We start from the raw sequence: 576,716 nt of genomic DNA, 5'->3' as shown, positions 1-576,716 counted from the left end.
ACGACTTCCTGGCACTTAAACCTATACTCGATGTTAACAAATTTCTCTTCTTCAGAAATGCTTTCCTTGCCATTGGCAGTCTACATTTTATATCCTCTCTACTTCGACCATCATCAGTTATTTTGCTCCCCAAATAGCAGAACTCCTTTACTACTTTAAGTGTTCATTTCCTAATTTAATTCCATCAGCATCACCCGACTTATTTCGACTACATTCCATGATCCTCGTTTTGCTTTTGTTGATGTTCATCTTATACCCTCCTTTCAAGACACTATACATTCCGTTCAACTGCTCTTCCGAACTCCTTTGCTGTCTCCGACAGAATTACAATGTCATCGACGAACCTTAAAGTTTATATTTCCTCTCCATGGATTTTAATACCTATTCCGAATTTTTCTTTTGTTTCCTTTACTGCTTCCTCAATATACAGATTGAATAACATCGGGGAGAGGCTATAACCCTGTCTCATTCCCTTCCCAACCACTGCCTCCCTTTCATGTCCCTCGACTCTTATAACTGCCATCTGCTTTCTGTACAAATTGTAAATAGCTTTTCGCTCCCTGTATTTTATCCCTAACACCTTCAGAATTTGAAAGAGAGTATTCCAGTCAACATCGTCAAAAGCTTTCTCTAAGTCTACAAATGCTAGGAACGTAGGTTTGCTTTTCCTTAATCTAGCTTCTAAGATAAGTCGTAGAGTCAGTAATACCCTACGTGTTCCAATATTTCTACGGAATCCAAAGTGATCTTCCCCGAGGTCGCCTTCTACTAGTTTTTTCATTCGTCTGTAAAGAAATCGTGTTAGTATTTTGCAGCCGTGACTTATTAAGCTGATAGTTCGGAAATTTTTACGTCTGTCAACACCTGCTTTCTTTGGGATTGGAATTATTATATTCTTCTTGAAGTCTGAGGGTATTTCGTCTGTCTCATACATGTAGCTCACCAGATGGTAGAGTTTTGTCAAGACTGGCATTCCCAAGGCTGTCAGTAGATCTAATGGAATGTTGTTACTCCCGGAACTTTGTTGCGACTCAGGTCTTAATTCAAAGGATTGAAAGTTAACTCAGTTCCTAAAGAGATTAAGTTAAAGAAATTCTTTGCAGGTTTTTCCACTGTAGGCAAGTATCTGTACCACTGTTTCTTTTTGTGTAACATCAGATTAATTTGCTGGAAAAAGGAATCATTTCATACTCTGTATTATCGCTGGGTTAGTTGCAGGTTACGTTGCATTGTCATTCATTCATTGAAAGAGACCGTAACATTCCCATTAATAATAAATAACTTTTTGCCTGCGTAATGAGATTAAGCCGCGCTACGTATATTTAAGATGCATTTACTCGCGCTCAAAATATACGTGGCGTTCCAAAAACAATATTCAGAATTTAAACTCCTACGTTACATTATCATCGCTGTAGGTTGCAACTAACACCTGTGCGCGTGTTTCAAACGCAATCTCAGTGACTTATACGAAATAACTAAATTAATTCTACACCGCAACAGCTACGCAGAAAGGAGGTAATGGTACAAAGTAGTTCCCCTAGCCACATGCTAAGAAAGTGAGATATATCCCCTAAATCTACAGTATAAGCTGCTGATATTATGGGTAAACGCCAAATAGGTACAGGATGGTCCTTAATCCTTTTAAAGAAGGAGGGAAGCGATGCGCCCTTAATAATTTGTTGCAGATTTTTACGTTTTTGAATTGATCTTGCACATATTTTCGGAATTTCATTTCCATTTTTCTCAGTTACCAAAGATACTTTTTCTTGAATTCCATATTTCCATTTGTACAATATGTAGGGAACTAACATTAGTAAATCAATTGTAATTTGTGTTTCTTTGCTCATACGTTATTGGGGGTTTTGCAATGGTACTTTACGAACTACATTTTAATTTGTATGGGGAACACACAAAGTAACGACATGTTTATCAAACATACACAATGGACGATTGCCATTTGTGTAGACGCTCTCTAGAGTTAAAATCTTATGGGTTATTATGCCAAGTCATGTTTCTTCTAAAATGTTCGACGTTTCGAGCTCTCTGCTGGGATCTTCCTCAGGATCTTTTGGTGTCCACTACTGCTAGAACACTGTCAGAGACGAGTGTCGTGTCCATATATAAAGGGGGAATTTTCTGGCGTTCGTACTGGAAAAGTGATAGTATTGGTTAAAATACATGTGGCTACTATTGGTGTCCCATAGTCATAAGCTAATACAGAGGAAGGGGCGTTGGTAGCTCATCTCCTGTGGATACCATTGGCGGTCATCGTCACTGGATAGAAAGGCACTGTTCCACACTTATGCTGGAGAAGGGTTATTGGTTGAAATGCCTGCTACCGCTATTGGTTGGGCGTCACCAGTGGCTAGATTCGAGACGGACGAGCAAGAGGTGTGGGGGGGGGGGGGGGATGTTTACCCAAAATATTATTGTCCGCCAAGGTTACATGCAGTGCGTTGTTTATGCCGCTGACACACCGTGGCCGCGTATTTACTTCCTTGATGGCGGGGAGTCACGATACTGGAAGCCTAAAGCCGTCCCCACTATTGAAATTAGTTGAATTCTTAGAAATTTCTACCGCTTCTCGGACCTTTCTTCTTTAAATGTTTGTGTCCTTAGTCAGTACACGTACGTTATTAAAACTGATGTCAGAGCCACAGTTCTCGTCATGTTCCGCTACTGCCGATTTCGCATGTGCCGTTCGTGTACCTTAATGCTTCTTTAACAGTTCTTCCCGTTTCGCGTCCGCAGCTCGAGATCTCGCGGTCGCGTTCTCGCTTCCCGAGCACGGGGTCCCGGGTTCAATTCCTGGCGGGGTCAGGGATTTTCACCTGTCTCGAGATGACTGGGTGTTTGTGTTGTCCTCATCATTTCGTCATCATTCATGGACGTGGCAAGGTTGGACTGAGAAAAGGTTGAGAATTTGTACGGGCGCTGATAACCGCGCAGTTGAGCGCCCCACAATCCAAACATCATCACACATCATCATTCCCGTTTCGCCTATTTACACTTTGCCGCAGCCACATAACACTTGATAGACGCCTGCATTGTGGAAGTAATCAGGTGCATCCATTTCCTGTCGGAAAAAGTCTTTTATTTTGTTTTGACTAAAGAAAGATGTCTGAACACCATTTTTCTTTAAAATTCTGCTTATGCGGTCAGTGACACCAGAAACGAACGGTAACCTGACGGAGTGATAAGGCGGTTCCTCGTCATTCATATTAGCTGTATAAATATTCCGCCTAAAAGCCCTGTCGATTGAATAACTATCATACCCATTAGCCTTCAATGTCCTCTTTAAAAAATTCAACTCCGGTTCTAAGTTGTCGTCATCGCTGATACGGAAGGCACGTGAAGACAGAGTGTTGAGTACGTCTTGCTTTTGGGCTGGGTGGTGGTGCGACGTGGCATCTAAATATCTGTTTGTGTTAGTCGGCTTTCTGTACACTCTGTGACCTAGACTGTTATCAGATCTTTGTATACCAACACATCTAGGAACGGGAGACCGACCTCACTCTGAACCTCCAAGGTATTCTTCACCGTTTGGCCATATAACAAATGTATCGTCCACGTAGCGAAGCCAACAAGACGGCTTCAAAGGAGCACTACTTAATGCCTGTTGCTCAAAATGTTCCATAAAAACATCAGCTGCAACTGGCGAAATGGGTGAACCCATAGCAAGGCCGTCAGCCTGTTCGTAGAATTTACCATTGTATTTAAAATAGCTCGAGTGAACACATAATTCAGTTAAGTCACAAACATATGGAGCAACATTCTCTCTTATGATCTCCATTGTATCTGTTACTTTGACGTTAGTAAATACCGATGTCACATCGAAGCTAACAAGAATGACACCCGCAGATATCCTTAGTGTGCGTATAATTTCTAAAAAAATTTTCTAATCTTTTATAAAATTATTTGTTTTACCAACGAGATGTCTCAGTTTGCCAGATAAATGACGTGCTAAAAAATAAGTCAGCGAGTTAATCCCACTGACTATAGGCCTCAAAGGAACCGATTCTTTGTGTATTTTCGGTAGTCCGTACATTCTGTGTGAGACAGGTATCCGAGGTGTTAGATTCTTTGTAATAGAGCTTTCCAGTTTGGAGTCTGATATTAGGTTTTTCACTTTCCGAACGATTCTGTTCGACGGATCGCCTTTTAATTTGCGATACACAGGATCAGCTAGTAGTTGTTCCATCTTCCTGTGATAATCCAAACCGTCCAAAACAACACTAGCACTCCCCTTATCCGATTTTGTTACAACGATGCTTTCGTTTCTCATCATTTCAATAAGAGATTTCCTTTCCTGCGCCGATATGTTGCTTTTCGGAGATTTTGATTTCCGTAAAACTCTCGACACATCTTGTCTTACTTCTTCGGCCTGCACCTTCGGATGCTGCGACGGCACTTGTGATTTCTTCAACAGGTATTCTCTTCGGTGTAGCTGCGAAATTCAGACCTTTGCCCAGAACTGAAACAGCTGCTTCATCGAGTACTTCTGACGGGAAATTCACCACTACTCGCTTCGGATCCACTGTAGCGACTTCCTTCTTAACTCTAACCGTTAGCTTCTCGAACTTCTCTTTTTGTTTCATAATAATAATGACGAGGAACCGCCTTATCACTCCGTCAGGTTACCGTTCGTTTCTGGGGTCACTGACCGTATAAGCAGAATTTTAAAGATAAATGGTATTCTGACATCTTTCTTTAGTCAAAACAAAATGAAAGACTTTTTCCGACGGAAAATGGATGCACCTGATTACCTCCACAATGTAGGCGTCTATCAAGTGTCATGTGGCTGCGGCAAAGTGTATATAGGCGAAACGGAAAGAACAGTTAAAGAACGCATTAAGGAACACGAACGGCACATGCGGCTAAATCAGAGTGCAAAATTGGCAGTAGCGGAACATCACGAGAACTGTGGCTCTGACATCGATTTCAATAACGTACGTGTACTGACTAAAGAAACAAACACTTATAGAAGAAAGTTACGAGAAGTGGTAGAAATTTCTAAGAATTCAACTAATTTCAATAGAGGGGACGGCTATAGGCTTCCGGCATCGTGGCTCCCCGCCATCAAAGAAGTAAATACGCGGCCACGGTGTGTGAGCGGCATAAACAACGCACTGCAAGTCACCTCGGCGGACAATAATATTTTGGGTAAACATCCCGCCTCTCTTCTTCTGTCCTTTTCGAATCTAGCCACTGATGACACCCAACCAATAGCGGTAGCAGGCATTTCAACCAATAACCCTTCTCCAGCATAAGTGTGGAACAGTGCCTTTCTATCCAGTGACGATGACCGCTAATAGTATCCACAGGAGATGAGCTACCAACGCCCCTTCATCTGTATTAGCCTATGACTATGGCCCACCAATGGCAGCCACATTTATTTTAACCAATACTATCACTTCTCCAGCACGAACGCCAGAAAATTCCCCCTTTACAAGTGGACACAACACTCGTCTCTGACAGTGTTCCAACAGTAGTGGACACTAAAAGATCCTGAGGAAGATCCCAGCAGAGGGGTCGAAACGTCGATCATTTTAGAAGAAATATGACTTGGCCTAATAACCCAGATTTTAACTTCAGTGACAACGGCCACGAAAGCCTGCAGACTTACATACGCTCTCTAGAGGTCTGTATCCAAATTATGTCACTACAGCTCCCTACCATGTTTTCCCATGCTCAGTTTACTAATGTCGACGTTGTTTCAAGCACTCTAAGTGAAGTCACAATTTTTTCTAGCCACAAGGAGGCAGCAACATGTGCCTGAAATAATGTGATAAAATGATATTATTTCTGTGAAGGAATCAGGCATCGCTTATGTTAAATTTATTGTGAAACTTCCATGCTATTGATCATTGCCTGTTTCGATTTTATTAAAGTATCTAAAGATCTGTTAACTCAGATTAAACTCACCTATACTTGCAAATCAATCTCTATTATATTTCTTATTCGAATACCGGATGTTAAGATGATTAACGAAACGAAAAATCGTTCATAGTTGCCTCTGCACGTTGACACCAATGCAGTCGAGTCGTCTGCTCTCTACTTCCATCACATGATTACTGTACTTGGTGTATGAGCTGTGAATAGTGTTCGCTGCAGTGGCGGATGTATTGTTACGTGGCAGCGTATTCCCAAAATGTCAGGCACCAAATTTTATCATGTTATATGTACATCCCATTGACCAGTGTAGTCTATCTTTCCACAATGCATCAAACTGCACATAACATTCAATTCTACCAGAGACTGCCGTGTTAATTTCCATTTATTACAGTGAGGGACTTGTGATTTTCTACAGCCCTGGAGACCTCTTTCTAACTGCTTCACACAACATGGAATCTTATTAAATGAACAACAGACTCATAAAAATGCAGGGAGCTGAAAGCCATTCTCCACAGCAGACTTCGCATCCTAAAACCTCACCTCAGCTAGTGGTTCATAGGTCAGGTTTTTTTGAGTCATCATTCTTTCGACCGACGTAATACGCCCACCACAAACTCTCCTACATCTACATCATCTACATACGTAGATACTCCGCAAACCACCATGAGGTGCTTGGTGGAGGGTAGCCCGTACAACCTCTTGTCATTTCCCCTCCAGTTCCACTGCCAAATAGACTGAGGAGAAAACGACTCTCTGTACGACCCTGCACGAGCCTAATTTCTCGTTTCTTATCTTCGTGGTTCTTACGCGCCTGTATGTTCGAAACATGTGGCAATCAGCTTCAAATAACAATTCTCTAAATTTTCTCAACTGTGTTCCTCGAAAAGAACGTCGCCTTCCCTCCAAGGAATCCCACGTGAGTTCCCTAAGCATCTCCATAACATTTAAGCTTTGTTCAAACCTACCGGTAACAAATCTAGCAGTCCCCCTATGAATTGATTCGATATCTTCCTTCAGTCCGACAAGGTACGGATCCCAAACACTCGAGCAGTACTCAAGAATATGTTTTCTGGAAATCTAGAAATGTGGAATCAGCTTGTTGCCCTTCATCCATAGTTCTCAGTACATCATGTGAGAAAAGTGCAAGTGGAGTTTCGCAAAAGCGGTGCTTTCTAAAACCATGCTAATTCGTGGACATAAGCTGCTTAGCTTCCTACCTTAACCTGTTCATCTGAGAATAGCACTAACATCTTAAGCCGTCAGCTATTTTTTGGGTGTATTCATATCTCTGACTTCCCCAACAGTTTTTACAATCTACAGCTCCTTGTAATATCAATGACGCCTCTCCCTGATGTAACACATCTACTATGAACATATCTCTTCATGCCAGTGTTTTACGTACGTTGCTTTCTTCGCCAGTTTTGCCGAGAAGCTATATCTTCTTTATCTTACCAATCCGTCAGATTTTGAATGTTCTTCTGCTCCACCATATCTCAAACGTTCGATTCCCTTTGCTTCCTCTGTTTCACTACCGTATAGTACTGTGCTTCAAACATACATTCTAACAAATTTCTTCATCATATGAAGGCCTAAGATACGAGTAGACTTCCCTTGTCCAGGAATGCCCCCCTCACCACTGTTTGTCTACTTTTTATGTCCTCCTTACTTTGTCCGTTTGGTGTTATTTTGCTTCCAAAGTAGCAGAATTCCTTAAATTCATCTTCTTCCTGATCACCAATTTTGAAGTTAAGTTTCTCACTACATTCATTTCAGCTGATGCTCGTTGCCTTTGCTTTTCCCCATTTCCTGTCAGTCCATGTTCTGTTCTCTTTAGATACTTCATGGCATCCAATAGATGTTCTAATTCTTCTTCACATTCAGTGAGGTAAGAAATGTCATAAGCGAATCTAACTATCGACGTCATTTCACGGGGAATTTTATTCCCACTCTTGAAACTTCCTTTGCGTAACGCCTTTGCTTCTTCGTTGTATATGTTGAAATGTGGGGTGAAAGACAGCATCCTTGTCTCAGACACTTCTTAATCTGCCGACTTTGTTCTTCCTCTTGAAATCTGACTTTATCATTTTGATTCTTGTACATGTATTGTATGTGACCCGTTTTTACCTATAGCTCACTAGAGAATCTTGCACTATTATACACTGCCAAACGTTTTTCTAGGTTGGCGAGTTCTATGAGGGCGTTTTGATTATTTTTAGCCTTACTTCCATTATTTAGGGCAATGTCAGGTATGCCTCTCTGGCACCTTACCTTTCCTAAGGCGACACTGATCATCATCTAACTGACCTTCAATTATCTCTTCCTCTCTTCTGTATATCATTCATGTTTATATGCTTGAGCTGTTCAGCTCAATACGTGATAGTTTTCGCAGTAGTCTGTCATACTGTATTCAGAACTCTGTGGATTTATTTTTCGGAAGTATGATGGTACGTGTCCATTCTCATAGATTATAGACACCAACATGAATAGTCGTCTGTTTACCACATTTCCAAATGAATTTAGAAATTCCCTTCTACTTTATTCGATGTCAAGTCGTCCTAATTCCTTTTAATTTGTGACTCCAATACTGGATCCCGTATGCCATCCACATCAACCCCTGTTCTTCTTGATGCACGTCATCACGCAAGTCATGCCCCTTACCGAGGACTTCAATGTACCCATTCCACATATACACCTTCCCTTCTGCGTTTAAGTGTGGATTTCCAATTGCGTGCTTAATGTTACTACTCCTGCTATTAATTTCGTCGAAGATTGTTATGACTCTTCTGTATGCTGAGTCAGTTCTCCCGACATTATGTCTTTTTCCATTTCTTCTAATCATTTCTGCACCTATTTCGTCTTATTTTTTACGAAGTATGTATTCGCAACTGCTAATATGATAAGCCTCCAGCTGCAGGATGTAGAATAGACTGAAGACGCATCGGAAACGCAATGTAGAAGAAGTTGATACTCAACAACCGAGATGTTTTAAAATTCGCCAAGGAAGTAGATACTGCGGTAAAGAACAAAGGAGTAGGCGGTTAAAAAGAATAGGCTGTCATAAAAGAACATTTTCCCTAAAATTCTTAAAACTGTCACTCTGACTGGCTTGCAATAATTATTTCCGTAGACCGCACACTTTCCCGTGTGCCTACGAGTAAACTGTTCGATAGGACAGCGTTAGAAACCTGTTACGGACTGGAGAGGTTTTCCCGACGTCTTCCCCACGCCAGACCATCAATGGGTAACTATGACAAAATCCGCAAGAGCAGGAGTTTTTTAACCTATTTACAAAATTATTATTGATTTGAACTCGCAAGGTCTTTCAAATAACTTCTGGAACTCAGCCAGGTAACACTTTCTGCGACCGCCAATATTTCGGCGGGAGAACACCCCGCCATGTTCAAGGCAAACTGCAACGGACAGGAGGCGAACATGCAAATTTAAAACCTCAGTTCTCGGACTGTTGCAGGAAAGATAACACACACACTGAACACTAGTGCCAGCAAAGATGACATTTTCATCGCGCGGAATCTGATATTATATCTCGACGTTCTGTGATAAATCTCACAGAGAAATCTTTTGACGACGCAACCTTATCCATGCTTGGGAAGGGTTTAAATTTTGCACCCACTCCGAAGAGTTTACCGGTAGTTGATTTTATTAGTTCAATTGGACAGGCAGTTTGCAAACTATCTCCTGACGCTGCAGAGGAGGTTAGGAGGGAGGCATGCCGTGTGTTGAGTTGGGTTGGGTTGTTTGGGGAAGGAGACCAGACAGCGAGGTCATCGGTCTCATTGGAGTAGGGAAGGATGGGGAAGAAAGTCGGCCGTGCCCTTTCAAAGGAACCATCCCGGCATTTGCCTGGAGCGATTTAGGGAAATCACGGAAAACCTAAATCAGGATGGCCGGACGCGGGATTGAACCGTCGTCCTGCCGAATGCGAGTCCAGTGTCTAACCACTGCGCCACCTCGCTCGGTGCCGTTTGTTGACCAGGGCTCGTCCACCCAAGAGTATTGTAACAGCAGCAGAGAGGGCTGCTTTACAATCTCTCAGAGTTGATCCTGATGTTGTTATTTTACCTGCGGAGAAGGGCAATGCCACCGTTGTTTTAAATAAACAGTATTATGTACAAAAGATGCAACGTTTACTATCTGATTCAGCGTATCGCGGAATCGATGCTGACCCCACAAAAAGTGTTGAGAGAAAGACCAACAGCCTCCTGAAGAATGTCGCAGGACACTATCAAGAGTCTCCTAGGTTATATGGCCTTCCGAAGGCACACAAGCAGGGGGTTCCTTTCCGTCCTATTGTGAGTAACATCGGTGCTCCGAAATATCGTGTAGCCAAGTATCTTGCTTCTCTGTCGAGTCCACAAGTAGGTCGGTGTGAACATCATATCAGGAACTCAGCTGACATTTTACGTCGTTTGGAGGGACTGCGGTTGAATGACTCTGATATTTTAGTGAGTTTCGATGTTGTCTCTCTCTTCACTCGTGTTCCTCTGTCTGATTCGTTGCTTTTAATTAAGGCTAGGTTTAGTGCTGAATCAACTAATATCTTCCGGCATGTGTTGACATCCACTTTTTTTTTATTCGATGACCAGTATTATGAGCAGACAGATGGAGTTGCGATGGGTAGTGCGTTGTCTCCTGTGATAGCAAATTTGTTTAAGGAAGACTTCGAGGAACGTGCATTGGAGTCTGTGCCTTTGAAACCCGCCTGTTTCTTTAGATATGTTGACGATACCTTCGTTGTTTGGCCCCATGGTAGGGAGAATCTGAATGCCTTTCTAGAACATCTGAACTCTATCCACCCGAACATTCGTTTAGCGATGGAGTTGGAAGAGGATGGTTGCCTTCCCTTTCTTGACGTGTTGGTTCGGAGGAAGGATGATGGTTCATTGGGACATGCAGTCTACAGGAAACGTACTCGCACCAACTTACAAGCTGATAGCTGTCACCATCCGGCTCACCGTGAAGGGGTACTTCGTACCTTGGTACACAGGGCACATGTCGTTTCCGGCGCTGAGACATTTCCAGCTGAGCTGTCCCATCTTGAAGTTGCGTTTCGTTTAAATGGTTATAGTGATAGACAGACTGAACGTGCGTTGAGCTATCGACCAACTGTCGTCGGGTGATTGATAATTCTGAGTCGACGCCTTAGTCTACAGCCTTTTTTGCCTTATGTAGGAAACACTTCCAACAAGATTGGTCGTATTTTACGGAAATATTATATGAAATGTGTGTTCCGACCTTCATCTAAAATTAGAGTGCTTTTGAGTTCTGTTAAGGATGATCTTGGTCTGCGTAAGGCGTGTGTATCACATTCCTTGTAGCAGCGGCATGGCACATATTGGTCAAACTATCAGGACCGTGGAGGACCGATATAGTGAGCACAAATGCCACACGCGATTACAGCAGCCAAGTAGATCTGCTATTGCTGAACATTGCTTGGATACTGATCACCGCATGTTATATAATAACACCGAGATACTGGCATGCACGTCAAGCTACTGGGGCAGTGTTATTAAGGAGACAGTTGAGATTAAATTAGCGATCAACCTCGTCAACAGGGATGAAGGCTTTTGTTTGAACTCTGTTTGGAATGTGGCTCTCCCTTGTCAAAATACAGAGGGACAGAGGCAATGCTACCCAACCTGCGACGATAGCTCTGACTTTGGTCATCTTTGATGGCACTAGTGTTCAGTGTGTGGGTTATATTTCCTGCATCAGTCCGAGAACCGAGGGCTTAAATTTGAATGTACGTCGCCTGTCCGTTGCAGTTTGCCTTGGAAATGGAAGGGTGTTCTCCCGCCGAAATATCGGCGGTCGCTGAACGTGTTACATGGCTGAATTCCCGGAAGTTATTTGAAAATTGTATACGCCAGGAGAAGCTCATGTGTCACATCCCAAGGTCTGTTGTAATTAGATGGCGAGATTCCTATACTGACGGAAAAAGTTAGCTTTCAGAAGTTAAGCACATTTGATGCTGGCAGATCGATGAGTGAAGGCTTATTGCTGAGACTTCATACAGAGCGATGTCTCCATACTGGAATAGAGTACAGACGTCGAGCTAGGCTCAAAATTTCCTGCCATTACTGCTGCTGTCTTCAGCATTCACATCGTGTGGGACTGTAAGCATAACAGAGCGATTCGACCACTAAATCAAAGGCGAAGTGACCTTATTTTCCTTTGACTAGCGGTTAATTGCACAGTTTCAACGTTAGCAACATACTAGTTGCTTTCATAATGTACTTTCACGAATCTGCTGGTGTTCGAACTTATCTTTCCATTATCTTTCTCTAAACCACGAAACATGCTTGCAGTAATTAGAAGTACCACAATTTATTCTAATGATTATATTTTATTGTGCGTCTCCACCTGTGCCAAGTTTAGATTTCGTAATTAGAATTACTTGCCCATTTACTAAATGCTCACATACATATTGCAGTAGGTATTTCAAATGTCAACGTTTCATAGTAGTAAACCATATTTTTAAAGTGACTGATTGATTTTGTTGCTGAAAGATGGGCGCCTTTATTAATATATCCATCAACGGTGTGGTACCAGTGTTTTCGTCACTGGAACGTACCTATTCGTTTTTATTCAGTAAGACAAATCTTAAAAATATTTTTTTTTTCTGAAATTATGGGGAGCTTCCCTTCTCTGTACGTTACCAGGGATCAGACTTACAGCTTCCTAGAGGTATTCTAAACAGCTCAACTGGCAACTCTCAGTATGTGTGCAGGTTTTACTCTGATTAGCAGTACTCATTAGTTCCCTTAGGTAGACTGCAGTTATTACCAGACTTTGTGGTTGCCAGCCATTTACCCAACATTGCTGAGACTGAGCTTAGAAACTCCCACGAATTCTCTCTATCGAGACAGTTTATATGTTTACAACATTATTCCTATTTTCACCTCACTCCGTTCGTCAGGAAACAAATTGTATGTCGAGGCATCTGTGTACACCCCTACAGTATACTCCAGTTTGAAAGCTAGGCGTCATACAGATTGCACTCAATAATATTTATGGTGACCTTCAGCCACAATGTATAGTCTCTAGTGCATACAAAGATCAAATACAAGGGGAGTCAATAGCAGAACGCTCCTACATGAATGTTAAAAAGTGTTATTCTCTTTGATTACTATTTACTATTGCATTTGTCCAACTTAAGAAGTATTGCAATGCTAATTCTTATACACTTTGTCTTTTCATTCAACCTAGGTGATTGACCAAGTGATGGCATCATCCTTATCAGTGCTTTCATCAGTGGTATCGCCACTGTTGGCACTGACATCATCTTCCTTCTTAGTGTGAAGCCTCGACTCCCACCCATTCCTTGTTCGTTCTTATCTTCACCCAGTCATAATGAGGTATTTTAAAATATTGGCATGGCAGATGTTAGATTAGGGGAAAATTAAAAGACATGACCCTCTCCCACAACTCCATACAGAGCAGCACTATATATCCCCAGCCAATCATAGCGCTGAAGAATCCAAGATGGCGGAAATAGCACAACTGTGTAACAGAGAATTTTAATCCCTCCTCTTCTTATATGGAAACAGAAGCAGACTGACTGCCTTATACTTCCTCCTTCCTCTTCACTTCAAAATGTAGAATTGGAAAATAGCCTGGGCGATTAAAAAACACAGACACATGTATGAAACGAGATTTAATAAGGAAAATATAATGACAAGACTGTACAAAGGATAGTTTCGTCTGAAATTTGTTTAAATTTCTGGGAGAGTTGACAAGAGTTGATTATAGATCGTTGTTAGCTTAAGGAGTATTTAGTATATTTAATGCATCAAATACAGAGATAAGTGTGTATGTGTGTTTGTGTGTGAGTGTGTGTGTGTGTGTGTGTGTGTGTGCGTGCGTGTGTCGATGTGTGTGTGTGTGTGTGTGTGAAATTTTGATGTACTCTTTTAAGGTGGAGATAGATAATATTACTTTGATCGAGAGAGGTATTTAAGAAGTATAATATTTGATGTAAGAAAAGGAGATCTCATATTAGTAATGAGCACAGAATTTGATACACAGAGACGACATTTTACGTATATATAGGACGAAATAATAGACTTTCAAGTTGGATATCGCTATCTTTCACTGAAATAATGATTTTATTTGGTTTTCAAACGGAGGGTACATAACTTTTACTACAGATCTGGCTCGATTTTTGCATATCATTCAAATTCTATGGTCTGGTTGGTTGGAGAAAGAGGAGGAGGAGCGAAAAATTGGTCTGTTTCCATTATCTCTTACTGTTTATTTTAATAATACACAATAATTTGTTCGATATAAGGACGAGGGTAGGGGTGTAGGAGTTGAAATTTATGTCAAAAATAATTTGTTACCATGTTAATACTACACTCTGATGGGTTGGAGACAGCGGAATATGGGGTATAAAGCCTACAGCTGGTCTGTTTCAAACACCTTACTGTGCTGTGGATGCGTGGAGATAAGGAAGAGAAGAGGGTGAGTGGGAGGGCGGGAGAGAAGCGGAGAGGGTTCTTTAATTTCTCAGGCTGTTTTATAATACTAGACTCTGAGGAGGAAAGGGGCGGGGGGGAGGTATAAAATACACAACTGGTCTCTGTTTCCATATAAGGAGGGAAGGTTTTTACATTTTTTATTAACATGAATAGCCTTTTTCTTCCATCTTTGATTTTTTAGCAGTATTTTTGTCTGAGCATCAGCAGTACTGCACTATGCAATTCGTAGGAGATTGTGGAGTGAGGACACGGCTTTTAATTTTTCACTAACGTGATTGGGCTATTTCCACCGTCTAGGAATTTATTAGTAGAGCGTTATCATTGGCTGGAGAAAAGGAGCGGTGAGGGGAGGGGGCAGGAGTGGCAGCTTCACATTCATAAAGATGGCGACAAGACAGAAATCACTAATGATGTCACAGATAAACTGATAACGTCACTACATCAATGACCTAGGTCACATGCCAGTACAAATGTAACCAAAGTGCATCAGAATAGGCATGGTCTTACTGCTAACTTACATCATGATTATTGTGAGAAGGGTATTAAATTGTCATTGCTCTTCTAAAAGCTCAAATCATCGGCAACAGATTTATAGATATACAAAAATTTGTAGAACTACAACAAAATTAATGAATGTTTGCAGGCAAGAAGAAATACTAAAAGATATCTTCATGATGCTGGAGAACTTACTTTGGTCTGGAAATGCTGGTCTACAAATTCCGAAAACGACTGAGTCATAAGAATGTGAGATGAAATCTAAAAATTGTCATTGTAGTTTAATCTTTCTGGAATCCCGAGATGGTAAGAACTATCGGTATATGTGGTTCGAATATCTTGTAAATTTGTCCCTCGGCTTGTTTGAAAGTCTGTTACATTGATATATACGAGATAAATTGACCTAAGCAGCATGGTAGAGCGTACTTTCATTTATATACTGCAGGCCCCATATGGGACGCACATACCCATCGCCATTATGACACAGGTTGAGACGTATCAGGCGGTAGGCTTTCTTTCACTGTTTTTCCATTCTGCATTCTTAATCCATCGGTATGATAGGTCGAATTAATCAATAAATTCTGATGTATCAGCAAAAGAGAGGTTTTATCCGTGGAAGTGGGTGACTATTGCTGAGGATTTCACTTACATTCTCTTAATTATGAAGTGAATGTTGAATTCATTCAGGTAGTTATCGGGGAGTGAAGACATAGCTCTTTGTCTCCACTGGCTTTGGTCAGCATTCAGCGGACCAGGAGAGAGAGAGATCGTGTGGTACGGCCACCTGAGTCGAGTCAGCTGCACTTGCGTGCTGCGTTCAGTGAACTCCCCCTGTTCTCGCCAGCTGGCTATTATTCATACAGATGTTTCTCTGAAGGACAGGCCTACGACGGAAATGGTGTGTTCCGTTGTGCAGTAGCGATGTAGTGCGTCCACGGATAGATCTATTGTCTAGTGCCGACGGGCCGCTGAGACCCTGAGAAGGAAAATGTACGAAATGTTTTAGGCCGGACGCCGTTTGATAGATCGGAGCTCCTCTTGTGACGAATCTGAAACCGCGTATTTTATTTCTCCAATTTTAAAAATCGTAAAAATTTTGTTCTGGAAGGTTCGGCTCCGCTGTTTGGGAAGATTCCGAATGCCTGGGTATACCAGCTCCTCTTTCGAGAAACTTGCCGCCCTATGTCACTTCACCGGTCGCAACGATTCTGAGCTCCGATCTATCAAATGGCGTCCGGCCAAAAACATTTCGTACATTTTCCTTCTCAGGGTGTCAGCGGCCCGTCGGCACTGTAATTAGTTATGAACAACAACATAGCCCGCGAGATATTCACTTCTAAACGCATACTACGTGTTCACTGTAGAAGCCACGGACATCACACAAGAGCACGAAATACTTCTATCTCGCGCGACCACGCGCAAACTGTTCCAAGTCTTTCCTGTGACTCTCCGTCAGTCGCGCCATCGCGTCCAGCACTTACCGTGTCCTGTGGGATTGTCCCTCGTTCCGCACTATTCCGAATTTTTTTCCGAAGTCGCTTCCATCCAGTCTCCCCATTCACGAGCGCTGTGATTGGCTAGAGCGCTCGCGCCATGTCTTCAATCCAACGCACCCATACAAACATAATGAAACACGTACGAAATACTGGAGTTACATTTAAATAACTAGAAATTAAATAAATATTCCTACGGCTGGGCCATGAACACGCTCTAACACACATTATTATGTACAGAACCAAATTAAATAAACATATATCAAAGGAATAGAACAAAAGGTACGCCAGTAGCCTAACGTTTCTGTGCTTTCTAAAACACAGTAAATATTTGTGTGTGTGAAATCTTATGCGACTGAACACACAGTAAATATTTAACCAATTTCTTCGTGAATAGTATATATCGGATATAAACAAAGACATAGATGAATAAATATAAGCATGCTGCTAACGTTTTTCCGTGTAACTGTGGAGTACTTACGGCCTGACACGGTCGATAGTAATCGATCATCATGGAATATTCCCGCTGCAGGACCTAAAGTTTGATGTAGTTGCGACAGGTTGTGGCGGTATACGTAACCTTCAAAATTTCGTCTGTAACAGAGATGTGTTCCATGCATAGAGCTGTCATCGAGTCTCTCTTGGCGGAAAACCAGAGGATCACAGATATTCAAAGACGCTTGCATAATGGCTAGGGAGACCTGGCAGTGTACAAAAGCATGGTGAGTCATTATACGAGGTGCCTGTCATCACCGCAGTAAGGTCGTGGAAACCTCTCCGATCTCTCGAATGGCGGCCCGCAGCACACAGCAGTTCCTCTTGCAATTCTGGAATGTGTGGACACTCTCATTTGAGATTATCGGCAGATCAAAGTTAGAATCCTTGCTGCTCAACTGGAAGTCTCTGTTGGTAGAGCTGACACACTCTTCCAGGAGTTGGGGTACTCAAAGGCACGTGCCCGCTGGTTTCCTCAGCGCCTAACAGAAGACCATGAAGAGCACCTACTTTGGCCCAGTGGTGGATGCATCTCACGGGAAGCAGCAAGTAGGTGATGCGGAGGTTACTGATGCTGCAATTCGTTGCCTCTGACGTCGACCAGCAGAGGTTCTGCCTTGCAAATAGGTGGTGTAAGGCCGTTGGATTTAACGAATATTATGTTTAAAAATAAGGCTTTTTAGCCAGAAGGGTGGGAAATAATAAAGTGTATTGGAATAAAACCAAACTGCTTTCGGAAAAGTGTATGTTGCGGTACTTATTGAACACCCCTCGTATATGTCGCAACAACGACCTATGAAGTTCGTACAGGATGGCATGTGTCTCAATTCAAATTGATCAGTCACTCACTTCAGTATCGTCATTAGCAGACAGTTAACACGATTTCTTTTTCATTAGGCGTATTTTATTAGAAGTTTTCCAGGCCTTTCCCGCTGAAGATACACAATAATCAAACGTTTAAATGAGTGTATTCATTCATCCTCCAGTGATGAGTATACGAACTTTCTTTCTTCTAAGCACTCACTGAATCCACAACAAATAAATATAAGTGAAATTTTAAGAATAGAAATAATCAGTCATCAGCTGCACACATGTTCATCAAAACAGTTTTTTGACTAGATTCGGCGAATTAATTTCTCATCCTCAGAAGTTCTTACAATTAAGCTCACATCGGAAACCAATCGTCAAGCAAAAACTGAACGATAGAATGTACATTTTTCTAGAATTCTATCGTCGACAGTTTGCCTGACGATTGCTTTCCGATGTAAGCTTAATTGTACGATCTACTGACGAAGGAAATTTAATTTCCTGAAACTAATTGTAGTTAATTTAATAAAAATCTCTGCAGTTGACGATTGATTATTTCTATTCTTAAAACGTGCTTCACACCTGATGACAGACACCAGGAATAAAATTTTATATATTGTAGGTAGGCTGTTTAAGTTTTTATGTTGGTAACGCCACGTAGCGCTCTGTATGAAAATCACTGACTGTGCTGCGTGCAGTCTGTGGCTTGTTTGCATTGTTGGAATATTTTCTATTGTAGTGTTGGGCAGTTGGTTGTGAACAGCTCGTAAAGTTGCACAGTTGGAGGTGAGCCGCCAGCAGTGTTGGATGTGGGGAGAGAGATTCCAGAGTTTTGAGATATTAATATGAGCGGACGAAAAGGAAATGTGGCAAACTGGATGTCATGAATTGACCTTTGAACGCTATTAAGGTAAATACATAGTTTGTTCTCTAACAAAATCTTTGATTGGCAAAATATGCCTATAAGCAGTTAGTGCCTTCAGTAGTTAGAATCTTTTATTTAGCTGGCAGTATTTGAGCTTGCTGTATTGCAGTATTGCGAGTTACGAAGATTTTTATGAGGTAAGTGATTCATGAAAGGTATAAGTTATTGTTAGTCAGGGCCATTCTTTTGTAGGGATTATTGAAAGTCAGATTGCGTTGGGCAAAAGTATTGTGTGCCAGTTTAGTGATGATCAGAGTAAGTAAAGGGGAAACTGTCTGAGTTAGTTGAGTTTTACTCAGCTGTTTGAAAAGCAAATAGAGTTTTTCCTGTACTGTAATTCTTTACATTCAAATGGGAATTTTCAACTCCGTACCGGTTTGTTTTGGGGAATGTGGATATTTGCAGGTATAACAAGATAGATATTAAATCCACTGACGATTTGTGCAAACGTGCGTGAATTCCTAAGGGACCAAACCGCTAAGGTCATCAGTCTCTAGACTTACACTCTACTTAAATTAACTTATGTTAACACACACACACACACACACACACACACACACACACACACACACCCGTGCCCGAGGGAGGACTCGAACCTCCGGCGGGAGAATATAGATTGGAACCAAGAGTCAATATTGTGTTCATGAATATTACTCACGACATTTTGTCAGAATTTGCAAACGCTAAACTGTTAGGGAGGTTACGAAACAATTTTGCTGATATCAAACTAAGCGTCAAGGTTCACAAAGCGTGAGTACTAATTTTCAATGTAGCCACTTATCTGTAGCTAATCTGCAGTTATTTGAAAGGTAGCCCCATAAGAAGTGATAGAACAGTAGAACCAAGTGCAAAACGAATTGTAAATACCCAAAAAATTTCTTACTTTTGTGTGTTTCTGCATTTAATTGCCTAAGTTGAATGCAAATCGTCCTGATACGTTTTGAAATGAGAAGGCAGCCGCGTCTTAAAGGGATTACGTGTCCTGCTATGGAACGAAGCCTAACGAGAACACCTCCACGAGAAGCCTTTTCCTTTACCCGGATAACGGGGAACCGAATTAAGAAATGGAATGGACGCAGTTCTCAGGGGCTACTAAAAGAGAAAGCTTCCCCTGGAAGCAGATTAGGAGGTGCGATAAAAGGACACGTTTTCCAACATCCGCTTATCTGTGCAGTCAAAGACAGTGAAAGAGAAACAGAGAAAGAGAGCGTCCTAGTACGAAGGCTTGTTTTCTCTCCTTGCCACTCCAACACTCTTTCTACTCGACCGGTGGGGAGTCTAGATCTGGAGGTTTCCGCATACACTTCAGTTTATTTTGTGCGGGAAGCGAGTGCGGAAGGAAATAGCAGGTAACTGCGGAGCAGCCCTGAAAAGTCTATTTGCATGCGGGAGGTTCCGCGGCGACATAAATTGATTAATTAGCGCATTTACGGTGGCAGAATTCGGTCTGTTGACTGAGCGAGGGAGATGGAAGCAGCCGTGCTGGCAAAACTCGATATTGCCGGGCGGAGACCGCTCTTGCGTAATGCAGGAAGATGGAGAGCATTCAGTCAGATCAGACCCACATTTTCGAGAAATACGTAGCGCCCTGCAGATGGAGCTTAGCGGCATGCAGGCACTGTTAGAATGACCTAATTAGTCGTTTCCTCCTTTTGACGAAGAGTGATGCTTCGGAAGTAAACACCACTGTTACCGTAGACGGAATGTAGAACTCAAAAACGAAGCTCCTGTTGATGTTGCTACTTATGGAATGTGCCTTTTTAGAAATATTTTCACAGAATATTGAACGAACGGCTGTTTTAGCAGCAGTCTTAATTGCAGTAAGAAACATGACGTGAATTCTCTACATATATTCCCTAATGAAGAAAATCTGCTTCCCTTCATCTTATAATGAGCTGCAGAGTACCGTAAGATGTCCTGAAAAAGCGGTTGCCCCTGTCTATGGAAGCAAAAAGTGAACATTAATAATAAGTGGAGCTAAATGCTTGCACGTTACTCTTCACGAACAACTTCGGCGCTTACTGTGTGTGTCACATCGTCTCGAGTTTCGATCTAGGTTTACATACTCCTCGATTTATGCGAAGTACCTGCGAAAAGCTGTGGCAAGTTAACAAAAATCTCCTAGCTCTTATAAAGCACTGGAATTTTTTTCTTGATTCATTGTGCTGCCCTTACGAATTGGCTAGACACGTGTTGCTTTGTATCGGAAACAACTCCAAATGCAGTGGCCTACGCTTTAGTTGTAACGGAAACTGTAGGTCTCATAAGGTGTTGAACACACGTCGTAACACGGTGAGAACTTCCTGCAGTTTGCATTCACTTTCGGTTTTCTGTACATAGCTCCATGTGCAGCAGGCCTGCATCAGGCGTTCGTCTGCTGTGTGTGTCATCGAGTTTGGCACTACCACTTATAAGTGCACGAGAGAATAAATTTAACATAAATTTTTCACTCAAGATCCTAATACATTTTTTGTTGACGTGAGTGGTGACTATCATTAAGATCGCTGATAAAACATATCAGCGTTACTTATCAGTTGCAACAGACAGCGTCCACGGAGCTAACACGATTTATAGAACAAATTTATGATTAAAAATTTTCGTCACCTTAGTTCTGTACTTAAAGACGATGACTAATTCACCAATCGTTTAATTTTTAATCAAGATGAGATCGTATAAACAGAGGTGGACGTGAAGGTGTTACGCATAAGGAAAGGTCACGCTATTCGGATCATGAATTTACATCAAACTTTGTGCACATTTAGCAATACATGAGGACAACATAACGTGCAAATAGTAAGGTGTACTACTTTGCTAATTTCGAGAAAATCACAACAGAAGAGTTACTCGTTGAATATGTACTGGTGCGCTGGAACTCTGAACAGTATAAGGCAGTGGGTAGATGGTGAGCATTCAAGCTCTGCAATCAGCGGAGTGCTAGATCTAGCTGCGCTAATTTCTTTTGCTTCTCTTTAAATGTATATTTTTTCATATACATATAACCATTGTTGTAAAACTGAAGGTAATGTAATACACGTACATTTGAATAAACCTGTGTGATTCGGATTTTCAGAACATTCGTACGTACACCATTCGTTCTTGCTACAATAGTAAGGTCTCACAGCTACGCAAATTAACTGCCGAATGGGGCTTGTCTCTGCATCTGTAACTCGAGCCGTCCGGGTGCAAAGCAGTTCTGGGTACCCTACCCAACTGCTGGTATAAGGCATTCCGCAAATTACGACAAGAACACATGCTCAGGAAAACTTTATGCCTTTCGTCGTTTACCTGTCGATACTTAAAAAGATAATACTCTTTGGAATAATTAAAATTAGTAATCAGCCAAATAACACCGAAATTCAGTAACAGTGCATGCAACTACACGTCTATGTTTATAATATTAACTTTCAAATGTCTGATCATCAGTCCTAAGTCATGAGTCCTAAGATTGGTTTGATGCGGCTTTCCTTGTTACATATCGTGTGTATGCCTCTGTGCCTACGAACAACTATTGCGACCTAAATCCTTCTGAATCTGCTTACTGCATTCATCTCTCGGTCTCCCTCTAAGACCATTACCCCAAACTCGTACCTCCAATACTAAACTGGTGATCCCCTAATGTCTCAGAATATGTCATGTCAACCGATTCCTTCTTCAAGTCAGATTACGCCACAAACATATTTTCTCCCCAATTATGTTCAGTACCTACTCCTCAATTATGTGATCTACCCTTCTAATCTTCAACATTATTCCGTAGCACCACATTTCAAAAGCTTCTGTTCCCTTCTTGTCTAAACTGTTTATCATCCATCTATGACTTCCATACATGGCTACACTCCAGGCAAATATTTTCAGAAAGGACTTTCTGACACTGGAATCTTTACTCGATGTTAAAATATTTCTCTTCTTCAGAAATGCTTTTCTTGCCATTGCCAGTCTACATTTTATATCGCCTCAACTTCACCCGTTATCAGTTATTTTGCTGCCCAAATAGGATAACTCATCTACTACTTTGAGAGTGTCATTTCCTAATCTTGTTCCCTCAACATCACCTAATTCGATTACGTTCCATTATATGTGTTTTGCTTTTGTTGGCGTTCAACTTATACCCACCCTTCAAAACATTGTCCATTCCGTTAAACAGCTCTTTCAAGTCGTTTAATGTCACTGACCGGATTACAATGTCATCAGTGAACCTCAAAGTTCTTATTTGTCCTCCCTGAACTTTAATTCCTACTCCACGTGTTTCTTTGGTTTCCTTTACTTCTTGCTCAACATCGGTGATAAGTTACAAAACTGTCTTATCATTCTTCTCAATCACTGCTTTCTCTTCATGCCATTCGACTCTTATAACTGCCGTCATGTTTCGGTACTAGTTGTATTTAGCCTTTGCCTCCCTTTATTTTACCGTTGATACCTTCAGAATTTCAGAGAGAATGTTCCAGCCATCATTGTCAAAACCTTTCTCCCAATCTGCAAACGCTGTAAAATTAGGTTAGTCTATCAGTAACATATCTTTGAAGATGAGTGAAACCACTCAGAGAGCGCACACAATAAGGATACGATTGTGGATGGGACCGTGAACAGTTACTGTGAGTTGCACAATCAAACACACAAGTTTATTTTTCTATGAACCACTTATTTACACATCACTTTAATAGATCACAATTAGACAATACGGCTGAAGGCCTAATTAAAGAAAACTTCAGATGCTTTCTGGGCTGAAGACCCAAAACCACACCTAAAATAAGAATGGCTGAAGGTTAGGCATAGAAATCAAAAGCAATTAAAAATAGAAGGTAAATTTAAAAAAAATAAAACATGCAACTGAAAACAATTAGCGGCTGAAGGCCGACACTACACGTCTGGAGGACAACTATAATTGAAACAACCAAGAAATTGCTTTTTAAACTTACAACAGAATGGCCAAAAGCCTAATTAAAGAAATATTAACTTATTTCACGGCTGAAGGCCACAAACAAATTTGAAACAATGACTGAAGGCCTGAACAACGAGTCAGAAAATTTAAAATAAACCCCTTCCTTCTTATGAAAACTTTTCTTTTAAATAATACACAAGGTTGAAGACCTTATTAAAAGGGGTTCACATAAATCCTCGGCTGAAGGCCACACATAACTAATGGCTTAGGGAGTGGAATACAAACAATTTCAGATAGAACAAATTTTAAGGATTTTTTTTTTCTTTTTCTTAAAATAAAATAAAATCAATCTTCAAAATCTTAATTTAACGTGGCTGAAGGCCTTTATGTAAAATTTAAGGGAATTGAATTAATACACGGCCAAAGGCCTCGCACAATACTTCAAACTAAAATGAAAATCACAATCTAAAATGAACAGAACAAGTGGTGCTCAGAAGTGTTCCAAAGGTCAGCCTGAGAAGGTAGCTCAAACGTAAGGTGAGGTGAGACAGGCAGCCAAGAGTTGAAGTAAATAATCGGATGGAAACCCAATGAAGGGACGGCCCAAGGCCCAACCAACAGTTTAACCAATTCCCTTCCGTTCCGACCAACGGCACAACGATGAAAAATAGTGGCCGAGGACGCGCGTACGAACAGCACTACGTCTTCAGAAACTGGCTTCTAAAAACAGCCAAGGGAACAATAACCACTCTAAGCAAAATATTAACCAAACAACTTAAAATGCTGTCCAACTACACGCTGTGCCAGAGAGCATCAGCACGACAAGGAAAGGCACACTATCAGAAAACTACGCTAACGGCCAGGGCAGGTAACTGGGGCGTTAATGGCTATAGGGCAGAAAATATCGCTGGTGCACTTCACTGGCAAGTAAAAGTCAATTTAATAATTTATCACAATATAGGAAGACGGCTGCAACAATTTGCCGACTCCAACACATCATACGTTGCTGCTAGCCCGAATGGCCCACGGAGCAACAACCCGCAAATGGACGAAGAGATGTCTCAATAGTTGAGGTTTCATAACAGGTTAACTGATCATTCAGCTTTAGCGTCCAGGTACGTTGGGCAACGAGTTTTGTCGCTTTCGCAGCTGGCGCCTCACAATCCGACAGCGCGTATACGCCACCAGTGGTCCCGGCCTGGTGTGGCGCTGCGGAGACTTTCTCGCTGCTCCGTCCCAACCGCCACCACACACACCACCATCACCGGGAAATACTAGCGGATACACCAAAGATAGTAGGATAGTACGAGTATCGATAAACGCTGCTGCTGCCACTCAAGGAGGCAAGCCAGCAACTTCATTACGCCAGTAAGTAAGGAAGAAACAAGAAAAAATGCCAAAGAACAAATGTTATGAATGCGAGCCGCACACGGCTCAGTCACTCGTAGGCCAATACTGCCTCTCGTGTGCCCAAAGCTCTCCGGAATCCAAGCTCATCTTCTCGAGGCTGGCTTCTACTAGTTTTCCCCTCTACTGTAAAGAGTTCATGTTAAAGTTTTGCGACTGTGACTTATTAAACTCATACTTCGGTGATATTCACACCTTCCAGCACCTACTACACTGGAAGTACTGCCCTGTTCTTGACGTCTGAGGGTATTTCGCGTGGCACATATGTCTTGCACACCAGCTGGAAGAGTTCTGGCCTATCTGGCTTTTTCATGGATATCATTAGGTCTGACGGCATGTCGCCTGCCCTGGGGCCTTGTCTCGGATTGGATCTTTCAGTATCCTGTCGTATTTTTGCCGCAGTAGCATTTCCTCTAAGTCCTATCCGTCAACGTCGTCTTCCATTGTATATCCTTACATTTGTCCTCTAGCCGTTCCCGTTTAACCGTTTTTCACTTCCTATCATTCTCATTTTGTAGACGTTTCTACTCCCTTTCGACTGCTTCATTTGCTGCATTTTTCTGTTTCCTGCTTTCGTCAGTTAAATTCAGTATCTTGTGTTATCCGAGAATTTCTACTAGGCCTTGTTTTTTTAACTACTTGATCCTTTGCTGCCTTACTTATTTTCTCTAAAGCTACACACTCATCTACTACTGTGTTCCATTCTCCTGTTCTAGTCAGTCATTGCCCAATGCTCCCTCTGAGACTCTCAACAATCTCTGTTTCTTTTGACTTTTACATGTCCACACCTCCTTAATTTACCCATCTTGCAATTTCTGTAGTTTTAATCTACAGTTCATTACCAGAATATTGTGGTCAGAATCTACGTCTGACCTAGGAAATGTCTTTAAAATTTGGTTCCGATATCTCTGTCTTACCATTATATAACCAACTGAAACCTTTCGGTATGTCCAAGTCTCTTCCACGCATAGGGCCTTCTTTCATGATTCTTAAATCGCGTGTAACCGATGATTAAATTATGCACCGTGAAAACTTCTATCAGGCAGCTTCCTCTTTCATTCCTTTCCTCCAGTCCATATTCACCTATCATTTTTCCTTTGTTTCGTTCTCCTGCTATCGGATTCTATTCACAACTCAATTTTCGTTTCCCTTAAGTATCTGAATAATTTTCTTTATCTTATCATACATACAAACTTATACCGCTGTGGTGGATGTGGGTGATGGATGTGTGCTTCGTGTCTATCTTGGCTACGATAATGCGTTCACTATGTTGCTCATAGTAGCTTACCCGCATTCCTACTTCCATATTAATTATTAAACCTAGTTTTGCATTACACTTCTTTAACTTTATAACGGTGAATTCACCTGCTCCTGCTTCAGCCTATCCATTTCCGTTTTTAAATGTTCTGACCTACCTGCCCGATTAAGGTATCTAACATTCCACGCTCTGATACGTAGAATGCCACTTTTGTTTTTCTTGAAGACGACACCCTTCTGGGTAGCCCCCGTCAGGAGATCCAAATGGAGACTATCTTTCCTCCTGAATATTTTACCCAAGAGAATGCCGTCATCATTCCACCATACAGTAGAACTGCACATCCTCGGGAAAAGTTACGGTTGTAGCTTCCCCTTGATTTCAGCCGTTCGCAGTACCTGCACAGCTAGGCCGTTTTGGTCGATGTGACTAGGCCAGATCAGTCAATCACCCCGACTGTCGGCCCTTCAGCTACTGAAAACGCTGCTGTCCCTTTTCAACCCTTCGTTTGTCGGGCTTCTCAACCCAAATACCCGTCCGACGTAATTGCACCTACAGTACGGCTTCCTGTATCGCTGAGGCACGCAAGCCACCTTATAAGGGGGTGGGGGGTGGTGAGTGTTCAAATGTCATGTATATGAAATAATAATCAAACAAATGGTCGAACAGAAGTCTATCTAGAGTTACACCTATCACAGATCTGGAAAGCTACCACTCGGCCAACGCCAATTAGTGCCCGCAGCGCACCCACACATATTCGACTCTAAAAATTTTCGAAATTGGCTGAGTGGTACATCTTAGTATCTCAATACCTGCGCATTACGTTGTGTTGACATTACGTTGTGCTGAAGAACTACTAAAAGCATACAAATGTGATGACGTATGGTTCTTCACAAAGTAATAATCATTTGATATTCATTTGTTTGAGCTACGAAAATTTTCGGTTAGTTCTGAGTAAAACATAGTTTCCCACTTTAAAATTTGATTATATCTGAGGCGCTTGTCGTACCGTAATTTGCTAAGGTATGATTTCGAAGGAATGCTACTAAAAGTTTCCTTTCCTTACCTTCTCTTCGTAGGATTTTGTATTTCCTGAAATTTTTGCTTTCGCTAATTTTCAGCATCAAGGAGTGTATAGTGCGTTATAAATAGGAATGTGATTCACTTCCTTATCACTTAAGAGATCCAATTCAGCAAGTGTGTTGATTATGTGTATACATCCTATCAAATGACTACCATTTACGGAACACCCAGTCCCACGGATTTTCGTGCGGCCAAATCCGGGATGTTAAATTGATTTGTATGTTATATTCTCGTAAAGACATTGTTCATTTGTGTCCAGTAATGTGAGACGAATTAACGGTTAACAGCTTCTCGGGCTTTCCTACTATCAGAATGTAGTTACCTGACATTCTTCTGATAATTACGATAGCTGCAACTGACTTAGCAGCAAATATTTTTAAAAATTTATAGAAAAATATTATACGGTGCAGTGATATATATTTCTCCTCCGCGGTTGGTAAGATATAGTACTAAAACTTCGAGACAACAATTCCCAACGGTTTACTGTGCAAGATCGGATGCAATTCAGTCTTACGGGTTTTGTTAATTGGTTTTGCTTTTTGACAGATGACACAAGTCCGTAACAAGTCCATCGCATGTTGTAAAAGTACCAAAACAGGTTAAGTTTTCTTTCACATTCTGTGCTACGCTGGTGCCCACAGGCATTATGTCTGTTCCACGTTGGTTTATCTTCGCTTTTACATGGTATGCAAATACACCTAGAGAAGATGCCTTGTATGGAACAATACCTTATTGAGTAGGGTGTAATATCACACCAGACTGCTTGCATTATCCTGTCTCAGCGGTATTCTCACTTTGTACCATCGTGCACCTGCTTCTGTAGTATTTTCATGTGTCTGCACATGCCGGGATAGTATTGTCCGTAGTTCTTACCTTTCATGAGTAAAATGCGATGGTCCGTTGCTTGTTTTAGACCCTGATGCAGTCTAGGCAATGTGTTTGCTACATTGTTTCAGTTTTCTGGCAGACGAATTAGTTCAAATTAATATCCCTGTAAATACAATGCCCATCGCACTAGGTATTCTAGCGTTAAAAGGTTTTGGCTTTTCTCATTTAACCAAATATAACATTGATGATGATAATTTATGGCAACGTTTGCCGACAAGATAAATAATCCAACCTTTTAACACTAGATTGCGTACTCACGGCAGTTCTCCTTGGCCGTTTTTTGGTACGACTTGGAAAGAGAGAAAAATTAATGAATGATCGCCGATGCGTCGGTTCTCGATTGTGTTCAGGAGACGTACAGATTGATTGCGTGAAAATATTTTGTAAAATGACCCGGATTGCTTTCACGCAATCAGACTCTTCAATGAAATTACTTAAGGGACCAATTTGAATAATAAAAAAATTGGAAATGAATGCAAAACAGTGAAATTTTGTAAAAAAAGTTGTCAGATCGGAAATTGAACACATTAATGGTCTCCCAAATACAATCGAGACACCGCGATAAAGAGTGAACCTGTAACAAAGTTCATTTAATCATAAACATTATTTGTGGTTAATTTAAAGAAAAGAATAAGCATAGATTTTCTGTACAGTGAAGCATCAATTACATATTCTCAAAGAACAAAGGCATTAAACTATAAACATTAACAAATTTACAATGAACAAAAAACTTACTTTTATGTTTTTCTCATACATGGAACAGTCCAACAATCGCTGCTTTTGTATGTGTGATATTTTGTAAAAATTAAATGTCCTGGCGTGTGCGTAAGTATTTTTTATCGTCACAAGGTTTACAAAAGCGTTTTGTGTTTCTTGGTGATAACGTGGTTTTTCACACTAAATGTAATACACCTTGTAGCGGTGCTACACAACACGTCTTAACAAGTCGGCGACTAAACATCAAAGGTAACGAAATACATGTTAACATATCGGCGACCAGAAGTACAACTAACTATAAAGACTCTAGAATTTTCCTAACAAATGACAAATTGTTCTTTCTTCTGTTTCGCAGCTTCTTGCTATCAAGCGCTGCGGCAATGATTTTAAATATCTGCGCCCAGCGAGTCATAGTGTTTAAAAGTACCTTTTAAACGCTGGCCGCGCGTCTTGGTATAGGTGCACGTTATAAACAGATTTCGTTTCTTTACTCTCGCGTTGTCATGCTTAGCATCATTACAAACTACAGCTCGATGGCTGTCCTTTTCTCATATGCAAAAATGTCAGAAATCCAATAATGTCACATTGCTTCCTGCGTGAGGAGCGATGACTCCGTCAGGATCATCGATACTCACGCGTAGTCGTGATATTATTGCTTTCGTGAAACAAGTTAGTATTACTTGCAAAAATTCTTTACAGTAGGTTTTACACAATACATCAGGCAAAGTGGTTAACTTACAGAGTATCAGGTAAGTATATTCGTACGACTGAAATTGATAGTAATTTGTCCTTATGGTAACTACATGACAACTGAACTGTGCTCTTTCTAATGTATTGTACAAGGATAACAAATGTACATTTCTCGGAAAATGATAATGAAATTAAGATAAAGATACACATACATACATACATTATACATAGCATAATAAATATTAAAAAATAACAAAGAAATAAATTACTTGACTACGTAGGAAGTCTGGGTGCTGTGTACACTCATGGAAAAAAATATGTTACAAAAAATTGACATTCTTGTTTTACAATGACATATTACAGGAATATTTTTGTCGTTGTTTCGTCGAAGATTTCTTGCAGTAAATACGTAGCACTTTACTTATTTGTGGCTGTCATGACTTGCAAAAAAAAAAAAAAAAAAAAAAAAAAAGTTTCACTACACTTGGGTAGGTATGAGTTGCACTGGGAGTGGTAGAACTTCGGGTATAAATGATAGCACTGCACTTGAGTGGGGAAATAGATTACACTTTCACAGTGGAGGAAAAGTAGGGCATCACTTTCACTTTGGAAGTTGGAGTAGATGTCGGGGTGTGATGTTGCGTTGGAAATACGTCGTGGGTCAGGAACTGGAAGATTGGTTCTGCAACATGTTGAGCCGTATGGTGGCGGTCTCTATTTCAGTTGACACATGTCCGTGCTTCCATTTATGTTTTCGTACATGAAAAATACAGAAAAAAATCTGTATTAGAATGTGCTTACTTACTAATAACTTAGTCTAAAAGAAAATTGGATTAGGTAAGGATAACAATTGTTTATGTACATGAGGTCTCATTCTCTTAGGAATACTTAGTTCTCATATTTATCTATTTTTCTGGTTTTATTTGATACGACACGTTTTCGTCATTACTCGGCGTGGTCAGTAAATTCGGTAGCAATTGTCAAATTTGAGCTTAAGGCTCTTCCGATTAGTGTCTTTATAATTTCACAAGGTACATTAGTGCTTAATTCATTGCTATATCATATTTTATTTTGAATGGATTTCAAACACATTTGGCATCCGCGCTCGTTGTGCAAAGAAAAATTGATTGTTGAGTGCTCAGCGTACACAGTGTTACGTCCGTTGGTCACAATCACATGACAATAACTTGACAGTTCCACAACGCTAGCAGCAGTATTCTGCGAGAAGCAGAGCGTTTGGTGTCTACTAACCGTGGTGTCAGTTTTTACACAGTTTTTCATCGACTCTGGATTACGGAAGCAGCCAGATGCGGCGACTCCCGCAGCTGTTTCGAAGAATGTGTCCGTGGAAAGGTGTACAGTACCGTTTGTGGTAAGTACAACACTTATTCACTTTCACTCTTCGGCTTTCTACATCGTGGTTTCGTGGTACAAGTACTTACAACATTACTTCACACGCGGTATTTCACACGTGTCCTTGGAGTTATCACCTTTTCAGTTCACACGTTATTATTAATTCGTGTTCACATTTATTTGGTCGTCACGTTAAGGTTCACACGCACCACATTTATACGTGTCCATTAATTACTTGTCTATAGTCGGTTCACACGCAGCAGCATATACGTGTCCATTTATTACTGACTGCATTATTACTACAAAGTACAGTTAACATTTAGTATACATATCATGTTCACAAATTATTTACACAGATATATTTAGTCTCTGTGACTACAAGGCCTGACGAAAAGCGTGTCTCTTGTTCGTAGTTTGTGCTTCCAAGGCACTTTAGGTTTACACTTTGTTCGAAATCTTGTTATTCTTTTCTCTTTACAGTAGTTACTCTTTTCACAAGTTCAGCTCTTTTATTTTCTCTCTGTTACGTCGTTAGTTTGAAGACATAGTCGATGTGGCTTCGTTTACGTGATGAACAGTTCGTGTTCAAACTACCATTAGGGAAATTGGGAAGCTTGGTGTTCCCTGTCGTGCAATTGCACATAACAAATCTTAATCGAACTCGCAATTTGCGGAGAATAAGCATAGCCCGTCGACAACCAATGTGTCACGACTATCCTTTCGTATAGCCTGTATGTATCAATCATGCAACCAGCTCGTAAAATTCACTTTTCTACTGGATAAGGTAGGATGGTAAGGATACTGGTTAGAGGAAAACACAAAAGACTTGTATGGAGTGAAGAGATTTGAAGACACAGTGTTAATGACGTATGATATGATGAGCTTAACATAAATTATTATCACCTTAGTTTTTCATGACAAATAGTACAATTAAATCGGTACAGTAGTTTCAGTGTCGTCTGATCCAGCTCTCTAAACAATTTTCTATGCATATCTAAAATTACTTAAACCATGCATTAGCAGTGAACTGTGTCTGTTAACTATCTTCTGTTCCTTGTATCGTAAAATTGGTTTTCTAAAAAAAGAAATCGTCGTATCTCGAGGACCTGAAATAGATATTTCTAGTACTAAGTTATTTATAAATGATCTTTGTAAGTATTTCAGCTACACTGTGCCGTAAAATTATTATGAGCGTATACGGTTTTCTCTGTATTATAATAAAATAATTGAGTTGCGCACTTCTTTCCTGCTACCTGGATCGTTATTGACTTACTTGATTCTTATAAGCTAAGTCGCTGCTTTTTGCCTGCTGCGTTTCATATGTGGTCTCTCAAAATTTGTTGCCACACACTCCTTATGCACAACATAACATTTACCTCATTAGAGTAAGCGACCTTAATCAATTTTTTTTACCTACGAGCAATAATTCTGGTCTGAATGATCATTTTAATTTATTTCATTCAAGAGGAGAGAGCTTTGCTATACTTAAAACTAGTGGTAGAAGGTGGCACTTAGCACGTCCCTACTATAATATTTATTTGTCAGCTCTTTCGGCTGTGGCCGTTCATGGCTCAATTAACTTAAAACTAACTTACATCTAAGGCAAATCTTGCTCTCCTACAACAAATGTGTTTTATTTAAGGTGCTCATATAAATTACTTACCTTGTTGCGGCAGGTCGACAGGGTGTTAGTCCTGTGCATTACTTTTACATACGTTGGTACTTCACACATAGTATGACAACGTATAGTGTGTGTATATTTTATTTTAGCAGCTTAACTTAACAGATATTTTCAATGGTTGACTCGGTATTTCTTCAAGTCTGCGTGATGAAACAATCCTTTTATTCGTCCTGATACAGGGTCAGCTAATAGCAACCAATGTACGGCTTTCTTAATATAATATATGGTCCTTCATACAAGTGCTGCCACTTGCGATTCTTATGATGAATCAAAGATGGTTTGAAGTGGGTCTTTAATAGCACTCGTTCATTTATACGATACGATAAGACTTTGCTATTGTGTTTGTCATGCGCCTTTTTTCTTATGTTGGCATGAGTGGTTAAAGATATGAGAGCTTGTCATAACTTGTCGTCTAATGTTACTTCAGGCTGTTGTAATTTCAGTCCGCAGCTTCCCCGTGGAGGCATAAAGAAGCAACTAATGGTTTTCCGACTGGGGTGGAGCTGAAATGTCAGTTATTTTCACTTGACTAGTATTTTGCGACATACCAGGTCGAAAATTTGCGTTCGTATCCCATACGACTTGTGCATCTCTTGATTGCGTGTTATTTGACAACGCGTTTGGTGCTTGGTTCGCCTGTGTGTAGAAAATGATCGGATTCCCTTGGCTATTATGACCGGCTGTGTCAGGAAAAGCATGCGACGAATTATCCTGACTATTGTTCCTGAACTGTTGGTTGGGTTGGTGAGAAAATGTCGCATTTTTCAGCTGTGAAAAAATCATTTGGTGAGAGGGAGTGAAGTGACTCGGCTGACTGTACTGTTGTGGTCTGTTATAATTGTTCCATTTCTTTCCCTTGTGACGATTTCCATTATTCGTCTTGTTGTTCTGGTACTGGTAGTTACCGTTGTGATTTATCGGTGAATTACCGTATTGTTGCTGTGTATTTTGATAAATCGGATTGTATCTATTCTGGTGTGGATATTTGTTATATTGTTTTCCATTACGGCGGTTGAAACTGTTATGATTGCCGTAAGGCTGAGTGTTTGGTTGTCCCGTGTTATGTTGGTACGACATTCCATTGACGCAATTTGTTATGTGCTGCTGCGGAGCGGGCGGTCCATTATTATAATTATTCCGCGCGCTCGCACGCACATTCTCATAGGTCATATCCAAATTATCAAGAACAGAAAGAAAATCTTCTAGGTCCTCTTCACTCACATTAACTAGTTTTTCTCTTATTGACGCAGGAAGTTTTGACTTTAAGATCATGATTACATCTTTGTTTGAAATGAGCGTGTCCCAATACTGAATTTTACGTAGATATTTTTCAAAATAACGTCTCAAACCTCCTCCTTTGGTGTTGAAAGGTTCGGCGTTGTAAACCTCCTTTCGGAGTCTTTGTTGTATACCTGAACTCCAGAATTTATTCAAAAAATGCTTTTCAAAATCTGCATAGGTGCACATAGCCTAAGATGAACTGTATCTGCTGCCTGTCGTTCCATGATTCTGGAAAAGCACCTGTGAATGATTTTAGAAATACCATGGGATGTATATTTCGTTTTTCAGGTATAAAAGGCAGCAAAACTCTGTGTTTTAGCACACACTCGTCTCGCATTAGTTCAACGAGTGTTAGTTGATCGGCATGACTACGTGACGTAGAAGTTTCGTCACGCGTATTATTTACTGTTGGTGAGAATTGTACCTGACATTCGGGATATTGACGATTATCGTGTTCTGGCGGTAGCGAATACTCACATTGATTGTCACCTTGCAGTTCCGTAACTTGTCGTTTCAGTTGATCTATATCATTGCTTAGCTGACGTTTCCATTCCGGAAGATCGTGGCTAAATGCTCGTCTGATTTCACCTAATTCACTGGTTAAAGTGTCACCAGAAGTACCGGGAGCGATTAAGATTTCTGCTGTAGCAGATTTAACAGCACCCTTTAGTTCAGCGTGTACCTTGCTGACAATGTACTGTTCTTTGGATTGCATCCACTCTTCAAATTCCCTATTAAGTGTATTGCTTATACCGGTGTTGACATCTGCGATCTTTTTGTCAATATTGACATCGGATATTTGCTGAGCATGGTCCTCAACTCGCTTGCCAACGTGGTTGACTCCTTGTGTCAGTTGGCTTACTATCTTTGAAACATCACTGTAATGTTTCAAAGAGTCACTCGCAGTTGATTTACACACATCTATGTGGGCCTGCATATCTGTGAACTTGCTACCGATATTGGTCTCGGCGGATTCCACCATCGAAAGAACACTATCAATTTTTGCGTGTACGCTTGCGTTTAGCTCGCTTGCGTAAGCAGTGATAATGGCTTTAATTTTTTCCTCCATGGTGTCATTCGAATTTTTGATTTGTGCTTGGATGTCGGTAATAACAGAATTTATATTGTTCATTCGCACTTGAGTGTCCTCTATCCTTGATTCTAAACTGTTGAACCTGCTGTCACTTTGATTTGCTAACTGACTGATATGCGTTCCAAGAATACCCATGTTTGCTTCAAAACTGGTTTTCATATCAGCAAACAATTTTTGTATATCTGACAGCGAGCATTCACGTGACTGCGTCGCGGTCTGTGGCGCCGACAGCTCACGTGTTGCTTCGTCGTCTGTTGTTCCCTCACTACGAGATTCAGGTTTGTTTACACCTGCGCGCGGTCTAAGTTGCCTTGGTTGCTCATCAGCGATCGTAAATTTAAAGTAGTTACAATGCACGAGCTAGAAAATATATTTTTTTATTTTTTATTATGATTTTCACTTGTCACGTGCGCCAAGGATTTCGCGTCCTGATTCCTCAGATACTGCTTGCGCGTTATAAACAATTGAAACTCTGACACACGAAAATGCCAATGTGGCAACGGGAGTGATAAAATAAATGAAAAACACTTATAGAGCACTGAAACTGGCACAGATAGCGGCAATTGTTATTCACTAAAATGCACAACAATGGATATTCTTGCTAACTATTCCTAACTATTGTAAGCGAAATGATTGATGGAGGCGGATCTCATAACAAAAGGAAACAGAAATTTGGAAATTAAATTGCTTGACGAAAAGAAAAAGCGTAGAGAGTGAATGTCACGAGTCGACTGAATGCTCGGTACGCAAAGCTTCAAACGTAATGAAATATCGTACTCACATTAGTTGTCTTGCGAGCTGCTATTTATAGCTGTTGTGGATTCATACTGCGATTTTCTGCATATGCGTCCTTTTTTATCACTGGTTTTGGCTTCCAATTTTCTCCAGATGGTAGCATGCAAATAAAAAGAACAAATTAGTTTATTAGTCAAGTCCCTGTTCGGGCGCCACATCTAGCGTTAAAAGGTTTTTGGCTTTTCTCATTTAACCAAATATAACATTGATGATGATAATTTATGGCAATGTTTGCCGACAAGATAAAGAATGCAACTTTTTAACACTAGATTGCGTACTCACGGCAGTTCTCCTTGGCCGTTTTTTGGTACGACTTGGAAAGAGAGAAAAATTAATGAATTATCGCCGATGCGTCGGTTCTCGATTGTGTTCAGGAGACGTACAGATTGATTGCGTGACAATATTTTCTAAAATGACCTCTTAACCCGGATTGCTTTCACGCAATCAGACTCTTCAATGAAATTACCTAAGGGACCTATTTGAATATTAAAAAATTGGAACTGAATGCAAAACAGTGAAATTTTGTAAAAAAAGTCGTCAGATCGGAAATTGAACACATTAATGGTCTCCCAAATACAATCGAGACACCGCGATAAAGAGTGAACCTGTAACAAAGTTCATTTAAACATAAACATTATTTGTGGTTAATTTAAAGAAAAGAATAAGCTTAGATTTTCGGTACAGTGAAGCATCAATTACATATTCTCAAAGAACAAAGGCATTAAACTATAAACATTAACAAATTTACAATGAAAAAAAACTTACTTTTATGTTTTTCTCATACATGGAACAGTCCAACAATCGCTGCTTTTGTATGTGTGATATTTTGTAAAAATTAAATGTCCTGGCGTGTGCGTAAGTATTTTTTATCGTCACAAGGTTTACAAAAGCGTTTTGTGTTTCTTGGTGATAACGTGGTTTTTCACACTAAATGTAATACACCTTGTAGCGGTGCTACACAACACGTCTTAACAAGTCGGCGACTAAACATCAAAGGTAACGAAATACATGTTAACATATCGGCGACCAGAAGTACAACTAACTATAAAGACTCTAGAATTTTCCTAACTAATGACAAATTGTTCTTTCTTTTGTTTCGCAGCTTCTTGCTATCAAGCGCTGCGGCAATGATTTTAAATATCTGCGCCCAGCGAGTCATAGTGTTTAAAAGTACCTTTTAAACGCTGGCCGCGCGTCTTGGTATAGGGGCACGTTATAAACAGATTTCGTTTCTTTACTCTCGCGTTGTCATGCTTAGTATCATTACAAACTACAGCTCGATGGCTGTCCTTTACTCATATGCAAAAATGTCTGAAATCCAATAATATCACAGTATGGATGTAATAACCTGCACTAGCCGAAAAACTCAAAGCTTGGTGATCGGTATATACCTTTATGTTTCCACCATAAATGTAGTAACTAAAGCTAACGTGATTGACGCTTACCTGCCAATAGTTGAAAGATAAAAGGCGATGCAAAACAGCAGTGTATCTCCTTGCTGGTCGCAGAAAAAGTACGAATACAGCGCCTTCAGTTATTACCACAGAAAACCTTACAAGTATTTATGAACATTTGTGGACTTCTTGGTATACACACTTCTTATTTCATAAATATAAAGAAAGAAAAATTTGTTGTGGTCTCACAACAAGCATCACTTAACATACAGGTTGCTCTTTCCACCAGATATCTGTTCCCTCAATGTGCGAGCTCATTGTGTTGAGGAGAGTACGACGTTGTTATTTGATGATTAATACCGCATTTTCGCCAGTAGTTTTGTGAAATCTTTATTACAGAATTCTTTAGAATTGTCTGAGAAAATGCTTTTTATTATCTGCTCCAATTAACTTTATGTTGATTTTTGTAAATCTAGTAAACTCTTTTGGAAAATACACATTCACATTACTGGATTAATCAATTACGAAAGGAATGAAATGTTATATTCCACCTCGTGAAGTGGTTTCTTTTGGACTACATACGTCGTTGTGAATCATCTGTAGTGGCTGTGAAGGTTGTGAACCAGCGTTATTAAATGGCAGTCTGGTTCACTTTCCTTCGAGAAACGTTTAGCATATATCAGGTCAGCAGGAAATTGGCTTAAACATTTTGTAGAATGTGCTAGTTTATTTACATCAATAAAATTCAAATGTTGCTAGCGCCCGGGACACAGGATGAGGGAACTGAAATTATGAGAGCTCATTAAATTAGCATCCACTATTATGTGTGTGTTTAGAAAATACGAAGCATTTACCAGTATCGCCAAACACACAACGTCCCCTCTCAGTTTCAAACATCCCAGCCATCAAACTAAAATTTATTTAGCATCTGTTTCAGATTCCATTTACTGATAAAAGATTAAAAACGTGTTCTAATGCATGTAGTACTTGGATTCTTCTGTTTTCGGACCATTCAGAAAAAAATTGACATTACGCATACTTTATGCATGAAGCGGTGTCTTGCTGGCAACAGTTAGAACGGGTATCGCACGGGCTTCATACATCATACATCCAGCCACATCGATCAGTCATGTTCATTGAGGCACCTCACGCAACATACCATATGCTCAGATTCACTGAATGGCAAGACTGTAAAACCAGCGACGAAAGTTTCATCTCCTGATTTGCCACCTGTCCATTTTTGCGTCAGACGGCACTGTTTAGCAATGTGGTCGTATTTGTCGGGATTGAAGCACCGTGGCTCCTTATTATCTTTCGCCAAGTTTTGCTTGTGCTGCTGTTTTCCTTGAATATGCGTTTTCCCGGAGCGGAAATCTGATCTCTCCGCAAATGTTACTTCTTGTAAGAGCTTTTTCTTTGCATGGTCTGAACTGATTTCTATTCCTTCTTTCAATTCTCATTAGCAGCAATTTGTAAGTTTCAGGCAAATCGGTCAGCATCAGTGTTCCAACCCTCTCATCATTGAAAATAAATTTAATATTTCTTAATTTAAGAGCATCTGATACGATTTTTTTCGATTCCAAAATAGTCACAATGAAGTCCATCGTTAATTCGATTTCTATGTTTAAATCACAGTCATCTAAAGCTTGTTCCAGTTTCTCCCAGAGCTTCTTAGCTGTAGGTGCATCCTGTATGTGCACGTGATTGATTAGCTCCAATAAAAAAAATGACCTTCTATCTTGATTTCATTCTTTGGATTAATATTGCCACGGCACACACAGTCCTAAAAGTCGTCATGTCCAATACACGCTTGTAATTCATTGTGAGTTTCTTAATGTGTACGCGAGTATCTCTCTTGGGCTCGTGATCACATCGTTTGGACCCTAGACGACCGGAAAACCGTGGCCTTCTCAGATGAGTCCAGATTTCAGTTGGTAAGAACTGATGGTAGAGATCGAGTGTGGCGCAGACATCACTAAGCCATGGAACCAAGCTGTAATGAATGCAGTCTGCAGGTTGTTGGTTGTTCCCTAATGCTGTGGGCATCGTTTACATGGAACTGAAATGATGATTGACTGGAAATAGTTATCTTCGGCTACTTTGAGATCATTTGCACCCATTCTGGGACTTCATGTACCCAAACAACGGTGGAATTTTTATGAATAATAATGCACTATGTCAGCGCTCCACTATTGTTCACGATTGGTTTGAAGAACATTTTGGACAGTTCGAGCAAGTGATTTCTCCACCCAGATCGCTCGACGTAAATCCCATAGAATATTTACGTGACATAACAGAGAGGTCCGTCTGTGTACAAAATCCTGCAGCTGCAACACATTCAAAATTAAAGAGGCCTATAGAGGTAGCATGGGTCAGTATTTCTGCTGGGGGCTCCTATGGGCTTTCAAACTTCTTAATTAAGACTCTTTACTTGAACTGCTAAGTGAAATTGAATGCAAGTGTCACTTTGCCAGACTTTATCATTTCAACACTGATCTACAAAATTTGCTCTGACAAACAGAACTCAAACTGCTCCTATTCATTAATTACTCACAATATTCAGCGGTAACGCTTTCTGACTGCTTTAGAATTAACTCAAAAGGATAGCGCTGCATTAAAAGATATCCTAACAATAATCCGTACATACCATAAGTCACTTACCTCACAGGAACTCTTCATGAGACGAACTACAGCGATACAAGCGCCAATACTGCCAGCTAAATAAGAGATTCTAACTACGGAAAGCTCTAACTACTAATAGGCATAAAGTCAGCAAAAGGAAAGATTTTCTTGCAGAGCAGTCCACAGCTCGTGGTCGTGCGGTAGCGTTCTCGGTTCCCGCGCCCGGGTTCCCGGGTTCGATTCCCGGCGGGGTCAGGGATTTTCTCTGCCTCGTGATGACTGGGTGTTGTGTGATGTCCGTAGGTTAGTTAGGTTTAAGTAGTTCTAAGTACTAGGGGACTGATGACCATAGACGTTAAGTCCCATAGTGCTCAGAGCCATTTGAACCATCTTGCAGAGCAGACAATATACACTCCTGGAAATGGAAAAAAGAACACATTGACACCGGTGTGTCAGACCCACCATACTTGCTCCGGACACTGCGAGAGGACTGTACAAGCAATGATCACACGCACGGCACAGCGGACACACCAGGAACCGCGGTGTTGGCCGTCGAATGGCGCTAGCTGCGCAGCATTTGTGCACCGCTGCCGTCAGTGTCAGCCAGTTTGCCGTGGCATACGGAGCTCCATCGCAGTCTTTAACACTGGTAGCATGCCGCGGCAGCGTGGACGTGAACCGTATGTGCAGTTGACGGACTTTGAGTGAGGGCGTATAGTGGGCATGCGGGAGACCGGGTGGACGTACCGCCGAATTGCTCAACACGTAGGGCGTGAGGTCTCCACAGTACATCGATGTTGTCGCCAGTGGTCGGCGGAAGGTGGACGTGCCCGTCGACCTGGGACCGGACCGCAGCGACGCACGGATGCACGCCAAGACCGTAGGATCCTACGCAGTGCCGTAGGGGACCGCACCGCCACTTCCCAGCAAATTAGGGACACTGTTGCTCCTGGGGTATCGGCGAGGACCATTCGCAACCGTCTCCATGAAGCTGGGCTACGGTCCCGCACACCGTTAGGCCGTCTTCCGCTCACGCCCCAACATCGTGCAGCCCGCCTCCAGTGGTGGCGCGACAGGCGTGAATGGAGGGACGAATGGAGACGTGTCGTCTTCAGCGATGGGAGTCGCTTCTGCCTTGGTGCCAATGATGGTCGTATGCGTGTTTGGCGTCGTGCAGGTGAGCGCCACAATCAGGACTGCATACGACCGAGGCACACAGGGCCAACACCCGGCATCATGGTGTGGGGAGCGATCTCCTACACTGGCCGTACACCACTGGTGATCGTCGAGGGGACACTGAATAGTGCACGGTACATCCAAACCGTCATCGAACCCATCGTTCCACCATTCCTAGACCGGCAAGGGAACTTGCTGTTCCAACAGGACAATGCACGTCCGCATGTATCCCGCGCCACCCAACGTGCTCTAGAAGGTGTAAGTCAACTACCCTGGCCAGCAAGATCTCCGGATCTGTCCCCCATTGAGCATGTTTGGGACTGGATGAAGCGTCGTCTCACGCGGTCTGCACGTCCAGCACGAACGCTGGTCCAACTGAGGCGCCAGGTGGAAATGGCATGGCAAGCCGTTCCACAGGACTACATCCAGCATCTCTACGATCGTCTCCATGGGAGAATAGCAGCCTGCATTGCTGCGAAAGGTGGATATACACTGTAGTAGTGCCGACATTGTGCATGCTCTGTTGCCTGTGTCTATGTGCCTGTGGTACTGTCAGTGTGATCATGTGATGTATCTGACCCCAGGAATGTGTCAATAAAGTTTCCCCTTCCTGGGACAATGAATTCACGGTGTTCTTATTTCAATTTCCAGGAGTGTAGTTACCAGATTTTACCTTAATCAAGTGACAAACAATTCAAAAAAATTATATAATCATAAGTAATAAATCTCCATGACGGATACACTTTCAGACCGTCCGCTCACGCGAATACTGCAAACCTCCAACACTGCTAATTATTAACGTCTAACCTAACGCCAGGATCCGTTTACAGCTGTAGAAATCCAAAAACACGCGAACAGTTTCAACAAGAAAGAGGAAAGCCTTAAGGTAAACGGATCCTGGCTTCCCGTACTGCAGCGAACGACCGTCGCAGGTAGCATGAGGAGAACCGCACCGGAAATGACCGCGGAGAAGCCCTCGGACGTTGGCGCGCCAGGTACATACAGTCTGCGGCCGCGAGTTCGCCTCCAGTTCACCACCGGCAATGGAGGGTGAGGCTTTGACAATGCCAGCCACTCGTACTGGCGAAACGTCAGAAAAATCATTAGATGAACGTCGGCCGAAGAACCCGAGACAGAAGCCAATAGGCAGTTTGTCATCAAGATAGTTTGTTGTGTACTCCAGTGTAACTCTCTGACGATACAAAAGTACAACGATTAAGAATTATTTTGAAATTGTATAATGTGACAAATCTTTAAAATGTTTTTGTAAACGAATTAATGTAATCCCAATAAGGGGATGGACCACAAGGGCCCACTTAAATAGCGGCGGGTCAAAAAATGGTTCAAATCGCTCTGAGTACTATGGGACTTAACATCTGAGGTCATGTCCCCCAGAACTTAGAAATACTTAAACCTGACCGACCTAAGGACATCACACACATCCATGCTTGAGGCAGGATTCGAACCTGCGACCGTAGCGGTCGCGCGGTTCCAGACTGAAGCGCCTAGAACCGCTCGGCCACAGCAGCCCGCAGTGGAGCGTCGGCCCACATGGCAAACCGGCCCTGCTATCTCTTCCTAAGTGAATACTCTCATTAACTTTCAAACGTTCAAATGTGTGTGAAATCTTATGGGACTTAACTGCTAAGGTCATCAGTGCCTAAGCTTAAACACTACTTAACCTAAATTATCCTAAGGACGAACACACACACCCATGCCGGAGGGAAGACTCGAACCTCCGCAGGGATCAGCCGCACAGTCTATAACTGTAGCGCCTGAGACCGCTCGGCTATTCCCGCGCGGCCTCATTAACTTTAATAGGTCCAATGAAGTCAAAGTGTACATCATATTCAGTGCAATTTTTATGTGAGAAAATTGTCCTGAGTTGATTCCAAACTGGTAATTATTCGATATTAGATTTTTTTTCTTTTTTCCTTTCCACAAACAATAGCAGAACGACGATGAGTAAAAACACGACTACATTCGAAGGTGCACGTGGACTTGATACCTCAAAACATATGTCCTGTCATAATTTCAAATTTATTTTACAATCGGTCTAGTTGAATACATGAACAACTACACCGTTTGTAATATAAATTTGAAATTATTACATGACATATCCTTTGAGGTATCAAGTCCACGTGTATCTTCGAATGTACTCACGTTTTTACTCATCGTCGTTCCGCTGTTTTGTTTTTAGGATGATTCGAAATTATAAAATAAATTAGCAGTGACAGACGTAAAACGGAATGAAAGACCTATTTGGGAGGTGAGCACAATGTCTAACATACCTAGAAAAACTTAAGAGAGGTACTGTAACAAATTCAAAGATTTAGAAATTTGTGGAACGCTTTCAAAATTCTGGAATAGATTTGGCTTCGTAAAAATGCAACAGACAATATATTTTTTGGTTTTGCAGTAATGCACTTAGTATTTTAGCTACTATAATAGCACATAAAATACAACGGAAGAAGAGTATAAAACTAAGTTCGCTAATACTTTTCTGAAAGCTTTATTTGTTAAAAGATTATTTAAATAGGGTCTACATAACGGAGACAAATCCATGTTTTCAAGAACTTGAACACGAAAAAGAACCTTGCCTGAAGAGTACCTCACAAAAGCTAGTGACATACACTTTGCCCTTTCACCAAAAGAGATTCGCCGGCTTACCTACAATTATGCACTTACCTGTCAACACAAAGTACGCCAATATTTGACTGACTTTGGAATGGCGAGGTCTGCTTGGTTTTCAGGATTTCTGAAACGACTTTCAACATTTTCCATTCGAACTGTTTAGGCAGCTAGTTTGGTACAATGTAGAAGGTTTAGCAAGTACAATATAGCCTTGTTTTTTGACAACGTGAAGAACGTTTTGACAAAACTAAAAATAACGCTTCGTGGCGTATAGTATGTAGATGAAGCTGGATTCACTACAGTCCAAAGACCTGAGGGAACAGTAGCTCGAAGGAGATTACGTGAAATAGGGTGGGTTACGTCTGCTGAAAGAGGCTCACTTATCACTTTGCTTTAACCGTTAGTGCAACTGGGAATAGCGTGCCTCCATTTTTCATATTCCCTAATGTTAACTTCAAACCCTATTTCTTAGAAGAAATGGTAATGTCCATCCCACAGGATGGATGGTAGACACTAGCTACTTGAAATACATCAAACATTTCGTATCAGATTTTCGATTTTGAAAAGACCATTCGTGCTTGGTACTGACTGATGACCATAAGTCTCACTATCAGCTCATATCTTCGATGTTTTCAAGCAAAATGGTGTCACTCTTATGTCATTCCCAGTTCGCTGTAGTAACAAACTACAGCCCTTAGACCGTAAAGTTCACGAGCTCTTTAAAAAGGTTGGAAACTCGGTATGCGGTGCACGGGTCACAGCAAACAAACGACCAGCGACAATATCCGATCTCCCAGGCATTGTGGAAACTGCGCTACCAAATGCAAGTATCTCCAGGTGCATATTGACTGATTCAAAGTGAGAAGCATCATCCCTTTTCACATGGACATTTTCACAAATTGTAGCTTTGTGCCTTCTCATACAATAAATAGACCTGATACTGAAGCTCTTGGTTATGGTTTTATTGCTGAAGATGGCCCTTCAACTTCTCAAGAACAGAATGGTAGTCCTATTTTGTCAGTAACAACGCATGTCAAGCCAAAGGTAATATCGCGTGAACAACCGTGCATACCAACGAATGAAGAAGTCCGGCCATATGGGAAGTCTCAACCAAGACAGTAAGGATCGACGAATATCTTCAGTAATACTGACAGACACTCCAGTGAAAGACGTATTATAATCCGAACAATTAGCCTCCAAAGAGAGAAAATAAAGTGCCTTAAAAAGAAATGCTGATGTTCTGTTTAAAGGTGGCTGTGGTCAATTATTGTTTTTTCTACATTTGTTTTTTAAATTCATACACCAGAGGTATAAGTAGTAGACGAATGAGAACAACGTTATTTCAATATTCATTGGAAACCATTCGTATAATACTCTTCTGTAGACATTGGTCCGTTAATGAGAAACAAAAATGAAAGTAACAACTGTGGCGCAACACTGTGAAGCCGCTACGCTAGCCGCTGTGCCACCACCTCGGGTGATCCATTTACCCGCTAAAAGTCGCATGAAGTACTTTGAAAACCTTCACTGTCGTTTCCTCAGGGACGCTCGAGTATCTATGCAACTGTTATACGTCTACAGCTATGTGATTACTCTGCTATTCACAGTAAAGTGCCTGGCAGAGGGTTCAATGAACCATCTTCATGCAGTCTCTCTACCGTTCCACTCTCAAACGGCACGCGGGAAAAACGGGTACTTTAACATTTCCGTGCGAGCCCTGATTTCTCCTATTTTATCGTGATGATCATTTCTGCCTATGTAGGTGGGTGCCAACAGAATGTTTTTGCAATCGGAGGAGAAAACTGGTGAAGGAAATTTCATGAGAAGATCCTGTCGCAAAAAAAACGCCTTTGTTTTAATTATTGCCACTCCAATTCAGGTATCATGTCTGTGACACTATCTCCCCTATTTCCTGATAATACAAACCGAGCTGCCCTTCTTTTGTACTTTTTCAATGTCATCCGTCAGTCCCACCTGATGCGGATCCCACACCGCATAGCAGTACTCTAGAATAGGGCGGACAAGCGTAGTGTAAGCAGTCTCTTTGGTAGACCTGTTGCACCTTCTTAGTGTTCTGCCAATGGATCGAAGTCTTTGGTTTGCACTACCCACAATATTATCTATGGGATCATTCCAGTTCAGGTTATTTGTAATTATAATCGCTAAGTATTTAGTTGAATTTACAGACCTCAGTTTTGTCTGACTTATCGCTAATCGAAATTTAGCTGATTTCTTTTAGTATTCATGTGAAAAACTTCGCCCTCTTCTTTATTCAGGGTCAATTGCCACTTTTTGCACCATACTGGTATCTAAATCATTTTGCAAGTCGTTTTGATCATCTGATGAATTTACAGGGCGGTAATTGACAGCATCATCTGCAAACAATCTAAGACGGCTACTCAGATTGTCTCTTATGTCATTAATATGGATCAGGAACAATAGAGGGCCTATAACACTTCCTTGGGGAATGCCGGATATTGCTTCTGTTTTACTCGATGACTTTCCATCTGTTACCGTCTCTTCTTTTGTCTCCTCTTCCACTGTGCGACTTTTCTGGGAAATCGGGTAATGGCGCTTGCCATGTTGTTCTCGGCAGTTACCAGAGCTTTCAGTGAGTGGCTATGAAGCGACTTCGCGTAACGAAGACAGTGACTTCATGATCAGTGGTACACTTGGGCAGTAGCTAGGTTTAAATCGGTTGTCTATGCTGTTCCGATTTGCCGGTTGTTGTTGTTTGACCAGTGGAGATCGGCCTATGGGAAACTTATTCGGACGTGGTGGTTGGACATTTACTTGTGCTCATCATTTGAGTACCTGAAAGAATGTATAAAATGCATTCTTCACCATCAGCTGCTTATTAAAAAAATCCCAAATATCGAACGGTTTCGGTCACAGATCATGTTCACGGATTTGGGTTAGAACAGTTTAGGTCACAACATCACATCTGTCATTATTTAAGTAATGGCCACGTCTCATATGTAGAGCTTGCGCTGAATTCCAATACAACACATAGGACTTTCAAAGGCAAACATATTAATAACATATATAAACAGAGCAGCACTGAAGAGGAGATCATAGGTATAAATGGTTTGACCAATTCCACCATATTTTTTACAATTGTAGGACTTAAACCTCTGGTCTTCTCTTCAGTACTGCTCGGCTTACGTAGTAGTCCGCTTACCTTTAAAATTCCTGTGTTTTGTATTGAAATTCATGGCGTACTCTACACATTAGACATGGCCACTGTTTGAGCAATGATGGATGTGATATTGTGGTTTAAATTGTTTTAACCATAATCCGTGAAGATGCTCTGTGACTGAAAGCAGTCGATATTTAGGTTTTAATTAAAAAGCAGCTGATGGTCAAACACGCTTTTTATACAGTACATCACTTGACGACTTTTAGTAGGCGCCTTCCAAAAATGTTCAGTACCAGGAAGACACCTGTGTCAGCCATCGTGGCTGGTTTATGACCAGTCAGTTAGTTCCGATCATTGAGCGCAAGGGCTTACTGTGGATTACATCCTGTTTGTTCCGGAACGCTGCTGTGAAATTACGGAAGAGGACCTTGTAATTTTGTCTGTTCATTTTGTATATTCATGGAGCACGGAACCGAAGACTACGTTTTATAGGTAATGCCTCTACTGAAACCCGTCCTTCACTTGTACCGGAAATGCTTTACGCTCTCCGTCAGCTGTACTAATGACGCTGTATTAAGAAACTAGTTCGGCTGGCCAAATGTTTAGTCTATTGCTGCTAACCCTAATATTTATTGGGTTCTGCTTCCGTCACCATCTAACGCTCCAATTTTACAGACAGAATTTTGTGCTCTTTGAGTGTTTATCCGACAATATGTTTTCTGACTGAAACTGTATATCATTTGGCTTAAATTTCGTTATGAAATAGGATTTTGCCCAGTATTTCGGTGGACTAGCCACCCTGAATTGAATTTAATAGCTCTGAGCACTATGGGACTTAACTTCTGAGATCATCAGTCCCCAAGAACTTAGAACTACTTAAACCTAACTAAGGACATCACACACATCCATGTCCGAGGCAGGATTCGAACCTGCGACCGTAGCGGTCGCCCGGTTCCAGACTGTAGCGCCTAGAACTGCACGGCCACACCGTGAATTGAATTTAACATTCATTTAAATTGTTAATGCTATACCAAATCTTAATTTCGTCAATAGTTTTGTATGGTCTTTTTTCAGTTGATGCTTACTTTTCTACTCATTTGATAATTCTATCACATTATGCCACCAGTTGCTTCTCTTGAGCTTTCTGTAGTAACTTCTGTTGTCAGTGGTTGTACAAATTTATCGTACCAACAGGTGGATTGGGTTGTTTGGGGGAAGAGACCAAACAGCGAGGTCATCGGTCTCATCGGACTAGGGAAGGAAGTAGGGCGTGCTCTTTCAAGGAACCATACCGGCATTGCCTGGAGCGATTTAGAGCAATCACGGAAAACTTAAATCAGGACGGCCGGACGCGGGATTGAACCGTCGTCCTCCCGAAGGCGAGCCCAGTGTGGTAACCACTGCGCCATCTCGCTCGGTGTACCAACAGTTGCTTTTCGTAAATTTTGATAGTAAATTTTGTTCCCAGTAACACTTAACGGCTATCTCATTAAACTGCCGTGTTTTGCTTTCATAAAATCACAAAAGTAAATTCTTGCAGTGTTTTGATTTTTAGTGTGTTCTGGCGTCAGTTGTGTTTTTGGTAAAGTCTCACTAATGATTCCTGGTTGTAGGTTCTGTTCTTATCTGGATTGTTTTAAGCTTACCCCAGAGTTTGTGTTGTGTGAAAAAAATTGATTTGCTTGTTTAAATAAAGTGATGTGTTACTATGGTCCAGTACATTACCACTACACACCATCTCCCTACCGCTATCTATCTCACGGAGGACATTTTGACAGGGCTGCCTTGTATTTGTGTGCTAATTTCGGATTATACGAACTCATTACCTTAATGTACTGAGTTTCATTTGTCTGTAGCTTCCGTGCTGTCTCAGTTATGTGTTTAATTAAGTTATTACTAGGTGATGTAATACCTGTAATAGAAGAGGAAGTCCAACGCCTGTTTGGTCTGGACGTAGATCAGCAGGTGAGTGGTTTGTTAGGGAACAACGACCGTTACTACAATAGTGGAAATCAGTAAGCATACACGTATCGAATTTATTACGAAAGTAATAATAGACATAACTCAGTTATGACGCTGTTAAATAGTTTCTCTCATAACATGAGTAACAAAATAAAGAGTTTACGTTTCCTGGATGGATATTGGTATAAAGGAACGCACGTTCCTCTGTATTATTGAATTTTAGTACTTTTTTCAGCTGTCGTTCTTCCCAGTTACCTCAGAAATCCTTTTCAGCACTGATTTTCTTCTCATTTCTCTCTTTTCAGCAGAGATTTAAATTGCCATTCATTGCAATAAACGCGTCTTGCACGTTTTCGGGAAAGGATTTCCCTGGGATTCAAATGTGGCCTGCGTGCAGGCCAGAGCTAGACATCCATACCTTTATCTTCAAACTATTTTTTGTATGTAGCGGGAACATCCAAAGACGCATTGCATTGTTGAAAAAGTAGACATTCGTCCGCTAAATCATCATATGTCCCAATCAATTCTGTCTCTAGCATCTCAGTTCATTCTGGTGTTCAGCCAACCAATGCGTGACTTGCCTCTAGCGCAGAGTGCTGACTAAATCATTACACTTCCACCACCAAAATCTCTTCTCGCTCTTTCCAGCTGTTTTGTTCTCAGAACATGCAAATAATACTGAAATCCATCCGACACATCTGAATTAAACTTCTTATCATCGGTGAGGAATACCTTATCCCATTCTGAAGTCTATTGCATCTGATTTTTCGCAAACTGCAATCTATCCTGTGTATGTTTGGGTGTTAGAACAGGTTTCTGCTGTCGTTTCGTGAATGCAAGATGTTGGTCACTTGACAAAATTTACCGTACATGTCTGTCAGTGACTGACAACTCTAAATCAGCAGTAAGTTGAGAATAATAACCGCTTGTGGCCCTTACTTTGCGCAAAAGCAACCATTTCGATGCCTCATATAATTTTCTACTATCCCCATATTTTCAGTTCTGCCCATATCGTGAGCCAATCTACCAAAATTTTATACCGTTGTACTTACACTCTGCTTCTTGGCAGTTTCACGATTAGATTGTCCCACTTCCTTGTATGCATCGGTTTTTACTTTTCCATCCCATGATAACTGATTACTGGCTGTCACTGTTACAACCGTCATTTATGTAAGCAACACGCACTGTCACTAATGTTGTTTGCTATCTGCAGCTAAGGCAGATACGCACACACTAATACTGCGCTGAGTTCAACCCCCTACCACCTGAATTCACACATACTGTACTACTGACATCAAATGCCATAGCGCTGTCTGTGTACTGGACATCATAGTATTGCAAGTACACTCTGCACAGTTATTCCAACTGACAATGTTAATTTTCCCATAAGTATCCATTCCTTTGTACTGATTTCCAATACTACCCATCACCGAAAGCCATTTATTCCATCTTTCCGTAGTCTTCGAAACAATAGACGGCTAAAAGCCATTATCCTGTAGTTATACAAACTACCATTAATTTCCGAATTTTGTTCTACGATAATTATCGTGGACTCAGAGTGACGGAATCTGACTGCTCTTGCTGCTCAGCGGCGAGGTAGCATTAGATTGTTCTTTAAAGGGGTCAATGTCCGTTTTCTTCCAACTCGTATTCGCAGATATGATACTGTGATGATCTTTAGGGGAACACAACTGCCTCAGTTTTGATTTTTCCATGTTTAACTAGTGCTCAGTATTCAGCTTTCCCGTTGGCGAAAACTGTCGATAAGCAGTATTCATCTTGAATGGTAGATGTCACTGAACAAGTCCTGTTGTGGACATATAGTGAACGGCAGAACTATTGTGCTGACAAAATCGCGGTGAACGGTACTCTGGTAGCTGAATGAAACTAGAAGTGGAGGCTGATGTATAATACGCCCTATTGTGTGACAGGATCATATCCAGGGCCGTTCTCCGTCTCCTAACGAAGAGTTGTGTGTACACAAGAGCTGCCCCGTTTAATGAATAATGCATTGACAGGGAGCTCGCACATAAATCTTCCACAAAGCGGGATTTGTTAATTACGTGCACGGTTGCTGCGCTGTGCTCTAACTTTAGCTGCGGGTCCTCTTTGCTGCTGTCACTGCCTCTGCTGTGGTCGTTCTTGCCTTCTCGACAAAGTTTGCCCCTATTCACAGATTCTCTATGTCTTTTTCCACCTCTCTTACGGTTATAATGCCAAGGTGTCGTCTATACGTACACCACAGGACGCCACTGATTAAATTTGCGTAACCAAACAGCAATTTTTAGTTTCTGGATTGTTCAGAAGTTTACTTCTTATTCATTATTCTCATGTACAAAAAATATGTTTTTATCTAACTACACTCACGGACACTGCGTCCAGTAACTGAAATTTATGTATTATATTTACTACCTGTAATTCATTTATGACAATGAATTTTTAAGGTACGCACAACATTTGAATAAAATATTAAATAGCCGCACATGGAACGTCCTGCGAAAACATATCAGATACTAACCGCTGTGGTATATTCTTTCATTCAGAGTAGGGTAGCTGCGAGACGACTGCGGGTTTTTGTTGTTTCGACACTGTTGTGTGGTACTGTTCCAACACGAGATGTAAGCAGAGCCAGATCCCGTTCTAGAACATTTTTCCACACATTCGATTTAGTTTTTGGCACCCCCAAACCCCACTCTTTTTCCCCCTTACACTTTTTCCCGTGCCAGTTTTCGATACTAATTTTGATACGCACTGTGTGCAGTTATTGCACTTGGACGTCCCTTTCAGCAGGGTACGCCCGCTGTAACTGTCATCTGTCCTCTATAAGAATGACTGATGTCTCTGATCTTTTCAATGTACTGAACATTTTTTTATGTGGCCTTAAAAGGAAAAGTCCAGTGGGCTTACGCCTGGGCTTGGCCAGCCCTGGCTAACCACTCTTCTGGAAAGCGAGTGTCAAGAGCCACACACACATGGTTACTGTAATGAGGTGGGGCACCATCTTGTTGGAAAAAGACAAGCCCCTTTTCTGCCTCAATATCGTCCATCTGGGGAAAGTCATACTCTGTCAACAAGTTACAGCATACTTCCGTGTTTATTGTTTTTTTTATAAAAATAAAAGGACCCATCACACTATCTTCCATCAAAACGCACCAGACATTAACATTTTGGAGAGTCACGTTGATGCTGAATAACTTCATGTGAATGTTCTCCCTCTAAATTCTGCTATTATGACGATGAAATGCAGCCTCATCAGAAAAGAGAACCTTCTTTATAAAATTGACATCATAATGAATTTTTTGTAGGAAGTCAACAGCAAACTCATACCTTTCGATTTTGTCAGTAGGTTTTATTTCATGTAACAGTTGCAATTTGTAGGAGCGCAACTTAAGTCTTTTAAACACAACATCATACCCAGCACCTTTAGACACTCCTAACTGTAGACTACGTTTGACCAACGGCTTTTTTGCGCTCCGTAAACACTAAATACGGATCTGTTCAGCAACATCAGAAGTTCTCGGTCTACCTGTTGATTTTGCTTTTAAAACGCTACTGGTCTCCTTGAAAGACTTTAGCCAACGATAGATAGCTTTTGATATGGGTGGTTCACCACCATACTGACGTCTAGAATTACGTTGGACTGTTAAAACTGACTCAGTTTTCACAAGCCAAATAACAGACTGCGTTTTCTGTTGTGGAGTACACATTGTTGCTGAGTTGCTCTGCGCTGCACGGCAAGCACGTCTGGATTGAACTGAGGGAACAGAGGAAAAAAAAACTGGTGCTGCCTCAAGGTCAAGCAGACCTGCCAACCGCCGGGGGGCCAAACCTGGAGAGTTGATGAATCAAACACCACAAACTAGAAAGAGTATGTCGCTTTGTACAGATTCTACGACACATTAGAACTAGGGAGTTCTTTTTCAAACACACTGTATTTCGGTGTTAGAATGATGCTTATCCTGTACTCTCGGTGTTCAGAGAGGTGTAAAATCTTGCTTCCCATTCCTTGAAACATGACTTCAAATTCAGTCTACTGTGCCATAACTTGACGCAGAAATTTTGTTGTAAATTGCACAAAGCTAATTTCTTACTGCCGTAAAACAGGTTTACATTTCCGTTCATTATTGTGTCGAACCTAAGGTATAGTAGTTCCTTTTCTTAGATAGTGCTGTGTGCTGTAGGGCACCTCTGGCCCAAGAAACTTTTGCCAAAGAAAAAAAGCGCACATTTCGTGCAAAGCATAATTTAAACCTGTCGGTTCGATATCGGCAATGGAACTATATTTTGTTATTACGTAGAATTTTTGATAATGATTTATTGCGATTTTTACCTTGTATTTTTGTGAGAGTTAACCTGTACATACCATACGTTTCCCATGGACTGTTTGAAGCAATGAGTAAAACGTTGGTGAGGGAGTAAAATAGCCCAGTTTCTCCTTTTTCAAAAGCTGCGAAACGAGCGGCTGAAGTCAAACATATTTCTCTAGCAGATTATCCGATAGACGGACGTCGCAGACGTGCAACACTATATACGAACTTCGAGAGAGTACTAGGCGTTGATCCAGATGATAGCAATTTAAAGACTGGGAAATTGGAAGAAATATTATATTACATAGGCATGAAAATCTCACAATGAATATTTTTTATATAAAGTAAGGACTACTCTTTTCAAGCTTTCGAAAGAGCAAGAAATTCGCTAGAAATAAATTGGTTTAATAAAATAGAAATATTCGTAGAGAATCGTTTGGAACATAATGAATAAAATATGAGAGCAACAGATACATATTTTGCAAAACTTCCTTAATACTACTCCATGGACGGACTCTAATTAGTGGCAACAAATGGAGAAAATTTCCCACCAGTTCTACAACGCTAAAAACTGACTCTTTTACCTACTAGTCAGATTCACTCCCAAGCCGTGAAATTTTCACTTTGTGCTATAGGGACAAATGTGATATTTTAATAACTGTTAGCTATGCTCTGTGTGTTCTCATTACCACTCAAAATAGCGTATCTATAAGGATCAATCAAATGAAAACAACACAGATGGAAGAAAGTAAGTATGTATTCTTCCAAAAGTAATTGCCATGACTGCTAATACATTTATCCCTGTGAGACAAGACGATCAGAGGCTTTGTCGTTAAGTGTTTGCAGTTACCTCCGAAATCATGATTGTACCCAGGCGTACACTTCTTTGAACGCAGCAAATCGACGGTCACGAATTTCTTTCTTCAGGGTTCCAAAAATATGGAAATCGAACGTGGAGAGATCGGGAGTGAATGGAGGATGAGTGATAAAGTCCCAATGAAACTTATACAGTGTAAACTAAACATTCTCAACGTATAGGCTGGCTCACATGTTGCCTAGGTTTTTTCAACTACGTTGCAGAAGTTTCGCTGGGAAGCCCTTACCCATCGTTGATACAGTCCCAACCTCTACAGCGCAATTTTCATATTCTTATGGAACTGAAGAAGACATTCGTGGTCGTTGATTTCTTTCGGATGGGGAGGAATACGCCTGGGTACAATCATTAAATTAGGAAGATAATAAACTCTCTCAAGAATAAAAGCTTACATGGAATTGATGGAATTTCCAGAAGGATAATAAAAGCTTGTTCCCATGAGATGCGGGATTCTTAGCCACATATGTAATGGCTCTCTGAAGCACCTTTGTAAAAATAAAGTTTAAACTAAATATCAGTTTGGTTTCCAGAAAGGTTTTTCAACGGAAAATGCTATATATACTTTCACTAAATAAATATTAAGTGCTCTTAGTAACCGGAAATCACCCGTTGGAATTTTTTATGACGTCTCAAAGGCTTTTGGTTGTGTAAATCACGGAATACTTCCAGATAATCTCAAATACTGTGGTATGAATGAGGCAGCGCTCAAATGGTTTAAATCGTACCTAAATGGAAGAGTGTAGAAAGTTGAAATAAGCAGTTCACTGGTGATTTCTCAAACTGGGGAACAATCAAGAATGGGGTGCCGCAAGGTTCGGTCTTGGTTCCTCTGCTGTTCTTAAAATATATCAATGACTTGCAATTCTATATTCACGAAGACGCAAAGCTGGTACTTTTTGCTGATGATAGAAGTGCAGCTATCACGCCCAACAGACAAGAATTAACTGGTGAAATTGTAAACTATATTTTTCAGAAAATCATACATACAGTTCCACACAGCAAATGGAATGACACCATTAATAAGTGTAGACTTTGACCAGAAATCGGTAGCTAGGGTAGAATATTCAAAATTTCTAGGTGTATACGTTGATGAGCGGTTGAACTGGAAAAAACACACGGAAGATCTGCTGAAACGTTTGAGTTCAGCTACTTACGCTATTAGGGTCATTGCAAATTTTGGCGATATTTGTCTCAGTAAATTAACTTACCACGCCTATTTTCATTCTCTGCTTTCGTATGGCATCATATTCTGGGGTAACTCATCATTGAGTAAAAGGGTGTTCATTGCACAAAAGCGTGTAATCAGAATAATTGCTGGAGCTCACCCAATTTCATCCTGCAGACACTTATTTAAAGAGCTAGAGAATTTCACTGTAGCCTCACAATATATACGTTCACTTGTGAAATTTGTTATTCCCAATCCGAACGAATTCAAAAGTAATAGCAGTGTACATGGTTACAACACTAGGAGAAAGGATGATCTTCACTACTTCACTACTTAAATCTAACTTTGGCTCAGACGGGGGTTTATTATCCTGCCACAAGTCTTTTGGTCACTTACCTAATAGCATCAAAAGTCTGACAGATAGCCATATAGCATTTAAAAGGAAATTAAAAGAATTTCTTAATGGCAACACTTTCTACTCATTAGATAAATTTTTGGATATAGTAAGTGGGTAATGTCCACAACCCACTCAAAAAATATATTAAGTGTCATGTAATATTTTGTGTAATGTAATATCTTGTATAGACACCTTTTATTAACCTGACACGTTCCACATCATTACGAAGTGTCGTATACATTATCTATGGAACAAGTACTAATCTAATCTAATCATAGTGTAGGCAACGGCAAACACTTTACCGTGAAGCCATTGGTCGTCTTGTCTCACAGTGAGATAAATGTATTAACAGGCATACCAGTACTTTTGGAAGGACACGCAGTTGACGTACTTCTTTTCATCTGTCATGTTTTCATTTGAGAGAGGCGAGAAACAGCCTGAAAACCTTGTAACGGTGTTCAACGGTAGATTGTGCTGAGAAATAATTGTTAAGAAAAAAATCGATACGTCACGACTTTTCCGACTTAATTGTTATTGAAGTTAGGAAATGAGGCCGTTGCGGTCGCAAATTCAAGCAACGCACCACTTAGAATTACTGTCAGTTCTTCTCATAGTGTAGACGATAGAGGACGACACTGTTCAGCCGTTGGCTCGGTTTCGATTCTTGATAACGTCCTATGTCCATCTTGTGCATCGATCTCTTGTTCCGTTTAAGGAAACCAAAAGAAGAACACGTTCTGCAACACCGTCTCTGGCAGGTCGCCTCAATTTACACGCGGAATAGCTGCAATGGCTAACTTCAATGCTAACTGACTTGGAAAAGGCACGGCCTAACCTGCAAAAATTTTACATGCTTTTCAGACTGTTTGAGATCATGCTGTGCATGGTCACAACACGTGCGTCTAATTAAACTGTACTTAACGCAGTAATCGTTGGGGTTTACATTGTCATCAACAACAAAATAGATAAATTTTCCAAACACCTCTACTTGTAGGGCAAGTGCATGACATTTAAAGAATTTTGGTGGTGCGCAGTCGATACATTTTGTTTCTAGTTTGAGACCTTTGGGAGTGCTTCAGGGTTCCTCGGTAGCATTTTGAATCAATTAGTAGGACATGGCGGTTTGGGGTACCAAAACATTGTTCGTCTTGATTCATTCATCATATAACTAGCAGGGTAGCCGTCTTTAACCAGTTTCATTGTTTAATCGTTGTCGTCTTTGAGATCTTATTTTTATTTCTTTGTACACTTGTAAGGAAAAAGGAAAATAGATTTTACTCGAAACATTCAAGCAACACACGCGACCGATACACAACAAACATGTCACTCTTAATACTGAGAGGATGAAGGTCAATTTACTGTAAGACCTTAGTCAATGTACTCTAAGATACAAAGTGTTATTTCAGTATTAACCTGTCAATTATGTCAAGGTATTCGAAGATACAAAGTGTTATTTCAGTATTTGCCTGCCAATTATGTAAGTAATTCTTATGTCTCATGTCAATTCCCTGCTTTTAGTTGATGAACGGAGTATACATCACTTCCTTTCACACGATATCCACAAATAGGACTCCAGTTACTGTCCAAATATTAATCCTGATAATCTACTGTACGTATGCTTTTACGTTGATTTCTGCATTCGGCAACTCACAGCACGGTGTTTGCTACCAGTATTGTATCCCCTGCTCAATTCCATTAAGACCTGCTATTCGGAAAAAAACAGGCTACACATTTCGCAGCATCTCTGCGTCTCTCTCCGCTTTCCCTTCATGTAGTATATGCATCAGAGTTGTCATAATCCTCGATGAAGGCAGATTACATTAATTTTCAGAGCACTCCCTTGCGAGATTCTGAGCGTGGTGGAATACTGCTAACGCACTGGATCAGTATTCTAGAAGAAGGCTGTTCAGTTCCTCTTCCCGTCTTACAGTGCTATATTTTCCGTGATTTCCGTAAATCTTTTAGACGAATGTAGAGATGGTTACTAATAGAGCACAACAGATTTCACTCCCCAAGAATTTGAATGTAACATACATTAAATCAGTGAGTTTTATATTATGACTTTACGACAGATCTGAGTCTCCCACATGACATTTTCTCTATTTCAGATGAGAGTTAGACGAGCGTGATTTGCGTTTTAAGATTTTGTGTGTTGTCAGAATTCCCAAAATACCGGTGTAAGATTTTAATATGTTGCTGAGTGGCTTGGTCACTTATCATTTGCTAGTAGAGTCAAAGCCACAGTAATCTGATCCCTGCCTATTGTACTGGCATTTTATAGTTGATTTGGTGTAGAGTTATTCTTATGTATTGGTTGGTTATATTTAAAGTGCAACTGCTCACGGAGGTCCAGAATGACCTTCAGCTATCGTATGCCACAGAAACTTGGTAGATGTACTAATGTGTTAGTGTGGAACCGATCTACTCTAGAAAAAAAATTAGTTCCGATTTTGACCACCAGGTGCAAATCTGGTGCTCTGCAGTATCTCGTCGAAGTCTCCGGTGCTTATATTCAACTAACTGTGTGAGCGGCGGTTAATAATAAAATCAACGTTATGTCTCTTTCAGTTGTTTGAACTTTTCTGCCAACGTTCTGTTCCCAATCCATTATATATGTAAACATACTATACGTTCTTTTTGCATTCACAGCAGCAAATTTGCATCTGGTGGACAAAATTTGAACTCTTGTTTCCAGGTAAATCCGTTCCACATTAGCGCATTGGAATATCTACGAACTTTCGCTGCTATACCCATAAATGCAGCCCACGCTGGACCTCTGTCAGCAGCTGCCGATTAATTATAGTTACCCACTATTTTATCTACTTTTTATGCGTGGTATTTCATGACTCCCCGCGAAGACTGAGTTGTATTTTAAATTGTTAATTGCTGACACAGCTTGCTTTACTGTTGTGTTAATAGACCGTAACCACCTATGTCTCTCGTGTAATTTATGGAAGGGTGCCAATGACATCGCCATTAAACGCCGTAAAACAGTAAACACTAACAGTATCTAATTTTGTCGTGCATCCTAATCGCAGTGACCTCGTCGATGGCGGTATGCTAACTCTGACACTCCTCCCTTCCTTTGCTGCGTTACGAAGCTCTTTAAGCGTAGCTCATCAAACTTGATTGTGCCATTGAAACCTTCCCGTCGTCTCCTCTATATCTCTTTTGTTACTGATAACATTCCCTTTTACAACAAACTATGTAACCTTTTCTTAGGATTTCTATCTCTTGCTTAATAACAACAAATGAAATCTTCCCTTCGAAATTTATTCTCTTTCTCTATCTTCTGGTACAAATTTAATTAGTGCTTAATAAAAGTGATTTTCTGATTATTTCGACGATACATAGAATGTGTCATCGTCGTGGCCCTCAGTCGTTATCTCCAATAACCCAAAACTGTTCCTTACCATTTTTTTTTTTTTACTGTTACTGGATCGCCATTCTGACTGCTACATCAAACTGCGACATGAATATACTTACTCTGTTTTACTGTACTCTATTAACTGCTGGTGGGATGTCATAATAAGTGGCTGTATTTATTACCAAAGCTGATGTTATTCTTTAATAGCAAAGCTGACGTTATTCTATAATTGATTTGACTGAAATTACGTAATTCATAGTTAAACTTTTTCTTGACAACAATAAAAGGAAAGGGATAGCATGGTCGAAGCACTGGCAACTATCTGTGAATGCACTCAAAAGTCCGTTTCTTTCCCTCACATAGCACAACACCAGGTTTCACCATGTGATTCCGTCGTCTCTTTGATCCATAGTTTTAGTGTAACCAAACACTAAGTTAACCGTCGAATTGCCTGAGTTGCCGCAGCTACATCAGGTACAAGTTCCAACTCCAATTGTCCATTAGTAGTGATGGTGTGCGTCTTGGTATGCAAGCACCTATTGACGTATATCATGACTGTGGTGTGCATCTTGGTATACCGACACCTCATAGAAAACATCATAGATTGAAGTCACTATTCACTTTGTTAGTGCTCCATAACCATGGCGATGCACAGGAATTAAGGTACGGGTGTAAACCTTTTGTCAAAAAGTTCACGGATATGGTTGATACCGTTATTACCAAATTTTATGTCACCTCTTTCCTCTGGGCTCATAAAAATTATCTTTACCGTATTCTTATTTTTCGTTTAAAAGGACAAAATATGTCACCTTGTGTGACTGTAGAAAAAGTTTATAGTTTTAAACAATTACATAAAAAACACATTTTCCATCTGTAGTGAATTCAGCCTACAATACATATTACATTACGTGACTGTCAATAACATAAACAAATATTTCTGTAAGTGGAATTTAGTAGTGCATTTAGGGATCAACATTTTAAATAAAATAGACAAGTACCTTTATACAAACTATGTCACTTTCTGTGACTCTAAATAAATCATAATCTTGTGTTCGTCTGTGACGAGTCATATTGTCAGTCAACTATATATTATGTTTGAGTTGTGTAGCACACATTGTCATTGTTATGTAAGAGAAAACATTTGTATTTTACGTAGAGTGCGAATCGGTATGCTGACATTTTGTGTGATCTGTTTTTTCCAATGGATGTATCTGATGTAAAAGATGTCATGTTCAATGCAGAAAATTTTTTCGAATAGCAAAGTACATATAGCAAGCAATTTAATGTGGTTTCTCCATCCGTAGTGCTGCTCTGCGTTGTGTCACCTGTTATCAAAATAAACCATTACTAAATTATGTTCCTTACATACTAACATCTTCATTCTCCTCTCTGCTTTGTACCTCGTGTCATCTCTCTGCATAGCCAATAACAAAATATTCATTGTTAATAATCATCAGCGCACGTCATGACATCAATATCTCTCCGTATTACCGATAACAAAATATTCATGGTTAATAATCGTCAGCGCACGGCATGACTTCAACATCTCTCTACATCTGAAAAAATGCGTCAGCTCTCGGCATGACCTGTAAAGCATTTATCCACATTTCTCCATAATCATTACTTATATTATAATTAAAACTACGTTTAATTTGGTGAACTATGACAACAATGCTACATGCACAGGTTAAAGAATACATCTACTTGCTACTACTGTATGAAAATTATATGTACGTGTTATACATTTACTTTCAAAGTAGCCCTATTAATTGATTCACTTACCTTACATAAAGTGAAATAAATGTCCTGCGAGAACGCTTCTAACACTGCTATTAATGTTCAGTGTATTTATCTGCGGTCGAATCGAGGTGACCTGTTGTGCACGTAAATAACCCATTAGTAGCTCACTGTATTCGGGCGTGCTGGAATGTGTCAAAAAGCTCATTGTTATACTCTGCCTGTATGTATCCCCGTAAGAAGGTTTTTTTCTATTTTAAGAATTTCTTTATGTTTGACATAGGATGGTTTCCTCTCGATTTTTTAGTTCTGAGTGTCTCAATGTGTACTACATTAGCGTGCGGAATATTTCGAATTCTGTACGGTCCTGCGTATAAAAGTTCAAATTTTATGCATCATTTCTTCCCTTTGTGTGACAGATAATGTGTACGAACTAGTACCTTATCGCCAATCTCGTACTTGCGTAATCTAGTTACCTGTTTCTTCTGTCTCTTCCGACGATCTGCAGCTCGTTTAATGTTCGCTAGTGCCATGTCTATTATCGCACAATGACGAAGTCTACGCTTCTTTGAAAAAGTAATCATTTCAGTAAGTTTATTCGGTGGGACTTTATTCGTCAGTATTACAGTTGGTGAGAGCATCGTTGACTCATTAGGTATTGCATTTATTACTTCCTGAAACTGTGAAATGTATTCGTCCCATGTTATATGCTTTCTGTGGCAATAAATCTACAAAGTTTCCCGATCTCTTTCATTATTCTTTCTGCCGGGTTAGAAGAACTGTGATATCTTCATATGTAAATTGATGTTATGTTCTAACTCTCTAACATTTGTTTCCATATGTCTGACCTAAACTGCGGTCCGTTATCAGAAATAACCTTCTGTACATGTCCTACTATTGATAGAAAATCTCTTACAAATGCTCTTGATACTGATCTAGCTGATGCTTTCCTTAGTGGAGAAAATGTTACAAATTTGGATGTCAGTTCTACGGCTACTAGAATATAACTATAACCTCTACTTGTTCTGGGGATTTGACCGAAAAGATTTACTGCTGCCATGTGTCTCAACTTACCCGGTATGATGGGATACAGTGGTGGAATATGTGATACTGTAGATGATTTAGCTTTCTGACATATCTTGCAGGATGCTATAACTTTGCGAATGTGTTTTTCCATATCGTTGAAGTGACAATTATGTCGAAGAATTAGAAAGCATTTCCTAGCTCCGCAATGTGCATAGCTTAGCTGCGTATACCATATCAATTTGTTTCTGATCCCTTCTGGAATGCATAATATCCAATTGTTGCCGTCTGGGTACGAGCGAATGAACAGAATATTTTGATGTATAGTGAAATTATGACTGATTTTTGCGTTGCTTTTGTCTCGCCAAAGCGTTAAAATCTCTTTTAGTGTTTCACCTTTCTGCTGTTCTCTCTCTATGTCCTGTAATGCTGATGATATAAAATTTTCGAAAGCTACTTGTTTGATATACATGATACTATGGCTGTTGTATCAGAAGATATTTTCTTTCTCTAGTCGTTTATGCTGAATAGATCTCGATAGTGCATCGGCAACAATATTCAGCGTGCCTGTAAAGTGTACAATAGTAAAGTCGAACTCTTGTAAATATAATTTCCAGCGGCTTCATCTACCATGCGTAAGTTTTGCTGATAATAAAAACTGGACTGCTCGGTGATGGTACATACTGTAGTGTGTCTTCCATATAGATAATGTCGGAATCTCTTAAATGCCCATACTACATATAGCGTCTCTAATTCTGTTACAGAGTAATTGCGCTCTACTGGAGAAAGTATCCTGCTTGCAAACGCAATATGTTTAACGATTGTCTTACCGTCCTCCTCTACTTCCTGGAAAATATGTACTCCTAGAGTTGTAGTTGAACTATCTGTTGCAATGGAAAAGTTTTGTGTTGGGTCAGGATGAGATATCAAAGGTGCCGTTAGTAAAGCTTCTTTCAAATTCTCGAATTCATCTTCAGCGTCTTCATTCCATGACCAAATTGTGTTTTTACTTGTGAGCTGGTATAGCAAGGGTGTGTCTAGTGCTTTATAATGAATGAATTTTCTAAAATAAATAATAAGGCCTAAAAAGCTCCAAAGTTCCTTCTTATTTGTTGGCACGTCGATAACTTTCAATGCTTGCAATTTGTCGGAGTCTGGTGCAATATCTGTTTGTGAAATGATATGACCTAGAAATTTTATTGAGGCTTTTCCAAATCCAGATTTACGGAGGTTTACAGTTATACCATTTTGCTCGAATGTATTCAGTAATTGTTGAAGGGTGTGGTTGTGCTGTTCCCAGTTTTCTGCTGCGATTAGAATGTCATCTACATAAGTAGTAAGTTTGTTTTTAAGCTCCTGTGGGAGAATTGTATTCATACCTCGTATAAAGGTTGCAGCTGAAATCGTTAGTCCAAATGGAAGTTTACAAAATTGGTAACATTCACCGAAGCAAAGGAATGCCGTATACTTTCGGCAATTTGGATGCAGCTGGATTTGCCAAAATCCTGACTTAAGATCGAGGGTGGTATATATAGAGGTGCCATGAAACTTTTGCAGTAACTCTTCTAACGTTTGTGGTCGGTCAGTTTCTGTAATGATTATTTTATTAACCTCACGTGAATCTAAAACTAAACGGAGTGATCCATCCTTCTTTTCAACGATGTGTAATGTATTTATATATATGCTTGCTGCTGGTTCAGTTATACCCTGATCAATCATTGCTCGTAACTCTTTCTTAACTGCTTCTGTGTATATATGCGGGATTGGATAGTATTTTGCTTTGAAAGTCTCTTGTGGTTTCACCTGAAATTCGTACATAAATCCTGTCATCGTTCCTGGAACATTGTTAAAAACTGTTTCATGTTGCACAAGAATATTTTCTAATTCTCTGCGCTCTGTGTCTCTAATTATTTCGATGAAACATAGAATGTGTCGTCGTCGTGGCCCTCAGTCGTTATCTCCAATAACCCAAAACTATTCCTTACCTTTTTTTTATTTTTACTGTTACTGGATCGCCATCTGACTGCTACATCAAACTGCGACATGAATATACTTACTCTGTTTTACTGTACTCTATTAACTGCTGGTGGGATGTCATAATAAGTGGCTGTATTTATTACCAAAGCTGATGTTATTCTTTAACCCTTTGTTGCCTGACGGTACTTAAAAGTACCAGTAAGTTTTGACTACCATTATTTTCTCGTGGTGCAGTTTCGTGATCTAAGAGCCTATCGGTACGTAACAGTAACTCTGCTGTACTGTTTCATAGATGTTATTGTGCAATACATAGACCTCTCTGGCGGTCAGAGCTTGAAATTGTTTTTCGCGCGCTGCTGTGAAAACAGAAGATTGTATGTGCTTGTTTCCATGGTGTTGCCTGAATTTGTGTGCAATTTATTGAAACTTCCGTTGAGTTTTCCATTGTACGTACTTACCTTCTTTGTTTTTTTATAATAGTTCGAAGCATTACGTTACAAGTGAATGAGATAAAGTGGAAAATATAAAGCGGACTTATTAGTACCGTCAGGTTGTGCGAACACTTTGTTGTAGCAGCAATGCGTTACCTCTCACTAGTTGTTCTGTCCACTTTTTCTCACACAGAAATCCGTAAATACATTTGCCTGTGGAACAATTAGAACAAACAGGAAAGGTTTGCCAGGGAATTTACCTAAAGAAAAATGTCTAAACCGTGGGGAATCAAATCACAGAGAGTCATCTTTAGACCTAACAGTATTTCAAAGGAGGGAAAATAGTGTATTTTGCGTCAAACTTCCATGGCACTGAACAGAGCGTAGTGACAAGAAAACAGAAAGATGGAACTAGTGTGGCTATACCATGACCAGTTATTGCATGTGATTACAATAAACATATGGGTGGTGTGGATCATGCAGACAGATTACGTTCAACTTTCTTGACAGGCGATCAAAGAAATGGTGGCACCGTCACTTCTGGGGAGCAATAGAAATTGTTTTGGCAATGCTTACGTCATTTTCAGTGATCTACATGGGGCACAATCACTGCTGGAATTCAGGAGCGCTGTGGCACTAGGGCTAATGAATAAACAGCAAGTGTCAAACCTCAAAAAGAGAAACTCTGGTAAAGATGAAATAACTCCCCCAAAGACAAAAAAGGACAACTTTTCTGTTCCGAAGAATGTACGTCTTGGCAACCGAGAAAACGATTTTGTGGTGTTCGCTTGTAAAAGAGGAGGATGAGAAATGTGTGCGGAAACTAAAATTCAGTCGAGACCACATTCACAATGTAATACATGAAAAGTGTACTTGTGCTAGAATGAGAAAAAGAACTGTTTCCTACAATTTCATGAGGTATCACTAACACTAAATATGTGATATGTATATACTGTCAAAATTGTATAGCTAAGTTACTAAGTATTGTGAAGCTGCTCTAGAATAAATTTATGCGAACTTTAATAAATAATTCAGAAATATCATATTTCTGTTAATTAATTTTCTAATGTAAAAATATTTAATATTCATGTGGAATGAAGTACAAGTTATAAAAATTGGAGCATTTTTCTGCGCATATTGTGATTCTGTCCATGGAGTCTGACGGTACTTCTGAGTACCAGGAGAGAAAAAAGTTGTGAAAAATAAAATAAAATTTTACAAAAAATCCTACCCTCATTTGAGGCCACAATAGCATTAATTCTGCAAATAAAATGTTAAAAAGTAAATTTTTTCTTATGTCAGGAAACAAAGGTTTAATAGCAGAGCTGACGTTATTCTATAATTAATTTGACTGAAATTACGTAATTCATAGTTAAACTTTTTCTTGACAACAATAAAATTTTGCGAAGTTTTACGTTGATGGTTTTTGGGATGGATTATTATTTGAAATGCAATATCGCTGGCAAATGTTAATTATATTCTGAATGAAATGATTTTACAAACGCTCAAATGGGACTTACTTTTTACAATAATCTTACAACAAGCAATGCGCAAACATATCTTCAGTAGTCTTCAGTTTCTCAAAAAATTAATTCAATAATATTAGTTCCTCTTATTATAATAGTTAGCTGATGTCTCTGTACATCCGTTTATAATCTCTTGTAAATCGTAGCTAGTGGCTGGCAGGCACACCGCTCCTCTCAACCCCTCGCTTCAGACCTGCTACCGACTCGCTTCACTTCTCGCTTACTACTGACTTCGAACGCTAAAGTGCCGTTTCTCCTGCCAACAATGCTTTCTGGTGCAGACAATCCCCGCTACCATTGCAAAATATATCAATGCGCGGTCTTCCCCGCTCTTTTTAAAATTATTTCAATTTGCGGTTTCTCTTGTCAACAATACTTTGGTACAGACATTCCCTGCTACCACAATTATTTCCTACATGACAAATATTAATTATTCCTACTTAATCCTATTAATAAAATGTAAACATCTTTCATAAATTGTGATTTGACAATAAACAATAGAAATATACACGTCTTACGCCATCTTAACAACAAATGAAGTATGACAAGTATTCACAGAGAACTCTTGGTTAAACCTTTTTAAAAGAATCATTTATCAGAAAATACATAAATTTAAAGTAAAGTAAACACACTCACGGACTCAGATTAGGTCTATTGCGGTTGGAAAGCTGCTGTCCGGAAGGCAGTACGAGGATTGATCTATGACCAAGTGGCTTTTCATCAGCATTTCGCCAATCCCTTCAGCCGTTATTGCGAGAAGATGAATCCTGATGAAGACGATGCTTCTTTATTCAAGCAGAGTCTCATTTGGTTTCACAAAGTATTCACAGACAACACTGAGTGGACCACATACCAAACCTGCTTACCAAAGAGAAGATCTGAGGAGGTACATGGAATCAAATCCAGATCCTTTGTACTGAAGGCAGAGACTTTACACATTATTTTTATCAAAAATTTACATTACACAAATACATTAGAGTACCATAAAAACAAAATCGTTTTATGAATTGTGCATATGGTAACATATTCACATTTGGGTCTTAAGTATGGAGAGTTGTGCGAATACACGCTCTTAGCGATTTTTCCTTCCCAGGGGACGACAGTCCTGCAGAACTTTTAAGAAACTTCCACCGTTTGACTGTTGATTGTTCATTATTTCACACAAACATGATTTTGGATTTGTAGCCATCCTCAAGTGCATGTTGATATGTTAAAATATGTCTTATCCGTCTGTGACATGTCATCGCCAAAGAACCATATTTCGACGATGACATGTCACAGACAGGTGGACCTTATTTTAACATTTCTACATGCATTTGACGATGCCTATAAGTCGGAAGTCATTATTATGTAAAATAAATGAACAATTAACAGTTAAATGGCGGAAATTTGTCTAAAAAAGTTCTGTTTCTCTCATCGAGATCTGCACTTGTAAACCGCCGTCAAATTTATATGAGCATACACTGGCGATAAGATGTCAAAATATAAAATGAAAATAAGTAAGTCTTCTTTGCTGTAGTGGATATTTCTTGAAATTTTCCTGATTAGACTTTATTCAGTTTTCCTTGTTCTGCCAATTTTCAGTTAGTCATTTGGTTTTACGTTTTCGTGCTGCGTTTTAAGAAGTTTGAGAAATTTTTATTATATTTTTCGGTTTTCTTTAAGTTGAGATGCTGTGCAGTGATATACAACCACAAATCATCCTTGTTTTTATTCGGCTGATGCGTAAGTTGGTAGCAGTCTACCATAAATTTAATAAACACAGCAAACAGACGTAACAGAGATTTTAGTTATCAATAATATTTTCTCCTTCTTTGTTTACAACAGTCTGCTAACACTGGGGTAACTTTTCGATACCGCGACTGTAGAAATAAAACGGTTTTGACGTGAAGGACTCATCGAGTCAGGTTAGGAGTGCATTTTCATCTGGAAGGCGAGTTTCTTGAAGATTGCCCGATAGAGAGTGGGAAAGGTTGAAATCTGAGTGCGCAAGGTCAAGTGAATAAGGTGGGCACGGAATGACTCCCCATACAATGTTTTTGTCAGTCTAGCGGGATGTGGGCGGCTGTTGTCGTAGAGTAGCATCACTTCAAGCAGTCTTGATTACATCTCCAAGACGTCTCAGTTGTCGGCAATAGATGTCAGCATTGATGGTAACACTTCGTGGAAGCAATTCGTAGTGCACCACACCGTCGCTTTTCCACCAGATGCATAACATTAACCCTTGTGGATGCACACAGGTGTTTGTACGAGGAGTCGCTGCCTTGTTTGGGCTTAACTATGCCTTTCCTTTCTTTATGTGAGCGTAAGGACTCCATTTCCCGAGGAGCAAGCAGAGATGCACGTATTGACACCGGCTGATATTTGTGATTTTAGCTTACACCCATACATGCACACAATTTCTAAATCTTCCCCATTTCTTTCAAATGTCGGACGATAGTGGAATGCTCACAATTCATCACATCTGTCATTTCTCGAGTACACTGTATTGAACGACTCCGGAATAATGCGTTCAAACGATCTTCAACCGACCCCGAAGGTTTTCCTGAACATGGAGAGTCACTAACGTCAAAACCATCATTCTTAAAACAATAGAACCATTATTGATGTGCCCTTTCCAGTGGTATTATCCCCACACACGGTGTCATTGTTTCGAACTGCCTCCGTTGCTATGATTCCTCTACTGATCTAAGACAGAAGAATATGTCGGAAATGTTCCGATTTCTCCGCTTGGAACTCCATTTTCTACCACCTGCACTCCACTCACAACCACGAAACGACGATATGACAATAAGTAAACTCAAATACCAACAGTGAACTACAAATAAAACATGACAATTGCTAAATAGACCCACAGTAACCGGAATACAAATATTCGAAGCAGGAACGTACTATCTTATGAACTAACCTAACATTTTCTTCTGTGAGTATTTTAATTCAGTTGACAGCGTTATGCTTTGTGACTGGGAGCAGAACATCATCTGTGTTTAGAAAATCTACTGATAAAATATTTTTAGGAGCTGGTCCTTTTACACTCGCTAGCTTATGCCTCAGAAGTTTCCAGATTTCTGTTACCTTTTTACACATAGATCTGTTATATTCGCTGTCTATTAGGTTACAAAATGGACATAATTATGAGTCAGATAGGTGGAAATTATGAAGTCTTGCGTTGGTCGGAATTCTTCTGTTAATATTAGCTTCACTTTTGATGGCAGGTTCCGACAACTGACGTTTATTGAGATGCTTTCCAATCGTAAGCTGGGAATTTTAGTTCGATCGCATTTGTACTTTTGATTTTCTTTATTTTAATATATTTATTTTCTTTGTCTTCGTAAAATTCTTCGTCCGATTGTTTGTCTGTGGTTCAATTAGAAACTGCTTGAGATCGCCAAATCGGGCTGGGGCATGCTGCCCGTTTACAGGCGGATTCACACTCGCAAGAGTAATTCCACTCAGCAAGTGAAAAGTTAAGCTACTGAATGACCTCTTCTGTAGCACATTCATTCTACATACATATAAAGCCTTAGACTTAACACTGACATCCACAAGGTATATTCATCCGTTTGTTCAAGAGTCAAAAGATAAAGATGAGTAAATTATACTGCTAAAGAGACTGACCTGTGAAAAGTCACACATTAGGGCAGACGAAGGCCAAGGCAATGCAGCAACAGGGATGTAACCGATTTTGTGACATTTTACGAGTTTCTGATCGGGATCGAATTATATAGTTTCATCTGTGTGCTTTGGTACTTTAATTTTTCAATCTTTGCATGTTAATTAAATTTATTACAGACAGTTCTTGTGTTTACGTCAGTGATACAATAGAGTTGCGTAGCCCATGTCGATAGACGTTTGTTTGTCTGTGTAATGTTTGTCTTCGACTGTGATTGCTGTGTGCAGATGCATGCTGAATTGGTAACACTTCGCTCTCAGCTCCAGGCTGTGTTATCTTCGATTACACAGTTTGAGGCCACATTGGATGGGTATCACGGTATTGGACCGACCGTAGTGATGCAACGACTTCCAGCAGGACCCAAGAGTCCGACAATAGGTCCACACAGGTAGCGAGCCCAGTTACTGCTTGGATTGAGGTAGATCCCTCACTCGTGGCCGAGTGACAGGTCGCCTCAGGAAGTGTCAGGCTGGGAATGACATCCTAGGGGACCGAACGTAAGCTATTCCCATTTAGTCTGACAAACAGATTGCAGGTGCTTCCTGTTGCTGACACTGTCAGTCAGCCAGATGCAGTCGCCTGTCCTATTTCAAAGGAAACCTCTCAGTCTACAAATCTGGTCAGTCACAGAGGTCGAGCTCATTAGTAATTGAGAACTCTTATGTTAGGCTCATTATGGGTCCCCTTAGGGACATGGCTATCAAGGAGTGGAAGAATGTTACTTTGCACTCCTGGTGCATACCGCGTGGAGTCTTTCCAGACATGGAACGGGTTCTCCCGGATGCCATGAAGATCACAGGGAGGTGGTGTCTCAGGTCGGTACCATGTACCAACCGTGTGTGTGACTTTGGGTCGGTTTGGTTTCCAGTGGCTACCGGGAGTGGTAAAGGCTCCTTGCTTGCGAGACGAAGGCATAGTTCGTTATATGGAGCATACGCGGCAGGACCGATTGCGGACCTGTGGTACAGAGTCGAGTGGGGTGTGTGAATCAGAGGCTCAGATGATTGTGCACTGCAGATTCCTCGATTTTCGCCATAGGGTAATGGAGTTTCGGGTTCCGCTAAATACGTCACGTGTTCATTATTCCGAAGCGACGGCTACACGGCTAGCGGGGACGGTGGCGTGGACTGGGTGGTTTCTCAGGTTAGAGGGCTTGGGAAAAACACAGAAAGAGCTTCAGTCTCAAAGGTGGCACGTCGGACATATGATCATAGATACAAGAACCATTGGTATAACAGTTTTAAATTGATGTAGCTGTGTTGAGAAAATACCAAAGTTCCAAGCGCTAATAGAAAGCTCAAATCGTTACACGGACTTAAAGGTGGCTAAGTCGGAGACAAGTTTAGCCGAAATTTTTGCGAAGGAGTACTGGTGTTCAGAAAGAATAACGCTAAATACAATTGGCGGTGCCGTGTTTGTTGCTGTTAGAAGTAATTTTCTTGAAGCGAAACTGAAGTAGGTAGTTCCTGTGATTTAGTATGGGCAGAGGTCATTATTGGCAACCAGAATAAAATAATAATGTAATTCTTTTACCGAGCTCCAAGCTCAGAAGATACGATTGCTCAAAGATTCAAAGGAAACATGATTCTCATTTCAAACACATAACCGAGTCATAAAATTATAGTTGGTGGTAACTTCAACTTACCCTCTGTATGTTGGCGAAAATACGTGTTGAAGTAAACGCATTCTCTGAAAGTCATTTCGAGCAATTAGTTCATGAGCCCACGCGAATAGTAAATGCCTGTGAAAACACACTTGACTTCCTAGCAACGAATAATACTCTAGTAACAACGAACATCAAAAGGGATACAGAGATTAGTAAACACAGGCGTTTTGTAGAGAGAGTGGTTACCGTAACTCCCAATCCACCAATAATATACCTGTTTAAAATTGCAGAAGAGGTTCGGTTTACACCTTCCTGAAAGCCAATCTCCACTGCTTTCAAATTAACATTGTAAATGTACATCAGTTGTGGCATCGACAGTAATTGAGAGATTTATACCAAATGAATAAACAAACGCCGGAGTTGACCCCTCATGATACACAAAACAGGTCAAAACGCTATTGTAGAAACAAAGAAAAGAAGCATGCCAAATTTAAACGAACGCAAAACTATCAAGAATTGCGAAGTTTTGCGCAAGCTAGAAATTTAGCGTGGACTTCAGTGCCAAATGCTTATAACAGTTTCCACACGAAACTTTGTCTCGAAACCTGGCAGAGAATCCAAAGAGATTCTGGTCCTATGTTAAGTATGCTATTGGCATGACAGAATGACTTCCCTGCGCAAAAGCAGTGGAAATACTATCAATGACAGTGCTACTAAAACAGATTTACTAAACACACGCTTCCAAAATTCCTTCACCAAAGAAGACGAAGTAAATATTCCAGAACTCGAATCGAGGACAGCTGCCAACATGAGTAACTTAGAAGTAGGTGTCCTCGGAGTAGTGAAGCAACTTTAGTCGATAAAAGTAGGATACTGTACTAATTAGATTCCTCGCAGGGTATGCGGATGCAATAGCTCCATAGTTAACAATCATATACAACTCGCTTCACATTAGAGCCGTACCCAAAGTCTCGAAAGTTGCACAGGTTACACCAGTATTCAATAAAGGCAATACGACTAATCCACTAAATTACAGGCCCACATCAATAACGTCGATATGGAGCAGGTTCCTGGAACATAGATTGTGTTCAAACATTTTGAATTACCACGAAGATCACAGTCCATTAACAGGCAGTCAACGCCGATTTAGAAAACGTCTTTCTTGTTGAACACAACTATCTCTATAGTCACACGAAGTGTTGAGTTCTTTAGACAAAGGAATTCAATTTGAATCTGTATTTCCATTTTCAGAAGGCTTGTGACAGTGTACCTCACAAGGGGCTTGTAATAAAAATGCGTGCTTATGAAATATCGTCTCAGTTATAAGAATGGATTCATGATTTCGAGTCACAGAGGTCACACTTCTTAGTAATTGACGGAAAGTCATTGAGTAAAACAGAAATGCTGAATCTCTTTGCAGAAGATGCTTTCTTCTATCAGCTTGTAAGATCATCAGAAGATCAAAACCAATTGGAAAACCATTTACATAAGATATCTGTATGATGCGTAATTTCGCAATTGACCTAAATAATTAAATGTGGGTCGTCATCCACATGAGTGCTGCAAGGAATCTGTTAAACTTCGGTAACACATTAAATGAATCGAATCTAAAGCCCACAAATTTAGCAAAATACCTAGGAATTACAAATATGAACAATTAAGTTGGAAAGAACACATAGAAAATGTTGTGGGTAAGGCGAAGCAAAAACTGCGTCTTTTTGGCAGAACACTTAGAAGATACTACAGATCGACCAAAGAGACTGCCTACAGTACGCTTGTCCGTCCTCTTTTGGAGTATTTCAGCACGGTGTGGGAGCCTTACCATACAGGCTTGACGGAGTGCATCGAGAAAGTTCAAAGAAAGGCAGCACTTTTCGTTTTATCTAGAAATAGAGGTGAGAGTGCCACGGACATGATACAGAATTTGAGGTGGACTTCATTGAAACAAACGTGTTTCCCTTTGCGGCGGGATCTTCTCACTAAATTTCAGTCAGCAAATTTTTCCTCCTGATGTGACGCCGACCTACATAGGGAGAAACTGTCATCATTATAAAATAAGGGAAAGCTGAGCTCGCACCTAAAGATTTCGGTGTTCGTTTCTTCCGCACGCTGTACGTGAGAGGAGGAACAGGAATTATTGTGAAGGTGGTTCGATGAACCCTCTTCGAGAGTGATTTGCAGAGTAGCCATGAAGATGTAAATGTAGAAGGTGGCCGAGTCAGTCTTCGTTAGGCCATCCACATAAGGTTGCGAGTGTTCTCCGTAATCCGCTAAAGAGATATGTTGAAATGAAACAAAGCAAGTTCTCACAGCCACTTTTTGCATTTTTGATGATGTTTGATTTACGTGCATTAGGCGGTAGTTCTAGGCCTTTTTCTGTGCCTAACATCGTGAGTTATTGCACATTTTGACGTTGTCCCCAGTGGTGGAAGATGAAACGTTAGGAAGACAAATTTGCTTTGGACCTCAGCCTAAGACACATAAAACAAATATCACCAAAAAACACAAACTTATGGATGGTATCCTTCAATAGAACATGGCAGATATCTTTTTGTATGCATAACGTGTTCTAGATAGTGCTCCAACGACATCATAGGTAACCGAAGATAAAACTTTAGATGAGAAATTTGCTTAGGACCTCAGCCTAAGACACAAAAAAATCACTAAAAACACAAATGTTTGGATGGTTTACTTGAATAGAACAAGGCAGAAATCTTTTTATATCTTTGACGTGTTCTAGGTAGTGCTCCAACGACACGTTTGCAATCCGAAGTGATAATATGTCATTCCACACAAGTCATCAGTTCACTGAGATTAGTTCTTTCATCGCCGGCTGAGCGGTTCTAGGCGCTTCAGTCTGGAACCGTGCGACCGCTACGTTCGCAGGTTCGAATCCTGCCTCGGGCATGGATGTTTGTGATGTCCTTCGGTTAGTTAGGTTTAAGTAGTTCTACGTTCTAGGGGACTGATGGCCTCAGATGTTAAGTCTCATAGTGCTCAGAGCCATTTGAACCATTTTGAACCAATTCTTTCATCGAGACCAGTTTCAGCTTTTACTTAAGTCTACTACTGATCGTTGATTAATGTGAATTATTATGCGTAACTTCAGTTCTACTTGCCTGAGATTGCTGTTGTCACAGGGATCACTGAAACTATTCCAGAAAGCTCGTATATGTTGGGAAACATCTCTTTTTCACATCCGTTTAGCATTTCAGTGAATGATGATTTAGTATTTGGAAATTCCATCATTTGTCTTTTCCATAACAAATAATCACCATGTGCTTGCTTAATGCTGATGGAGCCACCATTTGCCAAAAGACCAAAAGACCAGCCTCATAAAATTTTGTGAAATTGCCTGAGGCAGGCAACAGACAGACAACAGAAAAGAGAATATCCTTATGAGGCAAAATCCTACTCTTTTTATCTGAAATATTGGCATCCAAAAATGGAAGGACACAAATGCGATAATGTGATTCGTGGTCAGTAATATTTATGAGGAACACATCGACTTGACATTAACTTTTACGTTGGAATAATCACTAGCACCTCATATTTTTCACAGTAAAAAGTTTTTCCCCACTTCTTGTTTTAGGAATCTGGAATAATGTAAGTCCCCTAATGTAATTACTCAAGCAATATATATATATATATATATATATATATATATATATATATATATATATATATATATATTGACTCAAATGAAAATTGTAATGTCTGAGGACACTAACAAGGACACTGCCAACATTGTCTGCCTTAAATATCAGAAAGATTTTTTAAAGATCTGTCGTGGTTCTAAATGTGAAGTGGAGGAATTGAATTTTCATTAATAATGGTGTCACAAGGAGGTGAAACAGATTCGTTGTTACGTGACAATGTTTTTCAAAATGACAAAGGAACCCTTACTGCCTACGCACAAGAATTTAAAAAGATAGAAGAAATAATAGTTATCTAAAAACAAATGAACCTCCGTCGGCAGCCTCCATAAATAAAGGAACGAAATACTAACAATTATTGAAACTGATAATAATCGTACGGTAATAGTGAAAACATACGGTGTTGTGCGAAATACAGGACTATATTTCTGCTAACCATACAAAAAATTTTGGTGTAAACAATAACTCCCCATGATGGACAGTGCAGTCTACAAAATCACAGGTGCAATTTAACGTCACGAACAGTGATTACACACTATTTTTTGATAATGTACACAAAAGGAAATAACGGTATAGAATATTTATTGCATGCCAAAATTATATTCGCTGAGTAAAATAAGAGGAAACGTCTCTTGTCCAAATCCGTTTGTGATGTATTTGCAGTTTACATCGGTGACAGAAATCTATTAATAGGAAATATAATATTGAAGCAGCAACTGCAGAAGAAATAATGGACCACGAACTAAATATATAAAAAAATTAACTTTTCCCACGTTGCTCACCTGACAATAAGAATCGCGCAGTACACTACAATTCGTTCAGTGTTTCGATAAAAGCACAATCTGTCACAATAGAGCTGTTACATTAGATGGATAGCATAGAAAGAAGATAATGGCCGTCGCCCTGTGACCAGAGGGGAGAGGGACGAATAATTTTCACATTCACATGGATTGCTACCAACTCAGGCGCCATGTACCGATTAGCTGCTGTGGTATAATATATTCAAGAAACGAAGAAGTTATCTTGACAGGGCATTATGGAGATGTTCATGTTCAGTTTTCTACTACACTCCTGGAAATGGAAAAAAGAACACATTGACACCGGTGTGTCAGACCCACCATACTTGCTCCGCACACTGCGAGAGGGCTGTACAAGCAATGATCACACGCACGGCACAGCGGACACACCAGGAACCGTGGTGTTGGCCGTCGAATGGCGCTAGCTGCGCAGCATTTGTGCACCGCCGCCGTCAGTGTCAGCCAGTTTGCCGTGGCATACGGAGCTCCATCGCAGTCTTTAACACTGGTAGCATGCCGCGACAGCGTGGACGTGAACCGTATGTGCAGTTGACGGACTTTGAGCGAGGGCGTATAGTGGGCATGCGGGAGGCCGGGTGGACGTACCGCCGAATTGCCCAACACGTGGGGCGTGAGGTCTCCACAGTACATCGATGTTGTCGCCAGTGGTCGGCGGAAGGTGCACGTGCCCGTCGACCTGGGACCGGACCGCAGCGACGTACGGATGCACGCCAAGACCGTAGGATCCTACGCAGTGCCGTAGGGGACCGCACCGCCACTTCCCAGCCAATTAGGGACACTGTTGCTCCTGGGGTATCGGCGAGGACCATTCGCAACCGTCTCCATGAAGCTGGGCTACGGTCCCACACACCGTTAGGCCGTCTTCCGCTCACGCCCCAACATCATGCAGCCTGCCTCCAGTGGTGTCGCGACAGGCGTGAATGGAGGGACGAATGGAGACGTGTCGTCTTCAGCGATGAGAGTCGCTTCTGCCTTGGTGCCAATGATGGTCGTATGCGTGTTTGGCGCCGTGCAGGTGAGCGCCACAATCAGGACTGCATACGACCGAGGCACACAGGGCCAACACCCGGCATCATGGTGTGGGGAGCGATCTCCTACACTGGCCGTACACCACTGGTGATCGTCGAGGGGACACTGAATAGTGCACGGTACATCCAAACCGTCATCGAACCCATCGTTCTACCATTCCTAGACCGGCAAGGGAACTTGCTGTTCCAACAGGACAATGCACGTCCGCATGTATCCCGTGCCACCTAACGTGCTCTAGAAGGTGTAAGTCAACTACCCTGGCCAGCAAGATCTCCGGATCTGTCCCCCATTGAGCATGTTTGGGACTGGATGAAGCGTCGTCTCACGCGGTCTGCACGTCCTGCACGAACGCTGGTCCAACTGAGGCGCCAGGTGGAAATGGTATGGCAAGCCGTTCCACAGGACTACATCCAGCATCTCTACGATCGTCTCCATGGGAGAATAGCAGCCTGCATTGCTGCGAAAGGTGGATATACACTGTACTAGTGCCGACATTGTTCATGCTCTGTTGCCTGTGTCTATGTGCCTGTGGTTCTGTCAGTGTGATCATGTGATGTATCTGACCCCAGGAATGTGTCAATAAAGTTTTCCCTTCCTGGGACAATGAATTCACGGTGTTCTTATTTCAATTTCCAGGAGTGTATATAAGATAGTATGTTAAGCCTGTTATAGTACTTACAGAAACTGTTAAAAAACTATGGGATGGAGCATCAGCTCGATGAGGACAGACTTTATGCTCTGTTCATCCATAGTTTTAATCATCGTACAAATGCAAACTCGGAGACTGGTCAGTCATCATAGCACACGTCTGCCAGGTATTGTTGCATTACTGAAAATAGGTCCTTCCCACCTGTTAAATATTTTGTTGTTATGTTACTGTGAATGAAGTTTTGAGACACCCGAATGCATTGAAACTCTTAAATTGTTTTTTATCGTCACAGTTTTTAACGTTTAAGCCATGTACATAGCGTTTCAAATATCATTGAACATTTGCGTTCAATCCAAAAATAATGTGCTTCAAGCAAAGAGCACTGACCGAGCATTTTCAATCGGTGAATGTTGGTAGAAGGCGCCGGATTCGGGCAGATAATATCAGCGATCAAAATAAATAATTGTGTCACAATAAAGTTCGCTTAATTTCATTACACAATAAACACATGTTGAATATTAAAGAGAAAGCATACAAGATGTAATGTATATATTTTTAACAAATTTTCATTGAATAGGTACAGCCAAAATGATGCCTCCATCCAGTACAACGATGTATGTACTACTGAACCGACTACAGCAGTGAGAACATATTCGAGACTGTTAAGTATTAAAGCCCCCCGCGTCCTCACCCCCCTTGAAACATGGACCATGCCGTTGGTGGGGAGACTTACGTGCCTCAGCGATACAGATAGCCGTACCGTAGGTGCAACCACAACGGAGGAGTATCTGTTGAGAGGCCAGATAAACATTTGGTTCCTGAAGAGGGGCAGCAGACTTCTCAGTAGTTGCAGAGGCAACAGTCTGGATGATTGACTGATCTGGCCTTGTAATATTAACCAACACGGCCTTGCTGTGCTGGTACTCAGAACGACTGAAAGCAAGGGCAAACTACAACTTTACTGTATGCTTAAATTATGATGGCGTCCTCTTGGGTAAAATATTCCGGAGGTAAAATAGTCCCCTATTCGGATTCCGGGCGGAGACTACTCAGGAGTACGTTGTTAACAGCAGAAATAAAACTGGAGATCTATGGATCGGAGAGTGGAATGTTCAAAAATGGTTCAAATGGCTCTGAGCACTTTGGGCCTTAACATCTGAGGTCATCAGTCCCTAGAACTTAGAACTACTTAAACCTAACTAACCTATGGATATCACACACATCCATGACCGAGGCAGTATTCGAACCTGCGAACGTAGCGGTCGCGCGGTTCCATACTGAAGCGCCTAGAACCGTTCGGCCACACCGGCCAGCAGTGGAATGTCAAATCCATTAATCGGGCAGGTAGTTTAAAAATGTTAAAAGGGAAATGGATTGTTTAAAGTTAGTTATAGCGGGTACTGGTGAAGTTCGGTGGTAGGAGGGACAATACTTCTGGCCAGGTGAATACAGGGCTGTAAATGCGAAATGAAATAACGGAAATGCAGAAGTAGGTTTAACAATGAATACAAAAATACGAATGCGGATGAGCAGTTACGAACAGCATAGTGAACGCATTATTGTAGCCAAGATAGACACGAATCCCAGGCTACTACAGTAGTACAAGTATATATCCCAACTAGCTCCGTAGATGATGAACAGATACAAGAAATGTATGATACGATAAAGGAAATTAATCAGATAGTTAAGGAAGACGAATACTTAATATTCATGGTGGACTGGAATTCGACTGTAGGAAGAGGAAGAGAAGGAAAAGTAGTAGGTGAACGTGGAATGGGGATAAGGAATGAAAGTGAATGCTGCTTGGTAGAATTCTGTACAGAGCATAACTTAACCACATCTAATACTCAGTTTAAGAATTATGAAATTAGGATGTACACATGGACGGAGGCCTGGAGACACGGGATGGTTACAGATAGACTATATAATGATAATACAGAGCTTTAAGAACCAGGTTTTAAATTGTAAGACATTTCCAGGGGCAGATGTGGTCTCTGACCACCATTTATTGATTATGAACTGTAAATTGAAACTGAAGAAACTGAAGAATGGTAGGAATTTAAGATGGGTCCTGCATAAACTGAAAGAAACAGATGTTTTAGAGATTTTCAGAAGAAGCATTAGGGACCAGTTGACAATAACAGGGGAAAGGAATACAGGAGAAGAAGAATGGGTAGCTTTGAGAGATGAAATAGTGAAAGCAGCAGAGGATCAAGTAGATAAAAAGACGAGGGCAGGTAGAAATCCATGGGTAACTCAGGAGGTTTTGAATTTGACTGATGAAAGGAGAAAATACAAAAATGCAGTAAATGAAGCAGGCCAAAAGGAATACGAAAGTCACAAAAATGAGATCGACAGGAATAGAAAAATGGCTAATCAGGGATGACTAAAGGACAAATGTAAGGATGTAGAAAGATATATTACCAGGGGTGAGATAGATACTGCCTACAGGAAAATTAAACGGACCATTGGAGAAAACAGAACCACCGGTATGAATATGAAGAGCTCAGATGGAAAGCAAGAAGGGAAAGCAAAAAGTTGGAAGGAGTATACACAGAGTCTATATAAGGGTGATGTACTCGAGGGCAATATTACGGAGAGGGAAGAGGACGTAGATGAAGGTGAAATAAGAAATGTGATACTGCGAGGAGAATTTGACAGAGCACTGAAAGACCTAAGTCGAAGAAAGGACCCGGGAGTAGACAACATTCCATTAGAATTATTGATAGCCTTGGGAGAACCCACCACGACAAAACTCTTCCATCTGGTGAGCAAGATGTATGAAACAGGCAGAATACCTTCTGACCTCACGAATACAATACTTCCGATCTAAAAGAAAATAGGTGTTGACTGATAACAAATTATTGAAGTATCAGTTCAATAAGTCATCGTTGCGGAATACTAACACAAATTCTTTAAAAATGAATGGAAAAACTGGTAGAAGCCGACCTTAGGAAAATCAGTTTGGATTCGGTAGAAATGTTGGAACACGCGAGATAATACTGACTTTACGACTTACCTTCAAAGGTATTTTAATTTAAGGCAAACCTGAGTTTCTAGCAATTGTAGACTTAGGAAAATTGTTTGATTATGTTGACTAGAATACTTTCTTTCAAGTTCTAAAGGTGGCAAGAGAAAATAAAGGGAGCGAATGGCTATCTACTATTTGTACAGAAACTAGATGGCAGTTTTAAGAGTTGAGGAGCATGAAAGGGAATCAATGATTGAGAAGGGAGTGATACAGGGTTGTAGTCTATTCCTGATAGTTTTGCATCAGTATATTGAGCAAGCAGTTAGTGAAACGAAAGAAAACTGTTGAGTAGGAATTGAAATCGATGGAGAATAAATAAAAACTTTGAGTTTTGCTGACGATATTGTAATTCTGTCAGAGACGGAAAAGGACCTGGAAGAGCTACAGAATGGAATGGACATCGTCTTGACTGGAGGATATAAGATGAACATCAATATAAACGAAACGAGAATAATGAAATGTAGTCGAATTAAAACAGTTGATGCTGGGGACTTAGATTAGGAAATGAGATGCGTAAATTAGTAAATGAGTTTTGATATTTGGGGACAAAATGACAGATGGTGGCCGAAGTAGAGAGGATCTAAAATGTAGACTTGCTATGGCAAGGCACGTGTTTCTAAAGATGAGAAATTGGTTAATGTAGAGTATAGATTTAAGTGTCAGGAAATCCTTCCTGAAAGTATTTGTATGGAGTGTAGCCATGTAAGGAAGTGAAACATGGCCAATAAACAGCTTAGACAAGAAGAGAATAGAAGCTTTCGAAATGTGGTTCTACAGAAGAATGCTGATGATGTGGGTGGATCACGTAACTAATGAGGAGGTACTGAACGGAATTGGGGAGAAGAGGAATCTGTGGCACAACTTGACTAGAAGAAGGGGTCTGTTGGTAGGACAAGTTCTCGGGCATTAAGTGATCACGTATTTGGTATTGGAGGGGAGCGTGGAGGGTAAAAATCGTAGAGATGAGTACACTAAGCAGATCCAGAAGGATGTGGGTTACAGTAGCTATTGGGAGATGAAGAGGCCTGCAAAGAGTAGAGTAGCATGGTAAGCGGCATCAAACCAGTCTCTGTACTGAAGACCTCAACATCAACAAGTCCTACGGCTATGTTACATGTAAATGTTTCTTTGATTTCGAGCTTAAGAAGAAACAAGAGTATTTCTGGGCCAGGTCGGGGGCAGCAACCCCATTGCCCGTCTCTCCTCCCCCCTGCTCGCCCCTTTGGATTCGCTATTGGTGCTGTCGGTTCGGGTAGGGCATGCTAACCAAAGGGTACGAGTACAAAAGATGTAGTACTCTTATCTTGGTCACCAATTTAATTGTTAGTTCTCAATACATTTATTTCTATCAGTCCTCATTGCTTTCATTTTTCTTCAATTTAATGTCAGTCAGTTCTCATTAGGCTGTCCACTTAATCCAAAAAGTCTTGTAATACTTTGTCTGATTACCTGAGGATAGTAATGTCATCAGGGAATGTTAACGTTGATATCCTTTCACCACGAATTTTTTCACATTGGACCCTAGCTTAAATTTCCGTGATTGCTTCTTCTTTGTACATACTTAATAGCAGAAAAGAAGGGCAGCGTTCCTGTCATACTATCTTTTTAATCCAAGCACATCTAGGTCTCCCATTTTTATGGTTCCCTGTAGGTTCTTGTACGTAATATACACTCCTGGAAATGGAAAAAAGAACACATTGACACCGGTGTGTCAGACCCACCATACTTGCTCCGGACACTGCGAGAGGGCTGTACAAGCAATGATCACACGCACGGCACAGCGGACACACCAGGAACCGCGGTGTTGGCCGTCGAATGGCGCTAGCTGCGCAGCATTTGTGCACCGCCGCCGTCAGTGTCAGCCAGTTTGCCGTGGCATACGGAGCTCCATCGCAGTCTTTAACACTGGTAGCATGCCGCGACAGCGTGGACGTGAACCGTATGTGCAGTTGACGGACTTTGAGCGAGGGCGTATAGTGGGCATGCTGGAGGCCGGGTGGACGTACCGCCGAATTGCTGAGCACGTGGGGCGTGAGGTCTCCAAAATACATCGATGTTGTCGCCAGTGGTCGGCGGAAGGTGCACGTGCCCGTCGACCTGGGACCGGACCGCAGCGACGCACGGATGCACGCCAAGACCGTAGGATCCTACGCAGTGCCGTAGGGGACCGCACCGCCACTTCCCAGCAAATTAGGGACACTGTTGCTCCTGGGGTATCGGCGAGGACCATTCGCAACCGTCTCCATGAAGCTGGGCTACGGTCCCGCACACCGTTAGGCCGTCTTCCGCTCACGCCCCAACATCGTGCAGCCCGCCTCCAGTGGTGTCGCGACAGGCGTGAATGGAGGGACGAATGGAGACGTGTCGTCTTCAGCGATGAGAGTCGCTTCTGCCTTGGTGCCAATGATGGTCGTATGCGTGTTTGGCGCCGTGCAGGTGAGCGCCACAATCAGGACTGCATACGACCGAGGCACACAGGGCCAACACCCGGCATCATGGTGTGGGGAGCGATCTCCTACACTGGCCGTACACCACTGGTGATCGTCGAGGGGACACTGAATAGTGCACGGTACATCCAAACCGTCATCGAACCCATTGTTCTACCATTCCTAGACCGGCAAGGGAACTTGCTGTTCCAACAGGACAATGCACGTCCGCATGTATCCCGTGCCACCCAACGTGCTCTAGAAGGTGTAAGTCAACTACCCTGGCCAGCAAGATCTCCGGATCTGTCCCCCATTGAGCATGTTTGGGACTGCATGAAGCGTCGTCTCACGCGGTCTGCACGTCCAGCACGAATGCTGGTCCAACTGAGGCGCCAGGTGGAAATGGCATGGCAAGCCGTTCCACAGGACTACATCCAGCATCTCTACGATCGTCTCCATGGGAGAATAGCAGCCTACATTGCTGCGAAAGGTGGATATACACTGTACTAGTGCCGACATTGTGCATGCTCTGTTGCCTGTGTCTATGTGCCTGTGGTTCTGTCAGTGTGATCATGTGATGTATCTGACCCCAGGAATGTGTCAATAAAGTTTCCCCTTCCTGGGACAATGAATTCACGGTGTTCTTATTTCAATTTCCAGGAGTGTATATTACTCTTCTTTCTCTGAAACTTACAGATATTTTTCTGAGAATTTTAAACGTTGTGACTCATTTTACATCTTCGAAAGCTTTTTCTACGTCGCATTTCATCTTTCTTTGGTCTATCGTCAACCCATACTCAATATTCATTAGTTTGGCTGCCGCTCTTCACACCACATAGAATAGTCGTTTGCTTGCCTTTTCCCCCAGTGATTTTCGAAATTGCAGGAAGCATGTTTTATGCCTCATTTCATTAAAACTCTTTCAAAGTCCTTTCGAGTTGTGACTGTTGTATTGGATCCACTATATCTCCCAATAGTTTTTCATTCCTTTTTCTATATCGTCTCCGCCTAATGCTGGCCTTTAGTTTAATCGCTTCTCCTCTAAGTTCAACTTTTCTCTTAATTTAACTTTTTTTTTTACTTTGTATATCCTCATTCTGTACGTATGATGACAATTTCTTTTTCTATTTTTTTTGTTTTTTTGCATTATTCCTTTAGTCATTAGGTTTCGTTTCCGTGGAATTTCTCACTTATTCCACTCCTGTGTGACTTATATTGTTATATTCCTGGCTTTTCCTGGGCATTTTTGTAGTCAAATGAAGTATTCCTATTGGTACCCAGAGTTTCTTCCCAGTAACCTTCATTCTACCTGTATCTGTTGTTGCAAATCCAGCGACTGTTCATTTTAGAGGTATCCATTCTTCTTCAAGAGAACTACCTCGTTTGCGTTATCGCGGTATGTACAGCCATAGAGAACGTAAAACGTGCATTATGACGTGCGTACTGTGGTATTTCTTACCACAGTACCCACATTCTTGAGAACTTAAGACATGTCTCTTCATTACTAAGTTGTCCAGTATCCCTCTTCCTTCCACGTTGTTATTCCTGACGATTCTCTTAAACTTTAGTCTACATTCCGTAGTTATTAAATTTCGGACACTGTAAATCCGTTCCTTGGCACGATTTACTGTCCCACATCCGATTTCTAAACCTCTTTCACATGATTATGTAATTCACTTCGAATCGTTTCGTGTCTCCAGGTCTTTTTCAGAAGCACCTAATCTTCTTGTGTCAAAAATTACATTAGTAACTGTCAGCTGAAGTTTACTGCCGAACCGTGTAATCCTTTATAGCGTTGATAACATCGTCGTTGAGCGTCTATAAATCACAGTCGCACACACGGAGACAACGCATACACGCACACACACACACACACACACACACACACACACACACACACACATTGCTACTGCCGTCACCCTATACTTTTTCCTTTTCTTTTCGTTACACTACGTTAAGTTCCTTTGTCTACGACACCGTTTAAACCCCCATGGGGAATCATCTCTTATTATCCTTTTAAATTCTAAATTAATGCCATCAAGTACTCTGTCTCACATAAACTGCTGTTGTGGGTGTTCGTTGGCTATCGAGTCTGAGGATACGAATGTCACCACAGAATTGCTAGAAGTAAATCAATCTCTGACTTTATTTAGTATTCATAACGAATAATACTTCCGTTAACCATTTCCTGCGACTGTTGCTATTTCCCTGTATTTGTCAGATCAAAAATATTCTTACTAGATGAAGCCGTTGAGTTTCTGTTTTCAGATTTTCTACCTTTCCTACGATATTCAGTGTTCTGACATTCGATGATCCACACGTAGTATGTTATTCTTTCGCAGGTTCTTCAGTATTTTTCTCGTGATCTCTTCCCCCTCGAGTATTCCCTCCCAGAGGCCCGAATATCACGATCATATGTTTCCCCATCGGGTCCTTATCCTTTTGATACACAGTGCCTTTAATGCAGTTGTTTCCATTGCTTCCTACATCCTCATGCCGATGATCAATGCTGATTCTGCCGTCTTTTAGGGTCAGCTACCCACTGAGTCGAGGCAGTTCATTTCTCCTTCCCACTATCGATAACTTTTAGCGGGAATCTCACAAGGCAACACGCAATACGAGGTGACTTAGACTCGACTAATGACTGAAGTTGTGCTGGAGGGAATTGTCACCAGGAATTCTGTAGTGTTGTCCATAAATCCCAAAGAATACGACGGGGTAGAGCTCTATTCTGAACAGCACGTTAAAAGGCACCTCAAATTTGCTGATTAAAGTTAATGTCTGGAGAGTTCGGTGGCCAGCCCAACTGTTCAAACAAAGAAGAGTGTTCCTTGAGCCATTTAGTAGCAATTGTCGATGCGTAGGGTGTCGCATTGTCCTGCTGGAATTGGTCAAGTCCGTCGGAATTCACGATGGACTTGAATTGATACAGGTGATCAGACAGGATGCTTACGTACGTGTCAACCGTCAGAGTTGTTTCGAGACGTATCAGGAGTCCCATATCACGCCGACTCCAATCTCCCCACACCATTACAGAGCCTTCACCAGAATGAACAGTCCCCTTCTGACATACAGGGTCCATGGATTAATGAGGTTGTCTACATACCCATACACGTCCATTCGCTCAATACAATTTCAATCGATACTCGTCCGACTAGGCAACTTATTTCGAGTCATCAACAGTCGTCGAATGTCAGTGTTGACGGGCGCAGGCGAGGCGTAAAGTTTTGTGTCGTGCTGTCATAAAGGGTACACGAGTGGGCCTACGGCTCCGGAAGCCCATATGGATGATGTTTCGTTGACTGGTTCACACGCTGACAATTGATGATGGCCCAGCACTGAAATCTGCAGAAATTTGCAGAAGGATTGCACTTCTGTCACGTTGAACAATTTTCTTCAATCGTCGTTCGTCCCGTTCTTCCAGGATCTTTTTCCGGCCGCAGCAATGTCAGAGATTTGATGTTTTACCGGTTCCTGATATTAACGGTTCACTCGTGAAATGGTCGCATGGGAAAATCCCCAATTCATCGCTTCCTCGGAGATGTTCGCACGCCGACTACAACACCATGTACAAACTCACTCAAATCTTGATAATCTGCCGTTGCAGCAGCATTAACCGACATAACTGCACCAGACACTTCTTACCTTATGTAGGGCGTTGCCGACCACAACGCTGTATTCATCCTGTTTAAATATCTCTGTATTTGAATACGCGTGCCTGTAACAATTTCTTTGAAGTTTTAGTTGTGTGTCCCGGGATAAATGATTTTATTTAAAGGGACTCACTCCGTCGATGTCATTTCACTGATCCTGGTAATTCTCGATTTCACCCGCTACATGGAACATTGATGTTCTCAGCCTGCTTCCGCTCATCCACCCTCTTTGTGCAGGGCGTTATCAGAACAACGGTGACTCCTTATGCCAACAGTCTTCAACTGCATCTATCAGAGTGAAATTCCTTGATACTGTTACGTATGTTACGTCTTCATCTTTTACTACAGTCATCCATATATCATAAAAGTGCTTTATATACTCCTCACTGTTTCGTGGACAAAAGAAGTCGATATTGCAGCATGATGAAGCACTACGATCCAATAGGATTTTCACTTCAAGAGGAAAGAAGAGTCGAAAACTAGTATAAACAAAAAAAAGTGTATCTAAACGTAAACAGCCGTCAGGGGTTAACCCGTCATTTTGAAACCGGTAATGGTTGTAATTGTGTAAGGTAATGGCAGTATGTGAAGTGGCTGGTTGCTGTTTTCTTCTTGGTGACAATGAAGCCGAATTACGAATAATTATGTTTAAAATGACCACTAATGTTTCCTAGAGGCCATAGTCTGCCTATCTGGTATCATATAACAAGGATACATTGTAGAAATACAAGTTACGTGCTTTCTTGCAGTTAGTTTTAAAATTGCTATTTTTGCCTGGTATCAGCTGCTTCACGGCAGTAACTTCATCTGATCCGTTAACTATTTTATTTTGCATCTGATTTCGTCTCGTTTGATTCTGTAGTTTATCTCCTCACTAATATCAGCTAATAAACTGTAATTTAATTTTACTGTCGAGACGTTATTTCAAACTCCCCTGAATACCACTGTTAACCCACATAAATGGAGTCATTGCCAGGGATCGAATACCAGGACACAGTTATCAACACACAACAGTACCCACAATACGGAAAAGGTACATTTTTATCATATTTACTAGTTAGAACAGCAAAGCATGTAGATGTTGTCGGTAGGAGAATGGAGCGAGCAAACGAAATTTAAGAGCTAATTGGAACAAGACGGTTTATTTAGGGATGGGAACACATTCAGTATACAATGACAGCATGGCAGAAAAAGCTTAACGGAAGGAAACTGTTTGGGACCACGTTTAACCTGTGACAGTCGTACATCCATATCCATATACCATACAAATTATAAAGATGGATGTACGTACGTATATGTTTGTGTTCCACATCTACCATAGACCACTGGATCAATTTCAACCAAACTTGGTTCATATGTCACTTACTGTCCGCAAAGAATCAAGCGGGTTAAGTACCAACCACCTATCAAAGGGGTAAGGGGTGATAATAGTGTGTAGTCCACGCTGTGTGAATATCCATACTTTAGTTACCCATTACTTGAGAATGTGAGCACTTCCAACTAACTTTGCATGAAATTTGAAACGCTTACGAAAGTTTTTCTCTCTGATGACCCCCCACAAAATGATGAAAGGTAAAATGTTAATCGTTTACGCTTTCGCTGTCCATGCAGTAAAATGGCCATATGTGGCATGACGTTTTAATTTATTACTTCCTTACTACAAACTGTATTTGTGGCAAATTTAAATACAGTAATCAGCACAGAATGTGCCAGGAAACTACGTCACTGCACGAACACTTAGTTCTGGAGATACGTCATAGGCAATGAATGCGCGAAGACTTACCACATCATGCAATAGAGACAGACTTAGTACTTGCTACTAACACTCTTCGCAATACTTTTCGCAGACAGTATCCACAACTGCCGCTGAATGCACCTACTAGAACATACAATTGTACTTCAAGTAATTCAGGAGACCTTACTTCAAATACTCACTTGCGTCAAAAACTGCCACAACATGCATGACGTTTTAATTTATTACTTATTTGCTACTAATTCTATCCGCAACACATTTCGTAAGTAGCATCTACATTTGCCACTGACTATATCTAGAAAATTATATTATTTTACGACATACGTCAAGAGGTATTTCATAAACGCTGAGATGCATGAGAAGTGAAATACGTAAAAATTCTCAGCAGAGGGACCTAGGCATTTGGATTATGTTGCAGAATTTGTCATGAGTTTTCCAATGCATGAAGGCCCCATTTCGATTTTTAAATTGTGAAAAATGGCCCTGAGCACTATGGGACTTAACTTATGAGGTCATCAGTCCCCTAGAACTTAGAACAACTTAAACCTAACTAACGTAAGGACATCCCACACAAAAATACACGAGGCAGGATTCGAACCCGCGACCGCAGCGGTCGCGCGGTTCCAGACTGTAGCGCCTAGAACTGCTAGGCTTTTAAATTGTACTCTACATGTTTTGAACCAATTCATTGAACAAAACACTTTCTTATCCAACCATCTTTTCACATAATACAATTTGAAATATTCACTTAAATTGCTTTTATTGTTGAACATGACCCATCACGTAAGAAAACACGTTGACATTGTTGACGGTAGATTGATGTATACAGGTCTGCACTCAGTGTACATTCCTTGTGCAAACAGTCTCCACATGAGTCGGCCTCCCAGTTTCAGCTGACATATCGATATTTAGTTCCAAATCATAAAACTCTGAACCATTAAACTCATCCAGTTGTCTTAAAATTTTGTTTTTAACTGGTAATCGACAGTGGAAGTGATCATTCGTAAAAAGCATCATCTGTTATTACTTACTGAGCTTGCTCTTCACGCTTTCTTTTAGTTTTCGCTGTTCAGTCACTCTCTGGAGGTAAATATCCCTCCATGGTGATCGGAAATCCGCACTCACTCAATCAAACCCACACAGTGAGCTGCCAAATAAAAACAAGTGGAACAACCAACAAAACAGCGCACTAATAAAGCGAACTGGGAAACACGTCTCGACCGTAACACGGTTTAAATTGTCGGTTGCGGATTATATATTACGATTTGATCTGATTCATGTTTTACAGCTCTACATTACTGTTGAAAAGAATAGGAAATGACCATCTAACAGTTGACAATTGGGCTGAAAACGCATCGAGCTGTAGTTTGGTCTCGGCTGTTTTTAATACGTTTTGCCACGAGTCTCGTCATGTATTAAACATGTGCGTATGCGAGCAAAGCCACTGATATAATCTCGGCACAAATCCATGGCGTCATTTTAACCTCATTTCATGCACGAATTAGATGCAGTCTTTAAAGAAAAGGAAGTGGGGTAAGAACCACCAGCCTCTTATTGAAGCGAATGTGATAAGGAGGAGGAAGGAGGAGATGGACAGAGATGCGGGAGGGGGAAATGTACAGAGAGAGGGAAGAGGAGGAGATGGTCAGAGAAAGGAGAGAGAAAGTCGGATTGAGCGGAAATAAGAGACAGACAGAGAGTTGAGAGTGGAGGAGATGAACAGACAGAAGAGAAGGAGGGAATGGACAGAGAAATGGAAGAGAGCGAGATGGGCACAGAGAGGTTAGAGGAGATGGGCACAGAAAGAAAAGGAAAGGAGAAGAGCCACGCGGAGTGGCTGTGCGGTTTGAGGCGCCATGTGACGGATTGCGAGGCCTCTCCCGCCGGAGGTTGAAGTCCTCCTCCTTCGGGCATGGGCGTGTGTGTTGTTCTTAGCTTAAGTTAGTTTAAGTAGTGTGTAAATCTAGGGACCGATGGTCTCAGCCGTTTGGTCCCTTAAGAATTCACACATATTAGAACATTTGGAGAAGAGCGAAACGGGGGTAGGAGATGGACAGAGGGACACGAGGAGACAGATGAAGAGAGGGGAAGGAGAGAGGGAAAGAAGGTGTTAGACAAGGTAGGAGGAGATGGTGAATGAGCAGATGGATAGAGCAAAGTGGTTGAGAGAGAAAAGGGGAGGGGGAGGAGAAGATAGACACAGAGAGGTGCAGTAGGAGGTGGACGGAGAGACAGTGATGGAGGTGGACAAAACGGGACAAGGGTGAAGGTGACGGATGGTGACAGGGAGGGGGGGGGTGATGGAGAGAGAGAGGGAGAGAGAGAGAGAGAGAGAGAGAGAGAGAGAGAGAGAGAAAGGAGAACGAAGATGTGGATTGAAAGAGATTGGAGGGTTAGTGAGAAGGTGGTGGACAGAGTGAGGGGGGAAGGAGAAGTTGGACTGAGAGAGAGGGTAAGAGGTATGGACGAAGTGACGGAGAAAGTAGGAGATGAATAGAGGGAGGAAGAAAGCGGAAATGGACTGACAGAAGAATGGAATAGATAAAAGAGAAACGCCAGGTTCCTCTGATAGTAGCCCAATAGCGGTAACTGACAAAATATATTATACACACATTCGAAGATATCTGTAAGTGTTTGTGTACTTCAAGAGACTTGGATAATTAATGTGAAGTTAGATAATGAATAAACACATTTCGGAAGTCTTTCATCATGTACCCTATACAAACTGTTGGGGCGCAAAAGATGATGTCTGCAAACAAATGTGCAAGCTTTTATGTACAGTAGTATGACAGATTTCCACAATGAATTTTCACTCAGCAGAAAAATTTGCCCTGATTCGGAACTACGTTTCGGATTACAATCTGTGTGCCGGATGAAGAGTCGAGCCTGGGACCTTTGCATTTTTCACACAAGTGCGATTTGAAGCACTGACGGAAGTAAAGCTGAATAAGCAGACGCCGAACAAGAAAGGTTATAGTGACCAAACAACCCGTTTACCGTAATGTCAGAAGTATTTAATAATTTACCACAAAATGCATAAAACCAAGTGAATGAAAATGCTTACGTTCGGCACCAGTATATTACAATCGAGTATTTTAAAATCGCTTATAAATCTAATGTGCATTACTATAAGTAGAAATTACCACTTATTTCGGGCTACAAATTTTGAGAAAACTTGTCGTTCAGCTTGAGATTCACAGTCCTTGAGAAACAAGGACCTAATGAAACCAATGTTAGTAGACTCACGAATATATACATATATGAAACAACTACCATTTAAATTCATCAGAAAATTAAGAGTTCGGAACTGGAATTGAGGAAATGAGATTCCTTCCATTCTCAGCAGTCCTCATTCATAAGGGGGGCAAACGAAGAATGGATCTGTGCTCTTGGAACATGTCTGCATTGTCTGCATCAGAAGGTACTGTTTTCTTTCTTTTCTAACGTACACAAATTTCAAAAATGAACGGAAGATCTCAACAGAGCAAGTTATAAAGAGTATCTCAAAACAAAATATAAAGTGTGGCGTAATCAGTAATTCAAAAAGAAAACTGTCAAAATTAAGAATGAAGTAGTAAAGTGGATGACGATTTTTTGTACATAGATGAGCTGACGAAATGGCTTAATAAACGTGAAAAGAAATGACCAGATGAATAAAAACGTCCTTGAGTGCTGTTTCTAAACAGCCTAAAACAGACTAAACACTGGTGTTGATGTATCTGCAACGAAATGTTTATAGTACGGGTTATCTATTTTGATATCAGGGAGAGAGGCATGAACTTCTGAAGCAAAAACAGCACTTCGAGTTACTCAGCGGAAATTGGAAAAATTATTTGAAATTACTAGGAAATGCAAGAAAATAGACAATTGAACTTGAGTAAAGACGTAAATACGGCTGTAATTACGATAGTGAATGGACGGTAGATGGATCAAGGGAGCCGTTTGCTGGATTCATATACATTTTCAGGACGACAACAGAGAGCAATATATAGGCCTGTCTCTAGATAACATAGGTGAGAAACTTGAAAATCATAACTGATGTAAACCGTGACCCACCAACCGGGGTGGCCGAGCTGTTCTAGGCACTACAGTCTGGAACCGCGCGACCGCTACAGTCGCAGGTTCGAATCCTGCCTCGGGCATGGATGTGTGTGATGTCCTTAGGCTAGTTAGGTTTAAGTAGTTCCAAGTTCTAGGGGACTGATGACCTCAGAAGTTAAGTCCCATAGTGCTCAGAGTCATTTGAACCAGCTTACAGGTAAAACCGTGCTCACCGTAGCAAGACTCACGTTGACAGCTCTTTCAGCGCACACAGATGTTTTGTGCTTCAGCACTACATCGTCTTCCGTCTGCACTGGCTCAGGTGGTGAAACGTTAATGATAACCGGCCTGTCTTGAAGGACTATAGTCTGTGTCATGCATTGCAGCTGTCAACCTATTTTTATAATCAATCGGTGCCGAGATCATCCTCAGCCGTTGCGCTACACTGCGCTCTACAGCTTCAGTATTGATTTTGTACAAAATGATGGACCAGAACACATCAGTTATAAAAAAGCAATAAAAATGACACAGTTGTTTCTTCAGTGTAATAACTTAAATGCATATAGCTGAAGGCCTTAAAGCATGGAATGATAGACGATACATTCATCCTTGCAGTGGGTTAGAAGGGCAACCAGATTCGGGTGTTATTCCAAACCACATGGAAGCCGTGTGCGCTCTTCATGTGGATCAGCATGTAACTTACTGTGAGACAGAGGAAACTTACGCAAATGTGTGGCCACAGAGCGTTCAATTATGTATGCACACATAGCGGTCAAAATGATCCATTCTCCATGGATTCTGGACACTTTCAATAAAACTCAGAATCAGGCTCGTTGGTGGAAGGAAATGTTCAAAAATTTCAACACATCAAATCGGAAGTCCATATACGATTACAATATTTGATGCATTCTAATGAGCAAAAAACAATCAGCAATTTTTTCGTTATTCCAAGGTGAATCGAAACCATCTGAATTGGTTCATCATTCGCTAATCACATCCAACAAAATTATCGCTTGATTCCTTGGTTCTACATCTACATCTACATCTACATTTATACTCCGCAAGCCACCCAACGGTGTGTGGCGGAGGGCACTTTACGTGCCACGGTCATACCTCCCTTTTCTGTTCCAGTCGCGTATGGTTCGCGGGAAGAACGACTGTCTGAAAGCCTCCGTACGCGCTCGAATCTCTCTAATTTTACATTCGTGATCTCCTCGGGAGGTATAAGTAGGGGGAAGCAATATATTCGATACCTCATCCAGAAACGCACCCTCTCGAAACCTGGCGAGCAAGGTACACCGCGATGCAGAGCGCCTGTCTTGCAGAGTCTGCCACTTGAGTTTGCTAAACATCTCCGTAACGCTATCCCGGTTACCAAATAACCCTGTGACGAAACGCACCGCTCTTCTTTGGATCTTCTCTATCTCTTCCGTCAACCCGATCTGGTACGGATCCCACACTGATGAGCAATACTCAAGTATAGGTCGAACGAGTGTTTTGTAAGCCACCTCCTTTGTTGATGGACTACATTTTCTGAGGACTCTCCCAATGAAAGTCAACCTGGCACCCGCCTTACTAACAATTAATTTTATATGATCATTCCACTTGAAATCGTTCCGCACGCATACTCCCAGATATTTTACAGAAGTAACTGCTACCAGTTTTTCTTCCGCTATCATATAATCATACAATAAATGATCCTTCTTTCTATGTATTCGCAATACATTCCATTTGTCTATGTTAAGGGTCAGTTGCCACTCCCTGCACCAAGTGCCTATCCGCTGCAGATCTTCCTGCATTTCGCTACAATTTTCTAATGCTGCAACTTTTCTGTATACTACAGCATCATCCGCGAAAAGCCGCATGGATTTTGTGGCTACCAATAACTCAATTTCATGTACCTTTTATTCAAGTGCAAATAAGTATTGTTTACAATAAATCCTCACAGAGTAGAGTCCGTTTTTTATTTCATTTTGTTATTAATTTTTCTTCTTTGCTTGTTCTCTGAAATCTCCTCATTTCTTACCTTGACACACAATTTCCAACATCCGCGTCTCCTCCCTCGAACATGGGTGTCTGCCGTCCATAGCGTAAGCATTTTCTTCGTACATCCATATTTAAATTGTCGTTTAATGAACAACGTAAGAGCATATGGACTATCAGACCAGTTGTGTGATTGGATTGAGGAGTTCCTAGATAACAGAAAGCAGCATGTCATTCTCAATGGAGAGAAGTCTTCCGAAGTAAGAGTGATTTCAGGTGTGCCGCAGGGGAGTGTCGTAGGACCGTTGCTATTCACAAAATACATAAATGACCTTGTGGATGACATCGGAAGTTCACTGAGGCTTTTTGCAGCTGACGCTGTGGTGTATCGAGAGGTTGTAACAAAGGAAAATTGTACTGAAATGCAGGAAGATCTGCAGCGAATTGACGCATGGTGCAGGGAATGGCAATTGAATCTCAATGTAGACAAGTGTAATGTGCTGCGAATACATAGAAAGATAGATCCCTTATCATTTAGCTACAAAATAGCAGGTCAGCAACTGGAAGCAGTTAATTCCATAAATTATCTGGGAGTACCCATTAGGAGTGATTTAAAATGGAATGATCACATAAAGTTGATCGTCGGTAAAGCAGATGCCAGACTGAGATTCATTGGAAGAATCCTAAGGAAATGCAATCCGAAAACAAAGGAAATAGGTTACAGTACGCTTGTTCGCCCACTGCTTGAATACTGCTCAGCAGCGTGGGATCCGTACCAGATAGGGTTGGTAGAAGAGATAGAGAAGATCCAACGGAGAGCAGCGCGCTTCGTTACAGGATCATTTAGTAATCGCGAAAGCGTTACGGAGATGATAGATAGACTCCAGTGGAAGACTCTGCAGGAGAGACGCTCAGTAGCTCGGTACGGGCTTTTGTTAAAGTTTCCAGAACATACCTTCACCGAAGAGTCAGGCAGTATATTGCTCCCTCCTACATATATCTCGCGAAGAGGCCATGAGGATCAACTCGGAGAGATTAGAGCCCACACAGAAGCATACCAACAATCCTTCTTTCCACGAACAATACGAGACTGGAATAGAAGGGAGAACCGGTAGAGGTACTCCACCACACACTCCACCACACACCGTCAGTGGCTTGCGGAGTATGGATGTAGATGTAGGGTGGGACATCAGCTGGTATAATTTTAATTAGAAATGGAACTCGTCCATCTATACTTCAGATTTCATATTTATTTGGCAAATTTTAAGTACAGCTGGAGGAGTTTCATTTTTAATAAAAATAGCGTAAGTTAGTTAGAGTTGGATTAAGTAGTGTGTAAGCTTAGAGACCGATGACCTAAGTAGTTTTCTCCCATATGATCTTACCACAAATTTACAAATTTTTCCAACATCCATGAAAAGCACAACATCTCAAATATTTCGATTCCATTCTATTACGGTGCTCCCACAATACATGATTGACTACCGTACAATAATGTGCTCCTAACGTACATTCGTAGAATTTTCTTTCTCAGATTAAGGTTGATGTTCCATCCTAGCAGACTTTCTCAGCCAAGAATGCTCTCCTTTCCTGTTTCGTCTGCTTTCGATCTTCATCTTGCTTCTCCTGCCATGTGTCGGTAAGTCTTTAAACTTGTCTGTTTCCGTGTCCCCACTTTTGATGTTAAGTATCTCGGTGTTCTCATTTCTGATACTATCCATCACTTTTGACTTTCTTCAGCTTATTCGCAATCCATATTTTATGTTCATTGCACTGTTTATTGCATTTAACGCGAACTTTACCCTACATTTTAATCCCTCTCATGAAGCATTATTTTATTTCCGTTGTTGCTGCTTCTGACTATTGATTGAATAGTATGGTCCAGAGGCCGCATCTCTGTGTCATGCTTTTTTAATATGAGGACTTCGTTCTGGGTCTTCCACTCACATTATTACTTCTTGGATCTTGTGCATATTGCATATTAACCGTTTTTCATTATAGATTACTCCAATTGTTCTCTTTATTTCGAACAGCCCGGACAAGTTTACATTGTCGAACTCTTTTTCCAACTCGAAAAATCCTATGAACTTCTCTTAATTTTTCTTCAGCCTAGTTTCCATTATCAATCGCACCTTCAAAATAGCTTTTCTCTCTCCCTATCCACCCGAAAGCCAAACACGTTGTCATTTAACAACTCCTCTGTTTTCTTTTCCATTTTGGTGTATATTATATTGTCAAAAAATTAAATGTTTAAAGGTTAAGCTGACTATGTGATAGTTCTCCCACTTTTCTGCGCCTACTATCTTCAGGATTGTTTGGATGGTATTTTACCGAAAGTCTGATGGTATGTCGCCAGTCCAAAAACATCCTACACATCAGTGTAAAGAGTCGTTTCATTTCCACTTACCGCAATGATTTTACGAACTGTGGTGGAGTGGTATCTACTCCTTCCACCTTATTTGACTTCAAGTCTCCCGTAACTCTTTTAGACTGTGACTCTCACACTGGATCCCTCATCCATGTCGATTCCACGTTCTTCTTGTGTCATGTCATGACACAATTTCTCCCCATGAAAGGAACCTTTAATGCAGTCTTTCCACCTACAGCCCCCCTTTCAGCTCTTCACCCAATAGTGGAATACCCTTTGGGCTTGTTCTCAATCACAGCGAAGGTTGTTTTGAACTTTCTATGTTCTGAATGAGTCCTTCCAACGACCAGTTATTTTTCGATTTCTTCCTGATTTTCCTATAGCCTTTTTCGCACTGTCTTCGCTGCACTTCGTACTGATTTCATTCTGAAGTCACTTATGTCTCTGTATTCCGGAACTGCCCTGTATATTTTATAAGTTTCTTTTTTTGTCGATCAGTTTACGTATCTTTACTGTTATCCAAGAGTTCCTCGCAGTTACGTTCCTTGAACTTATGTTTGTCTGTCCTACATTTGTTGTTGTCCTTTTCAGAGATATGGATTCCTCTTCAACTGATATGCCCACTGCGACATTCATTAATGTTCCGAACGAAGCTCTTAAATTTCAGGCTGTTAGCAGATTAACACATTTTAATTGCAATAGCGTTGCCAGGCGTGGGTCGAGATCACGTGGATAGTAGTCAGTGAATGACATACAGACAAGCTCAATATAACAACTAGTTTGGCGTCATTAGGAGTCGCGCCTTCATGGGCTCCAGCTTTCGTTTATTGACGGATCCTCGCAGGCACGGGCTGCTAGAGACGCACCGTCTTCCACATTCTGGTTTCTGCAAACGCCACACCGCCTGCCAAAAGAAACTTAAACATACAGAAGACTTTCTCGGGTATCAATGTAACTAAGTAGGGTTAGTGTTGTTTGTATTTTGTGTAGTTACCATGCCTGGTACGGTATATAAGGAGAATGAACTTCTTAATTGATTACTGTGAAGGACCTGGAGATGCCGTGTACACGAGAGACAGCCTTATCATTTCATGACAAAGTCTGAAACTCGCCTCATTGTGGTCTTACAGTTGGCCTGCTGGTCAAACCCGATATTACGCTGATGTATAGATTTGTAGCGTTTTTCCATAAGTTTATTAAACGCAACAGGTATACATAACAGAGTATTTAGTCATTATGACATATTGTTCTTCACTACTTACAACCGCCAACGCTGTGTAACTTCACGATTTTGCGACTGTAGAAATCACATGGTTTTGAGGCGAAGAACTCGTCGCGCCATCTTCGGAGCGCATTTTGATCCTCAAAAGACGTTCCGCGATGGTTGTTCGATGGAGGGAGGAAAAGGTGAAAATCTGAGAACGCAAAATCAGCTGAATAAGGTTGGTATGGAGTGATTACCTAACTCATCTCCTGTATAGTGTTTTCGTCAGGCTAGCAAAATGCGGGCCAGCATTATCGTGGAACAGCGTCGCCTCACGCTGCCTTCCTGGTCTTTGTTCTTGGATTGCCTCTAAAATTTGTCTTGGTTCCTGATTACAAATGTCACCAGTGTCGACTATACCTCGGGGAAGCAGTTCGTAGTGCACCACACCGTCGCTGTTCCACCAGGTGAATAACGTTGCCTTTTGTGGATGAAAGCAGATATTTGTACGGTGAGTTTCCGCTTTGTTTGGGCTCAGACTTTTCATTGGTTTATTTATGTTAACGTACAGACATCATTTGTCAAAACCAGTAAAGAAACAGAATAGGAATGGTTGGTGTTAGTCATGAGTCAGTTGATGACAAGCAAGCAGAAATATACATGTGGCCACCAGATATTATTTGTGAATTTTGCTTAAAGCATGCGACAGCCATACACCGGATTTTTTAACCTTCCCCATTCCTTGCAAATGTCATCCGAAAGTGCCATGATCACCGTTCATAACATTTGCCTGTTTTCTATTATACTGACGTGGACCATAGTTTATTAATATAATGGTCGAACAAAAAGTCAGTATTAATTTGAAAACTTAATAAACCACGGAATAATGTAGATAGAGAGGTAAACATTTACACACATGCTTGGAATGACATGGGGTTTATTAGAATACAAAACGTCAATGACTGCGCATGACAATCGTGTATAAAAGGAGCTATAATGAGAGAGAGAATCAGATGCGCCAGCTGTTGGAGCATGTTGACGTTACCTGAAAAGGCCCTTTTAGTCAAGCTGTATTATCAGAATGGGGAATGTGCTAGTTCAGCCTTACGATCCTATCGCCATAGGAAGGGGATTAGAACTGGTAAAGGTCCGTTGACAAATGCAGCTGTGGTGAGAGTGATTTCGAAGTTCGAAGCCACGGGTTGTTTAGACGATAGACCCTGTAGTGGCCGACCGAGCACAAGGCGTAATCCTGCTGAGACAGTTCAGGAAGAAATGGAGACTGTAGCGGGTTCGTCTATGCACGGGGAAGTCAGCGCTCGTGCAGTCGCACGTCGCACCGGCATTCCATACACTAGTGATTGGTTGGCACTGAGGCGTACCTCCCGATGCTATCGGTACAAAATCCATCGGCATCATGAACTGTTACCTGGTGATTTAGTGAATCGGACGGCATTTGCGGTGTGGGGGTTTCAAAAGATGGTGGAAGATGACGATTGGTTGAGTAACGTGTTGTGGACCGACGAAGCTCATTTCACGCTCCAAGGGTAACGCCCACAACTGCAGAATTTGGGCTACCGAAAATCCTAGAACTGCCGAGGAAATTCCATTGCACGACAAGAAAGTCACGGTATGGGTTGGATTTACCACATCTACCTTTATCGAGCCTTTTTTCTTCGAGGACATGTGTGATTCTGGTTTTGTAACTGCTACCGTGACGGGTGAGAGGTACGCCGACATGTTACAGAATTGAATCATCCCCAGCCTGGATGAGAAACACCTGTTAGAACGAACGATGTCTCTGCAGGATGGCGCTCCACCCCTTATTGGTAGACGCTTGAAAGATCTCTTGCGCGTGTCGTTTGGTGATGATCGTGTGCTCAGCCGCCACATTCGTCATGCTTGGCCTCTCAGGTCCCCAGACCTCAGTCCCTGCGATTGTTGGCTTTGGGGTTACCTGAAATCGCAAATGTATCCTGATCGACCGACATCTCTAGGATGCTGAAAGACAACATCCGACCCCAAATGCCTCACCATAACTCCGGACATGATTTACAGTGCTGTTCACAACATTATTCCTCGACTACAGCTATTGTTGAGGAATGATGGTGGACATATTGAGCATATCCTGTAAAGAACATCATATTTGCTTTGTCTTACTTTGTTATGGTAATTATTGCTATTCTGATCAGATGAAGCGCCATCTGCTGGACATTATTTGAACTTTTGAATTTTTTTATGCTAATAAAACCCCATGCCACTCCAAACATGTGTGTCTATTTGAACCCCTCTATCTGCATTACTCCGTGATTTATTCAGTTTTCAAATTTATACTGACTTTTGATCACCCGGTATTTTAACGATCTTCATCAAACCCTTAAGATCATCCTGAATGTGGAGAGTCACTAGCGCCAAAACGAATCTCCTTGCAAAAAGAAACAATCTTCTTGTCCTCCACTGTCCAATGTCATTATCATCATTTCATGGCCGCCTCCACTGCTGTCACCCCGCTGTTGAACTCTAGTAGAAGATTATGTCCAATATGTTCTCATTTTTCTCCACTTTCAGTTTTCTAGAGTACACAGCACCAATCATTATCTACAAGTGAGAATATGAAAATATGTTAACTCAAACAGCGAAATCGAACTACAAATAAAAACTGATAATAGATAAATAAACTCATAGCAACCGGAATATCAACATGCAAAACAAAGACTACCAACTTATACACCAACCTAATATACCCTGATTTGCGGGGCTTTCCTATGAAACAGTGGTCCGATGTTGGACTGCATCGGAATGTTACGTCTGCGATATTAGTTGTGAAGATTGTAGCCGACCACGTCTGGCCAGTACAAAGGGATTATTTCCGTATTGTGCACCAAACACATCGTAACACCTTCACATATGCGCCTTCCATCAGCGAACAATTAATGATCTCCCTTCAACTTTCGTTGTCATCCGGTACCATTCACCGGAGACAAGCAGCATCTGGAGCAGGGAATTTGCGTCACAAATTTGGGCTGCCATCATCACCACGACTCAAACAACTGAGATTGCAGTGGTGCAATAACAGGGAAGCATGGACTCAAAATAATGGCGTCGCATTGCGTGCGGTGAATGTAACCGTTTTGCGGGACCCCGTGCAACCATCGTCAGTGGGATCGACAGCGAGAAGTGGAAAGGTTCCATTCTTGCAATGTTTAGGAGAGGCACAACTTTGTTACTCCCGGCGTCATGGAGTGTGGAGCCATCGTGTAATACTTCAGGTCACGGCTGGTAGTGGTTGACGGAACTCTGATGTGGCAATGGTTGGTCACGGACGTCCAATGGGGTCAGAGTTAGCTCCGCGGCAACAGCATCTTGGTGCCATTTTTCAGCACAAAACGCTTATCCAGAAATGGTATGTGTAGTTATGTACCATCTGCGTGATTTTTAAGGCACTCTTGTGGCCAGCAAGATCTCTAGAACTGCAACCCTGACAGAACACCTGAGGTATTAATGCATGTGTCATCTCTGTTGCAGTACATGTTGAAAGGTGGCTACACTGAGCCACAGCGCCAGAGATTGCACCAAAGAGTATTATTCAGCCGCCTCCACTGGCAATTCTTGTCAAGAAGTCGTGGTGGAGAGTGCTTATTGAGAAGTAGCAGTAGGCAGTGCTTATTGAGAAGTAGCAGGAGGCAGTGTTGGTTGAGATGTGGTAGTGGAAAGTTCTTGTCGAGAAGTCGTGGTGGAGAGTGCTTATTGAGAAGTAGCAGTAGGCAGTACTTATTGAGAAGTAGCAGGAGGCAGTGTTTGTTGAGATGTGGTAGTGGAGAGTGCTTATTGAGAAGTAGCAGTAGGCAGTGCTTGTTGAGATGTAGCAGTGGTGAGTCGTTGTTGAGAAGTTCTCATGGAGAGTGCTTGCTCAGATGTTGTCATATTGTTTTGATGGGCTAGACACCAGATATTGTTGGATTGGGGATGCTGTAATGGTCAGAGTGACCGTTTCGTCAATATATATGAAGGTAAAAAATTCCTTTTCTTTTTATTATTTCAATGCCTTAAACAATAATGCCTCTTGGTCACAGGTTCAGTCAACAAAGCATCTGGCTTGTGTTCATGTATTAGAGTGTAATTCTGGTTTCTATGTGCAAGTATAGTATTTCAGTTTTATTTAATTAATTCAGTGTAAATGGTATTTAAAATATCTTGTCTTTTTGAGGAAGAACCGTGCCAGATGTGTACGTTGAATCACACTTCCAAACACAGAACAGCTACACTTGTGTTTTGTTGTTTCGTAGGTTTTATAGTTGCTGGGGACTTAATTAATTAATTGTGTTAACGGAAGTTTTTTTTTCATTCTTTGTTGTTATTCTATGCAGTCAGATTGCGTACTAATACTGGTCAGGGCCAACCAGTTACGAGACTTCGTAATCGTACATACAGCTACTAAAAATTTAAAAAATATTTGCATTATATATTTAATTAAGCCCCCATGCAATGTACGCAGGATATCAAGGACCAGTTTCTAACATTAGTTGGCCACTTTCCCTCAGGAGATGATACGACTTTACGACACGCTTCCCAGGTGAATCTGTCCAGGCATCCAAGTCGGAGATGGTGCATCGTCATACTGGTAAATGAACCCGTACAGCCAAGTTCATTCGATATTGTAATCACTCAAACTAAATCACATTCCTGCTCAATCTGTAAACTTGCGTTTTCATTCCAGCTAAATTTCTGCGTACAATCACTTATTTGTCGGACAGAGAAGACAGCGGAGCTGTATACACATTGCCTGATCCGTTGAATACAGCTGGTTTTCCTGAACTTTTCGTTACGATTGAATTAGATCATCGGGGAGTAGTTAATAGTGAGCGACATATTTCGCTTTGTTTGCTGCAGCTCATCGACGAATTATGGAACGTCTACCACAAACGTCCTACCATTCCGTATCATGAAAATGCCAGCTATTATACAGAACATAAAACAACTGATTACTAGCTGATTCCAGACGCTGCTTTCGGGTGGTAGGTCCGCAACTGTGTAGTATTGAGGGAATTTGATAATTTCTATTTTGTCCGCCTCAATTACATGAGTATACGATTTAAGCTGCAGTGGTTATCGGTTTCGGGCTGAAGCGCCCATTCTCAAACTACACGCCTAAAAAATTACAAAGTAGATGTCGTTCAATAATGTTAACATACAGCATGCGTGTCCATATTACAAGTAGTTATATGCTTTTTGACATTCCTTGGTATTAACTATAACTAATCATATAATATTGTTCCTAAAGGCAAGAACAGCTCCTGTACAGAAAGTCAAACTGTGGACAACAAGTAATTTCGTTGATAAGTTTGCCAATGTGCCTACTGCTGCTCCTGGATAACATAACCAGAGAGACAAATATAACTTTCAGTGAATCTTTCTCTCAGATTAAAACTGTGTGCCTGACCGTTTCTCGGAATCAGTACCTCTACGTTTTGCTGGACAGTACAGGCTGAGCTACGCAAGCGCGAATGACGACCCCTCCTCACAGCTTTACTTCCGCCAATACCTCCTCTCCTGCCTTGCAAACTTCACAAAAGCTCTTCTGCAAATTTTCCAGGGCGAACCCTTTGAGTAAAGGCAATACGGAGACGTTGCGTAGCAATAACCTGGTGCTTCGAGAATGAAATTTTCACACTGCAGTGGAGTGTGCGCTGATATGACATCTCCCGAGAGAACTCGGGGCCTTTGCTTTCACGGGCAGGTGTTGTACACGTTCCGCACTTTCCCACGAAAGGAAATGGTCCCAAATTCGAGTCTTGGTCCGTCACATGACTTTGTTCTGCCTGGAAGTTTCATATCAATGCACACTCCGCTTGGCAGTGAAAATATCATACTCATAACCTTCAATAGCCAACAGAACAACTTGGTGGGTGTCACGCTGATGCACATACGCATGCGCATATGGCTTCCTATTAGATCAAATGGTTAAAACGGCTCTGAGCACTATGGGACCTAACTTCTGAGGTCTTCAGACCCTAGCACTTAGAACTACTTAAACCTACCTAACCTAAGGCCATCACACACAGCCATGTCCGAGGCAGTATTCGAACCTGCGACCGTAGCGGTGGGTGTCACGCTGATGCACATACGCATGCGCATATGGCTTCCTATTAGATCAAATGGTTAAAACGGCTCTGAGCACTATGGGACCTAACTTCTGAGGTCTTCAGACCCTAGCACTTAGAACTACTTAAACCTACCTAACCTAAGGCCATCACACACATCCATGTCCGAGGCAGTATTCGAACCTGCGACCGTAGCGGTCCCGCGGTTCCAGACAGTAGCGCCTAGAACCACTCGGCCACTCCGGCCGGCCTGCCTATTAGTGAAAGGCTTATGTTGGTGTATCACAAACGTGCGTGGGCTACGTGCAGACGTAATCGTTTGACACCCTTATTCAAATGCGTGGGACCAATTATCAGCACGCGTTGTGGCGACGTACATTTCTAATAACAGGCTCTTCTGTGATTCAGCTCCACTTAACGATATATTACCGGCCTTTTTATACATGTGATACGATTTTACACAAGTATGTTCGATGTAAAATAAGATTTTGACTTTGAAAACAGCCATCGTGCCGTGGGTGACTATTACGCCTCATGATGCTTAGTATGGTGCCGTGTAACGTTTATTTGTTGGGTAACTGCGGGTTTGTTACCAAAGCTTACAAAAATAACGTAATTTGACAAAGATATAATCTTGTTTTATTACTATAGACAGTGCATGAATAAGATACAATAAAATTACATGTTTTAGATTTCAGCATTTACTCCCTGTATGTAAGGCTGTAATACGCGGTACTGTACCTTGCAATAAAAATACGTGGTTGTATACGGGAGGGTGCGCTATGTCGTCGTCTCCTGGTTTGTGTGCTACATTTGGATGTTACGTTATTTTGTAAAACATTATTGTTAACATTTCCTGTAATATAAAATTGTATTTTTCTGCTTTTTAAAAATATTATCAATAAACGACATTATGTATGGCAGCACTAGAGAAAACTAGTAAGCAGCCAGACGTGCATGAGCGTGTTTTTGAAGGTGACACCTACAAAAGTGTCCTGTTGACTACTGAAAGTTACATTTGTGTCATTCAGGTGCTGTTGTTGTTGTTGTGGTCTTCAGTCCTGAGACTGGTTTGATGCAGCTCTCCATGCTACTCTATCCTGTGCAAGCTTTTTCATCTCCCAGTACCTACTGCAACCTACATCCTTCTGAATCTGCTTAGTGTATTCATCTCTTGGTCTCCCTCTACGATTTTTACCCTCCACGCTGCCCTCCAATACTAAATTGGTGATCCCTTGATGCCTCAGAACATGTCCTACCAACCGATCCCTTCTTCTGGTCAAGTTGTGCTACAGTAGACAAATAGCCTAACTTATCAGTGAGAGTACTTAATGTCCACATTTGACTTTCTCTTCAGAAGCAGTTTGTGGCTTTTGGCACCTTGTTTTGTGATTAGTTACAGTTAGTAACAACGAATATCTATAAGCATTGTAAGTACTTACAATATGGGCACTCATACTGTATGTGAATGTCGTTGTAGGACATGTACTTTGTACCTTTTAGGAATATGGCTAAACAGTGTATCAGCCCGAAACTAGTAAGCACTGCAGCCAAAAATTGTATATTGATGAAGCTGAGACGGACGAAGTAAATAATTTTCAGATTTCCTCAACTGATTCCTTCTAGAAGGAGAAGTTGATTATGATGAGAGGGTGTTTCACCACAAGCAAAGAGCAAAAATTACGCAGGGAGGTTACAAGCAGTACTAACTCGAGCGTTGTGCGATTTCGCATTGAGAGGCAGTTACACAGCGAGAGAGGAACGTTAAACGGAACGCCCCCGCCGGCTGCTAAGTCGCCCTCACTTCTGCTGCCTCCGCCGGCAGGCGCCTTGAGGCCGACACCCGCATCGCCGCACCGCTGTGCGGGCCGATGCCCGACTCGTGTCGGGGTAATGGCGGAGCCCGGAGCGCCAGCAGGCAATGTGGCGAGGCGAGGGGGCGCCCCGCAATCCCACGCGAGGAGGGTCGCGCCCCCTGCCACCCGCATCGCGGCCCACTTACCGCGTCTGGCACGCGGGGAAATTCATCACCCCGGCCACTCCCAGGAGGCCTCATGTAGGCGAAAAGACGAGAAACATATCGTCAGTTAACGATCGTAAAGAAAACTGAGAGAATTTCTCCAATTTTCCACTGGGTGTTATGAATGATAGCAATCTTTAAATGAGGATAAATGTACGATAATGCATAGCAAAGAGGAGGAACTGAACGATAGGTGAGTGCAACATTAGTGGTGAACATCCTAAACACGACCCATAGTAACAGAAACTCGGCTGTTATGTCTCAAACAGCATCATGTGTGGTAATTGATAAAGAACCAGACTAAACGAACAAAAGATACAAAACAGAATTTTTAAAATGGAATAAAATAGTACGAGAAACTGCCCATGTAGATTACAGAGAGAACTAGAACGCAAAAATTTAAAAAGTTGTGGCGAAACAAGCGCTGTATCATTAGAGATGCAGCGTAGAGCGAGTGTGCCTGGACTTATTCCTGTTCACTGCTAGTAGCGCTACATCACCATAACGCGTCTGTGCCTAGCACTCTAGTAGGAAATTTGTGGTAAGTTCTATGGAACCAAACTTCTGATGTCAACGGTCCTTTGGCTTACACACTACTTAATCAAACTTTAACTAACTGACGCTAAGGACAACACACACACACCCATGCCCGAAGGAGGACTCGGACCTACGACGCGGGGAGCCGCGCGGACCGTGACATTGCGCCTCAGACCGCGCGGCTACCACGCGCGGCTTGCACACAAGTATTGCGCTTTAATTTAAGAATGGAACTAAAAGTTAAAATTGCTTTGTCAGGACGTGCTTTAATATATTAATGTTTAAACTGTTATATCACAGGATGATCAGATGGATATTTTTCCCTAAGTACATCGTTTTAAGAAAAAATACGTGGCGCTAAATGATAAATATAGGAGGCCAAAAATTGGTCATAATATGCAGATGTGTGTCAAAATTAACTGGTGCCAGTATCCAAGTCATTCAAGCAATATTTCGGTCAGAATCCACGTTTTTATGAAAAAAACTGGAGGCGCTAAATATTCGACTTAGAAATATAAAAATTTGTGTGAAGCTTCAGTTCAACATAAAAATAATAATTATGTCTCCCCACTTAGCTACATCTAATAGTTTTCGAGTAAATCGCTGAAAACTGAATTTGGAACAAAAACGACCTTATTTGTAGTAGATGAAGTATCTGTTATATTAATGCTAGAGACTTCTAGTTATAGCGTGTGATGAAACCTATTAAATAATGGAGCTAGAAGAAGTTTCAGAGCCTGGATGTAAATAACAACAAGGTCCGTTTAGAGGCTGCTACCATGGCCATAGAGCGGACAACAGGAGATGTTCCCTTGGTCATCCGCTGCGCCCCTATATAAATACACCCCGAGAGGCTAGACTAGCCTTCACTACGCACCCAGCCACAATACGATTCTTGATAGTCAAAAGCCGGATTTCGGGATGCCGTGGTTAACGTCACAGCCGGACCGCAACTAAACTCATAGTTTCGGTACAATAGAAAAGGAAATTGCGAGGACGGTACACCATCCTGGATCGCTTTGATTGATTAAAACAAACGGTTAGTGTGCCGCACGTAAGGTTAACAAATCCGTGTCGCAAGTGGTGACGGTTAATTTCCACTTTAGTGGCGAGCTGTTATTTTGATTAGGGCGAAAGACAATTTGGTAGGAACTTACCGTAGAAGTTGCCTCTGAACCGCTCATAGTGCTGTTTAAGATAGAGATATTTATTATTAGTATTAACGTAGTGAAAATTATAATGTCGTGTGTGTGAAACTTTGTCAAATATATCTATCAATTAGAACTCAAAATCATATCTTGATCCCACTGAGCAAATATAAAACAGAAACATTTCTTTCACTGGGCTGGACAAGAATATGTACTTAAGACTAAGAACTATGGTCAGCATGTTCCCCATCGCTTTCTGACCGACAACATTAATAGTTTCCAGGCGCTCATAAAAGACGGTGAACAATATTTCAAGTACTGTAATATTTCCTCGTATTACTTATGACTGGTTATTCTTTAATATTAAAAGCCCGCCTCCTCACACATGGTGCAACAGCCGTGGCATTGAACAGCGAAAGTGATCGGATGGAAACAATGAACTCTGTAGACACTAACAGGATACCGAAATGAAATAGGCAGAAGCCAAAGCGAGAAGAGTGCTAATATTTACTCGTGAGTGTGGTAAATAAACTGAGATTGTTAGCCACAGTAACCTTGATCGTGACGGAGGTTGGGAAGAAGACGACACTACATTGTAGCTGCTACCGGCGCTGAGGTTAGAAGTAGACAGTTCATCATCACAGAGCTGCGTGGATCAGCGAGACACCCGCAAGCTGCTGCGTGCGCTCAAGGGTTCCAAGACCCCCCCCCTCTCCCCTCACCGCCCATCCACACCACCATAGCTGCTGCTGCTGCTGCATTACGTCGCGATTGCATCGTATCACGTTTGCTGGTGCACCACACCGGCACCATTCATCGAGGTCGAGCAATTAAGTTGTCAAGAAAATTTAAAGTATTTGTTAGTAGCTGCTAACAAGCTACTAAAAATGGATTACCATGTGTAAGTTATGGTGGAACCAGTCTCTGACAAAGAATCCTCAGAATCACAAACTTAGTTTAATGAAGATGGTTCCGTCGAACCAATAAATCAAAAAGCGGAGGGAGTGATTTGTCAAAAGTAGAATCTGATTTGAATTTCAATGATACTGCAGAGTTAGAAGATTTTTTATGGTGACGAAATAATTGCAGTTGACGTCAAAAAGGCGACGAAAGAATTAAGTAAGTTTTGATGTCATGAAACCGAGCTCAATATGTCTGAAACTCAGCCAAGTTAGGAAATGCTAGAAACTCCTTTAAAATCAGTACAAAGGCCAAGTGGCAATATAGACGCTTCAAACTGGATGCACTTGCTGTTTGTTAAACTTGAATCGCATGATAAAGAACTGAGGGGTATTGTTTAGAACTAACGGATATTAATAAAGAACTTAACTATAATATGGAATCCAATAGTAAATTGTTCAGTTGTATGATAGAGTCTAATAATAAAGAACTGAAAAGGAAGATTGAGTCTAGTAATAAGGAACTGAGGGATGGTAATAAAGCTTTAAAAGATGAAATGGCCTCAAAGCTGAGTAGTTTAAGTTACAAATTGTTGCTTATCACCATGATTTGCAAGACAAAATGGGGCAACAGTTAAATAAACTGCATAGTACTTTCAAAAGCGAAATTGACAAAGTTCACAAATATTTCAAAGACGCAGATGAATTTCTGGAAATGAGGTTGTCAGAAAGAACAAGCAACGAATCCAAACTTTGCTCTAATCGATTTACTCTAGTAGAGTAAATGCGTGTCACAAAGATATTAAAAAAGTTACACCATATTGTGTGAAATTGTGTGAGGATGTGAACAAAAGATGTTCTGACAGAGTAAAAGCAGTAGAACTACAAGTAGAAGAACTAAGTACTAGTATTACCAACATGGAAAATAGAGTAACCTCTGCTAGTTCCTTTAATGCTACTGTACAGCATGTGGCTTCAGTTGACGCCGCTTTCATCGGATATCATCAGTTTTTACGTTTTGATCCTGACAAAAAAATTTACCCATTAGAGTTCTGGAATGATTTTGAGGATGTTTTGCCGAATGCATGGTCAGAACGAAAGGAAATTTCCTTCATAAGGAGTCATTAATCAGGAGATGCTTTGCGATGCTCAGCTGACGTAATTATAAGGTGAGAAGTTGTTTCTGAATTTAAATCTGCATTTCTTAATGAGTACTGGCCACATAACAAACAGAACGATTATGTAAGACAGTTTTGGAGTGGTAAAACATTTACTCCAAGATGTGAATGGGTGAAAGTTCTCTGGGAACTGGGTTCCATGGCTGTCACGTCTGACAGAAAATATGAAACCAGAAATGATTATCATGGTATTAGAAGGTAAGCTACCTTGGTACTGTCAGAAGAGAATCATTTCCCCACCTAGGGATAATGTGGATAGGTTCTACGTCTACATCTACACCTACATCCATACTCCGCAAGACACCTGACGGTGTGTGGCGGAGGGTTCTTTGAGTACATCTATCTGTTCACCCTTCTATTCCAGTCTCGTATTGTACGTGGAACGAAAGAGTGTCGGTATGATTTTGTGTGGGCTCTAATCTCTCTGATTTTATCCTCATGGTCTCTTCGCGAGATATACGTAGGACGGAGCAATATACTGCTTGACTCCTCGGTGAAGGTATGTTCTCCAAACTTCAACAAAAGCCCGTACCGAGCTACTGAGCGTCTCTCCTGCAGAGTCTTCCACTGGAGTTTATGTATCATCTTCGTAACGCTTTCGCGATTACTAAATGATCCTGTAACGAAGAGCGCTGTTCTCCGTTGAATCTTCTCTCTCTCTGCTATCAACCCTATCTGGTACGGATCCCACACTGGTGAGCAATATTCAAGCACTGGGCGAACGAGTGTACTGCAACCCACTTCCTTTGTATTCGGATTACATTTCCTTAGGATTCTTCCAATGAATCTCAGTCTGGCATCTGCTTTACCGACGATCAACTTTATATGATCATTCCATTTTAAATCACACCTAATGCCTACTCCCAGATAATTTATGGAATTAACTGCTTCCAGATCAGTGAATATTTAGAGCGAGTAGAAAGAGTGGCTGCTGCCAAAGAGCAGAGGCAAAGTAATAAGAGATCTCCTAACAATCACGTAAACAACCGATATAATGACAGTGGAGACGTGAATGTTGGATATGCAGATGGTATCTGTTCTTTCGGACATGTCCGAAAGAACAGATGCCATCTTCATATAGTTAAGGCTAACTGGGCCTTTGACCTTTCTCTTCTTCTTGCCCGAACTCTTACGGGACAGTGTGTGGACATTAAGTTGGGAATTTGGGTCTCACGGGGAGTGTGCAAGGTGCTGTCGCACTGTTCTCTGTGCCCTCGGTGGCTCTCAGATGGATAGACCGCCTGCCATGTAAGTAGGAGAGCCCGGGTTCGGGTCCCGGTCGGGGTACACATTTTCATCTGCCGCCGTTGATGTATATCAACGCCTGTCGTGAGTATTAGAAGTGTGAAGATTCGGAATTCAGGGCCTAATTATCGTAATCAAAGCCGTGGTAAAGGAAGAGGGGGTAGACAATTACCACGCTTTCGCAACAGTTATTATGACGAAAGCAAAGATGTAAATAATGTGCCGTTGAAACAAGCGCACAGCAAGATGCTACCCTATCTGATGCTGTATCAAATGAACATAACAGGCTGTGTGTGGGTAACAAAATCCCGTCTTAGAGGAAACTGGTGCTCACAAGGCGGAAACAGTAACACAGCCAGTAACAAAAACACAAACCACAGTCAGCCAACATACACAAACAGAAAACAGGAATGACTAAATAAGAACAGACAGCTCCAGTGAAATGTTATACCATTCTCATAATATAGTTGACAGCATTTTGGACACTTTAGAAAAATGGGCCAAGGACGAGACAGAAAGCGCTATAGTTAATAGGGAAGGAGAAATGTACGGGTGTGAATCTAATAGGGAAAAAGATGAGGTATAGACTTAAATCTTCGACAACGATGACAATCTGAAGACTAAAGTTGCCGTATAGGAGGTAGAGTCAGTCAGTATTGCAAGGTTTTAAAGAGAAGGACGTCATGGAACGTGACTTTCCGCAAACTGTAAAAGCCGATGACAGCAATGTAGGTAGCAATGTTGTGCAGGGACACACTTGCTTACAGGTAGAGAATAGTTTAAGTGCTGAGCAGTAAACAGAAGTACAGGGAGTCGTCAAGTGCTTAGATTTAAAAGTGATGGACGGGTTAGAAAAGGCTGCTAAAATATACAGATTGATGACCCCCAGAATGGAACTGTAAATGTTATTGTAACTGACCAAAACTACTTTAGCAGGGAACAAACTGAGAAGGATTTATTAGTTGTTTACGATAAACCTGTTCAGAGTAAAATAACTCAATCTATTATAAAAGCTAACATCTCAGGAGTATTAGTGCGTTGTCTTGTTGACAGTGTTTGTGAAGCAAGTGGTTCGTCCCAAGAATTTTTTGATTCTGTTCCAAAATATGAATGAATTAAGCGTCATGACGTCATGTAAGTAATTGGTTTGAAAGTAATAGGTGCTGCTGGAAAAGTTTGTAGACCAGTTCAGCACGAAGCTTTGATATCAATTGGTACAGGTGACGTGATAATAGGTTATCGTTGTTTAATATTTCTCAGTTTAAGTGTCGAGATATTAATAGGCACGCATTTACTAACAAAATATTAGGGGAAAATTGATTTTGACCAGAATAACTTAGTTTTAGCTTTACCTGACATCAGGAAATAACAGAGCCTTTTATAGGAAAGTATATAGGCAGCAGTAACGAAACTGGGAATTGCCTATTAGGGAGGTGAGGAATAAAGGATACTTGCAGGAAGATGCTGAATTCAGTCATAATGTGCAAGCAAGGGTATAAAGGAGGTATGCCCTAAAAGAAATATATGCTAAGGTGCGCCCAACAAATCAAATTTGAGAAATAATTGTTTTGAACAGAAAAAGAAGACTTCACGCAAAAACTTTCCCCACTAGGTTTAGCATTGGTGAACTATTGTTGGTCAAAACTAAAGAAAAATCTAAGAACATTTATGCGGAAACAAAGTTGTTCATGCCTGTTTATCAAGGCCCATCCTGTGTTATAAGTAAGCTTCCTGCAAACGCATACCGCATGGAATACCCAAAAAATAAGAAAGAAATAGGTCTACGAAATATTGTAGATTTGAAGAAATGTAAACAGGGCAGCAACTAGTTACTGCAGGGAGTCTGCCACTCTTTGGCGGATACAGTTTGGGATACTGTGCGGTTCCACCTGGGTGAAACTTTATTTCCCTTTCAGGTTTCATTCCCTTCATCTGTCCTATTAAAGTATTAAGTAATATGCGTCTTCTGGTTGTATACGTGCTACTATTTTATAACGTCTTGCTAGTGGATAAGGGTGATTCCCAAACATGACTATACGCAAATGGCGACTCACAAAAGAATGTGACAAGTAGTATGGTGGGGTAAATTCTAAAGTTTAAAATAACAACAGGTAACTTTTAAGCGCCAATAAATGAAAAAGTATGGCTGAGGTAAGTAAGCAATAGATAACATCAGTAAAAACGTTTTGTGCTTAAGAAACATGGAACGTTTTGCATCAAGAGAAATAATTAAAGCTGGAATTTCCTAAAAGCCTGAACCAATAGACTTTGCACAAATTAATAATTTTAAACTGGGAGTAATGTTCTCTGAAGATAAAAGAGTTATAATATGGTGCCTTTAGAGGCACGCCAAAGCGTTTTAGTGTTAATTAAAAGAGATGTGTGGAGGTGGTGATCATACCAAATGTATAAGTAAATAATAAGGTCAGTGGGCCGACGGAGGTAAAATAGAGAGAGAGCGTCGAAATATATGTATATATGAAAATGGAGAGAAACTGGAGAAATGAAGCCGGTAAGCTAACATGTATGTTAAAAGGTGGAAATTTGATGAGAAACTCCCACATGTCTCGTAAAAAGGTTTGAGAAACGCGCAATCTTGCTTAAGGCGGGTGGCCAATGAACAGATAAATACAGACAACAAAATACAGGTAGACAAAAGTGTTAAGAAATGCAGATCACAAAGTATTGATATAGTATAGTAAAAACAGCTTTACAATAATATGTGTAAGAAAGAAAAAACTGCTGGCAGACAAATGATTTCACTAGCGCACTTATCTGTATCATAATTCAACCAAAGGAAAAAACTCACAAATTTTACTCAATCTTAGGGGAAGCAACATCTAAGGTAATAAAATTTATCGCAAACTAGCCCAAAAGTCACTATCTAAGAACATAAATTGACCTTTAGTGCATAAATGAAAACAAAAGGGTACTGTTAAGTTTGTGATTCAGGATTAATAGTTAAATGAAAAGCTACGATTTTATGATATGACTTGTAACCAATAATTATTTTTCAAAAGTTACAAACATGAATTTTTTGTGATAACTTCTTAAGTTTTGGAACTGTAAAAGGTAAATTGAAAATAAAATGTATTTTGTCCTCCCTTAGATATAAGTTCAGAACAGAAGCTTAGGCTATGTTATCTGTTTCTCAGGGACCTTGAGGCTTCATGAAAGACAGCCTACAGGCTATAGTGGAGAAGGAAGTAAGGACAACATGATCTACAATGAATCCTTCACTTTCCTTTTTGTAATAAAATATAATGGAAAAGTGAATTCCCAAACTCTACTTCTAATGATTTACTGAAAGTGTCGTATGGCTGCTCACATTGGTGCCTACGATTGTGATGAGATATCTGAGTACTGAAAAATGAAAAATTTTGAGTTTCTCTTTCAGGTAAAGACTGAAAAATTTATGTAAAAATAATTTTGTAATTATCGAAAATTTTATTTAAGTTTCTATGTAATTTATGTACATGATTTGTAAAAGTATATTATCAAATTTTTTCTGTGTATGTGTGTACGATTGTTTTGTAAGTATATTGTTAAGGAATTTCGCTAAAAATCGAGAGAATAGCTATAATAACATTCCTTGTTTCGAATATTTAATTTTCTTTAAAAAGTAACTTTTTCACAATACTAGATAGGGGGTGATGTGGCGAAACAAGCGCTGTGTAATTTGAGAATTACAGAGTCAAGCGAATGTGCCGTACTTGCCCCAGTTCACTGCCAGTAGCGCCACGTCATCATAATGGGTCTGTGCCTAGCACACAAGTATTACACCTAAATTTAAGAACGGAATTAAAAGTTAAAGTTGCATTTCCAAACTCTGTCACCATGTGCTTTAGTATATTAACTGTTAAATCTCCGATTCATCAGATGAAATTTTTCCCTAAATACATCGTTTTAGGAGAAAATACTTGACGCTAAATAATAAAGCTAGGAAGCCAAACTTTGGTCATAATGTGCAGATGTATGTGAAAATTAACTGATACAAGTCTCAACGTGATGGAATATTTTGGTCAGAGTCCACGTTTTTAAGAAAAACTGAAGGCGATAAATACTCGACTTAGAAATATGAAAATTTGTATGAAGATTCAGTTCAACGTAATATTAATAATTGTGTACCCCTATTGAGCTACCTCTAATAGTTTTCGAGGAATTTTCTGAAAACTAAATTTGGAACGAAAACGTCCTTATTTGTAGTAGATTAAGTATCTGTTATATTAATGCTAGAGAGTTCTGGTTACAGCACGTGATGAAACATATTAAATAATACAGCTATAAGATGTTTCAGGGCCAGAATGTAAATTATAACCAATACAAGGTCTTACGTTGTAGTTCAGAGTTCTTGTTCAACGGTCAGTTCCGTTCTAAAAATTGTAGACGACGAAGTTTGTACGTATCCCAGCTAAAACATTTTCTGTGATTTTAACCAAATTAACTACATTCATAGAAAAATTACTAAAATTCAAAATGAATTCATGACATTGTTATAAAATATTACGTGTCCCAGAAAGGGGCCGTTTAGAGGCTGCTACCATGGGCATATAGCGGATAACAGCAGACATTCCCTGGGCCATCCGCTGCGCCCTTATATAAATACACCCTGAGAGGTAAGACTAGTTGGTTGGTTTGTGGGATTAAAGGGACCAGACTGCAACGGTCATCGGTCCCATAAGACTAGTCTTCACTTCGCACTCAGCCACCGTATGATCTGCGTCTGTCAAATGCCGGAGTACGCGACGCCTCGGATGACATCACAGCCAGACCGCAAGAGAATTCATATTTTCGGTACAAATAGAAAGTGTAATCCCGAGGACTGTACACCATCCTGGATCGCTTAGATTTATCATAAGTAATTGTTAGCGGGCCGCCCGTAAGGTTAACAAATCCGCGTCGCAAGCGATGACAGTTAATTTCCACTTTTGTGGCGAGCAATTATTTTGATTACCATAAGTCAAGGTGAAAGACAGTTTAATAAGAACTTACAGTAGAGGTCGCCTCTGAACCGCTCGTAGTGCTGTTTAGGATAGAGACATTTATCATTAGTATTAACATATTGAAAATTACAATATCGTGCGTGAGAAACTTTACCAAATATATCTATCAATTAGAACTAAAAATCTTTATAAATATCAATCTGATCCCGCTGAGCAAATAGAGAACAATAACATTTTTTTCAGTGAGCAGGACAAGAATGTGTACTCGCAGACTGGGAACTAGTGTCAGTATGTTCTCTACCGCTTTCCGGCTGACAACATAAATAGTTTCCAGGCTCTCATAAAGGACGACGAACAATATTTCAAGTATTTTAATATTTCGTCCTATTACTTTTGTCTGATTATTCTTTAATATTACTAACCCATTGCCCCACAAAGACAGTTAAAGACTAACGCCCTGCGATGTGGCCGCGCGGTTGGAAGCGCCATGGTACGGATTGCTCAGTCCTTTCCGCCTGAGGTTCGAATCCTCCTTCGGACATGGGTGTACGTGTGTTGTTCGTAGCATAAATTAGTTTACGTTAGTGTTAGTAGTGTGTAAGTCTAGGGATGATGAACTCAGCAGTTTGGTCCCTCAGGAATTCGCATACATTTGATCATTTTTGCAAGCGTAACACTTGAGTAATTCGTACTATAAAGTCAAGAAATTCTTCGATAACATGGAGAAAGATCCTTTAAAAATTACACTATTTAATAATTATTAGCTCTTATTCTATGGTAAACTGTCATAGTTCGATGAATCTTACAGTAAAATCCTATGCTCGATATTTGTAAGTTTTCTTACGAATAAATACACTCCTGGAAATGGAAAAAAGAACGCATTGACACCGGTGTGTCAGACCCACCATACTTGCTCCGGACACTGCGAGAGGGCTGTACAAGCAATGATCACACGCACGGCACAGCGGACACACCAGGAACCGCGGTATTGGCCGTCGAATGGCGCTAGCTGCGCAGCATTTGTGCACCGCCGCCGTCAGTGTCAGCCAGTTTGCCGTGGCATACGGAGCCAGCGTGGACGTGAACCGTATGTGCAGTTGACGGACTTTGAGCGAGGGCGTATAGTGGGCATGCGGGAGGCCGGGTGGACGTACCGCCGAATTGCTCAACACGTGGGGCGTGAGGTCTCCACAGTACATCGATGTTGTCGCCAGTGGTCGGCGGAAGGTGCACGTGCCCGTCGACCTGGGACCGGACCGCAGCGACGCACGGATGCACGCCAAGACCGTAGGATCCTACGCAGTGCCGTAGGGGACCGCACCGCCACTTCCCAGCAAATTAGGGACACTGTTGCTCCTGGGGTATCGGCGAGGACCATTCGCAACCGTCTCCATGAAGCTGGGCTACGGTCCCGCACACCGTTAGGCCGTCTTCCGCTCACGCCCCAACATCGTGCAGCCCGCCTCCAGTGGTGTCGCGACAGGCGTGAATGGAGGGACGAATGGAGACGTATCGTCTTCAGCGATGAGAGTCGCTTCTGCCTTGGTGCCAATGACGGTCGTATGCGTGTTTGGCGCCGTGCAGGTGAGCGTCACAATCAGGACTGCATACGACCGAGGCACAAAGGGCTAACACCCGGCTTCATGGTGTGGGGAGCGATCTCCTACACTGGCCGTACACCATTGGTGATCATCGAGGGGACACTGAATAGTGCACGGTACATCCAAACAGTCATCGAACCCATCGTTCTTCCATTCCTAGACCGGCAAGGGAACTTGCTGTTCCAACAGGACAATGCACGTCCGCATGTATCCCGTGCCACCAACGTGCTCTAGAAGGTGTAAGTCAACTACCCTGGCCAGCAAGATCTCCGGATCTGTCCCCCATTGAGCATGTTTGGGACTGGATGAAGCGTCGTCTCACGTGGTCTGCACGTCTAGCACGAACGCTGGTCCAACTGAGGCGCCAGGTGGAAATGGCATGGCAAGCCGTTCCACAGGACTACATCCAGCATCTCTACGATCGTCTCCATGGGAGAATAGCAGCCTGCAATGCTGCGAAAGGTGGATATACACTGTACTAGTGCCGACATTGTGCATGCTCTGTTGCCTGTGTCTATGTGCCTGTGGTTCTGTCAGTGTGATCATGTGATGTTTCTGACCCCAGGAATGTGTCAATAAAGTTTCCCCTTCCTGGGACAATGAATTCACGGTGTTCTTATTTCATTTTCCAGGAGTGTATATGAAAACGTGATCGAGACTGTTTTTATTTGATTTATAGAATTATATCATTTTTCCATTTTCTTGAGCTCATCAGTTCAGTCATTGTGATGAGGTAGTGACTCAGATTTTAGAGACAGGTTATAGCAATAACACGAAGAATTCAATAGATTGTTAGGAGCAAAACAAAGGTACTGATGCAAACTGACAGTGTAATTTGTTTGTGTGTGTGTACAATATGGGTAGCGACCCTTCATGTAGCAACAAGTTATTATTGGCTAAAAAACTGCTCAATCCAAATTCGTGCCCAGAACAATACCAAACTGTTATTGTCTGTCACCCGCGTAGCCAGGTGTAACCTCCCTTCTTCTAATCGGCCAATCCTGCTTGCGATATAAAATATGACTGAATCGCGTGTATGCCATATGGATTCTTTCTATTTGTATAAGGCTATCTTTCCCGAAGAAGTGACACCGGTATGTAAGAGGAAAGTGTACAACCACCTCTCTGATGGAAAGTTTACTGAAAATAAAAGTAATTAAACCGAACAGGGCTATAATTTGAAAATGAAAGTTATTTTGTGCATTCAATCACGAACAACACTGGACAGAAAAGGGGTAACACTGATTATGAATCCAAAAGTTACACTAATGAACGGAAAGGAAGTAATTAAGTCGCCAGCCCACTAGGGCAATTTACATACAAAAATTCTGTACAAGATGATGGGAAAGAGATAGATATATTATTAAACACTGACGTGGCAAATAAAGGTTGCTACGTTTTCTTTTCTTTTTCTTACGCTAATTACAAGTGAGTATGTAATGATAAAGAGAACTGAGAGGTCACTCTTACGTTATCTTTAGCATTAAATTTTGAAAAAGGCAATCGAGTAATGATTTGAAAATATGCAATTAAACTGTATCTTAGTACTGGACTTCGTTACATGAACAATGACTTTCAGTGGCCTCAGCATAACGTCATCACAGAAATTTAGAAGAAAAGCAAGCACTTTTACTTTGCCGTTACTTATTTCCAAATTGGATTTCATATTATTGTCTGAATAAGTGAGCCTTTTTTACTGGGTTGAACAGAATTAAATACTAGATTACGTACCAAACGAAACAGCCATGTGCTCCAAGCTATATATAAAATAAATAAAACTTCCACACTCTTAATTTGTCCATTTCTTTAGATTTCGTTTTTTTCCAGAGATTGATTCTCGAATTTGAAAATTGAAATTGCTTTAATTTAGTCATACACTGAAACCTGTGTTGTACAACCGTTAGTTGAAAGTATACTGAGGCTAAAATTCTTAAAAGAGAAATTATTCATTAATAAACTGGCTGAAACTATTCAGTTTGTTTCTTATGACACTCAGCATACTAGGAAAAAAAGGAACAAGGATCGTGCTTGGTAACAATGTCCGGGGCAATGAGGACACAATCGCCGTGGATTTAACTGACTATTATTTAAATAAATCTTATCAAGCAAATCATATTCAGTTGTGCTGCTGGGTTAGCTGTTAATACTTTCTACAAATGAACAGTCTTACTTCAGTGCTGTGCATATGACGAAACTCGGAGCCGACGACGAAACTACGTTGCTGGAACTGCTGCTGTTGTTGAAGACGGTAGCATATTGTGGAGCCACGGCTAGTTATAGGAACGGGCAATCATAATTAATACAGCCTCTTCCACCCATCCACTGTCCATACCCCTGCTCTAGACATCTGGCCTGCGCACTTACTTGATGCCGCCGAAAATGGTGCTCTCTGCTGCGAGAGCGTTAACACCACACTTCTGCACACTACAGGCGCTGGAACCCGTCTCACCCCCTCTCCGCGCGCTCTGCGCAACAACGCCCTACCCAAAGATTTTACAACGCACAAGCACTGCTATTAGCGTCGCTAGTCGATGCAAATAACATTTCCTTTGGCTTTTTCCCAGAGCTTATAAGTTTCGCAGTAAAACACAGATAAATACAATGAAACTTCAACAGACTTCTACCTAAATGTACACATACAGTGAAACAATGTCCTTACTTATTAAAAGAAAGCACTTAAATTACAAATATTTACATACAATTAAAAAAAAGTTATATATCGGTAGCAGGTTCCATGCATCCTGCATTTTCGGTGTTGCAACCTATAGATGTGACTATTCGTGCCACGAAACCGGTAGTGTTAAAACAATAAAAGTACTAAATACAGCGAAGCTCTTTATTAATACCTAAACTGAATTCTGATGTGGTTCGAACCCTGGTTCTCGACCTCAGTTTGATACATTTAACCTACACTGCTAGCGTCCCTGGAAAGGCTGGTCGTGTAAATGTGTTACTCACTAGAAATATGATAGTGTATAGTTAATGTTACATCTCCCAGCAAGCTACATACTTTTTCGGTGCCTAATACACAAATGTATATTCTAGTTTTCACCTACCTTAAGGCGTGAAATGTAAACAACCTACTGGAAATTCTTGAATGTGGCACTATTGGCGTCCGAGTCGCTTCAATTACGCGCTGATGTCGGTAATTTCTTATCGTTGGTCGCACCTAATCGGATGATGATATATGGTAGGCAATGTTACTCGCTGAAACTATTAATATCTTTCTATAGAAAGTAAGAATTGATTATTTTTGTTCCTGATCAGGAGAGCACGAGACTAGCTTTGTCTGTTGATATTCATGTTTATTTTTTAAAAATATGTAACGATTTGCATGTTTGTGGATACGCTGGGTTCTAATAATAAGGTTAAAATTGCTGTGACAGACAAATGGCAAATACTGTAACAGTACGCATGATTAACAAAAAATAAAATACATCAATATTCAAAGCAACTCGTTCACACACCTCACAAATTAACAAATTAAAAATAATGTAGTGTGAACCTATGTACAGTTAAAATGGACGTACGTTAGGCAAATTAAATCATGCTGAAAGTTGACTCGTCAACAGATATCACAAGAACACAATAATAAAATATTACACTGTACGAAGGCTGTTACAATCTAGGAGATCGACATGTAACACCTGGAGATACATATCAGGCGTTCTGAGAGGTCACAGGATGGCAACTCAGATGTGCCAGGATGTGGAACTTAAATAGTGTACAGGTAAGTTAGAAGCAGGGCCTGTAGGTGGCAGGTAGGTGAATAGACAGAGGCAAGTGACGAAATGAAAGTTGATGAAATGCTTCAATACTTAAATAAAACACAAAAAATATAATCGGAGTGATTGACGTGGATGTATAATAATAACAGGTGTCGAAAGTACCATTACTAATAGAGAAAGCACAGCAGACGCCACTCATAGTTTCAACGATTTTTTCCGAAGAGCCACTGGTTTAAATTCATAACAACAAGCTAAGATTGTTTACAGCACCCTGCAGCATTTGGTGCGAGGTAATAAGACATATGTCGTCTGCCAACGAAATGGTGCTAAGTGACTGAGTTTGAACATTTTGCATGTCGTATGCACGCATTTTATATATATGACTGCGCTGAGGTCACACTCTTGCGGAATGCATTTCTCCACTATATGCAGTCCCCGAATACCCTTACCAGTTTTGATATATAAAGCGCGTTCACTGATACTTTCTTAACGTCCTTTAGAAATTGATGCGGTCCTCCTAATTACTGTAACTTAAATGTAATGTTTTTGTGTACATTATCGAAGGGTTCTGAAATATCTAAGACTAGTGCAGCTGTACATTTGTGTCCACAAAATTCAGTTAACGCTGTGGAGATTAATATAAAGACATTGTTCAGATAATGTCTATAATGTCTACTTTCACGAAATCCGAAATGAGAGCAAGCTAGTAGGAGCAGGGATTGTAGCCACCATTCTGAATTCCTTTGTATTAGCTGTTCCGCTGTTATTGCGATTCATGGCGATAATGCGATTGGCCTTTAGGCTGTAGCTAAAGACTGATCATTCCCGTTCTTGTAAATAGTGGTTGTAATCTTCGTCTTCCAGTCTTGGACTCATTCTTGTTTCATCAATAGTCCATTATACAGGATGTCTTAGGTATACGTTGGGATAGTCATTATTGGTATCTTAATATACCAACTTCAGTGTGTAAGTAGTTTTTTTTTCTCAGAGTTTAACAGTCCTAAGGCAAAAACATTCCTCAATTTACTACCTGACGTCGTAACTGCACCGCGAAGTATGCTACGCATATAACTATACCTTTCTGCCTCCACAATTCAGTACCCAACCTGCTACCGAGGGGAAAGTAGAGATTAATGTCCACGCATATTAACCAACACAAAACATACTACTCTTAATAGTTATAGTCTTTAGTTTGCAAATGAAGTAAATAATGATGTAATGTTGTTCACTACACTGTACTCGCCTTCACTAGAATTATCTTCACTTACACCCATAGCAACATGTATACTTCGAGCGACAGTTCTAAAGCGTTCCCAAGCATCTACACTATGTGATCAAAAGTATCCGGACAGCCCCAAAAACATACGCATTTCATATTAGGTGCACTGAGCTGCCACCTACTGCCAGGTACTCCATATCAGCGACCTCAAAAGTCATCAGACTTCGTGAGGGAACAGAATAGATCGCTTCGCGGAACTGACGAGCATCGAACGCCGTCAGGTGATAGGGTGTCACTTGTGTCATACGTCTGTACGCGAGATTTCCACACTCCTAAACATCCCTAGGTCCACTGTTTCCGAAGTGATAGTGAAGTGGAAACGTCAAGGGACACGTACAGCACAAAATCGTACAGACCGACCTCGACTGTTCACTGACAGAGATCGCAGACAGTTGAAGAGGGTCGTAATGTGTAATAGGCAGACAATTATCCAGACGGTCACACAGGAATTCCAAACTGCATCAGGAGCCTCTGCAAGTATTATGACAGTTAGGGGGGAGGTGACAAAATGTGGATTTCATGGCCGAGCGGCAGCTCATAAGCCACACACCACGCCGGTAAATGCCAAACGACGCCTCGTTTGGTGTAAGGAACTGTAAACGTTGGACGTTTTAACAGTGGAAATACGTTGTGGGGAGTGACTAATCACGGTATATTGGCAATCCTATGTCAGGGTGTGGGTATGGCGAATTCCCAGTGAACGTCATCCGCCAGCGTGCGTAGTGCCAACAGCAAAATTCGGAGGCGGTGGTGTTATGGTGTGGTCGTGTTTTCTATGGAGGGAGCTTGCACCCCTTGTTGTCTTGCTTGGCGCTATCACAGCACAGGCTTACATTGTTGTTTTAAGCACTTTGTTGCTTCCCTCTGTTGAAGACCAATTCGGAGATGGCGATTGCACCTTTCAACACGATCGAGCACCTGTTTATAATGTACGACTTGAGGCGGAGTAGCTACACGACAATATGCCTTAAACTGCTTTAGTGCAATCTTCATTCCACCATGGATCACCCAATCTTTTTTTTGCTTTTACCGTTAAAAGTCTTGTTGGGAGGAAATTACTTGCCGCACTATATATGCTCTTCAGAAGCTGTGAATAAACTTTGTGCAGGGGCTGGCTTTTTCCAGTAACTGTACATCTCATTCAAAGGTTTGTCCATATTTATGCCAATTAGTTTTATTCATATTCCAAATCAATTTATTAGAAAAATATATTTCTTTGTTAGTAACAAAATGGCTTACCATAGCAATAGGAAAGTGATCTGACCCAAAGTTGTTCATGGTGAATAGATCTTGCGGTAATTTTTTCATACAGGGAGAGGCTGATGTTATTATCCACTGCAGTTAGCGTCATCAAAGGATCTTGTTTTACTGGTGCAGTTCGATCATAGTATATAATGATAGCCGACCGGTTCTAGGCGCTTCAGTCTGGAACAGCGCTATCGCTACGGTCGCAGGTTCGAATCCTGCCTCGGGCATGGATGTGTGTGATGTCCTTAGATTTAAGAGCCGGCCGGTTCTAGGCGCTTCAGTCTGTAACAGCGCTATCGCTACGGTCGCAGGTTCGAATCCTGCCTCGGGCATGGATGTGTGTGATGTCCTTAGGTTTAAGTAGTTGTAAGTTCTAGGGGACTGATGACCTCAGATGGTAAGCCCCATAGTGCTCACAGCCATATAATGATACTGTAAGCACCTACAAGTTACAACCTCTCCTACCTTATCTCTCATATGATACTCCGATGCTGTGTGACTTGCTATTTCTAGTAGCACTTTACGTACAAAATTCTCAAAATACCAACAAATTGAGGGATACGATACAGACACATTGGAACAGTTGGTGGTTCTTACCGATTATTTCTGCAGCTGTTGCTTGGATGTTGAAAATAGGAAGAGGAAATGAAATCTGACTACATCTACATCTACATTTATACTCCGCAAGCCACCCAACGGTGTGTGGCGGAGGGCACTTTACGTGCCACTGTCATTACCTCCCTTTTCTGTGCCAGTCGCGTATGGTTCGCGGGAAGAACGACTGTCTGAAAGCCTCCGTGCGCGCTCGAATCTCTCTAATTTTACATTCGTGATCTCCTCGGGAGGTATAAGTAGGGGGAAGCAATATATTCGACACCTCATCCAGAAACGCACCCTCTCGAAACCTGGCGAGCAAGCTACACCGAGATGCAGAGCGCCTCTCTTGCAGAGTCTGCCACTAATAAATAAGTGTCGTGCTACTCAGATGAGCTACTCCACTTCTACCATCTTCCAGATCTAGTTGTATCACTAGATATACGCGAAGTCTGATGGCGGTGTTTTGTTTTTCCAGGTCTCACAACGGAAACAGAAAAATCATTGGAGTAGAGTTCATTCATGAACGACTCTCTATTGGCATACAGTGAGCGTTCACTCCATAGTAGAATTTTTAGGTCCATTATTCTGTTCGTATAGGTAGTCGGTAACGATAGGCTATTTTTGTTATGGTCCATTGTCGTTTTTTTATAATGTCGTGACAACCATATTTTATATATGTGAATGCTCCATACTGTCTTTCTTCGAAGAGGTTAACTGTGTCAACTGATTTAGTATATCAGATACCAGCTGTTCAGTCAGTATTGTGTTCTTGTGTTCCCCTATACAATTAATTCACTCCTGGAGTGCAGAGAAATACTCTGCACTCCATGGATACCTATTGGTTTTACTCTGATAATGGATTATACTAACATCAGAATTGTGGATCATGGAGTACACGAAGTTAAGGAATTCTGCTATGTAGGCAGCGAAACAAACCATGATGGGCAGAGCAAGGAGGACATAAAAAGCAGACTAACACAGGCAAAAAAGACATTCCTGGCTAGGAGACGCCTACTGGTATCAAAGATAGGTCTTAATTTGAAGAAGAAGTCTTTGAGAATGTAAGTTTGGAGCACAATGTCATATGGCAGTGAAACATTAAGTACGGGAAAACAGGAACAGAAGCGAATCGAAGCATTTGAGATGTTGTGCTACAGGAGAATGTTGAAAATTATGTGAACTGGTGAGTTAAGGAATGAGGAGATACTGCAAAGAACTGGCGAGGAAAGGAATATATGGAAAACATTGACAAAAAGAAGGGTCAGGATATTGGGACATATATGAAGACAGCAAGGAATTACTTGCAAGGTACTAGAGGGAGCTCTAGAGGGTAAAAACTGTAGAGCAAAATAGAGATTAGAATATATCCAACACATAATTGATGACGTAGGTTGCAAGTGCTACTCTGAGATGAAAACGTTGGACAGTAGAGGAATTGTTAGCGGGCCGCATCAGACCAGTCAGAAGACTGATGACACGAAAAAGCGATTACAGTTACATTTGTGGAAGTAGTCATTTTCTTCTGTACGTTTGGAGTTTCTTGCAGACGTTGTCTGCTGAGTTGATACCCGACGACGGAACCAATGTTTCTCTGTAGGAAACAGTATTTGAACATAAAAAGAAGTGTCCAGCATACCTGTGGTGAGTGCTGTCTGTTTCATTTGCTTATTTTACTGTTGTGGCTGATGTTGTTGAGCAGTGATCGTTAGTCGTTCGTCCTTCTTCTTTTCCTTCATATGTACGTTTTGCCACAAATCTAGTCCAGTGATGAATTTCAACGCTCATGCTCGGAAAAGCTTCATCGCCACTGCAAATCGTAAGTGTGTAGCTAAGTGTCGGAGGAGGTCCCTCCTCCGTCCGCGACTGGTCCATTGTCCATATTTATTGTACCTGTAAAGTTATGTTCTTGGCATAAAAATTCCTCTCACACAATTTCTAGTTGTCTAAGACAAGTTTCTTTTTCTCTGAAATTAACTTCGCGAACTTAAAAAAAAAAAAAAAATGGTTCAAATGGCTCTGAGCACTATGGGACTTAACTTTTGAGGTCATCAGTCCCCTAGAACTTAGAACTACTTAAACCTAACTAACCTAAGGACATCACACACATCCATGCCCGGGGCAGGATTCGAACCTGCGACCGTAGCGGTCGCGCGGTTCCAGACTGAAGCGCCTAGAACCGCTCGGCCACACCGTTCGGTGCGAACTTCCTTATCCGTTTTTTTAACATATAGTGAGATCCAATGATGAAAAAGAAGTATACATGTAAACCATCGATCATAAACAATGCAGCAAATGATGTCCCTATTAGCAAATATGATGTTTATACGACATGTAGCCTTGAGATCCGAACATGGTTTGCTGTTTCCAATAAATGGGCATGCTGTACCAAGTGACAGCATTTAACAACACAAAAATTAATTACATTAGAAAACATAAAATACATTGTGGAAGCCACCCACGAAAACAAACATTTTTCACGTCTTTTTGTTCGTTAAGAATATCGGTCTTATTGTTATGCATACGGCTGCTTATATCAGTTTATAATTGCTTGCAGTAGTAAATTTCTTGTTTTTAATTTTAGTATTGTGTACATGTTGCTGACCTATTGTGATAATGGTTAGAAGGCATCTCTAAATTTAAATCTGCGAAACAATGCACTGATTTTATAAGAAACGTTCTCATAAAAAAGAAGTGAGTAGAATTTTGTCCATACTACAGCATCGTTTTGAAGAAATTCAGGTTTAGAATTATATATCTTATGAACTACAACTTACTCTATCAATTTTTAAGGAAATTTCTGTCATATGTCCGGTTCTTTCACAGTTTCTGTAATATTAAGGAGGAATTTAAGTCATCTGCTATCATAACTGCTTGAAACAAGCTTTTTTTTAGCTGCTCTAGGTGGCAAAATGTCTGAGGAATAACGAGAACAGTTGTTGTAGGCAAGCGATAAATGCCAAATGACTCACTTCGCTTAGCAATAAACAAATCTGGAAAGTTGACTTACGATGGACTTTTTTTCTATGTACCAGTCGGGCTCGAAATGGAAGTGAAATTGAGGTTATTTACTTGCATTTTTTAGCTACACCTTCCGGCTACTACACTACATGGTAGCCCCTCAGACTTAGACATCCGTCGTAATGTTGTGTCAACTTCCCAGTAACCATACCATACAAGGCAGCCGCTGGTGCTTTCCGCCAGTTCTCTACGATTATCTGCAGCTCCGTGTCAGTACCAAAATGATGTTGTCACAGCCAGCGGTTCATGTGAGCAAAACGGTAAAAAATCAGGGATCTGGTTGGTGGGCGATTTGTGTGATGGGTCATCGAAGAAGATGCAGTAGTGCTCTTGTGGCAGCTGTAGTGTGTTCCTACAAACACTGCCGCACATTTCCGTCACACATAACAGTTACGTTATGTAGGCTGCATGAAATTAGACGGAAACCTTCAACTAATGGCAGCATGCACTTCACGCTTGGCGGCAGACTCAATTGTTGTAAGCATATTTATTCGATCACTGTGCACTTAGTACTGAAAAGTGAGACGTGACGTAATCGGTAGGTATGCTACAGACATTGCACAGCACATCTGAATATACCATCACAGGATTCTAACTGTGGTTTTAATTTTGCGACAGATCTCACCTAGAAAAGGAAACTAGCCGTCTTAGCTTCGTGATGTTCTGAGTAAACTGAACATAAGGTTGAGGTTCGTTCATCTTATGACTTAAAAGTTCCATGTCATCCTTAGCCCTTAGATGCAATGGAATATCATGTACACGTCTTTTGCACTCATAATAAAACATTTTGTGCAATTATTGCAAGAACTTGCCGAGGAACTAGTTTTCAAGATGACTGATTAATATATTGCCGATAGTGCCAGCCAGTGGAGAACCCATGGCAACATATTACTGCAGGCCTATTTATTGTAAACAGCAGTCGACATTCAGTTTGTCGTGGCTTCATGTGGTATTGTCGTCATATTTCCACACAGGTTCATCATGGTTCATCATGGTCTGCTTTGCTTTCTCTTTTCGTAATAATACTGTTTATAAGACCTTTTAATATTCATTCATGCCAGGAAATTAAATTCCAATTTATTTTGTATTTTTTATTATTTTTAAAGCGGTTTATCAGCTTTTATATCGTCAATTGCCTGTGCTCCTTACCTGCGTGCCCCCTGTAGGCCGTGCTTGTACGTTCCCCCTCCGCTATTTATGTGCCATATGCTGGAAGGTCTCAGCAGTTGTCCTGTGTTGACTCAGTACGCCTGACAGGTACGTTCAAGTGACATATGTCCATTCTCTAGAGTGCAATTTAATATTTCATTATGAAATTTGTTTGATGTTCATTGACAAGTTGTTTTTCAGTAGATTCAGTTTTGGATATATATCCATTTTAATAGTAGACGGCTTCACACGACAGTATCTTAAATTTGCAGCTTTTATAAAGTGTGTGTACTGGTTACAGTGAACATTTGGGTACCAGAATTGTTACTTATAATTGTTATTGCTATATTCTTCGCTGTTTGTCTAATTGTGTGTCACTTAGTTGTTTGCTACTACGCAAAAACCATTAGGTAACCTTGTAGTTTGAAACGGGTCGTGGTTTAAAACTAAAACAATATTGCAACTGTTGTTAACAACCATTACTACAGCTGGGTAATCTACACTAAGATGCTCCATTTGCTGGACAGGTAATAAAGATATTTATGATTTTTATCGTCACAAATATTCGGCTGTTTTTCTGGAAATTGTCCCAAATTTCTAGGTGATGGGGTTCTATCTGAGATGACGGTGTAAACTGGTGAAACGCGCAGCAAAGATGTTTACGGTTATTGGTATCACAAACTTTTCGATGTTTGTTGACAGTATTTCGTGATATCCAAGATGATGTTATGGATGGAGTTTAGCAGCTCACCGTTGATAGCTGCCAATGACAGAAAATACGACCCAGGAAATTTAATATTACAAACGTCACATATGGTTGGTTACCCACATCAGATCATGTTTTGTTTTGTTCTCTTCTCAATATTCAACAGACAAGCCGTAACGAACAGCAGCAAGCTACGGAAAAGCTATAGGCTCTGTAAAAGCACTTTTCACCGCTGGACTGGTTTTGCCGAAATGGTTACGACAGATATCCTTCACCATCGTCGTCCTATACAATCTTGTCCTTCATCTCGTTATCAACAGAAACTTGAGCCTAAGCTGCTTCCTCTGCATTGCAATACGTAGAACAGCTGGAACAGGAAGACTGAAATATGGGATTCCATCGAAAGATGCCCTGCAGGTGTTCAGCTGTAATATCGTTCACTCTCTGTTCATTTCTCGCAGTTGCGACCTCGTCAGTCTTGCACTATCTTTCCACGATAACTTGACGATTCGCGAGGTGGATGCTGGGAACGGGCTTGCTCCCACATTACAGCTGTCGTGGGATTAGGAATGCTAAGGGGAAGGCCAAGTCTGCTGCTTGCAAACAGTGCACCATTAACCATCACCACGTGTACAGCACCGTGTACGGCATCACTTCGCGTCTACCGGCAGCTTAATCTTGGCAGGGCTCGGATACAAATGAATGTCTTTTAACTAGTGCCAATTCTCTCTGGTTGTGCCAGCAAAAGAGCAATCGTAAAGTGATCGAGGACAAATAATAGCCAAACACGATCAATTTCCGAGCCACTTAGTTCCATCATTCAGCAGGTACCAAGAAACCATCGACGTCACAGGAGCCCAAAAATACGGTCTGATCTTCTCACCTACTACCTGAGTAATCAATTTCACCTCTATTGCGGCATTTTCAGCATATCTAGTATAATGGAGAATGCGCATATTTGTGCTTTTGGGCAAGTACTTGCAGATCAACTCCGTAGCGTCCGCTAAGGAGAAGTGATGGTGGAGTTTATCGACCAAGATATTATTCACACTTGAGGATTACAGCTTTTAATGAGACATTTTTTTTTAAACGAAGTGTAAAGAAATTAGACATATTCCTACAAAATCCCCTGGAAATGGCAATGTAATAACTTCTGTTATAATTATGTTGTTATTAGGCCTAAGAAGTAACGATGAAATAAAGTAATCGAATGCACACTAAATAACTTGATTTTACTTTGTTTTCTTTGTTTCGTACTGCGTTTCATCAGACGCATCTTTCTCTGTGTGCCTAAGCTACCTAAGAGTCACTTCCCACCGCGATCAGTTTTCCTTGATGTGGGTAATGGAACAGGTGTATTCAGCGTTGTGGGAACATGGGACGTAGTAACTGACGGAGAAGTAGATGCAGCCGTTCAGGAACACTACATTGAAATCGAAACGAACGGTGTGTTAAACACATGGCTGTTCGATAGTTATGACACCGTACTATCTTTTCGACCAGAGACTAAAATATTTTACACACTTATCTATGTCATATCATGTTGCACTACACTTCGGAGTACAGATCACACTGTCCGTAGTCTATAAATTCTTACGCGAGCGTTCAGTTGAAGGAAAACTATATGTACGTGTCTAATAAAGTAGTACCGTGATTGAACAAATTTTCGAATAACCAAATGCGCCTCGTTACAAATGGTTCAAAAGGCTCTGAGCACTATGGGACTTAACAGCTGTCATCAGTCCCCTAGAACTTACAACTACTTAAACCTAACTAACCTAAGGACATCACACATATCCAAGCCCGAGGTAGGATTCGAACCTGCGATCGTAGCGGTCGCGCGGTTGCAGACTGAAGCGCCTAGAACAGCTCGGCCACAATGGCCGGCGCACCTCGTTACCACACTAAGTTTCATGAAACTGACCTTACATTAACTCTTCACAAAAATACATTTAATGAGGCGGAGATTTCTTAAGTGCTCCCCGATATTCAGACAGTCTTCTTTTCACGTTAGTTCAGTGATATATTACAAGACTATGGTTTATTCTGCAGTGCAGTTAAATCTCAAGTCAGTTTTTGTCTTGTTGAATGCTTCATGCCTCCCATACATTGTTTTGTTTTTACTTTTGCTATGCTTCCCATACTTTGTTTTGTGTTTACTTTTGGAATACTTCAGTTACTCTGAGTATGTAATATTTATTTTAGCTTTTCTAATTCCGACGTTTCTTCTGGTGCACAGAGCTGTGTTCATTCCTGTGTTCCATAAACGGATCTCCGTTAGACAGTAAGGTCACTAAGGAGTATTTTTTATCGGTCGAAGTTGTAAGCGAGGAATATGGTAATCGAAGTGTGGAGAAATTGGAGGGTGCTACATAAGTAGCCGTTATCTGTATAATGAGCTGCCCCAGTAATCATCTGGAGTCACGTTTTAATGTTTCAGGCAACTTAAACCAAGTTTGACAGAGAACACTTTTTCACCCTGCTTCTTTTTAATGATGTCCTATCTCTGCACCACCTCGATGAGACTTGGGGATAGGCAATGGAATTTACAGCCTGATACCTAATTTATACGAAAACACAAAGAAATTCATGTTTCCTCCAAAACTATTACGACAAACAGTAAATGCAGATATTGAGGAAACTTAACACATCCAAGAAGAAACGGATTAGCGAGGACGTACTTAAGCTTTAGCCAAGAGAAATAAGCAAGTTTTTTTAAGAATGTGGAAGTCTGAAGTATAGGTTAATTAGAATTTAAATTATCAGGAACTGAAAATGGGCCAAAGAAATACGTGAAAAATTGACAGACTTCTGAGTGAAGGAAAACTGACACAGCATTTAGGTAGATCCAAAATAACTTACAAGAAGTAAATTGAATAGCTTTTCTGATAAAACATATGTTAAGTGATCAAAAGAAGGGGGGCAGATGGCAGGAGCAATTCGAAGAACTGTAAGATGGTTAAATATTGTCCCGAAGTTTGATAGAAGAATCGGACTGAATTATTGCAAAAGAAGTACATCCTAGGACAGTGCGAACGCCGACTGAGCAATGAATGATGTGAAATCAAATACGTTAGTTAGTCAAATTCATTAGACATGTAATGGCTAGATGGTTATTTAAGATTACGTGAAAAATCTACGAGACTGATGTGTTACGCTCAGACTTCTAGAAAGGCGTTACCTGTACATTACCAAAGAATGCACCGATCGGTACATGGCAAAACCATTGTTTGTTCTAACAAAACGCGTTTCAAACTGCTCACTAGAATATATTTTATTTTAGTAACCGAATAGATACCTGAGAAGCAATAGTGCTTTTTAATAATAGGCAGATTGAAGAGAATCGGGATATCTTCCCGGCTTCTTGTACATCTATAGAAGGATTTTACATTTTCAGTAGCCCCAGGATTATCGAGATTGGACTGTGCAAAAGCATAAACGTGACATCTGTTCGTATGAGTTGCTTTTCGTGTTACAGAAGGTCGATGTTCGTATACGGATTCGCCGGTATCTAAGCGAACGGCTGCTCGCAACATGCCTCACGCCACGGATGAAGGCCGGCGGGGAAGTTCACCCGGGCTTCCGTGTGACCTGTGTTACTGATTTAATGTACCATGTAAGCTGTGTACTACTTTCATGCTTGATGTCTTCCATGATGGCGATATCGTCTTCCATGTCAGAATGCAATAACCGTGCTACAGTGGTTTCAGGTACATGATAGTGAACTCACTTTTATGTCTTTGCCACATTTGGGAAGTTATCAGGTACTAGTACCGCAGCCACAAACCAAAAATTGTCCATAAATTATGGGAATCGGGGTCCTGTGCGTATACATCCGAAGCCACGTATCTTCAAAGTTGTATAATTAATGTCAAGCAGACTGCTACTCTACAGCGTTCCAATCGTGTATCAACACGCTATTAAACAGTTTATGATGTCGTTCTTACTTCTCAGTGTATGAATGTGAGATATGGACTATCGGAACTCGGAGAAGAAGTAACTGGAAACATTTAAATTCTGGCGCTCTGAAAATGTTAAAAGTCTGCGAATATGGAATCTAACGAAAAAGATCTGGTTAGAAAGCTCGATTGAAGAATTCTTTATCAGAAGAAGGGACCGGCTAGAGGAATGTGCCGCGGCACTGAGAAACACAAGTTAGCAATCGAAAGATTACTAGAGGGGAAAATATAGAATTACCAAACCAAAGAATACATAAAACCATAACGCAGGATGGTAGAACAGTTATATGAAAATATAAATATAAATTGGCTCACGGAGGGCACCATCAACCAAATTGAAATATTGAAACAATGTACCTTCCTGACGGAGCTCCACCAACTCATTTTGATAGTGTCCTTTTCTAGAAAAAAAATTGAAATTCATCTGAGTTCTCTCTGTTCACTTACAGTTCAAGAACCCCTGAGCGTAGATTGTTATTCACGTTCAACCATCTATACTTTGACCTTGATTATAAACTAGGGTACACGAGTTCGGCACCGAGAGAGGGACGTACTTAAATGCTAATGTCGACTGTCATAGCGCAGGAAAAAAAGCTCTCTTAACAAATTTATCGCGTCGTCTAGGTATATCCCATATCTGGTACCAACTTATTTCACTGAATTTATGACCGGAAATTCAATACAATATGCACCAGAGAGTTGTATACGTTACTTTTAGTTAAACTTTCTTCATTCATTGTAAGTAATGACTGAAAGCAGGAGAAACTGTTATCAGTTTCATTTTTAACGGGCATTGGCGGCCGTAGACTTCCCGTATAAGAACTAATCCTCATTCTGCCCACAGCTGTGTCAAAAAGGGCCAAGGAGCGGACAGAGGTTCAGGGTATTCTCTTGTCCTTGGGGTGGGAAACTGCCCCTAAAGGCGAAAGAATCAGCAATGATCAACGCCAAGAGGATACAGAAGGCAATGGAAACCACTGCATTAAAGACGCATATGACCTGTCAGTGAAAAAGCGTCATGGTGATCTTTCCATTGGCAAAAGAGTGCGGAACAGTCCCCCAATCGGATCTCTGGGAGGGGACGGGAAAGCGAGAGGTGATCAGCAGAAAAAGATTGAATAATAAAAGAAAGGATAACGGTCTACGAGTCGGGGAGTGGAATGTCAGGTTCTTGAATGTGGTAAGGAAGCTAGAAAATGTGAAAAGGTAAAGGCTCAATCTAGGTGTAGTAGGGGTCAGTGAAGTGAAATGGAAGTAAGATGGAGATTTCTGGTCAGACGAGTACAGGGTCATATGAACAGCAACAGATAATATAACGGGAGTAGGATTCCTTATGAACAAAAAAGTTCGGCATAGAGTTGTTACAATGAACAGTTCACAGTTCAGTGATAAGACTGTTCTTGTCAGTATCGACAGCAAACCAACACCGATAACGATAGTACACCTATGTATGCCGACGTTGCAAGCTGAATACGAAAAGATAGAGAAAGTACTTGAGGATACTGAATGCGTAATAAATACATAAAGGAAGATGAAAACCTAATCTTCATGGGTGACTGCAATGCAGTTTTAGAGGAAGAAGCAGAAGAAAATGTTACACGAGAATATGCAATTGGGACGAGAAATGGGAGAGGAGAAAGACTAATAGAGTTCTGTAATAAATTTCAGCTAGCAATAACAAATACTCTGTTCAAGAATCACATGAGGAGGAGGTATACTTGGAAAATACCAGGTGTTACAGGAATATTACAGTTTGATTCTATCATGGTCAGACAGAGATTCAGAAATGAGATTTTAAGGCATACACTGGAGTAGTGTTTAAGAGTAGCCTGAAGTTCAAGAGACTAGTTAGGAAGAATCAATAAGTAGAGAAGTAGGATACAGAAGTCCTAAGAAATGACGAGACTCGCTTGAAGTTCTTTAAGGATATAGACGCATCAATTAGGAATAGCTCCGTAGGAAATACAGTTGAACAGGAGTGGACATATATGAAAAGGGTAATCTCAGAAGTTGAAAAGTAAAACACAGGTACAAAGAAGGTAACTGCTAAGAAACCATGGGTAACAGAAGAAATACTTCAGTTGATCGATGAAAGAACTTAATACAAAAATATTTAGGGATACTCGGGAGTAAAGAAATTCATGTCGCTGAGGAATGAAATAAACAGGAAGTGCAGGGTAGATAAAACGAAATGGGTGGTTACACGAACAATGTGAAGAAATCGAAAAAAATAAAACTCAGCATATGGGAAAGTCACAACAACCCTCAAATTCAAATGGTTCAAATGGCGCTGAGCACTATGGGACTTAACTTCAGTCCCCTAGAACTTACAACTACTTAAACGTAACTAACCTAAGGACATCACACACATCCATGCCCGAGGCAGGATTCGAACCTGCGACCGTAGCGGTCACGCGGTTCCAAACTGACGCGCTTAGAACCGCACGGCCACACCGGCCGGCCAACAACCTTCGGTGAGATTAAAAGCAGAAGTGGTAACATTAAGACTGCAGTGGGAATTCCACTGTTAAATGCAGAGGAGAGAGCGGATAGGTGGAAAGAGTACATTGAAGGCGTCTATGAGGTGGACGATTTGTCTGATGTGATAGAAGAAGAAACAGGAAACAGGAGTCGATATAGAAGAGATAGGGAACCCAGTATTAGAATTAAAATTTAAGAGATCTTTTGAGGTCTTAAGATCAAATAAGGTAGAATGGATAGAAAACATTCCATTAGAATTTCTGAAGTCATGGAGGAAGTGGCAACAAATAGATTATTCACGTTGATGTGTAGAATGTATGAGTCTGGCGACGTACCATCTGACTTTCGGAAAATATTATCCAGACAGTTCCAAGGTTGCAAGAGCTGACAAGTGTGATAAGTAACGCACAATCAGCTTAACAGCTTATGCATCCAAGTTGCTGAATAGAGTAATATACAGAAGAATGGAACAGAGAATTGAAGATTCGTTGGATGGCGATCCATCTGGCTTCAGCAAAGGTAAATGCATCAGAGAAACCATTCTGACGTTGCAGTAGATAATGGAAACCAGACTAGAGAAAAATCAAGGCACGTTCATAGGATTTGTTGACTTGGAAAAAGCGTTCGACAGGGTAAAATGGTGCAAGATATTCAAAATTCTGAGAAAAATAGCGGTAGACTATATGGAGAGACGGGTATTATGTAATATTTATATGTGCCAAGAGGGAATAAAAAGAACGGACAACCAAGAACGAGCCGCCCGGAGTGGTCGAGCGGTTCTAGGCGCTACAGTCTGGAACCGCGCGACCGCTACTGTCGCAGGTTCGAATCCTGCCTTGGGAATGGATGTGTATGATGTCCTTAGGTTAGTTAGGTTTAAGTAGTTCTAAGTTCTAGGGGACTTAGGACCTCAGCAGTTGAGTCCCATAGTGCTCAGAGCCATTTTGAACCAAGAACGAAGCGCTAGGATTGAAAAGTGTGTAAGACAGGGATGTAGTCTTTTCCCTCCTACTGTTCAACCTGTACATCGAAAAAGCAGTGATGGAAATATAAGAAAGGTTAAACAGTGGAATTATAAATCAAGCTAAATGGATATCAATGATACGATTCCGTGATGAAATTGCTATCCTCTGTAAAACTGAAGAAGAGTTACATGATATGCTGAATGGTAAGAACAACCTAATGAGTACAGAATATGGACTAGGAGTAAAGAAAAACGAAAGTAATGAGAAATAGCAAAATGAGAACAGCAAGAATCTTAACATCAGGATTGAAGGTCATGAAATAGACGAAGTTGAGGAATTCTGCTACCTACGCAGCAAATAACCAGTGACGGACGGATCAAGCAGATTAGCACTGGCGGAAAAGGCGTTCCTGGCCAAGAGAAGTCTACTAGTATCAAACATAGGCCTTAATTTGAGAAAGAAATTTCTGAGAATGTAGGTCGGAGCACAGCAGTGTTTGGTAGTGAAATATATACTATGGGAGAACACAACAGAATCGAGGATTTGAGATGTAGTGCTACAGGTAAATGTTGAAAATTAGGTGGACTGGTAAGGTAAGGAATGAGAGAGTACTGCGCAGAATCAGAGAGGAAAGGAATATGTGGAAAGCTCTGATAAGGAGAAGAGACAGATGTTAGGACATCTACTACGACATCAGGGAATGCCTTCCGTGGTACTAGAGGGCAAAAACTGTAGTGAAAGAAAGAGACTGACATAAATCCAGCAAATAATTCAGGACGTAGGTTGCAAGTACTACCCTGAGGTGATGAGGTTAGCGCAGGACAGAAGTTCGTAGCGGGACGCATCGAATCTGTCAGAAGACTGATGACCCAAAGAAAAGAGTAATATAATCTTAGTTACTTACGGGACGTTGCAAAGTTATGAATACGAGATTCTTACGTTTCAGTGAGCCTTTTCTGCGTGCCGTCTGGAATGCACACGTCATTCTCGTAATGGATTCGTTTCTCATATGATATAGCGTGGCATCAAAAGAAGCTGCAAGACATTTTTTCCTGAAAAATGGGTAACACGACGTATTCATCTAGCAATGATTCGTAATTGTTTAATTATCTCCAATGAAAGGACAAAAGATCAGATGCACATCGTTTCTTACAATAGCCAAATTCCTTTAAATTTCTTCGAGATTTCGGAGTAAGCTGGAAAAGCACTCACAATAGATTTTGACTACTGTATTGGTCTGCCGTAAGGTAACTGTATCACTTCAGATCTCAAAACACAGTAACTTTATTTTCTGGGAGATAAGAAAAGATTACTTTTTACAGGCCAGATTTGCCCGGCTTTGACTATCGAGACGACCTAGAAGAGCGTGCAGTCAGTGGGAACTCCGGAAACTCCATTTTGTGGTAAATTGCTGTGAAAGATGCATCTTGAACATATAACTGCAATTTCATGTCAACACCTTGGTTACTTGTAGTGGGGAAGTGCAGTTACGAAATACTTTGGTTATTTTATCGACTGATTTTTAGTATAATTTCGAGGCAGTCATTATTTCTCCCCATATCCGGTACTTCCATGTTGCAATATTCGACTATGGAGTAATTTGCCCTCTATCGTGTATGAAATAATTTATATTTTGAAAAACAGAGGATTGGCTTGACTTTTTAAACAATATTGGCGTTCCTTTTACATCATATTGTGTCCATATGGGTTCTCATTCTCAAAATTTGTACACGTTTCATCCCCGAGCGTATCATAATTCTTCTTCGCTGTGTAAGTTTGGATTATATTTTAGTTCATTCAGCATAAATATACTAATTATTTTAATATCAATCACTTACATGCGTAAATATTTTGTTGACAACACCCTACGTAGGTAGAAATGATCATCATAGTAAAATAAGAGAGATCAGATCTCGAACGGAAAGATTTAGATGTTCTTTTTTCCCATACGCCATTCGAGAATGGAATGGTAGAGTAGTATGGTTCGATGAACCGTCTGCCAGGCACTTAAGTGTGAAACGCAGAGTAACCATGTAGATATAGATGTAGATGTAGGTGAAGTACTTTCGGACATATCCGAAAGAACAGACATCAAGCATTCATATATCACAGCCATATAATACGACATATCGATTTTAATTTTTCTGTTTAAAGATGTACGTCTACATTGTAAGACTTTTTGTTAGAGAGAATTCTGGAGTTCCTAGTCTCGTAACAATAAGCTAGCCAGTACACCAGTATTAATTAATGTAGATTAAGAAATCATGACTCGATGCTGAACGATGAGATTAAATATTAAAATGGTCTGAAGATTTAAATATTACACACAATGGAAATATATAAACTTTATGTTCTTTTCTGCAAACTGCTACTGCCCTTCCCTACTACTGAAATCGACAGGGAAATTATAACTCAGTACGTCACAAGTGTATAATACAATCCGTAGCTTTTATGTATCTTTAGTGAGAATTTCAAATAATTATTTGTGGTCTAATTCTTCGATAACCTTTCAAACATTTTGCAAAATTAATATCTTGTAAATACTTAAGAAAATAGCATCTAATTAAGTCGCATGTGTATCTGAAACACTGGAAAAAAGTTTTATCAATTGCGACGAATGGAAAAAGGAACATTTCTAATTCCACCATACGTTTCTATCTGTATTAAAAAAAAAAACAATATTACAAAGATAATATGTTACCAGTTTGATACCTGGGAAGCATTACACAAAATTTCTGTGGGGAAACTGTACACACTTAACATCTCCTCTACAGTAGCGATGTAAAACACAAAGAACAATACGTCACCGTATTTTGAAAGTTCCCAGCATTAGAGTTTAGGATTATGGTAGTTAAGCATGCTCCGTGGCCTTGCTGTTTGGAGAGAACTATTAATAACGGAAACTCAATGGCTGCACTAACTTTGCGGGAAACTTTGCTCGTTTAGTACTGAACTGCCGTTAAAACAGGTATTCAGCTTAAACAATGGAGCTGGAGGGCAGACTCGCTGTGGTGTAGTAAGTAATAGAGTTCACGCTATCAGAAAACTCCTTCATATTACCTGTTTCATTGTCGGTTCAACTTTCACATTTGTGGCAGGATTTAATTATTTTAATATATTGTTACTCGTCGCATCTTTCCGTAACGTGTGCTGGTGTTAAGGAGAAATAATATGAGTAAAAGATAAACTGCAAAAGTACTGTAACAAACTTGTAGACTTTATTCCTTCGATTTTAGTTCTCTTATTTACAGAAAATCGATAACCATTAAAACACAGTACTTTGGCTGTTGAGAGAAACGAGAAATCACTACTTTACTTCGAATGACACCTCACAAAACGTTTTTCACATGAAGTTCATTGAGCATTCTCCATTCCCAAATAGTACCTACATAGTGCTCACTAATGATACCTTCTCATTAGATACGTAAAACTGTAAGTGTTCCTACTCAACGCTCTACAATACTTCTAAACTACATCACAGGCGGTAGAAAAGTGATATGCTGGTAAGATGTTGCATAGTAGTGCCGCGCTGGAATGATGTTACTGCGCTGCTGTGATATGACGGCAGATGAAACCAATCAGAGCCACTCGTATTTCCGAGCAGCAGCAATACAGCATCCCGCTGGCGGCCCATAGGAATGGAAAAATTATCATCCTGCAGTATTCTCGGCGGAACACCTCCGTAGATGGGGTAGGCCTACATCCTTTGGCAACAGTGTAAGTTTTGGACCGAGGCCTCCGTGCTCAATTGGTCCCAGGAGTGTGCGTTACACGGCAGGGTGTGTCGATGCGCCGTGGAGCAGAGAGTTCTCCATGTTGAGGGTGGCGCCATCACCTCCCTCTCCTTCTTCTTCTTAATGGGTTATTGTGGAGCCTGCCTGCTGCGTGAAATCCTGCAACCCAGAAAAAAAAATTACCTCCCAGTTCCATCAGTTACCAATAGTTTAGACTTTTGACAGCGTTGGCTGCAATTTAATCTTTAAAATTGTGAAGATGGCTAAGATAAATTACATACAGCGAAAGGTTATTTATGACTTGTACAGGAAGCAGCCAGTAGTCAAAAGATACGAAGACCATTAAAGGGTGGCAGCCGTTGAGCAGAGGAGATGTGTCTGCAGCGTATCTCCATTGGTATTCAGCCTCTATTTCAACCAAGTAGTGAGGGAAATCAAGAATAATCTAGGAAACGGAGAATTTAGGTTTTACGAGAGTGTGTTTTTACAGGTGAAAATTCACTTCCTTATGTTATTGATTACCCTATTACCCACATCACTTATATTACAATCCACAATAACTCTTGTGTCTGCTGTAATCAAAACAGTTTTTGTGTCATATGTCATGTTTAGTGGCAGATCATCGACATATATCAAGAAAAAGCACTGAACACAGATCAAAACCCTATGAGAGACCCCACATTACATGGTACACTCAGCTTGAAACTTCATCTCTGTACGGTAACTTTCTGCTTCTTAATTTTCAGATACTAAGTAAACCACTGTTGAGCTTATTCCGCAATCCCATAACGTTGCAACTTAACGCAAAATATACGTGTGTTCGACACGATCAAATGTTTTTGCTAAATCAAAGAAAACTCTGGCTGTCCTTAACATATTGTCTGGCGCTGATAATGCCTGAAACACAAATGAATGAATAAAATTTTCTGTGGATACATCCGTCCCAAAGCTAAACTGACAGTCTGAGAGCAAGTTATCTGAACTGAGATGTGCTACTGAGATGTGCTACTTTTCTACTAGTCATTGCATTGTCAGAAACCTTTGAAATCACAGGTAGAAACAATAGTAGATGGTAATTCTCTGCGTTATCTCTTTCACTGTTTTTATAAAGTGGTTCCTCAAACGAGCAATTCGTCCTGTTCGGAAACTTACCACACCGGAAAGACTTATTGCACAGGTGACTAAGTACAGAACTAAAGGAAGGTGCACTGGTCTTCATAATCCCACTCGATATTTCGTCGTACCTGGGGCGCCTTTACCCTTTAGTGATGCTATAATTGATTCAATCTTTGTCTTTTCTTGTTTCCTGTAGCTGCATGGAATCTACATGTCAGGCAACACCAGTTCACAAAAATTCAACGTATATACCGGCACCAATAAAATTTTAATTTTACTTGCCAACTACTCACAACAACTGATTATTACATATTTTGTGCAGCTTTGGTGGAATATTAACAATTTAACTATCACAGAAGAGAGGTGCATTATGTCGAGCATCTACATTCTGGCGTGATAACTCTTTCACAATTGACCACATAATTTAAATTTTGTTCTGAGAGCTTTCTGTTCTTTTGATGTGAATATGTTTTAAACTTTCTGATGTCATGCCTTAGCATTACATATATTCTTGTGTGTAGCAAAATTCTTTTACTAGGCTCTGACTGTCTTTCATGTTACGATACAGCTACCACTTCCTCCTACATGATATTCTAATACCTTCAGTTTTCCTAATTGGTTGCTTATTAGTCCTGAATATGCGCCTGCACTGCGGAAGAGCTGTTAGAAGAAGTGCTTACTATCTCTATCATGTGTCATCTTATTTAGCCAAGAAGTTTGCTTGAAAAGGCAGGTGACTTGGTACTTCTCACCTAGATTCTCCTTCAAATGTAAACAAACACTGCCTCGGTGGCTGCTATCTAGAAGCAGACTATTCATAATACGTAACTTCGGCTTCCTGACCATGATTGTAGTCTTCTGCATATTAACTTTTTCTGCATGACTGTGACAACGCACAAACCGATTATCACAATAAAAATTAAACTGTCGGAGCTCATTCTCAACCTATTGGTCTTACTGCCAACTGCCAGGTCCCACTTCTCCACCCTCGCCCTCCGTAACTTTTCGAGTACCTGTCTACGTCTACAGCTGCATCTATATACCAACTCCTTAACCTACCTTATGGTGTATAAAGAAGGATACGATGAACATCGGCTAGTCATTTTCTTCCATATTACATTCCAAATAGGAACGCGGAAATGAAGATTGCCTGTATCCTTCCGTACGAGACTTAATTATCCTTATCTTATCTTCATGGCCCTTTCATGAAATGTGCGTTGGCAACAGTAGAATCGTTGTGCAGTCTGCTACAACTGCCAGTTCTCTAGCTTTTTCAATAGCATTTCGTGAAAAGAACATGGTCTTCCCTCCATGGGTTCCCATTCAAGTTCACGAAGCAGTTCTGTAATTCTCTAACTTTGTTAGAAGCTATGTGTAACAATCCACTGAAAAGCTTCGTTTTCTTTCTGTAGTCCGATCTGATTGGAATCTCAAACACTCGATCAGCTCTCAAGAATGGATAGCACAAGCGTTTTATACGGCGTCTCCATTATGGATATGTGCTACACATCCCTGAAATTCTCCAAGTAAACGAAGTAACCTTTCTCCTTCCCTAGAATCGTCCTTATATGCTGGTACCATTTCGTATCGTTTTCAACGTTACGCCTATATATTTGATAGACATGACGATGTAATGCTGTCTAAATCGTCCTGAAGTATCATACAGTCACTCAACGACGATACTTTCCCGTATACTACAGCATCGTCAACATACAGTAGCAGATTGACACTCACAATCTCCACGAGATCATTTATGTATACAGGGTGGTCCATTGATAGTGACCGGGCCAAATATCTCACGAAATAAGCATCAAACGGAAAAAGTACAAAGAACGAAACTCGTATAGCTTGAAGGGGAAACCAGAGGCGCTACGGTTGGCCCGCTAGATGGCGCTGCCATAGGTCAAACTGATATCAAGTGGTTTTTTTAAAAAAATAGGAACCCCCATTTTTATTACATTTTCGTGTAGTACGTAAAGAAATATGAATGTTTTAGTTGTACCACTTTTTTCGCTTTGTGATAAATGGTGCTGTAACAGTCACAAACGTACGTGGTATCACATAACATTCCGCCAGTGCGGACGGTGTTTGCTTTGTGATACATTACCCGTGTTAAAATGGACCGTTTATCAATTGCGGAAAAGGTCGATATCGTGTTGACGTATGGCTATTGTGATCAAAATGCCCAACGGGCGTGTGCTATGTATGCTGCTCGGTATCCTGGACGACATCATCCAAGTGTCCGGTCCGTTCGCAAGATAGTTACGTTATTTAACGAAACGGGATGTGTTCAGCCACATGTTAAACGTCAACCATGACCTGCAACAAATGATGATGCCCAAGTAGGTGTTCTAGCTGCTCTCGTGGCTAATCCGCACATCAGTAGCAGAAAAATTGCGCGAGAATCGGGAATCTCAAAAACGTCAGTGTTGAGAATGCTACATCAACATCGCTTGCACCCGTACCATATTTCTATGCACCAGAAATTGTTTGGCGATGACTTTGAATCTTGTGTACAGTTCTGTCACTGGGCACAAGAGAAATTACGGGACGATGACAGATTTTTTGCACGCGTTCTATTTAGCGACGAAGCGTCAGTCACCAACAGCGGTAACGTAAAACGACACAATAGGCACTATTGTGCAACGGAAAATCCACGATGGCTGCAACAAGTGGAACCTCAGCGACCTTGACGGGTTAATGTACTATGCGGCCTCTTGGGAGGAAGGATAATTGGGCCCCATTTTATCGATGGCAATCTAAAAGGCGCAATGAATGCTGATTTTCTACGTAATGTTCTACCGATGTTACTACAAGATGTTTCACTTGATGACAGAATGGCGATGTACTCCCAACATGATGGATGTCCGACACACAGCTCGCGTGCGGTTGAAGCGGTATTGAATAGCATATTTCATGACAGGTGGATTGGTCGTCGAAGCACCATAGCATGGCCCGCACGTTCACCGGATCTGACGTCCTCGGGTTTCTTTCTGTGGGGAAAGTTGAAGGATATTTGCTGTCGTGATTCACCGACAACGCCTGACAACATGCGTCAGCGCATTGTCAATGCATGGTCGAAAAATACGGAAGGCGAACTACTCGCTGTTGAGAGGAATGTCGTTACACGTATTGCCAAATGCATTGCGGTTGACGGACATCATTTTGAGCATTTATTGCATTAATGTGGTATTTACAGGTTCACGCTGTAACAGCATGCGTTCTCAGAAATGATAAGTCACAAAGGTACATGTATCATATTGGAACAACCGAAACATAATGTTCAACCGTACCTTCGTTCTGTATTTTAATTTAAAAAACCTACCTGTTACCAACTGTTCGTCTAAAATTGTGACCTATATGTTTGTGACTATTACAGCGCCATCTATCTCAAAGCGAAAAAGTGGTCCAACTACAACATTCATATTTCTTTACGTACTACACTAATATGTAATAAAAAATGGGAGTTCCGATTTAAAAAAACGCAGTTGATATCCGTTTGACATATGGCAGCGCCATCTAGCGGGCCAACCATAGCGCCATCTGGTTTCCCCCTTCAAGCTAGACAAGTTTCCGTCTTTGTAGTTTTTTTCGTTTGACGCTTATTTCGTGAGATATTTGACCCAGTCATGATGAATGGACCACCCTATACAGTCAGTAAGAGCGCCCCCACTACACTCCTCTGGGTGACTGTTGACGATACCATTGTCTCTAATGAACATTCGCCGTCGAGGGCAAAGTATTCGGGCCACTCGTATACCTATGCTCGGCCCTTTGTTAATAACCTGCATTGGGAAACCATGTCAAACGATTTCCGAAAAACTAGGAAGTTGGAATCTGCTTGTTGCCCTTCTTCCTTGGTAATCAGGATATTGTGTGAGAAAAGGCAAGTTGAGTTTTGCACGAGCAACGCTTAATAAAACCTTGTTGAAGCTTTTGTGTCTCTCATTTATACTGGAAGGCACATAGTTTCAATTTCTGCCGGACTATTAATCTATTCCTACAACATGTCCTGCAGCTCGAAGGCAGTGTCTCGCTAGATTCCCCACTATGTTCTCCATTAATTCATTCACCCCAGAGAAGCTATTTTCTACACATTTCGTAACGTATCCCACGGCTTGCTAACTGCACTTCACGCACTTTTCACTCATTGTCAAATTTTCGAATATTTCTATACATGTACAATGAAATAAAACACACACACACACACACACACACACACACACACACACACACACACACACATGAACAACAACAAGAACAACAATTTCGCTATTAACGTCCAGTAAACTATATTCCTTATTTTATTAAATGCGGGAAAGATTTACGAGCCTATGTAGCTTACCCCTCCTGAGTTACAGAAGAAAAATGTGACCTACTTGAGCACTACCTATATCAGCAATTAACAAACTAAACACTAGCTCACAACACATATACGAAAATGAACAGAGGCACTACGAACGTAGTGGAGTGCTGATATTGTAATTGAATGAAAACGATATTGTCTTGAAGAAAGGTTGCGGAATGACCATTAAAAAAGGTAAAATAAGCGTACCGGAATGATGTCGAAATAATTCAGGTTATCCTGAAGGAATTGGGTTAGGAAAAGTGTTCAATAAAGTTTGCTTCCTTTGTAGTAAAACAATTTACGGTTAATGAAATACAGTCCATATAAAACGCAGATTGGCAATAGTAACAAATGCAATTATGAAAAGAAATATAGACAACATCTTTTCTGTCTGTCGATCGCCATATTGTTATCTCGAGATATCTGGTTTCAGGCTTTGTCGCCTAGTTGCAAATCTTACTGGTAATTACAAAATATCCTCTGTTGAAGTAGGTCTGCGGGTTCACTGTCATACAAGCATACATATCAGTCAAACTGATAGTGTTTTCGTAGGATGCGTTACTCTGAACTTAAACGATCAGTGATGAAAGTGCCTTTAACAGTAATCTAAGACAGTAGCTTGCGTACTGAAAAAGGTATGTTTTATAGAATGCGCCCATAATATAAATTTAAGTAAGAGTTTGTAAGTATGAGTAGTCTAATTTATCAGTCAAGTGACCAGTTTCGAAAGTGGTACGATCTATATCAGACCATTAGAACTCCATTATGACTGCTGGAGAGAGTGCCGGTGCGAGCCGGCTACATACCGCCTACAACCGCTGTTCGCTGTTTCTCAGGAACAGTGTTGCAAAGGAGCTTAAATTTAGGTGTAAGGAAGTCATTTCTGAAAGTGTTTGCTAAGAGCGTGGCCTTGTATGCAAGTGATGCTTAGACAATCAGGACAGGCAAAAAGAGAATAGGAGTGTTATTACGTAACTGTGCTCCTATAGAGAAATGATGCAGATTAGGTGCGCATATCACCTGAGTAATGAAGAAGCTCTGAATGAAGTTGGGGAGAAATGAAATATGTAGCATAACTTGAGGAAAGGAGGGAATTGACTGGATACATCGTGAGCCTTTATGGTCAGATTGGTAGTACGAGGATGTGCGGGAGAGGAGGTGAGGGAACTGCAGAGCAAACAAAGACGCAAGACGTGACTGTAGAAAGCAGGTTCACATGGGTGTGTAGTCGAAACGACATGAGAATTTCGCTGACAGCTCGCAGCAGTGTGCCCATCTTTCAACTGCGAAGCATTAACGACTGCAGGTGATAACAGTAGCCGTGTAAAGAGCTGTGACAACGCTGAGGCATTGCTATGGAAACGTTTACAAAATCGCGTCACAGTACTCGTTGAGGCAGGGTCGCGAAACTGCCGCGCCCAGCCCCCTGCAAGCCTCATGGATCAACTTACGCAGACTCAACCTTAGGTTGCAGTCGTGAGGCAGACACGAAGGACGTACAACCACAGTAGCAAAAGTAATAACAACTGAAAGATAGTGATTAAAGCTCTTCTAATTGATTTTAATATATGGCCTATGAGGTACGTGAAGCATAGACCCGTACGGTGACGGCTCACCGATTTGGTCCAAATCGGTGGTGTATGCAGGGATTGGACACAGATTAAGAGCGACAGTTCTGAGAGCTCCAGATGGCCAAGCGTTTAGCGTTTTTGGTGCCAGTCGGGTGAGGCATGAACCATTAATGTTAGCGTAACTACCAGGCAATGGTTGGCGCCGCGCAGAGAGTTCAGAATGGTAATCCGGGGGTCACCGGGAGGAGTCCTTATGGCGAAAGTCTTTATTTTCAGTTTATGCGTTATTTATACAGCCAATAAAACTAGACAATTCTCAATATATTGTATTTTCATAAAAGCATGAAAAGGAAAAGCAACAAAAATCAGCGATTACAAATTACTTTCAAAGATGGTATCGTATTTAGAGTGTACATGATTTTGTATTCCATTAGTTTCATTTTGACCCTAGAGCAGCCATTGGCATCTGAATACGAACGGTAGCATTCCGGTGTATGTAAAGTCGGCCCATCAGCCATTGTGGGTGAACCAAAGATTGAAAACGGCGATGGATTGTAGCTTAAAACTTTTGTTCGAAAGCGATCTTATCACTACGAAAGTTCCGCGATACTAACCGAAGAACACTTTTGAAATTGGAAGTTAAATGCACGAGAAAGTAACGAAAGTCTTATGCGAATATACGTTTCAGTGCACCGTTGAGGTAATTTGCTCCGAAGAATTCGACGAACGACAGTATTACGAAGACGAAGTGCGTGGCTTTTCGTCAAGCGATGACTACAAACTAGATGAATTAAAATGGCAATCCAGATTTCGTTCCTCTAGATTACAGGCTAATAGTGTTTAATCTGGCAAAAACATACTCAAAACTAAATTTTAAGAGCCTGAAAACAAGTGGGGTATCTCGCTTCAAGCATATGTCATGATATAAAGCTTTCGGAATAACCGATAGAACCAAATGTGTTAGCTTAAGGAACCCTTGTCCGAAGACTGAACCGTTACGAAGCTAAGTGTGCAGTAGGAAGCCGCCCGTGGAAAACGAGAATCTACCAATCCCTGTTAGTACGATGTAATAAATCGGTGTATGCGGTACGTAGGTGCGAAAGTCGTAGACAAACCGACGAACCCGTAGACGGCCGTTAAGTAAAGAGGAACAGGGGAGAGGAATTCACCAAATGCACTGCAGAACATGTATTGTGTACACTGATATGACCAGTCTTGATATAAGACTGTTTATCACGGAATTCTTTGTCTACAAGATGTATTTTATTGTCGATAGTCCGAAATGTAATTGTGTTATATCCAAATACATGATTAGGAGACCTGATTCCATGTACGGAAACGCGAATGGATATTGTAGGAGAGTTGAAACGTTTTGTGAAATGAATCACACACTCAGGAGACGTCTGACTCATACGTTTCCAACAATTTTCTAACGTTTACAGGCAACACGGCAAGTGGCACTCCAAAATCGGGTTTGGAGAAAGCGCAGCTTAGTGGCGTGGATAAGCAGCTTTCTATTGGCACTGGATAATATACTCGTGAAACATATATCGGACATACTACTGCGATGAAAGTAATATGGAAGCAGCAGCTAAACTCACACCATTCAAACTTTTAACATCAGCTGATTTCGGACACCGGGACGTGCTGTGCCAACAGAATCGGCAGCGTATAACTTGTATAAAGTGTTTCAGCGCAGACTGAATTCGCTGTACTCACAATTAATGCCCATAGACCGTTGCGAATTCTTGTGATATAGCTATGAAGAGCCAGATATGTAGATTTTCCGTTCCCTTGTTCGCGAACGTAGTAAGTGCTTGGTTAATTAGACCACATTTCGTTCATCTCATACTTGAAGGAACTCCGTGTCCTGCATCGGCTGTAATTCATTTCCGTCTTCTCTTTATTATCCAAACTACTAAGTTTTGATTGTATACCATTCGGAAGCAAAATTTCTAACCCGTTAGATGTATATGTTTCGTGTTACAGTTATTATCATGGACATCCCGTTGCTGGTCGGGTTCTAAACACGTAGCCATGATATTTGGATCCCTACAAATAGTAGGAAACACAACTGCCACAGAACACTAGGAGAGTCGCAAGGGAGCATTAGAAGCCCTTAGATGTTCTCAGTATACACAAAGGATTTATCAGTGAGCATCAGCAGTTCTACAATATATTTTAAATGACGATTTTGTAAGGTTTACGAAAGTACCGTAATTGCCGAGTTGGACAATGGCAGATCTTTACGAATGTGAAAAAATGTAAGATGATGCATCTAACAAGGAGAAAGAATCCGGTAGTATCAGATTACAGGATTAGTGGTGAACATTTAGACAACATATCCGATAGTATCAGATTACAGGATTAGTGGTGAACATTTAGACAACATATATATAGGGGCAATCCTGAGTATCAATATGAGACAATTACAGGAAATCAATGTAAGTGAAATGGAACGGAAGATTTACATTTTTGTAAGGGTTCTGAGAAAATGAGAATCTATGAATCCCAGTTTGTACGATATTATAAATTGAGTCCTGAAGTACTTAGATGCGAACGTCATAGACAAAACTGACGAACATGTAGACAAGACATTAGCACGATGAATAACGTTCTTTCTGTATCCTTGCCAAGTAGGCTGGTTTTATACATCGAATACATTCAGAGAAGCGCTAGTGTCACATCAACAGGTTGGTTTAGCACTACATGAGAGTCTAACAGAAATTCTTGGAGAAGTTTAATGGAGAACATTGGATGGAGACTTTTTTTATCCTCGCAAATCATGCACTACAGCTCTAACGTATTTGAAGCTACCACTTGAAGCTGGTTTTAGTGATTAGTATTGTAACAGATGAATACTCTGGGAATCTCCAAACAGACGAGCTCTTCCACTATGAAGCCGGGAAATTTTTGCATTGCCCTCACAGTGACCTGGTGATTGACGGCGAAGAAGGTTCTTGTCCGTTCGTCTCGTCGATGTGGTTGTAGACTGTCACAGTTGCCACCCCCATTATCCTACCTCTTGGCTCATGACTCCTACTCAAATCAGACTCCAGGTGACTCACAGCTACAGGACTGTATACGAATGGCCGTCATTAGATAGAAAGAAGAGAGCGATCTACGCCGAAACGTCTGGCTGGAATCAAAGTGGCTGAAAGTTTATTCCAAGGGAAATAATGATCATTCCTCTTTAAAACCTTGAAGTTCCTTGACATCCCTAAGCGCAATAGTTTACCAACCACTACAGCAAATATCATGGTTTCCGGTACTTTTCAGTCTGCCTTCATAGATCGTTCCCATTGGAGAAAAGAGACAGAAGAGAAATAGCCGTGATCATCATGATCTCCTCCAGAAACTCAAGCTAATATAAATAAGAAATCACCACAACTGTATAGATACACTTTTATTAAATGTCTATCGGTTTCATTCAGAAGAACATCATCGGACTACACCGCCAACAGTCTTCATAAAAAAATATCTGCAGAATTATGTCCATATGGTGACTTAATAAGTCTAGATATCTTATTTGATGATAGAGGCAACTGCTGGAACACGACGGTCGTATAAAAACGCGGTCGACCGTCTGGTAAAAGCTCGGCAAGCAGTTAGTGCAAGCTACCTGGCATGCTGTATACACTAGACTGTCCAAGCAGACGTCTTAAACCATCATACTTGAACTACTCTGGGGGTATATTATTATGAAGACTGTGGTTGTATAGCCCGGTGACGTTCTTTAACGCTGACTGTAGAGCAATTCTGCTGCCGCCAACATACATTTCGCGTAAGGACCATGCAGATAAGATGAAAGAGGTAAGGGATTTTACAGGACCGTACAGATAGTCGTTTTTCCCTCGCTGTATTTGCCAGTGGAACGGAAAAGGGAATGACTAATAGTGAGACAGATGCCTCCCACCACGGCTTGCAGAGTTTGTATGTAAATGTAGATGTAAAAACCAATCGTTGCACTATTATTAACATTATGAGACAGCAAAGAAATTGCGTTCCAAATTTGGGAGTGCTTATTTTACTTTGAAATAAATATAAGATTTACAAATAAGGCGGAATCATCTTTCAAAACTTCAGTTACAATGAGCTAAATTGGAAAATAATTTTTGTTTTTATTCGTAGAAATGTAAGTGACGAGGTTTATTTTGAAATCATTTGGTAGCAGGAAATTCTAAGGAAAGGTATGAATATTTAACCATGTTTTTAGGTTTTCTTTTGTTTTTTATCTTTGCTTGTTTGGTTGGTACATATACGCACAATGATTAAAATCATGTTATCATGATAAGCTATACGTTTCTGGTATTTCATTCACTTTTTATATTTTTGGTACTATTTTCAACAACGTAAATTTCTCCGAAATTGGAGAAAGCCTGTCAGGAATCTGCCCTTCAGTCTCTAACAATTTATCACCGGTTGGCTAAATTAGAGCTTACCATGAAGAACCCACCTTTAAAGATGAATGCAAGAAGTTTACATTTCTATGTCAAACCTGCGTTGTTTTAGTACTGTAAGAAGTAAATGATGCTGTAGGTTTATCAGATGAAAGTGAATGGTGTGTTTTACATGAGGAATTACTTATGAGAAGTTTCGTGGATGATAAATGCTGTCTGAATGCAATTCTCAGTCGCTTTCAACGGTTTTAAAAAGACATTAACCGAATTTATGTGTTGATTAATTACCCCACATCCTTTACTCCTCATAAGCATAAAAGATTCGAGGAAGTAGGTCGGCGGTCTGGTGCTCGACAAGAAAATAGACGAATTTTTCTGTCGGAAGTTTTTGGATCCATTGTCATGGAGGGGCAGAAACAATTTTCATATTGCTTACCCTCAATGAGTAAAGAAATGTTGCCGGTCGTCACGCTATGTGTGACCGATGGTGTTTTAGTGAAGACCCCGAGGCGGGAGCCAACTGGAAATACATCAAAAAGCTGTCACGAAAGCTTAAAAAATTTTATAGTAAAGCAATAATTGGAAAATGCTACCTGCCTAAGTCTTGCGAATCAACTAGCGGAAAAATTACTTCAGAGGAGGCCGCGATTGGAAAAGCAAAATGTATCATACAATTTAGAGACATTACACCCATCCACAAACTGTGGTAACTTTAGATCTTTGATGGACGGATTATTGTAATATACATATTTATTTGGTATCTTCATATTTTCAACACTTTCCATAAAGGGACGTGTGACAGTAGGTGCTTTGTGTTCAACAAAAATATTATGTTAGCTGTATGTTTCAAGTACGTAGACATTACAGAACGGGATCTCGGATAGTAAAAGTGCTCATTGCAAAATCGTGTGCGCAAAGTGGAAATATCCCATACAAATGATCGTACCTGTTCCTGGAAATTAGAGGAGAACCGATTTACACACTGCTGCCATACCGTAAAGGTATTTTATAACACTTCTGGTTATTGTGGTGGGTTCAGTAGCCTTTACTGAGCCTGAAAGTCTGTACACAGCAATTATACATGTAAATAAATTGGATAATACGTTCAGAGCATTTTTAATATGACAACTGCTCTACTCTGCTAAAAAATATAACTAAGAATGATTTTATTGGCAGGCATCGTCTGTAATTGTTAGAATTCGAAAGGTCATGTAAGCTTAAATGGGGAAAGAAGAACTAAACAGTCTTTCGTAGTGCCGAAACAAGATAATTTATTGACAATGAGATGAAATGAACTCTTCATTAGATTTTACAATTTTAACTTATACTTCCATGCGGTAATCTGTTAGGATTACAGAGGTTATTAACGGCAGCAAGAAAGACGTACTACTTCCTATGATACTAATTTGGAAATATTTCAATCTATGTTACATAAAATTTTATGGATTGTAGTTTTCAAGAAGGAGCAATTCTAATGTACGAAATAACTTTGTTTGGTCATTTACGGTAACGATATTTGGCGAAGCACGTAAGTGTTTGATCTTCATTCTTAAGAATCATCTTAGAATTACCGTCAATCGCAAGATGTGTAAAATTCAACTGACGAAATAGATGCAGATCTTTGACTAAACACTAGCGCTTTTACTACAGCTAACATAAATATTGAAATTTGTTTGACTGCCACTATAATAGCGAACCATCAGCTGACTTCAAGGAACTGAACGATATAAATTAAAGCGATAAGTCTTCACAGAGATCTGTTAAGCACATCTTTTCTTCAGCTCGCTACATTTTTGCATTTATTGCTCTCCTTTGTGTCGTTGCGACAACCTTCTAACTCCTAAAGTAAGAATAAAAATTATATGACGAGCTATGAGTGTTATGATAATATGATGGCGGAAACAGAGACTGAACATGGGGAGCTGGATGGACTTAATGCGTCGGTTTTAAAATGAATAATGCTGAAAAAACGAGGGAAAGACATACCTAGAATAAGACCATCAAGGATAACGGGTATGACTTACTGATGACTGTGTGGAGAAGGAAATACTTAAGGATTTTCCCGCTGGTACTCTCCAGTCGGGGAAAACAACTACAATAAAATGAAACAATAATTGCAACTAATAGCTAATCACCGTGTTCCAGCAGTAGTGAACACCAGAAGATCCTGAGGAAGATCCCAGCAGAGGAGTCGAAATGTCGACCATTTTAGTAAATATATGAAGCGGCCTAATAACCAAGAACATTTTAACTTCGGTGACAACGGCCACGAAGCCTGCAGAATTACATAATTCAAAATGTTTTCCTCAATCTAATGAACTTGTGACACACAGAGCGAGTTCTATCATGATGAAATACTTCTATGTTTATGTTCAGTACATCACCTATTGGGCTTAAATGTGTGTGATCCACGACAGACGACACTGTCCATTGGTAGTCCTTTGAAAGTTTTCATGTCGGCGTTTTTGTGCCTCAACCTGACAAAAATGTTAAATAATGCACCCTGTTTGGTGATGTTTAATTTCACAGACGATTGCATCTATTTGAAGACTATTGCTCCTTGTGCACATTTCCATTGTAATTAATCTCTTTCTGTTGCACGACATAAGGCATACTTTCTATTTAAGAGAAAACCAATATAGGAAAACGATGAAGTCACGATATTAAAGACAACGCCTCGCTGCGATCTGTAAGAAAGCATCTCAAGCAAAATACATTAAAAAGTCCTTCAGTTCAGAATCATGTACCGACAACAAACAAAAGTGCACAAGTGATCTTCGGTGGTGGAGAGGATCATAAGAAATGTCAGCATATTACAATAAGAATGTATCCAGAATAGAACAACCTCGCTATCGGTTAGTGAATTTTTTACGACACTGACTGCGCAAATACTGGTGTGGGCTGACAACCGATCTATCCTGGAACTCAGGACTACTGATGGACCGCTTAATTTGTGTGATTATTCAATTGTTACATCAACTTTGGCACTGCGTAAACACACACCAAAGTCAGCAATTATAGGTCACAGCATGGCTTGACGACTTAACTGCATCTTCAGCTGACAACTAGGACCTACATTTGCCCTATGGCTCCTAAGAACAGATCACAGTATTCGAAACCACGTATCTATAGTTTATAGACTAAAACTGGAGACGTTTTTAATGTTCCGGTGACATACAGGCAATTTACAGCTGGAACGGTAGTTCTGTCGACGATTAAATCACACCATGGAATGGGAAAGAAGCGGTTCTCGATGGCACCATCAAAATATTTCCCCGCAATAATTTACTAAATATTCGAGCAATGAACGACAGTGAAAATTGTTTGTAGATAGCAACATAGTATGCAGATTCTTAACTAGATTAAAGCGATGCATATAGTACCGTTAATAAGGACACAACGCATCTTCGTCCGTCGAATGAGTTGGAGAGATTAAAGAATTATTTCATATGTTCAGTATTGATATGATTTCCATACATACCTCATTTCGTATGCAACTTATTATCTATAAGTCAACCTAAATCTGGAATAACAAAAGTAATGACACTTCTTCATTTAACTATAACACTCTTGATGCTTATGTATGTTTTACACCGTATCATTTAAACTGACTGCTAGCAGTTATGTTTCTCAAAGTGATATCGACATATGGCACGCCTTTGATTTCTTATTTCAACAAACTATCCTTACTCTTGCCGACTGAGGGTAACATATCCAGTCGTAACAGTTAGCTCCGACGCACCAAATGCTAAACTCTTGAGCACGACCATCGCTAAACAACTTATACGAACGCAAAGCAGTAAGGAATTTGTACGGGTCGTCTGTTTCACGATTATAGATTGCCATAAATTATAATCATAAATAACCCATTTCCTCACAAATATGGAAACTAGATAGTGAACATCTCAAAAGAACCAGTAAATAAAAGTTCGCTGCTACCTCATGTCGAGTCAAAACTTGTACATGGCTATGGAGTGTAGCGCGGGTAAAGAAAGCTTCATAAAAGGTTCCAGTTGTAGACAAATGCGATTCTTGAAATATTAGGATGCCAGCGAGTGGATGATTTTTTTTCTGATTATTTTCTACAAGCGTTTTAGCGAAGGATACTGAAGTAACAATTATTTTCATAAATGGAATCAAACAGACTGCTGTGCCTATTCTTATAATTACAAATGTCGGAAGTCCTCTAAAAGTCAAACGTAGTGTCGGCTGTTCATGATATATTAAGAGTACCATTGTATTTCAGACTGACTTTGGTGACATAGTGGATAATATTAGTTGGAGCCTCAAATTTCTCATAGCTGGTACGTTTATATATGAAGAAAACTTGCTTTATAAAATTTGTTGTAAGGTCTAGGAAAATACTGGTAATTTCTTATTAATGTACAGAAATACGAATGTATACACGTTTCAGAGCTAAAAGAAAGTATTATCCTCAACTGAACGGTTAATCATTCACAACTATAGGCAGTCTAGCACATAAATCAGGGGACTAAAAATGTGTGAATTTAAGATGTGCAAAATTAACATGACTTCAGTATCAGTTAATGCAAACTTAAGACTACGATTTATTGATGGGAAACTGGGTAACTGCAGTTTGTTCACGATGGACGCACAGAGCAGATCGCGTGTGAAGAAGCCACTCTGTATTAGGTCGAACAGGAAGGCTTGCCGGGCGCCGGAAACACTGTTTCTCACTGAATCGCACGTAGAAAATACCACGAATTGGCCGTCAGTAATGATAATACTTTTCAATCACGTCATGTACCAACTCATTACAGCTACTGAAAGTAGAACTGTAATAATTATAGTTGTCACAATGGCGTTAAAGTAGTTATTATTTTCGTGGTTCGTCTTTAATGTTATGGGAGTAATCTTTAGTTTCTTTTGCAAATAAAGAAGACTTATACTCACAGTTTTATTGGCTCGTATAGGTGTAGTGTGAGAAACAAGAGGATTCAGTGGCCCTGTCATGTGTCAGGAGCGTCTGAAAAAGCAAACGTCATATGTAGAATGAAGCGAAGTCCATAGAAATGTCACCTCTGCAATAATGTGCTAAGCACATGAAATGGATTATGGTTACACGTCACCATCTGACAATAGAATCAGTAAACCCTTATCAACGTTGCAACGATGGAAGAGTAGTCTGTTTATTCTTAAAACAGCGATCATCGTTCTAACTGCACAAATATGTTTGATTGTGCAATATTTGGTAATCTAATTTTCCTTCTGGTGGGATATTATATTTCCTATCTTATAAATGGTTTATGTCGTTTGCTGTTTCCGGGGGAATACTTTCTTCTCGATTGATTTTCTCTATTCATTATTTAATTGCACTGTCGTATTAGCGTTTTTAACAATTTATTTTTCGTTATTTATTGTAATACCTTATTTTCAAGCATTACATTTCCATTGTATATTTTCATCCAGAGCCGTCCCTTTTGTAAGAAATGTTGGTTCTCTATGACTAAATATTTGAATCCAACAAATCGATGTATTGATGTTTTACAAGCCCTTGGCATGTAGGCGGCTCGAAAGGCGTGGTATTCCAGCAGTATGAGTCTCCTTGATCGTCTTCTTTTGCAGGGTCTACATTTGTGGATGGGCATGCCTGGGTGAAGGTTGAGATACGTAGAGCAGGAGGAGGAGAGAGAGGTGGCAGGAGGGGATTGGTAAGGAGGGAGGGGGTTGGAGGTGATTGTTAGCAAGAGAGTGGGTAAGAGGAGTTGTAATCACAGAGATGAGGAGATGAACAGACTGCTGGTGGACGGCGAGATGGAGGGAAAAAGGTTGGGGGAAGAGAAGGGCTGGACAGAGAGAGAGGAGGGAGGAATATGCACAGACAGCGAGGCGAGGAAGTGATGGGCAGAGAGTCAGAGGAGAAAAGGAGACGGACTAAGAGATCTGTGCATTTTAAGTGCCATACATGTACGCAGTCGAAGCGATGGGGAAGAAGCTGGTACGGTACCTAACAAAAGCGGATGTGTGGATGTATGTATTTCCACATCTCCTCCTAAACCGAAGGATAGATTTCACACAAACTTGCTACACACATCACCTAGGATGTGTCGAAAGAAGCGCTGTGTATGTAAGCACCACTTAGCTCTCTAAGGGTGGGACAGGGAATGATATTATAGCGTGGTTCACAACATACAATAGCCAGAGAATATTCAGCCTTCTTATGAGAATGAGAGCACTTAGTGTCTTGCAACTAACTTCATATGTCGTTTAAAATATTTACGAGACGTTTTTCCCGCTGAAATTCCCTACCAAATGATGAAAAGAAAAGTGTTTGTCGCTTACTACAATTTCGTTTTTCGTGGAGTAGAACCAACACCTCAATCATGACCTTTTAATTTATTATTTCCTACTACTAACTCTGTTCGCAACACACTTCACTTATAATATTCACACTTACCACTCGATATACTAGCAAAACTATATGACTGTACGATACATAGTTCAGGAGATACGACATCGTAAACTGTGAGCTGCGTGGAAACGGAACTGCAGGGCGAAATTCGTAAAATTAAAGGTTAAATATTCGTACAAGTGTCTATAAAATACGTTACATACATGTGAAATGTATGTGATTTCCGCGTACGTGAGCAGAGCCACCAGTAAAAAGCTTCTCCTAAATCTCTGTATCTATTTCAACCTAACCTGGCACACATATTATGTAGTATCTGGAATGGAGTAGTCTGAGTCATAAATAACGACGTCCTAATGGAGTAGAGATGACAACGTGGAGAGAGAAGGAGGGAGAGGGTATGAAAATACAGAGAGAGAGGAAGGAAGAGATGGACACCGATAGGGGGATGTGCATGTGAACAGAGAGAGGGAGACTGGAAATGGACGGAAAGGGAATGGGAGTAGATCGGCAGAGAGAGGGGAGAGGACGAGGTGGAGTAATAGAAGACTGGGAAAAATACATAGGTGTGCAATGTCGGGGCCTTGGCTAGTTTATTAGGCCCATACAGGGTGAAAAGTATTTAAACCGACTAACTCTGGGAGGTTGTAGGGGACATCAAAACAAATATTTTTCCCGAATGTCATTTCTTCCTATGAGGAGTATTTAAACAGGTAGAGGAAGATTTCTCTGGTGGTAATTAAACTAACAAACACTTTTCCATTTATTTATAACCAAGAGACAACACATTAAGACAACCCAATTTCAATTGCAGTATATTTTCAAAAATGCCTCCATTCACACGTAAACAAATGTTACACCGTCGTATCATGTTCTGTCTGACAAGGGCAAAAACCCCAGGAGTATCCTGAATTGTTCCTGCTGCTGCTACTATTCGGGCAACCAGATCCTCTTCTGATGTAACAGGAGTAGCCTAAACAAGATTGGGCATCTCTCCCCACCCAAAAAAGTCCAGAGGGGACATATCTGGGGATCGAGCAGGCCATGGCACAGGACCACCTTTGCCAATCCACGTTTCTGGGAACCGTCAGTCCAGGAATCGACGCACATGACGACTGAAATGTGCCGGCGCCCCGTCACGTTGGAACAACATGCGTTGTCTTGTAGGGAGCGGGACGTCTTCCAGCAATTCCACATGCTGCAAGACAGCTTCCTCAAATTGCAGCGTTCTTACCGTGCGACGGCGTCCCTGTCCTGGTAATCTGCTAAATGACCCGGTCTCACGAAGACGTTGGTACACAGCAGCAAAGGTCGTGTGATGCGGGATACGGCGACTAGGATATTGTTGTTGATAAACCCGCTGTGCAGCTCGTTCGTTGTGATGCGCTATGTCGTACGCATTAACCACCTCGGTGTACTCACTCCAGGTGTATCGCTCTATTAGTAAACAGAGACAATGCACCACTACACTGGTGGACAGAAAATGCCTACAACTGAAGATCGTAATACAGCCTCTAAAACTGACGAGCGTAATATATACTCCACCGGTTTAAATAATTCTCATAGGAAAAATTGACTTTAGGAAAAAATATCTGTTTTAATGTCCCCTACAACCTCCCAGAGTTTGTCGGTTTCAATACTTTTCACCCTGTATATTTGCCTTTTAGAGTGGGTTATTATCAATACAAGCCTTTACATTAGGGCAGACATTAATTGCAAGTTGTCAAGGTATATAGCCTGTTTAAATAAATGGTCATATTCACTGCTGATATGTGTCTAACTTAAAGATTATTTTTAAACTCGGCACCAAATATGAATTTGATGTAAGAGGATTATTGCCCTATCAGCTTGAGTATATTTTGCATCGACAATAAGAAGTTTTCTGTAAGTTGTATCCCAGTTGAAGAGCGATTATAGAATAAATGTAGTCGATGTGTATTTGGGAGTAGCTCAAGAGGGTTGGTGCAAAGCGGGAATCACTACACGTGGCTCTACACGTGGCTTTTACATAGCTCGACAATGGTTGTAGCTGAGCCAGCGTTCGCAAGCGGTTGAAGCGTTCTATAGACAGCGTACTCACATGAGAAGGAAGACGGCGACGGCAGGTCAGGAGGCGAGGTACATGCAGGTGGTGTGGCCCTCCAGGTCCGCCGCGGGGATCAGGTCCTCAGCGGGCGTCACAGCCGCCAGCTGCCACTTGTCGCGGACCTGCAGTGCCCACAAAACCATCTCACTCACTACTGTTCCAAATATAAATTAAGTACAAGACATGAAAATTCAACATTCTGAATTTTTATTCATAAAATCTTTCTATAAAATCCTCTATTTGCGAAAATCCTTTATAGTAAGCATGTATTTATGTATCTACGTATCTATTTATGTATGTTCCACCACTAGATCGATTTCGATCAAATTTGGTACACATATGTATGGAAAGTAATAGTGTGGGCTTGGGGACCTCCTGCCTCCCTTAGTGGTTGGAGTAGCGGTGAGGAGGGAGTGACACAGAAATATAACTCAGATCTCGTGCAATATCAAAGAAATTATTACATGCACGTTATTTGTATTATTTGTGCTGTGGCCTTCTCCACCAGACATCACCACGCCTAGAGTATGGGAAACCAAACTGACAGCCTGCATCCTCGGGTTTCCCGCTTGGCAGGCACACCGAAGCACTACACAACCGACAGGCGATATTGATGAAAGGCCACAACAACAACAACAACACAGCAAAGACACCAGCAGCCACCAGGTGCCACTACCGGCCCACATAAACATAAGGAAGAGTTCGCTGCAGATCCCGGAACTATTTTCATACGTCAAACCACGTGACGGGTACCCATCCGCCGAAGCGCTATAAAGGCCGGCGCTCGGCCGCACATCGGCGGCCATACGTGGGGTCTGGACCCCTCCACCATCCTCCACACCTATAAATCCCTCATCCGCCCTATCCTTTGTTATGCCCATCCAGCATGGATCTCCGCTCCCCCTACCTTTTATAAATCCCTCCAAATCCTTGAACGCCATGCTCTCCGCCTTGCCTATCGCATCCATCTCCCCTCCCCCACGCGGATCCTGTATGATCTCATCCCCTTCCCCCACCTCCTCCTTTTCCTTGAAAGGATATGGATCCTGTACACCTCCCGTAAACTTGATCCTCCTCACCCGCTCATATCCCCGATCCTCTCCCATCCCCGCCCGCTGCCGCGCCTGTATTCCCACGTCCTGCCCGGTCTCCATCTCTCCACCCTCCTTACCCTCTCCCATGGTGGCTTCCGCCAGCTCCCTCTCCCTGAAGATGTCCTCGTCCCCTCCATCTACCCCTCCTGTCAACTTTGACCCTGCCCCGCCCCCCACTTCCGGTGTCCTTTCCTTTCGGCACCCTCCCTCCCTTCTCTTCTCATCCCTTCTTTTTCCTTTTCCCAGTCCCCTCCCTCCCCCCTCTTTCCCCAGGCTTCCTCCCCCCTTCCTCCCTCCCCCCTATCTCCCCTGCCCGTGGCATCTCTGCTCTCCCCTCTCGCTCTCCCACTCCCCTTCCTCCTCCTCCTCTCTTGTCAGGTCCCCGGACTTGCACACATAAAGTGAACATTCGCGCGCCAGAGATCATCGCCTTCTGTGCCTCGTGTGTGTGATGTCGTTTAGTGTTTTTGGTGTCCGCCGTCCCACTACTACGTTCACTTGTGCCGTCGGATTCGTCGGTGTTCTGTGCGCCGTGCCAACGTGTTTTCAGTGTTGTTATCGTCACGTGTGAACGACTCCGTGTTTTTTGTGTCTCTGTGACCTCTCTCTTTTGCCCATCACTTTGTTTCGTTATCATGCTCCGTTCTTCTACTGTTGTAAACGCTATGGCTGAAGAGCGGCGTAGTGTGCCGCTGCCAGCCTACCTGATTTGTACAGGCCTTAAAATAACAATAAAGTAAAAAAAAAAAAACCGCACATCAGCAGTTCATCAACCGCCAGCTGCCGCCCCAGTGGCCCGGCTTGGATCTTCTCGATGATCTCTGCATTACGCTTGGTATATTGGAGAAATCTCTGGCGGAGACTAGTAGGAAATTATTTCAGTTGTTTTTTATATTATTCTTGAATGTAGTTGTGATTGGGAGACGGATCACTGCTTTGTGTTGGTGTTATACTTGGAGAATTTGTTTTGGTTAATTGAACAGTCCAATAAATTGTTTTCGGACTTTGATCGTTAGTTTCTTCTGCTTACGCAGGCATATCAATTTGTATAAACAATTATGTGAAAAAAATAGTGTGAGAGATAGTGTGAGAGTAGTACACAACCTCCGCCTCTAGCGAGAGGGGGTGTGTGAGGATTATAAGCTGTGACAGGAAATATATTCGAAAACGATCTATATTAATCTCGAATCCATAACTTTTGGGGCCAATACACTCACTGGTGACAGTCTCGATGACTTTTCATCCCAGATGGACCGGTCGGGGGGGGAGGAGGGGGTGCTGGTTTTGTGCAAAGTTGTGACAATTCAGCATACCGCTGTAATGCCTGATGCTTTCACTATCCATAAAAACTGTGATGATAAGACTTCCCCAGCAACTTTACAGCTAAAGGTAGGGGTGAAAAGCGGTGGTGTAGGAACACAATTTCGGGTACCGTGGAATAATTTCAACTGAATTTGACTTAGTATTGGTTAAAAAACACTGTGGAAATAAGATGCCGTTTCTGCGTCTAATGTTAGCAGTGGAAATGTAAAAAATGTGCGAATATGACCTATTGCTACTTTCTTCCCTGTATTTGATTGTATTGGTAGACTTTAAAACTAAAAACCACTACCATCACATTATTTGTGTTGCTTACTGCGTTAACCGTACCATGAGGATGAGCTAATACTAACGGGCCAAACTTCTATAGCTGACTACCAAAAATACATTTTAAATATGTGAAGTTGTATGAAATACATTATTAGAAACCGAGCGAGGTGGCGCAGTGGTTAGCAAACTGGACTCGCATTCAGGAAGATGCCGGTTCTAACCCGCGTCCTGCCATCCTGATTTACGTTTCCCGTGGTTTCCCTAAATCGCTTCAGGCAAATGCCGGTATGGTTCTTTTGAAAGGATACGGCCGACTTCCTTCCTCATCCTTCCCTAATGCGATGGGACCTATGACCTCCCTGTTTGATCCCCTCCTCTCAAATCAACTAACCAACGAACAATGTTAGAAATGGGAAGTAGGCTTGGGTCATTTTCACACATGAAGACTTTAAACGTGGTCCACGACATTTTGAGTACTTGTAATCCAGGCAAAATTACCGGTTTCTTCATAATTCATATAAAACAGCATTACGAAATTATCTACAGTTACAGGTGAAACTGTACATTTATGAGTGAAATAGGTGCGACATTGTACGAAACGATCCTGTGGCTCGAAAGCACACATTTTCTGAATTATAAACTCATCATTACTTTATACCTTTATTCAGTGGGTTATACAATTATGAATACAATGCGTAAAGCGAGACTTCGTTCTGTCTGTCCAGACAATGATCCATCTTACATTTTCCTGTTGTGGCAAGGCATTAAATACGTACTACAGAACGAGTAAGAAACCCAGCAGAGAAAGGTCTATCGAAGGGGCTTCCCACGAAATACCAGGAAGGAACCTGAGGGAATCTACTTACAAGCGGAGTGATGGATAACCTTAGCATACCACATTAACACAATTACTGAGAGATGATATAATATGGGACAACGATGTAAATTCAGCAGTAGGAAGGTGAATGGTAAACCTAAATTTTTTTGAGGGGTCATGGAGAAATGTAATTAATCAGTAAGGAAAATGGCTTGTGATACGATAATAGTCTGGCCAATTCTATTGTTGGCTCTGAGCACTATGGGACTTAACTTCTGAGGTCATCAGTCCCCTAGAACTTAACACTACTTAAGCCTAACTAGCCTAAGGGCATCACACTTCCATGCCCGAGGCAGAATTCGAAGCTGCAACCGTAGCGGTCGCGCGGTTCCAGACTGTAGTGCCTAGAACCTCTCGGCCACCCCGGCCGGCAATTCTATTGTCCGAGTGTATCTATGCTAATGCTACACCTGCAGCTCGAAAATATTTAGAGGAAGTCTCAGTTGAGAAACACACAGTGCTGCCGATGAAATTTATATTCATTTATATAGCCGTAATTTACAAAGGTTTATTTTATCTTGAATATGACTTTCCTCAAACACTATTCCAGAGTTCTGTTTTTATCACGTAGGCTTGATCTTAGACGACGAAAGAATTCAGGGAGGCGCAGTAACAGATCGCTATAAACAAGGGGAATGCCTAAAAGGAAAGATCATGGAATTTAAATGGGAATCGTTGGAGGAAATACGCCCCAGTTCTTGCAATATTCCGTTGCTCAAAATAAAACAACGAGAATTCGGATAAGACTGTGCTATCATCTTCGTAATACACGGTCCTGTCTCATTAGTGTGACCGAAACCAATGTTCGACGTCAACGTGCAATAACCACTCACTGACGGCAGGTGGCAACACTAAAATGTGTCCGGGGGACGCGGAAAACAGTGCTGTCGTCGTCGTCGAAATGCGAAACGAAGCGATTTACCTGACGTCCAAAAGGCCATCATCATTGCACTTTCGAAACGGCGATTGCCGCTGTGGTTGAAATTTACCGTGTAAGGCAAAATGGCGCTATTCAGACCCGGCAGCGACCACAGGTCCTAGATGACAGGGGTGCATGACGGTTGCGGAGATGTGAATGGGCAAATAGACGTGCACCTATTGAGCAGCTGACGGCCCAGATGAACGAAGGGGCTACCAACGGCGTCTCCTCAACGACCGTCGAGCGAACGTCGCTGGGTGTTCGCAGCAGGCACCTGGTTCATTCGCAAATGCTAACTGCCGTGCATCGGCGATGAAGGGTCGAATTTGCACGCCACTATCACAAGTAGCTGCCTATTGAGTGGCTACAGGACATCTTTTTAGGGGATTCACTTTTTATGTTCCATAGGACTTGAAACGTCTGAAAACAAACCAAACACAAAGCAAAAATCGTGGTAGGTGTTCAGGCTAGAGGAGTGATCGTTATGATCTGGGGAAAGTTTCCTTTACCGGGTAATCTCGTCATTATGTAAAGTACAACGGATAAACACAAGTGTGCATCTACCCTTGGCGACTACTTGCACCCCTACAAGCAGTTTGTTTATCCTCAGTACTGTAGCATCTACCAGCAGGGCAATGCAACGTGCCATACAGCTTGCACTGTACGTCCGTGGTTCGAGGAGAGCCAGGATTAGTTCCCCGTACATCCCAGTATACTGACAGTACAGCTATTCATGATTGTCTCATGGACATTAAAAAGGCAGGCCACGGACGACCGTACATACTCTGTAACGTGCTCCTGTGCTGCCCATAAGGTTGGTCAGGAATCCTTTTGGTAGGGCGCACTTTTCTTCCACCAGCACCGTACGCAACAGCTGTATGGTTTTTGGTTCACGTTGACGTGCTGCAACATGTCCCCACTTCTCCAAAACACGTCCAACATGTGCTCGATGGGCTTTAAGTCGGGGGCACGGGCAAGTCATTGCCAACAGCGCAGACGGAAGAATGGAATGTTCTACTACAAGAACTTAACAAGCCTCTGGCCTGCAAGAGAGCAGGATGTAATGAATTCTTTGAAACCCCTGAGGTCACATACACTATTAAAATGCTTCACTCGCAATTTAAAGTCCAGGAAACCGTCAACAATTGCGGTGACCAAAGTAATTATTGCCATTGAATGTAAGTGTCATCATACTTGTTTCATTGCGTACTTCTTTCTGTTACCTTCTGTAATGTACTGTACTGTACTATACTCCTCTGTACTATGCTGTAGCTATTCTTTGCATGTGTGGTCGAAGTTTCATCGAACTACGTTCCTTGACAGTAACACATCATGCACAAGTTACTTTCATCCTTCAGTTTAGCACAGCAGTGTATAATGGCTTGCGGTGTACAGTATATAAGTAATGTACATATAGAAGAAACTCTTGCGGATCGAATAGGATCGTGCATGAAGTATATTGTAGGGGTTGTGCTTTTGGACGAAGATATCACGTTAACATAGGTTCTGCTGCAAAATGGCCTGTATGATGTGCTGAATGAATTTTGAGCTCTCGATCGTATTTCCATTTCAGCTATGCGGTCACTTCTCTACATGTAAATGACAATCATTTACATAACGACAGAGGGGACTACTGTTACTAAAGACAATTTTTCCTCATTTTCGACTCTGGTAGCGTCTTCCACAACTCCATGGATGAGATCTACATAGTGGTCGGTTTTCTTTAGACTAGCTTAGGAACCAGCAAACGAGACATAGGCTTTTCGAAATTTCCTGGCAGAATAAAACAATGTACCGGATGGAGACTCGAACTAGGGACCTTCACCTTTCTCGGACAAGTGCTGTACCGCATGTTTTTTCTACTTCGAAATACATTCCTCCAATTTTTTTTGTTTGCTTGTGTCCATAAAAGAAGTGTTTTGAAAGAAATAAGTAAATGATCTCTTCTTGATATAAATAATAATGTCCTCCTTGTAGAAACAAAAAAAACTCCTATCATATGAGCAAAATGTTGCAGGTAATGAGAAAACAAATAAAATTCTCTATTGTCTGAAAGTAAAAGACGACGTTCTTTATAACATAAACAATATTTCCTGAAAACTTAAATAAGTATACTTTCTCAACGGCACTTTTTTATGCAGGGCGCATAAGGAAAAAAAAGAAACAAATAAGGCTTCAGATGCTTAGTCATTAGTTAATAAACACGTGTAAGGAAAAAAAATGGAGAGAAAAGTAAGAAAATTAGAGATTCTAGGAAGACTTGTTGACCATGCTCCATGGTGCTGCGCCGTCAGAACAACGTCCGTTCTATCATTGGAAGGGGGACGGGAGATCGTCCCGTGTTGGTTGGCGTGTTTCGCCGAGATTGAAGCTCCTAGGCGGTTGATGAAAATACTCTGTAAGTAATTCGGGAAAGTGGATCGATAGTGTCGATGTCAACGCAGAGTATGATGTTATACATGGAGACGTGTCAAGAAGATCGCCTGGTAGGCGAGATCGTCCCGGAACAGGAAAAAAAAATGGCTCTGAGCACTATGGGACTCAACTGCTGTGGTCATTAGTCCCCTAGAACTTAGAACTACTTAAACCTAACTAACCTAAGGACATCACACACATCCATGCCCGAGGCAGGATTCGAACCTGCGACCGTAGCAGTCCCACGGTTCCAGACTGCGCGCCTAGAACCGCGAGACCACCGCGGCCGGCCGAAACAGGAAGTTGATAGCCATGCCGCAGATCCCCGTGATGGCGTTCTACTGAGATGATGGAAAGTAGGTCGTGTCAGGATATATGAGCATGATATGAGAGGCGTGGTATGGGAGTGCTCGGAGGTAGAAAGCGACAATTTGCTGTACGAGGGTCCAGACACTTCTGCTGCGCCACACTCAAACGGTGTAAATCTGTATCTTGACGTTGCACTTGAGGCACAGAGCTGAGTCCAGCAGCGCCATGTGATGCAGTTTCTGTCTTGTACTAGATTTACCGCTGACGAAAGGGTACCATGGGCCCTTGGTGTTAGTGGTGTGGTAGGGTTGATGGATCATTTTCCAAGCTGTAGGCCATGAAACCTAGTGTGATGTGTTTCGACGTGGTTTCGGGCTGGGTACGGTCAGTGAAGGCAGTAGATGTTGTGCGTGGTTGTGCTCCTGGTCCTGGAGAGCTCCGTGCGTATGTAACTATGTTCCAAAAAGAACTGGCCAGTGTGTGACATCGAATTTGAGATCGTGTCAAAGGCTTCTATAATACTGGTGCGAGCTCGGTAGTGAACATTCCATCCTGGCTTTTCCATAACCGGAGTATAGTATTGGTGTGAAGAGCCGTGGGCCTAGATCTCACGTTAACCAGATCGAGACCACCATCCCGCTTCGGTAAGGTGAGGGCATTAACTGGACTTCGAAGGTATGCCCGGAACATGTAAAGTACCCGAAATCCGCCTTTAGTCTGGCCGCCATTGTCGCACTGTTGGGCAGAAGTGCGCGATGCGGGGCATCCGGCATGTCAGATGGGTACTGATGTAGGTGACTATGGCACATATTCACCGTGCGTATTATATGATTCTGTATGTTTGCCCCGACGCGTTGCACTAGTGCCCGAAAATTTATTAGCGAGGTGTGGCGAATGTCTCGCGTTTACACCAGTCCGAGACAGCGGAGGGTGCCCACCAGTTGAAGGAGGCTACACTGTCTGTCGGAAGGTCACGACCGATGTTCATGGCGCATAATTTTCTATAGTTAATAGCGCTCACTGCCTCTGACTGCAACGGGTAATCCATGCATCATAACTTGTAAGTCGGCTGCTGAAGGTACGACGAGGTCTGAATCGTCCGCGTAAGTTCGGCAGTGGAACACATGGACCTGGAGTGGAATACCTGTCAATCGACGCCGTAATCCGCAGATGAGTGGTTCCAACGCAATGGCGTAAAGCACGGTCGACAGTAGACAACCCTGCCGGACTGAGCTTTCAGTCCGTATAGGTTCTGTAAGTCTCCCGTGGACGAGAGGGCTGGATGTTTCTCCTTGAAGGAGCCGTATAATCACTTGCTTGAACGTCGGGGGAATCGCTATCCGATCCACCACTGCGTTGAGGGATGCATGATTCACACGGTCAAACGCTTGGTTGAATTCGATGGAGATTAAGACACCTGGCAGTCGCGAATGTGTTGCCAAAACTATCACATCTCGATATTCACTGGGGGCAGACCGAATATTATGATGGGCTACTAAAAATGCTTGTTCATGGGAAACAATTTCTCGTAATACATGTTTGAGTCGCAGAGATAGAAAGCGTGTGAAAGTCTTGAAATCGGAACTGAATAATGTGATCGGTCGATAACTGTCAAGCCGTGTTCGTGCTGCAGATTTCGGAACTGGTATGAGTAAGCCTTTCATGAACTGCACCGGTCGGTACTTCTTGATAGAGACGTCTGTAGTGCGTTGCGAAGGCATTGGCAATGAAAGCTTGCAATATCAGCCATCGTCCATCAGGTAGGTCTAAAGTTTACATTAAGGCCTGTCAGCGTTGGAGAACATCACGATGTGATGCATAGAAGTTCCTCACCTTTAATCCTGTCTTGGCTGCATGCTCGTATAATGGCTCCTTCCAGACGGCACCTTGTTAAGGTTGAAATGTTTACCTTGATGCGTTGAGCTTCTTTCTGAGGGATGGACCATGAGCTTGCGTAGAGCTCTATATTAGAGATCCGTTGTGTGTTGATTCCACCTGGCTATCGCTTTACCGTACTGTGTGAAGATGCGTCTGATGGCTCGATGGCGCACAGTATCCACCACTGCAGTGTCGTTTCGTAATGGGTGAAGCGTTTAACGCAAGTGTGCCACTTTTTGTGACCTGTAGTCGACTTTCGGGGTCTCGTAGTATCGTGACGTTGTTTCCAAGATCCTGCACTACAGCAGACAGGTTGTCTATGTAGGTTGACGGTACAGATGTAGCTGTCATAATACGAAAAGGCAGAAGGTCAACGTTCCGCGTCGAGAAGAATGTCGTCAGTTATATATAGATTCTACATCTACATCTATACTCCGCGAGCCACCTTACGGTGTGTGGCGGAGGGTACTTATTGTACCACTATCTGATCCCCCCTTCCCTGTTCCATTCACGAATTGTGCGTGGGAAGAACGACTGCTTGTAAGTCTCCGAGTTGGCTGGCGGAGTGACTCGTGATTTGTGGCTGCCCCAGGCGGTCACCGCACACCACTCTCCAAGTGTCGTCTAGACGAAGGCGGCGGACAAGAAAGCGAAGTTCCGAAAGTTTGGTGAAAAGTTGGTGTTGGTCTGTAAGCACGAGAACTCAACTGAAATCTCCGCCCACGATGAGGTGATCGTATCTGACGAGAAATAAAGGCGTGATCTCTCCTGCGTAGAACTGGGAGCGATCCCTTAGTTTATCTGTGTCCGATGGGGCTGGATATTTATGATTCCGATTCCCCCGACGGTTGGGGCCACCCCTTGCGCCGTTTGAAGACATGCGCCATCGGAAACTGCATACCCTTCTCACAGGAGGATGCCTAAGCCTGTGTGTTCCATATCCGTCGGGGCGGCGTAATCTCGTGTCCGTAAGACCCACAATACAGTACAGTACTCCATTCTTGTAGGATGGTGATGTCGATGTCTGCTGCTCGTAGCGTGTTGCGGAGTAGATGAAGTTTAACTTGAGAGCCTATGCCATTAGTATTGATGACAACTATTCGGTATGCCAGATAGGGGATTCGTGCTGTTGATATGCTCATTGCTAGTGCAGGTTGTCGTGGAGGATTGAAGAAGTCAATAGAGGTCGCAAGAGTCGTCGTATGAACATCCCCCATTTTAGTGTCGGTCTAACGGAGGAAAAGATGTCATTTGCACATCGGGTGCAGATGGTAAATCCACGTCATCCGGCCATGAAAACGGTGCATGAGTTTCTACATTGGTAGGAGGTGGCAGCGCTGGTCGAGTAGGCTCAATCGCTTCGGCGATGGGTCGCTTGGTATGTTCCATGGCTTCCGGGTGCGGTACTTCCTCACAATCTCCGTTGGACCGCTCACCGTTTTGTGGAGGACTCGTCTTCGTGGCATCGGAAAAAGATTTATCGCGTATGCCATCAGATTTATGCACCAGCTCATCGTCCTGTGGAGGTGGCTCAGTGGCGTCTTGCGGCGTTTCTCTCGGCATTTAGTCGACTTTTTCTTCCGCCAATGTGCATCGGTGCTAGGAAAGGAAGGTATTCGCGTTGTTCCGGTACAAAAGATGCGGCTGCTATGATGGGACCTTCAGTCTCCATAAGACTCTCGCGGGTATCCTTGTGAACATCAAGAATCCCGTGTTTGGTTGAAAATCATGTTCGCAGGCGGGAATGCCGGTGGCAAGGTGATGTGACGCCTCCGGGTGTATTGGTCCTGAGAGACGCTCATGAACTGTGTCTTGTGAGGGCTGGACGTGCAGTGTCTCAGCCTATGGGATTGAAAGGGCAGTTGGGTTCGATCTTTGTTCGTATCGTCGAGTCATAGTTGTGTAATGCGGCGTTGCAGGCACTCATTATGGAAGTGACCTTCTTTGTCACAACCGGAACATGTTCGAGATTGTCCGTCGTAAATCACCATTGATCGGCAGAAACCTATAGAAATGTGTCAAAGGACATGCCGCTTGAAATCGATTCGGACTTGTCTTACACCATTAAGCACCGGATATACTGCAATTATGCTCATGTCACGGCTACATGACTGTGGACTTTTCCGTAAGGGCTAAGCGTCGCGATGACTTCATCTTCATGCGTCACGATGACTTCATCTTCATGCAACTCGAAAACACGAATCGTTCGAAGGCCAAGCTCTGCGTCGTCCACATCCACAGTGTCGATATTCCATCGGAGTGTCGATATTTTAGTCCATTTCGTGTCCCTTGAATAATCTCCTTGTAGGCGGCGTCGAATGTCATCTTAACATAAGCGACGCTGCTAACGATAGATAGGTATCTACCGATGAGATCGTTACTGGGAATCTTCACAAGCGAGTAAGAAGCGCTCGATGGCCATTGCTTTGGGTTGTGTGTATTCATTCTAAAGATGAACTTCCTGTAATAGCTTGACAAGAAACTTTGTTCGATGAGAAACGGCGTGACGTGGAGGTAAACAAACACTCCTCGCGCCAGCGGCGTGGACGGCCGAGTGAGGTCGGTATTACTCCCCTGCCAAAGGCAGACTGGCCAACTGTGCTATCCAAGCGCGAGACACACACTGACAGTTTCAATTCAGCCAGTACCTTGTCTCCTACCATCCAAACTTCACAGAAGCTAGGTTTCTTTCCCACGCTCTGGTCTGAACACTGAACCTGACGGCAGAGTCAGTGGATGAGCCAAGGCAAGTTAATGTTGACGATGGGTTACCTCACCACTCAGACGATAAACTCGTCTAACTAGTTGACTACGAGCAACTTCTTACTGTAATAATGCATTACGATACCGAAGTAAGAAACTAGAAGGTGTCGAAATAGGATCAGGAGGCTATCAAATGGTTTTGGCCTAAACTGTGAGAAGTCAATCTGTGGTACATTGTTAAGACAGAAGATAAATGTCCTGTGGCACACACAGCACTAACATTACGTAAGAGAAATAATACTGTTGGTAAAAATGTTAGTCCAGGTCACTGAGTACTTTCTTAGTAGCCTGCCTTTAACTGGATTACAACAAGGCTGATTAAAATGAGAATAGGATGAACCATAAATCGGAACAATGTCAGTATCGATAACAAATTACCTGTTGCCTCATGACCATGTTATACTAAAGTGATTTCACAGCCATTTTATTTCTGGCTCCACAAATATGGGACAACAGAAAACTGGATAAAATTTTACACACGATTTACAACAAATTTAATGAACCTGACATGTCTAATCTGATAGAAAATTATTAAAATGTGTGAGACCCCTGTTTGATCACAATAAATACGGTGCATGATGTTTATCTAATGATAGAAAATTGTAGAATAGATGTAGTGGATGTTAATTGACTTGTAAGAAGCAATGAAATATGTAGCCAAGAAATGGGATTCATTATGGTGATGGCTTCACTGAAATCACGCAACCATGGTTTTTTGGAGATTTGGCACGATTACGTCGCATACCGTTTGCTTTCTCCAGTCGTTACAAGCGGGGAAATAAAAGGCGGTCATGCTACGTGTTGTTAGAGAGATGTGAACGCGATCCACTCGCACCCAAAGTACTTGAGTTGTGACAGCTATGGCGCCCACCTCTTCAACCTCTCTGAAGACCCTCAGGAGGTTGAGCCCGGCGAGCTTCTTCACGTCTTGCTCGGTCCACAGGGGGTCGCTCAGCAGCTCGGCCAGCAGGTAAGGGTACCGCGACACGTCCTCCAGGCCAGTCGGAGTGCTGAAATGTCACATTAGTAAATTCTTATATTAAGGTCAATTCACATATACATTTTCGTCTAGATGGAATATACACCCATATTACATTAGAGGGTAAACTGTCGACTGTCACGCAAGTTCTACTTGTATTGAATTTTTCGTGAAATACTTTCGACAGCTAGAATGACAGTTTATTCTCTTCGATAGCTAGTGATTTGAGCTGTTTTTCACAGATATTATGATTTTGTTACGATTTTTATCCATGACTACTCGTTTTTCGTTTACTGTGTGTATTTTTCCGTTCTATTTTTCAAAATTTCTGTAAAATATTCTAGTTAATTATCAGGTTTAAGCTCGATTTCTCCATTAACAATATCATTTCGACGATTTACCAATCGATTACGAAGCAACATAAAATGCTTATAATACCCCAACACATAGCCCAACAAGATAATTTCAACCCGAATATAGTTCAATGAGTACCTGAAAAACAAATTACACCTAAAAAACATTCCATACATAAGGACACAAAATTAATCGAAGAAAAAAAAAACCAAACAAAAAACAAGATGTGCACCAGCATTATTCATCAGACAAATTTCGAATTAAATAAAACAAATCGTAAATTAAAAAAAAAATCATAAAACTAGCAACACGAAAAACAACAATCTAAAAATGAAAATTCTATCCTGGAAACCCGAAGTCTCTAACATTCCCAAACCAGGATGTACCAAATTTCGTGTAATGACAGTGCTGAATCCTATTTTGGTCAAACGGTACTAAAAACCTATACCACAAAACAAAAAAAAAATCGAAAATGATTCTGAACATGGCTGCACTTCAGCAAATGTGGATGCAAGAGCTTATATGGTTTAGAAGTAACAGCCAACAAGTGGTAAACTACAGGTTTATCAAACCTGGACCATGATTTTGATGAGTTTAAAACCGTGTACCTCAGAAGCTATTGTTTCTCTTCACAAGATTAGGACATTGCACGTGGAACAAAGACACTAACATTACAATAAGCAAAAGTACAGGAAATATTTACAAAAAATTTTAGTGAAGCATACACACATGCGAGAAGGATCACATTATCTACAGACAATGTGGGAGCCGTTGAATCTGTTTAGTAGATGTCATCCACTGAATCATCATTTAAAATACATTGTATAAAAGTAGTAGCGGTCTACTGTAGGGTTTGTCTTAATAGTTTTTACAGTAGTACATATTTCATCCTGGATACAGAAACAGTTCACCACCTGAAAAATTTGTATAAAACTAGCATTGAAAACTAAGATAGTGGCACAAGATACTAAGAAGCGTAAATATAAGACGTTCAGAGATAGTAACATGCGTCGACTTGCTGAAGATTAGAGGCACTAGCCCTAAGTCACCTCTGATATGCGGCGCTCCTGCGCGTCCTACTTGCGCGTATCTGCAATGAACACTTGTACATATTATTAACAGAGCCAAGAAATGGTTGAAAAGAGGGAGAGGACTTAGGTTACAGAGTGAATCATTGAAGTCATATGGCTTATAAAGATGCAGCAGGTCATATGAAGAGAATAGACTCTTTACAAATGTGCAAACCTTACCGGATGCACTTGTACGCGAATACGTTTCCTAGTAATCTACAAAATGAAATTAACGTAAAAAAAGCCACTTCTATTAACAATGGATATAACAAAGGTGTAGTAGATCGTGACCACAGTAACGAAACCACCAAAAAATGTTCAACTCAAAGAAGCAACAGATCGGCTCACAGTAAAGAGGACAATAGCAAATTCATTTCCATCCCGTTTCAGGCTGTGTTCTAAAGAATCAAATGCCATTTGGTGAATAAATATAAACGAAGAACAATGTTTTCTATGATTAATAATCAAAAATGATGAGGATCAGTTGTCAAATTCTGGTATTTACAAAATGATCTGTAGCAATTGTTCCAGTTACTATACTGGACAAACTGGCCGAGCAGTCAGGGTGATATACAAAGGATATCTGTTTGGAAATAAAAGTAATAATTTACAGAGTTCCACCTCTTCAGAACGTTTATTTATAGCTGGTCATACTCCAAGGAATTTAGGAGATACCGTAACCTTATGCGAAGACGTAAAGGGCGTAGATTAGATTTATGGGATCTAGAGAAAAACGATGGGTACGTTTTAAACGATCAGCTTCAGTTTGCAAGTAGACATTTCCGGAAAGGCTGTAAATCTCTGCTTGTGTCGAGTAGCCAATTTTAAGGCTCGGTTCTGGCCTCCAAGTAATGTTTGTTTTCCTCTGTGTTTAGTAAGAATACGTATCTTCTTTTTTTACAATGTACTTTGTCATCCGCAGTTAAATTGCTGTTCTACATTTTAGTAGTGATCCACCTTAGACCTATTTCCCCATTTTTTATTTTTAAGGTGCTTTTATTGTGCTTCTAACATAGTGATTTCCAGGCATATAAACTGCTTACTGCGGTTTCGTTCCTTTTATTGGTTATTGTATAGCACCCTCCTTTTTAGTATATTAATTCATATAACATGTTTTATCAGTTCGTCAACTTCCATTAGCATGTTACTTTACAAGTGATGATCTGCCCCAGATTCTCACCACTCCCTTCACTTTTACCAATTTGCATTTTCCTTTTAATATTTGCAGGTTTCTGTCACAGTGTGTCTTTCCACAGTAGTCCAGCTTGGCTGTGGTCAACTTAACAGTCTAATGCTGGGCCTCTTATATAGTGATAGCGTTTACTGAAGTGCATTGCTTCAATTCTAATGCTTGTTACGTTTGGGTGTTCTCGCACAAGTGCTTTTCGTGCGGTTTGCACATTTGTAAATAGTCTGCTCTGTTTACCTGAGCCTGTGGGCTTCTTGTAAGCCGTATGACCCTAATGGCCTACATTTTACGCCCCTGCCCTCTCCCTCTTTTCAGCTATTTAGTTAACTGCTAACTCTGTTAGTAAGATGTGCTAGTGAAATCACACACTCCGCTCACTGCAGCTACACGTACATAGGACGCCAGCAGCGCCACGTACCAGAGGTGACTTAAGACTAGTGCCTGTTCTTTTCAGGAAGCCGACGCATGTCAGTTTTACACAAATCTTGCAAGTGGCGTACTATATGTTGTTGTATCTACCGTCAGATAAGTGATATTTCAAAAAGTTTTAAGACAAAGCCCTGAAGTGGATGGCTACTACTTTAATACAATGTATTTTAAATGGTGATAAAGTGATGACATGTACTACACATTGCAACGACTGCCACATTGGCTATAGATACTATGATTCCACGTGAGTATGCTTCACTAATTTTCTTTGTAAACATTTCTTGTAATTTTTCTTACTGTAATGTTACTACATTTGTTCCACAGACAATGTTGTAATCTTGTAAATAGGCTTAAAACCGAAACCATGGCCAAGTTTTAATGAGGCTTACATATAATACCAACAGGAGATGAGAATCCGGGGAGAATTAGATATATGTAAGCACAAAACAATCATTCAGACATAAATATTAGATAGAAATTTTGTATCGACGTTTTGGAGAACAAGAACGTATAAAAAAGGAACAATAAACGAAAAAGTAATAGTCATAGGTACAAATGATAGCAATATTATATCAGTGAAACACAAGTAACATCACTGACCAGCAAAGATTTCGCTGTAAGCATAAACATGAACGAGAACAAACGGTCATTGTAGCTGTCGAAAATATTTCACGAAAAATTCAGTAAAAATAAAACTTACGTGACTTATGAAAATATAGCACCATATAGACAGTCGACAGTTTATTCACTGAAGCTTATGTGTGTCTATTCTTAGTATACGTGTATCACGTTATTAGGTCACGTTATTAGGCGTATATGTTATTTCTCCGGAACACAGAAGTAGCCCCACGAAAAAAGACCTGATACCCTCCTACGTGATGGCTGACAAGTGATTTTATCCAAAACTGAAGTATGAGTCATCGGAAGTTTCTATTCCAAGCTGAACATTACCGTTCGTTAGTGACTCTTCCTGTGTATAGACTATAAAGGATAGGGGGAAAACTTTGATTGTCTATGAGAAATTTATGTTACCTAAAGTAATTCTGTCTTTTATTCGATAAGATAAAAGCGCAGATTGCAAAAGAGAAGGCTGAATGGTCGGAGGAAAACATAAAAAGGACAATACGAGGGACATGAACTTACAAGCTCTGGGAGATACAACACCGCGCGAAAATTTCGACCGAGCGCTGAAAACTAAATCGAAACAAGGCCCCTGATATATAAATTATTTAGAATCTTGAGAGAGAGAGCTTTTACAAAAAATTTCACATGATGAACACCACAAGAGAGACAGGTGAAAGCCTCGTCCTGCAAGATGAAAGCAGTAACTAAAATTCCAAAAGTGAAAGTTCAAATGGTTCAAATGGCTCTCAGCACTATGGGACTTAACATCTGAGGTCATCAGTCCCCTAGACTTAGAACTACTTAAACTTAACTAACCTAAGGACATCACACACATCCATGCCCGAGGCAGGATTCGAACCTGCGACCATAGCGGTCACGCGGTTCCAGACTGAAGCGCATAGAACCGCACGGCCACACCGGCCGGCTAAAAGTGAAAGTGCTGACAAGTACGAATGTAACTGAATTATCAATTTAATAAGTTATTGTTGCAAAATACTGACAGGACTTATTTAGGGATAATGGAAAAGCTGGTATTGACTGAACTTGGGAAAGATCAGTTTAGCTTCCAGAACAATGCCGCATCGCGCGGCAATACTGACACGACAACTTACCTTAGAAGACTGGTAAAAGTAAATGAAACCCACGTCTAAAGCAACTCTATCCTTACAGCAACCTTTTTACGCTGTTGGCAGGAATTCACTTTGAAATTTTGAAGGTACGAAGGGTAATATGCAGAGACTGAAATGTTATTTGCTATAGGTACGGACACGAAACTGCAGCTATGACAGTCGAATGACAAGACGCGGAAGTAGTGGTCTGAATAGACTAATACCGAATCGTAGCCTGTTCCCGACATTACTCAGTCTGTACACTGAGCAAATGTTGAGGAGAAATGTACAGAGGGAATGGAATTTCAGTGAAAAGAAATAGAATCTTCAACGTTTACCAATGACTTTGTAAATCAGTTAGAGATAACAAAGGCTATGGAGAGCAGTTTAGCGGAATGGATGCTATCATGGAAAAAGGTCACAAGATGAAGATCAACAGACCAAGGTACTATCAATAATAAATAAGTTTTGCTATTTGGGCAGCAAATAACTGAATATGGTTGAAATGGAGAGGATCTAAAACGTAAACTGGCAGCAGCAAGAAAGGCACCGATGAAGAAGTGGAATTTGTTTGGATAAAATATAAACGTATGTTTCTGGAACGTTTTTGTCTGGACAGTAGCCTTCTACCAAGTAAATATGTAAGGGAACTGCACACTAAAAAGGAGAAATCACCAGCGGAGGGACTTGGTTTTGAAACCGTCTATACTGTGATGCAGACTTATTTCCCAGCTTGTATACCCTGCAGCCATTCACCAAGGTAGGCTCTTATTTGTTAAAATTATCCCAATTTTATATATTTCAATGGCTTCTCTATTTAGGTGTGGATAATACTATTATCCACAGCTGGATAATAGTATTAGCCACAGCTATATAGAGAAGCCATCGAAATACATAAACATGGGGATAATTTTAACAGAAAAGAAGAAGCCATGAAACTCAGTGATATATGGACTGTGGCGCTACAGAGTCGATCAGAATTGTTTACCTTTGACGTACTTTAATCGATAGTTAAAACATTTTATCTTTGACAAAGTGTATCTCTCCTATCACGTGAAATCCATTCCACTCCCTCTTTCCACAGTATTAAGGCCGCTCTTCGACGTCCGACTCCTCAGTCGGCAAGACTCAGCACAACCAGGAGCACCCCCGAGGATGTCGAACGTAGCCTTGGACGAAACGTCAGGGATTGAAGAGTTCCATGGACCACGGCCATACAACACGGAAAAATTCTCAGCAACTAAACCCGGTATGTTTGATGTGTAAAGCAGCACGGTGATGTTTTCTTCTAGCCAGTCTAGCGTCGCAGTCTACAACATAATGAGTGCTTAATGTCCATACCTAATAAGAACTTCACCACACAAAATATTTAGAGGAAAAACCGAGATGAAGAATACTTCTTTAGTGACTGAGCACTACCGCCGGTACTTGTTACAACTGTGTACAGATCAGGTCTCCTTATATGCTACTCCTCTCTAGTGCTGTACAGTACTCACTGATTGATGCCGTCGTATCCTGCGCCGATGCCCACGTGGTCGATGCCCGCCACTTCTCGTACGTGATTGATGTGCGCTGCGACAAGAGAACAAGGGTATTTGCAAGATTTCATTATGATACGCCTATCGGCAAATTAGCATCTTAGGACATGTTTTGAGATAACGTACACATCGATGTAGTGAAACAAAATTTATAGCTACGTGCGCCAGTACCACAGGCGTGCGTAACTCTGCGCAGATCAGTTTTTATCATTTCGAACAAGTTACATTTGTACGTGTAAGTCTTGAGGGATGCTCTTATACTATACATACAGACTCGTCAGACAATTTGTGGTAGGTGGGTGTAGAGTCTCGAGTACCAGACTCTCCATTTGGAAGAGCGGAGTATGTCGTTACCGGCATCTGCGTATCCGTCTTTCTCTGTGACTGTTGCGTCAGGTTACTTTCTGCTTCAATAAGATCATGTATTCATCCTCATGTACCTCTGATAAACTTTTCTGACACAAAAATGAGACCAGTTTTATCCCGAATACTTTATACACGTAGGCTGTATTGCAAAAGAGTACTTAATGCTGTATCGAACTACTAGCATGGGCAGCCCGAAGAGACAAAAATCGCTAAGTTGCTTAGAAAAGGGAGCTTCCTTTCGCCTATTGCATTATTTATTGATGACATGTAACTTCTCATTATTGAATACTAGGTATTTTGTTAGTAATTTCGTCTTTGATGCATTCATAGAAGGGAACATTTCGGGTATTTTTTCTACTCACAACGTGTCATGGATGCATAGTATCGTCAGATGACATGCGTAGCCATTTACACATGCACTATGTAAATAGGGGAAATATTACTCTACCCAGCGAAAAAGAAACTATGTTCTAGTATCATCAGACGTGTCATCCCCTATTATCTGTGGTGTCACCGCCAGACACCACACTTGCTAGGTGGTAGCCTTTAAATCGGCCACGGTCCGTTAGTATACGTCGGACCCGCGTGTCGCCACTATCAGTGATTGCAGACCGAGCGCTGCCACACGGCAGGTCTAGAGAGACGTCCTAGCACTCGCCCCAGTTGTACAACCGACTTTGCTAGCGATGGTTCACTGACAAAATATGCTCTCATTTGCCGAGACGATAGTTAGCATAGCCTTCAGCTACGTCATTTGCTACGACCGTTCTCGCTTCCCACGCCCGGGGTTCCCGGGTTCGATTCCCGGCGGGTTCAGGGATTTTCTCTGCCTCGTGATGGCTGGGTGTTGTGTGTTGTCCTTAGGTTAGTTAGGTTTAAGTAGTTCTAAGTTCTAGGGGACTGATGACCATAGATGTTAAGTCCCATAGTGCTCAGAGCCATTTGAACCATTTTTTGCTACGACCTAGCAAGGCGCCATTACCAGTTGCTATTGAAGCTGTAAAACATGTACCGTCAAGTGCGATGTTCACCAATTATGGATTAAAGTTAAGCATTCGAGAAGCTACGTACTATTTTTGCTACTATAAAGACCTTGTCCTGTTCCAGACCTCGCGCCATCCTGCGTGGGCTTAAACGCGTGCCCTTCGGCCTCCCGTCCTAGTGGATTGGCTGTCTCGCCAGTCCACAACATTATCCACATATTCTCTCACCCTACATTAAAACTTCTCGAAAAAACTCTGAAGCGCGGTAATATAACACATCGTTTCATTTATGATCGGAGTTTGCGGTAGTACAAGGAGAAGGTAAGCGAAATAATTCGGTCACGCAATGTCCATTTGGACCTGAAAACATATTTAATCTGTGTTTTATTTCATTGGTCACACTTTATTAGTCCTCACTACGCTTTCCCATGAAAATGAGTGAATAAAGCGTGACTATTTGGGCGTATAAAGGATAGAACTAGCCAAAGATGAATATGGGGCAACGTTGGTCAAAGAGGTATGCACGGGTTTTCACAACTTAAATACAGTTCACAGTGCGTCAGGTAGATCTGCCAATGGGGAACTTCTTCCCCCCAGTGATCCAAAAAGGAAGACGTCCCTTCGGGGCATTGTGTAGCTGGAGGGCCCAAATTCGTATGTCTCCACGTTGCGTACACTAATATGGTAGCAAAACTACTTGAAAAATTAGTTATATTATTTTGGACTGTGCTCGAAACGTATTAGTTAAAGTCAATACAGATGGGGACATGCTCGGAGAAGTGTTAATTTTTGTTTGTTTATGACAAACAATTTAGATGATTGTAATAGTGTAGCTACGATAGTGTGTGACGCTGGCTTTCAGCATCGGACTTTTCGTTTGTAAACCAACGGGTAAAACCTGTTCGATTAACAGATCAGTTAAAATAATTCGTTGCTGTGTATGAGTTTATAAATTTTATTTGGTTCTAATGATCTTTTCTTTGTGTGATAATGTTGAGTGCACTTCGCACTGAGCACATAAAGGAAACTTAAGCTATGAAATCTCAAAGTTTTAGGGGCTGTTACCAAAGGCTGAAAATAGTTATATTTTGTACCACATCAATTATAAAAGTTACATTGGATCAATTTTAACATTTCGTGGGCTTTCTTTGTGACTCCGAGATTAACAATGGTATGCACCCTTGCTGGAGACTAACTATGAGAAATGGCTCTAATTATATAAGAGTATTTATTGGGACAGTTATTGGATGACAATATCCCCATATCATTTTGCGAATCTGGGATAGTCTTTTTTTTTTGTACTCGCTCCGCAACCATGTGTTTCGCACCTACTTAAAGGGCCAGTTCTCAATGGTGAGTATCTTTCGTGTGCGTTCTTTATTAATGTTCAGTCATTTCTAAGGAAAATGGCAGATCAGTGAGCGTGTTTTCATTGATTAAGGATGTTAGCTTTTCATGTTTTCTTCGTGACAGGTTCTGGTACCACATTATCTGTCACGTGTGCACGGCAGGTTCCGGACGCCAAATTAGTTCAGTGAATATTCGAATCACTATAGCTTCGCTAGGCAGTCACTATCGTGTGGTGACTTGTGCCTCAAATTTGAGTGCTTCATTTGAGGATTAATTTCAGATTATAGTGATAGCTAATTTAAGATACAGAACTGTTAAATTTTTGTGTCAGTTAATTTTCGGTAGACCATCACAGTACATTCTCTAACAACAACACGCACAATTAACGTAATTATGATAATTTCAGTTTTTGTATTTAACATAAATCACGACAGTGATCGTATAGCTAACCCATGTTTGAATACATTACTAAAATTAAATTTCATTCAGTCCCTTGATAATGGAATCAAGAGTAGTTTTCCATTGAGTGAAGGTATACTCGGATCGTAATAGTTAATATAGAGAGTACCGTGTACGTCACTCAGAACTGTGAGACGAAATAATTTCCATTATATAAAACCTTCCAGCTACCTAATAATGCGATGACCTTCCATTAGCACTGGGAGCCCAAGATTAATCCCAAAAAGGAATCATTACACGTCTTGCAGATGTAAATGTCCTTATCCGAATGGGAGATTGAACCATAACATAATTTGAGAAATAAATTATTTATAGCAAAATCCCTGTGTTGCTCTTGGTGCAAAAAAACCTTCATCCATTCCCAATTAAGGTAAATTGCCAATAGTTTATTGTATTCACGTTGTTAGTAACATAAGTGAAGGAAATTAAGGTCAGAATGAAAAATAATCATAAGTTGAAGGAAAGCAGTTTATGGGCAAAAGCAAATCTCTATCCTTTCTATACTGATTATGCTGGCTGATGGCAGTGTCAGGGAGCGTTATCCGTGGTGCATTATTTCAATTATTCTGAGTGATGAAAGTCAATTCTGGGCGTAAATGGAAAAGTACCCTGTTATCACGAGCCGTAGCAAGCAATGAGAAGTAGCTTCAAGCTATAACCACCAAAAATAGTAAAATATGAGACAGCCAGGTGCTCATAGTAGGTATGAATAAAACTTACACACGGTAATTACAGACGATAAAATCAAACAAAAAAGTAGGAGTGAGTTGACCACTTTTCAGCACCATGTGTTTTTGCATGTATATCAGTAGACAGTGAATGCACGAAAAAGTCTTATGGAACTAAAAGAACATAAAATTTCTGCTCGAAAATACAAGGAAAACGATACTAAAAATTGAGGCAGCTGTTAAGAAGTAGTCTTACTCCAACCCGTGAATTGTACATTACTTGGATCTTCCGTGTCATGACTGCTAGACGTTCCCGCACAAGACTCTGCTACTATTCCACAGCAGCCCAGGTAAGTTTGTCCAGTGTGTTAAGAGATACAACAAATTTCATTCGGTCGGAAGCATAATCAGCCTATCTCATGTCAGCAGATAAAGCAGGCCACTCCAGTTGATAGATTGTTGCCTCCTGAAGGGATGTGTTTATGCAATGGGAGCAATGTGCTTGTGAGTTTTTGTCCTGAAAGACGAATCCGTGAGAGAAAAGTAGACCGTAGGTCTCAACAATAGCTTGAAGGGTCCTGTCCTGATACGGCACACCGTTTAAATTAAATTCGATAGCGGTGTCGTGTGTTCCAGATCCGTATGTGATACATGCCTAAGGTAATTCGGTGCTGAATCCATGGGACTGCATATATGGCACCTAGACCCAAACTCTTCTATGAATATCCTCAGACGTCTGTGAGAAAAACCAACGTCATTGATCCAGTTGCCATTTAGGGTGTTTCTGTGACTGCTTTCTACGTGCACAACAGTGCTGTGTGGTTCAGTAATGTTGTTCGTATTGGACCCCAAAGGGCAAAGCGGTCATTCCGATACGGTTGCGCACTACGCACCACGGATAACGCTCCCTGACACTACGCACACCTACCTAAGAACAGACAATTCGCAGTTTCGTTACATTTCTCTCTGTATAACTATGAGGAATAATTTCCAGATAGTGTTACTGACCGACGGCGACCGCTAAGAGGCAGATGTTCAACGTTATGAGCCTTCCGAAAGCGGTTTAATATTCGATTTACACTACTCGCCATTAAAATTGCTACACCAAGAGGAAATGCAGATAATGAACGGGTATTCATTGGACTAGAACTAACTTGTGATTACAATTTCACGCAATTTGGGTGTATAGAACCTGAGAAAACAATACCTAGAACAACCACGTCTAGCCGTAATAAAGGCCTAGATACGCCTGGGCATTGAGTCAAACAGAGCTTGGATAGCGTGTACAGGTACAGCTGCCCATGCAGCTTCAACACGATACCACAGCTCATCAAGAGTAGTGACTGGCGTATTGTGACGAGCCAGTTGCTCGGCCACCATTGACCAGACGTTTTCAGTCGGTGAGGGGTCTGGAGAATGTGCTGGTCAGGGCAGCAGTTGAACATTTCCTGTATCCAGAAAGGCCCGTGCAGGACCTGCAACATGCGGTCCTGCATTATCCTGCTGAAATGTGTGGTTTCGCATTGATCGAATGAAGGGTAGAGCCACGGGTCGTAACACACCTGAAATGTAACGTCCACTGTTAAAAGTGCCGTCAATGCGAACAAGAGGTGACCGAGACGTGTAATCAATGACGAATACACGCTTCCAATGTGACTTCACCGCGATGTCGCCAAACACGGATGCGACCATCATGATGCTGTAAACAGAACCTGGATTTATCCTAAAAAATGACGTTTAGCCATTCGTGCAACCAAGTTCGACGTTGAGTACAACATTGCAGGCGGTCCTGTTTGTGATGCAGCGTCAAGGGTAACCGCAGCCATGGTCTCCGAGCTGATAGTCCATGCTGCTGCAAACGTCGTCGAATTGTTCGTGCAGATAGTTGTTGTCTTGCAAACGTCCCCATCTGTTGAGTCAGGGATCGAGACGTGGCTGCACGATCCGTTATTAAAGTGGTTCAAATGGTTCTGAGCACTATGGGACTTAACTGCAGTGGTCATCAGTCCCCTAGAACTTAGAACTACTTAAACTTAATTAACCTAAGAACATCACACACATCCATGCCTGAGGCAGGATTCGAACCTGAGACCGTAGCGGTCGTGCGGTTCCAGACTGTAGCGTCTAGAACCGCTCGGCCACTCCGGCCGGCCGATCCGTTACAGCCACGCGGATAAGATGCCTGTCATCTCGACTGCTAGTGATACGAGGCCGTTGGGACCAGCACGGCGTTCCGTATTACCCTCCTGAACCCACCGATTCCATATTCTGCTAACAGTCATTGGACCTCGACCAACGCGAACATCAATGTAGCGATACGATAAGCCGCAATCGCGGTAGGCTTTATCAAAGTCGGAAACGTGATGGTACGCATTTCTCCTCCTTACACGAGGCATCACAACAACGTTTCACCAGGCAACGTCGGTCGACTGCTATTTGTGTACGAGAAATCGGTTGGAAACTTTCCTCATGTCAGCACATTGTAGGTGTCGCCACCGGCGCCAACCTTGTGTGAATGCTCTGAGATGCTAATCATTAGCATATCACAGCATCTTCTTCCTGTCGGTTAAATTTTGCGTCTGTAGCACGTCACCTTCATGGTGTAGCAATTTTTATGGCCAGTAGTGTACTTCCTATGGTATGCGCGAATTCGGCAGGTAACCTCCCATGTTCATAATCCAGCTTGTCGTATAGGTACAATGTGCTCAACGTCTAAGCTCTAGACGATCCCTCGGAACATGTGGCTTAACAGAATAGTGTATACAATGCGCATTGTCCCGTTCGCGGCTGGAGACACTACACGCTCTGCTCAACTGCACCGGTAATTCGGGTTTAATTTACTCCTATTACACAGGTCATTGGACGAACTAGTTTCCTGTCGTCAAAATAATTCTTGCAAAGACACTTCAAACTACTGAGGCAGGCCTAAAACTTTTGTGTAGCTATTGCCAACTGGCAACTAATCCAAAAGGAGGATTATGGGGAAGGTATATGGAAAAAAGAAAATAACAGCTGTTTGCTTTTGGGATGGAACACTTAACAGCTTCCCACACTCAGTTATAGGATGTATATTTTTCTAAGAGAATTAGACTACATCTGGTATTCTTTAGAGGTAGTTGAGTATACCCAGTAGCTGCTACGCACATAGAGTCACAGAGCTGCAGAAGGATAAAACAACCATTTACAGGCAGTAACAGTTTCTGGTACCCACTTTCAAGTTTAATACTAGAGTATTTAGAGTTTGTGCTTCTGGCATTCGTCACATACAAGGTGGTTAAGGTTAAACTGTCACTCCCTGTACCCATATAGTTGGAAAAATATTTACCTTATGGGCACCCAACTTAATAGGGACTATATTCAGACTATTCACCGCAGTTTTTACGTTGTTAGTTGTGGTAGTGTTATAATCTGGTACTGGTACTGTTACGGCGACGTAGGACTTAAGCAGAAGCATCAGGGTGAATTACAGCTGCAAACAGTCAACATGGGTCTAGACAAGGTAAACAGATTTTAATCGCAAAGCTGTTTTGTCAAAACAATAACAATAGTGCTGCTGCATTTCGTTAATAACGATGCATTAAAGAATTACGTAGAGGTCCTCTTACCACACGGGGTCTGAAGAACATGATGCGGAAGATCGAATTAACAGGCGATTTGTGAACTGCTCATGGGAGAAGCCGACGGGCCATCAGCTCCACAAATTGTTGAGGATGTTACTGTTTTTATAGCTGAGAATGCTGGACGGAATGTGGGATCTCAAGCAGAGCACGAACTGACAGCTGAACATTCCATCGTCGACCGTTGGAAAAGTACCGCGAACAATTGTGAAACGGTATATATGATTGCAGGCCTTATTACAATGATGCAGTCTTCTCGGGTGATCAGCTAAACTCACCGAAACGCTGCGGCAGGGTGACACCACGACTCGGCCAATCATCTGAGAGTCCGTCAACAGTGAAATCGTGTTGCTGGTGAGTTTCCAGGCTTTCGTAGATGCACATGGTCGTCACCTTAAGCAACCTTTGTGAACTGGCACGCAAATACGATACTCAGTTAAAAAATGTTACCCTGAGATCTTAAATTAAAATTTGGTTCTTTCAATGGTTTACTCGTTATTTCTTTTCCGTCTGTTCTTCCAAATGTTTCCTCAAAGTTCCGTTTGTCCTCCGATCACTTGTTTTACATGGCGTCCTCTCATGTTGTGAAAGTTTAATTATAATCACCCTGTACTGTATATATAGACTGAACTATAGAGAGAATGGTATCTTACCTATCACATCAGATATATTGGCAGTCGAATTACAGGTGATGAAGTACGTGTAGAAGTTCACCATCACTATACCGCCGTTGTCAGCCTGTGAAACAAAATTTTAACATTAGTCAATAATAACTTTATAAATATTTTTGGAATATTCCGTTGGTTCTTGGAGGAACACAGGCATACCAAAAACTTGTATACACAGTATTAATGTTCCAAATAATATTTACTTAATACAATTTTGAACAAGGCCGATAATGCAGCAACCGTAGACGAAATTTATAATATTACTTGAAAATACAGCTCTTCGGTTGCACAGGTAAAAAATTTTCAACTTTACCTAGGTTTCAACAAGGCCGATAATGCAGCAACCGTAGACGAAATTTATAATATTACTTGAAAATACAGCTCTTCGGTTGCACAGGTAAAAAATTTTCAACTTTACCTAGGTTTCAACTGCTCTAAGGCAGCCTTCATCAGAAGTAAAACATTTTTACATTACCTATAACAGAGTTTTGGAATAATACAAAAATTATTAAATTAAACATATGTAATAAAATTACATCATAGCTAACTGCTACGGTACAGTAGACAAAGAAAGCATACTTACATAGAGCAAATAGTTATGAAAAGGTTTAGAGCAACAGTGCTCACGTTAAAGATAAAAATATATTTGTACATTATAAAATTTTCCTAGGAATGCACAACTTGATTACGACGCGCCGCTAAGGGTCGCGCGTGCTGCCGGCACTGTAAGCAGCATCAGACTGACAGGCGCGCGCGCCGTCGATGTTAGCAAGTCGGCACCTTGTATCGCTCCATCTAGTATTGAATGCTTGTAAATTACAGTGACAACAGCTGTCAGAAGCATTGGAACAGGAGTGCACGTAATGTGCTGATTACATTATATCAGATAGTATGTAACAGATCGAAAGTTGAACAAAATATTATACTGTAAAACGGGGAGAGAGATTAACATGAACCCCCAGCCGCCTAAGCCTCGGTCCCAGTTTAAGGTCCACAAAATAAATCACCGTATTCGTCCTATTTCTAGTAGTACGAACAGCGCTTACGACGATCTAGCAAAATTCCTTCATGATAAATTAAAAAGGTCTTATGTTTTCGAAATAATTACTCTATAGCTAACAGTCAGGGCCTTATCAACAAAATAAGACATACACTGCGACGAAAACATAAAGATGTTCGCATTCGATATTAAAAACCTTTATACCAATGGGCCTGTACTAACTACTTTAGATATCATAGAGAATAACTTACGTTTGTTCAAAAAAGAACTCTCGGATGAACAGATCACTGATTTGATTAAGCTAATGCAGATCGTAACAAAGTACAATTATTTCGAATTCAATGGACAGCTGTACCAACAACCTGATGGTCTTGCTATGGGCAATCCCTTAGCTAGCATCCTAGCAGACATTTTTATCAACTCTCTAGAAGAGACATTATTCAAAAATTTTTCCACTACCACCTTAGGAATTGTTTCATATTCTAGGTACGTCGATGACATTTTAATCGTCTATAAGGGAACGAACTATGGAATTAACCACCTGTTCTAGATCTTTAACAAACTACATGAAAAAATCACCTTCACATGTGAACTTGAAAACAGCTCCCGTCAGTTAAATTATTTAGACTTAACTTTGACAATAGTGAATGACAAAATCTCTTTCAATATTTTTCGTAAGGATTTTCTTTCCGACCAAATTGTGCCAGCCTGTTCCACACACCCACGATCTCACAAAAAAGAATTTTTTCACTCTGCTGTTCATAGAGCAATCTCTACCCCTTTGTCCTCTGAAAATTTAAAAACCGAATTGAATCTAATTAAAAGCATTGCAGTTAATAATGGTTACGAAGCAAATATAGTAGATAATGTCTTCAGACAGAAAACCAATAACATAATTACCATGCTTGGGGACCACTATTGACGAGCATAGCGATTTGAAGAAACACTTCTCTTTACCGTATGTAGGGCCAATAACCTACAGATTGCAACGTCTCCTTAAAAATAAATATGGCTGCAACATAGTTTTCTCTACCAACAACTCTCTCAAAAATAATCTTATCCATAATTAAAAACCAGGACGGTCGCCTCTGCAAAACCCAGGCGTTTATAAAATCACCAGTGACACTTGCTCAGCTTACTATATAGGACAGACTGGACGAGCTTTTTCGATTAGATATAAAGAGCATCTATTAGGGAAAAAAGGTACGAACGTACATAATTCGTCATTCGCTGACCACCTTCTTATCACAGGACACAAACCTAAAGACGTTCATGATATTAGTTTCTTACATACGGACAAGAAAGGCTTCAGACTTGATATTCTTGAACAGTTGGAAATTTTCAAACACTTTTCCCGCAACAACCATTTAATCCTCAATGAGCAATTACAATTACGTGATAAAAATTTCTTTGATGGTGTAAAACCCTTGCTTAAAATCACTTAACGCGGAATATTGCTATTATGCTTCCCGTACTGTAGCCTTAAATATCGTTTTCTCTCTCCCTGTTTTACACTATAATATTTTGTTCAACTTTCGATCTGTTACATACTATCTGATATAATGTAATCAGCACATTACGTGCACTACTGTTCCAATGCTTCTGACAGCTGTTGTCACTGTAAATTACAAGCATTCAATACTAGATGGCGCGATACAAAGTGCCGACTTGCTAACATCGACGGCGCGCGCGCCTGTCAGTCTGATGCTGCTTAGAGGGCCGGCCGCACACGCGACCCTTAGCGGCGCGTCGTAATCAAGTTGTGCATTCCTAGGAAAATTTTATAATGTACAAATATATTTTTATCTTTAACGTGAGCACTGTTGCTTTAAACCATTTCTTAACTATTTACTCTATGTAAGTATGCTTTCTTTGTCTACTGTACCGTAGCAGTTAGCTATGATGTAATTTTATTACATATGTTTAATTTAATAATTTTTGTATTATTCCAAAACTCTGTTATAGGTAATGTAAAAATTTTTTACTTCTCATGAAGGCTGCCTTAGAGCAGTTGAAACCTAGGTAAAGTTGAAAATTTTTTACCTGTGCAACCGAAGAGCTGTATTTTCAAGTAATATTATAAATTTATTTAATAGTTCGTTATGAAACGGCTTTCGGGTTCTTAGGCCGTCGTTAGATAACTTAATTTTAATAAACAGTCGACACAACTTCAGCGAGTGTTCAGAACTGTACGAAGAGAGTTGCGCAGAAATATGCGACATTTTATGTCTATGGTTATAGAAATGGTTAGAGAAATAAGAACTGAATGCTGCTACTTTAGTAATGGTGTGTAGGGTGAGTAATGTAAATACCAATCAAAGAATTCTGTCTTGGTCCTTAATGGGCCGAACACAGTTCCATTACTCACCCCTACTAAGGTAGCAGCAGCCGTTTATTATTATTGTCTATACCACTTCTGACAAAAGCGTTCTGGTAGCATTAGTAAAAACGTGTTTTCAATGTCATACAAGGTCGGGGCCTTATTCTAACTATATCCTTACAATAATGCGGGACATTCTTCAAAGGCGATAAAGTCAAGGACACAATGAATACTGAACTTTCCTTTCAGTCCCACATGTAAAACGGTTGACTGATATCCGTTAACGCGACTGCAATTTACTAATCGGGAGTCATCTTTGTTCCTTTCTAGGAGAGCAGGGTATGTGTAGACATCACGTTTCAGTCACGTCCTGTCATCAAAAACAATGCAGTACTGTGCAGTATCCGATTACATTCATCCACTTATCACAGATATGCACTCAGAAACTTGTAACAGAGAGGAGGAATACAACGGCAAACAACTATCACTATATTTCAGGATAATTAGTAGCATTTTCACCCATTTCCTGTCTGCAGCACTGATAACGTGGTTATGTTTCTCAGTTCAGTTATTAAACATCCAACATGACAGAAGATGTCGGTCTGAAAGATTCAACGCCGCTTTCTATCACTCTTAAACCTGTATTAGACAGTAACATCATTGGCCCTGGAAAAACTATAGGCTCATTTGCTCATGTGATAACTCTTCATTCTTGACGACGGCGTACAGAGGCTTCTGTCTGACTCTCTTCTTCATTGGAGTGGAAATGAGAAACCAGTCCCGTTTTTCACCTAATTGGATGTTCGATTAAGTAAGACACTTCGCAAGTCCCTGTTAATAAGATTATCTCGTGAAAGAAATGCAACTTACTGACAAGAGAACTGTATGTGGTGAATCCCTTCGATTTTATTCTTAGGATTTGGAATTCATTCCCGGACATCAGTTTCTTAAACGAATAAGATAAAAAATTGTAGTCGCATATGAAGAGTTAAGTGTTTCCGAGCGCTCTTAAGTACAAAACATCCCCAGCCTGCTAAAGCAGGCACTGGTCTTAATGTGTAGAGTTTAAGTAGTATATTCCTGAGATCTTTGGTTCGATTCTTACTAGCAGCAATTTTTTTAATTTTTAAAATAAATTCTGTTCTCATTATCTTACGCAAACTTTAATCAATAAATTCTGAATCACAATTTTCAATACAAATAACATCATTTTATTTTTAATTATTAATCCCACGAATATAAATTAAAAGATGATAAAGATATACGATAAGTCTTAGTGTCAAATGAAAAAATTATATACATCAGTAGTAGATCGTCTTTTACCTGAGTTTCACATTCCTGAAGAATTTTGTAAACGATGTGTGTTATTCAATCTGTATATTGAGCAAGCAGTAAAGGACACAAAAGAAAAATTTGGAGTAGAAATTCAAATCCATGGAGAAGAAATAAAAACTTCTAGGTTCGCCGATGACATTGTAAGTCTTTCAGAGACAGCAAAGGACCGGGAGGAGTAGTTGAACGGAATGAACAGTGTCTTGCAAGGAAGATATAAGATGAACAACAACAAAAGCAAAACCAGTATAATGGAATGTAGTTGAATTAAATCAAGTGATGCTGAGGGAATCAGATTAGGAAATGAGACACTTAAAGTAGTAGATGAGTTTTGCTATTTGGAGGGCAAAATAACTAATGGTGGCCGAAGTACAGTGAATATAAAATGTAGACTGGCAATGGCAAGGAAAGCGTTTCTGAAGAAGAGAAATTTGTTAACAGCGAGTATAGATTCAAGTGCCAGAAGTTGTTTGAGAAAGTATTTGTATGGAGTGTAGCCATGTATGGAAGTGAAACATGGATGATAAATAGTTTGAACAAGAAGAGAATAGAAGCTTTCGAAATGTGGTGCTGCAAAAGAATGCTGAAGATTAGATGGGTAGATCACATAACTAATGAGGAGGTATTGAATAGAATCGGGGAAAAGAGAAATTTGTGGCTCGAATAGAAGAAGGGATCGATTGGTAGGACATGTTCTGAGGCATCAAGGGATCACCAATTTAGTATTGGAGGGCAGCGTGGAGGGTAAAAATTATGGAGGGAGACCAAGAGATAAATATACTAAGCAGATTCAGAAAGATGTAGGTTGCAGTAGATACTGGGACATGAAGAAGCTTACACAGGATAGAACAGCATGGAGAGCTGCATCAAACCAGTCTCTGGACTGAAGATCACAACAAAAACATTGTTGTTGAATTTCAATCTAAAATTGTTTACTTATAAAAGCCGCTATTGCAATTTTGGCAACTTGGAAAACAAAAACCAAATACCCTCTAAACAGGTCGTGAAGACCCAAAGTTACCGACCACCCGCTATGTCATGTTCGTCCCACAGTCGTCACTAGATGTTTATATAGAGGGGCATGCGGTCAACATACTGCTCTTCCGGCCGTTGTCAGTTTTCTCGACCGGTGCCGCCACTTCTCAGTCAAGTACTCAATTGGCCTCACAAGGGCTGCACCCGCTTGCCTACAGCACTTGGCAGACTCGGACGGTGACCTACGCAAGTGCTAGCCAAGCCCGACCGCGTTTAACTTCGGTGATCTGACAGAAACCGATGCTACCACTGTGGCAAGGTCGTTGGCATAAAAGGAATGCAGTAAACACCAAAACAGCGCTTGCCTACAGAACGTCCCGCAAATTGCATTTATTATTTACATTGTGCTTCAGCACATGTCGAAACCTAAAATATATTTGACATGTAAATCCTGTCATCGTGACACATGTAGTTTGAGAACTGATCTGGAATCAAGCTTCTGCATTAATGAAGACCACATCCTCGTACATCGTGAAAATGGCATACCGTAGACGTACTATTACTGTTGCTAACATCTTTTACCTAATGACGTCAAATCGCAGGTGGTTTAATTGAGATAGCAGCTGTTAAAACACAGTCACATGTCGTATTTCTCGTGTGCTATTGTCAGACATCATACATTACAAAAGAAATATTTGTTGTCAGAGTAGCTATTACGTAAATCACACCTATTACATAAATCAAACCGTCGCATGAAGAGAGGTGGCACAGTGATTAGCGCACTGGACGGGCTTTTGGGAGGTCGACGGTTAAAACCTGTATCCAACCATCCAGATTTAAGTTTTCTATGAACTCCCTAAATCACTCCAGGCAAATGCCAGAATGATTCCTTAGGAAGCTCATGGCGAATTTTCTTCCCATCCTTGACAAAATTGAACCTTTTGCTCCATCTTTAACAACCTGGATGTTAATGGTAAATTACACCCACTCTTCCTTCCTTCGAATAAAAAACGACAAATCACTGCTCGCGTACAACAGGAGTAGCTGACGGGAAAACACATTCACAGATAATAGTTTCTTGTGTGCCATTATCACAAAGATTAAATAACAAAGAATATCAAGACTAAATTAGGTGACGAAAATTCGGCATTGTGTACTATTACACTACAATGTGATTTTATGAATATAATGGGAAATTTTAAATGGTTTTAAACATACATATGAATTTTAGAACTTAAGTCGTACTGGTACTCACTACATTAGACAAGTAATTTCTTTTGTAACATCTTAGATGTATGAACATATGTGGCAGATAACTTCATACCTGATTACTTTGTACCAGTGATGAAGTTACATGCTTTGTTGATCTCATTGAAAGTGTTTTATATTTCAGGTCCAAACATGTTGCACAATGGAACCATTTTGGTGGAGATTTTATTTACTGAAGACTCAGAATGCATGCCTACAAATTTGGCTCATGCATACCAACATACATGAGATGTAAGAAACTATACTGAAACATTTCTATGCCAATTTTGCAACACGAATATTGGTTATACTGTTATTATTGTTATGAAATATTCTACCTTTCAAGTAAGGGGCCCTATTTACACACCACATGTATTTTATATTTAGAATGCGTGTGTTTTAACACATGTAATATATTATAATAAATATCAGTATTAATAAATTTTCTTGCCAAACATTCTGACAAAATAAAGGGAAGCTACTCTTGATCGAATTTGCATTGTGGATTTATGCAGAATGGGTAGCGACGATTGGAACCATGTGCCAGACTGGGATTCGTACCCAGGTTATCCTGCTTATTAGGCAGTTGCATTGTATCGCACCTCCACAGACTATTAAGGCACAGCTCTCAGCCAACCCACATGCCCACCCAGCGCCACCTATTCAGAGTACCCATTCACGTTACCCTGCTCGCTACTTTGAGGTTCCGCAAAAGGTTGAACGTATTTGTGGGTTCTCACTAAAGGTGGTGGACTCATTGCCTACTGAGGTGAATGAGTTATATGATTGCTTTCGCTCGTCTTCCAGACATATCCAAGATGAATCAACCATATAAAAGCGCGGTGTCTGTTGTTTTGAACATTCATCTAATTGGCGTCGATGGGCAAAAAATCCACCATGCACGATTATGCTGTACCTCCTGCGGGAATCTCCAAGTAATGAGCATGGAGAACATGGAAAATGGACAAGTATTGCTGATAGGTGGTACTGGGTGCGAATGTGGGTCGGCCAAGGGATGTGACGATATGGTTCCCACAATTAACACAACTTAGTATTTAGTACGTGATCGCGGATTCTAATACCGGTCGAGCACACATTTTTACTCGTCGCCGCTGATTCCGCATAAAGTCGTGATACAACCGGCGTCTATGGTTCCTCACCTTTCGTTTCCCTTCTCTCACATTCACCTTCAATTTGTATAATACCTAGCCTATGTGTGTGATTGGGATATATATCATTGTTACATAGGTCATAGTTTTGTCATCTGCTAGAGCAGAATGTAAGAACCAGATATTTTTAGCATTTTACTACTTTTTATAACTGCCATAAGCACATGCAATTTGCCACTCAGTTTCCAAGCATGTGCTTTACCGCCAGAGCATGGAGAATGAATTGTAAATAAAAAGTTCATCAACGAAGAGATGCTGAAAAGCAGCGTCTGCGAATTGTTTTACTCTGTTCTCAATATCGCTTGAGGTATTACTGGCCATGCGCATTACTCGGTCAACTTTCCCGCTTCGCTGACCAAAGTAGAAAATCTCTGGCCCTAGAGGGCTCCGAGTTGTGGGATCTAACGTGGTAATGTGTAACCTAAGTATGTCCATGAGTGAGAGATACCCAGAAATCTGAAAAAATTAATTCGAAGAGTTCTTCTACTCACAGAGTGCCTTCTTCTTCAGCATGGCAACGTCACATCACACATGAACTCTCCGACATCTGCCAAAATCCGACGCTTTGGGTTTATTGTCGTCGATCATCCTCCATACAGTCCCGATTTGGTCCCATCTGATTTTCATCTGTTTCCGAAACATATAACACCTTAAGGGACTTCACGTTGATAGTGATGAAGCAGTGCATGCAGAGGTGAGGTACTGGCTTCGTGAACGCAGTCAAAGCTTCTACAGTGACGGTGTCAGCACCTCTCATCGGAAAAAGTGTGTTCGTCGCTGGGATGACTATGTTGAGAAATAAATATGCAGACACGACGGAAAAGGATGTAGAATGAAAATAATGTTGACTTTTTTTTTTTTTTTAAATTTCTGAGTGCACTCAGCATCGTGATGCCAATTGAGGAGCTACTCGGTCGAATAGTAGCGGCTTCGGTCAAGAATACCATAATAACGACCCCACCGGGAGAGCGGTGTGCTGACCCCACGCCCCTCTTATCCACATCCTCCACTGAAGATGATACGGCGATCGGATGGTCCCGGTAGGCCACTCGTGGCCTGAAGACGGAGTGCTTTTTTTGAAAAGCCTCGATAGTTTTCGCATAAAGGCTTCAGAGGCATTACTTTTCTACACACATTCTTGTAACTTTAGAATAGTCAGTTTGCGAGTATCGAGATAGGAGACTAAAAAGACGCGTCTTTTGATTAAACTGCCTTAGAAGTTTAAATTTCGTACGCCGCCAAAGGAACATAGACCTTACTGTTTGACATAAATCTGTACATGATATATCTGCCTGTTCACGATAAAAAATGGGTCTTAAGAGCCGGAGAAACAGTCGGACAGACTCACCGACTGAAGCAGGGAGCTCTAAAAAGTATTTTAGTTCCCATTTTATACATAAGCTCATAATTTGTTTTTAGTACTTTTATATATCAGTAATGGTATATTTAAGTATTTTACTTTTATGAAACTACAATAATTCAACAGAGGTTAGTTAAATGAGAACGAAGTGTTTGGCGACGGCACATTTCTATAAAATGTTCTCAGACTTCTTGCCGACTCAATTAAAATCAATTAACATTTACATTTGATAGAAAATGTGGAATTTTTGAAACAACGTAATAAGATTATTACTGATGGGAATAAAACCAATGACTTCCTTCTCAGCTACCACTCACTATTTTAAGATGTAGCAAATGCTTTGTAGTTAACAGCTCACGAAGTATTCTAACGATCACAGACACATTTATTCAATTTTTGTGAGAACTGCGTCACACTGGTTTTCGCAATTAGTGTCCGCACACGTACCATAAAACCTTGTAAGTGTGGAAAAACTCGAATGGACCAGTCCATAAGGTCATTTCATAGAACCAATTTTGCAACATGGAGACACCGAAAAAAAAGAACGCACAGTGAATGAATTACCGAAATTCGATGACTACGATTTCATAAGAATTGGAAAATTTATGCAAGAAGAGAAAGAGCTTCACAAATGGAGTAAGTAAGTAACGCATTAGTCCACTTCTGATCCTTATGTAAGCAATTGTTCAGCTTGATATTCACTGGCAGAAATGTTTGATCTCCGCCTGAGTGATGTCGTGCCAAATTCTGTCCAATTGGAGCGCTAGATCATCAAAATACAGAAATGGTTAGAGTATTCTGACCATAATGGTCCAAATGTTTTCACTCAGGGAGAGGTCCGGCTGCCTTGCTGACCAAAGAAGGGTTTGGCACTTGATACTCTCGTCATACGCGTGTGGCGATTATCTTGCTGAAATATAAGCCCAAGTGGCTTGTCATGAAGGACAAGAAAACTGGCCAAAAATACAGGCGTACAGCTGTGCTGTAAGGGTCCCACTGTTCACAATGCTTCTGTGAAAAGAAATGGCACCTTATACCATCACTCCTGGTTGTCGAGCTGTATGGTGAGCCACACCCAGGTTGGTTTCCCACCGCTGTCCAGACACTTAATCAGCCTTGCCTCTCACTAACTGGAGTAAAATAGCCTTCAGTGATGAGTCCCTCTTCGAACTGAGCCCCAATCACCAGCAAAGACATATCTGGAGACGCCCCTAACAATGATTGGATGAAAACCTGTCTGTCGTATGCCATACGGACCGACGACGAGGAGTTACGGTCTGTGGACCTACTTTATTTCTTATCAGTAAATCTTTGTTTGCCATCCTAGGCACCTTTGCAGCACACTCCGTCTTCAGGCCACAAGTGGCCCATCGGGACCATCCGACCGTCGGTCGAGTAGCTCCTCAATTGTCATCACGAGGCTGAGTGCACCCCGAAAAATGGCAACAGCGCATGGCTACTGGTTGGTCAACCATCCAAGTGCCGGCCACGCCCGACAGCGCTTAACTTCGGTGATCTCACGGGAACCGGTGTATGCACTGCGGCAAGGCCCTTGCTTTGCAGCACACTAATAAGTCGACAATATTATATGCCTCATTTGTTGCCCTTCATGGAAAGCCATCCCGGACGAAGATGCACCAACACGTTACTGACTTCCTTTCTTTGTGAAGCTCTTTCTCTTGAAGAAATCATCCTGTTTTAATGAAATTGTAATCACCTGCTTGTAGGTGTAGTTCACATACACCGATATCCGTCGCATTCGGATAATTCAACCGTGGTGCGTCGAGCTCTTTTAAGAGTGTATTTACACATTTGTTATTCAATATATGTCTCCATTAAGAAACATTTTGACTAAAGAACGATATCAAAATTAGGAGGCATCAACAAATATTTTATTTGGTGACAGCAGGAGAGGAGGAGGAACGACATTGTCTTCAGCACACTCAGCAGTTTCAACTGTATACAGAGATGAAATATGTACGAAACAAACTGGCTTGGGCACTTGTCTCCGGACTTAAGACAGCAAGCTCAGTAACAAAATATGTCAGCTACATCGTCTAGGATAAAGCGCTAATTCCAAAATAAAGCTTACAGTACGTGTAGAAAGATAACAATAGCGTAATGGTTCCCTATTACTCACAGTCTCGTTCTCACTAGTGTGGGAATGCAGAGTAAAGCTGCGTGCGTTAAATGATGAATGTAGGGGACTAAGGTACAGGGATGTAGACAGTGTGACATGGAAGTTTGGGTCCTTCTGTGAGGCATCCACGGAGAGTCGAAGAGTGGTAAGGCGACTGCTTGCTATAAGTGGGAAAGCCTTGTGAGTCTCGGTCCGCCGCTAGTTTTCGTATGTCACTAGCTGATAGTAAACCGCCATCTAAAACGCCTAATGCCCTGATATTCTCATACAATGCGGTTGACAATCGTCATTAATGTCTTTACATTCAGACATGGAAGTAAGTAAGTTATCTGTATAACAATGGCTTTCAAAGTTAAATAACGAATCCGAACAAAAATAGCCTACACAACAGACCTAATGAGCAAGTGACATGACCTAGAACATTTATCCTGTTATCTATCAACTAAATAACTGCTATGGAATATGTCGAACAATGTGAAGGAGATTATCTAGTAAAACTAGAGAACAAACAAAATTGAAATATTACAGTGATGTTTTTATTTTGGCTCATGTGTATGGGGGACGAATGTTAAATACAGTAGTAAGGTACAGGGATCAGAACTGCGGTTGTTAAAATCCGCGAAAAACTAAGAAGGGGAAATGCAAAGATGGCTCTCAAATTCAACTGAATTCAGAAACTAAGAACACTAAAAACAACTTTTATCTGAAGACATATTCCAAAATATTATAGTCAGCAGTCACATATGCACAGAGTGTACGAAGGAAAAATATCGAAAGAAATTTTGTCGTATAGACTGAACGGGAAGAGAGACATTGGAAGACTAAGGATATCTCTACAGCAACTTCCTCTGTGACCATAAGACCAGACTCACGCGCTTTTTGAAAATTGGTGATGATGATGAAAGATTTTTAGCGTACATGTCAAGTGTTTTTCCTTAACTAGCTGTCGTCAGTGTAACATAGCAATTTCCTCGACTGAATTTCATTACTAATATCGCAAGCTGCTACATCGTTAGCAATAAGTTCGAGTGTTAAAATTTTTTTGATAACTGGAACGAAAAACCTGAAATAATAAGGCATTACAAAATGGTTCAAATGGCTCTGAGCACTATGGGACTTAACATCTTAGGTCATCAGTGCCCTAGAACTTAGAACTACTTAAACCTAACTAACCTAAGGACATCACACACACCCATGTCCGAGGCAGGATTTGAACCTGCGACCGTAGCGGTCGCACGGTTCCAGACTGAAGCGCCTAGAACCGCTCGTCCACTTCGGCCGGCAAGGCATTACATGTGTGTAAACATGCCAATACTATAACATTAATACGTGGAGAAATCAGTGAAATAACTTGGATGAATAGTATTGGAATGTACAGGAAATAGGTGAAGAATTGGGGGGGGGGGGAGGGGGGAAGAGTGACATGAATATTAGGATGAGGTGAAATAATTGCAGTAATTTTGCCGTCAACATGTCTGATCGAGTTGACACACAGATTACGACAAGCGAAACGCAGTTTCCGATTTCCGGGTGTGTGATGGAGAGAGAGGCAGAAGTAAAGACGATAGACGGGAAGACGCAGCGAACGTCGCACTTATATCACAGTGTACTTCCTGGCCAATCAAGACGGCAGTTTGTGCTGATGCCGGCAAACAATCACAACGGATGCCTCCACCCCAGCACTCATCCGACAGCGCGCAGCTGTCCGATGGTGTTGTGGGTGGGGCGGAGCTGGCGGAGGTGTAGGGGGGAATTGGCATGGAGTCTGGCAACCCCCGATATAGCTCGGCTTGGAGGCGGCCGGGGTCAGCGCAAATAAACTGCCGAGCAGCGCCTGCCTTCCGGGATGAGAAATGTCCTCCCGTCTCCGCTAAACTTTCTCGATTATCCGTAAACCGATACAGCACCACGAAGTTTCTGAAAGACCCATTGTTTATCGAAGCACGCAGGAAATATTGTCTCCTTGTTTACCTACTCGTTAACGTTCAGGGATCGCTATTCCGTTAAATAAGTTATCTACGTCGGAAGTTCGAGGAACTACAATGTGGCTTCTTGGAAGTCACGATAAATGCGTGTTGACTCCAAACTCATCAGGTGAATTCCAAACAAATGAGTGACCGTTGAAAGTTTTATTCTGTAAAAAGTTCTTGCACATCAGCCACCTCAATACGCTTTCCGAACTAACAAAAATGCTTCCACAAAGAATAACGATCAAACATAGCTTCTGGTCGTCAGTATATGAGCTAGTTCGTGTAGTTCATAACAAGTACTATCCAGGGTCACCATGACTTACGCACATCTCTTTCAATACAATTTTTTCTTTGTTTTTTTGTGCCTCTTATGTACGTGATCTGCTATGCTCCACGCTAAATAAATAACTATTCGTTCCACTAGCTCTAAACCATTACACTTTGTACTTATCTCATAAATTACAATTCAGTTATTAGAAATGAAAGGCTTAAATTAATCGTAATACAAAATGTTCAAGAGAAAATTTCAGCAGTTCGAGGTTGTCGCAATTTCATCAAACCATGTACTTTAGATTCTTTGAAATTCTACGTTTCATTTCACATTACCGTTACGCGTTACTCCAGGCAATGAACTGAGCACTCCTTGGATGGATTACTTGACAATTATGAGCAGTTTCTTCTTAGCGAATGTGTCACATTATTTTGGAAGTACATTCTCGTTGGAATGTTCTGAAACATGTTATGTAAGCTCTAGATGATTTAATAAAAGGTTTACAAATGAGTGGGGGTATTGTGTGGGTAGCACCTTTGACTATTAATCGAAATCTCCTGGGTCCATCCTTAGAAATTAAAACTGCTTTATCTGAATAAGAATCACCAGCAATGGCAGTTGAAGACTCTTGGTACTAGGAGTTACCGTTATGCTGTCAATGGCAACGTCAGAGAGGGCAGAGTAGCCCTTGGGATGGGAAACGGCTCCTTGGAAGAATATGCAATTAACAACAGAAGACACAGAAGGCAATAGAAACCACTCCATTAGAGGCACAATGTGTGTCCACAGGAAATGTGGAACGTAATTGAACTAATGTCACAATGATTTATCTATTGGCAAAAGATTCTGTATTTGTCCACCATTTGGAGTCCTGAGAGTGGTCTACCAAAGAGAAGGTAACCATAGGAAAATCGTAGGATAAGCAACGAGGAAGAAACATTCTACGAGACGCAGAATGTCATGAATTTGGAAGTGGTAGAGAATTTAGAAAATCTGAAAATGGAAATTCAATTACACAGTCTACATTTAGTGTCGGTCAGTGAAGTGAATTTGGAAAACTGATGGGAATTCGTGATCAACAGTAATAAAATGTGGCATAACAACAGTAGGATTCATTATGAATATGAACGTAGGGTAGCAAGTGATTCACTGTGAACAGCTTAAGTATTGTTCTCATCAAAATCAATAGAAAACCGACACCAGAAAAAATAAATCAGATATACACGCCGAAGTCTCAAGTACGAGATAACGAGATGGAGAATGTACATGTAGATATTGATTCAGTACATAAATGAAAATGATAATCTAGTAATAAAGTGAGACTGAAACGCGGTGAAAGGGGAAAAAATTGTGAACGATGTTACAGGAGAATATGTGCTTGGTAGTAGGTGCGAGGTGAATATCTAAGAGGCTTCAATAGTAACTTAAGTTGGTAATAGCGATTACATTTTTCAAATATCACCAGAGCTTGAGATTTACTTGGATAAGTCCTGGGTAAGGAAGATAATCAGAAATCAAACATTGGATTGTAAAGCGACCCAGGAGCCTATGTAGAAAGAGACTGCAATTTACTAAGGTGAAGAGTAGACTGAAACGTATTATAATTTTCAGGAGTAATCGACCTGAAAAGAAGTGGAATAATGAAGTGCTGTGCAGGATAATGTACATAAGGCTATAAATTCTTCGATAACGAATTTCAGAAGTACTAGGAATCACACAAGCAGGAGAGCTAAATTAAGGTACAATGAAGATACGTGTGAAATAGTCCGTTGTAACGGAAGAAACACATAAAGCGACTGACGAAAGAAGGAAGAGCAAAAATATTCAAGCAAATGCAGGAAACAGAAATATAAATTATTCAGGAATGAAATATGTAGCAATCGCAGGGATGTCAACGTGAAATACGTGAACGAAAAGTGTGAAGAATCCGATACAGAAATGGTCTCCGGAATTTCCGATTCAGCATACAGAAAAGTCAAATCACACTTTGGTGAAATTAAGAACAAGAGTATCAACTGTAAGAGTGTAATGGTAATCACACTGCTATGCGGAGAGGACAGAGAGAATAGATCGGAAGTGTACAGTGCATGCGTCTACGAGTGGGAGAACTTATCTGATGACACGACTGATGAAGAAGTAGGAGTCGATGTGGAAGGCATAGAGAGACCAAGATCAGAGCCACTTTCAAAAAGCTTCGAAACTTGAGATCATCATGATAATGTTAGGTTTGTGGGGCTCTCAACTGCGCCATCATCAGCGCCCGTACAAAGTCCCAACTGGTTTCACAGTCCAGTTTTTTCCTCCGTCCAATCCAGCCATTTTCACGAATGATGATTATGAGTAAATGATGAGGACCTCGTCGCCGGGAAGAGCAAAATCCTAACCCGGCCGGGAATCGAACCCAGGCCCCGTGACTCATAGGTAGCAAACTTGAGATAAGATTAGGCGGAAGGGAAAACTGAAATTCCGTCGGAATTTGCATCCAAGTAGCTGCCAAGATTAATATACAGAATTACTCTAAAAGAGAACGGAAGGTCTTCCAGAAGACGATTATTGTGGCTTCCGTAAAGGTGATAGCAACACAGAGACAGTTAAGATGTTGCGCTCGGTGATGAATATAAAACACAAGAAAAATCAAGACACCCTCAAAGGATTTCTGGACCTGAAACAAAATAAAATTCGACAATGTAAAATGCTTCAAGTTGTTCGATATTATGACTATAAATGGCTAAGCTGTTTGAAAAAGAAGCATAAAACAACAAACACAAGAGCCAAGAGGAACAAAATACGTTACTTACAGATGAAACAGAATGGAACATCAAGAACGAAGAGCTTGAATGAAAAGGGTGAAAAACAACTATTAAGTCTTTCGAAGATACTGTTCAATCTGTACATCGGAGAAAACAGAAATAAAAGAAAGATTCAAGGCGGTGATTCGATAAGATTCACTGTTTCTCACTGTTGACATTGTCATCCTCAGTGAAAGTCAAGCGGAATTTCAGGACCTATTGAAAGGAATGCACAATCTAATAAATACAGAATATGGATTGAGAGTAAGCAGAAGTAAGACGAACGTAATGAAAAGCATTACAATGAAATAAACACCCTTAAGTGCTTACAGGCGTTGACATACGTCAACGGGGACAGATGAAAATTTGTGCCCCGCCCGGGACCTCCTGCTTACATGGCAGACGCTCTATCCATCTGAGCCATCGAGGACACAGAGGATAGCGCGACTGCAGCGATTTATCTCTAGCACGCCGAAAGAACAGATACTATCTTAATATATATATATAGTTAAGGCTCACCGGCCACTTGACCATCTTCTTCTTCTGTGCGAATGAACAAACAGTGCCCGAACTCTTACGGGAATCGGCAACGCGCCGCGTGTAATGAGTATGATGGGCGGGGGCACTACGAATGCAGTGCGGGACAATACATTGAGAACGTGGGTTTCGCGGGAGGCGTGCCAGAGATAAATCCCTGCAGTCGTGCTATCGTCTGTGTCCTCGGCGGCTCAGATGGATAGAGCGTCAGCCATGTAAGCAGGAGATCCCGGGTTCGAGTCCCCGTCGAGGCACACATTTTCATCTGTCTCCGTTGACGTATGTGACATGTCCGAAAGAACAGATACCATCTTAGTATATATAATGAAAAGCAATAGAAATGAGAGCGGCTAGGAACTTAACAGCAGAATTGCCGATCACTAAGTAGATTACATTATGGAATTCTGCTACCTAGACGGTAAAATAACCCATGAAGGAAGGAGCAAGGAGGACACAAAAATCAGACTAGCACTGGGAAAATAGGTCACGCACGCCAATGAGAAGTCGAGTATTATCAAAATTAAGCATTAATTTAAGGAAGAAATTTATGAAAATGTACGTTTGGAGCACAGTATGGGCTTCGGGAAAACGGGAACGGAGAAGCATCGAAGCTTTTGAAATGCAGCGCTGAAGAAGAATGTTGAAAGTAATGTGGAGTGATAAGTAAGGAATAAGGATGTTCTTCGAAGAATTGGGGAAGAAAGGAACATGTGGCAAAGACTGAGAAGAAGAAAGGACAAGACCGTGACTCATGTTTTGAGACGTCAGAGAATAAGACCAATGGTACTTGACTGCGACGTTAAGCATATAAACTGTAGGCGAAGACAGCGGAATCTGTCAATCTTCTCTGTAATCAGACTTTATATAATAAAGTGGTTGGCACTGCCTGAAAAAATCTTATGTAGAATGTTAATCATGCGTAAAAAGGAATGGAAAATTAGACTAATAATTTGGTAACCATGAGACTGATTTATAGAAAGATCAATCGTTTAACATCACATGCCAATGTTGGAAGTTAAAAACCAAAGAACGAAAAGCTCAATGTGACATAACACCAAACAGTAACGTATTTCAAATTGTCAAACGGATATAGCTGACAAGTAAGTGCAGTATCTCCCATAACGTTAAACAATTATTTTAAGGAACTGATAGTGTTACAGGGCGACACTTTTTCTCACTGGTTACTTACTGGTTTAGAATGGATACACTTGGCGTAAACGTCAAGTTGATGCCATCGTCATAACACCGGACTCATTCTCAGTAGAAACAGAATTCATACATATATTTGGATACAAGGACTACACGTGTGCCTAAATTGTTTCATGCGCACGCAAGGGTAATTTTTTTAGTACAGTTCTCACAAATGCCGAGAAATTCATCGCGAAAGACTTAGCAGTTGTGTTGATATTTAAAATTTATCGTTTATTTTGTCGTCTCAATTACGCATTTGTTTTTATGATATGACTAGCTTCACAGATATGTTTCTGCATAAGCAACCTAGCTTATCCATATCGAACTACACACCAGAATCCTGTTGTGCACTATGCTGATTGTGCTGAATAGCTCTATGAGGATTGGATCGGTTGCTTTTGCAACTACGTAAATGTGGAGATCAATAGCTTTACCACGAGGGAGTTTATTACACAATTACAAAGACGTTAAGCTGATCGACTATGGTCGAAACTGGCCACATTATTAAAAGAGATGTGCGACTGAGACGGATAAATAGACTATAAAATTTACCGTCATTCTGTTCACTCTGGCAAAGTTTTTCCCAATTTTAGGAAAATAATAAGTTGAATCCAATCATACACACTTTCCGAAACCTTCGTGTAGGAAGTATATGTGGTGAAAATGTAACTATATATGCGGCTTGTGACGCCGGAAAGGTGGCTACAAGCCCACTATGCAATCAAAATAACTACATAACTTTCAGATTTCTGCAAAGTATTTTTATTTCTCTGTCTTTTGGTTCCAACCATACCTTATTAACATAGATCAACGTAATTATTGGTATACAAAACCCTATTAAACACGTAACGGCAAATACGAGTGGTTGACCACAGTAATGTGAAGTTTCATAACGTTCACAGCTAAACTGAACGCAACATAACGCGAAGTCTGCTCTGTTTACCCTATTTATCTGTTAAGTGAGTCTCACATATATTGTACGATGTAAACTGGCTCATTAACTCTGAAATCTCATGTCACTCATCAAATTCGTCGTCGTTCCGAAATAATACCAGTTGCAGTGCATCTGATGTTAGCGAAACCGTCTCCTCCAGCACTGCATAACCACACCAAATATGGTGCTGTCTAATTATAAATAAATCACTCATGCTTACATATCTAGGAAGACCCAAATAACTGCTATGTGTAGAAGTTTTCTTCAGCCCTGCCACAGCTATACACCGACAGAGGACGGGACTAAGGGAGCGCCACCTGCTTCACAGAATACTGTCAAGTTAGTACCTAACACCGGTCTTTACTCAGCAGGCATAGCGAGGTAAACGTGACTGAAGTATTTCCTGTAAACTGAAATATGTTTTAAGTGAGGATACGCAAACAACAACTATACACAAGTTGCCAACATTGAGAAATTATGGTACTAGCGCTCCTCGTGTGTCACGGAGAAGCGGAGATTGTTTATTCGAACACTTCCATTTTCCGACAATACTAACCTACAGAGTTCACAGTTAAAGTAAACAAATAACCCAATACTGCGCAAATGCCACTTCCGTATTAGAACACGGAGATAAACGCATAGGTATGGAAGCACATTAAAACAGATGTCGGGGAAACAATTGGTTTTCTTTACAGCATTTTCCGCTAAATGTCCCATACGATTATTCGCCTCATTCCTGTGTTAGCTAAACGAGTGCGTTAACTATTGCATGATAAAGTTACAGCTACAAGGATCACATTTTAAGGATAATCTGGGTTTTCTGGTGTAAAAGAAAGCAGAATAAAATCGGCGTAGTGTAATTATCGACAAGCCTGCGCCCTCCGGAACGCATAGTGGAGTTGGGCTCTTGTCGCTTGGCGTATAAGAATGAATGGGAACTCATTTCATTTGCATAAAAAGTGCGTTTTCTGTGTCCGGCAAGCCATCGAAACGTCCCAGAGGCATATTTAAAAGGCATTTTATTTGTCGACAGCGATGAGACACCCGGAATTGTTTTTCGGTTTTTCTGTTCCTACTACGGACTGTAACACTGTGACTCTGTAATTTACCGACAACATCCATCGAGACTAAAAGGCTGGTTGACTGCCCCAACAGAACGGAAATTCTGACAGACTTTGAATTACGGAAACGTTTTAACGAGAGCGTTTTAAGAAAGTTGTTTATGTTTCTTTTTAACGATTCGATTATACTGTAAGATCCATTCAAAATCGTATAATAGATCGTAATCACAGTAAACCTATTATCAAGAGAGAGAATTTTTCTCTAATACTCATTACGACTGCCTTTTTTCTCTCGACTGTTACTGAAGCAGGATCAACCAATATAACTGAGGAAAGTGAACTGACATCTTTACCCTATTAAATGATAATCGGTACACTGATCACTTCAGAAGGCTATCGAATTCACTAGTTCAGCGCATACAGAAAACATAATATTAAGCAGTTGATTGCGAAATTAAGCACGAAGATGATCTGTAGTGCATACTTCCTAAGAAAACAGCTACTGGCGGAAGTAAAGCTGTGAGGACGGGGAGTGAGTCGTGCTTGGGTAGCTCATTTGGTAGAGCACTTGCCCGCGAAAAGCAAAGGTCCCGAGTTCAAGTCTCCGTCCGGCACACAGTTTTAATCTGCCAGGAAGTTTCATCATGCAGACAGTTCATAGTGACACTTTTGATGTGTGAGATGGCATTGTCCTGTTGAAAAATGACACCTGTATAGTGTGAGATGAGAGGTAATACATGAGGATTTAGGATATCTGAGACATACCATTGTGCAGTTAACGTTTCTCATCCATTGCCATCCATGACGCCAGGTCATACCCCTTGGCTCCTCACACCACGATGTGAGGTCGTACCCGATGGCCTCCCATACCATGATGCTAAGAGTATCACCGCTGTGCTTCTCCAAAGATCTCGAAGAATTGAACTTCTCACCAGGTCGCCGCCATACTCACCAAGTTCATTCGAAGAAGTCCAAAACCACAATTCGAAGCTGAACACAAAGCGACGCCATTCGCCATCAGTCCATTTATACCAGCTACGGCACCACTCCAAAGTCCGTCAGTTTTATTGTGGTGTTAATGGCAGCCTAAGCGTGGGCCAGTAAACTTTCTAGCCCGGCTGTGTTATTCTCCTACCAATTGAGTGACATGACACAGAATGTTACAGAAAATTCGTTACTTGTTCTGTACTGACAGCTGTAGGTGCGAAGGGGCTATGACGTGCTTGGTTCACAGTAGGGCGATCCTCCCTTGTGTTGGTCAGACACAGTGGACAAGAACATTGACGTCGAGTATGCCTGCTAAATAACAAATAACGGAGCTTTTATTATTGTAGCTTTCTACAGGTCCCCATTGGGAAATTTTCAGCTATTTCTGAAAAGTTTGGATTCTTTGTTGTGTAGACTGTTTCACAGAGGGAAGCAAATTATTATTTTTTTTGGCGGGGGGTGGGGGGGCATTCAATACGGATTTTCTGAAGGAGTCTGACTGGAAAAATGACACTGAACTAGTACTCTGTTCTTCCATTTTGACATGAGTTATTGATTTTTCTATTCAGATAGTGGAGGGTGGCAGCTAACTCATAGATATTATTTTCATAGGAAAGCAATGAATTTGGTCAAATGAAACAGTCTCCTCTTAAGAATGGTCAGAATGTACACATAGAGTATTAGATTATGTGAAATAGCTCCCTACAGCAATGCAAAGCAGTCTTCCAAACTGTTGCTTTCAGTTAACGAATTAACACTTGCAAATTTCAGGGAAAGCTTGCAGCAGCTAGACTAGGTTGAGGTGTACCTGGACTTGGAAACTGGTTTGAAACAGAAATTATTTCATGACAATGTTTACCGGCCTGAGTGGCCGTGCGGTTCTAGGCGCTACAGTCCGGAACCGAGCGACCGCTACGGTCACAGGTTCGAATCCTGCCTCGGGCATGGATGTGTGTGTTGTTCTTAGGTTAGTTAAGTTTAATTAGTTCTAAGTTCTAGGCGACTGATGACCACAGAAGCTATGTCGCATAGTGCACAGAGCCATTTGAACCATTTTTGAACAACGTTTGTGAATAAACACAGTTTCCCCAAGGAATCAATGAAACCACGTAACAAACAATGACTTCTGAAAGAATAACATTTTATTGTAACTGGAAAAGGAAAATCTATCCAAAAAGAGGAAAGTGTAATGCCGCAGAAATAATCAAATATTTTAAAAAATAGTGTGCTATATTAAGGAAATGTATTAAAAAATGCAGAAGTGTATTAGGTCTAACATTATCACCTCTGGTAGTACGAGTAAAACAATTTGGAATATTGCTGAAAGGGAAACTGGGCAATCAAGAGCACAAGAAAGCTGTATTACCATCAGACTTAATGAGAAGTCTGTTAACAAAAAATAAGAAATTCAAAATATTTATAACGATAATTTCTTTTTAAATGTTGTGTTCGAAAATTCTTGAGTGGGCTCCGACAAGCATTCTGAGTACACATCTCTGTGCAATGAGTACTTCATCTGTTAATGATTAATTATCCCAAAATACAAGGCTATACGAAAGCAGTGAATGGAAGCTTGTGTAGTAAACAAATTTATTGATGTATTTATCGACAAAATTCATAATAATCATAATAGCGTAAGTAGCTCAGCTCAAAAGTTTCAGCAGATCATCAATGTGTTACTTGCAATTCAGTTTCACATCAAAGTATACAGTCAAAAATTTTCATTATTCTGTCTTAGCCAGAGATTTATTTTCACAGTCTTTATTTATTAATGGCTTTTTTAACCTACTTTACAGCACTGGATATACCATGTTTCATAAAAATTTACTTTTAGTCTATTTGCAGAGAATCGCTTAATAATTCTCTGAAGGGCATTATTTATATTTTACTCAGTGAATTCTTGTTAGTTGGCTGTGTTTATTATACTTGTATCATCAACAAAGAGAGCTAGCTTGGCATCTTCATGAGTTTCCAGTGACTTATCATCAATAGATAATAAGAGTAATAAGGGAACTGAGGCTGAACCCTGTGGGAGCTAAATATTGATACCTCACTAGTTCCACTAATCTATTGATGTTTGTGCATTATGTGAACAGTTTATTAAAAGATTGTCCATTCTTCCAGGTAAATATGAATTACACCATTTGTGCATTGTCCCACCCATACCACAATACTTAAGTTTATATAGGAGAATTACATGATTTACACAGTTATAAGCCTTTAATAGACAAAAACTCCCTCTGGTTGATTTTCGGTTATTCACAAAATTTAATATTTTGTCAGGGAAGTGTATATACCATTTCCTATTACAAAACCTTTCTGAAAATCAAACTGACACTTCTTAAATACTTTATTTTTGCAGATATGTGAAACCACTCATCAATACATCACTTCTTCGTGAATTTTGGATAAAGGTCTAAAACGTGAGTTGTTGTCACCAGACATATCCACCGTTTTATGCGCTGATTTAAGAATAGCGTACTTCAGTCTATCAGGAAACATTCCCTGTGTCAGTGAGCTATACCATATGTGGTTCAGAATCCTGGTCATGCATTGGGAATAAGCTTTTAGTACTCTGTTAGAGATGCCATCAATACCATATGAGTTTTTACTTTTGGATGAGCTTATTACTCTCCTCATTTAGAAGGAGGCTGAGTAGATTTCAGTTTTATCAAACTGCGTATGTATTGCCTCTTCCATATATAGTCTTGACGTTTCTAATAACGCAGTGCCTGCGTAGCATTCATTGCATCATTCTTCTTAATTAAAAACGCTCTGAAATATCGTATTTATCCGCCGATAACTGGCAGCGACTTTCAATTAAAATGTCTCCCCTTTAAGAGAATTACATAATGCGTCTTCGAGTGCAGGTTGTGACGCAGGAACGACAACGCATGAATGTTTGGGTCTGGCCGTGAATAGTGCAGGGATAGCTAAAGCGATTAACGTGGCAGCACGCGTAAAGCGAGATATTTTCATTTTAGTTATTCTCTTACACAGCTAATGTTGTCCGTATTCGCAACTGTGAACACAGGTACTGCAATGCCGTATAGATGGCATTTGTTAACAGTTGATACATTCATTACATTTTACAGAAGAAACGAATTCATATTCACGAAGTATTTCGAGCAAAACGACTTGTTAGTGTATTGCAATGATGTACATGACCTGATGGGTTAGTTCAACATTCCCTGCACGTCAGGTGACTGGAAACTGGTTATTGGCTCATCCACAGTAGACCCGAAAGTAGTTCTGCTGCATAGTGGTTACATGTATGCCTCAATCCCTGTCTCCCTTTCTGTGCACCCGAAGGTAACGTATGGCAACAAGAAGATGCTTCTTACTACCATTCATTATGAGGTTAACAGCTGGGTAGTGAGTGATGATTTGGAAGTGTTGGATATGCTTCTAGGACAACAGTTAGGATATATAAAGTTCCCCTGTATAGCCTGTGAATGAGATTGTCGGGCTCGTAACAACCCGTGGTTGCAATGCAATGGCCTCGGAAGATGGAATTGGTTCCAGGCGGCAAAAGGATGAAGTGTGACCCTCTAGCGGAAAGGGGCAAGGTACTCTTTCCACTCTACAAATCAAACTGGGCATAATGAAGCAGTTCGTCAAAGCATTACCTATGTGTGTCAACTCTTTCAAATATCTGTGTTACAAGTTTTCCAGCTAATGCTAGATGAAGATTCGCCCATTGCTTCATTTTTTATCCAAACCTGGATTCTGTAAGCAAGGAACATCGAATTTTGGATGTTCGGATGATGGGTGACTACTGCTGGATGCTTCACCGTGAGGACACGGAAATCAAGAGGGAAAGCAGGGGTCACGCCATGACGAGTAAGAAAGCAGAGAATGGATGAGTTTAGTGCGTGTTTTGTCCGACATTTTCTATGTGCACCTGTTCACCGTATGAATATAATAATTTGTTATTGTTGGAAACTTGTATTCTGCATGACTCGATTGCGTGTGTACGTCTGTGTGTGTGTGAGTGTGTGTGTGTGTGTGTGTGTGTGTGTGTGTGTGTGTGTGTGTGTGTGTGCGTGTGCGTGTGCGTGTGCTACTGCAAGATGTGATATCAGTACTGGCCAACAATACGATTAATGGAAAAACTGTGGTTGGTAAGATGTTCTATCATTTTCGAATTAAGGAGAGAGGAAATTTATAGAGAACAACTACATTTCCGATGGAATAATCTTTTACTGTGCCTTCCATAATCAATATGATCATGAAACTTTGAGCCTGGATTATTCGATAACGCTTGAACGCTTGAGAGTCACATCGCATTAGAGTTTCATTTGTTACATCCAAGTACGTAATATAACCGTGCCGAACACAAGCGGAGATTCGCGTACTGTTTGATTTCCTTCTACATTTTCACATAGAGAAACTAGAAACTGATTTTCTTTTTCTTGATGTATAATCAATAGTTATTTCTCATCATGCGCCGACGTAGTTCATTCTAATCATCTTATAGACGCTGGATGCACATTTGTGTAGTTTATGAAGATCCTCTGCGGTTATTTTTAATTGGTAGACAAACAAGGAGCCAAGAAGTTAGTATTCAAATATATTGTCACTGTGTTCCATGCATTGTTGTTTATCCATCGGTTAGAAGTGAATGGTCTTTGTCTAAACCACACAAGCCCATCATTAAAACCAACAAAATGTCAACAATTGTTACGTCGTTCTCAGGTATAAGCGGTTTTTGAGACACCAACCACGTACAGACCAATGCATCTGCGTAAAACATCACGTACTGCTATCCGTCAACCCATAAAACGTTCTTACATTACGCCAAGGACTATTTCCTGGGTAATATGTCCTCATCTTGAAGGAGATATTATACATCTCCTTGCCTCGAGATGTCTTTTGCCATCCTTCCTTACAGTAGTGTAAACTGGGTCACTGTTATGGGTTTGTAATCAGTGACCCCTCGGCAAAAGTGCGACCAACAATGTCGACTTCCATAACCTCTCAATTTCTGTGACTTCTGTTCCCTTCCGCCACCGTAGGTGAGTGGACAGCGCGCCGGATTCTCATGCCGGGGAGCCCCGGGTTCGAGTCCCGGCTGTATTAGTGATTTTCTCCGCTCAGGGACTGGATGTTCATGTCGTCTTCATCATCATCATTTCGAACTCATCGACGAGTAAGTCTCCAAAGTGGCGTCACCTCCAAAGGCTTGCACCATGCGATCGGGTCTAACCGCCGGGAGGCCCTCGCCACACGACATTTCACTTCTGTTTCCGATCTTCAAAAGATCTTCCAACCCCCTCCTGTTATATCTAACAAGGGTATTTATTAAGAGTTTTGTATAGTATGTGATAATAGGATATAAAAATATAATTATGTTTTTTCTTCACCCTAACTTTTATACGACTGGCACTTGGTAGACACGACGCCTAAATGGACAATCCTAAATTTAGAAACGATATTCGGTTTCGAAAGTTTCTCATAGAATCCATGTCCAACGTGACTGCCAACGATGGTCCTTGACTGGACATCCTCCAGTTGTTGGTGGTCAGCGACCCAGCGCGCTCGGGTGTAGACTGCGGCGAAATCGTCGCGCCAGATAGAGGATCTGCCCCATTGCGGGATGGTAATGAGGCGGATGCTTAATGAGGGCGTGAGTCAGTTACACTACTGGCCATTGAAATTGCTACACAAAGAAGAAATGCAGATGATAAACGGGTGTTCATTAGACGAATATATTATACTGGAACTGACACGTGATTACATTTTCACGCAATTTGGGTGCATAGATGGCGTGTATAGGTACAGCTGCCCATGCAGCTTCTACACGATACCACAGTTCATCAAAGGTAGTGAGTGGTGTATTGCGACGAGCCAGTTGCTCGGCCACCATTGACCCGACGTTCTCAACTGGTGAGAGATCTGGAGAATGTGCTGACCAGGGCAGCAGTCGCTCATTTTCTGTATCCAGAAAGGCCCCTACACGACGTGCAACATTCGGTCGTACATTATCCTGTTGAAATGTAGGGTTTGGCAGGGATCGAATGAATGGTAGAGCCACGGGTCGTAACACATTTGTGATGTAATGTCCACCGTTCAAAGTGCCGTCAATGCGAACAAGAGGTGACCGAGACGTCTAACCAATGGCACCTCATACGATCACGCCGGATGATACGCCAGTATGGTGATGACGAATACACGCTTCCAATGTGAGTTCACCGCGATGTCGCCAAACACTAATGCGACCATCATGATGCTGTAAACTGAACCTGGATTCATACGAAAAAATGACGTTTTGCCATTCGCGCACGCAGGTTCGTCATTGAGTACACCATCCCAGGCGCTCCTGTCTGTGATGCAGCGTCAAGGGTAACCGCAGCCATGGTCTCCGAGCTGATCATGCTGCTGCAAACGTCGTCGAACTGTTCGTGTAGATGGTTGTTGTCTTGCAAGCGTCCCCATCTGTTGACTCAGAGATCGAGACGTGGTTGCACGATCCGCTACAGCCATGCGGATAAGATGCCTGTCATCTTGACTAACAGTGATACGAGGCCGTTCGGATCCGGCACGGCGTTCCGTATTATCCTCCTGAAGCCACCGACTCCATACTCTGATAACAGTCATTGAATCTCGACCAACGCGAGCAGCCATGTCGCGTTACAATAAACCGCAATCGTGATAGGCTACAATCCGAGCTTTATCCCAGTCGGAAACGTGATGGTACGCATTTCTGCTCCTTACACGAGGCATCACAACAACGTTTCACCTGGCAGCGCCGGGCAACTGCTGTTTGTGTATGAGAAATCGGTTGGAAACTTTCCTTATGTCAGCACGTTGTATGTGTCGCCACCGGCGCCAAACTTGTGCGAATGCTCTGAAAAGCTAATCATTTGCATATCACAGCATCTTCTTCCTGTCGGTTAAATTTCGCGTCTGTAGCACGTCATCTTCGTGGTGTAGCAATTTTAATGGCCAATAGCGTATAATCTCCATTGGGTTCGGTGACTGACATATGCGAACATACAGTCAACGTGGAGGACGCAGAATAATGGTAGCTAGATCTAGAACACGTCCAGAACATAATAATGTCAAGAAAAAATGGCTAATCTAAGGACATCACACACATCCATGCCCGAGGCAGGATTCGAACCTGCGACTGTAGCAGCAGCGTGGTTCCGGACTGAAGCGCCTAGAACCGCTTTTTTTAATTTTGTTCGTTGTTTGCGGTCGTAGCTGACTTCACCTGACATCCGTAGAAGTTCGTTGTTGATCCTTTCACTCAGTTTTTTTATTTTTTTTATTTCAGAGACCAACCAACCCTCTGTCCGAACACGCTGAACTACCGTGCTGGCATTCCGCTCAGCCACAGCGACCGGCCAATGTCAAGAACGACGGTGTGTGTACAGAATACAAACTGCATACCTCACATGACAGCGAAGATACATTCTGACCACCATGTATTCTCTGGCTATTAGTATATCGTTTACGAGAAGAGGTGTTTAAGAAAAACACATGTACAAACAAACACGGATTTTCATTATTTCAGTTAACTACCCTTACCAGAATAATAACCACACCTGTTGCCCATGATATCTGTGAAGCTTGTAAGCCTCCGAAGAGGGTGTAGAGACAGGTGTAAGAACAGAGAAACACCTCGATGAGACCTCCCACCGTTGTATCACAATAGTCGATATTATTATTATTGGAAAATTCTCCCAATAAATGAAAGACGTCACGGAAATAATTCATTCAACATTTCTTTAGTTTATTCTTGTTGTTCCAGTATTCTTTATTTCTTTCCCAGACGGCTTTGATACGTTCTATCGACCACTTTGGTTTGTAATGTTTGTGTTTTCGTTACTCTGATGCTAAAATTTTCCTAGATTTTGTTGTGAGATTTTTCCAACCGCTGTCGGTTCGACGAATTCTCTGAGGTATTTGAAGTACAAGAACCTGATGAACTTATCATATTTTGCTCTCTGGCTCTTGATTTCTGTCTTTGAAAATAAGCATTCCGTTTTCTCAAATTACATTTGTAACCCTACTATTTCTACTAATTCTTTAAGGGTCTCGAACTGTTTGACGGCAGCTCTTTCGTCTTGTGAATTATTATTATTATTATTATTGCTTTTATCATCCTTTTTTGAAGAAATATAATTTGTTTTAGAGATTCAAGTGTTTAGTAGAAGGTTGGAAACAATAAATAAAATGACGTGAATCGAACACAGTACTTGCAGACTTCGACTGTCTAAAATGCTTGAAAAGCGTATCGTGCTAGAGCAGCACCGATACACCTGTAAATGTACTACAATCGTTCAAAAGATGGGCAAAATTGTCGACCCATTTGGTATGAGCTTCTGTTGTTAGAGAAAATGTTTTCCGGAAGACGATGTGGCAGGGCAGCACGGGGGTTCCTAAGATTTGTTTATTACAAATCTGTCGTGTTGGTACCGAACAACAGTACCTGTAATAAACTTTTGGTAGCGTACAGATTAGTCTGGATATGTATTTACTACCATTAGGTGACATATACTGTGAATGGTAAAATTTGTTTCTTTTCAGTTTATACGCTTAAGCGAAGCGGGAAATAGATTTCAGGAACACTGCTCGCTACCTCTTTATCTCCTACTGCTGCCTCTAGACAGCAGATTATGGGGGGGGGGGGGGGGGGGGGGGTGCTGAGCTCGACGCACTAGATAATCCCTTGATCCCTTACGTATCGCCAGCGAAGTATCTCTGCAACGCTGCAATGCGGACGCTACAGTGTATTCTCGGGCTTTGCAAGTCAGAGAAATGAAAACAGGAGCGGGAGCGTCGAATACGACAGTAGACCTGCGGTGGTCGTGTACCGCAGAAGGGGGGAGGCAGAGAGCTCAGGTGTGGGAGGTACCTCGTGGCGGCCATACGGCTGCGACATCCAGAGTCCCAGCAATAAATCCCGACCACGATACCGACTGCGGTTTATGCCCCCCTTAGGGCCTCATACGAATTTCATGCGCCGGAGTTTGCCTTCAGGAAATGCGGCCGCCGGCAGCCATCCAAACCGAACGCAAAGTGGATGATTTCTGATTCTTGAGCAGGAACCGGATTACCAAGTCCCCTTCCCATACGAACCAGGGCTTGTGTCACGGGAATCCTCTATGTTTGTTTCCGCAGGTACCAGGCACAACCGGCTATTCTCCAGGTACGCCTTTTCTTGAACAGTTAGGCATTCTCTTTCATTACTTTACCTGTTGCTCTTATAACAGATGACAAGAACTGGATCTTAGATTTATAACATACGTCCCTTTTATCGGAAGGACTGTCCGTAAGATGTATAAATTCAGCATTCTTGTGAACCACTTTGTTTCGATTTTTAACTCACGGACTGTAATAATAGGTAGAATACCTTCAGAATTGAAAAGCAAAGTCTGTGGCCTTCGACGATTGTGTATCTTAGAGTGACCTGAAGCATCAAAATTTTATAAAATTCATTTCTGTATATAATTCAAACAAAGGAAGTAGTTTGAAATCTTCATTTACATACATACTCCGGAAGCCACCGTATGAAGCGTCGTGGAAGGTACCCTGTACCGCCACTAATCATTTCTTTCCTATTCCACCGGCAAATAGAGTGAACAAAAACGGCTGTTTCTCTAAATGTTGTCTTCGCGGCCCTTACGCGAAATGTACGCTGTTGGACGTAGAATCGATCTGCAGTCAGCCTCAAATGCCCTCCTTCATACTGCTGTGTTCAAATGAACGCCCTACAGTGCATTTGTCTCCAGCCATCCTGATTTACGTTTTCCGTGATTTCCATAAATAGTTTCAGGCAAATGCCGGGATGGTTCCTTTGATAGTGCACGGCCGATTTCCTTCCCCATCCTTCCCTAACCCGAGCTTGTGCTCCGTCTCTAATGACCTCGTTGTCGCCAGGACGTTAAGAAACACTAACCTAACCTAACCTACAGTGCATTTTGGTACCAATATATCTACAACTCTCCTGTTGTGTGGGAGAAGTTATTGGTTACACTTACCTTCGAGCTACAAAAGTAGAGGAAATTGATTACGGTACCAAATGTGCGATAAATGTACGACGCTACTGGGCGAACTTAAGTTAATCCTTTATTTTATTCCGTATAAGTTCTTTCCTAGTACAACTTCTTCAATGTAAAACTAAACTGCCAGATATAGACATTTCTCATGAATTTTCTTTACCTTCAAATACTTACTTCTCATATTTAGCGTAAATGTAGGCTTTTCTGTCGCCAATATTCTTGTGAGATAAAATATACTCGTTAATCTTTCATAGCTCTGCTTAAAAGACGTTATTATGATTTGTTGTGTATTAGAGTTATAACTTACATAACACTATCACTAATCCTTCCCACTATCTGAAGATTATACAAATAATTCTGTACACATTTAGTAGAGATTCGCTTCTTACGTTTCTACTTAGGGGGTTTCACGTTGTGTCTGGTATTTATTAACGACATTCGAGGCTGAGGAAAAGAAACATCCGGACCAACACAACGGGGAATCACAGTATATTCTGATTTTTAAGACTAAACAATCACATGTGAGTGCGTCCTGTACGGAAATGTTCATGAGCACAAGGTGCTTTTTAATTGTAACTGTTTTATTCCTGACAAACCTATGTATAATGTGTTAAATTTTATCAACCGTTTTGACAAAATCGCATGAAGTTCAAACGCCGTAAATTCACAATGAGCGAGTATATCGTAACATAAAATTTTTGAAGATCAGAAGACGACAGTTACATCTGTGGATAGAGATCGTCGAAAATAAATAATTTGTGTGATGAAGCTACAGAAAGCTTCTTTAAAAGTAAAACAGATCGCTCCTTCTAATTTCTCAACATCAGAAAATGCAACGGAAGTTAACTTAGAACTTCATATGATTTGGGAATTTAGATTCCACAAGCTATAGCGTGCATAATCATAACGAGAAATGAAGGTTGTGAGGTGTAATGCATGCTTCTTCCATTAAATAGCGAACAGTGTGTGTGTTTAATAGAGAAACCGCCTCGGCATTTGACAGGATCGTTTTGGGAAAACCACTGCCTCGTACTTTGAAGCTCGATGGTTTCCTTGCTTTCCATAATGTTCTAGTTAATAGGTGTTCTTTTTGTGGTCTTCATTCTGAAGACTGATTTGATGCTGGTCTCCATTCTACTCTATCTTGTGCAAGCCTCTCATCTACGAATAAGTACTGCAACCACATCCTCCTGAATCTGCTTACCGTATTCATCTCTTGATTTCCCTCTACGATGTTTAGTCCCCACACTTCATCCAGTACTAGAGTGATGATTCCTTGAAGTCTCATAACGTGTCCTATCAACCGACCGCTTCTTCTAACCAGTCTGTATCACAAATATCTTTTCTCCCAATTCTGTTATGTAGCTCCTTGTCAGTTACATCATCTATCCATATAATCTTCAGCATTTTTCTGTAGCACCACATTTCAAAAGCCTCTATTCACTTCTTCTTTTAGCTGTTTATAGCCCATGTTACACTTCCATATATGGCAGCACTCCATACAAATACTTTCAGAAAAGAATTTGTAAGACTGAAATCTATATTCTATCCTAACAATGTTCTCTTCATCAGAAACGCAAGAAAAGCTACATTTTTTAATATTGTGGGATCGCTGGCAGCGTCTATTGTCCTGGGATGGTTTATTCTGTATAACGTTTACTCAAGACAACGCAGTTAACCGATTCTACCATTGCGCCTTTCCATTAACATCTGCAAGATGTCTCGAAGTCGTGCTACTAAAAACAATGGTTATGTGTGAAAACTGTCTGTAATTATAAAGTAAACGTAGTTTCACTAGTACAGCCATGTCACAAAACCTGCCGTATCGAAGTTGGTGAAGCGATAGCTTCAAAAAGGAAAGTGAAACGTTATGTCAGGCAAAGACGCATGAAGGTGACAGTCTTGGAAAAAAGTAAAAAAAAAAATCAGTAGCTTTTAATACGTAACGTTCTAGAACAGTTTGCATAATGAGTTGAGGCGCGAGCTATCAAAAGCAACATGCTGACAAAGAAACAATTGATCTATTCAAACTTTAGATCGTCAAACGGCTTGCCATGAGTTTTAAAATGACTTACAGGCTATTTGCGCTATCCACCAAGCCGGTTTACGTATGACCTTTGATACTAATTTGAAACGGAAAGCGGGAAGGAAAATCGGCCGTCCTGTTTCGAAGGAACCATCTCAAATTTTGCCTGGAGGTATTTAGGAGAATCAACGAACGCCTAAATCAGGAAGATCGAATGCGGCTTTGAATAGTCCTCCTCTCGAATTTAAGTCCAGGGAGCTAATCGCTGTGGTACATTGTTCGGTTAATTTAAAACAACACATGAATCGAAGAACTGAATACAAAGTTTATAGGATAATACTATCCTTTGCGTCTGTAATAAAAGACTTATTAACATCATACGAATTTCTATTAATTTGAAAGCTTCTTCAAGTAAGTTCTGTTTGTTTCTTACATCATTCTTAATGTTATTCTACACATGTGTTAGACCTCAGTACACATCTCTTTCACTGTTAGGAAATGAAATTTACGATTTTATGTTGAGAAATTCCACTACCGTGCACATTGTAGTACATGAAATGGTGAGTCAGTAAAGTGCTATGTACAAAAATCTGACACATATGTGCAGTAGAACGTAAACAGTAAAGTAAGAAACCACCGATGACTCTTTAAAATAAAGCGATACGACTTTTGCTTCACTCGCAAAAGACGGCATTAACCTGTATATCTGTTATAACTACGATTGCAGAAAAATAGGCCGAGGAACAAAAAATACAACTTGAATTAAATTTCTTTCGGTTTATGATATAATTACACTGGCAAATAAAATGTACAGTTGTAAGGAAGTTGTGAGCAAGTAACTGAAATTTCTTTTCACTTGCATTCGGATCGTAGGAGATGATGTAGAGATATAAATATTCGCTTTTGGCAAAAATGAACATAATGAACCTGGTGCACTGAAAATGTGCGATATCCGCCCTCATCCTTAGATAACAACGTAAAACTGTCTCTAACGTAGCCCAGTGGAATTCATACGCCGGTATGTAGACCTCTCGCCACTTACCTATTACGTTCAGAGTCACATAAAGACAAATAATCCAATCGGCATCCACGACGCCTCAAGCACCAGCCTCATTTCAAGCAAATAGTATTACTACAACCACTACGTGCGCGTGAGATATTGCTACGGAGAACCGAACTTAGTTCGAAGAGCCTTCTATAGAGCCCATACAATCAATAAACTCATCATTTCTTACGTAGGCTATATGTTAATCCAACTTTTCTTTTTTTTCTAGGTCAAAGATTGAGATAAATTGCTGTGCTTGTTTGTAGCGTCCACATGAGACCACGCGTTTTGTGTGAATCACTTGTTTCCGTTCCTACCAGCTCCCAGTAGGTTTCCGAATCTGCTTGAAGAAAATTGTTCATCGCTGCGTTGGCGTGGCTTCGAGATATAAAGGTAATTTCTGTTTGTTAGTACAAATTTTGAACTAGAACATGTTTAATTTATGCTGCACTATTCTAATATATTTTGCACTATTGAGTAGGTGATCGTCTATTTCCTCCCAATAATACGGTGACATATTCCTTTCGTTGTAGTACTCGGTTAAATCCTGAAATGACCAGTACGTTCACATTCAAAACAGAAAAGCAGATGGAAGAAGAAGAGGAGGTATGTGATGTGACATATGATGCAATTCCAGTGAGGAAAACACCGCTATCTGTACCACTGTCAACAGAAAAAGTGTAAAGTGTTCCACGTCATGCATCTACCTGTGAAGATGAATAATACCTAGAAAATTACTTCAATTTGCAGGTTGTCTGCATATAAGGCTTACACCATTTGTGCAGTGCATTAAATGCAAAATATATCTCTGTTTCACAGAAAAAAGTAATTGAGTCACATAGCATATATGCTACAGGCCCTACTATTTTGGTGAATCGAGTTTTTTTATTTTTTTAATTCAGTGTTTTATTCGTGTTTCGTCCCATAAGGACATCCCGACAGAAACATAAATCTATCTTACTTATATTGATATGGTGTCTGTTCTGTCGGAGATGATATTATTGATGACCTGCAGCCGTCTAGAACGAATTTAGAATTATATATTAATACCTCCAGCTGCTGACGAGCGTTGATATATATGAACGGGGACAGGTGAAAATGTGTACCGTGACCGCGACTCGAACCCTGGATCTCCAGCTTACATCGCAGACGCTCTATCCATCTGAGACACCGAAGGCACAGAGGATAGTGCGATTGCAGGGACTATCTCGCGGACGCCTCCCGCGAGACCCACATTCTCACCTTGTACGTCCACGCACTACATTCGTAGTGTCCCACACCAACACACTCATTACTCGTGAAAGACATTCTAACCAAGTCCCGTTAGAGTTCAGGTACTATGTGAGCATCAGCACAGAAAAAGAATGTCGTGGCCTGTATTGCCGTAACTATAGGCCTATACTTATATGGATATTGTGCTGTTCTTTCGAGTCCCGGTCGCGAAACACATGTTCACCTCTCCCCGTCGACATATATCAACGTCCGTCGGCAGCTATAGGTATTAATATATAATTCTTATACATCTATCATTCAGAAAATCTAACCTCAGGACAGAGGACATTAATATGTTCTCATCTGCATGCTAATTTTTTGGTAGCATAAATGGATAAAGTTAGGCAGTAGACCCATGGGATTTATTGCAGACTTTTCCATAATCTCTAATTTTCGTGAATTTTTAGTTTTTATGATGAAAACTCGATTACATATGGTGAAATGGGTTTATGTATGGCTCGAACTTATACATTAGGCTACACTATACGTTAGTTTGTTACCAAAATCCTTTATTTGGCATCAATACTCTTTGCCTTCACAATCATATCACCACCTCTCAACCTAAACAAGACCTCGGGCTAGATTAGAGATCATGCTGTCACTACAACCAAGATACAAGATTTATTGGAAATGGAGGGGATGGCATTGTTACATATTAGCCCTTAAATGGATTTACGGAGTTAACGGTTTACATTTGCAATATGTCAAAAGTTAAACATATCATGAACAACGAAATTTGACAACGTGGAGTATCGTTAACGGCACTTCACAGCTGCAGAATCTATGTTACAATTGCCTTACAATACACATTAAATTATTATTGCTGTAGAGGCAGATTTTAAAAAGTCTTCAGAGATATCCCCCCCCCTCCGTCCTCCTGGTCCTCCAATACTTCTGAAATGTCTAGGAGCCATCTACCTCCAGTCTCTATCGACTACGGTAGTAGTGCGGCATTACAGAGTGAAGAGTATGTCAAGTAAGAGACGGTAGCGGACAGACAATGAGTCACGCTTATCGCAAGACAAAAGCGTCCTGGTCAATAGTTAGCTGCATTTAGTTACGAAAGCAGCTGAATAGTATCAGCTTTAACAGGACTACGAAATTGTCACGTAGTTAAAACACACATTGGAAACAAAACTGTAGTTATTCTGATTATTACATCTGTCATTAATTATTGCTAATTTGTTTATATGAATGATGATATGACCGGAAAGTAAGTGATTAAATGAATATTGTTATGTCTATTAACAGTATACACGTTAGCGTGAGACCTGTGATCATACGGAGAAAGTAAATTATACTCTCAGGGAATTTTGTAATGTACATATAGCCAGTTTAAGGGGCTTCGAAAACAAGAAACATTGAACAATAATTCTGTTATTTTAAGAAGGAGTAATTCTGATATTTGTAGAGTTTCTAAATTTGTTCCATTTAGTAGATTGTTCATAAAAGCTATTGAGTTGTTAATGACAAATGTAAACGACGCAGTATTGGCTAATATAGGACTGGCTATGATGTGTATCAGCCAGTCAGAAGACACTACGTTCGCGCTTGTTTTGTGAGCTAAATAACTGCTTTGTGAAGACTAAATTTCACCCTCGAAGCTCAGCTATCATTAGGTTCGGATGCGGATATAAGGAGCTCTGACTAGCTGTGCTTATTCTACAGAATAATGATTAAAACTTGACCGTGGGATACCGCAAAGTGGGTAAGAACTTGTGAGGAAAACAAACATGTGAAATTCCGATTTTAATGTTTAAACTGTGACTAAACTCTAACTTTTGAATAATCAAGATCCGCGTGGCATGTTGCAAAAGCTGTGAGCGCAAGCTGAAACTTCGTAGTGGTAAAATTGTGTAATATATGAGCGATCACTCAGTCACAGATAAACCGTTTTTAACGGGTTTGGTTGGTCATCATAAGCTGGCTATTACGAATGACTGTGATAGGGTGTGAGTGTTGAAACTATAACTTAAGATTTTCACGAGCTTGCAAGTGTTTGCCGGCCGGAGTGGCCGTGCGGTTCTAGGCGCTACAGTCTGGAGCCGAGCGACCGCTACGGTCGCAGGTTCGAATCCTGCCTCGGGCATGGCTGTGTGTGATGTCCTTAGGTTAGTTAGGTTTAATTAGTTCTAAGTTCTAGGCGACTGATGACCTTAGACGTTAAGTCGCATAGTGCTCAGAGCCATTTGAACCATTTTTTTGCTAGTGTTACCGCGTAAAACAGGTGTCAATACATCGATGTTTTCACTTACAAGCTAACCTTCAATCATTTCCTCAGTTAACTTGATACCGAGAAACAGATGTTGCACACGCTGGCTTCGTATGATGTTACTGCTTCTACTACAGCTATTCCATTAGAAGACCAAAACTCGTTTTTCACAGGGAAAGCATATGGATCGGACTGCAGAAGAAAAATTCACCGCAAAGTGAGTGAACACGAATTCTGTAGGAAGAGCTCTCAGTAATCATGACGTTGCAAGAGGAGTGCAACTTACCAACAGCCTGAGGACGTCGTCGGGCACGTTCCTGGAGCTGTTGCAGATGGAGTAGGCGCTGGAGTGGGAGAAGATGACGGGCGCCTTGCTGGTCTCCAGCGCGTCCTTCATGGTCTTCACGCTGGCGTGCGACAGGTCCACCATCATGCCCAGGCGGTTCATCTCGCGGACCACCGCCTGCAACGCAGCGCGAGTCCTATATCACACGCTGCTGGTATACAGGAGGTACAGTGTTCCCATTGCTGTTTCAGGACGTTATTGCAGGTATTTTAACACTAGATGTATCTCTCATTAAAGATGAAGTCTACAATCACTGTCTACATCTACAAATGATCTACTGTGATGAACAATCCACGACAACGTGAAACTTTTAAAGACATTCGCTTTTGGAGATGGTCTTCCTTGAGCAAAACACAATTTTGTCTATTCTTCCATTTCCCAGACATGTTTCTCTGCAGTTTGAACACCATCAGTGGATTTTATTCCTTTTTTTTCAACCCTTAACTCGCAAGGCGACTTTCTGTAACGCATACCACGTGGTGGGGTCTCTGTGACTCCTATATTTAAAGCAAGGTTTAAGGCAAAAAACATTGGAAATTTTTAATTTATGCTACATAATATTTATTTTTACAATTATTTAAGTGTTGTTTAAATGCTCCTAGTTTATTTTATTTCACTAAAGAAAACCTGCATTCTACTATTTATCACAAAAAACACACAATTTTGTGTGGTTCTTTCAAATAGTACACATAAAGTTACTGAATTTTACATACTGAAAAATTGTACAGTCTCTGTACTCCGTCTTAGGCCACCAGTGGCCTACCGGGACCATCCGACCGCAGTGTCATCCCCGGTGGAGGATGCGGATAGGAGGGGCGTGGGTTCAGCACACCGCTCTCCCGGTTGTTATGGTGGTATTCTTGACCGAAGGCGCTACTGTTCGATCGAGTAGCTCCTCAACTGCCATCACGAGGCTGAGTGGAACCAGAAATAATGGCAACAACGCATGGCGGCCTATATGGTCACCCATCCAAGTGCCGACCACGCTCGGCAGCACTTAACCTCGGTGATATCTTGGGAGCCGGTGTATCCACTGCTGCAAGACCGTTGCAAGCAAATAAATATCCAAACAAAAGTAAAGTCCAGGGTTTAAACTTGCGCATGAAAATTCCACCCGACAGGTACAAAAAGAAATTTGTCAAACTGACATTCATTGCTGGGATCTACATTTCTACCTCCACTCTGAACACATTCGATTTTAGCAGACACTTTAAGTATTCCGTTGAAGAAACAGACAGATCCCATCGCAACTTTCCTGAAGTTCTTCCTCTGAATGATACTTTGTTCGATAGCAGAAGTGAGACTACTGGCTAATGTAAAATAGTCGTTTTTCCGTTTATTTCTTGATCTATATCACTGACCGACTAACAACTTCATCGAACTCGGGAAAATTAAAAATTACACACTCGTGCCAACACATTTTGAGCTATACGGTACCGTACTGAATAAAACTGGTACGTAGTTTACGAGTCTCGTTCTATGACACTCCAACACCTATCAGTAACACGTGTAAGTAGGCTGTTTAGGTTTTTTATTGGTAACGCCACCTCTGTATAAAAATCACTGGCTGTGCTGTGTGCAGTCTGTGTCTAGTTTGCATTGTTGTCTGCCATTGTAGTGTTGGGCAGCGGCAGCTGGATGTGGACAGCGCGTAGCGTTGCGCAGTTGGAGGTGAGCTGCCAGCAGTGGTGGATGTGGGGAGAGAGATGGCGGAGTTTTGTAATTTGTCATGAACTGCTATATATATATTATGACTATTAAGGTAAATACATTGTTTGTTCTCTATTAAAATCTTTCATTTGCTAACTATGCCTATCAGTAGTTAGTGCCTTCCGTAGTTTGAATCTTTTATTTAGCTGGCAGTAGTGGTGCTCGCTGTATTGCAGTAGTTCGAGTAACCAAGGTTTTTGTGAGGTAAGCGATTTGTGACATGCATAGGTTAATGTTAGTCAGGGCCATTCTTTTGTAGGGATTTCTGAAAGTCAGATTGCGTTGCGCTAAAAATATTGTGTGTCAGGTTAAGCACAGTCATGTACAATTGTTCTAAGGGGACGTTTCATACGTCGACCCTTAGCCGAGGATACCTCATTGGAATCTTCTGATTTTTTCTTGTAGTTTGTGTAATTGGTGTAGCTATTGTTTATTGCTGGCGCGTAATTGTAGAGAGAGTCTCCTTTACAGTTGCAGCCTTTCATTGCTGTACAGTAGAACAGTTGTGGCATGCATGTGGATTTGCACCAGGTATTTCGCTGCTGCGCTTGCAATTAACGAGATATTCATTTCAGTGCTATGTTAATGAGTTCTCTTATTGTTGCTCTTCAAATTGTGTTTTTCTGTGTTATCGTGTGAAATATTGTGACAATAATGGCGTGTGAAAAACGTAATACTAGGCTCCAAAGTAAACTGAGAAATGACAGTGAAGACGAAAGCAGTGTGTTAGCGCCACCGAGTAATGAATTAACTAATGTTCAAAGTAGTAATTTGGTAATTGTACATAGGGAAATGGAGCGGGCTGCAAACAGTGGTGTAGACAGTGAAACAATTAGTGAACAGGGAAGCATTATCGATCGATCGGCCGGCAACAGCTTGCCTCAGGAATCCGAAATGACAGGACACAATCTTGCAAATACTGTAGATTCAGGTTTTGCGTCCTCACCCTTTTCTCAAATAAGTCAAGACACATTTTCTGCTTTTCAAACTGCGAAGATTGCCGGTTCAAATACATTGCCGAATAGCAATGAGGAACATGTTTCAGACACCAGTGCACTATTATTACAATTAATGCAACAAATGGGACAAAAGCTTCAAAAGTTAGACACAATGAAACAAAATCAGAGACAAACACAGCAAAAGCTTCAAAAGTTAGACACAATGGAACAAAATCTTCAAACGTTAGACACAATGGAACAAAATCAGAGACAAACACAGCAACAGTTAGACACAATGGAACAAAATCAGAGACAAACACAGCAAAAGCTTCAAAAGTTAGACACAATGGAACAAAATCTTCAAAAGTTAGACACCACACTTGAACAAACACGTGAAGATTTAACTACTGAGTTACATAACATCGAATCGAAATGTCAAAAAGTCTGTAATGACGTAAAAACACAAATCTGTGAGCATTTCCAACCTATTTTTTCGCGGCATGAAAATGCATTACAGAATCACGAAGCAGCCATAAAAGAACTGCAAACTATTGTTCATCAAAATCATGAGACCCTGCAAGCTAAAATTGACTCAGTTGCATCTACCGATTCGGTTATGCAACTTGCAAAAACTCAAGAAAACGTAAAGGACACAGTAGATACTCTGAAAATTGGTTCAGAAAGACACATGGAGGAAATTACTTCATTATCAGAGAAAGTAGTTGAACTTTCGGATCAGCTAAATAATTTATCTACGAAGGGAGATGATAATCTAAATGACACAAAACCGGTAGTCTTTAATGAGCCAGAAGAGTGCGAACAAATTAGGAAACTGAAACAAAATCTGAATCAAATTAATACGCAACATCAAAGAGAAATCCGGGAAGTACAAGATCAGCTGACACAGGTAATACAAGAATTACGTATTTCAGAGGACACTCGCACCCCAATACGGGATGAGGGACTCAGAAATATGGAACAGCCACAAAATAATAGCACAGCGCATTTCGGAAATTATGACAGAAATTGGCAAGGTGCACCGAATTTTGAAATGGAACCACCGAAACGACGTAACAATGACCGCTATGCGACTCGCCGACATGATGATTTTGACTATAAGCTGTTCATTACTACACGTAAATTTAAAACATTTAAGAATTCTGGCAACGACACAAGCATGGCTCCATCAATTCTCTCATTGTTTTCCTCCCAACTGGTCATTAGAACACAGATTAGAATTTATGTGTGGCTACTTAGAGAATGAACAAGCTGTAAGAATGCGAACGGTCATTCACGATTGCCACAGTGAAGGAGAATTTTACCAAGCCTTCCTCTCAGCATATTGGTCTCAAGCCATACAAGACAGAGTAAAAAATGACATCATAATGATGAAACATTTCTGAATTTTCCAGTCTTGTGAAATATTTTGAAGACATGTTGCATAAGAATCAGTATCTTTTAAACCCATACAGCGCCTCAGAACTCATCCGCATTTGCTTAATCAAATTACCTGAACATTTGCGACATATTATTTTAGCATGACGTTGCAAAGACGACATTGAAGCTTTTCAGGGACTGTTACAAAATTAGAAATTGACACAGACAGTCGCGGGATGCGAAAACAGGAAAACAATCAATACAGGTCACATCCGTCACAATTCCATGACGACAGAAACAATAACTGGACACGACAAGTCTATTCTTACAACGCAAATCGTGACCAAAACAGACACCACTCGTATGACAACCACTGGCAGAGTAATAGTTACAGAGAAAGATCGCATTTCCGTAGTAATGACTATCACAGAGACAATCAGAGAAACAGACAATATGGGAACCAAAACAATTATTATCAAGGGAGGCAGAAAAACTTCAGACGCAACAGTTCGGCGCACAGTTACGATTCAGGGAGAAATTCTCCACCACGTGACCGACAAGAAAGAAACTATGGCATCTACCGACATGACGACAGACAATATGATCGTAACTACAGACCTGAATTGCATCAGAACTGGCGGGATTCAAACAGGGCAGGGCCTTCTCGTCAGAGTGAATTTGTAGAAGTTAGGTCTCCTAATCCCAATAACGGCGCGCGCCAACAAAGAGACAGACAATGACTCGCACAGCACGCAGCCGCGTGCGCCCGCTGGCTCCGAGAAAATTAACATAAGACGCCAGCCTTGAGAAAAATTTTAGCATTCTTTACCGATGTATACAACATGATAATTGCTTTGAAGTTGAAACTCTGTGCACTAGGAAGAGTAAAGGGTTACACCACATTTCACATGTAAAACCGATTATTGAAAGATAATCTGCTTTTTAACTTAGTCTTTGGTATAAAACTTTTCACTTCACATTTCTAGTATGCTTTGTCAGACTTAAGAAACTGTTAACATGCAACAATGTTTGAAGTTAAATATCCAGTCTACAACCTAGGAAACATTTTTAAACAGAAATTACGAATGCATTGTTATAGTGATGAGACATCACAGTGTTATTGTGTGTGTACATTCTTGCTTGTTAGTTGCACGATTACGTAACGACTATAAGGCTCACATACTTAGAACATTTACCAGTACTGCTAATGGGATTTTAATGCAACATTTTGGTTTACTTGAAATTTGGTGTATCATGAGGTAAGTACATTGGCTTCTGCAGAACTTAGCTTTCGGAGGACGATAACTACGACACTTCCACAGAGATTATCTTACAGCAAGACGCACATTTAGCGCTACAGGACACGTATTTGAGTGATTAATTTCGCACTTAAAACATGCATTTTTTAAGATATTTGAAGTACAATGATACAAGGGTTTTCCGTGATATGTTTCATTCCATTGCTGTAATCTGTAACACCTAAGGGTATAATTACATTAATCCTCAGGGGGGTACACGCCTACTTTGTGTACCATGTGTTTGGCAAGCACAAGGATCCCTAGCTAATATGGTATTTGCTTATACAACTTTACACATCGGTACCATATTTCTCTAACACACAAATTACACAGCTATCTGATCATTTAACTGAGAGATAAACTTTTTGTACTACGTCAGTGACACATGTTTACGCAATTACACAGTTGGGTAACTTCACACTTACGAAATTGTGTTTTGTCTGTACTTTGTGAACTGTTCATATTTTTTCGGAACCATTGTGATACTAAGAGAGCTTTGAATGATGTATTTGGTATGAGATCATGATTTTTGAAGTACATTTGAGGTAGATGACACTATTGAAATGAGCAGAGAATATTTTTTAGGGTTTGAAATCATTGCAGAAAGCTACGATGTTTTTGAGATTTGACTGAAGTGTTATGATATTAGTACGACGACGATGTGTATTATGTTGCTGAGGAATGTTTGTTATGCTATGTATTTCTCATGATGAAATGTTGAAGAAGTGTCGATGAATATGTATATGTACAATGAGGTAAGGAATAGTGAGTAGTGGTTAGGGACTCTTTATTTGTGGAACAGGATGTTGGAAACCAAGAATCGTACTTTAAGAGTTATGAAATGTGTGTAAATGCTTGAATGTGCCACAATGCCGCCGAAAATTTTTTGGACACTGTTATATTTACAGGATTTTGTTTCTACACATTTGTAACGTAAATTTTCGACCTGTGAAATTTTCATATGAGACTGTCACTGTAGCGGAAACTGGTGTCGTAAATATTTCGTTAAGAAAGTTAAGTGACCACCTGCACCTAATGCATCGTGGGCACCCAGATGGGCGACAGTACCTTGAAAAAAGCCATTAGCATGTGCCTTCCATAGGCACAGGTGAAATAAAAAAGGGAGGCCATTATCCTCGATATTGACGTTCCTTTGTAGAAAGCATCGGAAAAACGACACGGTCGAACTTGATAACATATGATTACACTGTGGAGCTCTTAATTTATGATATTTACTAAATTGCCTAATGAAATGACGAGGAACATTTTTACATCTATTGTCTTGCTAGCTGAGAGAAATGCCATATGGCTTGCTTTATGTATATATTTGCTCATTTCGTTTAATATCTAGTTTTAGCTTCACTGCAGCATTGGTTAAAATAAAATTTTATAGATGTACTAATATAAATATTTTCTGTCTACAGATTGAGTAAATAATATTTTTTTTTTTTAAATGAGGGAGCACAAAAAGACATTTACCTTCACAGGAACTGCATTCATAATTTTCTTTTCAAGTACAAGGTAATATTTTTTTTACAATTAATTGTTGTGGTGCACCACTTTAATTATATAGACATGAAGATGTGTTTATACATTTCCCTTGTCTGCATTCTTATCTTTAGTGTACTATTTTTTCTGCTTGAGCTTTGTCATGCTTGGGTATACGTTATAGCATTTACTGCTGCTGTTTGCCAGGCATAGTGCTACTGAATTTTAATTTGTGTTACTCTGCTAAGCCAGATTTATTTTTCTTGTTTGCTGCACATTGCCTTATATTAGTTGTAATATTGCAATTGCTTTGCTAATTTCTATAATGCTGCTTGCTTTGCAAATTTGAATTTTTTTGTCATTGCTGTTTGTGTTAATTGTTTTGTGCTGCTGCATTGCCTCGTCCCTTAGTTTAGCATCTGAGCTCAGTAGATTTAAGTTAGCTTAAGAGGGGGTAGACTATCTAAGAAACTGATTATGGACAATAGGGAAAAAGTGCATTGAGAAGTTATATGAAAAAGATTTGGGTCAAAATGAGTATTGTACACTGAGAAATAATTATTTTGAAAGAAATATGAATAGAATACTGAAAGCAGGTATAGGTAGAACTTTTTGAAATAATGAAGAACGAAGGGAGATCTCCAAGAAGTAAAGAAACTTTTGTCTGCAAGATACTGCAGTAAAACAAACCCTGTCCTTTCCCTTTCTGTTATTCCGCTGTGTTTGTGTACTCTTGTATATTTATGTTCTTCCTGTCTTTTTATGTTTACCCATAAGACTTATGTTGTAGAATTTTTCTCATACTCAGCTACATGACCTATGATAAGGAATACTGTTATCCTCAAATATAATTTGCATTTATAATATGTTATTTTCTTTGTAAAGATGTTTAGACATTATTTATTCTGTTTTGTTTTAATGCTCATGTGTGAAATTAATGTTTCGAAAACTATTTTCATTATTTTATGTATTTACTTATGTCATAATTCCTGTAACAGTGATGTATATGTTCATTTCTATTCTTTTGGAAAGCCCCCATTACTACAAATGTTATCTGTATTGTTATGTTATTTAATGATGTATTCTGTATCTTTGTAATTGTATTCTTATGTTATAAAATTGTAATGGACACTAGTTCATCAGATTAAGTAACTTGTAAGTTACATTTCACTGCACACGTTTCTGTTGGTCATAGTACATGGACAATATGTGGGAAGTAGGAACTGATAGTGTTTGCACGTGTGTTAATAATTCAGCAAGGGACTGGATAACAGCATTGCTGGTTCTAAGGACAATTCTAGAAACTTTGTGAGTTCACAAGTGGTGGTTATGGACTTGCTATATTATCCGCAAGACTCTTCAATGGTGATTGTGCACCTGCACAGTCACAACAGATGGCTGCTGGCCATCTATACAAGGACTACAGTGGGTCTGTATCTTTGATGACCCACCAGTACCATTATTTCTACAAGGACTGCAGTGGGTCTGCACCTCTGGTGGCCCACCAATACCGTAATCTCTAGCAGAACTACAGTGGGTCTGCTCTGTGATGACCTACCTACCATTATTCTTCAAAACTTCGAATGACTCTGTTGTGGGTTTGCTCTGTTGTGATCCCTTACTTGTCTGCATGTCGAGAGTCAGCACTGTCTTTCTGTTGGAAGGACAACACTACTTCTTCAAGACTGCATGGAAATCCACTACTTCCCTGTGCATTTTCTTTTACTGCTCAGACTTTGAGAAAAACACTGTAATGTTACTGTGATGAATGATCAGGACTGTCTTTATGGACTGTGAGAAAATTTTAGCTTTTGACCAACATTGTATCAATAAATGTGTGCATTTGATTTCTTTGTTATTGTAATTATGAAAAATTTTATGAAATCATTATTGGCCACTGCCCAAAACAATTTGTAAAATTTTTTGTGGGGAGCATGGGGGCTATGTAAGTAGGCTGTTTAGGCTTTTTTATTGGTAACGCCACCTCTGTATAAAAATCACTGGCTGTGCTGTGTGCAGTCTGTGTCTAGTTTGCATTGTTGTCTGCCATTGTAGTGTTGGGCAGCGGCAGCTTGATGTGAACAGCACGTAGCGTTGTGCAGTTGGAGGTGAGCCGCCAGCAGTGGTGGATGTGGGGAGAGAGATGGCGGAGTTTTGTAATTTGTCATGAACTGCTATATATATATTATGACTATTAAGGTAAATACATTGTTTGTTCTCTATTAAAATCATCCATTTCCTAACTATGCCTATCAGTAGTTAGTGCCTTCCGTAGTTTGAATCTTTTATTTAGCTGGCAGTAGTGGCGCTCGCTGTATTGCAGTAGTTTGAGTAACCAAGATTTTTGTGAGGTAAGCGATTTGTGAAATGCATAGGTTAATGTTAGTCAGGGCCATTCTTTTGTAGGGATTTCTGAAAGTCACATTGCGTTGCGCTAAAAATATTGTGTGTCAGGTTAAGCACAGTCATGTATAAATTTTTCTAAGGGGACGTTTCACACGTGTCAACAATAAACACAGAAGGCGCTAGCACAACGGACAACAAAACATTGTAGGCTTGTCAATTTAAGGAGGGTAGGGAGAGTATAGAAGCATTCCACATCAGGCCTCGGAGAGCGAGTTAAAAGCTAAATACGAAAAATGTTCATTCATTACTACTTTTACACACATGAATTTCAGTTTCTAGGACAGTATTTACAAATTTGGAGAACAGACAAACTTCTTTATGTATATTTTGTTACCAAACGCTGTGGTTTTCCTGTTTTTTTTATTGAACTTGTTAAATTTCAGTTTTTCTTCTGAAACTATATACAATTTAACGTAGGAAAGTTACATTCATTGGTGAGCCAAAAATATTACTATCTCCCGCTTAATAGCTTCTTTGTACTTCTTTGGAACGAAATACATCACTGATACTGCGTATCAGCTATCCCACAGTTTGTTGGTTGCGAATGACGACAACCATCAGCTGTAGTATGGAATAACGACAGTGAGAATTTGTGCCGGACCGAGACTCGAAGTCCGCATATCGCGCGCGGTTGCATTAGCATTCGGCTATCCGTGCATGACTCACGGCCAGGCCCAAACCTCCACGTATCGTTAACCATGCGTCCGCGAACTGTACTCGTACATCCATTATATATATATATATATATATATATATATATATATATATATATATATATATATATTCCGGTAAAGTTCAGACTTTGTACACGAGATTCGCTTGCCCGGTATCGGCAGATATATACGATATTGCAGTGGGCTGTGTTATTCTGATTACGATTCCATGTTCCCTTCGAGATGCATGCATGTCCGAAAGACATATAGGACGATACATAGATGTTTTGGCCTGGCCTTAAGTCGTGCACGGATAACCAAATGGTAAGGTGACCGTTCGCGATGAGCGACAAATCCGGCTTCGAGTCCCGGCCCGGCACAATTTTTCACTGTCGTCATTCCATTCTATAGCTGATGGTTGTCCTCATTCGGAATTGCGAAGCATTTAATTTAGCTCAACACAACTATCCCGGCAGGTGAGCCATGAATTAATGGTCCGCAGCTCGTGGTCGTGCGGTAGCGTTCTCGCTTCCCGCGCCCGGGTTCCCGGGTTCGATTCCCGGCGGGGTCAGGGATTTTCTCTGCCTCGTGATGACTGGGTGTTGTGTGCTGTTCTTAGGTTAGTTAGGTTTAAGTAGTTCTAAGTTCTAGGGGACAGATGACCATAGATGTTAAGTCCCATAGTGCTCAGAGCCATTAATTAATGGATCTAGTTCAAATGGAGCTAAAGCGGAAAGTCTACATTTGGCCAGGCACCTGATGTGCAAACAAAGATAAAAGTCTAAGCGTGATCTTATTCAAGCAGCCGTTATTCCTACTTTCGTTATGTAATACGCAACTTGTATCAGAGTTGCTCTAGGCTTTTCTAGTCATAACAAACCCAACCCTCATATCGATCAGTGTCTAAACTTAACTGGAGATCACTGGTAGCTTATAAGTGCGAACTGTACGACAGTTGCAGACAACTCCAGACTGGACAAAGAAGTTCTCATCTTCCGCGCTAGAGTTAGCCCTTGTTTAAGACTATGAATGGGGCTGTTCGTGATGGCTCAAGAACAGAGCTACACGACGAGATTATCAAAAATTATAAAGATGCCACTGACAGAGAGCATCAGATTCTGCGTGAGAGTTTCCAAGATCAGACAGTAGTAGTTTGCCTTCGGGATAAACATAGTTGACGTCAATCTTTGAGCACACTGTCGGTGTAAGCAATAAACATCATGTGGTGTACTTAGATGAGCCACCAGAACATCTGCTTGGGAAACGTTACAGAAGCATTATTTAACACTTACAGCTTCAGTAGTCGTAGAAGCCAGACTGACCAGTATCTGCAGCAATGTTGCTATCAAATGATTCGCAGTAGGTCTCTTCCACCAAATTATCCAAGTCTGCTTTTTTAATTCTAATCCGACTGTATTGGACATCACCTGCAGCGCCTCTCCTGTCCTGGCCATATCGGTTGATCCTTGACGACTGGAAAACCATGGCCTGGTCAGAGGAGTCCCGATTTCAGTTGATATGTGCTGGTTGTAGGGTTCGAGTGTGACGCAGACCCCATGCTGCCATGAACCCAAGTTGTCAACAAAGCACTGTGCAAGCTGGTGGTGGCTCCATAATGGTGTGGGCTGTGTTTATGTGGAGTTGACTGGATCCGTAGTCAAACGGAACCGATAAATGACAGGAAATAGTTACTTTCGGCTACTTGTAGACCATTTCATCCATTCATGAACTTCATGTTCCCAGACAACGATGAAATTTTTATGGATGAAAATTGCTGCGTCACCGGGCCACTATTGATCGTGCTTGGTTCAAAGAACATTCTTGACAACTCGAATGTGTGATTTGGCCACCAAGATCACCCAAGAGGAGTCACACCGAGCATTTATGAGACATAATCTAGAGGTCAGTTCGTGTACAAAGATCTGCACTGCCAACGCTTTTGCAGTTATGTACTGCTATAGAGGCATCATACTTCAGTACTTCTGCAGGGGCTACCAACGACTAGTGGAGTCAATGGCACATCGAGTAGGTGTACTTCAAAGCGAAAAAGGAGGACCGACACAATATTAGGAGGTATCCTATGATTTCTGTCACTTCTGTGTATTTAGTGCATCTGAGTACGGCTTATTATTTGAAACATGTTAACGGTACTATTGCATTGATCGCAGTGATGAAATAAACTTCATTTCTCGTAAATAATCCTAAACAATGTTGTTCAAATGGTTCAAATGGCTCTGAGCACTATGGGACTTAACAGCTGTGGTCATCAGTCCCCTAGAACTTAGAACTACTTAAACCTAACTAACCTAAGGACATCACACACATCCATGCCCGAGGCAGGATTCGAACCTGGGACCGTAGCAGTCGCGCGTTTCTGGACTGCGCGCCTAGAACCGCGAGACCACCGCGGCCGGCAAACAATGTGGTTCCGTGTATCACTAATCATATCGTAGGCAGTGTATAATGTCGGGTATGTAGTATAAATAACGAAAAGTATGTACATCAACAAAGTATCAACTAGTATCAACATTACTAGCCAGAAAGACAGCTAAGTCAGAAAAGTTTTCCAAATCTCCTATACATGCGTTAAAGATGTAAAAAACACTTCGTTTCCAACATCTGACATTACCTGCGCCGTGTCTGAACTAATCGTTTACGACACCCCCTTTCATTCGGGAGGATTTCTCATTGTGATACTGTCTGTATCGTAACTCGTATTCATTTAAGGTGTCAGAGGCATAAATTACATGTTTACACTCTGCAAAAGTATTTGGGAACTACAGTAAGAGATGAAGTCAAGGGGCACAATGGTTGAGACACGTGACTCCTTGGCGGGATGAACCTGTTTGAAATCTATGTCGTTGTGCAACATGTGTGTATTATATAACAAACAAATCAGTGCGCTAAACGACATATAACTTTTTCGCGAGGGCGTTCTTGTGCAAAATCGTTTTGGTGCTGAGACCACGTCAAAAGGTACTTAAATCTGTAGCTTTCGAGGGTTAACACCATTTCCTTCGTTAGGTGATGTCTGTCGAGAGCGAAGTCTTTTTCCCCTATAGGGCTGCTCGGACTGTGAATGACGCTTGGAATTCTATATTCTACGACGGTGACTCGTCGGGAGGGCTGGATTTGCATGCGCAAGTGCAGAAAGTCGGGAATGTGGCGATACGAACCTTGTCCCCATTAGACCGAGACAGAGAGGCAGGAAGGGAAGAGAGCGTCATTTGATTCCTAAGCGTCATGATTTTTGGTTGTATTTTTTTGAAGAGGCTCTGATTCATGTGCTGGTTTAAAGGCAAAACTCCTACTCCATCCCTACTGCAGCACATACGAATATCTAACACTTCTTATATTACCGAACCCCAGGAGATCTGTGCGTAGTGGAGGACCTTTTTCTCGAAGTTGATCTTGTACCCTTCCATACGACTGTGTTTCGCTATCGCTGATTGCTCAGGATTTCTTTTCTTGACGGCTGTCTGTGCTCTGCATTTTTCGGCGTAATTTTTGCCACATTCACATGGCACATTGTACGAGCAGGTAGTCTCAAGTGCAGTTTCGTTCGTGGTTTCAAGGTTTAAATATTGCGCCAACACCAAGGCAACTACCGGCTGTGGACATTATCACCGGAGTGGAACAGTCTGTGAGGCACCTCTCGCGAGATGCAGCTGACAAGGCAAGGCAAGTAACACAACGAGGCGACTGTGGCTATGTCTAAGTCACCCAACATCAAATTTGCAGAAAAGAAAGGTCTTCCTTTATTATGTAACAAAGGTGACTTTGTGGCATTACCAATGGATAAAGGTAACATGTCTGTTGTCATTAAGTCAGTAGATTATCAGGAAAAAATTGTCACACTTACTCGTTGATGGCACATGTAGAATATTCAAGAAGGACTGAACGTACATAATCGGTAAAAAAAGGGATATGTTTTGAAAAATTGGGCTGGCATATGAGATTCCTTATTCCTTGCGCTGCCACACTACCTAGGTGCTATACTGAATGGTTCGCCAAAATTACGTAACAAGGTCAGCGGACACAGACCAGTCGTTAGCCCCATTAACTGAAAAAACATCTGATTAAGTTCTTAGTGCCTAAAATCGGCAGATGTTGTAATCACATCCAGAACTCGAAAGCTTATGTTGACGTAAATAAAGGTGCAAAGTTATCTCCGAGCGGCAATATTGTGAGCGTAGACTTGATGGCTTTCTTTACGAAAGTACTGATAGCAAGTGCGTTGGAACTTCTAGGTATCCATTTTCCACCTGGTATTACCAAGTTTTTTGAGAACGTCTTAGTTTCTATACAGCGGGTAACATTAGGAAATGACCAATGGCATACCTATTATTTCTCCATAATGACTAGCAATGCTACCTTTTTCATGGAAAATTTTTAAGCACAATCACGGACTTTACTCTCAGCTCCTGTGTGTCCAATTTGTTTCTTAGTTACGTGGACGACACATATTTAATCTGGCCTTCTGGAATGGCTCCACTCACCAGCTGCTACAACCCTTGGACTCCAGACATTGCAACATCAAATATACTACGGAAAGCAAGTATACTATGGAAGGCAAGTAGCCATTTAGAACGTCTTGACTGAATGGAAATTGAATGGGTGACTGGATCATTCTGTATACGGAAAGCAGATTCGCACACATCTTTATTTAAATGAATGCTCAGAAGTGTTCTGTTGTGAGCATTTTACTTTAGAACGCAGACAGTTTCAGACCATGACAACCTCGGAACTGAGTTGGAAAACCTTGTCAATGTGTTCAGGAAAAACAGGTACAAACCTTATCGAAGTAGAGCAAACGCATCTAGCATGGGAAGGAGACAAAGTCATTTCAATCCTTCAATTCTGCTCGGAGACCACAAGTAAATGGGCCACGTTTTACGCATATATAGTATTAGACTAGTATCCTGACCTCTACGAAAAATTACGTACTTGCTGCGTCCAGTGAATGACAGCCTCCGTTTGAGACTACCCGGTGCCTAAAATGTGCCATATGATTGTGTTGGAAATTAAATAGGGCAGATAACAGGCACCGTAATGAAACGCTGCAGTGAACATAGACGCCACATGAAGTATTCAAAATCTCCAGAAATCAGCGATAGCGGAGCAAAGCGTTAGGAACAGTACAAGATCAGCTTTTAGAAAACGGAGACCCTCTCCCAAGTATCGACCTCCTGAGATCCATTACAAAAGGAAGGCTAGAAATTCGGATGTGCAGTACAAATTTTAAAAGAGACGGAGATTACAGTCACAGTGGCCCTTGGAGAACAGCATTTGAGTTTGAAGATTTTCAAATAAATATGACCAAAAACAATTATTCTTAAAGAGATGGATGATAATGTGGGAATATTCTGCTCGGTTCCCGCCTCCCAATCACGGAGAAGTGGGAGAGAGGATACATGCCACCAAATACCGACCTCATTCATTTGCGTGAGTGAATCCCGCCTTGCACGTAACACAGCAACCAACAGATGTCAGAATTCCTGGCGACGTCATCCGACCAATGTGAAGCTTGAGCATCACTATAAAAGAAGCTTCCTTCGCTCCCGACAGACAGTCATCCCCTGACGAATAAGAAATTGTTAAAATTCAACAGAGAATGTCGGAGTCCGCTGGCCAACATAAAACCAAGACAAATACATCTTTCGCGACACTTAACATATTAATGATTTTGCAACCAAGTAAACTCCATCAATTGGAAGATACTTTGAAAGAACAGAAGACACAAATTTTGGCACCTCAAGGAACACGAATGACGGACAATAACACCATGGATTTCGACAGTTATCGTCTTTTTAAAAGTAAAACCGATAGAAGAATACTTAATAACACACCACATATTTTAGTTGCTTTTGCAGCCTCCAAAAATACTCTAGTCTATGTTATCAAAAGTAACCGAACACCCCCAAAGACATATGTTTTTCATATTAGGTGCATTGTGCTGCCACCTACTGGCATGTACTCCGTATCAGCGACGTCAATAGTCATTAGACATCGTGAAAGAGCAGAACGGGGAGCTCCGCGAACGCACGGACTTCGAACGTGGTCACTTATGTCATACGTCTGTACGCGAGATTTCCACACTCAAAACATCCCTAGGTCCACTGTTTCCGATGTGCTAGTGAAGTGAAACGTGAAGGGACACGTAAAGCACAAAAGCGTACAGGCCGATCTCATCTGTTGACGACAGAGGTCGCCGACCGTTGAAAACGGTCAGAATGTGTAATAGGAAGACATCTGTCCGGACCATCAGACTTGGATTTCATGGTCGAGTAGTTGCTCATAAGGCATACATGACGCCGGTAAATGCCAAACGACTCCTCGCTTGGCATAAGGAGTGAAACATTGGAAGATCGAACAGTGGCAAAACGTTGTGTGGAGTGACTAACCACGGTACACAATGTAGCGATCCGATGGCAGGATGTGGGTATGGCGAATGCCCGGTGAACGTCATCTGCCAGCGTGTGTAGTGCCAACAGTAAAATTCGGAGACGGTGGTGTTATGGTGTGGTCGTGTTTCTCATGAAGGGGGCTTGCACCCCTTGTTGTCTTGCGTGGCACTATCACAGCACACGCCTACATTGATGTTTTAAGCACCTACTTGCTTCCCACTGTTGAAGTGAGATTCGGGGAAGGTGATTGCATCGTTTAACATGATCGAGCACTTGTTCATAGCCGGCCGGAGTGGCCGAGCGGTTCTAGGCGCTACAGTCTGGAAACGCGCGACCGCTACATTCGCAGGTTCAAATCCTGCCTCGGGCAGCACTCCGTGAAAATAATGGCATCCACTAGGCTTGAAAACAAGTAGTGGAATTCTATGAAAACAGAAGTAAGGACAAAACTGGCCCAATTAAACGAGTTTGGACACAAACTCGTCAATGATTGATTGTACCTCGGGTGGTACTCTTGGTTCTATACGTAAATAATAGAAAAGGTATACGAAAGCTCGAGGTTTAACTCCGATCTGACGCTGCTCTAATACAGAGATTTTATTTTGATAAAAGATACTGGTACACTTGACGGGAAAACTATTCTACTGATAAACAGTTCCTTAGAAAAAAGCATTGGTCGATTCCATGATCAACTTAAGAGAGTTATTCGGAAAATAAGGTCCTAGTCGTCGTAACTATCCCACAGTCAGGCGAACAAACACACATGCGCACCAACTCCTGACACGTCTTGCTTGTTAAACGAAGCCATTTGCTCTGGTACTACCGCAGTGTGCGTTTACAGTGTCAGTTCAAATTGTTAAAAAGAATGTATCAGCCTGCCGACTATGAAATGCGGTCAATGATTAGATTAATAAGAAAAAGGAACCATGCAACAGTAGAAGTTCATAGACGATAAGAGATATGTTTGACCCCGGTGTGATGAGTAACAGAAACGTGCATAAATGAATGAGGATCTTGAAGGACAACCATGAAAATGTCCATGATGAACCGCTATCACACCGAAGATTAGTGATCTAAAAAGATTTGTCCAAAGCCTTGAACGGAAGGGCTCGCGGAGCCCGACTATTCACAATTTCAGCATTGGCATTGGAATTTCTGAATGTGTGTACAACAAATTTGCTCAAAATTTTCTTTGAAAAGTAGCAATTTCGTGAACTGTGTGCACGTTGTGTTCCCAGGTTGCTTACTGAGAAACACAGAATGGAAAAGTGACTCCCACTCTTGATTTATAGGATGGATATCGTAAGGAAGGAGATCAATTTTGAGAGAACATTGTCACACGGGACAAGAAGGGTATTTCTCTCATGACCTCACAGTCTATATGTCAGTGAAAGGAATGGCAACACACCTCATCAAAGCCAAGACCAAGCAGACAATCACAGCACGCAGGGTTATGGCAGCTGTGTTTTGGGATGGACTGGATAGATGTAGAGTCAAGCCGGCAGGCTTTATGTGAGAACGGACAACTATAAACGCAGCCGCTTTCTGCACTACCATGAATAAATACGACGTGCAATGAAGAGTAATACATGTTGCCTCGAAATGTCAGGAGTTTTATTGCTACCTGACAATGCCAGACCCCGTCCTGTCATTCAAACTCGAAGTTGGATCACACCTTAAAAACGGGAGCAGATAGTACACCCAGAGAACACCTCGACCTGGCGCCGAGTGGTATTCACTTGCTCCACTACCTAGAGAAGATTATGAGCGGCAAGTGCTTCGCAATAGATGGCGAAGTAAAAGAAGCAGCTACAGACGGATTATTTTCAGAGGTAACTTAGGGATACGAAAGCTTGTAATATGTTAAGAGATATACATAAATTAATATCATAACGATGGAGGAAAACGAAGAAATACGTAAACACTCAAATAAAAACAGTATTTTGAAATATGCTACAATGGTTTGTTTCCTGAGAAACCTCACCTTACATTTTGAATGATATGCGTATAACGAACAATTTGCTTCAGGTTGTCGATCCCTTGTAAATGGTGGTGGGCTATAGAAAAATTTTTTGTGGTGGCAAGCTCTCTAGCTTGGGTGTCTTACTTAAATTAATCACACATTACGGAGGTTTTTAAATGCCTGTATCCAAAAACAGAGATTATGGTGGTCTACATTAAATTTAGACAATATATAACTTACTTAATAAAACTATCTTACTCTAGTGTTCTGAGAGTTATGTACGTTTTTACAAGAAAGACTCCAACACACATGTGCTCGATGATGATGTTAATGGTGGAGGGTTGAGTTTTTTTGATGACAACTTCCTTCTGTGGGATACATATCCTTCACGCTTCAAAAACTAACAGTAGTCACTTAACATTGAAGGGTTCCGTCTACCTTTATAGCGGCTTTCTATTCGGAAAATGTCCTGTTGGAGTCCTTCTCCGTGTTCGTCAGTAACCGCTCCCAAATTCGTAGGGAATGAATCTAAATGAGAATCAAGGAAGTGTATTTTTAGTGATATTCTGCATCCAAGATTTTTATAGTTCTCTAAAAGCGTTCCCACTGATATTTCACTGTTTTCTGCTCTTGTATTCTCTAGGAAAACTTCAACGACATCCTTAAAAGTACGCCACGCTGTAAGTTCTAACTAACTGACTTAATCTTTCTTCAAAGTTATTATCATGCATTAACTTCCTACTTTGTGGCCCAATAAAAATCCCCTCTTTCAGTTTAGCGTCACTCAATTCAGGGAACACTTCACGTAGATACATGAAACCATTAGCATTTGTGTCCATTCCCTTGACAAAATTTTTCATAAGACCGAGCTTAATAGGCAGTGGGGGAAGGAAAATATTTTGAGATTCCAGCAAAGGAACATATTTCATATTTTCTCTCCCTTGAACCAATTTCTCTCATGGTGGCCACTGTTTAAGTGTATAATATTTATCTGTTGCACGTCTGTCCCAAAGACAAAGGAAACAGCAGTACTTCCTGCAACCACTTTTGAAACCAGTTAGTAAACCAATCACCTTAATATCACCACATATTTTTCAATTTTCTTCCTTATAATTAATAGCTTCAAGTATCTCTGACAAATTTACGTACTTCTCTTTCATATTCACAGAGTACCCTACATATACAGATGGAAACGTATTACTGTTACGCAATAGTACGTTCTTCAAACTTGTCTTGGAAGCGTCTATAGACAAGCGCCACTCAGCAGCATCATATGGTAAGTTTAACTGTTTCATTAACCATACTACATCACTACAAGCACAAACGTCACCCACCATACGGTAATATGTCATCAGATCTTTATTATGTTGCCTAAAGTGACTAATTCTAGGTTCTTCATGAAGTAAGTTCTATTCCTTAAGAACTGAAGATAAAATATCTGCATGCTCCTTGGATAAGTACACTCCTGGAAATGGAAAAAAGAACACATTGACACCGGTGTGTCAGACCCACCATACTTGCTCCGGACACTGCGAGAGGGCTGTACAAGCAATGATCACACACACGGCACAGCGGACACACCAGGAACCGCAGTGTTGGCCGTCGAATGGGGCTAGCTGCGCAGCATTTGTGCACCGCCGCCGTCAGTGTCAGCCAGTTTGCCGTGGCATACGGAGCTCCATCGCAGTCTTTAACACTGGTAGCATGCCGCGACAGCGTGGACGTGAACCGTATGTGCAGTTGACGGACTTTGAGCGAGGGCGTATAGTGGGCATGCGGGAGGCCGGGTGGACGTACTGCCGAATTGCTCAACACGTGGGGCGTGAGGTCTCCACAGTACATCGATGTTGTCGCCAGTGGTCGGCGGAAGGTGCACGTGCCCATCGACCTGGGACCGGACCGCAGCGACGCACGGATGCACGCCAAGACCGTAGGATCCTACGCAGTGCCGTAGGGGACCGCATCGCCACTTCCCAGCAAATTAGGGACACTGTTGCTCCTGGGGTATCGGCGAGGACCTTTCGCAACCGTCTCCATGAAGCTGGGCTACGGTCCCGCACACCGTTAGGCCGTCTTCCGCTCACGCCCCAACATCGTGCAATCCGCCTCCAGTGGTGTCGCGACAGGCGTGAATGGAGGGACGAATGGAGACGTGTCGTCTTCAGCGATGAGAGTCGCTTCTGCCTTGGTGCCAATGATGGTCGTATGCGTGTTTGGCGCCGTGCAGGTGAGCGCCACAATCAGGACTGCATACAACCGAGGCACACAGGGCCAACACCCGGCATCATGGTGTGGGGAGCGATCTCCTACACTGGCCGTACACCACTGGTGATCGTCGAGGGGACACTGAATAGTTCACGGTACATCCAAACCGTCATCGAACCCATCGTTCTATCATTCCTAGACCGGCAAGGGAACTTGCTGTTCCAACAGGACAATGCACGTCCGCATGTATCCCATGCCACCCAACGTGCTCTAGAAGATGTAAGTCAACTACCCTGGCCAGCAAGATCTCCGGATCTGTCCCCCATTGAGCATGTTTGGGACTGGATGAAGCGTCGTCTCACGCGGTCTGCACGTCCAGCACGAACGCTGGTCCAACTGAGGCGCCAGGTGGAAATGGCATGGCAAGCCGTTCCACAGGACTACATCCAGCATCTCTACGATCGTCTCCATGGGAGAATAGCAGCCTGCATTGCTGCGAAAGGTGGATATACACTGTACTAGTGCCGACATTGTGCATGCTCTGTTGCCTGTGTCTATGTGCCTGTGGTTCTGTCAGTGTGATCATGTGAGTATCTGACCCCAGGAATGTGTCAATAAAGTTTCCCCTTCCTGGGACAATGAATTCACGGTGTTCTTATTTCAATTTCCAGGAGTGTATAACTCACAAACTAGTTCATTCAAGTCTGCTTCTGTAATCAAATGTGATCTTTGTTCTGGAAAGTGCTCCTCTCCACTTGATTGACATTGTGCTTCCTCAGCGTTTGTAGATGCATGATCAGAATTAGGAACTTGTTCCCACACTAGTGGAGGAGTTGGACCTGGCAGGTCTTCACCGCGGCGCATAGGTCTATTTGCTGAGGGCACGTTTAGGGTACTTAATAGACTTCTTATTCTTTGATGAATAGCCAGTTACATTAGTCAAACAGAAGTAGCAATCATCAACATGATTTTGAGGCACTCGCCAGATTATTGGTATGCCAAATGATAAGTGCTCCTTTTTCTTCCTTTCAGCCATTGTGTTAGTTTATAATTGCACCTAGTACAAGTTATGTGAGGTGCCCAATGTTCATCCTGCTCTCCCAGTTGTCACATGTTTTTATAGACCACCAGCATCCGCAACAAACGTCGCAGAACGTTTCAGGGAAACTCTTGAGTACGCAGGAATTAAATATCCAAATTATCCACTAGTCATTGGTGGAGACTTTAATCTGGCATCTATTGACTGGGAAAATTACACGTGTTTCACAGGGGGCAGAAGCAAAGACTTGTGTGAAGTTATTCTAGGAGCGCTCTCAACATACAACCTTGAGCAATTGGTTAGAAAACCAACTCGAGTTGGAATCATATTAGATATGTTGGCGACAGACAGTCCTGATCTTTTTGTGGAAGTTGATCTAGAAGAAGGTATTAGCGACCATAATGTCGTTGTGGCTTCTATGTCAGTGGAAGTTTCAAAAATAAAAAATCAAAGAAAAGCGCAGAGTTTTCTTGTTGGGGAAAGCAAGTGAAAGTGACATTAATGAATATCTTCGTAGTCAGCTCCAAGCATTGACAGCGGGACACAAAGGTATTGAGCATCTTTGGTTGGATATTAAATGTATTGTCCACCACATGCTAGAGAAGTATATGCCTACCAAAAATATATGGGAGGGAAAGGATCCACCTTGGTACAACAAATATGTTAGGAAGTTGCTGGGAAAGCAGAGGATTTTGCACAGTCGTTTCAAACGTTGGCACTGCCACTCTGACAAACAGAAATTATGAGAAATGAAAATAGCTATCAAAAGGACAATGAGGGATTCTTTTAACGAATTTGAAAGCAATATTTTGTCTGCAGATTGTAAAAATAACCCCAAAAAATTTTGGTCGTACGTAAAATCTGTGACCGCTACAAGTAATTCAATACCTTCTCTTGCTGACAGTACGGGTAATGTAACCGATAATGATAAACAAAAGGCCGAAGTTCTTATCCTAGATTTCAAAAACTCATTTACGGCAGACGACTGCAGCACCATTCCGCCTTTCAATCATCGAACAAACGCAAGGATGGCTGACACAGTGTTTAGTGTATCTGGGATTGTAAAACAGTTAAGATCCTTAGACGCGAGGAAGGCATCTGGTCCAGACGGTATCCCCGTAAGATTATATTTTCACTATGCTACAAATATAGCACCATTATTATCCGTAATTTATCAGAGACCATTGGAACAGCGGAAAGTTCCGCGGGACTGGAAGATAACCCAGGTCATAGCAGTCTACAAAAAGGGCAGAAAACTGGATGCACATAATTACCGGTTAATTTTACTGACATCGTTTAGTTGTCGAATCATGCAACATATTTTGTGTTCAGACATAATGGCCTTTCTAGATTCTGACAAGCTCATCTGCAGAAACCAGTAGGATTTTAGAAAACAACGGTCATGTGAGACACAGCTGACCCTCTTTGTGCATGATATACAACAGGCTCTAATTACCGGCTCTTAGGTAGATGTCATATTTCTCGATTTTCGAAAGGCGTTCGACTCAGTTCCGCACTGTCACTTGCTCGAAAAAGTGCGTTCTTATGGTCTGTCCGATGACATATGCGGTTGGATAAGAAGTTTTCTAACAGACAGAGAGCAGTATGTCGTCCTGAATGGCGTGACTTCAACAGAAACAAGCGTAACTTCAGGTGTGCCCAGGGCAGCGTGATAGGTCCGCTGCTTCTTACGGTTTACGTAAACGATGTGGTTGGTGGTATTGACAGCGGCATTAGACTGTTTTCCGATGACGCTGTAGTCTACAGGAAAGTAGTATCACACGAAAGATGTGAACAAATCAATGAGGATTAGCAGAAAATAGATGCATGGTGTAATGACTGGCACTTATCTCTCAGTATTAGTAACCTAATGCGTATAACAAGGGGGAAAATCCCCAATAAAGTACGAGTACAAAATAAATGCCCAGTCTTTGGAGGCGGTAACATCCGTCAAGCATCTGGGTGTGACTAGTCGAAATGATCTCAAATGGAATGATCAGATTACACAAGTAACGGGCAAGGGGCACTCCACATTGCGGTTTATTGGTAGAATCTTGAAGCGATGTAGTCCTTAAACAAAGGAAATTGCTTACAATTGCTCCAGTCTTAGATTATTTTTCGTCTGCCTGGGACCCTTACCAGTTGGGTCTCATTCAAGACTTTGAAAATGTCCAAAGAAGAGCGGCAAGATTCGTTACTGGAACATTTAGCCATCGCGAGAGCGTTACAAATCTCATAGAAAGTTTGAAGTGGGATACACTTGCAGATAGACGAAGCGCTAAACGGAAGGGGCTGCTCGCTGAATTCCGAAATTCGATCTTCACCGAGGATGTAGAGCATATATTATTACCAACAACTTTCAAATTGCGCAATGATCAACATTCAGTGACAAGGGCAAAAATGAATTGTGATTGTTTGTACATCCACGTTTTGATTTCTTCATGTTGTCTTTTCAATGCCTACAAAACACTTTTCTGTCGAATGAACTTAGCCACGTCAATTCCTGAAAAAGAAAAGAAAATTTCTAAGACTTGAGATAATATAGAAGGAAGAGTAAGCAAATGTATGTGACTGGAGGTTTAAAATACGCAATGTAAAATTCCCTAATGTTATACATTACATTGAAAAAGTAGTTCACATTGAAGTTAACAACAAAAAAGGACACGGCACTAACTTTCATCACACTCCTTTCAAACACAAAGCACCTAAAAATTATACAGTAAATTCAGCTTAACTTTCAGGACATCCTGACGTAATGGACACTTTGATTTCTAATTTTTTGTCACATTACAATATAGAATAAAGTTTTATATGAACTTTGTCTATACCATAACCACTGTTGGCAGTGTTATGTTTCTTTTCATAAATGTGATAGTTTTCTGTTACACCGGATAAATTAATTAAATCACTTATTTGCGAAGTAATCGAACAATTGTCTAATCTCAACCCCACAGAGTGAGATGTACGACTTGTCTTTGATTCATCAGTCTTCTGATTGGTTTGATGCAGCCAGCCACGAATTCCTTTCCTGTGCCAACCTCTTCAACCTAAGTCGTCAGCTATTTCCTGGATGTTTTCCAATCTATGTTTTCCTGTGTAGTTTTTAAGGTTCACTACTCCCTCTAGTATCGCGGAAGTTATTCCGTGATGTCTTCACAGATGTCCTATCACCCTGTTCCTCCTTCTTGTCAGTTTTTTAAATATATTTCTTTCGTTTCCGATTCTTCGTAGAACCTTCTCACTCCTTATCTAATCAGTCTGCCTAATTTTCAACGTTCTTCTGTAGCTCCAAATCTCAAATGCTTCAATTCACGATGGTTAGACACCTCGAAAAAGTGAAGCTACGTAATTAATCTTTCGTATGGTTGCAGGTAGATGTTTACAGTTCAGGTACACGTGCAAGTTCCCATGCGACAAGAGCGTAGAACGCTGTCAGATGAGCAAAACAAAGAGGCGCAGCCCACTGTTAAATGGAGATTGCACGGTAATTAGCTTCCTGTTCTTTGAAAGGGAATAACACTGCAAAAATTCATCCTGAGCTGGTGGACGTGTACGGCAAACATACACCTCCATATAACAGAGTGTTTTGGTAGCGCAGACACTTCCAATGTGGTCATAAATGTCTGAAAGACGAACAAAAAATGGCATACCATTTAATTACTGGTAAATGAGGATATCGAGATAAGCAGAGCACGAGGAACTCGATCGCAATCGAGGCAATAGCGCAGCAGTGGAAATCACTCAGCAGTTAGTCCGCTACACCTCCTACGAAAATTTCAATATCACCAATCCCCGGATTCCGCAACTCGCATGCCGAACCGAAGCAGCAGTGGAACTGGTGCAGCTGAATATGGTATCTACGCTTTTGACGCTTGAGGGTTGTATCGCTAAGACACCGGAGCAATGCAACCAGTGGAAATACGTGGATTCAACACTGAAGACAAATGAAATTACAATTAAATCAATACCATTCGCTGGTGATGGGCGTTGATATACATCAAGGGGGACAGTTGAAAATGTATGCCCCGACCGGGACTCGAATACGGGATCTCCTGCTTACATGGCATACGCTCTATCCATCTCAGCCACAGAGGGCATAGAGGATAGTGCGACTGCAAGGATTTATCGCCGACACGCTCCCAGTGAGACCCACATTCTCAGCTTATAGTCCACACAGTAGATTCGTATTGTCCCTGCCATTATACCCGTTACTCGCGGCAGACAATCCACCAATCCCCATAACAGTTCAGGCAATTCGTGTGCATCCGCACTGAAGAAGGTTATCAGTCAGTTAGCCTTAACGATATGAAGATGCCATCTTCGTACTTAAGACAAAGGTGAATACCAAACGGACATCGAGCAAGATAAATCTCTTTGTTATCGGACTATCGTGGTGTGACGCCAACAGATTATGTCCACAATGTACATACCTTCCTAATAGTGTACTACCAACATCGTCTTCCAAAATTACAAGAGTGTGTCAAGACGAAGCGTAGCGGAAAGCTATTCGGAGGCGTTGTTCTTGCTACAGAACCTCTCACCCCACACAAAGCCCGCTCTTTGAATCACGCAGTCACCCTTGGTGCTGCTGCGGTTCACCAAATTTTTTCTCACTCTTCGTGCTCCTGATATGGCGCCTAGTAAGTTCCTAATTTACAGATTACGGAAAAGCTAACGACTCCGTTGAGATTTGGGCAATCATGAAGATCCTTGGAAATGTCAGGCTAAATTCAAGATTTATAAACCTCCTGAAATACTTCTACGAACAGGCAACAATGACTGAATGATGAAGACCTTATCATCAGTAAGATTCCAGTTGGCAAAGCATTTCGCCATGGTGACACCATCTCTCCGAAACCATTCACCACTGAACTGGAAAATGTATTGGAATAACACAATAATAAAAAAAAACAATGCCTCATATTTGAACCATTTACGCTTTGCCGACAATGTTGAGCTCATAAGTGAAGATTTGGAACAATAATGTGTATAAATCCAAGATCTATAATGTGCTTATGCAACGACTGGCTAATTCTAAACCCAGACAACGATGGCCACAAAATTCAACTGTGAAAAACAATCAAAATCCAGAAATTCCTCGCAGAATAGAACTGAGCTGAGTAGAACTCCAGAAACTAGGATTCATCCTAACAAGTATGTGCGTACTACCAGTTACTACCTATGGCCTGGAAACTATGACTTTAAAACAAGCGATCCTAGACCAAAACGCTCACTACGAGACGATGAGCGACATATATCAGGAGTCAGCTGCAGGGATAGGATTCGATCAGAGGACATTAGAAGAAGAACAATGGCAACAGACATCCTAGAGCGAACTGTAAGCCTTACGCGCAGTGGGTCGGGCAGATAGCGCGACAAGATCGCAGCAGGTGGGCTCCTAGAATTGTTCGCTAGCGACCATGGAACCACAAGAGAGGCAATGGAATATCCTGATGATTTGAACCTGTTGGCTGGAACGCGATGGTACCAGGCGGGTCTAAATCGACTGCAATGGGAACATATGGAAGAGGCCAATATCCAGAAGTTGATTTGATCGGCTGGAGAAGAAGAATAATAAGAAGAAAAAGAAATTCTGATTCGTTCCTCAAACGAGAAATGGAATCATTTACAGAATGAGCGTGATTTTCGAGGTGCAATGTGTACTGAACAAATAAAATGCCAACTTGCACAGCCAAAGGTTCCGCCAAGTCACCAGTCTTCGGAAAATATGTCATATCGAAGGGTGAAACAGGCGAAAAGCGATTTGTTAGAGGGATGGAAGGAGTTTCGCGGCCTAAAGGCAAGAAATGTGATATTCTGAGAAGGACAGTCTACCATACTCTAGGTACAGTTGTTATGTTCCTGCTTTGTTTTACGAGATATGTACAAAGGATACATTTCAGAAAGCTCTCTGAAGTTGATTTGAAAAGAGATTATAAGCTTCCGATAGCCAACAAAGATAAGGGTGCTGCGATAGGAGTTGTAACAACGTGTGACGTGAAAGGAATATGGAGGAGAAACAGAAGAAGAAGGAGACCAAGATGATTCGCAGTGTTCCAAAATAATAGACTGATCCCAAGTAATGTCCTGTAGTCATCAGAAGCCTGGCCAGTCAATTCAAAGGCCATCCAGTAATCAACAGGTCCAAATCCTTCACCATCATTCTCCAGTTGGGCATGTTTTAGGCGACTTCATATTAAATTCCAATCAAGCTTGCATTATTACTTCTGGACACATACGTTCCAATATAAGGAGGATCTACTGCAACCAGTTACACAAATATTCTGGATACGTTTGAGGAACTGCATGTGCATTTATGAAAATTTATAGTGGCATACATAGCACTATTTGATCAACTTGTCGACATATATGTATTCTAAATCCGTAGTTACTAGTTAAGCCACGTTGACAACTCAAACCTGAATGACGAAAAAGCTTAAAAATAGTTATATGAGCAGAGAAAATCTTGCACATTAAGTCAAGCTTTTCATACCGGAAATAAGTACGCATATGTATAGAATGGGTGAAAATGTATGGAATGGGTGAATAATTAGCATTCGTAAAGGAATTCAGTGCGTCGGACTGCACATTATAGCAATACAATAAACAGGATACAACATGCATTTCAGAATGTTTGAACAGATTTGTTGCGAGAATATAAAAACTAAATCGAAGCTGAATGCATTATGAACGAAGGACCGACAGTTTAAGGCCGACGGTTATCTATATGGTCAAAGTTATGAAAAGTGTTTAGACATGTTCGTACGCTTGGATAAGAAACTCTGCTTCTTCCTATGTTCATATTAGCGGAGCAATCAGTCATCATGTTTGACATATGTTCTGTAAGGTCCGTCTTCGAATTCACATTTTTATTTAAAATAATTAAAAAAACTATTGTTACTTCAGTCGTGAACAATATTAATTTTTAGAAGCCGCAGTGTTATTTCTATACAGTGGATTCTGTGACCGGAGCAGATGCAAATTCAGAGAACAGAAATTAAAAAGACAATAAAGAAACGAAACTAACTTTATAGGACAACGAATTCAGCGAACGTCAAGCTTTTTATTTAATTTTTGAATATGAAGTAGACAGCATCACGTACGCTTCAGCTAGCACTAACTCGGACGCGGTGAGAGGAAAATTAATTGAACCAGGCGAGCTGCATTTACGTTTAAATTATTTCCTTTCTCTCCGCTGAAAGAAATGAGAACGCGTAGCCAGAGGACGTGAGGCGATTTGGGAGAACGTCGACGCAAGCTGAATTCCTGCAAGGTATCGTAATTTTTTATGAAGCGGCGTAAACTTTTATGGCGTGTTTCGCGGTTTAATGGCGTTCCCGGAAGAAAGGAGACAATATAACGGGGAAATAGCGAGAGGAAGAAAGTATTCCTCAAGGTGCTCTAGGCGACTTCCTTACCAAGTTTGTCGTCCGTTGATTCGTTTGGCCCGAAACGTTTTAGATTTCTGCTGCCCGATAGCGACGAAACAACTGTTTACTTTGAGCATTACACTTTTTGCCGTTTTGTCTTCAGAAAGCTACTGGGCTTGAGTATTTATTTTGCCCTAAACGTTAACACATATGCAATTAAAAAGAAATCTTGCAGTTTGCTACTACATACTACCGTGCGGCTTATGCTTTCTTTGTTCAAGTGCCCATAAACATCATTAATACGTAAAATGAAATAATTTTCATGTATAGCAAGTTCATTTATAGAAACTACCATCAAGTTCATATGATTTTGACATCCCATACATAAGTGCACGGGTGTACCATCATGAATGTCGTAACAGATTCCACGTAAAGTAACTAAGTGTTAGAAATGACGCAAGCTTTGAGTCCCAACAATGCGCTGCACCCTTCAGACAACTTATTGCAGTGTAATTTAGTACAGACTGGCCCTCCGATATACAGTAACGTGTAATAAAGTAACATGATGACATTTTATCTCTTCGCGGATACAAACAAATACTTTACAAGGAGAAACAGTGAAACAAAAGATAACCTTTACAACATCTTCGCTTCACGATAGTCACGCACTATCATCACCCACAAGAAAATGTCTTAAACGACCGAAATCAAAGCAAGTATCTTTAGAAGAAACTGGACCTTTGGACGATTAAACATGTGGTACCTATAATCAAAATATCCACGGGTGTACTGCCGGTCTACAGTGTCCAACGGGCACAATATTTCGGCGATCATACATGTCGCCATCATCAGGTGAACTGACGGACTGAGCTCCTGTGAACGTGCCGGAACGGAGATCCGTACGCTATGGCTGCTCAGAGGGAACTGGATTCGGTCGCGGCGGCGGCCGATTTAAATACCCTCCGCCCGCGGCGTGCTCCCTCCACCGTCCGCGACCCGCGCCACGGTCGCGCGGTGGAACAGATTGCGACGGCGTCTGAGATAACGTCGGTGTGATGGCTCTGTCCGCCGTGGTCGTCACAACTATACGTTTGCTCGATTTACTCTTGATTAACCCAATCGCTGGTTCCCAAGCCTTTCTAAGATTATAGCCACAGTGACGCTATGGAGTACGAACGCACAAGGATTCTGTTACAGACGTCGAGATACTGGGACAGCGTTGTTAGAGAGGCCATCGAAATTCGCACCAATGACGACCTCATAAACTTAACAAGTCATTCTAAATGGTCCACCTGTGTAACAAGTATTTGACAACGTTTCAGCTTTGAATTATCTTGAAATTAGTGACGTTTTATTTAACCTATGTTATTTTATTCTGTCATCTGTTTAAATGAGGAAGAATAATAGGACTGTCTGAATGGAAACAGCAGAGCACATAAATGAGAGTGGCGAAGAGTTGCATAAAATTTGTGAACCAAATGGTAGACCAGGTGAAAGGACTAAGATGTGCAGCTGTACCTGTTCTGGCGCAGCCTGCATTCTTGCCCGACTCTATGACATAAAGCGCTGTTGCCAGTTTTCCTCTGTTGTCCCTCGCTCATCCCTCTAACATAGGATAACCGCCAAATGTATAATACGGGGAAACATAAAAATTGGCACAAATTCATAAAAAATGGTGGGAATTCAAGAATAGCTAATTTCCTGTATGTTTCAAATAATCTAATCCAACATGTCGATATATTAACTATAAACTAGTGATAAGCCCAAGGTAAGGAGTTAGTCCTATAGGTACAAAGTCCAAGAGGTCAGAAGTAGATCACTTGCAACAAGTATAGAATATAAGATAGCTGACTTAAAAATTCAACAACAATTTGCATGGTTGTCAGATGGTGAGAATGGAGGTAAGAGCACATCCCTATGGCACCATAATAATGAGATTGGGATATGGACACTGGCTGCATGGTAGCTTAATCACTTGTGCTAAGTGCAGAAAATGGCGGCAAATTCAAAAAATCATTTGTTTCTCAGTTAATTTTACATTAGATTAAATTATTGTTACTCCAGCTGTCCAAAGTTTACGCAGATACTCTTCTGATATCAGAGTTTAAATCAACTACCACCATACTGGGATGGGTCAGTAACAATAGCATCTTCATTAAACAAATACTACGACATGGAGAGCCATTTACATGGCGGACAGTGCCAGAATGGACTTCCACCATCACTGTCAGGTCGGACCATAGCTGCAAAGTATGCACTGATGCTAGCAACCGAGGAGAGCCAGGCAGTCAGCTGCCACTATGTTATGTCGAGTTAACTGCAAAGCTGTGCTGCTGCTGCTGCCGCCAATAACTCTAGTAAAGTTCTAATGTTGCTCCTACGCCGACAGTCATTAACTAATAGCACCATATCGCACTATGCAACTTCAGGCTGCCCCGACTGATTGATCTGCGAGCTACGTTTGAAGTGGTAGCAACAGGCTAATCCAAACCCCATGCACCAAATGAATTCAGACTGTGTCTGCATATCTCCTCTCAGTTCTGGAATGCATGTAACACACACTGTTTGCTACGGCCAGTGGACGCCCACCGAAATCGGTTACATGGTTTCACACTTAGCGGTTCTCTAATTTTAGAACAGCACAACAGCTACACCATACAGTCCGTGCCACCAACACCCCATGAAATAATTTTCAGTCTCTGCAATGACGTCTGTCTCATACTTATCTTACTACTATTTTCAGTCATCAGAGACATGATAACACAGAAATAAACGAAAGGTAAATCTCTGTGATGTCTGAGGGAACTATTTCAGATCTTCAAGTTGTCTCGAATATAATGTCATTAATACTCCACTGCAGGAAATCTGTTTCAAGCACCTGACACACTGTCAGTAAACAATGGTTTTTCTTACAGAATTCCAAACACTTTGGTGACTGCAGCTTAAAGAACTATCAGCGTTAAAGTGAATCATGTGCCAGAGATACATAACCATAAGTCAGCTACACAAGTTCACAACAGCACATGCATTCTCTCTATATGTGTGTCGCCTCTGTATATGTACAAAAAGATTGAAATTAGCAAATAAACAGATGAATCATGTAGACTATGTGGGGAGGGAGTATGAATTTCATGTCACTTTACTGTGGATTCTCAAACACAACTACTCATTGAAATTATGATATGAAGACAAACATAGAACAGCATCTCTCTCATTCAGCTCGTGCATTGCAGAGGGTAAAACCATTGTCATAGCTGATCTTTGCTACAGCAGCACCTTGACGAGTGGTACAGATGTTGGTGAGAATGGAAACTCAAAGTCTGGAAACAGTTGTGCATCCTGCGCTGATACATCGAGGAGTCTTTCAGCACACTGAACTGATTTCTACTGTCGCTGAAACGTAATGTTCTCTGGCAGTTACATAAGGCTACAGATGTTTCCTTTTCCTCAGTTGAGTTCTTAGAGCATGCCAGTTACTTTCGTATGAGTGTATTGACCTGTTACGATCCTAGCAGCCCATCTCCAAATACTATTACACGTTCTTGCTAACGACACCAAATCTGTGTATGACTAGAACTGAGTAGATGTAGAAACTGATGTCTTGAATGCCTGATTTTGTCATTGTTCTACAAAATTCACTGTGAACACATGAACAATACATTGTATCACTGCAATCTTCTCAAATGTGATAGGTCCATTTCTACTATGTATTCATAAGGGGTGCCACATCTCTGGAAGTAGTAATCGCGACAGTATGAGTGTTTCTAGAGATATATATGCTGTCATTGGATTTTAATGTGCTCATGGCTGGGTGCTTATCCCATCTGACATTACATTATGGAAGTCCAATATGTGATACACTTGAACGCCGATGGTTCTGTTTGGCTGCAGCACTCGGGTTTCACCCCCCTTAATGTTTGCCACCAAAGTGAGTGGAGCTCTGTACCGACAACATGTGGTCAGATTAAACTATATCAGTTGTTATAAATAGGTTTTATACATAGGAACAGTTGAGCTCTATTCCGAAAAAACCTAGTTAGGTTGAAGTATATCTGGTATTGTTGTTAGATTTTATTCATTGGAATGTCAACGGCAAGCATTCCAGAGTGCTATGAGGCCTGGAATACGAGGATGAGTCAAATGAAAAGCTTAAATTTGCAATAACAAATCGAAATTTTGCGCCGTTATCCTGTAAGTTGGTAAGCGTGCTACAAACAGCGTGCAGAATGGCCTGTAGGTGGCAGCATAGTGCAGATGCACATATACCGTCGCAGTATCAGTATAAAAATGGCCGCCCTACTTGCGACTTGCACCAGGGAACAATAGCGTTCTGTTATTCACTTTTTGCGTAGTGGAGGTGTGAAACCTACTGAAATTCATCGACGAATGAAGGTTCAGTGCGGTGATGCATGTTTGTCACCGCAGCAAGTCTACGAAAGGAGTAGGAATTTCGGAAATGGGGTGACTTCAGTGGAAGATGCTCCTCGTCCAGGTCAGGCACAACGAGTTGTGACTCAACAGCAATTGAAGCCATAGTGAAGGAAAACCATCGTGTGACACTGAATGACAATGCAGCATGTTTACAGATTGGTTCAAGTGGCTCTGAGCACTATGCGACTTAACTTCTGAGGTCATCAGTCGCCTAGAACTTAGAACTAATTAAACCTAACTAAGCTAAGGACATCACACACATCCATGCCCGAGGCAGGATTCGAACCTGCGACCATAGCAGTCGCTCGGCTCGAGACTGTAGGGCCTGGAACCGTACGGCCACTTCGGCCGGCTACAGATTAGTCATGGGTCAACACACCACATTGTGCATGATGTGCTCCAATTTCACAAAGTGTCTGCAAGATAGGTGCCACGGCAGCAGACTCCTGAAATGAGAGAATGACGTGTTTATGCTTGTGAAGAACTTCTTCGGGGCTTTGAACGAGAAGTTGATGGCTTCCTTGCATGAATCCTTACTGGGGACGAAACCTGGGTTCACTTCCACCAACCGAAAATGAAGAGAGCGGGCATGGAATGGCGCCATGCCTCATCACCAAAACCAAAGAAGTTTCGAACAGAACCATCAGCAGGGAAGGTTATGCAGACTTTCTTTTGGGACGAAAAATGCGTCATTTTGGAGCATTACATGCCCAAAGGGACCACTGTCACCAGTGCATCATACAAAGATCTCCTAAAAATCATCTGGGTCCTGCAATCAAATCAAAGACACCTAGATTGCTATCAGAAGGTGTCCTTTTGCAACATGACAAGGCAAGGCCCCACACTGCCTGTACAACAGTTACAACAATCACAGACCTGCATTTTGAGTGTCTTCTTCATCCACCATACTCACCAGATCTTGCCCCAAGTGATTTCCATATGTTTGGACCACTCAAAGACGCAATGGGATGAAAGAAGTTTCCGTTCTGATGAAGAGGTACGCTACGCCGTGCATGAGTGGTGGCTCGGACTATCAAAAGAATTTTTTTCTAAAGAAATTTATGCACTCTGTAAACGCTGGAGGACCTACATCGAGCGTGTGATACAGCTTTGTACCACTTCTGCACATTAAATAACATTTAAAAAATATTTAAGTTTTTCATCTGACTCACCCTCGTATCTGCAACAGACGTTGCAGAAGTGTAGCTTTAGAGAATTTCTATATTACCACACTCCTTTTGACTGAAAATAGCTTCAAATAGATGGAATTGGTATAGGGCAGATTTCCTTGTAGAGGTTGACCGATGTTTTCAGATGATGTTGACAGACATGAACCACATAATGTAGCTGTTCTCCTTTCCTGATGTGGTGTGTACAAATATCTTATCATGTGGTGGACAGCGATCTGATGAGGCTGTTGCTACCACATCAGACACAGCTTGCTATTCAGTCGGACTCAGCAGCCTACAGTCATGTGGTGTAACATGGACCCATGAGCTGACCCCTTTTGACTTAGGAGCAGCAAAAGATCTTTATAGGATGCAGTTGGTGACCACAGCAGCCTTGCCAGGTGGCTCACTCTGACAAGGCACAGACGCACCTGATGACTTGATCCTGCTTGGCTTCTATTGGAAGTGTCCACTTTGCAGCAACGGTCTGACTCTTCTGGTACCCCAAAATCTCAACTCAGTGCTGTCCAGTGTGGGGTAGGCTCTCCCAAGTTTTGTATTTGTATAAATAAAATGAGAAGTGCTCTTATCCTATTCCAGTAATTGTGACGTTTTAAACCGTCAGAGGGGCAATTATTAAAAATTTGAACAACTGGGCTAGGATCATTTTAAACTTTAGACAAATACATTGTAAGGCACAGGAAAACAAATGATATTTAGATTTTCATGTAAGTTTACGCTTAGTACAAACAAACTGGTAACCACACAGCCTGTGCTTGTATAAACAGATCAGAAATCTCGGATTTAAATGTCATGGGGTTAAGTTAATACCTTCAGGCCCACGATCTAACAACTACACAGTTAGTCCCAGTGTTTTGGGGTAGCCAGCTTGGATTTGGTATTGAGCACAAGTGAGCTGCTTCTGCCATCTTGGATTTTCATCCAACATTATAACTTTACATTGTGGATTCGCCCCCATCCTCCCCCCCCCCTCCACCCCCCCCAATTTACTCTTACAACTATTACAACTGGTCTCGGTCCTCCATCTTGCATTGCGTTATTGGAAAATTGGGCTATTTTGCAACTTTCTGCCATCTGTTGAATTTTCCACCAATTTATTTCATTTCACGCGATTTTATACATAGGCCAATAGACCTAAGCCACATCTGGTACATCTACACTAGTATTCTACTACCTAAAACGTAAAATGCGTAGCTTCAAACGCAAGAAATAAGTAGGTTGTATAAAGGAGACTATGATCGGAAAATGAAACATTCCTCACTGGGAGGAGAATACGAGTCTTAAGGGAAAAACCATCTTAAGTGAGTGGATATTAAAAATTGCCTGCTACTTTATCAACATATGAGGAATGGATGGTCGAATTCCTATATAGATACATCTGATTAGCATGTGTACCACATGAAACGCTAGCCAAAATTGCAGGATAAATATTGTTAAGGCCTAGAAAGGGCCCAGCACACCGAGGTGATAAAAGTCATGGGGTAGCGGTATGCACATCTACAGATGGCAGTAGCATCTTGTGCACAAGATGTAATATGGCAATGCATTGGCAAAAGGTCGGTTGTACTCAGATGATTCATGTGAAAATGTTTCCGACGTTATTATGGTCGCACGACAGGAATTAACAGACGGTGAAGGCGAAATGGTGGTTGGAGCCAGACTTATGAGACATTCCATTTCGGAAATTGATAGGGAATTTAATATTCAGAAATCCACATTCTGAAGAATGTACCGAGAACACCAGATTTGAGTCATTACCTCTCACCAAGAGAACGAAGCAGCTGACGGCCTTCACTTAACTACAAATAGCAGCGTCATTTGTGTAGAATTGTCAGTGCTAACAGACAAGTAACACTGTCTGAAATAACAGCAGAAATCAATGTGCGACGTACGATAAACCTGTTAGGACAGAGTGGCGAAATTCGGCGTGAATGGTAAATGGCAGCGGATGAGCGACGCCAGTGCCTTAGCTAACAGCACGACATAGCTTGCAGCGCCTCTGCTGGGCTCCTCACCACATCGATTGGGCCACTAGACATCTGGGAAACCGTGGCGTTGTCAGAAGAGTCCAGATTTCAGTTGGTAAGAGCTGATGGTAGGGTTTGAGAGTGACGCAGGCCCAAAGAAGTCATACACCCAAGTTGTCAACATGGTACTGTACAAGCTGGTGGTGGCTCTAAAATAATGCTGGCGATGTTTACATGGGATGGACTGCCTCCTCTGGTCCAAATGTACATACCATTGACTGGAAACTGTTATGTTCGGCTACTTGGAGACAATGGACTTCATGTTCCCCGAAAAACGATGGAATTTTTAAGGATGACAATGCGCTATATCACCGGCCCATAATTGTTCGCGATTGATTTGAAGACCATTCTGGACGACTTCAGTGAGTCATTTGTCCATTCACATCGCCTGACATGGATCTCATAGAACCTTTATGGAACGTCATTGAGAGTTCAGTTAATGTACAAAGACCTGTACTGGAAACGCTTTCGCAATTATGGACGGCTGTAGAGGCACTATGGCTCAATACTTTTGCAGGGGACATTCAACGACTTGTTGAGTCCAAACCACTTTGATTTACTGCACTACACCGGGCAAAAGGAGGACCGACACGACATTAGGAGGTATTCCATGACCTTTGTCACCTCGGTGTATATCTTAAAACAATAAAATATGCCATAATTAATTACTATGATAGAGCATTACTATGATAGACTTTCGCTTAAAATATGAAGAGGCATACAAATTTCACAGCATGTCCTAAAGAGAGAAAGCTGCATTGACCTCGTCAAGAACACACACACAATCAGCATGAATTTAAAATAAGGTGTAAGCTACGCCACAGTGTCGGCAGAGTTATCCTGTTAACAGCGTTAATCTACAAAACAAACTGAGGCATAATATCCACAAATTACATTTGGTGGGGGGACCATACTCGTTAACTTTATAATCGTACAAAATGCAATGAAATGAAAAAAAAGGTAACATGGATAGTGGGTTCATTAGATGTATTACTTATACAGTGATAAAAAGAAAGAAGTTGTAAAATGAATAATGCTAAATATAAAATTGTTAAAAAGAAAGATGACAATATATGTTTCTGAGACATTAGTGCGTTGATTTCGATTAACAAATACAAGCATCAGAAAAAGTTTTGCATCACCCCGGTTCCCAGAACTCCTGGAGATGGACGTTGAATGTGGGTTTGTATCACACAGTGACCTTGAATGTTCAGAGATGTCACTACACCCACTCAAAGATGTAAACAACCATACATGACCAGCACCTATTAGACGGAGGTGGTCTGACAGCCGATCAGTTCCAGTCATTACAACAGGAAGGACGTATACGGCTCGTGTTGTCTGTAGTTCAACCATGCCGCGGTCAAAACCGCGGTTCGATCGCGTTCGCATTATTTTGTGTGAGGATGCGCTCTCAAGAGAGGAAGTGTCCAGGCGTCTCGGACTGAACCTAAGCGATCTTGTTCGGATATGGAGGAGATACAAAGAGACAGGAACTATCGATCATATGCCTAACTCAGGCCGCCCAAGGACTACTACTGCAGTGGACGGTCGTTACCTATGGATTATGGCTCGGAGGAACCTTGACAACAATGCCACCATGTTTAATGATGCTTTTCGTACAGCCACAGGACGTCGTGTTACGACTGAAACTGTGCCAATAGGCTGCAAGATGAGCAACTTCACTTCCGACGTCCAAGGCAAGGCCGTCTTTGCAGCCACGACACCATGCAGTGCAGTGCAGATGGGCCGAATGGACCGTTCCGGATTGGCATCAGTTACCTTCACCGATGTGTGTCGCATATGCCTTCAATCAGACAATCGTCGGAGACGTGTTTGTAGGCATCCCGGTCAGGCTCAACGCCTTAGACATACTGTCCAGCGAGTGCAGCAAGGTGGAGGTTCCCTGCGGTTTTGGGATGGCATTATGTTGGGATGATGTACGCCGCTGGTGGTCATGGAAGGCGCCTAACGGCTGTACGATACGTGAATGCCGTCCTCCGACCGAAGTGCAACCATATCGGCTGCATATTGGCGAGGAATTCGCCTTCAGGGATGTCAACTCCCGTCCCCATCGTACAAATATTATGAATGACTTCCTTCAGGATAACGACATCACTCTCCAGACATGAACCCTATCGAACATGCCTGGGATAAATTGAAAAGGGCTTTTTATGGACGACGTGACCCACTAACCACTCTGAGGGATCTACATAAAATCTCCGTTGAGGAATGGGACAATCTGGACCAACAGTACCTTGATGAACTTGTGGATAGTAAGCCACGACGAATACAGTCATGCATTAATGGAAGAGGACGAGCTACATTCTAGTTTTTTTGTGTTTGTATAATAACATAGCCAAGAACAAGCTTACGGAGTTATCATAAAATTATGACTGATAAAATAAGTGGGAAAGAAGAAAAATGTATGAAACTAAAGAATGTAGTAAGTAAACGGACCCTTGCCTTTGATTGGCAGAATGCAGGGTAGGCGGAAATAGTCGGAAGAACCTAACCCCCAGAGTGCCTCTCAAACTTCCGGACACGCCGTACCATGGAAGGGATACTAAGACATTTTATCAGTAAATTGATAAAATCTTGTATTAAATAAAATAGATTACACAAACAGTAAGAGGTTCGTCAAACACGAGAATGATGTAACAAGTATGTGTAGCGACAGGGCATAATATACACACCAAGGCGTTCGATAATTAACGACCCGTGGATCCCATCTCTTACGACAAACAGAATGGATGACCGCAACGACAGAACACAAGATAGAAGAATCAATTCACATAAAACCCAGCACACCCTTTGGTCGTGATCGCATTATGTACCGACACCTTAAAGGATGTCCTATCTCCTTTCTAGTCACCCTTTCAACCATTTATACCGCTATCCTCTCTACAGGCTACTACCTTCAACTGTGGAAAACCTCCATAATTCTATATTCCCTCAAACCGCACAAATCGTCCAACTGCCCATGTGGCTCACCTCCTTATTTAGCAAGGTTTTCGAATCCTGCCTCTTCCGACGCAACCGTCAACCCTTGAACCGACAGGACCTGCTTCCCGTTAACAAGTCTAGGTTCCATCCCATTCTGATGAGTCGCTCCTGCACCTCAGCCATCTCCTGTCCCATCAGCTGAAGCCCCGTAAATACGCTATCGAATAAAGCAACTATTCTATGCTGCCGCGCCTTCAACCACACATCCCTCCGCCCCTACACCTACACACACTATACCCTGTCCCAGTGCAGCTTCAAACAACTGTCCCTGGCAGATAATGAGATCTGCTCCGACATTTATCACTCCTACTAATTTTAATTTAGCCCCACATATCAAAATCCACAACAGGTCTCGTCTTTCCCTGTCCCTCTCCATTCCTCCTCATCTTTTCCCTCTTGTTAACACACCAAATCCCTCCTCACCCCGTATCTTTCCCATCTTCTGCCTTTCCACTAGCCACCACCACAGCTACCATCATCTCCACAGTTTTCTCTGCCCTTCAACCGTGTGGAAGGTATTCTCTCCTTCTCTCCTCCCGGAATACTTTTCTCCCAGTGCCGGTTCTCCAGATTTACCTTATCCATGTTATACTTTTAAAAATACTCTTGGCTGAAAAGCGGAATATTGTTCCGCTCCCTACACTATTGCCGGTTTCTGCTAAATGCAACCCAAAAGCAGCTTTCTTACTTGGCTGTAAATGTTTCTTGAACCTTACGTCGGAAGAGCGGCCGGTTCCAGCGATATAACATTACCACAATCAGTACAATCGATACTGTGTACCCCAAAGCCACAAATTTCAGTACGGTTTTTAAAACCTACTTACCAGCAGTGTTCACTTACTTGTGTAGCTGTGTAGTGGCACCGTTTCTATAGCGGCACTCGTACACATGTCAGGCGCCAGGGAAGGGCGGACGCAGCAGTACTTACCCGACCAAACTCGGTGAGCCCCGGCCTGCGGCGCCTCCCGGCGGTCGGCGTGGGCGCTGGCGCGGCAGCGGTAGCCGGAGGATCCGGGCCGGCGGCGTCCGCCACAGAACAGTCTGCCCTACCGGAAAGCACACGCTCTTAGAGCAGGCCAGCCTCACCATGCGAACGGCGCATGCGCCGTCACTAACCTTTATACGTTATCTAACCAAAAAAAAAGACAAATCGTGTATCCAGATTGCGAGGAGGAAGTGAAACTAAATTTCATGGGTTGAGAGGACATATAATGCTTTGTCAGAGATTACAAATTTTCGTAGAACCTGGCTGTGTGACTCCACGTATCAATATGACGCTGTACCCCCTCTGGCCTGGATATATGGTCTGACTTGGTTGGGAAGGATGTCGACATGGAAAGTTTGCCCGCAACTGTCGCGACTGGTCGTCAATATCATTGATATTGGCACTTGGGCGGAACTGACCTCTGAGCCGATCACCGACATGTTCTATCGCGGATAGATCTGGGGATGTTGCTGACTACGGGATTATCTCAGCACCACACAGACAGTTCACAGAGAAACGTGCCGTGTGTGGACTACAATTCTCACTTGCTATTTAAAAGTTTTAAAACAGACTAATTCAGAATCGAATTCATTTTACGAGATCCGATTGGTAATTATGAACGATTCTGGTGCGTAACACTCTTGCATTACGCATAGCAATATTAAATATACGTAATGACAATGCACTGTGATTTATTTCATCTCCCAACAGCGGCATGCCGTAACTAGGCATTGCTTAGCTATCCGATGTCGCACAGGTAAGCTAAAGTGATCATTAGCTCCAGAACTCAACATTGATTTATGTACTTAAGGAACAATGGTTGTCTATTCCGTTTATATTCAGTAAAACAGTAACTGGTTTGAAATACTTTCTGATGTTATTTAGTTCAGTTGCTGTGTACGTGTTTTGCGCTGGAAATCTAGGTTTTGTGAATGCGTATAACTTTTATACATCGATTGAGTAATGCCGTAGGTCAGATCTATATCTACATTTTCATCATACTCCACATGCCACCTAATGGTGTGTGGTGGAGGGTACTTTCGGTACCGCTATCTGATACCTCCAACCCTACACCACTCGCGAATAGTGCGTAGGGAGAATGACTGTCGGTAAGCCTCTGTATTGGCTCTAATTCGTCGTATTTTATCCTCGTGGTCAATACGTGAGATGTATGTAAGGGGCAAGTAATATGTTGTCTCACTCTTCTTGAAAAGTGCTGTCCCGAAATTTCAATAGTAAATCTCTCCTTGATACACTATGCCTCTCTTGTAACGCCTGCCAGTGAAGTTTGTTTAGCATCTCCGTAACGCTCTCTCTCAAGCTAAACGACCCCGTGACCAAACGCGTCGCTCTTCGTTCGATCTTCTCTATCTCCTCTAGTCCTACCTAGTAGGGATCCCAGACAGATGAACAATACTCAAGAATCGAGCGAGCAATCCACTTCTTAAGTCTGGTTTCTGCTTTTCCCACTATCTGTTATACATGGTCATTCCACTTAAGGTCGCTTTGCATAGTTACGAATGCATATTTTACGGCAACGCTATCTCCAGCTATTTGACATCAATAGTATAGCTGTACAGTAGTGGACTTCATTTCCTATATACGCACTATATGTCAGATTTCTTTACATTCGGGGTCAGCTGCCAGTGTTTGCACCATTCATCAATCCTCCGCAGGTCGTTCTGCAAATTCTTACTATCTTCCATATTTTGGTATAGACAACTGCATCGTCTGCGAATGGCCTTAAAGAACTTCCGATGTTTCTACTTGAACATTTATACACACATAAAAAAGTTTTGAATCACCTCGGTTCCGAGAGTTCCGCAACCTGTGCAGAAAATTGGAATAGAGATCAGCATAAACATAATTTCCGCCCTTTTTATTGCTCATGAAAGCCACACATTCATTGTTGTACCTACATAGAGCGAGTTCTTCAAAGGTGGTAGTCCAGATTGCTGTACACACCGGTACCTCTAATACCCAGTAGCTCGTCCTCTTGCAATGATGCATGTCTGTATTCGTCTTGGCTTACGATCCAAAAGTTCATCAAGGCACTGTTGGTCCACATTGTCCCACTTCTTAAAGGCGATTCCGTGTAGATACTTCAGAGTGGTTGGTGTGTCACGTCGTCCATAAAATGCCCCTTTCAATCTGGCTGGATTCTTGTCTGGCGTACATGCTGTCTACTCTAGTCGAGCGATGTCGTTTTCCTGTGCACGATGAGGGCGCGAATAGTTGTCCATGAAGACGAATGCCTCGACAGTATGCAGCCGGTATGTTTACATTGTCGGTCGGAGGATGGCATTCACGTATCGCACAGCCGTTACGGCGCCTTCCATGACCACTAGCGGCATACGCGTCCCCACATAATGCCACGCCAAAACAGCTTGGAACCTCCACCTAGCTGCAATCGATGGACAGCATGTCTAAGGCGTTTAGACTGACCGGGTTGCCTACAAACACGTCTCCGACGGTTGTCTGGTTGAAGGCATATGCGACACTCATCGGTGAAGACAATGTGATGCCAATCCTGAGCGGTCCATTCGGTCCATCTGTACCCCGCTGCATGGTGTCGTGGTTGCAGAGACGGACCTGTGAAGTTGCGAATCGTACAGCATACTGAGCACAGTTTGAGTCGTAACATGACGTCCTGTGGCTGCACGAAAAGCGTTACTCAACATGGCGGCGTTGCTGTCAGGGTTCCTCCAAGCCATAATCCGTATGTACCGGTCATTCACTACAGTAATAGCCTTTGGGCGGCCTGATCGAGGTATGTCATCTACAGTTTCTGTGTCTCTGTATCTCCTCCATATCCGAACAAGGTCACTTTGATTCATTCCGAGACGCTGGACACTTCCCTTGTTAAGAGCCCTTCCTGGTACAAAGTAACAATGCGGACACAATCGAATCGCGATATTGACCGTCTAGGCATGGTTGAACTACAGACAACACGAGCCGTGTACCTCCTTCCTGGTGGAATGACTGGAACTGACCGGCTGAAGGAATCCCCTCCGTCTAATAGGCGCTGCTCATGCATGATTGTTTGTGTCTTTGGGTTGGTTTAGTGAAATCTCTGAACAGTGTGTCTATGATGTAATATCTACAGTGAATGTCTATCTTCAGGAGTTAAGGGGAACCAGGGTGATGCAGACCTTTCTTTGATGTGTGTATATATTGTAAACAGCAACGGTCTTATCACACTTCTTTGTGGTTATAAAGATTGCATGTAATGTTCATAATAATGCACGTAGGTACTCTACACACAGATGGCAGATACGCAGTACAATATAATTGAATGTTACATATAGCTACTAGCAAGAATGAAGTCGCATCACGCACACTGACCTGTGGGTTTGACAAAGCTATTCCTCATTATGCGACTGCCTGGTTTTTTGATGAAACAGGACTGTCGACGTCTTCATTAAAAGTAATTCCGCTGAAGTGATGCCGTTTCATCAATCCCACAACTTATACTGACAGGTCAGGAAGTCCTTTCATTCGTTACAGAAGAGCCATACTCTTGTCGCACAGAAATAGGAAATCACAAGTAATAGCGGTGCAGTTAATGGAAAACCAAAAACACCTGAATCTGTAGTCAGTTACGGGCTCCAGCTTTCGAGAAAATGTTTTCATGGGCTCGATTTTCCACGAATATATTGCCAGATCTCGGGGTATTTAGAAAGGTTGACAACGTTGCTTTTCCTTGTGATTTTCACACTAGAGATGTGACCGTTTATTTGTTTATTGTAAGATTAACGTTATCAATCCCATGAAAAGTGACATACTTCATTTCCTGTGATTTGTGACCTATTTTATTCTTTCTTTCTCTCTTACTGAAACAATCACTGGTGTGCTTTTCGATGTAACTGTTGGGTGTTAGTTGTGGATTCCATCGCTGGGACTGGGATGCACCTGGTGGTAGATACACCCCACTGTGACCCCTGGTTACCGTAGTGGTTTTAAGTCCCATAGTGCTCAGAGCCAGCCAGCCGTAGTGGTTGAAGCGACTCGAACATACCTTCAATTACAGATATATGGCTTTCGTTTGCTGTGTAGGAGGGCCGGCGCGGTGGCCAAGCGGTTAAAGGCGCTGCAGTCTGGAATCGCGCGGCCGCTACGGTCGCAGGTTCGAATCCTGCTTTGGGCATGGATGTGTGTGATGTCCTTAGGTTGGTTGGGTTTAAGTAGTTCTAAGTTCTAGGGGACTGGTGACCACAGCAGTTAAGTCCCATAGTGCTCAGAGCCATTTTCTTTTTTTTTTTTTTTTTGTTGCTGTGTAGGAGCGAGCCCGCATCTCGTGGTCGTGCGGTAGCGTTCTCGCTTCCCACGCCCGGGTTCCCGGGTTCGATTCCCGGCGGGGTCAGGGATTTTCGCTGCCTCGTGATGGCTGGGTGTTGTGTGATGTCCTTAGGTTAGTTAGGTTTAAGTAGTTCTAAGTTCTAGGGGACTGATGACCATGGATGTTAAGTCCCATAGTGCTCAGAGCCATTTTTTGTAGGAGCGATTTCAAAACGGGAATACGGAAGATATGTTTTATGTTTAGTCTCGAAACTCATATTTAATGTCATCAACCGCATTTTACCTAAATTTCTTGCCTTATCAGTGTTCCAATTTTTCAAGTTATTCCACGGTGACGTATGGTGTTATGTGCCTAATCTCCATGACTGTTCCTCCTCCTGATTTTGCCCTGTTCATATGGTCCACAAACTTTTAGTTAAGCAAGAGTCAGTGAAAAACAGTATCAGAGGACAAACTGATGTCAGCAAGATACATCTTAAAAGCGTTATTGAACTCTTGCAGCAGATTCCAAGACATATGAAATTGCGGTTAGCGTTGTACACTGAGTTAGACTCGGCCGCAAGTGCTGTAATATTAAACATAGCGGTCTGTTTTAACAATTAGATAATTATCATATGAATGTTGTGATAGCCTAGAGGAGTCGTTGGTGTGAAACAACCGGGAAATAAACTACGACCAAAATGTTCGAACTGAAAGGTACTGCATAGAAAGTCCGTCCACACTAAATAGAACAACCTATTCTTGTTACTTTGATTCCTCTCTGTCTTACGCTTTTTGGGAATAAAAAGCTCTTTCACCAGAAACTTTTCCTTTTATTCACAAAGCAATGCCAGGAGTTAAATTGTAATCGTTACGAGCAGACGGCACTTTCGTCTCTTTGGTTTTTATACAATTAATTTTTCTTACTGTCGGCGCTTCTTGTCTTGTTTCACATTCTGGTGACACAGCTTCACCCTACAGGTAATCAGAATCGGGAACCGAACTTACATTGCAATTGTGCACTGCTTAGTTTTCTTCACGAATTTTTTATGGTATTTTTCGGTCGTTATGTAAGATTTCTTTGCTCAGGTTGCTTTTCTGTTTTGAAATTACATGTTATTCTCTGCGTATGAAATTTGTTTGTGGATATTTGCATCTTATGAGCAATGTAATTTCGTTTTTTAGTTTGCATTATTATGCACCCAAGGAAAACAATCATAAGGTAAACTATTTTCAAGTACATAGTAATGAAATACAAGTTATTCATTTGTAATGTTGACTGTGTATGGGATTGGTAGATCAGATAGTCGGTTGGACTGAATGATTCTTTTTTTTTGATTCGTTCGCAGTTCGCTTAAAAAGGTCTAAAATACCTACCCCAGATGTTGAAGAGAAGAGCTACCCGTGCAATTTCCCATGCTCATTATTTATGACGTTAGAGCTGCAGTCGCCGCATCAAGATATTCGTATTATTCGTACCTGCGATTTAATTCCTATCATAGTTACAGAAACGCTAATAAAACTCTTTGACCTATGCTACATACTTCTGCTCCCAGTCAATGCAGTGGCAAAGAGGAATGAAGGACGATTGGGTTTAGCGTACCATCGACATCGTGGTAATCAGAGACGGAGCACAAGTTCGGATGGTAACAAGGGTGGGGAAGGAAATTGGCCGTGCCCTTTCAAAGGAACAATAGCAGGATTTGAAAGTTCCTGGTAGATTAAAACTGTGTGCCCGACAGAGACTCGAACTCGGGACCTTTGCCTTTCGCGGGCAGCCGGCCGGTGTGGCCGTGCGGTTAAAGGCGCTTCAGTCTGGAACCGCGTGACCGCTACGGTCGCAGGTTCGAATCTTGCCTCGGGCATGGATGTGTGTGATGTCCTTAGGTTAGTTAGGTTTTCTTAGTTCTAAGTTCTAGGCGACTGATGACCTCAGAAGTTGAGTCGCATAGTGCTCAGAGCCATTTGAGCCTTTCGCGGGCAAGTGCTCTCCCAACTGAGCTGCCGAAGCACGACTCACGTCCGGTACTCACAGCTTTACTTCTGCCAGTATCTCGTCTCCTACCTTCCACAGTTTTAATCTGCCAGGAAGTTTCATATCAGCGCACAGTCCGCTGCAGAGTGAAAATTTCATTCTGAATAGCAGGATTTGCATAGAGCGATTTAGGGAAATCACGGGAAACCTAATTCTAGATGGCCGGTCGTGGCTTCGGACTGCCTTGCTCTCGAGTGCAAGTTCTCTATGCTAACCACTGCACCACCTCGCTCGGTAATGCGGTGGCTGCCAGTGGCGGCATATCTACGTAGGGTGAGCTTCGCCGGTGCCATCCAGGTAATGGAACACATTACATGAGCAAACACTTCTTCCGGTCGTCTAACGGAGGAATCGCAACACTGTATAACAGTCTTAAGAAAGTTTAAGATATGAAATTTTTATTGCTTTGATCAAGTGTAGGTACACTGCGCTATTAGTTTTGGCAGGGTTAAACTGTCATCATTAGATCTGAAATGTCACAAAAAATGAAAATACTACACTATTGTAACTGTATATGTAAATTAAAGGTTTTACAACTTTTTTGAGGTACCATCAGTGTACAGGTTACGAAATCACGCTGTGTAATAAACTACACTTTTTTTGTACCATCGTAACAGTCTTTGGATTTGAATTAATCTTAACTTTATGTAAGTTATTGCAGTAAATATATAAATTACAATATATGCCGAAGAAAATACTAATTATGAAAAGAGAATAACACATTAAGAAATACAACTGTGTCCTCAAGGCAACACAGTCATATAGCTCTGGCCAATCAAGAAATGACGTATGTGTCTGAGTTGTTTGCCGTATACCTGCCTGGTTAATACAGTAATACAGAGGAGTACCACCAGATGGCAGCAGCCTCACGAATAATGACTGGCATTGTACTATTTTCCAATTTAAATGATGCACACTATATTCACTTATATACTGTTACACGAACATATATACTGTTAAAAAGACGGAATATATTTATCATTATTCATGAGACTGCTGCTATCTCGTGGTACTCCCCACTCCCCCGTGTTACTCTATTAGGCCAACTAGTACCAAACAATATGTAGCCGGCAGTCAACTCAGACTGGTTTGCTGCATCCGAATCTCTCTGTGTTGCTATGAGGACACAATTATATTTTTTAATGTCGTACTCTCTTTTCATCATGAGGTTATCTTAAGCATATGTTCTAATTTATGTATTTACTCCAATGATTTATGTAAAGGTAATTTTTATTTCAAATTCACAGTCCGTTACTATGGCACAGAAACAGACGTGCGGTTTATGGCAGTAAAATGTAAAATCGTTAATTTGCGATTTTAGCCACAACAGCGTACTAGTTTGTAATTTCTGTAACTTTTCAGATCTGAAGGTGGCAGCTCAGATCTGCTGAAAAGAGGTATCCAGTGTACCTACATGCGATCAAGGCAATAAACCCTTATAACTGAGGCTTTTTTCACGTTTAGCTCATGATTTCTCTCCAGCTGACAAATCCAGGTATTTGTATTGTAAAACCCATTTGGAAACTAAGTGACCGTCGATTTACTTGCATTTGTGGATCAGAATAGTTCTGGTTAGTTCACTCGATATTTTAATGTCATTTAGATGAAATATTCTGAATAATTCTCACTTAACAGATGACATAGATGTATAAAATGTATATTTTTGAAAGAAAGAAGCTCGCTTCTGCAAAAACTTCAGCTTACTTCACCATTTACGTTGTGAAATTTCCGTCTTGCTACAGTTTTTATGTTAGCTAAGCGATAGAGTGTTCGCTCTTCCAGCCGAAGGGTGCGTCAATTTTCGGTTCTGATCTCGATGGAGACAAGATTTTTACCTGTTCTGAGAAAGACCAACTATCAGCATATCTGCAATCATTAAATTAATCACTGAGAAAACACGTCCCCCGATAAATTCTGTCACTGCCTTGATTCTGTACATTGTAGATCTAAAGGGAAAAAACGTCCATAGTTGCACACTTCTTAATTCTTGCTTGTTATGCTTCCGTCGGTTGTAAATATTTATTTGTAGCGCAGAATGGTTTGTTAACTGAGCTTCGTTATGCATCAAACCTAGTGGTTCACTTGCATATTTTCGTGGTAATCCTGTAACGCTATTTCACTATGACTGTGGACTGAATATAGACGCAGATCCTTTCAAAACCGAAAGTGTGTATTATCCTGCTAATTCGTGACAATTTGGGATACATGTTTTACTAAAAAGGGCTGTTATTATATCATTATTATGATAAGTGTTGACTCATTTGCACTAACACACACAGTGGATACACATCAGGTAAATTAATCAGTAGCGATGGTGTACCTCATTTTATAAAACTGTCTGACAATGCTCGGATAGTTTTTCGACTTCACGCCTGCGGACAATACTTTGGTAGCAGTTTGTCTCCTTGCATGTTATGCGGCGTTAATGGACGATAGAGCTGTGCAATTCAGTATAATGATACAGCAAGGGATCTTGCGAATTCTGTCACCGACTACACATAACTTATATGTCTCCACGAAACGTGTAATCGATTCTGGTACCACGAGAAGATGCTGATCATCTCATCACTGCAAAAAGGTAATAAGACAAATGAAAAATTAGATCATTAAGAAAACGCTAGATGCTACACTAGGAAACTGTCCGATTCTAAGGGGCCTATAAGAATGTTTTTCTTTTGTTGTTGTTGTTGTTGTTGTGGTCTTCAGTCCTTGATGCAGCTCTCCATGCTACTCTATCCTGTGCAATCTTCTTCATCTCCCAGTACCTACCGCAACCTACATCCCTCTGAATCTGCTTAGTGTATTCATCTCTTGGTCTCCCTCTACGATTTCTACCCTCCACGCTGCCCTCCAGTACTAAAGTGGTGATCCCTTGATGCCTCAACACACGTCCTACCAACCGATCCCTTCTTCCAGTCAAGTTGTGCCACAAACTTCTCTTCTCCGCAATCCTATTCAATGCATCCTCATTAGTTATGTGATATACCCATCTAATCTTCTTCTTTATTCTGTAGCACCACAATTCGAAAGCTTCTATTCTCTTCTTGTCCATACTATTTATCGTCCATGTTTCACTTCCATACATAGCTACACTCCATACAAATACTTTCAGAAAAGACTTCCTGACACTTAAATCTACACTCGATGTTAACAAATTTCTCTTCTTCAGAAACGCTTTCCTTGCCATTGCCAGTCTACATTTTATATCCTCTCTACTTCGACCGTCATCAGTTATTTTGCTCAGCGAATAGCAAAACTCTTTTGCTACTTTAAGTGTCTCATTTCCTAATCTAATTCCCTCAGCATCACCCGACTTAATTCGACTACATTCCATTATACTCGTTTTGTTTTTGTTGATGTTCATCTTATATTCTCCTTTCAAGACACTATCCATTCTATTCAACTACTCTTCCAAGTCCCTTGCTGTCTCTGACAGAATTACAATGTCATCGGCTAACCTCAAAGTTTTTATTTCTTCTCCATGGACTATAATATCTAATCCGAATTTTTCTTTTGTTTCCGTTATTGCTTGCTCAATATACAGATTGAATAACATCGGGTAGAGGCTACTACCCTGTCTCACTCCCTTCCCAACCACTACTTCCCTTTCATGCCCCTCGACTCTTATAACTGCCATCTGGTTTCTGTACAAATTGTAAATAGCCAAATAGCCTTTCGCTCCCTGTATTTTACCCCTGCCACCTCCAGAATTTGAAAGAGAGTATTCCAGTAAACATTGTCAAAAGCTTTCTGTAAGTCTACAAATGCTAGCAACGTAGGTTTGCCTTTCCTTAATCTTTCTTCTAAGATAAGTCGTAGGGCCAGTATTGCCTCACGTGTTCCGGTATTTCTACAGAAGCCAAACTGATCTTCCCCGAGGTCGGCTTCTACTAGTTTTTCCATTCGTCTGGAAAGAATTCCTGTTAGTATTTTTCAGCCGTGACTTATTAAACTGATAGATCGGTAATTTTCACATTTGTCAACGCCTGCTTTCTTTCGGACTGAAATTATTATATTCTTCTTGAATTCTGAGGGTATTTCGCCTGTCTGATACATCTAGCTCACCAGATGGTAGAGTTTTGTCAGGACTGGCTCTCCCAAGGCTGTCAGTAGTTCTAATGGAATGTTGTCTACTCCCCGGGCCTTATTTCGACTCAGGTCTTTCAGTGCCCCATCAAACTCTTCACGCAGTATTATTTCTCCCATTTCATCTCCAGCTACATCCTCTTCCATTTCCATGATATTGTCCTCACGTACATCGCCCTTGTATAGACCCTCTATATACTCCTTATACATTTCTGCTTTCCCTTCTTTGCTTAGAACTGGCTTTACATCTGAGCTTTTGATATTCATACAGGTGGTTCTCTTTTCCCCGAAGGTCTATTTAATTTTCCTGTAGGCTGTATCTATCTTACCCCTAGTGAGATAAGCCTCTACATCCTTTCATTTGTCCTCTAGCCATCTCTGCTTAACCATTTTGCACTTCCTGTCGATCTCATTTTTGAGACGTTTGTATTCCTTTTTGCCTGCTTCATTTACTGCATTTTTACATTTTCTCCTTTCGTCAATTAAGTTCAATATATCTTCTGTTACCCAAGGATTTCTACTAGTCCTAGTCTTTTTACCTACTTGATCCTCTGCTGCCTTTACTACTTCATCCCTCAAAGCTACCCATTCTTCTTCTACTGTATTTCTTTCCACCATTCCTGTCAATTTTTCGCTTATGCTCTCCCTGAAACTCTGAACAACCTCAGGTTTAGTCAGTTTATCCAGGTCCTGTCTCGTTAAATTCCCACCTTTTTGCAGTTTTTTTTTCAGTTTTAATCTACAGGTCATAACCAATACATTGTGGTCAGAGCCCACATCTGCCCCTGGAAATGTCTTACAATTTAACACCTGGTTCCTAAATCACTGTCTTACCATAATATAATCTATCTGAAACCTGTCAGTATCTCCAGGCTTCTTCCATGTATACAACCTTTTCTTATGACTTTTGAACCAAGTGTCAGCAATGATTAAGTTGTGCCCTGTGCAAAATTCTACTAGGCCGCTTCCTCTTTCATTTCTTACCCCCAATCCATATTCACCTACTACGTTTCCTTCTCTCCCTTTTTCTACTGCCGAATTCCAGTAACCCATGACTATTAAATTTTGTTTTAAGAGCCATTTATGCTGTGGACTGCGTTTTATTTATGATAATAAAAGTGCAGAAGTACAGCACAACATTTCAAGTCATAGAACTGTAATGAACAAAATCATTTCTTACATATTTTAATTTTTTGGCGTATGAAGAAATAAATAAATTACTTAATAAATACAAGGAAAAAATAGATCAGGACTTCTGTTTCTTATACAAGTCCATTCTTGAGATTATATGTTGCGAAGTTTACAGTAGAGCTGTCTGCGCTGTTGAGGAAGAAGTGGCTTTTAATAATGATTTCATGACAGACACTGTTTTGTCTTTTCACTTCATAAACTTTTATACTGTTTTAGAAATCGGAACTATCTCCTTCCATTAAAGGAGATTCGAAAGAGGAGTTGTTATTGGAATTGTCCTGACGAATATTACCACCAGCCACATTTCGATTATTCTGAAGTTGCCAAGCAAATTTCTGTTGATGCCTTAGTGAAGTGGGTCTGCGGAGGAACAACCACGGATAAGGCAGTGCTATGCAGACGTTATGATCCGGTGGCCACGGTCCGTCGAACATTGCTTATGTTGGTTATAAGAAATGGCATAAAATCAGTGGAGGGTAAATCCTCGTGAGTTAAAAGTGCTACTACAAGTTCAGCTAGTACGACGACTGTGGCTGGGGAGTTAGAAAGAATAGGATACAGGGACAGAGCAGTTTCCCTTCAGCCATACATTCCTGCACTCAGCGCTAAGTGACGCTGGAGGTGGTGTGATGAACGACGTTATATAGCCATGGGTGACTGGAAACGAGTGACTTGGATTGAAGAATCACTCTATAGACCGTGGCAGTTCGACGGAAGCGTCTGGGTTTGGCAACCTCCTGGACAACCATACCTGCCTTCACACATAGTGGCAGCAGTGAAGCACAGAAGAGATGGTGATACTGTATGGAGGTAATTTTCGTTGTTACCGTGTGGTCCCATTATTGTGATTATGAATCCGCTAAATGCGGAAAGATATGAACATATAGCATTGCTTACATCATACAATGGAGGAACAGTTCATAGACAATGGCCATTTGTATCAGCATGTAACCTGTCATAAAACAGCATCTGTGATAATATGAATTGTTTCTGACCTGAGCCCAATGGGGCACCTTTCGGTAAATTGGAACGTCGAGTTCGTCGAGAACACAGTGTCCAACAACTTTACCAGCTCTGGTTTCTCATACTGGGCAGGGAACACCCAGTACGTAGTAGCTGGTACATCTCTTAGTATCTCAGGTGGAGCCACACTCACCACGCCGTGTGGCAGGTGTGGGTGAGCGTGAGGTAGCGCGCGCCCAGGCTGTAGAAGGTGCGCAGCACGGCCAGCGAGCTGCCCAGCGAGTGTCCACCCTCCACGCCCACCAGCGACGCAATCTGGCCCGCCCTGTGCGCCTCCAGGACACCTGCACACCAAAGATTATGTATCAAAAATCTCACGTGTCGATGTAACACATGACATACATTAAAATTTCCTGAGTAATTTTCTGTATCTTAGTTCAAAATGGTTCAAATGGCTCTGAGCACTATGGGACTTAACATCTGAGGTCATCAGTCCCCTAGAACTTAGAACTACTTAAACCTAACTAACCTAAGGACATCACACACATACATGCCTGAGGCAGGATTGGAAGCTGCGACCGTAGCGGTCGCGCGATTCCAGACTTACGCGCCTAGAACAGCTCGGCCACACTGGCCGGCCCTGTATCTTAGTATCCAACAATGCACATCGCTTACTTCACTGAAAACTCTACACTTCGTAGCAACATTCTAAATTGGAACAATATCTAAATCATGTTAAGGTTCTTCTGCGTGTAGTTTTTGAAGAACTTTTTCCAACAGCATATGAATAGGAGGACGGATCGCACTGTTTGTTTTGCGTCTTAATCTGATCTTGAGTGGACGATTTTGTAAGAATGTCGCCTGCTACTGCCAAGCGTCCCAATGTAAGTCCCATTTCGATACAAAATTTTAAATGATCTTAACAATATGGGGATGCAATCCGGACCATTTGTTGTTTGATGTAAGAAGTGAGCCCTCCAAGCATATATCTGCAGAAGTCAGTTTAACACCGTCCCTTTGTAAGCCCATTGTCATATCACAGGCTTAGTTGGGGAGTATCTTTGCGGGCAGCGCGTTTGCAGAGTCGAGCACGAGACACGGAACTCTTATGTTGTGTTTTAGGTAGCACTGCATGTGAGAGGCATTGTTGTTATGGAAGTTGAAGTGTTACTAGATGTGCTGTTACGGTAAAATGCTGAAATATGGAAGTGATTCAGAGGAAAGTGCGTCGTGATGTAATTAAAAATGAGCAGTGCCGCCAATAACGTATTTGTGTATCCTCTAGTTGCGTGTCGCAGCGTACATCAATCATCCGCTCCGTGTTCGGCCTCTCAGAATGAACTAAGGCGAAGCAATGAAATGTTACCGTAAAATAATGCAATCAAGTGCCACTGTCTTGTAACGAACGCATCATCAACAATCAGGAGCGCCGCAACGGTTACGCGCACGATCATACAAGTGAGGACTGAGAACTGCAAACTAGTGACAAGGAGGACTGGTACCAAAAGAAATCTGTGCATGTGTGGCGAGCGTAAGAACTTTCGTTCGATTATTCGGCTTCCGCATCATCAACAATCATCCGCGCTGTGTCCGGTTACGCGTACTCTCGTCCAAGTGATATTATGGACACACAATTATCTAGAAGTTGGCATCACTTGTGACTTAGAGTGTAAACAGTGCAACCTGTGATTTTCATATCGTCTGAGATTATAGATGTTCTTAGCAGACGTAGGACAGTTTTGTGTTTGACGTTGAGTGGCTCCCCTTACCTGCTTGCATATTTAGATACATAATTTCAGGCCCGCCAGCAGCAGTGTGGAGCAGAACAGTACGACCGCCGCGGGAGTATCAGGTACCTGTTGTGGTCATGGCGCACGGTCATGAAACGCGAAACGAGAACCAGTTAAAGGGATCCCACCATTTGTACCCCTGGGCGTGTTACACTTTGTAATGGCTGGATGGATGATTGGTTTCTATCCAATTATTGCCACTGGAGGGACTGATGTCGGTGCAGTGTAGCACTGAAGCTCGTTGCACTGAATAATAGAATTTTAAAGCACACGGCTGAAGGTCGCTCCATAAATTCTCACATACTGACCAGCCGTGGTCCCATTTCCCATTGAAGATGGATATACGGAAGTAACAATATATCTTACGTCAGATATCGATTCCCACAGAGATCGGCAGCATCATACTATCGACGCCAACATCAGCGGATATAAATGCTGAGAGCAGCCTGCACTACGCGTCTAACCATACCGCCGATTAATAATATTTGTATCTGCATTCTGACATTGCTACGTTCGCCAGCGACATCGAAGTTCCCATGATAATGCTCATATATCACTGTTACATCATTCATGCTAAAACCTCGAATTCATATAGATGACTCGTCCTTTATTCGCGTTCTTTATTCAGTTACTATAACACTTTCCATTTTCGGGAGAGAACATATGAACTCTTTTCGCACAAATTCTGCAGCTTTAATGGCCCTTTTAATTGGATAAAAACAGATCTTTCGCTATTCGAATGAACTTCTCACTTTGCTACATGAACAAGTGTTCAACCGTCTCTGATCCTCCCCAGTCGCACTGGCCATTTTAAGAGCGGCAAGTTTACTTTGCATTTTACGGCACCTGTTCGTAATCTCTTCAGTGCTCTCCATGAACTGCAGTTGCTGCTCTGTGTTTTTCTCTTTGGGGTGCAGATGTGTAATTTACAGAGGTCACGTCTACCTTCCAGCGGTAGTGTCCGTTGGTTAAAGCTCTTACTTAATTTAAGACGAGTTGGAGCAGTTTGATGGTTGTACATTAAGTGCCGTGGTTCGGTTTGGTGATTTTTCCTCTGTACTAGGTTGCGTCATTTCGCGGTACTATCGCCAAGAGTGGGTAAATTTTGTGGGAAGATGTAGGCCTCAGGCATCCGGTAGCAATCCTGCCAGTCCCATTTAAAGCGACGTCAACAGCTAATCCTCCTACCACCAGGAAATATCAGAGAAAAATGATAAACACGCAAAATGTATTACGTTAAGATTTTCAGGCAAAGTCAACTTTGTATTTGGTTCTATACTTGTAAAGAAATTATCTTTGTTCAAAACGAGACTGTAGGATGTAATTTTAGCGAAATGTCACAAAAAATGAGCTGGAAATTCATAATTTATATGGGGCGGAACAAAGTATAACGTCCTCCCTATAAAGTGATGACAGAGTACAAACTCGAATATGAGAACCACTGGAAATAAAATAAGCCCAGTTCTTTTCCAAGCAACATTACAGCACTCCCCGTAACAGTTTTACAGAGTCTACGGAAAATCTAAATCTGTATCGTCGAACAGGGATTCGAACATAGCTTCTTCAAACTGTGAATCCAGTGTGGAAGTTTCTGCACCACCTAACTCGATAGTTACACATGCGGCGACACTAAAAAATATTTAAATTCTTCTGTGGCTATCACCTTCACTATGAAACAACGTGTTGAGGAAAAGATCAACAAATTGAGTTGCTTAGGAAAATTATGATGAATTAACAATTCCAGATAGAGAAACAACTATTACAGGAGAAAAATAATCTGCGCTGAAAAGCTTCAACTTGCACCTTTCCTCCAGTCGCCCTCTATTACAGCATTTCACATCGTTTTCATGGTTGATAAAATCCATGGAACGATACACGACCACTTCACTCTGTCACATCACGTTCTGGTAATGGCTGAAGTCACATGCATAGGAAGAATAGTTGGAGAACCCACCGACACCATTCAAATGTAGGACTTCAATGCTTGTTAAAATTGCAGATGCATAACATAATCCTCATAAACTACGGGAATGTTATCCATATACGGCTGAGAATGATTAACAATAAGTGTTATGTGTGAATTACATAATACTGTATCAGAAACATGGGCTAAGAGAAGAACCAAGAGGATATAACGAGGGCATCTGCATAAAGTGTCACTAAGCTAAGAAACACTTCTTCGCTTAAAATGCTCATAATGAAATGATAAAAACCTGTGAAACAAAAATGCTTACTAAATCTATACGATCAGAAAGTAAATTTACTGTATTACCTCCTGAGTTGAACTTGTTGCTATATCATTTTCAGATTTGTGGTTGCGACTATTTCTTAAATTATAACATATTTTAGTGAGAAGTTGAATTTATGCTTCCTTTAGCAATGTAGACTGAATTCCTTAACTGGAAAGTCAGAAAATGATTTAAGGAGATAATATTGGTGCATCATACCGATGGGCAAATGCGGCCAATGCCAAGCGAAGTGAGATTAACCCACATGATAAATGGCCTACATGTGACTTGAGAGCATCTCTTTTGTTGTATCCTCTGAATTACGAGTCTCCTGCGCTGTAGTAACAGCAAGTGATTACAACTTCAGGGATAGGACGTACAAGCAGGTACACCACTGGATACTCTGCGTAGCTGGTTGTATTATTACACCAAGTATATTGAAAGGAAGGCAGTCAAACCAAAAGGAAGAGTAAAAGGTAGAGCAAATGCTCCTCGTACACGTCAAACAGCGTTTGAGCTATTAGGAGAGTTGCAGTGGATCGTAATGACCAATCTCTAGGCGTCGGGTTTTCCCTCACCGTAATGCAATGCAGTCAAGACAGTGAAGATTGCATGCAATCAAGTGATAACGGAGGTTTTTGTGCAGCTTTTATCGGTTACTGGCCAAGGCAATGTCATCACAGACGAACACTAAGCCATCTGCAGAGCCGTTACTGACAGTTACAGTGCAGCCGACAATGTTTTCGCGACACTGGAAAAACGCAACGAATGGACTATTTCCCGTCAACATTCTGGCAGCTGACCAGATCTGCGGTACGAGTAGTTGCTTCATCTTCGATTCTCCGTCAGTCTCTCATACGAAAAGTGATATCGGATCCAGTAAAACGAGCCTGACCTCTGCGGGAAATTAAAAGTCAGGGAACTTTGAGAACCAGAGGTACTTTAGGCATACCACATTCAGAACATCAGGTGAGAAAAGTGGCCGATTCTGCGCAGAACCTCCTCATTCTTTACGTTACCAGTCCATCTAATTTTCAACATTCCTCTGTAGATCACATCTCAATCGCTTTCCCACAGTCCATGTTTCAGTACCATACAGTGCTCTGTTTCAAACGTACATTCTCAGAAATTTCTTCGTCATATCAAGACCTATGTTTGATACTAGTAAGCTTTTCCTGGCCAGGAATGCCATTTCTGCTAGTGCTACGCAGCTTTTGGTGGTCTTCTTGCTCCGACCGTCGATGACAAAGTAACCGATGGTTACTTTGTTGCCCAGGTAGAAAAATTTCTGAACGTCATCTACTTCTTCGCCATCAATCCCTATGTTAAGTTTCTCGCTGTTATCATTTCTGCTGCTTCTCATTAGTTTCGTCTTCCTTCCATTTACTCTCATTCTATCCTGTCTTCATTAGACTGTTCATTGCATTCAGCACATCTTGTAATTCTTCTTCACTTTCACTGAGGATAGCAGTGACGTCAGCGAATCTTATCATTGATATCCTTTTTACCTTGAAATTCAATTGCACGCTTGAACCTTTTATTTCCATAATTGATTCTTCGGTGTATAAATTGAACAGTAGGGGCGAAAGACTAATCCCTGTCGTACACCCTCTTCAACTCGAGCACTTCGTTCTTGGTCTTCCAATGTTATTTTTGACTCCTCTCTCTTGTACAAGTCGCATATTACCCGTTTAAATCTATAGCTTTCCCGAATTGCTTCAGAATTTCGATATTTTGCACCATTTTACATAGTCGAACGCTTTTCCAGGTCAACAAATTGTGCGAACGTCTCTTGGCGCTTTTTCTTTAGTCGTCTTCCATTAGCAGTCGTAATGTCACAAATGTGTGTCTGGTGCCTTTACCTTTCCTAAAGGCAAACTGATCATCATCTAACAGACCCTTCTCTTCCATTCATCTGTATACTATTCTTGTCAGCAGCTTGGATGCAGGAATGTTAAGTTAATTATGATGTAATTCTCACACTTGTCATCTCATGCAATCTTCGGAATTGTGTGCATTATATTTTCCGAAAGTCACGCGGTATGACGCCAGACCCGTACATTCTACACACCAACGTGAAGAGTCATTTTGTTGCCACTTCCCCCCAATGATTTTAGAAAGTCTGATGAAATGGTGTCCATCTCTTCTCCCTTATTCGATTTTAAGTCTTCTAAAGCACTTTTAAATTCTGATTTTAATACTGGATCCCCTATCTCTTCTAAATTGAATCCTGTTTCCTCTTCTATCAATTCGTACAAATCTTCCTCCTCATAAAGGTCTTCAACGTGCTCTTTCCATCTGTCCGCTGTCTCCTCTGCATGTAGCAGTCGAAGTCCCGTTGCACTCGTAATATTACCACGCTTGCTTTGACTCTTTATACGCTGAGTCGGTTCTTCCGACAATAATTTCTTTTGCGACTTCTTCACATGTTTCATGCAGCCTTTCCGTCTTAGCTTCCCTGAACTGAGTACTTATTTCTGTCCTCAACGACTTGTATTTCTGTATACCGGAACATCCTCGAATTTCTTTATATTTCCTTCCTTCGTCGTTATCTGAGGTATTTCTTCTGTTACCCATGGTTTCTTCGGCTTTAACTTCTTAGTAACTATGTTTTTCTCTCCAACTCCTGTACTCCTTTTAGAGATGTCCTTTCCTCTTCAACGGAACTACCTTATGAGCTGTTACTTATTGCTGTACCTATAGCTTTGGAAAACTTCTAGCGTATCTCTTCATTTCTTAGCACTTCCGTATCGCACTTCTACGCTCCTTAATTCTTCCTAACTAACCTCTTAAGCTTCAGCCTACTCTTCATCACTAGTAAATTGTGATCTGAGTCTACATCTGGTCCTCGCTACATCTTACAATCCAGTATCTGATTTCTGTATCTCTATCTGATGTCATGATGAAACCTAACTCCATCCAAGTACCAAACCCATAGCCTTCCGTTAGCGTCTATTCTTCCCGTACAACCGCATCCTACGCGTTTAACATCGTCATGGTGATTCGCAAATCGAACAGGTATGGGAGGTGGTTAGTTGACAGATTGTGCATCAGTGATTTCACGTAAAATCTTTTTGAGGCTATGCGAAGTTGCATACAAACGACTTGGAACATAATTTTCTGAAACTTTTGTACTCCATTCTACGTCGATTAAAATCTCTTTCGTTCACACACAGGTTTTTGTGTTGCAGTTTGGGAGAATGTTAAAGTATATATTCAATGCAATACTGAAATGGATTTTTGGAAGTGCCCATGATTGGAAACTGGTGAAGCTTTAGATCCAACATAAAATATGTCTTTTGAGAGGAGACAATTAGCAAACTTGGGTTGCACACAATTTTCTATATAAAAGAGATACAGCACGAGGTCTATTACGACGGTAGTGAATTGTGCAAATGAAATGAAATTGTAGGTGACATAGGCAAACAATCACTGGTTCCAGGTCTGGCAACTAATAAAGCGCATACATACAAATAATGTGAAATTAAATTTAGATAAAAATAGTACTTTAACTACTAAGCATGAACTGTTTCTCAGGATAGTCGGCATAGTTTTCCTAAAAAGGTATAAATAGTAACTGAAATTACACGTGACTGAACTTCAATTCACACTTAAGTTTTTGGCAGAAGATTCGAAGTATGACATTCACTATTGAACAGCACGAGAGAGAGATAAGCATTGGTATGTTTCCGTGGGAGCCTCGATTTCTTTTATTTTATTAACATGGATCTCAGGGAGTCAAGAAACTATTTTTGCGTCTGGAGGAAAATATTGGTGATTGAAATTTCGTGATAAGGTCTCACCAAACCCCCATTTCATGATAATTCAAAATGGGCTGCCCATCTTTGAAACTTTTCGATGTCCTATGTCAGTCCTATCAGGTAAGAATGTCACACCGTACAGTAGTGCTTTAGAAGAAAACCACCATAGTTCAGGCAGTCTATTTAATAGATCCGTTGCATCTTCTAAGTGTTCTTCCAATAAACTGTAGTCTTTCGTTGGTCTCCCCCCACAGAATTTTCTATGTAACAGGTAAAGGTAAAGTCAGCGGTACACAGCACTTGACTATACGTACATTACAGTCTTTATTCGTGAAGACACTACGAGGGGAAAGGTGGTGAGACCATCACTCATGCCACCTTTCACCCTCGTTATTGATCCGCGGAACTAGTTTCACAACACGCTGAGCAGGCCAGGGACTCTCATGAAAACGGAAAATTCCTCTACATTTTCTGTGTAATGGATATAATTTGAGTTGTCTGTACCTGCATTTCCTGTATATTTAGTTGATAACGTTTAAATTTTGTGTGATTTGTCTTGTAACCCAAATTTAATGTATTTTTTGGTACTAATGCGGAGGACTTCACACATTTCAAAATTGTATTGTCTGTTACTACTATTCGCATTATACAGGTATCTTTTTTAAATAATTTTGCAGTTCGTTTTGTTTTTACGATGAATTTACTAGTCGGTGAATGATAGCATTATTTGTATATTTTTGGTAGAGTCAGGAGGGACCCAACTGCCGTACCTTCCTCTGTGTATTCAAAAATCATCCTTCTCACTTCTCCTTTCCTATCTCATCTCGGAAAGCACTATATTTCTATTCAGAGAGCACGCTCCTGGTCGCTGTGCGTAGTTGAGGAACTTCACTTTCTACGAGAAGCTGTGCACCTCTCGGCCGTAACTCACGAACCTCTGGGCTGGGGTGGGCGCTGCTCAGAGATGAAAGTCTGTGACCTGTGAGTCGGCGGCGACAATTGCGGCCCCGCCGACGCACTGGTTCGCCACGGTCGAATCCGGCCGTTACAGCCGACCATCCCGCGTAATGCCCTAACCCGGCGCCTCTGCTCAAGTCGTTCCGGGCTTAACGGCTCACAGGTCCAGGTGCCCGCAAGTTGCAGCCCAGGAGTTGGACCGAGCGAGCGCCCTCCACACCAAACGACTTGCTGGGGGGTGGTATTCATCTGGATACCGTACCGTCCTCCGCATAGGGAGTAATCGCAGAATATTTCTCGGTCTCTTTTTGTACTTCAGATACGAAAACTGTGGAAAATCGTTTCACACTTCTTTTTGCGCCTGTTAGTTGTAATAGTTTAGGAGTTGTATTTAATATTTCATTGGTGATTTTACGTTAATACCGACGGTGTGCCTCTGAGTAAAGGCAATATTTGTTATAGCAGAGAAGTTTCGTCACAGTTAAGGCATCATCAGTGGCTTAAAATATACAAATTTTATTTGTATGTAGCACTTTTTCCTATGTTTTTGCTTTTGCGGAAGTACATTGCAAAACGTTCATACCTAAGCAATAGTTGTACAATATAAATTTCTCTCATCTTTGTATTGATCAGCTAGGATCATGTAAGGATTCGCCTTTCGTGGTAGTTCGCTATTTCACCTCACATTACCTTTTCTTTTGTTCTGTCCATGTTGCTCCTTAATTCTTATTTCTTCTAACTTGAAAGCCTTCTAAACTTAGCGTTTTATTCTAAAAAGGGTATCTTTCTGTGTTTCCGGTTCTTTGATGATTGTTTCTAGCTTCTGCTTATATCGGTATGCTTGCTATACTCGGTTCCTCCTTCCGGAAATATATAAATTTTTTTTTAGTTACAGTGTTTTCATTTATTCGATAGAGATGTCCAAAGAACATCACTCATCGCTTTACCATTAGTTCTACGAGTTTCTCTATATTTTCGTATGTCTCTCTGCTATTTCTAATTTTCCAATTGTCTGCAATTCATACTGCACCTATTTTTCTAATAATCCATGTTTCAAGTACATCTATTCTGTCCAGCTTATTTTATCGTTTAACATCCACATGCATACAAACGTTCTGCAGGTTACACACAATGTAAAACGAGCTATCTCCCCGCTATATATTTCCGTTTATGAATTACAGTATTCTTTAATATTCTTCAATATTACTACAAGCACGAGTGTCAGTTGTAAAGTTTTAACCTTCGCCTGGAAAAAAAATCAGTGTCGGACATATGTGATGCACTTTCAAACAAATAAATATGAATTGCGTCACTTTATTTTGTGGGGGCTCTAATTAAAGCCATATAATAACGATATTCAGAAATTGTGCTTCTTCCTTCAAGGAGTAAGTAATTCCCCAGTTCCCGTCATGGTAGAGTAAGTTATTACCGACTTCCTTTCTAGCATTAGACTTGAATTTCATTTAATGTTCTATATTCTTGCTTGCTGTTCAATTTTGAGAGCCTTCTTTCTTTATTTTCTTTCATTCTATTTTAAAATAGTTTACTTTCTCCAAGCATTATCATTTTTTAAATCTAACCAGTCTCTGATCCCAGGCCATATGTCTGACATTTGTATTTTTCTGAAATTCTTACTGTAAAAGTAGAGCAGCCATAACTTAGTGAAGTTTCATTATAGTCTCGTTCTTTGCTTTCCTGCATATTGTTCTCAAGATTGTTCATCATTTGGCCTCATATTAGCCATGTATTATAATTTGTTAAAATCTCCTTTCATACGGGGAAATTCCGTTTTTCCGTCAGTTTAGGCTTCAAAGTTTTCAATTGCGTCCATAGCTTCCTACAAGGTGACTGTCATGCCCGTCAGAGTATACACAAATACTTGCAGTTTCAATTCTTAACCCTGAAGTTTATGTCTTTCAACATGAATTATGCACCATACTGCACTTCAGTCAAATGAACGATGCAGGCTGTATCTTGTAACACCTCCTGTGTACTTTGGCTACAGGGGCGGACGTGTAAGTGAAGTAACCGATTACTGTTAATTTCAGGTTTAATTATACGATTAAATGAACTAGAGAGTTGTTGGCTAACCTCAATACTGCATACCAAGTTATGGTCTGGAGTGATTTAATAATTTTAAATGAACACACAGCCGTTTGCCTATATTGTTCTTTATTTAAATACGACCCAGGTTTCGGCCCTTTATGGCATTTTAAAATGACTGATTTTATGTCATTAACACATATTGATGGACATAAAGATCAAAATTGGCCAAAAATTAAGAATAACATTTGCTCCCCACAAAATGCCAGGTGTAAAACCATCATCTAATCTTTTTACAAGATGCCAGATGTAAAACCATCATCTGATCTTTTTATAAGATGATCTTTATGTCCTGCAATATGTGTTAATGACATAAACTCCGTCACTTGAAAATGGCATAAAAGGCCGAAACTTGGGTCATAATCAAATAAAGAACAATACAGTCAAACGGTGACGTGTTCATTTAAAATTAATTATATGAATATTGCTTAGCAACATCAAAAACTGTTTGATGTAATATTAATAGTATATTTCCCCACAGTTAATCTGAAGTGTCTCTACATCAGAAAGGTGAATCAAACATCTGGACACCGCTGCTCGCTTCTTTATAATGTAGTGAGATAGATGCATCAGACAGGAACAGAAGATCATCATACGTTGGCCCTATTTTATGACATCTACCAGTCTTTCACAATTAGAATAGTTGCCAGGAAAGCTCTTAACATAGTATAACGATATTTGCCTTACATCTTAACAGCAAAGAAATGTCCCAGCACAGAAATGTTTTACGATGGTTACATACATTCTATGAAACGAGATATTTATCCCCAATATGTAAGTAATTCCTGTTCAGTTTTAGAATCACATTTTTATTGTGATGTGGACCAAGTACCAAGTAACAGAATTTAGAATGCAGAAATACATTGTACTCGTTGCTGTTGTTGTGGTCATCAGTCCAAAGACAGGCTTCATGGAGCTCTCTATGCTACTCCATCCTGCGCACGCCTCTTCATCACCGATTAACAAATACAACCTACATCCTTCTCAATTTGCTTAGTGCATTCATCTCTTGGTCTCCTTCTACGATTTTTAATCTCCATGCTTCCCTCCAATACTAAATTGATGATCCCTTGATGCCTCAGAAACTGTTCTACAAACCGATCCCTTCTTGTAGTCAAGTTGTGTCACAAATTCCTCTTCTCCTCAATTCTATTCAGCACCTCCTCATTAGTTACGTGATCTACCCATCTAATCTTCAGCATTTTTCTGTAGAACCGTATTTCAAAAGCGTCTTTTCTCTTACTGCTCAAACTCTTTATCACCCATGATTCACTTCCATGCGTGGCGACACTCCATACAAATACTTTCAGAAAAGACTTTCTGACACGTTAATCTATACTCTTTGTTAACAAATTTCTCTTCTTTAGGAACGAGTTTCTTGGCATCGCCAGTCTGCATTTTATTCCTCTCTACTGCGACCATCATCAGTTACTTTGCTGCCCAAATACCGAAAATAATTCACTAGTTTAAGTGTCTTATTTCCTAATCTAATACCATCAGCGTGACCTGATTTAATTCGATTACATTCCATTACCCTCGTTTTGCTTTCGTTGATGTTCATCTTACATACTCCTTTCAAGACACTGTCCATTCCGTTCAATTGCTTTTCCAAGTCGTTTGCTGTATCTGACCGAATTGCAATGTCATCGGCAAACTTCAAGACTTTTATTTCTTCTCCTTGAATTTTAATTCCTACTCTAAATTTTTCTTATGTTTCCTTTGCTGTTTGTTCAATATACAGATGGAATAACGTCGACGATAGTCTACAATACTGTCTCGCTCGCTTCTCAACCCCTCGACTTTTATAACTGCTGTCTGGTTTCCGCACAAATCGTAGATATCCTTTCGCTCCCTGTATTTTACTCCTGCCACCCTCAGAATTTGAAAGACAATATTCCGGTCAACACTATAAAAACTTTCTCTATGTCTACAAATGGTATAGACGATGGTTTGCCTTTACTGAACCTATCTTCTAACAAGGGAACCTCCCCATAGCACCCCTTCAGATTTTGTTATAAGTTGGTACAGTGGATAGGCCTTGAAAAACTGAACGCAGATCAATCGAGAAAACAAGAAGAAGTTGTGTGGAACTATGAAAAAAATAAGCAAAATACACGAACTGAGTAGTTCATGAGCAAGATAGGCAACATTACGGATATTGCGAGCTTGGGAGCGCCGTGGTCCCGTGGTTGGCGTGAGCAGTTCCGGAATGAGAGGTCCATGGTTCAAGTCTTCCCTCGCGTGAAAAGTTTACTTTCTTCATTTTTGCAAAGTTATGATCCGTCCGTTCGTTCATTGACGTCTCTGTTCACTGCAATAAGTTTAGTGTCTGTGTTTTGCGGCCGCACCGCAAAACGGTGCGATTAGTAGACGAAAGGACGTGCCTCTCCAATGGGCACCGAAAACATTTGCTCGCAAGGTCATAGGTCAACCGATTCCTCCACAGGAAAACAAGTCTGATATATTCTATACGACACTTGTGACGGCATGTGCGTCACCTGACAGGAATATGTTGTCGACCCATCTAACTTGTACACTTGGGGAATGGGTAAAAAGATTCTTCTACCTTGCCCGATTTAGGTTTTCTTGTGGATGTGATAATCACTCCCAAAAAGTGATGAAAACGTAAGAGTTTGTCACATAAACTGCAACAAAAGAATGCAACAGTTTCACAGTCGCACAGTTTTCCCTGTGCTCTGTCAAAACATACGTTTTTAACATTTTGAAATTTTTCCGTGTGTAGACCGTCCAATCCTGCATGTGTCCAAGCAAATCTGAACATGTCCTGGAATGTTGGAGAGCGAAGTTGATCATGTTGATAACTGTCTGAAAATAAAAAAAATTAAATTTCTCACTCGAAGGAGGATTGAACCACGGACCTTTCGTTCCCTAGCTGCTCACGCTAACCACGGGACCACGGCGCTCCTCAGTCCGAAAGTTCCTTGATGTTGCCTATCTTACACACGGACAACTCAGTTTGTGTATTTTGCTAATTTTTTTCATAGTTCCACACAACTTCTTCCTGTTTTCTCGATTGGTCTGTGTTCAGTTTTTCAAGGCCCATCCACTGTGCCAACTTATAACTAAATCTGAGGGGGTTGCGTTGAGGAGGTTCCCTTGTAAGGTAAGTGGTAGGGTCAGTATTGCCCAGCATGTTCCTTCATTTCTACGGAATCCAAACTGATCTTCGTCGGGGTCGGCTTCTACCAATTTTCCATTCGTCTGTAAGGAATTCGTGTTAGTACTTTGCAACTGCGATTTATGTAACTGGTAGTTCAGTAATTTTCACACTTATCAGCAGCTGCTTTCTTTGGAATTTTAATTATTATATTCTTGAAGTCTGAGTGTATTTCTCGTGTCTCATACACCTTGCTCACCAAACGGAAGAGATTTTTCATGGTTGGCTATTCTATGGTTATCAGTATTTCTAAGGGAATTTTGTCTACTTCCCGGTCCTGTTTCGACTTAGGTCTTTCAGCGCTCTGTCAAATTCTTCACGCAGTATCATATCTCCCATCTCATCTTCATCTACGTCCTCTTCCATTTACATAATATTGCCCTCTAGAACATCGTATTTGCATAGACGTACGTGCATACTCCTTCCAGTTTCTTTGCTTAAGAGTGGTTTTCCATCTGAGCTCTTGATACTCATGCAGGTGGTTCTCTCTTCTCCAAGGGTCTCTTTGATTTCCTTATCTTACCCCTAGTTATATATGCTTCTACATCCTTACATTTGTCCTCTAGCCAATCCTGCTTAGGCATTTTGCAATTCCGCCTACGATTCAAAATTCGGGAGGAAGTATCTGCGGAGACAAGTTGCCATTAAGAAGCGTCTTTTGACTTATATAATGTAGATTAGTGTTATGTGTTTGTGTGTGTGTGTGTACGAGAGAGAGAAAGAGTGGCTGTGTGTGTGTGTGTGTGTGTGTGTGTGTGTGAGAGAGAGAGAGAGAGAGAGAGAGAGAGGGAGAGAGAAAGAAGGAAATGGATAAAGCAAACGGCTGAAACCCGGGGCTGACACAAAGCCTGCTCCTCGAAAAAAACTCGCAGAGTGCCTCCGATGTTAAGCCTCTTCCCATCGAATGGCCATTCACACACTCGGACTACTAAAGGAGATGCTGTTTGCAACGAGACTGGTTGACGGTGAGAAACGGTCACGTGACTTAATCGTCTACGTGAACTAGGATAACGGTGCAGTCCATCTGCAGTTGACTGCTACATCGGTCTGTAGAGCGAATGACACACAATTTGTGTCAGAAACTGAACAAACGTGAAACATCTGCTTTCACTAGTAACAGTGGGGGAGTGGCGGAGAATGAAACCCACAGGATGATGTGCATTCGTCAGTAGATCCTAGAGCGCCTGACACATTAAAAATAGAGCTCCGGAGCTACTGAATTTCCTCCAAGAAAAAAATAATGCATAGTTTGTTTCAACAAGCAAGTGAAGGCAATGATGCAATACGCAGAATAATTTTAATGAATTGCTCAGAGTCGTAAAAAATTTTCGAACTTTTAATCTTATGCACTCCGCTAACAATCTGCAGCAGATTCGAAAGCATTGTAATAACATTAGCCTATATTCCCCCTATCTCTTTTATATGCACCCAGTTTGTTGCTTCCAAACAGTTCAACATTATTTAAGAAATTCTTCATTTTTACATAATCTGTGGTGATATATGCAGATGTTAGTTGCTGAAAAGGAATGTAGAAAATTAAATTTACATCCATACGATTAGAAAACATCCACCGACCATGTCTTGAAGGCCCAACGGTACCGACAGGCCGCTGTGTCATTTTCAGCCCTTAGACAACACCTGATGCGGATATGGAGAGGGTTAAGGTCAGCACACCGCTTTGTCGGCTGTTGTCAGTTTTCGTGACCGGTGCTGCTACTTTCCAATCAAGCAGCTCATCTAATGGCCTCACAAGAGCTTAATTCACCCCCTTTGCCAACAGCTCTCGGCAGACCCGGTCGGTGACCCATCCTCATGCTGGCCAAGCTCGACAGCGCGTAACTTCACTGATCTCACGAGAACCAGTGCTACCACTGCGGTAAGGCCGTCAGCTTTCACATACATAGTTCTGCAGTTAAAGATGTAGCATCATGCGTTACATACGAAAAAGTTTTAATTACTCAATATTTACTTCTCTACTCCTCACATCAACTTACGGCGTGAGTTAGAGGCTACTTTGTAGACCGTCGTAACTTTTCTCCCTTTTTGGGAAAATGTGAGTAGGAATTACATTTATTAATAAGGCTCTATCAGAGGTCGATTGTCTATTACATTCAGGGACTTTTCGCTAGGTTCACCTAGGGGAGGGAAAAATATAACGGTTGACTGCTCCAGAAGCGCACGCTCTGACAATTTTAACTTCAGTTTACATCGGTAGACACAATGCCTTCCTTATAGCGTCTCCCAGTACGGGCAGAGCTGGATGGGCATCTCCGTCAAGTTTTAATAAACAAAAGCCTTAAGGAAACGTCCTTCCCTGGATCTCCGTTTTTCTTAGTTATTTCTACATTGCATGGAGACCAGTACTAAAGTATCTGTGGAAGCAGCATTTCATAAGCAATCTCTTTCCAGGATGAGCTACACATTCTAAGACGTCTACTAAAGAACTACAGTCTGGAATATGCCCTTCCGTACGTTTCGCTGTAGCTCCCTTGTACTCGAAGTCCTTGACATTTTAAAGCTCATTCCAGAGATTATTCGTCAACCGTGTAACAAAATAAAAACGGTCTCTTTCTACGAGCGTAATCCCAGAAGTAAGCTCTCCTAATTTTTTATAAGTACACAGACCTGTTTATTTCTACAATGGTTTACATCAGTTTACAGCTTGAACATTTAGCTTTTTATCGACATCATCACCATTTCTGTCTATGCGTTTTTGTAGACAGTGTGGCAGTTTTTGTATGCCCATGTCATACCAGCTCGCCGTCATACTGTTCAGAAAGTTATGAACCTTTTCTTTCACCTGGTCGTCGGAGCTGAATCTCTGGGACAACAATTAACGCTGACAGGTACTGTGAGACTCTGGCAAAACTCAAACGGGTAATTCAGAACCGGAGAAAAGGAATGTTGAGCAAGGGCGTACACATTCTCCAAGACAACGCTCGCCCACACTTCGCTCGGCAAACCGTTGTTCTCCTGCAACAGTTTCAGTGGAACATAATCACCCACCTACCCTATAGTCCTGACTTGGCGCCCAGTGACTATCACCCTCTCCCTAGATTAAAAGAACATTTGGCCGGAAAGCGATTCAGCTCCGACGACGAGGTGAAAAGAGCGGTTCATAACTTTCTGTACAGCATGGGGGCGTGCTGGTATGACATGGACTACAAAAACTGTAACAACGTCTACCAAATTGCATCGATAGAAATGGTGATTATGTCGAAAAATAGCTAAATGTTCAAGCTGTAAACTGATGTAAACCATTCTAGAAATAAACAGGTCTATGTACTTATAATAAAAAAAAAGGAGACCTTACTTTTATCATTACGCTCGTACCTATTTATGTGCACCACATTACAATGGCCTATATTGAGGCTCACCTACCAACAACTGCAACGAACGTCCATCACCTGCCACTCTTCCCGAGTGTCACAAAAATTTTCTAGCTTTGCCTAGCATAAATACGAAGACACGTTGAAACGTAATGCCTCTGAGTTTTGTTTGTGAAAACTCTTAAAACTTTTACAGTAAAATAAACATTATTAACATTTTAATATTCTTCATCTCCACATATTTGCAGCCCTCTACCACTGGACAGCTCCAAACTTTAGCGTGGAACGTAACTATGTCGGTGAGTGAGAAACAGCGTGCTGTAACGAGATTTGGAATTCGAAGCGTTCGTCTACACATGGGGCACACTTTCCTTCAGCATGACAGTGCCTGACCACATACGAGCATTGCGACTTGTGTAATACCCGACGTCATAGGTTCACTGCCTATGATCAGCCGCCATACAGTCCCGATTTGGTCCCGTCCGACTTTCGTCTGTTTCCAGAACTTAAGGAACACCTTCGATGACTTCACACTGAGAGTGATGAAGCGGCTCCAGCAGAGTTGACGTTGGAATTACGTCATAGTTCAAGCAGTCTTCGTTGACGGTATCAAAAAACTGTTCTCTCGTTGGGAAAAATGTGTTCGTCGTCAGCGTGACTATGTTGAGAAATAAATATGAGTATATTAAGAGTAAAAATGTAGAATGTTAATAAACGCTCAACGTCGAAACAGGCCTTTAAGGACCAACGCCACCGTCCGGCCACCGTTTTATCCTGAGCCCATAGACCTCACCAAACGCAGAGATGGAGGGGCAAGTAGCCAGAACACCGCTCTCCTGGCCGGTATCAGTTTTCGTGATCGGTACCGCAACTTCTCAATCTAATCTCTCCTCAATCGGCCTCACAAGAGCTGAGTGCATCCTACCTGCCAACAGCACTCAGCAGACCTCGCACCGTGACCCATCCATGTCCTACCCAAGCTTAACAGCGCTTAATATAGATGATCCGACAGGAACCGATATAACCACTACGGCGGAGCTGCTGGCAGAATGTTAATAACGCTTGTTTCATGTAAAAAACTTTTAGAGTTTCCACATAAATGTTTGGAGGAGTTACTTTTCAGCACTCCCTCGCACTACGACACCATCCATGAACAGATTCTTTTAGCTTCTGGGTTTACCAGCTAGGGTGTTTAAAAAATTTGCATCCGATTTCAGAGGACTATTTCTCCTACATGAATAAAGATAGAAGACTTGGGGCGAATTTTAACTTAAGATTACATGCAAACACAAACGTGTTCACTAAATGCAGTTTGTCACAATCAACCAAAACGTATTTTATTCATGCACAGGAACGAAAATAACATACTGCAAGGCAAATCATATCTTACATCATATTTACAATGAAAATACTCTTTTAAAAAGTTCATTTATATGTGGACGGGTCCTCATTCGCATAAACCATTTGGACATATACGCCCTTGGATGAATATATATATTGTGAATCTGTAAAAATTTGGTACGTGATATCACGGGAAAAGTTTAAATTGACAAATATAATACTGATTTCCTTTAGACTATATTACCAAACGTTCCGATTTTTTTGCCGCTCCACAATTATTTAACTTACATCAAATCATGCAGCCACAATATAGTGATGTACAATGGCTTTACCTAAATTAGGTAGTAGTTGAGGTAATTGTTATACTTAAACTTATAAACCAGAAACATCTTCTAAACAATCACAAGCGATTTCCTATAACGATGTGTTGAGCAACACAGATGTAGAACAGACACCACACATTCATATAACTGATTCGCGAACGTGGGCAGCGCATCCATCTTTTTCAGTGCGGATGCACAACAATGTCCGACCTTCTGCGGGAATCCCAGAGTAGCAGTCATGGAGGGCACGAAGAGGGACGATGGATGCGTGCGAGTGTGGGTCGGCCGAGAGGCCTGGCGAGGCAGTCCGCGCAGTTGTGATAGTCACCGTTTTGCAGGTGGCGCAGTGGTTAACACATCTGCGTAGAAAGCAAGAGGTCCCGGGCTCGAATCCCGGACCGGCACACATTTTCACTCGCCGCCGCTGATTCCACATCAAATCTCGACATCATTAGCCCCTTCACTTTCCTTTTCTTTCTCACCCCTCCACCTACAGTTTACATTCAGAGGTTCCTCTAGTACAGCTAACTCGCTCACTTTCTAGTTCGTTTATTATCCTTGTGTGCCGAACCAAGATGGTGACAACGAGGGCGATGTCCGTTTCAGCATGCTGCACTATCGTCAGTCACTAGCATGTTCAGATAATATTTTTCCTTACCACGGGATCGCACGAGGCATCGCCCGTAAGAGTCATCTTGCACTATATCATTTGCACCCATGACCGCCTGATAATATCACAGTACGGAAACAGTGAAAGCAATAACTGTAGACATGTAAAAGTGTTTTGAGTATCGTTACGATGTGTGTAACGCGCCTGTGGATGGTGTACTAAAAATTTGCGAAAGGAAAATAAGAACTTTGATCCTAAAGGTAACTGTAAACGTATTTCAAGGATCGTATGTGTATGCATGTACGGCATTCTTATGAAATATACTGTGTGTTGTGAACAACACTGGTCCTATGCCATGCCCAGGAAACACCCTGTTTGTGGAGAACAGTATAGGTCCAATAGCATGCTTAAGAAACACCCTATGTGTTGTGAACTGTGCAGATCCCACGGTATGCTTAGGTAATACCTTGTGTGTTGTAAACAGTAGTAGTCCTACGACATGTTTGAGAAACCGTGTTATGAACAGTACTGGTCCTCCTTCATGCTTGGGAAATACTCGAAGCTTCTTTTGCGTCAGAATGTAGCACTCCTTTAAGAATAATATGGTGTTCTGTTGCTAGAAACTCTTCAATTCACTCACAAAATTGTTTTGATATTCGGTGCAGTCTTATTTTGTTTATTAAGCTATAGTGTGGAATTGTTTAGCACGTCTTCCTGAACTCAGGGAACGTGGCATCAATTTGGGCAATGTTGTCTACTGTCTTCTGTGTATGGCTCAAATGGCTCTCAGCACTATGGAACTTAACTTCTAAGGTCAGCAGTCCCCTATAACTTAGAACAACTTAAACCCAACTAACCTAAGGACATCACAAACACCCATGTCCGAGGCAGGGTTCGAACCTGCGACCGTAGCGGTCGCGCGGTTCCAAACTGTAGCGCCTAGAACCGCTTGGCCACCCCGGCCGGCCCTTCTGTGTATTTCAGGCGAACAGAGAGAGCTGGATTTATCATCGCTCTTTGCAGGATCCACGTTGGTTAGTAAGTACGAGATTATTCGTTTTTAGATCTGTAGTAACACGCGAGCATAAAACGAGTTCCACATTATACAACAGTTTGATGACAGCGATACTGGGCTGTAGTTGTGTGAAGCCGAACAATGATCCTTCTTGAAAGCCCAAATGACTTACCCATTCTCCAAATCACTTGGATCGCTATAGATTGCTTTTAGGGGAGAGTGAGTTCCTTCGAGTAATCAGTGTGGAATCGCGTAGACATGCCATCGGGTCCATTTGCATTTTATCTGTATAGCCACGAAGGCTATCCGTTTATTAGGTTCCGATCGGCCACGAAATGGAAATCACTGTGAAAATCAAAAATGTTTTACTTTCAACAGTTAGCTACACCTTCTATCTACTTCTCTACGTAGTCGCCGTTCCGACATCGACATATGGCGCAATGTTGTACCAGCTTTCCGAAAACCTCGTCATAGAAGGCAGGCACCTGCGCTTTCCGGCAGTTCTCTACGCTGGCCTACTGCCCGTTGTCTCTGCCAAAATGTTGTTTCCGTAGCCAGCGATTCATGTGAGCAGAGATGAACATCATAGGGGGTCACGTCCGGGCTGTATGTTGGGCGACGAAAGGCTGGAGCGTCTTCTTTGCCCCTGCAACGTGCTGCCGACAACTGTCATGCTACGTGGGGTATTCGAGCGGTATAGGCGCTTTGTCACGGTTGGTGAGGCTTCCCCCGTCGGAGGTTCGAGTTCTCCTTCGGGCATGGGTGTGTGTGTTGTCCGTAGCGTAAGTTACTTTAAGCTGGATTAAATAGTGCGTAAGCCTAAGGAGCAATGACCTTAGCAGGTTGGTCCCATAATCCTTACCACCAATTTCCAGCCAACTGTCATAAGAAAGGAAACGCATGACAGTTATGTTATGTGGACAACATGAAATGAGGCAAAATCTCACTGAGGTACCTACACTTGGTGGGAGACACAATTTTGTAAGCTTATTTACGTGCTGAATGAGCGCCCAGAACCGAAAAGGGCGGCGTGATGTAATCGACGGGCATACTAGAGACACTGTGCCATCTGTTCAAAGTTCCATAGGATTTTCACTGCGGTTTCCATTTAGCATCCGATCGGAACTTACTTTCTGAATTGCCATCGTATTTTCGTTGTTTTTCAAGAGATATGACAGAACGGCGTTAAAAAGGATATTGAGTGTTCTTAGCTGGAATTAGATGAAACTGTATAGTGGACCTATGGAACGCTAGATGATCCTTCGGGCGAAATGTGGGAAACGTGAGAAGTGAAATGCCGGATGTGTCTCCCTGTCCTTAATCCATATGAGCGTACACTTGGTCACTGCCTAGCTTCCTGGCGACTGCAGTGTTGACATTCATACATTTGCCACTGTAGCACCTAAACAGCACAAATTATGACGAATACTTTACCGTGGGTATTGACTAGGATTCTCAGAATCGTATGCTGGAACATGGTTCCATTCTCCATATTCCTCTCATGGTTCTTCTTTCTTCAAACGTCACACAAATCGCATCTCATGTTGTAACGAAATACACATTTGAGTGAATGAGCCTGAATGTTGTCAGTAATGGCCGATAACGACCACAGAAACGTCCAGGAGAGCAACAGGTACTGAAGTGTATCAGTCAGCGACCTAGTGGCCCGTTCCGCGGTCAGGGTGTGTTAAGCCATAGTCCACAACCACTCGAATCACCACTGGTTTCTGCTGGAATACTGGACAAGTATTAGCTCTCCAAGTGACCCATCTTTCCCTCTGTTATGTATAACGCCTGAGAAGGCAGCATATGGTCTGTTGTGTATTACAAGCAGCATATTCTGAATTCATACGGTAAGAGTAGGTAGCGGCCATTCGCACTGTCTTCGAAGACGATATTCAACAGTTCTGTATTCCTGTCTATGCACAAACAGTTGATAGCTATGTAGACAGGGGACGCTATACAAGGCACACCCATTTTTGTTCCTCATAGTTTCTGCACCAACGTGTTGTCCTATGAATGTACCTGTAGAAACGCTGCTTCAGTGTTTCCCCTATACAAGTCACTGTAATGCCATTGGAGCTATTCCCGGGTGTTTTAACGTATTTCCTATCATTTCGGTGCTCATAATATCACGAATTAGATATTTAGGTGACTCGCTAGTTACGTAGTAACTGTGTCATGCTTACGACCCATATTGATCAAAGCAAATTATAAGACTTTTAATTTAATTAGTCGTTAATTACAAGTGCTTTATGTACATTTATAGAATTTGTTTGATTATAGAAATTATTACTCCAATATTTCGCCTACAGAAGCTAAAAAGTTCAAATGTAAATTCATGTAATTAATGGAAGAATACGCTAACACAAACAGTGCTGTTTCCGTTAGTCAAGTCAAGAGATAAATTTCGTTTCGCTTCAAATACTTAGAGCACCTCCTCGTTAGTAACTCGATCGATCCATTTGGTCTTTAGTATTCTTTTGCAGAACCACATTGACAGAATCTTCCAATCCCCTCTATTCTGAGCTGCTGAGCTGCGTATTACCCCCGTTTCACTTCTGTACAAGGCTACACTCGAAAAAAACACCTAAAAAGAATTCCTAAAACGCAAATTAATGTTAAACTTTAACGGATTGCTATAGTTAAATTAAGAGATTCCTCATATAGCCGGTTTGTGTTTCATATCCTCTCTTTTCGGCCATCGTCAGTTATTTTACTGCCCAAAGAGAACAACTCATCAACTACTTTTAGCGTCTCCTTTCTTAATCTAATTCCTTCAACATCACCTGACTGAATTGAAATACGTTCTATTACTCTTATTTCACATTTTTTGGAGTCAATTCATAACGTATTTTCAGGACCGCCACCGATGTCAGCTTCTGTTATCATTTTCTACTCTTCCGTAAACAATTTGCGTCAGAATTTAGCAAGTACAAATTATTAAGCTGATGATTAGGTCATAGTAGCACCTGTCCTTTGTAATTATAAATATTACATTCATTTTTAAGTTTGAGGGTATATGTCTTGCACGCCGGATTAACTTTGTCATGACTGGCTCTCTCAAATACCTCAATATTTTTGAGTGAGTGTCGTCTGCCGCAGGGGTACTGTTCCGAGTTCTTTCAGTGCTGTGGTGAATTATTCCCGAAAGCTTAGCTCCAAAAGCTCACCATCTACTTCCTTTTTACGTAAATGTACTGCTCAGAATCTCGTTTCCCTTCTGTAGGTTTTGTATATATGCCTTCCAAATTTCCACTTTTCAGGTTATTACTGTTTTACTGTGTGAGCTCTTGATATACACGCTACGGTCACCGGTTCGAATCCTGCCTCGGGCATGGATGTGTGTGATGTCCTTAGGTTAGTTAGGTTTAAGTAAGTCTAAGTGCTAGGGGACTGATGACCTCAGAAGTTAAGTCCCATAGCGCTCAGAGCCATTTGAACCATTTTTCTTGATATACATACTGCTCTTTCCTACTTCTCCACAGAGTTCTTCAATTTTCCTATAGGCTGCATCTACTTGTCCCCAAGTTAAGCATGCTTATAAATGCTTGGTTTTCGTGTCCAGTCAGTCCTGCTTTGCCGTTTTGCACTTCTTGTCAACTTCGTTTTTTAAAAGTCTGTATTCCCCTTTGCCTGTTTCAGTTCAGCGGTTTTACACTTTCTCGTTCCGTCAAATTAATACAATATCATAAATTACGTAGACGTGAACTACGATCTTAAAATGTGAATTTTTGTAAACATATAAACGTATAGGAATATGTTGACAGAGGAATGTGTCCTACTAACTTCGAAGTTTGAGTTTACTATTTTACTATTTACCAGGAATTTTACATTAAAGGTTTTGGTAGCAGCATAACATGGAAAGTAAGCGTTTCCGGACATACGTCCACATAACATATTTTCTTTCTTTGTGTGTGCGGAATGTTTCCTGAAAGTTTCGCCGTACCTTTATATATATATATATATATATATATATATATATATATATATATATATATATATATATATATACTGCAAGCCACTGTTGTGCACTTGATGGAGAGTACATCATACTAATATTATGTTTTTTTTCTTTCCTACTCTATTTGCGTAATGAGCTAGGAAAAAATGACCGACTGTGCCTGAGCACATGAGCTAATAGTAGTGTACTCGTAACCGTTAAGTTTTATTCTAATACGGGTTCTCAAAATTTCATGAACGGGATTCGCGAGAGCGTCTTCCGAGGATTCTCCTTTAAATATCCCGAACATTTCTCTTGCACTTCCAAGCACCTGTTACGACCATAATAGCACGTCTCTAGATTATTTGCTTGTCGTCGTGCATACTATAATATCTGAACAAGAACCCAAATTTGGTTACATTGTCTAGTGTCTTTTATCCTCTACAGAGTGATTACCTGAACCACTCAGAGAAATCTGTTATGTTTGCCATCCGCAGTAATTATTTTTCGTGAACCTTCCATTACAAATGAGTTCTCAGTGTTATCCCTAAAAGTATCCGATAAGGCGTGGCCAATACGTTTACCTGTAATCTTGTAATCAGATACTGTCAATCATTTCACTTTTTCTCTACGCATTACGTTACAATGGTATACATTTAAAGGGTCTTATATTCATTACACCTTATGTATTTTACTTCTCGTATAGTAAGCATGCACATCATTCTCTCCTCTAAACTTTAATATATTTTCTAGAGTAACTATCTGATGTAGTAGATAATGCATGTGACGCTTTTATGACTAATTTATCATTTGAGAACATATTAGTTCAAACTATAGCTCAAAATGAAATAGAGTTTCTTTTAAAATTACATTCAGTGTCAAGTATGTCATCTTTATCTACAAACGTCGTGTAATGATGTGAATGAAACAGACATAGATTAATGATTTTTTTTTTTTTTTATTTTTAAGTTCAGTTCCCATTCTGACACCTAGCGCCATAAATTCCTTTATCAACTTTTCTACATCCGTAATATTGTTCGTTTCTACAGTCTTCACGATTTAAAGAATTACAAATTTCAAAACTGTGCACCCTGAAAAATCTTTGAAAATCTTTGTTCCACTTTGTCATACAAATATCAACGTCCTATGAAATTAAGAAAATTATGCTGTCGAGAGGCCAGACAAACGTGTGGTTCCTGAAGAGGGGCAGCAGCCTTTTCAGTAGTTGCAGGGGCAACAGTCCGGATGATTGACTGATCTGGCCTTGTAACACTAGCCAAAACGGCCTTGCTGTTGTGGTACTGCGAACGGCTGAAAGCAAGGGGAAACTACAGCCGTAATTTTTCCCGAAGGCATGCAGCTTTACTGTATGGTTAAATGATGATGGCGTCCTCTTGGGTAAAATATTCCGGAGGTAAAATAGTCCCCCATTCGGATCTCCGAGTGGGGACTACTCAAGAGGACGTCGTTATCAGGAGAAAGAAAACTGGCATTCTGCGGATCGGAACGTGGAATGTCAGCTCTCTTAATCGGGCAGGTAGGTTAGAAAATTTAAAAAGGGAAATGGATAGGTTAAATTTAGATATAGCGGGAATTAGTGAAGTTCGGTGGCAGGAGGAACAAGACTTTTGGTCAGGTGAATACAGGGTTATAAATACAAAATCAAATAGAGGTAATGCAGGAGTAGGTTTAATAACGAATAAAAATATAGGAGTGCGGGTAAGCTACTACAAACAGCATAGTGAACGTATTATAGTGGCCAAGATGGACACGAAGCCCATGCTTACTGCAGTAATACAAGTTTCTAAGCCAACTAGCTCTGCAGATGACGAAGAAATTGAAGAATTCTATGATAAGATAAACGAAATTATTCAGGTAGTGAAGGGAGACGAAAATTTAATAGTCATGGGTGACTGCAATTCGACAGTAGGAAAAGGGGGAGAAGGAAACATAGTAGGTGAATATGGATTGGGGCTAAGAAAGGAAAGAGGAAGCCGTCTGGTGATGTTTCGCACAGAGCATAACTTAATCATAGATAACACTTGGTTCAAGAATCATAAAAGAAAGTTGTATACATGGAAGAATCCTGGAGATACTGAAAGGTATCAGACAGATTATATAATGGTAAGACAGACATTTAGGAACCAGGTTTTAAATTGTAGGACATTTCTAGGGGCAGATGGGGACTCTGACCACAATCAATTGGTTATGAACTGTAGACTAAAACTGAGGAATTGAAAAAAATGTGGGAATTTAAGGAGATGGGACCAGGATAAACTGACTAAACCAGAGGTTATACAGAGTTTTAGGGACAGCATAAGGGAACAATTGACAGGATTGGGGGAAAGAAATACAGTAGAAGACGGATGGGTAGCTCTGAGGGATGAAGTAGTGATGTCAGCAGAGGATCAAGTAGGTAAAAAGACGAAGGGTAGCAGAAATCCTTGGGTAACAGAAGAAATATTAAATTTAATTGATGAAAGGAGAAAATATAAAAATGCAGTAAATGAAGCAGGCAAAAAGGAATACAAACGTCTCAAAAATGGGATCGACAGGATGTGCAAAATGGTTATGCAAGCATGGCTAGAGGACAAATGTAAGGATGTAGAGGCTTATCTCACTAGGGGTAAGATAGATACAGCCTACAGGAAAATTAAAGAGACCTTTGGAGAAAAGAGAGCCACTTGTATGAATAAGAAGAGCTCAGATGGAAACCCCGTTCTAAGAAAAGAGGGGAAAGCAGAAAGGTGGAAGGACTATATAGAGGGTCTATGCAAGCGCAATGTACTTGAGGACAATATTATGGAAATGGAAGAGGATGTATGTGAAGATGAAATGGGAGATACAATACTGCGTCAAGAGTTTGACAGAGCACTGAAAGACCTGAGTCGAAACAAGGTCCCGGGAATAGACAACATTCTATTAGAACTAATGACGGCCTTGGGAGAGCCAGTCCTGTCAAAACTCTACCATCTGGCGAGCAAGATGTACGAGACAGGCGAACTACCATCAGATTTCAAGAAGAATATAATAATTCCAATCCCAAAGAAAGCAGGTGTTGACAGATGTGAAAATTACCGAACTACCAGTTTAATAAGCCACAGCTGCAAAATACTAACACGAATTATTTACAAGCGAATGGAAAAACTTGTAGAAGCCGACCTCGGGGAAGATCGGTTTGGATTCCGTAGAAATGTTGGAACACGAGAGGCAATACTGACCTTACGACGTATCTTAGAAGAAAGGTTAAGGAAAGGCAAACCTACGTTTCTACCATTTGTAGACTTAGAGAAAGCTTTTGACAATATTGACTGGAATACTCTCTTTCAAATTCTAAAGGTGGCAGGGGTAAAATATAGGGAGCGAAAGGCTATTTACAATTTGTACAGAAATCAGATGGCAGTTATAAGAATCGAGGGGCATGAAAGGGAAGCTGTCGTTGGGAAGGGAGTGAGACAGGTTTGTAGCCTCTCCCCGATGTTATTCAATCTGTATATTGAGCAAGCAGTAAAGGAAACAAAAGAAAATTTTGGAGTAGGTGTTAAAATCCAGGGAGAAAAAAAAAAAAAAACTTTGAGGTTCGCCGATGACATTGTAATTCCGTCAGAGACAGCAAAGGACTTGGAAGAGCAGTTGAACGGAATGGACAGTGTCTTGAAAGGAGGATATAAGATGAACATCAACAAAAACAAAACGAGGATAATCGAATGTAGTCGAATTAAGTCGGGTGATGCTGAGGGAATTAGATTAGGAAATGAGACACTTAAAGTAGTAAAGGAGTTTTGCTATTTGGGGAGCAAAATAACTGATGATGGCGGAAGTAGAGAGGATATAAAATGTTGACTGGCAATGGCAAGGAAAGCGTTTCTGAAGAACAGAAATTTGTTAAGATGGAGTACAGTTTTAAGTGTCAGGAAGTCGTTTCTGAAAGTATTTGTATGGAGTGTAGCCATGTATGGAAGTGAAACATGGACAAAAATAGTTTGGACAAGAAGAGAATAAAAGCTTTCGAAATGTGGTGCTACAGAAGAATGTTGAAGATTAGGTGGGTAGATCGCGGAGCTAATGAGGAGGTGCCACAGGGGAGTGTTATGGGACCATTGCTTTTCACAATATATATAAATGACCTAGTAGATAGTGTCGGAAGTTCCATGCGGCTTTTCGCGGATGATGCTGTAGTATACAGAGAAGTTGCAGCATTAGAAAATTGTAGTGAAATGCAGGAAGATCTGCAGCGGATAGGCACTTGGTGCAGGGAGTGGCAACTGACCCTTAACATAGACAAATGTAATGTATTGCGAATACATAGAAAGAAGGATCCTTTATTGTATGATTATATGATAGCGGAACAAACACTGGTAGCAGTTACTTCTGTAAAATATCTGGGAGTATGCGTGCGGAACGATTTGAAGTGGAATGATCATATAAAATTAATTGTTGGTAAGGCGGGTACCAGGTTGAGATTCATTGGGAGAGTGCTTAGAAAATGTAGTCCATCAACAAAGGAGGTGGCTTACAAAACACTCGTTCGATCTATACTTGAGTATTGCTCATCAGTGTGGGATCCGTACCAGATCGGGTTGACGGAGGAGATAGAGAAGATCCAAAGAAGAGCGGCGCGTTTCGTCAGAGGGTTATTTGGTAACCGTGATAGCGTTACGGAGATGTTTAACAAACTCAAGTGGCAGACTCTGCAACAGAGGCGCTCTGCATCGCGGTGTGGCTTGCTCGCCAGGTTTCGAGAGGGTGCGTTTCTGGATGAGGTATCGAAAATATTGCTTCCCCCTACTTATACCTGCCGAGGAGATCACGAATGTAAAATTAGAGAGATTAGAGCGCGCACGGAGGCTTTCAGACAGTCGTTCTTCCCGCGAACCATACGCGACTGGAACAGGAAAGGGAGGTAATGACAGTGGCACGTAAAGTGCCCTCCGCCACACACCGTTGGGTGGCTTGTGGAGTATAAATGTAGATGTAGATGTAGATGTAGATGTAGATGTAGGATTGGGGAGAAGAGGAGCTTGTGGCTCAACGTGACTAGAAGAAGGGATCGGTTGGTAGGACATGTCCTGAGGCATCAAGTGATCACAAATTTAGCGTTGGAGGGCAGCGTGGAGGGTAAAAATCGTAGAGGGAGACCATGAGATGAATACACTAAGCAGATTCAGAAGGATGTAGGTTGCAGTAGGTACTGGGAGATGAAGAAGCTTGCACAGGATAGATTAGCATAGAGAGTTGCATCAAACCAGTCTCAGGACTGAAGACCACAACAACAACATGCCCAAAGCCTTTTTCATTGTTTCGAAAATAGATCTTTCACTGTGCATACGAGTGTGCAATTTGATCGTTGCTGGCGTAACTGAAGAACGAATGTGCCATACATGTTTAGTACTATTTCATACAGAATACGTTTCAGTTGGCCACATGGCAAATGCTGCAGTGCGTCTTTGTATTTGTAAACATGGAAATGTGGGTGCTATGCATGTAAAAGCGGGGAAAGGAGCAAAGAACAGAAGAGAAGGCAACAGTTGTATCCAAAATGCAGTCAACAGTAAAGTTGAGTTCCTGAAGATGTACATGGACAACGCAATTTGAGGATGGCTAGAAGCCCAAAACGCATATTTCAGACTACAACCAGACAGCTCGACCACTATTTATATGGATAACTTAATACACTTTTTTTGAAAACAAAATCTCACTCATTGTAGACGAACTATTAATTGACTAGTCACAGTGATCCTATCGAGGTATAGCGACGAAGCCACAAATTTAACGGTCGTTTATAATGATCTCATAAGAAACCCAACTCCTTTATAGGAATGAAATTTTTATCATTCACCTTCAAATTAAGACCCGGATTTATTTTATATTTTTAATATTTATCGCGATCGAACATATTTAAATTAGGAATAGAGGATAGGCGATTAGTATAGCTTGCGATTATCGCTGGAATGATACGCCGCAACATTTCTGATTGCATTACATAAACAACGTGTCGCTACGACGGGTCTTTCATTGCTGTTCATAGCTCCCAGCATTAACAGTTAATCGCCCACGGCGTCTGGCGCATCCAATCTGAACTGTGCATCTGTGATAACCCAGCAATCAGTGTTGGAAATGCAGTGGCGCTAGCTTGGTGGATGTGTGACACCTCCCCTCTCCGTAATTCAGTCGCTGCGACGAAGCCACTGCGCAATTGCGATAGCAGCTTAATCAAGAGGCCAGTTATTGCGGGACACAAGTCATTAACTTCCATGTCATACCTTGATTTATCCGGGCAGCTGGGTCCAGTGCAGAATAAACTGAGTCAAACATGTTGGCTGCTGCTGAAGGCCCATTTGGTATCAACTGAACGGTGTGATAACTTCTATCACATTAAGGAATCCTGTTCTATTTCTTTTGCTTATCTAACGCGAATTCTTTACAGACGAATGGAAAAACTGGTAGAAGCCGACCTCGGAGAAGATCAGCTTGGATTCCGTAGAAATGTTGGGACACGTGGGGCAATACTGATCTTATGACTTACTTCGGAAGAAGGATTAAGGAAAGGCAAACCTACGTTTCTAGCGTCCGCATCTTGTGGTCGTGCGGTAGCGTTCTCGCTTCCCACGCCCGAGTTCCCGGGTTCGATTCCCGGCGGGATCAGGGATTTTCTCTGCCTCATGATGGCTGGGTGTTGTGTGATGTCCTTAGGTTAGTTAGGTTCAAGTAGTTCTAAGTTCTAGGGGACTGATGACCATAGATGTTAAGTCCCATAGTGCTCAGAGCCAAGCAGCCATACGTTTCTAGCGTTTGTAGACTTAGAGAAAGCCTTTGACAATGTTGACTGGAATACTCTCTTTCAAATTCTAAAGGTGGCAGTGGTAAAATACAGAGTACGAAAGGCTATTTACACTTTGGACAGAAACCAGGTGGCAGTTATTAGAGTCGAGGAGCATGAAAGGGAAGCAGTGGTTGGGAAGGGAGTGAGACAGGGTTGTAGACTCTCCCCGATGTTATTCAATCTGTATATTGAGCAAGCAGTAAAGGAAACAAAATAAAAGTTCGGAGTAGGTATTACAATCCATGAACAAGAAATAAACACTTTGAGGATCACCGATGACGTTGTAATTCTGTCAGAGACAGCAAAGGACTTGGAAGAGCAGTTGAACGGAATGGATAGTGTCTTGAAAGGAGGATATGAGATGAACATCAACAAAAGCAAAACGAGAATAATAGAATGTAGTCGAATTAAGTCGGGCCATTCTGAGGGAATTAGATTAGGAAACGAGACACTTAAAGCAGTAAAGGAGTTTTGCTATTCGGTGAGCAAAAAAACTGATGATGGTCGAAGTAGAGAAGATATAAAATGTAGACTGGCAATGGCAAGGAAAGCGATTCTGAAGAAGAGATATTTGTTAACATCGAGTATAGATTTAAGTGCCAGGAAGTCGTTTCTGAAAGTATTTGTACGGAGTGTAGCTATGTATGGAAGTGAAATATGGACGATAAATAGTTTGGACAAGAAGAGAATAGAAGCTTTCGAAATGTGGTGCTAAAGAAAAATGCTGAAGATTACATGTGTAGATCAGATAACTAACGAAGAGGTACTGACTAAAATTGAGGAGAAGAGGAGTTTCTAGCACAACTTGACAAGAGGAAGGGACCAGTTGGTAGGACATGTTCTGAGGCATCAAGGGATCACCAATTTAGCAATGGAGGGCAGCGTGGAGGGTAAAAATCGTAGAGCGAAATCAAGAGATGAATACACTAAGGAGATTCAGAAGAATGTAGGTTGCAGTAAGTACTGGGAGATAAAGAAGCTTGCACAGAATAGAGTAGCCTGGAGAGCTGCATCAAACCAGTCTCACGACTGAAGACCACAACAACAACATCTTGAGTATTGTCGTTGACATCCCTCTCTTGTGGCTGTGGAAGAACAGTACCTTCATGAGACACCGTATTAGGCTCCAGTTTAGTAGTATGGACAGTCGGCAATGAAGCTACGTGATATGAAAGAGGTTAACTGCTCGTAGTTTAGTGTGGCAGTGAGTGAAACTGGTTTGGTAGAGAAAGCACTAGGAAATTCTACTGTGTTCTCGACATGGCTATCAGGGTAAGCTAAACATTTGATAATTTTTCTATAAGTGGAATATGAAAATTGAAGAAACAAATGAAAGTCAAGTCACTGTTGAAAATGCTTGTATCAACTTCATCGCAGTTTTGAGAAATGTACACAGTTCACAGGATTACATTGTGTCCCATCGAACGCGTATGTAGCAACTAGTTGAACATTTGTAGCTGTTCCACTGCACGAGTGAGCTACAAACCTAATTCTCAAAGTTGTACTTCACTACTTTCCAGCCTGTGTAGACGTAAACTCCGACCACAGGCCGATAGACTGCCTTGTCATCGTCTGACAATGGGTGTGGAACAGAAGGGCCTGGTGTCAGCACACTTCTCTTCCAGCCGTTCTCAGTTTTCGTGACTTGTAGTGGCTACTACTCGGCCAAGTTGCTCATAAAATGCAACACGAGCCTGACTGCTTCCGATTCCAGTCCTTCCACCAGCACCGGGAATCGAGCCCGGATCCTCAAACGTGGATTTCCAGTGGGCATGGCTACTTAGCTGCGGAGGCAGACTGATGTTCCGTATACCAGTGCCAAATTGGACGGATAAAGCTAGAGCATCAGTGTTGAAATTAGTTACAGTAGAGCTGAGCGAAAGGAAAAGAAAAGAAAAATATTTAAAAATATTTGCTCACGCTACACGCATCAGGAAATGCTTTAATAAGATTGAGGTAAAATATGAATAGAAATACAGGGAAAAGATTGAGTGACGGTAAACAGGTCTTTTTTTCGGTTTATTTATCAGTCTTCTGACTGGTCTGATGCAGTCCGCCACGAATTCCTCTCCTGTGCCAACCTCTTTATCTCACAGTAGCAATTGCAACCTACATCCTCAGTTATTTGCTGTGTGTATTCCAACCTTTGTCTTTCTCTATAGTTCTTACCATTCTTCAGCTCCCTCTAGTGCCATGGAAGTTATTTCCTGATGTCTTAATAGTTGCCTATCAAACTATCCATTCCAACTTTGCACAGAAACTCTCTTTCCTTATCTTATCACTCTACTTAATTTTCAACATTCGTCTGTAGCACCACATCTCAAATGCTTTGATCCTCTTCTGTTCTGGACTCCCCACAGTCCATGTTTCCTACCATACAATGCTCTGTTCCAAACACACATTCCCAGACATTTCTTCATAGATTATGTCCTATGTTTGACACTAGTGGACTTCTCTTAGCGAGGAATGCACTTTTTTCCAGTGATAGTCTGCTTTTCATGTCCTCCTTATTCCACCCATAATGGATTATTTTGCCAGCAAGTTAGGAGAATTCCTTAATGTCATCTACTTCATGACCATCAATTCTGATGTTAAGTTCCTCACCGTTCTAATTTCTGCTACATCTCATTACTTCCGTCTTTCTTCGACTTACTCTCCGTCCTTTTCTATCCTCAGTAGACTGTTAATTAGATAGTAAGGAACGAAATAGACAGCAAAGAACTGGGAGATAAGGACTGTGAAGTGCAGCTGAAACAGGAGAATTGCTCCGTCAGTTCTGTATTGGATTCCAACTGGTAAGAGCAAATGAAAGTTTTAAACATCACCGCAGGAATTCATAGAAAAGGGCTGGAGGTACAAGAAGATACTTGTTGGATCACGTCTTAATGAGACAGAGATTCCAAAATAGTTTATTACATGTCGTACCTAAGACAAGATATGGACAACTATAATAATTTATTAAAGATCAGGGGCGGGCCAAACTGTAAGAAAATAATCAGGAGGAGTCTGTGTACAACGGAGGAGGCTACTGATGGACTAAGGAACATCGAATATCGTTCGAACTTTTCTAACAGAGTCGATGCGACGATAGTGAGTCACATTGTAGTTAGTGCAGTTGTAGAGGGTAATTACAGAAGTGGAATGGAAAAATAGAGGAATAAGAGAAATAAATTCGAAGAAATTGTGTGTAATTGTAGATACACTTGAATATGATGACAATATAAACAAAACACGAGAAATGTGCAGAAAGTGAAAGAAATATAGCAATGTTATTTATTATGAAAGGTGCAGGGTGTGCATGCAAGTTACGACGAAAATGTTGGAGAAAAAAGTGAAGAAGTCGACACCTGCAGGAAAACGAAAATAGCTTCCAGAGATCATGAAAGAACAGGTGTCAACAGAAGCAGTAAAAAAGGAGTTCCAATGTTAAACGGAGATGAGAGGGAAAACAGGTGAAAAACGAACACTGAGACTGTGAACGTGAATGGGGAACTTTATCATAACGTGATAAGAGATGAGGTGGTTGTCTATTTGGAAAACGTGAGAAATCCATTTGATGCTGAAGGAGAATGCTAAAGATGGCTGGACTAGGCAACTAATTACAGATACTGAATCTAATTTCGGAGGAATGAAATTTATAGCTGAACCTGATTAAAACTAGAGATCAGCTGATAAGTCACATATTAAGACATCACCTGCTACTTAGTGCTCCACTTAAGCATAGGTCTCTCTCGAAATTAACAGTGAACGCTGTTTTACAAGTACTAAGTTTTGATCTAATCGTGGTACTAACAATATCCGCAGACCTGCCATCCAGTCAATATATTCGCAAGATATTTCCTTCAGAAATGTCCTTAGGCACACAAGGAAGCATTTGGAGGTGGGAAATTCCGCTACGATGAAAAACAAACAAAAAAAAAACAAAAAAAAGCGCTACAAATGGTTGGCAGAAAAGCAAATAATTCCTTCCCGGTAGGAATTCTTGTGACAGCGAACCTTATTGGGCGATTGAAGTTTTAGGTAGAAACTGGTACAGTTTTTACTGCGTTTGGTAATAAGTTATAAAGAATGGTTCAAATGGCTCTGAGCACTATGGGATTTAACTGCAGTGGTCATCAGTCCCCTAGAACTTAGAACTATTTAAACCTAACTAACCTAAGGACATCACACACATCCATGCCCGAGGCAGGATTCGAACCTGCGTCCGTAGCGGTCAAGCGGTTCCAGACTGTAGCGCCTAGAACCGTTATATTTAAATAGTTATTAACCGTTTAGGTCTGACTCGAGGTCTTAACGAGCAAATTGACTTGTCTCAATTTTAACAGAAATAACGCTATTATAATAATTGTGTCTCTTAAACTGCTATTTGTCAGTCCTTTTCTGCAGCCGAAGTTTAGCATTATCTTTGAAGAGAATATCTGAAGACGGTAAGGTAGATGCAAGAGGTAAATAGATTCAAAGATGAGACAAATCTAAGTTACAAAATATCTCTGCATCACGACATACGTAGCAGAGAGTTTTCTTACCGTTTATCACCAATAAGTTGAACTATAGAATAACCAAATAAAGTATTGTACGAGAAGTGGTATTATCTGATTTTATGATTATTCGTGTACCTTATGATTTAGACTCCGTTCTTACTCAATGTTTGGACTAGCGCTTGTATTTATATCAGTGTCGATATCTGTATTTGAGATTTCTGCCTGAAGATGGAGAGTAATATTCGAAATTTCAATCGCAGCAAATGAAAAAGTTAATTAATTGGCAGCTGTAAGCCGAAACACACATGTTTAATAATTAATTACGAGTAGGCTTGGGACTCATTGCATCAAATTACTATGAATTATTTAGTTTTCACGCTGGTTATAACTTTTAAATTAATTTGTAAAGAAACCCAGATAAAGTTTAGTGTATTTCTTATCAATAACGTATGTTGTAATGGAACTGGTCAGTGCATCTATGTCTTTGATGTATCGGATAATACTGTACTTAAGTTAAATTCATGACAAGATCCAATTAAACTTTTCAATTATTGCGTTTCAGATAGTACAACTTAGTTTATACTTTTTATAAACAGAAATAACACATGACAATTAACATGTTTTGTTTTCAGGAAACATAAACATTTTCCACATTCCAAATGTAGTTCAAAATTATAAAGACATCTGAAGTCTTCAGTGTCATCTTATAACGTATTTTGAATAATGATTTGACAGTATTAGAAATAAACTAATTATTTCTAAAACTATTTGTATGTAAAAGATGGATACTTGGTAAAATCGCTGAGCTGACACTGTTGTATTATCTCTATTCTTCTACGTGTCAAGAACAATTGTTAAGTAACTGTGGAATAGTAGTTGTTGTCGTCATGGAGTTGGCACAGAAAGTAGTTTTAGAGAATTTGATATGGGTTTTTATGTTTAAAAGTGATGAAGAAATTGAATCATTCCGTGCCAGCTTGTCAAACGAAAGAACCTAATCACATCATCCAGAAAAATATATTGTTATCAGTGAGCAATGTTTCCTAAGAAACATAATATCGACGAGAACTTGCAAGAACCAGATGAGTATATTTTGTTTCATTATTAATTCGTTAATCTTTCTCGCTTAAAATGGAAGCACTGGCTTAGTGTAACTGCACCTACAAATAGTACACATGAAGATTATGTGGTTTTTAGCAGTAATACAGATGGATCTGTAACAATGTCTAATTGAAAGGAACCATATCTCTTACAATATGTAGTGGTAGTGTGCAATCGTCTTGCCAGAAATGTAGCTGCACAAATAAAGTGACATGAATTTAAATAACTAGTGACAAAATTGCATTATCTGTAACATGTCAAGCTATTAAAGTAAAATAATTTAATGTTCACATCGACCTAAAGAAAATACTTAGGGATTAAGGCATTTTATTTATGTGTAGATGGTTCATTAATCTGAAACACGAGCTCTCTTCCTTTCTATTACGATAAATAGTGACCTATTTTTTAAAAATAGTCACAGCTTATCATTACCATAACACACCCCCCAGTGAAAAGTTGGTATCTTACGAGACAGTAGTATTAAACAAATTCCTATGTGTGGAATACTGTGTGATTATCTTTATTAAAAGTATTCAAAATGTAATATCATTCCATACTGAATCCACTACAAAGCTAATTTTATCAACCAGTAATAAGAAAGCGAACTTCGTGAATACAGCGATATGCGACAATCGTCTTTCCAAATAAGAATTATCTCTGTATTAAAACCCATAGTTAGATTCTTTTCAGTTATTCTTTCTTCCCTTTCTGGACGCTGGATAGTGTAGATGGAAGTTAATTGCAATATTTGATATTTGTAGTTAATAACGTTGAATTTAATTCAGATGCCATTTAATTTTTGTGAACCGCTTGACTTATTGAGCCTCTTATATTAATTCAGACATAGACATAATTTTTGGTTGTTTTAACTGAACTAGAGGCGGTTTGTCTTCTTACGCAGCCATAGAGTGCCTTCTGCGGTATATCGGTAGCTGTCTGTTTAAGGTGAAACTGCAATTTTCATAGAAGGTCGACAATCTTTCTCAAAACACTTTTCGGTGTTAGGATATTAACTTTCTTACGCGATCATACGTCGACAAAAATACCAACAACCAACACTTACTATTGATCTGTAGCTTGAACCTTCTTAAATCAAGAAAAACAGTCAAATAATTCATGAGAAAACTAAAGGCGAATTATTAAAATCACGATTATTTATCATATGCGGAATCTAATAAACTTTTGTTCCAACGTTGTTGAAGTGGATCCTTTCGATGAAGACTTACAAAAGTAGCACTACTGTGGAAGCTGAACGTGAGAAACGAAACGACACACTTCATATAGCAACCTATTTATATAACGTAGTTTTTGGTAACATTATAGAATTTTAATATGTATATAATTTTTGGGTTGCATAATTACAAATTGTGTTTTCTCATTTTCATGTTTTATTTATTGTTAACCACAGAGAGAATCTGCCATAAAAGTATGAGAATGAAGGAATGAATCTAAAACAAATAAAATGTAGCACAAAAAAAGAAATAATTTTAGTAAATTCGGATTACAACAATTTGCTAATTGAAATACATCGCAATGTGCAAGGTAAGGATGTTATTGGTTTTAATTTTTCTTTGTATGTTGCAACTTTATGTCAGTGTGATACATGGTCCATGATTCACTTTACATTTCTAATGTAATGTGTGAATTGTGTTAAGTAACTGGACTGTACATAAGATTAGCGACAAGAAGATGGCTGACTTTGTGTGTCAGATGAGCAACAGGCGACTGTGCTGCTACTTTGTTTGTCCACATCGCGCATTTTTCATTGTTAATTCATTCTTTAAGTTGATGTTATCACACATTGTCGTGTTAACGAAAAAGAAGAAAAAAAAACGATTAGAATAGTCCCAAATATCTGTGATATGATAAAGATAGGTAAAAAACTATGGACTCTGTAGGAAATGGCGATCTCCAATCACAAGTTAATGGCAGCGAAGTTTCTCATACGGCGATACATAATGTACAGGGCTACTCAAAAATAAAGAGCAAATTTCTAACTTTTATTGCTTCCAAACGACAAAACATAGAAAATCAATTCCAACGATTCTGGAAAGAGAAGAATTAAGTATTTTTATGCATTCAATGTGAGCACCATGCGTTACACAACAAACATCAAAACGGTGGCTCATTTCCACCCACAAACGAAGCAACTGGTCTCTCGTTATCGAATTCAAGATTCAACAAAGCCATGTCGCAGACTTTCAAGAGTGCCAGTAGGGGGGATAAAAACGTGGTCCTTAACGTAACCCCCAGATATAGGACACAAGGTGTGAGGTCTGGAGACCTGAGAGGCCACAAGCGATGAAGTCCATCATCTCCTCCTCCTCTTCTTCCAATCCAACGTCCTGGTATGGTGTCATTCGGGTAACGTCGGATGCACTTAGAGAAAGTCTCTACGCCTGACATTCTTGAGAGTCTGCCACATCGCGTTGTTGAGGCTATGAATTCGATAACGAGAGACCAGCTGCTTCATGTGTGACAGGAATTGAGCAACAGTTTTGATATTTGTCGTTTAACACATGGTGCTCACAGTGAATGCATAAAATTATAACTTTCTCTTTCCAGGAACGTTGGAATTCTGTTTGTATCTATTGTAGTTTGGAAGCAATAAATGTTTGAAATCTGTTAGTTGTTTTGAATAGCCCTTTAATACTCTCAGCTACTGAAATGGAACCACAAGCTGAGAATGACGTATTAATTACGCTAACTAGCCACACTATTGATCCATTTGTGGAATTATATAACAGAATAGAAGCAGCCGGCCGCTATGGTCGAGCGGTTCTAGGTGCTTCAGTCCTGAACCACGCGGCTGCTACAGTCACAGGGTCTAAACCTGTCTTGGGCATGGATGTGTGTGATATCCTTAGGTTAGTTAGGTTTAAGTAGTTCTAAGTCTAGGGGACTGATGACCTCAGATGTTGAGTCCCATAGTGCTTAGAGCAATTTTATTTGTTGAATCCAAAGAAAATAAATTTAATTCCAATAACTGGACAACATTCACACTAAACAGGATGCATTTCAGACCACGCTGAACGCCCTTTCTGGTGCTGCATTGATTTAATTCAGCCTGAACAGTTTAGTTTAAAAGGAACTTCCTAGCAGTAAACAGGAAAGGTAGATACACTGAACAAACAAACTGGTACACCTGCCTAATATAGTGTAGGGCACGCAGGAGCGCTGCAACACGACGTGGTGTGGACTCGACTACTGTCTCCAATAGTGCTGGAAGAAATGGACACCATGAATCTAGCACGGCTGTCTATAAATCTATAAGAGTACAAGAGGTTGGAGATCTCTTCTGAACAGCACGTTGCAAGGCATCCAAGATGTGCTCAATGAGTTTGGTGATCAGCGGAAGTGTTGAAACTCGGAAGAGTGTTCCTGGAGCCATCCTGCAGCAATTATGGACGTGTGGGATGTCGCATTGTCTTGCTGTAATTTCCCAAGTCCACCGGAATGCACAATGGACACGAAACTGTGCAGGTGATCAGACAAGATGCTTATGTACGTATCAGAGGTTCCATATCACTCCAACTGCGCACGCACCACACCATTACACAGCCTCCACCGGCTTCAACAGTTTCCTGCTGAGTGGATAAACAGAGATGAAATAGGTCCATAGTATATCATCACCTAACCCTTTGTCATATGGGCTGGAAGCAGCCCCTAACTTGTCGTCACTTCTCTTGGAAGACAGTTTATTATTGTCAATTCCAAGTTTTTATGTCTGACAAGAAGAAAACACATCATGTAGTTTTTAAAGGAGTACTACCTAAAACCTGGATCGATATACAAGAATTACATTTCATTACAGATTCTACACATTCGGACGGTATGCTAAAGATCACTGTAGCTATCTCGTGTTTCAAATTGTATGAACAATCTGAAAGGGCTTTCCTGTCATAATAATGTTCTATCTGTGTACAGGAATGATTACAAAATGCCGTTTTCAATCCTAATACATAAAATAATAAAAAAGCAATCTGCACAAATATTTTGAGCGTTACCTGAACAAGCATAAGTACTGGAGTGAACCAGTCACGTACCATGAAGAATTACGTTTTCTCAAAGCCTCTCGATAATAGGGAAAGAAAATAGAGCGTATGCTGGAAACTAATGTGAAACATTTTATGTCCACTTACGTTCCACTGACTTATTCCATGAAGACATCAATGTGAATAATGACAATGGTCTCAGTCAGTCTGCTGTGTCAGGCACCATCACAACAATCTGAGGAGGGACAATTACCGTTGCATAAAATGTGTGGAACTTCCGGTAGAACAACTGATAGTAACCATGCTCAAGACAGATACAGTTCCTCCCATTTTTATAAGATAAATCGACTTGATAACGGATACAATCATGGGAATCGAACTAATACATCAAATTCATGGGATAATTCGAATCATAACTGCTGTAAAACTAAATTCGAAAATTTTGTGCAACCAAAAGTGAATGTGTTTAGCTAGAGTAAACAAAAAATACAATACAGTACAGCTGAACCAAACTGGCGTACATAAAACGCAGCAGTCGGACTAGCTGAAGGAGTGGAGGCTGGTCACCAAGCCATGTCAAACATGAAGAACTAATAGCGACCTCATTTCGCCTTCAAATTTCGGTTCCTGAAGGAAGAGGGGGCAACGAAAACGACCAAATCAACACGTCAGAGTATAATTATGGTAACAATGTCAGGGAAGAATTGTATGCTGATCCTACTATGTGCAAGGAACGATGTAGAAATTTAGTTCAAGCTGCAGTTAAGGCTTTGGTAGGAAACTATCAGACTATCATTTTATTAGACACAGCAGCTAATGTAAAAGTCATATCGACTGATCTACTTAAAAGGATTACTAGTATTTCTAAAGTACTAATCTTACCAGCTCGAAACTGCCCAATTGTAGATGTCGAGAAGTCTCAGGTTACTAAGACAAGTTAATGTAGATGTGAGGAAATAGAGCCTTTCGTTGCACGTTCGTAGTAGTGAGAACTTTGTCATGGAGCTGCAATCTGAGCATTGAAATCTTGCGTGATGAGAATGCAGAAATTGTTGTCCCTTTTGGTACATACTACATATGCAATGGTGAGAAAGATACAGCATTCGATTTCTTAGAAATAAAAGCAAAACATGGCAAGTTCTAACAAAAGGTAAAAGTAAAGATCATTGGAACAAGATTTATTCAAATAATTCTATGAACAATCAATAAATTCATCACAATGATAGCAGCTTAAAGAAGCTCATATTTAAGAGAAATTCTTTGAATCTGTTGGTATTAATTTACAACGGCGACCGGAACTAAACGAGTAGTTATAGAAATACAAATATGTATTCACTGAAAAAATCAGAATCACTAGAGTACGTCAGGATCATATGGAGGTAGTTTATTACAAAACTTACTGCCTAACTACCTATTGAATCTCGTGGTCAAAAATAGAGGCAGTCATGAAACAAACCCACTGGATATTACTATGGGAGGTAACACAATCGTCATTGTCACATAAGTAGAAAAAGAAATCCACTACTGTACAGCTACACTAATGATGACAAAGATCTGGAGACAGAATCTGCCGTAAGATGTCTAGGCTTAACTATACAGAGTGAAATAAAGTTTATTGAGACGACCGTCATAGCGAAGACGTCGCATTATTGTACGAGAATGTACAGAGAGGCTATTGACATTGTCAAACACTGCAATAATTTTAATAGAAAAGATGAAGGCATTAAGGTGGATGAGAAATGGATGCAAGCATTGCAGCAACAGCGTGACAATCGACTAATTTCAATTCAGAAAGTTGGCAATATCAGAGATTATAGCATAGCCGACGTCACGAGATGGACAGCGTCTCCCTCTGGATGGCTTATATATACGTGGCTCACTCGCGCTCTCGTTGCAGTTCGCCACTTGTCCTCGCAGGATGCCTTCCGCAGTCGAAGGCGTAACGTGAGGGGAGACTTTTATGTATGGACCACGGCATCACATCCCGGAAGTGTTAAGTGATGACAACACCTGCCGTGAAAGCCATCATTCTATGATATCCAAAGTGACCTTAAGTCGAGTGATAGCGGAAAAAGCAGACACCATACTCAGATTCATCGGAAGAATCTTAATGATACGTAACTCACCCACGAAAGAAGTCGCTTATGAGGCGCTTGCTCGCCCGTGTCTTGAGTACTGTTCATCTATCGGGGATCCCTATCAGGTAGGAGTGATAGAGGAGTTAGAGAACATCCAACGAAGAGCGGCGCGTTTGTCACGGGATTGTTTAGCTGGCGAGAGAGCGTTACGGAGACGCAAACAAACTCCATTGGCAGACTGGCAGACGTTACAAGCAGCACTTCTCAGGAGGAGTCGGACAACATAGCCCCCCCCCCCCCCCACCCGCGTATTGGCCACAAGGAGAAAATTCGAGAAATTAAAGCCAAAGAGCCAATACAGAGGTTTATCGACAATGTTTCTTCTCACGCACTATTCGCGAGTGGATACAAATGTAGTTGTGGGTGTAGATAGTAGTCCATTATTGACAGTAGCTAACCCTTGCGGCAGTGTTCCTCTTCTGCTTGATGGCACATCGATGAAACACATGGCTGTTCCTTGTTCCTACTCACACTAGACCAGAAAACTATTCATGTACTCTTATGTAATTATCATTATTAAAAGTATTCGTAATTTAATGAAGTTTCTAGTAAGCCACTGTAATGCTACATATTTCACCAGTAATCGTCTGCAAAAATAAAATTTAATTCTATATTAAAAAACGTTGTTAGAATTTTTTCAATTATTCATCTTTGCTTTCTGAATACTTGGATACTTCAAATGTAAGTTCATTGCACTCTATTATTACTGCGAATAATAGCACTGCGTTTAATTCAAACACCATTTTATGTCCCTGAAAAGATTAACATATTATTCCTCTTATTCAAAGTGATCATGGAACCAATTTTTGCTCGTTTTAATTGAATTGAAAGCGGTTTGTTTTGCTTCGCAACGATGAAGTACCATCAGCGATCTATCATTAGTTTTTAGTTACTGAATGGCGAAACTGCAGCTTTAAGACAAAGTCCAATAATCTTTCTTAAAACGTTTTTCTGTGTGAGGATATTAACTTCGTTAAGCGGTGACACGTCGCCAAACATACGAACAACCAATATTCAATTTTAGCCTGTAACTTCAATCTTTCTACAGGAAGAAAAACATTCAAGTGGTTCACGGGGAAACTAAAGCAAATAACTAACATTACAATCACTTTCCACATGTGGAAAGTAAAGAATGTTTGTTCCGCCGTTGCTGGAATATATTCTTTCGATAAATACTTACAAACATATCACTATCGTTGAATTTGAACGAGTGCAACGAAAGGAACCACTTAAAAGCAAATATAAACCAAACTAAACTCCGTCCGAACATGCCATGAAGGCCTATCGGTACCGGCCGGCCTATGGTATACATAAATCTTTAATTTTTCGACGCATCTTCTTCAGTTTCGTGTCACAAGATCTTCAATTAATTCTTCATCTCCACTTTTTGACAAAGTTAGAAGTTTCTCTCTCCCGGTACTTACGTTCTCACTGTATTTCCGAAAGGTACAAGTTCCGCCGTGGCTTTTACTTGTGACACCTGTCACTGATTACGTAGCAAATTGTTATTAATTCTCCATATGTTCGTTTTTAATTCTCATCACCCAACGTGGAAGCAAGTTGCAATTGTTGCATGCAACTGCCCTCTTCACTGACGTCACGTAACAGAATTCTGAAGAAAGTATCTGTAGTATTAGGAGTACCCAAAACCCTGTACTATTTGAAGGTTGCCTATCTAACGCCTTCCAGACATTTTCAGTGGTTCGCGTAATTACTCATTTAATTTAAAAAATTAAAAACTGCCATAATATACGCATTAAGAGGTCAATCTTACATTAAATGTGTAACATTAAGTATTACAGTCGGGAATTGTCTATTTGCTAAATTTTACACATAATTTCAAAGCCTTTCTAAACATTTTCTACCTGACACTACACACAAAATGATGCAAGGAGAAGTGTTTAACGCTTACTGCATTTTCGCTCTTTATACAGTAATATAGCAGCATCAGGTACTATGCTTTAAATTATAACTTCTTCACTTTATCGCAGCACATATTCCATACAGCATCTACGTTTATCACTGATTAGACCTGCAAAATTATATTATCATACGACTCATAGTTCAAGTGCTATGACGTGATAAAAGCAGAGAAGCGGGGAAAATTAACTTTTGGTTAAAATGAAGCGCAAGGCCTCTACACTATAGTCATTCAGTGTTTCATAATTAGAGCACTTAGCGATTTTTAAACATAATTACAAAAGTTCACTAAAGTGTCTCTCGCTTACATGCTTAACATCAAATATTTAATACGTTAACTCAGTTTTAAAGGTGGCTGGAGCTGTTTTATATATGGGAATCCGACTATCAAAGGAATTGGGGTTTGCTGGTTGTTAGATAGTACCTTTGACGCTAGAGATACACAAAAGCAAGTAAATGAGTGGCATTGCTCTAGTTGTGAAGAAAGATTAAGAAATTCACTTTATTTCTTCTGTGCTAAAAATATACTCAACGCCATGGCAAAGATTATTAGGAAAACAGAAAAATCTGTAAACTAAGCTGAGTAGTAGGAATAAAATGATTTGTGTCCAACAACACAGCTACAAGTGCCCAACATGACTTTCACTCCAATGCAAGCTCTTCATAATAGACAGAGTCAACGTCCTCAAAGGCTTCTAAGTTCCATTAAACTCGTGCCTCCCTTTACAGTTCTGTAGTACCATGAAAGTTATTCCCTGATGTCCTAACGTATAGCCCATCTTATCTCTACTTTTAGGCAGTGTCCTCCCTTGCCAATGCTGGAGAGAACCTCCCAGTTTCTTTTCAGCACACTTCTGTATCACCACACCTTAAACAAAGACATTCTCGGGTGGTCATAGTAATAGAGAAGTTACCCGTAAAGGACGTATGTTAGAAACAATGAGAAAATTTAGGGAAACTGTTAAGTAGAAGAAATATGCGGTCTATGCTCTTCGAACTGTTTAGGGAATTGGCAAGATCTCGACAGTCTCAATATATCTTTAGGGATGTGTGCGTGATTTTGATGATAATAACCCATATTCCTTAAGAAGACTAACATAGAAAGAGGGCTTCATGTTACCTGCTGTACCAAATCACACTATAAACGATTATTGTGTGTATTACATGTTAAAATATCGGCTGCATATGTAAGTGGAGGCATCAGGGAGGCAGCAGAAAGTATTGAACATTTGAAAGTCATCTTATTTTCACTTGAGTAAAAACTTTATACAGACTAGCTTTTGTTTATGTAGAACATGCTTCTATGCGTAGGTGAAATGCAAATATTTTCTAGTGGCAGCTTCTTTGAATATTTTGTGCTCCCGACCGATACCTTGCATGTTTCCCATTTCCTAGCGGATTTTACGAGTTAATGTGGAAGTGAGGCAACGTGAAACCGGGAGATCTGTAAGTTATTAAGTCTCAAATAACCTATGCGGTTTCTAGTCACAAAACGCACTAGGAATCTCTTGAGTGTGAGGTCGAAAGTTCAATTTTCAGTAAGCGTCATTTGAATGTGATGTGTTAACAATTATGAAAGGAAAAATAACAGCTAATAATGACTTAGTATGTGCATCAGGAGCGTGACAGAAAAGCAGTGTCCGGGAAGTACAGAGATCAACTTTCTCCGGCAAGGCCGGTCAGAAATTCTGCACACATACGGAGCTGCTGTGGCTCTAAAGACAGACGTCACCGCCTCTCTTTACCCACCAGCTGTGATACACTGTACTTGAGGCAGTGTCTTCCCCTTTTCACAGTGAGCAGTGCAGTCATCGGAAGCTATCGTGTTATTCCATCGCCCTATCAACAAACGTCACGATTCAAAAACAAAACATAAAAACAAGTGATGCATAAATATGCCAGATTTTTTTACATCCACGTTACGTATGGCGTTGATATCAAACACTGCTCTCAATAGTTAAAGGATAATTTTTAAACTTGTAAGTACACGTTGAACAACCAGTTTAATAACAATTTTTTTAGATAACAATTCTCGTCTATGCAACAGGGAGCAGGATGTAGCACGGTTAGTAAATAATTTGAAATTATAAAAAGAAAGAAATTCAAAACATGTTTATCACTGGTGATGAAATACGATAAAGTGAATGTCGAGCACAAAAGCACGCCGCACAGATGAACGCAATCAGTTGCGAAGATATTCGTCTCTAACACTCGATAGAAACCTTGATTTATTCATTTTCATTGTGGAGAAAAATCTTTCACGTACATAAGTAGACCCAAACATAGAAATAACTCTAGCAGCTTCGTGATGCAGGAGTGAAAATTCCTGCTGTGGAAAATTTTCAAAGAATTCCTTTGTACTTTGAGATACAAAGAACTCGTGTTTCAGTCTTGTATTGCACTGCATGTAGATCAGTTCCAACTGTCGGTGATGTACAACTGAAGCTAAAAGCGGCCGTGCAAAGCAACGAATTATAACAGACGCACCAGTAACATCTACAAATCATGCTGGAAATTGCTACTTAATTTTTATAATTATTGACAGGTATTCTTTAAATCTAGCCCTTTGGTGGACCAAACCTAGGATAGGGAACTGTGCAGTGATTTTGACAACAGTTGGCACTCCCAAAGAGGAAGCTTCTTCAACAGCATTTACTTTTTCCAACATGTCTGAAATTAATTTATTTTTACCTAACAAACTGGCTGTTCATGTGAGACAGGGAAACGCAAGGCCCGATATCCAGCAAAGATCTTCTAATTTCGGTTCACTCTTGACAACAAAACGTAAATTAAAAAATCTTTTCAGCATTTGTGTTCCACTGAGCCAGCTTACTTCGGTACAGTAAGGTATGTAGTTGTAATTCCTGCAATAAATGCCAAAATTGACGATGTTTAAGCCCATGTGTCTTCATATATACATGTGACTTCATACATACGTACAAAAATTGATGTGATGTTTTCTAACGTAACTGATTTTGGACAAAGCGCATCTCATTGTACAACGCAGTAAATTTCTTATGCCTCATCTGTACGTCCTAGCTTTTTGTGCATCACTGCCATTAGTCCTCTCTGATGGCCTCGCATTGCCAGTGCTCCGTTCGTGGTTACTGAGATTAACCTGTTCCAGTTATACCGACACCATCAATCAATTGGTCGACAGCTTGGAATAAGTCTATACCTGTCACAGCCCCTTTCGAAGGCACTAAGTAGAAAACGTCTTCTTTTACACGCGCAGAGTTATCGACAGCTCGTGTTAATATCAATATCTGTGATGTATCTCTAAAGTTTTTTGCATCATCCAACGAAACACAGAAAGCAAGAAACTCCTCAGTGTTATTTAATAACTGCCTGTGCACATCGCTAGTCATTACACTTACACGTCGTGTCACGGTTTGCTCGAAAGGGCAGATTTCTTGAATCCTGCTAATATTCGTGAGACAAAAAGTTCTGCAGCACCAGTGAGACAGAGCTTTACAAACCCCTCAAAACGGTTTCCAGGATCTTACTGTTCTTAACGTAGTTCTGAAACTTGCTCGCTGTGCAGATTTATTGTAATTGTCGTTCCGCAAAATTGAAAATGATACCCCGTACAGTAAAACAGAAAAGGACGTCACACAAGAGACGAGGAGTTGAGCAGTTCCTGATGTATCAATCCTGTCGATGCGCCTAATCCCTTTTCTTTAGCACATTTAATTTGGCTTGCCTTTATCCACTATTCAGTACACTATACTCGTCTTCATGAAATGAGTTTTAGTGTTTTTTAGTTGTTAACTTGCCCTGGCCGCCTATTATTCGGCTGCACACCAAACACAGTGAGTCTTCATCTAATAAAGAACAATTCGAAATATCGGTCGTATTTAAATGACTGAGGACACAGCCCTCCCGTTCTTTGCTTTCTTCCAATGTTCGCCATATCTCAGTGTGTCTCGCGCAAGGCTACAGTCGCCAGAGGGAAGAAAGATTAGGTGTGCTTCGTTCCCCCTGCTACCGCGTAAATAAGGATGCGGAACCGTCGCCTCTCATTTGGTATACTTGTCTAGTCAGAGATATCGCTGTTCCTGTTTACGTGTTGGCTGAGATGTGCCCACCTGTGCCGCACTTATGCACTTTTACATATTGTGCAGCATTTGGCGACTCTGGTCTGTGGTGTACATATATTATACTTCATAAAATGGGGCGTCGACGTTCAAGAAATGTTCAAAAACAAACAATTGAGTTGAACCAGGCTTATCGAATGAAACATGGCGCGCCACCATCACAGATTGTCGCACCACCAAGACTGAAGGTGAACTCCGTGGGAGCTACAAACCGTGCAGAACGCTCAGCTAAGTATCCACTCTTGTAGAATACATATACAGTCATATTGATGAAACGGGGTGATGAGAACTGACTGAATGTTGTGACATACAATCGAAAGCGAAACAGTTCGTCGTGGAGCTTGTTGTGAAACTGGCTATCTTTTAAGTTGTAGATTCAGAGAGTGCTGTAATATGTTTTACAGGCACGCGAAAAGCAAACGTACAGAGGCTGAATTTGTCCGAGTTGCAAGGTGGTATGAACTGCAGTGGCACACACATCTCAAGAGGGATAGATTGCTCTAATGGAGGATGATTTTAATATGCTGACCAAAAATCGAGGAAAAACAAGTTATTTTGACCAGTTGGTGGACAAAATCGGTGATCATATAGTTGTAACTCTGCTACGTTCATTGTGCCTCTCTTGCTTATTGTGACGTAAATATTCCCTACCACAAGATCACACACACGAGAAAGAATCGTAGGGGTCAGAGCACCTCCAACTCCTCGAAGCACAATAAATAACTTACCAAACTGTTTACCATCCAGATCAACAGTCGGCGTAAATTATGCGAATGCTTTAGGGCATTAATGTTAGTTGATCTTAATACAACTACGTTGATACCTCTAATTTCCAGGGTTCCTTCCATATTTCTTCTTCAAATCACGATTGGTCGGAGCTGAAAACAAATTCGTTACCGAACAATGGGATAAGTTGGTTTATCTCATCTACAAACTGTAGGGCCGAGTCCGCATTTTCTGTGCATCATCAAGTCGACGCTTTGTTTGAATCTCATTATGTTACATCTTCCAATTCTGTAGCACTGTTTGAAGATATCCAAACGTCTATTGCTTCCCTTGATATCATTTATGTAGTGCGAAATTGGATGAGCTTAGCGTAGAAGGTCACTATTATGAACGTCGTATAAACTATATCGAGAATCCTTGATACGCGCATACACCAGGTTTTGCAAAAAGTGCGTCTTGTCCTCCCTGAAATATCCGTAGTTTTTCTCATGCACTACACGGTCACATTGCTGCGGACTTATTCTAAATCTGTTTGCAATTTCCTTTTTTTTACTCTTCTACAGATGAACTTCTACTTGAGTAATTGTGTTTAGTAACTGCTGGCCAGACCACGATTGTACGTCACTACCTTTCACTGGAAAGGGGATTTCTGTCTCCCTGTCTAACAATGACGATGAACTATATAGCTCGATAATCGCTTCAGTGTCAGTTTCACTTGTTGAGCCTGTATCATCATAACTGCACTCCGCATGTACATTGTCCGCTTACAGCACCACACATTTCACTGACTGATCTTGCAGAAACGCTAAAGCTTCATCGGCCACTCCGTTCTCACCGAGAGAAATTCTTTGCGTTCATTTATGATAAATGTCAACTTCGCCAGCTGTTGTTATAGATATAATGCAATGAATGCTTTGTTTATCATTGCCATTGCTCTGCTTTGTATGAACAGCACTCGCACTTAGCACAGTTTGGAATTACCCGTTGACTAAGCAATTCAGCTACGCTCCGTAGCCTCGTGCTCTGCTCGTCGTTAGGTACGTCCAGTTCCCGCCTTGCTTCCTTTAACAGCCAATATTGTGGTTGCATGATAGACACTATGATGGGGTGTCGATTACCGTAAACATCATTGGCATTTTGCAAACTCGCACTCAAACGGTTCCTTTTCAGATATAGATTACAACTAAACTTCCACGGAACTTTGCTTGAATATATTATAAATGGTTAAACCCTTCCGATTTTCTCACGCCTAAAATCACTCATGGCTCTTAAAAATCCCCTAACAACAATCTATCTTGACATACGTTCGTGAAATGGTAGTGCTGTATGTAGACGAAAGCATCCCAAATAGCACGCTGTGCATCTGTCGAAATATCTGAACTCATACAACTTACTTCATTTCTCAGAACACGTCATGCCTTTTTATTGTAGTTCACACTGCCCCGCAAGGTTAGATATTTGGAGCATGTTATATGAATCATTTCTTAAGGATGCTTTCAAGCTGCTTATGCAATGAATTTCTACTGAAAATTAAAACTAATATTACTGGAAAAATTTCACAAAAATATCGACTTTGTTTCGGAAAAATGAACCAGCACAAAAAGCGTTTCATCATCTTTTCATTATTGAACGTTTGTGCTCAGGCGCAACTATCATTTTCTGGGAAAATCTGTGGGAATACGTGGTGGAGTACTGCAGCAGTCAGTGGTAGCTAGCGAGGGCAGTGTTGTCATTTGGGTTACAGCAATACAAGTACTGAGCTATTTCGAGATGGGCCAGGCGTGCTCGGTGAAATCTGCCAGCGATAATACACAGTACAAGCGAGGGGATTGCTCCATCAACGGGTGCCAGTGGCGTTGTGCAGAACTTGAGTACAAGCGGAACATTTGTGTTTCAGGTGCACTGATACTTGGTATAGACAGCTGTCATTTCGGTAGGAGTTTCATTTGTAGCCAAGCAATTCTACCAGGACATGGGGGCTACGTTAGGAGCCGCCAGTATGATTCACAAGTTTGGATCTGTTTCGCGGTACCAGGTACCTTCACTGAATTCACTGTCTGAACTCAGTACCTCGGCGCAACGGGCTATCCCTGGCCTACTGCATCAGCAACCTCGACTCCTGCCCTAGGGCAGTAGGTCGTATCCTGTGCATGGTAACTGTCTGCCTCCATAACGGTGGACGCGCCGCTCGCCAACGGCCCCTGGGACACAGTCCTTCATTGCAGAGATGGCTCCGGCTGCCTTTGTGCGAGGCATTTGTGGCGCGACGCACGAAACGTGATCACGTGCCACACACTAAACACAGTGATCAGCAAAACTGGTCACACGCGTGCAGCCAGCTGGCTGGATTATGGCTGTCGCCTCAGCCAGCTCGCCTCACGTGGTAGGGAGGGGCGTGGTCGCTATGACGCACCGACATTGTTCAAATGTACAAGTAAAATAAATCCAAGCCTCTCTCGCTCTTCTTCTGCCTATCATCCCGTTTCAACCCTCTGCCGCCTGACATCCTGCGTCGTGGCCGTCCGTCCATCCCCGGGGTCAGCTGAAGTGAGACTGAAGGCAAGCAGGCAACGAAACTAACAAAAAAACTGTAGTATGAATAGAAAACAGATCAGAAACCAAACAGTTAGGAAGTGCATAACTTAGCGGAGCTAGTTCATCAAAATCGACTGCTGAATACGTTCAGTATCATCTTGAGCCACCACGTCACTGTAACACGGTCCTCCTTGGTATTCTATCCGGTCGAGTTGTGGAAGTCTATTCCACTCATCCACGACGCGGTTCCTAAAATCATCCACTGTGTGAGGCATATTACTTCAACGTAAAGAAACAAAAATTTCAACTGGTCCAGAGCATTTTCGGTCACCTTCACATCAGCACACTTCTCAGGCCGTCATTCCTGTGGAAAGGTGCGCACGCGGTAGGTACTGTGTTCTCGAGCATTACCACTCCGAAGGACGGACCCATCGTTGTAATGCTGTGTGTAAAACTGGTTCCTGACCTGATACTGAAAAATTGTCATATTATTATCGATATCGCTGAGAGACGTCCAGCTTCCACACACGAGACCGACCATAACATGCGGGATTCAATTTCCTGCTGAACCAGTGCGACAAGTGTGACACGATCATCAGGCGATAGACAAATCCTACACTTTTCGTTGAAGGGAACCACAGTTGTTGTTTCAGCCTGCTTTCAGGGTGTTGTCTGACCTGATCTGTTTGTGCACCATGATGATACAGGATTTGTACTGGCAACCGTAGTAATGTCTAGGATCCAAAGTAATCATATGGGAAAGGTTTCGCATTTGACGAGTCGTTACAGTATTGTCAGGTGTATCCAGTCGCATGTATTCGGCGCACTTGCGAGCTGTAATTATCACAGTATCTGCTCGAGTATCATTAATACGTGGAGTGTCCAACCTTGCTTTTGTGACGGCCCGAATTCTGCTGGGGACACTTTCAGTGAGGTGTCTGAAAGTCTCTGGAGGAATGGCAGCCCATTGTTCCTTTCAAGCCCAAAGTAGAGAATCAAGTGATTTTAGATGCTGGGGTCTGGAGCGAAGTTGATGTTCTAACTCTTCCCAGAGATGTTCCGTTGAGTTCAGATAGGGACTCCAGTAGGCTAGTTCATTTCAGAAATGTTGTTGTCCACAAACAATTGCCTCACTGATGCCCTTTCATGAGGGGTCCACCGTCAGGCTGATACAAAAAATGTCTTAGATATGTTCTTCTACTGTACGAAGTACACAGTGTTGTAAAACGTGTCCATATCATTCTGCATTTAGCGTTTTCTTAAGCGTAATTAGGCTACAACATATGAACAACGTTAAACACCCCCATACCGAGCAGCACCTCCTCTCTACATAGTGGTTGTAACCCTTCCATCGGTTTTTAACAGTGTATAGCGTGATTCATTACACCAAATCACTGGTTTCCAATCCTCCACTGTCCATAAGCTCAGCTCAAGATTCGTTTACAATTGACGACTATGCGTGGCTTATGAGAAGATGCTCGATCATTGCAACCCATTCTTTTAACTCCATACGAAACGTCACCGAGTTGTTCTGCCGGCCAGTTTGTTGGTAATAATTCGGAATTCACGGCTGATTTCTTCCTCTGATTTATTGCTATTTTTACTACCCCTCCTTGCAACTCTCCGTTGTCTGTCAGCACACGAAGCCTGTCTCGTCTTAGTATAACTGTTTCCACTTCATAGTCACATCACAAACCGTCGATGCGGGCAGCTTCAGGAGAGTTAAAATGTCCCAGATTGATTTGTTACTTATGTGAATACAGTGACTAGTCCACGTTAGAAGATACTTTGCTCTCCCGACAGGCCAGTTTTGCTGCTACTGCTTCTCTATCGACAATACAATATCTTCGTTTTCTTTTATACTTGCTTGTTACATGTATTGGTCAGCTCCGCATTACGGATGGATGACCGGATCCTTTGATCGAAGGTGTTTGTAGCCGACGTCAGCTTATGTAGTTGACTCCGTGCGACCACTACGAGGATTATTTTGCTTGTCTTCTCTGTCACGACGGTAGGTTAACGCTCGAATGTCGTCACTCTGATCTGCGCCAACTGAAAGGCCATCTTTTCACCCTCAAAATTCTTCCCGTTATAAACTGAGAGAGGACGCACGGTTGTTAGCCACGTCTGCAGGTTGCGATACTGTCTTTAAGCACGAAAGAAACCTGTTCAATGTCCTCAATACATTCAAGTGCCACTCGCGGTCGGAACAGTGTTGTAGTTAGATTCGGGTGTATTAGATCCGAAACATGTGAATGCGAGCGCGAACAAATTGTTGTTGCTCGTATGGTGGTTCGTTCCATGACCAAGGGAGAGGGGCGGTAGTGTTTGGTGTTTCAAGGGGCGAACATTAATGGGACGTACAGGAAAAAGAGGATAAAAATCATCCGCTAAATCATAACTCAGACAAAAGTGTGTGCTGAGTGATCGTGACGGGCGGTCATGTGGGAGGGTTGTGTCGAGAGGATGGCAACTGCAGTAGCCAATGCAAGGATGAATGATGAACAGGAAATGCATCATCCTCTAAATCATAACACAGATAAAGGTGCATGTTGACTAATCGTGGCGGGCGACCGTTTGGGACAGTTATGACGAAGACAGACAACTGCAAATGCAGCGGGCAGCACCATTGTCTCTTTCCAGCGAGAGTTATGACGGGAAAGGGACAACTGGAAGCACCGTTGCTAATATCAATAATAACATTTCCGTTAATAATACCTCACTTCTGATCTTAAACAGCCTTAATCCAATACGACGTATATGTAAAGAGCACAATCACAAATATTAGATCCGTTGTGTCGTAAAGTGACTGCGAGCGTCAACAGTTCCATAACATTCATAATCATTATTTATTGATTTTGTGACACGTAATGTCAGCAAAAATTGGTTTGTGCCTTTTGAACGAGGAACGAAGTAAGTCGATGTAATTAGCGTTTGTACAAAGTATTGTTGTCCTTACGCCACACTGTGACGAAATATGTAAGTAAGTATTTGAGTCTTGCTATAAAGAGATTTCAACGTTGGATTTTCATGAAGAGTGTGAGGTACGGATTATGAAATCTTTGGTAATATATTTTCATTACGAAATGTTTATCTCTATGCCTTTCTTAAGTAACTAGAATCCCTGTGTAACCTACGTCGCCTTCTGAGAAGATTGCAAGGATCGGGAATTACCTGGATGGTAGTCAGAAACGTGACACCAAATTATAATCAGATGAGGATGTAATGTCGTCTTCTACGAAATTCATTTCCTTGCAACATAAACACTGACAGCTATCGTCCACTACTCTGTGGACTTTCCTAAGACACGTTACACATTCTGGCCATCTTCCTGCACACTGAAAGTAGGTAGTCCGATTCACGGTTAAAAATCATAAGTGCAAATATATCGAAGAACTTTCAGAGTCACGAAGAGGTGCACAGAAGACCCAAGTTAGTTACCTGCATGAAGTCTGTACTTCGACGAAGTTGACCTACTGTATAATTACAAATAAACCTACAGTGCTGGATAGCTGGTTAAACATCAATAACCAGTGAGCAGTAAGGATTTTTCACAAAGCAAATTGTTCTGACAGTAATTGCAGTAAGCACTGCGATCGTTTCAGTTGCTAGAGGGACACCACTTATCACACGCACAAACGAAATTACAACAGATATCTGAATATCAGGAATCAACTTTATTTAACGCTCCAAAATGCATACCCTTTAACATTTGCGTATCGCGCCACATTGAATTACACTTTTTAATAGTAATGTACCGGTGAAAGAGACGTGAATTCTCACCCTTGGTGGAAGTGGCGAGCACCAAGTGCTGCGGATGCAGGCTGATGATCCTCTTGACGAGGTCGATCTGCTCCAGCGTCAGCTGCACCGCGTCCAGGTACTGCGCGCCGCATGGCACGTACGCCGACCAGAACTGTAACAGCGCACGGTTCTCAATTAGACTCCTCTATGAAAGCACCAGCGGCTGTTTCCTATGTGCAACGTGAGACATACTTTTACATTCGGAAATTTTGTCCAGAATTGCTCTCGAAATCTTCCGCTGAGTCTTCCCTTCTGACGGATCACAAGTCTAAGAAAACATAAATACGTTGAACATGGGGTGTGGTAGAAGCTTTCATTTGATCGTCAGAGATAATATTTGTCAGAATGAAATCTTAGCGGTGGATTAGCAACTGTCAAAGACATTACTCAATGGTCGATTCTGTAGTACTACTGCCCGTATAGCATTAAGAACCGTGACTTATTCTTTGCTGTTAAAATAATCTCCATTTTACATATTACTTTATAAAGAAATGGAAAAATCGCTATGCCATTGTAGAAAAAATTATGGTTTAGGAAAATTTTTCTTCATCTAAAATGAACTGTTATCTAGAACTACATAGAGAAGTCTTAGAAATATATTAACATGGGAAGAATTTACACAGAAGGAGAGAAGTCAGGGAACGTATTGATAAGCGGACAGCAAACTTATAAATTCGATCATTTTATCTTTAACAGACGCCAATCGATTATTAAGGATTATCTCTGTCGAACAAGAGTCAGCTTCCTCTAGAGCCTTCTACTCAGCTTTTGTTCGCCCACCGACGTTCAATCCGTCAGTTAGAAAGTCTGAGCGGAAGTGTGACCACATCTGAAGATGATCAGCTCAAGTCGGGACGAAACGTTAGGAACAGAAAAGTTTCTTGGGCTCGACCATACAATCCGAAAGCCTCACAAGCAGCTAAGAGTTTCGGTGGCGAAACCCTTCATTGTGAAACAACGTGAAAGTTACATCTGTTTAACTTTCGTCACAAGAGAAGTGTTATGGACAAAGTGGATATTGATATACGTCTTATGCTCCATCGGAGTGAAACGTGTGAAAGAAAACTCTCTCCCACAAACGTCTAAAGCGTCCACGTGGGAGCAGGGCGCGTTATATTCTTGGGAATATCGTAGCATTACCTGAGTGATCTCGTCAATCTGGAGAGAATAGTGGATCAACAAAAGTACGCAACTATTCTTCAGCACCACGCTGTTTCTTTCTCCTCGACATAGTGATATCTACCAGCAGGACAATGCAACGTGTTACACAACTCGCAGCGTACGAGCGTGGTTCGAAGAGCAACAGGATGAGTTTACCGTACTCCTCAGGCCACGGAATTACCCTGACTTACACCCAGTCGAGAATCTGTGGGAATCAGTTCAAGCCACAGATCCTCCACCGTGAAACCTAATGCAGTTCTGGTCAAGGCACTCCAGTCGGCTTGGCTCCACGTTTCTGGCGCTACCTACCACAACCTTGTTGACTCTCTTACTGCTCGTTTCGCAGCGATGCTTAATGGCTCTTGACAGGCTGTCACATTAATGTGACTAGACAGTGTAGTAGTAAGACTGGTCTCAGTGTGCGCAACTGCTTTTGAGGCGGCGTCATGCAGCATGTGTAGCAATTCACGGAACACTATTGTCCCCTATAGTTGTATGTCGGGCGCTGAGGCAGTGTTTAACTGTGATACGCACATCCTTGCAAACAATGCAGAAATAAAATATGGTGCAATTGTTGTTCAGGTCCACAAAATAGCGACACTTGCGTAAAAGCCACAGTTTTTGAAACCACTTTCACTGCTATACGATTTCGGAGACTTTTAGAGTATAACGATGAATGATACAAGAATGGCCTACATGAACATGTTCTGCCAGGAAGTCATGCCTTCAGCTGAGAACAAGTATTTTGCCAGATCATCCACAATCCAAGCATTCCTACACGACTACACGCGGAATTCCTGTCTCTACCAAAGCTAGGGTTCCTGAAATAGACTTGTTACTTGCGTCTTATCTTCCTCTAACACGGCGGACCGTCTAGAAAAATGGTGTCGCGCTATCCATGCATCAATGAGTAAACACAATAGGACAGAACTCTAAATGTCAACCTCAGTTTCGACAAGACGTATACTAATTATCATCACTTTATATACAGGGTGAGTCACCTAACATTACCGCTGGATATATTTCGTAAACCACATCAAACACTGACGAATCGATTCCACAGACCGAACTTGAGGAGAGGGGCTAGTGTAACTGGTTAATACAAACCATACAAAAATGCACGGAAGTATGTTTTTTAACACAAACCTACGTTTTTTTAAATGGAACCCCGTTAGTTTTGTTAACACATCTGAACATATAAACAAATACGTAATCAGTGCGGTTTGTTGCATTGTAAAATGTTAATTACTTCCGGAGATATTGTAACCTAAAGTTGACGCTTGAGTACCACTCCTCCGCCGTTCGATCGTGTGTATTGGAGAGCACCGAATTACGTAAGCATCCAAAGGGAACGGTGATGGACCTTAGGTAGAGAAGAGACTGGAACAGCACATTACGTCCACATACTAACACCTTTTTATTGGTCTTTTTCACTGACGCACATGTTCATTACCATGAGGGGTGAGGTACACGTACACACGTGGTTTCCGTTTTCAATTACGGAGTGGAATAGAGTGTACCGACATGTCAGGCCAATAGATGTTCAATGTGATGGCCATCAGTTGCTGCACACAATTGCAATCTCTGGCGTAATGAATGTCGTACACGCCGCAGTACATCTGGTGTAATGTCGCCGCAGGCTGCCACAATACGTTGTATCAGATCCTCTGGGGTTGTGGGCACATCACGGTACACATTCTCCTTTAACGTACCCCACAGAAAGAAGTCCAGAGGTATAAGATCAGGAGAACGGGCTGGCCAATTTATGCGTCCTCCACGTCCTATGAAACACCCGTCGAACCTCCTGTCAAGGGTCAGTCTAGTGTTAATTGCGGAATGTGCAAGTGCACCATCATGCTGATAACACATACGTCGACGCGTTTCCAGTGGGACATTTTCGAGCAACGTTGGCAGATCATTCTGTAGAAACGCGATGTATGTTGCAGCTGTTTGGGCCCCTGCAATGAAGTGAGGCCCAATGAGGTGGTCGCCAATGACTCCGCACCATACATTTACAGTACACGGTTGCTGTCGCTCTACCTGTCTGAGCCAGCGAGGATTGTCCACGGACCAGTAATGCATGTTCCGTAGATTCACTGCCACGTGGTTTGTGAAACCCGCTTCATCGGTAAACAGGTAGAACTGCAATGCATTCTCTGTTAATGCCCATTGACAGAATTGCACTCGATGATTAAAGTCATCACCATTTAATTGCTGATGTAGCGGCACTTGAAACGGGTGAAAGCGGTGACGATGCAGTATGTGCATGACACTACTTTGACTCAGTCCACCGGCTCTCGCAATGTCCCCTGTACTCATGTGTGGGTTCATGGCAACAGCAGCTAACACACCAACTGCACCCGCCTCTCCTGTGACGGGCCTGTTACGGACCCGTTTGCGTTTGCTACATACCTGTAGCATACAGTTGGCGGTAGATGTTTTGCAATGTGCGGCACGTTGGATGCTCTCTGTCCGCGTACCGCTCTGCATACACCCTGCAGGCTTCAGCTGCATTTCGTCGACACTCGCCATGGATGAGTATCATCTCCGCCTTTTCAGAGTTCGAATACACCATGGTCACAGTTCCTACAACACTACACTATCACAGACGTCTGGTAACACGGTGTACTACAGTTGGTCTGCGTGCGGAGACAAATGCAGAATAACAATAGCTGCAAGCGCTACATGCGGACACTGCGACAGCTAGACCAAACCACAACAGTGCACTACAGCCACACTCGTAAACAAGGTCGTCATCGTAAACATGTCCCTGCAGATGCTGCTCGCCGACCGTGGCCCGTGTTTGTTACAACACGCAACTGAACTTCGGAGGTTTCAAGCGTCAACTTTAGGTTACAATATCTCCGGATGAAATTAACATTTTACAGTGCAACAAATGGCACTGATTACGTATTTGTTTATATGTTCAGGTGTGCTAACAAAACGTGGTTCCATTTAAAACAACGTACGTTTGTGTTAAAAAACATACTTCCGTGCATTTTTGTATGGTTTGTATTAACCAATTACACTAGCCCCTCTCCTCACGTTCGGTCTGTGGAATCGGTTCGTCAGTATTTGATGTGGTTTACGAAATATATCCAGCGGTAACGTTAGGTGACTCACCCTGTATACATACATACATATATATATATATATATATATATATATATATATATATATATATATATATATATATATTAGTACAAATCAGCTATTGTTGACAGCACCACCCCTATTATGGAACAGGATTTTCTATCGAATTCGCTACCTAACAGATCCCTTTAACCGACGTCATGCAGAATTCACTTATCAATGACACCGACCTAATGGGTCGAATAACACTTAGCTAACATTGGTTTAGGCACAGACATGAAGATTACCGAAATAAATGTTACAGACCCCACGAAAGAATACAACGACGTCACCTGAGAGGGGAGTGTTCTACAACAAATAATGTTGAACAACTTGCCCTTCTTCAACAATGGCCACCAGTATCATGTTATATTGAGAGGTAGGAAGTACATAATGTAAGAATGAGAGTTTCCTTCGCATTTACTATTCTAAATAATTATTACTGAAGTTTAGCTATAGCCCTCAATTGTAACAATGTTGTGAGGTACCAAATTATTCGGGAACAACTGAGAGGTTGGGTACGGTGGTGCTACAAAATGTATTTTCAAAACACTGGATTCAGTGTGCTAACATTTAATTACACACCAGTGACATAAAAATTAGGGCTGTGACAATAGGAATAAAGTACTGAATAAAGGGACGAAATTGGCAATTCTTAACGTAAATCATTCACTTTGTAAATGTTAATACTACAGATAATAAAGCGTAAATTAGTATTACGGAATTTAAAGCAACTGAATTCACTACAGTGTTGCAGGACACGTTAGACAAATCGATAATAGAATTGTTATAAGAGGAAACTCTCTTCATATTATTACAAAATCTTCCTACAAAAGCGCAAACAGCGATGACAGCGACGCAAACACGACCAGTGGTAGATACATGCATGGTGACAGTAAGAAATACTATGATAGCTTCCTTGGAAGTAATTGTGGGTGATTTTGGCTCGCTTCACGTACCTGTATTCATTATCCTCGGAAAACTTGGGCTGGAGACACTCAACTCGACCAATCTTCCAGCCTTCCGAACACATCACTGATAACTCCCCCACGTCGATGAAATGCGAAGGAAAACTGACTACAATTTCAAACTATATTTCCTGATATGGGCTCAACGGGTGACACAGAAAAAGAAATAGATATCGTAATAAACTGTATAATTGAAGCTTCTGAAACCTCTATTCCCCAACTTCGACCTTCCCACTAGCCTCCGCCAAGGTAAAGGAACAGACAGAATACAAATATCGTGAGAATCGCACTGAACCTTTTTCCTACACGCTAATGAGTTAAAACATCTGAGTACCTGATTAATAGCTTGTTGGGCCACTTTTGGAACCAAACGCGGAAGCGATTCTCAGTAACATGGATTCGGCAAATCCTTGGTAGGTTTACGGGGATACATGTCACCAGATACCTCCGCACAGGTCAGCCAGTTGTAGACATGAGCCGGTGATTTATGGGCGCGAGGTCTCACGGGACAACTTTCCAAACGTGTTGCATCGGTTTTAGATTCGGCAAATTTATGGCCAAGACATCAAAGTGAGGTCTTTATCGTGCTTTTCAAACAGCACGATTTAGGCCTTGTGACATAGACAGCTATGCTGGTGGAATGTACCAGTGTCCTTGCGAAAGATACTAAGCAAGAAGGAATGCAGCGGGTCCTAAGGAAGGACAGTAGAACGCCCGCCATACTTGCACCACTGCTCTGCACCCGTGTCGCGGTGCATGTTCCGAGCAGCTGTCAGCGTGGATAAAGCCGTATTAGGACAACACCGCCAAACTTGTGTAGCAAGAACCCTGATTCATCCGGCCAGGTAAAGCGTTTCCATTGATCCACATTCATTCTCTATGATCCCGTGTCCACTGCAATCTTAAGTTACGCCAGTATGGAAACAAATACGGGTCGTTTGCTGTTGAGCCCCGTGTTCAGGAACGTGCTCAGCAACTCTTGTGTCTATACCAGGCTACTATGCGCTCTGTCGTCAATCTTGCACAGATCGCAGGGTGTCTTGTTCTACATAACTGGCAAGCCTCCGTCCTATAAGTTCTGTTATGACGTGCAGTTGTCAAAAGCCTTCTCGCTTTCTCGCGATTTCACCGTGTTTCAACTACTTTGCATAGGTGCTAACAACAGTAGCATGCGAACAGGCGACGACCTAACATTTGTCATAGTCTTTTATGTCAGTAGATATCCTCGTTTGCTGTCCGTGTCTTCTATAGGTCGATGATGCTCGAGTGAACCAGACGGAGCTCGGAAGATTCAACTTGTAGCTTTTCCCGCATCCTCCACATTCATCTTATCTTACCCTTAGTGATTTTCACATGCGCCCCCAACACAAAGGTGGGCTTTCAGGTAAGCACTTTGACACTAATCGTGAAATGTCAGCTACAGTGAACAGCTGGTTACGAGCATAGGACCCAACATCGTACATAGTACTGGTGGAATTACAGCTGTGGGGACGTGTCGTGAGTCGTGCTTGGGTATTTCAGTTGCCCGCGAAAGGCAAAGGTCCCGAATTCGAATCTCAGTCCGGCACACAGTTTTAATCTGTCAGGAAGTTACATATCAGCGCACACACTGCTGCAGAGTGAAATTCTCATTCGGCACCCTTCTGCAAATTGCGGCAGGTTGAGGGTGCAAGAATTTTTAGTGGCCTATACTAGTGAAGGATATAAAAACTAAACCTTGTAACTGGGAACAGAGCAAGTAATTACATTAATCCATTACTTAAATCGACTTGGTTGGTAATGGGTGATTTGTATCAATTACTTGGAAGAATGTGAACTCCTTAGACAAAATCGCTTCTAAATAAACTTCATTGTCGATTACCGGGTTCGGTAAGCATGGTTACCATCTCCAGATCTGTGAAATCATTCATACAGTGTTACAAATAACTCGATAAAAGATTGTTAAGTATCTCCTATACCAGCTGTATAAGTATTCTTTCTACAAGATTGCCAGTTATTTGAGATATTAGATGAACAACCAATCGGTAAGTCAAGATCAACACCACAATACACAGAGTAATTCACCAAATGCTCTTGTTTTGCACTTCGTTGCAGCCAAGGGCACCGCTGGACTAGCAGATAGTGGCCGGTACTGGTGCCGCACTTGTACGAGTTAACATAATAAGAATACATTTTAGCTTATGTAATAACAACAACTTTAAAAGAGGTGTTTAGGAATCTCTTCTACACACGTAATAAGAATTCAACTCTATTAGAACATATAACTAACTTAAACTAAGAATTACATGAATGTACCTACTAGCAAGACCTGTCGGGGCCCGTCTTCTGTGTTCCGGCCAGTAGCGGCCACCACATTGAAGCCTAGTGGTGCCCAGGCTGCAGTGAAGTAGACAGTAATGGGTGGTAGGAGACACGACCACTTTGCGAATCTTTTGGTCATACTTGTTTCAAGTCGTCAGTCCACTGACTGGTTTGACGTGGCTTGCCACTAATTCATTTTCTGTGCCAACACTTAGTAGCACTTGCACCATATGTCATCAAATATTTACATCATGTTTTCCAATCTCTGCCTTCCCCAATAGTTTGTAGCCTCTACAGGTCGCTTATAACCATAGAAAATATTCCCTTATGTGTTAATAGGCGTCCTTTCATAGATTCTTGTCAGTGTTGTCCATGTAGAGCTTTCCACGGCGACTTTTTGGCGAACCTTTTCATTCCTTAACTTATCGGTCCACCTGATCATGAACATTCTCTTGTAGCACCTCATCTCAAGTGCCTCGATTCTGTTCTGGTCTTCCCACAGTCCATGTTTCACTGCCTTACAGTGCTGTGCTCCAAACGTACATTCTCAGAAATTTCTTCCTCAAATTAAGATCTATGTTTGATACTAGCAGACTGCTCTTGTCCAGAAATTCCCTACTTGTCAGTGCTAGTCTGCTTTTGATCTCCTTCTTGAACCGTCTGTCTTGGCTTATTCTGATGCCTAGGTAGCAGAACTACTTGACTTCAGCAACTTCGCGAACTCCAGTTCTAAAGTTAAGTTTTCCTCTGTTCTCATTTCTGTTACTTGGTTGAAAAAAATGGCTCTGAGCACTATGGGACTTAACATCTGAGGTCATCAGTCCCCTAGAACTTAGACCTACTTAAACCTAAGTAACCTAAGGACATCACACACATCCAGGCCCGAGGCAGGATTCAAACCTGCGACCGTAGCGGTCTCGCGGTTCCAGACTGTAGCGCCTACAACCGCTCGGCCATTCCGGCCGACTTCTGTTACTTCTCATTACTTTCGTCTTTCTTCAGTTTACTCATAATTCATATTATGTATTCCTTAGGCTGTTGATTCCGTTCACCATATCATGTAATTCTTCTTCAATTTCACTCAGGACAGCAAACTCGTCATCGACTCTTATCGCTGATATCCTATCACCCTGAATTTTAATACCACGCTTTATTCTTTTATTTCCGCCACTGCTTCTTCAAAGCACACTCGTAAATTGAACAGCAGGGGCGAGAGACTACACCTCTGTCTTACACCCTTTTTAATCAGAGCACTTCTTCTTGGTCTTCCTCACTTATTGTTCTTTCCTGGCTTTTGTACATATTGTTTATTACCCGTCCTTCTCTACAATTTACCCTGATTTTTCTCATAATTTCGAAAACGTTGCCCCATTTTACCCTGTGGAACGAATTTTCCACGTCAACAAATCCCGGAACGTGTCTTGCTTTTTCTTTCGTCTTGCTTGCAGTATCAACCGCAACGACACAATTGCCTTTGTGATGACTTTATCTTTCCTAAAACCAAACTGATCGTCAACTAATACATAATTTTCTCTTCCAATCTTCTGTGTGTCATTCTATTCAGGAACTTGGATGCATAAGTTGTTGACCTGATTGTGTGTTGGTTCCCGCACTTGTTGGATCTTGTACTCTTCAGAATTGTGTGGATGATGTTGTTGCGAAAGTCTGGTGGTATATAGCCAGACTCCTACATTCTCCACACATACGTTAACAATTGATTTGTTACTACTTCCCCCCAATGATTTTAGAAACGTCGATAGAATGTTATCTCTCCCTTCTGCATCATTCGATCTTAGGTCTTCCAAAGCTCTTTGAAACGTTGATTACAGTACTGGCGGCCCTATCTCTTCTGTTTCACCTCCTTTTTCTCCTTGTACGACACCATCACACAGGACTACTCCTTTTAGAAGCCTTCAATGTTCTCTTTCCACTTTTCCGCTGTCTTCTATGCAATTAACATAACAGTGGGATTCCCATTGAACACCTAATTTTATCGCCATTGCATTTAATTTCACACAAAGCTGTTTTGACGTTTCCGCATCCTGCATCAGTGCTTCCGACAATGATTTCTTTTTCGATTTTTTAACATTTTTTCATGCATCGATTTCGCTTTAGCTTCTATGCATTTCATTTTTATTTTATTCCAACTTGACATTTATTTCTGTATTCGATAATATCCCTGAACATTTTGAACCTCCTTCTTTCTTCGGTCAGCTAAAGTATTTCTTGTGTTACCCATCAGTTCTTCGCTGTTAGGGTCTTTATACCTACGTATTTCTTTCCAACATATCTGACTGCCTTTTTTACAGATATCCATCCCTCTTCAGCTAAACTGCTCACTGAGGTATTACTTAACGCAGTATCCATAGCTTCAGAGAACTTCCAGCATATCTCTTCATATCTTCGTACTTCAGTATCGCACTTCTTTGTGCTTTGATACTTGATAACTAGTCTCTTAATCTTCAGACTACAATTATTCATTACAAATTGTGATATGAGTTCATATCTGACCTGTGTACGCCTTACAACCTCTGCCTTACCATGATGTAACCAAACAGAAATCTTCTGGCATCTTCAGGCAGTTACCAATTATACGGATACTTCCTCCTCTTTTGCTTCTTAAGCAGAATGTTCGCTGTTACTGGCTGAAATTTATTGCAGAATTCAAGTAGTCGGTCTCCTCTCTCAATCCTAGTAGCAACTCTAAATTCTCTCGTAACCATCCTACTAATTCTTCCTCTACAAACTCATTCGAATCACGCATGACTATTTGTATTACAGTGAAGAGCCTACGTAGCTGGTACACCTGCCTAACATCACGTAAGACTCCTGAGCCGTGGCTGGCTCGAGTCATGCTATTCTTGGGTTAAGCCTTGGTTGCTGTCCTGTGGTTTTATTTCTCCTGCGGTCATCGCGATAATGTTGCTGTCCTCTCTGTGAGTGGCAGCAGCAGCGTGTATCGATACTAATATTGCTGTACTATCTTTGGTGTGGCGGATATATTTTCCTGCTGGGCCATGTGAGACCAGTCGGTCAGTTTCGCGCGTACGCTGACTGGGGCCGCTGGCAGTGTGCACGTGCGGTTGGAGTGTGAGGTGCTGCTTGCGGGACCAACGAAGTCCGCCACCCACCGATCTTGGACATGAAAGTTGAGTCCTTACTTAACCTATGATCGAGCCTCAATTGTTTATATTTCCTCGTTTGATCCTGGTTGTCGCTTTTGGGACATTCCCTCGAGCAACAGCGCGTGTGTATTCAAGTCGGCTAAGATAACAGCCGTCTTCTTGTGGAGTTAAACTTAATTTATTCCCTGTTATTGAAGTTGACCAGTGGTATCTTCTGCTTGTGGCCGTTGATGTTTCGGTTACGTGCTCTGGTCGTTGACGTAATTTTCGGCAGTGCATTTTCCTCATCGTGTTGTTGCTGTCCAGCGCGGGGTGCAGTTCGACAGCTGAGGTGTTGTTGGGCGGTGTGGGCGCCAATATTCTGTGTGTTGTTGTATTGCAATCTTGCGGTCGTTTTACTAGTTGCGTGGAGCGTAATTGATTTTGTTGATTGGTCGGTTGGCTGTCTGTCAGTTGGGTTGCCTTCAGATTAAGAAGTCGTTGCACAGGCTGCCTGTCTCACATAAATGAGCGTTAGTGTTACACTCTCAGACCGACCCTTGGAAACTTCTGAGTGCCGTTCCTTGTGTGTTTCATATTAATTTCCACATTTGGGTTTTAATTATTTGGTTGATGTGTGGCTTTCAGCCGAGTATCTTGGATTAATGTTCTTGTCTTGCCCTGAAGGCATGAGATTGTTGTTCTTTTACATGGGGCCTTCAGCCGAATTTTACATGAGATGTATTAAGATAGCCAGCCGGAGTGGCCGAGTGGTTCTAGGCGCTACAGTCTGGAACCGCGCGAAAGCGACGGTCACAGGTTCGAATCATGCCTCGGGCGTGGATGTGTGATGTCCTTAGGTTAGTTAGGTTTAAGTAGTTCTAAGTTCTAGGGGACTGATGACCTCAGATATTAAGTCCCATAGTGCTCAGAGCCATTTGAACCATTTTTTTGTTTTAAGATAAGGCCTGCCTTTTAAACTGAAACTCTTCTTTCTAGGGCTTAAGCCGTTAAATTATTTGCTGATGTGCGGCCTTCATCCGAGTTTTAATATTCTTAGATTAATGTTCTTGTCTTGTCCTTAAGGCATAAGATTGTTACGCTTTTGTATGGGGCCTTCAGCCGAATTTTGCATGAAATGTTTTAAGATAAGGCCTTCTGCCTTTTGATTGAAATTCTTCTTATTGCTTAATATGCGGCCTCCAGCCAAGTTCCACTAAAATTAAATTGCTAAGGCCTTCAGCCTCTTTTGACTGAAGATTTAGAAAATATTTTTGGGTGAAATCTCCAGTAGAACCTTGTATTTCAATTTCTTGCTAGGCTTTGTGTCTTGGATTTTGAGTGTGGCTTTTAGCCGATCTAAAGTTAATGAAAGGAGGCAGATTAAAGTTTTGAATGATTTGCATCCTTGTTATGATACTGTGTGTTGATAAATAAAGTTTGTATGTTGAGTGCAACTAACAGCAACTTATTTTGTCCCCTTTTCGCAACCTAATTCGCTCTGTCCTGCTAGCCCAGGCATTTCAGCACCTTCGAGCAAGCAGAAGTGCCGCAACGTAACGTGCCATTGAGTCGAATAATGTCTGAAGTAGTGCTGGAGGGAACTGACACTATCGATCCTTCAGGAATGTCCAGAAACGCGTAAGAGTTTGAGGGAATGGAGATCTCTTCTGAACAGCATGTTGCAAGGCATACCAGGTTTTTCAATAACGTTTATGTCTGGGGAGTTTGGTGGCCCACTGAAGTTTTTAAAATCATTAGAGTGTTCTTGGAGTCACTCTGTTGCAATTCTGGACGCGTGGGGTGTCGATTGCTCCTGCTGGAATTGCCCAAATCCGGCGGAATGTACAATGGACATGAATGGAGGCAGGTGATCAGACAGGATACTTACGTACGTGTCACCTGTCAGAGTCGTATATCATGTGTCCAATAGCACTACAACTGCACACGCCCCACACCATTACAGAGCCTAAACCAGTTTGAACAGTCCCAACTGACAGGCAGGGTTCACCGGCTGATGAGGTTGTCTGCATACCCGTACACGTCCATCCGCTTGATACAATTTGATGAGAGACTTGTCCAACCAGGCAACATGTTTCCAGTCATCAACAGTCCAATGTCGTTGTTGAAGGGCCCGGGCGAGACATAAAACTTTGTGTCGTGCAGTCATCAAGAGAACACGAGTGAGCCTTCCGGTCCGATAGTCCATATGGATGATATTTCGTGGAATGCGCTGACACTTGTTGATGGCCCAGCATTGAAATCTGCAGCAATTTGCGGTATGGTTGCACTTCAGGCATGTTGAACGATTCTCTTCAGTCGTCGTTGGTCCTGTTATTGCAGGATCTTTTCCCGGCTGCCGAGATGTAGGAGATTTGATGTTTTACCGGGTTCTCGTTATTCACGGTCGTACGGAAAAATCCCCACTTCATCGCTACCTCGGACATGCTCTGTCCCAAGGCTCGTGCACCGACTGTAACACCATGTTCAACCTCATTTCAATCTTGACAATCTGCCGTTTAGTAGCAGTAACCGATCTAACAACAGCGCTACTCACCTGTTGTCTTATATAGGCGTTGCTGACGGCAGCACCGTATTCTCCCTGGTTACATAACACTGTATTTGAATATGCACGCGTATACCAGTTTCTTTGGCGCTTGAGTGGCTTGAGTGTATAACTCCCGTTATGTACTGAATTATTCGTTCAATATCTTCAAATACTCTCTCAATCTCTTCATCTTCCGCTTGCGACGTGCGCATGTATACATGGACTACGGCTGGTGGCGACTATTTGCTGTAGATTCTACAGAGAACAACCTTTTCAGTAACTCATTCTCTTTCCTACCTTCCTGTTCCTAACTAACTGTAATGAGGTTATACATTTCCAGTTGCTTACGATATTACATTATCATGTCCAAAATTCGGACGTTCCTTAACCCGACTCGTAGATCTTTTCTTTGGTTATTGTATCTTTTACTCACGGTCTTCCCCAGGATATCCGAATGGAGGGCCATTCTGGAATCTTTTGACAATGGAGAGATCATCATGACACTTTTTCAATTACAAACGACGTGTCCTGTTGACACACATATGTATCTTCAATGCAGTGGTTTCCATTACCTCGTGCAACCTCATGTCGTCGATCATTGCTGAATCTTCCGCCTTTAGGGGTAGTTTCCCACCCCAAGGGCAATGGTGTGTCTTGAATCTACCGCTTAAGTTTCATTGCTAATCAAAGACCTTACCCCAGACCACGGGTGACCAGAATACCTGTCGTATATCGTTTTCAATCCCCTGAATTCTTTCTTGGTCCCTAACTCTGGTTGTATTCTCTTGGTGCTTGTAAATATCATATATTAACCACCTTTACCTGCAGCTTACCCACACTTTTCTCAGAATTTCAAAGATCTTGCACCATTTTATACTGTCGAGCGATTCTCAGGGTCGAAAATCCTGTGAACCGTATCTTGATTCTTTTTTCAGTCGTTCTTCCCTTAACAGCCGCAGCGTCAGAAGTGAATCTATGGTTCCTTCATCTTTCCTAAGGCCAAACTGTTCGTCATCTAACAGATACATAATTTCTTTACAATATTCACACACTTGGTCGTCCTGAACCATGTGGATGATGTTTTTAGGAAGTCTGATGCTGTAGCGCCAGTCTCATACATTGTTACATAGTCGTTTTGTTGACACTTCGCCCATTGAACTTAGAGATAGCGATGGATTGTTATTTGTCCCTTCTACCTTATTTCATGTTATATCCTCCACAGCTTTCTTTTAAATTCTGACTCTAGAACTGTAGCCTTTGTCTCTTCCCTATCGACTCCTGTTTTATTACTCTGTATTTTGAGGCTTTAAGTTTCACTTGCCAATGGATCGTCCATCTCGTCCCCAACATATCTGGAAATGTTTTAGAAAGGATGCTTGTACAGCTGGTATAAGAGGCACGCAGTAACCTTTTATCGAGGAATGATGTAACACGATTTTGCCGCTATCATACACCCGCTATTATACTTAATATCACGTATGTATATGATTTCACTATGTAAGAATGCATTCACAGATCTAGAGATGTTAACCATGGCTACACACACTGGTAACCGACAATAAAGGTTGTTTGCAAGCGATCTTGACTAAGAAATTAACCTTCCTCAGATGCCTTTGATTGTGATAGTTGTGTTGGCAAGAAGTATCTCCTTCATGACAGCATTCCAATAAGTACTTTCTCCTCCCCGTCTCCGTCTCTCAGCGGAGTTGTCGCGTCCCTATACACGTACAACCACGAGCTTAATAATTATGTTGATGATAATGTGGTCCCAGGTCTAAAAAAGGTACCTTTACCGGACTGAGAGGGAGTGTGTTTCATTGGATACTTAGCACTTGTAAATTTGGAGCGGAGAGTACAAGCTGGTGGATTTGTAAGAAATTAATACGAGTGCAAACATTTAAGGATACATTCTAAGATCAATTTATTTCCAATAATTCAAACTTATTTGGAGAGGTGTGTTAGAGATTCTTTATATCTTTACAAGTCAACTGTTGTACTCTACCACTTGGTATGTTAGTCAAAAACAATACTTCAAAGGGCTGTGAGCACTATGCGACTTAACTTCTGAGGTCATCAGTCGCCAAGAACATAGAACTAATTAAATCTTACTAACCTAAGGACATCACACAAATCCATGCCCGAGGCAGGATTCGAACCTGCGACCGCAGTATGTTAGTCAATTTTAGCAAATCGCAGTTTATGAGTTCTCCCTTTAACTTTCAGTGCAAGGCAACACTTGTTCCTCTGTATATTCTGACACACGGGAAATAGTAGCTATTCTTTGTTGTGTCTTACAAAATCACTCACAGGCGAAGACTTGTGCGAGAAAGGTCTTGTTCTTTCATATCTTGATACCCAAAATATATCAACTGTTACTTGTTGTTACCACCAGTGACAAACTCTACAGAGCCTGTTCTTTAATAACGAGCAGAAAACTGAAGATACTAGCTGTCGCCGGATACTTATCGGCCTCTCACTTGTCTTCCCACGAATGTGTGCCTCTTCTCATAGTTTACTGCAGCAGCATCTAGCAGTCACTACAGTGAATCCTACGCTCTGCTGTAGTACTGCTTCTTGGTACTGACTCCGATGTGATTGACTTTGCCGCGTGTGCTAGGCACTTATATACTGATTTCTCGGGGACATTTGGATGATTTTATCTCTCAGTGTTTCTTCCCCCTGATGTTACCGAACCTCTACCTAATTTCTGAAAACACCCAAGTTTGGTTGAAATGACTGAAACATATGCAGCCTTGTTAGGGTTTCTGTGTTCTGCCTTGCCTGCCTGGCAAGTATTACGAAAAGGTCTGTTGTTCCAGGGCAGAAGCCGTGGCTGTGAAAACCACCTTCGCCTCAGAGTTGACAATTACTCTCGCTCTACTTTCCGCCGCCCATATGCCACATGTCCTATATCTGAGGTAGTGAGATGGCTAAGTGGCGACACGTTCCACAGAGACAAGAGAAAGGTGTATTAAGAAACCCACAGGACACTGTCACAGCAAAAACTTGTTCCCGCAAAAATTAATACAAAAATCTCTTAATGTTCCATCAGGCGTAAGCCTCGAATAAAACAAAGTGAATTAAGATGAAGGGACATAGAGACTAATACAATGAAGTTTCCTACGGCAAGGAAGTGGAGTGTACTGGCGGAAGACAGCTCTCGGGAGTGATGGAGAGGTCCGAAGTCATGGTGCAGTGGCTCTACCTGGTTGTAATTGAAGGGGTACGGTAAGCCGGCACATGAGTTGAGCCAGAGCGTCAGCGGAGAACTGACGATGAACGGATCTACACCGCTATATATGATAACGTGCATCGTGTCATCCCAACACCATATCCGTACACCACCTTAATAACCATGAAGTCTCTTAAGTTAATACAAATTTACAGCCTACCTTCCGGCCGGATTGGCCGAGCGGTTCTAGGCGCTACAGTCTGGAACCGCGCGACCGCTACGGTCGCAGGTTCGAATCCTGCCTCGGGCTTGGATGTGTGTGATGTCCTTAGGTTAGTTAGGTTTAAGTAGTTCTAAGTTCTACGGGACTGATGACCTCAGAAGTTAAGTCCTTTAGTCCTCGGAGCCGTTTGACCATTTGAACAGCCTACTTATAAGATGTCACACTATGTTGCACTAACATTGTGGTAGGCCTTTAATCGGCTCTAATCATTGGCAAGCCAAAGATATCATTCTGCGATTCTGATTTATAATTATAGTTTGTTCTATTCTACATGTTTATGAGACGTGCTGAAACCGAGCTTTATGCAAGGAAGGTTTTGCACTACAGCTATATTTATTTAATTTCTTCGAAGTAGTGTCCGACACATTGAATACAACTCTCCATCCTCGGGAACTAATTCCCAAACCAGTTCTCCAAAGTTTATGTAGGGAGTAAGGCACACTCGGTGCCACAGGTCCTCAGAAGGTCCTTAGCACTTGAAAACTACATTTTTACTTCCGGAAATAGTGCAAAGTCACATGGAGAATGATATGGACTGCAAGGAGGGGCTCAAGAAGTTTTAGTCCTGAACCCCACCAATATTCGGTTCATGCTATGGCGCAGTGAGCTGGAGCGTCGTCGTAATGAAGGAGCCAAGTGTCCATTCTTGACTTCCGTCGCAGGTTCTTCGACGATTAAATTACTTTCGGCAGGCAGTGCTCAGTGCACCACTTAGCTATGACTGTCTCCTGAGCGTCCAAGACAAGACGCTCCACAATTCCACTCGATTTGAAAAAAAGTATCTATTACTTTCCTCTTTATCGATGGGGATTTTCTGATAACTAATGGTGTGTCGTCACCTTCAAAGGCCCAAACTTTGTTTTGAGTCTTAGTCGGCACGTCTCATTAGTACAGCCAAGTCTCGTTGCCTATCACGATGTTATTCACATATTGAAATTGTCCCTTAGACAACATCTATATCATCTCCCGGCATACGTCACAATTGGTGTCATCTGCTCTTACGGCAGTCTACGTGGCTCCCAGAGAGAACAAAGTTTCTTTACTTGCAAATGATAATGTAGAATCGAACAAATTGCTGCTGAATTTAGCTCTAAGGTATCCTCTACCTGCTTATAGGTCACTGTCTCTATCTAGCTTCCTTACAGCATCATTGTTTTCCTCCGTAAATACCTTTCGTGGCCTCCCTGTCCTCTCATTGTCCATCAGAGTGAAATTTCCTCTTTGGAATTCTCTGTATCACCTGAATATGATGTGGACACGCATCACTGAGTGTGAGAGTCATTTCTTCAAGTCACTGGTCTATGTTTAAACCATGCGCGAAGTTGCAGTACTGCCCGAATCTCACTTCGTGACCACGGTGGCGTAGCAGGCAATTCAGACTAACCCTGCTAGTGAACGGCCGCGCCAAGACTTGGCACAGCACATTCAATGCAAGTGTGAAGTATTCTCAGGAAAGAGCAACAAACTACCTCCTGTGACTTATTCTTGCGTCGTATTTCAAAACGTTCCTAGTGCCCTTTGTGCGAGTGATAATGCCTCGCAATTCTATGTGTAACGGGACTTTTTCCACTCGTTTATATTTCATCTGAAGCCAAAATTAAATTACATACATACATCACTAACATAAAATGTAAATGGAATGTGATCAGCTAGTCGGAGTTAATGAAGTCCCCCAATTTGTTGGACCATTTTCTCTAGAAAAGGGAGCCGCACTAGAAAAATTTTGGTATGCCTTCCATGATGTGTCATGTTACATGGTAAGTGCCACCCACTGCTTTTCTCTAGAAAAGGGAGCCGCACTAGAAAAATTTTGGTATGCCTTCCATGATGTGTCATCTTACATGGTAAGTGCCACCCACTGCTTTTCTCTAGAAAAGGGAGCCGCACTAGAAAAATTTTGGTATGCCTTCCAAGATGTGTCATCTTACATGGTAAGTGCCACCCACTGCTTCTGGTCGGTTTCCCGATAGAACTTGTGCCCATATCACAGCTACGTGTCATAATGTTGGTAGAACAGTTTTTAGGGGATATGTTTTCGTCTTGATCATGATTTTTTATGCATCTCTTACATTATGACTTCTCTTTGCTTCTGCTCTTGAGATTTACAATAAACGTCATTTAATGGCGACACGTATCAAGTTATATGTCGTTAGTGACGACTTTGGAATCTGCAACACTATTGGTTCAAATGGCTCTGAGCACTATGGGACTTAACATCTGTGGTCATCAGTCCCCTAGAACTTAGAACTACTTAAACCTAACTAACCTAAGGACATCACACAACACCCAGTCATCACGAGGCAGAGAAAATCCCTGATGCCGCCGGAAATCGAACCCGGGCGTGGGAAGCGAGAACGCTACCGCACGACCACGAGCTGCGGACTGTCACACTATTCTTAGGAGAACACTTCATATCGTGTGTAATTACTTCAACAGCAGAGGTCCATGTTTTCTAAGCTCAGGGTAAAATTATTTATTTTCTATTCGTCAACAACCTTTCAACATACAGGGTCACATTTCAGTATTGACAGTTTAAAGAAGCGAATGGTGTCCAGGTGTAAATACACTGAAACCAAAACAGAGCATTTATAGCGCAACAGATCTGGACAGGTACACATCTGTGTTTGATACATGACAGTATATCTCGTATGTTAGAACAGTGCCTTTAGTGAATACGATTAAGAAAGGGTCATTTATTGTTTTCAAATGTCACTGTCCTTTCGCAGTGTGCTAGGGACTAATTATTAAATTTCTTTGGCCTTAATGAGTGTTTTGCGTTAAAAAATCTTAGTGAATAACATCAAAAGATATAACTGAGCTTAATACTTCACAACTGATCTGGCACAGATGACCATAATGCGAGGAGTAAGTGAACTATTGAAAGAAGCGGCTCTTTAGTCTGTCGTTTGCACGACTGATGTAGCTCGGTGTAAGAAAGAGAAACAGAGAGAGAGAGAGAGAGAGAGAGAGTGAGAGAGAGAGAGACAGAGAGATCATGTATCCAGTAAGAGTAACACGGTTGTTCTATTCCAAATCACATCTTACACCATAGATAGGCAATCGTCCTTCAAATTCGTTGGGACATTCATTTATAAATGGGGATTCGGTGAACTCAAGCATTAGCCCAATTAGATATAAACTGAAACCTTTGACTCTGTAGCAATGAAAATTAAAGGAACCAAGGAATGGCTCTTTTTGGTGATGTTGATATTATGGACATGATGCGGTGGTCTAATGCATTTCCTGGGGGGGAGTTATTTCATCTCTTCCTGTGCGAGACCTTACGAAGACGTATACTTGTTTAGTTGGTCGAAAATGTCGAACTATCACTATTTTACATTAATGATAAAGTTGCCCACAAGAGTGAGAAATAGGTCGTATTTATTCTAGTTTTGGTCATATCATGCCAATCTCCTAAAATAACTTTTCACATTATGTATATTCAACAGCAGTGCGCTGTAGTTAGGAGAAACTTTAACATATGAAAATTTCGGGAAGCGAAACAAGGTTATGTTAAAAATTAGCAACGTCTCCATTGTGTCTGTGGGTGTCTCCTGCAGAAGGCAACAAAACGTTGTGCACAGAAATACGCCTTAGTCCACTTTCTGAAGTTCCGTAAACTAATGTAATCAAAACAAATACCGCCCAAGAAATCTGTATGATTGAAAGTTTCTGTCTATTTTGAGAGTGAAATAATAATAAGCGGATCCAGTTGCTGCTGAGCCAATCTGGGAAATTGGAAGTTTATGTAATACAGTAGACCAGATAAAGGGTGAGTCAGGAGGAAAAGTACACGCCTTCAGGGGACACATTATTAATGATTCCGAAGAGCAAACTTCAGACGTACATATGCCGTATTCCGAATACTTTCAAAGGCAGAATATATTTCATATCTTTTTCTTCGTGAACTCGCAATCTGCACGCTCCAGGGAAAACGTTTCGCGGTGGTAGGAATGTTAACTACGTTACATTTCCGAGAAAAAGGTCCTGTAGAGTTTTTTTCTATGACTAAGAGTTTGCTCAAAGAGAGCGTAAAAATTTCGAAAATCTCACACGATGTGTATGGACTGTGTCATAGGCTGTTTTTGTTGGCCAATCTGAGGTAGTTTTCCGACTTGATAGACCACAAGTGTCCCATGTCGAACTTTTCGTCTCAACTCTCTGTACATTATTGTGGTAAATTTCAAACGATGACGATGTTTGAATAATGCAGAAAATAAATAGTCATGTATATTACATGTGTTCTGCCTTGCAAACCATTTGGTACAGGACGTAAGTCCCTTTGAAGGTTTCTGTTCAGAATCACTAATGCTACCAGATTTAAGAGCATGTACCTTTTGTCCTGAGTCGCGTTGTATACGTTGCGAACGGATAATGACCTTGCACTTCGTACTCACCTGCAGCCTTAATTGCTTCATTATTCGCAACTTGCGACGGAAAGACGAGCTGCAGTGCACCCGAGCGCACGGCACTGGTTACGGCGTGTTCTGAGAAACTTGGCCGTTAAACCGTTCAGCGGTGTCGGGTAGACTGCAGCGGTGCCGCCGAGGCAGCCTAAATTACAGCGTAAACATTTTAGCAACAACACCACCGGTGTCGGCGCCGCCGCCCCAGTAGCAAACTGTGCGCCCAGCTTCTTTAAATGGCTCGTTGCGAGTCGCCCGCTTACCTGCCCGCCAGCCTCCGTGCTGAATACCACCAAGGCGGGGCGCACTTGTTCCGGTTTATAAAGCGGAGGGCCGTAGTAATTAAATAACGCAATTAAAGGATTCCGCCCGGGGCGCAGCGTGGTGGGGACGGGCGCCGCCGTGAATCATTACGACCTCAAGGGCCCCAGATTTCTGATACTCGCCGCCGATGTGGAGGTTCAGACAGCGCCTCTAATTTGCAATGGAGTAAGAAGTGCTGTCCCGCGGTCCCGCCGGCGCTCTTAGCCTCGCTATCGCAATTGAGGTTTCCGCCACCCTCTCCGTCGTTCCCCCGTGCTGCGCCACGCGAAGAGCCAGCCAGGACGCGGGATCCAGCCCTTCATTATGGGCTCGCGTCGCCGGTTCGCAGCGGAAGCACTTAACGCCCTTTCCTTTTTCCGTAACACCCCTCCCCCCCCGTCCAATATCCAATTTGCACTTTTCTCTCCTTCCCGGCTCACATTTACGCGGCAGTTTTTCCGGTATAGCGGTCGTAAAGGGGCCTCTTCCCGCTATCGTTGCCGACGTACATCGAACGTCTTCTAACCTCATCTCCAGAATTTTTTAATTACTCTATTTGAACCCTTTTCTTCACTGAAATCTACCAAACGCAGACCCGTTTACGGAGAAACTTAAGTGCTTGAAATGGTAGAATGTTTATTGTTGGTAAAGTAATTGAAGCTCAAGTAATTAAAATGGTCATATGAGAAATAATAAAATCGGTTCAGTTCTTGGTAAATCTTGATGAGACAAAATCCAACAAAAATTAACATTATTACTATGCCCTAATTTCATGCCCAAAGCACGCAAAGATAATATGTTGTTGTTGTTGTGGTCTTCAGTCCTGAGACTGGTTTGATGCAGCTCTCCATGCTACTCTATCCTGTGCAAGCTTCTTCATCTCCCAGTAATTACTGCAACCTACATCCTTCTGAATCTGCTTACTGTATTCATCTCTTGGTCTCCCTCTGCGATTTTTACCCTCCACGCTGCCCTCCAATGCTAAATTTGTGATCCCTTGATGCCTCAAAACATGTCCTACCAACCGATCCCTTCTTCTAGTCAGGTTGTGCCACAAACTTCTCTTCTCCCCAATCCTATTCAATACCTCCTCATTAGTTACGTGATCTACCCACCTTATCTTCAGCATTCTTCTGTAGCACCACATTTCGAAAGCTTCTATTCTCTTCTTGCCCAAACTAGTTATCGTCCATGTTTCACTTCCATACTTGGCTATACTCCATACAAATACTTTCAGAAACGACTTCCTGACACATAAATCTATACTCGACGTTAACACATTTCTCTTCTTCAGAAAGGATTTCCTTGTCATTGCCAGTCTACATTTTATATCCTCTCTACTTTGACCATCATCAGTTATTTTACTCCCTAAATAGCAAAACTCCTTCACTACTTTAGGTGTCTCATTTCCTAATTTAATTCCCTCAGCATCACCCGATTTAATTTGATTACATTCCATTATCCTCGTTTTGCTTTTGTTGATGTTCATCTTATATCCTCCTTTCAAGACACTGTCCATTCCGTTCAACTGCTCTTCCAAGTCCTTTGCTGTCTCTGACAGAATTACAATGTCATCAGCGAACCTCAAAGTTTTTACTTCTTCTCCATGAATTTTAATACCTACTCCAAATTTTCCTTTTGTTTCCTTTACTGCTTGCTCAATATACAGATTGAATAACATCGGGGAGAGGCTACAACCCTGTTTCACTCCTTTCCCAACCACTGCTTCCCTTTCATGCCCCTCGACTCTTATAACTGCCACCTGGTTTCTGTACAAATTGTAAATAGCCTTTCGTCCCTGTATTTTACCCCTGCCACCCTCAGAATTTGAAAGAGGGTATTCCAGTTCACATTGTCAAAAGCTTTCTCTAAGTCTACAAATGCTAGAAACGTAGGTTTGCCTTTTCTTAATCTTCCTTCTAAGATAAGTCGTAAGGTTAGTATTGCCTCACGTGTTCCAACATTTCTACGGAATCCAAACTCATCTTCCCCGAGGTCCGCTTCTACCAGTTTTTCCATTCGTCTGTAACGAATTCGCATTAGTATTTTGCAGCCATGACTTATTAAACTGATAGTTCGGTAATTTTCACATCTGTCAACACCTGCTTTCTTTGGGATTGGAATTATTATATTCTTCTTGAAGTCTGAGGGTATTTCACCTGTCTCATACATCTTGCTTACCAGATGGTAGAGTTTTGTCATGACTGGCTCTCCCAAGGCCATCAGTAGTTCTAATGGAATGTTGTCTACTCCCGGGGCCTTGTTTCGACTCAGGTCTTTCAGTGCTCTGTCAAACTCTTCACGCAGTATCTTATCTTCCATTTCGTCTTCATCTACATCCTCTTCCATTTCCATAATATTGTCCTCAAGTACATCGCCCTTGTATAAGCCCTCTATATACTCCTTCCACCTTTCTGCCTTCCCTTCTTTGCTTAGAACTGGGTTTCCATCTGAGCTCTTGATATTCTTACAAGTGGTTCTCTCCAAAGGTCTCTTTAATTTTCCTGTAGGCAGTATCTATATTACCCCTAGTGAGACAAGCCTCTACATCCTTACATTTGTCCTCTAGCCATCCCTGCTTAGCCATTTTGCACTTCCTGTCAATCTCATTTTTGAGACGTTTGTATTGCTTTTTGCCTGCTTCATTTACTGCATTTTTATATTTTCTCCTTTCATCAATTAAATTCAATATTTCTTCTGTTACCCAAGGATTTCTATTAGCCCTCTTCTTTTTACGTACTTGATCAACTGCTGCCTTCACTACTTCATCCCTCAGAGCTACCCATTCTTCTTCTACTGTATTTCTTTCCCCCATTCCTGTCAATTCTTCCCTTATGCTCTGCCTGAAACTCTCTACAACCTCTGGTTCTTTCAGTTTATCCAGGTCCCATCTCCTTAATTTCCCACCTTTTTGCAGTTTCTTCAGTTTCAATCTGCAGTTCATAACCAGTAGATTGTGGTCAGAGTCCACATCTGCCCCTGGAGATGTCTTACAATTTAAAACCTGGTTCCTAAATCTCTGTCTTACCTATATGTAATCTATCTGATACCTTTTAGTATCTCCAGGATTCTTCCAGGAATACAACCTTCTTTCATGAATCTTGAACCAAGTGTTAGCTATGATTAAGTCATGCTCTGTGCAAAATTCTACAAGGCGGCTTCCTCTTTCATTTCTTCCCCCCCAATCCATATTCACCTACTATGTTTCCTTCTCTCCCTTTTCCTACTGACGAATTCCAGTCACCCATGACTATTAAATTTTCGTCTCCCTTCACTACCTGAATAATTTCTTTTATCTCGTCATACATTTCATCTATTTCTTCATCATCTGCAGAGCTAGTTGGCATATAAACGTATACTACTGTAGTAGGCATGGGCTTCGTGTCTATCTTGGCCACAATAATGCGTTCACTATGCTGTTTGTAGTAGCCAACCCGCACTCCTATTTTTTTATTCATTATTAAACCTACTCCTGCATTACCTCTATTTGATTTTGTATTTATAACCCTGTATTCACCTGACCAAAAGTCTTGTTCCTCCTGCCACCGAACTTCACTAATTCCCACTATATCTAACTTTAACCTATCGATTTCCCTTTTTAAATTTTCTAACCTACCTGCCCGATTAAGGGATCTGACATTCCACGCTCCGATCCGTAGAACGCCAGTTTTCTTTCTCCTGATAACGACGTCCTCTTGAGTAGTCCCCGCCCGGAGATCCGAATGGGGGACTGTTTTACCTCCGGAATATTTTACACAAGAGGACGCCATCATCATTTAATCATACAGTAAAGCTGCAAAGATAATATAAAAACGTGAAATCAAAATGTTACTTTAAAACACTATATCAGATTTTATGTCACGAATATCATCAGTATGTTTTATGTGCTGCTGACCGTTTCTTAGGAATTAAGAATATCACTCGGCTGGTACGGACGTTAGATACAGGTCGTTTGCAAATGACTACTATGTCAGTCGCAAATGATCAGTTATAGCTCACAATGCTTAAAATTAATTCTTCAGCAAATACAATGCTGCATGAAACTGAGATAACGGTCGAGTGTCTGTTCTAATTCTATTAATCTTCATTTTCTGCCTATAGTAAACAGCAAATATTTCTTCTTCTTCTTTTTCTACTTCTTCTTTTGCTTCTGTTGCTGCTGCCTAGAGTTGAACCTCATGGTCTGCCCCATTTCGCGACTAACTGTTGTCGCATTTCTTGGGTGGCCGTCCGGTTGGTCGCTTCCCTTGCGGTCGTCCAAGTTTACAAAGTTTAGCTGGTCTTGTGGAGTCCATCATTCCCACATAATCCTTCCAATTTCTTTTTCTTGTCTTCATCCATTTATTGTATTCGACACTGTTCCCTTATCGATACAGTCCTTATTTCTACCACTAGGTTGCTCCCTGGATCTGTCTTAGTACCTTTCAATTTTCTTGGTATCCTACCTTCCTTCGTGACACAGTTAAATAAAATATGACGTTGTTGATACAACACTTGATCCTACAATACTTGATCCCCATATTTTATTAATATATCATATATACCACTTAGCCCTGTCGAATTTCTATATTTAGGTCATTTTATTACACTGCTTATTTCCTGCATGGAGAAATTATCTTCATGTCATTTTCTGTACTTTGGTGTCTAGCTTGAATTTCCACTTTGTTACATTTTGTATAGTGTAATTTAAAATAATTTTCCCACTGAATCTTGCTTATTATATAAGTTGATAGTGAAGGGAGAAGAGAGTAAGGGAAAGGGAAAGAATTGATGCTATCAGCTACATCGGGACTTTATGCGGAAGCAGGGACGAGGAGAAAAAAAGCGTGACAGACCGGAACTCGAACCGGGGAACTCCTGTATACTTTTTTTTGGCAGGTGCTCTGTCATCGTTTTCATACCATAATTGTTTTTTTTTTTCATTGCGGAAGTAGAGCAGGTTAGTGCAAGCAGGGTGTGCAGGGGTCAAAACTCGACGTATGGCTGCGATGCCTCCCACTTTCCGTCCCTGTACCACCGCCTCAATTTTTTTTTTTTTTTTTGTGTGGAGCAGAAAGTCAGATTAAATTGAAAATCTTTGTTCATGTCATTGTGTCCTCCACGGGGTAAAGAATGTAAGTAAACAACAAAAAACAAAATTAAAATATAAATAAAACGTAAATGCTGCCCTTTCAGCGCAACCAACATTAGACACTACACCTACTGCAACACCCGATCAAAATGTCCATCTACCCTTCTAACCCACCATTATGGCTGAGTACATATTCACGAAGAAAGGGTTCATAGGTTCTGTCACTTGTTCCCGTCCGTTTCGTACAACTGACATACACATGAGGTTAACTTATCACACCCAGCACTATCCAAGTATTTTGAGGATCCAACAATACACTACCGAGATAATTAGAAAAGTACTGACGGTAGCGCGGATGGCGGCGTAGATGAGTGGATCGTTCCAACAGGAAGGCCCGTAAATGGGGAAATTACTTGTCACCATCACGGTTCAGATACAATGTGGTCCAACCTTTGATCCACATCACTGCATACATCATAGTAAGTGGATAAAACGTCATATCTGGGATAAGAAACTGACTGACTGCTGTAGGGGTCGTTCGCTGAATGAGGGCCAACATCAGTCTCGCCAACTTCGGCATCCCCAAGGAAGACGGTGTTCATCTGTATCAAGTAGACGGCATTGGGGGGGGGGGGGGGGGCATAACAGAGATTCTGTCACATGAGTGGAATGGAGTCTTTGGTGATTCATGTATTTGTGGATGACCGCCAAATACCAGACCACCCTAACATCGATATCGATAAGAGCGCTATGCACTGAACGTCGGACCACCGACTAAGTAACCGAGGGTAGATGGCTTTCAAACGAATTTAGATGATGGCCTTGCATCATGTGGCGATAAACGTCAAGGGCCGTATGTAGTCGGTCAGTCGGCAGGTCAGTGCTGAATAAGTGAAAAATGGTTCAAATGGCTCTGAGCACTGTGGGACTCAACTTCTGAGGTCATTAGTCCCCTAAAACTTAGAACTAGTTAAACCTAACTAACCTAAGGACATCACACACATCAGTGCCCGAGGCAGGATTCGAACTTGCGACCGTAGCGCTCTCGTGGTTCCAGGCTGCAGTGCCTAGAACCGCACTGCCACTTCGGCAGACGAATAAGTGAAGTCCACCTAGAAATTCATTTATGTGAAATAGTGTCGACAAAATATGCGACACTGCAACTGGTGGCTCGTAAAAGGCGGGGGCCATTTCTTCTCTCAGAATTCCCATGAATCTGTGCTGGCAGGGAGTCCACATGTTGATGTTGATTATCGTGGTCACACATAATGCAGCTGCACTAACCTCGACATTGACCATTCCAAGATCGTCTTTGTGAGTGTGTGTCTAAGCCGTGGTCGCCTCGCCCTGATGCCGTTTTTGTTTATTGGGATTTTGTCACCATAGAGTGATGTCTTATTGCTCCCTCAGTTACTATCTGAACGAGTTGCTCACTTGCCTCCGTCAGTGGCAGCAGCAGCGTTTATCGATACTAGTACTGCTGTACCTTCTTGGGTTGGCGGCTATATTTCCGTGTCGTGGTGTGTGTGAGGCAGTTGGTCGGTTGCGACACAGCAGCGAGGAAGTCTCCGCAGCGTGGGGTTAGGCCAGGGCCATTGGCGGGGCGCACGCACGGTCGGAGTTGTGTGGCTCTAGCTGCGAGAGCTGCAAAGTTCGTCGCCCACCAAACTTGCAGGCTTGAGTTGAGTAATCAGTGAACCTGTTATGAAACCTCAATTGCTCCGACATCTCTTCGTTGATTGCTGGTTGTTGCTTCCTGGGTGGTTCCTGCAAGCAGCAATGTGATGCTGTGCTGGAGTCGGCAAAATTTTGCAGCTGTCTCTCTGTTCGGTGTTGGACTTTTGAAATGATTATAATTTATTAATGAAGTGCACCAGTGGTATCTTCTGCCTTGTGGCCGTTAACGTTCCGGTTACCTGCCCTGGTCGTTAGCATAGTTTTCCGGCAGTGTGTTTTCCTCGCCGTGTTGATGATGTCCGGCGTGGCGTGTAGTTCGACAGCTTGATGTTGTTCTCCCTTTCTCTTTCAGTGGTTATTGTGCCATGACTGTGCTTAGATGCCAATTATTAAGACATAGTCCAGCTGCGATCCACGTCCTCGCTGATATTTTTGGTTGTCGTCCCGTTGGTTTTGGTGAAAGGGAATTGATTAGGTTGTTGATTGGTTCTTCAGCCATACCTAGGTCGTGCTGCCTGACTCACCTAAACTGTTGTTGGGATTTACTGCTGAACCTTGGAACACTTATGAGCACCACTGTTCTGTTCTTTGTGATTGTGATTTTCTTTGTCACAAGTACTGTGCCATGCCTTTACACATAAAGTTTGGGTGAATGCCATATACTGAACATAGAACAGACAAAATCGCGCCTTTTGAATCGCGCGCCAAAACCAAGACAACCAATCAGAGACTGTGCTCGACATCTATTGAGCAGCCCACAGAGCATCCCAGGGTGCCCCAGAGAGCATCCCAGAGTGCCCCAGGGAGCTAAAACACCAAGAAGAATCGCTTCTCGGCTTTTGGCAAGATCAATGTGTAGTATTTGTGGCCCTTAAAAGGGCCGATTTGAGAACTGCTTTCAATGATTATATAAAGTACAATCATCAACAATACGACAATCTTCCAAAGAAGCAGGACCACTAGCCTTCACCCATTCATGGACCTACTTTATTTTGTGGTGCGAAGTTAAATTTTTCTTTAATGAAAGTTTCTTCTTCTTCCAGTTTGGGTAACGGATGGATGACTGTAGCTTTCGTTGCTTGTAACAATGCAGGAAGAGCAGGTTTGGAATCCTTTGAAACTAGGGAAATCCTAGCTTACCGTACTATACCTGTTTCTGAGATTATTATTGCTAGTGAGTGTTCCTACCTTTTACCGCACGGGAGTTTGTCTTTGTCTTGTCGTAGACGTTGTAAGATAAATTCCGATTATAGTATTCACTTAACTTCGCACTTATGGGTAAAAAGAATGAAGTAAGAGGAGTAGGTAAAACTACTCAATTTGTTCTTATTCATGGACCTACTTTATTTTGTGGTGCGAAGTTAAATTTTTCGTTAATGAAAGTTTCTTATTTTAAGAATAGTCCCTCAGCCGTGTTTTATTTAAAACTTTTGTTTGCTCTGTATGTAGGCCTTCAGCCGTGTTTGCTTAAAAATCTGTGTCTTGCTGCCATAATGTTAAATTCCTGTCTGTAAGGTTTCTCTTTAATTATTTTGAATTCTTAAAATGGCCTTCAGCCATACTGTGCAAATGCTTAAGCTTTGGATTTAATTATTTTCAATAATTGTTTGAGCCTTCAGCCGTCAAGATATTTGAAGTTTTGTCAATATGGTTTTCTGTAGTACTGTGTAAATGCTCGTCTTTAAAGGTTGCCTTTTATTATGTTGAAAAATTATTGGGCTTTCAGCAGAGAAATTAATTTAAATTTTCCTTAACATATCTTTTAGCCGATATTTATAAATGCTTGCCTTTTAAAGAATTTCCTTTGCTGATCTGAAATATTATTTGGGCCTTTAGCCGAGAAGAAATTTTAATTTTACTTAAGTAAGCCCTTCAGGTGTTTGTCTAAATCTTTGTGCCTAAAAGGAATTATTAAAGGATATTTTAATTTTGCTTATGTAAGGCCTTCAGCCGTTTCTCTAAATCCTTGTGTTTTAAAAGAAATTATTTAAACTATGTTTTTGAGAAGTTACTTAGGCCCTCAGCCGTGAATTGATCCTTGTCGTTTTACTTATTTTAAAGAGAAAACTGTGCACTGAATTTCTAGGAATAAAGTTGTGTGTTCGTGTGTAAATAACAGTAACTGACCTTGGCTCCTTTCCACAACCTGATCCGCTCAGTCCTGCGAAACCAGAATTCAATGTCGTATCGCCATTTGTTGATCATTCACGCCGTGGCGAAATAACCAAACACTGCCTGTAAACTGCGTGCTATATTCTTCGACATCAGGAGGACCATAGCCAGATGTGATATCCACCACGCCAGATAGATGTTAACATAAGCAACCCACTGGACGTTGTTGAAAGATAACAACCCATTGGACCTTGTTGAAAGATGACACGTAGCTATGGATATCAATAGGTTTGCCTTGTAGGAAACGAGTATAGGTGAGGTGTGACATCCATCGATTGTCACATGTACAGACAATCGTCAAGCATTTGGCCGTGGATATAGGGCCCAGCTCCCTTTTCAGAGGCCGCTGCCGATGACCATCCTTCGAGTTAAAGTGTCTTCCGGTTATGGCACCGCATTTGGCAGTCCAGCAGAACAGTGATCCTTGGACTTCCTCTGGCAAGCACACTAAAAACACCAGATCGTCCACATACACACGGGAGACGAAGGTATGGTCTCTCAACGTACCTCCCTACAGCCGGCATCGTAGTCCGTGCCACATCGGCTCCATGGCAACGGCACACGTAATCACCGACATGGGAAAATCTTGCCACACAGAGAGGGCGATAGTGATCTTGTCCGTTATACCACTGTATGTTCGTTGACCGTAACTTGTAAAGTCAATCCACGCAGAAGCCGCATGACGTTGTTTATGAAGGACCTTTTCAAAGTAGTGGTCGCAATCTGCGCACATGTGACACACCTCCGTCCGACATAAGGACGGCAACGACAAATGCAGTGGCAGGTGCACTACAGCGTTCATCAGTCGTTGGTGCATCGTAACCTGACGGGGGACCATAACATCATAGAATATACGATAAAACCCTATCACAAGACCATCTGGCCCCACCAATTTGTTAGTGGCCCATTTCGGAGGGCGTCAGCGATGTACACCGCCGTTATGGTGTCCGTGAGGGTCGCCATCGTGTCTCCATTGAGGGTTCAAGGCAGCAAGTGGAGGACGTCGTCTCTGTATCACCTTGGTCTTGTGTAGCGTAGAACCGCCGGTAATGATCCAAAAAGGCGTTGGCGGTATTCTTTTTGGTCTTCAGGCACCGGTAATCCGAGATATCTAACTTGGTGATCTATGTCCTTCGATATCTGCGACGTTCGCGGATAATGCGATGCATGGCCGTTCCTTCACCCCTGATCCGGCCTTAACTATGCGCGCGCACAAGCGTGCCGTCGAGTAGGCGTAGTGATCTTTGCTTGCAATCGCCGAACCTCAGTCTGACGTCCTAGCGATGGTGCTCCGGAGCATATTTTTCACAGTAGCATAAAACTATGTTCTATAGTGTGCTGTTGTCAATATGGTCTCTCGACCACAGTTCGTCATCACACGTTGCAGTACAAGTTTTGCGCAATCGAGGCACATTGAATCGTGGAAGGAAACGTCGTATGCTATCTCTACAGTTTCTGCATACACTCTGGATCCCCGAGGAACGATACATTCATTCTTCATGCTCTTCTGCTCCTTCGTACCCTCCGTCATGGGTGGGAGATGGTGCAGAGGTAGGTATCATAATCGGTAAAGTCCCTGGGAGACAGACCCCACCAAGGCGACTCGCCTTACTCGGATAATGTAGTGTGTCCCTGTATGTTGCCGTGAATACTCCGCCAGGTACCGACGAGGCGAAGGTTTGCACCAGGCGTTAGAGTTCTCTGCACATGCTAAAGTATGGTATCTCATCCTGTGGTGACAGGACACAATTGAAGTCACACCCTGTGATAATATGATCGTAGCGTCCCTTTGGCTACTGGCGTGACCTCCAGGACATAAAATCTTGCAAGGTCTCTCCTCTTCTCCGTGGGCCTACACATTCACAATCCTGACGCCCTGATATGTGACAGCAAGTCCTCGTGCCGACGGGAGATAAAGAAGTCTTCCTTCACGAGAATGGCCGTACCACTGCCATTACCTGCGTACAGCGCCTAAAAACTTCGTATCCCTGAATAGATGGGAACTGGTCGAGGCGCACTTCCTCGAGGAGAGCGAAGTCGAAGTCTGCAGCCCGAAAAATTTCACGAAACATCTGCAGCTTGACCTCGGAACTGCTGGTATTAAGGTTGATGGTTTTTAATTCATTGGACCTGGCACGGGGAAGCGGTATTCTTGGTACCTGTTGGGGAAGGTGGAGATGCGAGACCCGAAGATGGTTTCGCTGCCAACAACGGGTCATCTCCTAACCGTCGTGATGTGAAGCAACAGAAACAGCTTAAGCTACTGCAGCAGACGTCACGTCCTCGACATAGACGGTCTACGCAGTGAGGCTTGTGCTGCGATTGCCACTCGGAATTAAAGGGCTTGAAGGTTGCAGCTCAGTTTCCAATCGAATCCTGGTAGGGGAACAGACGATCATATCTTTCTGGTCGTCAAAGCTCTTCGTCTTCTTTTGACAGCGTTTTACAGCTGTCGGGAGAAACGATAGTCTCTTTAGAGCCCGTTCTTATGTGACGTCGTATCCGACGACCACTGGGGGGATGGGGGGGAGGAAAATTGTTGCTCATCGTCCATTGAGGTCGATGCCTCTGTCGACAGTCAATGATCGGATGGGACTGAAGGACTCCCATGTATGTCAACGAGGGCACCGTCCGATCGGGCGTTGTCTAGTCCTCGTCCGTCGGCAGTAGCGTGGTGCGACGTTGCATACTGCTTGATCTGACATGTCGCTCTTGACAACAAAATGGTTCAAATGGCTCTGAGCACTATGGGACTTAACTTCTGAGGTCATCAGTCCCCTAGAACTTAGAACTACTGAAAAACCTAACTAACCTAAGGACATCACACACATCCATGCCCGAGGCAGGATTCAAACCTGCGACCGTAGCTGTCACGCAGTTCCAGACTGTAGCGCCTAGAACCGCTTGGACACTCAGGCCGGCGCTCTTGACAACATACCCAATAGTTTTTAGGCTGGTCGTCTTAAGTTACGATGGCATGGCATACGTCAATGCTCATATAGGGTGAGATATGTTTGGTAACTTCTATGTGCACCTAGCGCACCCATTCAGAGGTGGGTACGTGGTGAAATGTCCCCATCATTCCTCCGAGTGACTTATCACAGTAGTTTTTTTTTTTTTTTTTTTTTTTTTTTTTTAGGATCCGTTCAACATCCTCGTCGTCCACCAGTTTCAAGTAGACCACACTGCTCACGAGTAAAAACTGCTCAGTTTCCGCTGTTAGTGGTTGAGCAGAAGTGGGCCGCATGACTGAACTTCAATGCCTACTTTCGTTGTGAAAATATCAGGGTGCTTCGAAGGAAGTAAACTTCACGGAGACTGCTGTAAGTCACTATAATTCCGTGCGCGGGCTAATGCGACAGGGACGTAAACACGACGTCCGATCCGCTGCGAAGGCAGACTGCTGTTTACTAGGCTATTACGTTAACCAATGAGCCACGCGGCTACAGTGTTTATCGTAAATGTACGGCCTTCCTCGGCGCCCTCCCAGGCTGACTCATATTTCCACCCAGCGCCACCTGTCCGCTGGCCCCTTTCATGTTGTCAATTCTGGCTAATTTTAGATTCCCGCAGGAGGGCGAACGATCATGTGCGCCCGCACTAAAAGGTTCCGGATTCATAGCCCATGTGTGGATCCACATTATAGTTCAGGCTCCGGCGGGAATCTAAAATTGGCGACCATGGAGGACATGGACGGATTCTGCGAATAGGTGGCATCGGGTGGAGGTGTGAGTCAGCGGGGTAGGCTTGCCGATAAGGGCCGTACATTTGTGTAAAACACTGTGTCCGTGTGGTGCAGTCATTAACGCAGTTGTCTAGTGAACAGGAGATCCGAGGTTCGAGTTCCGGTACTGTACGCATTTTCGCTCGTCGCTGATGCTTCCGCATAAAGTTCCGACGCAACTGATATCATCAGTTACTTCCCTTTCCTTTCCCGCTCCACCTGCAAATTACAAAATCTGTATCACAGCTGCGGATTCCGGATATTGTCCGTTCTTTCAGAAGTCCGAAAGAACAAACACCACTCATTCATGGAATATTGCTTACATCGTGCATCTAAATGTCTTCTTTAACATCCTTCCTTTGATTTTGGAGGCTCCACCACCATAAAGATCTCTCTCCCTATGTTTTGTGTATCGCTCCTAACAAGCCTCTTTTTTTTCAAATACCCGAGTTCACCCTATTGTGAAAGATCTTGTACTTTTTATAATCTTCTTGACGTTTCATACCCAATACAATTATAAAATTAGAAATTTCTGGTAAGTTCTATGGGACCAAACTGCTGAGGTCATCGGTCCCTAAGCTTACATACTACTTAATCTAACTTAAAATAACCTACGCTAACGACAACACACACAACCATAGTATGAAAGCTTTCACGACCGGATGACATATCTTTGGTAAACCTTCCGGGATGTAAGGTCGTGGTCCATGAAACTCTTCAGCTCCTAACGTGAGTCGGCAAGACTCACCGGAGGAGAAACACCCCTCTGAAGATGTCCAGCGCAGCTCTGGACGAAACGTTAGGAGCTGAAGAGTTTCATGGACCACGACCTTACATCCCGGAAGGTTTACCAGAAGATACACACAACCATGCCCAAGTGAGGACTCGAAACTCCGACGGGGGTAGCCTCGCGAACCGTGACAACTATCAAGAAAATCGCTCAAAATACTATAGAAACACATGGAATCTGATAGTATGTCAAACCAAGTTGCTGTGACTAGATTAAATGTAAAGTTTTTGAAAACCACAAACTATATTGTAATGAAATTCTTTGCATAAAAGAAAAGAAGAAGAAGAAACGAAATGAAGTAACATCATGTGAGAAAATATGGATTGATAGCAGTAAAACGGAGAAATAACTGAGAGGTTTGCCATGATTAGGGCTGCGTTGTTGTTGTTGTCTTCCGTCCAACACTGGTTTGATGTACCTATCCACGCTTCTCTGTCATGTACAAGCCTTTTCGTCTCTGCTTGACTACTGGAACTCACATCCATTTGAACGTGTTTGCTGTATTCAAACTTCAGTCTTCCTCTTCAACTTTTACATCGTGTAAGGTACCAGTGTCGACAACGATACTAAGTAGTCAGTTACCAACACCTGCTTCTTTTGGATATCATATCGCTGGCCCCCCGGAAGGTTCCAGTACTTGGGTAAGAGACAGATTTGGGACAATTGTCTTGTCCGAAGAATTAATGAATGTTCTCTCCATAAAGCGGATTTTATCGTTTTAAAAATATAGTTTAAAATGAGATTAGGAAGCAGTGTGTAGGTTGGTTTCAGGCACATGGAAAAATTCATCAACCACTTACGTATTTAGATATAGTCGCTAACCGATTTTTCTCATTTGTCCGGTGGTGAGACAACAGACAAAAGGGACGGTTACACTCGTCTTCTCTCATTCTTCCCTCCATTACTAAATTAATAATTATCTAATCCCTTCCCTTAGTTAATTTTCGCCACGAAATTCAGTACTTCCTCATTATACATTCGATCTACTTATCAAACCCCCTTCAGCAGTTTTCCATAGTACTACATTTCGAAGGCTTCTATTATCCTCATAAGTGTTTATCGTTCACGTTTCACTTCCGTAAGGGCTACGCTCCAGACTAATACTTTCATGAAAAGACTTAAAGATACGCAAATTTGTATTTACTGCTAACAAATTCCTCTTTTTCAGAAATGATTTTCTTCCTATAGTCAGCATACATTTTATATCCTTTCTAAATCGGCCGTCAACGCCTATTTACTAAGTGTACATAGCAAAACTCATTTACTACTTTCGTCTCAGTTTCTAGTATAATTCATACACAACCCCTAAGTTAACTCGACCACAGTGCATTACTCTTCTTTTAGTGTTACTGTAGTTCATTTTCAGCCCTTTCCCAAGGCACTAATCATTCAGTGCAACTGCTCTTCTGCCCTTTGCTGTTTCTGGTTGCACTTACTGTTGGGTCAGTTTACAGACTGAATAACATCGGTGAAGAATTATTACATTGTCTCGCTCTCTTCTCATCTGTTGCATCCCTTTCATGTGCTTAAACTTCTATAACTGGTCTGGTTACTGTACAAATTGAAAATAACTTTTCGCTCCCCGTATTTTATCTCTGCTACCTATTCATAACGAATCCTGCCATTTTCTGGTACTGTTAATATTACACTATACTCGTTTCTCCAGAATTTCCAAATTACTTCAATGACCGCCACTATAACTAGATGGAGCCTTAGCATTTCCTTATTTAGATTTCTTGGCTCCCCTAATTGCTACAGACATTCCACGCTTCGATTCATAGAACTCTATCTTTCGCTATTTATTCAAACTCTTTCTTATGGTCACCTCCGCCTTTGCAGTCCCTTCTCGGAGATCCGAATGCGATCTAGTCCGGAATCTTTCGCCAATAGAGAGATCATTATGACTTTTTTGCTATACAGGCCACATGCCCTGTGGAAATACATTATGTGTCTTTAATGCAGTGATTTCCATTGCCTTCTACGTCCTCTTGTCGTCGATCATTGGTGCTTACTCCGCCTTTTAGGTGGTGTTTCCCACCCCAGTAGCAAGGGAGTTCCCTGAAACTCTGTCAACTCTTCCGTCCTCTTTGACAAGGCCGTTGGCATAGCGAGCGTTGCTTCTTATGCCACAAGTCTTCGGCCGCCGTTGCTAATGATTTTTATCGAAATTTAAGCAATGACGAGGTCTTAACTCGGAACCCAGGACGTTTTCATTGGTAGTCGATTAGAACGATAACATGGATGGTTACATGTTCGACAGGGTGATTTAACTAGAGTTGCGGTCGGAAGGCCACACTGTGTTGGTTATTAGTCGTAAGAATGGTTACGAAGAGCGACCTTTCTTGAGTTTAGGATGGCTGTAAGGTACTACACTAACAAGGGTACCCTAGACACTGTGCTGTCATCTTCGATACTGTTCATGGTCAAATAATTTGAAGGTTAAAGGAAGAATCTTGAAAAACTGCGTTTGAAAATAGCAATGCCGACAGCTGTTAACACCAAGCCGTTAATATCTTATCAATATACATGTTAGTAGCTGAAAAAACTACTATTTTGTACAGACTGGTTAATACAAAAGTTTTAATCATTTGCTTAATACTGTTGCTAACAACGTTATTTGACATTTTGTTCATGTTTACGCGCTGTGACACACGTGTAATTTACATTTGTAACTGTTATTATCTTTGTATCTAAACAAATTAACTTTTGTGCCTAGTTTAAGTAAGGTGAGGTAAACATATTTATTAAAAGAATAGAAAAATAGTAGGTGGAATGTGTATAAAGCTAGTAGTCTGAAATTGTTTCTTCGAATCGCAGTGGTAGCAACTTTCTCTTATCCTGAATTAAATTCTATATTTATTAACGAATACAGATATTCACTAACGAATAATTATTCATAATTTTTCGTAATAAGAACCTATTTGACTGTTAACATTTAAAATGCCTATTGCATGAAAGTATAAGGACTCATAACAAATGAAAATTTCTTATGAAAATATGAAATATGTGAAACAAAACACTTTCTTGTTTCTAAATGCTAAACATTTCATATTAAGGCACTCACGAAATATTTCTAATTTTCATATGATTAGTAAATAAAAATTCAAACGTGTTATTTTGAATAAAGATGTGGTTCGGTAGTTATGAATAAATATTTCCAATTACTAATGAATATTAAATTCGAACATAAGTGAAAAAGAGGATATTGTCAACGACATTATAACCAACAACTTCACGATTGCTATGCTTTTAGGCTACATATTCACTCACATTCTCAGCACTGATGTTACATGTCGCAACTAAATGAGGCAATGATTAAAGACTCAGGATTCAACCTGGAACAATGAAACACAGTTCACCCCTGCAGTAACATCTGTTATTGAACGCGACCAAACAGACCACTTATTTTACAGAGACAGATAATGCTGGTCTCCGCTCAGAATAATGGGGCTTTGTTATACTGACTGTATCAACTCTAGTGACCTCATTTTTAGACCATTTATTCACTTCTTCCACTTGAAGTAACCATTTGCCAGTTTTTTTGGCTTGGGGTATTTTAAATTGAAGCATACAACTTTTCAAACGATCATACAATTTATTGTGTCGAGACTACCTAACTGCTACGAACATTCACATTACAGCCTATTATTGTCATTTTCATATATGCTGAGAATCTTCAAATAGTTTCTTCAAGATGCATAAATTTAAATTACATGCATACTGAACATAATTGTAAATGGAATAAAATGTGTCAACAAAATGTGCATCATGCCTTCACGCGGTACAAGCTATTAAGCTGAAGTTTGGTAGTAACTAGATGATCTTCGCACAAATCTTGTCTACGTATAAAAGGTAATGTCCTGATTGACTGAACTGACTCATCATCACCCAGCCCAAACAGCTGAGGATGGAAACTTGAAATTTCGAGCAGGTGTGCATCTTATATTGTAGCCAAGGTTTAAGAAGGGACTTTTCGAAATTGCACTCCTAAGGGGATACATGAGAGGCTGGAAGGCATTTTGAAAGTATATGGCTATCAATGAAACTTTGAAGCTACGCTTATGAAAAATGGTATCTGGTTTCTCAGTCAGAGATAAGAAAATGAGTGTTTCAGCATTTTCGGAAATTTAAACTTATTAGGGTGAAATAGTGGATGAAAGCGTATTTTTGACAATATAAACTTATTTTTAAAGCTATATCTATGAACATCGATATTTGACTTCTTGGTTACAAATTATAAAACACTTGTTTCAATGTCTTTGCAAACTGAATCCATAAGGGGGCGAAATCGGGGATGATATTTCTTGTGAAAATATTTTTAAAGGTAACTCCATGAAAATTGAAATTAGGCTTCTCAGTTACAAATAAAAATACAAGTTTCACTATTTCTGGAAATTTAGCCTCCATGTCGGTGAAACGGTGGATGAAAATTTTTAAGGAAATATTTCATTGTGTAAGCATTTATTAAGCTAAATCTATGTAAATTTGTATTTGGCTTCTCTGTTCGAAATAAAACACACGCGTGCAACTGTTTTCGGAAATTCAACCCCAAAGCAGGTGAAACATCTCATTACGATAGCATTTTTAAAGGTGAATCTTAGAAAAGTGGGGTTGGGCTTCTCTGGTAGAGATGAAAAACTAAGTGTCCCACTTTTTTCTTTTTTTTTGAAATTCAACCTCTTATGGGGGAAAATAGGGTCAGACATACAATGGCTCATCCTGATCCTACGGAAAATGCTGATGGACTCTTGAAATTTGTAGAGGGTGTGGATCTTACACTGTAAGCGTCGTTTAAGAAGGGATTGTCCGGAGTTGCACTCCTAAGGCTGTGAAATAGGGGGAAAAATGTCCTTTTGAAAAAATGTTACTATGAAGGGAATTTTAGGCTAGGGCTAAGAAAACTGGTATTTGGTTTCTCAGTCAGATAATAAAAAATAAGTATTTAAGTATTTTTGGAAATTCAACCACTAAGGAGGTGAAATAGTCTGTGATAGTTTTTTTTGAAAATTAATAATTACTGAAAAATTACTAAAAGATATTTTGACTACATCTGTGACAATTGTTATTTGAATTCTCCGTTAGAAATAAAAAAAATACGTGTTTCAGTGTTCCTGGAAATTCAACCTGTAATGGAGTGCAATAGGGGACGAAAAATTTGATGACAATATTTCTTTACATTTAAAAAATTTTAAAGCTAAGTTTATTAAAACTGGTATTTCACTTCTCTGTTAGATGTATAGAAATATTTGTTAGAGCGTCTAAGTAGCTACGGAAATGTTTCCACAAGAACGCAAAAGGCACGTAAAAATATTTTGGACTGTATCTACCAGACTTTCGGGAAAGACCAAGCTTATATGGCGTTAAGTGTCGTGAAAAGCTTAGAAGGAGTTGCAATTTGTAACAACATAAAAATTTGATTAAACAACAACAAAGTAAATCTCTATAGGCTTTACAGTCTACGCGAACGAAGCAGTGGGTGCTAAGCTAGTTGTTGTATCACCCATTTTTCAGTGTAGCTCTCGTTGCTCTGTTTTTTTTTTTTTTTTTTTTATAAACTGCTTACCTCTAAAAGAATTGCTTACATGTTCGGATTGCGAATAGTACATGTTTTTTGTCAACACTTCTTTCTTTTATGGTAACCCGGTAAGAAAGTCATTGTATTAAAACAAACGCTTTTTAAGGGTGTTAACCAATGTTGCATCTCCAGTGCACGCCGAGATAAATTTCGATTATCTTGTAAGTAGAGATATTCTTGTATCCACTTTTAAGGCAAAACTTATGAGTTAATCTGAGTATATTGTGTGCTGTTGAGACTCCTTTCAAGCACTGGGTGTATTCCCCTGAAACGTGGCCTTCAGCTAGAGTCTGAGATAAATTGTGCTGAAAAACGGCTCTTTCAGATTCTTTTTCTTTTAATCTTTCAGACCGCTGTTTTTTGAAGCTGAAAGATGAGTAGCCACTGCAAAGTAGTGACTGACGATCGAGCCGTGGTTTACGGTGTATGTATGCGCATATGGACAAGAGAGAGTAGATGTCGGTCTTCTCTCTTTGCGAAACGTGTATAATTTTAGCTTACGTGTCGAAACTGTGTTATGAATATCTCGTAGCCACTATTTTGTGAGTTCTTTCCACATCAGTTTATTTCACTGAGCATTCCAAAACCAAGACTAACGTAGGCGGCCCTTTAGGAACCATCACATTTTACATTATGTACGGAAGATACACGACTGGTGCACATCACTTCACAATGTGGTATCACTGCAGTTAAATTTATTTCACAAATAAGGGTGGCCATTACAATCTGTTGAAGATAGCTGAAAGGTTCCAATGGAAGGAAGCGGATTCTGGACAATCCTTGTTTATTGTCGAATTGCAGGAGAAAAGCATTCCTCAAAACATGGCTGGCAGTCTTGAGAGATGCATAGGAAACGCTCGCCGAATTATTATTTAGTATTGTCCTGCCGCAGACCCATAAATGTGTCCACAGATGTGCCTAAGCCACTTTATATGTAACTAGAATTTATTCAGCATAAGTGTCTAGAAGAATCCTGCATTTTCGTTCCTCTAAAACGTGAAAAAATTCGTACCATCAACAGAATTTCTGTTCAACCAATTCCTCTGTACTACTCCTCCTATTACACTTTTTGTGCAACCCCCCCTCCCAGTTGTAAATGATCATGCAGACCCGGTACCGCCAAACGCTTATGCATTTATGTGCACAGTGTTGGGGAAATTCTTGCAGTTTTCCCTTCAGTTTTCAGGTTGAAGGAACATTTACGATCGTCACATTGGCTACAAGACTCTCCCCCCTCACCCCCGTAACGGACTTTATGTTCAGAACAGAGCATTTAAAATTCTTATGGTTTTCTTTCTGGCTTTCGTCCCGTTCTAAATGTACAGTATGAGGATGTAACTGAAGCATTCACTGACAGCATGAGATGTTAGTCTATACTCTGCGCATGTTGCATTTTATTGGGTTTTTGTGCAACTGGTATGGAATGTGCATTAGGTTTTCTCGCTTGTTAATTCGGAAGAAAAATGAGCTTGTCATATGAGGAACTAAGATTTTGTCCTACTTTTAGTCCTTTCTATCGATTTCAGTCGATGTTCCACATAGTTAGCTTCAGTTTTTTACCTGATGGCTTTCGTGTTTTTTAAGAATAACATTGCAATGGGACTTCATTTTTGTTTTTATGTGTGGTAATTGCTAAATCGACTTGCATTTATAAGCTCCATTTCCTACAACGTCTCCCATGATTAGGCACCCTTTATTGAACAAGTATAAATACGAATACCCTGATTAGAAATTTCAGTGTGATGCTGTTTCACTACTATGAGTGAAATGATACATAACATGCAAAACGTGGAAATATTGAACGAGTCTGTAGCCCTCGCACGTTTTATTTCAGATGTTAATCCACATACTAATGCAGATTAGTTCCAAAAATCGTTCAAATGGCTTTGAGCTCTATGGAACTTAACTAATGAGGTCATCAGTGCCCTAGAACTAGTTAAACCTAACTAACCTAAGGACATCACCCACATCCATGCCCGAGGCAGGATTCGAACCTGCGACCGTAGCAGTCGCGCGGCTCCAGACTGTAGCGCAGATTAGTTCCAGTTTATTTTCGTACACGCACGTATAGATAAGAACTGATTAAGGATGTCATCGTCGTTCAGAGCACAAAAATATGTGAAAATGAGAGTAAACAGGTGTGGTACTATGTCCTCGTTAGATTAAATGTGCTAGTTTCTCTTAATACCACATTTTTCAGCGAATATTTATGTGAACAGGAATGGAAAGGCGTTTGCCAGTTGGAAGACTTAACACTATTTCCTGTGAATTAAGGAAGTCTAGAGCTCCATATGAGGTCGATGGTGAGGTTGTCAGAGGAGTATAATCGTGTATTAAACGAGTAAGGCTATAGAAAACAGGCAGCAGCCTTTTAAATGTCCTACAGATCATTGTAGTTTATCTATTAGAACCGCAGAAAACCTTAATTTGCTGGATTTAACGAGGATTTCAGCCACCTTTGTCCGGAACGGGAGCAGGGTGCTTTAAAATCTCCAACAACTCACAAGTCATTGTCTCCATTTATATTGATGTTTTAGATATTTATGAACTCGGGTAGCTATTTAACGCACATTTTGCACAATGCTTTGCCAAAGCAGTACAGTATTTTTGTGATTGGTGAATTTAGTGACAGAAATATTTCAGATGGTGAAAGAAGAATTTAGGTGATCGACTTGAGCAGAAGCTTTATCCTGCTCATACAGCGTATTTCTATCAACTTATTTGTGCCAGTCAGTGATCGAATTGGGGAAACAAGTTGCATCAATGTTGACACGATGGAACTTGTTATGACTGCATATAGAATATGAGTAAACATGTCAATAATGTCCTGATACTACTACAGGACATTAATCTTTAATTTCTCTTAACGGAAGGAAGCAGCTTCAAGCCAACATCTTTAGTGCCTATTTTATTTATCTCCGAAGTACCAATGTCCAGTGAAGGAGACTGATCATACGTGTGGATTTACATGAAATGATTCCACAAGTGTGTTATTTAAAAGAAAGAAGACTCGTGGAATATACCTGATGTAATCGACATTATATCGTATTCTTACTGCAAGTTTATATATTAATGCGTATGTTGAAGTCCTATTGGGATGTCCAGCCAATGCGGAGCGGCGAAAATCGTTACCACTGTGAAACGTGCTTCTTCGGGGCAAGAACCATTCCTAGCGAGCGTAAATTGTTGAAACGATCCGAACGAGGCAATATAACTGCAATTCAGCGTTGTGCAGCTGTGCTCTGCGAGCAATCTAAGCGATTAACGGAAAACTACCCGCTACCAGCTCTTGCTATCTATGGAGTTTGGAACGGGCACTTAGTTACTGTAAAGGGTCCATTACGGAGACGACGTAAGGGTTCTTGCTGAGGGCAGCAGGGGAGAAGCGAGGGTAGAGTACAGGGATACAAGTAGGCACTTTCGCGGCAGTTACAAAGTAATTTGGCCATCACGACGGGATTCTTGCTCTTCGGAGATCGAGCCAACATCTTTACTGTGTGGTTTGTAGTACATCAGGGCGAGACGCAATAACGTTACTTACGTCCATCGTAAACCGAAAATTGATATGATAAAGCGAGAGGAGTAATTAAAGTTTATAGACCTGTTACTGATCATAGGGTATTAACTGAAGTTGTTCCTAATGCCATTTTGTAATTTTATGATTACAAATAAGTGGTAAATCTATGAACATCACTTTTGACCACATCTTTAATTAATCTTAATAAACATTACTCACTAAAGATTAGTCATCGCAAAGTCTACCTGTGCAATTTAGCGTAAAAATTTGTAACTATTATTAGATGTTTGAGTAGTTCGTAATTTGTTGATCGCATCAGTAGCGTACCACTTGCCTATTTAGTATATTCATGTTCATGTTAGATAAATTTTGCAAATATCACTATACTTCTTTTCACCTTCCAGATGCAACGACTGCTTTGCAGTCGAAACTGTTAACACCTTAAGTACTTTAAAATGTGATAAAGCCTGCGAATACTACAATTTATTCATATGATTCCGTGGACGGAGGAGCTTTTTTCTTTTGAACAGCTACAAAATCTCATATTCGTCGTTACCGGAATCAGATACTTGGCTTCCTGAATGCCAGAGCTCCAACTTCCTGCAAAGTAGCGCTTTAACACCATCATTGTAGGTGAATGCTTGAGGTATCCGATATAAAAGCTTTTACGTCTTGATATTTCTCTGATAATTTCGATACAAACCAGACGTTAAACGGGTGATTCTATTCCATTTCCCAAAATTTCTGTCAATGAAGTAATTACAATTTGGCTTCTTGTTGTGCAACATTGGACATAAGAAACAAAGTATTTCAGCTCTGACATTACTGTGTCTATTTCGTTGCGGAAGATTTTGATATGTTGCGCTCCCATAAGTCATAGGTGATTCTTCTATTGGAGTAACACGAGCAACAGACGTAATGAACTCATTTTAATCGCCGGATTTTTCTATAGTCCACCCGGTTCTGCAGAGACCGCTGCAGAATCATCAAAAGAAGGCCTGTGTTTAAGAGCGCGGAAGTATCCTGACCTCCAGTATTAGTTCGGAGCAACTCTAACATACCGTTTTAGACTACGGCGTCCATCTATCCGTTGCGTGTGCTTCTGACAAACATTCTTACAAAGAAATTCTGAACACACTGTTCTAAAACTGATATGAACATGTAACTGGAAATTTTAGACCTCGTAATTTCAAACAGGTACAACCTCATCGGCAATGTAAATGTACAGACGGGTATTAGCGATCATAATATTAAGAATGACACGATGGTTGTTGAAGATAATAAATCCATAAAAAAAGAAGAGTTTTCATGGTAGAGACATGAGATGTGGCCTATATTTGAACTGATTGTAAATCGTACTCTGAATAAGTAACTCATGAGTAAGCGGATTAGGGCCGGAACAAATCTGACCGTGGTTTAGTAATACAGCTGAAAAACTTCGAGAAAACAGAGACAGGTACACTAACGTTTGAAAAATGAAAACAGGACTATCGACAGGCAAAAGATTGTAGAAATTCCTGTGCCTATAAAGAGATGCTTGCGCGTAGCATACAACAACATCCGTCGTCATATTAGACAAAGAGCTGTCTTAGAATTTTAGAAAACTCTTGTCCTATGTAAAGTCTGTAAGTGAATCTAAGGATTCCATCGAGCCATTCGCTGACTAATATGGAATAGAAAATTGCTAAAGGGAAGATGGCATTTAAAATTTGGCGCTAAAACCGTGGTACATGCAGGTTGGTCGTACAACCACAGTTTAAGTGCAGCACAAATGTCGTATGGAGGATTTCGAAATAGCAATCCCTGGCGTTGAAAAACAGAGTGGAAAACAAAGGAAAGGCCAAGTCAACAAGGAATCCAAGACCGGTTTTACAGTGATTACTATTCGATACTGGCCGCCTACTTAGCTTGCATTTATCGCAAGTCACTCGCTCAGCAGAAAGTGACAAGCGACTGAAAAATAAGAATAAGTGATTGCCGCACATGAGAAGAATGAAAGAATGGACCCGCTGAATTACCGACTGATATCGTTAAAGTCTGTTAGCTGCAGATTTCACGATAATATTTTATTTAGAATACAATAAATTTCCTTCGGAGTGAAATTCACAAATCAACACGGTATTAGGAAGCATAGACGGCGCGAAACCGGCCCTTATCTCGTACGATATCATGCGAGCCATGCACAATGAGCAACGGAAAGATTCCGTGTTTCTAAATTTCCGCGAAGTGTTTTACATTGTGCCTCACTGCAGACTGTTAACTAAATAGGGTGTCAAGTATGTGACTAGCTCCACCTTTAAAGTAATGGAACGCAGTACGCTGTCCAGGACAGTGAATGTTAGGCGGAGACAAAAGAACCATTTGAAGCTGATAGTTTCTCCATATTCGGAGACTAGTGTTGTCCCGCAACTGTATCGAAGAGGCACATGTCTAGTTAGAAGCTCTTAGGCCTTAAATTAGGCCACTTGCGCCAGTACTAAGACTCAAATCGCAGTCCGCCTGCCAGGTCGTGCCCCGGCGCTTACCGTAGTCAGAGGCACTTCGGTACGCGGCAGTCGTGACTTCAACAGCGGCAGTGGCAAAACAGAAGCACTTTCGCGAGTACAGGTACTGAAAATTGGGCCACTGGGGTACATCGGACAAAACGGCCAGTGATCGAATCATCAGTCATCGGCTAGTCGGCTTCCGCCTATCTTCACGTCGAGTGGCCGCCAGCTGGACGCAGGTGCGGTGTTGGTACCAGGGGCCCTCCGCTTCCCCACAACGACCCGACTGCCAACGAGCGTCGCCTTTGGATAGAGATCTAATAAGACGGCCGGTTAAAACTGATACAGATCTTTTGGTTCTGAATATATTACAGTATTTTTTGGTCTCGATTATAATAGTTCTTTTTTTCAATTTTAGGGTTATGTTTCTCAGTCAATAAAAAAGGAACCCTTATAGGATCCCCCTGTTGTCAGTCCGTTCGTCTGTCCATTCGACTGTTAAAACCACTACTTCTCAGAAACGGGCGGACGTATAAAGTTTACGTCACGTACTAAATTCCACGGCTCCTTGGCGATGTAAGGTTTTTAAGCTTCTAAACCAATGTATTCAAACCATAAAGTCATTTATGTCTCATATTTCGATATTCGCCGCGCGGGGAAGCCGTGCGGTCTATTGCGCTTTCCCACGGTTCGCGCGGCTCCCCCCTCGAGGTTCGAGTGGGTGTTGTCCTTAGCGTAAGTTAGTTTAAGTTACCTTAGGGGCTGAAGACCTCAGCAGTTTGGTCCCATAGGAACTTACCACAAATTTCCAAAATTTCGATAGTTGCAAACTCACGCATCAAAACTAGTAGAGTACTTCCCGTTGATCCACAACCATAATATTTGCCAAGGATGAAGACTTCGCAGTTCGTAAAGGAATAAGTCCAAAAATTATTAATTCGTGCCGCGTGGGATTAGCCTAGCGGTCTTAGGCGCTGCAGTCATGGACAGGGCGGTTGGTCCCGGAGGAGGTTCGAGTCCTCCCTCGGGCATGGGTGTGTGTGTGTATGTCCTTAGGATAATTTAGGTTAACTAGTGTGTAAGCTTAGGGACTGATGACCTTAGCAGTTAAGTCCCATAAGATTTCACACACATTTGAAGACATTAATTCGTATTCATACCATATGAAAAATATTTTGCCATGAGAACTTACATTGCATTCATCATCGGTCCAAAGCATAATAGAAAAATATTACCTCAAGCAAATATGGCATGTAAATTGTAGACGTATTTTAGTACGGAAATTAGCAACATTTTATTATATCATCTCTCTCTATATATATAAGCTGAGGTTCCCTGCTCGCTTCTATTTGTATGTGGATAGTGTCATCAGAAACTGTACAGATTTTGATACGGTCTTGTATTCCCAGAACCGATATCTAGGCAGTGTCGACGTCGACAACAGGCCAAAATCGTCGGGATCCTATATTCCTTGATGGATGGACTATCCATATAAATAATTTTGTACTGAGCCCATGGTAGGCGAGTCCTGCGTGCACGTTGCCCAACTTTTTTTTACTAATAACCAGATTAATCGATTTACCATAGCAATAGAGTTAAGGCTTTTAGTTTTTGTATAAAACATTTTTAACGAAAGTGTGCTGTTCAGTTGTAAAATTTCCAGTGATTGAAAATATTGGATTATTATAGATGATGATTATGATGTTTGGTTTCTGTGGCGCTCAACTGCGCGGTCATCAGCACCCGTACAAAGTCCCAATTTTTACACAGTCCAATGTTTAACTCAGTCCAATCTAGCAACTGTCACCAATGATGATAATTATGATGAAATGATGAGGACAACACAATCACACAGTCCCCGGGCAGAGAAAATCCCCAACCCGGCCGGAATCAATCTCGGGACCCCGTGATCCAGACAGAGCAAAGCTAGCGAAAGACCATAGGGGTATTATAGAAAATGGGAAAAATTATCTGTGCTATTTTAATAACAATGCTGGCAGTTACAAACGGCATTACATGAGAAATTGTACAACATTGTTGAGACAATAACGTGCCTGTTGCCGTGACATGTGACCTTTTAGACGACACTTGCAGAGTGCAAGACGTACCAACCACTTAGTCTTTAAAGAAGTTTTCGCTGTTGTCCTATGACCTGTGTTGTGTTTAAGTATGTTTGGAAGTATTTTCCGAAGTGTAGCAGCAATGAAGTACAATGCTTCATTTCCTTTAAAAGTTTAAAAAGTGGAGGTAGCACAACATAGTTGCAGCCCTATGTAAGGAGAAAACATCCATAACGTCGGCATCTTGAAGTGTTGGGTATTCTGCCAGATGTCAACGTCGTTCATGCACAATGTTTCTGCAATGGGACTCATTACTTTCATCAAGTCCGAGCCCAGGCAGCTCGTCGAGTGCAACTGGTCCACTAATTACACGGTATTGAGGACATTCTCTTTAACAGACCTATATCTCCACCCATACTCGGCGAACCACTATGAAATGCATGGCAGAGGCTACGTCTCACTTATTAGTGCTCTTCTCCATTCCATTCACTTACGAAGCTCAGGAAAACTGATTATTTAAATGCCTCTGGGCGTGCTGTCATTAATCTAAATCTTAGCCTCAGAATCCCTAAGGAAGCGTATGTAGTGGGTTGTAGTATATTCCTAGAGTCATCATTTAAAGACGATTCTTTAAACTTTTTTGACGTTTTCGTGTTAGTCTTCGTCTACCGTCAAGAGTCTACCGGTTCAGTTCTTTCAGTACCTCAGTGGAAATCTCAGCGGACCAAACCAACCTGCAACCTTTCTAGCTGCCCTTCTCTATATACGTTCAGTGTATCACAACCTTGAGCACTATTCTAGGATGTGGCACGAGTGATCCTTAAGTAATATCTCCTGTAGACTGTTTGCATTTCCCAAATATTGTATCAATAAGGCGAAGTCTGCTACCTGCTTTACTCAAGACTATGCCTACGGGTTCGTTTCACTTCATATCTCTACTAAACGTCACATCCAAGTATTTGAAGAGTTCAACTGCGACTCACTAACGTTCTATTCAAAGTGTATTACATTTGTATGTATGTACTGTGAACTGTTCAATTTAGTTTTGAACATTTAAAGCACGCGGCCAATCACTGCAACATGCTGAAATCTTATCATGGTGTGGCTAAATATTTATACATCTTTGTTCAGACTGTAGTCGTTCTAGGTAACTGCATCATCTGCGAAAAGTCTGAGGTTCTGTTGTATCTTCTAGGTGCTCTACCAATAAAGCGCACTCTTTGGTTCGCCTTCCGCCCAATATTTTCTATGTGGTCATTCGACTTTAAGTTCTTCGTAATTAATGTGTAGGGACTTAGTTAAAATGACAGTCCTCAGATTCGTTTGACTTATCACGCAACCGAAATTTAACGGACTGTTCGTAGCACTTACGTGATTTAATAACAATTTCGGCAGTTGCAGGCGGGCAGTAAACGCTTTACATAAGAATCGGTGTGGCATTGCTGAGACGATAACGTACCTGTCACCGTGTGGCGTGATAACTGACATTTATCGCACCACACAGGTATTTTTTATTAATCATTTTGCGTCTTACTTTCTAACGACTTTACGAGAAGGTGAAAGACAGCGTTATCTCTGGTATCACGTAATGAAGATAACGAGTCACATTGTCGAAATACAGAGGGGTTCAAAAAAATTTATCCACTGTTTAAAAGTCCATAACTAGCAAACTAATTGACGGAGTTGTCTCATCTTTGGTAGTGTAATAGTTTGTAGTTCCGGCAATCGCCACACAAGCGTTGTATTGCGTTATTTTGTTTTGTGGGATAACAGTCGCCAGATAGTCAGTGTTTTGTTCTCAGTTGCACCTAGTTACTCGAGTAAACATGGCTGGCGCAAGGATGAAAGGAAGTCAGTTTTGAAGTGGTATTTTAAGTACGAAACGGAAATGGCGAAATGAGTATCAAACAGAGCCAAGGACACGTTTAACGATTCGTCGCACTGGAGACAAATTTGAAGCCGAAGGCTGTGTTAAAGATGTACACCAACTACGATCTGGACGACCTGTACCAGTAACAAGCCCAGCTAACTCCCGTCGTGTGTTACAACAATTCACTCGCTCACCACAGAAGTCTGTGAGATGGTGTGCCCGTGAAACTGGAGTGAGTCGCTAAAGTGTTCGGCGAATTTTGAAGAGAGCAAGGTGGAAGTGCTACATCCCACGATTGCTACACGGAATGAACGATGACGATCCAGATCGTAGAATTGAATACTGCGAGTGGTTTACTAACATGGTTCGCAACGATGAAGAGTATGCAGAGATGATTGTGTGGTCTGATGAAGCACAGTTCAAACTCAATGGTACAGTAAATCGCCACAATCGTATTTACTGTGCCTCCGATAAGCCGAACCGGGGCTTCATTGGGCCATTCTTCTTTGAAGGTACAGTTACCGATGAGGTGTACCTTCAGAAGCTACAGACATCCATTTTACCTGCCTTCCGAGACTTGTATGGAGACGGAAGAGTTTACTTTGAACAAGATGGTGCCCCAGCCCACTACCAAAATCGTGTTACTTAGTATCTCGACGAAAATCCACCAGGAAGATGAATAGGCCGTAGAGGTGCTGTGGAGTATCCACAACTTTCCCCAGATCTAACTCCTATGGACTTTTACCTGTGGGGAACACTAAAGGACGTCGTTTATCGACAAAAGCCACGCGCGTTGGATGAACTTCGAGAATCCATCGTACATTCATGTGCAAATACCCCACTGAACTCGTTGCAGCCTGTCGTTCGTGTTGCACTTCGGCGGCATCGTTTGTTTGTGGATGTTAATTGTGACCATTTGGAACATCTACAGTGATATCTTTAAGTTGAACTTTAAGCTACACTTTCATCAAAAATGAGGCAACTCCGTCAACTAGTTTGGAAGTTATGGACTTTTAAACAGTCGATACATTTTTTTGGACCCCTCCGTATTATGTACGAACGACGCTGGCACCCAGCAGAATACCCCACACTTGAACACCTCAATAGAGTGCAGGGAACGCCTGAAGAATTACATGCGCGGAGTCCCTTGGAGGAGAAGGTGAATTTGATTCATATGTCTTTTTCTTTTTTGTCACGCTATAAACTAGGGATAACAACCGAATCCTTAATTTTGCGGTTGCTACAGGCTGAAAAATTGATGCCGTCATAAACTGACGATGGAGGAAAAACGTCTGCGGCACTTTCAAAAATCGTTCGCCGCCAGTTAACGCATCCGCGTTTCCTACAACAGCCGCCGTGACACGAGTGTGCTGCCACGAACGATTACGCCGCGGCCAGTCAGACGTATTCATCCTATCTTTTGAGCTCCAGCTGCAGGTGTACTTAAGTTCGAACATTCAAGCTCTGAGCCGATTTTGAGTATTGGCCAGTTGAATAATATTTACAGACTTTCATAGAGGAAAGGGCTCGACGTCGCCTGAATATACACTGTACTGAAGAGAGACACATTTGTTACTCTTTTATACCTGCATATATTTCTGCTACAAGAGGAGGAGGTATACTTGGAAAAGGCCGGGAGATACGGGAAGATTTCAATTAGATTACATCATGGTCAGACAGAGATTCCGAAATCAGATACTGGATTGTAAGGCGTACCCAGGAGCAGATATAGACTCGGATCACAATATAGTAGTGATGAAGAGTAGGCTGAAGTTCAAGACATTAGTCAGGAAGAATCAATACGCAAGGAAGTGGGATACGGAAGTACTAAGGAATGACGAGATACGTTTGAAGTTCTCTAACGCTATAGATACAGCAATAAGGAATAGCGCAGTAGGCAGTACAGTTGAAGAGGAATGGACATCTCTAAAAAAGGCCATCACAGAAGTTGGGAAGGAAAACGTAAGTACAAAGAAGGTAGCTGCGAAGAAACCATGGGTAATAGAAGAAATACTTCAGTTGATTGATGAAAGGAGGAAGTACAAACATGTTCCGGGAAATTCAGGAAAACAGAAATACCAGTCGCCGAGGAATGAAATAAATAGGAAGCGCAGGGAAGCTAAGACGAAATGGCGGCAGGAAAAATGTGAAGACATCGAAAAAGATATGATTGTCGGAAGGACAGACTCAGCATACATGAGAGTCAAACCAACCACTGGTGACATTAAAAGCAACGGTGGTAACATTAAGAGTGCAATGGGAATTCCACTGTTAAATGCAAAGGAGAGAGCAGATAGGTGGAAAGAATACATTGAAAGCCTCTACGAGGGTGAAGATTTGTCTGATGTGAGAAGAGATAGGGGATCCAGTATTAGAATCGGAATTTAAAAGAGCTTTGGAGGACTTACGGTGAAATAAGGCAGAAGGGATAGATAACATTTCATCAGAATTTCTAAAATCATTGGGGGCAGCGGCAACAAAACGACTATTCACCTTGGTGTGTAGAATATATGAGTCTGGCGACATACCATCTGACTTTCGGAAAAGCATCATCCACACAATTCCGAAGACGGCAAGGGCTGACAAGTGCGAGAATTATCGCACAATAAGCTTAACAGCTCATGCATCGAAGCTGCTTACAAGAATAATATACAGAAGAATGGAAAAGAGAATTGAGAATGCGCTAGGTGACGATCAGTTTGGCTTTAGGAAAAGTAAAGGGACGAGAGAGGCAATGCTGACGTTACGGCTAATAATGGAAGCAAGGCTAAAGAAAAATCAAGACACTTTCATTGGATTTGTCGACCTGGAAAAAGCGTTCGACAATATAATATGGTGCAAGCTGTTCGAGATTCTGAAAAATGTAGGGGTAAGCTAGATGGAGAGACGGGTCACATACAATATGTACAACAACCAAGAGGGAATAATAAGAGTGGACGATCAAGAACGAACTGCTCGTATTAAGAAAGGTGTAAGACAAGGCTGTAGCCTTTCGCTCCTATTCTTCAACCTGTACATCGCGGAAGCAATGATGGAAATAAAAGAAAGGTTCAGGAGTGGAATTAAAATACAAGGTGAAAGGATATCAATGATACGATTCGCTGATGACATTGCTATCCTGAGTGAAAGCGAAGAAGAATTAAATGATCTGCTGAACGGAATGAACAGTCTAATGAGTACACAGTATGGTTTAAGAATAAATCGGAGAAAGACGAAGGTAATGAGAAGTAGTAGAAACGAGAACAGCGAGAAACTTAACATCACGATTGATGGTCACGAAGTCAATGAAGTTAAGGAATTCTGCTATCTAGGCAGTAAAATAACCAATGACGGACGGAGCAAGGAGGAAATCAAAAGCAGACTCGCTATGGCAATAAAGGCATTTCTGGCCAAGGGAAGTCTACTAATATCAAATACCGGCCTTAATTTGAGGAAGAAATTTCTTAGGATGTACGTCTGGAATACAGCATTGTATGGTAGTGAAACATGGACTGTGGGAAAACCGGAACAGAAGAGGATCGAAGCATTTGAGATGTGGTGCTATAGACGAATGTTGAAAATTAGGTGTACTGATAAGGTAAAGAATGAAAAGGTTCCACGCAGAATCGGAGAGGAAAGGAATATGTGGAAAACACTGATAAGGAGAAGGGACAGGATGATAGGACATCTGCTAATACATGAGGGAATGACTTCCATGGTACTAGAGGGAACTGTAGAGGGCAAAAACTGTAGAGGAAGACAGAGATTGGAATACTTCAAGCAAATAATTGAGGACGTAGGTTGCAAGTGCTACTCTGAGATGAAGCGGTTAGCACAGGAAAGGAATTCGTGGCGGACCGCATCGAACCAGTCAATAGACTGATGACCAAAAAAAAAAAAAAAAAAAAAAAAAAATTCTGATTTCAGATTTACTGTTACCAACTGACAGTGCAACTACGGCATCAATTTGATGTATTATGTGTACTATTTGATATTAGATGTGGAATAAATTAATATTTGAGTTCTATGTTCGTGAACGTCATCTTTTCCTCACTCCTGTATCCACTAGAGGACCACACAGCGCGCAAAGAATTTATAACAGATCGACAACGATATAAAGGAAGTGGTACAAGGAGTTTTGAACACCAGAACAGGACAATATTTTTTTTCTATTGGGTTCTTTTGATTGTGTGTTTACTTATACTAACCTTAAATTCATCAGCTGAAATACTTAAGTGGAGACATTTAAGGAATCATGAAACACTAGAAAGAGCAATATCTCAGTGCTGAGCAGCATTTAATGTATTTTGTTCTCGTTCAGAGCCAACAAACAACACAGCTGCTGTCAGCAGTTTCTTGTCTCGTACAAGCAGCACAACAGCAGAAGTCTCCAGAAGCTAAAAAGGAAATTACCTGCCGTCTCCGCTCTTCGGACATTTCGATGAGACGACATGGAAGGAATACACTACACAGCTCTATCAATATTTCGCTGCTGCATAATCACAGGTGATTCATGTCATGTATTTTTTTCATTTCATGTGTTGGTGTGTATACCTTCCGCCTTCTAGCGCAATTGTTTCCCCTTAATGAGCCCCATACCCAACCCTAAGAGGTCAGAATTGCAAGATCAGACAAATATTTGGAGAGTGAAATACACATTCCTGGTGCATGGTATAAATTTTCCCTCACGCAACGGCGGAGTGACCAGTCCTATAAGTAATGGAACGCGAAATTGTAAGACATGACAAGAAACTCCAAATTCAATTGTGTCTATGCCGCAAATTACACTACTTGTCATTAAAATTGCTACACCACGAAGGTGACGTGCTACAGACGCGAAATTTAACCGACAGGAAGAAGATGGTGTGATATGCAAATCATAAGCTTTTCAGAGCATTCACACAAGGTTGGCGCCGGTGGCGACACCTACAACGTGCTGATATGAGGACAGTTTCCAACCGATTTCTCATACACAAACAGCAGTTGACCGGCGTTGCCTGGTGAAACGTTGTTGTGATGCCTCGTGTAAGGAGGATAAATGCGTACCATCACGTTTCCGACTTTCATAAAGTTCGGATTGTAGCCTTTAGCGATTGCGGTTTATCGTATCGCGACTTTGCTGCTCGCGTTGGTCGAGATCCAATGACTGTTAGCAGAATATGGAATCGGTGGGTTCGGGAGGGTAATACGGAACGCCGTGCTGGATCGAAACGGCCTCTATCACTAGCAGTCGAGATGACTTTCTTATCTGCATGGCTGTAACGAATCGTGCAGCCAAGTCTCGATCCCTGAGTCAACAGATGGGGAGGTTTGCCAAAAAACAACCGTCGCACGAGCAGTTCGACGACGTTTGCAGCAGCATGGACTATCAGCTCGGACACCATGGCTGCGGTTACCCTTGACGCTGCATCACTGACAGGAGCACCTGCAATGGTGTACTCAACGACGAACCTGGTTGCACGAATGGCAAAACGTCATTTATTCGGATGAATCCAGGTTCCGTTTACAGTATCATGATGGTCACATCCGTGTTTGGCGACATCGCAGTGAACGCACATTGGAAGCGTGTATTCGTCATCGCCATACTGTCACCCGGGGTAATAGTATGGGGTGCCAATGGTTACACATCTTGGTCACCTCTTGTTCGCACTGACGGCACTTTGAACAGTGGACGTTATATTTCAGATTTATTACGACCCGTGGCTCCACCCTTCATTCGATTCCTGCGAAACCCTACATTTGAGCAGGATAATGCAAGACCGCATGTTGCAGGTCCTGTACGGGCCTTTTTTGATACAGAAAATGTTCGACTGCTGTACTGGCCAGCACATTCTTCAGCACCAATTGAAAACGTCTGGTCAATGGTGACCGAGCAAATGGCTCGTCACAATACGCTAGTCACTACTCTTGATGAACTATGGTATCGTGTTGAAGCTGCGTGTGCAGCTGTACCTGTACACGCCATCCAAGCTCTGTTTGACTCAATGGCCAGGCGTATCAAGGCAGTTATTACGGCCAGAGGTAGTTGTTCTGTGTAGTGATTTCTCAGGATCTATACACCCAAACTGCGTGAAAATGTAGTCACATATCAGTTTTAGTATAATATATTTCTCCAATGAATACCTGTTTACCTTCTGCATTTCTTCTTGGTGTAGCAATATTAATGGCCAGCAATGTATCAGCATGAATCTCTTCCCTATGCTATTATTCTCGATCTATCGGATCAGAGATTGAGAGCAGCAATTCTAAAGCATCGCAACCCTAGCCAAGAATTCTGTGCACTGCCCATCTAGCGACCACGCTATTCCGCCTGCAGTCTGTGTCCTGTAGGCTACCAGCCACCACGCTGGGAGCGTAACAACGCCAGCCGGCCGTAACAACGTCGACCCGGAGCCGCTGTGAGGTCGTTTCGCATTCGGGTCGCGGTGATCGAAGCAACTACAGCCGTCTGACGACGCTTTGCGCCGCCTCTGCCGGAGATCGACGCCAGCCCATATCCGCGGTACACAGACGTCGTGGATCGGCGCCACGTTGCGCTACCTGACAAGGGAACGCATCTTCGAATGTCGTAACAGCTAACAGTTTACATGCGAACCGCCTGAATAGTTGCAGCCACCTTACTCCTCTAACGGACTCCCGTACTCTCAGTAGTCAATGACCCCTTAATGCTAAAAGTTTTGAACACGGCTGCGTGGTCAGCGACAGTTTACGAAGTAAAATTAACAGCAATAGCAGCCTTCGGTCGCAGAAAAGGAGTCTTTTGACCCAGGTTTCGGCACTGCTATGAGTTCCTTCTTTCAGAATAAAACCCTCGGATTGGTATGTCACATATTAAACTAAAAATCAAGCGATAAAGCTTTAGTCACAAAAGTTGTAAAACAGACTACATAAAAGGCAATCCACTATGGGCTGTTCGCGTATGTCGAGCTACTAGTGTCAGTCTGATGCTACTGTAGTTAATTTTACCCCTTGATGCCGTAACTGGTCTGCTGTGAACAGAAAACAATTTGAAACGTGCCTGGCAGCCATTGTAGTTAGAACACATCTGCAGTTGAGTTACATCACATTTTATGTTGTTTAGCTATGTAACTACAAGAGAGCAATTTCATTTATGAACTAACGGTAACTAGCCACAGTTTACCTATTTTTTTATGTGCTACAAAAAATTTTGTCACGTCTGTTTGTGCGCATCTGAATGCAGCTTATCATGATAGCTTGAGGGCGAATTGTAGCATTCAGTGCTTCAAATTTCTGAAATGTGCTGTGCTCCATATTCATTTACACTTTATTTCTTCCCATCACTCAAGGTGTGCATGTGAACCGTCATTGCAGTTGCAGTACTACGGTCTAACCGTAAGTGGTAATCCCCTTCCGATTACAACCTATGTGAAGATATGAAGAAGTCACCCTCGTCTTTTCAATGGGGGACCAGAGAGTTTCACGGCAGCCTCTTGCCCTTTCGTTGGAAAACTGCCCCTAAGAGGCGAAAGTTCAGCGGTTATCAACGGCGTGAGGAGGCACAGCGCAAAGAACTCCTGTGTATTAAAGACCTGTAGCTGAAAATGTGTAACTATATTATCTAAGATGACAAAAGATTCAGGATAAGTGCCGAATTCGGATCTCAAGGAGAGGATAGCCAAGAGGGAGATGACGATGAGTAAAACATTGAATAACTAAGGAAAATGTAAAACACAATGCGTCAGAGTGTGGAGTGTCTGACGCTTTAAAATGGTAAGAAAGCTAGAAAATCCGAAAAAAGGAATGGTAAAAGCTCAGTTTTCATGTAGTGGGCATTGGTGAAGAGAAATGGAAAGGAAAGGACTTCTGCTCACATAAATATAAGGTAGGTAATAACAACAGAAGCAGAAAATTAAGAGATAGATGCCCATGGACGAGTATCTCAGCACGTGAGTGGAGATGATAATGTTGGTATAAAGAGCGAATACATAACAAAATTAGGGACAAAAAGGACTCGGTAGGAGGAATGACAGAGGGGAAAGACTAATTGAACCCCGCAGTAAATTTTAGTTTGTCGTCTCAAATATAATGGTGAAAAATCCAAATAGGAAGAAGTACACTTGGAGAAGAACAGTAGACAAAAGAAGACGCCAGATGGATTACAACATGATCAGCAAGGCGATCATAAGTTGGATCATAGATTTTAAGGCGTACCGAGAAGCAAATGTAAGGATTACAATTTAGAAGAGGAATGTAGTTTAAAATAACTATCCAGAGGAATCAATTTTGAAAGAAGTAGGGTACTAAAGTACCGAGGAATGATTCTGTGCGTTTTATGTTCTCTGAGCCTGAATACCATAGTAGAAAATTCAAATGAAGAGAAACAGGCATCTCTAAAAACGGACATCAGAAACCTTAGACAGAGAAATATAGGTACAAGGAAGTAACCATGGGTCAGCGAAGATATACGTCAATTAATCTGTGAAAGAAGGAAGTGGGGAACTCTTCGGGAAATGAAGGGATTCTGAAATCAAGAAGGAAATAGGCATCTGAGATGCAAATTTAGCATCCGTTAATTCAGATATTAATAAGGAAAGGCGAGAAGAATTCCGAAGATACGAAAGGCGTATTAGCACGAGAATTATCGTGCAATTAGCTAAACAGATCGTGCATCTAACTTGCTGACAGGAATAATATACAGACGATTGGAAAACAAAACTGAAAATATCTCTTAGATGGCGATCAGTTTTTGTTCACGAAGGGAAAAGGCGCAAGAGGGGCTATTTGGACATTGTACTTCATAATGGAAGCAAGGCTTAAGCAAAATCAAGACTCATTCACAGAATTTGTAGGTAAAAAATAGATAAATAAAAACGAAAGTAAAATAAAACACCGCCGCAAGCCGGTCCCAAGCCCGGGCCCATCTAAAAACAAGAGGATGGGGAAGTGTGGAGGGGGAGGAGTAACAACCTCGTAAAAAAACCAGGGTCCGTCCGGCTCCAGATGGTAGCACCCTGTCATAGGGCCCCTGCCTAGGGTTACTAGGTGAAACCCAGCCAACGGTGTCAATGGCGGAAGAGGAACATTTTCCCAACGGCAGAGAGAGCGGAAGAGCTAACTCCAGGGCTTACTACCTTGGTTTTAATTTCGGACTCGGGGCAACCCGATCCCCCAATTTATTATCCAACAATTACTGCAAAGCATGATGGGAACGTCGTCAAAGATAGACACTACTCCAAGAGGTAGACCGAATGGCAAATCCTCCGTTGTTCGTAGAAACAATGCAAAGGGGTCAAAGGATTTTGGAGGACCCCAACCAACATGTATGCAGCCCTCAACACTGAAATTTAAGAAAGCAACTATGTTTGCAACCCTAAATGTAAACTCTCTAATTAAAGTAGAAAAATTGAAATTATTGATTGAAAAGCTGAACCAGAAAGAAATTTTAATATGTGCATTACAAGAAACAAGGTTTTTAGATGAAACTGTTTTAGATTTTGAAAACTATCGTTTATTTAAAGGAAAACCAGGTAAAATCTTAATGAAACAAATGCCATACCTGGGAACAGCATTTCTGGTACATCACTCAATTTTAGATTCAGTTACTAACTTCTACTCGAGTTCTGAGAGACTATCCATTCTTGAGATTAAATGTAAAAACAAAGGATACTCTATAATCAACTGTCATGCACCCATAAACCAGGACAACAAAAATAACCCGGAGAAAGTTGAAGAATTTTGGGAGATACTTGAAATGGAACTGGATAGATGCTCAAAGGAGAACATAAAAATGTTAGTAGGCGATTTTAACGCACAAATAGGAAGGGAGAAAAAATACCATGGAACAGTAGGCCTCTTCCCAGGTCACAAAAGAACTTCAAAAAATGGAGAAAGGCTTATAGAGGTATGTAGGCATTTCAACTTGAAAATAATGACAACACATTTCAAAAAGCTGAGCCGAAAAACTAAAACATTGAGATCACCAAATCCACTTCTCGGAGAATTCCAAATTGACCATGTGGCTATCTCACTTCACTGTCAAAAAGAAATTCAAAACACTAAAGTGCTGAAAAGCCTTGATGTTGATTCAGACCACTATTTGACTACGATTAAATTCAGACCACTCCCATTTCGAAAAGAGAAGAAAACCTTTTACAAAATTCCAAAATATAACACAGAAACTTTAAAAAATGAAGAAATTAAACAACGGTTTCAAAGAGCATTGCACAAAGATAGCGATGGCATATCCACAATAAATAAGGAAGCGGGATGGGAGGAGATCAAAAACGAAATAGTTGAAATAGCAAAAGAAAATTGTCTCGTGAAAAGAGTAAGAAGACATCCATGGTGGGACAATGAATGTGATGAGAACCTGGAGAAGAGACAGAAATTGTGGCAGAAATGGAACTCCACAAAAGATCCTCAAGATCTTGACAATTTTAAAATCCAGAGAAGAGAAACAGCTAAGCTTTTCCGTAATAAAAAAAGAAGACAGTTTCAGGATAACCTAGAACAGATTGAGGAAGACTTTAAAAGAAATAATTCTAGAGATTTCTACAAAACTTTTAGAAAACAGCTAACCAAATACCAATCCCCAAATTTATGTTTTAAAGATGAAGAGAACAAGCTAGGTTTGACAAACAAGACTAATTGTGAAATATTAGCAAAATATTTCGAGAATCTACTAAATTGTGAACCACCCAAAGATAAAATGAGTTTTGAAAACCACCGAAATACTAATACCGAGTCAAAACCTCCAGACGCTGAAGAAATAAAACACATAATACACTGTCTAAAAAACAATAAAGCCCCAGGTGAAGACTCCATAGTACCAGAAATCCTAAAAATAATGGATACCAACCTCCCACAAGTTTTGGAACATATGTTTAAGAAGATCTGGGACGAAGAAAGAATTCCTGAAGACTGGCAGTGTGCCCTGATACACCCACTACACAAAAAGGGGGATAAGATGAATGTTAATAATTATAGAGGGATCTCGCTACTACCAGTAGGATACAAAATTTTGTCAAGGAAATTACTTCAAATCGTGGAGCCAGTTCTGGATAAAAAAATAGGTGAATATCAAGCAGGTTTTAGACACGGTAGATCCTGTGTTGAACAAATATTTAACCTGAAAACACTAATTCGTTACAGAATCTCAAGAGGCCAGAGATTTGCAACAGTATTTGTAGATTTCAAAAAAGCATACGACTCGGTAGATAGAGAAACATTACTGAAAGTATTGGAAGAATTTGGGGTCGATAAGAAAACAATTCAAATTATCAAACAGACGCTAACAAACAGTAAGGCCAAAGTTAAATTTATGGGTGAAATTTCAAGGAAGTTCGAAATTAAAACAGGTGTTAGACAAGGTGATGGTTTATCCCCAATCCTCTTCAACTGCGTACTGGAAAAGATATTGAGAATATGGAAAGAAGAACTCAAAGGCACCAAGAATGACATCAGAATTGGAACAAAAAAAGAAAAAATAGAAGTGGACTGTTTAGCTTTTGCAGACGATCTGGCAATAGTTACAGAAAACGAAGAAATAGCTCAGAACTACCTGGAGAAACTACAAGAAGTTTCGGCCAGAGCTGGACTGCAGATTTCATTTGAAAAAACCGTGTATATGTCTAATCATAGAAATAACAAGAAAAATCTTATTACTAAATACGGCAATATCAAGAGAGTAGAAAAATTTAAGTATTTAGGTGAAATAATTCAAGTGAATGGTTTAGACAAGAGTGCAAACCAGGCGAGAGCAAGGAAAATGGAATTTGCTTTTCAAAAAACCAAAGACATATATAACAAAAAAAACATTTCGATTCAAGCTAAATTAAGACATTATAAAACTGTCATTAGACCAGAATGCCTGTATGCATCGGAGTGCCTAACTCTTAAAAAAAAGGGGGAAATAGAAAACATGGAAAAGAAAGAAAGGAAAATTTTGAGAAAAATATTAGGACCGAGAAAGATTGGAGAAGAGTACAAGCTAAAGAGTAATAAGGAAATATACAAAACTATTGAGAAAGTGAGTGAGGCAATGCGTAAACGCAGACTAACGTTTTATGGTCACCTGTCGAGGATGGATGGAAACAGACTAACAAGAAAAGTGTTTGAACATAGTAACAGGAACGAAAAAACCAACAATAAATGGATACAGATGGTGAAAAAGGATTTGGCCTATTTTAATGTCACCTGTGAGTCAATCAGGGACAGGGAAAAGTTTAGACAAATAGTGAACGAAATTAAGTGTTTTCCAGAAGAAACGAAACTAAAGAATAATAACAGGAAATGGTCGGAAGAGCGGAGGAGGAACCACTCGAAAATGATGAGGAAATATTGGGAAGAGAGAAAAAAAGATCAAAAAGCCGGGCAAGTGAATTGTTGAACGTGGTCCAAAGATGGCCGAAATCGAAAGAAGAAGAAGAAGAAAGTAAAATAAAATCAACGTACGACATGGAAAACTGGTAACTGGTGCAAGACGTTGAAATTGCCAGTAAAGGTGGTATAAGATAGAAGCTATATGGAAAGACAAGTATATATATATATATATATATATATATATATATATATATATATATATATATATATATATATATATATTGAAACAGTACCAGCGATGGCGAGGCATGACAGAATCTCTGACGAGAGAGTTATTTATCGTTGCTAGTCTGCGCTTGACCGCGCGAGTGTGCAGTTGCGAGTTGCACTCAGTCGGCAGTAGTTGTAGCGAGTGGACGGTTGTACTGAGCGGGCGTCGGCATGCGTCGGCGGCGTGCTATCCTTGCATCTCTGGTCACGATTCAGGACGAGGTATATTGTTATCGAAGGTAATGAAGCAACATTGCGCTCAGCTGATAAGATATGTTAATTGTAATTAATTTTGTTCAAGAATTGCCCCAACAATAGTTTTCTTTTAAAGTAACTGTTTTAAACAAAAAGATTCATTTCAAGTTAAATAATACTTCCTATGCATTCCCTCCAAGAATCAAAATTAAACATGGGCCAGCATTGCACGGAGCTGTGCCGAAAAATAAGAGCAGATATAGATGCAGTTTACTGAGGTAAGAATTTTGGTTTTTGTGTTCAGGTTTAATTATTGCACAGGGCCGAAGGTCAGCTCAGCTGCCCTTATAAAATTTGTCAGGTTTAATTATTTCTGTTCAGATATTACATTCAGTTCATGCTTCATTATTTAATTAACATTATTGTGAGTTTAATGAGCAATCTTCATTCAATAACTTTTGTGGAGAGTTTACATTTGGGCCATTATTATTCATTGATTTTGCAAGCAGGTTACGCTTGGTTCATTTTTCACTTAACATTGACTTTCATATTCTTGCTGGGAGGTTAAGATTTCACTAATATTGACAATCATATTTTTGCGGGGAGGTTACCCTTGGCGACATCCGGTCCAGGATAGTATTTCTTTGAGAATCTTTTGAGAAGTAGTCAGATATCTGCTCTTATTTACTAAAATATAATTAGCATTTGGCGCAACGCTTTTACTAATTTTGTGACTTTCTTTCCTCAGATCATCGGCAATTCGTTGCTCTTTGTTGTATTTGTATTTGTTGGATTTTGCATTGTCTTTGTCTCATTTCTGAATAATTGTGACTAGTGTAAAAATGCCGCGAAAAACTATTAATAGTACATCGCGAAGCATAACGAATGATATAACCGACTTAAATAACTTCACCAATAGTACTTGCGACACGCAATATAATGATGACAATCCACCGTTTACTGACGATCATCCTAGTGATGAACAAATGAATTCAATTGTGTCCTCTGATAATTTGACGACAATTGATGACGCGGGGCGTTCTGTTGCAACGAGCGCAGCCCAACTTGAAACACCCGGTTTGCAAAATTTAGGTAATGAACAGACAACTTTTTCTAATGAAAATGAACAGTGTAATCAGAATACGACAGATTTATTTAATTCCGAGATAGTGATTAACAGTGCACATCTGACTGGCAAACCCTTTCAGAATTTACAGAATGACCAAATGGTCACACAAAACGTTACAAATGCGGGTACGCCATCAAACAGCTTAGAGAATAGAGTAAGTAGTATTGACATGGATCAATTCATGGCATTAATGATACAACTTAACGAGAATCTCAGACAAGAATTTAAAGAAAATTCCAAACAAATTAGTGAAGATAACAAACAATTTAAGGAAAATTTCAAACAACTAGATAACAATTTCAGACAGTTAAATGAAAAATTCGACAACAATTCCAGACAGCTTCGTGAACAGATCAAACAGCTTAATGAAAAACATGACAGCCTTAATGAAAAATTAGACAACAATTCCAGACAGCTTAGCGAGCAGATTAGAGCCGTTGCCGCGCAGTGTCATGATACTAAAGAACAGTTATGCGAGGAAATTGAGACGTGCGCTATGAAAAGTAGCGAAGAAATTAGATCTGTTGCTCAAGAATTAAGGGATATGCAAACAGCTACAACAGAAACACTTAGAGAGGAAATTAGTACAGTCGGTAAACAATGCTCTGAAAAAGCTACACAATTACGCGACGAGTTTAAAGTAATGATAGCAGAACTTTCACGCACAATGGATACAAAGATTGACGCGAAATTTGAGCAACAGAACAGTCAAAGTAATGAGCGTTTTCATCTTCACCTACAAAACAGAGATACGCGTTTCCGTAAATTTATACAGGATCAGATTAAAGTAAAACGACAAGTCATGGAAACAATCACCGCACAGAGACAGGAAGATAAACGTAAATTGTTTGCGAAAGCTAAAACATACGTAGACAACAATATTGCTTCAGTGTCCAATGAAATTAATACCATCAAACAGTCGAACACAGAATTACGTGACGAAATTTCCGATCTTAAATCGAAAACAGACACATACACAACAGATTTTCAGACAGTGACAGATAGACTCGAACAATTAGAACTAACACATGAATCTGATGTCATCAAAGCAGACGTTAAAAAATTGAGCGAAACCACAAGTAAAATACAAAAACAAATTAAGGCTTCTGACACAAAAAATGATGATCAGGTAAAAATACTGACTGAAAAATGTGATGAATTGGCCAGTCGTATTGATATTATTGAAAGTAATAATGACAGCAAATCAGACGATACTGCACCAATTTTGTTTAACCAAACACCTGAATTCCAAAATTTACAGCATACAATCAATGAGATCGATTCATCTAATAATACATTACATAGAAAGTTGTCAAGTTTACAGCAAGAAGTAACAGAGATGAAAAACATTTCAGTTAATAACACATCACAGCAGACGCCACTTTGCGAATATTTGCCAGACTCACACAGTGCGTATAACTTGGGTAATCTACAGAGAGTACATGACTTAGATTCCAAACAGACACAGACAAATAGATTCTCTTACAATCGTGAACCTGTTCCATCATACAGAGACGATAATTTTGATTACAAATATTTTCTGTCAGTGAGAAAATTTAAAGTGTTTAAAAATGACAGTACACAGATTCACCCACTGGATTGGATACAACAATTTAGCTTTGCTTTTCCACCGACTTGGCCCGTAACGCATAAACTTGAATTTATTTGCAGTTTTTTGGAAGGCGAACCGGCAACTCGTATGAGACCGATCGCGAGACAATGCTATTCGGTAGAAGAGTTTCAGAATGCTTTTCTGTCAGCGTATTGGTCGAAGACGACACAGCGCGGAATTAAAGATCAGTTAATTAGTTTACCAAATTATGAGAACTCAAATTTTTCTACTGTCACACAATTTTTTGAGCACATGGTCCAACAAAACCAGTACCTAAGTGAACCTTATAGTGAGTCTGCACTTATTCTATTATGTATTTCTAAATTACCACAATCATTAAGATTGTCACTTTTAATGGGTCAGCAAAAAGAAAATATTTCGGCATTCAGGGATCTGTTACAGCTTTTGGAAGTGCAGCAATCGGATTATTTCGTTATTAACAAAAATTTTTCATATAGTAGCCAAGGTCAACAAACATACAGTAATTATGATCAGGCACGCAATTATAATAGCAAAGGTAATAGACGCTTTAGGAACGACAGCCACCAGAACTTTAATAACAGACACAATTTTAATTATCAATATCGTCAGGATTATCAGGAACGGGAGCCACATTTTGGTAACAATAGACGTTTTTCACCACAACAGTATGAAAGTCAGCTGGTTAACATACATAACCAACAATGTAATGCACAAGGTCAACCAGGCTTTAATGTTTCGCCGCGTGCACGTATAGTCCCAGCTACAACAAATAGTAACGCACGCCAGCAAGGAAATAACTATGTACAGAAAACTCAATATTTCAATTCCTATCGCAATGCACCGTATAGGAATGACTATCACGACAGACGTAAAAACAATGAACACAATTATCAGCGTACGTATAATAACAGTTGGTCTTACGAGCAGCAAAATGATCAGCAACAACATATTCTCATGACTGAACCCGACAGTAGGTATCATCCAGAGCGTAATACGTCAGGAAGGAGTAACAGAACCGTACAAATAGTAGAAATGCCACAGAATTGTCCTGAAAATAATAACAAGTCAGATAGAATCTGACTAGATACTGTACGGGTCGGATCTTCCAGTAACACAAGCACTACCTTTAACACGCAGAATGTTGTTCACGAAAATGTTATTACTTTTGACGACATCCGAGACACTCTTTTACAGGAAAGACCAGTTGTTCAAAAAACTATTTCACACCCTGTAATCGGAATTAAAATTGGTTCATCGAAATTTTCAGCAGTAATCGATTCCGGATCACCTATGTCAGTAATAAATGAAGAAACTTTCAACGAGTGTAACAAAGAGAACACCTATCCTACATTACCATTAGGCAAAACGAAAGTGAAAGGAGCAGTATCGAGTAAAGGAGTAGATGTTAAATTACAGACGCATTTATCGTTTTGTATTGTAGGTCATACTTTTCACTCAAATTTTTGGATTGTTCCTTTATTGACAACAGATGTTATTTTAGGTACTAATTTTCTGGTACAACACAACGCAGTTAATGATTTTCCAAATTCCTATTTAATGTTGAAGGACGAGAATGTACAATTGGCTTTGGAATTTCAGCACTCATTATCTGCAGAAGAACAGACAATTAATCGCACAGAGGTCATTTCCGTATCACATAGCATAGACTGTGATTCCACATTTTTCACAGATACGTACGTACACAACTATAATACTCCAGACGAAGCCAAGTATGACTTTATACAGACGATCTCTGATAAAGTTAAACAGAGCAGTGCAAATACAGAGGACGAACGGACGTAACTACACAAAATTCTTTTACAGCAAGCTCCAGTTTTCGACAACATCCCTGGTACTATGTCCGGTTTTATGTATGAATTTCAAGTCAAACAGCATGGTACATTTAAAGCCAAGCATTATCCCATTTCATATATCCACCGAGAACAAGTTAAGAAAGAATTGCAGGATATGCTTGACCAAGGAATTATTGAACCCGCAGTTAGTCCGTACATAAACCCACTACATATTGTTAAGAAAAAAGATGGTTCACTTCGCATCGTACTTGATTCACGTTACATCAATGACATTATTATTAATGAAACAGATCGACCACAGACATTAGAAGAACTGCTACAGAAATTTCACGGTACTGCTATTTATTCTACATTAGATCTAAAATCGGGATTTTGGCAGATTCAGCTCCATCCGAACTGCAGAAAGTACACAGCATTTCTCTGTTTTGGTGACTGTTATCAATTTTGCAAATTACCATTCGGTTTAACTATTTCTTCTGCAGCTTTTATTCGCGGTTTGAATACAATACTTCCGACAGAACTTAAAGACAGAATCACGACGTACGTAGATGACATTCTTATTGCAGAAGCTAACTGGACTGAACACAATCTGATTCTTGAACTACTGTTGCAAACTTTTCGTGCACAAGGACTCACAGTTAACCTCAGTAAATCGCATTTTGGTAAAACTTCTATAAAATTTCTTGGACACGTAATTTCAGCAGAAGGCATTGCGCCTGATCCGGAAAAACTTCAAGCTTTACGTGACATTACTGTTCCTACGACAAAAAAAAAAAAAAATTACGCAGCTCTTTGGGATTAATTAACTTTTTTCGTAAATTTATTCATCACTCTGCTTTAGACACACCTAGATTAGGCCAATTGACAGGTAAAAACACTATTTGCTCCTGGGATAAGCAAGCACATTCTGAATTTGTGAACCTGAAAGAAGCCTTGTTGAACGCTCCACTTTCATCGCACCCAGATCTTACCAAAAATTTTTCCATTGCCACCGACAGTTCTAACACCGCTTTAGGAGTAGATATTTTCCAAGAAAATGAAGAAGATGGCTCTACAGTAATTAAAAACATAGCATTTGCAAGTCGCATTCTGTCACCTGCTGAACGAAATTATTCCGTTACCGAACTGGAAACATTATGTGTTGTATGGGCTTTTACGAGATTTAGGCACTTTCTTTATGGCAGACATACCACCGTATATACAGACCACAGAGCGATACAATTTTTACTTTCAGCTAAATTTACTCACGACAGGTTAAGAAGATGGAAACTTTATTTACAAGAATTTAATTTTACAATTTTTCACATTCCCGGCACACAAAATGTTATAGCAGACGCACTATCCCGTTCTCTCAGCAACAATCAGCAAGACATCGCAAACAACTTCTGTAAAGCAAATTTCAGCGTGATGTACATTCATCAAGTTGCATTTGAAAATTTTATTTCGTCGTCATTACAGGACATAGCACAAGAGCAGAATAAAGACAACGTATGGAAAAAGATTAAACACCTCTGGCAAGATAGGAATAATGTTACGATTAGAAACCATTACACTGCACGCAATGACATTCTATTTCGCCGCTCTCACCCTGACAGCAACATTTGGTTGTTATACATTCCTGACGAGCTGGTTAACAAACTAATCTGGTATACTCATTTAAGTTACGCACATTACGGAGCTAGAAAATGTTTTCTTATACTGAGACAGAACTGTTATATTTCGAACAAGGAAAAACGTATTCGACGACTTTTAGCGTCATGTAAAATCTGCCAGAAAGCTAAGTCAGACACGACTTCACATATTCCCATTTTACCTATTAAATTGAGACATATGGCCGCTGTAGACATTTTTGGTCCGATTCCCAGAACTAATAGAGGTTTTTGCTACATCTTTGTCGCTGTTGAACTCACTTCAAAATTTGTTACCTTCACTCCGTTACGCAAAGCTACTGCTAAAACTGTTTCGAAAGCATTTGTAAAACATTTTCTATTCCATGTAGGGCATGTGATGAAAGTTATTTCCAACAATGGATCACAGTTTCGTTCTGCTATGTGGACACGTATGTTACGAGCTAGAAACATTTCTCCGATCTATATATCTAGGTACCATGCTTCTTCGAACCCTTGTGAACGATTAATGAAAGAAATTGGTAAACTGTGTAGAATATACTGCCATAAAAAACATATTCATTGGGACACACACATACTCTCTTTCCAGGATGTAATTAATTCCATACCAAATGAATCTACTATGCTATCTCCGTCTGTTATACTGAAAAATATTGAACCACCTAACAAAATTACAGAATTAATAAACTTTGCTACATCTAGTCGACTACGACACCATGAAATAATTGACATTGCGCTGAACAACATCAAACGTGCCGCAGAGCGCCAGAGAAGACAACAAAAACAGGTTTGTATACGCCGTGACTTTCACATTGGACAGAAGATATTAGTACGTACACACCATTTATCTAATAAAAGAAAAGGTAGGTGCAGTAAATTTGAGCTTCTATACGCAGGACCATATCGGATTCGCAGCATTCCTCACCCTAATGTTGTACACGTCGAAACTTTGAGAACCAGAAAATCGAAAGGAAACCACCACTGGTCAAACATCAAACCTTTTATTGAATGTAGATACTTTATGATTTAACATGCTGTAATGCCATTTGCTAATTTTATGAGCACTAATGCAATTATATTCACATGACTACTTACCGATGATTATCGTATCTTTTCTTGGCAAGTGCCCGGCAAAGTAAGGTTAGCAGGTCGCTTTTATTATCGTTACACATCAGACCGTGCATATTTTTCCAGATGAATTTACACATTTTATGACCATTTATGCAATTACATTTATGTGATTACTTACTGATGACTATCGTATTTTTTCTTGGCAAGTGCCCGGCAAGGTAAGGTTAGTAGGTCGCTTTTCTTGTCGTTACATATCAGACTGTGCACATTTTTCCACATAAAATTACGTATGCTATGAATAATTATGCAATTTTATCTAGTGACATATTAATTTTATTAAATTCTCTCCCCATTGAAGTCTTTAATTCTCGCCTCTATTAACTACACAACATACAAGCTGAACTCAAAGAAGGTCACATTTCTTGTCATCATTTTTTTTATGTATGTACGATTGTTTTCTTATTTTGTTTGTATGCACTGTGAAATAGTTAAGATATAACACACACCAGTTGACTTGGACATTTTTGCCCCATGATATCTCAACATCGTGACTGTTTCACATTTTTTGCTGCTGCATTGTGATATTCTGTGTACAATTTTGCATTTGAACACTGTCTATTTTTTTTGACATATTACGTTTTCTGTCATGTTATGCTGTATGCTTAATTATGTTACCATAAGTCAATCATTATTTAGTGAGTATATGATGTAAATGCAAGACATTAATCTTTGTTCATCAATTTCAGAAAGAAATGATGCGTAAAGGAAATAAATTAAACAGAAATGGGAATTTCACCTTCGGAATGGTCGAAAGAAGATGCAAACCTTGTGAGGAAGAGTAAATGGATCAGGATTAACAAGCATTAACAAGAATATACTATACACATCGTAGAATGGCAGTCTTAACTAATTTTTTCTTTCAGAATACGAGGCGATTGATGCAGGCTGTCTGACAGAACTACACATCTTAGTTTTTAGTGATGAAATATGGTAGAAATAAGGAATAGTTGTATAATGAATAATGAAGTGATTTTTTGCAGATGATAATGAATACTGATGAATAATGATGAAGAATATGCTACCATGGATAATGAAGTTTTCCTTTACAGGTGATGATAATAATGGAGTTATGATAATATGGATAATGAAGTGATGGATAATGAAGTTTTTTCTTTACAGATGAGGATAATGTTGAAGTTATGTATTTATGCTATGCAGTTATTTAAGTATTTGTTGCAGTTCGTTTTGACAGTATGTGTTATATTGCATAGTAGGATGAATGAAGGTTTTGGAAGGGACAGCTATGGAACACATTTTTATACACATTTCACTGCCTGTTAAATCGAGGTCACTACTTTTCAGCATAAAATGCTTTTCTTCCTTCAGATTAATAATCCATTTTTTTGTATATTTTTTGCAGGAGAAATTATTTATGAAATTAATGTGCTATAAGCAGTTGTTCATTAAGTCTATGTCATTTATGAATGTGATCACATAAACTCTACTTGTTTCATAACCTTGCTACAGCTGACTCATGACGAATGACGTTACACATCTTCATTTGCAGCAATAAGTCAAATGCAAATATTATTATCCCCCAGCAATTAGTTATCGATCTCAACGCAATGCATTGCTAGCAAATAATAAAAAATATAATAATACTTAGTAACTAGGAAATGAGTGCCAATGTTCTCTGTAAAACACCACATGAATATTATGACTTCTGATGACTTGTAATTAGGAAATGTGTGCCTATGTTCTCTGTAAATCATTATATGAATATTATTATGTAATGACTTCTGATGATTTGTAATTAGGAAATTAGTACCAATGTTCTCTGTAAAACACAACATGAATATTATGACTTCTGATGACTTGTAATTAGGAAATGAGTGCGTATGTTCTCTGTAAATCATTATATGAATATTATTATGTAATGACTTCTGATGATTTGTAATTAGGAAATGAGTGCCAATGTTCTCTGTAAAACACCACATGAATATTATGACTTCTGATGACTGGTAATTAGGAAATAAGTACCAATCTTCTCTGTAAAACACCACATGAATGTGATGACTTCAGATGACTTATAATTAGGACATGAGTGCCAGTGTTCTCTGCAAAGCACCACATGAATATAATGACTTCTGATGACTTATAATTAGGAAATGAGTACCAATGTTCTCTGTAAAACACCATATGAATATTATGACTTCTGATGATTTATAATTAGGCAATGAGTGGCAATGTTCTGTGTAAAACGCCAATTTATGAACATTATTCTGTAATACTACATACATGGTACAGAAATGTTCAATAACTGGGCAATGAATGCCGCAAACTACTAATGTAATTCTCAGTGAAGACAAGTATGTGATTTAATGTCCTTCACCTTCTGGCCTAACTACCCTGAATTACTGCTATATCCGTTTATCCTGTATATCCACTTGATCATGGAGCACTATATTTGGTTTTTGCACTAATTCTACGTTGGTGTACCTTACAAGAACGTGGTGTTGACACGACATGCTGTCCACCACCTTGAGCGATGATGTTATTATGGTCCCACTGTTTGGTTTACCTAATGTACTGCTAAAATGATAACATGGAATATTACTACGACATTTCGGTGTCTTGGCTACGCTGATAAATACTTCTGGGAAAAGAACTTCAGATTGTTTCACTTGGTGTTGTGCTACAGTAGAAAGATATGGACTTTCAGTGCAGCTGCGTGCAACCTATAGTGCTACAGCCATGATGCAATCCTTCCCTTTCCTATCCTAATTCTTGTAACATAGTGAAAATCATTTTTTTGCTAATATGATTTGTATTCAAGACCAATAAATTTTTTTGATTTGCTAATATATTCTGAATTATAGTGCGTGTGCACTTTTGTCATTTTTCTAACATGATTTCTACTCATTGTATGTACTTTTTTTTTTTTTGATTTGCTGATATGTTCACTACTTTAGTACATGTGCACTTATGTCATTTGTCAATGAGATTTGTACTCATTATGTCTATTTGTTGTGATAAACTTTGAAGAATTTTTCAGTGCATGTGCACTTATGTCATTTGTTAATATGTTTTGTACTCACATTTTGTTATTGCCTAATATGTTTTGTACTCGGTGCATGTGCACCATATTTACTTCATGTTCTACATCTGTATATTCTCTGTTTGTAAAGTTAATTAGTTAAGAAAAAATTTGTTGCTCATGGCAAGTCCAAATGACTCACCATCGCTGCCAAATTTTTGCCCCCTCCCAGTGGAGGGTTATGAAACAGTACCAGCGATGGCGAGGCATGACAGAATCTCTGACCAGAGAGTTATTTATCGTTGCTAGTCTGCGCTTGACCGCGCGAGTGTTCAGTTGCGAGTTGCACTCAGTCGGCAGTAGTTGTAGCGAGTGGACGGTTGTACTGAGCGGGCGACGGCATGCGTCGGCGGCGTGCTATCCTTGCATCTCTGGTCAAGATTCAGGACGAGGTATATTGTTATCGAAGGTAATGAAGCAACATTGCGCTCAGCTGATACGATATGTTAATTGTAATTAATTTTGTTCAAGAATTGCCCCAACAATAATTTTCTTTTAAAGTAACTGTTTTAAACAAAAAGATTCATTTCAAGTTAAATAATACTTCCTATGCATTCCCTCCAAGAATTAAAATTAAACATGGGCCAGCATTGCACGGAGCTGTGCCGAAAAATAAGAGCAGATATAGATGCAGTTTACTGAGGTAAGACTATGGCTATGGCTCTGAGCACTATGGGACTTAACATCTATGGTCATCAGTCCCCTAGAACTTAGAACTACTTAAACCTAACTAATCTAAGGACAGCACACAACACCCAACCATCACGAGGCTGAGAAAATCCCTGACCCCGCCGGGAATCGAACCCGGGAACCCGGGCGTGGGAAGCGAGAACGCTACCGCACGACCACGAGATGCGGGCTGAGGTAAGAATTTTGGTTTTTGTGTTCAGGTTTAATTATTGCACAGGGCCGAAGGTCAGCTCAGCTGCCCTTATAAAATTTGTCAGGTTTAATTATTACTCAACTTTTGTGGTCATAAGTGAAAATTATCAATATACCGTAGTATTAATTATTTCTGTTCAGATACTACATTCAGTTCATGCTTCATTATTTAATTAACATTATTGTGAGTTTAATGAGCAATCTTCATTCAATAACTTTTGTGGGGAGTTTACATTTGGGCCATTATTATTCATTAATTTTGCAAGCAGGTTACGCTTGGCTCATTTTTCACTTAACATTGACTTTCATATTCTTGCTGGGAGGTTACGATTTCACTAATATTGACAATAAAAAAAATTTGCTGGGAGGTTACACTTGCTTTTCCTCCCAGAATCAATTTACCAGGTTTAATAATTTCACAGGTCCGAAGGTCAGCGCTGTTGGTCTATTATTGTGAGTTTAATGATCAATCTTCGTTTCTTAATTTTTGTGGCGAGTTTACATTGGGCCATTATTTTTCAATATTTTTGTAGCGAAGGTACAGTTGCTTTTATTTCAATTTAACGATGTCTTGTGGGAGCTCAACAACATTTGGCTGTATTGCCATTTGCATTTAATTATTGACAAAAAAAATTTTGCTGGGAGGCTAAATATATATATATGATGTCTCCATTAACATTTTTTTCCTAATAAACTATCATTGCATTCTTCCTTACTTTTTCAGATGATAGAAATGTTGTCAGAAAAACTTTTCATTAAAAACCTTTCACACCGAATTTTAGTTCCACCCTTGATACTATTTTTCATTGCCGTCGTTATTTCTGAAATGTAGAGATTGAACAGTAGGGAATAAATACTGCATTCCTGCCTTGTACCCTTTTTAATCAGAGCTGTGTTCTTGATATTCTACTCCTCCAATTCCATATATATATATATATTCGGTGTGAAAGGTTTTTAATGAAAAGTTTTTCTGACAACATTTCTATCACCTGAAAAAGTAAGGAAGAAAGCAATGATAGTTTATTAAGAAAAAAATTGTTGATGGAGACAGACAAAAGCAATGTGGGGTAAGTGAAATGACACTAGTGACAAACAAAACAAAACGGCGAAATTTTGGCCCTCGACGTAGATGGAGGAAATTTGCCAACCTGGAAGCCACGTAACAAATGACGAAAGAAGCAAGGAGCACATGAAAGTCAGATAAGGAGAGGTATGGAGGGCATTTCTGGCCAAAAGAATTCTACTAATATCAAATACTGGTTATTAGCTTTTGAGAATACAATCTGGAGCACAAGACTGTTTGAAAGTTAGTCGTCAACTGTTAGGAAACAGAGATGCAGTGCTATAGAAGGACGTTGAAAATTAGATGGGCTGAAAAGATACGAAACGAGGCCAGGAAATTGGGAAATTTATGGTATGATCTTATGGGACCAACTGCTGAGGTCATCGGTCCCTAAGCTTACGCACTACTTAATATAACTTCAACTAAATTACGCTAAGGACAACACACAAACCATGCCCGAGGGAGGACTCGAACCTCCGACGGGGGGGAGGTAGCCGTGCGAACCGTGACAGGACGCCTGAGACGGCGCGGCTACACCGCGCAGCAAACGAGGCAAGACTCCACAGACTAGTCGAGAAAAGAAGTGTGTGGATGACTGGCAGGAAGAATGGACCATACGATAGGACGTATCCTCGTATAAGGACACGGGGACTGTAGGGGAAGACAGATACTGGAACGCATTCAGTAAATAATGGAGGACGCTGTGTGCAAGTACTACGCTGAGATGAAAAGATTGGCTCAGGAGAGGATCTCGTGTCGGGCCGCTCAAACCAGTCAGAAGACTGATCACGAATAGAAACCTTTTGGGGTAATGCAATTTCTAGTGAAGTATAAAGCGTAAATTTTTGGTCTTCCTCACCTAATTCTGATTTTACTGTCTTTTTTGTGATGCATTATAATTATTCGGTATGAAAATATACGTATTCCTACGTTTGACACTTGTTTGTCTCAGGAGATCTAGGTATCGGCTTTTGAGCGAATTTTGTAGTGTTACTACTTTGAGGACTTCTGTGTTTCTGGTACCACGATGGTTTATCTTAAAATGACATACCCATGTACCAACGTTCTTCTAATCCAAAAGGGAGGGATTACAAAAGAGCAAAGACTAAATATAAGAATGGTCCACTGTTATAAGGTGGATCACAGAAGGTAACCAACGTATTACGCCCTGGCCATCTTAGCTTCAGCGTTGACTTACGTTTTGCCTTTTGTCACCATTGGTTGTATCTTCTATATGAAAGGACGCTTACTTGTATCTTGTAATGCTAACAGTTATCTTCTGTCGAACACTAACATTTTGTACGACCGGGTCTCCGTACGAAATGAAAACAGGTCCAACTCCGTCAATGCACTCTTTATCTATTCACAACAGTGTAAAACATTTTATATCTGATTTCGAAGATGGGGTGCGGGTCGTTATAATGGTTAATGTACGCCACCAAGAAATACAAATAGTTTGTTCCTTTTTTGGGGGTGGGGGGGTTCCATCAGTCCATCAGTCTTCTGACTGGTTTGATGAGGCCCGCCACGAGTTCCTCTCCTGTACCAACCTCTTCGTCTCAGAGAAACCGTCCGCAGCTCGTGGTTGTGCGGTAGCGTTCTCGCTTCACGCGCCCAGGTTCCCTGGTTCGATTCCCGGCGGCGTCAGGGATTTTGTCTGCCTCGTGATGACTGGGTGTTGTGTGATGTCCTTAGTTTAGTTAGGTTTAAGTAGTTCTAAGTTCTAGGGGACTGATGACCATAGATGTTAAGTCCCATAGAGCTCAGAGCCATTTCTTAGTAGCTATGGCAATCTACGTCCTCAATTATTTGCTGGATGTATTCCAGTTTGTCTTCCTCTACAGTTTTAGCCCTCTACAGCTCCTTCTAGTACCATGGAAGTAATTCGATCATGTCTTAACAGATGTCCTATCATACTGTCCTTTCTCCTTGTCAGTGTTTTCCACATATTTCTTTCCGATTTTGCGCAGAACTTCCTCATTCCTTACCTTGTCAGTCCACCTAATTTTCAACATTCGTGTGTAGCACCAATTTCCAAATGTTTTGAATCTCGTCTGTTCAGGTTTTCCTGCAGTCCATGTTTCGCTACCATACAATGCTGTACTCAAGATTTACATTCTCAGAAATTTCTTCACCTTATTAAGACCTATGTTTGATACTAGTACACTTCTCTTGGCAAGGAAGGCTCTTTTTGCCACTGCTGTCTGTTTTTGATATCTTCCTTGCTCCGTCCAACATTGTTTATTTTACTGTCTAGGTAGCGGCATTTCTTAACTTCCTCTACTTCGTTACCATCAATCCTAATGTTAAGTTTCTCGCTGTTCTCATTCCTGCTACTTCTCATTACTTTCGTCTTTCTTCGATTTACCCTCAGTCCATGTTCTGTGCTCATTAGATTGTACATTCTATACAGCAGATCATTTAATTCTTCTTCACTTTCAATCAGGACAGTAATGTCTTCAGTGAGACGTACCATTGATATCCTTTGATCTTGAATTTTAACTCCACTCCTGAACCTTCCTTTTTTCCATCATTGCTTCTTCGATTAACAGATTCAACAGTAGGGCGAAAGACTACAACCCTGTCTTACACACTTATTAATTCGAGCACCTCGTTCTTCGTCGTCCACTCTTATTATTCCCTCTAGGCTCTTGTACATATTGTATGTTACGCATCTCTCACCATAGCTTACTCCTATTTCTCTCAGAATTTCGAACCTCTTGCACCATTTTACGCTGTCGAGCGCTTGTTCCAGATCGACAAATCCTGTGAACGTATCTTGATTTTTCTTTAGTCTTGCTTCCATTATCAACCGAAACGTCAGAAATGCCTGTCCTGTGCATTTACCTTTCCTAAAGCTCATCATTCAGCACGTCCTCGAGTTTATTTTCCATTCCTCCGTACATTATTCTTGTCAGTGACTTGGATGCATGAGCTGTTTAGCTGACTGTGCAATAAATCTCGCACTTGTCAGCTCTCGCAGTCTTCGGAGTTGTTTGTATGATATTTTTCCGAATGTCAGATGGTAAGTCGCCAGCATGAGTAGTCATTTTGTTGGCACCTCTCCCAATAATCTTAGAAATTCTGATGGAATGACCATCCCTTCTGATTATACACTACTGGCCATTAAAATTGCTACACCACGAAGATGACGTGCTACAGACGCGAACTTTAACCGACAGGAAGAAGATGCTGTGACATACAAATTATTAGCTTTTCACAGCATTCGCACAAGGTTGGCACCAGTGGCGACACCTACAACGTGCTGACATGAGGAAAGTTTCCAACCGATTTCTCATACACATACAGCAGTTGACCGGCGTTGCCTGGTGAAACGTTGTTGTGATGCCTCGTGTAAGGAGGAGAAATGCCTACCATCACGTTTCCTAATTCCATAAAGGTCTGATTATAGCCTACCACGATTGCGGTTTAACGTATCGCGACATTGCTACTCGCGTTTGTCGAGATCCAATGACTGTTAGCAGCATATGGAATCGGTGGGTTCAGGAGGGTAATACGGAACGCCGTGCTGGATCCCAACGGCCTCGTATCACTAGCAGTCGAGATGACAGGCATCTTATCCGCAAGGCTGTAACGGATCGTGCAGCCACGTCTCGATCCCTGAGTCAACAGATGCAAACCAACAACCATCTCCACGAACAGTTCGACGACGTTTGCAGCAGCATGGACTATCAGCTCGGAGACCATGGCTGCGGTTACCCTTGACGCTGCATCACAGACAGGAACGCCTGCGATGGTGTGCTCAACGATGAACCTGGGTGCACAAATGGCAAAACGTCATTTTTTCGGATGAATCCAGGTTCTGTTTACAGCATCATGATGCTCGCATCCGTGTTTGGCGACATCGCGGTGAACGCACATTGGAAGCGTGTATTCGTCATCGCCATACTGGCGTATCATCCGGCGTGATGGAATGGGGTGCCATTGGTTACACGTCTCGGTCACCTCTTGTTCGCATTGACGGCACTTTGAACAGTGGACGTTACATTTCAGATGTGTTACGACCCGTGGCTCCACCCTTCATTCGATCCCTGCCAAACCCTACATTTCAGCAGGATAATGCACGACCGCATGTTGCAGGTCCTGTACGGGCCTTTCTGGATACAGAAAATGTTCGACTGCTACCCTGACCAACACATACTCCAGATCTCTCACCAACTGAAAACGTCCGGTCAATGGTGGCCGAGCAGCTGGCTCGTCACATTACGCCAGTCTTGATGAACTGTGGTATCGTGGCTTTCAATGAAAATTTCTCCACCTATCCGGTCTCACCTCTGTATTCAACAGTGGAATTCCCGTAGCACTCTTTATGTTACCAATATTGACTTTAATACCACCGAACGCTGCTTTGACTTTCCTGTATTCAGAGTCTGTCCATCTGACCATTATTTCTTTTTTTGATTTCTTCACATTTTTGTTGCAACCTCTTCGTCTTAGCTTCCCTGCACTTCCTATTCATTTCATTCCTCAGCGACTTGTATTTCTCTACTCCTGAGTCTCCCGGAACATTTGTGTACTTCCTCCTTTCATCGATCATCTGAAGTATTTGTTCTGTTACCAATAGTTTCTTTGCAGTTACTTTCTTTGTACCTACGTATTTCTTTCCAACTTTTTACAGATGCCAATTCCTCTTAACTGTATTGCCTAGTGAGCCATTCCTTACTGCTGCATCTATACCCTTAGAGAACTTCATGTGTATCTTGTCATTCCTTAGTACTTCCGTATCCCACTTCTTTGCGTACCGTCTCTTCCTGTATAATCTCTTGCAGCCTACTCTTCTCACTACTATATTGTGATCTGAGTCTACATCTGCTCCTGGGTACATCTTAAAATCCAGTATCTGATTTCGGAATCTCTGTCTGGCCATGATCTAAATGAAATCTTCCCGTATCACCTGGCCTTTTCCACAACTGAGTATCCCCTATTACTAGCTGAAATTTATTACAGAACTCAATTAGTGTTTCTCCTCTCTCATTCCTTGTCCCAACCCCATATTCTCCTGTAATCTTTTCTTCTGCTCCTTCCCCTACAACTTCAATCCAATCCCATATGACAATTAGATTTTCATCTCCCTTTCAATATCCTCATATATTTTCTCTACCTCTTCATCTTCAGCTTGTGACGGTGACATGTACACCTGCACTATCGTTGTCGGTGTTGGACTGCTGTTGATTCTTATAAGAATCTGAACTGTTCACAGTAACACACTCTCTTCCCTACCTTCCTACTCATAACGAACCCTACTCCTGTTATACCATTTTCTGCTGCTTTGATATTATCCTTTACTCATCTGACCAGAAATCCTTGTCTCCTTTCCCTTTCACTTCACTGGCACCTACTATATCCGGATTGAGCCTTTACATTTCCGTTTTAAGATTTTCTAATTTCCCTTCCACGTTCAAGCTCCAGATATGCGACGCGCCGTCTCTTAGAACGTTATCGTTTCGTTGGTTTTTCAGTCTTTTTCTCCTGGTCACCTCCCCCTTGGCAGTCCCCTCCCGGAGCTCCAAAAGGAGGACTATTCCGGAATCTTTAGCCAATGGAGAGATCGTCATGACACATTTTTCATGCCCTTAGGTGTAGTTTCCCACTCCTAGGACAAGAGAGTTCCCTGAGCCTCTGTCCGTTCCTCCGCCCTCTTTGACGAGGGCGTTGGCAGAATGAGGATAACGTCTTATGCCGGAAGTCTTCAGCCGCTGAGGCTGATTATCAGTCAAAATTTAAGCAGTGGTGGGATTCAAATCCCGGACAGAGGTCGTTTTTATTTCTAATCAAAGACGCTATCCCCCCTTTTTTAAATCTCATTTTGTTCATTACTGGTCGTTGTATTTGTTCGAGGCGGCCGTCCAGTGACGCTTGATCAGGTTCATAGTTGATTCCTTGTACTCAATGTGTTTTTATTACAGAGGACAGCTAACCCTCTGAGCGAACACGCTGAGCTACCGTGCCGGCTACCCTTAGACGGATGTTCTTACTCTTTGACAACTTGGTGCCTTTCTTCGAATGTTCAAATGTGTGTGAAATCTTATGGGACTTAACTGCTAAGGTAATCAGTCCCTAAGCTTACACACTACTTAACCTAAATTATCCTAAGGACAAACACACACGCCCATGCCCGAGGGAGGACTCGAACCACCTCCGGGACCAGCCGCACAGTCTATGGTGCCTTTCTTAATTGTGGTCTTAATCTCTTCATATGAGCTGCCATCTGCTTTACAAACAGCGACTCTTCTGCGAAGACGTAGTGTTCAGCCTTATACTACGTTGGCAGTCTTCATGTCTCTAAGACGCATGGGGAATCCCAATAGTCAGCGGATGATACAATTCGCAGTTCGAGGCAAATATACGCGGCAGACATGTAAGTATTTTCTTGAAACGAACTCATCATCGGATCACGCTGGGGTCACCAGCTTTCTTCTCTATTGGCACTACTGTTCAAACAGTTCACGTTGATTCTAAATGAACAGAGTTAGATTATAAATAATGAAATACGCAGGTGCTGACATAAGAAACAAAACAAAACCTTGTTTTTTGAGACTAATAAGAAAGAAGAATGAGGACCAACTTACAATAGGTGATTATAAAGAAATTTGACGGATAAAGAAGTAAATGTTCATCAGGTGGTATTCAATGAAACAAAAATTCTATTATTACCGAAGAAATTAAGTTAAATTTGTTGTTTCTACTGATTTCCGAATGATGTGTTTCAGATTCAGTAATTTACGATGCACAGCTGCTGTGACTACGTCGCTGCATTTACTACATTTACAAAGAAACACAGCTGCTCCATTTTATTCGCGTACTGTAGGCTGGTGAGAAAACTGCGCAGATGAGTTACCTGTGCGATCGACGTCGACCGTGCGGATAAATAACAGAGGAGGTCAGCAGAGCCGGCGAGGCAATTAGCAGTGAGTGGCAGCAGGCGCCTACTGACCTGTGCGCCGAGCATGCCTGCGCGCATGCGCGGCAGGTCGGTGTGCGACCAGGCGCTGCGGGACCACGGTTCCACGTGGCGGAGGTCGGCCGTCAGGTTGAAGCCGACCAGCTGCCCCCGCGCGAACTTGCGCACGTTCCACGGGAGGTCATTGTGGCTGCAACAAAGACGGGAACATCGTCAATCTATAAGGCAGCAGTATAAAAAATTCTCTAAGTACTGTAATTGATGTTGATAATTAATTCAATGAAAAGTGGTACAGGATAAGTCAAGAATATACCGTGTACAGCATGTTGAGCTAAAACAACGAGCCGCAACACATTATTACTCCTATAAACCTGAATTCATATTTACAAAATAAAGAAAACGTGTGATTCCCACGAAGAATAAAGTATATCAAGATTTGACATGTCACGATTCTACAGATCACGCCAACGTTCATCACTTTGTCTAGTTCGAGAAAGACTGAAGGATCTTCTGAACCAATTGTTGCGGACTGTATCGGAGAGTCATTCTGCTATCATACCATGTCTGAGCTGTACATGGAAAAGAACGCCATTGGCTCAAGCAAAAATTGTAAATGCATGTCGAAATTCGACTAAGAGGCATAAAAGGCACCAACAGAAGCAACGCATTTTTCAGCGTTATTTTCACGACGTTACACAAAAACGGAATGCGCCGACGTGCAGCGCTTCTATACACTCGCAACTGGAGATGTAGGTAAATAAATGACTTATCACTTAATACACGTTGTAAAAATCGCTGTGATTCAACATTCATGTTTCAGAAGACGACAACACGTTTATATCACTCGTAAACGACTGTAGCGGTAGTGATGTCTCTAAGTGACTCAACCGATGTGTGGTTCGGACAACGACTAATTTTATTCGGGTCCTCATGCGATGTCACAGTTTTCAGTCCATACGTTGTTCTCGTCAGTGGGGTTCTTTTTCTGGGATTATGTGGCGAGAAGACATGTATGTGCTGGGTGGTTAACGTATACTAACACAGAGTTACGTCAGACTGTTGCCGATCTACATTCATGCGTTATCCGCAGTTGCTTGCTGACTATTTGGGTACTAAGAGCATACCTATTCTCCTCTCCCTTGTCAAAATACTGTATGATTACAAGCTACTTGTCTTTACTCTATCCTGGTACTGATTGGAAAATTTGTCCAGGTTCCTTGCTTCAGCTGTAGCTGAGCGTGAGACAGGTTGGCTTACTATTTAACTTATTTTGCTTCATATTTGCGTTATGGTATAGATTCGCAGACACGATTAGATTTAATCGGGCGATACACAAACGAACTAGTATGCAGAACGAAAGGAACTTGCATCCAGTACATTTAAATGTGCTTCTCTATACGTTCTACCCCAATACTATAAATAATCGCCATGTAATTGTCAAGCATTTCTACGTCACATTCTCCATTTCATTTATGGCCATGGTACATCGCAATTTTCATGTTGTTATGATATAAAAAAGTGTTAATTCAGAGTGCCACAATGTCTAATTCTGAGTCATGGCTATGATCTCCATCTACACCACTCAGGACACCCTGCTTAAATTCTGAACTTATTTAACCACAAATAGAGTTAGCAGCGGTTGGTAGGATACAGTGATGAGACACAAAATTAAGACCACCGCCTACCGCTACATAGCGCCAGAGGATGACGCTTCGCTCGCGAGAAAATGGTTAAAATGGCTCTGAGCACTATGGGACTTAACTTCTGAGGTCATCAGTCCCCTAGAACTTAGAACTACTTAAACCTAACTAACCTAAGGACATCACACACATCCATGCCGAAGACAGGATTCGAACCTGCGACCGTAGCAGTCACGCGGTTCCAAAGTGAAGCGCCTAGAACCGTTCGGCCACAAAGGCCGGCTCGGTTGCGAGGCGCGGTAACGAATGTATATAAGCGAAATTCGCCAATGGCAGAGATGATAGAGCCCCTCGGAGCCAATCGCCTTGGGAGAATTTTTCGGAATGGTTTTGGGCAACGCCTGATAAGCGATAGTTCATCTCCATTTCATGGTATGTTTAAGGTAGTGGTTACAAGGAGGCGTAGATCTGATTTTCAACATAATAGATTCAAAACTCGTCAAAGGCAGTGAAAATATTTATTTTGCCGAATGTAATCAAAACACTTCGTTATCATTTTATTCAATTAAATGGATTAAAAGAAAAGGGTAACATCATTGATTAGAAACCAACATGCCCTCAGTTCTGGGTCTGAACCCAGCCGCTGCTTAAATTTTGAATGAAAGTCATCAGCAATGACGACCGAAGACTTCCGGCATACGAAGTAACCCTCAGTGAGCCGACAGCCTTGTCAAAGAGGGCGGAGGTGCAGATAGGGGTTCAGCGCACTCTCGCGACCTTGTGGTGGGAAACTGACCTAAAGGCAGGAAAATTAGCAATGTTCACCGATATGAGGACGTGTGGCCTGTAGTTGAAAAAAGTGTCCTGATGATCTCTCCACTGGCAAAAGATTGCGGAACAGTCCCACTTTCTGATCTCCGGGAGGGGACTGCCAAGGCGGACGTTAAAATAAGAGAAAGATTGAATAACCAACGAAAGGATGAAGTTCTTCGAGTCGGGCGTCGAATTTCGGAACTTTCAACGTGGTAGGGGCATTAAAAAATCTGGAAATGGAAATGCTAAGGCTAAACCTATATCTAGTGGGACACAGTGAAATGAAATGGAAAGACGACAAGGATTTCTGGTGATCGAGTAGTGGATAATATCAACAGCTGCAGAGAATGGTATAACGGGAGAAGGATTCATTACAAATAAGAAGGTAGGGCAGAAAATGAGTTACTGTGAACAGTAGGTCTGTTCTCATCAAAATCGACAGCAAACCAACACCAATAACATTAGTTCAGGTATACGTACCGACATCGCAAGCTGAAGATGAAGAGACAGAGGAAGTATATGAGGATATTGAACGGGCTGTGCAGCACTTAAGGGGAGACGAAACTTTAGTAGTCATGGAGAACTACAATTCGGTTGTAAAGGAAGAAACAGAAGAAAGAGCTATGGGTGAATATGGGCTGGTTAGTAGGAATGAGGGAGGAGAAAGACTGATAGAGATCTACAATAAATTTCAGATTTTAATTGTGAATACTCTGTTCAAGAATCACAAGAGGAGGAGAAATACTTTAAGAAAGCTGGGTGATACGGGAAGATTTCAATTAGATTACATCAAGGTCAGGCAGAGATTGCAGAATCCGATATTACATTGTAAGGCTTACCCAGGCACAGGTATAGACTCAGGTCACAATTTGGTAATGATGAAGAGTGGGTTGAAGTTTAAGATTGTGATACGGAAGTACTACAGAATGATTGGTTATGCTTTAAGTTCTCTGAGACTATACATTCAGCAATAATGAAAAGTTTAGTACTCAGCTTAGTTGAAGATGGATGGATATCTGTACAGAGGGCAATCATAGAAGTTGGTGGGAAAAACTTAGGTACGAGGAAGGTAACTGAGGAGAAACCATGGGCAACAGTTGACCGATGAAAGATGGAAACGCAAAAATGTTCAAGTAAAATCAGGAATATGGAGATACAAGTCCTTCGGGAATGAAATAAATATGAAGTGCAAGGGAGTTACGGCTAACTGGCTACACAAAAAATTTGAAGAAATCTAAAACGAAGTGATTATCATAAGGTCTTACTCAGTTTGTAGAAAAGTTCAAATGACTTCTGTGAAATTGAAAGCAAGGGCAGTGTCATTAAAAATGCAATGGGATTCCCACCTTTAGATGCAGAGGAGAGAGCGGATTCGTCAAAAGAATACACTGAGGGAATCTATGAAGGGGAGGGCTTACCTGATGACGTGCTAGAATAAGAAAGAAGAGTCGATAGGAAAGAGACAGGAGATACAGTTTTAGAATCAGAATTTAGAAGAGGTTTGGAAGATTTTTTAAAAAAAGGCATAATGGAGAAATAAAGTTACATCGGAATTTCTGAAATCATTGGGGTAGTCGCAACAAAACAAAGGTTGGTGAGTAGAATATATGAAACTGTCGATAGACCATCAGACTTTCGGAAACAACATAATCCATACAATTCCCAAGACAGCAAGAGGCAGGAAGTGCGAGAATTATTGCACAGTTAACTTAACAACTCATGTATCCAAGTTGCTTACAAGAATGGTATACAGAAGAAAGGAAAAGAAAATTTGGAATATGTTAGAAGACTATCAGTCTGACCTTAGGAAAAATAAAGGTATCAGACAGGCTGTTCTGACGTTGCGGTTGATAATGGAAGCAAGACTGAAGAAAAATCAAGACACGTTCGTAGGATTCGTCGACCAGGAAAAAGCGCTCGATAGTGTAAAATAGTCCAAGGTATTTGAAAGCCTGAGAAAAACAGTTGCAAGATATAGGGAAAGACGCGTAATACACAATATGAACGAGAACCAAGAGGGGACAATAAGTCTGGAAACCCAAGAAAGAAGTGTACGGGTTAAGAATGGCGTAAGAAGGGGTGCAGTATTTCGCCCCCAATGTGCAATCTGTACTTCGCTGAAGCAATGACGGAAATAAAAGAAAAGTTGAAACGTGGGAATAAAATTCAATGTGAAAGGATACCAATGTTAAGATTCGCTAATAACATAGCTATCCTCGAACGGGAAAAATTACAAAACTGTTGAAGGAAACGAACAATCTAATGAGTACAGAATATGGATTGAGAGTAAATCGCAGGAAGACGAAAATAATGAGAAGTAGCAGAAATAAGAACAGCGAGAATCTTCACATCGTAATTGGTGACCAAGACGTAGATGAAGTCATGGAATTTTGCTAGCTAGGCAGCAAAATAAACCTTGACGGACGGAGCAAGGAGGACATAATCGACAGACTAGCAATGGCAAAAAGGGCATGCCTGGCCTTGTTAAGGCTACTGGTATAAATCATAGACCTTAATTTGAGGACAATATCTGAGAATGTACGTTCGGAGCACAGCATTGTATGACAGTGAGACATGGCCTGTGTAAAAATCGGAACAGAAGAGAAGTGTTTGAGATTGGTGCTGCAGAAGAACGTTGATTGAGTCTAAGGCACTAAGTTTTTCGCAGAATCGGCAAGGAAAGAGATGTATGGAAAACTTCGACAAGGAAAAGGGTCAGGATGGTATGACATCGGTTAAAACGTGAGGGAATAATTTCTAAGATGCTGCAGGGAGCTGTTTATGCTAATAACCATAGAGGGAAACGGGGATTGGTATAAACCCATCAAAGACTGTTCACGCACACAAGCGAAGCAGAGGCGAATGGAGTATCATTCTAGCGAAGATGCAGCCGGCAAATGGCGAATTCCAACGACATGGACTTTGACGATGTTCCGATTGTTATAGCCCGGCGCCTGGGATCGGGAATCATGGAAACAGCGAAGATGCTCTGCTACTCGCGAGCTACTCTTGTGAGCATCTACAGAATGTGGCTGGAAGGTCGGGCGCTGGTGGCCGAGCGGTTCTGGCGCTGCAGTCTGGAACCGCGCGACCGCTACGGTCGCAGGTTCGAATCCTGCCTCGGGCATGGATGTGTGTGTTGTCCTTAGGTTAGTTAGGTTTAAGTAGTTCTAAGTTCTAGGGGACTTATGACCTCAGCAGTTGAGTCCCATAGTGCTCAGAGCCATTTGAACCATTTTTTGTGGATGGAAGTTTTGAAACCACAAGCAGCTGACATGTTGGACGTCTATGTCGCACCACAGAACGCTGGGGTCGGAGGTTCGCCCGTTCAGTAGAGGAAGATAGATCTTTTGTGGCAGGTACACTCCTGGTGTAGGTGAAAATGTTTCAGAGTACACCGATAAGCGCAAATCCTTGGACGTCTTGCTCCTGAACATGTGATCCTTACGTGTTCCAAAATTACCCAAATGACATCGCCATTTACTATTAGAGTGTGCGCAGGATTATCGAGGTTGGACCATAGAGCAATGAAAACGTTCCGCTTGATGAATAACTTTCCGGATTACACCATGTCGATAACTGTGTACGCTGGATGCTGTATTATAGGCGGAGGACTTTCACGTGAGATTCTAAGAGATCTGTGAGACTAATCGAAAGGATTATGACAATCGTCCGCTACTGAGACATTATTGCCGACTACCTGCTTTCTTTCATGCCCTGTCTTCCGCTATGCCGATGGTAACATCCAGTAGGTAACCAAATTCAGCAGATCACAATCCAGTGGAATACATTTGATGCAATATCGGACACCAGCTGCACACTCACAAACCACCAGCCGGTAATTTAGTGGATGTGGTGCCGGAGCAACACTTGCATGTATTTCATCCGAATGAGATGGAAATTATGTCTGTGCACGTCTTTGGCAACGGAACGTGGCTTAATTGGTGATTCCGCTCTCTTAAATGAGCTGTACGCTGAAAGTTCAGAATATATGGCCCAGAAAAGTCCAATTACTAACGGGCGACTGAATTTTATGTCACAGCCCTACGTCACAACACAATCACCGTCTCCCGACCGTCAATGGGCTGTTCAGCTTATCAAAGCAGAATTGCTGAGTCTTGCAGCAGTGAAAACGGAAGGAGTTCAAAAAGTACGTCCAAGGATGCTCGATGGATTACGCAATGACCAACCATCGTTATACGTTGTAATGAGAGGAAAGTGGTAGTGACCGCGTACACTTATAAAAAGCACAGGACGTCGAAATGGCCGATGGATCATGGGCCACGTGACAAAGTTATCGAAAATGCTTTTACTCATCACTGTCGTATTTTTTAAGTGCTCCCTCTCGAGTTCCACAGTACCCTTGTTCCTCTGATAGGACGACGTGGATACAAAAATACAACGAACTCTTGACACCAACCTTACACAACTCTACCGAGTTCACACAAGCTATTATGATACTCGTTCCAAAACCAAGTAGTTATTGTAGACCACAAGACTGCTGGTCTTTGACATTATTGAATACAGAATACAATATCTTCGCACGTATCCTTTGTACACGTCATCAAGCCCTAATAAGGAATAAAATATATTTAGATCAAACGGGTCTAGGAGGAAAAAAACAGCATACATACGGCATTTGGGTTATAGCAGTGATATCAACATGTATGTTACGAGGAGCCCTGGTGGCAGTGGATTTCAGTCACGCTTTCCACAGAGAGGACCTTGTGTTCCTACTCGCGGTCATAGAACGAATGGGAATCCCCTAACGTTTGTGGACGCGATCTTGTAGTTGATGTACTTGACAGTTTTTGTAAACGATGCTAGCTCAGAACCTATCACGATCATTAGACATTTCTTAGTACAATGTATCGCCTTTGGATAAAGAAACACGTCACCTTAATCGCTACTGTGATCGACGAAGTGGCCCATCATTTAATCCGTGCACCATCAACACAGATCGCACACCTTCCGGACTTCTTCATCGATTACAGTTACATTCAGAATGGTTTCCCGGAGAGCAGGCTGCCCACAACGGAACATGTATATCAAAGTTTCCTTCAACAACAATCTCGCAATGCGGTCGAACAAAGTTACCTCGCAATACGGTGCCAGAGAATCTGGAGAGCGATTCCTCTCCCCTCTCTCCCTATGAATGTAAATACATTGTGGTATGTGGTGGTGAACGGCAAATGCCCTAACCATCAACGACAGCACTGTATTCATCTGCTCGACAACAGCGACACGACATGCCTCTACCGCGTGGTCGTCGACTCACGTGAGCATTCATTGGCGTGTGGCACGGCAAATGAGTTTTGGTTTCTTACGAAGAAAATATGGACCGTTTTATTGAGTACGGCGCACACAGAAATCAGAGCTTAAGCCCTACTGTTAGCGGACGAAATATATTTTCCCAATACCCGGACAAACGGCGTGACCTATAAAGGGGGTGGCGACATATTATCTGTATCACCACGGTGACAAGGATGTCTAAGATTGCTGGTACATACTGCGGTGACTCGCAAAATATAGAACATGTTTCACCAGTTTCTTCGGTTCCTCATTCACGGACCCTCCGGCTAGCCAGGGTGTTCCGGGTGCGACAAGTTCAATGAGTAGGTAGGCTGCCTCTGAGCACTTTGGGAGTTAACTTCTGAAGTCATCAGTCCCCTAGAACTTAGAACCACTTAAACCTTACTAACATAAGGATATCACACGCATCCATGCACGAGGCAGGATTCGAATCTGCGAGCGTAGCGGTCGCGTGGTTCCAGACTGTAGCGCCTAGAACCGCTCGGCCACGCCTGCCGGCAATGAGAAGGTAGACTATGCTTCACTAACTTACGTTTATGCCTGATGTACTCAGGGGACCGTATATCACTCTGAAGTTAGCTTTAAGCGACCCTCGAAACACGCCAAATGGGCCGATACAAGGTCCTCCTTTTTTTTTTTTTTTTTTGTAGACTCGTTAAATTTAGTCGGAAGTTGGGAGACTTTTTACATTTGGATGTGTTGAGTGGCACCCTTAGTAACTTTGTGTAGTGTTTTGGGCCTGCAAAAAAAGTAAATAAATAAATGAATAAAAATAAATATAAGGTCATCCCTTGGGTCACATTCCCAGGAGCAGGAGGAAGGAAACGTTGCGGTGGAGTCTCGGCTTGCTACCCCTGCCCTCGGAATAAATACCGTCATCAATGGTGACCGAATACGTCCGGCATGATAAGTTATCCTCGTTCTGCCAACAGTCTTGTCAAAGAGTGCTGATGAGAGGACAAAGTTTGAGAGCACTCTCTTCTTCTTGACAAATATCTCCAAAATGTCGGAAGAATCAACAAAGACGAACGACATAAGACAAGAGGCAATCGAAACCACTCCATCAAAGCCACATAACATGTATCAGCAGGAAATGCGACTTATAATTGAAAAGGTCCATGAAGCTATGTCCATGGGCAAAAGATCCCGGATTATTCCCCTGTTTGTATCTCCGTAACAGGACTGTCAATGTGGAGGCTACCATAGCAAAATGTTCCAGTAACTAACGAAAGGATAATATTCTAGGAGTCTGGACATGGAATATCAGAGGTTTGAACTTAGTAGAAAACCTAGACAACGTGAACAGGGAAATGCTGAGGCAGAATCTAGATATCGTGAGAGGTCTGTGAAGTGACGTAATACAAGAAAATAATTTCTCGTCAGACGAATACAGGATAGTATCAAAAGCAGCACAAAATGGTATAACACGCTTGGGATCAGCTATGAAGGTAGGGCTGAGACTGCGTTAGCATAAACTGTTTAACGGTTGGATTCTTCGAGTCAGAATCGACGGCAAACCAATACCGACAACGATAGTTCAGATATACATGCCGACGATTGCGAGCAGTTGAGCAAGATATAGAGGAAATGTATGAGGATATTTAACGGGTAATACAGTACGTAAAGGAAGATGAGAGAGGAGAAAGACTGAGTTCTGCTGTAAATTTTATGCAGTAATAGTGAATAATCTTTTCAAGAATCACAAGAGGAGGATGCATACTTGGAAAAGACTCAGTAATGTGATAAGATTCCAGCTGGAATACATCATGGTCAGACAGAGATTCCATAATCAGATATTGGCTTGTAAGGTACCCAGGAGCATATATAGACTTCGATAGGAGTAATTTGAAGCCTAAGAGAATCGTTCGGAAGAATCACTGTGGAAGGAAGTGGTGTATTGAAAAATCACTGTGGAAGGAAGTGGTGTATTGAAGTTTCGAGGAAGGATGAGAGGCGTCTGAGGTTAGCTAATGAAATTTATATTGCGATAAGAAATACCAGAGTAGACAGTTCATTTGAAGAGGAGTGGACATGGCTAAAAATTACACTCACAAATAGTTGAAAGAAACATATAGGTACTAGAAGGAAACTGAAGAGAATGTATGAAATATACAGGAATAATTCAATTAATCGACGAAAGAAAAAAGTAAGAAAATATTCAGGCAACGACAGGAATAGGAACTCGGGCATACAAATTCCTTAGGAATGAGACAAATAAGAGATACAGGCCAGACAAGTGGTAGTCCGGAGGAAAGTCGAAGCAACCTTTGATGAAATTAAATCCAAAGTCGTCAACATTAACATACGCAGACGAGAGGTCGGATACGTGGCAAGAGTACACTGAAGGCCTCTAGAAGGACGATGAATTTTCTGGCTTTATAGTTAGAAACTGTTGTCGATACGGAAGAGAGAGTGGATCCAGTGTTAGGAATCAGGTTTCGAAAGTTTAGAATTTAAAAGAGCTTTGGAGCGTTAAACATCAAATAAGATATAAGGGTTAGACAACATTCCACTGGAAATTCTAAATCCATTGAGAGAAGTGTAATCTAAATGACAATTCAGGTTGGTGTGTAGAATCTATGACACCGGCGACATACAATCAGACTTTCGGAAAAAAACATCGTCCACACTTTTCCCAAGAAAGAAAGAGCTGATAAGGGCGAGAGCTATCGCATAGTCAATAGAACAGCTCATGGATCCAAGTTTCTAACATGAATAATATCCAGAAGAATAGAAAAGAAAACAGAGCATCTGTTGGGTGACAATGAGCTTGGCTTTAGGAAAGGTAAAGGCACCAGAGAGGCAATTCTGACGTAGCAGTTGATAATGGGAGCAACGCTATGATCTGTCCACCTGCAAAATGTTTTCAAGAATGTAAAATGGTGCAAAATGTTAGAAATTCCGAGAAAAATAGAAGTGTGCTATAGGGACAGACGAGTAATATACAACACGTAACTGAACCAAGAGGGAGCAATGAGATCAGAAGACCAAGAACGATGTAATTGGATTACAGAGGCTATAAGATACGGATTCAGTCCTTTGTCATACTGTTCAGTCTATACATAGAAGAAGGAATGACGAAAATAATAGAACGTATCAAGAGTGGAATTAAAATTCAGGGTGAACGGGTATCATCGATAAGGTTGGCTGGTGACATTGCTGTTCCTAGTGAACCTGAAGAAGAATTGTAGGATCTGTTGATATTTACGAACAGTCTGATGTGCAAAGAATATTGACTGAGAGTAAGCAGAAGAAAAACGAAAGCAATAAGAAGTAGCAGAAATTAGAATACCGAGAAGCTTAACATCAAAATTGGTGATCACGGTGTAGTCAAAGTTTAGGCATTCTGCTGCCTAGGAAACGAGATAGCCCATGACGTACAAAGAAAGAGTAGCATATTAAAAAAGGCCGTGTCTGGCCACGAGAAATGTACTAGGATCAAAATTAAGTCTTAGTTCCAGGAAGAAGTTTCTGAGCATGTACGTTTGGAACAGAGCGTTCTGTGGTAGTGGGGAAACCGAAACAGAAGAATATCGAAGGAAATGTGTTGTGGTGGTGCAGAAGAATATTGCAAATAAGGTGGGCTGATAAAGTAAGGAATAAGGAAGATCTACGCAGAATAGACGAACAAAAGGAACATACTGAAAACACTGACAAGTAGAAGGGACAAGGTGATAAGATAATAGGTTAAGACATCGGGGAATAACAACCATGATACTGTGGGAAAAGTAGAACGTAAAAAAATGTAGAGGAAGGCAGAGGTTTGAATACATCCAAAAAATAATAGACGACCTATAATGCAAGTGCTGCTCTGAATTGAAGAGGTTAGCACAGGATAGGAATTCATGGCGAGCAGCATCATGTATGTCACAAAACTGCTGCCACAAAAATAAATAAACAAATAAAAATTAATACGCTGCTGGACATCAGAGCTGCAGGAGCGGTAATGTAGTTAACTCTCTGGTTTTTCCGACTGGCTCGTATTTTCCATAAGCTCATATTTCACCAAAAGGTCTTTCAACGCTGATACTCGTGGTAAAAAGTCGACAGAACACGATCCTCAGTCTATAGCACCCCAACATAGAACCTAGAAGCCCTGAATTAACGATACTCCTACGACAACTGTCACGATGGTAGCCATTCACACTCAGGCTGTACCTACCCTAGCACGGGATCGTAAGCCATCGAACAGGAACTCACCACTGCAGAGTGCACTGTCGAACCTTACCTGGAAAAATGGCGGGTAAGAGTAAATTTAGACACATGAGAGGGGATTTTGTTCACGTGCTGGCCGAAATAAATGCTCAACCATAAACATTGGGGCCAAATTACATTACTCGCGAGACCAGCACATTTCCGTTATAAAGTAAGGTACCTCGCTAATTGGCAGTAACAGAAGGTACTGTGGAGGACCACAAAAAATGCGTACAGCCGTTGCAATAGAGCATACATGAGGCTCAAGAAAGTCTATCCGATAGGATAAGCGAATGCAGACATCTACGACTAACAGATTTCCTCCATCTGTGTGCATTTTGGATAAAGTTCTTCGACTTATCAGCAAAACTCCGCAATATATAAAGACAGTGGACGAACACACTGACATCCGCCGCGGGATCATCGCAAAGGCATTCAGGAATTTGGTCACTTTGGACAAGAATCGTAGACATTCCAAAAAGCAGTTCTTTCTAAATATAGGGAACTACAGTCACAACAGGAAGTGGAAACATAATCACCAAAAAACGCTTTTTGAGGCAAAACCTGACCATGCATTGTAAGCCCAAAGAGCAAAGCCAAAACTGCGGAGATCATGATGATGACGTAACTTAGTTACCTACATATCTGACTGGATTTACTATTAATAATCATACAACCTAGCATCCGGATAGTAAGTAAACCACAGAGAAATCTCAAGAGGCATCGGCGGTGCCCATGATCAACTCTAACGCCTCCACAGAAAAACATTGTCCTTGCTGGCAACTTAATCCACCAGGAAACTTAATACTCACCCAGAGGGTCACAAAATGTATTTCCCACTTTGCTTCCTCTGACTTCACTTGCTACAGTTCAGTAGCTTTCAGTTTACTATGTATTAGAGAGTGCACTCGTGCAGACGTATGGACAGCATCACAGACGAGTAATACGCCAGTCCTTGACGGAAACTAATACTGTCGCAGGTGTCCCAGTAGAGCTTTTTGTGTAAACCATCATACACGTGCGGTGTGGGATGAGGTCACCTCTTGCCATTTAATTCTCATGATTAGTACTGTTGGACAGAAACAAACCACCACAGAAAGAGCAACTGAGGAGCAATCCATGGACACCCGTATGACTCTTCACATCTGTAGTAATACTGCTTCCGATGTAGATTTAAAACTACACAATTCCTGGCCTCCGTGTGCATTTTTTATCCCACACTTCACTCTATATTAACTATTTCTTGATGACTCAGGTGTGTCCTATTGACGTACCCATTCTTTTAGTTAGGTTCTATCAAAAAATGGCCCCTTTCTCCAGTTAGGTGCAGTACTCGGTCTACACATATAATGTTTATAATTTTTCTGGAGAGCCACATTTATAATGTTTATCCTCTCTTGTCTATACTGTTAAGGTAATAAAAAATGTGAGAGACTTTTTCACACTTTGAGGCAGTAATCGATAGTCTTTTCCTAAAGAGTTGTTTCTCGAGAGAAACATCTGCTTACAATGTTTTGGCTGGCAAAACAGTAGCCTTTGGGTAAATTATGTGGTTGGTACCTTGTGGCGGTCCTCCATGCTGAATCCTAATCTTTTCGTGGCGGGCGAGCTTACGGGCTAAAAATAGTTGACAGACACTGAAGTCTTCACTAGCTGGTCATCGGAATTTACACGATCAGAGTGCTTTTGGCTTAAATGTTGGTATCCTGATGATTTTTGGTTAGAGACGAAGTAAGATTTTATGTGAAGGTGGGTTAAGTCCTGCCAACTGTACTTCAGTGTGCAACGGAGGTTTTTGAGCATTCTGTAATCGCTTGTTTGCGGAGCACGCCTGCCAGATTCGCGAAAGTGAATGTTCTGTCAGTAAGCAAGTCTGTTAAATCTGTGTGCTCTTGAAGTATCCATAGAATGAGAGTTGTATATTATTTCTATTACAACAGTGAATCTGTTCTGTATACTCTAATTTTTAGTTGCGCTTTGATTTGGTTGTTATCGAAAAAGTGGTTCAATTTAGTGTATTCGAAATTGTTGTATTGTTCTATGTAAATGGTTTATCATACGTGTATCTGAACTAGTGAACATTTAGACATATGCGTGGCTAGCTGGGTAGCGTTTTGGTAGCTAGTGTCCTTGGTAAATGGCGTCAGTGGCCGGGAAGCCCCTTGCGGGATAGGTGTTATTACATTCGACGCCACATTGGGCGAGCTGCTCGCCGCGTGGGGATGAAATGATGGTAAAGACAACACAAGACATAGTCCCTCAGCGTGGAAAATCCCCGACCCAGCCGGAAATCGAACCCGGGCCTGTAGGACGGCAATACGTCACGCTGACGACTCAGCTATCGGGGCGGACTGTCTCTTGGTGACTGGGTGAAATTAATAGTGTTATATCATGGAGTAGATACTGGCTACATTATTCAATTTCCATGTTTTATAAGCAAATATTTTCTGTAATGAAGACTTGCTAGCGGCCGGCCAGGGTGGCCGAGCGGTTCTAGGCTCTACAGCCTGGAATCGCGCGACCGCTACGGTCGCAGGTCCCAATCCTGCCTCGGGCATGGATGTGTGTGATGTCCTTAGGTTAGTTAGGTTTAAGTAGTTCTAAGTTCTAGGGGACTGTTGACCACAGACGTTAAGTCCCATAGTGCTCAGAGCCATTTGAACCATTTGAACTTGCTAGTGTCATGACTACTAAGGGCCGATGACTGTTACTTGTTGATGTGTACTAATTGCCTGTTGCAAGGCTAGAATGTTTATTAGATATAATGGATATTGTTAATTTAAAGAGAATATTTTGTTATTCGAGCCCTACTAAAGTTTATTTGGGCTAAAAGAATTTGTTTCGCCAGAGTAGTTTCTATTTTGTGTATACACACTTGGAACGTTAAATAAATTTTTATTAAAGTCGAGCACGTGTCTGCACAGTCCTCAGCCCAAACCCGACTCCACTTCAAATCCACGCATCATCATCGTAATGAGTTTCTAGGTGCCACAAGGTTATTCGGAAAGTAAGGTCCGAATCGCCGTACCAATTCGAATAACACGCGAACGTTGAAGCGCGCCTGCGTACCGACTCACACAATACCCGGCTTCTCAAATAACGCTGTTTGCTTTGCTATTGTGGCAGCGTGCTGTTAACAGTGTCAGTTCGAAATGTTATAACAATTGGTTAGACTACCGACTGTGAAATACGATCAGTGTTTCGGTTATTGACAGCAAGGAACGTTGCAACTGCGCAAAATTCGTCGACTGATATGTGACGTGTATCGCCCCAGGGTGATGAGTGACAGCAAACTGTGTAATTCGGTGAGAGCTTCCAAGAACGGACGGGAAAAGTTGTCCATGATGAACCGTGATTAGGACGTCCATCAGCGATCTGAGGAGATTTGGTGAACGCCTTGGATGAAAAGATACGTGCAGATCAACGATTCACGGTTTAAACTTAAGCATTGGAATTTCCTAATGTGGGTAGAGCAACTTTGTGCAAAATTATCACTGAAAAGTTGCAAGTTCCCAAATTATGCGAATGTTGGGTTTCCACACTCTTGCCCAAAAATAGAAAGAATGGCTTGTGATCTTGATTGTTTGGCCCTGTATCATAAGGAATGTAATAAATTTTCAGAGAACATTCTCACAAGGAAAGAGACGTGTGTTTCTTACATAATCCTAGATTCTAAACGTCACACGACATCGCTAGCCAAAATCGAGGCCAATCAGACAATCTCAATAAGGAACGATACGGCAACCGTGTTTTGGGATGGAAATGGAGGGACAACAATAAACGCAGCCACTTACTGTGCTACCCCGACTAATCTTCGACGTGTAATACAGAATAAGCGACGTAGCATTGTGACGTTTTCAGTTCTGTTGCTGCATGACAGTGCCAGACCAACATTCACACCCAGATTCTGATCAGATCATTTGGATGGGAAGAGACTGTCCAGACTCGGCGCCGAGTGATTTTCACTTGTTCCGCTCCCTAAAGGAGTTTTCTCAGCGGAAGGCGCTTCGCACCAGATGACAAGATGTAAGAAGCACTTAAAGATTGTTTATGCTCACAAGCGACAGGGGTCTATGACTGAAGTGTAAAAATTACGGGAAGGTTTCTGTCACTGGATCACCTAAAGAAAAACTTTTGTAAAATCCTCGCATAATGTAACAAATATCTTATTTTCAGTATAAACTGAAGGTTATTTTTTACATTTCACTATAATAGACACTAATGTCATAATTATTCACCGTTAATCAAATATTTGTAAAACAAAAACATGTCTCATCGGCCCAAACAAGGCGACTGGTTTCCTCTATCAAGTATCAATAAATTTCATATTTTTGTTTATTTTCGGAGTATTTATTGTTTCCTTACACCGAATAGCGTGTATTCGAAACCAAGGTGACTATAAGCAGAAATGCCGCCTTCGAAAGTAATAGAAAAACACATTTGACTGATCATCAACTGTTTACATGACATTAGAAAACATATAATGCAAAGCATTACTTAAATGTTGTTCATAGTGGCCTACTTAGCCCTACATTTATTCAACATTCGAGGTGGGTCATTCAAGGCAACTCGTGCTCCAACTCTAAACATTACGTAGTCATCGTCCAAAGCTCGTAACTTAATACTAAGAATATGACAAAACAGTGTGAATTGGTGTTAAATTCCAATGCATAAATTTAATCACTATTACCATCTCAGCTCGGCGTTTCAATAAGTAATGCCAATCAGTTACAAGAACATAGTGCAAATCCTTTTTCTAGTGTTTCTTTGTGTCTTCGCGGAACATCTCGCGACAAAGATGGTGAATCTTGGGCAACATGAAGGGAACTCAACGACCTGTAGTTTGCTCCTATTGTCAGTATTCAGAGAGAAATCTAGTCAGCCCATCGAAGGAGCTGGCCCATCGATAGGAGCTTTCCCCTTCTTGTAGAATATTATGGATAAGATTTTTAAAAAAATATGAAAACTATTTGGAAAAATAGAGAAAAATCTAAGGAATTACGGAATTAGATAAAAACATTTTCTTGAAAAATAGTCTCGCATCAAAATGCTTTCTAACCATCTAAGTTTCCAGTTGTCTATGTTGGTAAGTGATGATCGAAGGGATCACTGTGTCAAAACTCTACGGAAGCAAGTCAGCGAATGATGGCCCCTATACTGACTGGACCAGAGGTGGGATGATTCATCCAACACGATCGTGCTTGAAGATGGCATAATGTAGCACCGAAACTGTTCGCTCGAATAAAATTACAATTGTAAATTTCGGCGGCTGAAAGGTGTTCTAATTCGACGTTTTTTACGGAACAGCTGAGGTCCAGCATACATCTATATGAAGATTGACTTACAGTTTCTTGAAAAAATCTGTCATGGCTTATGTTTTAGAAGAAATCGGAGCTTACTTTCTGAATAACCCTCTTACATCGGGACCAGCCAGCAACACGGAAAGCGGCAAGGGAACTCCACGGCCCCAGCACGAGAAGCGGCAGTCGAGGAGGGATGGTGGCTGGATGCTCACGCCTGCTGACAGTCGCCGCCCTTGGAGAGAGTTCTCATCGAGATGAGAGCATCGCGGGCAGCGGGGCCGCTGAGCACTCGCACTGCCACACTCAGGCTCCCTCAATCTTTCCTCGTAATTACAGAACTTCAAACATCGCTGCCGCGGCCTTCTTCCCAGATATTCGCCGAGTGCCACTGCTCATCTGCTAAAACTGCACTCGAGGGACGCGCGAGAAACGCAGCCTTGTCCAGCAAGAAAAAGAACTCTGCTTTCGGTGTATCACTCTGCTGTCGGAGGTAAAACAATCCCCACCTCCAGGGAGGCAATATCTGTGAAGCTGCGGGTATGATTAGTGACACAATATTGATATGATGGAGATTGCTTAATACTAACGGTGTTGATGAAATTATGAGTAATACTAGTGTCGTCAGTGGTCACAATTCAGCCAGTTTAATCAACGGACCTGTTATGTGATAGAAAAGTAACGTATCTTAAAGTGATACACTCCATGCAAAACTGTGCCTGAAATTCTAGGCTCACAACTGCAGTACAGCAAATGCTGCTTTGTAGCTACAAGTCAATTCGAAAATATTCTTTGATATCTCTTTAACTGTTCATCAATTGAAGGGGTTCCTTGATACAGTCCATAGAAAATAAATTTTGTGATAAAGGCGGCACATCAACTTTTCCCTACCGACAACATAATTTGAATGCCGTACTATTGTCTAAAGTAACGTTAGATGTGAAATGATTTCAATTACCAAATCGGCACTGGAAATGCATCAAAACGCAATTGTTGTTACCGTGCTCTTCAGTCCAGAGACAAGTTCGATACCGCTCCGCATGCTATCCTATCCTGTGCAAGATTCTTCATCTCCGTCCGCAGCTCGTGGTCGTGCGGTAGCGTTCTCGCTTCCCGCGCCTGGGTTCCCGGCTTCGATTCCCGGCGGGGTCAGGGATTTTCTCTGCCTCGTGATGACTGGGTGTTGTGTGATGTCTTTAGGTTAGTTAGGTTTAATTAGTTCTACGTTCTAGGGGAGTGATGACCATAGATGTTAAGTCCCATAGTGCTCAGAGCCATTTGAACCTTTTTTTTCTTCATCTCCAAGTAACTACTGCAACCTAAGACCTTCTGAATCTGCTTAGTGTATTCATCTTTAGGCTCCCTCTACGATTTTTACCCTCCAAGCTTCCCTCCAATACTTAACTGGTATTTCCTTGATACCTCAGAACGTGTCCTACCAACCGATCCCTTCTTTTAGTCAGGTTGTGCCACGAAGTACCTGTCTCCCCAGTTCTATTCAGTGCCTCCTCGCTAGTTACGTGATCTATCAATCTAATCTTTAGCAGTCCTCTGTAGCATCACATTTCGAAAGCTTCTATTCTTTTCCTGTCTAAACTATACATGGTCCATGCTTCTCTTCCATACATGGCTACACACCATACAAATACTTGCAGGAAAGACTTCGTGACACTTAAATCTACACTCGATGTTAACAAAGTTCTCTTCTTGAGAAACGCTTTCCTTTCCATTGCCAGCCTACATTTTATATACTCTCTACTTCGACCACCATCAATTATTTTGCTACCCAAATAGCAAAACTCATCTACTACTTCAAGTGTCTCATTTCCTAATCTGATTCCCTCCGCATCACCTGATTTAATTCGACTACATTCCAGTATCCTCGTTTTGCTTTTGTTGATGTTCATCTTATATCCTCCTTCGAAGACACTGTCCATTCCGTTCAGCTGCTCTACCACGTTCTTTGCTGTCTGTGACAAAAATACAATGTCATTGGCAAACCTCAAAGTTATTATTTCTTCAACATGTATTTTAATTCCTACTCCAAATATTTCTTTTGTTTCCTCTACTGCTTGCGCAATACACAGATTGAATAACATCGGAGATTCGCTGCAACGCTGTCTTACTCCTTTCTCAACCACAGCTTCACTTTCATGGCCCTCGACTCATATAACTGCCATCTTGTTTCTGTACAAATTTTAAATGGCCTTTCGCTCCCTGTATTCTACCCCTGCCACCTTCAGAATTTGAAAGAGTATTCCAGTCAACATTGTCAAAAGCTTTCTCTAAGTCTACAAATGCTAGAAACGTAGATTTGCCTTTCCTTAATCTTTCTTCTAAGATAAGTCGTAAGGTCAGTATTGCCTCGCGTGTTCCAAGATTTCAGCGGAATCAAAACTGATCTTCTCCGAAGCAAGCCTCTACTACTTTTTCCATTCGGTGTAAGAATTCGTGTTATTATTTTGCTGCCATGACTTATTATACTGACAGTTCGATAATTTTCCCACCTGTCGGGACCTGCTTTCTTTGGATTGGAATTATTACATTCTTCTTGAAGTCTGAGGATATTTCGCCTGTCTCATACGTTTTGTCCACCAGGTGGTAGACTTTTGTTATGGCTGGCTCTCCCAAAGCTACCAGTAGTTATAATGGAGTGTTGTCTACCCTCGGCGCCTTTTTTTGACTTAGGTCTTTCAGTGCTCTGTCAAATTCTTCATGCAGTATCATATCTGCCATTTCATCTTCATCTACGTCCTCATCTCTTTCCATAAAAATGCCCTCAAGTACATAGCCCTTGTATAGACCATCTATATTCTTCTTCCTGCCGGCCGGAGTGACCGAGCGGTTCTAGTCGTTACAGTCTGGAACCGCGCGACCGCTACGGTCGCAGGTTTGAATCCTGCATTTTTTTATTTTATCCTTCCACCAGTTAACTTCAATATCTCTTCTGTTACCTTGTATAACCACAGTTGTCACTCTCGAAAATATTTGGAATTTCATTCACTACACATTTAAAAGCATCAACACAATAGTTGAATTTTCATTATCAACATCCACATTATTCTCAATTGCTTTGTCTACACAAAAATCGTCGCTCTTCAGCTCTTCGTCTTTGCGTCCAATCCACTAGTCTTTTTCTCCGAGGCATAACCTAAATGAAACATAGTTTCCATATGATAAGGGAAGTCGTAGCTACAAAAAATGAATAAACTGAAAAATACGAACACTTCGGGTTTTGTGGCAACGGCGACAAACGAACACAGAGTTAGTTCCGTCTACTCTTAGACATAAGTAAGTGAAAGGACGACACTAATAAACTAAGTTTGTTGCCCCTCGACTTTTCGTTGCTTCGTTACTACTTTTCGTTTTCCTCTGCTGATATCAGCAACGTAGCGGTCGTAGCGTTCTAGCTGCCCGGTATGTGTGTGACACCAGATATGAACCATGTGGATATGGACGTTCGTAGAATGCAGTTTCAGGAAACTTCGTTACTTTCGTGTGTCATTTCTACCTTAGCACCTGATCGGTATGCAGAGCAGAAGTTGATCGCTCTTCAATTATCGGTGTTTACATATTGCAGATTTTAATGCATTATAAGTAAAGTATCATCAAAGCTATGAATATGAAAGCGTCTGTTTCCTTATATCACTCTTAACTGTTAGGTACACGCATTAACCTTTCTTAGTGCACATCTGTGGCGAAGCACTTTTCGAATTATGTAAGTTTCATTGGCCTTCTGGTGTGATGATGACGATGATGATGATGATGATGACGTCCAATACCCTGAGGAGCGTACGGGACGCTGCGGGAGATCCGCACCGCCAACTAGGCAACGTCCTAGCGGAGGTGGTTAGCCATTACTTTCCTCCGACCGGAATGGGAATGAATGATGATGGTGAAGACGACACAACAACATCCACTCATCTCGAGGCAGGGGATATCCCAGAACCGCCGGGAATCGAACTCGGGACCCCTTACGAGGGAAACGAGAACGCTACCGCCAAACCACGAACAGCAATTAAAATGAAAAAAAAAACGATATTTCAACTTTTGCATTGAAGAATTACTGTTAGGATGAATTAATTTTCAGACGAGTTCTGTAAATATAAATTACATAGAACTTTTGGCAGCTATTTTTCAACAGACAAGTCCATTACATTACAGATAAGGAGAAGTAGAGTCATTATAATGCGAGTGATTTTCCACTCGAAATACATTTCAATATTACGTAAAGCACTGTACCGTGTTCACTTCTGTGAACTAATAGTCATTATTCTTGCCCTCCGTCTTTCGTTTTATTTTTTATTTTGTTTCTTTTCCCTCTTTCTTCCTAGTACTTCTTATTTCTTTTCATTATTTGTTATTCGTGCTTCCTAATCAAATAACCTTTAGTTACATTCTTCCAAATTCTGTCTTAAGCACTTTCACTAATTTATTGATGTCATAAGCATGTACTAGGTATTTTAAGAAATAACAATGAAATACGTTTTTTTATAAGTGGCTCCAAAAAATGTAATATAAAGACGGTCCATCTAATTAGCCGTGATATGAACCATAATTAGAGACAAATTCAAATGTAAATGAAGATGTTTCTGGTATTTAGAATAAGCTATTTCTTATCTAAGAGTTAGTAAGGCTGACAAACAAATTCAGTAGACGAGGAGAGATTACCCAATACCAATTATCTTCAATAAAACTGACTTAAACTTTCTTCAGTTTCCACAATTCACCCCAGTTAAACACCAGAGGGTTTCAGCAATATAGTGCTCAGTTATACAATTATATTTTCACTTATGAAGTAATGTCAGAGACAAAACGGACGATACATATTAGCGTAGGGGTCATAGGTATCAAATCATAATTGAAACGTAGACGTTTAGCGTGTATTCTGCGAATGTATTGTGTTCGGGTAAAATACTGCATTAGCTGAATATTTTGGGGTTCAACATTTTATCCGCTATTTCATTCGAACCAAATAGTACAAATTTTACAAAAAAATTTCTTTACCGGGGGGAAATATTATGTGCCTTTGAACAATCACTAATCTTCACTGTATAAGGCGTATATTATTGACACTTTATGCAGTCGCTTATAATATCAAATTTCCAGAACGAAATTTTCACTCTGCAGCTGGGTATGCTCTGATATAAAACTTCCTGGTGGATTAAAACTGTGTTCCTTACCGAGACTCGAACACGGGACCTTTTGCACCAGCCCGTGGCAAAACCATGTCTCCGCCATATTGTTTCTTCTAAGGGTGCTAGTTCTCAACTTTCGCAGGAGAGCCTCTGTGAAGTTTGGAAGGTAGGAGACGAGGTATTGGCGGATGTAAAGCTGTAAGGAGGGGTCGCCAGTCGAGCTTCGGTAGCTCAAGTGCCGGCACGGTAGTTCAGCGTGTTTGGTCACAGGGTTTAGTTACCCTCTGTAATAAAAAAATCTCAGCGAACGATCAACGAACAACCTGAGGCTGTCATCGGACGTCCGCCATGGACAAATTCAGTAAACAATGTATATAAAAAAAAGTCAGTAGAGCACTTGCCCGCGGAAGGCAAAGGTCCCGAATTGGAACCTCGGTCCGGTACACAGTTTTAATTTGCCAGGAAGTCTCCGTATCACATTTATCTACGCTTTGTATTCTGTATCACAAAGCTGATACAAACTGAATTTCGTAATATTTGAATATGCTTAATTTTCTTTCATTAGTGTTTCTTTCTGGTTGTTGTATTTCTTTTTTAATTTTTTATTTCATGAGAAGCAAGCGGACAGCACGGCCGACTGAGGTTCGTTTGCTGTGTATCTTGAACTGGCCACTAATAAGCCCGTACAGCGCGGGTCAGAAGAACTGAAAGAACGACCTCCGAGCCGTAACATAGATGCTGTTTTCTTTTTCCTCTTCCTTTCTTTAAAAAAACAGCTTTCACATGTTTTTCTCGTTCCAGACGACTTTAAGTAAACAAGATAAGCATGTTAAGTAGCTACATGAAAATGTAAGTAGTGTAGACAATGAGATTGTATATAAATACTCATACTTACGAAAAAACTGGACTACATATTGAGATATCAATGTAACAGAAATTTCAAATAATTTTTCTCCATGTTAGCTACCTGTTCGTCACAGACATTGAACAAGTACTTGTCAAAATACTGAGGGAGAGAGAGAGAGAGAGAGAGAGAGAGAGAGAGAGAGAGAGTTACATGAGAACTTTAGTATTCTTCTACTTTCTCCACATAGACTTATATTACAATGGCTTAGGGTCTTTTATTTATCCGTTGGCTAATATAGTGCAAGTAAGACAAAAATATAAGTGTAACCAAGAGTACATTGTTGTTCGAAATCTGCCAGCGTTCTTATAGCAACTGTTGTAGCTTGCTTACAATCATACCACAATTATAAACTCTGTGTTTTCTTGGAAACTGTCTACAATATTTGCGTGCAATATGGAGAGATGTACTGAACAGTTATCAATGATGCCAACGGCGGATGTGTTAGCGAGGCATTACAATTTATACTATTCGCAATGTCAATATTCAAAAAAGGCGGTTCAAGTAACCCACTAAATTACATGGCCCCGTCGTTAACATCGATATGCAGCATGATTTAGGCACATATATTGCGTTCGAAAATTGTGAATTACTTCGAATACAATGGTCTATAGACATACAGTCAACACTGATTTAGAAACCATTATTCTTGTGAAACAATACTGGCTCTTCACTTACACGATGTGTTGAGGGCTTCAAATTGATTCCGTATTTCTAGATTTCCGGAAGGCTTTTGACATCGTACCTCACAAGCGGAGTAATGAAATTACGTGCGTGTCGGATATCGTCTCAGTTACGCGACGGGATTCGTGATTTTTTGTCACAGAGGCCACAGTTCGAGTAACTGACGAAATATCTTCGAGTAAAACGGTAGTGATTTCTGGCGATCCACAAGTAGACTTATAGGCCCTCTGCTGTTCCTTATATATGTAAACGATTTAGGAGACAATCTGAGCAGTAGTCTTGGGTTGTTTGCAGATGATGCTGTCATTTATCATCTACTAATCACATCAGAAATCTAAATGCCGTAAATTCATTTATATACCTAAGATTACAATTTCTAACACGTGCAATGGAAAGAACGCACAAGAAGTGTTGTGGGGAATGCGAACCAAAGACTGCATTTTACTGGCAGAACACTCAGAAGCTGCAGCAGATCTACTACAGAGACTACGCTTGTCCGTCATATTTTGGTGTTCTGCTAGGCTGTGTATGATCCTTACCAGTTAGGTTCAGCGGAGTGCTTCGAGAAACTTCAAAGAGGGGCAGCACGTTTTTTACTCTCAAGAAATAGGGGAGAGAGAGTCACGGATTTGATGCAGGATTTGGAGTTGACATCATTGAAACAAAGCCCTTTCTCGTTGCAGCGAGATCTTTTCACAGAATTGCGAGCACCAGATTTCTCCTCCGAATGCGAAACATATTGTTGACGGTCACTACACAGGGAGAAAGGATCATCATTATAAAATAATGATAGCACAGGAAGATATAGGTATCCTTGTTTTGCGCCCGCTTTTCAAGAATGGAACAACAGAGAACTATTGTGAACGTGGTTCGATGAATCCTCTGCCAGGAACTTGAGTTTCATTGCAGATTATCCATGTAGGTGGGGAAATAGATCATATCTCTTGTCGGCTTTATTGCTAATTGCCTTTTATCATAAGAAATCTCTTGTCTGTTACATTGAGCCATTTTATACGCATGGGTTTAAACTATTTTATCGATAGAAGCAATAATTTTTCTAGCTGTTAATAACATGTCGAATTTTAGGAAATTCTTTTCTTCTTTTGCGATACTAGATGGGCTTCCAACTCACCAGTGAAGAATAGCCGCCTTCGCCACCTCACTTTGTTCTATCAAGGGATCGATTGCATAGTTTCTTTGTTTTGTCGTCAGGGAGTCTGTGTACGTGTGTTTGTGTGTGTATTTATGTTGCGTGTTGCGTGCTTGTATGTGTGTGTGTGTGTGTGTGTGTGTGTGTGTGTGTGTGTTTGTGTGTGCGCCTGGATGAAGCGAGTAAAACCCAGACACCATTTTATCAGTTTGTTCACGCAAATTTCACTCTATATCTTGTACAAAAGCGAGTGCTGCATCCACTGCAAGATAACTCCCGCTGCAGTAATATTTCTGGATTTTGCGAGCCGTAATTTTTCTGTGACGTGCCGCTTTTCATTTTAGTTTGTGGTCGAGCCTTATGCGGCAAAGCGTTTACACAATGAGATATACATAAATCTGTCGTCAGACACGTTACCATTATAGTCCTGTAATAATAGTATTTTTCTGCCAGTTACCTGACAGTTGTAACGAGATTACTTATTTCAGACAGAGTCGATGGTGATTTATATTGATGGATCGAAACCAGCAGTCTACAGAACAATGTTCGCAAGCCGCGAGGGTTATTAGTTGTTAAACATTCAACTGGCTCATCGTTCGCTGGTTGTGACGATGAAAATTAACATCATTTTCGAACTAACTGACTTACTCCTTGCATAAGTTCGATTCCCACTGATACACACACTGCAATAAGGTGTCTTGCCCCGTTTTACTTCCAGGAGTTTTTCGGATTCACTTCGCATATGCAATGTATGTTTGTGACTAATGTTGGTTAATGTGATGGATATCATTAATTGTGTGCTGTCTACTTTCAACACAGAATTAAACAGACCACCGATTGCACATAAACGGTTGGTAAATTGACCTAGCTTTCGACATGTTCCTAGGTTCCGATATGTTGCTATCTTCACCAGAATGAACTGTTACTAAAAAGCAGGAGTCAGAAACCTGTAGCATATATGCTTCTCTCAAAGTTAAAATAAAAAACGTTGTAGCTTTTGTCACGATAGACCAGCTGGCAACAAAATCTGATTAGCCTGATGTTGTTCCCAGCTGGGCGCACGAGGCAAACGCCACAACGTTTTATTTCACTTTTGACTTTAACATATCTGCTCCAAATTTGTGACTATTGCTTTTTAGCAATGTAATCTTACGATTTAGCAACATTTCATTCTGATGACGACACTCCAAATAGGTGTTGAAACTTAGGTCAGTGGACCTACCGTTCACGTACGACCAGTTGCCTGTCTTATCCTATGCTGAAACTCGCATACGGTTGCTGAATAGCAGGCATGTTCAAAACTGTAAGTTTGCCGCCTGCCTTCATACTGTGATGACGACCTCCAGTTAATGAGTATAAAAACTGCTCATCAAATTCTAGTATCACTTCAGTCCTTTTTATCCGTGTTTGACAAATGCAATCAGCGCTTAGATTATATTGAGAAAGGATTAGCAAAACTAAATTACTCATTATTATCACGGCAGGTAGGTAAACATAAGGCAGAGTTCCGCGTTATGTCTGTCGGGCCAATCGGGTCCGACCGAACGCTGAGTCATCCTCTGCCACTGGCGTCATCGTTGTCACTCGATGCGGTATGGAGAGAGATGTTGTCTCGTTTCTTGATCTTGTAACCGTTACTGATCGTTCGCGTAGTACCTCAGTTGACTTCACGGGAAGGAAGGAATACTTGATAATTTTTGAGAACATTTCTCTTGGAGAACTGCAGACTTTTATTACTTAAAAGTGAACATGAACAGTCACAACCGCAAGTAATTTATTTTTTATGACGTTACCGATTTCGGTCTGCTTTAGACTGCAGTTAGAATTTGTGGAGTCGTAGCACCTGCTCCGTTCACAGCCACGTCTACCATCATGGTGTGAGGTCTGAAGATGCTCTAAAACAGGTCGAATCAGGAAGTCTAAACAAAAAAAAAAAAAAAAAAAATTGCGGTTGTGACTGTTTATGCTCGTTTTTGAGGAAGATTGTGTTTAACATCCCGTCGACATTGAGGTCATTAGATACGTAGCACAAGCTAGGATTGTGTCAAGGATGAGGAAGGAAATCGGCCGTGCCCTTCAAAGGAACCATCGCGGCATTTGCCTAGAGCGATTGACGTAAATCACATCTCACGGGGCAGAGTGCACAGTGCATCAATCCTCCCCGTTTTCTATATATAGAAATGATATAGCAGGCAGGGAAGCAGCAGTCGGTGGTTGTTTGCTAATGATTCTGTAATGTGCGGCAAGGGGATGATACAAGATGAATTAGACAAAATATCTAGTTATAGGTGGCACCCAGCTCTTAATGTAGAAAAATGTAAATTAAAGTGAATAAGTAGGAAAAACAAACCATTAATATTCGGATATAGTATTGTTAGTGTCCTGATTGGCACAGTCACGTCATTTCAACATCTGGGTGTAACTTTGCAAAGCTATGTGAAATCGAATAACCATGTGTCGATATGGTAGGGGAGACGAATGCTTTGCTTTATTGGGAGAATTTTGGTTCGTATGTAAGGGAGACAGCATACAGCATGCTACTGCGACCTATTTTTGAGTACTGCTCGAGTGTTTGGGGTCCGCACCAAGTCGGATTAAATAAAGACATCGAAACAATTCAGAGGAGGGCTGATAGATTTATTGCCGGTAGGTTCAAACAACACGGACGTATTACAGAGATTTTTCGGAAAGTCAAGTAGAAGCCACTGGAGAGAAAGCGACGTTGTTTTGGAGGAAAACTATTGAGAATATTTAGAGAACGGTCATTTGAAGGTGACTCCAGGACGAAACTACTGCCTCCAATATACATTTCGTTTATGGACCACGAAACTACCATAATTCTAGATATATTTTCCAGGGTCATCAATCTCCTGACTGGTTTGATGTGGCCCGCCATGAATTTCTCTCCTGTGCCATTGTTTTCGTTTGAGGGCTGCACTTCAAACCTACGTCCTCAATTATTTGATAGATATATCTCAGTCTCCGTCTTCGTCTTGCACTACTGTTTCTACCCTGTGCAGCTCCTAACGTACAAATAACGTGCAAGGAAGTAATTTATGATCTACTTATTAGCCTACAGGAAATCATTGGTGTTGCTTTCAATAATCTGTAATCTACATAAATCCTAGCTTATGTTCTGGACTTCTGAGGAACACAAAACTTTTATGTAAATGACATTCTAAAATATGTTTAATGATATCAGGATAATGTAAAGATCGATTCAATCAAATAATTTAGAAATTGTTACTGATATCGACGTCGATTTCACTAATTAGGGAATTGGGTAGAGTAAGGACATGTTAATAACAGAAACATTAGAACAATGAAGAAAGGTGTTGGTCCTGCAATAACATGGACCATCTTCATATGATAGCTAATTGTGTAGGATGATAGCTGGAGCCGTGTTAATGTTTCAAGAAAGATTGTATCGAACAGTATCGAAGCATTATATACCGTACAGTCATTGGATGAGTAGAGACTACTCCACACAAGGAGTGAAGACAATATGGCTAATGGCTGTCGTTTGGTTCATCGAAGCATATACACGTCACTGGATCTCATTTTACTGGGTCACCTTACTCCAGTTCTTCTCTTAGCTTTTTCTTTATAATTTTTTCCTTCTCGAATAAGAGTTTTCTGACTTACTTTACAGAATTTTCCTTTGTTTTGATGTTTGTGGTGGGATACATGAATGTTGTATTTCAGAATTGATTTCTGCAACTATAGCATATGAAACTATTTAACTAGCCATTAAAACTGCTACACAGAGAAAAAAGAAACATCAAGTTGGAATGATGTGTTCTACACGATTGGATGTGAAAATCAGTAGCATTAAAAGATAACCCGCACTTAGCAGGTGGAGCGTCATTTACATTCTTTAAGGGAAAGATTACGCATAGTGTTTCTCATTCAAATATGGCGTCTGATCATTGACTGTTATGTTATGTCTCATGAAAGATGGATAATTGTCTAACAGGACGTTCCGGTTCTCTCAATATTGCTGCTCTCTTCACTCGGGATCCCATGAGTGCCGTTCAAAAACCGGAATCGATGACTTCCAGAGGACCATAACGCAAAGCGAACTTTCATCGTCCCTTACGAATAGCGCTTGAGAAGATATACACTACTGGCCATTAAACTTGGTGCACCATGAAGATGACGTGCTACAGACGAGAAGCTTAACCGACAGGAAGAAGATGCTGTGATATGCAAATGATTAGCTTTTCAGAGCATTCATTCAAGGTTTCAAGGTTGACGCCGGTGGCGACACCTACAACGTGCTCACATGAGGAAAGTTTCCAACCGATTTCTCATACACAAATAGCAGTTGATCGGCGTTGCTTGGTGAAACGTTTTTGCGATGCCTCTTGTAACGAGGGGAAATGTGTACCATAACGTTTCTGACTTTGATAAAGGTCGGATTGTAGCCTATATCGATTGCGGTTAATGTATCGCGACATTGCTGCCCGTGTTGGTCGAGATCCAATGACTGTTACCAGAATATGGAATCGGTGGGTTCAGGAAGGTAATACGGAACGCCGTGCTGCATCGAAACGGCCTCGTATCACTAGCAGTCGAGATGACAGGCATCTTATCCGCATGACTATAACGGATCGTGAAGCCACGTCTCAATCCCTGAGTCAACTGATAGGGACGTTTGCAAGAAAACTACCATCTGCACGAACAGTTGGACGACGTTTGCAGCAGCATGGACTATCAGCTAGGATACTATAACGCTGCGGTTACCCTTGACGCTGCATCACAGACAGGAGCGCCTGCGATGATGTACTCAACGACGAACTTGGGTGCACGAATGGCCAACGGTCATTTTTTCGAATGAATCCAGGTTCTGTCTACAGCATCATGATGGTCGCATCCGTGTTTGGCGGCATCGCGGTGAACGCACATTGGAAGCGTGTATTCGTCATCGCCATACTGGCGTATCACCCGGCGTGATGGTATGGGCTGCCACTGGTTACACGTCTCGGTCACCTCTTGTTCTCATTGACGGAATTTTGAACAGTGGACGTTACATTTCAGATGTGTTACGACCCGTGGCCCTACCCTTCATTCCGTCCCTGCGAAAACCTACATTTTAGAAGGATAATGCACCACCGCATGTTGCAGGTCCTGTACGGGCCTTTCTGGATACAGAAAGTGTTCGACTGCTGCCCTGGCCAGCACATTCTCCAGATCTCTCACCAATTAAAAACGTCTGATCAATGGTGGCCGAGCAGCTGGCTCGTCACAACACGCCAGTTAGTACTCGTGATGAACTGTGGTATCGTGTTGTAGCTGCATGGGCAGCTGTACCTGTACACGCCATCCAAGCTCTGACTCAATGCCCAGGTGTATCAAGGTCGTTATTACGGCCAGAGGTGGTTTTTCCGGGTACTGATTTCTCAGGATCTATACACCCAAATTGCGTGAAAATGTAATCACATGTCAGTTGTATTATAATATATTTGTCCAATGAATACCCGTTTATCATTTGCATTTCTTTTTGGTGGAGCAATTTCTGTGGCCAGTGGTGTAGATTATGTTCACTCTGTCGTGCAGAATCGGCTATCATGTCATGTAGCTTGAGCTGCAATCTGATATGATGAGACCGACGGGTATGCCCTATCTTCGAAGTCTCCATTACATTTCAACAAGGAAACTCAAGACCTATTTCAATACACAGTCAGCTCGGGTATTACCCACGCTAGCACATTCATCAGAATCCTCATCATTTAAACAAAATTATCAGGAGTTTCTAAAGAACTGCACGCCAGCACTCGGCACCACTACGATTAAATGAAATACGACACATTTCTGTAGCAGCAAGAGATGAAGTTCCCGTAACTCTCATCCAAGTTGAGGCCTGCTGCATGCCCAGACGGGCGAGAATAGTTGTTGCTGCCAGAGATGGCAGCTCTGTTTGTAATATGATTCGTTGATGAAAATTCTAACCTCAGTGAAAGTGAAGAATTACAGGACCTGTTGAAAGGAACGATCAATCTAATGAGCACGGAATATGGATTGAGAGTAAATCGAAAAAACACAAAAGTAAAATGAGGTAGATGAAAGGGAACAGCTAGAATTTTACCAAAATTAGTTTTCACGAAGTAGACGAAGCTAAGTAAGTGTGATATCTTGGAAACAAAATAACCGAAGACGGACGAAGGAAGGAGGACATTAAACGTAGACTATCAGAGGCAAAGAGGCCACTCCTCACCAAAAGAAGTCGACTGGTGTCAAATATAGGCCTTAATTTGAGGAATAAATTTCAGACAACGTGCTTTTGAGCATTACTGTATGGTAGTATGGAAACGTGGGCTGTGGGAAAACCGGAACAGAAGAGTATCGAAAGGTTAGAGACAGGATACTGCGGAAGAACGTTAAAAATCAGGTTAACAGATAAGGTAGGGAACTAGCAGGCTGTTCGCTGAATCGGCGAAGAAATAAACACGGGCAAAACGTTGAAAAGAAGAAGGTACAGGATGATGGGACATGTGTTAAGACATTCATGAGCACCCTCCTTGGCACTAGAGAGAACTATAGAGGCTAAAAACTGTGGGAAAAAGAGAGAGATCGGAATTCATTCGAAAAATAATAAAGTACGGTGTAAGTACTACTCTGAGATTAAGGGTTTTGGTGGTCGAATAAACAAGCAAGAAGACTGACTGAAAAAATGTCACCGTATTACGAACAATTGAAACACCTATTCTTCCTACTAGACTGTATACATAGAATATATTACCGTGTAGTTGCAGTTTCAGTGGGCAACAATGTATTGAACTAACACTTCGCTGCATCCTTCTGGTGAAGAATGCACCTATTGTTGTCAAAAAGGCATGCAGTAGCTATATGCACATGGGATAAAACTGCAGTGCATTGGCGGAGCCGTCTTTTGTACCCAGGTGACTAGTGTGAATAGATTTTGACGTGAATATGGCCGTACGACGGCAATTAACAGACTCTGAACGTGCAATGGTAGTTGGAGCTAGACCTATTGGACATTTCATATCGGTTATCGTTAGGGAAGTCAATACTTGTATTTAGAGATCCACAGTGTCAAGAGTGTGCTGACAACACCAAATTTCAGGAATTACCTCTTACCGTGGACAACGCAGTGACCGGTGGCCATCACTTTTAGACCGAGAACAGCGGCGTTTTCGTATAGTCGTCAGTGCTAACAGACAAGCAACACTGCGTGAGATAACCACAGAAATCAATGTAGGAGGTACAATGAATGTATCCGTTTGGATAATGGGGCGAAATTTGGCATTAATGTGCTATGGCAGCAGACGACCGACGTGAGTGTATTTTCTAATAGCACGACATCACTTGCAGCGCCTCTGCTGGGCTCGTTAACACATCGGTTGGACCATAGACGACTGGAAAACCGTGGCCTGGTAAGATGAGTCCCGATTTCAGTTGGTAAGAAGAGGTGGTAGTGTTTCAGTGTAGTGTGCGCCCCACGAGCCCAAGGACCCAAGCTCTCGACAAGGTACTGTGCAAGCTGATGGTGGCTCCATAATGGTGTGGGCTGTGTTTACATCGAGGGGAAATGGTCATGCCCCGCTCCGTGGAAATCATTTGCAGCCATTCATGGACTTAATGTGGCCAAACAAGTATGGAAATCTTTGGGTTGACAATGCACCATGGTACTGGGGCATAATTGTTCACGATTGGTTTGAAGAACATTCTGAACACATCGAATGACAGATTTGGCCACCCAGATCACCCGACATGAATCCCATCATGCTTTTATGGGACATGATCGCGAGGTCAGTTTGTTCTGAAAATCCCGTACAGCCAACAATTTCGCTGTTATGGAGGGCTACAGTGACAGTATGGCTCATTATTTCTGCACATGCTTCCAACAAATTGTTGAGTCCATGCCACGTCATGCTGCTGCACTACGCAGGGAGAAAGTAGGTACAACACGATAGTATGAGGTATCCCATGACTTATATAGCATCGATATATATCTCTGTCTTCCGTGTAGTGTCTCCATGTCCTCGTTTTTATTATTTCACGTTATGGGAATTCAGATACAGACAAATTCCTGTCCGTTTACTCGTTTACTTACTATCAGAAATGCTGTTTCATGAGGTCTTTCATTAGAAACTGAATTTCTGTAAATTAAGTTTTTTAAAGACTGATTCGTTAATGTCTCTGTATATCAGTTATTCTTTCATGTATTTGGAATAAAGCAACAACACGACAGTGGGAAAACGGGGTAAATAGTAACTGAGAACTATTTTTCGTTAACAATGATTCGCTTCGAGGTGACGATAGAGGGATAGTGTACAGAGTCCCCAATCTTTACTAATGCCTCGTAAAGCAATGCTTTCAGCGTTTCACGCATATCGGCTATTAGCTCAACAATCTTAATTGGTAATTTTTTAATACCGCACCCACAGTATAGCTGTTTTAATCATTGTGTTTGAGCAGATTGAGGAAATAAATTATTAAAAGAAATGACATGAAATCAAGTCTCTATTAGCAGGGCGAGGAGTACGACCTACGAGCTATACGAAATATGGTAAGTGAAAAGAATGTTATCCTTGACGTACGTTTCTAAATTTAAATGGGTGCATTCGAGCCCTCTTTCATCTTATTCCGTTTATATTCCTTGTTATTACTTTATGAGTTACACAGGTGTTTTCGGTGCCTTTCGATGAAGTTCTAGGGAAGGGAATACTCATAGGGCGCTTATATTTACTTCCTTCTGATAAACAATGACGTCACCCTGTTTCACCTTGTCCCTTAACGGTAAGTGTGAATTTATGACTAACTGAATTTTTAAATATGCTGGTTGTGTGACATAGAGATTCTCTCGTGTAGAGTAGCGGTAACGTTTTGAAGTTCCTCTATAGGTGACTGGGAAAATAGTTACCTCCTGAGCTTTCCCGTCATTTTCATTGGTTTGTTGGTTGATTTCGGGATAGGGGGCCAAACAGCGAGGTCATCAATTCTATCGGGTTAGCAAAGGATGAGGAGGAAGGTCGGCCGTGCCCATTCGAAGAAACCATTCTGACATTTGCCTGAAGCGATTTAGGAACGTAAAGGAAAACATAAATCATGATGGCCGGACGCTGGTTTGAACCGGCTTCCTCCCGAAAGCGAGCCCGGTGTGCTAACCAATGCGTCGCCTCGCTCGGCGTCAATTTCGTCCTCAAGTCGGCTACAGGTCTGATCAAAGCCCATCGATGAAAACTGATCCTTGCGACAACGACCGTTATCGAGAACTTTTGTAAGTTACTCTGGGATTGACCGCCGAGGTGTGAGTATGTCTTTGTTCCCTGTAATATGCCTTGGTATGACTGCATCTTGTTTTAGTCAACTTTAACAGCTATTTTTGTTGGGGAACCATTCAGCTATATGAATTACGCGTTAGAATACGTTTTTGATTGTAATTGAGGTGTCATTCCTGTGCAATCAATACGAAATCGGCGAAACAAACATTGCCTTTCGTTGTAATCGGATACTTTCAGTACCTGTGTCGCCTCTTAGTGTGTCGCTAAGAATTAATATCCCACAACTCACAAGCGTCGTATTTATTTTCAACAAGTTTTCGGGACGTAAGGAAGTTACTGGTCTGGAGTATTGAATTTCAGTGTGATACACCTGTTGTGTAAAGGACGTAGCTGATTGGTTTGGGTAACCACATCAAGCGATCCACCCAATTTTCTGGTATGAACTATAATTAATTTTATTGCTGATTTTGCAGTAGTTTCCATGGCGCTGGTGTTTCTACCTTAGGATCACATAATCGCCACTTATGATGAAAGTAACTAATTCGTGGCCTTAGGCAACACCAGTGAATAGACAAAACTATTCGATACAGCAATAATTTTTATTTGTGTGGCGGTTTAAATGGAGTTATTGAATTTTTCGACTTTTATGGGAAAACTCCTATGTCGAATTCTGTCCCACTGTAAAATGGCTCCGAGCACTATGGGACTTAACTTCTGAGGTCATCAGTCCCCTAGAACTTAGAACTACTTAAACCTAACTAACCTAAAGACATCACACACATCTATGCCCGAGGCAGAATTCGAACCTGCGACCGTAGCGGTCGCGCGGTTCCAGACTGTAGTGCCGAGAATCGCTCGGCCACCGCGGCCGGCTGTCCCACTGTAATTCCCCTTTTTTTGTCCCTCTTTGCTTTCATGGTACTGGGATAAGGTCCTACAGTTCTTAATACCTCTTTGGGAACTTTATTGCGTGTACGAAAAATCTAGCTAACCTGCCATTGATGAAGTTTCCTAGGTTTATATTGAAATGATCCAAGCCTGATGTTTATGGTCAGTATTGGGCCCTTTGAAACTTGTTTCCTGAAGTGGAGATTCTGGTATTGTCTTTGTGGCCTTAAGCGATTTCGGCGGAGGAGCCAATATTTCGGCTCACTTCAGTTTTTGCAAGCCCGTTTCTTAGCTACAGTTTACGTGTCTATATATTTATGTGTATATGCATTTATTCTACTTCAGACATTAGTGCAGTAACACTTCGAAAAGCTATCCAACTACTTCACATTCGATTCAAAACTGGTTTCAAAAGGAACTTAATATATTACCATAAATCATATTTTGAAATATCGCATAAACGTCTATCATTTATAATGTATGTCACATTTTATTTTTTAGTACCAACTGAAATCCTTAGGAACCTATGTTTGGCACATGTGTATCTTTGGTTTTGGAAATCTGGGACAGTCATTATACACTCCTGGAAATTGAAATAAGAACACCGTGAATTCATTGTCCCAGGAAGGGGAAACTTTATTGACACATTCCTGGGGTCAGATACATCACATGATCACACTGACAGAACCACAGGCACATAGACACAGGCAACAGAGCATGCACAATGTCGGCACTAGTACAGTGTATATCCACCTTTCGCAGCAATGCAGGCTGCTATTCTCCCATGGAGACGATCGTAGAGATGCTGGATGTAGTCCTGTGGAACGGCTTGCCATGCCATTTCCACCTGGCGCCTCAGTTGGACCAGCGTTCGTGCTGGACGTGCAGACCGCGGGAGACGACGCTTCATCCAGTCCCAAACATTCCCAATGGGGGACAGATCCGGAGATCTTGCTGGCCAGGGTAGTTGACTTACACCTTCTAGAGCACGTTGGGTGGCACGGGATACATGCGGACGTGCATTGTCCTGTTGGAACAGCAAGTTCCCTTGCCGGTCTAGGAATGGTAGAACGATGGGTTCGATGACGGTTTGGATGTACCGTGCACTATTCAGTGTCCCCTCGACGATCACCAGTGGTGTACGGCCAGTGTAGGAGATCGCTCCCCACACCATGATGCCGGGTGTTGGCCCTGTGTGCCTCGGTCGTATGCAGTCCTGATTGTGGCGCTCACCTGCACGGCGCCAAACACGCGTACGACCATCATTGGCACCAAGGCAGAAGCGACTCTCATCGCTGAAGACGACACGTCTCCATTCGTCCCTCCATTCACGCCTGTCGTGACACCACTGGAGGTGGGCTGCACGATGTTGGGGCGTGAGCGGAAGACGGCCTAACGGTGTGCGGGACCGTAGCCCAGCTTCATGGAGACGGTTGCGAATGGTCCTCGCCGATACCCCAGGAGCAACAGTGTCCCTAATTTGCTGGGAAGTGGCGGTGCGGTCCCCTACGGCACTGCGTAGGATCCTACGGTCTTGGCGTGCATCCGTGCGTCGCTGCGGTCCGGTCCCAGGTCGACGGGCACGTGCACCTTCCGCCGACCACTGGCGACAACACCGATGTACTGTGGAGACCTCACGCCCCACGTGTTGAGCAATTCGGCGGTACGTCCACCCGGCCTCCCGCATGCCCACTATACGCCCTCGCTCAAAGTCCGTCAACTGCACATACGGTTCACGTCCACGCTGTCGCGGCATGCTACCAGTGTTAAAGACTGCGATGGAGCACCGTATGCCACGGCAAACTGGCTGACACTGACGGCGGCGGTGCACAAATGCTGCGCAGCTAGCGCCATTCGACGGCCAACACCGCGGTTCCTGGTGTGTCCGCTGTGCAGTGCGTGTGATCATTGCTTGTACAACCCTCTCGCAGTGTCCGGAGCAAGTATGGTGGGTCTGACACACCGGTGTCAATGTGTTCTTTTTTCCATTTCCAGGAGTGTATATGTAACGACGAGTGAGGAACTAAGTGTATTAGCGTGCTTATAATTTGGGACTAGTAATTTTTATGCTGTAGACAGCCGTTGGTTCTTTGGCTTACAAGGAAATAAGTTAGATTTCACTGTTATACTGGTGAAAAAGAGATGTATCGTCAGTGTCACGAAGAAACTTTTCTCCGACTGAATATCAGCCCAAAACGAAGGTTGCGTTTTATTCAGGCAGCTGACAAAAACTGTACCACTATTGACTGCAGATGAACACTAGAAATCATCCTCTAGACAACGCTACCGGAGATAAGCATCAGCACTCGTTAATGGAACGTACTCCTCTCCAAATTAGAAGTGCAAACTACAAGCTGTCTGCTCTAAAATATCTTTATTTACTAACTGTTGTCAATAATACGACTGGGGAGCTGAGTACATTTTACTATCCACTCCCTAAGAAGTCACGTATGCCAGCGTCACGACGCGTCGTGGCAGAGTTTAATCATTACATACGTTAACGGATAATTTTTCTTTCAATATCGATTCCAGAATGTTTGATGTACTTCGTGTGGTTATTCAGAGGTTCACAATAAATATCTATTTCATCGTAAGAGGATGGAAATGTTTAAGCCCGTCACGCAATTCCATATTTTTGTCTTTCTCAATAGCGTTTCGCGGAATTAACGGCGTCATCGCTCCAGGGATTCACATTTGTGTTCGCGAAGCATTTCCGTAACAGTTAATAGTTGCATGTTGATGGAACCTTTAGCTAACAAATCTAACAGATCATCTTTGAATTGCTTCGCTTTCATCCTAAGATCAGATCTGTCGAGGATCCGAATGGGTTCAGCTGTCCTCAAGAATGGTTTGGGCAGGTATTCTGTAACAATTTTCCTCTAAAGATGCCTACATATTCATACAATTCTCCCAGTAAACTGATGTCGACCGTCAGCGTTCCCTACAACCGATCTCACGTACTCGATCTGTTTCACTTCCCCTTGCAAGGCTAGGCCTCGATATTTAATTGACGTTACTATGTCAAGAAATACAACTCTAATACAATATTTCAAAATTACAGGATTGTTTTTCTTAAACATTTGTTTTAGTTTGCCACATTCAGAGGAAGTTGCTGATCATTACACATAATAGATATTCTGTTTAAGTCATGTTGTATCCTTATAGATTGACTGAAATACAACACTTTCTCATATACTGCAGCGTCATGAGCAAACAGTAGCAGACTGCTGCTCACCTATTCGTCAGCTCATTGTGTAGAGAAGAAGAGCGTTCCAGTCACACTTCTCCGCGGCGCTCTTGACGATACTTTTGTCTCCGACGAACTGTCGCCGTCGAGGGGAATACGGATTACTCCGAGGGCCCAATTTCTTTTTTTCATTTTTGTTTTTATTCGCGGTCCGATCGGTCGCAAAATTAAAGCCGCAGTAAGAGTCCGATGAAGTTTCGCACAGATGTGTTGCGTCCCGTTCTTAGCACACAGCTAATACTTAACCAAGCCTAGAACAGTTGTTTCCCGCCAAGTGTGAAGTCTGTGCCGCCATTCAATTTCCCTATGCAGAGGGATTCCGCCAGATTTCAAGCATACATCACAGGAAAGTGCGGCAGTGGTGCAGCAACTTTGAAGCTGGGGGCACAGAGGTTCATGACGGTGGCAGTCAGGGAAGGAAGTCTATGTCAACCTTAGATCTTGTTTAGCAAGAACAGAAAGAAGTAAAGAGGAATATTGTCACAAGGCATTGTCTTTCTTCATGACAATTCTCGACCTCGTGCTACAGCTGCAACAAAGAAGCTCCTGCAACGTTTTCGATGGGCAGTGTCTCCATCTCATTTTTCTCTCTTTACCCACTTGAACCGCAGCTACGAGGATGACATTTTGGTTCAGACAACGAGCTGTTGACCATCGTAAACAATTGGCGGAAAGCACATGCAGCTGCCTACTAAGACAGGTTATCGGAAATCTGTTGCTACGGTACGACCTTTGTCTAAGTGGCGACTAGGTAGAGAAGTAACTGGAAGGAATACCTACATGTTTCTAATAAGACATTTCTGATTTTCAATATGTTTTCCATTTCACTTCCGATCCGACAATGAAAAAAATAGCTCTCGTACTTGTCGGGTTACGTGTGAAACTGTAACGAGGAAGCGATGCAGTGAATTCCGGGCGGCCGGAAGCGACTTACCCGTCGATGAGCGGCACGTCGCTGAGTATTCTGCGCACGACTGCGACCCTGGAGTCCAGGCTGGAGGGCGGCGGTTCTTGCTGGAAGAGCGGCCCCGCCACGAGCCCGCCCGCGGCCAGGCACAGCGCCAGAGTCACCAGCGAGACCGCCACCGCCCCCAGGCGCCGCCGCCCCCACCGCCGCCGCCGGCCGATCTCCGCCTCACCTGCGCACACCGTTGTAATCTCACAAGCTTGCACTCTACCCTCTAGAGCATCATTGCCTCAATAAAAGTAAGTGATCTTACGTTCTATGACTTTGCCATCAACGTGAGCACATCAAACTGGAACGAGCTTGGCTATGAAAATTATTAGCATTTTAGCACGTCCATTCAAACTGGTAGGAGTAGCGTCATTTAAATTTTGTATAAGAAAGTACTGCCCTTCTGACCATAAGCAGACCAAATAGGATCAACAGATAGCCATGTTATCATCGGCCAATAGCGCCATTTGCGTACTATGAGGGTTAGCACACAGCACACCTGGCCGTTGTTGATTTAGCAGACCTGGTACCATTGTCGCTTGGTCATGTACTTCCTCAGGTTGCATCATGAGGCTCATTGCTCCCTATTCCAGACATCCCAGCAAGGAAGAATCCACCAATCGAACACGACGACCTGCGCATTTGCGACACTTAACACTCACCACATGTTGTGTAAGAGGAAAGATTAAGCATTGAGTTTGTCATTCAGGTATTACATTTGAATATTGTTTGTGTGAAGAACGTGTTATTCTAATTGTAAGAAGGTGAAACGCCTATCTCCACATGTCGGAAGACGACGATAGGGGGATCGTGGCCTCTCGAGCTTGCAGCCTATTGTTCCGGGGCATTGCTGCTCGCACTAGTCCCGATAGTACTCCTGTAATGCAAGTGGAGAATCGGTAAGTCTACACCCAATGCCATGCAGAATCTCAGTGGCCTTGCACGGTTACTAGCGCTGGAGAGATTAGACATGTTATTCACTAGTTTGTACAATGTTGTAGAGCCGTGACATACTTGTCTAGTCAGAATATAGGCTTGTTTGCATTAACACAATTGTACACACCGACAATATGACGATGGTTAAAGCACTATGGACTGTCTTTACAGAAACCGTCGTTGTAGCTTCACTGGACGCGGCAATATTGTTTGCACGCTGACAGTGTTTCACCCAGTAACAACACTGGGTACAAAAGTAACACCTCGTCGTCTTTCTAGATGAGTCTGTTCTCATAAAACAACGTGATGAATCATCATGGTCAGTTAAAATTCATGGTGAAACCTTCAGCCTTCATTTATTTCACACGGTTCGCTACTAGTTTCTGTCCTTAGCCATTATTAAGCTTAGCTGGCCAAAACGGCAGGAAATCTATAACGTAAGTTGAACATGGTGTAATTATGGTATAACTTTCCTGCTGTTTATGCCATAAGCTTGAGAATGGAGACCTCCGAAATCAGTAGTGAATTCTGCTAAATAAATGACAGCTTAAGGTTTCACCACGAATTTTAAGAATTATTTGGCGGTTGAATATCCCCACGTCCAAGGAGACTTCTTGTTCAGGTTTGAAGCGCCTCTTGACGTTTTAACGTTTTTTTTTCTCAAATCCGCATTATGCAAAACAATTTTTTTAATTCGCCCACACACATTTCGACACCTATTTGTCGTGCTCTGTGGGTCAATTTTTTTCCTGTAATGTCTAATACAAATTTTATAATCGTTTAACTTTTTTATGCCTAGAAATTATAACACGTATGTCGAAAACTAAGCAAAAAACAATTTATAACTATTAAGCCTACAATGGATAAGCGATTATAAATTTCGCCCACAGAAGATGACACATAGGTGTTGATACATGTCTGAGTCAACCGAAAGAGTTTCGATAAGGCGAATTGAAAAAAAGGTAAAATTAAAAAAGATGCCCAAGACATGATGAACGTATCTCTGGGTGGAGAGTCCAAACGGAACAAACATTTACAGATTGCATTCGTCATCATCAGAAGGGCGCGAGAACCAGAACCGGTTCGAGAAAATTTTTTTTTCCACAAGCAACATATACCTTTCCTTCGGATTTTACTCATTTCATAAACACAAAATGTTTCATAATTCTTGGTCAGAAGCGTACAGAAGTACACGATACCTGAAGCAAAGAATTCTCAGTAAACAAGAATCCGCAAACTTTGTGGCTACCAGCCACAACTGACATTTTTCTGCGTAAACTACTGCATGTCGATATCCGCAGCTCGTGGTCTAGTGGTTAGCATTGCTTCGTCTGGATCACGGGATCCAGGATTCGATTCCCGGTCAGGTAGTGAATTTTCTCCACCAGTGGACTAGGTTATTGTCATTATTCATTCATCATTCGGGAAAAGCAGCGAAACCGTACCGTAAAAAGATTGCGAAATTCTACGGGCGATGATAACCAAGCAGTTGAGCACCCCACAAACCAAATATTATCAGCATCACACCATGTCGGTCCTGATGAGGTCATTGTCTACATTTTTGAGACAAGGGGCTGCGAACAAAATAGATACGAAAGTCGAATACACAGTCAGATTGCCACTTCCGTCTTTTATTTGCGGAGCGTCTGTTGTATGAGTGTTCATGGTAACATGGAACATTACAGAAACGAGTAGTATGTGGATATGTATTTCGTGTATGGCAGGGCTAACGACAATGCTCTGGAGGCTGCTTGTCGAACGTTACAAGGATCATCAGTGCCTCTGAGAATCCGGGAGCTTTCCACATGCTACGGGACCGAGTGGGCCTGCAAAACTTACACTATTGCTTGAAAACGTGACTCTACAAACAATCGAACACTGACCAGGAATCTCGACAAGGAGACGTGGCATTTAAATTCGTGGAAGGAGCCACAGTAGTGTTTGGAGAATAATGCATCGCAGTGCAATGTATCCGTATCACCTACAACGAGTTCAGTGCGTTAGTGTGGCGGGATTTGGTTGTGGACTAACGTTCTGTCAGTGTGTTCAGAAACGAAATACGGCCAATCACACGAATATTAACAGTTTATTTACTGATGAAGGGGGCTTACCTCGTGGCGACGTTTAATTGCATGTTTGTGGTCATCTAGGCTTCAGCCCACAGTCTGCTTCACAGGTGTGTACATTATTTTCAAGTTCCTGTTTTCTGTTATAACGCGTATGAGTAAACAGTATTTCCCTTTTCATGCTTCACAGACATGAACATTTAACATTTTCTGCCTTCCATAATTGTACAAACTGGTGAGATTACTTTCTCCCTGGAAACTTCACAGCCATGTGTATAAATTTACTACTATTAATGTTTCAACCTATGTCTTTGGCATTTATTGGTGCTACAGTCTATTCTCTCTGTCACAGACGAATATATTCTTTCCAGTGTCAACTGTGTGTTCATGTGAATTACTGGAACTGTCGTTTGAGAATGTTTAGATAAAATTTGGACATGAACTTGCATCGGTAAATAAAAAAAAACAGCGTCTTTGGTAAGTAAATAAACAATTGTCTTTCAGGTTTCATTTTATTTTCGACCAGAACCTTGCTACTGTCAGATCCTATCGAATTGTTTAGTCTTGCAACGATTTACGAGTTGAGGTGCGGGCTATCTGAAAAATTTGTAACTCCTGGAGAGACGTGTACAGTATTGGCTCCACATACCTTGTTAAGGTACGCCTTGGATGAAACTTGATCTTCAGCAGATGCCAATTTAATCGAAAAGATTGCATTTGAAACGATGTTATTGTGGTCTCCAGTACAAATGCTGGTTTGACGTAGCTCTTCATGCTACTCTGGGCTGTGCAAGCCTCTTCAGTACCGAATAACTACTGCAACCTACATCCTAATTAGTCTTTTCGTCCCCCTCTAAGACTTTTACCCCCTCACGTCCGTGTAATAATGAATTGGCGACCCCTTGATGTCTCAAAATCCTATCAACCGATCTCTTTTTTAGTCAAGTACTACCATAAATTTGTCGTCTCTCCATTTCTGTTCAGTACCTCCTCGTCAATTACGTAATTCATCCATCTAATCATTAGCATTCTTCTGCAGACCACATTTCAAAATCCATTATTCTCTCGTCGTTTAACTGTTTATCGTGCATGAGTGGCTACACGCCAGACAAATACTTTCAGACAATTCTTCCTATAATTAAATCTGTATTTAATGTTACTTGATTTATCTCCTTCAGAAACACTTTTTGGTACTGATAGTCTACGTTTTTTTATCTTTTCTACTTCCGCCGTCATCAATTACACGTATTTTGCTGCCCAAATAACAGAACTCATCTACTACTTGTAGCTTCTCGTATTCTAATCCACATTGCGCAACAGACCCATGGTATCAAATTTGCGAAACCCCATAATTCTCACTTACTGCGTAGCTTGTTTGGAAATTCGGGCAAAGGTACGTACAATCTTTCTCTGGAATGATGCGAAAGCGTGGCGCATTGTGACGTTATGTTCGGGCTCGACGACATTTTAAACATCAAGGTGTCGATACATGCCGGCCGGAGTGGCCGCGCGGTTCTAGGCGCTGCAGTCTGGAACCGAGCGCCCACTACGGTCGCAGGTTCGAATCCTGCCTCGGGCATGGATGTGTGTGATGTCCTTAGGTTAGTTACGTTTAAGTAGTTCTAAGTTCTAGGCGACTGATGACCTCAGAAGTTAAGTGGCATAGTGCTCAGAGCCATTTGAACCATTTCTTTGTCGACACATGCGAAGGAAAGGCCACAGCTAAGAAGTCCATGTGACGTTTTCGGTGGGTTAATGCGTCACATTGGCACCACACCTCACCAAAATTCCACCCAACGCCACCGTGGACCTGTCATATGATTATCAAATCGTCAAAGCCCCGCTTACTCACATTTCACCCCTTCGTTGTCTATCCGTTGGAGGTCGAAACAACGATGCACAGCGTTGAAATCGCGTTGCTTTCTTATGAGTGTCCGCGGAAAACATTTCGACACACAACCACTCAGAAACGGCTTGTGGAGGCCTCAGGAAGTGGCATAAAGGACATCAATGAAACAACCCCTTAACCTGCGGCGTTCCTGTGGCGTTGTATCCCACACATTACGTGGTCGAGAACAATTCGCAGTGCATTGAGCAACAGAAAGCCGTTCTCGACAACCTTTCTTGTCAGGCCCTCGGAAGTTTCAACCCTTCTTTAAGAACATTGTGGAGCCGCATCCCAATTAAGACTGATCTAACCCCTTTGGAGCACAGCGCGACATCCGTTTTGCACTCATGTACAGGTCGGAGTTGCTACAGACCGTCAACAACATTCCACGAAATTTGAAAGTGATGTTAGGTAGCAAATGGTGCTTCGCGTCCTCCTCTGGCTTGACCACGATGAGGTGTACGACACTGGCTAAATCGTCCATAAAACGGAGAAGATATTTAATCCCCTCAGTTCATCAAAATCATCAGTGCCACGCAATTGCCTTTGTGTAGCACCTTAAAAGTGTACTTGTGCGGTGAGAATCAGTGACGAGGGTCCTAGGCGCCAGCAGGCAGGCTATGCTGCAGCTCTTAAGCTTGATATTATGCCATCTGGAATGGGAGGGTGTAGAGGAGGTTGCCGGCCTGCAAGTTCCTAGAACTTAGAAACGGGCTCTGTCTGTTCAGGTGCATTTTTAAAAGTCATAAGAAAGGTGGATGGGTTCCACCAAGAGTTTCGCCGAAATGTCGTGGGGTGGCGGAGGGTGAGGGGGGGAATGGTGGTCTCTTAGAGGGATCATTTTCCACTTCATTCACGCTTCACACATGTGCGTATCCCTTCCGTAATTGCTCCACAGGAGGACAGAAAATACGGACGCTGAAAAAGCAGAAGCACCCTTTGCTACTTCGGATCACCTCCAAATTTCGTCAAATGGTTTTCATCCGTACGTAGTGCTTCCAATCCATACACGAGAGCGAAAATTGCGGTCGCGCTGTGCTGCACATGGGTGCAAACATTTTCGATGAGGATGAAGCCCAAAACGTCCTTATACAAAGGCTGAAACGCCTGTGACTGTCAGCAGTATCAAAGGACGTGAAGAACTTATTACTATTCCTGATCTTATAACGCACTGTCGTTGTCAACCGTGAAATGTGTGAGAATCAACGTCCCAGGGGAAGAGGTGGATTCGTTAACGCTCTTTATACCATGTCCGGAGGCCTTTTCGTGCCAGTTCTGAGCAGCGGTGTGCCTGAAATGTTTTCTTTGGCGACTCTCAAGAAACAATGTTTGTTAAAATTCATGGCAAACCCTCAGCTGTCCTTATTTTGTGCAATTCCGTTTCATTCTAGTTTCGGTAAATGACCTATATGAAGCATAAGCTGGCCGAAGTCAAATCATAATAAAGCAATGAGTGTGTTACTAGTTGTCATTGCGAATTTTGTTTCTTGATGAAAACTATTGTACACAGTTATTACTGTAAAAAGCTGTGTTAGAACAAATAAGCCCTCGGTCACAAATATTAAGTGATAATTGACCAGGTTTCGACGCTACTATGAGCGTCGTTTTCAGAATCAGACCAACTGTTCCAAAACATATTACGTGTATAATACATTAATAAAATTAAAGTTTGTACTGACTGGAAAAAGATGCAACCCTTGATCACTTAAGTCCGAGCAGCCCTTAGCGGCTCGACATCTTACTCACAACTATTCATGACGTCGCCTTTCCGGCATAGATGTTTTTTAATATGTGACTTGTAAGTACTGCATCTTTTCCCAGTCAATACCAACTTTAATTTTATTAATGTGTTTTAACCTGGTCAATTTTAACTTAATATTTGTGACCGAGGGCTTATTTGCTCTATTATAATTCTGATACGGTCACTTAACCTCAGCAACTATGTTCAAAGTTTTACTGTAAAAAGCTTTTTATTCTATAATGGAGTCAAAAGGGCGAATTACTGTTATTATCGTTTAACTCTCTAGCCGTTTATGCCAGCCTATGTTTGATTATGGTCATTTGACCGAATCTGGTAGCAAAGCGAATTTTACAAAATAGAGGGCAGCTGAAGATTCACCATGAATTTGTCGCTGGATATCCCCACCTGCAAACATACATCAGCGAGGTTTATCGCGGCTCCAGCCTCCATCCCAGAGGCGTCGAAAGAAGACGTGGAATGTGGATAAGAGGGGCTTTAGCGACTTTTCCATCGTGTGACGTATCCACGATGATATTTGGCGGAACAGTGGTCAGACTTGATTCCAGTTTGACATCATTAACCCATATTACAGATCACACGAACTTCCGAACTCTGGCCTTTTTTTTCGCATTTGCCGAAAGCTAGCTGTCTGAAGCGTCGTTGGGTCCGTGGGTGACGTCACAAGGTATTACGCTTTTGAAAATTAGAGAGGAAGAATTTTAAACTTCCGCGTCGCAATGGGTCGGGATTACAGTTTATCGACTGATCTTTAAATTCTGTTGCGCAGTACAGTTCCTTCAGAATCACCTGATTTAACTCGATTACATTCGATTACCTTGTTTCGCTTTTGTGGATATTCCTCTTGAATCCTCCTATTAAGATGCTGTCCTATCCGTTCAACTGCTCTTGGTAGTCATTTGCTGTCGCTGACAGACAACGTCATCGGCATATCTCAAACTTTTTATTTCTTCTTCCTGAAGTTTAATTCATACTGCAAATCTTTCTTTGGTTCCTTAAGTGGTGTCTCAGCATACGGACTGAATAACATAACACTGCTTTCTGAAACACTGTTTTCCTTTCATGCCTCACGACACTTACAATTGGTCTCTGATTTCTGTACAGGTTGTAAATAGCTTTTCGCTCCCTGTATTGTACCCCTGCTAACTGCATACAGAATTTCAAAGAGAATATTCCACTCAACATCGTCAAAAACCGTCTGTAACTCTTGAAATGCTTTAAACGTAGATCTGCCTTTCCTTAACTTATCTCTTAAGAAAAATCGTAAGATCTGTATCGCCTCATGTATTCCTACATTTCTCTGGAATCCAAACCGATCTTCCCTGAGGTCTGCTTCTACCAGTTCTTTTCCAATCTTCTGTAAAGAATTGGTTTTAGCATTTTGGAAACATGCCTAGTTAAACATAGTTCGGTAATGAGCAGACCTACCAGCACGTGCTTTCTTTGGAATTCGAGTTATTGCATTTTTCCTAAAGTCTGAGGGTATTTCATCGGTCTCATACTTTTTGCACATCAGATAGAATATTTTTGTCATAGCGTTTCAAATAAATTTATTATCATTAATATGGTTCTAAATAGAACAATATTTGACAGTGAAGTCGGTGGTGGCTCGTAACCACGCATTTGCCATTTTCTCGTTACGTCTTGTTTGCGTACCTGTGTTTGTTTCTTTTACAATATTCTTTAATCGGGCTCAGGTATCGCTAGTAGCTATGATACGGGCTCTGTCGCCCCTATTAGCTTGGCGTCTCAAAATGCCACTTGTGTGGCTAGGACCTTAAATCGGCCCGGCCAACACCTAACGTGAATGTGTAAGGTGACATTGGGTACACAATACGGTCATTTCTAATTCACCTAGCCGGTAATTTGGCAGCACCCGTTAGTAGGACCGGCTACATTTCTGCTGTGTTAAGGCCAGAAAGTACTCCCGATCTTCGAGATCTTTGTGACGTTATCTGGCAACATACCTCTTTAGTTGGACTGAAGTTTCTATATGGATAAGTTAGATTGGAATATGTGCCGTCACAATTTCGTTCATTCTGCGTGACTGTTGATAGCTGCTATGTTGGAAATTTGGATATGTAATGCAATAAAAAGACAACTGTCATTTCAACCGATACTGACATTCTTTCTATTCTGTACCTCTATCTCTCACCCACAGTACGCTACATTCGGTGACCAAGTGGATTCGAAGCGTTCTTGTTTCGAGAGGTGGCAGCTCTGTTTTCGCACTCTGTATACTAGTAAATAACATTATCCTTCCCGAATACTTAGTTCTTCGTCGTGCTGCATATCGATGGTGAACAATCCAATTTAAACACACGTAAATATCCCGCAGACCACGCACACGGCGTGGAGGGGCTACTTTGCTTGCCAACTTTGTTTCTATTTTTTTTTTCTTATTCCTAATAGTGAGTGGAGCTAGTTCAACCCTTGTGTGTTCTTGTAACAGGACTTAGTGCGTCAACGCGTGCAGTATGAGAGGAAGGAGTGGAGCTAGGGAGGGAGCGGGGCAGGGGGCGTGGGCGTTTTTGACTAGGTATGTGAGCGCTCAAAATTGTTCAAATGTGTGTCGAATCTTATGGGACTTAACTGCTAAGGTCATCAGTCCCTAAGCTTACACATTACTTAACCTAAATTATCCTAAGATCAAACACACACACCCATGCCCGAGGGAGGACTCGAACCTCCGCCGGGACCAGCCGCACAGTCCATGATAGTGAGCGCTGTTAAGCGATATAGTAGAGCACATTTTTTGTTTACGTAAACGCAGAACACCCTGAATTTGGGTCCCTGTGGCGGATACGTCATAAAAATATTTAAACAAATGTCAAAACTGTGCTGATGAGACTTCCATGGAAAATCTGAAAACATTACAGATATAATGACGCCTTATATGTCGAAATGAGAGTTGTCGAAATTCCAACTTACCCAACCTAAAATGGCTGTGAGAACATTCATGAACAAGGGGTCAGAGTATGTAATTTACATGCCTAGCGAAGGTATACTGTTGGAGATTTCTGTTCCACTTCCTTTGCGTTTAAATACGTGATAATACTTTTAAACACTGGCGTGCCATTTCTCGACAGGTTAGTACGATCATCCAACAAAAAGGGGCATTTTTTATGTAAATTTAGTTCTTTGTATCCTTAAATAACAATGTTGTAACATATCAACCAGTAAACACTGTGCCATAGGTTCACCATGTGGCAACTTACTGTGGCCTTTCACAGAACTGACTGAGAAGTAAAACGTTAATTTGCATCATGGTGTTTTGAGTGCCACAGCCTGTTAAGAGTATTTTAAACGTCGAACCTCGCTGTTAAAGTACAGAAACGCTCAACAATATACGTATTCCATCGCATGAACTCACAAACGGGCAGTAAATCTATCGCCCTGTTGAAACTTCCTGGCAGATTAAAACTGTGTGCTGGTCGGAGACTCGAACTCGGGACCTTTGCCTTTCGCGGGCAAGTGCTCTTCCAACTGAGCTACCCAAACACGACTCACGACCTGTCCTCACAACTCCACTTCCGCCAGAACCTCGTCTCCTACCTTCCAAACTTCACAGAAGTTCTCCTGCGAAACTTGCAGGACTAGCACTACTGGAAGAAAGGATATTGCGGAGACGTGGCTTAGCCACGGCTTGGGGGATGTTTCCAGAATGAAAGTTTGACTCTGCAGAGTGAAACATTCATTCCGAATTGCCTTTTTCATAATTTTGTTAGATTACTATTAGAGATTTGTGTCTTTGTAAGCACACTGTCAGTTTCTCTCTTAGGAAACCTTGCATTTTCATGCCTTGACAACAACAAAAATAAATGTTACTCCATACATTTGCCTTTCTGTATTAGACTTTAAATTTATCTCTGTACTGTTCTGTTTCGTTCAATAGTTCTAATACTGTGTAATTGGTAAGGCTTTATACCCTTGATGTCACGAAGAATTGGAGGCTGAATAAAAGTGAGCTACAGCTCTTTTCTGCATGTTATGAGCAAATACTGTATGAATACTGAGTTTATTCTTGAGATGCTCGATTCTTTCAATCCCGATGCCAACATTTCCTACCTGACGCAAGTAGCTTTTAACTTATAAAAAGCACGTAACGGACAGTTGGTAACGCTGTCATCCATTTTTATTCCAGTCTCGACGTCAGTACGGAAAACGTGCCCAACATAACAACTAACAATAGAAACACTTCCATCGAGTAACCGCCAACGATTTTTCGTTTGACGTGCATTTACAAAAAAGTTTAATGAAAAATATTTTCAGCAGTTACCAATCGAGCTGCGAAATCTGTTGAGACAAAAGCAAAATGGCATTTTTTTCCTGTCAAGCTTTTATCCCGTATATCGGCCGGGAGCAACTGTTTGGAGCAAAAAGTACGCCGTTGCCTGTTTCTTTGTTCCTAACGTCACCCACATCTACTGCAATTATTTTCGCTAACAGTTTTCGGTGACGTCTCACGTCTCGCTTAACTGCGATAAAAATGTGACACAGTAATTGCTTTCTTTTTGCCACTGTTATTTAGTTACTACAGCAGACGTAACTTTCTTCTTACTTTAGAACTTTCCGACAGAGGATCCTGAAATCGAGTCTGATTTTTACTGCACTCTGTTTTCTTCCTTCGTCTTCGAAGACAGAATTCTCAGCACAGGATGTGACATTTACGGATGTTACTGTGTACGATCTGGTCTTTAAAATAAAATAAAGTTTTTGCCTGCAACATAGCGTATTGAAATACTTTTAGTTTCTCAACGACTTATTTTTACGGGTCTATCTGTCATCTTCATATAGTCTGGAAATAATGTTACTGCGCATTAATCGTACAACCATAACCATAGCACACTCCATACCTCTGTTTTACAAATGGATTGTGCTCTCGTTACGGTTTCACGATTCTTGAGAGTAACATTATTAAAGAAGATCAAAGATGACAGTAGCCCATTTCTCGCGGTGTTTTCATGTTTTTGTAGAACTCGTACCGCTCGTTCGAAAAACACAGGCGTGGCAAAGCCAAAGTGGTGGTCAGACGCTGGGCCCCCAATCCATGAGTACACACTACGAGTCAAATGTAGTCCATTCCTGCCCTGACCGTAGCGTCGGACGTGGGAGGGCAGTGGGGTCGTCTCTGGCGTACATTATTCTACGCACAATAATTCCATTATGTACTTTTGACGTCTAGGCTTATCTTCACACAGCCGGTACGTGCAATTAAGAGTGATGTTCACTCGAACTAGATGTTCAAAGCATCCGCACTGCGTTTGCATACACTTCACCACTCTCTGGATCATACGTTGAAGGACCCTCGCAACACATCTGCAGCCACCCAAGCTGAAACCGCATCCATGCGAGCTATTGGGTCGTGTGCGTCTATGAGTGTGGTTCTACCAACTTGTCCCTTTAAGTGGTCCACAATTGAAAATCTAAATGGATTATGAGCCGGGGAATAGGGAGTTCACAACACTGCACTTGTGCGACCGAGCCGTTACCCTGGAACAGCTTCATTTAAGGTTACGGACTTTCATTCCACAATGTCGCGGTGCGCCCTCATGCTGAAACCATAGTTGTCGCCGAGCACCAAGTGGGGAGTTTTATATTGAGTCAAGCAAAGTATTTCAAAGAAACGTAAGACACAGGAGCGGATTCAACTTGTCCGGCAGATGTTATGGGCCCTCAGGCACCCTTCCCGACATTCCCGGCCGACAGGTTATGGCAAAGGGGCCTTAAAGCCACGTTAACCGAAGACATGTGGGCCGGCCGCTGTGGCCCAGCGGTTCTGGGCGCTACAGTATGAAACACCGCTAATGTCGCTGGTTCGAATCCTGCCTCGGGCATGGATTAGTGTGACGTCCTTAGGTTAGTTAGGTTTGAGTAATTCTAATTTCTAGGGGACTGATGACCTCAGATGTTAAGTCCCATAGTGCTCTGAACCATTTGTACCATTTTAGAAGACATTTAGGTTGTGTTCTGACGAATAATGGCTGCTGTGGAGAACCTAGCTTCACGAGTGAAGCTACGTTCGTCGGTACATATCACGTTATTAATAATATGTTACATATATTCCATTTGGTGCAAAAGCCATTCACAAAACTATACTCGTCGAATATGGTCTTCTGGCCGCTGGTGTTGAGCTAATTTGCAATGATACGGATGTAGTTCTTCAAAGAGTAACATTTCAACAAACCGTCTTTGAGAAACCTGGAACTGCCTAGCAGTATCACGGCTTCCTCGCCGAGGTGACTGATGAACGTACCCAAGAATCTTGTTCTCTGTTTGTTGAGTACATCTGTCCTTGGACGACCTCTGTTCATTACTTGTGGATAAAGATTATCAAAAGGTGTGGCACCAGGTGACGAAAAACTTTCGTATCTGGTTGGCACTTTTGTGGGTACCTTGCAGCTTACGTACAAGCAGCAGCAGCTTGATTATCGGTTCCACCTAGCACCAAAAGCATATCGACGAATTCATAGTTTATGTACCCCATCGAAAACTTGACAGGACCTCTGTGGTATGTGCATTGTGCTGTTGATGGACACATACATGTAGTGTAATGGAACCCATTACCATATGACTGGTTATTGTTGCGTGACAAAATGAAGTGACTTTTGTTAGGCAAACTTTTGGCTTGAATCTGGATGACGTATCGCATGCCGACTTCCAAGTGCATAATTTTCTCTTCATTCTGTATACCACGTATCTTCACACAGTCGGTCTTTGCAGCGGCCGTACCAAGTCGCCTACGAAATACCACATTCTGCATTTTGACTTGCCCGTTTTCGTGATTATATGTTGAAGAGCCAAATAAACTGGGGCACTGCTAATATCGTGTAGGGCCGCCGTGAGTACACAGAAGTGCCACCACACGACGTGGCATGGATTCGACTAATGTCTGAAGTAGTGCTGGAGGGAACTGACCTCATGAATCCTGCAGAGCTGTCCATAAATCCGTAAGAATACGAGGGGGTGGAGGTGTCTTCTGAAGAGCACGTCGCAAAGCATCCCAGATATGCTCAGTAATGTTCGTGTCTGAGGAGTTTGGTGGCAAGCCGAAGTGTTCAAGCTCAGAAGAGTGCTTCTGGAGCCACTCTGTAGGAATTCTGGACGTTTGGGGTGTCGCATTGACTTGGTGGAATTACCCAAGGCCTACTGAATTCACAATGGACATGAACGGATGTAGGTGATTAGGTAGCATGCTTATGTACGTGTCATCTGTCAGAGTCGTATCTAGACGTATCAGGGGTCCCATATCTCTCCTACTGCACACGCCCCACACTATTACAGAGCCTTCACCAGCTTGAACAGTCCCCGGATAATATGCAGGGTTCATGAACTCGTGAGGTTGTTTCCTTACTCGTGCATGTCTACCCTCTCGACACAATTTGAAATGAGACTCGTCCGACCAGGCAACGTGTTTCCAGTCTTCAACTGTCCATTGTCGGTTTGGAAGGGCCCAGGCGATGAATAAAGCTTTGTATCGATGACACTTGTTGATGCCACAGCATTGAAATGTGTAGCAAATCTGCGGAAGGGTTGCACTTCTGTCACGATTCTCTTCAGTCGTCGTTGGTCCCGTTCTTGCAAGATCATTTTCCGGCCGCAGCGGCGTCGATTTGATGTTTTACCGGATTCCTGATATTCACGGTACACTCGTAAAATGGTCGTACGGGAAAATTCTCACTTCATCTCTACCTTGAAGCTGCCGTGTCCCATCGCTCGAGCTCCGACTATAGCATCACATTCAAGCTCACTTAAATCTTGATAACCTGTCATTGTGGCAACAGTAACCGATCTAATAACTGCATCAAACACTTGTTGTCTTTCATAGGCGTCGCCGACCGCAGCGTTATATTCCGCGGGTTTTCATATCTCTGTATCTGAATATGCATGCTTATACCAGTTTCTTTGGCGCTTCATTCAATATTACGAGCATTTTCACTGTTCTGAACGTACTTCCTCATGAACAAAGGTAACTGGCGTAATAAAGTCCATAAATCCTAATTACATTGATATTCTGCAACGGTCCGCCATAGACCTTATGGCCCTTATACCAATGTTCAGAAGAGCCGCTGAAAGTTTGTTGGTGTAGTTCTGATTCACTCTGTAAATCAGTTAGTTTCAGCACAGCTCATTCGATACATTGTACATATCGTTTTCCTGCTGAGAGAACGGGAAATCTCTGAGGGTCTCCCCCTTGTAATGTGGCAATTGTAACGTATTGGCGTGTCTGGAAAGAGAAGCATTCGCTAACATCGAACAAAAATTAATTTTTTAGATTGTCTTTTCTTAAATGATATGAAATGGAATGTTGAGATAGTCATTTCAAACAAGAAGGGAATAGAATCTTTCGACATTTTGAGCTGCAGAGGAATGTTGAAGATTAGATGGATACATGGGATAACTACGGAAGATGTACTAGAGCGAACTGAGGAGAGAAGAAATTCACGCTGCAACTTGACTCAAAGAACAGGTCGGTTGATAGGATACATTCTGAGATATCACAGAACTGTCAATTTGGTAAGCGAGAGAAGCATGGGACGTAAAACGTCTAGAAGGAGAGCAATGCTTGGCTACAGCCGTTAGTTTGATACGGTTGTAGGTAGCACAGTAGGTAATGCCCGAAAGTATCCGAACGACCAGAACTGCGTTTTGCCTTATCCCACCCGACGTGGCTTTCTTGCGGGTCCTCTAATCTCTTTTCGGCACAGTCGCTCGACTAAATAGAATGGTTACCCACGAGCCCAATAGAGCACACTGTGACTTACAGAAATCAATCCAGATGTAAATTAAAACAAAATGTTGCAGATATTCGGAAATACGTTATTAGAGACGATACAGTCCTTACGCAGGCAACTGTACTTTAATACACAAACTGACATTGCAGAAGTATTTCCACACGTGTCAGAATTTGAGACAACTAAATTCTTGAATGAACTGTGACAGAAGCCCGAGAAATAGGGGACGGACGTACTAGGACACGTACTGAATCTATGAAATAGTGCACTGATAATGGCTCGGCACTGGAAGAAATCAAGATTTACTTCAATAAAACCTGAAAGAAAAGGACGAGTGATAACTGTGCTCCATCATTTTGAAAGTCATATCACAGCCGTTGAGTGCATACACATTCCTAATAGAAGGTAAATTGATAAAATTTCCCACGCTGAAGAAGTGGAAGGAGCGATCTACATTTAATTTGAAAAACTTTTTATGGCCAATGCATTAATATATATCATTGACGACCGTTCACAAGAACTTAAACATCATCTTCTGACTTTCAAAAAATTTTTGGTTATAAATCGTGTTCGATTTTGAGTTTATCACTCTTGTCATATCATCATTATGTTGGATAAAACATAGCACATTAAACCTAGGTTTGTGAAAAGTAAAACCATAAGCATATAAAATGCGCCTTGTGAAGATGGGAATCTGCTCACACACGGGCACTCCACTGAGAGTTGTTAGTTTTTACAACACACTGTTATGTAAATGCGAACATTTATACCAATGTGCATTTTTGCTGCATATATTGTACAGCTAGAACTAGGAAGCCTTAATGGAGTGCTACATGTATAAACCTTCTCATTTGCGCATCGTGCTTTTTATCTACATTTGGTTTTACGTTTGACAAGCCTACGAGGGTAAGTCAATTATTATCCGCAATTTACTTATATGTTTGTTTATTTTGGTAGTACTGTCGTTTTACATCGATGACGCATGCTTTGCTTGTCTGTTGTTTTATCTTTGTAATTTTCAAGCTGAAAGGTTAATTTCGTTATCGCTGCCGTGCTGTTAACTATGGCTGCTCCGCTATTTGCACCAAAGAAGAGCATTTTCAGTGATCCTTTTTTGTGGCCGGAAGGAGTATCAGGGGCCGAAATTAATCGGAGACTTTCCGTACAGTACGGAACAGTGTTTTGCCTCAGCGGAGTGTCTACGAATGGACTGAAAAATCTCGAGCTGGTCACACAAGAGTTACACACGATGAAGAAGCCCGACGACCGTTTACCGTCACAAATGAAACCATTGAGCGTGAAAGTGAAATGATTCTCTTAGACAGACGATTAACAACTGACGAAGTGGCATATCGTCTGCAAATTAATCATGGTTCTGCCTACTTGAGTTTCATAAAGTTTGTGCGAGATGAGTTCCAAAACAACTCACACAATTCCATATACAAACGCGCTTGTACTTCTGCAAATAACATTTGGATCGCTATGGTAACAAAGGGGACAACTTCTCAGATAGGATCATTGCTGGCGAGGAAACATGGAACCATCATTACGAGCCGGACAGTAAACGTCAGAGTATGGAATGGAAACATCAAAATTCGCTTTGCAAGGAAATGTTTTCCGCAGGAAAACTGATGCTTACGGATTTTTGGGACGCACAAGGTCCAGTACTGGAACATTATGGGGAATGGGGCGCAACAATGAACGGTGTACGTTGCAGCGAGATGCTTACTGCCAGTCTAAAGTCTGCAATTCGAAGCAAACGCCGAGAATTATTATCAAAAGGCGTTGTGTTGTTGCCCAACAATGCCCGTCCGCATACTGCTACCCACACTGCTGAAACGCTCCAGAAACTCAAATTGGAAGTACTGGATCATTCCCCATATAGTCCCGATCTTGCCCCTTCTGACTATCCATCGTTCGGTCCACTCTAACAGGCAGTCAATTTACCTCGGATGAAGCAATGAAAGTAGTGGTGCATTCCTGTCTCGCAGCTCAGTGGAGAACGTTTTTTTATGAGTGCTTCAAGAAGCTTGTACAACGATGGATCAAGTGCATTGAAATGGAAGGAGACTATGGCGAAAAATGATGTTCTTTGATTACAATAAAATTTTATAACTATTTTGCGGTTTACCTCGTACAAATGTAATTTGCATAATATTTTCCACCATAATGACGACATAGCAAGCTTGATAAACTCATAATGGAACACGAGTTATAAATGAAAAGCTTTTCAATACCTGAAGATGACAGTTTCAAATGCCGAAACCGGTCCTCATTAATAAATGTTAATTAATGCGACGTTGGTTTTAAAATTTTTTTGGAGTGGTTTTGCATAAACCTGTTACCGAACCAACCAGTTACAAATACACAACTAGTAATGGCAAGTGCTCTATGTAAATCTCAACATTATAAGCATACCACCAATAATCTCAATGTACTCACGATAACACGAAAATCAATGTGCAGTTCTAAAGTCACGTATCTAGCAGGTATGAGGCGCTTAACAGGAGGAATAGTGTGGCGAGATACATCAGACAGTATTTCAGACTGAAGACGACAACAAAAGGATGTAACTTATGTATAATCACATCAATGTTGCTAAAAACACTAAGCGGCCAAGATCGCAGAAGTATTCCTTTATTTAAAATAGCCGGTTTCGACAGGTCTTATAAAACTCATCGTCAGGTCTTAAAAATCTCATTTGTAATGAAACGTGTTTATCTTATGTGGGACCTCACACCAAGATGTCACGAGGATTAAAAACAGGACATAATATAAGATCTGTTGTAACTAAAACAAAGACGAAGCACGAGTGTGAGGTCCAGAGTTTCATAACAGAAAGATTTTTTAAAACTTGAAGATGACAGCGAAGTGTGTCGAAACCGGTTGTTTTGGCTGTTGATCATTTTTAGCAAGTAAAACACATCGCTCCTTCGGTCATCCCAGAAAGATAAATTCAATCACTTTAACTTTATCAAGGCTATACATTCACTGGTTTGGTCACCTTCTTCACTAATCTCTTTTCCATTAGTTGTTAAACGTGAATACTCTCCTGGAGCAAGCATATCTAGTTTTCTGCTCGTGTGAAAAATTTTCCTCATATATATTCCTAATCGTAATTTTCGCGAACAATTTGTTTTGTGTTGGAAATGTATAAAGGATTAGCGGCCTCTACGTCACGGGGAGGTGTCCATGCGCCGTTGTCCATTCCCACCCTTCCTAACCCTTCTCTGCCTCGCTATGTATGTAGCCGAACATTAAATTTTACGCCCAGTTCGCAGAATGAATGGCAAGCGCTATTTTATTGAGTCGATTGCTCAAGCGATGAAATTACTTTTCACCTCCCGCCGCCTACAGGACTGGAAATTTTTTTAGGCCGCTCCACTGTACAAGGCCGTTGCATGACATGCCATTGGTAATATCCATTAAAAAGCGGGCAGCACCGTTACATCCACGCTATAAGCTCGATGCTTAACCCGTACCTATATTTCTGAAAAGTCTCTGCGTGCAAGCCGAACGGCACCGGGTTTCAACGAACACACCATGATCAACGCTTAAAACTCTCGGCGCCGCCTGCTCTCCGTTTAGTGTTTCTATGATTCAGTAAAATATGACTAAGGGAGCGTCGCGAACTGAAAGAGGCTGGAGAGACGCTGTGAAGTCAATGCAATGCTCCCGGTGTGGAAAATATCAACATCACACCTGAAAGGAATGGGAAGCTATTAAAAGTAAATTAAGCAGCCTAATTAGAAACGATCATTTGAAATGTCACACTGACACTCAAGCTGAAAGGCGTCTTTGACACTGCAGCGTTCCTTCGTGCCGGTTAGAAATGTCCCATCTGCTTGTTTTTTTTTTTTTATTTTTCTCTACAGCAACCCCTCTTCATTTCGTGGTGCGTGTGAAAATATTAATTTCAGTGCTGGAATACATTAATCCTTAACGCCGTGTTAATTTCAATCTGTACCATCATAAAACAAAAATGTCATGTGGTATGCTTATGATATTTACATGTTCCTTTAGGTTCGCCTACGTCGTGTCGAGGGCGTTGGATGGATTATGGATGAGATATTGCTCCATGTCCGGAGATGTGGGAGATCAAATATCTAAATCAGTTCATGGTATATTTTATAGTGGCTATCTGAGTTCCCAATCCCAACATTCCGCTCACCATTTCGACGACTGACCAGGTGATACGTAACAAAAAAAGGCGTTATGTTGCCAAGACTGCACAGCTGCTGCGTCCCCAACAACTGCAGCACGAGTCCTGACGAGGAGCACTTAATTCCGAATACAATGAGGTGTTAACTTGTTTCCTCCACTTAGATCACCACCTATGCGCCGCAAACCACGTTTCAGTGCAGTGGCGAAAGGTACCTCCTGTGTTACTATCGTCATTTCCTACAGTCCTTCTGTTCGTCGTAGAACGACTGTCGATTAACTTCCATACGGCCTTAAATGTCTCGTGTTGTTACTAACACTAGTGTGGTTGTCGCGGTGCACAATAGTAAATGTAAGGAATTAACATCCGTTTTTTTAGAATGTATAGACAAAATTAATAACTAAAATCTATGAAAGAGCACCTAAAAACAAGTTTTAGTACTGTGGTACCAATCTCAAACATGAAATTAGCGTTTACATATTTAATTACACATTTAAAACGAATACCCACTAAACAATTTACTCAACTTTGCGTTAAAATTATTATGTTCTGCGCTAATGATATACACTACTTGCCATTAAAATTGCTACACCACGAAGATGACGTGCTACAGACGCGAAGCTTAACCGACAGGAAGAAGATGCTGTGATATGCAAATGATTAGCTTTTCAAAGCATTCACACAAGGTTGGCGCCGGTGGCGACACCTACAACGTGCTGACATGGGGAAAGTTTCCAACCGATTTCTCAAACACAAACAGCAGTTGACCGGCGTTGCCTGGTGAAACGTTGTTGTAATGCCTCGTGTAAGGAGGAGAAATGGGTACCATCACGTTTCCGACTTTGATAAAGGTCGGATTGTAGGCTATCGCGATTGCGGTTTATCGTATCGCGACATTGCAGCTCCCGTTGGTCGAGATTCAATGACTGTTAGCAGAATATGGAATCGGTGGGTTCAGAAGGGTAACACGGAACGCCGTGCTGGATCCCAACGGCCTCGCATCACTAGCAGTCGAGATGACAGGCATCTTATACGCATGACTGTATCGGATCGTGCAGCCACGTCTCGGTCCCTGAGTCAAGAGATGGGCACGTTTACAAGACAACAACCACCTGCATGAACAGTTCGACAACGTTTGCAGCAGCATGGACTATCAGTTCGGAGACCATGGCTGCGGTTACCCTTGACGCTGCACCACAGACAGGATCGCCTGCGATGGTGTACTCGACGACGAACCTGGGTGCACGAAAGGGCAAACTTCATTTTTTCGGATGAATCGCGTTTCTGTTTACAGCATCATGATGGCCACATCCCTGTTTGGCGTCATCACGGTGAACTCGCATTGGAAGCATCTATTCGTCACCCGGCGTGATGGTGTGGGGTGCCATTGGTTACACGTCTCGGTCACCTCTCGTTCGCATTGACGGCACTTGGAACAGTAGATGTTACATTTCAGATGTGTTACTACCCGTGGCTCTACCCCTCATTCGATCCCTGCGTAACCCTACATTTCAGAAGGATAATGCACGACCGCATGTTGCAGGTCCTGTGCGGGCCTTTCAGGATACATAAAACGTTCGACTGCTGCCCTGGACAGCACATTCTCCAGATCTCTCACCAATTGAAAACGTCTGATCAATGGTGGCCGAGCAACTGGCTCGTCACAATACGCCAGTCACTACTGTTGATGAACTGTGGTATCGTGTTGAAGCTGCATGGGCAGCTGTACCTGTACACTCCATCCAAGCTCTGTTTGACTCAATGCTCAGGCGCATCAAGGCCATTATTACGGCCAGAGGTGGTTGTTCTGGATACTGATTTCTCAGGATGTATGCACCCAAACTGCGTGAAAATGTAAACACATGTAATTTCTAGTATAATTTATTTCCCCAATCAATACTCGTTTATCATCTGCATTTCTTCTTGGTGTAGCAATTTTAATGGTCAGTAGTGTAATAACAGCTGATTTTTCTTTAAAGAATACGATACTCTATTCTCGCAGTGGTATGATATGTGTTGTTACATAATGCGTGAAATTCTCTGTTGACCTATTGGATAACGAATCTGAACTAATTAAACACATTAAGCAAATGAATCATTTATTAGGCCGTGACAGTATAGTTTATCCTGTTCATCTGAGTTCAAGATTACTATCTGGCTTTGTGTCCAATCAATCCTTGTTCTCTCATGGCACTGTAAAGTATAATTCTGTAGCTACTGATGATAATAATAATGTATAGACCATACAGTTTCATGTTACAGAAAGCCTTATTCAGAATCACATTTAATTGAATACTTAATGTTATTCATGTCTCCTGATAAACATTGTTATTTATCTTTTTAGAAGTCTTTCCTGAGGTTACCTCAATCAGTTAAGAATTTTTCACGTTAGCAGCATTTCAAGTGACAATGTTCACGTTAACTTGACAAACAAAGAGAAAAGTTCGAAATGGGTTATTAATGGAGGATGCAAAGAATTAAGTGTCGTGATATAAAATAAGATTCGCTGCGAAATCGAAGTAGAATGGTACGTTGAATCTAACTGAGAAAAAGGACAATATGGTACAACACGTGTTAGGAGCTGAGGGAATGGCTTTCGTGTACTACAGTGTGATACAAGTGACTGCAGTGTGTCCTATCAATAAATGAGATCATTGTAAGTGCAATTCTTAGATAAAGAGGGTGACACAGTAGAGCAAATCGTGGCGGCATGTGTCAGGCTATTTAGAGAACTGATGACATTTTAATTTATTAAAACAATTTTCTCTACCTTGACTCCGTCTACACATTTCATCATGGAATGAATGAAACAATGAACGAATGAACATAACTCCAACTCGTCGATACAGAAGTCGGCGTTCAGAACTGGTTATGTTACTTTTATGCTTTACTGGCAGTTTCAGAGACATTTAAATCAAAACGTCCTGACATATTCTCACTTTTTTACTCGTTAATATTAATACCCATGGCATGTACTATAAATCTGTACTATAAATCATTGCGTTAAGTAAAGTAACATGATGCATGACTCATGTAGTATAATATGACAAATACCACCATGTCATGTCGTGCAGTACGCCACAATGAGATAAGACAAAATCTATCACTAAAATTTAGCATGTAGGCATCCCTGCTCTGAGATTTTAGATGCATCCCACTCTCTTAAAGCACGTAAAACCTGTCTATATGTTCTGAAACCCTCGTCATACATGTACCACTGGGATGGTTTCGGCGGAAAAATGATTCCCTCGGGAAAAATGTCAAACCTCCATCCAAAAATCAAAAAACTATTTCAGCGTGCCCACAGGAACAAATCCGGCCAAAGTAATTTAAGCTCCCCCACAAAAACTTTTTTTTTACCTTTTACACTTACGCTCTTCAGCCGTATGATATTATGTATTGTTTACTATATCTGCCGAACATTCTGGATTTTAGGCGCAGGATAAGGGACTTCGGCCTTTAAAATATAAGATGCAGGTAGACAACACGTTGCAACTGATAAAGCTCTCTGCGCTGAGGTAGTAGGGTTAAACCTTCAAAAGTATATATATATACTTTTGAAGGCTTAAGGCGAAACTGCTTTATCAAAAACATGTCTCATATATATATATATGTATATGTCTTTGAAACTACCAGGCTAAACAGACCTCAAAATATTACAAGAGGACATGTTTTTGATAAAGAGGTGGAAATCAGTTTCGCCTTAAGCCTAAAACTAGTTCCCTTCTTTCACATCCCTAACTCTGCCAAGGACATATTCTCCCTCTTTGTCCACTGAACCGGCATTGGTTTCTTATTATCTTTCTAACCATTTTGTATGAGTTGGCCATCGTTAGCCTTGTTTCTCTATCGTTCATGCCTGATACGATTGAACCTATTCAGCATATCCTATTGAATCCTCCGAGAAAAAAGGAACCACCACGTCAAGGTCACATGCCCACGGGTTTCTTTTGTTTATTTTTATTATTTTGTTACTTTTTAATATTGTTTTAATTTTTAAGTATGTTATTTATCTTATTTATTATTTTTAATTCTTTCGTATTATAGTTACACACGTTTTATCAATATACACACGGGGTTGTAGACGCAAACATATGAAAACTAGCATAAATACTTAAAATAATGCACGAACTAGCAGAAACTGTAAATATTGTGTGAAGTTCATGAGAATAATGTTGGTACAAATATTATATTACTTAGATAAATTTCGTACAAGGTAGCACACTTCTGAATAAACACAGTAAAATATTTTCTGTTTGTCAGAAATAAGGTGACAAATATTCTGGCGATTATTTTTATAGCAGTTTTTGGGTTAATTAAATTTTCTGTGTTGCCATCGGTAAAGGTTTCAGTTCTCTACCAAACAAAGCTTTAAGTTCTCTATCAAAAAGTGTCTCATTTTGTCCGAGGCTGGGCATTACTCTGGTCTGATATATGCATTGTTTTGCACGTTCAAATACTTTTTGACCATGTTCAGCTACTCGTGAATTAAATCTTTTACCTGTGGAAACGAAACGATAATTAAATGTAACAACTAGTTTTGTAATTATACCCAAATGCTGCGCTCTAAAGGCAACATATTTCTACGAAACACATTTAATATGCAAACGTGCCACTTTTCGCATTTAAAATCAGAAGTACGTACGTTTTTTGGCGATGTTTTTTATAATTACCAAAAGAATATATCTTTATTTTATCAGTGCAACTTTAATCAGTTTCAGCACGTGCGATTCGCGTAAAACAGTATTTTACGTGCAGTTTTATGGAAATTTAAACTGTTAATCGTGGTAACGGATAAAGTTTTCACAAAAAAAGAGGACGACCATTAATTACATGTATCTGTCTACCTTCTTACAAAATTTGAACCGATTCTCACACACATGAAACATAGAAATGAGACAAGTAAAAATACTCACTAAAACGCATTTTTTGGACGTAAAATTCGAATGAAACGAAATGTTTGACAGCTAGTTTCAATTATATTGAAACAATGCATTTTTCATTGATTTCATTTACTTTAAACTATTTATGAACATTCAACGTACATAAGAACGAATTTTACGTTCTGAATTTAGCTCGACTTTAAACCACCGTATCTCCATAACGGTTAAGGGCTACTGGATGAAAAAAAGCGTCTTAACTTTATCCATTTAACTACGTTTGATGAAGTTCAAACCATTTCGCACAAATTTATAGTACAAAAGAGGCGCACTTTCATAACACTCCCAACACAAACGCATTTTTTTGCACATGAAATCAACAGCAAACACGATTTTTTCGAACTGTTAAAATTCGGCTTAGACTAAGGCCCGATACACCGGTGGACCTAATTTGAACCATCAATTTCGTTCCAGTGCGGAAATATTTGAGGGTGATTTTGTACGTTAAATCCGAACGGTGCCCCTAAAAGTCGTGCCAGTAGCTGATTAATTAATTTCAGCAGAATTATAATTTTTTGGAAAAGGAATTACTCAATTTGCACAATTTGCCTGGGTGCCAGCTCCGGTTTGTCTTTCAGTCATTGTTTAATATACTGCAACACACCTTCAGTAAGAAAAATGTTCGAAAGGCTACGCAAATGGCCTCTGGTCCGGGCTAAATCAAAACTTTTCATCCCATGCTTGTACTTCAAATAGATATCGAGCATCAAGACTCCCTTCCATGGCCAGCACCTCACCCGAACCACAATTCTGCGAGTGGCATTTTCATACTTACTTGTCACATCGCTTTGTAACGATAGTGGATTAACTTCTCGATTCCGGTGGTCATACGCACGTCAAATGTTGTAAGCTCAATGACATAATTACTGTCTCTGGCTTTCATATTGTTTATTTCTGCAACCAACTAATGTAATATTGGCTGTGCAGCCAACATCATGCGGTATAACCGTGACGAAATTTCACTAGTGGGTAGTGCAAATAAATAACTGTACAGCAAGATTCTTCCATGGTATCATTTACAAAGACATGATATTTGCTGTCATGATATCGCCCTAGTGAAAACAGAGTAAAGATTGTGTAGGGGATCCGAAGTTTTCTGATATATGTATATCAAATTTGCCACTCGGCACACAGCAGTTGATCAGCAAGGAAAGTAATTTAAGGTATTCAGAAAACACAGAAGGAAATCCGGCCGTATTAAAGGTTTTAGAAGTACTGGTATCTTAATCAGAAGCAGAAAGAGAAACGAGGAGTTATAAAAGTACTCCGTATGTTCAAAGGATTAAGAACTCAGAAGCAGAGTTATTACCAGGGAAATTTCCGGAGCCTTTGAGGACTGAGAAATATCTGAACATAATCCTTCGTTGGTGTGCCGAAGAGGGAGACACATTATTACAGAGGAAGCGTTTGGTGTAGAATACGGTGAGAGCAGCGAGGTAACGCAGTACCAGGATTAGCCGCCCAGTGAGCAAACATAACCACTCACGGAAGCAAGCAAACGTGGACAGTAGGGTCATTCACGTACTACCACACAAAAGGACTAAAAAAATAGCGTGTGTATACGAAGCCCAGCAGTCGCAGACAGATTGCGGTTGCCAAGAGGGGTGGCCAAAGAGTAGTAGGACACTGTAAGAATAGTGGGGAATGTAAAGCATTACTCGGGGCTCTGTTCACTTTCAATAAGTAGAGGATTACACCGCCGAACTTGTATACATATATCTTCCTTCCATGAATTCGCGAAGCTTCCATAATGCTACACTTTGAAATGTAACATGTCGCGACGGGGGTGTGTGTGTGTGTGGGGGGGGGGGGGGGGGGGCGAGTGGCATAGGGGCTCAAGGGAAACAAGTCTTCGAAGTCTTCGGATCGAGTGTGCTAATTTAGCAAACATCTGTCTACTATTCTAAAATTCATTTTGTACCGTTTACCTGAGGACCAGCATATCCAATCTAGCTGTCCTTTTCCACTTCAGTTCTTCAGTTTAATGAGTCATACCGGCGAACTTCATACAATTCTAGTTCATTTCTTATCTTGAATTCACAATACTTTCTTTAGACACGTTGTATTAAATCTACCTTGTGCTAGAGTCGAAAATACGCTTTCTTTAAATTTTGTTGGTAAACCTACCAAAATATTTTCCCCAACAATGTTCACTTCAAGAGCTGTGGAACGTCGTTATAGTTTTAGAGGTTTGCCTACAATAGTCAAAGACAAGACACTTCTGATTCATCATACCGTAATTTTATACGCCATGCGAGTATACAGAAAATAATTTTCATTTGGAAGTAAACACAAAATAAAGTGTTTCTAATTGTATATCTGTCCTGGAAGAATTGTAACAATGAAGAACTGAAATGACATGGAAGAGGCAAAACGGCCATGCTGGTGCTCGGAAATAAATAGGTAATGTTCTATTGTTCTTCCGTGGAATAGCCAAATTATTCCAGTTAACATGTTGTGACACTATTTCTTGGTAAGAGACGCTTGCCTTTCAGAGGTTCAGCTTAGAAAATTAGAGATTCAGAAATGAAAATGTCCTCGGAATATTAGCGCTTTTGAGTTACTACAATCCAGTTCTTGAAAAACACTTAAATACCGACAGGAAGCTGTAAAACATTAAGAAGTGTATCATACGTCACGTCATACTCTTCCAGGCACTTAAGTGTGACTTGCAGAGCATCCATGTAAATGTACAAACCTAGAATTAATTTATTTCTAGTTGTGCGCATCATGTCATCGGTGCCATCTTGGAACTGAGAGAAAATGAGACGCATTACTGAATTATTGCTCATTCAACCGCTGATTCAAATTATACTCAGCAAATAACATTCATCGCGAGCTGTATTCATCTAAAGAAGAAAAGTGATGAATATAAAATAAATGACCGGTTTTTGGAATCTGTAGATTGTAATCAGAAAACAAGAGTGGCTATTGCACATTTAACTCGATCGAAACTTGTGAAAACTCAATACCTGTTACTGAATGACGTCCGCATGGTTATGATAAATTAAGTAATATTGTAAGGTCTTACAAACGAGCTCAGATACATTTTCTGCAGTGACATTCTTTTGTAAAATTTTTACTGGGTGCTTCTCATGTGCAGTACATGTAGCTAGATAAGAGTTGTTATGGAGCAGATACGTATTTCGGAGTGATTTAACTTCTTTACAACCTAGTCTATAACGATAGGAAATTCTGATACAGTATGTTAGAAGTTGTTTATATTCCATGTTGTTAATCGTTGGAGAGCTCGGGTTGGAGCTGCAATACTAATTGCAACTCACTTGGATAAGATTGTAACTGATGGTGAAACTCTCAATATCTTAAACTTGTTCTTTGAAGCACGTTCTGTGCTAGGGGGTCTTTGTATTATGCGAGATCATACAACTTTTTCATCGTGGCATAGTTTAACTTAAGTTGTTGGTACCAGCTGACTATAGACCTAAATTACTATTAGCTCAAAATACTATCACTTATATTGTGGTAAGAAACACTGAGAACTTGTTAAATGACTTGAAAGATGTTCGTGAAATTGGAACGCCATCTTTCCTGCTTCCCGTACAATTAATATCGACCCTGAATTTCCGGTGTATGCACCACGAAGATGAAATTATTTCATGATGAAACGATGAATGTAGTGTCATATATGAATACAGAAGTTACATTCAAGATAAATGTATTCCTTTTCTTTATTGACAATCTAGAGTCCAATTTGGAAACTCGATATGAAACAGTGAAGATATTATATGAAACATTTCGGTTTTATGGAAATGCTGAAAGATGACTGCCGGTCAGGTCACTGAAGTATGCAAGTCATTTGTCAATGAATACCATAATTAAGTCACAATACATTTATAAGAAGAAACTGAATATTTGAATACAATCCATACATCACACTTAGAATACTTTATATTGAAACCATTAGAATAAGAATAAGATGCACAAGCTTGGAATGTAAAACTTGTTTTTGAAAACATGTGTGGTATTCACCTGTTTTTCACTCTTCCAATGACTGTAGCCGAAGCAGAAAGGTCTGCAGCACTCTGGTTTGTGCGACAAGTTGTCCCAGATTAACTATGCATCAACAACGTGTCACGGATTACGGAACCTTGGCAGCTGGCAACTAGATTTTGAAGCTGTAATCCACAATTCATGGCGGTTTACATGCGAATGAGCTGATATCTTTTTACTGAAATAGGTGGACACGCCAGGAAAGGAGTGGTGACAACACCATATCACAGTGATAATGTCACCAGACATTTCTTCAGTGTAAAAATCAGTGTAAAATTTAGTCTTTTGTTTTAAAATGAAATGAAAGCAAATCAATGCAATTTAAAAAGTGCATACATACATTTTAAAATTGATTATGGATAGCATCTGAAGCTGATTTCGAAAGTTGGTCATTCTCATCAGTTTCCTCCCTTGTCTGGTAGGTCATAGTTGAGCTACACTATGTGATCAAAAGTATCCAGAGACTTGCCTGAAAATGACTTAAAGTTCATGGCGCCCTCCATTGGTAACGCTGGAATTCAGTACGGTGTTGGCCCAGCCTTAACCTTGATGACAGCTTCCACTCTCGCAGGCATACGTACAGTCAGGTACTGGAAGGCTTCTTGGGGAACGGCAGCCTACACTGGGGAGAGGTATCGATGTCGGCCGGTGAGGCGTGGCACGGAGTCGGCGTTATAACACAAAGGTGTTCTACAGGATTCAGGTCAGGCTGCTGTGCAGGCCAGTCCTTTACATGGGTGTTATTGTCGTGTAACCACTACGCCACAGGCCGTGCATTATGAACAGGTGCCCGATCGTGTTGAAAGATGCATTCGCCATCCACGAATTGCTCTTCAACAGTGGGAAGCAAGAAGGTGCTTAAAACATCAATGTAGGCCTGTGCTGTAATAGTGCCACGCAAAACAAGGAGGGGTCCAAGCCCCCTCCATGAAAAACACGACCGCACCATAACACCATCGCCTCCGAATTTTACTGATGGCACTACATACTCTGGAACGTGACGTTCACCGGGCATTCACCATACACCCTGCCATCGGATCGCCATATTGTGTACGGTGATTCGTCGCTCCACACAATGTTTTTCCGCTTTTCAGTCGTCCATTGTTTACGCTAATTACACTAAGCGAGTCGTCGTTTGGCATTTACCGGCATGATGTGTGGCTTATGATCAGCTGCTTGACCATGAAATCCAAGTTTTCTCACCTCCCACCCAACTGTCATAGAAATTGCAAGGGATCCTGATGCAATCTGGAATTCCTGTGTGATGGTCCGGATAGATGTCTGCCTATTACATATTACGACCCCCTTCAACTGTCAGCAGTCTCTGTCAGTCAACAGACGAGATCGGGCTGTACGCTTTTCTGCGGTACGTGTCCCTTCACGTTTTACTTCACTATCGCATCGAAAACAGTGGACCTAGGGATGATTAGGAGTGTGGATATCTCGCGTACAGACGTATGACACAAGTGACACCCAATCACCTGACCACGTTCGAAGTCCGTTAAGTTCCACGGAGCACCCCATTCTGCCCTTCACGATGTGTAATAACTACTGAGGTCGCTGATATGGAGTACCTAGCGGTAGGTGGCAGCACAATTCACCTCATATGAAATACGTATGTTTTTGGGGATGTCCAGATACCTTCGATCACATAGTGCATCATTCAGATCATTATCTGTAGTGGTCTTGCGTCCCTGATAACTGTTTTTAAACCGATTTATTTTTAAATTGGTTTATTGTATTTTTTCAGTCTCATTCTTCATGAAATCGTCATAGTTCTAGTATTCTTTCTCGATATATTTAACCTCTGCTCACTAATTAACTATTTATCTGATTGGTGTGTTAGTTCTTTCAAAGCCGCAACGGGAAACTATTGACATGATTTAGGACAAATTTTTTGGACATTCCAAATAGTTTTCATTGTAATACAACATTTTGCAAGGTGTGACGTAATAACTATAACTAGTTTCCAGAAATAATAAAGGCCATGAAATTAAACATTTTCTTAATAAAGCAGTGTCCAGTAATGCGGCTTTTTAAATTTTCGCTGGCATTAAGGAAGAAGTATATTGTAATAAGAGTGCCGAGAGGGCTTCATTTCAAAACGAACGTCACATATAGAGCGTTATCTTAGCAAGGGCACAACATTCAGGTGCGCTATTACTGTTTTATTTCTGCGAAATTCTTATAATTAAATACAATAAAAATTGCCAATATATTTATAAATGTTGGTTACATTTGTAGATACCGCCACATAACCCAGTTATTATTTAAAATACGTTTAGAAATCAGGGATCCGATATCAGATATGGTCAGTCTTCTTCATATGTTCCAATCCTCGCCGATTCTGCGGAGGAACTCCCAATTTCTTACCCTATCACTCCACCTAATTTTCAAATCCTTCAGTGGCATCACATCTCAAAGGCTTCGATTTTCTTCTGATTTCTCCACAATCCATGTCTCACTGCCATAAAATGCTGTGCTCCAACCGTACATTCTCGGAAATGTCTTTGAAACAAACAATTATGGATGATGGGATGCAAGGCGAAAGTTTGGAACTCATGTACAATCGTGTGTCATTTCCCGTTACTACCTGATTGACATTAATCGCAATGATAGGGTGACAAAAACAGGTTGGCCTTCATTAATAATTCAGCTAACACGAATTATGAAATATCTCTTAATTTGCTTAAAAGGGAACAGGCAGGCCTTCAATAATAATAGCTTCAGTTAAGTAAAATTACCAAATAGAAAACGGGCTGACCTTTTTTAATAACAGCTTCAGTTAAGTAAAATTACTAAATACAAAACAGGCAGCCCTTCATGAATAACTGTTTCAGTTAAGTAACAAGGAGTTGGAATTTCCTCCTCACAAAGGATGCACCAAAAGGCTTACACGCAACGAGCACAAGACTATACCAAACAGGGAATCCCAGAAAGGTTACAACGAAAGGACCTGTATTCCAACGCTCTTTCCGTTAGATACATACCGAAAAAAGAAATACTAACACAGCAAGGTTAATTACGTGAAAGCAACAATAATTAGCCAAACGGTATACCAGCGTTACTGCAAGACACTGCCTCTATAACGACGGCGAAACGCCCGAAAGAAAACTAGGCTGCCAAATCAAATTACAAAGCCAGAGGAATTGCAAATTTTGAGATCCACGCATGTCATAAGCCAATAAAATTAACAGATCGATGCTGTCTGGAATGCCCGAAGTTATATCGAAACCGGCTCCTGGCTGTATTACAAGAGCAAGGTTCTTATCTGCTGCTTTTGGCAGGGAGGTCGGCTGAAACTTAACCATCTAGGTAACGCGTAACGGCAGGGGGCCCTGCCACAGCATAGAGGAAATACGTTATCGTTCTGTCTCAGGAAACAACATCGGCTCACACAGTTGAACATATACTGTTAAGATGTAACCAAGACCAGTACCGATTCAGGAAAAGCAAACAACAGCCACAGTTCAAGGAACCAACTGGTGGTGAAGTAGATCAGCTAAGTAACCGCAAAGATCTAAATAGAGCTATAGGTTTCACTAAGAAAATAACAGTTAAGACCTCAAAATCCAAAACTTGACTACAGTTCACGAATCGAAGTGGAAACTTGCCGGTTGCAAAGGGAGCCCGGAAATCCGCACAGCGAAACTGGCATCAACTATATCGGTTCTCCACGTCTCAGAGCTGGCTGGCCAAGCTACGCACAAAGACGGCACTCGAAGTCAGCCACGATTTCAAATCGGCATACAAATATTCCCAGCAACCACTAGCCGGACTCAGTGTCTAAGACGTTTGCGCAAGTTCTCGCCTTACTCACCGGACAGACCTCTCATACCGTCCTCGTTGCTCCGTTACCACTTCCCAACAATCTCGAGCAATTATCTTAATGGCTTCAAACCAGAGGGACATCACAGGGCAGAAAGAGCTAGTGGCTCCAGGAATTTAAAAAGCGACCCCAGCAGCCTCGCCACGGCAAACTTCCTTAAGTTAAGAGCTACGTTTGATACTACTAGACTTCTCATGGTCAGCTATGCCAGTTTTGCCTGTGTTAGTCTGTTTCCTAAGGCTTCCTTGCGTCCTGCATCACAGGGTATTTTGCTGCCTAGATTGCAGGATTCCTTAACTTAGTCTACTTCATGATCTCCAATTGTGATATTAACTTTCTTACTGTTCTCAAATCTGCTAATTCTAATTACATTCGTTTCTCCTCACTTTATTCTCGATCCATATTCTGAACTCATTAGGTTGTTCATTCCATTCGACACTTCCTGCAGTCCTTCAGCGAATCTTATAATTGGTATCTTTTCACCCAGAATTGAACGTTCCCTTCATTTTCCTTATTGCCTCTTCGGTGTATAAATTGAACTGTAGAGGCGAAAGACTGCATTCCTGTCTTACGCCCTTTCTAATCCGAGCACTTAGTTCTTGGTCTTTCACTCTTAGTTCCTGTACATACTGTATATTACACGCCACTATTTTTCTCAGAATTTCGAACATAGAGCACCATTTTACATTGTCGAACACTTTTCAAAGGATGAACGTGTCTTGATTTTTTCTTCAGTCTTAGTTCCATTATCAACTGCTTTTCTGCTGCCCTTATATTTTGTAAACCAATCTGATCGTAATTTAACACATCCTGTTTTCTTTTCCTTACTTCTGTAGATTACTCTTGTCAGCAACTTGGATGAATGAGCTCTTTAGCTCATTGTGCGGTAACTCTTGCTCTTGTCAGATCGTGCAGTCTTCGGAATTGCGTGGATGATATTTTGCGAAAGCAAGATGGTACGTCACCAGGCTCATACATTCTTGACACCAACATGAATAGTCGTTTTGTAGCCACTTCCCCCTATTTTATCAATTCCCATTGAATGTTATCTATACATTCTGCTCTTTTTTTTTTTTACTTTAAGTATTGAAAAGCTCTCTTAAATTCTGATTCTAATACTGGATCCCCCCCTCTCTTCCCTGTCGGCTCCTGTTTCCTTTCCTATTACGGCATCAGGCAAGTATCAGGCAATCCTTGTGGAGGCGTTTATTGTACTCTTTACATATATCAGCTCTCTCCTCTGCATTCAGTTGAACTCTTAATGGTACCATCCTTGCTGTTTACCTAAGGTTGTTTTAACTTTCCTCTATGGTAAGTCCACCTTTCCGATAATCATTTCTTTTTCGATTTCTTCACATTTTTCATGCAGAGATTTTCTATTTATTTGTTTCTAAGTGAGCTGTATTTCCGTATTCCTGAATTTTCATGAACATTTTTGTACATCCTGCTTTCATCGACACGCTGAATTATTTAATCTGTTATCCATGGTTTCCTGGCAACTGACTTCCTCGCACCTACGGGTTTCTTTCCAAATTCTGTGACTGCAATCTCTAGACACTTCCATTCTTTTTCAACTGTACTGCCTACTGAGCAATTCATTATCGCACTGTCTATAACCTCAAATAACCGAAAATGTGTCTGTTCATTTCTTAGTGCTTCGTATCCCACTTACTTGAGTACTGATTGTTCCAGTGGTTCCTGAATAGTCTCTTAAACTTCAGCCTTCTCTTTATAATTAATAATCTGTGACGTGACTCTATATCTGCTCCCGGGTACAATTCAGTATCTAATTTAGGAATCTCTGCCGGGCCATTAGGTAATATAACTAGAATCTTACCGTGTCTCCCGACAGCCTCCAAGTATACCTCCTCCTCTTGTGATTCCTTAACAGAGTATTCGCAATTACTAATTGAAATTTATTTCAGAACTCAGTTAGCCTTTCTCCTGTCTCGTTTCCACTACCAAGCCCATATTCCCCCATAACCCTTCCTTCTACTCCTTCACCTACAACTACATTCCAGTCCCGCATGACCAGTAGATTTCCGTCTCCCTTTAGGTACTGTGTTGCCCGATCAGAATCCTCATATACTTTTTCCATGTCTTCATCTTCGGCTTGCAACATCAGCATGTATATCTGAACTATCTTTGTTGGTATTGTTTTTCTTTCGAGTCTGATGAGAACAACCCTATCACTGAGCTTATAACACTCCCTTCTGCTGTTGCTATACCTTAACCTCAAAACTGGAGGCAGTTTGAAAAACAGGATTATTTTGTTATAGCAATTATGGTATAAAGCAACAGAGCAGTGTTACCCTCTGAGAGGAATTTTGTTATGTTGACCGTGTTGTTCCTAACGGAGGTGGCTTATCGGAATGAAAGTCAAAATTACGTAAATATTGGAATAGTAACAAACAAAATTTTGCCTAGCTATATTGTTTACAGAATAAGGGAAACGGTCGCCAGCCTAATTAGGCAAGAGAAAGATTAACGTTCTCGTTTAAGAAAGTAGGTATAAGTAACTGTAATGGACAAACATAACCTAGACTTAGCCACACGCGAGTGCAATGAACTCTGACACACATATGTTTTAAGATTGAAGCTAACAACTGGAACAGCATGAACTATTTGCTAATTATAACATATACCGTAACACACTATTACTTTCAGGGGTTACACAAAGTGAATGGTCTTTATAACATTACTCTTAATATGCACTTCTAATACACAAGAGAGACAAACACTTAGCAATCATGAACATAGTTTTCTATTATTGCAGTTTCCCACTTTTTACTACAGCGAAACACAATGTTGACAAAATTGCAAGAAACTGACTCACCTTTTAGAATTTACTACTGGCAACAATGTGATCATTTACTTTATAAGCCTCAGTCTTAAGAACTTTTAAGTTTTGAATTTGGCAACACCACTTTAGTAAGCAGTTTTAATAGGAATATCTTCAACGAACAACATTTACTTTAACTCACTCTATTGCCACATTAACTTTAACTTTCTTTTTACTAAGTTCAAAAGGCATTAATTAGCAAAACTCTAGGCTTTAATTTCTTTTAGTAAGGACACTCGGATATCACTTTAGCTCAAACGGAGAGGAACCTGAGAGGTATTATGATGAGGACAAAATTCAAGGTAGGTACATAAATTCAGATACAAATTACCTTATATTTCAGCACAATAACACATCCATTAAGTTGATCCTTCACTGTACATCATTATAGTATTACGTTGCAATGATTGCGCAATGTGGTGGCAACTGCATGTTGGTAGGTGGATCCGCAGACTGAATTGCTGGACTCTGTCATTTCTTGGTGGCGATTATAGATACAAACTCCAGAATAGTTCCAGCTATTTATCCATCTACCCGAGGCCTTGGAAAGAAGCAGGAAAAGCCTCTTTCGGAATCAGTACAATATGCACACTTTGCATAGCAGTGCACAGTTTGGTAGCTTATCTCCGACCGGTGGCTCGTCCCCGACTCGTAGCTCGCCTCCGACTGACTATCAGTTCCACCTTTTCCACCTAGGCCAACCACAATTTGCGCGCACTACACAGTTCCGTTCCCGAGGGGAACCACCCTACCTCTTATACACCAAACTACTAAGATTGCTAAGTGAGGATCAGCAGTTTACATAACAGCAAACAAACGTATTGGATAACACAGAACATTTGCACATATTAACATATCTACAAAAAATTATTCACACAAAATTACAATTATATACAGTAAGTTTTGTTCCCTCCAAATGGGACAAAGAATATAAATTGCAGATACACTACTTTGCATAGAATCAAATCACGACATCAAAGGCTTGCCAAAGAAAAGAGTACACAATTTTATGTTATCGATTCAAACACATTTACAGACGATCAACAATGTAACATTAAATAAAGCAAAAAAACAAAATAAATCCATACAGCATAAGAGCTGTGGTGTTACACATGCCCCATGTTTCGTTGAAGTTTCCTGTAAGGGATACTTCAAGGAAACATCTATAACACCTAAGTGGTGTTGGCTGAAAAAAAAAATAATTTATTCCATCCAACTTTAGTTGGGACATAAAAGAAATACATATTACAGACATACAGCATATACACTAAGAAATTTTATACTTTTTTCCAAAAACATTTTCAAAATTTAGACATTTACACTAATTTTCATTTTCACACTTGTTTAAGGAAACTAATTTTGCATCGTTACACAAGATACCTTTAAACATGTTCATTCATACACACACAGTTCAAATAAAAGACAAAACAGTACACAAAATAAGCTTCATATTAGTAGAATAGGTATAGCCTTCAAATAAAATAAAAAATTTAAACACAAATAGAATAGCACAGAACATTCTAACTCAGCAAAACTGAAATTTGTCTTTCAATGTTTTTAAAGAATGTAACTTTCAGAGACACACAAGTATACTCATGGTCACAGTACATTTGGCAAGGTTCAGCAATTAATGAAATATTGAAAAATCCAGTTTGCATCCACATATGTACTAATATTTACACAAAACAGGTATGAGAACCTTTTCCAACTGATTATTTTAATACAAAAGTAACTTTTCAAGGTTTCTCAAAACAATTAACTTTAAAGCTGCTCTTCATTAATAGCAGTCCAAAATGTTTGTTGCACATAAACGCATTAACCTATTCAGAATCGATCTTTAATCATCGCTGCCGTGTTTTAAAATAGACAGTCCAAAACAAACATCTACATCCATTTGAATAAGAACACATATATATTGTAAAACAACTTTTCACTGACTCCAATAAGAATAGCCAGTTCATAACACACTGATCAAAAAACCTAACTTACTTCACTGCTTGCCTCAGTGCTAGCAGTCCATGTTACACATTCTGACCATTATTGGTTTGGCAGTCTTTATCCTTAAACATTTAGGCACAAAAACACAATTTAGATTAATAACACTAAAGAAAACACATTTTTTAAATTGACACACTGCCTCATCCTCTAGGTTTGGCAGTTCATGACCACTTATCAACTCCTTGCCCCACAATGGCAAGTCCTTTGACTACTGCTCAACACAGCATATTTGGTAGCCCTCAACTTCAGGACCACAGCATTTTTATTGTTTTGTCTTGTTTTGCTGCCCAATAATATATTTTTGAGCAGTTTATAGTCATCATCTGCAAGTTTTTTCCATCATTATGTCATATTTTTTTATACAATTGCATTAATGGTACAAAACATAAAACCTGTAACTTTGAAACAGTAATTAGACACTGGCAACAAAACCATTTCTTTTCAAATGACAACATCAGAAAACATATACATTAGTCAAGAAACAATTAAATGTTATACTTGGGGTCAAGTCAGGATTAAGAATTTCTTACTGCTCCTTTACCATTGCTTTTCCACACACAGTTAGGTCATTACATACATCAAGTCCAGGACAGTAATTTTATATCCTACTGCAAGTGCTTTTTGGCTTTAGTGGCAATAGACATATACATCTCATATCCATCTTACACACATTGGCCAAGTTCATCTCCACAGTTTTTTTAACACACAAAGTTTTTCAACATCATATTTATCCCTATTTTCAAAAAAACATTTACATTTAGTCATATTATGGCATTCATTTACCTTTTTTCAGTATTCTTACCTTTTCTCATTAATATTTCTCTTTCCAATTACTTTTCCATTACATTTTTCCTTTACAATACCCACTATACTCTTATTATTCTTGGTCATTTTCTAGTGTACCCAATTTAATTATTCATTTACTTGTCCACAAACAATACACAGTATCTTACAATATTTCTACACTTTTCAGTTTACTCTGATAGAGAAGAAGGAAAGAAGATAGTAAAAGTTCTGAATGATGAAGAGGAAGGTTGGCAGCACGAAAAGAAATGGAAGTAGTGCTGGCATCGACTCGGGTACCTAGTGCTCGTCAGACACTTGACAATGCAAAGAGTGCATGTCCCCTGAGGGTTACTACATTTTATTCATTATTGGTTTCTGTGGACATACAATTTCAGGTCGACTATATTTCTAACTCCTAAAGGCTTCCTTGACCTAGGGTACACAAGAAAATAAGCATTTGCATGTGGAGTTCCTTGCACTTCAAAAGGCCCTTTGTAAATGTATTTGAATTTAGAAATTTCATTATTAATTTCACCAGATTTTTCATGGGTCTTCACTAAAACATAATCTCCAAACTTAAATTTGGTTGCTTTGAGATTATTATCATGCCTTTTAGATCTAGCGGCCGCTTTCTCTTTCATTCTTTTCTTAACTAACTCTTTTTTCTCATGCAGGTTAATTCCTACAATAGGTGGGAATTGCAAGATCTCTTCAATAATACTTTTACTTTTACGGTCCAACAGAATTTCTTCAGGGGTAAAACCGGTGGTTTCATGGTATAAGGTGTTCATGGTCTTTTCAAAGTCATTTACAAATCTGCCCCAAGCCTTATGGTTATGGTGACAGTAGGTTCTACCTAACCTTCCTAATTCACGCATATATCTTTCGACAGGGTTACTAGCTGGGTGGTAAGCTGAAATATATTTAACTTGAACACCATGTTGCTTCATGCCTTCCTTCCAGATTCTTGAGATAAACTGTGGTCCATTATCAGACAAAACTGCTTTAGGTTTACCAATGGTGTTAAAATACTCAGTCATCTTGCTAAAGACTGCTTTAGCAGTGGCTTTCCTGATTGGATATAATTTAATAAATTTGGAGAACACTTCCAATACTACAACAATGTAAGACCAATTACCTGAGGTTTTAGGTAAAGGACCATACTAATCCACCGACAGTAATTCTAATGTGTCCTCTGGTACGGTATTCTGCATAAAACCTTGATTTACTCTATTTGTTACCTTTGCCCTCTGACATACATCACAAGATCTTATTCTCTCAGTAATTTTCTTAGTAGCACCTACATTAATCGCAACGACATCAGTTAACTTTTCAATACACTTCTTGGGACCGCAATGCCCTAAGGCAAGATGAAAATAATCAATCAATTCAGTCTCAAATTGCCTAGGCCAACACACCTTCCATTCTTCAGTGCTGGTATTCTTTCTTCTATATAAAATTCCATTAAATATCTTGTAAAATCTGCAGATTTGTGGGTAATTAGGGTTACTAAAATTAACCTTCACTGACTTCCATATTTCATCCTCATTCTGGTGGAACCTCATGCTTTTACAAATTTGCTCTATTCTTTTCCTACCTGGAACCTCCTTAATATATCTTATATGAATTTTCCCTTCTTCATTACATTCCCTTGGTAAGTTGTTCATACCCTCAGGCAATCGTGATAAAGCGTCAGCTACATAATTGTCACTACCTTTAATATATAATATCTCATAATCAAACTGTTGTAAGTACAGGGCCCATCGACTCAATCTGCCAGTAAACAGCCGACAGTTTTTTAAAAAGGTTAATGCCTTGTGGTCTGTATGAATTATAGTTTTATGTCCCCATAAATAATTCCTAAATTTCTTTAATCCCCAAATGATTGCTAAGGCCTCTTTCTCTGAAATAGTATAGTTTTTCTCATATTTAGTTAAAGTCCTACTAGCAAAAGCAATGGTATTATGTTCTGTGTTTTCCTGAAATATTTCAACACCAATACCATAAGCACTACTGTCTGTAACCATGTGGAATGAGTCACTTAAAACTGGGTGATGTAAAATGTTTTTCCTTACTAACTCAGTTTTCAAATTTTCAAAATCTTTCTGACATTCAGATGTCCAAATATATACACTATTTTTCTTTAACAAGCTATTCAAATGTGGGCTGTTAAATGCTTGCCCTTTCACAAATTTGCGGTAAAACCTACAAAGACCTAAAAACGCTTTCAACTGTTTCCTGTTCTTTGGAGGAGGGCACTTTTCAATAGCATTAAGCTTTTCTGGGTCCTTGCCAATCCCAGATGTGGTTATTATGTGTCCTAAAAACTTAATTTCTTGTCTCACAAATTCACACTTTTTTAGTTTTAAAGTCATGCCCCCTGCTTGAAGAGCAATAAGGGTTTTGTTTAACAGGTCACAATGTTCTTTCCAATTATCAGTAGCAATCAATAGGTCATCCACATATACAGTCAATCTGGCACAAAGTTCTTTTCCTAATACAGAATCCAAAGCCCTAATGAAAACAGAAACAGAAGAATTCAAACCAAATGGTACAACCTTGTATTGGTAACATTTTCCTGCAAACAAAAAAGCTGTATATTTCCTAGAATCTTTGTGTAATGGGATCTGCCAATATCCAGCAGTAAGGTCTAAACTAGTTAGATATTTTACATTATGGAACTTTTGTAATAAATCATCTAAATTTTCGGGCCTGTCTACTTCTCTCCTGACAATTTTATTCAATGTCCGTGCATCAATGACTACTCTTACACCTCCATCCTTTTTAGTGACTACAATAAGTGGACTATTGTATTCACTATTGCTTCTTTCTATTACCCCCCATTCCAACATTTTATCAATCTCAGCTTGCACTACTTCTTTTTTTAGCTATAGGTATTGGATGTGGTCTGACAAAGAATGGTTCATGTTCCAGAATATCCATACGGTATTCAAAGTTGTTTATGACACCTGGTTTATCAGAGAACACTTTCTTATTACTATTCAAGATATCAAATAAATCATCTTTCTGTTCACATGATATTTCTTGAATAACATCAATAATTTCTCTAAAACCGTCAGTTTTTTTATCATCCTGCAATAGACCTTTCACATGGTATATTTCATATAGTTGGGACAAACCATCATTTTCAGATTCTATTTTTAACAAAATGGGTTCTACATTCACAGCTTGGACCTGGTTGTCACCTTCAAATTTAATTTCTATTGTTTCGGTTTTCCTATTAATCTTAACAGTTCCATTACCACAATCTAAAATTACTTTTTCCTTGTCTAGCCAATCAATACCTAGAATCATTTCAGCACTTAGTTCAGGGACCACTAAAAAATCATGTTCAGATTTTTAGCTTCCTATTTCAAAGTCCATCAATACTTGTTTTTGAATGGGCTTGCTGGACCTACCAGTAGCTCCTATAATTTTCACTCCACTAACAGACATTATTACTAACCCTGGCTTACATGAAATATGATCAAAGAATGATTCTGATATGGCACTGATTTGGGATCCTGTGTCTAAAAGTACTTGCAGTTCAGTGTTACAAACATTTACAGGTATTATAGTTTGTTTAATAATTCCCTGTTCCTTTTCCTCCTGTTCTTCCCATAACAAATCCTGCTCAACCATAATGTCTTTCCAGGAAATATTACCTACTGATTTCAGTTGTGTATCAGGTGGCTTTTTGGGTTTGTGGACCTCTACATCTTTACAGATCCTTAACAGTTCACGTTCTACTATATTTATCTTTGAATATTCTTTAGGTTTCTGTAAATCTATTTCTGTCATTACATTAAGTAAAGCCTGCCCTAATATAGTGTCATCCGGCGGCTCTTTCGGTTTTGTTTCAGTTACGCATTCCGGATTTTGTTTCGAAAAGATGTCGTTAATTTTTTCGTAACCTCTTTCTGTAAAGGTATAAGTATGCTTGTCTACCTCCGAAAACTCATCTGTATCTGAATCTGTCGTCTCTCCTTCGTCTGATCTATCACTAGGTTCTATTTCGTTATCAGATTCGAGCAGTAAGGCAACTTTTAAACAGTGAGGCAGATTATCACTAGATGTTTCAGCCACTTCGTTTTTTGACTCATTTTCTACACAATACACATCGTTTGGACAGTCAGACACTTCTGTTATATCACTTTGAACGATTTCAGCCTTAACTTCATATTTAGTATAATCGTCATGTACTTCGATAACTTTCATTTCATTTTTTTCCATGCTGTCATTTTCAGGTAATCGTGCGAAATCCCTATCAGATCCTTCTGCATTAAAATCATTAAGCACCTTTCCATCAACAATAACTTCACCTGCACTGCTTATAATATCATGTTTACTAACGTCCTCCTCTACATCATTTCCACCTATTTTTAACTGTGCACACGTCTTTTGCGTGGCGTATTCTACCTTCCTCTCCTCTTTATTCATCATAACTTCCCCCACATCTACGTCTTTTACCTCATATACATTATTAACAGTACCAATATTCCCTTTTTCACTCGCGTTTTCTATCTCCCTTTCATTCTTTAATGAAGTCTTTTCGCACGATTCCGATACTGAGTTATCTTTATCATATGACATATTAACTTTATTTTCATTTCTATATTCATCTACTACTGAAACCGGCCATCGGAAGTGTCCGATCCCGTCTCTTCTGTTTCTCTCTACGGCAGCCATCTTGTTCTGACGTCTGCCATTTCTGTCTGCTGCCAATTGCAATGTACGTTGCTCCGGCAACCGCTGGCCCGAGCACGAACGGTCACGTGACTTCTCACTGGGAACGCCACTATGTATCACTCCGCGCCCGTCTGCTATAGGCGCGCCCTTAACCTTTCTGCCCCGTAGTTTACATCTTTCCTTCACGAATCTAATATTTGACATCTTTTCTTTGGGCCCAAAACCAGTTTCCGCGTGAATCCGGCCCGTAACACACGCGGTTTTCAGTTTTCCATTTCTTCTCTATTTTGGAAATTCCGCGTCATGTATCCTCTACCGCGCGTAGTATAATTGCCCCTGCCTCTCGCACGACCTCTTTGAATCGTGTTTACACGATATCTATCGTTTTCAGGTCGTTCGTTTTGGTCATTGCTTTCGCGCGAATAATTGTTGTTATGATGGGGACGGGACTCGCGATTTCTTCGCCAGTGATCTTCATCCTCTACTCTTTCCAGAAACGCAGAAAAACTTCTGTGTGTACTCCCAACATAACGTTTAGAATCCTCAGGCAGTTTCTGCCAAAGAACCCAAACGATCTCAGCTTCAGTCCTTCTAGCCTTCAAATGTATCAGTTTTCTGTACAATGATTCGCAGAATTCTTTCATGGTTTGCCTACCTCTGATGTCATACAATCTGGCCATTAGAAATTCCCGCCACAGTTGGTCTTGCTTTTGTTCCGACCAATATTCGTCAATAAATTTTTGCTTAAAGTTTTCAAAAGACATCTGCTCAGTATCCAGATTCAGTCCCCACCTTTTGGCTTCTCCCATTAATGCACTGATTACAACATTAATTTTTTCCTGGTCAGTCATTTAGGAAAATTTCTTTCGCAATTCTTTACAAAATCAAGGGGGTGCCAGCCGTTATGCCTCTTTGCTGGGTCGAATTTTTCCTCGCCCTCTAATATTTTACTGAAAGGCATTTTTTTAGTAAAATGTGTGGGTCCTGATTGTAATTTTCTTTCCAAGTCATACATTTTGCCTTGGATTTGTGAAGTGCTATGTTCACACTTCTTTTCGCAAGTATCAATCTGTTTGGTTAGTTCTCTACTTGTTTCTGTTACAGATTGTTTGATCTGTGCAAATTCCACGTTACATTCTGTTTGTATTTCGGATTTAATACCGAATACCTTTTCGTCTACTTTAGTGATGACTAAGGGTTCTATTTTATCTTGAATTTTAATTACTTCAGTATCAAATCTTTCGTTAATGTCATCAATTTGTCCTTGTACATTGGCAATATTGCCATTGATGACAGTAATTTCGCTTTTAAGGTTTTTAATTTCATTACTCACAATGTCTACTTTTACATCAACCTTCTCAATCTGTTTACTAATATTACTACCTAGCGCTGCATTTTGTTGTCCCTGTGCTGCAATTTGTGCAGACAACATTTTTAACAATTCTAACATATCTGGATTCTTTTCACTTTTAGGCTCTGCTACATTTTTGGGTTCGAGTCCTCCTTCCCTTTCAGTTTTTGGTGATTCAAAAATATCCCGCGATTCATTGACATAGCCACTGTCTTCGACAACATCGCTCATATTGTCTTGCTTAGTACGAGCGACATTCATAGCTTCTATCTGTTTATTGACATCGGCGTGGTACCGTACGTAATTTAACTCGCGAGTAAGGCCATCTGTTGGTGTGCTGCCTGAACTGCTCTCGGTTGCATTCTGTTCTCGCGTGTCTAGATTTATTTCTAGTTTCCTGTCCATTTCAGCTATTATTAAGTACTGATACCTTTTATTTCAATTTCAACTGAACTTTCACTATCCGTTCTGTCATATAATGTACAGGTTCGTGCCGCTGGACGTTTTATGCTCACTCTATGTTTGTAAAATACTAACTACTTATAATTTTTTCCGTCTGTAGGTGCAAATTGAACAACTTCCTGTCACGCGGCGCCACGTATAACACTCCCTTCTGCTGTTGCTATACCTTAACCTCAAAACTGGAGGCAGTTTGCAAAACAGGATTATTTTGTTATAGCAATTATGGTATAAAGCAACAGAGCAGTGTTACCCTCTGAGAGGAATTTTGTTATGTTGACCGTGTTGTTCCTAACGGAGGTGGCTTATCGGAATGAAAGTCAAAATTACGTAAATATTGGCATAGTAACAAACAAAATTTTGCCTAGCTATATTGTTTACAGAATAAGGGAAACGGTCGCCAGCCTAATTAGGCAAGATAAAGATTAACGTTCTCGTTTAAGAAAGTAGGTATAAGTAACTATAACGGACAAACACAACCTAGACTTAGCCACACGCGAGTGCAATTAACTCTGACACACATATGTTTTAAGATTGAAGCTAACAACTGGAGCAGCATGAACTATTTGCTAATTATAACATATACCGTAACGCACTATTACTTTCAGGGGTTACACAAAGTGAATGGTCTTTATAACATTACTCTTAATATGCACTTCTAATACACAAGAGAGACAAACACTTAGCAATCATGAACATATTTTTCTATTATTGCAGTTTCCCACTTTTTACTACAGCGAAACACAATGTTGACAAAATTGCAAGAAACTGACTCACCTTTTAGAATTTACTACTGGCAACAATGTGATCATTTACTTTATAAGCCTCAGTCTTAAGAACTTTTAAGTTTTGAATTTGGCAACACCACTTTAGTAAGCAGTTTTAATAGGAATATCTTCAACGAACAACATTTACTTTAACTCACTCTATTGCCACATTAACTTTAACTTTCTTTTTACTAAGTTCAAAAGGCATTAATTAGCAAAACTCTAGGCTTTAATTTCTTTTAGTAAGGACACTCGGATATCACTTTAGCTCAAACGGAGAGGAACCTGAGAGGTATTATGATGAGGACAAAATTCAAGGTAGGTACATAAATTCAGATACAAATTACCTTATATTTCAGCACAATAACACATCCATTAAGTTGATCCTTCACTGTACATCATTATAGTATTACGTTGCAATGATTGCGCAATGTGGTGGCAACTGCATGTTGGTAGGTGGATCCGCAGACTGAATTGCTGGACTCTGTCATTTCTTGGTGGCGATTATAGATACAAACTCCAGAATAGTTCCAGCTATTTATCCATCTACCCGAGGCCTTGGAAAGAAGCAGGAAAAGCCTCTTTCGGAATCAGTACAATATGCACACTTTGCATAGCAGTGCACAGTTTGGTAGCTCATCTCCGACCGGTGGCTCGTCCCCGACTCGTAGCTCGCCTCCGACTGACTATCAGTTCCACCTTTTCCACCTAGGCCAACCACAATTTGCGCGCACTACACAGTTCCGTTCCCGAGGGGAACCACCCTACCTCTTATACACCAAACTACTAAGATTGCTAAGTGAGGATCAGCAGTTTACATAACAGCAAACAAACGTATTGGATAACACAGAACATTTGCACATATTAACATATCTACAAAAAATTATTCACACAAAATTACAATTATATACAGTAAGTTTTGTTCCCTCCAAATGGGACAAAGAATATAAATTGCAGATACACTACTTTGCATAGAATCAAATCACGACATCAAAGGCTTGCCAAAGAAAAGAGTACACAATTTTATGTTATCGATTCAAACACATTTACAGACGATCAACAATGTAACATTAAATAAAGCAAAAAAACAAAATAAATCCATACAGCATAAGAGCTGTGGTGTTACAAGCTGTTCACAATAACTCACTTTCTGCTCTACTTTCTTATTCATAAAAAAATTTACTCCCGTTATAAATTTTTTTGCAGCTTTTGATATTACCCTACACTCGTCTGACCTCAAATCCTTCTCTTCCTTACATTTCACTTCACTGACCCCCACTATATCTACACTGAAGAGCCAAAGAAGCTGGTACACCTTCCTGATATTGTGTAGTGCCCCCTCGAGCACGCAGAATTGCGGCAACACGACGTGGAACTACCTCGACTAACGTCTGAATTAGTGCTGAAGGGAATTGACACCATGAATCCGGCAGGGCTGTCCATAAATCCGTAAGAGCACGAGGAGGTGGAGATCTCTTCTGAAGAGCACGTTGCAAGGCATCCCAAATATGCTCAATAATGTTCATGTCTGGCAAGTTTGGTATCCAGTGGAAAAGTTTAAACTCAGAAGAGTGTTCCTGGAGCCACTCTGTAGTAATTCTGGACGTTTGGTGTATCGCATTGTCATGGTGGAATTACCCAAGTCCGTCGGAATTCGCAATGGACATAGATGGATGTAAGTGATTACATAGCATGCTTACGTACGTGTCATCTGTCAGAGTCGTATCTAGACGTATTAGGGATCCCATATCACTCCAACTGCACACGCCTCACGGCATTACAGAGCATCCACCAGCATTAACAGGCTCCTTTTGATATGCAGGGAGCATGGATTCATGAGGTTGTTTCCATATCCGTACAGGTTCATTCGTTCGCTACAATCTGAAACGAGACTCGTCCGACCAGGCAATATGTTTCCAGTCATCAACAGTCGAAAGTCGGTGCTGATGGGTCCAGGCGAGGCGTAAAGCTTTCTGTCGTACTGTCATCGAGGGTTCACGAGTGGACCTTCGGCTGCGAAAGCCCATATCGATTATGTTTCGTTGAATGTTTCGCACGCTGACACTTGTTGATGCTCCAACACTGAAGTCTGCAGCAATTTGCGGAAGCGTTGCACTACTGTCAAGTTGAACGATTCTCTTCAGTGGTCGTTGGTCCCGTTATTGCAGGATCTTTTTTCGGCCGCCGCGATGTCGGAAATTTGATGTTTTACCGGATTCCTGATATTCATGGTACACTCGTGAAATGGCCGAACGGGAAAATAACTACTTTATCGCTACCTCGGAGATTCTGCGTGACATCGCTCGTGCCCCGAATAGGACACCACGTCGAAACTCACTAGAATCCTGATAGCCTGCTGTAATAGCAGTAGTAACCCATCTAATAACTTTGCCAGACACTTTTTGTCTTATAAAGGCGTTTCCAACAGCAGCGTCGTATTCAGTCTGTTTACGTATCTCTGCATTTGAATATGAATGCCTATACTAGTTTCGTTTCGTTGGTGGTGTTTCAGTGTAGATTGATCCGCTGCATTGGAGATTTTAGATTTTCTAGCTTCCCTGGTGCCTTCAAACTTCTAACAGTTCACAAACCGACTTGTAGAACGTTTTACATCCCTTGGTTATTCATTCTCTTTCTCATGGTCATTTCCACCTTGGCGGCCCCTTCCCGGAGATCCGAATGCGTGTCTGTTCAGTAATCTTTTTCCAATGGAGAGATTATCACGATTGTATTGTATTGTACTGAAACTGGGGACCTAGAAGCGAAGGAGAAGCTTCGTCCCACCGTAGCCCTCAGTGGTTTATAACCCCACAACAGGCCTCAGCAGTCCACCCACCCCATACCGAACCCAGGATTACTGTGCAGTTTGGCCCCCAGTGGACCCCCCCCCCCTAACTCCCCCCACCCCCCGCCCGCTCGGGCATGGCTCATACAAAACGAATGTAAGCCCCTATGTCTACTAAACAGAGACACTACACCTAGACCACGGGTGCAGCAAATAACAGGTAAGTATGCATAATGTAAGGCTAACACAAATTCGTTCGCTTAACGTTTCTTCTCAATGCTTTGCTTATCGACAGAAATTCATCCAATATGCCCGACTTCTGATTTGTATCATAAATGAACAAAAAAGGTATAAGGAATATTATAGTGGATTTTCAGTCTTTCGAGTTTCACTCGATTTTTGTCAGTGACGTTAAGTTATTTGCAAGTGAGTTAAGACCTTTTTTATCCCACTTTTAGTTACTGCAGTACCACGTTTTGCATATTTACGTAGGCGGAAGTGCCCATATACAAACAGCGTGGTCATAAATTTTTATTGGTGAAAAAATTCTAAGAATTTTGTTTGCTGACCTCAGGAGCCTTCCGATGACTGTAGAACCTTGGATTGTGTTCACAATCTGAGTTACATTACGATTGCGCCTTAGACCAGATATTACGTGCATATTTTACTGCAAAAATACGACAAATCTGGATAATGATATCAAAAAAGTTTCCACATTCCAAGACAATATCATCTTAAAAACATACGGTAAAATTTGCGACGTTATGCCGTCAATAGAAATTACAGAAGTGCCATCCCCGCAACTCATACATTTCGTATTAAAAAATTATGGTTTTCGGGATTTTGTCAGGATTCATCCATGAGAAAATGATGCTTTTAGGTACTCCCTAGATGACACCTAATGCAAAAGAATCAACCGTTTTGCTCACTTTGTGTGTGTAAAGTTTGAATTTTGACCTTGTTCTGTAGGATAGCTACAATATAGAGGTTCTTCCAACAAGTGTACAAATCGTCGCTTTGCCGAGTGCTATCCAAAACAGTTGACCTCTTATCTCTGTGATCAAAAGAACCCGAGATATTGCATCCTGAATAATCTCATTTTCGTGCACTGCTTTTAAGAACATATTGGTACCATGCACTATTATGGAGTGACCGATTACATTTGTAAATATGTGTTTAGTGCATAATATTAAATTACATTCATGAGTATTTTTTTGTGTATGTTATGTTTAAATCAGGTCAAATCTTTAAAACAGCAATGACATTGGGTTGCTATATTTAGAAAAGGGGCACAGTCACTCATCTTGTCCCAGGACCAGTTCTGGCTCTCAGAGGCCAAAGTAAGGAGACAAGAAGAAAACGCCAATACCTCACGATGAGCGACATTTAAGGTTGCAGAACCACCAAATCTGACAGATAATGAAGAGTTAAATGAAGTTCGTATGTGTACAAGGAATCCAAGACCGGTATTTCACGTCACTTACGTTCGCTTGTCTGACTCAGGAACTGCCATATGCCACGGCAGCAGCTGCTCTCGGAAGAGATTAATTAATCCTGCACACCCTGATGCTGCAATACCGGCGTTGTGAAACACCTTGTTATCTTGAAGCGCTCTAGTTTGTATAACAGCGTAACTTCAAACAACGTTCCAGAAGAGCATTCGATGGCAAATCTAGCGAGTTACATATAACAATCCAGACTGTCTGTATCTTTCCAAGAGCACAGCTGTTCGCCTTCGCAGTAAGGAAGTGCTGTAACATATATATAGAAATATCTTCATTAATTGTATTTTTCTTTATTCTTTCTGTCATTCCCAATGTATTCGCTCTCTCTCTCTTGCTAATTTTTCCAAGTAACTTCTTGCACTCCATGGGAACAATTAATTTTTTTCTTTACATGCATTCAGTAGTCTGCCGTGCCTTCAGTTCTGGTAGTCTCCCATTTGATATTTACGAGAAATGTACTTCTCACATTGCTATTGTCTTACATTATCGTACTAAACATTTTCGGCCCTTTTAATCCTCCATCATAAGTTTTTATGAATTTTGGTCACCTATTAATTACTTAACTCGAACAATTTCTTACCTTCAGCTGTAACTTTAGTGCAGGATTCTGGTATTATTATTCGGTGATCGGGCGCTAAAGACTACACTATTGAGCGCCCATAACACCATATCCATCCATATTCGGTGATCTTCCTTCTGTTTTTCAATACACATTCTGGATGTTTTCTTGTTTCGGCTAGACTTCACATTTGTCAGTCAAGTTTCTTTTTTAGAGTGTGGTGTTTCTTAAGGTCTTCTTGTGGGATCCCTAGGTTTTACAAGAGTAAACTTTTGCGAAATTGGCACTCTGATTTTATTCAATGTGCAGAAACCTTCTCACCTCATTCTTGTCACATGACCTCATGATGACATTCTTTTCCGAAATGTGACTGTAATTTTCGCCACACCTTCATGTGAATCATGGATATGTGTTTTCTGTACTCTCTGTTTTCTTTCACTGGGACCATGATATTTCTAAGAAATTATCTTCCTTTACCTTACACTTGTTATGCCACACCTTTCGCGCTCATCATGAGGTATTCTGCTGATTACAGATCCGATGGTCGAATGAGTATTCGGTTCTACCAGCTTTATTTTGTCGTTATTTACCATTCTGAATACACTGGTTTGATATTCAGTCCGACTTCGCAGCTTCTGCCTACAGATCATGTAGCCAGATCGCAACTGGGACTCGTACACCCTTGTTGACCTCATTCACGACCGACTCTCCATTCAATTATTTTCCAGTTTCGGGAATAAATCTGTCCAGAAAGCAGTTGAAGAACTGAGTTGGTAGCAAATATTGTCTCACAGTTATGTAAATTTCAAAGCTGACAGAAATCACTCCCAAAAATTAAAAAAGGGGGGTAGTGTCCAAAGTTCTGTTTAATAACTGTTCTTTGATTATTTTCTGAATACTACTCTATCTGCTACAAGAGACATACTTTCAAATGAGTCACTAACTTTCTCAGTGGTTATGGAGCTCACTACGGTTTCTTACTTCTTAGTTTAGGTAAACAGAGTGGATTCGAAGTTTATGGTGTGTTGATCTCCTGATCAAAGGTATTCCACTTCATATCTAGTCATGCCTCTGACCGTGCCTGAAGTGCCTTGCCACGTATCTTTACGCCATTGAAAGTGAAGTGCCACAAGATCTTTGCTCTTTCTACTTTCTTGTCAAATGGGTGTAAGAAGGCGAGGTCCAGTCGCTCGGCAGGTTCTACATTTTCCGTACCTTTACCGTGGTTTTGGTAACTTGTTAGTTGCTGAGTTACCTGCACAATTTCTAAACGGTGTGAATACTGTTTCCTTTCTGGTTGCTTTTGTGTCTCTTTCTTGGTGATCTTCAGTGTCTTTTTTCTGAACGTTTTTGATAGATGTCGGAAGTATTTATATTTTGATCTGTAACAGACAGTGATCTGAGTCAAGCACAGCACTCATCAGGTCTTTTATATTATGAATCACTCAGCATTCTATGCAAGAAAGTGGAAGAGCATTAATGTAGCGTTCACCGATGTTTTCCGTTTCCTTAGGACTTATCTGAAAGCAGTTGACTTTAGAAATGGGTTAATCATCTAGTAGGGTACTACTAATAGCGCACCGTTGGAACTAGTTCTTTACTGCACGGGACAAAATCCAATAATGTCCTGGATATTCTTTCTTTTCCCAGCTGAATACTGAATTCTCCAATTATGGCGAATCTGAACTGTCTGGAAATTTTGGAGTATCCGGTTCTTCGAAAAACATTTCTGTTCCTCTAATTGTGTCCTACACGTCCGATTAACTGATGTTTCCACTACCTTTACGGTGTACATTTTACCTGTGCTGAGAAATGGACGGGTCGTAACACGGCTGTTAGGGTACCTAAAGATAATGAAATAAGATGGTCTCGTTAACTCTTAGTCCTTTACCGAGATGAACAATTTTCTTTGATCGTCATTTCCACTTCATTCTTGAAAAAAGTCTACCATTTCAACAAAACCGTCAGCCTGCGTCAGTGAATGTTACCTCCTGCATTTATGTGATCAGGATTTGATGATACCGCTGGGTGAAAATGAAATGTTTTACTTTACCGAACTTTGGAAGTTAGCTAAAGTTGAAATTAATGAATAAAGTTCAGGCTTAAACTTCCTGGCAGATTAAAACTGTGTTTTGTACAGTGACTCGAACGAAAGACCTTTGCCTTTCGGGAGAATGTGCTCAACCGACTGGCCTACCCAAGCACGATCCACTATTCCTACTCACAACTTTACTTCCGCCTTCTTCTGAAAGGACGAATATTGTGAAGAAGATCTTTAATAACCACAGCCTAGGGTTGTTTTCAGAACGAATTTTAACTCCTAGCAGATTGAAAATGTCTTCAGAACTGAGAGTCGAAGTTCGCCTTTGTAAGGTAAATGTCCCGAGTTAGTGTGTCGGTGCGGTACACAGTTTTAATCCACCCGGAAGTTTCATATCATCGAACATTTCGCTGGGAACTGAAAATTCATTCTGGAATGCTCAGGCTTCATTTCCACAGTATGTCGTGCTATTTTTTTTTTGTTTCATGAAACAAAATTTGATTTACTAACCCTAATGAAAGCTTAATTGAAATCATATAAGGTCGGCGAACTGTTTACCGTATACGTTAGTCATAGATACACTGATTACTGATTTTCGTTATTTATTTGTTTTGAGTGAAACTCACTGTACAGTTTTATGTGTAGTAGCTTCACACGGACGACTGTGTCAATAATGATGCTTCATAACAATTTGAATTCTATATTGCGTCACTATCTTCGGTACACCGATGTTCAGTATTAAACCGCATCTTTTTAAGAGGACAAAGTTAATTGTTTCCCAATTCAGGAAATTTAAGGAAATTCAGTCTGCCGTGCACTTCACAGCAGTCGTTGCTGCCCCTGGATCACGGTGTCCCGGGTTCGATTCCCGACCAGTTTGGGGATTTTCTTTGTCCCCGGACTGGGTGTTTGTGTTGTCCACATCATTTCATCATTATCATCATTCGTGATAGTTACTAGATTGGACTGTGTAAAAAAATTGTTGTGTGAAAAATTTGGGACTTTGTCCGGGCGCTGTTGACAGCACAGATGAGCGCCCCACAAACCAGAAACCATACATCGGAGCTTAGATGTAAGTGTAGAGGTTTACGTGCCGGTAGTCGGATGAATGGCCTGGCAATACGATGGGTGCGTAATAGCCAAACGGCAGTTATTATTGTTATTACTATTACAAGCATCACGCATTAGTCACTTTATATGCAGCCAAAAATTTCTAAGAATCCCTGATGAGATGTAACAGATCGTTAGAAGGAACTAATTACGCAATATGAAATGAAATTAACAGGAAACAGAAGATTAAATAAACGTAATAGAGAAGAATCATGAAGGATTTAGTGGATCCCATAAGAAGTAAAGAAAGCCTGTCAAAATCAGTGTGGAATACTTCAAAATAACGGTAAAGGTAAGCATCAGTATACTGATGTTTTGGCATTTATACAGGTGCATGACGATTTATTAACAAAATAGGTCTCCATGTTTGTCTCCGTAAATAAATTAAGAAGAGGCTACGAGATTATGCAAATCATTTAAAAATACACTACATGGAAGGAGAAGAAAAATACAGATTTAACTGCAAAATGTTAAATTTAGGATTCCAAAGCAGAAGCAATAAGGTTGGAAGTAGTGGAAGAGATGGGGTGAAAGAATATGAAAGAGAAAGGAAAGAAGAAATGAAAAGGGACTGAAGTTTTCACACAGATCTGTGCAAAACAGAAGGGTAAATAAAAGAAATAAAATTATTTAGCTTTCTGCAATAGGCAACTTGTCATGGAAGTACTAGGTTCATTCTGAATGTAATGTTGATTTCGCCGTCGAGACCCACAGTACAAACTGAGAAAGAATTGTGTGAAAACACAGTCTATGCTGTACAGATCGCTGGGTCATGTCCTCTGCGATACGTAACGTGACGTCTGAAGGTCAGAAATCATATTTCCTGCACTGAGTTTGGCTTTCGTTCCAAGTCGTTGGCGGGGAACGTAGCGACAGCCGCGGCGTTGGTTTCCGTAGCGGTAACAAAAGAAGCCAGAATAACCTGCAGCAGGGACGCAGAAGAGGAGGAAAATGGAGAGAAAGGCGGGGCGCGGGCGGCGTGACGAAGAACAAGTGTGCCGCCGCCGCCGCCGCCGCCGCTGGCTTCCCGCGTTCCCATCCGTCAGCGGCACGCAGCAGAGCCGGCCATTATTCCGCCCGTGCTTCCCGTCTTCCGTGGCTGTCGGGCGCCGCTAATTACCGCTGGCCACGCCCCGGCCGCTTGATTTACATTTCCTTTACAAATTCCCCCACTTCCTGCCCGTCTCCCTTTTTTCATGCCGCCGTTGTTCTCGCCCGTCCGCCGTCCACAACTGCTGCCGTACCTCGCCGCCTCCTCCGCAGTCACGCTTCCGGCGGCTGTGATTTTTCTTTCCGCGAGCCCTGCTCGGCTCTTCCCCCTCTGCCCTTCGGCGAGACCTTTCCTCCATCACCGCAAACCCTGCACCAGCAGTGGTGGCGGCAACCGCTGGCCGCGACAGCCGAGCCGGCTTCCACTCCCCTCCTTTCCCGTCTTTTTATCGCAGTTCCGCTAGACTTCACCAAAAAACTGCGGTCGCTTCACGTGGAACGAGGCGACGGCGGCTAAAGGGAAGCAGATAGCAGTCCGTAGTGCGTCTGCAGGTGGTGCTCTGCGCGCTCGTTACTCTGCTGGCTCCTCCGTGACTCCGCCGCGCTCTCTCCTTCCTCGCGCCTCGTGTCAGACGGCCAACTTCCTCACCCCTAAGGCCATTCAACTGATGCGGTCGACGTTCCAAATACGTCGAACCACTACCAGGTCCTGAACTTCTGTCGACATTTGGGTAATAGACAACACTGGGGAGAAGAGAATCAAGAACGAGGCCAATATGACTTTCGAGGGAAAAGATTTTCCTCTTCGCGTATGTGTGTATGTTCCACATCTCTTCCTCAACCACTGGTACGATTTCAGACAAACTTGCTACACGTAGCTCTTACTGTCAGTGAGCCGTGTATCGACTCGTGCTACACCTTGTGTCTAGATTACATTGGTTTTCCTTTTCTGCCCCTGACATGTTTGTTTGATATGTTGTCTGTCATTAAGTGGCTGCTTGGTTATCTCTTCCCTCTGCTATCGATATCTGCGTTTTTGATTCCGGGAAAGTGCTATGGAGGGTGTGAGATGTTTGACCGGTTGTAACCTCGTGTTGTGGCGTGGAAGTAGGGGCGTTGCACGCAGAGAGTGTGGTGGACACGGGAGGGCAGTGTGGCTCTCCAGCGCGAAGCAGGCGTGGTCGGTTGTACCGAGTCGCCACGTGATGTGTGTCGGTTGTGTGTAACGAGCGGGTCGAGATGACGGAAGAGCTCCCCGCGTGTTGATTGTATACAGAATCGCCCCAAGAGTAATTGCTGTTCATTTCGCCTTGGTGGGACGTTAACAAGCTTCTTTAAATCCTCTGTTTCGACACTGGAGTTTAAAAGGAGACACCTAGCATGAAGGAGCAGTCGTTACCCGTCAACGTTGCAGTAAAGATGTGAAATCCGGTGACAGGGCGTGTTGTCGCGTGACCGTGGCGTGTTGGGTACGCTGGCGACGCGTGCGCGGTCGGATGTGTGGATCCTTGCCATCAGAGGTCGTGTACTGCCTGTTCGAGCATAATTGCAAGTTAAGTTTGTGGAAGGTCTAATCGTTAAGTAATAATTTTGTGTAACCATCGTGTCTTCTGCCTTGTGGCCTCCGGCGACCGGGTTTCCTGTCCCTGGCACCGGTGTAATTGAAGACAGTGATCTTTCCTCCTCCTCTCGTTACTGTCCGATGGGAGGTGTAGTTTTGGAAGTTTTATTGTTTCGCTATTCTGTCGTGGGTTATGTGTAAATTCATGCTTCTTGTTGGTTGATCATGTGGTCGCTCAATCAGGACTGTGTGATGTAACGTTTCGTTGCGCGAAGTTAGCTCTAATTCTGTCAGCAAGTTAAGCCATCTTATAACAAGTTTTCGCTGGCTAAAAGTCGGTGCAGTGACCAGCCTGAGAATGGCAGTTGTGTTTACGGGCGTATTTAAATTGGTCAGTATTCTGTCTAGCCTGAGCATCCATGAGTGGGTGATTTGTGGCCACCTTACACGGGTCCGTCATATCTGTTATGTTCTAATGGCATTCCATGACATTTTTGTTTAATTTTTTTTTAAATTCCTCCAAGTTTGTAAATTCCTTTTAGTGCCATTAATCGTGTGTTTGCTGAGGCCTTTTAAATTTTTTTAATGGCGGTGTTGGTAGCTTCACTACCCCCCGTACTTTATTAACAAAGTTCTGTACTTACTTTAGTAGCCTGTTTACTAATGTTCTTTAAATTTTTTTTAAATTGTTGTATTGCTATAAATTACTTTGATTGGCGTTATCGGCGTGTTTTAAAAGGTAGTTTATTGCCGTATTGCTAGCTTCTGTGTTTAAATTTTTTCAAAACTGTTGTATTGCTATAATTTACTTGATTGCCGTTAGCGGCATGTTTAAGAGGCTGTTTATTGCCGTACTGCTAGGTTCTGTAAGATACGAATAAAACATTTGTGAAAATCTCAACTCGACAGTAAACTACTAGAAATTTGGCCCCGTTTCCCAACTTGTGGTGTGGCTTGTAGTAAACGTAACCACTGTGTGTGTCAGTCAGGCAAGAGTCGGTCTGGGGATATTAACCACGTAACAATCATTATTCATATGATATGGCGTCATAATCAATGAGATTCTCGATAAACTTCCGCATCCTGTATGACCTTTAAATTAATTACTTCTGTGCTACTAATTCTATTCACAAAAAAAATTTACAAACAGTATCCACATGTGGCACTAAATGCTCGTACAGTACACTGAGGTGACTAAAGTCATGGGATAACTGCATGCACATAATTCGGAATGGTAGTTGGAGCTACATGAATGGTACACTCTATTCTGTAAATCGTTAAGGAATTCTATATTCTAGGCGCTCAGTCCGGAACCGCGCGACTGCTACGGTCACAGGTTCGAAGCCTGCCTCGGGCATGGATGTGTGTGATGTCCTTAGGTTGGTTAGGTTTAAGTAGTCCTAAGTTCTAGGGGACTGATGACCACAGATGTTAAGTCCCATAGTGCTCAGAGCCAATTCTATATTCTGAGATCCACAGCGTGAAGAGAGTGCTGGAAATACTACCTCTCACTATGGGCAATACATTGGCCGGCGGACATCATTTAGCGACTGAGAGAAGTGGCGTTTGCTTGAAGTTGTCAGTGCTAACATATGAACAACACTGCGTGAAATAACCGCACAAATCAGTGCGTAACGTACAACGAAGGTATGCGTTAGGACAGCTAACGACCGACGAGACTGTCTTTGCCAACGGCACGACATTGTCTGCAGTGTCTCTCTCCTGGGCACCGTGACCATATCGGTTGGACCCCAGACGACTGGAAACGGTAGCCTAGTCCTACGAGTTCCGATTTCAGTTTGGTAAGACCTGATGGTAGCGTTCCAGTGTGGCACAGACCCCCACCGCGTCAGGTGCTTAACAAGGCACTGTACAAGCTGGTGGTAACTCCATAATGGTTTGGAAAAGACTGAGTCCTCTAGCGCAGCTGAACCGATGAACTCCATTTGCAGCCTTCAAGGACTAAATGTTCTTAAACAACGATAGAATTTTTGTGGATGACAATACGCCATGTGACCGGATCACAGATATTCGTGATTCGTTTGAGAAACTTTCTGGACAACTGGAACGAATGATTTGGCCACCCAGATCGTCGAACATTAGTCCCATCGAACATTTATGGAAAATAATCGAGAAGTCAGGTCATGCACAAAATCCTGCACCGGCAACAATTTGGCAGTTGTGGACAGCGATACAGGCAGTATGACTCAGTATCTGAGCAGGGGTCTTTGAACGACTTGTTCTGCACATGTGACGTCAGGTTTCTGCTGTATGCCAAGCAAAACGAGATCCTACACGATATTAGGAGGTATCAAAGGATTTTTGTAACCATGTGTGTGTGTGTGTGTGTGTGTGTGTGTGTGTGTGTGTTAACATCTCCTCCTATGCCACCGGACCGCTTTCATCCACATATGCTGCTAAATGCACCTACAATATCACACAGAGGTGACAACAGTCATTGGATAACTCCTAGTATCGTGTCAGACCTCCTTTCGCACTTCGTAAGATAACAACTCGACGTGGCATGGACTCAAGAAGTCGCTGGAAGTCCCCTAATGAAGTACTGGCATACAGCGTATATATACGGCCATAATTGCGAGATTGTTGGCAGTGCAGGATTTTGTGCATGAATTAACCTCTCGATTATTGCCATAAATGTTAAATGGAACGAATGTTTGGCGACCTGGATGGCCAAACCATTTGCTTGAATTGTCCAGAATGTGCTTCAAACCAATCGCAAAGAATAGCGGCCCCTTTACATGGCCTACTATCATCCATAAAAATTCCATCGTTGCTTGAGAACATAAAGACCACGAATGGCTGCAAACGGTCTCCATGTAGCCCAACGTAACCATTTCCAGTCAATGGTCGTTTCAACTGGTCATAAGGACCTAGTTCATCTCATGTAAACACGGCCCATACTATTATGAAGCCATTACCAGCTTAGACAGTATCCAGGTCACACCCTGGGTCCATAGGGGTAAGGTATAGCGAAAGGTGGGTAATATACAATATGTACAAGAACAAAGAGGGAACAATAAGACTATAAGACAGAGAACGAAGTGCTCGGATCCAAAAGAGTGTAAGACAGAGATGCAGCCATTCGTCCCTATTGTTCAATTTATACATCGAAGAAGCGATGAGGGAAATAAGAATAAGGTTCCAAGTGTCACTAAATTTTAGGGCGATAGGATATCAGTGATAAGATTCGCTGATGATGTTGCTATCCTCAGTGAAAGTGAAGAAGGACTGCAGGATATGTTTAATGGAATGGTCTAATGACATCAAAGTATCGATTGAGAGTATATTGAAGAAAAACGAAAGTAATGAGGAGTAGCGGATATGAGAAGAACGACAATCTTAATAGTACAAATGGGGATCATGGAGTAGACGAAGTTAAGGACATAAAAAGCAGACTAACACTGGAGGAAGAGGCATTCCTGGCCAAGAGAAGTCTACTACTGTCAAATATAGGTCTTAACGGGATGAATGCATCTCTAAGTATGCACGTTTGGACCACAGCATTTTATGGTAGTCAAACATGGACTGTGGGAAAACCGGAACAGTAGAGGATCGAAAACTTTGATCTGTGATGATACAGAAGAAGTTTGAAAATTGGGTGGACCGGCTCAAATGGCTCTGAGCACTATGCGACTTAACTTCTGAGGTCATCAGTCGCCTAGAACTTAGAACTAATTAAACCTAACTAACCTAAGGACATTACACACATCCATGTCCGAGGCAGGATTCGAACCTGCGACCGTAGCGGTCGCTCGGTTCCAGGCTGCAGCGCCTAGAACCGCACGGCCACTCCGGCCGGCATTGGATGAACTGATAAGGTAAGAATGAGGAGGTTCTCCACAGAATCGGCAAGGAAATGAACATATAGAAAACATTGACAAGAAGAAGTGAGCGGCTGGTGCATCTGTTAAGGCTCCAAGGCATAACTTCCATGGTGCTAGCGGGAGCTATGGAGGAAAAAACTGTACGGAAAGACAGAGATTGGAATCTATCCAGCAAATAATTGAGGAAGTGCAATAGCTACTCTGAGATGAATAGGTGGACACATGTGCAGAATTCGTGGAAGGCCGCATCAAACCGATCAGAAAACTGATGCTCAAAAAAAATAAAATAAGTAAATAATAAATGGAAATAAAAGTAAAGCATTTCGGAGGAGGGAGGGGGAGGGCGGAACGGGAAACATTGGAAGCGTTGTCTTAATGCGGAAATAGAGTGATTTATCTGACGTCCGAAAGGGCTTGATCATAGGCTTTCGGGCCAAGGGTAGAGGCCTTTCCGAAGCGGCTAAGTTTATAGCCTATTCGCGTTCTACAGTTGTTAAAGTTTACCACGCATGGCAAAATGTTGCTGTATTACATCGCGGTGCAGAGGCAACCGTGGTACACCATAGACCACAGATGACAGTGGAGAACCACGGCTGCAAAGATGTGTACGGGAGAACAGAAGTGACCGCTGCTCATCACCGAAAAAAGCTGGAATTTGAACGCCAGTATAGAAGTGGACATCTTTCGCGTCCCATCGGACTGAAAGCAAATATCCTGCAACAAACATAGTAAGAGTCCAGGTTGGAGGAGAGAGCATTATTGTCTGCGGAATGTTTTCGTGGCAATTCCTGGTGATCTCGTCATTCTGGAAGGCACAGTCGATCAACATTTGTACCACCCCTACATGCAATGTGTTATTCCTCGCCGGCCGGGTGGCCGAGTGAATCTAGGTGCTACAGTCTGGAACCGCGTGACTGCTACGGTCGCAGGTTCGAATCCTGCCTCGGGCATGGATGTGTGTGATGTCTTTAGGTTAGTTATATTTAAGTAGTTCTAAGTTCTAGGGGACTGATGACCTCAGAAGTTAAGTCCCATATTGCTCAGAGTCATTTGAACCATTTTTTGTTATTCCTCGGCACTATTGCATCTACCAGCAGGACAATGCAACTTATCATGCAACTTGAAATTCATGCGCTTAGTCCTAGAGCACAACGATGAGTTTACCGTACTCCCCTGGCCACCAAACGCCCTGTATTTAATGCCAATCGAAAATCTTTAGGACCACGACTATCGGGCTGTGCGCTCCCTGGATCGCCAACCGAGAAACCTCGCGCGACTGCCCACGGCACTGGAGACACCATGGCTCACTCACCTGTTTGTATCTTCCACAGCCTCATTGATTCTTCCCGCGAACCTCGCAGAGGGCCATGCTGGAAAAGTTGGCTATTCCGGCTTTTGACAGGTAGCTACATTAATTAGAACAGTGTACAAAAGAGCCATCAGGACCCAAAGTAGATAGATGGAGCACAGCTTGCACTCACTTCCGCAGTATTCTGTCTGAATGCGAGGATATGTACCTGCACGAGTGCGAATGTAATTGTATAGTGTGTAGTGCTGAAGTTGTATTTCTGGTTACGAAGACCAAGAGTGAGATATGTGCCGGAATACGTACGGGCTTGATGGTAAAGTTGACATTTCAAATGCTTTTGTACTAACCAGAGCAATGTTTCGTTTCGGTCTGTCGCTGCTCGTAACAACATATTCGCAATTATATTGGAAACACCTTTTTCGTGGACCCATGTTTACTATGAGGTTTTTGAATCTATTACATTATAAGAAAGGTGGTGGTAGGGGCTCACATTTTTTGTTTTACTATACATTTCTAAGAAATTGCAGCAGTGTTTCATCAATTACACTTGCAAAAACTAGTCTGAAATCTTTGTAAATGTTTCACTGTCATTTCAATTATTATTAGGGTAGTAATAAAAGTTTTCCTAAAAAAATCATATTGCACACGTAAGAGTATGCTTCGTTTCACTCCAAATACAGAAATATAGAAGAACAAGTTAGTAATTCTTTATTCTGAGGCGAATTCGAAAGGTAAATGTGAAGATCTGAGAGTAAGTCCGAAAAACATTTATCGATGGAAATGCAGTGCTACACTGTATCTTGTTCTTTGTACAATGAAACAGTTTTTGTGAATTCACGAGGTGCTCATGCCCTTCGCCGTTTTTAAGACTTTTCTTAAGGCAACATCGGAAACACGGTAGGTCAGATGCTTGTCGTACTGAGCTCCCATTTTCAATACGACCAAGAGCTCTATGTAGATCGTCTCTGTTAATGGCTGTCGAGTAGTCCTCTGTCGGTTTCTGAACAATAATACCACTACGGAAGACGTGATTATATTCGAAGTGTGTTTGAGATATAGATATGTCTGAAAAACCACTAACTAATGAAAGGAAAATTACTGAAAATAAAAATTAAGTTCTCTAAGGTGAATAATGAGACACCTAAGGTAGATAATTGCCAACCAAAAATGCTGGAATACGTCAGAAGTAACTAACTACACAAGTCTAAGTACAGGTTATGGGGTACAGGTTCGCAAATAGTTTCTTGATGGGTTATAAGTAGGCACAGAGAACTTCTGCCTCATTAGACCTGCATACTTTTTCCCCATTCCGCTAATTTCTTTTTCGGCAGGCTGCAGATAACACAACAACTGAAGTCATGGATGTGAAGAACTGTAATGGGAGGTCATAGCCGCTAGTACCGGTACCGAGTTTATGTAATTTTTAAACTGATTTAAGTTCACCCAACATTCAATCATATCGATACAAACGGACACGTTCGAAATGAGTTACCGCATTTTCTCCAGCTTTGAGTTTCCGACTAACGTGAGGTTCCACAACGGAATGAGGATATGTTGACGTATCCACTGCCTAGTGGGAGAATAGTGAACCTCTGCTTTAGCGATTGTAAATTTGATGCGTACTCTTATCAAACGCATAGTTTTACCCCCATCTACCAAAAACATCTTTTATCTACTATTTTATGCTTGTTATCTTATATACCGTTTATGATTTATGATCTACTCTCCAGAAGCAACTGATCCTTTTTCCATGGATCGAGATCCTTTCTTTAGCAGCGTTCGATACCTCCTGAAAAGTAGTGATACAGAACATGTGAATACTAAGGTATAACCTTTATTTTGTGTGACTCCATGTTTCAGACATGATGTAGACGTGTAAACGTGTCAGTTTGACAGTAAGGGTCCCCCGCTGTGAAACGACATAGTCGGAATTTACAAGCGAAAATCGTTGTGGTACCTTCGACAGTGGAATACATATAGCGGTACTGCTGTTTCTATGACTGTTGATCAGGAAACTTTCACAGGTGGCAGTAGGGACCAAAACAAGAAAAAATTGTCGACTAAAACGGGCTCTAAAATACATACCTCAAGACCAATGAGCACCTATCAATACTGCGAAACACTCTTCTACTGCAAGCCCTTTGCTTTCCACATTTTGGAAGGAGGTAATATGGACCAAACCAAGAAGAGCCTAGTAACCATGGGCTTTAAATTTCATACCTTAAGAGCTATGGGAACTTGTTCAATTTGTCTACCCTACAATCGTGGCAACAACAGTAAAGTTAAGTGTACTCCACTGTCAGAGGTATGGGAACGATTTTCGCTTATAACTCGACTCAGTCGTTTCCGAACCTGTGTCCCTTAGCTGACACTGATACACCTACCCTTCACCATCATCTCTGAAACTTTGCAACATCATCACCGACATGTCAGCAGACAACCGCCTTCTGCTTTAAACATTTCGTGATTTCTTTACCGGAACATTGTTCTGATTGTGAGACCGTCCGCATGTACTACGTCACTGATCTCCTACAGGTTGTTTCAATCCGTTTGGGTGAAACAAACAGGTGATAATGGGTCCACAACCGATTATTTTGAAACAGGAAACCAGTGATCGGAAATGCATATATTTATGTTATGGGCATACACCGCGTACACAGTATAACAACAACGTAGTTCGTAGGAGTTATTCAAAGCGACGGCCGCCAGTCCCAGTGCACTTCTTGGAGACTACACCCCTTGTTGCCCGTAAAAGGACAATGCACCAACCTACTTCGAAGTTAATGCTCGCGAGTACTTGAACAACACCTACTCTCATTCGAGGGTTACCCAGAAAGGAATGCGCCGCATTTCTTTCTTCAGCAGACCTTTATTGAAATAGTGACAATTACACACACGAAAGAATAGTGTTTTATCTACACACTCCATTTTCCATGTAATCTCCATGCCGTACTGTAGTCTTTCTCCAGCGCGAAACAAGGGCGTTTATGCACTGTCGATACCAATCTTTGTCCTGCTGGTGGAGCCAGTGCTTCAGTGCCTCACCTCCTCACCGTCTTCAAAATGTTCTCCACGAGTGGCATCTTTTTATAATGGCCCAGACAAGTGGGAGGCCGAGGTGATTAGGACAGGTGGGACAGCCATGGGCGGTCTCCCTGACCGCTGAAAGTGGTGGAGCTCCGCCGAACCTCCTTCTGGTGACCTCACCCTCGGTGCCCAACGACCAACTGCACTTCTGTAGACAGCTGATGCTCCATAGATTTTACACAAGCGTTTGCTAATATTACCCACAGTTTCTTTCTCTGCGATGAGAAATTCAATGAGGGCACGTTGCTTGTAACGCACATGACCCACAGACGCCACTTTGAAACTGCCCTGCAGTTACGCCAACTGTCGGAAGTAACGGAAACGTTGCGCGCTCACTCAGGAGACTTCAAATAATACATTCGTAGCGTTCCGAATGCGTAGCATTGTTTTCGGCTGAGAAAGAAAATGCGGTGCATTACTTTCTGGGAAACCCTCGTAGTTGGATTGGAAGTGGAAGTCCGTCTCGTGGCCATTGCGATCATCGGATCTCACACCGCTGAAATTTTTCCTTTAGGGTTATGTCAAGACGTTGGTGTATGGGACATGAGTAGAAACGGACGAAGATTTACATGTTAGGGTCCAAGCAGCTTGTTTCTTGGTACAATGGACACCAGGGATCTTTGAGGGAGTGCAGCAGAACTTCATGTTCCCCTGCCAAGCTTTGAACAATAATTACTATGAGCTACGTCGTTGTGTGCTGTAGGCTGTATATGTCCGTAACACAATAAATATGCATTTGCGATCATCGGTTCCCTATCTCAGAGCAATCGGTTTGGACCCACTATCAGCTGTTTCAAATGGCTCTGAGCATTATGGGACTCAATATCTGAGGTCATCAGTCCCCTAGAACTTGATCTACTTAAACCTAACTAACCTAAGGCCATCACATATAGCCATGCCCGCAACATGATTGGAATCTGCGACCGTAGGGGTCGCGCTGTTCCAGACTGAAGCGCCTAGAAACGTCCGGCCACACCGGCCGGCTCACCTGTTTCAATTTGACACAAAATACACCCGCATTTTTCCGACCTATTTAACTTTAGGTTCTAGGTACAAGATACAGTTTCGTGTATTAACCACCCTGCAAAACATTCGCTGTTGTATGTCAAAATCTTGGTTATACACACTGAAATAATTACAAAATATTGGGGGCGTGTGGCATCTTAATTGAAATTAAATGAAATGACTGTATGGAATATTTTGCTGGGAGACCCAATCTTACGTGGGTCACACTGTATAACTATAGTGAAACGTAAATTTTTGGCTTTATTCTCCGTTTACATATTACTTAACTTGCTGTGTACTTGAAAACTTGGTGCTCCAACGGAACGTGAATGTGTCGAGATATCTACAGTGCCAGAAAGAAAATAAAACACTTCGAGGATAAGGTAATTTCATTGACTGGTGAAGTAACATGTAATTCGTCATTGTAGGAGCATATGATAACAAATTCAGAGCAAGTGAAACAAACATTTCATAGTAAATGGAGCCTGAACAGTCGCCTCAAATCATAGTGAAATCCTCCTCCGGCGGAAACGCAGGCATGTATTGTCACTTGGAAACGATCATAAAGCTACTGAATGTCATGTTGCTACAGATTGTTCCATGCATCTTACGCCCTTTATTGCAATTCGGCAATGGTTCTTGTAGGCCCTGGGGAACAAATGCGTTTTCAGCTGGCGAGAGAAGCGGTGAGCTTGCTAGCCAGGGTGTGCGCCAGAGCACATTGGATGGCAGCAGCCTTACGTGGACATGCTTTGTCCAGCTGAAAAAGCCCATCACCTTTCTATCGAAGAAGTGGCAGAATCACTAGTATAACAGCCTATTCAGCCCCTGATTACTCTGCGGATACCAAATGTGACCGTGACTTGTAACTGATAGCTCCCCAAGCAATGAAGCCTTGGATGGGACCTGTGCGTCCTGAGCGAACGCACTCTGGAATAGGTTAGGTGTACACAATAAACGTGTATATCCATCACTCGCAGGGGGACAGAACCACCTCTCAGAAGACAACAGAGCGCCATTCGGCTCTGGATTCAACTCTTTCACGATTTCATAGTAGCCATGCTTGGCGGTGTTGTGATATCTTCGTTAGCCTGACTTGAGGCACACGTGGTATTAATCCGGCCGCAAGCAGGTCCTATTTGTCATTGTAGGTACAACATGCAAGCCGGCCCTACTTGTCCTTGGTGACACGTTCGGTACAACATGTGCCTAGATCTCGTCCCTGGATGATATTCGGTCGACCACTGCTGCTCGCACACTGCGCCGATCTTGACGTACGTCTGTACTACGCAAAAGTCCAAGACCTGGTCTGTAGGTGTGACAATGTTCCACAGACCAATGCTGAAAGCAATGAAACACAACCGATGCATTGTACCCAACATGTGCAGCAATCCGTAGATACATCCGTCCAGCATCCCGTAGGTCCGCAATGCGACTCTGTTCAAATAGCTGAAGGTGTCAACAGGAGTACGAACTCATCCATGGGGCACGGTTGTATCCTAGAATGAATACTGGTAAAACTGCTCGCCTCTAAGCTCAGTGGAGTTACTGCCTCCATAGTCGGAACAGGGGCGTATAGATAGGCCTCCTGGGAGCCGTCTGATCGCCGATTACAATTAGAAATTAATAACGAATTCTAAAACTCCTGTTTATCCATGTAGTACACCCTGATGCCGTTAAACACCGGTCTTAAGGGTGTTGCTATTTTTCCGGCAGTGTACATTTGGCAATACTAATCCCGTTCATCAGTTTGTACTTACCTGTCGTATCAAAGCTTCTATTTGGTAGACTATTCTCTGTGTATACTCCAAAGGTCGAAACACGTAAGGAAATTTACGTCTGGTCCTTTACTGTGAAATATGCTGTTGGATTTAAAACGAACACTTTAAAAAGAAGTTGCTAATGAGATGTGATGAAAAGCAAAACATGGGGTTAATACGAAATAATAATTTTTCAGAAAGAAAACAAAAATTCCCACTGACGATAGTACGTAAAGTACCGAAACGTGGCTGAGTAGAAGCAAAACTATAAAACGGTGTCTCATATCAGACGGAATCCCTCCCCACTTCTGAAGACAAATAAATTAATGAATCTGAGTCGTGCGCGGCTCGTGTTCATGCCGTTTCTTGCATGACAGCTCCTCTTTAAGGAACTCTCGCTTCGTATCTTATTCGAATTACTGGCGTCATCAAGTCGCTGGCTTGTCTCGGTGAGTGGCAGCAGCAGCGCGTAGCGATAAGAACACTGTCGTATCACCTTTGAAGCGAACGCTAGTATTTTCGGCTCGTCGTGTGTCGGGGGTTCAGTCGGGACGCATCGTCAGTGAGGTTCGGACAACAAATACTCGCCCACCGCTTCGGACACACATGCACTGTCCGAAGGAAGCACACTGGAGCGGGAACGACCGTTGGTTCATCGTTCGGTCGGTCGTCTCATCGGGCGACTTGTATTTGGTCTTCTGACGGTTTCTGGGCCTCGTCAGTTGGTCATCTTGCGGAACGTGGATCGGTTCCTTCCTTTGCAGAGACGTCGGGTGTCGATGGGCAAGTTTTATCTCTGCATGGTTGGGTCCGAGCCATTGTGCCCGGGTCGCTGTGTCTCCGAGTTCCAAACGGACATGGAATTGAGTCGGGATGGAGTTGCTGTGAGGTCCGGACAGCCAAGACTCGCCCGACTGTTGCTGACACACGTGACTTGAGTGGGGACGATACTGGTTGGTGGTTTGGTCGGTTGTCTCATCGGACGACGTACATTTGGTAGCCGATCGCTTCGGGTTTTCTGTGTGTGTCGACTTGCTATTCGCCCTCGTTGTTCCACAGTGATTGTTCTTACGATTGTCTGAGTTCTTGTGGAAGTGTTTTCGTGGAACTGTGTCTAGTTTGTGCTATTTCGACTGAGCAGTTATGTTAAAGCTGTCTGCTTACTGGTGTGGGCAGTCGGTCGGTTGGGACAGTGCAGCGAGGAAGTCTCAGCGGCGAGGGGCATTAGCGTAGTGTTCGGCAGTGTGTGTTTCCTCGCCGTGTTGATGCTGTCTGTACCGCGTGTAGTTTGACAGCCTTTGGTGGCGTTCATATTTTTGAGTGTTTATTGTGCCTTGGCTGCTTTTAGACGCCAATTTGGAAGACGTAGTGCTGCTGGTATCTTCGTCCTCGGCTGATATTTTCCGATGTCGTGCCCTTGGTCGGCGCAGAGGAATTGATTAGGTTGTTGGTCGTTCCTTTAGCCGTCCCTGTATGGTATATGGATATGGTTCCTGTTTTCGGACATGTCCTAAGGAACAGACACCATATCCATATAAGTTCTGGCAATACCGGCCATGACCTTCTTCTTCTGTGCGGATGTACACATATTCCCTGAACTCTTACGGGACTCGGTAAGAATGTCTTCCACGAGTAATAAGTGTGTTGGGGTGGGACACTACGAATGTAGTGTGTGGACATACAAGGTGAGAATGTGGGTCTCGCGGGAGGCGTGCACGATATAGTTCCTGCAGTCGCACTATCCTCTGTGCCTTCGGTGGCTCAGATGGATACAGCGTCTGCCATGTAAGCAGGAGATCCCGGCTTCGGGTCCCGGGCGAGCCACACACTTTCACCCGTCCCCGTTGATATGTACCAACACCCGTCAGCAGCCGAAGGTATTTATATAATTCTAATTTCGTCCCTGTATCGGGTTGCCATCTGATTACTTAGTATTATTCTTGGCGGCCTATCTCAACGAAACTTACGTCAAAGTTACTTCCTCGGCTGACACTAGGTACACTTCTAGATTCTGATTTTTATCTCAATTACGGTGGAAGGCCTTCAGCCGCCTATTAATTTAGTTTGTTTTAATTTTAAAATAAGGTCTTCAGCCGTCTTAAGTTAAAACTTTGAAGATTCTTGTTTGAACTAAACTTTTTTAGAAGATGAAAGGGGAATTTTGCTCTATTGCAAATCCGTGTTATGCAAGCCATGAGTCGTGAGTTGTTCTATGTTCAGTATGTGGCCTTTAGCCGAGCTTTTATGTCAAACATTTTTAGGATAAGGCCTTCAGCCGTCTTAAATTAAAATTTGAAAATTCGATTGTTTAAAACCTTCTCAAATTTTCCTCTCTTTTGGAAGTTCCTTCTTCTGGGTCCAGTGTGTGGCCTACAACCCTGTATTTACGTAAGATTTTCTTTTTTAAGTAAGGCCTTCAGCCGCGTGTATTCCTTAAAGCAATTGTAATAACTTGTGTTCGGGCTTTCAGCCGTATTGTTTTGAATCATTTTATGGGCATGTGTGACTAAGTGTTTTTAGGAAAATGAAGTTTGTGTGTTTTGTGCAACTGACAGTAACTGATTTCGTCCCCTTTCCACAACTATAACCTGATCCGCTCTGTCCTGTGAAGCCAGATTTCAGAATCAGAAGTAAAAGTGTAAATTTCTTTTCAAAAATGATAAAGTCCATATTTTACATTGACGGTGCTGTGACTATAGCTTGGTGTTACGCCTCAGTATAATTGTTATTCCTACGACGTTGTCTAAATGAGTAGAGGCAAGATCTTAGGGATAGGAGAGACAGTTCGATTCGTTTGTCAGTGAATTCTCCCTGCCTGAATCTCACAGAGTTCTGATTGTGTGAAATATAAGTGCATATGTTCAGTGAACTTCGTTGTAATGAATTCCGATTACTATTGTGACTGTACTACGTCATTGTATCGTATCTTTTGCGTATCAGAAAAATAGAGTCATCGATATTTTTTGAAGGTATGTGCCAAAGTTACTTATTTTCCTAAGTGAATAGCACTGGAATCAATAAAAAATAGACCTATTCTTTCTAACGGGTTAGAAACGCCAATTAATTTTAAACTCAAACTTTACTATCTACCGTAACCGCACATGTCTTCGTACAAGTTTGGTCACAGCACCCTTTAAAATACTTACTTGGGATATCTGTTTTCAGAATGAAGATAAGTGGTGTGTGGGACTCCGTAGAGAATGCCAGTTGCTTAGTTTTTTGATACACATACATTTCTGTAGTTGACATGTTCTGAGAAAAGTTTGATGCTTCAGTTACTTGCATTCCTTTTCATCCTGAATCGTTCCCTGTAGGATACTCAAGTGGAAATTTTATTTATAGATTCCCAGGATTCAATGTTTGCTAACAGTACCTAAATGCACATGTACAGAATTCCAGTATTACAGCTTGGAGCGCAACGTAAAACAACGAAATCTGTTTTGCTGACGTCTCTCAATTCCCATTAGTGTGACTGCGTTTTACCGATTTTATGCAATCAGGAAGTGATGTATGTTCCACTAAAAGTGTAAGACGTTTCAGGTGTCGTTTTAGAGCAACGAGCAAATTAGCTTAGAACTATGGCCCAACGGTATCGTTCCAGCAGAAACAAGCCTTAACAAAGGTCGTTTCATACAAGTGTTTGGACTGTGTCAGGCACTACAGACGATGAGAGTTACAGTTAGTAAAACTTTTAGATCCTAGAGCAACTTCGCTGGACCAAAATTCTAAACCCAATCGTATTATTTGTTTAAAATATACTCGATAACTTATTACAGATAAATTAAGGCTGGACCGAAAGTAAATTCCAATAAGTCCTACGTAGTGTAAAAGTATCGGAAACAAAGTTTCTTTATAGATACGAGCTTGATAAATATAGCTGTTTATTAGTAGTTAGATTCTTCCTTGCTGAGAACAGCTTTTACTTGAGTTCAAATAAACAGAACAGTGAAAGGTCGCAAATAGAACATAACTCGTTACCGCTTCTGGAAAAGGCGTTACAAAGAAAGAGAAATGGTAAACAATGGCTGAAATTTATTCTGCTTGGACGCTTTGGTGAGTGATTCCGTCATGCACCTCATCTGATGGATACAAAGGAAAGTCATAAGAACAGTTAAGACGTAGCTTCCTATCAACAAGGCAGATAATAATCGTGCGCTCCAAGAGGTAGTTATATTTCCGATTGCCGTTAATGGAGTTAGTTTTGTGGAACCTGTTCTACGATTTTAAGTCAATAACAAAACATAACATAACATAACATAAGTGATTGAAAATTTCAAGAGAGTACTTTTTCTGCTGCTCTTGTTGTATGACAACTGTCATTTCACAATAACTCCAGTTCGTCGCAACACTTTCATTACGAGGTCCGAGGTTGGAATTTACATAATCGAGTATCTACACAAATTTGTAGCCATTGTAGTTCGTCACCACTGTACCTGGCCTACTTATCCGCACTTACAGTGATGAGACGATTGATTACATGTCAAGTCTTAAGTAAGTTGTATCGGACGAAAATACACTCGTCAGTACCACGGTAGACTCTTTACTTTTCTCCAGAAGGAGAACGAGTGGATACTAAAACACATAAAATATTAGTTCACTTTCTCGTACCATACACAACATGAATTCATTAACTCTGTAAAACCCGATCCGCATGAGTATTCATGAGTACTTACAAATGTCTCTCAATATTAATGGCAAGCGATCGGGTGAACGTCGAAAAAAATCTAATTTTATGTTTTATTACGGAATTAGAATGTGTATACATCGAAGAATTATTCCCCAAAATATTATGCGCGAACTCCAAAAAGCAACGATTCTATGAGCGTTTGTAGCCAAGCGTGTACGGCACGCCTCGGCGTTTGAGAACCGGTTTCCACAATTCGTTATCGATATCACCCCTATTTATACAGATTTGAGTAAACGTGATGTGCTGGAGCGTTTTTGGGCGATTTTAATCAAATGTAATGGATAGCTTCAATAGTCTTACTTGGAGATACGCTTCAAAAATGACATCCAGCCGAAGCGAAATTATCACCATTGCTTCAAATTTGTCCCTGTGTCTATTCAATGTACGCCATACTGCATTAATGCACGTGGCAAATGTCCTTCAAATCAAAATCGGCGATGAAACGCGCCGATTCTGTGAAGATAGAGACTCCAAGGGCAATGCGCTCAGCCACGAAAATGGCTTTGAAGATGAAAATAGGGGCTTATCAGGTCAAAATAGCAGAAAGCGGCCATCCAGTAGTTATTACGGAGCAGGCATCGATGATATACCTTAAGTTTCAAGCTTTATCCCTTCTTTTATATCATGAATACTTGTCGAACTTTAAACGCCTTTTTTGTGAAAACCATGTTTTTCGGCATGGTTGCCGTGACCCATGCTACAATTTTTATCCAATTTTAGAAATTTTTGGGTTCCCTTGAAGCAAACTGATTTCTAATTGTATCCGATTTTTTGTGCCCATATTTATTTTTTTCGTCCAAAATTGTGGGGTCCAAATTTTGTCATTTTTCCAAGTATCAATAATTTCGCCAATTTCTTTAAAAAACTCCCTTCGATGTACTAAAGTTACATACGTAAGGGTCGAGGTGATATGTAAAATTATTTAAATAATTATACTAATATTTTTCAATAAGAATACCAATAAAACGTCAATGTATGCTTTATTCATTGAAGAAAACCCTATTTGTCCGCTACATTCCAGCACGGTGAAAAACTATCCTGAATTTTGGGCAATATTTTCGTCCGTCACCCTGTCGTTCCCCTTTGACATGTCGCTTGATACCGACAAGACACAAGTCTCTTCACTCGAGGTATAAAAGACAATTTTCACTGGAGCTCTGCCTACTACATGGATCGTACAGCTGTCTGCTAGAAAACGATGCTGTCCTAAGAAATCAACGACCGCGGATGGGGTGAGCGGTACTGCGCTCTGCCCGAAGTACACTGAAGAACCAAAAAAGCTGGTACACTTGTCTAGTATCGTGCAGGGGCTCCAGGAGCAGGCAAAAGTGCCGCAAAACAACGTGGCGTGGACTCGACTAATGTGTGAGGTACTGCTGGGGGGAAGTGACATCATGCATCCTGCAGGACTGTCCATAAACCGTAAGAGTACGAGAGGGTGGAGATCTCTTCTGCACAGCACGTTGCATGGCATCCCAGATGTGCTCAATAATGTTCATGTCTGGGTAGTTTGGTAGCCAGCGTAAGTGTTTAAACTCAGAAGAGTGTTCCTGGGGCCACTCTGTAGCAATTCTGGACGCGTTGAGTGTCGCATTGTCCTGATGGAATTGTCCTAGACCGTCGGAAAGCATAATGGACATGAATGGATGCAAGTGATCAGAGAGGATGCTTAGGTACTTGTCACCTGTCAGAGTCGTACCTAGACGTGTCAGGGGTCCCATATCACTCCAACTGCGCACACACACACACACACACACACACACACACACACACACGCACCATTACAGAGCTTCCACCAGCTTGAGCAGTGCCCTGTTGACATGTAGTGTCCTTGCGTTCATGGTGTTGTCTTCATACCCGTACTGGTCCATCCGCTCGATACAATTTGAAACGAAACTCGTCTGATCAGGCAACACGTTTCCAGTCAATAGTAGAATGTCGGTGTTGGCGGGACCAGGAGAAGCGTAAAGCTTTGTGTTGTGCAGTCATCAAGGGTACACGAGTGGGCTTCCAGCTTCGAAAGCCCATATCGATGACGTTTCGTTGAATGGTTCGCACGCTGACACTTGTTGATGGCCCAGCGTTGAAATCTTTAGTAATTTGCGTAAGGGTCACAGTTCTGTGACGCTGGATGATTCTCTTCAGTCGTCGTTGGTTCCGCTCTTCCAGGATATTTTCCGGCCGCAGTGATGTTCGAGATTTGATGTTTTAGCGGATTCCGAATAGTCACGGTCCCAGATATTCAAGGCACATTGTGAAATGGTCGTACGGGAAAATCCTCACTTCATCGCCACCTCGGAGATATTGTGTCCCATCGCTCGTACGCTGACTGTAACATTACGTTCAGCCTCACGTAAATCTTGATAACCTACGATTATAGCAGTAGGAACCGATATAACAACTGCGCCAGACACTCGTTGTTTTATATAGGCGCTGCCAACCGCAGCGCCGTATTCTGCCCGTTTACATATCTGTGTGTTTCAATACGCCTGCTTATACTACTTTATTTGGCTCTTTAGCGTAGAAAAGCGGTTATGGCGACGTAGGGAAATTCTTAGAGGTGTGGCTGCGCTGGTGTCGCTCATACGTCAACGCGTCTGAACAGCGACCTCTGGTGGTTGCGTTGCGACTTACGAAACTTGCTTTGGCACCTCGCTCTTTCGACCATGCCACAAACAGTGTGTGTGGGGGGGGGGGGGGGGGGGGTTGGGGAGGGGGGCGGAGAAAGTGTTTCGTAATTGCTAAAACTATATTTAGTTATGCTTCTTATTCTTTTCTATCATTTCTAACTTTTGGCGAAGATTTTCGTAGAAGAGCTGCGAGACGAAGCGACCATTGTACGCATTTAAATCTCTTTGAGATTTCCTTGGAGTAACAGTTACAGCTGACAAGTATATCAGCAACTGTACTAGATTGAATTTATTCCTTACCTGTTTCGGTTCACAAAACTGTCATCGTTGGAGGGAAAGCTGGACATTGACGACTACACAAACATCGTACAGTGACACGTACATATCTGTACAACGGCACTTTTCTATTAACTTGCCTCTGTCTTTGGTCACACGATTTTTTCGAATCATTGCAGCAACTAACGTCACAAGATTCCGGTCACAAACTTGAAATATTTGTAACCGGTGAAGGAGTAAGGTTGTGTTGGTACCGCTGGTTGTTTACAGTACACTATTTCTAAATCTTTGAGATGTCTTGACCACAGTTTTATCATTCCAATATGTTTTGCACGTTTCGTCATTACCAAAGGCTAGAAAAATTACAACGACAAAAATGGTATCAGTAAAAATAAAACACATGTTACCTTTTTATCATTAACAAATTACATGATACGGAAACTAAAATATGGTTTAAAGTTTACCAATCACTTAACGTCCTTAATATGAGACAGTGGAACTTATCGAAAAGGATACATGGTATCTAGCCAACATTCCTTAACCACAGGGAAGTGCGAAGTGTCTCCAAAGATCACGAATTATAAAAGTGGAATAAACTGTTAGACAGCGTGAAGGTCCGTTGATACTGCACTTGTTTATTAACTAAATAATATTTCACTAATTCTATCGCACAACCAATTGCATCAATGAAGAGTACATAAAATATCTATAAAAGTTTAGGAAAGCTATTTTAAATACTAGCAAAATACGTAATTATACTGCAAAATAAGTGGCATTTATGTCTTTTTATGACTCCTGATTAGTAAATAAAATAGGTTCCAAAGAATGAATGCAGGAAAGGAAGGAACCAAACCAAAACTAATCTCCAAGACGCAAACTACACAATCTCCACATATGAATACGTTTAACCGAAAGCTCCATAAGAACCACCTTGAAAAATTAAAAAATAACAACGATGATACAGCAAATTTGTGCAACATATCGTAATTCGTTTGCATTTCCGTATCAAACCTATTTTTTGTTCCATGGAATCCTAGATAATTCTTAAACATTAAAAAATGAAAAATAAGAAATAGAAAATAAACCTATAATGAAATATGTTTTGGATTACACTGACCGTATGAAAAATTACTAAATGGCCTAACAAAAAGCATGGATTAGTTGGGGGAAGGTGCAAGAAGGAAATGCAGAAAACAGGATTGAAACTGGTATATATTTAAAATGACATTTCCTAAACTCTCTATAGTTCTACGACTACAAATTGCTTTTTATAATACAAAAACAGCACTTCTCATCAACTGTTATCGGTTTCTCCATCTTGAGTTTACTGCAGTAAATGAAAGAGAATTTTAAACCAGACACGTTTCCCTTTTATTGTCAAAGAATATCCTGTAATTATTGGTGTTTCTGCCTGCTGTTCACATAATCTACAAACCACTACCTTTTCATTCCTTTGTAGCGGAGTTTGAAGCTCAAAGAGCAGTTTTTTGCCGTTTTGTACTTTCTCTTGTGCTGGATTGGGATTATCTGCACTTCACCTCACTTTTGGAAACAGAACGGTAGTTTTATGTATTCGCACGCAGTGTAGTATTACTGAGTTACCACTGGTCATAATTTAACATTTTACGTATTAATAGTCATCTTAAGAGTAACATTCAGCGTATGCCATCCAGCGCAAAGCGATAAGTAGTGTAGATTATAAACATTTAAAGGTCGGTGAACAGAAAGATAAAAACGGTGAAATAATTAAGCAATATTTATCCCATATGCTTTAATGTCAGCTACATAACTACAGAATAACTATTACACTTCCGTTGGTTGTAAATTCGAATTTTCTTATCACAATCGGTAGTGGTAATTACAGGAGTACTGTTGAAGAACCATGAATAGATTTACCACTTAAATGTTTAATTACTGTAATCGATTAATAATCAGATATTTCGCAATATACAACGTATGACAATGAATAGGCCAGTTTTCAAATCAATTCCATTTAGTATTTTGTGACAACAAACGAAGAATAATGTTCGTTTCTGGGGAGTTACTGGTTATCTACTTTCGTTACTTTTTTTGTTGATCATTGCAGGGTTCTAAACATGGGCCATACTCTAAATTTACGTAGCATGTGTCAAAATTAGAAAAAAGTAATATGCATAAACACATATCCAGAAACGTTAGCTGTCCACACACCACAGGTGGTGTTCATGTGGTTTCTACTCATTCCTCGACATTCTTAAAGCTTCCTTTTCAAAGATTCACAAAACCATACGATTTGGCCGCATGTATGAGACATGCCATCTGCACTGTGTATACTGTGTTCATCAATGTAAAAAACACCAAAGCTTTTAAATGTAACCAGATTCAGAGGTTTAAGGCAAGGTGAAAAGGGGAGGAAATGCCCCTTGACAGTCTCAACCAATCTGTTGGTCTTTGAAGGTTTCAGTTTAGAGCTATTGTACGAACTGTGGAAAGTTGAGTGGTATCCGTCGTACACTAACCATATCTTTTGCAAGCTCACACTGGGGTAAGGTACACACTATTAATATGCCGCTGAAATGCGTCGAGTAGCCCTCTCAGTGAGCAAATACGCCACTGAGCCGTGGCGGGACCGGCGCTAGTAGTATCTTTGATATGAGTATTATAGATTTCCTGGTACAGAGGTTTGTCTTGGGGCTTGGGCAGGCTCGGGATAAGCGAGTGACGACCGCGAGTAAGAGGAACAACGCTCTGGGAACGGAAGGCGGCGGTGCGCGACTCGGCGATTGGCTGGCCGGCAGAAGCGAAGACGGCGTGGCTGAAGCCGGGAGGAAGTTATCACGTGGTTATACTGGGGACGCTCGGAGTTGGCCGGCGCTGTGCATTCTCCGGCAACCTCCTGAGCTGTGGATGTGCCTGCTTTATTGGAGGGACAAGCTGTTTAGGTCTTGCGAAATGATGGTCAGACATCTTCGCAAAATCGCCACAGTATCAAGACACCAATTTAAGTATTCCAATTACTAAGAGCGCTTAGTTAACTGTGATTGCGATCGCTCTTGGTATAGTAAGATGTTGCTGGACGCGTGATGTTATGTATGTTCGACTTCATTTGATGCCTCTTGCTGAGCGTGTGCTCTGCTTCCGCATAATATTGATGTATTTGCAGAATGTTAGTTCATTAGCTATTATTAGCAAGTGTTCAATTTGCTTACGATATCTGTTAATCCATGTCAATATGTCCTCTGCGGGAAATCTGAGTTTTTATATATGTAAAGGTTACCGTGTTGAGCTTTGAAGGCCCACTTAAGGTGGCCGATATGTGTGTCATTAAGTTCTAGTGAGTGTCGGTTCTCGTGTGCAGTTAATTTCCCACTCTTAGCGCTTGTTTATCAGGTACTGTTTCACTTAAAGAAAAGACTCGCGAATGTAATTAGTTGTTTCTTAGCCTTGATTTTATAGTGTTAATTTACTGGTCAATCTTTAAAGTTAAAGTGAATAAAAGTTTTTTGGTCTCCTGTTGTCGGTTGTAGCCTGTGTTTCAGTGAGCCGAGGCAGCGGGCTACCGAAGCGATGAGCTTCCCTTCAGATTACTTCGCGTAACCTCGTGTGTTCCTCTTCGGTAGCGTTTGCTGGGTTCGCATTTCTATGTGGGGTTGCAAACGGAGTAACATCTTGGTTTGATGTTAAGTATTACTTCCCTCAGTCGGTCCCACCGTTCATGGTTAAACTTCGGCCTTACAAGCTTGGGCCTTTCTTCTGTTGTTACACTTTTATGATTGTACAAAGTTGTAACTTTCTATGCCCTAAAAGCCCATCTTACAAGCCAAAGGGCATTTGAATAATTTCGTGGTTCACTCTGCAAGATTCTCTAGTGTAGTGATTTTCAAGAACGCCCAAGTTACGTTTTAAAAAAATATCTTCTAAGTGTTCATGTTAAAAATTAAGGCTGTGTGTCCACTGTTAATTTACATGTAATGCTAAAGTATTGGAATTGAAAGGGTCTTACATAACGTGTCTTAACTAGAGTTCTTTCTTAGAATTATGGTCAAATTCAGCCTTAGTGGAATCTGTCAATGTTTATGTGAGATTGTTTTTGGTAGCTAATAAACACATTGGAATTGAAATGTTCACTTTATTTGGTCAGCCCTTCCTTTCCCTTTAGATTTAAAGGTTAAACAGAGCAGGTGTTAAGTAGAAACGTTCCAGCCACTATGGCTCAGAAGTATAAAAATATTCTGTGCAGAGGTAAACGGAAAGAGTGTTGGCCCTTACATGTGAATCGTAGCTGTGTAACCTTATAAACATTAATAAATCACTAAGTTGTGATGGGGGCAGCCGACTACTGGAATGAAAAAATGATTCTGAATCATCTACATTTATTGATTACCAACTTCGGGTAATAATCGAAACAAACACTGAAACGAATACCTAGCTTGGAGAAAATGAGCTTAGGTACTCATCTCAAAACTGTAATAATAGTGGATCAGTGGGAAAAGTGTGAGTGGAAGTGCTCAAACCGGAGGACGTGCCCATCTGTTCTGGCTGAATTCAAATGCAAACCTAAGTCAATGGTGATCATTGCATCTGCAGGTTGGTGGGTATAAAGAATAAGAACCCCAAAGAACAAAGTCATGACCAAGAGGTCACATCAAAAGAGAACGATTGATTAAACTGTTAAGACATGTCTAGGATCTAGCAAGAATTTTTAATTCGCCACATCGCTGGGGCATTACTCAAAATGTAGGAGACGAAGTGAGTAACTGTTACAGGAAGTAATGGAATATGGTGTGCCGCGTCCCATCTGCTCTTATGAGTCTGCCCGGAGTGCAAAAGACCACAGCCGGAAGGGCTCAGCCCAAAAGCGAGTAACTGTTCGTACAACTCCGTCCGAATGCTGCCAAAACTTGTGCTCTCCAGTCCTTTCTTGAGTAAGCCTGCTGGAACTTTATTTTAAGCCAGTCCATGACAGAATCTCAATTCTCGCAGTCGGAAATTCTCTAACAAGATTCCCGCACCTGTATTTTAGAATTTTCGGCTCAACTTTCTGGAAATTTCGAGCGCCGACCAATGGCAAACCGCCGTTCCCTACAGTTGCTAACAACGACCAACCAAAGCCATCACACATAAACTTTCTGTAAAATTTTGATAAGCAGTGTCTACGACCATGGCGCTGGCAGCCTTGCGACACGCAGAAAGCCTTGCCTACAACTAACACACTGAAGTCAGTACATACTAGGGTACCAATTGTCACGTTATCTGTACCCATACCCGAAAAACCCTTAATTTTCTCCTTGCTGATTCACCAAAGAACCTCTCCTTTTCAGTCTACCAACTTCGATTCTCTTGTTTTCCGATTTTCTCATTGTCAACAATTCACTTGCACTGATGCACTCAAGATGTATTTAGGGAATTCTAAAAGTAGGCTACATATTGTTATTAAGGCGAAGTAAGACTTATTGAATGATACACTACGTTTCACTGTGAATCAGTGTGAAATTTAGGACTTTGTCTACAAGAATCGTACTGTTCACGTAATTAAACTTTGGAGTACGTTGTCACTTGCCACACCATATTACTCCCATACTGTGATGCACCAGCTATCCATACCACACAGAACGCTAACTTCAGCAAACATGGAGCATACATTCTCTTCTCACAATGCGCTACTTTCTCAGTGCATTGATCTTAGCATGGGATTACATGTAAAGTATGCTTTCTGAAGTCCCTAAGTACATTCTCAGGCAGTTCAAGAACTTAAGGCCTTGCTTTTGAGTAGTAGACGTCATTTATCGACTACTGCTGTCTCCTCCTGAACTAGTCCAGTTTTATATATTCGTTCCTTCATGTTCTATTTTGCTTCTCAGATTTCAGAACTCTTTCATTACGTTTACTAAATGATACCAAATATTAACGTTAAGTACTCAGTAATCTCACTCCTGCTGCTCCTTAATAATTCCGTTACTTTTTCGCTTACTCTCAGTCAACATCCCATGTTTGCTAAACAGCTCTTTGCATTCAGTAGGCCCTGTAAATCTTCCTGAGATAGATAGCTGTATCATCAGTGAATTTTATCCTAGATATCTTTCCCCCCCTGAATTTTAATCCCTCTCCTGAACGCCAGAAATTTTCATCTGTTTCAGATATTTTTTCTTAGATGTACAGATTATGCAACAGAATTCATGACTATGTCCTTACCTTACACACTTTTTAATCTGGGCGTTTCTGATTCGGCCTTCTTATTTTTCGATCTTGGCTCTTGTAGACACGTCAGGACAAGTGTGCGTCTAGATATGGCTTATCACTAAATACCAAAATCGTACGTTCCTAGACTAGACATGGAACTTGTTATTTCCTTCCACATGAAATGACCACAGCTTGAAAATTATAGAAACCAAGAATTCAACGAAAGTAGTGTCTCCCACGGATAGACAAAGAATCGGAAATTTCTTAAGAAAATTTTCAGTTTATTTTGTTATTAGGCATCCGTGGTGTCCAATGGCATGTTGCAGAATAATTGCATTTCGTTTGATATCTCTATCGAATTTGTTTTCGTGCGCAAATTGCACTTGAAAATGTTGAAACAAGGCAAATGTCAATGGTATGCGCTGTGTGTTCGGAAACAAACTTCCATTCAGTCACGGTTCTGACTGATGACAACGGTAACGCCAAGTCCACTCTTCGCCCACATTCATTACTGCTCAAATCAGCCTCGGGTTCGTTTTTCCAGCAGCTTCTGCTCTTCGTTGTGATATACACCAGTATGTACGGAATTTCTGATAAAGAATTGGTCAATACGAAATTCGTATGTTGGGTCACTGAATGCGAAGGGCAAGCGGGGCAGTGGGGGTGTGCTGAAATGTTGCCCACAGCGAAGACAACCATAATACTTGTGCTTTGAAATTTTTTGCATTACTATAAGTCTTTTGATGTTTATTTTGACGACTGCGTACTGGAGGAATTTACGCTATTATGGAGACATTTTCACAGAAACAAAGCTAACTTACGCAACAAACGAAGTGATTCATAATTCCATTATCTCTGGCGGAAAATAGAAAACTAAGAGCCCCTTAAAGCAAAATATTCAGAAAATATTCCGGAACAACTTCCGAAATAATATTGTTAGAATCGTTTTAGCCAGTATAACTTACTTGATAGCATACGTATTTTATCAAACAGAAAAAATAATGTGATAATTTAGATTTAAATACACGGGCAAGTAGCTTGATTACGAACTAAAAGGAGATATTATACCTCTAACCACCATTCGAGATAACGAATTATGACACCCTAACTACACGTGCAACGGATCGAAAGCACGTACTCATTGGTAACTCAGAAACTGTTATGTTGTGTTCCTCGTCTGTACAAGCAAAGCTTCCCTATTTTCGAACGTTCAAACGAGTCCACCTGGTCAGAAATATTTTCTGTGTCGGGATATATAAAACCTAACTTTGTCGAGGAATATTTAGAGGTAGTACACAAATCTTTTCACAGGATATGCTTTCCAACCACTGGAAGACTTTTTAGTGACTGATCAGTAAGCTTTTCACTGGAGCCACTTTCGGATGGCTCTCGAATCGTATGCCAAAGCTCGTGAAAATTGATGGGTCACCAAATTACCTTTTTCGGGATTCGGTCTGACAACAGATAAGTGAACGCCGTACAGTGATTCAGGTACTGAAGACAACAAACTCCAACGTCAACACTAACTCAGAAAAATGGTAGAAAACTACGAATATTACCAGTTTAATCAAATGGTCTTGATGTGACGATTGATATCTGCATTGGTGATGTAATAGTGATAGTAACGGTGACGAAGGTGTTGAAGTTGGAGCTGCTATAGTTTGAATGAAGGTCGTCTTCAGTAGACCGACCATCTCCGTATCTGAGAGGTCAGTCATGTGGAGAACAAAGGTTTGATTACCGGAATGTCGGCAATTTTTCTTGCGGGGAGAACCCGATCTCAGCCTCGTGATGCCAAAAGAGAAGCTACTTGACACAGTTCTAGCGGCTCGAAGTTACGAAAACTGAAACGGCAAGGAGAGCGCTGTGCAGATCACACGCTCCTCCAAATTGTACCCAATTACGTAATTCGTGTACGAAGACACGGTGGTGGGTCCTAACACATGGTCACCCAGGGCCTGTGGCTGGAGTTCTTTCACGCAAAAAATTCTGGTAAAATGAAATTATGGGAAGGAGATTGGATTTGGTTGGGAAGATGGAGTAAAATGCTTGGAGAAACGAACTTTCGAAGTTAATTTGGCAAGAGTTTGGGTAATGGAGTGCGATGTCGCTGTACTTATAAGGGAAACTGCAGGAAAACAGGCGTACTGCGCACAGTTATATGGGACTTGTAGTAGACAAGGGTATCGAGAGTGAAGAAACAATAGTGGCTCTGAAAGCACGTGGCTCAGACAACGGGGTGAAATACAATACATAACGGACTGAATGATTGAACTGAGGTCGGTAAAATTGATGGAATTTTTCCAGAACTGTGGCTACTACATTAATGAAACTGGTCTCATTAATGTGATGACCTGTTAAAAGCCTCAATAATCGTCCTTAGCTGCGGGGACCACTGGGAAACGTGCAGGAAGGTAATCAGCCCTGTCATCTATCGTTTTGAGTAGCGCCAGTTAGCATGCACATGACGGAAAGAAAAGTCCCAGCACCAAGAAGTAGTTGTGCGACATAAACGAAAGTTTGCAAGCGTGTTTATATATGTGAAAGATGATGTCTATTAAAATCTTACGCCAGAAGGATGAGAGAGGCACTAATAGCGCCAATATGACGAAGCACAGGAGGATTGCGTTAAACACATTCAGTAACGAGCATTAGCGTTGGTTAACTCTGAGACTGCACGTGGTGAGTGGATGTCAGTCAAGAATGCCTTTAAGGCATCGAAGACGCCACTGTCAGCACCTCACTGGGTTTAAACGAGGTCACGCAATAAAACTAGAAACGGGATGTTCGTTCTGTAATATTGCAGAATAAGAGATATGGCACAAATGTAGCTATTGGCAGCAGTGGTCACGAAAATCTACAGCCACAAACATACCGGGCCCCTGATAGCCACTTGACACTATAGAGTGGAAAGACCACTCTATGTCTCCGGAGCGTTGTCCTGCGTCTGCAGCGGCATTTTATCAGCAGTTGGCACATAGAGACAACCGAACTATTACAGATCGGTTACTTCAAGGACAGCTCCGCTACAGACGGCCTGTAGCGTGCATTCGACTGACCCCAAACTACAGCCATCTGCAGGTTCAGTGGTGTCAAGCAAAAGCTCATTGGAGGGTAGCTTAGATGTCTGTTTCTTGACGAAATATGATTGTGCCTCGGTGCCGGTGATGTCGGTTAGAGACAGGCCAGTTGAGGGCCTGCCACCAATCTGTCTATGTAGTAGACTCACTCCACGCACACCTGGCATTATGGTCTGCGGTGCCATTTCGTATGACTCTCGAAGTTGCCCCATGCAGCCTGAATGCAAATTTCTACTTCAATCTTGTGATTCGAACTGTTCTGCTGCCGTTCATGAATATCATTCGAGGGGGGATTTCTCAACAGGGTAACGGTCTCCCATATACCGATGTTGTAATGCAGCGTGCGCTACAGATGGCGGAAATGTTGCCTTGGGCTGCTCGATAACCAAAGCTGTCTCTAGTCAAACACATATGGACCATTATCGGTCACCCAGAAACAATATTAACCGTCCCTGTATTGACCGATCAAGTCTTGAAACTCTATCCCACAAACTGATATCCTAAAACTCTGCTACGCAATGCATGCAAGTTTTCATGCTTGCATTCAACATTCCGACAGTCACACTCGTTATTAATGGACCAGCACTTCACATTTTCAATGGCTTATCTCATGCTTACATCAAACTCTGATCTGGTAACGTTAATCACTTAAATATGCTGCCTAGCAAATGTATTGGTTCAAATTGCTCTGAGCACTATGCGACTTAACTTCTGAGGTCATCAGTCACCTAGAACTTAGAACTACTTAAACGTAACTAACCTAAGGACATCACACACATCCATGCCCGAGGCAGGATTCGAACCTGCGACAGTAGCGGTCACGTGGTTCCAGACTGAAGCGCCTAGAACCGCACGGCCACACCGGTCGGCGGCAAATGTATTCCAGAAATTTCTTTACTTTACATAAAACTTTTTGTGCTGCGATTTCTTTTCGTCAGTGTACTTCGACGGCGGTGGCACGAGAGCAGTTTTCCAACCTAGCTGTTTTACAATTGATTCCACATTCGTCCCAAAACCCAATTTCCATGCCATTTTGGACGTTGGATAAAATAGCCGTTCCACATTACGATAATGAGTGCACTGTTGCCAGCTTCAGCTGGACACACTTTATGTACCTCGCGCTACCACATGCAGTATGTTAGTGGTTATTGGATTGGATTGTTTGGGGAAGGAGACCACACAGCGAGGTCATCGGCCTCATCGGATTAGGGACGGATGGGAAAGGAAGTCGGCCGTGCCCTTTCAAAGGAACCATCCCGGCGTTTACCTGGAGGGGTTTAGGGAAATCACGGAAAACCTAAATCAGGATGGCCACACGCGGGATTGAACCGTCGTCCTCCCGAATGCGAGTCCAGTGTCCAACCACTCCGCCACCTCGCTCGGTATTAGTGGTTATTGCACGTTGATGTCGAATATAAGAATGGTCTCACTAATGTGACTGGAACCTGTAAATCTTTTGTGATGACTACGGAGTACAAGGAATTTTTGGGCGTACGGGTGTGTTTTTTGAGTTCACAGGTTTTATTTGTGGAAGCTTAGCTGAAGCATCTGATCCCTACTTGTAACAAGTCCTGTATTCTGGCCGGAAAGATTTTAGTGAAGAAACGCGCTGAGAAAGAAACAAACAATGTGTGGAGGGCGCTGAGAACGAAACCGCTTGGCGCAGAACATGTGTAATAAGTAATATTGAACATGGTGACTACTTTAGCAAAAAGTTGAAATGGAAATGGAGAGCTCGCTGCGGCGAGTGACTGACCCTTGTCGCGGTGCAGCTCCTTGGCGGGCGGAGGTCCCGCGGCCACGGGCGTCAGGACGCCGCCATTGCAGCGCACGGCCGCCGGCGCCCCGGGCAGCACCAGCGGCGGCGCCACGTCGGGCAGCTCCGTCGCCTGCCAACAGGAGAGCGCCGCACGTCACTAAAGGCGATCCTCTGATGCCGCCTCAGCACTGTGTGAAAGTTACAGCTCAGGTCCACCCCAGTGATACTCTGTACGTGTACACTATGCTAGCAAAAGCGTCTGGAATACGTCATCATCACAAGTTCTAATCAGCACCAACTTGCTGTCTCACAGACTCCATTCCATGGACTAAAAAGACAAGCGAATCAGTACAGAAGCCCCTCCCTATATTCCGATGAAGCTATAAAAGACTATTTTTACTGAATCTAAGGAGTTGTCGCAATAAATTACATATCTTCTTAAACATCATCTTACACTAGCACATTACAGCAGACATGTCTTACCACTTACGCTTTCATTTCGTTCCAGAATGAACCTAAATTTTAAAACACAAAAATACTACAGTATATACAAATCGTGCCTAAGAATGATACGACCCAAATCAAATACTTGACTAATACTACGCCACCTCTACCCCTCACTCTGCTCCTAAACCCAGACAACCACATTCACTGTGCTCCTGTTAGGCCTCACTACTGTAATTAAGTTCATTAACTTCGAGCCGGCCGGAGTAGCCGTCCGGTTCTAGGCGCTACAGTCTGGAGCCGAGCTACCGCTACTATCGCAGGTTCGAATCCTTCCTCGGGCATGGATGTGTGTGAAGTCCTTAGGTTAGTTAGCTTTAATTATTTCTAAGTTCTAGGCGACTGATGACCTCAGACGTTAAGTCACATAGTGCTCAGAGCCATTTGAACCATTTTTGAACCATTAACTTCCAGATCACTGTGGACAAGGTCGTGTGAGAAACCTACTGCAACCTCTATTGATAAATCCGAACGTCTGTCCATTCCTGTAGTATCCTTATCCCACTTATGCCGCTGCTCTACCGAGCGAGGTGCCGCAGTGGTTAGCACCCTGGATTCTATTAGGGAGGACGACGGTTCAAACCGGCGTCCGGCCATCCTGATTTAGTTTTTCCGTGATTTCCCTAAATCGCTCCAGACAATTGTCGGGATGGTTCGTTTGAAATGGCACAGCCGACTTCCTTCCCCACTCTTATCTAATACGATGGGACCGATGACCTCGCATGTTGGTCCCCTCTTCTAAAATCAACAAACCAACCCGACGTTCATATAATTCCCTGACACCATTATTTACTTCCAGTGTCTACATGGTTCAAATGGCTCTGAGCACTATGTGACTTAACATCTGTGGTCCTCAGTCCCCTAGAACTTAGAACTGCTTAAACCTTACTAACCTAAGGACATCACACACATCCATGCCCGAGGCAGGATTCGAACCTGCGACAGTAGCGGTCACGCGGTTCCAGACTGGAGCGCCTAGAACAGCACGGCCACACCGGCTGGTGTGCCCAGAAATTTTAACACTTAAAACAATATGCTGCAGCCAATATATCCAGAACGAAGATCACGACACAATAAACCTCTGTTCTCAATGCAAATCACCTTCACACGGATAGTCCTAACTTGAAAAAATCTTTCATTCTGCAACACTTGCAATTATCCCCGCCTCTCAAACTCCCAAAAAATGTAACGGAGACCTTCCTCCTAAGGATCCAGCATTGACTATTTCCACATGCCTGGTTGATACATCATTCCACCCATCCAATTCCACCACCATTTTCCTGTAGTTATAATCAGATGTGTTACCTTGATAATCCACTCAAACATTCGAACCTCTGCACACAGCGAAACACGAGTAAATCGCCCTAGCTGTACAGGCTGTATCTCTTGTCAATTTAGCGCCACCTGTGTCCACAACTGACACCATTTCGTCTTCCTCTGTCCGTCAGACCTAATTTTGATACCCCTTTCCCTATCCAACTCCGTTAACTCCATACGGACTAATGCCACACCTCTATCAATACTTAACAGCCTCCCCCCCTCCCCCCCCCCCCCAACTACCCCACCCTGCCGCTAGCATTCATTGGCCTTTCGCAGGCGTAATATCAATTCCCTTTCTCCGCCATTATCCCATCCCTGAAATCTTCCATGCTTCCAATCTTAAAACACCTGTCTTATTCCAGTTGGAGATTATGACCCATACGTTCTTTGCGAACTCTCGTAACACCATATCGCATTTCTCATTTCCTACCTTGTACATGAACTCCTACATTCTTTTCCATTTAACGTGCTCTCTGGTATTTCCTACAACTTATTAGACCACATATTACATCATCATAACAAAGGAAATGTACACTATCTGGTCAAAAGCATCCGGACAGCTACTAGCGAACAATAGTGTTAGTTGCGTCCACCATTCGCCTTTATGACAGACTGAAATATGCTGTGGACACTTTCCACGGCTTTGCGGATGTGTGTGGAAGAACAGCAGCCATGCTTCCTCAAGAGCCGAAACCAGAGAAGATTGTGATGTGGGGCGCTGTGGTCTGGACCGAAGTCGACGCTCTAACTCATCGTCAATGTGTTCCATAATTTTCACGTCTTGACTGAGGAGGCCAGTCGATTTAAGTAACGTTGTTGACTATGAACCATTGCGTCACAAATGCTGGATTATCACCATCTGCGTATTGTTTCTCAGCTATACACAGTACACAATGCTGTAAAAATGTGCTCGTATCCACATTTAACTTTTTCTTGAGTGGTATATGGGGACCAGTGCCAACGGCCTTGCTGCAGTGGTAACACCGGTTCCCATCAGATCATCAAAGTTAAGCCCTGTCCGAGTGGGCCAGTATTTATTTAGATGCCGAGCAGTGTTGGCAAGCGGGGTCCAATGAGTCCTTGTGAGGCAATCTGAGGAGCTACTTGATTGAGAAATATCTGCTCCGGTCTCGTAAACTAAGGTGTGGCCGCGAGAGCGGTGTGCTGTCCACATGCCCCTCCGTATCCGCATGCGGTGACGCTCCTAGGCTGAGAGGATAACACGTCGACCGGTTGGTACTGTTGGGCTTTCCAAGGCCAGTTCGGACGGAGTACTATACTTGACATCCAGAGAACACACCATATGCGAAGATTCTGAGCACTCATAAGATATCCATTCTCTGTGACTGTTTTTCTACTGACGACACAATATTCTCGGCCTTCTCTTATATCGACGATTGTGTCCCTACTGGCCTCTGTTGGTCACTTCCGCGTTACAAAGGGATGTGCACATACTTCAGATGAGAAAGTGTAATCACATCAACATTATCCTGTCATAAACACGGATTATTTTCCACTTCTTAACTAACGATGACTTTGAAATTTTCTGTAACTCATTGGTCTCTGAGACGTAACTGGCTGCTGCTACCATACCCGAGCAGGGAGATTGTAAATACGACGGGCGTTCGATTAATAATGCAACACATTTTTTGTTGGAAAATTTCGGTTGAAAAAATTCGTAATTGATAAGATCATGGCTTCTAAGGGAGTGATTCTCTCTTATTTCCTTGTGCGTGGCGGAACAATCAACTCACAGAGGTGTTATCAAACACTGCAAAATTGCGGAGGGCGATACAAAGAAGCTTCGGGAAAAACTAAGCGCAATTTTTTTTTCTTTTTTACGTCAACGTACGTCCACACACGGCCAATCGTGCTGGAGAGCTCCCACGGGATTTTGGATGGGATGTGCTTCATCGCCCACTATACAGTCCGGATTTGGCGCCGAGCGACTACGACTTTTTTCCGGTAATAAGGACACAGTTAACTACACAGTGCTTTATGTTGATGCCGAAGCGCAGGCCGGTATAAAGAAATGGAAGCAATAGCAGGCGGGAGATTTCTAAAGAGACGGTATTGAAAAATTCGTGTTCCGGCATGATAAGTGCATCACTGTGATCACGTAGAAAAATAATTTAAGATTGTACCTTTAAAACGTATACAATAAAATTTGGTTTTTCATAAATTTGATTTATGTTTCTAAACGTCTATTACTTTCTGGACAGCCCTTGTAATAGGGATGGGAAAATCAGACCGGTTAAAACGTATACTGATATTTTAGTTTTGAATAATCGGTATTTATCGGTATTTGTCTACTCCTGGTTGTAAGAGACCTTTGCTTTTCTACTAATAACCGGGTAAAATAAAACGAGATATCAGTTAGTCATTGGAGCACTGCTAAAATTTTTAGTGTTCAAATACACCTTTTTTAAAGAAGGAGTAATCTTTTTACCTAAAACTGACTTCGTTTTGAGATATTGCGTTATTACAGACAGTGGGAAAAGCGATCAATGATACTTCAATAACAATGCTGAAAGAAACGAGCAACAAACATATGTCAGAAGAGTTGGCATAGCATTACTGAGACAGTAATATACCGGTTATCACCTAGTGCGGAAAATTAGATGATACGTGTGTGCATGCAGAGCGCAAGACATCCCCATGTTATCCACATGGTAGTTTCGCACTGTCGTCTTCAGACATTACGCAATGGCACAATCTCTGGTCTGGAAACCTTTACGAAATGCTGTATCAGTGAAGTAAAATGTTCCATTTTCTTTACAAGATTACAAGCGAAAGGAGCCACAACGAATTTGTGAAATATTATATGGGGAAAGCTTAATACCTGATATTTTATTCACAGTTTGAATAAAAAGAGAAAGCAGTTGATCAGCTCTCTGTGTCTGCATAGCCTGCCTTTATCTGGTTTTATCCCTTCAAAGCGGACAAATCAACACGAAAAATAGTTTTTCAACCTTAGTTTTCACTCTTTGCACTGGTATGATCACCGATTACAACATGTAGTAGTCAACCACTTATCACTTATCGACCAAAGCAGCAAACTGTGGACAGACTAAGTTTTCTTTCATTTGCCTATTTAATTTAATATATTGATTCCATATACGTTAGAAGTGAGGGAGCCAAAATGTTCAATTTTTTGCTCAATTTAGAGCAGGAAAAAATAGTAATAAAAATGGAAAATTGGTTATATCAGGGAACGGTTATATTGCGCAGTTTTAATAGTCCAGTTAAATCGGCGTTGGAAAAACAACATGATGCAACTGGAAACCGTTTGTTGCAGAGGTAACCGCCAACCATGCCTCGTGGATGTAGAGGGAGCATGATTCAATCACGCTGCGCCCGTTCGCTGCATACAAGCGGGTCGGTTGTGGGCACGCACGGCAGAGCGAGCAATCGAACGTACTCGTGGGTGACGTAGGCTGGCAGGCGGCGCATTTAATAATTACAGCGCGCCAATTGAAGCGGTCTGCAGCGCACGGTTCGGCGTGGCCTAGCCCGGCCCGGCCAGCGCCACTCGCAACGCCTGCGGCCGCACTGTGCGCGGCGAGCGGTGAGCGCACCGCGGCCGGCCGGTGACGGACCCAGTTTGCCGCGCCGCCGCTGCTGCTGCTGGCCGCGCGGATAATTCTGCTCCGTTATGCGCCCGGCTGACGCGGTGCCTTTTGTGAATGGAAAGAACGGGCCGCTAATTCCAGCAGATTACGATCAACAAATCAACACAAATTGGACGAAATGCTGCACCGGCTCGGCTCGCGGTAATGTGTGTGCATGCAATTATCGAAAGGGGCTTTGTGTGCTGTGGAAAGAACGCTGTGGGGAATGAGCGACGCCACGCACCATTCGATCGCTCACCGTTTGCCCGGGCAGGAAAAAAAAAAAAAATAAAAAAGAAAAGTTTCAAATAGCTCTGAGCAGTATGGGACTTAACATTTGAGGTCATCAGTGCCTTACAATTTACAACTAATTAAACCTAACTAACCTAAGGACATCACACACATCCATGCCCGAGGCAGGATTCGAGCCTGCGACCGTAGCAGTAGCGCGGTTCCGGACTGAAACGCCAAGAATCGCTCGGCCACCGCGGCCGGCTCCGAAGCCATACTGAGCCATGCTGTCTCCATAGCCGTTCATAACTGCGGAAGTGTTGCCGGTGCAGGATTTTGTGGCAAACTAATCTCTCGGTTACGTCTCATTTGATGGGATTCATGTAGCGCGAACTGGGTGGCCAGCATTCCCTCGAGTTAGCCAGAATATTCTGACTTCGTGCATTGTCATCCATATAAGTTCCTTCGGTGTTTGGGAACATAAAATCTATGAATGGTTGCAAATCATTTCCAATCACTGATCAGTTCAGTCGGACCAAAGGACCAAGTCCATATAATGTAAACACATCATTATGGAGCCAGAAACAGCTTACACAGTGCTTTGTTGACAACTTGGGTCCACAGCTTCGTGGGGTCTGGGACACACTCGTAAGCTACCATCAGCTCTTACATTCTGAAATCTGGACTCATCTGACCAGGCCACTGTTTTCCAGTCGTATAGGGGCCAACGGATACGGTCACGAGCCCAGCATAGGCACTCACGAAGGGCATCTGCTGCCATAGCCCATTAACGCCAAATTTAGCAGCACTGTGCTAACGGCTACGTTTGTCGTAGATCCCACGTTGATTTATCTTATTATTTCACGCTGCTTTACTTGTCTGTTGGCAACTCAAAACCACTGCTGTTCTCGGTGGTTAAGTGAAGGACATCGTCAGCTGCGTTGTCCGTGGCGACAGGTAATGCCTGATATTTGGTTTTCTCGGCGCACTCTTGACCCTGTGGACCTTAGTCTATCGAATTCCTTAACGATTTCCGAAAATGGAATCACCCAGGCTTGTAGAGACAACTACCCTTCTGTGTTCAATGTCTGTTAATTCTCGTCATTAGGCCATGATTACGTCGGAGACTTTTTCACATGACTCACCTGAGTACAAATGACAGCTCCGCTAATGCAGTGGATTTTTACATCTAAGTGATACTACAGTCATCTGAATACACGGTGTTTCCGTAGGAGCGGGCAAAAGTGTTTTTGTGGTGAGGTACTATGGGACTAAACTGTTGAGGTCTTCGGTCCCTAGGCTTGTTGTTGTTGTGGTCTTCAGTCCTGAGACTGGTTTGATGCAGCTCTCCATGCTACTCTATCCTCTGCAAGCTTCTTCATCTCCCAGTACGTACTGCAACCTACATCCCTCTGAATCTGCTTAGTGTATTGATCTCGTGGTCTCCCTCTACGATTTTTACCCTCCACGCTGCCCTCCAATGCTAAATTTGTGATCTCTTGATGCCTCAAAACATGTCCTACCAACCGATCCCTTCTTCTAGTCAAGTTGTGCCACAAACTTCTCTTCTCCCCAATCCTATTCAATGTCTCCTCATTAGTCACGTGATCTACCCACCTTATCTTCAGCATTCTTCTGTAGCACCACATTTCGAAAGCTTCTATTCTCTTCCTGTCCAAACTGGTTATCGTCCATGTTTCACTTCCATACATGGCTACACTCCATACAAATACTTTCAGAAACGACTTCCTGATACTTAAATCTATACTCGATGTTAACAAGTATCTCTTCTTCAGAAACGCTTTCCTTGCCATTGCCAGTCTACATTTTATATCCTCTCTACTTCGACCATCATCAGTTATTTTACTCCCTAAATAGCAAAACTCCTTTACTACTTTAAGTGTCTCATTTCCTAATCTAATCCCCTCAGCATCACCCGATTTAATTTGACTACATTCCATTACCCTCGTTTTGCTTTTGTTGATGTTCATCTTATATCCCCCTTTCAAGACACTATCCATTCCGTTCAACTGCTCTTCCAAGTCCTTTGCTGTCTCTGACAGAATTACAATGTCATCGGCGAACCTCAAAGTTTTTATTTCTTCTCCATGGATTTTAATACCTACGCCGAATTTTTCTTTTGTTTCCTTTACTGCTTGCTCAATATACAGATTGAATAACATCGGGGAGAGGCTACAACCCTGTCTCACTCCTTTCCCAACCACTGCTTCCATTTCATGCCCCTTGACTCTTATAACTGCCATCTGGTTTCTGTACAAATTGTAAATAGCCTTTCGCTCCCTGTATTTTACCCCTGCCACCTTTAGAATTTGAAAGAGAGTATTCCAGTTAACGTTGTCAAAAGCTTTCTCTAAGTCTACAAATGCTAGAAACGTAGGTTTGCCTTTTCTTAATCTAGCTTCTAAGATAAGCCGTAAGGTTAGTATTGCCTCACGTGTTCCAACATTTCTACGGAATCCAAACTGATCTTCCCCGAGGTCCGCTTCTACCAGTTTTTCCATTCGTCTGTAAAGAATTCGCTTTAGTATTTTGGAGCTGTGACTTATTAAACTGATAGTTCGGTAATTTTCACATCTGTCAACACCTGCTTTCTTTGGGATTGGAATTATTATATTCTTCTTGAAGTCTGTGGGTATTTCGCCTCTCTCATACATCTTGCTCACCAGATGGTAGAGTTTTGTCATGACTGGCTGACACACTACTTAATCTAACTTTAACTTACACTAAAGACAAAACACACACCCATGCCCGAGGGAGGACTCGAATCTCCGACGGAGGGAGCCACGCCCCATAGTGCTCAGAGCCATTTGAGGGAGCCACGTGAATCCGAAAGTATAACAGGGCATAGAGAATGCTCCACTGAACAATTTGAGGTAGGTAACCTGGGGTCGGAGAAGCCATCTTAAGGAGATATGGAATTAATTCGGTCTACTGCTTTGTCTAACTTTACTGTTTTCCAGCTTATTTACGGCTACCTCACGTGCAAGTTCCCACGTACTGTGCGATTTATTTACATTTGCATTCCTTAAAACCTGCAAGGCAACAGGGAGGACGAGCCTGATTACTAGGAAGTCACAGTGCAAGTTTTGTTTACCTTAGTTGTTCGTGCAGAGAGCTCTACTTTCATTGCTGGAAAGCGTGCGCCTGGCTGTTCGTTAGAGAATATGGATACAACATGACGGTGAACCTCCTTACTTCATTGTGGATGACCGAAACCATCTCAACGCTGTATATCCTGGTCGCTGGATTGGACGGGGTATTCTATACGATAGCCTGCGAAGTCACCTGACGTGAACCCCTTCATAATTTCTTATGAGGATATCTAAAATGACTTGTGTATGAGACTTCAGTGAATACGGAGATGGAATTAGTTGCTAGAAATGTAGCTGTCTGTGATGTGATTCGAAACGCAAACATGGATATTTGTCAGGGCGCGACAGAATCATATTCGCCGATGTCATGTTTTGGCCGTCAGCTTCAGCACATTTTGTAAGATACGGTATAAAAGGTACGTCCATTGTGTCAGTGGTGGTATTTGCAGATAACTGTAACTTATCTAAATAAAAAAGCATTTAGTAATGTGATTTTATTCCGCCTACCTCCTTAATCTGGCTTCTCGATCCGAGGTTCCCTATTTCAAATTGCTCAGTGGAGCATCTTCTATGTACTGTTAAATTGTAACATATTTTTGTTTATTTATAGACTAATTCACAATCTCATGACACAGTCATAACCGGTTTAGACCATACAATGAACATCTTCAGATTCTAAAACAATAGAAAACAAAATTGATATTAAAAGCTAAAAACAAGTGCAATATTTAACCCGGCTTATAAGTAATCTAACTGAATTTATGTGAAATACACATAGTTCATACCTAAAGGCGGCATAAAGTAAACACAGGTTCATGCGTTGTCAAACTAGTTATAAAATGTAAAACATCGGTCTTATATAGATATAAAAAAATTTTAGATTTTGTTCACCCACTTTGCGCTAGATGCGCGTGTCCTCTATAAGATAGCCTTTTTTCCATAAGCATAAAATATGACAAATTTACTATTAATGTTTAGGTCAAATTTATATAAAATTTAAAATTACAGAACAGATCGTTAAATCAGTGAAATAACATCTCAGAGCAAGGAGAAAACATTGCTATAGATGAAAATAGTAGTAGAACTTGTAGAGAGTATTTCTGACGCCCAATGGCGCTGTATTTCCGGCTTTTGCCTCTTTATGCCGTTGTCCATTAGAACGGCAGGGACGACACGGGCAGGACGACGATTGTAGTGCTCTGCTGCAGGTGGATGGCACGCTCCTGCGCCTGAAAGGTAGCTGACATCTGCTGCGGCCCGCATCAGGAGTTTGTCAGGTTCTCTGCGTCTAGTTACATCAACCTCCAGTTGTTCTAAAATGTCTAATCGTTTACTTTTTGTAACTTCATGTATAATTTGAAGCTGTTCATCGGTGTTAACAATATTGTCATCCTCCTCTTGCATCTAACTCCTCAGTGAACAGAATGAATTTGCAGTTGACGCATACTTCAACATTTACGACAATCTGTTCATCTGAGCGAATCTTTTTTACCACATACGTGCTTCAGCTGAGGATGGAGCCTTCCGACGGTCGAGTATTGCACTGTCTAGTGGGGGCCGCAACAGATGTCAACAACTTTTAAGGCGGAGGAGCGTGCCATCCACTGCAGCAGAGCACTACACTCGTCGTCCTGCCCGTGTCGTCCGTACTAATGGAAAACGGCATAACCAGGCAATAGCCGCAAATACACTCTACAAGAGCTACTACTGTTTTCATCTATAGCAATGTTCTCTCCTTGTTCTGAAATCTCATTTCCCTGATTTAACGATCTGTTCTGTAATTTTAAATTTTATTTACATTTGACCTGAATATTAATAGTAAATTCGTCGTATTTTACGCTTCTGAAAAATAAAGACTATCTTATAGAGGACGCGCGCATCTAGGGCAAAGAGGATGAACAAAATCTAACAAATTTTTATATGTATATAACACCGGTGTTTTACAGTTTATAGCTAGTTTGACAACGCATGAACTTCGGTTCAGTGTATGCCGCCTTTATATATGAACTATATGTATTTCGCATAAATTCAGTTACATTACTAATAAGCCTGGTTAAATATTGCACTTGTTTTTATTTTTTAATATAAATTTTATTTTGTATTGCTTGATGATGGTCATTGTATGGCCGAAACTGGTTATGACTGTGTCATAAGAATGTGATTGCGTCCATAAATAAACAAAAAAAAAACGAAATAGTCAATCACGCACTCCATTGACAAATTGTCGTTTTACCAAAGTACTCTTAAATGTTTGCACGCTCTTACGGAAACATCCTGTGTGTGCATATTGCTATCCCATGACTTTTGCCAGCTGTCTAGTACCTCCTGTTCTGCGTGTGGCAATATTGAAGACTAATCACGATGACTGTTACAATCACCGTGATCAGGAAATCAAATAGGAATCATTACATAGGTTCATAGACGCTGACATATGAGACAGTTTACAAACAAGGGATATCACTTTGTGTTACCACCTGTGTTCATTGAACTCTTCAGCTCTTCTTAAAACATAAAATAGCAGATTGTGTGGATGGCCACTACAGTCAGTTGGATTGTCGAAGTTCCTTATTTGTTTTTTATGGATTACCACGATGTACAACTTTTTCAAACTCATTGTCACATGGTAGGTGATTAGAAGCACTTCATATTGTTTACCAAAGGAAATTAAGGGCTGTGTTCGCTTCACGTCATGTTTTTCCTGACGATGTGAGGGTGACACTTTGAAAAGAGTCATTGTTTACCAGTGTTTAAGACATGGTACTTAGCTGCAGGTAGTTTAACAAGTAGTCCAGATTTTCATCTTAATGGCTAATAAAAGGTTTGCACGTGCCAGTTCTTACACCACGTCAGTCCAACTGCTGGTACATGGTGGAACCTTTAAAACTGCATTAGTATCAAATTTAAGCACAAAAAGAGACACTGAGAGTAGGTGCGGGAGTATGTTGCATTTTCGATATCAGCCAACTGGTATTTTAAGACGGATACAGTTTGTCATAGTGCTCTGAAATCGCCTCTCCCCATACGTTACAGTTCAAATATAAGTTCCGTCAGACAGAGTGCTACACATCTTAAAGAATACAATATTTCACAGGGTCCCCTCTGCTGCTGTATTCGCACCATTTCTGTTCCAATGGTACCGCATTTCTTCAGTCGTTTCTCTTTCGGCAAAGAACACATCGTGGCGAGCAGGATTCTATGCGACAAAATTTATAATTCCCTTCCATAAATTTTACTTTCACAGGCAGCTTCACCGGAATCTTGCAGATGATGTATTGTGTTAAGTCGATCGCAGGAAATTCCGTCTTGTTGCAGTGCTGGAGAACATTGTACAAAAAGTAATTCTCGTTTCAGAGCTTCATCTTTTCATCATTAATCGCTGCGTAATGCATGGCGTTATATGCAACAGAATATATCACATTTACATCCGACTCCGTAGCTGTCAGCGCGGCTGACTGTCATGCGGGGCTCCTGGGTTCAATTCCCGTCACTGGAGGGCATTTTCCTTGTTGGGCACACTGGAAGGCGGTGCATTCAGCCGCGTGTGGCCAATTGAGGAGTTCCTCCACTGATGAGTAGCAGTTCCAAGTTCAAGAAACCCGACAACAACAGGCTGAGATTTATACCACACTATACCACACGACACCACATCCAGTGACGCCATTGGTAGAATATTACATGGAGATTGGTGGGGCCATAATGCGGAACAGTACAATAATGCATGGCAGTCCAATGCTTCTTTCAAAAGCATACACAGTCTTTACAACAAACATAATAGTACACGCGAACAATGGTATTGTTCCATGAGGTTCTTTTTCTTTTACTGCAGTCTATGACCATGGAAAACGTTGTCCTCAGACTATCCTTTTCAGGTAGTGATGAACATCTTCAGATTTGTGTAAAACGCCACCTATTGTAAGAACGCCAATATCTCTGGACGATGCTACTCTGGTTTTATTATATTGGGATAAGTGTTGAACAGATCAGAAGATAGTGTACACAGACATAAATCGTCGTTCTGAGGACAAAATTTTTGTCATCAAATTCTGGTAAACAATGGAAACAAATCTTAAAAGAGCCTTTAATCCTGTGTTATTAGGTTTTCATTTATCATAATTTGAAGTGCATCTCTCAAATTACAATATGCACGCCTGACTTCTTGCGGCACATCGTCTACTATGTTTACTGAGATAGTATACCTACCATGGTCTTTATGTAATTACCAATCTTGTAAAACTACCGTAGGCTATTATAGTCTGTCTTAAGTCAGTATACACTACGGTACTTTTTGTAGTAGAATTTGTGTATTAAGACCGTAATCCTGTTACCTGCACTTTAGATGTTTTGCATACCTATCGGGCGTTACGTCATTGCAATTGCCTTGTTTCTGTATGCAATCTGTTCCTTGCTGAGTTCTCCTAGGAACCGGCAGCGGTGGAGTGTTTCGCAACTAAGTCAGGAAATCTAAAGACCTGCACAATTTACGCAATATTTTTATTCTACATAGTTACTCTCCTGCTTGTTACACAAAACTAGATAGTACTTATACCAAAATTGAAGTTGTCGACGTTCAATTCTGGTTTCATTCGAAAACTATTCATTTGTACAGGGTGTTACAAAAAGGTACGGCGAAACTTTCAGGAAACATTCCTCACACACAAAGAAAGAAAATATGTTATGTGGACATGTGTCCGGAAACGCTTGCTTTCCATGTTAGAGCTCATTTTATTACTTCTCTTCAAATCACATTAATCATGGAATGGAAACACACAGCAACAGAACGTGCCAGCGTGACTTCAAACACTTTGTTACAGGAAATGTTCAAAATGTCCTCCGTTAGCGAGGATACATGCATCCACCCTCCGTCGCATGGAATCCCTGATGCAGCCCTGGAGAATGGCGTATTGTATCACAGCCGTCCACAATACGAGCACGAAGAGTCTCTACATTTGGTACCGGGATTGCGTAGACAAGAGCTTTCAAATGCCCCCATAAATGAAAGTCAAGAGGGTTGAGGTCAGGAGAGCGTGGAGGCCATGGAATTGGTTCGCCTCTACCAATCCATCGGTCACCGAATCTGTTGTTGAGAAGCGTACGAACACTTCGACTGAAACGTGCAGGAGCTCCATCGTGCATGAACCACATGTTGTGTCGTACTTGTAAAGGCACATGTTCTAGCAGCACAGGTAGAGCATCCCGTATGAAATCATGAAAACGTGCTCCATTGAGCGTAGGTGGAAGAAACTAAAATGAGCTATAACATGGAAATTAAGCGTTTCCGGACACATGTCCACATAACATCTTTTCTTTATTTGTGTGTGAGGAATGTTTCCTGAAAGATTGACCGTATCTTTTTGTAACACCCTGTACATCGTTCTACAAACCGCAGTACTGTGGCCATGCGAAATATTAGTACCTTTCATCATAAGACTGCAGGTCTAACATTTAGATATTGTGCAACATGTTTGCTCGCCATCTGCTATATTTCTAGGGTCTGTCTGATATCTTCAGTTGTTTTACATCTGTAGGATAGAGATTATGATTACATAAATACGTGTACATAATGGATCAGGTTATATTTATGTATGAGTCACTATGTATAGGTTTGTGATTTGCGGTTGCAAGGATTCAACTAGGCCACGTGTTTTATTATGTTGACGACGTTTTTAGATCAAAACTGACGATACTTAATCAGTATTGTACAAGAATCTGCTGTTACATTACTGTTTAATGGTCGGTCACTGCATGTTGCAGACAGTTCTATTGCATGGATGATGTATTAGAAGCATGGAGCTTATGTCGAGAGCGAAATAAACAATATTACAATCGATACAAATAGATGAATTTATTCAGAGACACTGTACGGTTTAAAAGAGTTCTATGTCTTTATAGTAGGACGTTGCAAGATATTCCCACATTTCTTTCATAATTATCATTTCATAGCATGTATTCAAATGGCTCTTCTGTCACTTCAATAGAGAGTGTGGTACAGAAGCTGTGACATAGTCATGAACAAAAGCATTCATAGAATTTGTTTCTTTTATTACAGTCAATGATCGCAATGAAATATTGCTCTCAGACTATGAATTTAAATTGTGCAGTACCTCTTGATGATGTCACGCTGGCGGTATTATATTAGAAGCCATTATAAACTGTCGTAGCGGCCCCTTATCAGTTAGAGGGCCCGCACAAGAGACAAGTAAGTGGGGCTGCTGACCTCCCATCAAGACCTTATATCAAAACATCGCCAGTGAATTTAAACATCAACAGATCTTGGGCATAAACACGGCAGTACTTCGTGAAAAGCCACGCGACGGAAATCCACCAATTTGACCAAATGTGACAAAGTGTACCATTCTGCAGAACTGGTGTTGATAAGCAAGCCAGCAGTAAGACCGGCAGTGCACACTGCTGGCGTGCTACCTACAGCTAGGACAGCTGTAGCCAATACCCAGCCCAGTAGACACTCGCCGTAGTATTCTGTAGAAATTTGTATATTGTGGCGCATAACGCCACTTTATAATTGCAGCACAGTATTTTGGTTGTCATTACTTCTTCTCATTGTCATATAACTTTAATCTGGCTTTTGCCTACATAAAAATATTTGTGTTCAATTTTGTTCTTGCGTTTGGAAGTTAGTGCACACCAAGAAGGTGTTTTAGTTAAATAAAGTGTGTCCAAACTTGATTGTTAGTTCTTTACCTGTCAACCGCAGGACACTACTTAAACAGAATATGATCACCACTGAAGGAAATGGCCATTCTGTGGATAATTTTTCTGTTGCTGTCATAGATTGGAAAAAAAGAAACAAATTCCACAGAGAGCATTTAGTGCTGCACTAAATTCCATTCATTTCTTGTAATATGAAGTACGTATTTCATACTGTCAAATGGATGCCTTACTCGTTATGGAAGACCTTCTATTCTGTTTACCGTGGGTTGTATATCTGCGTATGGTCCAAGAAGTGTATCCAGTGAAGGCGTATCCTTTGATATGATCACGCTGCATGAACCATGCCTGTCGATCACAGTAATCACGCTCCCACTGACAGCGTACTACCTCATTCATTTTCCGTCAGGCACGAATATCACTGTCAAACACCACGCTTTCGTAAAAACAAGTGAAATTTCTGTACAATGCGTCACGCCTAATTAGACAACAGCCAGTTTCTGCCGCATGTTAAAAATGTTTCTACAGTTATTGTCCAAAGAAAGTAATGATACTGAACCATGTTCTTTGTGTCTTTTCCTCTCGTAGTCACACCACTGTTTAAAATTCCGTTAACTATATTATTATTTCGATTTCATCCTCGTCTGTAATGCGTAGATACTCTTTGCACTGAAATCAATCCTCTCAATCGTCAGTAAACTTTACTTTGAAGTTGTTATTATTGATCTGTAAGTGAAATAGCTTGAAATGACTGACTATGTTTCCTCACAAGCTTAATGACGGGTCAAATTGCGCACCACGAGTGATTGAAAACAAACCGTAAATCAATGTGGAACGCCCTCTGTATAAACGTTCAACTTAAGGTCTAAGAGAAGGATTTCACGCCAATTTGTATGACACTGTCTGCAGACGTATTAGGGGTGGGACACGAACATGGGAACACCGCAAGAAATACACGCTTCATCCAGTGCGTTGCGAGTGTCAGTCGTGGTCAGAGCAGTGGACTGTGCTGTTGCGGGTACTTTACGTCGCAGCTAAGTGAATTCAAAAGTGAGCAAATTTTTAGTACCCAAGTGTTGAGTTCTTCCGTAACCAAGGGATCCGATCTGTACGGTTCCAAGAAGCACCATATCCAAGATTTGTACTGCACACATGGAAAGCGGAAAAAACATAATCCGCTAGGTCACAACGCGGGCGAAATTGTATATTGTGATAGATGGTCATTGAAGAGGAATGTGACGTCAGCCGAAAAACTCATTGCAGAACTGAGTGTCGCACACACGAATCCTTTCAACACCAACATAACACGAAAGGAACTCATAGAGCTCCATAAACTGAGAATTGCACAGACCAGTGAAGGAAATGACAGAAATAGGAAAACGTGGGGAGGAAGCCATAACGCCAGTACTACGCAACAATTTAAGAAATCAATTTGGTCGAGTGAGTTCTATTTAAAAAATGGTTCAAATGGCTCTGAGCACTATGGGACTTAACTTCTGAGGTCATCAGTCCCCTCGAACCTAGAACTACTTAAACCTAACTAACCTAAGTACATCACACACATCCATGCCCGAGACAGGATTCGAACCTGCGACCGTAGCGGTCGTGCGGTTCCAGACTGTAGCGCCTAGAACCGCTGGGCCACCTCGGCCGACAGTTCTGTTTCACACCATTGCCAACTTTTGGCGGATTTTACGCCCCAATAGTACGCCAGGGTCCAGGGTGCAATGGTTGTCCCCCAGTGGTGATGCTGTGTTCAAAGACGACACCACGATTACACAGCTCGCGTCGTCAAGGACAAGTTTCGTGAGCATGAGAATTAATTTTCCCATTATCCCTGTCCTCCACAGTCACCAGATCTCAATATTTAGTAGCGTTTGTCATCTCTTTTCGAGAGATGGGTGCATGATCGCTCCCCATCTCCATCGTCTTTACCTGAATTTGCCACAATTTTACTGGAAGACAGATATATGAGTTCCTTGAAAACCATACAGAGCATGTATCTATCCATTCCCAGACGAGGATGTTTTGAGCGCCAAAGGTTTTCCTACACCGTATTAGGCATCGTAAAGTATTTGTAGTATTTACATATTTCTGTCTACACCCCGTATATCAGCATCAGCCTCTAACCAAAAAGAAACAATTTTAATGCGGTTGTGAGGAACTTGGCCTCAGTTATTAAGATCGACGAATACTCTAAGAAGCCATCTGTTTTGTGTCTGCCAGCCGAGGTGGCTACAGTCTGGAGCCGAGTGACCGCTACGGTTGCAGGTTCGTATCCTGCCTCGGGCATGGATGTGAGTGATGTCCTTAGGTCAGTTAGGTTTAAGTAGTTCTAAGTTCTAGGGGACTGATGACTTCAAAGTTAAGTCCCATAGTGCTCAGAGTCATTTTGTTGTTTTTGTTTTGTGACTTTGATCTACAGACGAAGGTGGCTAATTTGTCAGTCAAGCAGAAGAAATCATATTATTAAGTTCTGTTATCTGTTGAAATATCTGTACAGCTTTCAACTCCAAAGCACTATATTTTCTCTACCATTTTTAAGACTCCATTATTCGCCGTTTAGTTATGAACTCTTGGATGGTCACAGAATGATACTGATCATTTCGCTATACTTTTTTCATCTATATTTAAAATAATTACATACCATGTCAACAAAAACATTCATTACGTGCTAAGCATAAGACATTCAGCAGGAGATAAACGACTTTAAATATTAAACTTCTTTTGAATTACGTCTTAGCGATGTTCCAAGAGATATGTATGTATTATTCTTTAGGTGGCGGATGAGCTTTAATTATCTTTTGACCGTTTGTAGGTGGTCAAAAGAATGGAAGCGACGGCGCATCTCTCCAGTAGGCATTCTTTGTTATGCCACTCGGGTGCCCACACAAAGAGCGCAAATGGAGCAGTGGGGCAAGGAGGTGGTCCGCAAACAGGCCGCGTTTTTGTCGGCGCGCCACGTAATTATGCTGGAGTTAACGTGCGTCAAATTTTGCAAAGCGAGACCACTTTACCTCGCAGTGTAGGCGTTAGGGTAGTGTGCTGCTAATTAAAAGTAAATGTGTTGGTTCTCACAATGTGAATAACAGTGAACGGAGCTCCGGTATTTTGCAAGGCAAAATATGTGAACTTGAATCTATGAAATTACACAAGTACCATTCAGAAGTGAATGGTCATCCATACGAAAAATGTCGCGTACTTGTCCGTCACTGCTCGATATGTTTTAGTGGTGGGCAGTTTAGAATACGAGAATACGGTAAATGGTCCTTTGTACGCTATTCTCTAAATCAAATGCTGATTAAGTACGTTTTTCTGTAGCTCTTTAGTTCATAGGCTTACAGTTTATATCCTAGTTCACATACAACTCAGTCCAAAATAGTTACACTCATTCTGTCTTTAATTTTGATAGAATCTTTCCTACACAAGGGGCAGTTATAAGAAAACGAGACATAGGGAAGAAATAGTAAGTAAACCATTCATTACTTGAAAAGCAATCGCAATTACTGTTAAGCCATATAACTCACTTTGTACCATTGCGATCACCTCTTCGTCCGAAACAGGGATTCAAACATTTGGAAATCACATGGACAGAGATCCGGACTTTATGGAGGATATGTAAGGATTTCCCAGCTCCGGGAAAGGCACGATGACCCAGTTTTTTGAATGCAAGAGCCCTCTTCCCACTGATTTTCTGGAACACTGCGCCACAATTGACGCACAGCAGTACGTGGACATTTTTCAAAAATTGAAGCACGCCACTACTTCCATATGCCCAGGAATGTTGAAGAACGGTATCATTCTGTTGCAGGATAACGTTCGCCCCCATTCTGCCAAGCTTGTTTAGACTATGCTGCAGAAGTTTCGCTAGAAAGCACTTAAAATCGCCCTTACAGTCCTAATCTCTCTCCAAGAGATTTAGGTATTTTTGTAACGCTGAAGAGAGACATTTGTAGTCTTCGATTTGCTCTGAACAAAGAGGAGCACGCGTGGTTACAATAATAGCTCCATAGCCAACCGTAGTCATTTTCCATTTCTCTCACAGTGAGGTAAACGTTTCAACAGATTTGGCGATTACTTTAGGAATAATAAGCAATTCATTTATTCTTTTTCAACCCCACTCTTTTTCATTTCACCGCACTGCCCACATTGACTTTGCTCGTTTTGAAATTTGTAAGAATTCGATTAGTCGAGAAATATGTCATTACACTCCCTAGATGAAGGCTGGCAAGAAAAAGGTATAATTTCGCGAGGACAATGATCACTAGCCACGTATTTATTGCTCACGTTTCATTATAAGATACGTGGAAAAGTGTTAGACTAGAGCGTAAATTCGCACAACAGACATATTCATCCTTAAAACTTAAGAAATTTTTGGCGAGTGCATCTTTAGAGTATGAGCGAGCGAGCGAACAAGTTGCACGCAGGAGCCCTCAGCAGCACCCACTCGGGCTGGCAACTTACGACTAGCAGCATGGTAAACATCCAACAATATTGTAGACGTTCTGCAGTGTTAATTTATTTCGTTAACCGGTTTTTTATTTTCAAGGTCTTCGTAAGACTAAGTAGCTATCGATGTCAAGGAGGATACAATGCTGGTGATCAACACTGGAAAAGATGTTACACATCGGGAGTGATATACCAATATGGAAGAAACTTCATCTTCGAGAACGCAGTGGTAACGTAATTTAAAAGTTAAACAGTAAATAAAATAAAGAAAACATGCCAGAAGAACATTAACACTTACACTTCAACTCCAAATGCTGTGTGTGTGTGTGTGTGTGTGTGTGTGTGTGTGTGTGTGTGGCATGCGCGCAGTTAAATGAGGACTACATACAGTCAACAAAAGAGAAAGAGGATGCAAATTTGTCTAAACAAGCTCATCGTCTGCAGCAATTTAAATTAAATTAGCACTCAGAATATCATAAAATTGAAACAAGACAAGAATAACGAAGAATAGCTTGAAGAGGTATTATATATGGAAGGTAGTGCAGAAAGCGAGGAGTAAATGTCAGTTTTAGCAGGAAATGCATAAGCTAAATTACATATCTGTGACATAAAGAATTTCTTTTAGTATAAAGTAGAAGTATATACCACAAAATAACAGACGATATAACGGTCACAATTAAATAAAGGAGTAAATGGAGGAATGAAATGAAAAGACAGTATAGAAAGAACTACAGGAGTGTAACGATTAAGCAAGATTTAGTGAGGAAGTATTGAGCTGTGTTTGGTCATTCAATATTAAATTAGGACTGTGGGACAGATGTTTATTGATTTCTAGGGATTGAAATGATGGATTTTTTGCTCTTAGTTTATTAAGAGGAGGATATGAAATTGTGACTCATGGCTGTGAATCTCACGCAGTACGTGTTCAACAATCCGTATTTCCACGCATAAGTTAAAATCCACCACAGATTTTATCTTCAGTCATTTATAAATGGAAACGGACAATTTATTTGAAGTACTTTGCATATAACTGATGTAGTCTTCTACTGAGAAATACTATTCAGAAAGAACTATTACTGCTTATGAGGACTCAAAACTACGACGGCCTACGTTTCATCGGATTTGGGTGACGGAGAGAAACTAAACAGATCTAGATCAGGGCTATATTCAGGATAAAGAGTGTCTGCATTACTATTTGTTTTGAATATCCAATTCAGAAGTTTTTATTTATAATGTTCACAATTATACTATGATGTTGATTTCTGGATAGCGCAACGTACTCCAGAGATACCAAGAGATATCAATCTGGCTGTCCAGATCAATCCTTAACGGAGAAAAAATGTGGGAAATAACTTGAGAAGCAAATGTAACTTGTTAAGAAAACCATCTATTTAACGACCTATTCCTAGATAAGTTTACGTGCTATACAACCGAAGTTGCCGCTTTTTTAATGATGCTTAATCCAAGTGGATTCTCTATGACTAAGCTGTTTGAGCTCAGGACTTGATGTTGGTCAGGTTTGGACAACCATGTCGACATTTTAAGTTAGAATTATAGAAACTAGAAATCGATAACGTAACTGTATCTACTAGAATCACAAATTGAGTCAGCTTAATGGAGTAATGCTCATATATATTATTAAACGCCCAAGGGATCCACCTGTATAGATAAGAAGAAAATGCTTAGTACTCAGATATTTTCAGCCAAATCTGAGCAAGGTAATGCGGGCGTATGCCCCTCTAGAGTCCTTTATGAAGTCACTTCCGCGATGGCACCGGATATTTCTCAGACCTGATTTTAGTCATTTCTCCCCGATGAATTAAAAGATTCTGAGCACGCATTCTCAGTTATACTTGGCAGATGTTAGTGCCATGCCTTCATCCACAACAACAATAGTGTATCCTCCAGCCACTGCGAACGTACTTGAGGTAAATAGCCAAATAAATGAGCGCTTCTTCGCTTCCGACACGTGTTGATGCAGTCACACCTCATCACCATGTGTGACTGTCCAAATTCCTATTTTTATAGCACGTTTCGGCAAAAATTATCAAATACAATGTTATATTGCATGATTAGAGGGTGCTTTATGCAATGATTGCATATTGTTCCCAGGAGCTCTTCATACCTTGTATTCTTAAGTTTTCCGGTCACAAAGGTACACTAAATATGTTGGCCGGTACAGTAGGATTCATCTTGAGTCATTATCCGTACTCGACTTTCATTTCTCCGAAAGCAACAATTATCAGTAGCCGCGTCAGACTTTGACGTCAAGAGAAGTAAACGAGGATGAGCCACCATAAGCCTATTTTGTATGTTCGAAGTAATTAGTTCCCAACTGCTTTAAAGAAAATAAGAAAAAGAAATGTTATTTCGCAGGAAAACTTCCTTTTAAATGTTGTTTTAAAGCAAGCTACAAGTAAAGAAATATATGAAGCACAAGTGGGCCATCGAAAAGGTGAAATTTTCATGACGCTTTCGACTGTCATTCTCGGAAATGAAAAATTCACTCTCGGAAATGAAAAATACCTATGCAGGTTCATCTAGTCAGACCCAAAAAGAATGTTTTAATCGGGTGCTGCAACTGTTGATTAAACGGTATGTGTGGAAGCTCCCAGGACTATAAACTGACTGCTCACAACACAAGAAGAAGATAATGAGTCGGTGGTCGAAATATTTTATTCGGAGATGGAGCCGCTAACTCACTTTAGAACCCGTAAACATACCACCAAACATGATAACCTCAGTGATTACAAGGCTTATCAAGTATGGTTCTGCTATCATTATCATTATAGGACGAGAGGTCGGTTGATGACCAAGGAAGATGAAGTTGAAATATAAAAAAATACTTGTATCCAAGGCTCTCGGGCGTCCAGCCGGATCAGCACTACCTGACGATGGCGGAACGGTTATTCGCCGAAATATCGTGGAACTTCGACGATCGCATCCGCCTGGACACCCGCGAACCTTCGATACAGCACATTCGCCGGGAAAGCCTCAGATCACATAAGAAAATACTTATCAACATAATCAAGCCACATATTTTTCGGCTCTCTAAAACGACCTCGTTGTACTATTAAAACGTCAGAGATCCGTTTTATTATCAGAGACACGTTTCACTGCTGCAATGACTTACAGCAAAAATTTCAGTTCATTTCTTTAAGCATTGCCTCTACCGACACAGCGAGGAAGAAGTTTTGGTGAAAAGCTTGTAACATTCTGAGAGCCATTGGTAACGAAAAATATTCAGCTACGACAATTCCATGGCACTAAGCACTATGGGACTTAACATCTGAGGTCATCAATCCCCTAGACTTAGAACTACTTAAACGTAACAAACCTAAGGGTATCACTCACATCCATGCCCCAGGCAGGATTCGAACTAGCGACCGTACCAGCCGTGTGGTTCCCGACTGAAGAGCCTAGAACCGCTCGACCACAGCGGCCGGCGACAGTTCCATGAAACGATGCCAATTTAGTATGTTTTCAGTACTTGAAATTCGTCGGTCTACTTCCTTTTCTCCATTTTCCTTTAGTGTACGGCATTTACCCTGAAAGATTAGCAGAACCACATTATTCCAAAACCACTGGACGAATCAACGTGCACAAAGGATATGACGTCCATGGATTTTAGTACTTGTTCCCTTTGACTTTTCATTTCTTTTTTTCTTACGATTATACACATAGTCTGCAAAGCAATTACTGCTAATTAAACTAATATGTTTTTCTAGCTCCGTTTTGAATACCGGAATGTGGGCTGTACATTGTGTGTTAGCCGCGGTGGCCGGGCGGTTCTAGGAGCTTTAGTCCGGAACCGCGCGACTGCTACGGTCGCAGGTTCGAATCTTGCCTTCGGGCATGGATGTGTGTTATGTCCTTAGGTTAATTAGGTTTAAATAGTTCTAAGTTCTAGGGAACTGATGACCTCAGATGTTAAGTCCCATAGTGCTCAGAGCCATTTGTACCATTTATACGTTTTGTATCTATTGCACAAGGTGTTGGTGAATTTCGTGAACCTGCAAATCCCGCGATGAAGAAAATGATAGTCAATTTTAACCTTCGCGGATCAAATTATATAAATAAACAGTAAGCTCTCTGCACTAAAGTTGACAACAAAACCGTGAACCAAACCCTTTACAACGTAATGGCAAGCATGTGTTACAGAAAATTAAGAGAAATGCTATTATTTAGTATGTAACTTTTACTTTTCGTTAAAATTGTCATCATGTCACACGAACTTCATCCTCGAAGTTCTAGACGTATTACAGAAGTTATCGATCAGAAAGAAACGAGGTTTAGCACGTTTGTCTATTATCGGAATACGTGAAATCTATTTGCATTTGCGAATATTGACAGCCATCAACCATCAGCTGGAGCGGGACTCGAACCCCGATTTCCCACTTATTGTGAGCGGTCACCTTACCATTAGGCTATCCAAGCACAAATCCTGACCAGACCCAAACTTTCTGACGTCGTCAACCATGATTCTACCACCTATACGTCTTCATCCATTATGTATATTCCTGTACAGGAATTTTTTTTAGTTAAAAGTCGCTTCCCGATGTCGGCGAATAATTACGATATGTAGTGCCTGCGTTATAACGAATTACGATGCAATGTTCCCTCGGACATGCATGCATGTCCACAGAAACATGCACTGTGGCGACTGCACCAGTCCTGCAATATATGAAATGTATTCGCAGCTGCGGTTATGAACAACCATTAGCTGTATAAAGGAATGACACATGGTTGACGACACATGGGGGCGTGACTCGAGCTCGGAGAGCATAATGGTGGAAAATGCTAAGACGATAGCTCGCGGTAAGAGGGAAATCCGGTTTCGCATTGCAGTCTGGAAAAAAATTTTAGTATCGTGATTCCATTGTACAGCTGATAGTTGTCCGTAATCGCTATTGCGAATTCATTTTATGTATTTCATAGCAGTTGTAGTCACCGCAGGCATACATGTCCAAAGGAACATTATATGTCTAATACGGTACAAAGCAGGCAACAGAATATCGTATTATCAGAATGGTCACGTGAGCTTTTTGCAAAGGAGTCTCTAGCTACAGCACGTTGTGAAATGGACAGCAGACCTTGAGGAGTTCATCTTAGCCGTGGATAGACCGGTGCAGTAATTAAGTGGTGCTTTGTTACGTCCAGATTCCGCACGGTAAGCAGAAATAGTGGCGCACACAATAAACGGGCTCATTAGGCCCCCCGCTGTCTGGCTCCACAATACAGTGGCAATTACTTCAAACAAATGACTGTGCAATGCCCCACTGCCGCAAACGGCGTAAAATATTAACTACGCAGTTGGGGAAGAGGAAATGACGCCATAAAAAGGAAGATTCGTAAGGCGTTAGTGGGTGTTATATCTCTGAGCGCAGAACTGCGCAGTGAAGTCCAAGATTTCGTCAAAAGTGTGACGAGTTTCGTAAAAACTGTCAAGAGTGCACCGAAGCCAACAACTGTCACGGACAACGATAGACATTCCTCACACACACACACACACACACACACACATACACTTACATACACACACAAAACAGCACGTTCAGTGATAATCCTAAATGGGTGGTTACTACACAGTCATTGCAGTACCTAATTTCACAATAAGAAACACAGTGTGCTCTCCGCTGAAAAACTGTAAAATATATTTGTTTACGAGAGAAAGGCAAATATCTAGTTTGATACATGGTTTATTTACGTATTTAGCCTGCTCAGAAAGCCACTCTACAAGTGAGTGGCAATAAGCCGCAAAATACAGTGCAAACGAAAGCTTTACAAGAGGTACAGGGTTATTACAAATGATTGAAGTGATTTCCCAGCTCTACAATAACTGTATTATTTGAGATATTTTCACAATGCTTTGCACATACATACAAAAACTCAAAAAGTTTTTTTAGGCATTCACAAATGTTCGATATGTGCCCCTTTAGTGATTCGGCAGACACCAAGCCGATAATCAGGTTCCTCCCACACTCGGCGCAGCATGTCCCCATCAATGAGTTCGAAAGCATCGTTGATTCGAGCTCGCAGTTCTGGCACGTTTCTTGGTAGAAGAGGTTCAAACACTGAATCTTTCACATAACCCCACAGAAAGAAATCGCATGGGGTTAAGTCGGGAGAGCGTGGAGGCCATGACATGAATTGCTGATCATGATCTCCACCACGACCGATCCATCGGTTTTCCAATCTCCTGTTTAAGAAATGCCGAACATCATGATGGAAGTGCGGTGGAGCACCATCCTGTTGAAAGATGAAGTCGGCGCTGTCGGTCTCCAGTTGTGGCATGAGCCAATTTTCCAGCATGTCCTGATACACGTGTCCTGTAACGTTTTTTTCGCAGAAGAAAAAGGGGCCGTAAACTTTAGACCGTGAGATTGCACAAAACACGTTAACTTTTGGTGAATTGCGAATTCGCTGCACGAATGCGTGAGGATTCTCTACCGCCCAGATTCGCACATTGTGTCTGTTCACTTCACCATTAAGAAAAAATGTTGCTTCATCTCTGAAAACAAGTTTCGCACTGAACGCATCCTCTTCCACCAGCTGTTGCAACCGCGCCGAAAATTCAAAGCGTTTGACTTTGTCATCAGGTGTCAGGGCTTGTAGCAATTGTAAACGGTGAGGCTTCTGCTTTAGCCTTTTCCGTAAGATTTTCCAAACCGTCGGCTGTGGTACGTTTAGCTCCCTGCTTGCTTTATTCGTCGACTTCCGCGGGCTACGCGTGAAACTTGCCCGCACGCGTTCAACCGTTTCTTCGCTCACTGCAGGCCGACCCGTTGATTTCCCCTTACAGAGGCATCCAGAAGCTTTAAACTGCGCATACCATCGCCGAATGGAGTTAGCAGTTGGTGGATCTTTGTTGAACTTCGTCCTGAAGTGTCGTTGCACTGTTATGACTGATTGATGTGAGTGCATTTCAAGCACGACATACGCTTTCTCGGTTCCTGTCACCATTTTGTCTCACTGCGCTCTCGAGCGCTCTGGCGGCAGAAACCTGAAGTGCGGCTTCAACCGAACAAAACTTTATGAGTTTTTCTACGTATCTGTAGTGTGCAGTGACCATATGTCAATGAATGGAGCTACAGTGAATTTATGAAATCGCTTCAATCATTTGTAATAGCCCTGTACTTCATATTTTATGGAAGGTCGTTTTACGCGTTGCATACCGGGCAACAAAATCCTATACACACAAGTACCAATACTGGGTCCTGGAACCAACAAGATAATCTTCGTAGTTAGTTGGTAAAAAAAGTACTGAAGCCATTGAAAAAGTACTTAAGTCGAAGTCGACTGTGGGATTGACTAAAGAAGATATTCAAAAGTGTATGATTATGCGCTGGCCGTTGTGGCCGAGCGGTTCTGGGCGCTACGTTCTGGAACCGCGATATCGCTACGGTCGCAGTTTCGAATCCTGCCTCGGGCATGATGTCCTTAGGTTAGTTAGGTTTAAGTAGTTCTAAGTCCTAGGGGACTGATGACCTCAGAAGTAAGTCCCATAATGCTCAGAGCCATTTGAACCACTTGATCATGCACGACAGTAGACAACATAGATGTCTCATGTAGATAAGTGAAAGAAACTCCTGGAGACAACAGGAGCAGTTGTGTGAACATCAGGAGCACAGATGGCAAGCTAATACCTTGCAAAGAACAGATGAGAAGATTGAGAGGTAGAAGGAATACACAGAAGGCCTATAGAAGGGAAATGAATACAAAAGACGGTTAATCAGGAAATAATAGCTCCGTTTCTTTATTTTCATTTTACAGGATAAGTACAGGGTGTTTCAAAAATGACCGGTATATTTGAAACGGCAATAAAAACTAAACGAGCAGAGATAGAAATACACCGTTTGTTGCATTATGCTTGGGACAACAGTACATTTTCAGGCAGACAAACTTTCGAAATTACAATAGTTACAATTTTCAACAACAGATGGCGCTGCAAGTGATGTGAAAGATATAGAAGACAACGCAGTCTGTGGGTGCGCCATTCTGTACGTCGTCTTTCTGCTGTTCACAACGTGCAAGTGTGCTGTAGACAACATGGTTTATTCCTTAGAACAGAGGATTTTTCTGGTGTTGGAATTCCACCGCCTAGAACACAGTGTTGTTGCAACAAGACGAAGTTTTCAACGGAGGTTTAATGTAACCAAAGGACCGAAAAGCGATACAATAAAGGATCTGTTTGAAAAATTTCAACGTGACGGATGAACGTGCTGGAAAGGTAGGGCGACCGCGTACGGCAACCACAGAGGGCAACACGCAGCTAGTGCAGCAGGTGATCCAACAGCGGCCTCGGGTTTCCGTTCGCCATGTTGCAGCTGCGGTCCAAATGACGCCAACGTCCACGTATCGTCTCATGCGCCAGAGTTTACACCTCTATGCATACAAAATTCAAACGCAGCAACCCCTCAGCGCCGCTACCATTGCTGCACGAAAGACACTCGCTAACGATATAGTGCACAGGATTAATGACGGCGATATGTATGTGGGCAGCATTTGGTTTACTGACGAAGCTTATTTTTACCTGGACGGCTTCGTCAATAAACAGAACTGGCGCATATGGGGAACCGAAAAGCCCCATGTTGCAGTCCCATCGTCCCTGCATCCTCAAAAAGTACTGGTCTGGGCCGCCATTTCTTCCAAAGGAATCATTGGCCCATTTTTCAGATCCGAAACGATTACTGCATCACGCTATCTGGACATTCTTCGTGAATTTGTGGCGGTACAAACTGCCTTAGACGACACTGCGAACACCTCGTGGTTTATGCAAGATGGTGCCCGGCCACATCGCACGGCCGACGTCTTTAATTTCCTGAATGAATATTTCGATGATTGTGTGATTGCTTTGGGCTATCCGAAACATACAGGAGGCGGCGTGGATTGGCCTCCCTATTCGCCAGACATGAACCCCTGTGACTTCTTTCTGTGGGGACACTTGAAAGACCAGGTGTACCGCCAGAATCCAGAAACAATTGAACAGCTGAAGCAGTACATCTCATCTGCATGTGAAGCCATTCCGCCAGACACGTTGTCAAAGGTTTCGGGTAATTTCATTCAGAGACTACGCCATATTATTGCTACGCATGGTGGATATGTGGAAAATATCGTACTATAGTGTTTCCCAGACCGCAGCGCCATCTGTTGTTGAAAATTGTAACTACTGTAATTTCGAAAGTTTGTCTGCCCGAAAATGTACTGTTGTCCCAAGCATATTGCAACAAACGGTGTATTTCTATCGCTGCTCGTTTAGTTTTTATTGCCGTTTCAAATATACCGGTCGTTTTTAAACACCCTGTATAAATTCAGCGTAATATTTGTAGAAAGTTTTCATTCCGCACTTGAAGGAAGAGCATGCCTACCTGCGCGCTAAACGAAAAAGAAAATATTGTATGGGAAGAGATGCAGGTCTTCAACAATATTTTGTCGCTGTGTCTCCCGGTTGATTGTGTCCTGTTGTGCAGCTCGTCTGACCGATTTCCTGGGGCTGGTTTGAAACACAGCGCGTGTCTTCTCGATGTTCCCATGCGTTTTCACCCTTTTTGGAGGACCGACAATGCCATCACTGTCAACACGAACACTACGCGTTCTCCTAAATTTGCGAAACAAATTCTTGATTGCCATAACACTTGGACCGGTTGTGTTCAGCTTGAACTCGGTCGCAAATCTCCTTTGAGCCACTGTTGGACTGTTATTGCTCGTATAGTAGGCCTTCAGAAGCTCTATACGCTCATGCACACTGTACCGCGACATTTTCACGTGAAAATGGTCAACAACAGCAATGCGCGTGCGCAAAAATGGTTGAAATGGCTCTGAGCGCTATGGGACTTAACATCTGAGGTTATCAGTCCCCTAGAACTTAAAACTACTTAAACCCAACTAACCTAAGGACATCACACACATACATGCCCGAGGCAGGATTTGAACCTGCGACTGTAGCGGTCGCGCGGTTCCTGACTGAAGCGCCTAGATCCGCTCGGCCACAGCGGCCGTCGCGCGTGTACATGTGCATACTAATTCTCATTATGCACCGCGGACAACCGTGCAGTTTGAACGTCCTAACGCAAACCGTTCAGAAGTTACGGCGATTTCATTATACATAGTTCAGAAATTTTCACCGTGTACCAACACAAAAAAAGACTAAATAAATCGCTGTTCATACAAATTTTACAGGCCTGTTACTATTTGCGGGCGGTACAAAATCTTCTCGCAGGCCTACATATCTGGCCGGCTGCTCCGCGTTACGTCTGTCAACTGTATTTGCCCTGCAGATTCCGAACCCATCGCTTAACGGTGTTTCCGGGCTATGTACCGTCCACGTACATCTTTCTTTAGACTTTCATGAATGAGACTTAGCGTTTCGCCTTCTGCGTTAAGAAATTCAATCACAGAACGCAGACTTCTATTAGCTCTAATGTCGGGCATTTCCTAAGTACCAGATCTTTTGGAGTAGGACTCCGTTAACTGAGTAGGTTGCAGAAGAAGTTTTGCGCAAGTGCATCAAATCCATGGTTAGTGCATTACCAACGTATCATAAAAAAATAGAGGACACTTTACTTCGCGACTGACCCACTTACTCTGCAAACCGAAGAGAAAGTAGATGAACTGCAGATGGGAAATATGAAACCGCGAGAAAAATTCGACAAAGCTCTGTAAACCCTAAGTCGGAACAATGTATTCGCATTAGCTGACTTTCCCCATAAATTATCGAGATCCTTGGGATCACATACCACGACAAAACTATCCCACCTTGTATGGAGGATATGAGCGATGGATGAAATATCTTCAAACTTCAAGAAGAGTGTAACAGTCCTTTGGAAAGAGCGCTGCCGATTTTCTTCCCCGTCCGTCCCTAAACCCAGCTTGTGTTTGTCTCTAAGGAATTCGTTGTCAACGGGACGTGTTACTCTAATCCTACTTCCTTCCCGTCCTCCTCCTGAAACAGTTTTTCAGTTTCATCCGTATGTAATTCATATCAGTTTTTAATAACACTGATTTATTACACTAATGGTTCGGCAATGTTTTATTACATTTGGCTTCAAATGATATCTCCCATTTCTTATATGTCTTGCATAGGAAGTGGGATAACATTGTTGGTCAGTTAGTTAGTTACATGTCCCAAAGATCATTTGAACGATTCTCCTATCGACATGATTTGGAACGAGTACTTTACAGGATATGTACGTATGACTGGTGTTAACATTAATTAACACAATAGTATTTTCAGCCCTACTGATGCAACTAAGTTTTCGTACTTTTTTAGCTTTGAAATTTATATCAGTTTTTAACTATAAATGCGCCAATAGAACAGAAAGAGTTGTTCAGGACAACTGATTTAAAATTAGATTTAAAACCTGCTTCGCTACGTGTCAGACGTTTTATGTCATTGGACAAATGATAAACAAATTTTGTTGCTGCATAGTGAACTCCTTTCTGAGACAGTACTATAATTAACAATGGATAATAAACGTCATTTTTTCCTCTAGTGGCATGCCTCTGTGGTCGAACGGCTCTAGGCGCTTCAGTCCGTAACCACGCGGCTGCTACGGTCGCAGGTTCGAATGCTGCCTGTGGCATGGATGTGTGTGATGTCCTTAGGTTATTTAGGTTTACGTAGTTCTAAGTCTAGGGGACTGATGACCTCAGATATTAAGTCCCTTAGTGCTCTGAGCCATTTGAACTATTTGAGCGGTATAGTGTAGTTGATACGGGTACAACTGTTCTTCCCAAATTGTGATTGATTATTTACTATGAATTTCAATAGCGAATGTATGTATTGTGATGGCGCACTTATAATGCCTAGCTGCCTGAAGAGCTACCTACACGATGTGTATAGGCAAACACCAGGTATTACTCTTATTGATCACTTTTGTGCAATCAATACTTTCTTTCTAAGCGACGAGTTAGCCCAGGAAATTATTCTGTAAGACATTTCTAAATGGAAGGAATCGAAATATGTCAGGAGGTTAGAACGTTTCTTTCCAAGATAGCCAGTTATACCAAGAGCTAAAGTACCTGAACTTATTTGAAAAGCTCAGTAACATCTTCTTCCAGTTCAATATTTCATCAATAAGAACACTCAAAAAATGTGGTGAATAGTAGCCTATTTACTGACTCCTAGTCATGTGCTACATCCGTATTTGGTATGACCATTTGTTGTACAGAGCTGAATGCAGAGTGCTTTCTTCTAAATTTAGGGAGAGTCCCTTTTGAGAGAACCACTTGACAGTTACTTGGAAAATTCTCTTGCTTTGTCTGTAATGGGTTGTACTATAACACTAGTATCGTCTACAGAAGGTACCAATTGTGCTTGTTGAATGTTAAGTGGTAGGTCATTTACATATATAAGAAATGGGAGTGGCACCAGAATTAAACCCTGTTGTATGCCCTTTGTGATTTTTTTTCCGCAAGTCAATAAAATTTTCTGCCTTTCTGATACTGCACGAATTATTCACCACAACTTTTTGCATTCTGTTTGTTATTGTTACGGTATTTTCTCGGAAGGGCCTGTCGCCCTCTACGGGTACCCAGCTTACCAAGCACTCGGTCGAATTATGCTAACAGTATCGTATGTTCCACATCATCTTCATCTGCTCCCTTTTCCCTTTAAAATATTACCTCACATGGTAACATGGATAAAATATAGAGAGCGAAAGGTTATTTACAAGCTGTACCGAAAAATAGACTCAAATGAGATGAACAGAATGCTGTAGCTGACATGTCTGCAGCGTAAACCCTACGTTATTTAAGCCTAGCCATTAGCAAGCAGCAACGGAAACCAATATGAAAATGCAAAGGCGATTTTGAGTTCCGAGGTAAGAAATAACTTTAGAGTTTGCTAAGCACATTGTAACCTTTTACAAGAAGTTGGAAGATAAGTTAAATGGAGAAACATTGGGAAAACAGCAACAACAAAGTTTGTAAAGTTCGCATCCACAACTGTACAATTGTACCATGATAAATAAGACCGCTTTAGCTGTATAATGCAACAAACATGGATAATTTAATATGAAAGAACTAAATCAGTCGATACAATGGGAGCTAGGTTAGGTAATGAGCCTCTTAAATTAGTAAATGATTTTGGCAGTCTCGACCGAGTAAGTAACGATGGCCGAAATGGAGTGGATATGAAATGCAGTTGTCAATATTATGAAAATCATTTTTAAGGAAGACATATTTCCTGAGACAGAATATAAATTTTGGTGTTGCTGTAGGTATGCAGAGAAGATGCCTTTACATGATAGACTACCGTAGAGACATGCATCAAACCAGTCATCGGATGAGGCTACAACAACACGAGGGAATAGTAAATTAGTACAGAATGTTTCTGATATATGGTACATTTGATGAATCGAAAATTATACTTCCTGAAAAGGGTTTTGTTATTGAAAATTTTTTGTGGTAAAATAAAAGTAAATAAAATATAAACTAGAAAATAAGTGCGAATTAATATTCAATAGAGGTAACTTACTCAACATCTGATGCGAAACTTTCTCACAGATTAAAAAGTTCCGGACCGGTATCCGAACCCTGAAACTTTCTGGGTAATTGTTACTGTGGCAGTTATCCAGTCACGACTCATGACTAAACCTCCCGTCCTTAATTCCACCAGAAATACTGTGTTGTGAGTAAGGACCCTGAGTCGCGCCTGAAGAGCTGTGTCTGCGTCTACACGCCGTGACATGGCGGGAGTCCGCTGCAGCTTGGGGTAGCGCAGCGCTTGTTTACTGCACCATTTACACTGTGCTCAAGGAATGTGTCAGCTGAATTGTAAGTAAAGCGCCATTATCGTTGAAATTTAATTTTGAAAGGAACGCCAAAAAACCTGTCTCCTCATTATTCAGAAATGGAAAATTAGTGATGCCAATTTGCTTTATGATGATATTAAAATTTACAGCGCTGTAAATTTTGTTTATGCTAAACTGTATAAATAACCACGTTTGTGAGTTAATAGTCAGGAACATTGACTGTGACGTAAAATATAAGCGTAATGATAGTTCTGCCAGCACACTGTGAATAACAAATGCAGACCGTTGCTTGCGACCTGTCAGTCTCTAACCTAATCGACCTGCCGCTCTAAATGATCAGAGATGTGATTAGCTTATGCAGAACGGTATATCGCTTCACAGAAGTCTGGCACATTATGTTCAGTGTCAGTCGAATAGCTATAATAGGATCACAAAAGAACATACTCTGTTTGTATTCTGTCACAAGGTGTATGTTGTATATGAAAACAAATCGCACTTGCTCCATATGCAATTCTGCTGGACATCTAAGGTAAAATTGTGACCGCAGATATCCAGCAAAGTAGCCTATTTGAAAAAGTCAGCCATGAGTAATAACACATGAAACTGTTGAAAAGAAGTCTGATCTATTGTTAAACACTCTGGACCGTCTTTAGATCTAAGTAGGTGCGTCGGCAAACCGTCTTGCTTGTTGAGAAACTTGTATCAGATTATTAGTTACAGGGAGCCCCTTGAGTGTGAGGTCGCTATAAGTCTAATGATGTTTACGTCATTCGATTGCCCATATGTTTACCATGCAGCAACAACACTGGCTGCTAATGGCAACAGGGGGCGGGGAAGGTATCCAGTGGTGAGCACGGCATGAGGTTACAGAGCCTAGATGAATTGTTAGTCGACTAGTAGCTCACATCAGTGCTTTAGTGATAGTGGTATTGATACAAACCAGAGTTATGCCAACGGTAAACAAAGCAAATATTACATAACATCTATATACAGTTGCTGAAGTTGTCATTTCGTCGGAAAGGAACCCAAGAAATTTCGCAGAATGAGAGAGAAGTGGCCGTTGAAGTATCAGCGTTTCTGCAAGAAGAGTCAATAAAAAGTGTGGTGTCATACACACTCGACTGTGTGGACAATTTACATGAAGTGCACAGTGGTGATGATACGTGCTTAAGAAGTGAAACACATATTAAAACTGGTGTCGAGCCACGTACTTCATCATACTTGTCAGACAGGAAGCCAAAAAGCCATTCTCTAGTGAAACGTAATGAAGGGCAATCGTTGTCCAAGTAGCGGGCACTAAAAATATTTACGTACACGGAAGGCATGTGGAATAGATGATTTGCCAGCAGAACTGTTGAAGAGCCTGGGAAACAAGGCAAGAAAAGAAATAGTCTACCTCTGTAACGAGATATATGACAAAGGGGAATGGCCTGAGGACTTCGCTGCAACAGTTATGATACCAATAGAGAAAAAGAGAAATACTAAAAATTTTGAAGAGCACCGGACCATCAGTCTAA

The 576,716-nt window shown here is 41.3% G+C and overlaps 1 protein-coding gene across 1 annotated transcript; it reads right to left on the bottom strand.

The window, feature by feature from the left end:
• Positions 1–139,441: 139,441 nt before the first annotated feature.
• On the bottom strand, positions 139,442–546,828 carry LOC124788726 (dipeptidase 1-like). Its single transcript, XM_047256006.1, has 13 exons — positions 546,748–546,828; positions 541,549–541,681; positions 456,165–456,321; positions 416,745–416,901; positions 334,445–334,577; positions 278,461–278,611; positions 265,658–265,775; positions 225,162–225,338; positions 187,009–187,093; positions 178,871–178,946; positions 172,492–172,630; positions 159,770–159,897; positions 139,442–140,043 (listed from the first exon to the last, which is right to left on the bottom strand). The coding sequence occupies exons 1-12, from the start codon at positions 546,826–546,828 to the stop codon at positions 159,796–159,798; spliced, it is 1,509 nt and encodes a 502-aa protein (XP_047111962.1). The 3' UTR covers positions 139,442–140,043; positions 159,770–159,795.
• Between the last annotated feature and the right edge of the window lie 29,888 nt (positions 546,829–576,716).

This window comes from Schistocerca piceifrons, chromosome 3, assembly GCF_021461385.2.
Source record: "Schistocerca piceifrons isolate TAMUIC-IGC-003096 chromosome 3, iqSchPice1.1, whole genome shotgun sequence".
NCBI classification, from domain to species: domain Eukaryota; kingdom Metazoa; phylum Arthropoda; class Insecta; order Orthoptera; family Acrididae; genus Schistocerca; species Schistocerca piceifrons.
The sequence above is the reverse complement of the archived record's forward strand: the minus strand, read 5'-3'. Positions and strand labels throughout refer to the sequence as shown.

Coding starts and splice junctions, on each gene's coding strand:
- LOC124788726 (XM_047256006.1), bottom strand. CDS start 546,828: ATGCGCCGCCTGCCAGCCTACGTCACCCACGAGTACGTTCGATTGCTC. Junction 334,578..416,744: donor CAGGCATGCTCGGCGCACAG/GTCAGTAGGCGC, acceptor GCGCTGTTACAG/TTCTGGTCGGCGTACGTGCC. Junction 278,612..334,444: donor GCTCGCCACTTCCACCAAGG/GTGAGAATTCAC, acceptor TTTGGTGTGCAG/GTGTCCTGGAGGCGCACAGG.